At 45.5% G+C, this 576716-nt stretch overlaps 5 protein-coding genes, 1 non-coding gene and 2 pseudogenes across 37 annotated transcripts; 4 read left to right on the top strand and 4 right to left on the bottom strand.

Moving 5' to 3' along the window:
* Positions 1–11776: 11776 nt before the first annotated feature.
* On the top strand, positions 11777–12466 carry LOC122481242 (PEST proteolytic signal-containing nuclear protein-like). Its single transcript, XM_043576559.1, is given in 1 exon segment — positions 11777–12466. A coding segment is annotated over 1 exon segment (537 nt). The 3' UTR covers positions 12314–12466.
* An 11500-nt stretch (positions 12467–23966) lies between these two features.
* On the bottom strand, positions 23967–82328 carry TFCP2L1 (transcription factor CP2 like 1). 2 transcript variants are annotated; one of them, XM_043576557.1, is made up of 16 exons: positions 82188–82328; positions 81552–81581; positions 78591–78742; positions 50323–50399; positions 49681–49786; positions 48890–48996; positions 47512–47664; positions 44246–44356; positions 41729–41820; positions 39333–39381; positions 39152–39245; positions 36457–36547; positions 35149–35252; positions 32585–32727; positions 28333–28384; positions 23967–27541 (listed from the first exon to the last, which is right to left on the bottom strand). In XM_043576557.1, exons 1-16 carry the CDS (start codon positions 82247–82249, stop codon positions 27495–27497), a joined length of 1470 nt encoding a protein of 489 aa, XP_043432492.1. In that variant the 5' UTR covers positions 82250–82328; the 3' UTR covers positions 23967–27494. The 2 variants fall into 2 exon arrangements, with proteins under 2 accessions (XP_043432492.1, XP_043432493.1); XM_043576558.1 differs by lacking the exon at positions 81552–81581.
* Positions 82329–117339: 35011 nt separating this feature from the next.
* On the bottom strand, positions 117340–393484 carry CLASP1 (cytoplasmic linker associated protein 1). 29 transcript variants are annotated; one of them, XM_043576524.1, is made up of 45 exons: positions 392753–393483; positions 355843–356322; positions 298574–298652; positions 296697–296800; positions 295741–295832; positions 293251–293326; positions 287612–287709; positions 273947–274014; positions 243181–243333; positions 240202–240275; positions 239003–239095; positions 237953–238098; positions 236378–236513; positions 235289–235359; positions 231456–231515; positions 224756–224833; positions 222648–222815; positions 221998–222047; positions 221087–221257; positions 219266–219313; positions 218757–218780; positions 206260–206364; positions 203953–203979; positions 202456–202623; positions 196285–196392; positions 191512–191574; positions 188448–188551; positions 186502–186525; positions 184918–185162; positions 182355–182418; positions 180928–180996; positions 180173–180175; positions 179886–180049; positions 173168–173246; positions 172005–172148; positions 161894–162037; positions 161305–161411; positions 157191–157307; positions 152612–152762; positions 148349–148595; positions 145712–145902; positions 143847–143975; positions 128754–128960; positions 127187–127303; positions 117340–120501 (listed from the first exon to the last, which is right to left on the bottom strand). In XM_043576524.1, the coding sequence occupies exons 2-45, from the start codon at positions 356035–356037 to the stop codon at positions 120415–120417; spliced, it is 4848 nt and encodes a 1615-aa protein (XP_043432459.1). In that variant the 5' UTR covers positions 356038–356322; positions 392753–393483; the 3' UTR covers positions 117340–120414. The 29 variants fall into 29 exon arrangements, with proteins under 29 accessions (XP_043432459.1, XP_043432460.1, XP_043432463.1 ...); XM_043576525.1 differs by lacking the exon at positions 218757–218780 and having other exon boundaries at positions 180916–180996; positions 392753–393484; XM_043576528.1 differs by lacking the exon at positions 191512–191574 and having other exon boundaries at positions 180916–180996.
* On the top strand, positions 299204–299329 carry LOC122482373. Its single transcript, XR_006297158.1, has one exon. It is a non-coding gene; the product is annotated as a U4atac minor spliceosomal RNA (small nuclear RNA).
* Positions 393485–408979: 15495 nt separating the features above from the next.
* On the top strand, positions 408980–409079 carry LOC122482311 (annotated as a pseudogene).
* Positions 409080–452664: 43585 nt separating this feature from the next.
* On the bottom strand, positions 452665–453156 carry LOC122479467 (annotated as a pseudogene).
* Positions 453157–456358: 3202 nt separating this feature from the next.
* Positions 456359–468336, bottom strand: NIFK (nucleolar protein interacting with the FHA domain of MKI67). 2 transcript variants are annotated; one of them, XM_043576523.1, is made up of 7 exons: positions 468144–468336; positions 467061–467198; positions 461373–461481; positions 459487–459698; positions 457925–457990; positions 457749–457820; positions 456359–457137 (listed from the first exon to the last, which is right to left on the bottom strand). In XM_043576523.1, the coding sequence occupies exons 1-7, from the start codon at positions 468246–468248 to the stop codon at positions 456949–456951; spliced, it is 891 nt and encodes a 296-aa protein (XP_043432458.1). In that variant the 5' UTR covers positions 468249–468336; the 3' UTR covers positions 456359–456948. The 2 variants fall into 2 exon arrangements, with proteins under 2 accessions (XP_043432458.1, XP_043432457.1); XM_043576522.1 differs by lacking the exon at positions 468144–468336 and adding an exon at positions 467829–467982.
* A 6712-nt stretch (positions 468337–475048) lies between these two features.
* Positions 475049–484078, top strand: TSN (translin). Of its 2 annotated transcripts, XM_043576519.1 has the most exons (6): positions 475049–475304; positions 476458–476551; positions 478160–478256; positions 479940–480055; positions 481158–481237; positions 481891–484078. In XM_043576519.1, exons 1-6 carry the CDS (start codon positions 475239–475241, stop codon positions 482122–482124), a joined length of 687 nt encoding a protein of 228 aa, XP_043432454.1. In that variant the 5' UTR covers positions 475049–475238; the 3' UTR covers positions 482125–484078. The 2 variants fall into 2 exon arrangements, with proteins under 2 accessions (XP_043432454.1, XP_043432455.1); XM_043576520.1 differs by lacking the exon at positions 481158–481237 and having other exon boundaries at positions 475101–475304; positions 481891–482156.
* The last annotated feature ends 92638 nt before the right edge of the window (positions 484079–576716 follow it).

Here is a 576716-nt window from a genome sequence, read left to right as displayed (position 1 = left end):
AACTCACTGAAACACGGGGGACACCTGTGGGTCTGGAGAACTCACTCACTCACTCATTCAACAAGCGTGTCTGTCCCTTGCTGGGCACCGGGGTGAGGCAGCGAACAAAAAAGGCAGGCGTGGCCCTGCCCTCGCTGGGTTTACATTCCAGTGGGGACAGGCCTAACTGCCTGTTCGTTCATTTACTCACTCGATGCCCACTGAGTGCACCTCAGTCCTCAATCCAGTGCCAGACCCTGGAGTCAGAGATGAATCAGCCCGGACGGCTGCCCTCCGGAGTTCTGGAATTAGCTGACCTAAGAGGCTCTCCCTGGTGCGAGGCCTAGGAGGCATGGTGTTTTGCAAAGGAGGCTTCAAGTCTTTTTCCCTAATCCAAGCCACCCTCACAACCACCGCCCCCCCCCACCTTTCATTCCTGAATAAATCCACCCTTCACACACTCCTTGAGTCCCTCCGGTGTCCCCACTAGTCTGGGGACAGCACAAGAGAGATCTGGTGTCCGGCCTGGAGCCCAGCCACAGTGGTGAGGGAGTATTTGCCCACAGCATCCTGGATAGCCTGGTAGTGTTTCCTGCTGTGTAGCCCCCCAGCCTGGCCCCTTGGGGCTCTGGGGAGCCCCCTAATTCCTCTAACCAGGTTAGGTGCTTACAACCAAGAACCTGTGGCAGGCCAGGCTGCTGGAGGCAGACTCTGGGTCAGAGAGCAGCATGCAGGACTTATTAGGGAGCGCCCTGGGGATCCATATGGGGTGGGGGAGGGAAGCCAGCGGGGGGTGGGCAGAGGGAGCAGCTAGGCTGTGCCCTGGTCTCAGTGGAGGGCCTCAGCCCGTCCCACAGGCAGCTTGGGAGCTCTCCTGAGAAAGGCAGTGTCAGGAGAGGCTGGAAGTTCCCAGCAGTCAGGGACCAAGCCTTCCATCTTGAGGCAGGCTCGTGCCAGCGTCCCCTACAAACCCTGCCGGCAAGAAGCAGGACGCTAGAGGGAACAACACCAGCTTTGGAGCTGGCCAGGCCTGAAGCGCCGTCCAGGCTCTGCTTCTGCAGTTTAACCCCCTGGGGCAAGCGGCCCCCTGTAGAACCTTCAGGCTTTGGTGAGGTTAGCCTGTGACGGTGTTTAGTGGAAGGCTTCCTGGAGGAAGGGATGCCGGAGCTAGGTGGTGAGGGAAGGGGAGGGAAGGGTAGGAAGCTGCCCCTGGCGGAGGAGGTTCCTTGGAGGCCCGAGGGAGCTCAGGGAAGGCCCCGTGGCTCTCTGTGGCTGCAGTGGAGGGAGGGGAGAGGTTAGAGGCGAGGCTGGGCAGTGAGCAGGGGCTGGGTCACAGCGAGCAGGAGGGGCAGGCGAGGGAAGGCTGCCCTCACCCCACCCCCAGGAAAGGGCTGCGGATGTTTTTACAGCCTCGTCATAGATTCCATGTTTGCCAGACTGCTCCAAACAGCTCACCTGCATCAGTTCCCCAGACCTTCACAGACTGCTCAGAGGCACGGACTCTCACCTCCTCCACTTTAGGAGGAGAAAACTGAGACACAGAAGGGCCAAGTCCGTTGTCCAAGGTCGACACAGCTAGCGAGTGGCCCCAGGCTGTCTGGCTCCAGAGCGCACGCTCTTAACCTCCACCCCGCTCATCACGGAAGCATCTTTGAGTGGCGGGGACCCGAGCTGCGTCCTCTGACCTTGATTCTGCTTGATCCCCGGGGCACGCACCTCCCCGCTGCCAGCAGGTGACAATGCCGCCGACCCAGCCCTCCAAACCAAAGCCCTCAACTCTGCAAACCCTCAGAGGCGGCTTGTCTTCCAGGGATAGTGTAGCCGACGCCGAGCCCCGGGGGACGGGCCGCAGGCCAGGGACACGATTTGGCTCCAGAACATCAGTGAGCAATTTGCAACACCTTCAAACCTCCTAGAGCAGCCAAGAGAGGCAGGTGATGTGCAAGCCTGCAGGAGGATAGCCGGTGTCGGGTTACACCGGGTGGGGTGGCAGAGGAAAGGCCCCGGCAGGAGGGAGGGCGGCCGACCCCCGCCCTCTGCCGGAGCACCCCCCTTCTCCCGCGTGCGGAACACCTCCTCGGGTCCCCACATCTAGGTGCTCAGGGCCTCTGGGCTCCTGTCTACCAGCTCCTTCAGTTCCCAGCTCCTGCCTCTCCCCTCCTCAGCCTCCGTCACTCCACGTGCAGCCGGCTTCTCCGACCGACGGGAGCGCACACTCAAGCAGGGAGGCTGGCCGAGGCCTGGCCTGCCGGGCGCGCACTGACCGGGCTCCCTGAGCAGGTGCCGCGGGTCATGACGGTGGCCGCGTCGAAGCCCTCTTGTAAGACAGCCGATACTCCCCGTGCATGCCAGGCACTATAGCGGCTTCATGTCCCTTATGGCTTCCACAAGCGTCTAGGCAACCCCTACTCGGCACCGTGTACCCTGGCAAGCGTGCCCAGGTAGGTCAGACCCGGGGCTGCCCCCGGCAGACGGGAGCCCACCCTGCAGCCGGGGCAGAAGAGTGAACACTCACCACTCCCGCCCCAGCCTGCAAGGTGTGGGCTACTATTCCCACTCTGGAGACTTAAAACTGAGGCCCGGAGAGGTCAAGCCACTTGCCCAGGCTCACACGTCAGCCCCGGTAGGATCCGAACGTGGTTCTGAATAACTCCAAGTCGTGGGCCCAGGCTGGGAGCATGGCAGGCTGAGAGGGGACGGTGCCGGCGGCCAGACAGGTAGAGGGGAGGCGACACGGAAGGCAGGCCGCGTGAGCCGGGTGATGACTCACTGGGAGACACTGTCGCGGTTACACAACAGGCCCAGCTCGTGCCAGACACGCACTCTCACTCACTTTTTCCCTTTCCTTGCCTGTCCTTCCACTCCCTGATCCCCGAGCTCTTGGAGGACATTCTATTCTTGCTGAACTTCTTACTAACAGGGCAACCTGGTTCTCCTGTGGACAGAGGGCCTCAGGCGACTGGGATCATGGGCTCCAGGACCCCGCCTCCGCAGGACCCGAGAGAGACCGACTAGAGTGCACGTGGAGCCCAAATCTGCAGGGGGTCCCTGGTGCTTCTCGGGTCAAGTTCAACCCACCCTCACCTGAGTCCCGGGCCTGCACGAGGGATCCATCGGGCTTGCTGTTCCAAAGTTTGGTCTCCACGCGCCCTCCCCGGGGCTCAGCACAGAAGCGCCGCAAACACTTCTCTACACACGGCCCAGGTCCACGGCCACGGCCACGGCCGCCCGCATTGCTGTCGCAATTGCTTAATGTTGATCTTTGTGCCGTGGTTATGTCAAAGAACGCCCTTGCTTTTAGGAAATACGTACTGGAGTATTAGAAGTGAACGGGCATCGTATCTGCAACTTATTCGGACGCATTTTAGACAAAATTTGAGAGAGAGAGAGAGAGAGAGAGAGATAGGTAGATGATAGATAGATAGATAGACAGATAGATGATAGGTGACAGATATGGGGGAAGGGAGAGGGAGAGAAAGCAAAAGTAAAATATTACTATTTTAAGGAATATGAGGGAAGGATATTAAGCACTGTACTAATTGTGCAACTTTTCTGTAGGTCTAAAATAGTTTCTTTAAAAATGCAGAAATAAGGGCCCCTGGGTCAGTCAGTTAAGCAAGTTAAGCAAGCGACTTCGGCTCAGGCCATAATCTCACAGTTTGTGAGTCTGAACCCCATGTCTGAACCCCACTTGGGCTCCTCTGTCCCCCTCTCTCTGGCCCTCCCTCGCTCACGGTCTCTCTCTCTCTCTCTCAAAAATAAAAATAAACATTAAAAATAATAATAAATCGGGGCGCCTGGGTGGCTCAGTCGGTTGAGCGTCCGACTTCAGCCAGGTCGCAATCTCTCGGTCCGCGAGTTCAAGCCCCGCGTCGGGCTCTGGGCTGATGGTTCAGAGCCTGGAGCCTGCTTCCGATTCTGTGTCTCCCTCTCTCTCTGACCCTCCCCCGTTCATGCTGTGTCTCTCTCTGTCTCGAAAATAAACATTAAAAAAAATTTTTTTTAAATAATAACTAATAAATAAATAAATAAATAAAATGCAAAAACTAAGTTAAAAACCCAGTAGCTTTAAACCTCATCTGCAGAAAACAGCCCCGACTGTGGTGGCCGGGACCCAACCCTAGTCCTTTCCCTACCTCTTCGTGTTCCCTGTCATACTTCACTGTGACCGTCTGTTTCCCATATCAGACAGTTGAGCGCCTGGGAGACAGGGGCAGTGACTAACTCACATCTGTGATCCAAATGATGTGCGTGTCGCAGGCACTAGGCTCAGGGCCCTGAAAATTCCTGGAGCAGGATGGGACATATCGGTCTTCAGAGCTCACAATCGTGCAGGAAAAGGAGAGGAGAGTGTGAGCCCAGCTGGTAGGGGTGAGCCGGGTCCTGAACCTCCAGGCCACCCCTCCCCTGCCACTGACCCACTGGCGGCTGACTCCCACGAGCCTGGGGCCAAGCTCTCCAAGACCTTAATGTCCCTCCAGGGAAGCCAAAAGGGAACAAGCAAGAGTAAAGGGCCAGGCAGCTGGGGGCCAGGGGCTAAAGGTAGGATGTCGGGCAGGGCTCTCAGCGTCTCTGTAAGATAGTGTCGCAGCAGGTGTATGTGACATGGGAGGTTGACCAGTGGAGAGATGGAGTGTCAGAGACACTCGGAGAAGCCCAGGCTTGTCACCCTGTCACTCAGTCCTTGTTCTTCACGGAGCACCTGCCCATCTGGGCTCTCCCTCACATACAGGCGATACAGCAGTGGGCGAAACACAGTTCATGCCCTCCGCCTTCCCATGTCCTGCTGCAGGGGACAGTCAACCCCGTACAACTGCAGGGTCTACAGTGTATCTGGCCCTCTTTGGTATGGTGAAGCAGAGGACAGAAAGAGTGAGGGATTGGAAGGGGGCGGTGTGTTCCTGCGCGAAGTCATGGGGGAAGCCCTCTCTGCTCCGTGGCCTGCAGGGGGCACTATTCCCACGAGCCCTGCCTGTGGGCCCTGAGGGAATAGGGCAGAGCCGTGCAGATACTAGGAGGAAGATCTTCCCGGGTAGGAACAGCAAGTGCAAAGGCCCTGAGGCCAAGCAGCATTCCAGAAACAGCCCAAGAAGGCCATGAGGCGGGAACAGGAAAAAGGGGAGGACGGGAAAGATGCTGACATTAGAGACACCATGAATTTCGTGAGGGAGACCTGGAGTCCTAGGAGGGTTTCAGTAACACGATCGGACTTACAGTTTTAGAAGGATCGTTCTGGCTGCTTCACGGAGGATGAACTGTAGTGGAGGGTGGGAGCAGGGACACCCATCAGAAGTTGACTGCAGCAACCCAGGGCAAGATGATGCTGTTGGTCAAGGCCACATCACGGCTCTTACGGGCCCCTTCCACCATTAAATAAATTTTTAATTATATTTTAGGACTACTTGGTATAAAGATAAATATATATTATATATTCATTATTATATTCATGTTTTCTTGTTGATTTCAGAAGAAATTGAAATTATAAGCACCTGGTGGCTCAGTCAATTAAGCGTCCGACGCTTTATTTAGCCTCAGGTCATGATCTCACAGTTTCTGAGATCAAGTCCCTCATTGGACTCTGTGCTGACAGCAAGGAGCGTACTTAAGATTTTCTCTCTACCTCTCCCTCTGCCCTTCTCCTGCTTGTGCTCTTTGTCTCTCTCTCTCTCTCTCTCAAAAAAAAAATTAAATTAAATTAATAAAAATAAAAAGAAGATAGGAAAGCAAGCTGGTGCAACCACTCTGGAAAACAGTATGGAGGTTCCTCAAAAAACTAAAAATAGAAATACCCTACGACCCAACAATTGCACTACTAGGCATTTATCTAAGGAATACAGGTGTGCTGTTTCGAAGGGACATGTGCACCCCCATGTTTATAGCAGCACTATCAACAGTAGCCAAAGTATGGAAAGAGCCCAAATGTCCATCGATGGATGAATGGATAGAGAAGATGTGGTATATATATATATAAGGGAGTATTACTCGGCAATCAAAAAAGAATGAAATCTTGCCATGTGGATGGAACTGGAGGGTATTATGCTAAGGGAAATTAGTCAGTCAGAGAAAGACAAAAATCATATGACTTCACTCATATGAGGACTTGAAGAGACAAAACAGATGAACATAAGGGAAGGGAAGCAAAAATAATATAAAGACAGGAAGGGGGGCAAAAGAGAAGAGACTCATAAATACGGAGAACAAACTGAGGGTTACTGGAGGGGTTGTGGGAGGGGGGATGGGCTAAATGGGGAAGGGGCATTAAGGAATCTACTCCTGAAATCATTGTTGCACTAGATGCTAACTTATTTGGATGTAAATTTTAAAAACTAAAAAATTAAATTAAAAATAAATAAATAAATAAATAAAATAAAAATTAAAACATTTTTGTGGGTCTTCGGTGCTGTGCCCATCGTGCCTAGCAGAAACATTAGCCTGGGAGCAAGTGGGCAGATTTGGGATGTAAAAGAGTCCAGGCAGACCCCTTTCTGACCCTTTTCTTGCCCCTGGCTCCAAGTTGTCCTGGAAGGTCACCACGGAGACAGGAGCAGGTGTTTCCTGGACCCAGGACAGCACCTGGCAGGGAGGTCCCATCCCTCTCCGCAAGCCCACGAAAAGCCCACTTTTGCCCACGCTTCTGGAGCCGCCCTGAGCACTTCTCTGCTCCTCGCCATCGAAGGACTTAGCCAATCCTAAGACAGGGCGCGAAGTTTAGAGACAGGGACGCTAGACCACAGTTTCAAAGAGCACCTCATGAGAGAGGGGGGACTCGGAGTGGCCCTTGAAGGAGGAGGAAGACATGGACAGATGGTGTGTAAAAAAAGACGTGTCCACCAGAAGGTGTCACGGGGGAAATAGTTCGCTTGCCCCAGGGGCTGAGAGAAAATGACTCCTCGGTGGGATCTGGCCCGAGCTGGTGGTGGGATAACAGCCCTCAGCAGGGACACTGGGCCCGATCCTCCCCTCAAGTGGCCACCAGGGAGCCTCCCCAGCCTCCTGTTAAAGGCACCACACCCTTGTCAGGAGGGAAGTCACACGGGCCTTCGGCCACCGGTGCAATTTGACACCCCAGCCCCCATGAAGAGGAAGCAGCCTTGGTTAAAGGCCAGAGGGGGTCTTAGTGGCACAGCCCCGTGACCACTCCACACTCTGCAGGACTGTCTTCTTCCCCCAGTCACCCCACTGTCACCACCACGAAACACAAGATCTCTGGTCTGCCCCAGGGTCACAGCCAAGGTCAGCTATAAGCATGGTGCTTTCCTCAGTGGACCAACCGGTGCTGGCCTAAGTCCCTTCATCGGATCATCATGCAGGGATTAGGGTTCAAAGCTGGGACGAAGGAAAGTGAGTCAGAGACCTCTGTTCCAGTTCTGACGCTCCATGTTTGGTGGCCTCGAATGGCCCTCAGAACTTGGTCGCCTCCTCGGCAAAAGCGGGCCTGAGGATATCTGCTCTGCAGGGTCTCCAAAATGAGCATGAGCCATGTTGACTCCCAGTACCTAGCCCGGCGCCAGGCACACGGAGCCTTGCGACAGATGAGAGCCATTTTCATTTCCGGGGGATTTACTGCAGTGGTTCTTTGGTTGGCTATTTTCCATCACTTTCTTCCACTACTCCGGGAGCCTTCTGAGGGATGATGCCTCACTTTTCCTGCCCCCCGCCAAGTGCCAAGCATGCTTCTGTCACAGTTTAAGGGCCCTGTGTCTGTTGCATGGATGTCCTTACGAGTATGCCCATCACCCCCAGTCTGCAAACTGGCACTTGCATGGGGCAGTTTCCAGGGGAGACTAACTCCGTCCATCTGACCCCGGGTTGTATCAGCCTTGCCTTGGCTCTGCCCTGCACCTCTTGCTGGGCCCTGGACCCTGGTGGTCGGCCTCTCAGGGTCTCACCCCAGGCCTGGCTTCTCGTTCGCCAGGACCACGCCTGAGTGCTACTGGGCGAGGCGGGGAGGCAGGTGCATGGCCCTGTGAGGACGCGGTGTCTGGACAAGCTGCAAACCTACAGCCCGTCACGGGGCAAGCCAGGAGACTGTGGGAGGCAGGGAACTGGCCAGCAGGAGGGTGGGGAGTGAAGTCCTGACACTCTCCTGATAACTGACCTTTTTTCTCCTCTGTTTTCTCATCCGGAAAATGGGTGTAATAATACCCACCTCGTAAAGCCTTTGTGAGAGTTTTCTGAGAGAATGAAGCACAGGGCCTGGCACACAGTAGGCCCTCAAGAAACAGCAGTGCCCTGATGTTTCTTTGCAAAAGTTGCACGTGACGGGGTGTGGTGGGTACTGACGAGCCCCCAGGTTCCCCTTCAGGAAGGAAGACTCTGTCCTCGGGCTGCTGGGTGGGAGTGCCATCCACCGTCCCTGTGAGGACTGTCCCCTTCCAAGTCACACCTCTCCTGCCCCTCCTTCAAGTGACTGACTGATTGGCAGGGTATATAAAGGCCTGGCCCCCTCACCCCATGGGGAGACAACTCAAATGTGGCCCCCACTGAGACTACAGGCAGCCCAGCTTCTCCCGTCCCCGCTTTCCAGGGTTGACCTCAAGAACATTCCTATTAAATGTCCTGCATGGGAATCACTGTCCCAGAATCTGCTTCCCCGGGAACCCAGACCTTCCAAAGCCCAAACTGTGAACGTATATAAGGAAAAAAAAGTTAGGTGGGCTTTGCTACATTACAAAAGACTCCCTTCACTCTCCCGAAGAGCTAACCCATCATAGGCTTTCCCCTCTTTTTAAGTTTATTTATGTCTGAGAGAAAGAGTGCACACAGTGCGAGCTGGGGGAGGGGCAGAGAGAGAGAGGGAGACAGAGGATCCAAAGCAGGCTCCGCACTGAGAGCGGAGAGCCAGATGCGGGGCTCGAATTCCCGAACAACCGTGAGATCATGACCCGAGAGGAAGTCAGACGCTTAACCGACTCAGCCACCCAGGCGTCGCTCAGCGGTTTCCCTTAAATGGTGGGTTCCCCCGATGCCTTTAAAGGAGCGCTTGATTGACTGGCATTCCATTTGACCTCAGCAATGGGGATACTGCTAGAAGTGAGAGGGATCCAGATTAATCTGCAGAACCAGAGGGGTCAAACTGAGCCGGGGGGATTGCTCTGGATAGCTGGTCAGCTGCCTTCACCGGCTGGGGCTTCTGGGTGTCAGGGCTTCACTGTGGAGAGAGATCCATGGGCCATTCTCCTGCTGTGTCCAAGCCCTGGGTTGTTGCGGGAGCACCTGGAACGTGGGGCTGAATGAGACCACTCCCTGTGCTCCAGGGGCTCTCGGCGCAGTGGGCGCCCCGCCTGGGTTTGGAGGCCGTCAGGAGTCCTCCCTGCAGCCAGCGAGGGGACTGGAGAGGTTAAGCCCAGAATGAAGTTGGGGTTTGGACACTCGGGAGGCCTGCAGAAAGGAAAAGCAGTCCTGCGCAAGGGAGCCACGCGGTGGGGCCCTGTCCACGCAAGCATGCTGCCACGTGCTTTTCCGATGGCGTCGCAGTGAAACCAGGCAACCACCCTGGGGGGTGGGTGTGATTCTTTTTATTCTCCGGACTCAGAAGCCAAGGCCCGGGGGCAAAGTCAGGGCCAGGTCTGCCCGAGCCCTTCCAGCTGGCCAGGTGCGGCTGCGCACCCCCCCACCCCACCGCCCCCATTCAGGCCCAGCACGGAGCTCCCGTGCCAGCGGGTGGCCGGGGAAGCCGAAGGGTGGCTTCTGCTCCCACCCATCGTGAGGCCTCCTCTCTTTTCAAAGCTGTCGGCCGGAGTGGCTTAGATGGGGAAGAACAGGGGACGCTGCCAGGGTGTGTGGGCTGGCGACGGGCAAGTGGTAGGAACACGGACCCGAAACCAAGCACTGCCAACACCGGTGTGCAGAGGAGTGGCGGAAGGGTCTCCAGATCCACACGCGCTGTCCCCCGCGGCTGGCGGCTCTCCCAGCAGTTGGTGGGGGTGGAGAGAGCCCTTTCGCAGGGTGACATGATTCATTTACTCTCTCTTTCGCACCTGTTTTATTGTGAAATGTAATACGCACACAGAGAAGGGCACGGAACACACAGCTCAAGGACTTACCACAAAGCGAACCCTGCTCGTCAAGTCACAGCCCGGGGCAGGAAATGGAGCGCTGTGGTCCCTCAGAACCAGCCCCAAACTTGAATCCTCTCCCACTGCCCTTCCCTGCCCCCACCCCAGAGTTACTCTGAATTCAGGGCAATCACCTCCTTGCCTTCCTCTCTATGCAATGTTACCACCTAACCGTCCCGAAACACTGCTTAGGTGTCTCTGCTTTGTGACGCCACGAAGTCAGGCAGCGGGCTTTCTTTCTGGTTTCTTCCATTCACTGTCATGTCTGAGACGCAGGGCTGCGGTCACGTGCCGGTTACTGAAAGCTCTTTACCGACGTGCGCATCTAGAGCTCCGGTTAAACGTCGCTCTAGAGCCAGGCTGGCTGGCTTCCAGTCCCAGCCTCACCGCGTCCCCATGGCAAGCCACCTAGCCTCCCGCGCCTGGGCGACCCATCTGAAATGTTGTAAACGGGCTGAGGCACGACCCGTGCACTGGCCTGGCACAAGAGAGTGCCACCCAACTGAAGATTTCCACAACTGGGTTTGCGTCCAGGCTCCACTGTTTCCAATTGAGTTTTGAACAAGGTACGTATTTTCACCGAGGTTCATCTTCTCCTACGTAAAAATAGTGATAATTAGTATTCACTTTGCAGGATGGTTTGCAGAATTACGGATGGCAATTCTGGGTAAAAATAGGCACACGGTAAACATCGCTCCTTACAAGCTGTGAACATCCCAATCTCATGTTACATAGACCATGTTACTTATAAAGCAATCACTTGTGGGGTGCCTGGGGGGCTCAGTCAGTTGAGGGTCCGACTCTCTTGGTTTTCTGTCGGGTCATGATCCCAGGGTCATGGGATCAAGCCCTGCATTCGGCTCTGCACTGAGTGTGGAGGCTGTTTAAGATTCTCTTTCTCTCTCTCTCCCCCTCTGTCCCTGTACCTTGCTCACTCTCTCTCTCTAAAAAAAAGGGGGGGAGAATAAAAATAAAGCAACCACCTATAAGAGGAACCTTTTCCCCCCTTATGTGCAAAAGCGTGATGGTAGCTACAAGATGGTACCATAGCATCTCGCTTGGGCCACATTCTCTGCAAAAGTGCTCTTGGCCCCTGACCCTTTCCCTGGGCTTAAAGGAAATGGGAGGAAAAGGTCTGCTGCTCTCGGGGGAGCCCTGGACCCGAGCAGCTGTCCCAAGTGCTGAACTAGCAGCAGCCTCCTAGGGGCCTCTGGATTCTGCCTATGCCCTCTGGATTCCCCTACCTCAGAGTGCAAGGGTGTCCACTAAAAACGTTACAAAACTCTTCGTGCTCTGCAAGCTTTGCCTTTTCAAACCAACCCAGCAGGATCAGAAAGGGCATCTCTCTGTGAGCACATGCACCAGTGTTAGAAAGAAAGACAGAAGGCGACATCTCCCAGACAAGGCCAGCACACCAGGAATTGTGGGCAGGAGGTGGCTGGTGGCATGTGGGGTGGGACCCTTGAATCTCTCAGGCTTCCCCCAGGTGGCCTCCTTTCCCTTCTAGGCCACCTTGTCAAAGCCAAGGCACCTCCTAATTTAGAGGCCAGCTACCTGGGGATGGCTATGTCCCTGCTCCCTGGCCTAACCATGACCCCCAGGTCTGTCCTGGCCATGATGCCCCTTTGAAGTCCAAGTGTTGAGAATCCTGCCCAGATAGAAATCAACTTTAAAATACAGAGAACAGGCGGGGCCGTGACGTCCTTGGCGTGGCTGCAGCGGAGGCTGCGGCGGGGAAAATGGCAGACAGGAAGGCGGGAGAGGAGAAGCCTGAGAAGCCGCAATGAGCTGGAGCCGCCGGAGGACCTGAAGAAGAAGCAGAAAAACCTGTGAAAACTAAGACTGTTTCTTCCAGTAATGGAGGGGAAAGTTCCAGTCGCAGCGCTGAGAAGCGATCAGCTGAAGAAGAAGCTGCAGACCTCCCAACAAAGCCTACAAAGATCTCCAAGTTTGGATTTGCCATAGGTAGTCAGACGACAAAGAAAGCCTCAGCCATATCCATCAAACTTGGATCAAGTAAGCCTAAAGAAACTGTTCCAACTCTTGCTCCAAAAACTCTTTCAGTAGCAGCAGCTTTTAATGAAGATGAAGATAGTGAACCAGAGGAAATGCCTCCAGAAGCAAAGATGAGGATGAAGAATATTGGAAGGGATACACCAACATCAGCAGGACCAAACTCCTTCAATAAAGGAAAGCATGGTTTTTCTGATAACCAGAAGCTATGGGAGCGAAATATAAAATCTCATCTTGGAAATGTCCATGACCAAGACAACTAAATGATGTGTTTTGAAATTGGGTGTGGGGTGGGTGTAAAGTTAAAAGGAACAGTTTCCTTTTTTAAAGAATGGTATAAGACTATCTTTGGAGCCGCCTTTTTTTTTTTTTTTTTAAGATTGAGTGGTACACTAATAAATGAGAGTTTGAAATTAGAGGTAATTTATGTTTTATATACAGATTTCAAGACATTTGCTAATTTTGTAGTTTCATGTGACTAGTTTCCAAAGGTTACAGATAATAAAAAAATCAGAAATGGTACCTTTCTAAGAATTGCATTTTTTTTAGACGCAATTATTAGCACATTAAGAGGGACGCAAAAAGTTATTGTCTATTTAAACTGCAAGCAATTACTCTTAACTCCCTTATTACACTGAAGTGTTTGGCTCCCAGGAACAGCCTTATAGAGAGGGAGTATTGTATTGGGAGGAAAATGTTACTGGACTATTGACTGAAAGTACATTAGATAAAATTAAAGTACAGCCTTTTTTTTTTCCTAAAAAAAAAAAAAAATTAAAAAAAATTAAAAAAAATAAAATAAAATAAAATACAGAGAACAGGAGCACCTGGGTGGCTCAGTCGGTTTACCTTCCGACTTCAGCTCAGGTCATGATCTTGTGGTTCATGGGTTCGAGTTCCACGTGAGGCTCTGTGCTGACAGCTCAGAGCCTGGATCCTGCTTTGGATCCTGTGTCTCCCTCTCTCTCTGTCTCTCCCCCACTCGCACTCTGTCTCTGTCTCTCAAAAAAATGAATAAATGTTAAAAAAAAATTTTTTTTAATTATAAACAAAATACAGAGAACAGGAGCGAGAATGAATACACAAACATACAAACAAACAAACAATAATAAATAAAATAGAATAAAATAAAATAAATTTAACATACTCACTTAAACGTGAATGCTCCGTAACTGTATTGTTGAATCTTTTTACAACTTCACCCATGGATCAAGATCCCACTGACTTAGAGAAATAAAATTTACCCTCAGATCCCCAAATGTCCCTCTTGGTCCTGTGTCACCGCTGGATCCCAAAGAGGACAGGCTGGAGAGGACAGCCTTGGGTCATTTTCCTTCAACTGGAGACCCACAACATGGGCCCCCCCACAGTGAAAACTAGCTTCACTCGAGCACTTTCTGCTCAAATCCCTCAATGGTCACCGCACAGCTAGTCAGGCCACTGGTCTTGAGCAGGGGCCGTGTCCCCGATGGGAGAGATGGTGTGAAAAAGCGGAAGCCCCGGCTATGCAGCCAGAAACCCCGCGTTTGGGCCATCGGCCCACACTTTCTGGCTGAGCATCTAGCCACAGCATGTCGACATGTCAGCCTGAGGTCTGTCCTTGGAGAACAAGGACAATAACCCTCACTCACGGGTGCTGCAAGCGTTAAATCGCCAGTGTCCACAATGTGCCCAGTGAGGTACCTGAACCATGGTGCGTGCATTCAGCAAGTAGTGGTGACAAATGTCTGTAACAGAGACTCTCCCAACCCCAATATGCCTGGGGGAAGGGCCTGAATTTAAGGGCAGAGCCCTGGCCGGGGTAACACGGGCACCTGGGTTCCTTCCCAGTCTGGATGAGCCACCGGATCACCAGGGGACCTCGGCATGTTGCTTCCTTGTTGTGGGCCTCAAGTTCCCCAGCAGCAGCAGCAGCAAAGAGGCTAGACATGCTCTGAGATTTTCACACTCGGCACCTTACACCTGGGCCTCCTCAGAGCCCCCATCATAGGCTGTGGCCCCCAGCCACCTGCAGGGCAGCTCTTAGTTTGGGACACATTGCCACATACTATTTCCTTTAATGAAGGCTTTGGGGGGACCGTTGGCAGACCACTGGCATGGGCCATGTCCAGTCCCCACGGTCTGGCTGGGATTGGGTCCCACGGTGCCGTAGCCATTAGGCCGGGGCAGTGTCCTCCCCACCGCGTCTTCTGTGCCAGAGAGAGTTGGGACTGAAGCAAGCCGGGTGCCTCGGCCCGCCTCACAGTGGGCCCTGTGTGCCACCGGCCACACCCGGCCTCTGTTTTGTACACAAACACCCTTGATGGGACATTGGGAACCTGCAGACGGATTTCAGCTTTCCAACAACAATGCCTTTTTTTTCTTAAAGGCACCGCAGAACGCTCTCGGGTTGGGGAGGCAAGTAGAGGCTGTAAGAGGGTCTGGGGGACATGGGGCTCCTCTCAGTGACCACGTCTCCCCTCTGACTGCACATGGTAGTGGGTGGAGGTCCCCTGCTCCACCGCATCCAACAGAGTGCCTGGTACATGGTACCATGGGCTCAGATTGCTGGCTAAGAAAACAAAATGAATGAATGAATGAATGAATGTTGATGCAGCCCACTTCAACCTGTCTTTTTTTAATGTTTATTTACTTATTTTGAGAGAGAGTGTGTGTTCGTGAGCAGGGGAGGGGCAGAGGGAGAGAGACAATCTCAAGCAGGCTCCACACTGTCGGCACAGAGCCCGACGCGGGGCTCGATCCCACAAACCCTGAGATGATGACTTGAACTGAAGTCAAGAGTCGGACGCTTAACCGACTGAGCCACCCAGGCATCCCTCAACCTATTTTTGTGAGCCTATGTCTCCACTAAGGCAGAATCCAGTAGTAGTTGAACGCTGACTTGAGTCAAAACCTCTGGGTTCAGGGGCTCCTGGGCGGCTCTGTCAGTTGAGCATCTGACTCCTGCTTTTGACTCAGGTCGTGATCTCGCAGTTGGCAAGATTGAGCCCGCGTCGAATCCCAAATTGCACTCTGCGTCGACAGCACGGAGACTGCTTGAGATTCTCTCTCTCTTCCTCCCACTCTGCCCCTCCCCTGCTTGCTCGCAATAAATAAATAAGCAAACTTAAAAAAAAAAAATCTGGATTCAGATTCTTTCTTGGGCAAAGGAAATGAACCTCTCCTGGCCTCAGTTTCCTCCTTCGGACAGTGGGGTCAGTGAGAGCTGACCCAGAATAGGGCTGTTGGGTGCATTGGTATCTACAGACTCCAGATGATGAGGGAGCGTGGGGCGGGCTGAGGACAACGTGAAAGCTAGCGCACCTCCCCTGCCCCCAACCAGCCAGGTGGGATGTGTGTGATATTCCTCAGGCTCTCCTGGCTGCCCAAGGACAAAGGAGAGGAAAGAAAACAAATGACCAACTGATAGAGATCACAGTCATACAGGACACGGTCTCCATCAGTTTACAAATGTCCTGGTTAATGACAAGAAAAAGGCAATCTTATCAACAGCTTAATCTCCAGAAACCTATGGACTCAGTTTCCTGGAGCCCCAACATCACCCCTCAATAGTGATGTGGGGAACAAGGGCAAGAAGGGAGTCGCAGGGAAAATTAAATTTCTTCATAACCTGCAGCCCGTTGACAGATACTTGAGGCAAATACAGACTGTGACATTTCTCCAGGAACCCCCTGCTGTCCTAATGTTAATGCCTTACTAGAGGGGAAACAACCTTGGCTTGACCATCGCAAGGCCTCGGGTATCTTCGGAGTCCTCCTTAGGATATCCACGTCCTTCTGGAGATTTCCCACTTGACTTTACCTCCCCAACTTCATAGCATAAAACCAACCACACACATATCCCAGTGCAGCTCTTTCTGCCCACGGGTCCTGTGCCTGCGCTTTAATAAGATCACCTTTTTTTCACCAAAGACGTCTTCAAGAATCCTTTCTTGGGGCGCCTGGGTGGCACAGTCGGTTAAGCATCCGACTTCAGCCAGGTCACAATCTCGCGGTCCGGGAGTTCGAGCCCCGCGTCGGGCTCTGGGCTGATGGCTCAGAGCCTGGAGCTGTTTCCGATTCTGTGTCTCCCTCTCTCTCTGCCCCTCCCCGGTTCATGCTCTGTCTCTCTCTGTCCCAAAAATAAATAAACATTGAAAAAAAAAAAAAAAGAATCCTTTCTTGGTCGTCGGCTGCGGACCCCCCACCATCACCCCAAAACCTCATCTCTGAGAGCTGTGTGCCCCCAGGGCACGTAGACTGCGTCCTGTGGTGGCTGGATTCTTCGGGAGCCTCAGCTTTCAGGCAGGTAAGGAGTGTCATAAGGAACACACGCGCACACACACACACACACACACACCTCTCCATAGCAGTGTATTCTGGATCCTGTGTATTCAGCAGCCTGTGAGCCCTCTGGCACGTGGCAGGTACCCAACGGGAGGGCCCCTGCCAGGCCCTGACCATGTTCACACACCCAGGGTCCCTTTGCCACACACTCCGTACTTTGCCCGGTTCCCTACTCTCCCACCCAAATTCGCCTGTCCCCTGTCCCCTGCCACCGTAGCCCTGTTCTCAGGGCGCTGAGCTAACAAACTAATCTGAAGTCCTGGTAAGAAGGCACAGCCGCTGGCTCCCTGCCCCGTACAGGCACTCTCTCACGAGCGCCTCCGCTCCCACTCCCTCGCTGGCCAATCCCCTATCATTTACTCACCCGACAAACACAGCTGGAGTGGCTTCTCCGGGCCAGGGCCCAGGCTGGACTTCAGAGTGGCGACGGTCAGGCAGACCCACCTCTGTCCTCCAGGAGTTCTGCCCAGTGAGGGGGCGGACTGACAAACAGACAGTTCAGCCTCTTGGTTACTTGGTTGTGGGAGCTCAGAGGACGAGCCGGGCTGGTGAGCCCTGTGACCTGTTGGAGCCAGGAAAGAGCTGTGTCCGCAGAAGGAATGAAGGGAGTGGGGAGGGAGGGAGAGCTGGAGGGAGCAAAGGAGAGGTAGGGGGAGGGAAGGAGGGAGGGAAGGAAGGAAGGAGGGAGGGAAGGAAGGAAGGAAGGAAGGAAGGAGAGAGGGAGTGAGGGAGGGAGAGAGGAAGGAAGGAAGGAAAGAAGGAAGGAAGGAAGGAAGGAAGGAAGGGAGAGAGGGAGGGAGGGAGGAAGGAAGGGAAGAAGGAAGGAGGGAGGGAGGAAGGAAGGAAGAAAGGGAGGGAAGAAGGAAGGAGGGAGGGAGGAAGGAAGGAGGGAGGGAGGAAGGAAGGAGGGAGGGAAGAAGGAAGGAGGGAGGGAGGAAGGGAAGGAAGGAGGAAGGGAAGGAAGGAGGAAGGGGAGGGGAAGGGGGGAGGGAAGGAAGAAGGGACGGAGGGAGAGAGGAAAGAAGGAAGGAAGGAGGGAGGGAGGGAAGGGCAGGAAGTTGTCTGGTTTCCCTCCATCCACCTTTTTCCACTCTGGACGTGTTTGAGGCCCAGCCCCCGCCCCACTCCAGATCAGCCTCTATGATGATCAGATATTCCAATAGCCGCCTTCTGCTCGATAAGCTCCTCCAGATAACCCCTTTCCCTTGTAATTGAGTTTAAATATTGATCCACCCAATCAAGGCAGGTTAATATACAACCCAGCTGAGCTCTGGAAACCTCCTAGCCACCAGGCTCCCTTCCCTGGAGTAAAGGGATGAGGGGATGGGGCGGGGAGGCAAGGGGGCCACGGCCTTCCGTGGAAAGCACGTGTGGCCCTGGGGCTTACACTGGGGAGTATCTAGTCCCGGCTCTACCCAGACGGGCCGAGTGTCCCTGGCAAGTCCAAGGACTCTCCCCTGCCCTCCACGCGGGCGCCCGCAGCACAGAAGCCCCAGTAACTGCCCTTCCCTGCTGAGGACCGAGGACAGAGGTGCTTTGGGAAGTGTAAACTGCTCTGGCCACCGAAGGAGGCAGAGGCAAAGCCAACTCTCCACCGCCGTCCTCTGCTGGGAGAATATGTCCACATACCCCCCTGGGGATTCTGTGTTACAGGCCCTTGGCTGACTCCCTCGGGCTCCTGGAAGTTTGGTCCTCGGGAGTCAGTCTCCTACGGCCTACCCTGTTGTGACACACTCCCGGTGGAATCTCCAGCCTACAGGACAGAAGCCCAGACACCTAGCACCCCCACCCCCACCGCTGGCTTCGTCTGGTCTCCCATGTGGGCTGCCACAGTCAAGGACGTGCGGGCAGCCACAGCTCAGGACCTCGGGCTCAAGGCTGCTGGGGCCTGGCCCAGAGCACACAGTGGGGTCGGGGAGCCAGCAGCCTGCACCCGGGAGGCCCCGCTGCCTCCCCCGAAGGCCGAATCAACAGGTTGCAGGACCAAAATCAGCTTCCTTTACGGTAGGACGGGAGGGTCCCACGGCTGACTGACGGCACCCCTCAAGGCTCTAGACGACCTTCCCATCAGCTGACCCTAACCTTCCCCAGTCCCCCTGACCCCACCACCCATCCTTAGCTCACACCTGGGTCTGCATCTCGAATGACTCATTTCCCCTTCTGGATGTTTCTTCAAGAGAGCAAGTTCCTCCAGGCCGTGGTTCTCCAAGCACTGTCCTCTGCCCGCCAACAGCCCGCTTCTGGGGGCCAGTTAGACACGCACATTCTCAGACCCCAGCTCAAACCTCCGCTAGGGCCCAACAGTCCATTAAGCCCTCTGGGTGATTCTGATGCTGTTTGAGGACCACAGCGGCTCACCCCGATGCCTGAAAATGGAGCTTCTAGCGGGACTCATCCCGGAAGCTTCATGCCCACTGCACGGCCATCAGAATGTTTGCTGGAAGCAGACCAGCTTCTGGCGTGGTTCTGCGTGGGAAGGCAGCTGGGCCACAGGCTGTGCCGCAGGACGTTTTCTGACCAGTCCCCATCTATTTCTACTCCAGCCCTCCATGATGTCATTCTACTTTGGATCCTGGAAAACACCCAACTGTTTCCCCCTCCCCCCCACCCCGGGAAGCTGCTCCTGGGTTCTGTTGGGAACCTTCTTCTGTGTGACCCGGCTCATTCTCACGGCTCCCCACGCATGGTCTCAAGGCAGGTGACATTTCCGGGTCACAGATGAGAAGATCGGTTTGGGGAGGTTGAGGAGCTTGCTCTCCATCATGTAACCCCACGGTTCCACGCCACCATCAGCCCCCCGCCATGTACACCCTGTGCACAGAGAAGCCGGGAGAAGGGGACTTTACCGGAGTGTGGCGGGGAGCGGAACGGTGACCCCTGGGTTTAGGAGGCAGGAGGCTCCGACGGGCAGCAGCCCTGGGGCAGTGGGGGGTTAAGGACACAGCACACGTACACGATTGCATGGAGCCCCGGGGTACAGGTCAGCTTGGGAGAGGTGTTGGCCCGGCGTGGAGAAATGAGAACCCCCGTTTGCTGCAGGCGGGAATATAAAGTGTGGAGCCACCGCGGGCACAGTAGGACCACAAGACCGGCAAATCCACCTCTGGTGTCTATCCAGAAGCCGAGGCAGAGACTCAAACGGACACCTGCCTGCCTGTGTCCACAGTGGCATGATTCACGAACGGCCAACAGGTGGCAGCAGCCCAGGTGCCCACAGACGGACGAAGGGATCAACACAACGTGGCGTGTACATATGGCGGAGTACTATCCACCCTTAAAAGGGAAGCCTGTTTAGGGGCGCCTGGGGGGCTCAGTCGGTTGAGCGTCCGACTTCGGCTCGGGTCATGATCTCCAGTTCTTGAGTTCGAGCCCCGCGTCGGGCTCTGTGCCGACAGCTCGGAGCCTGGAGCCTGCTTCAGAGTCTGTGTCTCCCTCTCTCTGCTCCTCCCCTGCTCGTGTTCTCTGTCTCTGTCTCAAAAATAAACATTCAAAAATAAAAATTTTAAAAATAATGAATTAAAAAAAAAAAGGAAACCTGTCTCGTGCTGCAATGTGGATGGACCTTGAAGATACTATGCAGGAGTGAAATAAGCCAGTCACGAGGGACAAATAAATACTATCTATATGACTCTACTCGCGTGCAGTACCTGGAACAGTCACAGTCATAGGGACAAAGTGGAACAGTGGTTACAGGGCGCTGCGTGGGGGAAAGGGTACAGTTTCAACTGAGGAAGACGAAACGGTCCTTGGAGTTGGAAGGTGGGGGTGGTCGTACTTGATGCTACTGACCTGTGCACTTCAACATGGTTAAGATGGCAAGTTTCGTGCTATTCTGCATTTGACCACAATTTTAAAAGAGAGGAAGAGACTGCAGGCCTGAGCCACAGGGGTTTCTTACAAATGAGTTTTATTTGCATTCTGACCCAAGCACAGATCCCACAGGCAGATTTCCCATCTGCACAATGGTTCAGTAACAAGTGCAAAATATGCTTTATTCCAGGTACAAAAAACAATGTGGCAGTATGACAACTTCCGACTCGATGCCCACCTCCCCACGACCCATCACACCCACTTGACCCATCCAAAGCCCACGCCACCCCAATAGACTCACTCCCGCCACCTTTGGGAAAGGGTCACCCGATCTGGAGAACGCTGGGGAAGTTACATCTTAAGAAAGAATCACATTACATACAGGAACATTCGAGGACACAGTCACCAAGTTTTTACCCAGCGTAAAGGTAATAAAAGGGGAGGGCTGGGAGGGAGGGGGAGGGGCACACAAAACAATCCCCTTCTCTTGTAACAACCAAGCCCCGCAAATGTTTCCCCACCGTCCGGAACGCACCAAGCCCGGTGATGCAGTCTCAGGATGAAAGCTAGCGCTGGGGAAGGAGCTAGCCCCCCAAATCTGGCGTGTGAGAACGTGGGGTGTGGATGTGGGACCCAGACTCGGATTCTCACCCTGGCTCAGTCCACCAGCAGCTGTAGGACCCTGGGCCGGCATCTGATCTGTCTTGATTTCCTCACCTGCAAAGCTGGGTCACAGTGGCCTCAGAGCAGAGTGGGAAGGATGGAAAGGGACAATGGCAAGAGTGGTGAGCTCGATGCCTGACCCAGGAGAGACCAGACAGCATCTGCCACTACTGTGTTGGCATTGCTACTAACGGGAGGCTGAATGCAGCGTCTGGCCGCTGCACCTGGAGTGAGAAGCAAGGGGCCCACAAAGACCAGAGTCACCCCCCAGGAAGACAGACCCCAGCATGTGGGACTCAGCCCATACGGTTAGCTGTTGGCCGCACTCTAGCTTCTCCTGGGGGCAGAACCAGAAGTCCAGGCCCATAGAACCCTTCCTCGGAGCCAGACAGTGGCCTCTCTCTGTCACCAAGCTGAGGCTCCCACAAGCGGTTCCCTCGGTTTGAAAAAAGAGCAGAACGTTCAGGGAGAAACTTGCGGGACCCAGAGAAGCCAAGAGGTCCTCAAGGCGCCAGTTGGAGGTGAAGGTCAGGCTGTGAGCTCCAGGATAGGAAAGCTCCAGTGACCTCAGTCAGGAGGCCACCGCCCTCCACAGCTTGCCGACCTGTTAATACCAGCAAAGGACCCTTCGACACACACGGCCCTCTGACACCAAGCCCTGGCACGTGCCCAGGGTGCAAAGGCCCACCAGGTCTCCAGGAGCAGGCCAGCGGCCAGGAAGAGGAAGGAAAACCCAGACGGCTGGGGTGAACCCTTCACAAGTGAGGGAGTGACAGGCAGGGGAGACCAGCACTGCTCGGCCAAACACATCTCTTGCCTCAAAGCTCAAAACAAGTTAAGTACTTTTTATTGTTACTATTGTCTGAGAGTCCTTACTTAATGGGATTTCCAGTGGGGACAGAAAGCAACAGAAAGCTTGACCTCCTCAGTGGGTTGGCAAAGTTTTTCCATAAAGGGCTAGATGAGTCAGCTGCCCTGCACAGAGCAGCAAACCCACCTTTCCAAGAGCCACTGCTCGGGGACGTTGCCCCTAGACCGCCACTAAAGCAGGAGGGGCATGGCAGGTCTAGCGCTGGGCCACTGGCCGGGGTGCCAGCACTCAGAGCTACTGGCTGTCTTCCACGGGAGGAGGGGGAAGGATGGTACGAGAGAAGGCTTCGCAGAGAGGTCTGGAGAGCTCAGAGGAGGCTTCAAGGAGCTCGCAGGGTGCCCTGGGTGGGGGGCCTGACCAGCACCTTGCTGCTCGCAGACCCACTGCCCTGCCCCCAGGGGGTGAAGGGAGTCCAACCATCTCCTCCCGGCCGGCCTGACTGATGGTATCATACAGAACATGTGACCGTGAAGCAGCTGTGTGGCAGACCGACTCCATGAGCCCTGTTTCGGGGGTCTTTGTCAGAGGTCAGCTGCCGGCACTGCTCCCCTCCCTGGAAGAGGTAGACTTAGGGTGTGCATTCCCCCCAAGTAGGGCAACTTTACCCCTGACCCCTTCCATCAGAATCCGAACCAGGGTGCCACACAGGATCTAAAAGCAAGAGCATCAACCCCCACATCCAGCTGACCTGAGAATATCCAGAGCTGCACTCAGGCCAGATACAGGGGCGAGGAGAGGGACCCGCGTGTGCACATGTGCGCGTGTGCACATGCGCGCGCGCGCACACACACGCACACACACACACACACACACACGCGCGCGCGCGCATGCACCGGTAGTGTAGACGTGGAGCTGGCCAACACAGAGTCTGGGCTCAGGCTGCCGGGGAACCCTTCTTAAAGAGGCGCACACAGGGGCGCCTGGGTGGCGCAGTCGGTTAAGCGTCCGACTTCACCCAGGTCACGACTTCAGCCAGGTGACGATCTCGCGGTCCGCGAGTTCGAGCCCCGCGTCAGGCTCTGGGCTGATGGCTCAGAGCCTGGAGCCTGTTTCCGATTCTGTGTCTCCCTCTCTCTCTGCCCCTCCCCCATTCATGCTCTGTCTCTCTCTGTCCCAAAAATAAACGTTGAAAAAAAAAAAATTTAATAGAAAAAAAAAAAAAAAGACGCGCACACAGCGGCCTGAGCAGGAGCACTGGTGGTGCCCCGTGCGACCAGGATGCGTGCCCCGACCCGTTACTGGCCCGCCAAGGACTTCACGTAGGGGACAAAGGGAAAGCCCTGCCGCCCTTCACATTCACCTCACGACGGAGCCGCCCACGACTCCAGACAGGCAGACACTCAGGCCAAGCGAGGGTCTGGGGGCCCTGGCTCCCGCCCCCCTGCGCCTTCCACTTCCTCCTGCACCTCGGGCACTGTCATGCCGCCACCCTCACCCCTCCTGCTCTGCTCTTCCACCTTCCTAGAGCCTCCGGGCTCACTCCCTCTGCTCCACCAACAACAGCACAGGTTTTCCATTTTCCTCATCAACTCGTTAATGATTTTCAGAGCTTAGGTCACTCAGGCCAGGCCCCGGAGCCACACTGGACTTGGAAACTTGTGACACACTGCTCGGCCAGCCCCAGTGTGCTCCCAGTGAACCCCCCCTCTAGGTTCACAGCTCTTCCCAAGGGGCCACAAGCTGCCCGGGCAGGAGGTCTGTAGGGACGCTGTCTGGCCTTTGCTTAGGACCCGAAGCCCCAGGCTTCAAGCTCCCTCCCCTATCCTGCTCTTTCCATCCATCCCTTTTTCCCTGAGAATCCTATTGTTCTCCCTCTGTGTCGTCAAGGTAAAGGTGCAACCTGGTAAACAGGAAAAAGTTTATCACAACCCTGCAAATGGAAAAAGAAATGTGATGGCCTGAGAATAAGGACCTCAACTCGAAGCTTCTGGTTCAAGACGGTGGACTGAGCACTTGAGGAGATCCTTTCTGTCTTCGGGGGGGAGGGGCACCTTTAAAAACTGCTGCTGCCGTGGAGAAGCCACAGCCTAGAATCATGGGTGGGGGGGGCCAGTGGGTACAGTTCCGGGAGGGGCTGCCCCACCCCCCAGGCCCAGGTCCTGGCTTCAGAGCTCTTGGGAAAGAAAGTGGACAGGAGTGGGAAGCTATGGCTTCTCTGCTTTGAAATGAAAAAAATAAAATGGACAGCTAGCTCATCTGAGTTCTGAGGAAGGAGGACAAGCTGTCGAAACCAAGCAGCTGAAACATTTTAGTGCCAAATTAAGAAGCGTATTTATTTCCTACTTCTTTGCAAGCTACAAGACTCCACTAGAACCACAGGGAGAAGGTGAAAGGGGCGTCTGGATGGCTCAGGCGGTGGGGCCTTGGTCTCGGGGTCATGAGTTCGAGCCCCACGTTGGGTGTAGAGATTACTTAAAAATAAAATCTTTAAAAAAAGGAGAAGGTTAAAAACAAACACAGACAGCAGTGGGGGATTCCAGAAAATGGAAGCTTCCACTAACAGCAAACTTAACAGATCTTTATCAGACCCCCATTTGGAACTAAATAAAAAGGAGTCTGCCACAATTAAATAATTAAAATCGAGGCTGTCATCGCTTGGCCTAGGGAGTGGCATCACTTAGGTCTAGTGACTGACAGACCCCTTGAAAGGCTGGAAGTCAGAAGACCAAAGGTCTAGTCCTGACTCTTGTGACCTTGGGCAAATTATTCCACTTCCTTGTGGCTCACTGTCCTCAAAAAAGGAAATGACTGGTCCTGACTTTCCCCTAGGACTAATGTGTGGAGTTAGAACATACACCATGAAAGGCCACTGAGTACCAGAGCACAATATGACCCCGTCCTGTTGAGGTTAAGGGGGAGTAAGGGTGAGACACTCAGAGAACAGAAAGCCCGTTATAAAAATGGTGGAGCCAGACATGGGCTGGGGACGGGAGAGGAGGTCAACCACTCGTGCTGGAACAACTGGGTACCCACAGGCAAAAGAGTGATGCTGGACCTCTACTCACACCATGTACAGAAATTAACTTCAAATGAATCAAAGGCCACTGCTGAGCTCAAACTATGAAAATTCTTAAAAAGAAACATAGGCACAACTTTTCTTGAACTTGGATTACACCATGGCTTTTCAGATAGGGCACAAAAAGCACAAGCAAGGAAAGTAGGGGATCTTGGACATCATCGAAATTAAAAACTTTTGTGCTGTGAAGGACATCATAAGAAGGTGAAGACAATCCACAGAATGGGAGAAAAGTTTTACAGATCACAGAGCTGACAAAGGACCTGTATCTAGAATATACAAAGAACTGATGCAACTCAGCAATAAAAAAAGACCAACGATCCAAATAGAAATGGGCAAAGGATCTAAACAGGTATTTCTCCAAAGAAGACATAGAAATGGCCAATAAGCACATGAAAAGATGGTCAACATCAGTAGTCACTGGGGAAATGCAAATCAAAACCACGGTGAGATACCACTGGACACCCATTAGAGAATGTTCTAATCAAAAAGCAGCAAGTGTTGGTGAGGATGTTGAAAAACGAGCCCTCCTACACTGCTGGTGGGAGGCTAAAATGGTGCCACTGCTTTGGAAAACAATCTGGAAGTTTCTCAAAAAGTTAAACATAGAGTTCCGTAGGACCCAGCAATGCCAGGGTATACGCCCTGGCGAAAGATGTATGTAGGGTATACATCCTAGGTATATACCCAAACGAAATGAAAACATTATGTATGCAAAAACCTGTACAAATATGTTCATAGCAGCATCATTCGAAACAGCCGAAAAGTAGAAACTCGCGTATCAATCGGCTAATGAGTGGATAAACAAACTGTGACACATCTATCCAGAGAATGAAATACTACTCAACTATAAAAAGGACTGAAGTATGAATACATGTTCAACACAGATGCCCTAGAAAACACTACGCGAGAGAAAAAAAAAAAAAGCCAGTAACAAAAGGCCACTCACTGTAATTCCATATCCATGAAATGTCCAGAATAAGTAAATCTACGTGGAAAGGAGACTTGTGGTTGCCTAGGACAAGGGGAGCTGGGGGGAAAGTGGGAGGGTGATCACTAAAAGAAACAGGGTTTCTTTTGGGGGTGAGAAAAATGTCCTAAAATTGAATATGCTGATTCTGTGAATTTACTAAGAACCATAGAGCGGTATGCTCTGAATGGGTACACTGTATTGTATGTGAATTATATCTCAATAAAGCTGTTACCTGCTCCCACCCCCTCCCCCAAAACAGGAAAGGAATCAGGAGGCTGTTTTACTCTGTAGGAACACCATACCACCTGTGGTCCCAACATAACTCTTACTTAGAGAGCAGAGCCCCTTTCACCCTGAGAAGTGTCTTGATTTATATAATGAGTTTCTATCATCGCCCTATCACTGTGTGATATCAGGCAGATGGCTCTGCCCCTCTAGGTTTCATTTTCCCCAACTGGAAAGAAAGCAAGGTCTACCCAGTTCGGATCATCTTTGACCCCAGCCCTATAATCCCCTAAAGCTCTGCTTTAGAAGTTGTAAAATCCCGCTCCATTGATCATAGGGCTTCTCAATGCTCTGAAAGTTAAACCTAAGTTAGCGAAGAGTATAGATCACTGCGTGCCGGGAAACAGACGCAAGACAAAGCCTAATTGCTGAGTTTACTGGTTACTGATAATCAGAGTTCCCCAGAATTAAGCCACGAAGAAACGTGATCCAACCACTCCAATGCAGACAAAATGCCCTAAACACTCCCTCCATGCATGAAAAAAGATAAACATTTAAATTGGGGCCGCACAGAAAAGATGAACCCTAGGAAACTTGGTAAGTTTGGCAGTCGTCAGCCAAGGTCTTCTTTAAATGGGACCTGGTTAAGTCCATCCAACAGGGCCTGCTATCATGACCATCAAGGTCACCTGATCACATAGCCGAATACTCATTTCCTAATCTTCCTTACCCATGATTGCTTAGGGCATAAAATTACATAAAAGGGGCTCAAGCAAAATATCATTCTGTTCTCATCCCTTTCATACTCATGAGAACGTACCTGAAAAATAGTTGTTCTATCCTCTCCTTCTTCCTTCCAAGGGCACAGACCTAGGTCTATGTGGCCAGTCCTACACAAGCATCGTGGTGTCTACATCACCAATGCAGAGACAGGAGCCCATCGCTGGGCACTGCAAAAGCAGGTCCTTAGAAACAGAGTCAAGGTGAAAGCAGCAGAAGGCACAGAATAAGTCCCCTTCCCACCGATCCATCCAAGAAGCAGAAAGACAGATGCCCACCAGGGTCACTGAGAAGGGGAACCAACACGAAGACAGAACACTGGCAAGCCACCTACATCCAGTCAGCAGTCCTGGTCATGGAGCCGGTTCCCAGAAAAGGTGAAGGTCGGGGGGAGGCACAGCCTTCCCGGGAGGCAGGGGAATGGTCAGAAGGCACCGAGACACTCAGTGAACTGGCCTCCAACTAGGGAGCAAGGGGTTTCAGAGAAGATGGCCTTGCCATTTGCCTCTTTAAGATAGCAGGGCTGGGAAAAGAACGAGGAACATTCAAAAGCTGGAGGCCAAGAGGAAGGGAGAGAGGAGCCGCTAGCTTTCCGTACACCAGAGACTGCATCCGCAGGGTTCTGCTGGTTCGTGGGCCGTGATCTTCCTGGACTGGGCCAAGTCCCTCCCAGCCACAGCCCGCCAGGGGAGGCTGCGGCGTAGAGTGGTGCGGTTTCTACATCCGAGGGAATCCATTGGGCTGTGGGGTGGGGGCCGTACTTCACACGCTGGACTTTCGCTCAGAGGCCACATTTCAGGATGACGTGGTAGCCATCATTGCTCTCAGCTGCAAAGAGAAACACTGGACATTTCACAGGAAGAAGGGCAAGACAGCATGACCTTGGGGAAGGAGGGAGGGCACGGTACGGGTGTACCGGCAGGAGTCCCGCCACGGATATTGGCTCCAAACAGATGCATAGAGCAAAGGGTGCTAACAAAACCAGGCATTTTAACACATGCTTCATGGCAATGAGCCTTTCTACTACAGCCCTGGGCCCAAGGACTGAAGGCTCTATGTCCAAGAAGGCTTTGAACAAACTGTGGTTCTCGGGGTGTTATGGCCCCCAGCTCTCTGAAGGCAGCTGCTGGCTAGATCCAGAGAACAGGGGGGAAAGGAATGGCCCTGTCAGAGTCCAGAGTCTGTGACCCGGTCATAGGGCATTCATTCTGATATACTCCATACATTCACCTGCCCCGGGCCTAAGGAGGGTCACAGCCAGTCTTTCTGTCTCCTGGCACACGAGTTCCTTCTCAGACACCTTCCCCAAGTGGAACCTTCATATCCCACCCCAGCCCCAGATCCCTGATCCACCAGGCCTACAGGCTGAGTGAGGGAGTTCATGGAGAACACATCTCCTGGCAAGGATTTCCCCTTCAGAACAGACTGTGGGGGCCAATCTCAATAGTTCTCGCATTTCCAGGGCAAGGCTTCACAGGAAGACTGCGTTCCTTTTCCCCAGATGATGTCCCCAGATAACGCTGTCTCCAGGGACCCACTGCGCAGGCAGGCCCCACTCACCCTATTACCCAGACAGGAGGCAGGGGGCGCAGCCAGGAGAAGGGGTGAGGGGGCTTTACCTTTCAAGGTACTGAGGATAAAACAAGACTCATCCTGGAAATTCTGCACCATCTGAAAGGCAAAAGACAGACCATGTCCCTTCAACAAGGACTTCCTAATATGAAAAGCCTCAGTGACACGGAGCTAAGCCACCACAGCTGGCGGAAATGACGGTCACTGTGTTTGCACAAATGCAGAACGGTTCCACTAACACTTACTAAGGAAACATGAAACTAGATACATGTACAAAATGATTACCATTTTAAGTAACAAAAACTGAACAGGAAGGACAGAGAGGAGCCTGGCAGGGAAGCAAAATGTGCACATTTAATAGAGAACTACATGTTTGTTTGCTTTCGTTTTGCGTTCTCCTAGTTACTTGGTCCTCCAATCCCTACAGCGGCCACATTACAGAAGCGCGTGTGTGTACAATAGCAACAACGACAAAAAAATTACAGTGCTTAAAAAAAAAAATACCTTGGTGATTGGTAGCCTCCGTATATCAGACTCCCAGGAGGACCAATAGAAACACAGCGCCACCCCCTATGTTTACAAAGTGGCAGGAATGGAAGCATTACTCAGCCGAGTCTCTCCAGTTCTCATTCTGATTAACTACCAAGTGACCTTGGGCAAGTCAACCTTTTTCCTGCTGGTCTCCATGCCCTATCTGTAAAATGGGGCCGTTTCCATAACAGAAGAACAGAACCAGGGTGCAGAACAATGGAAACTGGCACCCGCTGTTGGTGGAGTGTTCAGCCATATGACCGCTGTGTGAAACTTGCCCGCAGGATCTAGGACATTCCTCCTACAGGCTGGGGTTCTAGATAAACTCCGGCACGTGGACAAAGCGCACCTGAGAATGTTTAGAGCAGCGCTGTCTGTTAACTAGAGGGGGCGCCTGGCTGGCTCCGTGGGAGGAGCATGGGACTCTTGATCTCAGGGTCATGAGTTCGTGCCCCACGTTGGGTGTGGAGATTGTTTAAACAAAAACTTAAAAGAAACTGCTAACTGGAGACCGTGCCTGTGTCAGTCAGCGGAAGCAGGAACAAACTGTGGCCTAATCATGCTACGCCATTCAGTGCACCACTGGCCTCCAGCAGCATCTGACCTGTGTGAAATCTCAAAAATATACAGGGAATGGGGGCGCCTGGGTGGCTCAGTTGGTTAAGCGTCCGACTCCGTCTCCGGTCATGATCTCGCGGTTTGTGAGTTCAAGCCCCGCGTCGGGCTCTGTGCTGACAGCTCAGAGCCTGGAGCCTGCTTCGGATTCTGTGCCTCCCTCTCTCTCTGCCCCTCCCCTGCTTGCACTCTGTCTCTCTCTTTCTCAAAAATAAATAAAAATTCAAAAAATTTTTTAAATATACAGGGAAATGAAAGAAAGTCACAGAAAAATATGCTATTATTCCACCTATATCAAGTTTTAAAATAGGCAAAATTAAATATGTTGAGGAGGAACAAAGGAGCGATTAACACAAAATTCAGACCAGCAGGTGGAGGGATGGAGTGGAACAGGAAAGGAGCCCACAAAGGGGCTAACACAATATGGCACTAACCTGAGTGCAGGTATCGGGCACTTAAGCATACGTCTGCCATATTTCACAATATCAACGGAAAGAATATTAAAAATATACTTAAATATACCCCCCACACGCATAGACTAGCCAACACGATGGCAAAACCCCTTTCCAAATTAAAAAAGTCAAGCTACATATTATTGCCCCCCAAATCCTGCAAATCCATCCACCTGTCGACCCCTGCCCCTCCCTGCAGGGCCTAATGATGCATGAAGTACATTTATTCTATACTACTGGCCTGTGCCCTCTAGGACTCTTGGCGGCCCAGCCACTTGGGCATGCAAAGCCCTAAGCAGAGCCCACTTGGGCTTAATCAGTAACTCCCTTGTTTAATTAAGTGCCCTTGCACCTCAGGGGCTGGCTCCGCGGCTGGCCAGGCTGCCTCCAGCACTCTGGCAATTAAGAACCAAAGGTTTCCAATTGATTCAGGGTTAAGAGGCAAGGAGACTTCAGGGGAATAAGAATCGCCTACTTAGCTGAGGTAGCTTTTGAGTTCTGTTCTCTGCTTCACTTGCTTAACTGCTCACTCTGGAGGGCACAGGGCAAGCTGGGGAAGGAACTTCCTGCAGGGACCCGTGAAATTGCAAGGGTTCCGCACATTCTTGGCTTTTGTCTTCACCAAAGAAATTCATTGTGAAATGCAAAGTGACACATTTTCCGTGCCACTACAGCAGTCCATCGCTCAGGGTGTCTCAACCTTCCTGGCTACTCTAAAGTTAGTGCTCAAGTCGGGAACTCTGGGCTTCATCTTATCTGTGAAATGGGGGTGCAAAAATAGCTGCACTGGATTTGAACGTAATGACATGGACGGAGTTCTGAACCGGTGACAAAGACGGCAAGTTGCAGAAAATGTACAGCTGGACCTTTGGGATGTGCGTGTGTGTCTGTGTGTGTGTGTGTGTGTGTGTGTGTGTGTGTGTGGTAAAGATTTTATTATTTTTAAGAAATCTCCACACCCAACATGGGACTTGAACTCACAACCCTGAGATCAAGAGCTGCGTGCTCCACTGAGCCAGCCAGGCATCCATCTTTGTCATGTGTTTTTAAAACCCACACCTACACAACCTACACAACGCTCGGGCACATGACGGATGCTCACACAAAACGTCGTCTGGCAGAATCCCTTCAAAGCTAACATAAACTCTTCTAGGAAAAGAGTGGGGAAGATAAGGACCCTTCACATTTGCCTTCAGCTGGTTTACACTTTTTAAATTTTTTTTAATGTTTGTTTATATTTGAGGTGGGGGGAGAGTGGGGGAGCGACAGAGAGAGAGGGAGACACAGAATCCGAAGCAGGCTCCAGGCTCTGAGCCATCAGCATAGAGCCTGATGCCGGGCTCAAACCCACAAACCGTGAGATCATGACCTAAGCCAAAGTCAGACGCTTAACCGACTGAGCCACCCAGGCGCCCCAATTTACACTTCCTGACTTATACTAACTGTGAATTGCTTTTGAGTTCAAAAGGAAGGCAATCGCTGCCCCCTTGCCAACCTCCAGGACCAAACTGCCATGAAATGGGGGGCTCTCACCACCCCTATCTGGGGTCTCCTGCTGCCTGATGCTATTTTCTCATTTTATCCTTACTCCAACCTCCTTGGTGGGTATACTTATCCCCATTTTACAGATGTGTAAACTGAGGCTCACAGAGGTTACGTAAATTTGCCCCAGGTCACTCCGCTCCTGGGAGCAAGGTCCAGGTGGGGACACGCATCCAATCCCAAAGCCCACATCTGCTCTGCACTCCCAGCCACCATCCGGGTGCCATGTCACCTACAGTCCTCTCCAGATGTTTTCAGAGTTCTCACAGGGGGCTCAGGGGGCTGCCCCTGCCCCCATTAGCCCAACTGTGTTTATAAAGGCCTCATTTCAGGGGAGGTGGCACAGCCTGCTGTCTATGAGCTGGGCTCTACAGCCTGACACCAGGGTTCCCATCCCCTTACCAGCTGTGAGACCTGGGGCAATTACTCAGCCTCTCTGTGCCTCCAGTTTCTCATTTATGAAGTGGGATCATTTTACCCACTTCACAGGAAGCTGTTGGGATTAAACGAATCACTACGCGGGCACTTAGAACAGTAAGCAGCGGGTAAATACCGACACTCCTTACTGTTATTATCAAGAGGAGGGACTGGGATAGAACAGGCCTGAAAGCTCTGTTCTGCCGTGTGCAGGAATGCCTAAACATCCCGGCAAACCAGTTTAATTAATAACCCCCTCCTTAGCCGTGAGTGCGATCAGATCACCGTGTGCCCTCTGCCAGCGGCCGCTTGGGCCGTGTACAGGTCTGTGTGGCCAAGGACAGACCCGGGAAGGCTGCGGCACCTCCACCATTCAGCACAGGAGGGCTCCGTTCTCTCACACGACCTGCATCCTCTCCATCACCCAGCTCCCTGGGACCCGCCGCCCACCCTCCTCCCAACTTCTTCCAGCCCCGACCGTGAGCACCCTGAGGGCAGGGGTGCAGTCTGTGCCGTGGCTCCTGCATGGCGCCTGGCTGAGGATGGGGCCTGGAGTGGACACTAGAGAACTATTTAGAGCCACAGAACTCTCTCCCCCTGCGCTCCGGGTGCAGTCAAGGGCATGTGGCACGCAGAGAAGACTTAGCGGCCATCTCTGGACGGAAGTCATCCCCAAGCCCCAGGGGGTGCCTCCCTGCAGCCCCAAGACCCGGGCCGCAAGTTGGGGCTGGGCAGCGCTCACCTCGTTGCTGACCACCACGTGGATGCCGGTGGGGCCCTGCCGATAGACTCGGTGGATGTGCTGGGGGGAGATGCTATACAGGTTGGCAATCTTCTCAACCAGCTCCAAGGTGGTCAGCTCCTCCAAGAAGATGGCGTGGTACACTGCAGGGTGAGGGACAGGGCCTTCTGTAGAACACATGCCTGCTTTCTAAGGAGCCCACCCCTGTGCCCACCCCCCATCAGTCACTGGGTTGTAAGGATGCCCATGCCCAGACTGATTCGCCAGGACCTGGCTGGAACAGGCACAAAGCCCCTGCACGGCCCAGTGACAGGGGAACCGCAGCGAGGCTATGGGTCCTCATTCCCGTACCCGTCTCTCCTGGGGGGAATCTTCCATAGAATGTAGAATTCCTGCGTCCGCCCCACACCCAGTGACACCCATTTAGGGTTGGGAGCTAGAGCGAGATCAGCTGGCACAACTCTGTATTTTAACGAGCTTCCAGCGATTCTGACGTGCGGCCAGACGTGCACCCTCGCAGGAGAGAGGAGAAATCCTGTGTCCCCTGTCCTTCCTTTCCGTTGCACAGAGGGGCCACTGGATGGCTTTGGGGGAGCAAAGAGCAGGATTTAAGGACAACTGCCACTTGACAGCAGGCGAGTCTTGTCCTTGCCCTTCCCCACAGCCCAAATACTACTCAGCTCCAGCACTGCGACCACAAAGGGAAGGGGGGCGCTGGGAGTGTCACCAGCCCGCTGGAAGACAGCAGTGACCCCGAGGCTGGAAATGCTTCCTTATTCGAAATCCAAACCCGCCAGGCGGGAGGCAACTCTGGGCTCCCGGCGGTGGACTACACGCTCAGGGGTGGGGGGAGGGGTGCACAACCAGATTGAATTAGAGATTCCCAAACTCCTACCTCAACCGAGGAACAGAGACCCCATTCTTTCAAAAGCGTGTGTGCGTGCACGTGCAAACGCACACACATCGGCTCCCCCTGAAGGGGTGCCAGCCAGGCAACAGATTTGCCGTCCCAGGATGTCAGACAGGCTGACCGGCCGTCCAACTCCGCAGAGGAGGTGGCCGCTGTGTGCTGCCCCTTCCCGTGCAGACACCAGCTCCAAATGCCAGCCTCTCTCGGGGGAGTCCTTTTTATAACACTTCTAACCTACCTGTGTTTAGGTTACCCTGCTCCACTTTTTCTGAGTTCACTCTGCCAACAAATCAGGCCGGCCACAAACACCCAGACGGCTCGCAGGCCGGCACCCTGTGCTGTATACCTTTTGTCGCTGGCCTTGCCTGCCCCCAGCTGAGTGTGGTGCCCACCAGGAGTGCTTGGAGCGGCTGACAGGGTCAGTGGGACACTCCCCTGAACGCCTCCCAAGCCACCTCTCATCCGGGGTCTGGTGGGGGCAGCCTGGGGAAGCACGAGGCTCTAGAGTAGGCAATCCCAGGTTCAAATCCCAACTCGGTCACACGAGAAGCAAGGCCGCAAACGATCTCTACACGTCCTAGAGCCTTGGGGCACGTGCAGGGTCAGCTCCATGAGCTGAAATCCGTCCTTCACAGGCTGACAGTTGCAAAGCAGGGGAAGGAGCCAGACATCCTCCAGAAGCGTACAGGAGCCAGACCCAGGGCTCAGAAGCCAGTTCCTGGGGTCCAACTGTTTGGGTTCTGGCTCTGCCTTGTACGACGCTGTCGTTTTGGGGCAGTTACCCACTCTGTGCCTCAGGGTCCCCAACAGTGAGACAACGTTCCCAACAGTTCCTACTAGAAGCAAATAAGTGAGCACACGGAGCCCTCTGGACAGGGCCAGAGCGATCTGGAGGGACCCGCAGAGGCACACGGGGTGCTCCCTCGCTCCCTGCAGACACACACAAAGAACAGACTCTACTGACACTGGCAAGCGCCCAGAAGCAAAGCGCTTCCCCTTCCCTGCATCGTCTCACTGAAACCGCACGCCCTGGGGGTTGGGTTGCTGTCTCTATTTCACACACGTGGAAGCTGCGGCACAGGCCCTGGTACCCTGCCCGAGGCCACACTGCCAACAGGCCACACGGCCGGCACTGGGCCTGACCTCAGCCGTGTCCTCTCACCAAACTGCCTCCAGACTAGACTGCCGACCGGAAAGAGCCACGTGCCCCTGAGGTGCTCCTCAGCCCTCGTGCAGCCACCAAACCACACGGGAAAGACTTATCCAGCTGGGGGAAACCACAAGAGGCCACACTGCGGGCATATGGCCACTGAGTGTCACCAGTCACCAGCCTGGGAGCCTGGGAGCCAGAAGGCCCCACTCCCAATACCACAAGTGGCTAAGTGGCTCTGGGGGAACACACCCCCTCTCTGGGCCTGTTCCCCAGATAGGAAGGAAGTAAGCTGGACCACACATTCTGTGGGATGACCTCCACCTTAAAACATTTCGATCCCAGGAGGAAGTTGAACAAAAACTCGTCTTGCACGAAGCCGGAGTGAGATGGGTTCAGTGGCAACGTTCTCTGCAAGAGGACTCAGGCTGCTGCTACATCTTCCTGTTACTCCGCCAACCCCTATAATCGGCCCTGGGTTGGGGAGGGGTGCCCACAACTCACCACACAGACTGCTGTCCCCACCGCCATCCCGCTTCTGCTGCAGGGGCGCTCGGTTCTGCTCCAGCTCCTGACAGACGTAAATGGTCATCTTCGGCCTCACGTTCCTGGCAGGAGCAGAGGAAATAAATAGCAGGGAGGGGGGAGGGGGGAGGGGGGAAGGGGGAGAAGGACCAGGCTCTGTTGTTCCGGAACGTTCCAGCATGCAGGGGCCCATACTTGTGCTGGGCCTCTAAAGCTGCACGCGGGCTCGCCTGCAGGCAGGAGGTCCCACAACAGGCCATGAGGGCACTCTGCCCAGAACACGAGGCTCAAGACACAAGGCGTTTTTCAGGGTGGTAACAAGCGCAAACACCTTCTCCGGCTTTCCAGAACTCAACATGCCCACTGCCTTCCATCCTCACACACCCAGAGAGCTGGAACCTCATTTTACAGAGGAGGAAACTGAGGCTCACAGGGATGAAGGCTTTAACCCCGTTGTAAAACCCGTAACAGGCAGATCAGATCTGAGATTCACACCCCGGCTCTCTCCCTCCCTCTAAAACTGGGCTGTTCACGTGTGAAAGTTAAATGAGGGGCGCCTGGGTGGCTCGGTCGGTTAAGCGTCCGACTTCGGCTCAGGTCACGATCTCACGGTCCGTGAGTTCGAGCCCCGCGTCGGGCTCTGTGCTGACAGCTCAGAGCCTGGAGCCTGTTTCGGATTCTGTGTCTCCCTCTCTCTCTGCTCCTCCCCTGTTCATGCTCTGTCTCTCTCTGTCTCAAAAATAAATAAACGTTAAAAAAAAAAAAAAAATTTAAAAGTCACATGCTCAGTTACGTTAGCCTGAAACCAGGCACTCCATGGCCATACGAGGCCGGGGCTGCCGTGCTGAGCGGTGAGGCCCAGAACACTTCTGCCGCAGCAGGTGGCTCCCTCAGAGCCAGCCCCGCCCTCCAGTCTGCCCAGAGAACCGGGCGCTGCGGCATGAGGCTGAGTAGCCAATCCAGGCCTCCCTCTGGGAAGAGGCAGCTGGAAACCCAGGACCATGCAAGCCACTGAGGCTGAGGGGCTGACATCCAGAGCCAAGGCTCGTGCCAAAAAGAGAGAGAGAGAGAGAGAGAGAGAGAGAGAGAGAGAGAGAGAGAAGGGGCCTCCGGGCAAGATGAGCAGCGGCCGGCCGGCCCAGCCCCGCCCCACCCCCCATGACCCTGATCCCCCCTCAAAGGGCCTCCTTCTGCACCTGCCCCCTGAGGAGCCCTGTCCCTACCAGCCAGCCCACTGGGATGGGGCCTCCTGCCACCCCCTGTATCCAGCTGGACACTGGCACCTACCGGCCTTTGATGGCATTAAAGAGCCGGATCCCATCGGCAGGGCCACAGATCTGGACCAAATCGTCTCGAGACATCTTAAGCAAGTCAGCACCTAGGTAGGTAAATGAGGCCGCTCGTTAGTGGGACACACAGAAAAGGTCCCCTCCCTGGGCACCTGCAGATGCTGCACCGTGGGCGGGGAGACAGGGAAGAGTCTGCCTCATCCTCAGGGAGCATCAGACATTCCAGGGAGAAAGAAACAGCAAAAAGATAAACATCAGAAAACCACCGCGCAAGAGAGGAGTAGTGTTCTCAAAACTCGGCAGAACAATCGGGCATCTATGAGAGCTGAGAGGTCCTCACAGCCTGTGCCTGCCTGCCGCTCCCTCCACACCGTTCACCGGCACGTAACATATGAGCATGGCACCCAGCACGGGACGCCGGTCGCACATGCACTTGCCTGAATACAAAAGTACATGGCTCGCCAGAGGCGGCCGCTCTGAAGGCACCCGTGCTCCCGGCGCACAGATCAAGAGGCAGAATGCTCCCACCCCCCACAGGCCCCTCGTGCCAGCCAGCCCCCCTCCCTGCCAATGGGGAACTGCTGTCCTGATTTCTCACAGGCAGGAGTTTTGCGTGCGTCTTTGAAACTGACATAAGTGGAACGGAGTCGGCTGTGTTTTCCGATGTCTGCTCCTCCCTCCAAGCTCTACTTCTGGGCTCATTCATGCTGTTTGTGGTTATACATCATTCATGCCCTTTCTTAGACATTATTGGTTGGGTGCATACACCACACTCACGTGTCCCTTCTGCCGATAGGCACTGGGCGTGCTCCCAGTTGGGAGCGATTATGAATAAGGTCTATGAACATCCTCGTCTGCAGATACAGTCTCTTCCTCAAAGCTCAAGGAGGCCTCTACAGGCTTGTGCCCATGTGGACTCTGCGAGGCACAAGTATGCTACGAGCCTTCTGCTGAAAACCAGCCAACAGCCACATGGCCAGGAGTGACAATATCCATATTCCCCTTTTCCTGCCACAGTTAAGATACAGTTTCAGGTGTATTTCTGTAGGCACAATGGCTCCCCGACACGGAGTAAAAGCCAAACTCCCTCCACTCTTCTACCAGGCCCCTCAGTACCTCTCTGACCTCACCTCTTTCCCCAGTTCCCTTGGCCCCAGTCACCTGGGTGCTCTGCTCTGTGGTCACACCAGTCAGGCATCCACCTTGTGGCCTCTGCACTTTCACCCCGCTTGGAAATTTCACTGCCCCCCTCCCCACTTGGCTCACGTCCCTCCTTTGGCCCAGCCTCTGCTCAAGGGCACTTCTCAGGAAGACCTGTGCAGAGCACCCCACCTTAAGACAGCAGCCCTCCTCGCTCCTCCCGGGCCGGGGCCACGTCCCTCCTCACAGCCTGCCCATCACAGGAGGGTCACACTGCGCTGAGACGCCTGGTTCACACAGCTGCACTGACTCGAAGCTGCAAGGACCCCTGAGGACAACGTCCCTGTCCCACCGTCCTCATACCTGCCCCCCAGCACAGAGGAAGGTCTTAACAGAAGCTGGGCTGAAAGATGACCACGTGCGGTGCTCCTTCCACTGCCACAGATGCCCTTGGGGGTCGCTCCTCTAGTTCTGGCCAAAACTCTCCTCTCCCCGTCACTCTGAGCTGACTCGGCTTGGTGGCAATGTTCACTGCTCAGTCTACCCTTATACCCCACAGCCCTGGCTCTGGGTCTCTAACAGCCCTGTCAGCAAGGGCTTCAACAACCATTTAGAGAAGGAAGGACCAGATTCCCCTTCTCACCTGTGGCTTCACCACCATCTCACAGGTTGTGGCTCTGGAGACCGTGTGACCGACAGGCAGCATTACCAGGAAGGCTTGCTGAGTACGCAGCGGCCTCGTTTGCCTGGCCAAGGGGGCCCTTCCCAGGTAGACTAGAGCCCGCCCCATGGGACCCACATGGTCTGCTCTAACAGCCACCCTCGACTGGAAACTTCTAGGGGCAGGATTTCCTAATTTAGCACTTGGCCCAGGGTCGGCAAATGTGAGTGAGTGACCAATATGCTGGGTCCCCAGGACAAAACCACGGCCCTGCAGGCACAGCGGGAGAGTCCTGGAAGATAACTAGCTTTGTTAAGTGTTTCTAAGATCTAAGACGTGGGTCTTAAAAACAACATAGGGGCACCCAGGTGGCTCGGTTAAGCATCTGACTTCAGCTCAGGTCACGATCTCATGGTTCATGGGTTCGAGCCCCACGTCAGGCTCTGTGCTGACAGCTCAGAGCCTGGAGCCTGCTTCAGATTCTGTGCCTCCTTCTCTCTCTCTGCCCCTACCCTGCTCGCACTCTGTCTCTCCCTCTCTCAAAAATAAATAAACGTTTACAAAAAAATTTTTTTAATAAATAAATTAATTTAAAAAAATAAAAAATAAATAGCGGCGCCTGGGTGGCTCAGTCAGTTGAGAATCCGACTTCGGCGCAGGTCATGATCTCGCAGTTCATGAGTTCGAGCCCCACGTTGGGCTCTGTGCTGACAGCTTGGAGCCTGGAGCCTGCTTCAGATTCTGTGTCTCCCTCTCTCTGCCCCTTTCCCGCTCATGCTCTCTCTTTCAAAAATGAATAAACATTAAGGGCAAAAAAAAAAAAAAATTAAATAAATAAACAAATAAATAAATACATAAATAAATATATAATAAAACACAGAGATGTTCTCACCCGAGAAGCTGGCAAAGAGCCGGCAAAACTGTGAGAATCTGTTTCGGTGCAGCCACTGCTGGGCATCCTGGATCGAGGCCGATGGAAGCAGGTGCTGCAGGCAGAGAGAAGGGGCCTTGAAATGACCAGGCAGGGTCTACCCAGGGACACGCGGCCAGAGAGCCTGGCTGCAGACACTTACGTCATTGCCTAAGGGCAGGGTCTCCACTGGGTGGGTCGGAGAGCTGTTCCTGCAAAGGAAGAGAACAGGTCATAAGGTGTGAGGATGCCTTCTGGGACACAGGAAGGTCCCCGGGCCAGGGCTCTCACCTCCCCTCAGGTATGGTGTTGGCTGCAAATGCAGCAGGGCGTCCAGAATTTCCCAGGTCAGAGAGTGCAGGCAGTAACCACCTGCACAGCCCCTCAAAATCCCTGACCAACCGTTCAGGGTAGACGCGATGTTCTGGCTGGCAACACAGCCGGGCCAGCGATAACCCCTCCACCCCAAGCTCAGGGTCTGTTTGCATCCGATTCTCTCCCACACCATTTCCACCCCAGCCTCAGCCCCAGGGAAGGACACCTGCCCTAAAAGCCCCAGACACGACTCTGCACAGTGACTTGGCGCCTGGACAGTGGCAGCTAAACACTTCTCTCTGCAGAGACAGGACAGGGCTGGGGGCTCCCCAGGGAGGCATCCTGCAGTGAACGACAGCCACCCTGGGACGTCCGTCCATGAGGAAAACAGTCTCATCATTGGAGGCACACCGACCTCCTTTCAAGGGCTTGCTACAGAGAAGGCACAGACCTTCTAATCCTAAATATCCTAAAATCCTAAATATCTGGATTTTTTTTTTAATTTTTTTTCAATGTTTATTTATTTTTGAGACAGAGGAAGATAGAGCTTGAACGGGGGAGGGCCAGAGACAGAGAAGACACAGAATCTGAAACAGGCTCCAGGCTCTGAGCTGTCAGCACACAGCCCAATGAGGGGCTCTAACTCACAGACCGCAAGATCATGACCCGAGCCGAAGCCAGACACTTAACCGACTGAGCCACCCAGGCACCCCTAAATATCTGGATTTGTAAGTTGAGAAAAAATACACTTTATTTTTTTTAAGTTTATTTATTTTGAGAGAGAGCACAAGCAGGGGAGGAGCAGAGAGAGAAAGGGAGAGAAAGGGAGAGAGAGAGAGAGAGAGAGAGAGAGGGAGAGAGAGAGAACGAACCCCAAGCAGGCTCCACACCGTCAGCGTGGAGCCCGACACAGGACTCGATCTCACAAACCATGAGATCACGACCTGAGTCAAAACCAAGAGTCGGACCCTTAAGTGACTGAGCCACCCAGGCACCCCAAGAGAGAGATACATTTTAAAATGACCCTCCCAGAGGTACCTGGGTGGCTCAGTTGGTTAAGCATCCATCTTCGGCTCAGGTTATGATCTTGTGGTTCGCGAGTTCAAGCCCTGCGTCAGGCTCTGTACTAACAGCTTAGACCCTAGAGCCTGCTTCGAATTCTGTGTCTCCCTCTCTCTCTGCCCCTCCCCCATTTGCAGGCACGCGTGCTCTCTCTCTCTAAAATAAGCATTAAAAATTTTTTTAATCATAAAATGATAAGTTTCAATTTGTATGTACCTTATCACAGTAACAATGAAGAAAAGGCCCTTGTAGGGATGACCCTCAGACCAGTCATCGGTAAAAACAGCTACGCTTTGTCACGTGTCTTTGAGGCCCGGGGCACCTTACACACGTTCCCCTGACCCTGCATGGAATCCTGACTCCCTTGGTAGTGGGGAGAGCAAGGCTGAGGGAGGTTAAGGAACTGCCCCCCCAAAAGGTGGGATTTAACACTCGGTCCGCCTGATTCTGAACATGACGTCTTTTCTATGCCCCCCCCCAGCCCCCCTCACCTTGTGAAATCAAGTTCATAGACACTCTTGTGTGACAAGCACAAGCTTTGAGGCATCCCAGGTTCCATGCCCACATCTCCCCCTGCCCCCAGGAACAGGATCAAGATGTGCATGGCCATCACAGGGGCGCCGTGGGCCCTTCCTGTGCCACAAACCCCAGGAAAGGCCGGACTGACGCCCACCGGCCCCTGCACTACCGTCACCTTAGAGTCAGTGTGGCCTGTGCATTTGCAGAGCTGGGTGACCAGTAACGAGGCCACTTCTGGGTTACAAGCCCTGAAACCCGGGGCCAGGATCACCCTGGGCTGACACTGCTACCCAGAGAACATGCACAAGGATCGCAGAGAGAACCAAGAAGGCCCCTCACGGCCACTGCAGCCACCCAAACAGCTGCCTCCCAAGGCCCCATCTGTGTAGGGGGCCATTCTGCCCTGGAGGGCCCCTGCAGACCAACCTGCTTTTACCGGGGGAAGGCATGGGCAGGCGGGTTGTGGGCTGTTGGCCCACAGATGGGTGTTTACAGACACATGTCCACGCACAGAAAGCTGTGCAAATATTACAAACACCTCCCCGAAACCCAAATCAATGCCAAGGTACTAAAGGAGGGAAAAGGCAGAGAAGAAGATCCAGAAAGGAGCCTATACCCACGATCACTCCATGGACTCTTAGAGGGAGAAAACAGCAGACGTACCCTTCGCCGAGGCCAAAGCTGTTTGGAGAGCCATTGTAGCTGGGAGACGGGGCGCTGTTCACCTGATAGGCCATGTCGGGCCACGGGGAGCACTGCAGAAAGAGCACAGGGCAGCGGTGACTCGGGGGCCATCGTACTCAGGGGCAACTCGGGCAGCAGCAGCCATCGAGGCCGGTGCATGCAACCACCGAACCCTCAATACCTGGCCTGTGTGAGCCAGCAAAGCATGGGTTACTTGGGCCACACAGAAGAAACCAAGTACGGCAGAGGAGACACCTGCCATTCAGTCATACCCAGAGCAAGCAAGGTGTGGCATGTGTCTCTCTGAGCTTCCCAGCAGCCACACCAGCGAGGGCAAGAAACATCATCCATCACCTGGGTCCACAAGGAGAGAGCCAGCTGCCCAGAGGCAGGTTTCCCAGGCACAGACAAATGTGGGTGAATGCACGCAACAGGGAGCACTGGACCCAGGTAACTCCCAAACAAAAATCATCAGTAAAGCTCAGAACTAAAACCTGCACTATTGGAAACCAGAATCAGCCGACGGGCCCTGGAGAGCAGGAGGCACTTGCTCAATCTCCGGGGGCAGCCCCCCTTCACCATCATTCTGTGCGTGCTTAGTGTGGGTCAGGTGTCCTGCTAGGAGCTCAGGGAGACAAGCCACACGGAAGATGTGATCCTTGGCCTCCGAGGAACTTCTTGTGCAGAAGCCAAAAATGAACGTATGTGAGAATCGCCCAGAGAAAGCACAGACATACAGGTTTTGCCTGTTGGGGCAGCCAGCAGACCCAGTATTCACTTCTTCTCTTCCCGGTGAGGACACCTCTTTGGAGAGGGCCAATTTGAAGCGTTCCTGAAGATTTACTATCAGCTGCCGAACCACAGGTTGGCAAATATTTAACTCTGTGGTGAGCGTGCGTTGGAATTTGTTGGTGCTAAATCCGGGAGCCAAGGAGGAAAGCCGACAAACTGTCACCTCACAAGGTCACAGGCCAGGTGGGGGTTTTGACCAACCATACCGCTCTGACAAGGACTTGGGGGGTTTCTGAAGCACCCCCGGACCTCTCCTCCCCTGGGGAAGTCAGGAGATAGCCCGGAGCAGAGAGGTTGAGGCTCAGCCGGGAAGGAAGAGGTGTCTGTAGATGCAGGGCAGTGGGAGCATGGAGGCCAACCCCGGATGGCATCACCCACAGGGGAAGGGATCGAGGCCTGGGGAGAACCCACCGGTCTGAGCCCTAATTCCTAAATGCAGGGCCTTGCACTTCTTTGCTGCCGAGAGTAAGGTAGGCTCTTCCTGTCCCAGGGCTCACTGGCCACTGTATCCCGAGTTAGATGAAACACCAGTACGTATCAGCCTGTGCCGCCAAATTAGCTTCCAGACTACCTTGTTGCAGACAGCCTTCCGCCTATGGCTGAATACACGTGCTCACACACACACCCCATCAGCCAGGACCAGGACCGGCCACTGTTCTCTTAGATGCTCCGTAGCCGGGCCTCACCCTTGACATCGCCTTAACCCCACCATGGCCGGCGCTGGGCCTCATGCGTGTGTGGAGGGCCTTTCAAGTTATTCGGTGAACAGACACCCACTGGCTGTACTGATTACAGAACACAGTGGGGAACAGCTGTTTAAACAAACAACAGAGCCCACCCAGGAAGAGGTGGCACCAGCGGTGACCTGTGACAGGAGGAAGGAGAGCCTGTGACGGCGAGGGTCTCAGACGTACCTTGGACAGAGAATGGCTGCAGCGGGTTGCTGTCGGTGTCAGGGTTAGGAGGAAACCCATTCCAACACCTGTCCAAACCACCAAGCAGCAAGCCGGCTGAGAAAGGAAGCCCGCGGGTCTTTCTACCACATGCAGAACCTCACGTGCATGGAGTCATCCAATGCTCCCTGTCTCAAATAGCCAGAGCCTGGAAAGAACCCGATGTCCTCCAGTAGGCCATCCAGCTACACAACGGAGGCCACGCCACTGGATAAAGTACTAGAATGCTCTTTGTGAACAGATGGGGAACAGACTCCCATAGGCTATTAAATACAGTTACAGAACAGCATGTCTGTGCGTGCTGTTGGTGCAAAACAAGCAGGTGTGGAGCAAATGTGTGTGAGCTGGCTTCCTTTGCAGAGAAAGCTGGGCCAGACACAGGTGGACCCAGAGATACCAGCTGCCCTTGGGGAAAGCTCGAGGCTAGGGCACCTTTGGGAGAGGTATTTTCTGAGGTACATACACTCTCTCCTACCTTTCGGATTTAGGGCCTTTACCAATCAAAAAAATAATAATAACCTGATTCTGTAAAGTGCAAATGGCAGCCCAGAGCTGGAAGCTATTTCTGGCCACCCAGCCTTATCGCATGAACACAGCTCTGGACCCGTGAACCTACCCCAATCTAATGGGCACTTTCAATAGAAGCATTCCCTCAAGGTGGGCGATTTCCCAAGAATCTAGACCAACAGTGCCATCATCCTGCTCCCGGCAGAAAGGCCTGGGCCCCGCACCGGGCACCCGGACAGCTCACCTCTGTGAGAATGGTGGTCTCGTAGGACGGCTGGTACTTCTCCTTCTCTTGGGCAGTTCTCTTCTCCATCTTTTCCCGGTCGGTCTTCTGTTTCCGGTCAGCTCCCTTTGGCTGCAAGTGCAGAGCACAGAGGTCCAATTAGCCCAAAGTGGGCAGGGGCAGCTGTCAGAGAAAGACCCAGGGCTGAGCGACAGTCCCCAAGGCCTGCACACGACCCACCTCACCCGGGGCCCAGAAGCCCAGGCAGGATCTCTGCACAGGAGAGCGTCTCCCTCGCCTCCCGGGCAGCAAGCACGCAGTCCTCTTCCTGGAGCCCTTGCGCTTCCCCACCCAAGGGAACTCACAGCCTGCCAGGGTCCTGCCACTTGGCTGCTCACGGGGAAGGTCAATGCCACTGGCCCATGGACAAACCCTTGGGAGCCACGGCAGATCCCACTGCACTCCCTGGGTTACCGGTGCGGGAAGTGTGGTCCGCACCTGCAGGCTAGGAGCCCCTGGACACTCGTGAAGGCCTCCTGACCCCCAGCTCCTGGGACTATGCTGCAGCTCCACTCCCACGCCCCACCCACACAGGGTGACACCCCCATCCTGACAGAGCCTCGCCTGGGCGCCAAGCACCCGTGAGCGACTTACAGAGGGGCCCAGGCTTCACAAGCTCCATCAGTTCTTTCATTTACAGGTAAGGAAACTGAGGCTCAAGTCACTTGTCTAAAATGAAGAGGAACCTGTTTGGCTGTTCAGGGTCTTAAAAAAAAAAACAAAACTGAAGCAGAACTAAGTGTCGACCAGGTGAAGAGTCCAAGAGAGCACGCCCGGGTGTGTACCACCACCAGGCCGGCCACAGCGGCCCTGCCCGCGGGGGTGCTCTGGACATTCACAGCCTGGTTGGTGGCTTCAGACATCAAGACTCCAAGCAGCCCCAGAACAGAGCAGTCTCACCGCATACACAGTGGACTGTGCCTGGAGTGAAGCAAAATCCGCCCGCTCCCAAGCTCAATGGCACCTTCACAGACTCTCTATGCACCTTCCTCAGGCTACAGCTTTTGGCTCCCAGCTCAAGGGCATTTTAGGAAACAGCTCTCAGGGGGGATGTGATACCCATGTTATATGGAAGTGGGTTTGAGGGAGTCGGTCACCTGGGGACAGGAACAACAGATCCGGTGTTCAGAGAAAGAGCTGGGCCTGCGGGACCCATACCCCGCTTCGTCTGCCTCCCGCTCCTGTCCCTAACAGGGGGGATTCTCCACTCAGGAGACATGGGGCGAGCCTGCGTGTGGGGCTGGCACTCGGCCCAGCGAGGCCCGGGGGAGGTAGCTGGTCAGAGAGGGGTCCTGCCTGTCTCTTCAGAGGCCCTGATGTACCCAGAGCCTCAGGGCAAGGCTCCAACAAGCAGGAGGCTTCCCAGTGATGGGGGCGAGTAGGGGTGGAAGAATGACGGACAGGTTGGCAAGGCTCTGCCCGGTGCTTGCGCACACCTGCTTGAACTGCTTCTGTGATGGGGCTGGATGCATGGGGTGGCCACACCTCCTCAGGCATTCTGAGAAGCCAGTTTCAGGGGACAGGGGCCCCTACACCCCTGCAGGAGATGCCAAGACCTTTCTTGAGTCATTCAAAGAAGCTTCCAGACCAATTCCTCAATAATAGCCGGTATATGGTCCAGGAGTGTGGTGGGCAGAGCCCTCGCCACTGAGCTTCTGCCTCAAGGTGTAGAAAGGGGAGCTGGTAGGGGGCGTGGGGAGGCCTAGGCGCTCCAGGGGGGCAGACACTGTCCCTTCTCTCCTGCTGCCCAGCACAGCCTCTGATCCCTAGGGACTCCACTGGATGCCACAGGACCTGAGGACAAGTACGGCTAGAAGGACCACAAATGTGGTCTGTATATGACAAGGACAGAGGATGACTGGGGACAGGCAAAGACCTCCAGCAGCACAGCTGTGGAGCTGTCCACCGGACCCAGAACTGTGAGATCCTAGAGCAGGCAATAAGACCAGAGGCCGCGGCACCCGGTGCACCAGTGGACAAGGTCAGCAGAAGCGTGTTCTCCAGAGACGGCCACGTCCTGATCCCCAGAGCCGACAGGCTGTCGCCTTATGCGGCAAAAGGGGTAAGGCTGCATGTGGAGTTAACAGAGCTAGCAGTGTGAGATGCAAACAGGAAGGTTATCCTGCATCATCCCGGGGGTCCAATGTAACCGCAGGGCCGCAGAAGTGGGCAAGGAAGGGAGGAGAGGAGGTTGGAGAGGTGTGGCGAGAAGGGCCCGGCCACTCTCGCTCGCTCTGAAGACAGGTGGACAAGTCACAGGCCGAGGAAGGCAGAGGCCTCTAGAAGCTGGAAAAGGTACGGAAAGGGATTCTCCTCCCTTGGAGCCTCCGTAAAGGAATTGAGCCCAGGGAGACCCTTTCAGACTTCGGGCCTCCAGCACTGGGAGATCGTGAATGTGTGTGGCTTTAAGCCCCTAAACGTATGGTAATTTGTTACAGCAGCAATAGGCAACCGATAGAGTGGGTTTGATTTCAAGGAGTCCCGATCCTGAAGCAGGGTTGCGAAGGGTGCTACCGCGGCACCGCTAACTGACCAAGGTGTCCCAATCCACACGGCCCACCCGCCCTCGCCCCCAGGGGTGCCACAGGCTCCGTCGTGACCCTGAATCTCCCCAGGCCACACAGGACCCTCAGCTGCGTCACCGGCCACGAATCATCGTTGGGAAGTATCGGTCCAGACCAAGGAGATGAAAAGTAGTAACGGGCAACTGCAGGGGGTGAGCAAGGAAGGACAAGGGAGGAGGTACCTCCAAAAACATTTCTTTCTCTGACAGGAGGCCACTGCAGACAGCGACATGGCCTCGGGCCCTCGGTAAGAGCATCTGTGGCCAGGATTCCTGCAAGGGGCCTCCTGGCTTGAGTTTAAGGAGAATCGAACTACGGAATCTGTGGCCAGCTACAAAGTGCATGGGAGGAAAACAAAAACCTAAAAACGTTCAAGTCCAGACATTCTTACAAAGTAGAGCTGGGCACGGCCATCTGTGGTGACGGGAGACGGAAGGTGCCACACGCAGAAGGACGCCCACAGCGGCCAGGCCCATCAACCCAAGACATACTGCTCGTGCTCTTCAGGAATCCAGGAGGGAGCCCCGGGCTACAGGGACGCCAAGCCCCCTGCTGGGCCTCCAGGGGGACTGCACAGGTCAACGTGCTGGTGTCACTGTCCAGCGCAGGCAGGGACCCGTGGGCACGTGTGACCCCGGGCGGAACGTGGCAAGGATGTCCTACCTTGAACACCTTGATCTGGCAGCTGGCCGAGTGCAAGTGCTCTGTGTATTCCCCATTGTCGTTCTGCTTAAATGTGTCAATCTGCACTCGGAAAGGCACCCCCTTCTCACCCCCGTGCTTCCTCGGGGTGAACTCTGTGCTGATACAGTGCACCTGGAAGGGGAAAAGTGGGCAAGAAGCAAGAAGAGGGACCGGCCCTGGGCTCCGCAAGTGCCCCTGGCCAAATGAAGGTTTCCATCCTGCCTAGTCAGGTGCAGATCTGTGTCAGCCTCCCCGCTCTCCCCAGGCCAATGGCCCTCCGTCCCACTTTATAAAGGACATGCCCTCCCACCTTTGTCCCTTGACCTCGGGGGCCCTGCCTGACCAGCGAAGTCCTTGCCATTGCTCAGGCCCACGGACCCCAGTAGCCCCACCCTCACTTCTCTCCCCAGGCAGGCACCACAGACTGCAGAGCAGGTGGAACCACAGCTAAGCCCCCAGTGGCCCTGGTGTCCAGGTTCCTGGGGCCAGGCCAGAAGCATGACCAGGGGGCTGGAACCATCTCTGTGTTTCTGCTAAGAACCTACCACACTCAATGTATATTAACACTATAATACTATAATAATGTATTACTGTGGTAATACAACACCATTGCAATAGTGACTTTAAAATACAGTAAGAGAGGTGCCTGGGTGGCTCAGTCAGTTAAGCAACCAACTGGGTTTCGGCTCAGGTCATGATCTCATGGTTCATGGGATTGAGCCCCCTCTCTCCCTCTCTCTGCCCCTCTGCTGCATGCATGCACACTCTCTCTCTCTCTCCAAATAAAAAAACTTTAAAAAAATAAAGTAAGAATATTGCAATTATGTTTTTTAAAAAAGTCACAACTTTTACTGAGCAATTACTATGGACCAGGTACTGCAGTAATGACTTTATGCTCATTGTCCGATTTGTAAGACAGGTGGAAAAACAAAGAGGCTCAGGAAGGGACATATAGTGAGTGAGACAGCCTGTGCCAGCCCAGAAGCACAGCGGCCCTGCCATGCCCCTGAATGCATACCAGGTGCCTGACCACTAAATAATTTAATCTTAGAAACTATCATGGAAAAAAATCTTATTTCATATTCTGTACGCCAAGACATGCTTATTTTGTAGCAAGCTTATATATTGATAAGCAGACCCCACCCAGGATTCTACAACATGCCAAGTCCTTTTCCAGCCCCAGGGACCAGCTAGCTCTGTGCACGGGCAACACTCCTGCACCCCCTCCCCTTCGGGGTATGTCCCTGCAAAAGAGAACAGGAGCCCAGCAGGGCCCTGCAGGTGGACTGTTCGGAGGAACTACACGTGGGCCCCGAGATTCCTGGCTTCCCCAGAGGACAACCGCTCCCCCGCCTACCTGAATGAATGCAGAGGCTCTCTTCGAAGGCTCCCACAGAAACTCGACAGCGTTCAGCTGGGTCGGGCTGGCCCTGGGGTCCAAGATACCAACAGACAGTGGAATATCTGCACACACATACACATACACAAAAGTGCAAGTGTCAGCCACTCCCAAGTATTTAGGGAAGGACCCTCATTACAGGTCCAAATGCCTTAACCACCATTTGAAATGCCAAAAGTTCTGAAAAGTACGTTTTGCGTGACCCATTTGGCAGAAAGCCCGACTTGAAGTGCCAAGAAGCTATTTAGAGGCTTTGTCCCATTTCGTGTGACCATTCTATTCTGCTGCAGAAATATCAGTGTGCTTGATTGCCTGTTGGAGGCATTCCGTGCAGCTTGGGGGTCTACGCACCCTGGTGTCATTCGGAGTTCTAAATTCCAAAACCCAAATGGCTGCCAGGGTTATAGATAAAAGACCCCGGGATCCGTGCCTAAGACTCCAAAATTCAGTTTCTGCTGCCCGTCTCCGTGATGCCCAAGCTTCCCTCCATCACAGATCACAATCCTTTAAGGCAGGACCCTCTGCAAAGCCTCCGGGCAATCCCCGACTACAGGCCTTCTCATGCCACTGAAAGGGGAAGTCCCCGAGGGCAGGCCTGAGGACACAGTCACCAGTGCCAGCTCTCATAGCATTCTGCCCAAGGCAATAGTGCACTAAAGTGTCCCCCACAGGCATGAGTCCGATAGCATCCAGGAAGAACCCCAACGTGCCTGGAGTGCCTTGGGCCCCTCCTAGCCCAAGGGACTCACCGATGTCCAGGATCCGGTCCCCGGGCCTGCTCCACCGCCATCCTTCCAGCTGCTGGTGCTCCGTGTACTGCAGCCGGCGGTCGTGGAAAACCACTCGGATAATGCTCTGGAGGAGAGGAGGCCGGGAGGGGACAGCCAGGTGTGAGGCCAACAAGGACCCAAGAGGAAGCACCTACCAGGGCAAACCTCCTACCCTTCAAGACCAAGGCCCCTCCTGCTGGAGCCTCCCTTCCCTGCTCGCAAGCTCTGCGTGCTTCTCCCCGCTCAGAACCCCAATAACACAGTGAAAATGATGGCGACCCCTTTTTCCAGGATTACTAAGTGCTTCACGTGCATATATACCTTTTTGTGCAGATGAGCTAACGACAGCTCAGGGAAGTTCAGTCAGTAAGTGGCAAAGCCTGGCTCCAACCTGAGTCTGCCCAACCCAGAGCCTGTTCGATCAGCCCAGGCCCCTCTGGTCCTCAGTGCCACCAGCTTGCCCCTGGCGCCTGAGACAACACGCTCCAGGGAACAGGAACCCATTCCCACTCTGGAGCTTTCCCCAAACCTCCCGGCCACTCCTGAGCCCCATCCTCGGCAAGCCCAGGTTCCCAGACCCCAACCAACCCCTGGGGAGGGAGGGCGGCCCCACAGCCTTGCCTTGACATATTTCGTGTTCAGATCTTGAAAGTCTCCCAGCTTCCGATTCTCCAGCAGCCTGATTTCATAAGACTGACCTAGAGGGGGGTTAACAATACATTTTCCATTTCTGAGTGCTTTCAAATCTGGGATTCACCCAGATAGAGAGGCCTTCTTGACCTCCTGAGTGGCCACCCAGGCCTATGGCCCCAGGTGACAAAGCAGAGGCGTCAGTCTGTGGCCAACTTAGATGGACTCTCTGGACTGCACACCCCAGCTTGTCCACTCAGCCTGGTTGCACCTAGGGCACCCCAAGTAGCACACCATGTGTACCCCAAGACACAGCACTTCCACAATTTTCAAAGAAACAGAATTCAACAAAATGGAGTTAACATTAAATTTACGGAACGTAACTTAACATTTCTTCATAAAGGACGCCCCCCCCCCATTCACTTGGATGGAGAACATAGCCACTCACCCAAATCCACATTACAGTAAATAACTGACCATACCGTTCCCGAGAGCAGGTTAAAGGAACGAGTAAAAGCCTGTTAAACATTGTCTTTAATTGCAGAATGAAAAGCATTTTCCCAAGTTAAAAGAATTTCATGTATTTAAAGGGTGTGGGGATTCCAACCAGCACAAGCTGGTTAAAGAACATACGTGGAGAAAAGACTCATCCACAGTAACAGAGAGAACTTGAACCTATGAATCGCATCTACAAATAATACCTGTACAAATACGTGTGAAGGAAACTATACACGTTTTATTAGGAAATAATACACAGTCTGAATAAATAGGACATGCCATATTCGTTGACAGGAAGACCATATATCAAATGATGTCAATTCTTCCCAAAGTAAATAAGCGTAACCACAACTCTAAAACACCCTAATATATTTCACAACTAATAATGGATGTTTTACAAATTAACAGAGGATAAATCATTTGATGATTGGAATTGGTAAATCCGATTGGCGGTTTGATTTTTTTTTTTTTTTAAGATAAGGATAGACCCACAAGAAGTTACAAATGCAGAACAGAAAGATCCTGAGTGCCTGTCCCCCATTTCCCCCAGTGGTGGCATCCAGGTAAATACGGTTCATTAGCAAAACCAGGAAACTGACCACGCACATGCAATTCACCAAACTACAGACCTGACTCGGATTTCTCTGGGTTTTATAGGTATTCACCTCACAGCAAATATCAAAAGAAGTTACCACTGGACTAAACAGTAAATTTCTTAAGGTTGGTTTTTATTTTACTTTTTTTAGAGAGAGTACGAATGGGGAGAGAGGGAGAGAATCTTAAGCAGGCTCCACGCTCAGAACAGAGAGGCTCAATCCCACAACCGCAAGATCATGACCTGAGCCGAAATCAAGAGTTAGGTGCTCACTTAACTGACGGAGCCACCCAGGAGCCCCCAATTTCTTAAGGTTTTATGTGAACATAAATCATACTTAGCTAACACTCAATAGGGAAGGACTTTCTGAAACTAAAACTGGGGAAAATGGAAATCTACCTATATTAAAACCCACCTCTCCCTCTCTCCCTCTCTTTATACACACACACACACACACACACACACACACACGAAACTTGACTGCAAACAGCACAAACCCAGCGGCTAGCAGCTTTAAAATAGCTAAAACGGCCATGATTTGAAAAACCCTAAGAGCCCTGGGGGTGGGTTGAATGCTGCCACCTCCCAGAAAAGGCCTGTCCATACCCTCATCTCCACAACCTGTGAATGTTATCTTGTATTTGGAAAAAGAGTCTTTGCAGATGCAATTAAATTAAGGATACTGAGATGAGGAGATACTCCTAGATTATCCGGAGGTCCCTAAATCTAATCACAAGTGTCCTTATAAGAGACACACGGGGGAGACACAGAGGAGACAATGTGACCGCAGAGGCAGCAGAGACTGGAGACCTAGGAACACCTGGAGCCCCCGGCAGCCGGAAGGTGCAAAGACTGGCTGGTCCCCTAAAGCCCCCGGAAGGAGCACGGCCCCATCAGATTTCCCACCTCCAGCCACCAGAACTCTGGGAGAATAAACTTCCGTTGTTTTGTTTTAAGCCAACATGTTTGTAGTAATTTGTTAAAGCAGCCACAAAGTTGTTCATCCTCCCTGCAACGAACAACAGAATGGGTGAAGGACAGGAGATTAAATCATTGCTTCCAAATATTCGCCTACAACAAGTACTGCCCGACACCATGTGAATCGCAGGGACTCGGAAGTGAGCAGGACGGACACAGGGCTGTGTGCCACGGGCTCCTTCCCACGGCTCCCACCAGGCCTGGAAACGAGGCCGGCCAAGCACAGAAATGCCCGCTTGGTATTTTACCAGCCTCTGGGACGGGACCAAGGGACACAGTGATGCACTAAGCCCCAGTTACCACTCAGGACGATGTGCCCTTCGCATCAGAGGGGGTAGGCGCAAGCCCCAAACTCTTGTCCTGCCCACTTACCAGTCCGGGAGATGCCACTTGCTGACCTACCCAATGCTTCTAGCTTTCTGAAAGAGCCAGATTTTTAATATACGTTTCCGGGCTCTGGAGCCAACACTCCCTTAACAGCAACATAAAATGGAGCCTCACACACCCTAACTGGTTTTTCCAGCATCCTCCACCTTCTCCGAGGGAAAGCGGAAAACGTAGCCAGCTCTGGCATGAGGCCTGAGGCCCAAGCGGGTCATCACTATGGGTTTACAGGTGCCCCAGGGCCCAATTAGCACTGACCCCAGGCTCTGCGGGACAGCCCCAGCTCAAGCAAACCGAGGCTCCCCTCCTGCCCCATGCAGGGCAGTTTTGAGCCTGAACAGAAGGGGCAGCGAAATCTGGGCTCAGAGCTAGTAAGTGGGGCCCTGGGTCTGGGGCTACAGCCTCTTCCACCTGCTGCGAGGTCTGACCCACATGCTTCCCCAACCGCCTCTCCAATCTCCCGTCCTTATCCCTTCCTCCTGCACATACACACACTCCGGGGCACCTCTCTCCCATGCGTGCCTGGACGCCAACGCTGGGGCCAGACCGACCTCCCCAAGCCCAGCTCTCACACAGCGCCATCAGAAGGCCACTGTCCATGGTCTCACACACCAATCAGCGAGGTCATGAAAGCTGAACTGACCTGACAGGGGCACCTCTCTGCTTGGCCAGCATCATTTCAGGGCACGAGTGAGAGCCAAGGGAAGCAGGCTCCATGAGGGCACAGAGTACATCTGTTCCGCTGGTTACTATATTGTTTGACACACAGTAGATATTCCGCAAGTGTGTGCTTAAATGTCATTTCATACTCTTTGCGATGCTGTTCTGTGCCAGAACTACATACAGGGTTTGCAAAACTAAGACACACTCTTGCCCTCGAAGGTTAGCAGTTTTCCAGGCTACATCACACCACGTAGGAAAAGTAGTCATATAAGGCAGAATTTGGAAAACCTCCTTAAGAGACAACAGAGATCCAAAGTTGAGCAATACTCACAGAGAATGAGGGTGTGACCGGGGGGGGGGGGGGGGGGGGGAGGGTGACAAAAGGTTTGGACTAGGAGATGACATTTAAGATGGACTCTGAAGAGTGCACAGGATTTCTAGAGCGGAGGGGATGAATGAATGAGAAAGCGATCCCAAGCAAAACTGAGGCAAGCTGGCAGGAGGGGAGAGGCGTGCCTCGGGGGACAATAACTGGCAGCTCCCAGTCGCTGGGTGCTCCCGTGGTGGCAGCATCTGCTCAGGTGTTCACTCACCTGAATCTCAGCACAGGTCAGACAGCCCGTGACTCGGGCAGCTTGGGGTCGTGGGCCCCACTGAGAGGAGGGGGCAGAGGTTCCCTGACTTGGGCACAATTGGCACAGCCAGGAGCAGACACTAAATGTTTCCAGATCCTACCGCATCCTACCCGGTGGGTGTCATTCACTGGGCGGGGGACATCTATAGTTCTACATGATTCTCTCTTTCCTGGGAGGTACCAGTTTGCTACAGCATGTCACGGTATATATCCCCATCCCAAGTTAAGATGGGGTTTCTTTCCCCTTCCTTCTTCTCTCTAGGATCAACAAGAGAGAGGATTCCTAAGATGACCAAATCAACTTGGAGGGTGGATTCTGCATACAGCATGTTGGCCCCAATTCCTGGTCTATAAAATATTCTGTTTCCCACATTCTAAACAACCTGGGAAGAAAAACAAGCACTACAGGAAATGAAGGTAAAAGCCTGTTCTAATTCCAGAATTGTAAAATGTGGCAAAAGAAAGAGAAGTTGGCCCTAGAATCAAGGAAATAGGATAATAAGTAACTATCATTCAGTTTCTGTACGGCTACATGCCAGGACATGGCCAAGCCTGTCACATGCATTATTGGATTTGGTCCCCCCAACGGTCCTATGAGGAAAACCCATCACTGCTCCCACTTTATAGATGAGGAAATTAAAATTAAGATCCAGAGATATTAAGAATCTTGGTGAAGATCAAACCTGGGCTTATCAGACTCCAAAGACTGATCACTTAGCCAAACTACCACATACAGTCTCTCGTGGCTTCAAAGGTCCCTTCTGGTTCTAACATTCAAGGAGTCCACTCTATGTTTCCTCCCGAATTTCTTTATATTCATCTTATTGTATGACCCTCTCCCACACACCTAAACCCTCCCCTTCCTTTAAGGCTCAAATCCCTAATATCCTATACACCTGCTAAACCAAGATGCACCTTCAAAGTCTAATGGACATGTGACCACACTGTTGCATGAGGTCTGATATTTGTTTCCTCGTGACAAACTAGTCTCCCTGAAACACTCCATTTAAAATACCACTCCATTTAAAATACTCCGGGGGCACCTGAGTAGCTCAGTCGATTGAGCACCCGACTCCATTTCAGCTCAGGTCATGATCCCAGGGTCGTGGGATTGAGCCCCGTGTCAGACTCTGCTCTGAGTGCAGAGCATGCTTAAGATCCTCTCTCTCTCCCTCTGCCCCTCTCCCCCACTCGTGCTCGCTCTCTAAAAAAAAAAAAAAAAAAAAAAAAAAATAGGGGTGCCTGGGTGGCTCAGTCAGTTGGGCATCCAACTTTGGCTCAGGTCATGATCTCACGGTTTGTGGATTTGAGCCCTGCATCGGGCTCTGTGCTGACAGCTCAGAGCCTGGAGCCTGCTTCGGATTCTGTGTCTCTCTCTCTGTCCCTCCCCTGCTCACGCTGTCTCTCAAAAATGAATAAACGTTAAAAAAAATTAATAAATAAAATTTAAAAAATAAAATAAAAAATAAAATAAAATACTCTGAAGATATAAGGTTATAATCACTAAAATCATGTAATTTGGCATGAAAACAAACGGACTAAAAGAATAAAAAAGCCAGAAATAGACTTGTAGACACGTGGAAACCTGATCTATGACAGTGAGAAAAGACACAGACTTTTTAAGAGTGTGGAATAACTGGTTATGCATAATGGAGAAAATACATGGCTACCTCATACCGTATGTATATAATAATTCTAAGTTAACGAAAACCAAAATAAGAGCAAAACCTAACATTTCTAGAAAAAAAAATGAGATTATTTTAGGACTATGAGGTAGGAAAGGATCTTTTTTAAAGTAGACACAAATACACAAAGCAAAAATGATGCCCTTTATATTATATAGGAAAACCATGATAACATTTATACTCAGACACTTTTGAAAACGCCAAGGGTGCTGTTAATAATTACACGGTCTCTACAAGTGGGGACTGACCTGGAAAACTGGGTCATAATGATCACTCTTCGGCAAGAGAAAATGATCAACATGCACATGAAAAGATGCTGGTCTCTGCAAGGGTGCAGGGTGATGCAAAGTAAGGTAAGATACCATCTTCCGTCCATCGGAGGGGCAAAAATTACAGTCGGACGATATCAAGTGCCGATTACAAGGTAGAGAATGGGTACTCTTGGGCATTGCTGATGGAAGCATTACACTGATACCACCATTTTGGAGAAGGGTCTGGCAACAAGGTTTCATTAAAGATGTACAAACCCTTCAGTCAGGCAAATCCAATTCTAAAAGCATATCCTAAAGAAGCTCTTCGTGTACATCAGGAGACAGACAAAACTTGCTCACTGTGGCATCGCTCATCATGGGGAGAAACTGTCAACAACCTATCTATCCAGCACCACGAAAAGAGATACGTTGATTCTATTATTTGACTTAGAATGGAAGTGCACACAGCACTTAAAATGAGCACTCTAGTGACACACACCAACATGGAGAAATCTCAGAGTCATAATAGTAAGCAAAAAAGGTATATGGTAAGGGCACCTGGCTGGTTTAGAGGGTAGAGCATGCAACTCTTACTCTCGGGGTTGTAAATTCAAGCCCCATGTTGGGTGTAGAGATTACTTAAAAATAAACAAGTTTTTTAAAAAAGGTATCTGGTGACACATGAGAAACTACTTAATATTAAGTTTAAAGATACGGAAAATGATGGGGCACCTGGATGGCTCAGTTGGTTGGGGGTCCGATTTCAGCTCAGGTCTGATCTCCCAGTTTGTAAGTTCGAGCCCTGCGTCAGGATCTGTGCTAACAGCTCAGAGGCTGGAGCCTGCTTTGGATTCTGTGTCTCCCCCTCTCTCTGCCCCTCTCATGTTCATGCTCTGTCTCCCTTCCTCTCAAAAATAAACATTAAAAAAATTTTTTAACAAAAAAAAAGACACAAAAAATGATGCCATTAATTTGATAGCTAACTACACAAGGCAGTAAAAAAATTAAGAATCTGCGTAGACATTCAAACCAACGCCAATTTCACAAGTGGTTTTGCTTCTGAGGAGGGAAGAAAGGCAACAGCATTAGAAAGAGGGACAATCAGGAGCAAATTTGGCAAGGTTGCAAACTGTGTTGGGCACACGAGTATGTGTTCTCTTCTTCTCTGTAGTCCTCAATCGATCTGAAATTAAAACACACACACAACAACGGGGTGGAGGCAGGACACTTGGGAGCCAGCTGTTATCTGCACTGCATTTCGGTCATGTGTGTTCTGACTCCCCACCCCCACCTCACAGGGAGGGTCCCTTAGACTCCGTTACTCAGCAGTCACCCTTGCATCCCCCACGGCCACCCGCTCTGTGCCCAGTGACACGCTGGGTGCAGGGTGTACCAAGATGCTAGCGGGGACAGCATTCACCACCCTCATTTACCCCACAATTCTGCCACTGAAATAAACTGTCTGTAAGTGAGGATGCTATTTATTTAATCAACTCACTTTTTAAACTTAGTTTCGAAAAGTGTGTCAGAGCTGCATACAGAACAATCATAAAAATAATCACATACCGGAAATAAACAGTGAAAAATTACAGAGATAAGCATCTGCCAGTGTTCTTCTGCAAGCTCCCAAAACTACTTTGGGAACGTGTCTGGAGCCTGGGGTCATAGGTGGACCCACCACTGACTAATGGGTAAATCACTCCGTTTGTGAGTCTCAGTTTCTAGGTCTCGAAAATGTGGACGACACCGGTATTTAAGGGGCAGAAGGCTGTTGGTGGATTGAAGGCGCACCTAATGGAGAGCGGCAAATAGGTCTCTGGCTGGATCTTAACTCCCCCGCCCCTGCAGTGAGAACACAGGCAGACATACCAGGGCCCTACCAGGGGATGGTGGTCCTTCCTCCCCCAAAGTCTTCAGGGCAATGCCCTCTACCATCCCCAGCCCCCACCCTCTACTTTGGAGCAGTTAAAGGTCTTTTAAAGGCTAAAAGGGAAGGAGCCCCAGGGTTGGCACTTGGTGATGTAAACTAGCCGTCAGCAGGTGGCCACCAGGCCAGGAACGGCCTGAGCTGGAGGAGGGGCGGTCACAGTCTTCACATCCACCTCCCCACCTTAACCAGCAGAGCCCTGGTGACCCCTAGCACCTTGGCACTCCAGCTTTAGCTCCCAGGAAGCAGCGGGGGGGCCCCCAGCTGAGGCTCAGTAGGGAAGCGGGCCACCCTCCCCAAGAATGGTTAGGACCCTGCCCAGGGGGCCCAGAGGCCATTCCAAGGGGTGTAGAACCCTCCCTCTCCCCCACCCTTAAGACTATGTCCACCCTCCGCCCTGCCCCTTTGCCCTTGCTCGCCTCCACCCTGCAGGAGCACTACCAGGAATGGAAGGAGGGCAAGGACTACATGGGATACAAGAGCAACCTCTTCCGAGGAAAATACTCATCGGGCACTTTACACTGCACCCACTCCAGACAAGTGCTCAACAGACCTTCAGTCCCTCTTCCCTCACAACCTGTAATATCTAACACCTTCTAGCCCAGGCATCAGCCAACTTTCTCCCTAAAGGGCCAGGCAGTAACTATGTTCAGCCTTGTGGCCCATAAGGTTATCTGTCACAACTACTCGACTCTGCCACTGTAACAAGGAAGGAGCCATACACAACACATGAGTGAATGGGTGTGGCTGTGGTCCAATAAAACTTTATTTATAGACATTGACATTCGAGTTTTCATATAATGTTCACTCTTTCTGCCGACCTCTCCCTCTCCCTCCCTCCCAACTTCTTTTGATGCTTCGCAGCTTTGCCCCTTGGCTTTCTTGCACAATGCCTAAGTTGGAGGTCTTCAGCTAGACCGGAAGCTCTTGAGGACAGGCCAGCTACTGGTTTACCTGAATCACAGTTGCGCGTGCACACACACACACACACACACACTCACATTCCACCCTCTTGTACAGTAGTGGCATGTGACAGGCTCAGAATTAATGGTGACAGAATTTGATATTAAGTTCCCTTACTAAAGCAGGGGTGCCTGGGTGGCTCATTCGGCTAAGCCTATGACTTTGGCTCAGGTCATGATCTCATGGTTTGTGAGTTTGAGCCCCACATCGGGCTCTGTGCTGACAGCTCAGAGCCTGGAGCCTGCTTCGTATTCTGTGTCTCCCTCTCTCTCTGCCCCTCCCCTGCTCACACTCTGTCTCTCTCTCTCTCTCAAAAATAAAGATTCAAAAAAAAATGTTTTTTAATTCCTTAAAGCAATTAACAGAGCTGGAACTAGTCAGTCACACCAAGAAGAACATGAACAGATGCCCAGCCTCCCTGATGGTCAAAGAAATGCCAAATGGCAATGATGCAATGCGAGTTTCATCTATCAGACTGGCAAAAATTTAACCGACTGCTAGCATCCCCAAAGAACAAAATATGGGCGTGGACTCTCAAACACACTAGAGGTGGGACAGATAACATCACAGCCTATTGGGTATTTTGACAAGACCCATCAATACTGAGGATACGCACAGTCTATGATGCAAATACCCCATCAAAAAAGTTGCTGAATAACATGTTCACGATGTAACTGCACTTTTATTTTTAAATGTTATACATGCCCCCTTATATTTCTGAGTCTAATATACGTATCTAACAGTTGACAGAAAAGGACCTTTCCCTCTTAAATTATATACATCTTCAGCATTAACGTTGTTGAAAACTAGAAATATATTACATGTGAATTTGAAAAACATGAAACAAACAGTAGGGAGTGTCTCATACTGTCCCAGGCATGTAACAGATGCCCAACAATGATTGGTATTCTTTTTCCCAGTGCCAGGCCAGCACCCAAAACCCAACCAGACAGATGGGCATTTGGGGAAAACAGACTTCATCCAATAAACAAAACACCAAACACGTGCACACAAGGGCAGACACAGGGAGTGCCCAACGTCTCTCTGAGAGCCCACCCTGACAACCCACAGTGCATTATGACTGTGCCCATTTTAGAGGGGAGGATACCAAGGCCCAGAGAGATACTGATGTACCCAAGGTGACGTTGCAAGTGAATGGCAAAGTCTCAGCAGCCTGTGGCCTGGCCCAAGACAAGAATGGGGAGGGCAGCTGGGGTCAGGTCAGATGCACTGGCGTTGAGCCTAGACTTTCCCATATCCTGGCAAGTTCATGACTTTCTCTGAATCTTCCCCTCCTCATCTGCAAAATGTCCTTTGCAGAGTGGTTGGGAGACTGAATGAGATAACGTACTTGCAGCCTGGCATGTAGTAAGTGTTCAACCAGTACCAGTCACGATGAGCACTTGCGAAAGGGCGTGAAATGCGCTCAGATACTGAGCCCGACTCATGCACTGACCACTGCACTCAGTGCTGCACAGACGGACTCCTGCAGCCCTCACAAGAGCTCTGCGCACCAAGTGACCAGGCCACCCAAGGTCACACAGCCAGGAAGCAGCCACACTGGGACACGCCCTGGGGCGACCCCACCAGGGCTACCTGAGTCTCTCTGCCACCGTCTGGGGGGGCAGGTGGGGGACACCTCTGCTGCCCAGAGCAGGCCCGGCCCTGCTGGCCTCCCCCAGGCCATGCCCACCAGGCGCTCCCTCAGGAGCGGCTGTGCCCAGTGAGCGGAACCCGGTGCAGGGCCTCCTGCCCAGATCACAGTGTTCCCAAGAACAGGAGGCAATTGCCCGGGCCGGCCAAGATTTAAAGGTTGTTTACTTTCCAACAGTTACTGCTGTGGGTAATTAATACCATATAAAACATAATGGAGGCCGTCATTACCTCCGAGAAGGGAGGGCTGACCGCCAGCCGTCGGGTAGCAAGAGCAGGTGGAGGAAGCATTAACACCGCACACACCGTGTCCCGCACAGGACTTTGTCTTGTCACCTGCATGTGGGCACTACCATGCCAATGTGTCGACACAAGGCAGGCTTCTGCGAAAAGGCTTTGCCATCAACACACCCAGGTCCTGATGATGGCCTGTCACCTGTGTGCCCTTGGACAGGGCACTTAACCTCCTCACAGCCACTTGTGTCAGGGACTAGGCATCATGCCCGGCACACAATGGATCCCGAACACACACACAGGAAGTATGTGTGCGTACGTACAAAGTAAAGGTGTCCGTGTCCTAGAAACTCTTTAGAGAAGGGGCTGTCTCCAGGGCCAGCGCAGGCAAAATGCAAGAGGCTCATCTTGTAGCACCAAAAGTGAGAGCAGGCTCAGAAAAAGGAGAGAGGCGTGTCAAAGTGTCACGGAGGCCCATCGGAAGGAGCCCCCACTAGCCACAACTGGCACAAATTGGACAAGAACTCAGAAACAATAATGCTGAATTTTAACCCAGAGAGTAAAATAAACATCCACAGGTCCGAACTCATGCAATAGACCAGTGAGTGCATAAATTAACGGTCGAGAAGAAAAAGCTCCTTCTGACAGTAGCATTCCAATTACTAAATGTAGAAAGAGAAATAAATAGAAAATCACCACTAAGCAAATGCTGCAGTAGAAATTGGTGCAAAAACGATCAACCAAAGGATCAACTAAGAGTGGGCGTAAGTTTGAGGACAATCAAGGTATCAGCATAGTCTCCAACCATCTCCTCCACCCCAAGATATCTATTAATTACAAAGGGGAAAATACCAACTTCACAGCCGAGGAACCTGGCCGACGTACTAACTTATCAAGGCCAGCACTACCAGCAATGAGACAAATCAGCATCATGAACCCCTAATAGGATACACTAGCCTGGGCACAATGTCACTTCTGTGGCATTCTTGCCAAAAAAACAAAACCTCAATCTCATTATTTAAAAACATCAAACAAGGGGCGCCTGCGGGGCTCAGTCAGTTAAGCATCTGACTTCGGCTCAGGTCATGATCTCGCAGTTCGTGGGTTCCAGGCCCACATCGGGCTCTGTGCTGACAGCTCAGAGCCTGGAACCTGCTTCAGATTCTGTGCCCCACCCCCACCCCCCACTCTGCCTCTCTGCCTTCACTCTCCCCCACTTACACTCTGTCTCTCTCTCAAAAATAAACATAAAAAAATAATAAAAAAATAAAAACATCAAACAAACCAAAACTGAGCACATTCTACCAAATAACTAACCAGTAAGCACTCTTTAAGTCTGAAGGTCATAGAAGACAAGAGAAGACTGAGGGACTATCACCAGTTGCAGGGGACTAAGAAAACCAGACAAAAAAAATGCCACGTGGGATCCTGGATTGGATCCTGGAGCAGAAAAGGTCAGCAACAGAGGCAGTGGTAAAATGCAAGACGAGGTGTAGAGGTGTAGAGGTGTAGAGCATCACAGCAATGGAAGTACCTGGTTTCAATCACTGTACCATGGTTCTTTATTTTTTTTTTTCACTGAAAACTATAGAAAGCTTATGAGGTTCTTTATTTTTTAAAGTTTATTTATTTATAATTTCTACACCCACTGTGGGGCTCAAACTCACGACCCCGAGAGCAAAAGTCGCATGCTTCACTGACTGAGCCAGCCAGGTGCCCCACTGTACCATATTTATATGTGATGTTAACATTATGGGAAGCTGTATAGAATATCGGTACTATTTTTGACACTTTGTATCTCTTAATCCCCTCGGACACTTTTCCTTAAGTCTAAAATTATTCTCTTCTCCCTCCCAAAATGCTCAAGTTCCACCTACAACTGTGGACAGCAGACCTCGAGGGGACCCAGGAATGGTCATGCTCATTAGCCTATCTTCTTCCTATTTTGTCTCCTGTGTGTTTATTGCTGGTTCATAGGAAATTCACTGATTTTTGTATGTTGAACTGGCATCCAGCCACAGTGCTAAACTGAATCTTTACTCTATTAAAATGAGCAATAAGGAACTACAGATTGTCAACCCATTTCAATTTAACTGGTGAATTTATTGGTAAGCTAAAGTAAGTGGTAACTGCTTATGGTTCAACTTAACACGATGGTTCTTGCAGAGCAACAAGCAAAATGGCAACAGAAAAATGAGCAAGGGATATAAACTGCCAGTCTTTTGTAAAAGAAACGTAAGCATATAAAAAGATGTTCAATTACACTCATAACAGTTATGAGAAATTAGGTGGATGCCAATTAAAATAAGGAGCTTATTTTCTTTTTTTTTTTTTTTTTAATTTTTTTTTCAACGTTTATTTATTTTTGGGACAGAGAGAGACAGAGCATGAACGGGGGAGGGGCAGAGAGAGAGGGAGACACAGAATCGGAAGCAGGCTCCAGGCTCTGAGCCATCAGCCCAGAGTCCGACGCGGGGCTCGAACTCCCGGACCGCGAGATCGTGACCTGGCTGAAGTCGGACGCTTAACCGACTGCGCCACCCAGGCGCCCCAAGGAGCTTATTTTCTATATGCATTTTAGAAAGGTTTAAAAGGCTGACAACATAGAGTCCAGATGTGGGTGTGGAGAGATAGGTCCCATCCTGCTCAGGCAGGGGTACGAATGGTAAACTACTAGGACAAAGAACAGTAAAGAGTAGAAAACCAAACCTCAAAGATCAGGTCAGAGCTGTGACTCACTCGGTCCCCTCCCCTCCGAGACCTGCCCTGCACCATATCCTGGGCTGACGTGTCCACATGCCCTTTACTGGCCAAGATTTTGGAGGTAGGAGCCAGAGTTCCTGGTCACTCCTATCCCAACCCCCAACATTCTGGCCCTGGGGCAGCCCCACTTTCTCTCTCAGCCTCTGGCAAGCTGAAGGACTTTGTAGTCCCCGTCTGTGCTTTCCCCTCACCGTCAGGCCTTCTAGAAGAGCAAACACCTAGGGACCATATCGAGGAACCGCTTGAGGGCGGAGAAAGGGAGAGGGTGGGAGCAGCCATGCTTACAGAGGGCCCGGCTCTTGGCCACATCCCGGCAGGTGAGCATGCGACCTGGCCTGGCCAGTGGTTCCCGCCCTGGGAATGCCAAACCACAGGCAGGGAATGAGAACACCAGCCCCTCTGGGTGGCTGGGCTGAGGGCCTATGTTCTCAGGAGCTTTTGGTGGCCTTACTGTCTGCCCTCTGGCCACAGAAGCCAGGAAGCTGGTAGGCAGAAAGAGTATAAAGCAGATCCCCAGAGAGGAACAGGCAAGAAAGGCGGAGAATTCTCATGGCGTTCGAGCCTCTGGCTTCAGTTTACTTCTGCGGCCAGGCTGTGGCCATGCCTTGAGGTCCCCTGCTCCATGTGATGCCAGCAGACAGCCACCGTGGCCACCAGAAGAGGCCTCCACCATCCCATCCTTACACCATCACAGAGATGGACAATAACCAGTGCTGGAGGTGAAGAAACTAGAATCCTCCTGTATGCTGCTAGCACATGGGGCAGCTGCTTTGGAAAAGTCTAGCAGTTCCACAAATATTTAAATGGAGTCCCCATATGACCCAGATATTCTGCCCCTAGATACATTCATAAGAGAAATGAAAATACAGGTCCACGCAAACACTTGTACATGAATATTCACAACAGCATATTCATAATATGCCAAGAAGTGGAAACAACCCAAACGTCTATTAACGAAAGAATGGACAAATAAAATAAGGCCCACCCACACACCAGTGTTACATGGCAATGAAAAAGAATGAAGTTCCGATCCATGCTACAACACGGATGGCCCGTGAAAACATACCAGGGGCGCCTGGTATGAACATGCGAGCCCTGATCTTGGGGTTGTGAATTGAAGCCCCACATTGGGTGGAGAGAGGACTCAAAAATAAAATCTTTACAAAACAAAACAAAACAAAACATTATGCTAAGAGAAGGAAGTCAGTCACAGAAGACCACCATTTGTATAATGCTTTATACAGAAAGTATCCAGAACAGGCAAATTTTTAGATAGAAAGTAGATAGTGGCTGCCTATGGCTGGAGGTGGGGAGGAAGGAGAAAATGGAGACGGTCTGCTTGCTAACAGGTGCAGAGTTTAAGAGGGACAAAAGCATTCTAAGATTAATAGTGGTGGTGGTATGATCCATTTAGTTGAATATATTAAAAAACATGGATTGTGTACTTTAAGTAGGTGGATTATATGGTATGTGAACTGCATCCCAATAAAACCGTTTAAAAACAGAGAGGCCAGGGGCACCTGGGTGGCTTAGCTGGTTGAGCGTCTTGACTTTGGCTCAGGGCATAACCTCAAGGCTCGTGATTTTGAGCCCTGCGTCAGGCTCTGTGCTGACAGCTCAGAACCCACTTCGGATCCTCTGTCCCTGTCTCCTTCTCTCTCTCTTTTTCTCTCTCTCTCTCTGTGCCCCTCCCGCGCGCGCGCGCGCACACACACACACACACACACACACACAGACCCACACGCACACTCTCTCAAAAATAAACATCTAAAAAAACAAAATATAAATATAAATCAATCAATCAATACAGAGACCAGATTAAGCTGGTCCTACCCTGACCTCCCTTCCTGCTCTCCTCCCTTCCAAACAGCTGTGGAAAACAGCCAAACTTAACAGAAGGGAATTAACGTTTATTGAGACCCGGCAATACACCTAGCATTTAAGTATGACGTACCATACAAATTATAAACTTTTGTCCACCTGTGCAGTGACCAGAGTTTATTCATTCTGGGTACCCTGACCCTCAGCCTGATCGTCTGTCCCGGTTGCCTACTGCTTGTTTGGTTTAGGGGTAAGACACTCAGGGCCCTGGCCGGCAGCAGTGCCCTTTGGTGCCAGGGAGAGCCTGCTGATGACCACATAAATGTCACTGCTGCTGACCATGTGACAGCTGCACAGTGCTCTGATGAGGCTGTCTGAATTATGGGCACTAGAATCAAGTCTGTTTGAGGTTTCCCCCGGGAATTTGGGTATATGCTGGTTTGATTGCTTTTACAGTAAAAAGCCAAGGTATTTTGCAGGAAAACAAAAGACTTTCTGCCCAAGTTAAAGAATACGTCAAGGCAGTGAGCGGACTGGATGCATTACAGAAGCCCCCAGAGCCTCCCTGCAACGGGGTGCCAGTCCTCTGGCATTGCAAACTCTGTGCTCGGCAGCACACAACAAAGATACGAACGAGTCCACCTTTTCACCGGGGGTACGGGAGACCTCCTCGAGAGAGAACAGAAAAGCGAGTCCCCTAAAATTTCATTCTATGGAGTAACGATGGCTCGTCTGCGAGGACAGACATGGTCGCTGGCAGAGGCATCAAAACCCTTCTGGTCCCAAGTGACTGAGGCCAAAGACACCTTAAAAATATCCCAGAAGAATGCTGAATACTGACAGAAATAGTGATTGGTTTTGAAGAAAATGGTCAGCTTCAGGAGAGCCTAAAAAGCTTCTTGCCCACAAAGATGCTCAAGAGGGCAGGTAAAAGAATAAAGTGACTGACTGCACCCACAAACGTATGGCCAACTAATCTTTGACAAAGCAGGAAAGGATATCCAATGGAATAAAGACAGTCTCTTCAGCAAATGGTGCTGGGAAAACTGGACAGAGACATGCAGAAGAATGAACCCGGACCACTTTCTTACACCATACACAAAAATAAACTCAAAACAGATGAAAGACCGGGGCGCCTGGGTGGCTCAGTGGTTAAGCGCCAGACTTCGGCTCAGGTCATGATCTCACAGTTTGTGGGTTCGAGCCCCATGTCAGGCTCTGTGCTGACAGCTCAGAGCCTGAAGCCTGCTTCAGATTCTGTGTCTCCCTCTCTCTCTGCCCCTCCCCTGCTTGTGCTCTATCTCGCTCTCTCAAAAAATAAACATTAAAAACAAAACAAAAAAACAAAAAAGGGGGATGAAAGACCTAAATGTAAGACAGGAAGCCATCAAAATCCCTAGGAGAAAGCAGGCAAAACTTCTTTGATGTTGGCCGCAGCAACTTCTTACTCAACACATCTCTGGAGGCAAGAGAAACAAAAGCAAAAATGAACTACTGGGACCTTATCAAAAATAAAAAGCTTCTGCACAGAGAAGGACACAATCAGCAAAACTAAAAGGCAACCGACAGGATGGGAGAAGATATTTGCAAACGACATATCAGGTAAAGGGTTAGTATCCAAAATCTACAAAGAGCTTATCAAACTCAACGCCCAAAAAACAAATAATCCAGTGAAGAAATGGGCAAAAGACATAAATAGATGCTTCTCCAAAGAAGACATCCAGATGGCCAACCGACACATGAAAAAATGTTCAACATCACTCATCATCAGGGAAATACACATCAAAACCACAATGAGATACCACCTCACATCTGTCAGAATGGCTAAGAGTAACAACTCAGGCAATAACAGATGTTGGCGAGGACGCGGAGAAAGAGGACCTCTTTCGCATTGCTGGTGGGAATGCAAACTGGTGCAGCCACTCTGGGAAACGGTATGGAGGTTCCTCAAAAAATTAAAATAGAACTACCCAACGACCCAGCAATTGCACTACTTGGTAATTTATCCAAGGGATACAGGTATGCTGTTTCGCAGGGGCACATGCACCCCAATGTTTCTAGCAGCACTTTCAACAATAGCCAAAGTATGGAAAAAGCCCAAATGTCCATCGATGGATCAATGGATAAAGAAGATGTGGTATATATATACAACGGAGTATTACTTGGCAATCAAAAAGAATGAAATCTTGCCATTTGCAACAACGTGGATGGAACTAGAGGGTATTATGCTAAGCAGAATTAAAGAAAGCTATCATATGACTTCGCTCACATGAGGACTTAAAGATATAAAACAGATGAATATAAGGGGAGGGAAGCAAAAATAATATAAAAACAGGGAGGGGACAAAACATGAGACTCTTAAATATGGAGAACAGAGGGTTCCTGGAGGGCGTGTGGAAGGGGCATGGGCTAAATGGGGAAGGGGCACTAAGGAATCTACTCCTGAAACCATGGTTGCACTAGATGCCAACTAACTTGGATATAAATTAAAAAAAAAGAATAAAGTGACTGCAGAACAACACACAAAGGGAACAGGACAGTGATGACAAAGGAAACCAGCCAAAATCTCTGAGATGACACACTCCCAGCTCTGCCTAGAGATTACCCGAATGACAGCACCTTGACATCACACAAAGAGTCACAGGACAGATACCAAGACGATGAGAGGTCATTTTGAAGAAACTCAGCGATGTTCTTCTCGTTTCCCTAAAAAGCCTAGAGAGAGAAACAGAGGATTTCATAAGTGACGTAACAAAAATTAAGCGCACAAAGCACCTGAGGTTCAAATCAAAGGTCTGCGACCAGAACGGGCAGCTCTCCAGTGCGGAAATGCACAGGTAGCAAGGGAGATTCAAAGAGCCGCTGCTCAAAGTCTACAGTGCCCGAGTGCATGTAGATCAGGACATGGAACCCTGTAGAAAACCATGGGGGAGGAAACTTACTGCTGAGAAACAGGGAGGCTTCCCCAGGTGCGTGGAAACATCAGGCTTGCACATCCAGACTGTGGCTCCTACACAGATGGTCAAAGGCCCGGAGAGAGCAAAGGGAGACCAGCTCCTGTGAGATTACGGCTCAAGAAAGTTTGCGGTGGTTGTGCAGACTGAGAGGAAGCTCAGACAACTAAGAAAAAACTGGCTGACTCTAAGTCTGAAATGTAGCTTTTCTCACATAGCTCCTTTGTGCCCACTATTCCACTTGCAGCCCAGGGCAGCGCCCAAGGTCACGTATTAAATTTACCATGTTTCTGGGGCCCCTGAGTGGCTCAATCATTTAAGCGGCAGACTCTTGATTTCAGCTCAGGTCCTAATCTCAAGGATAGGGAGACTAAGCCCTGGGTCTGCCCAGGGCGCAGAGCCTGCCTGGGATTCTCCCTCCCTCTCCCTTTTTCTCTCTCCCTTTCTCTCTCTCTCTCCCTCTGCCCCTCCCCCCCAAAATAGAAATAAACATTTTAAAACTCAATTAATTAGTTAACCATGCTTCCGGCTGCTTTGGTATCTGGGGCCTTGCTGACGCAAACCCTCCTAGGGCTAGACAGTTCTCAGATTATAAATAACTAGCCTTTGTGTGTGGCTTTCATATGCAAACCAAGCAAGCCACAGACCACACCCCAACCACCTCCTCCCAGAGCTTTCCCTCCAGGCCGCTATTCTCCTGCCTAGGCCACTCCAGGGCTGGGTACCAGAGTTGGGAGAGCCCCTACGCCCCAGAGCTACTCCTACACATATTTATTCTGCCTCGCCCATTCCTTCTCCTAGAAACCACTGTAAAGGCTCCCATCCAGATTTTTCCCCTTAATCTCTCTGCCTCCTGAGGGACTCTGGTACCCCCCTGCATGGTGGGGTGTGTCCCCTTCTCTTGAGGAGTAGGAGCTATCTTTCAATGGCAATTGTCTCCTTATCTGTTGGCCTCCCAACGCTTGAAAAACAAGAACACCTACATTTTAAGTAGATCAGGACATCCCCTTAGTCATCAGGCCCCCATCGGAGCAGGAGGGGTTAGCTGTGAGGGAGGGACACAGGGGGATGGGCAGATTGGATTCAGATTCACAGAAGCCAATCACTAAACATCTACAAGCACAGCAGGTCACCTGAGGTGTCTTCTCTCTTTAAATTAGCTCTAGAGGCCCTGGATGGCTCAGTTAAGCAGCTGACTCTTGGTTTCTGCTCAAGCCACGATCCCACAGTTGGGTTTGTGAGCCCTACATCAGGCGGCACGGGGGCAGTGCAGATGGGTTGGGATTTTCTCTCCCCCTCTCTTTGCCCCTCACTCATTTTCTCTCTCTCAAAATACATAAACTTTAAAAATTAATTAATTAATTCTGATGGAGGCCTGTTTCATTTATCAGCTTACTGAACTCGTGTAGAATTGTTCTCATTTCTAATATAGTGTTTCCAGAATATAGACGGTATTAAGAGAATTCTTATGACTATATCATTCCTAGTTCATCGGACGCTCTGGAAGTAGACTGTACAGTGTTATATTTTAACTTAATTGGTCCACTAAAGTTTGACATGACCAGGAGACCTCTGAAACATTAAAAATCATTTCTATATGCTTTGAGCTGAGATGAACAATCTGTCCAACTAACCTTGTATTCATGTCAATAAATGCCGATGATTTTAAAAACAATGAAGAAACAAAGAACCAATCGACAACAACCATACCCATTCATTGATTAATCATGGAGAACTGACTATTGGGAAAGCATTTGTACCGTAAGTTTTTTTTCTTTTTAACCTATGTTACGCGGTTTATAACATTCTTCGCGGTTTCTAAATGTTATGTATCCAAAGTAAAGTACCCATGCATGGCAAGAACAAAAAACAGCAACAAATACCTCATTTAATTCTCCAAAGAACACCCGAAGGGGGTGTTCTGTTTTTTGTAGAAAGCACAGGCTGAAAATAGGTTCAGTAAGCTGAGAAAGAATAGAGAGCCAGAACCAGAACCTGGGCACATCCCAGCTTTTCATCTGCCACCCAGGTACTAAGAAAGGATAACGAATAGAGTCATCCAAACTGATGTTACCAAGAAGGGGAAAGACTTTATTAACCTTGACACCACATGCTGGCTATCTTTCATGGAAGAATGCACGGATCTGCCTAATGCTTTTTAGGGTTGCACAGAGCTCTACTACGTGAAGGCTCCATATTTATAAGTTACGGAGGGACAACGTGATGTCTACCTGGGAAGTAATGGAGGTGGATTCCTACTTCATTCCTTACACACCTGCACAAATGCCACAGTGCCAAAGACTTGGGAAAAACATTTTTTAAAAACAGGTGAATAAATCAAAATCTTGAGGTAGAGAAGATATCTCCTAAATGGGATATGAAGAATGGGACAAAACGAATCAAGGCAAAATCCAACAACCTGGTCCCACAAAAAAAAAAATTTTAATGTTGATTTGTTTTTGACAGAGAGCACATGAGCTGGGGAGGGGCAGAGGGAGAGGGAGACAGGCTCCGTGTTAGTGCGGAGCCCAATGTGATGCAGGGCTTGAACCCCAGAACTGCGAGATCATGACCTGAGCCCAGATGCTCAACCAAATGAGCCACCCAGGCACCCCCTGATCCCATGAAAACTTGTAAAAACCTATATTGCGTAAAAGAAAGAACAAGCAAACAAATGAATGAAGAATGAATCAACAAAAACGTGGAAAAATATTTCTAACGCGTTATCCCAAATATGCAAAGAGCCTATACAAATAAATAAGGATAAAAAGCCCACTTGACAAATAGGTATATAGCACATGAAAAGCAAACAATAGTAAAAACCAAGTAACAAAAAACATATATACAGATTCAGGGGCACGTGACTGGCTCGGCCAGTGGAGCATATGACTTCTGATCTCGCGATTGTGAGTTCGAGCCCACATTGGGTATAGAGATTACTTAAAAACAACATTCAAAAATAAAATACATATTCAGTATCATTAAGGACACAAATATTACAGCACAAATACCTTATGCTTTCCCCATTACTTTAAGTGGGTTTTTCGGTGGGTTTGGGGGGGTGGGGGAGAGAGAGTATGTGTGTGTACATGCACTTACAACCAGGGGAGATGGACAGAAGGAGAGAGACAGAGAATCTGAAGCAGGCTTCATGCTAAGCATGGAACCCAAAGCAGGGCTCGATCCCACGACCCTGGGATTGTGACCTGAGCCAAAATCAAGAGCCGGACGCTCAACTGACTGAGCCACCCAGGTGCCCCTATTTTAAGGTTTTTGAGGTGAAAACGTTTTGGCAAAGGTATAGAAGAATGGAAGTTCTTCATTCACTCAAAGAAGTCATGTATTCCAGGCACTGAACTAGGAGCAGCAGTGAACCAGGGCTCTGCCTTCGAGGACTTTATATTCCAGGTGTGGTAGAATCAAGGGACAGATGATACGGCAGGGAGAACTAAACAATTATTCAGTACTTATTGTTCATACAAGTACAAATAAGTGCACCTTCACTGCAGGGCAGTATGGCAACATCTGTTGAAATTTTGTGCTGGCAATTCCATTTCTGGATATTTATCCTGCAGATATAGTCTCACCCCTGCTTAAGCACAAAGATATGTGAACATGAAGGCTCACTGACGTGCTGGGTAGAAGTATTTAAAAAAACAGAAGTAGGGGCGCCTGGGCGGCTCAGTCGGTGAAGCGTCCAACTCTTGTTTTCGGCTCAGATCATGATCTCACGGTTTGTGAGTTCAAGCCCCGCATCAGGTTCCTTGCTGACAGTTCAGAGCCTGGAGCCTGCTTCAGATTCTGGGTCTCCCTCTCTCTCTCTCTCAAAAATAAACATTAATAAAAAAATGTTTTTAATTAAAAAACTGGGGACAGGGGACACATAACTCTGCTTACCACTTGCCAGATTCTTGTTGCTCACTTAATTCTCAAGAGCAACACAAAAATGAAACCATCTCCATCCCACAGGCGAGGAAACTGAGGCTTCTAGAGATTAAGTGACTTCCCCTAAAGCAGAAGCTGGTCAAAAGACGGTGGCTATTCATTCTTGGTCTTGGAGCTGGAAGACAAGACTTCCCCGCCCAGAGTTCTTATCTCCCTGGCCATTCCCTCAGGTCACTGGGTGGGTGGAGAGCCTGAAGGGGGGGGGGGGGGGGGGGGGGGGGAAGAGCAACTGGTTATGCTTTCTGCTCAAGGAGGCATTTTCTACCCCCTTCCATTCTTCCACAAGTTGTCTCCCCTCCAAGTTTCACACACTCATCCTGAGAACTGCATAAGGAGTACCAGGTGGCAGGTATCGCTCCCGGAAGTGCCCAGCAGAGAATCCTGCCTTGTAGGAAGTTCCAGGCCAGGAAAAAAAAAAAAAAAAAAAAAAAACACCTCTCTCCTTCCAGAACTTCATTCATTATCACACCCCTGCTCAACCACTCCCCAGACTTGCCTAACTGCCTAACACAGGAGAGGGAAGCAGATTTAGCCTCTCTCAGCCTACCTGTAATATGGGGATCATACATTTGGGGAGAATTATTCAAAAGAGAACATCAGAAAGAGTTTGTAAATTCTACAGGGCTGAACAAAGTATCACACTAAAGGCAGAGGTCCTCCACAAAGCTTTACGTGGTTGAGGATCCAAGCAAAGCAATCGTCGACATAACAGCTGACATCATCTAGGGAGGGGTCCAATACCTTCTGGAATCACAAAGTTAAAGACGGTATTTTAACAGCCTGTGTAGGAAATGTCTCCTCCAGGTTATGTCTATCATCTGGTTGTACAGTGAATGTAGAAAAGTTCAGCAGGCCTTCCTGCCTTTAATCTGTCCCAAAGCTCCCACCTTGCAATTCTTAGCTCTAGAACCAAGCTGTGTTCATCTTTGAATTACAAAAAGGATAAAGGGCGCTGGGGTGGCTCAGTCATTAAGCATCTGACCTCTACTCAGGTCATGATCTCATGGTTTGTGAGTCTGAGTCCCACATCGGGGGAGCTCAAGCCCTGCTTCAGGTGAGCCCCACTTCTCTATCTACCTTTGTAGGAGCCTCTCTTTCTCTCTCTCTGTCCCTCACTCACTTGCACCTTCTCTCTCTCAAAAAGAGAATTAGGGTAAACAGGTTTCTATTTATTAACAATGGCCAATTTTGAGTGCTTACTATGTGCCAGACACCCCTTTCAAGGCTCTACAGGTATTAACCCATTTTGTCCACATAGTAGCATTTTCTTTGTAGGGACTTTATTTCCTTCATTTTATAAATGGGGAATTGAAGGCACTGAGAGGTTAAGTAACTTGCCCAGGTGGCTGCCCAATGGCTCAGCCTTCACAAGGCAGCTGGAGAACTCGGCCATCTGGTCTACCCCTCCAGCCGTATCATTCAAACTCTTCGTGTTCCCCCAACCTTAGTTAACCTAAACCACTTAGGGTTCTTCAAGATAGACAGTGTGCTTAACTGCATCCCCCACCCCACCCCTGCACGCACACACACACTTCGTTCTTGCCTTTGCTTGTGGCTTTTCTTTCTTTGCACTAAACCACCTCTCATTCTGAAGGACAGGAAGTTCATTCATGACTCCCGTAAGAATCTATCACTATATTTAAGATTCAAGAGTTCTTTTTAAGGAAACACCAAAAGTCTTCTCCAAAACAAGCCAGTCTTGCAAAGCTGTTCCTTATCTCCAAGCCAGAAATCCCTACACAAATTGCCTGGGGCTCTCTTTCCTCGGTTCTCCCTGACTCCTCCCCCTACCCCAGCCTTCTGGCTCCAGCCTTCAGGAAAGATCTGGCCACTGACAAAAAGGTTGATCTGGGACTTTGCAGACCTCCATGCAACAGCTGTCCACCCACTTCTTAGGACTCCATGTCAGGAGGAAGAAGACATACATTGTTTACAAATCATTTCTACCATATATAAAATCAGCCATAGGCTTGGTGAGAAGACACCCATATGGAACACACTGTCCTGACACTACGGCGAGAAATGAGCATCTGATGGTTTAAATGTCTTCCAGACAGAGCATCCCTTCATGTTTTCAGAGCTTTAAAAATACCATTTTAAGGAAGAGGATATGGCGTGGCCTCAGACATAGTACAACAGACATCACAGAGCCAACGCAATAAACATTAAGTCCTGTTAATAGCAGGGCACCTGGCTGGCTCAGTCAGAAGAGCAGGTGACTCTTGATCTCAGGACTGTGAGTTTGAGCCCCATGTTGGGTGTAGAGATTACTGAAAAAAATAAATTTTTTTTTAAAAATTAAAAAAAAAATACCATTAATATCTAACTTTTCAATTAACCAAAAAGGTTTTAAATGACGTATCAAAACCATTGTTTTTAACTGAATCAGTGACAATGTGTCCTATGACATAGAAGTATAGACTACTTTAAATAAAAGACACTGAAAAAGATATTCAGTTCAGCATTATTAGTAACAGCAACAAAGAGAGAAGAGGGGCGCCTGGGTGGCTCAGTTGGTTAAGCGTCTGATGTCGGCTCTGGTCACGACCTCCCAGTTCTTGTCCTAAATAACAAGAAAAAATAGCAAAAAATAATATGCAAACATTTTAAATGAGGTTAAAGAGGCTTTAATGACAAAAAAATGTTATTACAAGAAGAGTGTTTAATAAAATCAAGAAACAATTTCATAAAGTGTATCATCTCATCGCTGTGAAAAAAAGAAAAAAGGTATACCAAGCAGATTCAGTGGTTGTAAAATCCATCTGTAAGAATATGATCAAGAGGAACTAAGAAAAATGATTAAAGGGACTTCTCCACTCAAATAGGGAAACAATTTCCAAGCCACGATAAACAGGTCAGTGTGAAATGGGGCAAGAATCAATGACTATCTGGGCTACAGGACAAATACCTACACAAGGGGCGAGGCGTTGTTTCTGGACCAATACCCTAGAATACAGCTTTTTTAAATGTTTCCAAAGTGGCATTTTAAGCCAGTGAGAAAAGAATAAACTAGGCAATAACTAGTAGGTTAACTATCTAGAAAAATAAACAAAGTTAGACCTTTATACCACATCATAAATTCCAAATGTAATGTGACAGTATAAATCTCACTGGTAAGGCTGAAAAAATATATATATGTTAAGGAATAATAATCCAAAATATCATTAAATGCCTAATTACTAAGTTTCAAAAAATATTGCAAATGCATTTCAGTGTTACAGCTTGGAAACCATAAAATGAAATTTAGGAAACTACTAAGTGATTGTTGGGGTGGGTGGGCATTCTTAGCATAGAAGAAAAACTGTTTTAAGAGACTGAAAGATTTTACAATAGACATTCCAAATAAATTTTTACACAGAAAAAAAAAATTATGACACAGATCCCACAGCATAAATATAATTGTCACCCAATAAATAGAAACGGCTGGCAGCCAACAAGGGAAAATGTTTGCAATATATAGCAACTAAAAGTTGATACTTTTTTTTTTTTTAATTTTTTTTTTCAACGTTTATTTATTTTTGGGACAGAGAGAGACAGAGCATGAACGGGGGAGGGGCAGAGAGAGAGGGAGACACAGAATCAGAAACAGGCTCCAGGCTCTGAGCCATCAGCCCAGAGCCCGACGCGGGGGCTCGAACTCCCGGACGGAGAGATCGCGACCTGGCTGAAGTCGGATGCTCAACCGACTGCGCCACCCAGGCGCCCCTAAAAGTTGATACTTTTGAAATATGATGTGCTCTTACAATCAGTGAGACATAAACCTCCCAATAGAAAAATGGACAAAGAACATGAACATTATTGATGGAGAAATGTAAAAGATCAAGAAACCTATTTTACAATAAATATCTGACCACACCGACTGACGGATACTAGCTTACGATAACCCCAATGACAGAAATTTTGCTTTAAGTTCCATGTTTCACTATTCAGATGAAAAGCCACAACATCCAATATTGGGAAAAAGACAGTAAACTGTGCCCTGCTGGGACATTCTGCTGAGAAGGCTTCGATCCAGTAATCCTACTTCGAAGGTAATTTATTAGTTTTTTTTTAATCAACATTTCACACAAAGATAGCAACTGAAAGCTGAGTGTCCATCCATGACACTGCTCGAAGCAACAGACCTAGAACATGTGATATCTTGCAACCATTACAAAAATTTAGGTTCTCAAAGCATTTCGAATGAAATGAGAGAAGTTCAGGGGCACCTGGGTGGCTTGGTCGGTTAAGCGTCCGACTTTGGCTCAGGTCATGATCTCACAGTCTGTGGGTTCGAGCCCCACGTCCGTCGGGCTCTGTGCTGACAGTTCAGAGCCTGGAGCCTGCTTCGGATTCTGTCTCCACCGCCCCCCACCTCCCTCTGCCCCTTCCCTGCTCATGTGCACGCAGGCTTTCTCTCTCTCTCTCTCTCTCTTTCAAAAATAAACAAACATTAAAAAAAAAAATGAAAGGCAGACGTACTTCTGGAGTAGGGTCACAGTTCTAAAAGATGCATTCACAAATACACATGGAAATCAGGTTAGCAGGGGTTCTCAGGTGTAATTAGGAGATTTCACATTTTTTCTCTTCCCATTTTCTTCCTATACTTGTCTAAATCATCCAAACTGTTTATCATGAGCCCGTGTTATTTTAATAATCAGGAAAATGGAACTTAAAAAGTATCTAAAGTAAATACACCAAACTGACACAGGATAGTAAGACCATGAGGCAACTCTTTTCCCCTCTTTTCTGCACTGAACAAAGGAGAAACTCTTAAAAAAGGCCCGGTATGCAGACTGCCAAACATGGTCCAAAGTTGGCTGATTAAAGGGGGGAGAGGTGCAGGGAAGGCAGGGAAGGCAGGCAAAGGCCTTGCAGACGGGGCAGGGAGGCGGGTGCACACTCAGTGTCCAGGGCCAGACTCGTGGCCCCCAACCACTTACTCCTCAGCACCGCAGGACAAGACCAGAACAAGACCAGCCTCGGGCCTCAAAGCTCAGCAAACAGGAGCCAATTTCTCCAGGCTACCTTGAGACAAAAGAGCAGAGGCCCAGACAAGAAAGCAAAAGTACACAAGTTTGTAGCATTTGACCTTCTCTGAAAGAGAAAGGAAAATGGCGGAAGCCCCTCCACAGACCAGCCCAGAGGCATGGTCAGAGCCTGAGTCAGGCCCCCTACTGCTATCTGAGTTTGGGCCTGGCAACCAGCTGAGGCCAGGGAGTCACCCAGGGGAACAGGCATGCCCTTCCACTGGGTCATGTCAACCATGGGAGGGGGCTTGCTTCCTTTCGGACGCAGAGCCACCTGCTGGCACTCAGCTGGTCCCCCTGGCCAGAAGCTGGCCAGCCAGCAGAGGACAGCCGACGATCCGGCTGCATTTCCACCCCTGGCTGGCTCTCCAAATTCAGGACTCCCAAGTTTTCCAGAAAGGAGGCAGCCCACGTAAGACAAAAGTGCCGTGGCACCCTGCAGGACAGTGCAGGCCCACCGACACGGCTGTGCTCCCTGCCCCTCTGCTCTCCCCATGGAGAAACATAGGGTCAGCGAACCCACTTGATGCCGGGGTGTCTAGGAGGTGACCCAGGAAGGAAGTTCAATAAACACACACACAGGCTCACACAGAAACCACAAAAACGCCATCTGTTGGGACGCTGATCCACGTGTCCTGATAAAGGCAATCAGCAGCCCAACAGCCGTTATCATCACAGACACTTAGAACAACTTCATTCCTTTCGAATGTCCCAAAATTACACTTCTCGGTTTCCATGTGAAAACGCGGAGCACAGAGAAGGCAGCTCAAAGTCACGGACCTGAGATTCAGACTGCAAAGCCCACGCCACTTCTCCCAGGACACGTGCACGGCTCTGACACCAGCACCACACAGGGCCCGTCTGGCATGTGCGGGGTCCAGCCCCCGTGGCGCATTAGAACGGGGCCAGTCTTCCCGCCACAGCCTGCTGCGGCTCCAGAAAGGACAGCAGGTCCGCTACACCTCACGTGCTCCATCTACGTCCAGGCAAGGACATCGGTCGTGGTCACAGTCAACAGTAATCACACCAGTGGCCACGGATCGCTGAGCACCTGCCCCACGGAGGGCGTGCACAAGAAACCGCGCGTACCCCGCGGCTGGCCTGAATAACAACACAGCTGCTGTGTCCACTCTGCAGATGAAGACACAGAGGCTCAGGGAGGTCCCACGGCTGGGAAATGCATGTGTCTGACGCGACAGCCTCCCTCCCGACTAACCCCACTGTGACAAGGTAAGGAAGCTGGAAGGGGGTCATTCAGGCCGGGCCCCAGGCTCTGCCCCGCCCCCCTGTTCCAGCCACTACCTTGGTTGAGATAGGTCAGGGTCTCTTCGTGCAGCTTCACGGCCGGGGACGTGGCAGCACACAGCACGTACTGCAGGGGCGGCAGGCGGGCCTCACTCTCGGGGGACAGCTGTGGCTCCTCTTGCTTGAAGATGGGCAGGGCGAGCACATCGCTGCAACACACGGAGGGGGCAGTCAGGCATGGGGCCCCCCCGGGAGCCCCAGGGCGAAGACACAGCCTCGATGGACAAGCGGATCCTGACCAGGGGCACCCAGGGCAGCGCAGCGAAATGCAGGGCAGCGTGCTGGCTCAGCTTTCTGAACCCCGAGTCACCAACGCTCAGAGAGGCAGGTTTCCAACAGAATACACCTGTCCCCAGTGGCCCTGCAGGCATTTACAGAATCGAATCAAGGAGGCAAAAATGCAAACTTATCTACTATCTACAAATTACAGAAGTCTTCTCTGTGTCACAGGGACCAGCGGCAGTGGGGTAAACTGTAAATGCCACATGGTTTCCATCCACAGGAGACTGCTCCTTAGGAAGGCTGGCTTTTAGTTAGCATAAGAATCTGAACAAAACCTGAAACTTTTTAAGTCAGCCATTCTATTCACTGGTGGCTTCTCGGGCCAATTCACCCCTGTCCTTAGGGTTCTGTAAACTATGCAAACACGTAGGAATTGCATTTCACTCACTCAGGTGACACCCTACCACCACCACTCTTCAAAAAAAAAGGACAGTCGACTCATAATTTTAAGGGTCATACAGTATCTCCTAAATGCAAAACAAGCAGGAAAGACCTTGGGCTTTAATTCAGTTTTCTTTATCCAACCGGAAAACATCAAGATGCTCAGAGATTCTTTTCCTCCACCTCTGAACAAATCCCCCTGACATATCCAAAAAAAAAAAAAAAAAAATCAGTCTCACATCAGCCTAGGACTTGTATCTAGATGTACTGTTGAAGTGTCCTCACAAGGGAAAAAGAAATTCTTGAGAACGCGAATGACCTGCGAGCAGGAGTGGCTTTAAGACCTCTAAATTACAAGCAGCTAGGAAACCAGTGCCAAAAAAGCGCTGGGGCCCTTATCTTGATCACCCTCCTCCCTCTGAGCGTCCCGGGTTATGAATCACATCCACTGACCCCGCTTCACTATATAAACCACAGAGTCACTGGTACAATCTGTTCCTCATTTGACACAATAAACCAGTAGTCTCTAAAACACAAACCCGGCACACACCCGAGCAATGCCCAACCATTCGCGGGAATTAAAGTCTGGCTCAGAGCACACCTGGAAACTCTCCTGAGCAGGGCGGGGGGGGGGGGGGGGGGGGGGGGCCTCCCCGGCCACCATGTGCAGCCCAAAGACAGGAGCGCAGTGCTGTCCTGGCCCTCCGAACACCGCACTTTCCTTCTGCCAGACTGGCGCTCACTCCCAGCCCAAGTGGTTATCTAGGAACATGGGAGAAGTAGGCAGGCCTGCTCACCTGGGGATTGCATAAGGTCATGTTTGCCCAGACCATGTTAAGTTAATAATCCATGCGCCTGCTGCCTTTAAATTAAAAAAAAAGGAAGAAGAAAAGGCAGGGGTGGTAAGAACCATCACTCAACAGTAACTTGTTTCACGCCTGGCATCCTTATTTGCCAAGGAATAAAAGTCACGAGAACATCAAACAGAAAAAGGAAGAAAAGAGTAAAGGCCACTACTGGTAAGGTCAGACGATTTGCACAAGTGGTGCAGCGTGAGGAGACCAAAAATAAAATATAAAAACCAAGGAAAAGGACAAGACGCTCACTCTGGAGTTGCGGGAACCAGTGGCAATAGTCACTAACCCTCATCTTGGCCTTCACCGAGGTCAGCCTCTATAAGGGTGAAAACCCTAGCTTCCAAAGAGCGAAGTAAAAATATAAAAAATAAAATAAATACCATGGACCAAATGTTTCTTTATCCGTGCCCCCCAAATGACCCCAGAAACCAATATGGCTTTGGGGCGCCTTGCACCCCAACTCCCACCCCACCGCCTGACCCCCAATACAACACCAAAATCCTAAAAAGGTATCTAAGGAACTCCACAGACAAATTTCCATCTCAGTAGAAGAGCCTCCTACACAGTGGGGCATTATTCCCTAATGGGATGACATTTTAAGTATCCAGGAAGTTTTAAATACACTCATATTCCACTCAAGGTCACCTTCAAACTTGTTTTTAAGATACGGCCACATATTTAATGGCCACAAACTAAAATTTGGCCAAAACACCACAACCGTAACCACATGGCACAGTACCATAAAAAGGGACTCCACTGTGGCAGTTCACATAGGTGAACGGATACAATTTTGCAGGGTCTAACAACCCCCAGCGGACTCCCGACATCCCCCACACCCTCCCCCAGCAGCTTCCCTCGGATGACATCACCAGGGTCTGCAGGGAAGCCATCATTCCTCAATTAACAGGCTACACTCTGCCACCTTCTACTACTCAGACCCAGGAATAAGGAACAGAAGACACATCAGTTAAACCCAATCATTTCCTTGCTTCCCGAAGGGCGATGGCTTCAGAGAGGACTACTGGACGCATACTTATCAGAAGCCAGGATTTCCAAATAACGTGGACTGCTACATCTGAGTGAGAACTTCTTGGGGCAAAAAAGGGGGGGGGGGCAGGGGGGCACTCAGAATGGCTCTCACTTCAGGGCTACCAGTGCCAGCGACTCCCTCTCCCTGGGTCTCACGACTCACTTTCTCTGAGCCCATACCAAATGCCCTTTGGGTTAAATTAGGCACATTTCATAAACCGTGACTAGGATGGAAATAAAGACAGGCTAAAGCTGGTTCAGGCGAGTTCAGAAAATGAAATGACTGCCCATTAGTGCCCAGCCAGCTGCAGAACAGGGAAAAACAATCCTCCAGGAACCGAAGCTAACGGGGCTCGTACTTCCTCAAAGGGGATGGGAGAGAACTTTGAAAAAAACAAGCACGACTTACTTTTCCCTTTGAAGAGCACTAGTCAAGTCCCTGCAGAAGAAGAAAGATTTCCATCAAGGGTAATAAACGTGCGGGCCCCAGGCCGATAACGCAAGACCACCTGGAAGGAGGGGGCCACCTGTTCCTCGGAGCCCCCGCCCGCCGGCGCGCGAGGCAGAAGCGCGCCCTCGCCGCTCACTCGCCCCGCGGCCCAAGGTGACTGGAGAGGGCGCGAGGCTCGGAGAAGGACCCGGGCAGAGAGGGGCAAAGAGCAGGGGACCAGACTTCCCCGCGACGGGCACCGGACTGACGGCAGGAAGTTTCCTCTCTCTTCCCGCGCGAGCGTGGAGAGGAGAGACGGGGGAGGCGGCCGGACTGGGTGGCTGCGGCCAGCAGGTGTGCGCTCCGCGCCCGCCAGGGTCGTCGAGGGAGGACGGGCCCCGCCGGGGTCCGTCCGTCCCTAGGCGGGACCTTGGCGACGTCCCTCCCAGTCCCCAAAGGGCGGACAGCGGGAAGGCCGGGGCGCGGCGAGGGCGCTCGGGACCCGGGGCCCTGCGGCTCCCGCCCCGCCCCGGGACGTCCGACGGCGCCTCGCCCGCCGACCCCGGCCGCGCCCCGCGGGCTGCGCCCGTAAAGCCGGGGCGGCGCGGCCCTTACCGCAGGTAGCTGCCGGAGCTGTGCTGGTTGTAGTGCTCGGGCTGTGTGTGCCAGAACAGCATGGCTGCGGCTCCGCGCCCGCCGCGACCCAGGCGTGGCAGCAAACCGGCCGCGGGCCGCGCCGACGTCCGGCCGCCCGCTGGAAACCGCGCTCGGAACCCGGGGTGCCGGCCGGCCCGGCGCATTTATGGACGGCCCGGGGGCGGGGCCACGGTCGGACCCGCCCCCCCCAGGCCGCGCGGCGGGGCGGTGGCTCCCGGAGGCCGCGCACCTGGGTGACCCGCTCCGGCGCGCCCTTCCCGGGAGCGAGCGCGCGGCGGCGCGGCGGCGGCCTGGAGCCGAGGGTGGGGCCCAGGTGACCCTCGCCGCCGCCCCGACGACCTCCCGGGCTTCCTCAGCGCGCCGCTCCTGACTCCGCGCCCCGGGCGGGTCCGCACAGCTGCACCGTGTTTGGTGGGGGAGGCTACTTGTATGTGACGGACCCCGACCGGACACTCTTCGCCCCCCTTACCTTGCTCTTGTTTTGTGTGTGTGTTTGTGTTTTTTCAGTAGCACTTGACACTCTGAAATCGTGGCACCTTTTATCTTCGTTGATTGATTGATTGTCTTTCCCACTAGCATATAAGCTGCAAGAGGGCAAGGCCCGGAGTTCAACTCCTCGAATATCCCCTCTGCCTGGAAAGTGCTTGGGACATAGTGAGTGCTCAATAAATATTTGTTGAATAAATATGAAAAAAAAAATGCATCGAGTGTGTAATCAGAGAAGGCTTCCTGGAGGAGGTGACATTGAACCTGGATGGTACAGACTTGGAAGAAGCCTCTCTGAACATCTGGAGGGAAAGTGGCCCAAGGCAAGGGCAGCAGTAATTGCCAAGGCAGATCCACTTTAGCATGTCTGGGGCCGGGTGACCAAGGGGATAAGGAAATAAGGTGAGAGAGTTGGACGGAGCAGATGACAGAGGGCCTGGCATGCCCTGGCCCGCCCGGAGCTGGGATTTCTAAGTACGGTTTAAGGAGGAGAGTTGAATTCGTGATTTGCTTTTTGGAAAGATCAGTCTGGAAGAAGTGTAGACAGTGGGTAATGGGGGAGTGGTCAGAAAGGAGGGAGTGGAGGTCATAGAGACACGATTCACACTCAAGTGATACCCAGACCCCCCCCCCCCCACTACAAGTCACAGTGCCTGGCACAGAAGAGGTGGACGTTCTGAGTGTTGATGGAATGAAGCCCCATGAAGACCTGGAAGTGAAACTCCAGCTCCCCCAGGCATGGATGTCAGTACTCAGCTCTCACAGCAACTCTTCCTCCAGCCACAGGTCACAGCTGGCAAGGCACTTCCTCTTAGCTCTCAGGGACTACTACCTGCCCCCTCCCCCCACCCCCACCAAGATGTTCTTCTATCCCAAGAGGAAAACAAAAGCGTGTCATTCCAATCCCCCTCCAAAGAAGGACTTACTGTGTGAGCCACAGAGAGGGCCGTAAGCAGATAGCCCCCCAACCATCAGCCCCTTCTGGGATAGCCTCCACTGCAGACAGCCTCCTCCCCCCAAGGTCACACCCAGGTAGGGGTGGTGTACATCCCAATGACTACTGAGACAGGAGAATGAAAGTCTGGCCATCTTCTGCTGATAGGCTAATTTAGCCCCAGGACACGCCTAGGGGCAGGCAAACCTGTCCTGGGTTCCTCCCAAGGGATCTCCCTCAGTCCACTCCTGCTTCCTTCCCATCCCTTACACAGGTATTAATCTCAAGGAAACTTCCTAATAAACATCCTGAACACTAAGCTCTGTCTCAGGGTCCGTGACAAGTGCAGCATCTAAATGCGAGGCTCTCTGGGGTACTGTGCAAAGAGCACACCCTTTACTGGATCCTTTCACTGGACAAATATGCCCAGAGCACCTGCCATGTGCGAGGCATGGCACGGGATGCAAGTTTGCATTCTACCTGGAGAGGCCTTTCGGAAAGCAACAATTCCAGTGCAGTGTGATCAAGGCAGTACAGGCTGCTCTGGGAATATGAGGGAGGGCTTTGAGTCCCCGGGGAAAGTGATGTCTCCTGATGGATGGGTAAATGGAAGTTAGGCCAATCCGTGAAGTGGGGGTTGGAGGAGTGTCTCCAACTGAGCACACAGCATGGGCAAAAGCAAAATGCAGTGGAAATAATCCTGGCCCTGTTCCAGGCTGGCCCCTAGGAGGCCAGGCAGCTTCTGCCTCTGGTTTTCTGGAATCCTGGACCACCGTGTACAGCGTCCAACCGCCCCATTGGAGATCAAAGCCCAGCCAGCCCCCCGCCATTCCAGCCACCAGCAGATGCTGCAAGAAGGAACATGAGCCCTGCCACCGAGCCTCGCCCAAAATGCAGATTCGAGAACCCGTGCTCTTTGGCTACCAGCAATTCCTATCCTAAAGCCCTGCATTCCTTTCTTGGAACAAGACTGGCCAGTGTGCCAGGGCCCCGATGCGTGTCTGTTCCTGAGGAGTAGCAGCCCAGGGCCCCACAGAGTCCTCAAAGGGCAACACCCTCTTGGCAGCTCCACCAGGGATTCCAGCTGCTCTGGGAGGAGGTCACCCTGAAGAGTCCGGGTCCTGATGCCTGTGAGGATGGTTTTGACAAACGCATAGGAGTTTCTGGGCGACAGAGGTTGGGGAAGGGAGGTATGCTAGCCAGAGGGAAAAGTCTGTATAATTATATGTATCCCAGTATTGTTTGTAATAGCAAAAATTGGAGACAAACTAAATGTCCATTAATGGGAGGCTAGCTACGCCATCTGTGGCCTGTTCACGTGATGAAAGACTCCGGAAGCCTGCAAATGAACTAGAACTCCGTAGATGAAGCCCAGAAACCTAAGGGCTGAGCAGAGAGAAGCCAAGTATAAGTTGCACATTGTATAACATGCTTTCTCAGGTTTAGAAACATGCAGAATAACACTAGATACTGCACAGGAGTCTTTACCTATGTGGCCAGGAAGTAATAAACAGCATTCTCAGAGGAGGACTTACCTCTGGAGAGGCGGGCTCACATAGGGGCCTTCAACTAACCGAAGGCCATTACCATTACTTATGGAATCATTTCTCCCTTAGGCTGGATAGTGGGAACATGAATGGCCATTAGAACACTCTTTATGGGGGCGCCTGGGTGGCTCAGTCAGTTAAGCGTCTGACTCTTGATTTCGGCTCAGGTCACCATCTCACAGTTAGTGACATCGAGCCCAGCGTTGGGCTCTATGCTGGCAGCACAGAGCCTGCTTGGGATTCTCTTTCTCCCTCTCTCCCTGACCCTCCCACACGCTCTCCCTGTCACTGTCTCAAAATAAGTAAATAAGCATTAAAAAAAAAAAAAAAAAAGAACACTATGTATTTTGGCAATCTGGAATATTTCATTTAGAAATAGATTTATTTCTAAGTATACGTAAAAGCCAAAAGCCTCAGCAGCCCGTGTGTCACAGGAGAGAAAAGAAAAGGATCACGTTTGCCCGGCTCCAGAATTCAAGTTTCACAGGCTTTGCCTGGAGAGGACAGAGCCCCTTCTAAAACAATTGGAAAAGGCAGGTACGGATGCCCCCAGGTATTTGCGGGTAGCAAGCAGCTCGCATCTGCCCAGACCCCATGACCTTTCCTTGCACAGGCCGTGCCCCATGCCCCGATGTCAGCCACTCAGGGCCCACACACACAGGAGGGACTGCTCGTTTGGGGGGTAGGTAGAAAGGAGGTGCCCACCCCAGCTGTCCACAGACTGGGAGGACAGGGCTAGTGGACCTCAGTGATGTCTGATACCAAAAAGCTGTTGATTTTCCTGACTTGGACTCCCTGAAGGGGAGAAGGACTGAGATCCTCCCTGTTATTTTGGGAATACCTACTCTGGGCTGGACACTTCCCACAGTAGCCCTGGCAAGAAGGGGCTGCAGGCCCTTTGGCAGATGGGGAAGGAGGGGCTTCAACAGAGTAAGGGAGCAGCCACAGTTTGCAAGACCACGAGATAGAAGGAAAAGGCCAAAGGGCCAAGAAGAGGTGCAGACCAAGTGTCTGCCTATCCACCCCTCACTAGAAAAATGCGCGGTCTGCCCCTTGGCAATTTCTCTGGCAGGTTCGCCTAGGTAAGACGCCTCTGCAGAGCTCAGAGGCAGGGATTTCCTCCTGGGGGGAGAGCCTCTCCGGGGAGAGAAGGGGGGCACTGTTACGCCAATAGGCTTGGCGGACAGGGGGTTGCCCAAACACGGGGTGTGCAGCCCCGTCAGGCTGAGGCCCGGCCAGCCCTCACTGCTGTTCCCACGGCCCAGACAGAAAATAGAATCGGACTGGCAGGAGGGAGCCCTCGTAGCCCCCGTCTCTGGCCTGCCAGCCTCTCCTTACAGCACCACCTCAGGCCTGGAGGCCCGCTGAGGCTCAGCGCCCTACGCAGGGGACCCAGAGGAAGCTCCCACCTGCTGAGCGCTGGCTCTGCATAGGTATTGATGTAATGCATTCAATCCCCACTGCACCCGTGCAAGTTACAGTGAGATTACCCCAGGAGGGGACACGGGCTCCAAATGCTGCAGTGACTTACCCAAGGCAAGGTGCCTGAGATTCAAGATTAAACCCAAGCCGTCTAACTCTGGACCTCAGTACTGGGTCCTGTTTGGCACAGCCTCTTGACCCCCAGCCTAGACCAGGGTATGGAATCTCCCAGGCAGGATATTCCTCCCATGTCCTACACCTGACATGGGGACATCATAGAGAGGCTACTCATGGGCTGCCAGATTAACCACATTGACATAAGCTGCCATGAAACACCGTGGTGGATGCTTCAGATGGAAACTCCCTAGCACGGTCTAGTCCGCAACTAACTAATCTTCTAGGAGTAACATGGAAATGCACACAAATTTCACAAGGTGGTGCCCAGAAAGGATATTCTCCTGGCCCCTTCCACTTCTGTCCTCATCCAACTCTTCAGGCTTAACAGTTCCCATGGGCTCTTACTGCACATGTGTGTCCACAGATTACAGGAAGCACACTAGGGATTTAGAACCATCTAGAGATTTTAGAGCTGGCTAACCCAGGCAGGCTTCCTGGGGGAGGAGAGGATGGGTAATTTGAGCTCCCCCCCCCCACTCTCCACCCTCCCAAGGGAGGTAGGATTTCTGTGGTGAAGGAACAGAAGTGATTCCCCAGGCATAAGCAACAATGTGTGCAAAGGTGCAGAGGGAGGAAACAGTGTGGTTCTCTAGGGATACAACAGCGCGGAGCCATAGGGCAGACCCCTGGAGTAAGAAGGGGCCAAGGGACAGTAAGCCCCGGTGAACTCTGACTTCTGGGGAGTGCACGGGTTGTGTCACCTTGGGCAAGTCACTTAACCTCTCTGTTGCCGATTGCATGATGGACATTTACTGAGGAGTGCTCTTGGGATCAGCAAGCTGTCTGGGAGTGAGTGAGGGTCGGAGTGGGCAGAAGAGTGAGTTAAGCTGTGAAGTCTTCGTGGATCCTGTGGGAGCTCTGGGGCTGGGATGGCCCTCAGAATTGTCCAGAATTTGGGCAAGGGATACATCCCCACTCACCAGTGCCGGTCAGACACAGGTTGCCCCTGGGGAAAGGACATGCCCTTGAGCAAAGTGACTCAGCTGGAGAGGAGTCCTGGAGAGGGACCCAGTAGGTGGCATGAACTGCCATCAGGGGCCTGAGTGCCTTGGCAGGGAGGGGACCTCGGCGGGGCACAGCACCCACCATGCCCTCTGACCTGAGTCTCATTGTTCAGTGGAGAGGATGACACATGGGGGGGGGCGGGGTGCAGAGACAATGCCTGGGGTCTACAGAGTGCCCTCTCCCTCCTTCTGGAAAGCCTTTTCCCTTTCTCAACTGCACATCACCAATCCAATCTCGCTTTAATTACTTCTTGAATGCTCGAAAGTGTGATGGATGTGGATTAAAACAAAACCCAGGTGCTAGTTTCATTCTGCTGCAAGTAGCAAAGGCCCCAAAATAAGGAGAGTTCAGGGCACCTGGGTGGCTCAGTTGTTTGAGCATCTGACTTCGGCTCAGGTCATGATCTCACAGTTCGTGAGTTCGAGCCCCACATTGGGCTCTGTGCTGACAGCTCAGAGCCTGGAGCCTGCTTCAGATTCTGTGTCTCCCCCTCTCTCTCTCTGCCCCTCCCCTGCTCACGCTCTATCTCTCTCAAAAATAAAAACATGTAAAAATTTTAAAAAAATAATAAAGAGGGCTTAAATGACATAGACACTTACTTCTCCCTTAAGTCCTAAACATCTAGAGTTAACACCATCTGACTGGGTACCCCATGAGCCACATGTAGCCTTGGAGCGCTTGAAATATGACCAGTCTTTTTTTTTTTTTTTAATTTTTTTTTCAACGTTTTATTTATTTTTGGGACAGAGAGAGACAGAGCATGAACGGGGGAGGGGCAGAGAGAGAGGGAGACACAGAATCGGAAACAGGCTCCAGGCTCCGAGCCATCAGCCCAGAGCCTGACACGGGGCTCGAACTCACGGACCGCGAGATCGTGACCTGGCCGAAGTCGGACGCTTAACCGACTGCGCCACCCAGGCACCCCCTTTTTTTTTTTTTTTAAGAGAGAGAACAGGGGATAGGGCCAGAGGGAGAAAGAGAGAGAGAGAGAGGGAGAATCTTACCTTCAGCGTGGAGCCTGACACAGGGTGCGATCCCATGACCGTGAGGTCATGTCCTGAGCTGAAATCGAGTTGGATGCTTAACCAACCTCATCACCCAGGCGCCCCAAAACACAGCAGAAAGTACGGCGCTTCCCCATTATTTGCAGTCAACTGCGGCCGGGAGTACATGATCCTCCTTCTGTGGCATCGTCGTCGGGTCAATAGCAGCCTAACACTATGACACTGTGCCTGTGTTAGCCACCTCCCTTCGTCTCATCACACTGATATTTTATCATCTCTCGGCATCACAGGAACAAGCATGAGTACAGGAAGAATAAGATACTGTGAGGGAGACAGAGAGACCACATTCACATAACTTTCATTACAGGAAGTTGTATAATTGTTCTATTGTATTATTGGTTGTTGTGAATCTCTGTGCCTCGTCTGTAATGAACTTTACCATAGGTCCGTATGCACAGGAAAAAAGCATGGTGTATGCAGGGTTCAGGTCTATGTGTGGTTTCAGGCATCCACTGGAGATCTTGGAACATACCTCTCTGGATGAGGGGGGACTATTGTAACACCCCGGTGTTAAAGGTTTTGTATGAATAAAAGAATGCAATATAGCCTGGCAACAATTCTTATACCAATCCTGTAATAAGTGACAATAATTTTTTTCTTTTAATTTTATTTTTTATTTTTTTAAATTTACATCCAAATTAGCATATAGTGCAACAATGATTTCAGGAGTAGATTCCTTGAGGCCCCTTCCCCATTTAGCCCATCCCCCCCTCCCACAACCCCTCCTGTAACCCTCAGTTTGTTCTCCATGTTTATGAGTCTCTTCTGTTTTGTCCCCCTCCCTGTTTTTATATTACTTTTGCTTCCCTTCCCTTATGTTCATCTATTTGGTCTCTTAAAGTCCTCATATGAGTGAAATCATATGATTTTTGTCTTTCTCTGGCTGACTATTTTCACTTAGCATAATACCCTCCAGTTCCATCCACGTCATTGCAAATGGCAAGATTTCATTCTTTTCGATTGCCGAGTAATATGCCATTGTGTATATATACCACATCTTCTTCATCCATTCATCCATCGATGGACATTTGGGCTCTTTCCGTACTTTGGCTATTGTTGATAGTGCTGCTATAAATATGCGGGTGCATGCTTCCCTTCGAAACAGCACACCTGTATCCTGTGGATAAATGCCTCGTAGTGCAATCGCTGGGTGGTAGGTTAGTTCTGCTTTTAGTTTTTTGAGGAACCTCCATACTGTTTTCCAGAGTAGCTGCACCAGCTTGCATTCCCAGACCATAATTTTTTTAAGTTTAGTTATTCATTTTTGGATGTTTATTTATTTTTGAGAGAGCCCGAGGGGAGGGGCAGAGAGGGAAAGAGACAGAGGATCTGAAGCAGGCTTCGCCCTGACAGCCGCAAGCCCTACGTGGGGCTCAAACTCACGACTGCAAGATCATGACCTGAGCTGAAGTTGGATGGTCAACCGACTAAGCCACCCAGGCGCCCCAAGTTTATAAATATTTATTTTGAGAGAGAGAGAGAGAAAGAGCGAACTGGGGAGGGACAGAGAAAGAATCCCAAGTAGACTCTGCTGTCAGCATGAGCCCGATGCAGGCTTGAACTCTAAAACCTTGAGATCATGACCTGAGCGGAAATCAAGAGTTAGACGCTTAACTGACTAAGCCATCCAGGCACCCTGACAGTAATTTTTTAAAAATATTTTTAAACATTTATTCACTTTTGAGAGGAAGAGAGAGACAGACTGCAAGCAGGGGAAGGACAGAGAGAGGGAGACACAGAATCCAAAGCAGGCTCCAGGCTCTGAGCTGTTAGCACAGAGCCTAACACGGGGCTCGAACCCACGAACTGTGAGATCATGACCTGAGCCAAAGTTGGATGCTTAACCAACTGAGCCATCCAGGAGCCCCTGGCAGTATTTTTAATATAATGAGTCAAATACACTACATTATTAAAACTGATTTCACCTGTTTATTTTTACTTTTTCTGATGTGACTACTAGAAAATTTAAATTTAAATATGTGGTTTGCATTTGTGACTATTCCTATTGGATAGAACTGCTCTAGATCAGAGGCTCTTTTTTTTTTTAAGTTTATTTATGTATTTTAGAGAGGGGGGAGGGGGGGAGAGAGAATCCCAAGCAGGCTCCACACTGTCAGCACAGAGCCAAACACGGGCACTATGTCATGACCCTGAGATCATGACATGAGCCGAAGTCAAGAGTCAGATGCTTTACTGACTGAGCCACCTAGGCGCCCCTAGAAGAGTGGTTCTTAACCAAAAGTGATCTTGGCAGATGGCAATCTCTAGAGGCATTTTCAGTTGTCACACCTTAGGAAGTGGGGTGCTACTGGCATCTAGTGGGTGGAGGCCAGGGAAGCTGCTAAACATCGACAATGCATAGGACAGCCCCCCCCCAAAGAATTACCCAGCATAAAATATCAGTAGGGCTCAGGTTCCGAAAACCCTGGTCTAGAGGTAATTAGCCCATGGAGTTCTACAGTTTCAGGAACCTGGCCTTCTTACACTTTCTTTGCCATTCGTGCCTTCCACTGGCAAGGTTGTGGCACGGTCTAAAAGGGCTGCCGGAGCTCCAGCCATTATGACAGCATTCTACCCAGCCACAAAGAGGGAGGGCAGAATAAGGGCATACTTTCTGTCTTCAAGGAAGACGTACATACCCCTTCTGCTTACTCCTCATTGACTGGAACCTAGTCACCTGGCCTCATCTTGCTGTATGGGAAGCTGAGAAATGCAGTCCTTGGTGGAAGGACACGTGCCCAGCTTAAAATCAGGAGTTTCTTACTGAGGAAGATAGGAGAATGGGTGTGAGGGGGAGACTGGTATCTGCCATGCCTTGCCAGGGGCCCCAGGCAAGGAATATTATTCCCATTTTACAGATGAAGGAACAGAGGCACCCGGATAAGGGGAGCTGTGCAGGCACAGGTTAAATGGCAGGCTCAAGCACGCACTGAGGCCTCCTGACTTCAAGTTGTCTCTTCCTCACACCCTGCTACCTTGCAAGCTTGGCTAAATCACAGTTTGGTCCCTTTTTTTTTTCTTAATGTTTATTTATTTTTGAGGGAGAGAGAGAGACAGACAGACAGAGCATGAGCAGAGGAGGGGCAGAGAGAGAGAGAGAGGGAGACACAGAACCCAAAGCAGGCTCTAGGCTCTGAGCCGTCAGCGTAGAGCCCGACACGGGGCTCGAACTCACAAAGCACGAGATCATGACCTGAGCTGAAGTCGGACGCTCAGCCGACTGAGCCACCCAGGTGCCCCTCGTTTTGTCCTTTGAATCCCATTGGCTGATTTTGCACATTGTCACCCGCATGCTCGTGGTGCCAGTTTCTGTGTCAAGAACCTCACTCGCTCTCTCAGGGAAGAGAGTGACTTCTCAGAGATGCTCCTTCAGATTCAGACAAAGTCTGGAGCTTACTTAATAGCCCTGTACCAATCTCAGTTTCTTAGCTTTGACAAATGTGCACAGAAATCTAGGATGTTAACGGTGGAAACTGGGCAAGCAGGATATGGGAATTCTCTGTGTTAGACTGGCAACTTTTCTGTAAGTCTAAAATTATTCCAAAATAAAAAGAGCCTTAAAAACAAATTCTTCCGGGGCGCCTGGGTGGCTCAGTCGGTGAAGCATCTGTCTGACTCTTCATTTTAGCTCAGGTCGTGATCTCACGGCGCGTGGGTCGAGCCCCACATCGGGCTCCACGCTGAGAGCACAGAGACTGCTTGGGATTCTCTCTTTCCCCTTTCCCTCTCTCTCTCTCTCTCAAAATAAGTAAAAATACACCTTTCAAAATAAAAAAAATAATAAGTCCCTCTTCGGAATTGAAATAGTCAAATTGATACATTTGGGCAGGAGTGTTTTGGTTTTCTTAAAGCAAAGCTCGTCTCCACCACTAACATTTATCATTCACCAAACAGCCCAGACGGGCGGATATGTTCCAACACATCACTAGTGTACTTCAGCCCTTAGCGTGTTCCGAGAGGTGGATGGGAACATAATGCTTCCGAGCTTGCCTGGTTCTCACAAATGGTCCTGTATACACACCCTTGTGCCCATTTTACAGATGAGACCGTAAAGGTCTGAGACATCGGGTGACCTGCACAGGGGCTCATGGCTAACAACCAGAGGATCTTGGCTATGAGCCCCAGTCCCTCCCACTCCAGAGACCCACTGCCTTCTACCGACTCTCCTCTCTCTAGCTAGATTCTCCCACCAGTCCTTTGGGCCATCAAGTCTCCTCATTCTGATGAGAAATCCTCTACTCCCCGTTCAGCGAGTTGCCCTGGGCAGGGTCAGCCGTACACATTTTTGGCATAGTGCCTTGTGTCCAGGGACCAGACAAGAGTCCTGTCATCTGCTCTATGCCCCCTTCTGCCAACGTCCCCGGTTCCAAGTGCCAGCCTCTGCAGGGAGGCCGGATCTGGTGCCTCTTTGCCAGGGGGCTGTTAGTCCAGAGAAATGGGGAAAGCAAGGAGTGGCACTCAGAGAGCCCCTCCCACAGGCACAGCCGAGGTGTTGACACCCCACTCCCCACCCCTGCTCATGATGGCCTTGAACTCTCGCAATGTCTTAGGGAGGTGGATGGCATCACACCCACTTCACTGATGAGAAAACCAAGGCTCAGAGCTTCAGCCACTTGCTTAAACTTGTACAGCTGGAGTCTGGATGGGGCTCGGGTTGCTGGACAGAAAGCACCGGGCTAGAAGGAGAGTACCTGGCTGGGACCTGAGTCAGGTTGGCTCCTCAGGGAGGCTGGAGATGTCCGACAGGTTGTGGAGCCTTAGCTCCTGAGAGAAAGAAGCAGGACTCAGACTCCGAGAACTTTCTTATCCCCCTGCTCTCCTTAGACAGGCTGTCCCTACTGCCTCTGTGCATTTACACCCTGGAGTCTCCTGCCTGAGGGGCTCTCTCCCTCCTAGGCATACATCCCTACCGTGCCCCAGAGAGGATGGTCCTACCATTGTGTCTGTCACTGTATCTTCCAGAAACCCTCCACACTGGGAGAGAAGGCTTCTTTTTTTAGGTCATAAGTGCATAAAGACAAATAGAGTGGGAAGAGATGGCAGCCACAAGGGTTTGGGATCTGGAAAGCAGATGGTTGAGGCCATCTGACCCTTCTAATAGAGATGCTTTCTTGACTTTGTAAGGAAGTCCCACGAACATGCAACAATGCCAATGTCGTTACAAAATTGCCAATGGCCAAGAGCCAGTACTGATGGTCAGAAGCAGCCTAATTTTTTTTGTAATTTTTGACGTTTATTTATTTTTGAGACAGAGAGAGAGACAGAGCGTGAGCAGGGGAGGAGCAGAGAGAGAGGGAGACAGAATCGGAAGCAGGTTTCAGACTCTGAGCTGTCAGCACAGAGCCAGACGCGGGGTTCAAACCCCCAAACCGTGAGCTCAAGTGTGACATTCAATCGTCTGAGCCAACCAGGCGCCCCCAGAAGCATCCTAATTTTAGAGACATGGAAACATGAAAAAGTTGTGTCTTGAATCAATGAAATGTGTGAATCCTACCATGTTAAGGCCTGATGTCAAAAAAAACGACATTTCCCAGCCTCCCTTGCACACTGTGACCTAGTTCCCACCCATGAGATACACCCATCGAAGGCTCTGATTTGGACTTGACAAGAAAGTTGGACAAGCAGTGACAGGCTGGGCGGAGGTCATCCATTTTCCTGGAATGGGTGGCGACAGAAAAAGTTAATTTTCTGAGATCGATCGGACCAAATAAGCCACATTGCTTCTGAGAGCATTGCCTTCATTTGTTTCTCCATCCCTTCTAACAATTCTGCAGGAAATAGATTCCTTTTGGTCCCAGCTTGTTAGGATTGCCCACCTGAAATATCTTTTCTTTCCTTATTTGTTAAAAACCCAGATTTTGTGGGCTCTTGGCAACTTGTGCCCGGCTAACAACTCCATTTCCCAGGGTCCCTCAAAGAGAGAGCTAACCACATGACTAAGTTCTGGCCAATGAGATGTAAGTTGAAGTTGGTGGGTGGGGCTTTTGGAGAAACTCCTCGGAAGGTGAGCCGACCTCAGTCCTGCTCACAAGGTCATGTCTCTTCCGTGGCGTGGTGTGGGCCAGCTCTTCAAAGCTGGAGTTTCGTTTATTATTGTTAATTGTGACCATAGGACACCTACTCAGGGTGATGAGATTTTGTCTTCAGAACAAAATCACCTTAAGATGCATATTTGGAATTATGGTAAGACAACAAAGATAGGGAACCTTAGGTCCCCTGCTGCCTATTGATAACCCCCCAGCGGGCGGGGAATGCTCATTCTCAGCTCGGTACACGCGTTTAGACCTAATGTCTTTGTGCCTGAACCACAGTCAGCGGTAAAAGGAATCGCTGGGCACAAATTCACAGAGTGCGTCTGCAGCTAATGTCATGCAAGAAATACACGACGGGCTAGACTCTGAGTTTATTGCCTCGCCTTTTTTTCCAGGTAGATTATTAATTACCTGACCGCGAAATTGAGTCTTATTTTGGATTTGCAGGGTTTGTCATTGAATAATAATTAATGTCCTTAACTAAGTGAGGTGGTGGATATGTTAATTATGGTGATTTGGGTGATCATTCCACAGTGTGTATGTATACCAGATTATTACTTTGTATTCGTTAAATGTATACACTTATGTTTGTCAATTACTCCTCAATAATGGCGAGGGGGAAAATGGATGTCTGTCTTAGGTAAAACTATTTATAACTTGACAGATACTAATTTTCCATCTAGTTCACCCTACATCCGTTTGGTACCTTCAGAAGCTGATTTGGTTTTCCTGATGGTCCTATTTCTTAGTGTTTTCAATTGGAATAATCCTGCTTGGTGAAGTTTTAAATTACTATTAGAAGTTTCTTTTCTTCAAATTTATTTTTGAGAGAGGGAGAGAGAGCGGGGCAGACAGAGAGGGAAAGAGAGAGAGAATCCCAAGCAGGCTCCACACCCTTAGTGCGGAGCCTGACTCGGGGCTCGATCTCACGAACCGTGAGATCATGACCTGAGCTGAAATCAAGAGTCAGACACTTAACCGACTGAGCCGTCCAGGCGCCCCACTACTATAAGCTTCTTTGTGGATTAAGTGTTCTTTCACATTTGTTTCGATAGGCCACTGCCTCCCCCACACCGAATATAGCATTTTCCACATTATATTCTGTTGAATCGAGTACTGAAATCTGAGTATCATCTTTCCCACCTAAAAGTGGCTCAATGCTCATAGAAATATATATATATTTTTTAAGTTTATTTATTTATTTTGAGAGAGAGAGAGAGAGAGAGCGAGAGCACATACACGCTGGTGCATGAGCAGAGGAGGGGCAGAGAGCGAGGGAGACAGAGAATCCCAAGCAAAGAATAAGGGGAGGGAGAGCTGAATCAGTTAACCAATCTCCTTTGCCCTTGCCTTTTGCTCCTCCCTGCTGCCTTGAAGGCAGCTGTGAAGGCCGGCGCTCAGGCAGCCATCTTGTGAAGGCTAAATGTCCATTTTAATGCCGTCTTAGCAGAAGACTGGCTGGAAGACTGAGAGTTGTTACCTTTAGGTATGTGGTGGTGAAATATTTGGCCGAATCGTTGCCTGTGATGCTTTGGAAACCGGACTCTGTGCCACCAAGGCAGTAGGTCAGGGCACATGGTTGGAAAGGGGGCAGAATGTTGGCATATGTAGGCCCAGCTCCTTCTGACTGCTTTGAACTACGTGCTGCAAGAAAGAGAAAACCCAGGCGAGAGCCAGCTGGTCAGAGATGAGGGAAACACCACTCTGCCTACAGCCTGAATTCTAAATGTTTAGTTTGAAGAGAGAGAGAGAGACAGAGTGCAAGCGCACACACGTGAGTCGGGGAGAGGCAGAGAGGGAGGAGGACAGAGGATCCCCGGTGGGTTTCGAGCTGACAGCAGCGAGCTGGACGCAGGGCTGGAGCTCACGGAGTGTGAGATCATGACCTGAGCCCAAGTTGGAGGCTCAACCGACTGAGTCACCCAGGCGCCCCAACTTAAAAAAAAAATTTTTTTTTAATGTTTTTATTTATTTTTGAGACAGGGAGAGACAGAGCACGAGCAGGGTAGGGGCAGAGAGAGAGGGAGACACAGAATTCAAAGCAGGCTCCAGGCTCTGAGCTGTCAGCACAGAGCCCGACGCGGGGTTCAAACCCACAGACTGTGATATCATGACCTGAGCTGAGGTCGGACGCTTAACCGACTGAGCCACCCAGGCGCCCTGCCCCAATATTTTTTTTTAAATATATAGCCTGAATTCTCAATTGATTGAGGGTCCTGTAATTTGGAGACTTGTACAGTTGAATTCAGTTGCTCCCTTCCGCAGGGAGTGCAGCGAAATGAATGCGAAGCAACTTTAGCAGAGCATGAGAAAATGCACCTTCCTTTGAGCCTCTTCAGTTTCCTTCCAGTGAAGACAAAGTAGTTTTCTGCCAGAGGACCTGGAAAACCCACCGGGAAAATCAGATTACGGGTGAACCTTCCCTCCCAAACTGATTGTTTTAAATGACCTCAAGGCAGGGGCACAGGGGGCTGGGCCAAGGAGGAGGGGCCACAGGGGAAGGACTGAGCCAGCACAGAGGTCAACAGATCAGGGCCCGCATCGTTCAGACTTTTAAAAAAAGCCCATTGCAGTAAGTGTAATCATGGGGATAAGGGTCCAGAATATATTAAGCATTCCCATAAATCAATGAGAATAAGAAAAACCTTCCAATTGAATGATAGGCAAAGGAAGTGAGGCAGCATTGCCCAGGAGAAGAAACACAGATGGCCCTTCAACCTATAAAAACATCATTGAATCTAATTAGTAGTCGGGAAAGTAACAATTTACACGGCAAGAAAATTTAACAGCCTGGGGGACAATTTTTTTTTTAAGTTTATTTATTTGTTTTGGGAGAGAGAGAAGGAAAGTGGGGGTAGGGGGAGAGAGAGGGAGAGAGAGAGTCCCAAGCAGGGTCTGTGCCGTCAGGGTAGAGCCCAACAAGGGGCTCGATCTCACGAACCGTGAGATCGGGACCTGAGCTGAAATGAAAAGCAGGTTGCTTCACCAGCTGAGCCACCCGGGCGCCCCAGCCCGGAAAAAAATTTAGAGTCAGAAAACACTGAGTGTTGGGTGGGATGTGGAACAGGGCAGAGGGTGGTAGGAACCTGCAAACCGCTGTAGAGGAGGGTGGCAGGAAACAGTTAAATTTGTACACATCCCACTCCCCGGCAGTTGCCCGTAAGTATTTTCCCTGCAGAAATTCTTGAACTCGTGCACCAGAACTCAGTCACAAAAAAAGCCTTGGGAGGGGGCAGCAGTGTTCATAAAAAATAGGAGTGGGGCACCTGGGGGGCTCAGTCGGTTAAGCGCCCAACTCTTGATTTGGGCTCGGGTCACGTATCACAGTTCATGGGTTCAAGCCCCGAGCTGGGCTCCGTGCTGACTGTGCAGAGGCTGTTTGGGATTCTGTCTCTCCCTCTCTCTCTCTGCCCCTCCCTCCCTCACTCTCTCCCTCACACCCACACACACAAAGTAAACAAATAAAACCTCAAAGAACAAAAATGTCTGTGATACCACATGCACTCTTCGACGTAGGACACATCTCGCAAGAAAAACAACACAAAAGGCCGTGGGGAGGCAAGTTTCTGGATTGGGGTGACTCACACGTGGAGCTGACCAGAGGAACAGCAGCCTCCAAGTAGAGTGCGTTACCATACCGCCAAAAATTAGAAAACAGAAGGCTTGCCATAGGGTCTCGCGCCAACAGGAAGCAGCTGTTAGGGCCCTAAGCACGGTTCCTGGGAGGGACATGTCCCCGGTGTCCACAGCAGCTGTGAGGGTGGAGGACGAGGGCTTCTGAAGACGCTCGCAGAGGTCAGAACCCGGCCCGAGGAGGAGATTAGGCAGACACTGCTAGGCCCCCACCCGTAGAAAATCCCCTTTCTTCCTTATTTCCCAAACCCTAATTTTGTTCGGGGAACGATGTCTCACTACAACAACAAAAACTGCGTGCAGCAGCCTTTCCGACAAATGGCATAACCGTGTGACAAGGTTCTGGCCTGCGAAGTGAAAGGAAATTTGAGTGGCACTTTAGGGAAAGCTTCTGAGAAGGAAATCTTACTCCGCTTGCAAGTGCCTGTTCGCCCTGGCCTGTGCTCTGTGCCTGGATCAAAGAAGTGAATGATGGAGCAACAGCGGATACTTTGTGACCATGAGGTATTCTTTTTTTTTTTTAATTTTTTTTAATGTTCATTTTATTTTTGAGAGAGAGAGAGAGGCAGAGCATGAATGGGGGGGGGGGGCAGAGAGAGAGGGAGACACAGGATCCAAAGCAGGCTCCGGGCTCTGAGCTGTCAGCACAGAGCCCGACACGGGCAAGATCCCCCAAACCTCGAGATCATGACCTGAGCCAAAGTTGGCTGCTTAACCGACTGAGCCCCCCAGGCACCCCAGGACTCTATCTCTTAAAGGGAGGAATATCAAAGATTTTATGGATGTATTTTAAAAGCACAACTTAAGGATAAGACCAAGTGTATTTTTGTTTCATTATAAAACTACTTCTCTTCTGACATCAAATTACTGATACCAATTGGCCGGCCTACAATTTCATTTCATTCTGACGCTAACTGCCCGAGTTAGCACAGACTCCACAGGTTAAGGGCAAAGTTGTCCACCTCAGAAGCTTCCACGTCAGATGTCAGCTGCAAGTCTCAGGGGCCACTTGCACTTCGGACTGACCACTTAAAAATGTGGGGGTTCCCATGTTCCCCTCAGCTTTCGTACCTCACCACAACAGTTCGCTGGAACTCACTGAAGGCACCAAACTTATGATCACAGTTTTATTATAAAGGATACAACTCCTGGGGCACCTGGCTGGCTCAGTTGGTAGAGCATGTGATTCTTGACCTTGGGGTCATGAGTTCGAGCCCCTTGTTGGGCGCAGAACTTCCTTAAAAAAAAAAAAAAAAGGATACAACTCAGGAAAAGCCAAGTGAAGGAGACACACAGGGCAATGTCTGGCAGGGTCCCCTGTGCACAGCCTCCATGCCCTAACCCCACGAAGTTAGGCCACACCACCCTCCCAGCACATCAGTGTGTTCACCAACGAGGAAGCTCCTTGAGCCTTGGATATCCTGAGTGTTATTGGAATCTTTTGCATCATTGGCCGTTTGAGCTCAGTCTGGAGCCTTCAAGAGATTGTGGGGTCAGGCTGAAAATTCCAACCCACTACTCACCTGCTCGATCTTTCTGTGGGAGCCAGTTCCTTCCTTTGGAACTGAGGACCTAGTTAGCGTACCTAATTAGCATAAACTCAGTTATGGTGGAACGGGACTTGTTATAAATAAAAGATGCTCTTATCACTCAAGAAATTCCAAGCGTTTTTGAAACTCTGTGCCAGGAATGGGGGGGGGGGGGGGGGGGGGGGCGGGACTTCTGCACAAAGGGCATCAACTCCACCTTCTATAAGCTGTTATTTTTTGCTTCTGTCACCTGCAACATGTGCAAATGTAAAGCCATTTCACTTTTTTGGTAATTTTTTAATGTTTATTTATTTTTCAGAGAGAGAGAGAGAGACAGAGCACGAGCAGGGGAGGGGCAGAGAGAGAGGGAGACACAGAATCCGAAGCAGGTTCCAGGCTCCGAGCTGTCAGCACAGAGCCCGATGCAGAGCTCGAACTCGTGAACCATGAGATCATGACCTGAGCCGAAGTCAGACACTTAACTGACTGAGCCACCTGGGCACCCCAAGCCGTTTCATTTTCGAATGAAGATTTTTTTTTTTAGAGCAGCTTTAGGTTTACAGTAAAATGAATATTTGTAAAATGGAAATTAGTTAATAAAATACAAAATAAATTAATAAATGTCAGCCCTTAATCCTACTGCTCAGGGTAAGTGGGGTAAGCAGAATTGAACATGGCCCCCAGATTTCCACTTGAGTGTAAGTGAACGTGACCTAATCACGCGAGCCCTTTAAATCTGGGTGTAGCCATGGGAGACCGAGGAAATGAGAGAGATTTGAAGCCGAAACAGGTGCTGTCTGGTTGGCCTCGGGGAAGCAAACCGCCGTGTTGTGGAGAGGGCTGCAGGGCAGGACAGGCGACGGGAGAGGGCAGCCCTGAGGGCTGAGAGCAGGGGTGTTAGTCCTGCAACCACAAGGAATTGAACTCTGCCAACATCTGTGTGAGCTCGGAAGAGGACCTGAGCTCCACAAAGGAATGTGGCCCAGCTAACATGTTGATTTCAGCTTTACTAGACCCTGAGCTGAGGACTCATGACCCAAGACTGGACTCTCGATTGTGGAGACCGAAATAATACACATGTGTTGTCTAGAGCTGCTTGCTCATGGGAATTGGTTACGCAGCTGTCGAAAGCTATTACGGTAAGCATGGTGTGTTTATTTCCTATATGAAAACATACAAAATAAACCTGGCCTCATATAATGTATACTCTTTTACAAATGGCTTTTGTCATTTAATATGTCATAAGCATTTTCTCATATCACTAAATATTTGTCTAGAGCCACAATATTTGTCTAGACCTCCAGTAACCACACAGAGTATGGGCGTATCACCATTTAGATCCCAGTCACATGTTTTTTTTTTTTTCAACGTTTATTTATTTTTGGGACAGAGAGAGACAGAGCATGAACGGGGGAGGGGCAGAGAGAGAGGGAGACACAGAATCGGAAACAGGCTCCAGGCTCTGAGCCATCAGCCCAGAGCCCGACGCGGGGCTCGAACTCACGGACCGCAAGATTGTGACCTGCCTGAAGTCGGACTCTCAACCGACTGCGCCACCCAGGCGCCCCCCCAGTCGCATGTTAAATCACATTCTTGTATATGTATCTGTGGACCCTTGTCCCATGATTTTGTTAGGAGATTGTCCTGTAAAATAGAATTCTTTTGTGTTTGTTTTTTTTCAAATTTTTATTTGAATTCTAGTTAGTTAACATATAGTGTAATGCTGTATTCTGGAGTGGCATTTAGGGATTCATCACTTACGTATAACGCCCAGTGCTCATCACAACAAGTGCCCTCCTGATACCCATCACCCGTTAACCCCACCCCCACCCATCTCTCTCCATCAATCCTCAGTTGGTGCCTTATTGCAAAGGGTCTCTTATGGTTTGTTTCCCTCTCTCTCTTCCTGCCCCCCCCACCCTGTTCCCACATGTACATCTGTTTTGTTTCTTAAATTCCACATATGAGTGAAGTCATAGGGTATTTGTCTTTCTCTGCCTGACTTATTTCACTTAGCGTAATGCACTCTAGCTCCATCCACCTTGTCGCAAATGGCAAGATTTCACTTAAGCCACGTGGTTTGCACTTCAAGATTTCTCCTTCGTCGAGCTGAATTGTCCCTTAGAAAGGCTGTACCGGTTTACACTGCCACAAGCAGGGTGTAAGAGTGCCCCCTTGCACACTCCCTCACGCCCCTTCCCATTGGCTACCAATTTGATAGCTTCGTTTTTAAAATGGAACTCTTGTGTGTGTTTATGTGTCATATGTGTTGACACACACATGTTGTGCCTGGATTGTGCTGACGCAATCCAGACAATGGGATATGTCTGGATCCTACAGTGAGGTTAACTCCTTCCAAAAGGGGGGTTTTCCGGGGCACCTGGGTGGCTCAGTTGGTTAAGCGTCCGACTTTGGCTCAGGTCATGCTCTCGCAGTCTGTGAGTTCAAGCCCCACGTCAGGCTCTGTGCTGACTGCTCAGAGCCCGGAGCCTGTTTCTGATTCTGTGTCTCCCTCTCTCTCTGACCCTCCCCCGTTCATGAAGGTAGACCTTCATTTTCTTTTGGTGGGAACCTGGCAATTATTTCACGAAATGCCCTTTTCTCTCCTCAGTAAAACTGTAGACTCTTTGAAGGCAGGATTTCTGCTTTTGTCCTTTCTGATCTTTCTTGGCAATTAACTCAGGGCTGAATTCCCACAATGAAACTGTGGTGTGCTCATATGGCGCAGAAACTCCTAGGGGTATACGTTGAAATATCTCCCTGCGGTTTTAATTTGCATTTCACTGGTCACTAATGAGGGTGAGCACCTTTTCTTGGCTCTCATTTGGATATTTAGTTTTGTAAACTGGTAGCCTATGACTTACTTGTCTTCTAGTGTCTGGTTTACAAGAGTTTTATTCTATATGTTTTGATATCGAGCCCTTTGGTGGTTAAACTTTCCCACTGTCTAACTTACTTTTTCAGTGTGTGTGTGTGTGTGTGTGTGTGTGTGTGTGTGTGTTTTAAGATTTTTATCTTTAAGTAATCTCTACCCCCAGTGCAGGTATAGAACCAACAACCCCAAGATCAAGAGTTTCATGCTCTACTGACTGAGCCGGCCCGGAGCCCCACTTTTTCACGGTTGTAATGATTCTTTTGATGAGTAGGAATTGATGTTTTTGAATCAGTGTTTCAATCCGTTTCCTTATGACAGTTTCTCTTTGTGTCTTATTTAAGAAATCTCCTCTACCCCGAGGTCATGAAGAAATTCTCAATGATCTTCTCAAAGATATTTTGTTTTGCCTTTCATGTGTAGGTCTAAATCCCCCTAGAATTCATTTATGTGCATGGTGTGAGGTGGGGGTCAAGTTTCTCTTTCTCCACATGTGTATCTGGTGGGTCCAGTCCATCTATTGAGAATACTTGCCTTTTCCCACTGCTTTGCAGTACACCTTTGCCATAAATTAAATGTCCGACTATGCCTGGGTCTCTTTCTGGTCTCTGTATTTGTCCTCTTCCTGTTTGTCTATTATGCAGAATACCACACGATCTTAATTATTGTGAGCTTTCTTAAAAATTCTTGATTTCTGAAAGAACAAATCCTCCTACCTTTTTCTTTTCCTTTTCTTAATATTATTTTTAATGTGTATTTATTTTTGAGAGAGAGACAGAGCGTGAGTAAGGGAGGGGCAGAGAAAGAGAGACACAGAATCCAAAGCAGGCTCCAGGCTCTGAGCTGTCAGCACGGAGCCCATGGGGCTGGAACCCACGAACCATGAGGCCATGACCTGAGCCCAAGTTGGACATTTAACTGACTAGGCCACCCAGGTGCCCCTACCTTCTTCTCTTCTTAAGCCTCTTGGCTATTTTTGTCCTTTTGCATTTCCAGATACAGTTTGAAATCAACTTTTTCAAGATATATAAAAATACTTGGAAATTTTATTAGAATTTTGTTAAATATATAGATCATTTGGGGGAGAATTCACAACTTTATAATGCTGTATCTTCCAATGAACATCTCTCTCCATTTAGTTAAATATTCATTTTTCCCAAGAATATTCGTATCGTTTTTAAAGAAGTCTTGCCCATTTTTTTTTTTAGGTTTGTGTCTAGGTACTAACAATTTTTATTCTGTTGTAAGCAGTATCTATTTAAATTTTTCATTTTCTGTTTGCTGTTGACATAGAGATGTGGGGTTTTTTCCTACTGAATTTTGTCCAGCAGTTTTGCTGAACTTATTATTAATTCAAACAATTTATCTGTAAATTGTTTGGATTTCCCGTCTACATAGTCATTTCATCCTCAAATTGTGACAGTTTTATATCTTCCTGTCCAATCTTTATGACTTTAATCTCTTTTTGCCTTGACTTTCTACATGTAGGTCTTTTCAGGGCTGTAATGCGACATTCACTGGAGGTAGCAATCACGTGCGCCCTTGCTTTGTACCAGATCGCAAAGGGAAAGCTGTCAACATCTCGTCATTAAGTATGATATTTGCCCTAAGTTTTTAAGGCAACCTTGATCAGATTAAGAAAGTTTCCTTCTATTCTGAGTTTTCGAAAAGTATGTTTAACATCACAAATGGATGTTGCGTTTTATCAAATGCTGTTTCTATATCTATTAAAGTGATCATGGGTTTTCCTCATACTCTATTCATGTAATGAATTTCATTAATTGATTTTCTCATGTTAAGCCAACCTTGGAGTAAACACTACTAGACATTGTATGTTGCAAGCTGCAGTTTGCTAATACTTTGCTTAGGACTTTTGTGTCTATGTTAATGAGTGAGATCGGCCTGTAATTTTCCTTTCTCATAATGTCTTATCAGGTTTGGTATCCAGGTTAGGCTGACCTGATCGGGTCTCATTCTGTTTTCCAGCAGAGTTCGTGCGGGGCTGGCATTTTTTTCTTCCTTACGTGTTTGGTGAAATGCACAACCGCAGCCCTCTGGTCTTGGAGTTTCCTTTTTCTTTCTTTTTTTTTTTTTTAAATGTTCATTTATTTTTGAGAGACAGCGAGAGAGCGAGAGCACAACTAGGGGAGGGGCAGAGAGAGAGGGAGACACAGAATTCAAAGCAGGCTCCAGGCTCCGGGCTGTCAGCACAGAGCCCGACACAGAACTCGAACTCATGGACTGAGAGATCATGACCTGAGCCGAAGTTGGACGCTCAGCGGACTGAACCACCCAGGCGCCCCTAAGATCTCTTTATATATTCTGGATAGAAGCTCCTTATCAGACACATGATTTGCAGATACTCTTTTTTTCATTCTGTGGGTGCTTTTTTTAATCTTTCTTTCTTTTTTGCACTTTCTTGATGATGTTTTTTGAAACATAAAAAAATTTTCAGGGCGCCTGTGTGCCTCACTTAGACAAGCGTGGGACTCTCGATTTCAGCTCAGGTCACGATCTCATGGTTGTGAGATCAAGCCCACATCCGCTCCATGCTGGGTGTGGAGGCTGCTTAAGATTCTCTCTCCCTCTCCCTCTGCCCTTGTGCTGCTCAAGTTTGCTCGCTTTCTTTCTCTCGAAAAAAAAAAAAAACTTTTTTTTCGAGTTTTTCATTTTGGGCAAGTCCAATTTGTCTATTTTTTCTGTTGTTGCTTGTGCTTTTGGTGTCATATTGCCTAATACAACAGAGTGAAGATTTCACAGGTGTTTTCTTCTAAGAGTTTTATAAATTTCACTTACATTAGAACTTTAACTTATGTTTTTATTTTTTTTATTTTTTTTAAATTAAAAAAAAATTTTTTTTTTTTAACGTTTATTTATTTTTGAGACAGAGAGAGACAGAGCATGAATGGGGGAGGGTCAGAGAGAGGGAGACACAGAATCTGAAACAGGCTCCAGGCTCTGAGCTGTCAGCACAGAGCCCGACGTGGGGCTCGAACTCACGGACCGCGAGATCATGACCCGAGCCGAAGTTGGACACTTAACCCAGGCACCCCAATGTTTTTATTTTTTTAATGTCTATGTATTTTGAGAGAGAATGCGAGTGGGAGGAGGGGCAGAGAGAGAGAGGAGAGAGAGAATCCCAAGCAGGCTGCAGGCTGCCAGTGCAGAGCCCAACATGGGGCTCAAACGCAGGAAACTGTGAGATCATGACCAGAGATGAAGTCAAGATTCAGACACTTGACTGACTGAGCCACCCAGATGCCCCATTGTTAATTAATTTTTAATTAATTTTTGTATATGGCATGAGGTAGGGATCTAAATTTATTCTTTTCTTTTGCACGTGTCTTCCAATTGCTCCTAATTCTTTTATTTTTCATTTAAATTCAAGTTAGTTAACAAACAGTGCAGTCTTGGCTTCAGGGGTAGATAATCTTTTTAACATCTATAGGATTTCTGAAGATGTTTTTCTTTTCATTCCTGATAGTGTTAATTTGTACCCTTTTTAAATCTCAGTTAATCTTGCCAAGTATATATTGACTTGGGGATGATGTTAATGGTATTAGTCTTTCCGGGTGCCTGGGTGGCTCAGTCGGTTAAGCGACAGACTTCAGCTCAGGTCATGATCTTGCAGTTCGTGAGTTCGAGTCCCGCGTTGGACTCTGTGCTGACAGTTCGGAGCCTGGAGCCTGCTTCGGATTCTGTGTCTCCCTCTCTCTCTGTCCCTCCCCTGCTCACGCTCTGTTTCTCTCTCTCTCTCTCTTTTTTTTTTTTTTTCAACGTTTTTATTTATTTTTGGGACAGAGAGATACAGAGCATGAACGGGCAAGGGGCAGAGAGAGAGGGAGGCACAGAATCGGAAACAGGCTCCAGGCTCTGAGCCATCAGCCCAGAGCCCGACACGGGGCTCGAACTCACGGACCGCGAGATCGTGACCTGGCTGAAGTCGGACGCTTAACTGACTGCGCCACCCAGGCGCCCCTTTCTCTCTCTCTTAAAATATATATAATAGGGGAGCCTGGGTGCAAGTGTGCAAGTAAGTAGCTTTTTGCTTTATCGATCTTCTCTATTACATGTTTTTTATTTAATTATTGTCTGCATTATATTATTTCCCTTCTATTTTGTGTTTACCTTGCTATCGTTTTTCAAATATCTTGAGATAAATGGTTAAATTGTAAGTGTTCAGTTATTTTATCTAACGTACGCATCCAAGGCTAGAATTTTCCTCTAAGCTTGGCTTTAGCTGCATTCCACACAATTTGATATGTGATATTTTCACTCTCATCCAGTTAAAAATATTTTCTAATCCCTATTGTAATTTCTTCCTTGTCCATTGGGTTTCTTGGAAGTGTATCTTTAAATATAGTACTTGCATAAGTATATCTTTCCCAACCTATTCTCACCTTACCTATATCCTGATGTTGAGATGTGCCTCTTGGAAACAGTATATAGCTGTGTGTGGTTTTTTTTCATCCAGTGTAATGTTTCCCTCCATTTGCTTGATATCTTCTGTCCATTTGTACGTAGTGTAATTGGTAAGACATTGGCTTAAATCTAACATGTCACTATGTGCATTCTATTTGTTTCATTAGCAATATTTCCTTTTCTATCCTCTTTGCCTTCTTTTGGGTTCATTATTTTTTTGTTATACAGTTTCCCCCTTTTTATGAGTTTGGAAATCACGCCCTCACCTTGCTTTCATTTTATTTTTGGTTTTCTCTAGAGTTTCAAAATGCAACGTTGGCTTTTAAAATCCTAATGTTAGTACTTCTTTTCCTCAGAACACTGGAACCTCAGTTGGCCCCCTTTTTACTTACATATCATTGTTACAAATTTTTTTTTCAACTTTTTAAATTTATTTTTGGGGCAGAGAGAGACAGAGCATGAACGGGGGAGGGGCAGAGAGAGAGGGAGACACAGAATCGGAAGCAGGCTCCAGGCTCTGAGCCGTCAGCCCAGAGCCTGACGCGGGGCTCGAACTCACGGACTGCGAGATCGTGACCTGGCTGAAGTCGGACGCCCAACCGACTGCACCACCCAGGCGCCCCTTAATGTTCATTTTTGAGAGAGAGACAAAGCATGAGTGGGGGAGGGGCAGAGAGAGAGGGGGACACAGAATCTGAAACAGGCTTCAGGCTCTGAGCCATCAGCCCAAAGCCTGATGCGGGGCTCGAACTCACAGACCGTGAGATCGTGACCTGGCTGAAGTCGGACGCTCAACCGACTGAGCCACCCAGGCGCCCCTCATTGTTACAAATTTAAATTCTATATATATATTACACTCCACGGGACAGTACTACTGTTTTTCTACATAGGCAGAATTATTTAGATTTGCCTTCATAATTACCATTTCAGTTGATCCTCGGTCCTTTCTGTAACAATCACCTGGTATCTGGGATCATTTCTTTCTGCCTGGAGTAGCCCACCTAATACTTTTTATTTTTATTTATTTATGGCGTTTAAATTTTTTCATTAAGTTTTCACTCTTTTAAGTAGGCTCCACACCCGACGTGGGGCTTGAACTCACAACCCCGAGATTGGAGGTTGCATGCTGTGGCCAGTGCCCCCATTTCATACTTTTTAAATTCAGGTCTGCTTATGAAGAATTGTATTGTTTTTGTTTGCCTGAAATTTTATTTATTTCACCTTCTGTCTGATAAGATGTTTTCCTTGGGTATAGAATCCCATTAGCTTCTATTTTCTGTTGTTTCTGCCGGGAAGTCAGCTGACAGTCTCTCATCATTGTCTCTTCGAAAGTGTTTCTTTGTTTGTTTGTTTTTGTTTTTTTCCCCTAGCTGCTTTCAAGTTTCCTCTTTGTCTTGTTTTTGTGAAGTTTTACATGATGTGCCCACCCGCGAGTATTTTATTTACCCTTATCAGCAGGAACAGGACTAGAGCAGGGTAATGAGTTGCTTACAGCACAAAATGTAACGATGCAGTCAAGTTCAGGGCCATGCAAATTCCGTCTTCATTTCAGCCCTACTTACTGGAATTCACTGGAATTTTTCATTTGTAGTTCGATATGTTTAGTCATTTTGAAAAATCCTTGGACATTATCTTCTAATACATTGCTTCTACTCTCTTCTCTGGTCTCCTCCCCTTTGGGATTCACATCGCATGCATTTTACATCTTTTTATGGCTTCTATGCTCTTTACCATTGCTTTTGTATTTGCCATGCTTTTGATTCTCTGTGCTTCATTCTTTTTTTTTTTTTTAATGTTTATTTGTCTTTGAGAGACAGAGAGACAGAGTGAGAGCAGGGGAGGGGCAGAGAGAGAGGGAGACACAGAATTGGAGGCAGGCTCCAGGCTCTGAGCTGTCCGCACAGAGCCCGACACGGGGCTCGAACCCATGAACTTTGAGATCATGACCTGAGCTGAAGTCAGTCGCTCAACCGAAGGTGCCCCTCTGTGCCTCATTCTTAATACTGTCTTCTGGCCTGCCTTCCAGTTCTCTGATCATCTTGTTAGCTATGTCTAATCTGTTGTTAAATTTACCCTGAGGTTTTTTGTTTTGTTTTGTTTTGTTTTAGTGTTTATTCATTTTTAGAGAGAGGGAGAAAGAGAGAGAGAACATGCAAGAAGGGAGGGGCAGAGAGGGTGTGTACCCAGCAGGCTGCATGCTGTCAGCGCAGAGCCTGACATGGGGCTCAAACTCACGAACTGTGAGATCATGACCTGAGCCAAAATCAAGAGTTGGACGCTTAACTGACTGAGCCACCCAGGTGCCCCAATTTCCTGAGTTCTTAATTGCTGTGAGTTGTAGTTTTCAGTTCTAGAAGCTCTTTTTTTTTTAATTCTATGATGCCCTTTAAAAAAATGTGGTGGATTCTTAAAAGTTTCCAGTCCTCCGTGGAAATTCTGTTTATCTTTTAGCTCTTTGAACATGTTACAGTTAAAATCTGTGTTTGATAACCCCTTTTGCTGGAGTGCTTGCAGATATCATTACCCATTGTCAGTTTTATTCTGTTGGCCTCAGTTCATGTTGTGTTGCCCCCTCGTGTGGCAGGTTATAATTTATTGTGTGCTAGACAGTGTACTTGAAACACTAGATGAACGTGTTTATGGCCCGCATGATGTTGTCTTCCTCTAGAGGAGATTTTGTTTGCTATGGCCAGGAGCTGGGGCATTAGCGATTTGGATCATATTACTTCTACTAAAGGGAATCAGGCTGTCAAAAGCCTTCCTCCAACATCTCGGTTGCCTTAGCTTTCTCTTCTGGATCAGCAAACACGCCCAGGACACAAGTTGCCCTAAATGCTACGCTCATCTCTCCAGATTTCCATCTTCTCGTTGCTAATTCCTAGTAATTCCCAGGAATTTTTCATTACTTTAACTCCCTGATGCGTCAATCAATTTGCAAAATATATTGTCCAGCTTTTTTTTTTTAATGTTATTGTTAACTTAACAGGTTGGTGTTCTTCCTGGTTCGCATTTTTATTTTATTTTTTATCATTTTTATTTATTTTTGAGACAAAGAGAGGCAGATCATGAGCAGGGGAGGGGCAGAGAGAGAGGGAGACACAGAATCCGAAGCAGGCTCCAGGCTCCGAGCTGTCAGCACAGAGCCCGACGCGGGGCTTGAACCCACGGACCGTGAGATCATGACCTGAGCCGAAGTCGGACGCCCAACCGACTGAGCCACCCAGGCGCCCCATTGTCCAACTTTTTTAGTTACTTTCTGTAGTGAGTTTTACCCCAAATTATCTGCTACACCGTTATCAGAAGAGGAAATCCTCAGGGGCACCTGGGTGGCTCAGTCAGTTAAGCATCCGACTCCTGATTTTGGCTCAGGTCGCGATCTGACGGTTCGTGGGTTGGAGCCTCGCATCAGGCTCTGCACTGGCAGCACGGAGCCTGCTTGGCGTTCTCTCTCTCTCCTTCTCTCTGCCCCTCCCCTACTCACACACACTCTCTAACTCTCAAAATAAATAAACATGATAAAAAGAGGCAATCCTCCTTATCTTTTTATTTTCCACTGTACATTATTTGTGAGCATCCCCCCATGTGTTTAAGAATTTTTGAACGTACACTTTTCCTTTTTTTGAAAGAAAGAGCAAGTGGAGGAGAAGGGCGGGGCGGGGGGGGGTTGGAGAGAGAGAGAGACGGGGTCGGGTGGGGGGAGGGAGGGAGAGAATCTCAAGCAGGGTCCCTGCTCAGCATGGAGCCCGATGCAAGGCTCCATCACATGACCCTGGGATCACGACCTGAGCCAAAACCAAGAGCCAGGCACTCAACCGACTGAGCCACCAGGCACCCCTGAACATCCCCTCTTGCATCCTGGATAGTCTTCGATCAAAAGGCCAACCCGTGACTTATTTAGCTGTTTTATCTTCCGGTGGATGTTGTGGGCTGTCTGTCTTTCTGGGGCTCAGGGTTACCCCATTACAAATGATGGAGTCCCCCCGCAGGTACTTTCAGCAGGAAGGGGTTTCTTGCAGAGCGTTTGGCAGTGGACGCTATCTTTGCAAGAGCCAGAGGGTCCGCTGGGGGGCCACCCAGCCAGGAACGACGGCAGACGGAGAAAGTTCCTTGTCCTAAGGGGACAAACCCTCGTGGCCCACCTACCGCTTGCTGGCTAGGGCCCCGCAGACCAGCCGGAACCTGCTCCTGGGCTGTCTGCCAAGAACCGAACGTCACCACCGCCGTGTCCATCCTCAACGCGATTTGCTTACCATCACGTGAGGCGCCTCTCCTTGACAGAACCGAACCACCCCCAGAACCCAGTACAGATGGAGTTTGCTCAGCAGTAGAGGAAGGCACGCTAGAAAGCTTGGGAGAGGCGTTAAGCAAGCCAGTCCTTCGGACTCGGCATCTCTGCGTTGCAACCTGACACTTTCAAGAGCAACCATCTTCCTGACCACCACCCCCCTGCCACCCCACCCCCACCGCCCCCGGGTGTGTCTTTCCCCGGGCTCTCTTTCCCATCCTTTGGAGAATGTCTCACACAGGGTATAAGCCACCTGACTTGGCTGAGAAAGCAGGATCCTCTGTAATCGATAGCAGTGTGGACATCAGCAGAACCATTACTCCTTTTGGCCTTTATGAGGAAGCAAAACCAGGTGAGAGAGCAGTGAGCTGAGCAGGAAAAAGAACCACGAGACACGAAGTCGCTCTCACATTTAGGGGTCCAAGGGGCTATGGGAAACTGGTGCTGGGAAGGAGATGTTCTATCCCTCCTCTGTCCCCCATTGTCATGTGCAGAAAAGGTGTCCTATAAAGGTTGATGTTGTTCTATACTCGGATGTCTCCCCAGACACAGGCCTGTTAGGACATGGGATGGTCTCATGTAGTGTGGCATTCCTTGAATGGTGGCCCACAGATGTATTCTCGGGGGTCGGCAAGTTCTCGGCAAGAAGTAAAACCCCGCGAGTTTCTAGGTCTATCGTGATCAAAACCAATAGGAGACATTTAAATCACCTTATAGTTTAGGATTCTCGCGCTTTTTTTGTTAAGTTAGGAAATGTTTCATAATACAAAGGTATACGTAACATGAATGTTAGTAATGAGCTATAAAAATAAAATGAACACCTGTGAACTCACCACCCAAATTATGAGCCAGAGCATCATGGATGTCATTGAACTTGGCCCCCTGCTTCTCCTTATTCTCCTGTGTTAAAGCAAAATACACAATGGAGACGAGCAGACGAAACCACGTAAGCCACATAAACAAAATGAGATCTAGCTCATTCCATGAACGTAAGTACAAAACCGTCTTATTCTTATAGATGTCTCAGAAACTATTAAAGAAATTTAAGCCCATTTCCTAAAATTATAGGAAAGAATCCCTTTTAACCAATCCCCTGCCATCTAGAAACCCCCATTCTGATCCCCAATCATTATCGAGGTCAAAAAAGTTCATTTTCACTCAACGCTTACTAAATACCGTTTTACTGAGCCGGGTTGAATTGTTGCTGTTCTGGATTGTTGAAACCTGCTTCCCTGAACCAACCAACCCCTCTCCTCAATTTGTTTCGTATCTGCTTACTTCGTCAAGTTTTACCACAACCTACGTGCCTCTAAAAGACACATGGTTATTTAGTTTGGGTTATTTCCACCTTTAAAAACTTAAAAAAAAATGGTCACATGTGCTCCACATTCTTCTGGGGCTTTCTTTTCCCTCCAAATGGTGTTCCTGAGATTTATCTTCATTGCCCTGCTGTGTGGGACCCCATTACGTGACTAGTCCACAAAGCCTCTGCCCTCCCTCCTGTTAGGGCTCAGCTTCACGCTGGGTCTTGTGTTGCTCTTAGGAACCATGCCGCCTCCAGTGCTTAAGGCTGTCTTCCAAAGCGCTCATGCCTGGTTCGTCCAGGGCCCTGGCCCACGAGTGGAATGGATACGTCGTCGGGTACCTGAATCTGCAGCGTTACCAGAGAACGTCGAACTTTTCCACAGTGGTCATCCTGCTCCATGATTTTAGGGCTGGTAGAAGCCAAAAGACTCACCTGAGTTTACACAGATGAAAAATGGAAGCGTCAGAAGCCAGGTCCGACTGGAAGGCCCAGGCTCACTTCTGCACTCGATTGGTTGGACCACTGATAAAAAGTAGCGGCTAACACAACAGGCCAGGCGGGGGCCAGGGGCACTTTTTATCTAAGTGACGCACAGATATCCTATGAGAGAGGCACTATTGGCACTCTGCCCATTCAGAGGAAGAAACTGAGGCAGGAAGACCTTATAAACTTGCCCAAGGTCACACAGAGCTGCGACTTGAACCCAGGCAGGGTAGCAGCAGTGGTTGCCTTCTCGTGCCCTTCTTCAGGGCTCCTGAAGAAATAGAAAAAGGTCTAGGTCACAAGGCATGCCCTTGAGATCACTCGAGGAACCGCAAACATTCATTCACTCATTCACTCATTCAGCACCTACTGTGAACCAGCACACGGGCCGTGTTTGGGATACAGACGTAAATGACACAGGCCCAGTTCCGTCCCACAAGTATGGGTGAAACAGACAAATAATCACACAAACAGATATAACATGTTAGGAAAGAACAGTAAAGGAACGAATTTATTATAATTTTTTTCAAGTTTATTTTTATTTATTTTGAGAGATAGAGAGCAAGCAGGGGAGAGGCAGAGAGAGAGAGAGAGAGAGAGAGAATCCCAAGCAGGCTCTGCTCTGTCAGCACTGAGGTCAACATGGGGTTCAAACTGACACGGTAAGATCACCACCTGAGCCGAAATCAAGAGTTGGACGCTTAACCGACGGAGCCACCCAGGCGCCCCAAAGGGACTAATTTAGGTTCTTCTCCAAAGAAGTAATGACCTGGCATTTAAGCTGAGACATAAAGCACCTGTAAAAGCCAAGGGACACGTGTGCACAGGTGCGTGTGCGTGTGTGCGGGTGTGTGTGCATGGAGCCACTGCAAGGTCAGAAGCACGGCAATGACAGGTCAGATGAGCATTCTTTAAAAAGGGGGCCGTGTCCCTTTAGGAAGGAGAAGGCGGCGGGGGGGGGGCGGGGGGGGGGCAGCAGAGGATGGGGCAGCTCCTCGGTGGCTGCGCAGGGGACAGAGGGGCTGTGGTCGGGAGGGGAGAGTGAGGGGAGCCTTCAGGGCCCACTGTGGAGGGGGCTCGGTGTACCTGGGAGCCGCAGGTGTGGGGCGGGCAGGATGGGGGAAGGGCCAGGCCTTAGCAGGTACCGAAACGGAGGGTGGTGGGATTGGGAGACCAGCTAGAAGGCACCACTGTGGACACGCTCCGTTTGAGCACCCCCCGAGGCGTCCACGCACAGGAACCCTGAAGGCACTTGGGCGTGTGAGTCAGGAGTTCGGAGGAGATGAGGTGTGGCCACCAGACACGGCAGGTGTGCAGAGGTGAGGGGGCCGAGTGCCCTGTGGAGAGGGTGCCCAAGGAGCCTGGCGACAGGAGGTGCAGCTGCCCCCCTCCCTCCTCCCTCTGACCCCCACCAAGCCCTCACTCCACTCCCAGGCTTTTGCAGAGAAAGAAACTGAGGTCATCCTGAGCCGGAGTCATCTGGGGGAGGCCATACACCCTGAAACTCTCCAGTTGGGTTCAAGATCCAGACTCCCAGAGCTCCTGCCAGCTGGGGCGGGGGGGGGGGGGCCTTCCCCGCCTCGCCAGGCCCGGTGAGCCGTGCCCCAAGCGTGGCACCAAAAGGCTCGGGGTGAGGAAACTGCAGGCCCGCACGCAGAGGAGCAGGAGGCCAGAGGAGAGGCGCTGACGGGTGCTGGCGTTGGGGACGCCCATGTCACCCCCCAAGCCGTCGAAGGTGGAGACGGCCAGGGAGGCACAGAACCAGAGCCACGCCTGCAGGAGGCGGTGGTAGTGCCTGGGCCTGGGTGGGGGGCTGCGGGCAGGGCACCGGGGAGGTGGGGGCACCCCAGAGCCTCCAGGAATGTGCCCGGGGACACTGTGCCTCCGGAGCACACAACCTCTGGGGCCTCGGCACTGGCAGCGGGCCCGCCGTCTGAGGAGGGCACTGGTGTGGAAGCGTTTTCATGTTTTTTAAATACATAATCTGGGATTAGATGCCCATTCACATGACCTTTGTCCGCTCTTGCCTGCAGCCACTTCAGGGTGAGTTAATAAATACCGGAGGAAACCGAGGGGCCGGGAGGCCTGGGTGAAGGCTCTGCGGGAAGAGCGTTCCCCTGAGCAGGGGGCTTTGTGCCCGGGGGGTCCCGTTTGCCCCAGACGCTCCCGGCTTCCCTCTGCTGACGGCACCCCATTCCCTTCCGAAATCCCAGTCGCGAGGCTAAGTCAGACAGTCATCACCCATCACCTGTGATGTCAGCAGCCATCTGGCCGATGCTGCTGCAGCCAATGCTGTTTTCTGCAAGAGCTTCTGTCGAACCGTCGGAAAGCTGGGGACCAAACCACCCGCCGTGTTTCAAGGCAAGTGCTCTGCAGTGGTTCTCCAGCTGCGATCCCAGACCAAGCAGCACTGGCATCACCGGGGACCCTGTTAGAAACGCACCCTCCCGGGCCCCCCTTCAGTCCTACAGAACCTGCTGCTCTGGGGGTGGCGCCCGGCCGTCTGCTTCCCAAGGTTTCCACCTTGGGAAGCTCGGACAGGTTCAGGGGGTCCTGGAATCTTCTACGATTGAGTGCAAGCCTGAGTGGAAGTGTGTACTTTCTGGACAGATGATCATTCAGACCCAGAGCCAAGTGCTGCAGACTGCAGCAGGTCTCTGTGCCCCCCGCCCCACATCTGTGGCCGTGACCCTCTTCGAGATGGGGAGGACTCACTGGCAGCCCTGGGAAGGGCAGGGCAATGGCACCAGGGGTTAGAGACCCAAATATGTAAAGCCGTGCTGCCTGCCTTGCCTGACGGGCGGTCTGTCCCCTGGGGGTTTTCCACATTGGCTAACGGGACGATGGAACATGCAGGCCTGTGGGGGTGGCTCCGTCTGCGGTTACTTCCCTCCTGACCACGGGAGGCAGGGCAGGGGTGTCTGCAGCACCTACTCGACCCACCGACCCATCGGCAGCTTCACTGACATCACCCCAATTAACCCTCACAGCCCCTCCGTGAAGTCGTTCTTGTTCCACGTTACAAATGGAACCACCAGGGGCGCCTGGGGGTGCTCAGTCAGTTAAGCGGCCGACTTCAGCTCAGGTCATGGATCTCCTGGTCTGTGAGTTCAAGCCCTGCGTCAGGCTCTGTGCTGACGGCTCGGAGCCTGGAGCCTGCGTCGGATTCTGTGTCTCCCTCTTTCTGCCCCTTCCCTGCTTGCTGTCTCTCTCTCTCTCTCTAAAAAATAATAAACATTAAAAAAAAAAAATAGGAACCACCAGGGCAGGAAGAGTAGTGACTTGTGGGGACTGGGGATGGGGTGGCTGGGACTTGAGCCCAGGTATTTTTGATTGCGATCACCATGCTGTCACATGTCAAACGGGGGTAGGAGGTGGTGGGCCACAGGGAGAGGGGCTCAGAGTCATTGGGTGGCGGTAACTGAGATGCATCATGGGCACAATGGAAAACTCAATCTTGTTTTAGTAAAAGTAAAGGAAGGCTTCGAAAAAGTGGATTGGTTCCAGCTCTGTGCTGACAGCTCAGAGCCTGGAGCCTGCTTGCGATTCTGCCCCTCCCCTGCTCACGCTCTCTCTCTCAAAAACAAACATTAAAACCCCCCTTTTTTTTAACCCCAAAAAGTGGATTGGTGCCCTTGGTGTCCTAGACCTGTTCCTCCTAAGCCTGTGGTCCTGTCAGCTGTCAGGGGACCCTCTCCATGTCCTTCCCCGAGGTCCAGCCTGCTCACAACAGCCCCCAGGGCGGGAGGGGGGGACACGCCCCCTGGAGTGTGACTTGTGTATGTGTTAGAGGAAGCTCCCCTGATGGAATCCTCTCCAAGTCCCCACAAGTGTGGCCACAATCTGGCTTTGGGACACGGTGCAAGCTATCTACAGGGCCTGGAGAGGAAAGAGACTGCTCTCATCAAGAAACTGAATTAAGATTCATTTATTCTAGGGCAAACTCAAAAGGGTTTTTTTTTTTGTTGTTGTTTTCTTTTTTAGCAAATCCTAGCACATTATTAACAAAAAAAATCTGTACATTTGCCATGATACACTTGAGAGTGAAACAAATAAGATATAAATACAGATATGGATGTAACATGAAAAGCCCCCCGAAAACGAAAACGAAACCCAAAAACCCAACCTGGGGGTGTGGGGACCATGCGTGTGAACACAGTGCCAACAAAACTATTTTGGTGGCTGCTAGTTTTCAGAGCGTTTTTTTTTTTTTTCTATTTTCCAAATATCATTGTTAGCAAAGTCCTGGTGGGATTCTACAAAGTTCTTATTTGCTGTTCTTTCACGTGTAGTATTATGCTCGATAAATAAAGGGCGGCAGGGGAAAAAAACCAGACTGATGAGACCAAAATTGGTTGCATTACCTGCGCAGGGTAGGACAAGCCAGTGAGGAGCCACAGAGAGGCCGTCCTGGGCTGCCTGCGGCCGCGCGGAAGCACACACAGTGGACTCGAACTTGAACAAAGCTGCGTGCCCGCGCCCACCGCAGCCTGCGGGGCGCACCGAGGCCTGCAGAGGGAGGGCATGGGGCGGGGGGCGGGGCTCTTCGGGGTCCCCCGGACTGTCGGGTAAACAGGGGAGGCAAACACGGTTTCGCAGTTTTGGGTGTTTCGTCCAAACAGGAGCCCTGCAGGGAGGCGGCGGCAAGGCGAGGCAGCTGTCGGGGCTTGGGGGGCGGCGGCGGGCGCGGCTCCCTCCCGGTGAGGTGGTGGCGGCGGCATGCGAGTCTCCCCGGTGGCGGTGGCGGTGCCGGCGTGGGCAGCAGTTCTGATTGAGGCCAAGAGACCTGTGATTGTATCCCTCTCTAGGTGGGGAGATTGAAGGTCGGGGAAGTGACATTCGAGGCTAGCCCTTTGTGAGTACAATGAGGACATTCGGCAATGTTCAAGCTTCTTCCCAGCTGCAGGTGGGGGGGGGGAGGGGGCATGAGGCAGGGAGTCACAGAGTTCAAGGGGCAAGGTCTTTCCAAACGCATGAGGCATACAAGAACTCATAAATAACCTAGCAGAACGCACATTTCTACAACAGAGGAGTAATCAAAAGGTGCCCTGACTCACTTGTCGAGTGTAAAAAGGAAATCCCATTAGTGAGATATTAACAAACGTCATTTATCAATGAAAGTAAGGCCTGGTCCTGCTATGTTTTGAGCCAAAAATAAGTCAATAATATTCAACCACTTAAAATGCACCCCTGAAGTTCCTTCAACAGCAGCAGCGGGGTACTTCCCTCCAAGTGCAAGATACCCCCTACACACACACACACACACACACACACACACACACACTCTCTCTCTCTCTCTCTCTCTCTCTCACACTCTCTCTCTCTCAGTGAAGGCACCCTGGCTTCACTGTTCCTGGACCTTTGTTTTCAGTGCCTAGTTCCAAATAAAGTATCTAAAAATACCTTCTGAGTGAAAATGAGTTGTGTGTGCTACAGTGTTGCAACTTCCAAACAAGGCGGGAGGGTCAGAGATTGGGGGGCGGTCTGTAGGTGGCAGCGGGACCACCGCCCAGTCTCTGCTTCTGGGTGCTTCTGGCTGCAAGGGGGGTTCTGCATCAGAACAGCAAACACCTCATTACAAAGTAACACCAGAACAGGCATTTTCCTCAGGGAAAACCCAGTTCAATTTAGAGAGGATAGAAGGCTTCACGACTGCGACAAGAATTTCCATTTCACTTGAAGAATTTTACTCAAAACTTATTTTAACCAGACTCTAATCTTTATAGTCCCTTTTATTGGAGAGTGAAACCCTTAAGAAAAATGTTTAGGAAGGGTAGTTTCTCTGGTAATTTCTCAGTGAAGAAACGTTAAAACTGGGTTTCAAATCTTGTTTTCCCGCAATGTGCCACTCACCATTGCTTTTTCCTCAAACCACTATTTCAACAGATGATCAAGGAAGTACTTCCGTCCATAAAATTAAAAAAAAGGATTCTGATACCTGGTCTCTCTAGATTTTCCTTCGATCCTAATCCCAAATGAAACCAAGAAGTCAAAGTCAAAACTGGGGTGGCAGAGTTATCATTTATCAGACTGGCCAGAACACTTCGAACTGAGCAGCTGAGGTGGAGGCTGGGGGACAGGAGAGGAGACGGTGCTGAATCGGAAAAGCCCAACCAAGCAGCAGGGCCACAGGGGAGGCCCTGTTAACATAGTGTTTCCCCAACATCTGCGTAGTGAAATAAACACACACACCCCTTCTCTTGTATCTTCCAGGCTTCACGAAATGCCACTTTAGGCACTCCCCCTAAGGGATGCTACACATTTACCTGGACTTTTCTGTTTGGATTTAAACGGAAAAAACAATTCTTTCGAGTAGAAGCTCTGGGTGGGGATAGCACGAGTGGAGGGTTCAGAGGCGCTGGGAGCCCGTCCTGGAAGGGGCCTGAGGAGGGGGCCCTGGGCCTCCAGTCCAGAAAAGTGTACAAGCAAAATCCCACGTGTTTGTTAAAAGACGGTCTTCAGGCTTCTGTTTGTTTCTTGCCGGGATTTGACTCACGTTCTTAGTAGGTCTCACAATCCAACTGAAGGACGTACGACCCTTTCCTGGTGTCACAGGCCGTGTCCAGAAGAAGTAAGCGAAGATGAGATAGAAACACAAATTAACACACCCTCCTCAATGTTATTAACTAAGAGAAAATGCTACTTTCTACCACGTATTGGCTAGAGAGCTCTGATTTGCGAAAACTGCACCCCACACACATGGTTTTATGATCTCAGCAGGCTGTACAAGACATGGGTAAGTATGGCTCTTTTCTTATTCCGCTTGTTTCATACGAAGACTGCAAAACAGGCCTTGCTTCCTTTACATTCAATACCAGTAAGATTCTACACAAAAGCTGGAAGGGACCAAAATACTGATTGTAATAAATATCTGCGGGCCTCCGTGTACTGACTGGGCAGCCGATGGGGGGGCGGGGGGGCGGGGAAGGTCTCTGAGAGGCACCACCGATTGCTTCTAGGGCGACAGAAAGAGACTCTGGCGCTGCCATTAGCTGTGTGTGGACACGTCGGAGGAGGAGCTGCTGTTGCTGTTTGTGGTTTGGGCCCTCTTTATGTATAAGTTGAGTAGCTTCATCTGCAAAGAGAAGACGTGACAGATTAGCAGGAGGAAGGCAATCAGGGAGCAGGAGATGAAAAACCCCAGGTGACAATCAGAAGAGAGCACGTCCCTTCGTTGAGAAATTCAGGACACAAACACTGAGTGCCCACCACGCATTCGGCGCACACCTGCCAGTGGGGAGGGCCACGGCCACGGGAGGGGTCAGAGTCTGGGGGGGGAGGGGCAGTGGGTTCTCAAGAAAGAATGAAAGCGTCACTCTAAGCACTCTAAGCAGGGGCACAAGGGCTCCCTGGAAGCAGCTGTGTGAAGGGGCGACTGCGGCCAGTGGCTCCACGCGGTCTGGGGGGGGGAAAGAAGGGTGTGAGCCCAGCTCCACAGGGACGAGATCCGCTAGGCAAGGTACAGGTCGGGTCTTCTGACCTTCACCCCTCGACTGCAGCTGTGCCCTCCACACGGACACCTCTCTCCTCCCCCTTCTGGGCCCACCAAAGTGCTGTGGCATCGGAGACCTATGCAGAAGGCCGCCTCCACGGCCTTCCCCCCACCTGCTCATCAGCTCCTGTGGCTCGGGCACCTGCCTCGTGGAGTTGGCAGTGCACTCGCTTGCTCCTTCCCGTAAGATGAGAGCTCACTGAGGCCAACGGCGTGTCGTGAAGTCACATCACCTCGGATGGGCACAGCGCTTCACGACGAAAGAGGCTTTCATTTCTGAGACCTCCCATGCTTTTAACGTAAGCCCCCCCTGGACCCTCCGGATACGCAGAACACCGTGTAACACTATAGGTTCTTAAGTACTCGTTCTTAAATACTTGTCAAAATCATAATGCGTTATGTTGATAATTTGCCTGCTCATACTAAGAACCAAAAGAAACAAGTGTTTGTGGAAGCAGAATGCCCGTAAACGTCCACATAACACACAACTTGCAAGATGAAGGGGACTGGGAAATATTTTCTATCCATGGCTCTTTACCTGCTTTCCTTGCTCTAAGCAGGCCACAACGAGGCTGAGTCCAGGGGAGAAGAGGCTGGTCTCCAGGGGGACCCAGGAAGAGAGGCCCAGCGTGTGGTGCGTGGGAAAGCGGGCCCTCCAACTACCTTCCAGTGGGGGCTGGAACAGCAGCGGCACAGAGCTCCTGAGAGAGGCTAAGTCTCCCTGACCGCTCACCCAAAGGTAGATACACAGGCTGAAATAAACACTTGCGTTGTGTGTCTTCCCACAAAGGGAGATCCATCCCTGGGATCGCCACACACACGGTTCCAGAACCAACTCCACCACCAACTAGTTGTGTGACTACGGGCAAAACATTTTCTGAGCCTCAGCTTCCCCTCCTGCAAAATGAAGGCCGAAAACACGTCCACGTGCCCTCCGTAGCTCATCAGAAAACATGTCCTCCAAACACCCCTCCCTCAGTTGTTCTCGCGGTCCCCTCCTGCAGTCTGCTCCCGCCTCCCTCCCTCCGCAGCTCAGCCCTGTGCTGCCAAGCCCCACCCCCGTTCAGTCCCAAGGGACTGTTCCACGCAACGGGCCCTCCTGGGCTGCTGTGCAGGCTTCCTTGTGGGTCAGTCCCGTCCTCGGACACATTTCATGCCACTCCAGGGCAGGAGGAAGTTTTGCTTTTCCCACACGTCTTAGTGGTACAGTGAGGAGAGCAAGTATTCCTAATACATACTTGTTGAATCAAAGATTTTTTTTAAAGAAGAAAAAACGTTCTACAAGACCAGGCAGTTATATTTCTGTGAAAGCCTGATTAAAAATGAGGTGCAAACACCGTTACACTTATGTGCGATCAAAACCACTGACGTATCCACCAGCGTGGTCCAGAATGTAAGCACAAGTACAAGGAAATGATGGTAACAGAGTTAATGACGTGGCCGTGGTCTCACAGTTTACAAGAAGCTTTTACTGACGATCATATTTGAGCCTCACAAAAATCCTCTGAGGGAGGCAGAACAGGCTCTCTTGTCTTACAAATGAAACGGCTGGGGTTCAGAAGCTTGCTCCATAAGCTGGTATAAATTCAAATTATAGAGTGTTATAACCTTAGGATGTCCAATGTAATCCCCCCGGCAACTACTAAGAAAACAGCTACAGAATATACACGAAAGGAAATGAGGAGGGAACTAAAACATTTCAGTACAACAAGCAAACACCGCAGAAAAATGAGGGACAGGAAAAGCTCTACGGTATACTGAAAACACACCCCAGCTTGTGACGGCGGTCTCTCCTTAGCGGCAAGCAGTCTCCTCAAATGGAAACGGTGGACCTCTCTAGTCACAAGACAGAGACTGGCAGGATGGGTAAAGAAAACACGCTCCAACACTACGCTGTCTACAAGAGACTACTCACTTTAGGTCTACTAAGACACAAAGAGGTTGAAGGTGACAGGCTGAAAATAGAGACTCCACGCAAACAGTAACCAAGGGTGTAAGGGTGGCTGTACTGATTACACTGAGTAAAACAGAGTTTAAATTTGTTTTTTTTTAGTGTTTATTTTCGAGAGAGACGGAGAGAGTGAGAGAAGGAGCGACAGAATGCGAGTGGATGTGGGGCAGAGAGAGAAGACAGGGAGACACAGAACCTGAAGCAGGCTCCAGGCTCTGAGCTGTCAGCACAGAGCCCGATGTGGGGCTCGAACCCACGCACTGTGAGATCATGATCTGAGCCGAAGTTCAGACGCTTAACTGACTGAGCCACCCAGGCGCCCCAAGCAAAACAGACTTTAAATCAAAAAGTTTACAAGACAGCAAGAAAGTCGTTATATATTAATAAAAGGCCAATAACACCAAGAAGATGCAAGCACAGACACGTCTGTGTATAATAACATGCCAGCAAAACAGAAGAAGGAAATGTTGACAGAACTGGAGGGTTCACTTGGAGACGTCAGTACCCTGTTCTTAATAATAGACCGAAGACCCAGAGAGAAGACGAGGACATCAAAAACTAACACACCACAATAAACCAACTCGATCTAACAGTCACAGCAAAACACTACCCAACAAAAGAATACACGTTCTTCCTAAGTGGATGTGGCCCATGCTCCAGAAAAGACTAAAATAAGGCCACACATGAAGTCTCAACAGATTCACAAAAATAGATATTATGCAGAGTGTCTTCTCTGAACACGACTGGATGAAGTTAAAAATTGGTATCAGGAAGAAAACGGAAAAATTCACCAATTTGTGCAAACTGAGCAACACCCTGGTCAAGAGCCCATGGGTCGAAGAAGAAATCACACGGAGAATTAGAGAGTATCTGGAGACAGAGGAGAATGCAAACAACATACCTAAACTTATGGGATGCAGCAAACGTAGCGCAAAGAAGGAAACGTGTAGCTTAGAATAAAAAAGGAAGAGCCTGTATCAACCACCTCACTTTACGCCTTGCACTAGAAAGAGAACAAGTTAAACCCAGAAGGAAAGAAATAATAAAGATTAGGACAGTGATAAATGAAATAGAAAAGCAATAGAGAAAACCAAGGAAACCAAAAGTTGGTGTTTTGAAACAATAAATAAAATCGACAAATCTTTAACTCAGTTACCTAAGGAAAAAAGAAGACTCAAATTACTAAAAGCATTGATGAATGTTTGGACATTACTACTGATTCTACAGAAATAAAAAAGATTAGAAGAGAACACCATGAGGGGTACCTGGGTGGCTCAGTCAGTTAAGCGTCCAGCTCTTGATTTCGGCTCAGGTCACGGTCTCAAGGTTCATGGGATCAAGCCCCACATTGGGCTCTATGCTGATAGGAAGGAGCCTGGAGCCTGCTTTGGATTCTGTGTTCTGTCTCTCTTCTCTCTCTGCCCCTCCCCTGCTCGCATTGTCTCTCTCTCTCTCTCTCTCTCTCTCTCTCTCTGTCTCTCTCAAAAATAAACATTAAAAAAAATCAAAGTAAATAACTAAACTTAAAAAAAACCCCACTATGAACAAATGTACACCAACAGATTAGATAACCCAAATGAAATGGACAAATTCCTAGAGACTTCATGAAAGTTAAAAAAAATTATGCAGCAAAAGACAGGGGGTTAATATCCAAGATATATGGAGAACTTCTAAAACTCAACAACTAAAAAAATAAAAACCTAATTCAAAAATAGACAGAGGACTTGAACAGACATTTCTCCAAAGAAGATACACAACTGGCCAACGTGAAAAGATGCCCCACATAACAAAACTACACTGAGGAACCACCTTGTATCAGCCATGAGGACCGCTACCGTCCAAGAGAGAGAAAACAGTAAGTGTCGGTGAGCAGGTGGAGAGACTGGAACCCTCGGGTGCTGTCAGCGGGAACGTAAAAGGGTACAGCCACCACGGAAAAGTTATGGAATTCAGCAATTCCAGTCCTGCTGTAGACACAAAAGAACCGAAAGCGGGGTCTCAAAGATGCACTTGTACACACACCTTCACAGGCAGCATTGTTCACAACAGCCAACGATGGAAAGAAGCGCCCGTCACCAAAACACGGACAAGCAAACTGCAGTACGTACGCACAACGGAGTAGCACTCAGCCTTAAAAAGGAAAGAAATTCGGACAAACCTACAACATGGACGAACCTCAAGGACATCATTCTAAGTGAAATAAGCCAGTCGCAAAAAAGACAAATGGTGTCACTTTTACAAGGCCCCCGGGGAGTCAAATCCAGAGACTTGAAGTAGAATGGTGGTGGCCAGGGGCTGGGAGGAGGGAGTTCTGAGAAATTACTACTTTAAGGGGGTGGGGTTTCGGTTTTCCACGAGGAGCAAAGTTCTGGAGGCGGATGGTGGGGATGGTCCCACAACAATGTGAATGTATTAACACCAGTGAAAGGTACACTCAGAAATGGTTAAGACAGCAAATTTTATGTGATGGGTATTTTGCCACCATTTTTTAAAAACTGAGAGAAAGAAAAGAAAGCCTGTTCGGGGTCACACGACTAGGAAGTGGAGGGCAGAGACCAGAAGGCAGGTTGTTTGACCCCAAAACTGGTGTTGCTGCCATGGCATCGGGACACTCTCAAATGTCCCCCATGCATTCCTTCCACGACCCTGCATCAGGCCTTTCTCCGCAGAGCCTGGTATCACTTGTTAAGTAACAGGAGAGTGTTCTGATCGGCCGGGTCACACAGAGCAATGGGAAGCCACAGCCAGAGTCTGCCTATTTCCGGTCTAGGAAACTGAGGCCGTCTTGGCACCACGTCCATCAGCGACTGATGTCTGCTGGTAGAGAGGTGCATGCGAGTCTCCGAAGGTCCCGCTAACACACCAGAGCTATCGCGTCCAAGGACTGGGGCAGCGGACGAAGCGAGCTACCGAGGAAGAAGGGTTGAGGCCCAGCCTCCCTACGCCCTCTGAGCGGACCGATCAGGACGTGGGCTCCAGAGCCAAGGCCACCGCTGAGAGGAACGGCAGCAGGTCAGCTGCACAACAGGGATGAGGAAACACCTGCGTCTTCTCAGTCCCTGACTAGAAGGGGCAAATGAGGTGATGGCACAGGGCAACTGCCAGACAAAACCGGGGTCTGTTATCTGGGGATGAGCCTTAAAAATTGAACCCCCTTGGTGAATATAGTTTTCTAGTTTTCACTGCTGCCAGGAACCACCGACAGAAAGCCAGATAGAGGCCGGAGAGGCGGCTTCCGGGCCTAGCACACTGCTGGTGACTCTCGGCCTGGAGTTTCCAGATTGTGGCTGGGGAAGGGGTCAGTGATGAGAAAAGGAAAGGAGAAGGGGAAAATGCAGTCAGGCGAAGTAGCCCCCAAACCACCCTTGAACCCAGCCACTGACTTCTCAGGGGTTCTCGGCCAGTGGTGATTTGCCCCCCAGGGGTCATCTGGCTGCGCGCAGCCTTGACGGTGAGTCTCATGACTGAGGGGTGGGCGCTACCGGAATCTAGAGGGCCGTCAGGGGTTCTGCTTATCCCCCTACAACGCCCAGGACAGCCCCTGCCAGCACAGGGGGGAATGCCCTTCTGGCTTTGCCAGGACTCTGGGGAGGCAAGCCTCTGGCTAAGATGCCCCGCTGGCCGTGCCAAAGGAACGGCTCTATGTGGAAAGAAACGCGGCCTCACTTGCTGATTCTTCCTTTCATAAGGAGCATGTCAGGCACCTCTAGCTTCACGCTTTTTTACCCAGACCACCACCAGGGCGTTTTGAACTCCATGTTGCCGCACTACTCCCCCCAGGCAGCCCCTGGGGTCGCCTTGTCACACGGCCAGCCAGAGGCCTGCAAGGCCCCAGCGGTCAAGCGGCCGCTCCCGCCCTTGCCTCTCCTGCCAGAGCTCCACCTGCTGTCCCCCAGCAGGCTCATCAGACTGAAGGTTATTTTTAAACCGGTAAGCACTCTGGCCTCTCTCAGCTGCAATGAGCCAACAGGCCTCTTGTCCCATTTTCTGCCCCCCATTCTAAAACACCCTGAAAGGAACAAGACAGGCAGCGTGGCCTGGCTTCTGGCGTGAGAGCTCTGTGTGTCTCTGCGCAGCTGAATGTGGATGAGTGTCCTTATCCCACAGGGACATCGTCACGAATGAAGGCACCGACACACACAGAGTGCGCACAACAGCGCCTGCACGTCGGCAAGGCCCAGGGGGAGAGCCCGCGGTTGTCACCGTCGATGCCCACGAGGGACCCAGCCCGTGTGGAGGCCAGAGCTGCAGACAAGCAGATTTTCGGCGGCTGGCAGAGCCCAGGCGTGCCGTCGGCCCGTGTAACACTATACGTACCTTGCTCCCCGTGAGCTGTGCGAGGTGAGGTTTCAGCTCTTCTCCGATTACGGAATAAATCGCCACTAAGCAAAACACGCTGGCCTTACGCACACTGCTTTCGGTGTTGTCATAACCCTACAGAGGCAGAAGGGACACGAAAAGGAAATGAGATCAAAGATCTGCTTCACGGTCAATGTCTCGTCAAGGTTTCCGCAAATACCCTCACAGTTCAACCCTGGACTTGGCGCTAACAACCACCACACACCCGAGACCGGCCACTGGACCCAGGGAGCTTGCGCTCCAGGGAGGTCAAAACTCAACAGTGTCGAGAGTGAACTGGTTCCTGCAGGTGGAGAAGGGAGGCTGGCAAGTAGCAGCGGCCCTCCCCTGCACTATGTGCTGCTCAATGTGAGCTGCCACAGCAGCGCCACGCAAGACACGTGGGAGAGAGAGTGAGAGAGAGAGAGAGAGAGAGAGAGAGAGAGAGGGAGGGAGATGGGAAAGGAAATTAAGGGGGAAAACAGCTCGGTTCTTTCATATTCTCCCAATGGCAAAGCAAACCTTGTGTGAAATGAGAACTTTCAAGAAAAATGAGGACTGCCTCCCTCGCTCTTGTGGGCAGAACCTCTGTACCACCCAAAGCGGGTGGGAGACATCCGGGCCCGGAGCCTGACACCTGCGCACTCTACGTCCGGGCCTCCGTCTACCTGTCGGCCTGGCCCCTGCCCCACTCAAATGAGACAGCCTGCTGCTCTCCAAACAGCCCTGAGGATGCTTCAGGCTTGCTCTTTCCTCTGCCTGGAATAATCCAGTCTCAACAGTCTGTACTTAAATTCCCAAGCCGAGCACTCGGCGAGCAGCAGCATTTCTTAAACGTGAAGCTGATTTCTCTCCACCTTCCCCACTGAAGTCGCTCTCTCCCTCCAGGGCCCGACTCTAAACCAGCTCTTCTGTGAAATCACCTCTTGGCCTCTGATCCAGGAAACCCCCACTCGCACCTACAGTAACTCTGCAGGTGGTGCCCCCATCTCCGGCTGCCTGCACAGCTGTACTGTGCCCCACGCAGGCTGAAACACCCCTGTGGTTATGCCGTGGAGCAGCAAAACATCTTCCTGAGTCTAACTCAGTGCCTTGCACTTAGAAGGCTCTCCATGAATATGTGCTGGATAGCAGAGCAAGGACCATTATCTGATTTTGCACTCCCACGGCCCACCCTGCCCAGGGCTGGGGCCCACAGATGTGCAATAAGGGTTTGTTGAAGGCATGAACAACGACGACCAGGAAAGGACCAAAATATATTTACAGTAAACAGAAAGTTCACTTTGGGAGCCACAGCTCTAGGCTGCCGGGAAGCTCTTCCGGCCACATTCAGGGGAGGGTGCGTTAGAAAACAAGAGAGAGAGGGCCCGAGGTGTCCGAGCCACACAGCTGCGCGGGTTCTGAGACAGGATGGCGCCTGCCCTTTCCCACCCGCCCCTCAAGTGAGTGAGGGGGGCAAAGCCCCAGGCACCCAGGCTGGGCAGCACCGGCTCCCGGCCTCACAGCCCCGCACGACAGGCACCGGCCAGCTGCCCAGGGGGCCCACCTGCAGCAAGCCCGGGATGATGTCGGCGAGGAGCTGCAGCAAGGACTCCTTGGCGATCCTCTCGACGACTTTGGTCTGCATCTTGATGGCGGCGAGGTTGATGGGGTAGTCGGCCGTCTGGATGATGGGGCAGAGGACTTTGATACACTGCTCCGGGTGGATGGAGCTGGCCAGCGTGGACGCTGCCTCCTCGGCTGCTCTCACCACCTGAAACACCAGTTCCCCCAAACAAGTGAGCTCCCGGAGACCAAGCGATCTGCTGCCTAACTTCGGGAGCCAGAGGACGCTCGTCACCTAACGCCTCGGGCTAATTCTGTACAAGACAGTTAAGAGCAAGGTGGTCTTGAGGGTGATTCTCCAGTGGATGGGGGGCACAGGAAGGTAGGAATGCGGCTTCCACCAGAAACCCCGGAGAAGCGGTTCTCCAAGTGTTACCTCCCCTGCAGCATCAGCGACATTCCTGAGAACGTGCTAGAAATGCAACTTCCCCGGCCCCACCGTGGACCCGCCGAATCAGAGACTGGGGCCTGGAGCCCAGCAAGCTGTCTTAATAAGCGCTTCAGAGGGTCTCCCGTATGGGAAAATCTGAGAGTCTCTGTCCTAGAAGATTAGGACCTAAAAAAGAAGTAAACATAAATGCTTTCCAGCAGCTTGGGGGACAGCTGCAATTAAAGTAACTGGAGAGAAGCCGGGAAGAAAAATCAGTGGCTTCAAGACTTATGATTCCATGAAGGCACCTAATCGTGAAGCAGTTGGAGAGGCTTTTCCAAGGAAAGCCTCCGTGCCCGTATCACCACACCCTGTACTCTGAAGGAAGTGCACAAAATGGCCACCTCACAGCCAAAGGAGCGGCCTCTGACCTGTGAAGAGATCCCAGCGCACTAGGATACACTGAGTCCTTGTGCCAGAGGTCACCAGGAGCGCCACAAAAAGAGCCTCTGTAATAAAGATAGAAGCTAAATGCAAAACCCGGCAAGGAACAAAGAGTGCGGGGCTGCGGCCTTTGAGGGCTGGAAGCAAACGCCAGCCGTGCCATGCGCAAGTGCTAACCCCCATCTCCTCTTCTGTAAAATGGGGATACCTCACAGAAATCATTTGTTAGGTGGTGTCAAAATGTACTACGTGTTCAGTAAATGATAGTTACTCCTATTCATGACACAGGGGTATGTATATAAATGATAAGCAAAAAACACCAGGCTGTAAACATGTACGTATTTTTTTTTTTAGTTAGAATTAAAAAAATTTTTTTTTTATATATTTTTGAGAGACAGAAAGAGAGGCAGAATAGGAGTGGGGGAGGGACAGAGAGAGGGAGACACAGAACCCCAAGCAGGCTCCAGGCTCCGAGCTGTCAGCACAGAGTCCGACGTGGGGCTCGAACTCACAAAACGTGAGATCATGACCTGAGCTGAAGTCGGAGGTTTAACCGACTGACTCAGGCGTCCCTGTGTATGCGTTTTCTCATAAAATATAATGAAAACCTAATCTTTTTTTTTCCGACTGCCAGCCCTGGACTGTTCATTCCACCCAGATTCTTCTCTGTTTTGTGTTCTGCTACTGAAACAAGGCAGCTGTCTTTAACTCAGCAACAAGACCAAGGTTACCAGCTTAAGCCTCAATCTCCCCAGTGCTCTTGTGATTGAAGCAGACTGACCAACAAAAACAGCAGACAGACTACCTGGAAAGCATCTTCTAGATGTGGGCAAGGGCGGGCTAAAACATCCATGCATACAAGCCAGGGAGGACAGGACACACAGAGGGGCACCCTGAGCCATATGGTGGACACATGGACTGCAGGAGGTCACTGTAGGGCCCTGATCACTGTGCCCTCACTCTAGGAGGGACAGGACCAGATCTTGGGGCTCCGCAGTCATGGTTTTGGGACAAGATGCAGCTCAGTTTAGCTGGGGCTACGCCACCGTGTGAACAGGACTGACTTCCCGGAGTGTGCCTCATCGGTCCGTGTGTCTGCTCTGCTCTCTGAACGGTAAAGTGGACTCCTTCCAACACAAGGGGCTGAATTCATCTCACTTAAAAATCATTATATTTGGGGCGCCTGGGTGGCTCAGTCTGTTAAGCAGGCGACACTTGACTTCAGCTCAGGTCATGATCTCCTAGTTCGTGAGGTCAAGCCCCACACTGGGCTCGGTTCTGACAGTGCAGAGCCTGCTTGGGATTCTGTCTCCCCCTCTCTCTTCCCCTCCCCTGCTCACTCTGTCTCTCTCAAAATAAATACAAATAGACGTAAATCAAAAGCCCGGTATTTTTAAGGCTCGTCATGCTGCACTGACAGTTGGAGGTTCTCCCTGGGCTGCTCATGTCCCAACACTGGGATTTAACGCGGTGGAAAACCTGGAAGGGAACGCACAAAACGTTCCCTCATTATCTCAGGGGGTTAGATTATGGGTAATTTTATTCTCCTCTTCGTATTTTTTATATTGAAAAGTTGCCATGGAAAACTGCCATAGTAATGTTCCTGGTAAGGAAAACGTATTCATAAAAATTTAAGTGTGCTTTTGAGATCAGGGAAAGTTCACAGTTCAGCCCTTGGTTCACGGAGAGCAGGGAGGACAGGGTGCTGCACCCCAGAAGCAGGCGGCCCTTCGTCACCCGGGACAGAATTTGAGCCCCGGCATGGAGTTGCACTCCCTGGGTGTTGGCTGAGAACGTTACTATGATTATAATAATCGCTATTTCTGCTTACTGCCTACTGATTCCATAAGCTCTCTTCTGCTATTTAGGAAACTCGCTGTCTCTCACGCAAACGTGGCTGACCACGTCCCCTCCTTGAACAGAGGGATGACCTCTCCTTCTCAACTTGTAGAGCTTTTCTCTATTGCTGGCACCTCATGTCGGTTGCTTTACATTCTTGCCAACATTTCCACATGTGTCTCCTTCCCAAACAGGCTGCAAGGCCTAGCAGACGGGCTGGGGCACTTGTTTTGTACCCCAAAGCACACAGCAAGGCTGGGCATTTACCAGGTGTTCAACATTTACGGATGGACTGAACTTCATTCTGTCTGCCTGAGGGTATGTTCCTACTTAAAGCCCTGCCTTCCTGAACTCTCAAAGTTCTCTATTTCTTGTTAGAGGCCTCTTGAACTTTCCCTGGAAGGACCTGCTATCTCCTTAAGGCACTGACCGAAGTCTAGGGGTCTCATTAAGTAAGCTCACGCCCCCGTCACCTGACCAGCGTGCTTGTGGACACAATGCATACACCTGTGGGGGCATACATCGGGATTATGGATTAATCCTTCCGAGAGTCAAAATGGGGACCAGGATCAGCATGGTTCAAGAGTAAATACTGTGTACACGAGAGAAGACAGGGGTCAAGAACATCCAAGATTTGCCTGCACTTATTATACACGTGCAAAGTCAGGCTTGGGTGCAAAGCACTGCAGAGAGCTCATTTTATTTTCAAAGAATCCTATTCTCGGTAAGCCCGTAAGAGCATTTTTTCTTTCATACCACGACTGGCCCTGCCTTGTTGTGTACAACATGCACACACTCATTCACTCCTGTGTGTCAGGGACTGAGCTCAGGGCAGGCCACAGGAGTGAGGAAGATGGGTGGGCCCGGACCCCGTCCTCACAGTGCTGGGCAGGATGGGCTGGTCTGTGCAGAGGGTGCAAAGCCCCAGGAAGTGGGGAACCAAGCCCAGAAGCAGGTGGGGGCGGATGGCGGGGAGCTGAGGAGTGTCTGCAGTTGGCCGGGGTTAGATGAAAGGAAGCTGATGAGGGCCGGGACGCAGAATGAATGTCTGCACAAGGCTTCCCAGGTGTTCTTCGGGGGTTCCTCCGGCTCAAGGGCCCTTGGCCATGCGAAGCCAGCCCTCCCCGCCTCTGCCTCCTCCACAGAAAGTGGGTGGTTGGGGTCAGCCAGGCAGCAAGCATGACCTCAGTCCCACTGATGGCATCACCCTCCACTTCACATACACACGAGAATGAGGTTACTTAAAGAAAACTCACTGTGATTTTTTTTTTCTTGCCAACTCAATCTGCTGCAAAGTGCAGCTTTTTCCACACAGGTCCCCTAAAAGCAGAGTACTGTTTGGCCCTGGTGTGCATGCATAACCTTTAACCTTTCACCCCAAGAAAGGCAGCTCCAAGTTGCATGGGCACAGACAAATCGGAGTTCAATCCTCTGGCAAGACACTCAATCGGTCTGAACCTCGATTTTTAAACTAGGGAATTAAGGGGTGCCTGGGTGGGCTCAGTCGGTTGGGCATCCGACTTCGGCCTGGGTCATGATTTCATGACTCGTCGGTTCGAGCCCCACGTTGGGCCCTGTGCTGCCAGCTCGGAGCCTGGAACCTGTTTCGGATTCTGTGTCTCCCTCTCTTTCTGCTGTTCCCCCACTCATTCCCTGTCTCTCTCTCCCTCAAAAATAAATAAAAACATTAAAAAATTTTTTTAAGATAGGGATTTAAAAAATGCCCACTTTGGTGGATTTTGGAGTGAGAGAGAGAACATACAAATAAAGGATTGCTGGTAAGGGGTCACAGGGAGACACAGCGGAGAACCAAGGAGTTCTGAGTCTGCCAGAGAGCAGAGCTCCCTCCAGGGGACCCCTCCGACCCAGTCTAGTGCCCACATCAAGTGGGTCTGCCCTCGCCAAGAATCCCTCTAAACAGCTATCCTGGAACCAGGCCCACATTTGTCCATACGGCGTGGAAGGCCAGCATGGCCTGGCTCCTGCCTGTGTCCAGCTGTGGTTTTGCCCTCCCCCTCCCCCGTGTCCTCGTCACACTGAGCTGAGGGCAGGCCGTGCACATGCCCCGCCGGCCCTTTCGCGGAGCCCCTGACTAGCCCCTCCGTTCCTCCTCAGCGTCGCTCACTGGTGCTCCTCACCTGGCCGGGACAGGTCTCCTTCAGGACCCGCTTGCTGCGGTACGACTCTGGGGAGCCCTGTGTGTACACCTCCACCACTGCACTCAACACCTTGCTCAAATGGTCTCTCCCACTAGACAGAAAATTCCTCGAAGGCAAGCTCCCACCTCAGGTACCTTTCTATACCCCCCATGCCTGGCACAGCGTCCAACATACATGAGCTACTCAAGAAATGTTTGTCAAGCACATTCTCCCGTGTACATATTTTGTAAAATGTTCGTGACTGGCAAAGTCACCTCTGGGGCATGCCTCACTGAACTGCACGGACGTGTTCCACCTGAGGAGCTGGCCCAGAAACTGAGGGGGAAGCAAGATATCTGCAGGCGAGCCACCTGGCCCTTGGGCAAAATCAGCTATAGGAGGCCCGGAGGGTCCCATTCCCGGCGACAGGGCGGAAAGGCGACACTTCTGTCCTTTGGAAAAGAGACTTTAGTTCAGGTTGGTTTTTTTTTTTTCCCTAGCAACCTGCTGTTTGAAGAGGGGTGGCGTACCGCTTAAAAGACTTCCATCGTCGGGGCACCTGGGTGGCGCAGTCGGTTAAGCGTCCGACTTCAGCCAGGTCACGATCTCGTGGTCCGGGAGTTCGAGCCCCGCGTCAGGCTCTGGGCTGATGGCTCAGAGCCTGGAACCTGTTTCCGATTCTGTGTCTCCCTCTCTCTTTGCCCCTCCCCCGTTCATGCTCTGTCTCTCTCTGTCCCAAAAATAAATAAACGTTGAAAAAAAAAAAAAAGACTTCCATCGTGCAACGAATTACTCTAACATGAAGTGCTTTTATTCCTCCTCAGTTCATGCACGTCCCTCCGGTCGCCGCAAGTCCACGGTGCACTCGGGAAAGCTGAGCACCGGGCACATGGCTGAGTTACGTACAGCTGGGCAGCCAGTGGACAGTGGAAGAGGGGTCATCTCTTCCCTAAGCGGGTCCCACAGTGAAGGCGTGCTCCGAAGCCGATGCCTCTCTGCTGTGCGAAATTACTGTTTGCAAGTACCCTAACATACGGCTCAGAAATCTGAGCTGTACTGAGGAAAGTCTATGTCTTAGTTTTTTTTTTTTTTTTAATTGTTTTTAAGCTTTATTTTATTTTTGAGAGAGAGAGAGACAGAGCATGAGCAGGGAAGGAGCAGAGAGAGAGGGAGACACAGAATCCGAAGCAGGCTCCAGGCCCCGAGGTGTCAGCACAGAGCCCGACATGGGGCTCGAACTCACAATCCGTGAGATCATGACCTGAGCCGAAGTCGGATGCTCAACAGACTGAGCCACCCAGGCGCCCCAGTGTGTCTTAGCTTTTAAAGACATGGGGTAAAACCAGAAGGATCAGAAAATACTGGATAACCTTGTGGGTATATCCAAGGTAGAAGACACTGATGTACATGTTTAAGACCCGGCTGGGAAACAGGAGGCAACTCAGTGGGTGGGAAGATAGGCCTGGAAACAGACTGGGACCCAAGTGCCAGCAGTGCCACTTAACAGTCCTGACAGGAACAAACAACTTCCCCACGCCCCTCGGATGCGGAGAGCATCAGTGAGACAAGGAAACATACTGGCGGGCTCGCGGTGAGAGTGCCATCGTAAGGTTTCCTTCCTTGCCTCCAACCTGTTTGTACTCTCCTGTCATTCAGGTGAAAGTGAGTTGCCCTGCAGTGAGCTGTGGGTCAAAGGACTTCCAGATCTGCCGAGCCAAAACCCACACCCAAGGAGAACTTCCTCTTCTAACCCCAGGAATTCTTGATGTCACCTGCACGAAGCATTTAATCCAATGTATCTAACACACAAAGGTTTTCCGAAAAACGTCTGAAAACGAAAAGCCAGAAGGTATACTTCGAGGCGGCAAGTTTGAGGCCCTCTTGCTTACGGAGGTTACAGCAAGTTTCCCAAGACAGACACTCGCTTCTGCCAAGGCAAGTAGGTGTTCTGGACTTCCCTCTCTGTGCCAAGCCCCCGGCTTTTGGCGAGCTGCCTGAATCAGGGTGAACTTTAGGTTTTGCCCCTGCGTTCTATGTAACCTAAGAAGCAAAGATTATAAATGTAAGCAAGCAGAGAGCAAAAGTAAACACGGGCACCAGAAAGAAAGGAGAACAATGCTGTTTGGTAGACAAGGTGGCCAGAAGCAGCAAGGATTTTAAAAAGGAGGGTGGGGTGGGGCATATTTATGAGACAACAGCATCAAGCAGGTTATAATCTACCTTGAAGTGACCAAAATTGTCCCAAGTCTGCTGATTTTGCTACTCTGATTAGAAACATGGGGATTTTTCCCTTTCAAAGCCAGTGAAGCTAGCTAGGAAAAGTACAATTTCCTCATCGAACTTTTTAAAAAATGAGATCATTACTCAGAATATTGATGAGTGTTTGCTTAAAGATAAGGTTTCTTTTAGAGCACAGAACTTGTCAAAATTTGGATTGTGTGTTTTAAGTCCAAAGTTTGATTTGGCTCTGTCACAGACACACGAGAAAAATTGGTTGAATAAGAAAAGATTTTTTTTTAATGCAAAAAAAAAAAAAAAAAAAAAGGTGGAGGGGCGGGGTGGGGGGTGGGGGGGTGCGGCAAATGTTCCTAAACAATGACTGGAATCAAAGAACTCTTCCCAGTCTGGCAAACCTAGTTTAGTGCCTCAATCATGTGGAAGCTAAGGAAAAGGTTGGCGCCACCTTCTGGGGAAAAACTGGAAAGACCTTATACAAATGGGATCCGGATCCACACGGAGTCGTGGTATCCACGGGTATCCTGGGGAGATTCCATCCTTTGCAAAAGACTGGCACTCCTTTAAATTCCAGGATTTAAGCTGCATGTGAGCCCTCATTTAACTAGGCTCAGTGCCATACTAGAGGGAGAAAGGGAGGAAAGAAAAAACAGCTCCCGGTTCAACGTCCACGGACCCAAGTTTTGGAACCAGTTCTGTCATCAACTAGTGAGGTGGTCTGGGAGAACATTTCTTCTACTTTCAAGGCCTCAGTTTCTCTCATCAGAAAAATGAGAGGGAGAATGTGAATCAAGAATTTTCACATTCTTGTTATAAAATCTTATCTCTGCCCCTACTTAAGGAGTGCGTTCCCCTAAAAAGATGCACGTGGAATTTCCAGAGGCAGAGTATAGACATGATGTCTAACAAGACAGCCGTCACATCTTTGCCTGCAAAAGCAGATTCAGGGCAACACTATCTCTCTCAACTGCATTACGGCAGCCAGGTGGGAGACAGGCCTGGGAGGTGGCTGTGTCCCATCCTGGAGGACACTGCAGATACTGGGCTGGCTGGCCTGTCAGGAAGGGTAAAAGAGACAACCTAGGGGCCCCTGGGTCGCTCAGTCAGTTAAGCATTTGACCCCTGATTTCAGCTCAGGTCATGATCTCATGGTTTGTGAGTTTGAGCCCTATATCAGGCTCTGAGCTGACAGTGTGGGGCCTGCTTGGGAGCCTCTCTCCCCCATCTCTCTGGACGTACCCTACCCCACTCGTTTGCTCTCAAAATAAGTAAACTTAGGGGCGCCTGGGTGGCTCAGTCGGTTAAGCGTCCGACTTCGGCTCAGGTCATGATCTCACGGTCCGTGAGTTCGAGCCCCGCGTCGGGCTCTCTGCTGACAGCTCAGAGCCTGGAGCCTGTTTCCGATTCTGTATCTCCCTCTCTCTCTGACCCTCCCCTGTTGATGCTCTGTCTCTCTCTGTCTCAAAAATAAAAATAAACATTTAAAAAAAAACACAAAAAACTAGAAGCTGTACTGTTGGAGATAACATCAAACCCTGCAGTCAGTAAAGAAGGCGCTAGAGGCTTTTAAAAAGAAAAAAAAAACAAGTAAACTTAAAAAAAAAAAAAGAAAAAGGAGACAACCTGAAACTCCTCAGATGGGAAGCTGAGCGGCACACAGAAGCCTCCTCTTCTGCATGTCTCAAAACTCAGGGTGCCCTCCGGCTTGGAGGTGACAATGTAACAGCTACTCCAGTGTGGACATGGATAGATTCAGCCAGCACAGCAGCCAAGACAAAAACTGTTTTCCATTGGTGTTTTACAGTTTCCTCAATCGAATTTCAATAGCCCTCTTAGATATATTTTAAAAAGTACACTATATGTGCTTTGTGTAAAATCTATAAAGCTTGTCAACAATTCTATTCAGAATTGGTCTACTTTCTTCGCTGGAAGAGGGCAGAGGAGACAGTATCTTCCGTTTTCCACAGCGTGAGCCCTGCAGGGCATCACGCTCTCTACTCCCCCGGGCTCACCCAGCGTACGAGCGTTTTAGAGACCCAGAGAGAGCTCCTGTGACTTGTCCTCAGTCGTACAGCCAGTGAATGACAAAAGTAGGACGAGGATCCACACGTTCACACTCCAAACTCAAAGGTTGTGACGCTGAACACTGGCCCTCTTGCCTGTCTCTTTGTAGGAGCTGTTTCTTATTAGGATGCCTTTTCTGAAGCCACAGGAGCTAAAAGGCGGCCCGGTGTCCTATCTGCCTCCCAGGAGGGCCGGTTCACCTGAGAGGAGGAACCTGTCACTTGCCCCAAACAGTGGCACAGCAGCGGCACTGCCGTTCAGAACCGGGCTCTATGCTTGGCACTCTACAGCGAGCCAGTGGGGTGGGGACGCGGCATCTCCACGTGACATATACAGCATGAAAGCAATCTTGGTTTCGTGCAGTCAGCCCAGGGTCTTCTAAGCCCATGCTCCCTCCTCCAGGCCAGGCCGCTCCGGCTCACTGCTACAATTCTCCCCGTAACTACTCCTCGCAGCAAACCTCAGGTTCTCACTTCCTCAGGCAGCGTTCCTGGACTCTTTCAGCCCACTCCAAAGTCCTAGTGCCTCTCACTCCGAACGCACATGTGCTTTAACCTCAACTAAACTATGAGCTTCTTGAAGACTGGAGCCCTGCCCCTCACTTCCAACCTCCTGCCTCCAAAAACAAAACATTTACCAGAGTTTGTGCTCTTAGTGTCAGACAATGTTGGCTTGGCAACTTTTAACCTTTAGAGGATTATACAGGTTTCTGGTTTTGCCTTTCCGTTAAAAAGAGCAAGAACTTGCAAAGGAAATCGGGTTCCTAGCCACCTCCCAAGATTGGGTGGGCTCAGGGAAAACTGGATACTTAGGACCTGTGAAGGTAGGTTTGTTACTTAATAGCAACTTCTAGTACCTTGACGCTGGATGAGACACAGATAATCACTCAGTCCATTCCCTGGGGTAAGAGATAAGAGAAACCAAGGTCCGGGAGGGGTGAAGTAATTTCTCCAGGTTCACATAACACACTGTCCTCCAGAACCACTGATATGTGGGTGGTCACTGCCCCAGGAGGCTTCTAAGGACCATTCCAGAGCGCAGCGGGGCTGGCTAAGTCGTGGTCAGACAATGATTTTAATTGGTATGTGAAGGAGAATTATCAGCTTGCTAAAATCAAACGTCCTCCCCGACACACCACTGCTCTTCTCTGGCCAGGACGCTTGTCAAAATGACTGTAGAAAACACACCACGCCAGCAGGGCGAAGCCCAAGTCAGAAAACAAGCGCCCGAAACCTCCTCTTTTATTGTTTAAAATAATTTGGTGTAGCTCTACTTGTAATTTGTTACAGTCTTAGAACGTAAAATTAACTTTCTATGATTTAAAATACAGCCCCCAAAGACAAACAATGGTTGTTTCATAAGAATCCAACTTCCCCAAACTGCCTGAGGCTGGACTGTGATGCCTCAAACACCCAGATGAAGAAACATCTGGTGAGTCAGTATGGGACACAAAATGATGCTGACATTTCCTTCTTTTCATAGACAAATACAACTGAATACTCACTAATGTGGCCAAGTTTAGAAAAAGCTACACCCAATGATCAAAAAGTTTCAATGACAGGGGCACCTGGGTGGCTTAGCTGGTTCAGCATCTTGGGTCTTGCAATCAAGCCCCCGCATCAGGCTCCCAGCTGAGCTTAGAGCTTGCTTGGGATTCTCTCTCTCTCCCCCCCTCTGTCCCTGCCCAGCTTACACACTCCCTCGCTCTCTCTCTCTCCTTCTCTCTCTCTCCTTCTGCCCCTTCCCAGCTTATGTGCTCACACGTACACTCTTTCTCTCTCTTGTCTTTTTCCACACTGTCCTGTGTTTGAGTCTCACGACAGTCAAGCTTTATAACAGGCTCACCCAGAGGTGATGAGACCCAACAACACAGCTGGACAGCACACACAGTGGACTGAAAATCAGGTTTTCTGCCTCAGGAGTCACACCCCATGCTGACCCTAGAATCTTATTCGTACCATGGATTCTCTTATTAAATCCCCTCCTCATCGATGAAGGAGAGATTCTGCGCCAGTCCTAACAAAAGGATTGCCAATTCTAAGAGGAGAAGAGTTAAATGAATGGAGTTTTCTTTTAAAACAGAAAATGGGCTTCAGATTTCTGAAGGTCACTAACAAGTCCTCAGCCCTTTTTAAGATGCTTGCTATAAGCTAACACTACTGTAAACTGTGGTGACTTCATTAAGGAGACACTGAAACTCTGTAGCAATGTTTATTTACTAAACAGATAAAAAGCAGTCAGACTGAGAACAAACTGAGGGTAGATGGGGGGTGAGAGGGAGAGGAGGGTGGGTGATGGGCATTGAGGAGGGCACCTTTTGGGATGAGCACTGGGTGTTGTATGGAAACCAATTTGACAATTAACTTCATATTAAAAAAATAAAACTATAATAGAACACTAAAAAAAAAAAAGGAAGAGTCAGATAATGAAGGAGATGTACTTATTCAAATAAGGAATATGAAACCATGTCTTAGCTGACAAACACCAACTTCTTCAATAGAAACTCTAAATTGGTATCCAAATCCTCTATGGTGCTTACTAAATCTGTGTTGGCTTAAGATGAGGGACGCCTGAGCGAGATCTAGTGCCTGGTATGTTTCCAATGTGTAACAAACATGTTTTGCATGCACGGTTCCTTTTAAAAGACCCTGAGAACACAGACCGTGGCTTAAAGGATGAGATATTCATCTCCCCTGAGAGCTTTTATGACAAATTTCAACTTCTAGAAATGGCATTTCAGTAACTTGTCCTTCACTGCTACAGTCCCAGAGCCACTGCCCAGTGTGCACCGTAGTGTGGCCACTGCCCCAGCGGGCAAGGAGGGACATCTGGGGCTAAGGTCCCAGAGCAGCCTTGTGTCAGCCTGTCGCGTCCTGCCGAAGCCTGGGTTCTGTCTGTGAATACAAAACCAACGAGTTTCCTAAGGGAGGGAAGTTCCAGGAAAGCTCAATGGAATGAACACGCTTTGGAAGTACCAATTAGCTAGGAGAGTAGACTCTGCTTCTGCATGACTGACACAGTCACTGGGTTTAGAAACATTTTAGATCCTTCCCAATAAATGTCAGAACCGTGTCTGAATGTAGTGACAAAAAAAACATAACACTAGAGAACCACCATGTGCAATATTCTGTGCCAACAAGATGGCCACAGCACGAACTTGATGTGCGTCTAACTATTCTGCTCTAAAAAACAAACAAACAAACAAACAAACAGACAGACAAAAAAGGGAATGATGGATGGAGACAGTTTGGGTAAAATAAGAGAAAGACTAGAAGAATTTCAAAAGAAAAGACAGACAAAGAAACCATACATAATCCTAAATATACACAAGTGCCCAAGGCTGGGAGCTTCTGGCCAAGTGACAGAGTGAAGTTTCACAAGGAAAATACAAGGGCACTCAAGGTGAGTATCGAAGTATGCAAAGCAGGGCAGGCCTGCCAATAAAGGCACTCCTTTACTGGGAACAGGATGTTTTCCCCACCTGCTTGGTCAGGTGATCAGTGACGGCAGTGAGGAGACCCTGGGTCATAGGGATGCCACAGGACAACTAAGGGCTGCTAAGCTTACTTTAAGCAACAGGTATTTTCTGCTTCTGTCCCTCAGGCAATTTAAAAGAGTTCACGCCAAAGAACTTTCTCTACTGAATTTCTCATTTTGCAGGAGGAAAAACACCCCAAAGAAACAAGATCCCTCAAGAAGACAGCTCAGTAAGAAATGGACTATTTAATTCTGCTCAGCTGTACTTCTTAGGGTCCACTGGCAAAGTTTCAGAGTTTAAGATCAGGATGCCAGCTTTAAACACAGACATCCTCCAAGGGGATAGTCAGTAAGCGCCACACACTACGGAGGGCTTAGTGTCACCTCGATGCCACATTCTAAGTAGGTCCTCTCCAGAGGAAACAGCATCAGGTGCTTCCAAGAGAACAGTTTTACTTCGGTTTTTGGTCAGGTATTTAAGAAGAGGCTATTAGGGTTTAAAAAAGAAGAGAAAAAGGTCAGCACAGGCCAGGCCACTTGCCCTAAGAGACACAAAACCTGCTTCACATACTGGTTCTGCCAATACCTGCCATGTGTCACCTGACAAATGACAGCATGTTCTGGACTCTCTTCCCTCACTCAGGAATAATGGCGTTGGCTACGTTAGCTCATGGGTCCTCACATTTTACATGAGTTATTGTAACAGGAAAGCGTTCTGTTCAAACATGAGTGATTTGTACTAGCACACGACAAAGCCAGATTTCTGAAGCGTCAACAGGTTAAAAACGTATCTATCACTTAGGGCGCCTGGGTGGCTCAGTCGGTTGGGCGTCTGACTTCAGCTCGGGTCATGATCTTGCGGTTTATGGGTTTGAGCCCCGCATCGGGCTCTGTGCTGACAGCTCGGAGCCTGGAGCCTGCTTCGGATTCTGTGTCTCCCTTCTCTGTCCCTCCTCCACTTGTGCTCTGTCTCTCAAAAATGAATAAATGTAAAAAAAAAAAAAAAAAAACAAAAATGTATCTATCACTTTATGAACCCGCGTTGTGCCAGGCCCATCAGGTGGAGATGCCTAGACAGAGCGCGAGACCCCTACCCTCGTTGAGCCTGCAATTGTGGTGCGGGTTTCAGGAGATCAAACCTGTCACCGCTGGGCAGCCACATAAGCTGCTAAACAGAGAAACAGCACAATTTGGGGTCCAGATTCTTTTTGTTGACATATTCTTGCCATTCCCTTAATCCACGAGTGTGCCCATGAGAATCACGTGTGAGCCACCAGACTCAACTAAGCAGGTTATTCTCACTTGGGGTCCAATCCATCGAGGTTTTCTAATGTTCTGAGTATACAGTCCAATTTCCCACAGTGCCTTTGATTGGAAAGGCGTTACTGAAACCATCTGTATTTCACTGTTCTCTGTAGGTCTCTAAGCACTCGAAGGACTGGTGAGCCCCAGGGGCTGGACAAGGCAACGAGCAACCGGCTGGACTTACTGCGGGTCCAATCAGGGCCGGTCGTAAGTGTGCGGGGCACAGAAACACATTTTTCCAACTCTCCAGTAGGCGTCTGAGGTGCCAGGACAGTTGTTAGCATTTTACACGTTCAGGAGCAAGGAAAGGCAGGACATGGCTGCCTCCATTCATCCTGAACTTGCAGAGAGGGGTACACTGAGAGGGGAGGGGAGGGAGGAAGACTGACAGGTATATGTAGCACCTCTGTCGTCACTGGCCATGTCATTCAGTTCTCACAAGAAACTGTGACAACGTCCTCCTCCACCTTATCCACAAGCACACTGAGATGCGGAAGCTGAAAGAACCTGTCCGAGGTCGTGGAGCAAGGAAGCGTGGGTTCCAGCACTTGCACATGTGTCTCTCGAGCCAACCTCGATCTCCCAACAACAGTCTGGCAGGTGCTGAATGCCACCAGGAAAACGGCAGCCCCCTCCTTCTGACCACAGCAATTGGGAACCACCAACCAGGAAATCCCTGAGGACAGGTCAGGCCTGCTGCACATGTGGGAGTCAGGAACCTACCAAGTGGCACCAGGCCCTGAATGGCACCTGGGCTCAGCTGCCACACCAGCACTGGGACTGTCACCCTGAACCACGGCCCGGGCCGAGCTCTAAGGAAGTGACTCTTTTTTTGTTTAACGTTTTTTTTTAAGCTTACTTATTTATTTTTTGAGAGAGAGAGAGCAAAAGAGAGAGAGCAGGGGAGACGCACAGAGAGAATCCCAAGCAGGCTCCATGCTGACAGCAGGGAGCCTGACGTGGGGCTCGAACTCACGAACTGTGAGATCACGACCTGAGCAAGAAGCAGACACTTAACTGACTGAGCCCCCCCCCCCATGTGCCCCCCAAAGGGAGCGACTCCTAGTCAGGCTGCACACTGATCCACACCCCTCTCTCCCCACACCCTCAGTGCACCCCCAGGCCCATCTGCTCGGCACTCCTGGGCCAGAGGCTGGCTTACCTCCTTATGGGAGTCTTTGTGGGCTTCCAGAGTCTTCATAATCGTCAGCTCGGCATAGTTCTTAAATCTTGCGGGCTGGTTTCTCAGAATTTCCCGTAGAACTCTCAATGCTAGTGCTCGGATGGAATGCTGGAGTACAAGAGGAAAGGAAGACATCAGCAAACAACACAGCGCTTCACTGAACATACTAGCCAGAAGCGCCCAGCACGGCCAGGCACCCAGCCCTGGGCTCCCCTGGCATCTTGCTGGCACCCAACGCAGGTCACATTGCAAACGTGGCACAGGCTGAGGCAGCCAGTCCCATGAGGCGGGTGCTATGCCTACACTGACATTCCCAGGACCCAGCACCTAAGACCTGAGGAAGGTTTCTGGAATGAGCCAAAAGAGGACCAAATGAGACCGAATGAGGACGATACATCTAAGTTCATTATCAATCTCCTGGAGGATTTCCACGTTTTCTGAGATGTCGGTATGCAAATTACCCTTTGGTAAAGAACAGGTAACAAGCATCTAACCACTTCATCAACATGGCCTGTAAGACAGCCACAGACCTGTCTTTACTCCCAACCTTCTGTGTGATGAGATCACGGGGGAGGGTCGTGTGTACACGCCTCGAGGTGTCTGAGGCCCAAGCTGCGCCGTGTGAAGGAAAACCGTTCCACACCGGCTCCTGATCTCAGTAAAAGAAAAGGGGTTTACACCAAACTGAGCCAAAAACTACATCCTGATTCTTCGTCACTCATCTGTGCTATTGGCTCACTAATGGACCATCTACCCGCTCTCTACGTGAGATCACTCTATCTCCCAACACAGCCTGACCAAGCAGGCTGTAAGGGAAGTGACTGTAGGTCCTCCATCACTGTATTTCTGTCTGTCCCCACCCTCCGCCAAACCATTAACCCGAAGCATCAGAAAGCAATCAGAGCCACCGCATTCGCCGGCCCCCTGTGCACCCGTCTTCCATCAGAGTCACCATCAACGTGACCCCGAGAGGGACCTTCACCGTGGGCTGTGTTGAGCTTCCTCAAAATCCACCTGGTCCTGCCCTTGAGTTCTTCATCACACCTGCTTCGTTGTTTCTGTGGCCTCCACAAAGCCCGGTGCACAGGTGGATTTTTACTTCTAGAGTTTCACTCAGACAATTCCCAATATCTGCTGCTGTCTCTGCATAAGGGACCGGCACACAGATGGGAGAAGGCAGGGCTCTGACTAGGTTACTCCCCCCTTTAAGAGTCATCTACGTGGTGCCAGGTGTGGATTATGGACCGGGCACGGCACAAATTCCTCGTTGGTCACACTCAAAGGTCACAGGGCAAAGAGGGCTTTTGATTTAAAAAATAATACAGAAGATAACAGAAAACAACCCATGCTCCAGAACTGCTTGCTTAACCAGTTAAAATCACTGTTACTGCTCACAGATGCCGGCTGCATCTACACAGAACTTCAGGGAAGGCAGCATCTAGTAGGGTCTCTTAAAAAATGAACTTCTCTATTTCTCAGTTACGCATGGAACCTAAAACTCACACAGAAAAAAACCTCATGGTAAAAAACCATTCCATGCTAACAAAGGTTTAAGAAATTCTGTGTTAAACAAAGTAACCTGAAGCAGGAACAAGTTTTCCTCACCTCCTACAAACCCAATTACAGAAGAAAACACACACATAAATAAGCTAGGAATGGGGCCCGTCTCTGACAGAAAGAAACATGACCTCACTAGCTGGTGCTCAGAAAATATTTGGAAAACGTTTTGATGTAAACAGCAGGCACAGTACAGAAACAAAGCTGAAGCCAAAGTCCAGAACGACAGGACTTAACAGCCCGTCACACGGGAAGGGGGGAACGCAAGGACGAGGAAGGCGCCTCACGTCTTTGTCTCCGAGCGTCTCCAGCAGCAGGAGCAGAATGGTCTTGAAGTGCTCCTCCCAGACGCCCAGGCTGTCTTCCCGGGTGATTTTGAGCAGCTCCAGCAGGGCGCCTTTCCGTTCCTCCACCCGCTCGTTGTGGTTGGACAGCTCTTTCAGAAGGTCAGCCACCAAGTCAGAATGGTCAATGGGCACTGGAGAGACACCGAGACAAAGTCACCTCACGAGGACACCGGGCTGTGGACGCGCCCTCCGCCGGCTCTCCGCTCCCAGAGGCAGCCCCCCTCCATCATTCCTGCCCCGTGCCCTTCACCCTTCTCTGCTGCCCGCTCGTGACACCCTCAGCAGGCCGTCTCACCAAACAGGAAAACAGAGATGTGGGAACAGATGTCAAGTACCAATACCAACATCCTTACCCTCCCCCACCATCGTTTTCCCCCTTCGAGTTCGGACAAACAGGAGAAGCCATCTAAAAGTCTCTCCGTGACTGTCTCCTCCCCCCCAAATCTATCTCCACTGCAGCAGCTCCAAGTCAGGCCACACCTGGATAGTCCCCTCCCGCCATCACACCCACTGACACGTGCACATTTTCCTCCAGGCCCTCCTCACTGACCCATCTGACATTCCTTCCCTCCCCGAATGTCCACAGCTTAGTAACTAGCACAGCAAACAAATACTAATCAAGGTGTTGAGCCTGTGCGTGGACTGTGCATGCACAGACTGTACAACGTGCCAAAACCACTTAGCAAAAGGGCTTCAGCCATGAAACACCTATCCTTTGTCTTCCCATGAACTTAAGAGACCTCAACTCTGAACACTTCCTTTCAATAGAAAGGATGAAAAGGCAAAGACAAATCATTAGGATCTACTTAAATTTGTATTTTCATACTTTTTTTTTTTTTTTTTAGCTTCTAAGGTGCGAGGGAACAAACACACAGGAAGTTTGAAATGTTAAAGAACTCAATCATTTCCCCCCTGCCTTTCCACTTTTCTCTTTAGGCCTTTTAGTCAGTTGGTAAGCCTTACATAAATTTAGTAAGTTTAGGAAGCCTTTTACGCAGTTGGTAAATAGGGAACAACCAACACCCCAATCTCTGTTCTATCTTAAGAGCAACAAATGGGTAAGTTAAATGATGTGTCAACTGTCTGAACAATAAAAGGAAACAGCCCACTACTCCTAAAAAGTGCAATTCATAATAACCACCAAGCCATTAGCCTTGGGCCCAGTGAACAGACACTGGGAATCCCTGGGAATTTACGGAGTTGCTACCCACGGCAAGAACCACCTGGGCACGTGCCTTCAAATGACTGCAGGACTTCATTTCTGTCTTAGGATCCCATCGCTATTGTGGGGCTTGAACTCACAGCCCTGAGAGTAAGAGTCACGTGCTCTGCCAACTAAGCCAGGCAGGCGCCCCCCAGTTCCCCTTCTTTTGTGTCCCCACTGAAACCAGCATCTGCTCTAGTGAGGCGCCCTCTCTTTCCAGTGCCATTGTGTTAGGTCTTTTTTCTCGGACAGGCCATGAGTTGCTCTGAGGCCAAGGACTCTGTCTGATTTGCCTCCTTGTCCCCAGCAAGTTATACACTTCATGACACACAGTGAATGCTACCTGTTTAGGGTTCTAATTTAGGGTTCTGATTTAATTCTTCATTTAAAACTGAAAAACAAAACAAAGGCTTGGAAACAAAACGGATATATACGTATATTAAAAAAAAAAAAAAAAAAAAAACCTATTATGTGAACGTGACAATCAGGTGAAAAAAGAACTAATTAAGTTCCAGACAAAAACAGCATCATTCCAACGCACACTTACTCACCGGTTACTCAGTAATGGACACTGGTCTTAACACAAGTGTCAGAAAACAAAGCACGTCATCAGACTAGTTATGTTCGTGCCAAGTATGTTATATTTGGGGCAAGTAACTTAACCCTTCTGAATGTTAGTTTTTTAACCTGTGAAATGGGAATAATCCCTTCTATCTCATTAGATATGTACAGGAAGCAGCTGAGCAGAAAGCACATGGTAATGCAGGAGCTCAGTATATGCCAGATCCCCTCTCTCTGAACTACGAGACAGAAGTCAACCAAAGCAGCTCCAGGAAGGCCTGGTTAAAACGCTGGTGTGAGAGAAAAGCGAGGGGCTCTCAGTGGTGTTACCGGGCCCTCCTTCCGTAGCTCAGGGCTGGGAGAGGACACACAGACGCGGAGCCTGTGCTGGGATGGCTTGTGCCTCTGCCTTCCACCCGCTAACTGCTACTCCCCTCGCGCTTCTGACCTCCACTCAGGCCCTTGTGCCTCGCGGAAGCCTTCCCTGAGGGGCACAGCTGACCTTCCTTCACTGCACAGTGTGCAGCCCTAAGTTTGGGTCACCGGTAGTTCCTGGTTTCGTGACTGGCTCTACGAAAGCCAGGCTGCTGGCTGCCAGAGGGCAGGGACTGTGCACGCTTCTGTGCACAGATGTGCTTTCCATGCCTAAGCACATGGTGGGGGCTCAGTAAGTGGCTAAATGAAGGACTGTCTGCATGTGTGTTTGCCCTCTACACCCAGAGCTGCTGTGCCCAGGGAGAGCCACAGAAAGCTCTTCTGGATGGCGGGGGGGGGGGGGGAGTTGGATGGGGGTCAAGCAAAGAGGAACAAACCATCTCGAAGCTGCTCCATGTCATCATCGAACACGGCCTCCTTCAGGGCTGTCTTGTCATAGGCGTTGATGGTGTCCGAGTAGGGGTAGGGATTGTAGTCTCGCGCCCGCGGCCCAGGGAAGGCGCGGGGGGGCTGGGTGTTGAGGAGGGATGTCTTGTTGTCCAGGGCCGTTCTGCCTCCTTCCACCACATCACTGCCTCCCCGGCCCTCCGTGGCAGGCGACGCAACTCCACCATCGCGGGACACCTGAGGCACGGCACACGGTCAGTTCCTTTTTAGGACTTTTAACAAATTCTTCCTTTACATTTTCAGAAGTATTGGGACAGCCAGATTTCTCCCTTGAAATCTGGCCACTGACCAAAGGATAGTTACTAGGTTTCAATCTGTAAACCATCCAATTCATAAACTACCTGAGCAGGAACTGAACACTTATGTTTTCCCCTCTCCACTCGCTAATTTACATGTAAAGTCTGTTAATTTACATCTGAAGTCTGTTTTGTAGGTGGTGATAACTTTTGACTTAAATGTTTCTTTAAAAAAATTTTTTTAAATGTTTATTTTTGAGAAAGGGAGAGACAGAGAGAGAGAGAGAGAGAGAGAAAGAGAGAGAGTGAGAGAGGACAAGTTGGGGAGGGAGCAGAGAGAGAGGGAGACACAGAATCTGAAGCAGGCTCCAGGCTCTGAGCTGTCAGCACAGAGCCCGACGCGGGGCTCGAACTCACAAGCTGTGAGATCATGACCTGAGCCAAAGTCGGATGCTTAACTGACTGAGCCACCCAGGCGCCCCTAAAAAAAATTCTTACTTTCTAAACTTGTATATTTAAACCAGTCCTTATCTTCATGCAGACTTTGCAGAGTGGGAATCACGGCACACATTCTGTCATATATTTTGCTTTTCTCATAGTGTGAGAATGTCCCATGTAAATAAAGTGTTTAATAACATATTGTTTAATGGGGTGCCTGGGTGGCTCAGTCGGTTAAGCGGCCGACTTAGGCTCAGGTCATGATCTCGCGGTCCGTGAGTTCGAGCCCCGCGTCGGGCTCTGTGCTGACCGCTCAGAGCCTGGAGTCTGTTTCGGATTCTGTGTCTCCCTCTCTCTCTCTGACCCTCCCCCGTTCATGCTCTCTCTCTCTCTCAAAAATAAAATAAACGTTAAAAAAAAAAATTAAAAAAAATAACATATTGTTTAATCACACCACTATTTCTACTTGTGTTCTAGTAAGATTTACTCAACCATTCCCCTTCTGTTTTTTTTTTTAATGCTTCTATTTTTTGCTATTATAGACAACTCTGAAATAAACTACACTGTAACATAATACCTTTCTTACCTTTTGCTGCATTTGTTATTTAGCACAGATTGCCAAGGTTACATTACTTGATAAAGGATATGAAACTTAAAATCACCTATGCCGAATATAATTTTACTTAGCTCCAAAGCAACCGTATCAAGTTCCCATGCCACCAATATTACACTAGTTCCCTCGTATCCTGAAGCATTAAATATTCTAATTTCTACCCGAAACAAAGCGGAACAATTTAGAAATAAAGTGGAGCCTCAAATGTATGTTTGCTGCATTTCTGTAATCACCCGTAAGGATGGACTTTCTCCTGCACGTTGAACGTTTTCATCTCTGCTTTGGGGAACTGTCTTCCTAGTGGCTCTGACATTCATCCTTACGGAGGACTGTCTTACTACACTGGGTCACTTATCAAACCAAAGAGGTACACTGGCTCCCGAGTCTTTCACACATAATGCATTTTCACACCCAGCCCAGCTTCTTCGCTCACACTCCGGTAATCAGCAGCTAAGATCGTGAATTTCGAACCTGTTCAACAATTTCCACTTCGTCCTCTCATGTTCTCCTATCCTGTCACCCACCCTGTTGTCTGGCCTGGGGGGTTCCTACACCCCATCCTGCCGATCCCACCAATGACAATCCTGCTTCCATGCCTTGCCTGCTACCTTCACTCGGCAAGCTTCACCCCTTTCAACTTCGCCAGAGAATTTTTATGCTTTGAAAAAGCGGAAATCACTCAAATGTTCCAAAATAGGGCACTGAGTACATGACTGTGGTATCCATGTGACAAATTCTCACCTGACCATAAAAATTCCCACAGGAGAATGCAGACGGGGGGAAAGTGCTCACATGCTACACTCAACAGAATGCACACCGTGATGTCACTTGCATCAAAAACAAACAAAAACATGCTACAGCCTACTCCAAGCATACAGACGCATAAATATATATAAAGAAATAGAAAAATACACACGAAAGCATCCACCTTCTCTTAGGGCCTCTATTGTTCCTAGCAGGGCTTCGGATTCCCTAATTTGAGCCCCTCACTCCCCACAGGTGTTCTGGAAGCCCTTTTCCACTCTCCTCACCACAGCTGAACTCCCGGAGTCAGGTCGGCCTCTTTCTGCTGCCCATAGAAAGTGGGAGCGGTCAGTGGGGATGCCCTCCACTTCCTGGCCCCACATCAACCCAGCCCACCCTGCTTCCCAGCTAAGGCCACCAGTGCCCAGACTGCCTCCTCTGCCATGTCCTCAAGGACCCGTGTCCACCAATCACCCACGCCCTGCCACGGCATCGTCCACACTTTTCTCCTAACTGGTCCCATGTGCATTCAGACGGGGCAGGTCTCCCCGGGGAAAAGGTCCTGAATGATCCCTCCTCAATGTCCAGGTTGTTACTCAAGCTGGTCCTCAACCCACTGCACTCTGCTTTCCACGCTCAGCTCTGCTCTGAACGGTGCTCACAAAACAGATGGGGCTCCTGGAAGAAACTAGATCTGGAAACCGTACACCAGGACTGTGCGTAAAGTTTATTTGAGAAGAAGAACATGGAAATCCAAATCGTGGGTCCATTCTCCAAGAAGAGGTCGTGGCTCTACATCAGAACAATGGTGAATAAACGTGTGTTTTATATACTTTCAGCTAAAATACAGTATTTGATGCAGATCGTAAAAAAAATAAAAAAAATAAAAAAAATCCAGCGGAGTCCTTTCCCTTCACGTCTGGCTGGTCGCTGTCTTTGCAGCATCACCTCTTTGGCTACAAGGCCTTTCCCAAAGTTTCCCTTAAATTCTCTGATACCCCACTCTCCTGGTCTCCCATGCAATAATAACCTATAGCCCTTCTCCCAAGTCCTCTTCTTCCGTGTTTCCCTTTAGTGTTGATGCTCCCCAGGATTTTGTCCTTACCCTTTACTTAGTTGATTTCACTCACTTTCTAGTTACCATCAGGCAACCAGTCAACGTCTCTCAATGTTTCATCTCCGGGCCGAGCGGCCAACCTGAACTGCAGACTGGTATCTGCAAAGGCCTAAGGAGTATGTGTGCTTGGACACTCCCTATGTCCCCCAAGTCACACACATCCAAAACTGAACTCATTAAGTTCCAAAGGGGTTCACACACATCTTTTCTCCTTCTGTGATATGATCTCACTGAACGGCACAAGCACCTAACAGTTCTAGCCAGAGACTTCGGACTCTTGTTATTTCAGCTCATGCCTTACCGACCCCACTTCCTCCAGAGTCATTCTCCATCTCAGAGGGGCAGCAGGTTTCCTACAATTTTAAGTGTGACCACGCCACTTCCTTGGTTAAAAATCTCCAGTGACCCCCGAGTGGAGTCAGACACCGGCAGGAAAGGGAGTACCCTTCCTGAGCCAACCCTTGCAGCCTCCTCCCCAAACCTGGCCTCCCAACACGACAGGCCCGCTCTCTGCACGCCAGCCACCGCAAAGAGAACTCATGCCATGCCCCCTGCCACCTCTCTGTTTTCTCCCAGGCCCGTCCTCCTATCTGACCACACACTCCCCTCGACCTCTGCTTCACGAGGCTCCGAGGACAGCACCACCTCTGAGCACCAGGACCGGCCCAGCCTGACTCATCAGTACTGAGCCCTGCCCGCTCCTGCCGCACCACCACTCCCCACGGATCTGCCTGCCTCTGCAGGAACTACAGCTCCCAGAGAGCCACGCTGCTGTCTGATTCAGGCCTACTATTTTCATCATGTCACAGGAACAAAAATATGTCCAGGATAAACAAAGGCAAACAGAGGGGACAAGTTAGTTTACATTCTTCACAAAGAGAGCTGGGGGTCACTCAAAATTTTATAAAGTTGCCTCGGGCCTCTTAAGATAATACTCTTCTAGCTACAAGACACAAATGATGATGAAGCTCAGTGTTCACGTGGTCAGTCCTCAGAGTTCTCACTTCACCGAAATACAGTTCTCTGTTAGCCCGGGGATACTTACAATGTCACAGTCCTTTTTGCCATCTCGCTTAATTGGCTCGTTCAGATCCTCTTGGCTTCGAAAACTAAACTTTTCAATGGCTTCTGTAACTCCACGCAGAGAACTGTAAATTTCTTCAGAGTTCAGGTTCTCTGTATCATATTCCAGCATGCTGAAGGATCAAAAGATATTGTATTTCTTAAATTGAAGCACACGCATAAATTTGAGGCATGGGTATAAATTACTTCCAACAGTTTATGGAGTGAGGTATAATTACAATTTCGTGTCTTTAGGCGAGTTGGAATGAAAAGGAGACACCTGTTAGAGTGCCACCACTGGACAAGTGCACGTGTTCCTTGTCAAACCAGGCCCCAAACACATCACATCAGCACTCGGTAAGACCCGGTGGGGGGCACAGCAATAACCACAAGAATGCAAGAACTCAAAGGGTGACAACTGGTGACAATGCACGAGGTAATGAAAGTGGAAAAATAACTTTCGTATCTTGAAGATGGAAACAAGGAGTCTGGTTGTTACTGGTCTCAAATGTACAAACGGGTAAGAGGGGTGGGCATTTCAAAATAAAGCTAGTGTCACAAGCAAGTTTCAGGGGGGCAAAGCTAACGACCTCACAAGACTGGGTAATGCTCACCGGGGTTAGAAACTTGTGAAATAAAACCCTACGTTCAAAAACGATTCCAAGTTAGATCCACCCTACCAAAAGGCTCCCGACAGTCTCTCTTGTGCCATCTAACCCAGGAGCTTGCTGTGAATATCAAACTCTTCCAAGGTGCTGACATTTTGCGTTTTACAATAAAAACAGGTCTTATACAGATGAGTCACATTCCTAGACGGGTGTCTAGAAGTATTTGAAAAAGCAAGAAACATTCGTCCCTTACAGAAAAGTGATGCCAACGATTGTTCCTTTAGTGGGCTGAGCAGAGCAAAATCAGAAACTAAGCAAAAATCCCAAGTAGCCTTTGGGTGTCATGTATAGGGTGTCAACAGGCAGCCTTTCACGGTCCGGAGAGTGCACGGAAGCAGGTCCCGAGAATAGCCCGCCGTCCCTCACCGAGAGTATCCAAGAAAAGCACAGGATAAAGCACAGCATAAAGAAGGCAAAACATGAAGCAACAGTCAACCAAGGGTAAAGGCAAAACAACTGTGTTCATTTGAGTGTCACGTGTTTCAAACAAACTCGAAGAGAAGATCAGATGAGTTGGTCTAAGTGAACTTCCACAAAGTCTTGGAGCTACACTGAGGATTGCCAGGGACAAAGAATCCTTGGGTGTGTTTAAGTGAGCATTCGACAACATCATTCAGGACTAAAGACACGCAGTCTTTCGTTCTTCAGAAGAAGTAACTGAAACTAGACCATCGCTGGCAGGAACCTTTCCTACGTGCGACACAACCAACCCTGTACGTTCTCACAAGAGGCTGTTTCCTGTAGCTTACAAACAAATGATATTTACTAAGCCCCCCTCGCCACCTTTTCTTTTCTTTTTTCTTTAATGGTTTGGGCAGATGAGCAAGATAAGAGGTCGACGGTCCTCACTTGGGAGGAGCCAGACCTCTACTGGCTCGAGGTTGGAACCATCCAGGTGTTTTCTGTGGCTGGACACGTCCTGCTGGGGCACAACATCTGAACTCACCTTCGGAGATGGGAGCTATTTGCCTAAAATTGCAAAACTCGCCCAGATAGAACTTTCTTGTTTTCTGATGAATGAAAGAAAATCTATACCCCGACTGTGCTTGGAGAGCTCACAAAAATACATGCCAACTCAAAGACGGGCTCTGGCAGCAAACACAAAGAAATGTGAATGAACATGTTAACAGCTAAAGTCCCATGTATATACTGACGGGAAGTGGAAGGAAAAACCTGAATGGAATTCAAGATGTCAACCCCTGCTAAGTTCATAAGGTTGTCTGTCTATGGGGCAACATCACTTTAATGTGAAGAAAGCGTGACTGAGGAGCACAGGGGGTCGGTCCCTGCCCCTCCTTTCTAGAACACCACAATACCAGCTTCCGTGGGAGCAAAGGCATTTATACATCTGGCCAGTACACTATTTTTTAAATATAAAGACTGAGTATGACTCAAACAAAAAATTATGTATACGAGATGTAAAAAAGATGCCTTAAAATACTTTTAATCACAACAACCAAAAATAATAGCATAGCCCATGCAAAAAAGGAAAAAAAGCAACTGAAAGAATGACAGATGGACAAGAGCAAGTCTGGCGAAACGTTCAGCTTTTTAAGGGATGTCACAATATTATTTTCCGTATGTCGCTTCAGATAACATCAGCTTTCACTTCATTCATCTCATTATTCGTAACCTCAATGGCCTTAAAATATTTCACTTCCGTTCACAGAACTTTATAGCCTCGTCTCAAAATAAGACAATAAAGGATTCTGCCAGTTAATGCTCCTCCTTCTTACTTTCAATTAATAGTGAGGAGTACATGTGCGTGACCGGCTGCAATCCGGGGTGACACTTCTTTTAGACTTGAGGTGTGAAGTATCTCCTTGGTACGAAGCTAAAACTGTGAGCGGCAGGTGAGAGACGGCATTGCTTTTCTCCAACACGAACCAGATAATGTTACTTTCTTCGCTAGTTCATGTTTTGGCATTTGTTTTTTTTCCGAATCGATGCCTACGAGCCCTCATTTTGTAGGGAAAAAGGAAATTCCCACGAAAGCTGTCATCGGGGAATCCCAGATACCGGGGCCCCGGCCAGCAGAACATAAGAGAGCACAGCAAGAGGGACGCAGTGGCTTTCTTAGAGGAGGCTTTGCTTAGGTAGACCCTAGTCTGCCACCTGCCCCCTAGCTCAGAGACATAATCCTTTAGTTACAGGCCAGCTCCTGGTCTTCTGTAAACACTGCGATTAGACCCCAGAGGGTTTCCTTAGAATTCTTCAGATTAGGAAGAGTTGCTCAATGGGTCAATATTCACTGGCCTAAGGTCAGACCATGCCACCCAACACTGGGGCAGAATAGAGCTCTGGGCCTGCCCTGTTGTAAAGGGTCCATATCAAGGGTGGGGAGATGGGTGAGGTCAGGTCTCCAAGAACAGAGACACCAGAGGCAGGAAGGTTGCTTTCTCAGATTTTCCTCTTTTGTCATTTTGTAGGGAAAATATGTCTGCAGTGGGAAGGACACTAAGATTCTAGGTATGGAATTAGGATAATCATTCCGTGTTATGCCATCAACACAGTTTTGACAGAGAGCAAAGAGACAAAGGTTTCCTCTTATTTTTATGTAATGGACAAGTTTTTCTAAATGTAAAAGTCTCTTGTCAATGCTCTCTCCCTCCGATGGCCAACAAAAGTTATGGGTATTTATTAGCACCAGCTGTGTTACTGTGTATATGTGAAGGACGATTCTGGAAATGGGGTCTTGAGAGTGGCTGGGGGTGAAGCTTAGTGCCCATTAGGGCACACAGGTCAGTGTACTGGAAGACAGTCATAAATGGGACTTCTACTTCGAGGCCTGGCTCATCTTTTTTTTAAAAAAGGAAGTAAAGCGACACGCTTCATTAACATTGACCACAGCAGTGGTCACGTTGTTGCTGTGCCTTTTCCCTAACCTTGCGTATCTAGTAACAGTCATTATAGGATTCTCTGAACACTTGGGAAGCTACTCTTAGACCTATAAGAGTTTCCAAAGAAAGGTGTTGTTAAAACCCGACACAGCAGACTTGTTCATATGTACAGCTTCATTGTGCTGAGGACACAAAAGTAGAAATGTAAAGCTTCTGTGCAAAAGCTATCTGTGAAGCATTCAGAAGTAGCAGACCTTTTTCTGTTTTGTTTTTACCCCATCCTATCAGAGGGTACAAACTCATTTTGCACAGCACAAAGATGGCTGAACTGCCCTATGCTCTGCTCATGCAGTTATAGGCTTCAAGGGAAGGGATCCTCTGATCTTTGGACCTTTATAATAAGCACCTAAAGGACTCTCAAGCAGTAAACTAAAGGAATCCATGGGCCCTACTTTGTCCCACTGATTTACCATCTGTCTTAAATCTGAAGGAAGCCCCACCTCCTTCTTCTAGATACCGACCCCTCCACTGCCTAGAGGCAAGGGCACCTCAGTGAGATGCAGCAGTGAAAACCTCCTGACTTCCCCTTCTGGATCAGACTATCGCCACGTGAGGGTACCTTATGCAAGAAAGCAGTCCACGTCATCAACAGCAGGACGAGCGCTACAGGTACGGTTTGGGACAGGGCAGGTCTCATTTGCTTCTGGGTGGGAATACCTTGTGTGCTTGAGAAGAATACGAAGGAAACTGTGCCCCTCTCGCCTGCCTCGACTGCACGGCACTGCCCCGGCACCTTTTGGGGTGGGGGGCTCAGCTCTGCCTGGGCCACAGTGGGTGCTGACGGATTTGGCCAGTTGATGAAACAGTCATCTGTCCCTGGGCCACAGCAGGAGCTGCACTCATGCGGGTCCAGAGACCATGTGCCTGCTCACACTTCTCACCAAGGCTCTACTCCTGCTCATCTAAGCCAGAGGCTTTCCACAAGACCTGAGACGACCCTGGAAAAGCAATAATATTGTGACACCTCGGACAAGGTTAACAGGTAGCTTGTTACCTGGGAGAGTAAGAGCGCCTGAGAGTCTTGTGGGAGGGAGCGGTGGGAATGGAGTTAGGCTGAGAAAAGGGAGGTGGGTGCTTCGATAGCCCATCGGCACTCCAACCCCATAACCGACTGCAGTGATCAGAAGAGGAGAATCAGAGAGAGACAACACAAAGCAACGGGGAGGGGAGGGGGGAGGGGACAGGAAGACACGATATCCTGAATGTCTTCCGGTCTCCTCCTTCCTTGACCAGGCTCTGTCAGAGTTAACTGCAGCAAAACGTACACTTCACCATACAGAGGAAAACTGAACAAGTTTTGTTTTACAGTTTGGCCCCTGATGAGGCTGCTTTATTCCTTCCCCTCTCGATCGTGTGTTACATGTTTAAATCACGTGAGATTCCAAGGGTAAGACTGGGGGTGTGTGTGTGCACAGGGAAGGACACTGTGAGCACTTACACACAAATAGGCACGGATGTTCAGTTTCGGGTAATGCAACCAACTGTCTTACAAAGAGCCAGACAAGGAATTTCGGGCCTTAATTCAAACGAGAACCAAGGGACCACAGCAGGAAGATTCAGAGAATGTGCCATTCTGTCCAGAGCACTCAAGCAGGGGGCAAGGTGCTCCCTGAGGCCAGGATCCAATCAGATGGGAGCTCAGAGGCCACCACAAGCAATTTCCTTCTAAAAGAGTAACAGCACCACTAGAGGGTTACAATTCCCCTACTCACATCACCTACTATGAGAATTAAAATGCATCTGAGAACACAGGCAGCCCTCTTCACTTCGTGAATGTCACTCAGTGGCCTGGGTCTGCAGAGGCCCTGACGGACAGTTCTAACAGCTGCTGCGATTCAGAAGAGCCACACACACTGGGAGAGGCGTGCGCTGACCTGGCAGGAAATGTGATCTGAGGCCCAGGATGGAGTCGTGGCATCAGAGACCGCGTCCCCAGGGGGCAGCACCGCCTGCGGCTGGCACTCATCATAGTCCTGAGAGCTAGTCTCCGCCAAAGATAGCTGTGGCCTTATTTTGGAAGGCAAGTAAGTGGAGAGAGGACAGGTCACCACAGCATAGGAGGGCCCACAAACCTTCTCTAAGTCACACACTGAATTGGGGCAGAGGTACAAGAAGAATCCGGGTGACCACGTCTCCTGGAGTTCTGCTAACAGGTGCAGCGGAAAGCAGAGAGGTGCACCAGCCCCTCCACAGCTTATGGAAGGCTGAGTTTCCCAGTTAATCCCCACTTGGCTTCTATGGAAACTGTTGATCCTCTGATGCAATGGCTGTAAAATCCACCTAAAATTACCCTTTATTGCTGGGGGTAACAGAGGGGATGCTCTGTCATTAGTGTCATTCTGCTCTACACCACGTTTGTCAAGAACGTTCAGCAGACCAGGGCGAGGAAGACCATCCGCTTTCTCATCTCAAAAGGAATGGATGTCCTGTGATTTCTGAAGCCCCTTGCAACTCGGTTTTTCATTTAACACAAATCACACTGGGTAAAATGAGCTAAAATATACAGATGTGTTTAAAGACAAAACTCCAGGTTACAAATCTCTTCAAATACCCAGCAGTATTTGTTTACTAGCTAGGGGTAAGGAGTAATTCTTCCCTCACACAAAAAAACAATTAATGGAACGTTTCACCAAGGATTAGTGTTAGCTCCGGCTTCTCTAATACTATTGCAAAAACAACTTCCTTGTTAGCAATTTTTCTGTAACTATCAAATTAGATTTTTTCATCATTTTAGAATATCTGCTAATAACACACCATGATCTGAGCATTAGAATTTTGGGACTAAAAAAAAAAATACTACAGTTTGTTTTGATACAAAAAAATTAGATTAAAAAGCAGTAATTGGTAATGACTTTTTCCTGTAAGAATAACAAAGCTAACATCGTATGGTTAAGATGGTTCAAAAGAACTGCAGGTCACAGAAAATAAATATGTCTCAAGAGCACTGCTCAGAAAACTCTGGGATTATGTGTGGTAGAACTTGTCTATCACCTCCTTAGGAATGGGGTAACCTCGTCCATTCTCCTATTTAATGCAAGAATTCATTTCTTTTATAATTTTCCTGGTGAAAGTATGAGGCCTATTTGAGTATTTCCAGTGATATGACAGGAAGCCTTTTTTCCCACTTCTGGACAGTTTTGGTTGTGAGTTCAAATTGGCTAAGGCCATCTGGCTAGGTACGCACTGACGGAGGGCACATTCTTTTAAAAAATAAAGAAACCACACGACTAAATAATTCCCTAAAGAGGAATTTGTTGACAAGAAAACATTTATGCCACCACTGGCCTTAATCTTGAAAATGATATTAATATTGAAAATTAATCCCTTCCACCGATCTGCAATCCTGACAATAAAAATTATGACCAGACCAATTAAAAATAAATGGTGAGCTGGAAAAATAAGTTAAATTTTTAATAATTTGGGGATCCATGAAGATTAACACCCAGCCAATTCTTAGCTCTGCTGGATTATGCTAGCAGCCGCCACTGATCCTTTACTTAGACTAGTAGCACATATAATAATAAAATACTTAACTTGCATTTTACCTTTTGCTTATTACCTAAGGAATGTGCCACCCTAATAATGAAATAAAAGATAAGGAATATGAATTGTGTATTATGGAAGAGCAGATTTCCCAATTAATGGTGAAGTATTACTTCTAGACAAAAGAAACAATTTACAGAGAATACAAGTTTTCCATAAAATCCTCCCCACTCCCCTGCCCCAAGAAAGAGAACTCTGATTTTACCGTTAACACCAGACCCTGGTCATTTAAGACTAGCCATATGCTTAAGATACAGATGTTGACATAGGAAAAAAAAAAAAAAAATAGCGGAGCTTCAGTGACACCTGGGGAAATTCAGACGTATTTTGACTCACTTCTGATCTCAATTGTCTGATCATAACAGCCTGCCAAAATCATGACAACACAGACCAAACTTGGAGACGTGACATCATTCTTCATTCTACCTAAACATGGTACCAGGGGCATTTAGAGAGATTATAAGTAGGGCAATACAAATGGTAGGATACTGTAAGTATACAAAATACTTTGTGTCACCAAGAGAAAAATACGAATTTGGTATGCTCCAAATACTTAGATCACAACTTGAGAAACTCAAGAGGACTTCATTGGTCATGACAGAAGATTTGGGGAGACTCTTGATCATTCAAAATCTAAATTTAAAGGCACTTGTAATATTTTCCTACTAAAGAGGCAACCCTTGAAGGGAAGTTGGCATGTACTTGCAGTATCTTCTTGTCATCCTGGTGTCGGCAACCCTGAAGACACAGCCCCTGATCCTTGTGCCCAGAGATCTCAAAGATGTGGCCTTCTTGGAGACAAATACAGCATGTACGTACGACCCTCACACGTCTGGGCACTGTCAAGTCTGGTCTCTACGGCCACTACTCAGTGTGAGGCCATGGAAGGCTCCAACACACACCGGGGGGTGGGGGGGGTGGGTCACTAAAGTCACCATGCAGAGACTTCCACAGGCTCTGGCCAGATGGAGAAGTCTACAGATGCTGGGACAAGGCATTTTTCTTATTTAAAGCCACTGACTCAGAGTCTGTAAGACCAATGCTTGCACGGTCCCAACAAAGTCTGAAAACGATGATCTAATTTCAGTTCTCAGGTTCTAAATACCTCTCTGGAGCAGGAGTCTGCTTCAAACGTGAGCCCGTAATTACAGCAACTATGCCTGGAATGACTGACTGCTGGTTTGGAAAACTACCCTAGGCCTTGTGTGGGACTACAAGGGATTTATTTAGATGACAAATACCATAAGGCACTCCTACCACTTACAAAATAGGTGATGAATTTCTAAATCGTTTCTACGTGAAACAGTACTAAATGTGGCTTTTGGCCTTAAAATCTTTAAGTTACTAGGGAGTGCTTAGAGCTGGAAGAATCTCCAATAACATTCAGCACAAATTGGCCATTTTGCCATAGAAGTCAACTGCTTTGCCCAAGATTATACAGACTACTAGACCCCATGATCTCCTGATACCCATCCATTTTTTGGTGTTAAGCTTGGTCTAAAAACCTAGGAATGGGGTGGACAGACATTGGGGTGGTTTCCTCACTTTTGGGGAAATGGCATTACCTGGGAGACAGGCCCCCGTGGGAACAGTTGGTGGGTGAGGTCAGGGGGCTGGTCCTGCTGCTGGTGTGTCGGGAGGGAGTCCGGCCAATTGTATTGCTCGGAGAGCCCTGGGGTGAAAGCAGAATGAAGTAAGATAAATACTTGCACAATCGGGGTAACTTTTTTTTTTTTTTAAAGAATGATAAGGTCAATTTTAAGTGCAGATACACCCCAAACGGATAGCTATCACGCAGGGGTCCCTCAAGTTGAACCGTCTGATGTCACCTGTGCCAGAGTCACACACACAATTGAGTCCTTCCATCTTTATAGCATGAAAAACATAAGTAATTCAGTGAACAAAGGACTAAGTGACCAAGTAAAAATTTAACGGATTGAACAATCTCACTTAAGAAAAAGGGTATGTTTAAACACGAGGTTCGCTCATTCGTTGGGACTATTGCAGGGGCCAGACACACCCCCACCCTCCAGACACCCACAGTTTACTGAAAGAGAACAAGAAAGCTGGCCATTCTATCACAGCAAATCTAGACAAGGGACTCGCAGAGGTCACGGTCAGTACAGAGGCACCAGTCGTGACTGAGGCACTCACCACACTGGTGTTACTAGAGTTCTTGAGGTGGTTATGCAGGAGTTTGGTGGCACCATCCTGGAAGGTTTTTGGCAAGGCACCAAGTAACATGGTAAATTCGGGAGTGTTCAATTCAAACAGAGAGATCAGCACAATTTGTGCTGCCTGGAAAAAGAAGATGTGATTCATTATGTAACGGACAACAGCGTATTCTGGTCAAAACATTCATTAAAATGGTCTCACAAAACTTTCTTCATATGAGTCAAACAATAGTAAGAGGACAGCTTCGTCATAAAACACACACACACAAAAGGCACTTGGAGAAAATAGGATCACCGGTTATAAACAGCCTGACTCCAACCTGGAAAATACGCCCCCGTTTCACCTTCACGCCCTGGCCTGGGATATCCACAGCATGTTCATATTCAATGACCTTCCCCATGCTGTCTAGCACGAGGGACAAAGCTGCTAAGTAAGTAAGTAAAACAACGAGAGGACATGGAAAGGCTGAAGACGGTTCACTCTACCAAGTCAGCACTGGACAGGGCTCCTGGTGCCCCTGGAGGGAACAAGTTTCTACAGGAGCTGCCAATGGGCTAACCTGAGCAACCACTTCCCTCAAGACCCACTCTGACCGAGAAAATCTACAGAAAGAGTTTAAATACATCTGAAAAACCCCTGTTGCACCTGCCAAGTGAGAAAGGCCAGTCCTTGGGAAGCAAACCAGACTTAAATGGTACAAATTCGGTGTTTTGGCAAACGTTCTACTTTATTAACTGAGACAACGTACTGCAGCCAGCACTCTGGCAGCAAGGTGGGAAAGCAATGAGCTGAAGCAACAGTAGCCCTATGAGACTCGGATTTCTCCAGCAAGTCTTTCTATGGTTCTAAGTAGCAGCAGGCACAGTGAGCTTAAAAAACAATGCCTGAGGAATTAGTTCCAAGGGTTTTGATTTAGAACAACTGCCAAGAGAAGACTTTGGTATATAATGGCATCTCTTACAAATTTCTGAGAGTCAAAAGAAAGAAAAATGCATCACATACTCTTCTGACTAAAAGGATACATTTATTTTTCCAAAGACTCAAAATTTCTAGGATTGTAGTAATTCTTCGGAATATTTTTACCCGTGACATAAGGTGTTACAAAAAACATATTTGCTGGGGCACCTGGGTGGCTCAGTCGGCTGAGCGTCCAACCTTGGCTCAGACCGTGATCTCGCAGTTCGCGAGTTCGAGCCCCATGTCAGGTTCTGTGTTATCAGCACAAAGCCTGCTTTGGATCCTCTGTCCCCCTCTCTGTCCCTGCCCTGCTTGCTCTCTCTCTCTCGAAAATAAACAAACATTAAAAAATACATATCTGCTTGAGAAATGCTTTGGAAGTAAACACCGCAAAATATTTCAATGCTTTCACAATGTTAAAATTAATCCTGGGCCCAGTTAAGACAAACCTACTATTTGTGTCCGAAGAAAGAAAAACAAAAAAATCCAAGGACCCAAATGTATTTAACCAGAAATAAAAATTAATTATGAATTTTAAAATATCAGAATGTCTTTTACAGAATCAAAAACTAGATTTTAGACCTATCAAAAGCATTTATTAAGCACAGACTGGACAAAAGTATCTTACTTCCTTCCCTTGACCTCCAAATACAGTCATCAGTAGCCTTTCCATCCAAATTAAACCCCAAGGGGCCCGTGTGCTTTCATGACACAGGCAAAACACACTATTACCGATTGTACTACACATTTTCATATTATTGAAACATACTTAATAGTTATCTGAAGGAATCTTTTTCACCACCAATGTAATATACATTAACTTGACCTTTATATTTGTATAAGATTAAATTCCAAAAATCATGCAAAGTAACCTGTGCATTGAAAAAAGACATTTTTGTTAGATGTTAGGAAAAAAAACGCATGCAGAAAAAAATGCACTTCAAAGAGAAAGAAACAGACTTGAGTTTTAGCAGGGAGAGAAAAAAAGAAAATGTTGCCAATTTAGTAAGAAAGTTTAGGGACTTATTTTTTAATGAATGACAATGGCATTTCAAAATTATAAAATGTATCAGTATTTTTATGTGAAATGTGCCACTACCTTTACTTAAAAAAACCGTGTTTCTTCCCAGAATGACAGGATATCTAACATCACAAATTAACTTGAGGTTTTTCACGAAGCAAATTATAAAAATCAGTGGGATCTTTCAGGAACAAAAGAGCCGCAAGACGATAGGCCTAGAAATTGTGCTAACTAGTGGCCTTGTGCTATCAGTGACTTAGTCACGTGGGAAAGCCATTGCAGCAGACTTTACATTTTGGCCCACTACAGAAACTTCTCTTTCCATAACCCTAACGGTGAATTTTGATAAGAAATCCAAAAGAGAGATGGAGGAATTGTGAAAATATAACTCGTTGGACAGATGGTACGTGTGGTGATTTATACATATAAATGGATGTAACTTATTTTTACATTTTCCAAAATATGAAATGTAAATGATTTTATACATTTTTCAAAAGTCACCCTTGGGGATTTAAAGCTGTTTTCAAAGTAAAATCCTTTCTAATGAGGTCCAAGCTCCAGAAATGGGTAGAAAATATGATTTAAATCTGTTATTTTAAAAATATTTTATATCACAGTTTTAAAAGGAATGAGACTGTATGGTCCTAAAATATTTTATCTACAACCCTCTGTGTTAGTGAGAAGTCAGAATACTAGAATCCAAACAAGGAAGAAAACTGGGTTATATTTATCATTATCATCAATACATTCTCTTTAAAGGAGTAACTCCAAACATAGCGATGAGTTGAAGAGATTCATTTTAAAAAGCTTGGGGCATAGCTCGTGTTCAATAATGGATCAAAAAGTGGAGTGCACCACTGTTCTTGTTCCATCATTGAACTCTTGCCTTTCATAAGAGGCAGGGCCAGTGAGCAGCCCGACCAAAAACGCAAGGTTGCTGCTGACTTCTCTTAACGGACAACTCTAGGGTCATTTATTTTAAAGACCAAATGGCAACTTAAAAGGAACTGACTCCCACTCACGCCCACTCAGCAGTAGAAACTGGTAGATGAGGGCAAAAGGTCCTTCAAATCTTACAGTCACTCTATGGAAAAAACTCCCGGGGCGATCAACTAACTGCCTTGAAGGCAGGAAAGAGTTCTTTGAGACAGGAGATCAATAAAGCTTTTGACAAATGCTTCAGCGCTGGTATTAACTGGGGAAAACTTAAACTTTGGGAGAAAGAGAAGGTTTCTAATTTATTAAGCAATTATTGCTTCCCTCCAGATGGTCATTAAAATTGCTTTAGAAAATCGCCGAAAAAAGGTTACTTACTTCAAAACCTCCAGACATTCCTTATTTACTATCTTGCATACGGTAGGGGACTACACTCAACATAGCTTTTTGTTTTGGGCAGGTAGTTAATCATAAAACACATCAAAACACAAACCTTTACACACACACACACACACATTCACCATAGTATTATATGAATTTTAGGTTTCTTCACAATCTTTTCAGTGTCTTGCCAAGGGTAATCAGTATTAATAATCTACAATGCAAACAGTGAAGTGTCTTTTTTCAAATCAGTACATAGTTTAAAATCTACCTGTTTACAATTTTCTTCCAAGTTTCCTTCTCCGGGCCCAGAGCAGGTGGAAGCTGACCTAGTGGGGAAATCCTCACCTACTCGACTACGCTGAAGCGGGGACTGACAAACAGGAAAGGCGGCAGGATTTAATGAGAGAAGAAGCAAGTGCTAAAACCAGGGTTATTTGTAAGCTGTGAAAGTATGTGGCTTCTTTTGCAACATCACCTGCACATATATGATCTAGCAGCTCTAAGAACAGGAAGACGGTAACTACTGGTTTCAAACCTCTACCATTTGCTAGGTGCTCCCTACCCAGCCTTGTTGCTGGCAGCAGTAGCGTTCCTGAGCAAAGAGATCAAAAAAGTCAACTCATTTCTGGAAAGAGCCAGTCACAGTTAAGCTGAGCCTCAAATCCTGTTTAATGGGAAAATCCTGAGCTTTGTGGCTAGGCCACACTGCCTACCTGTAAGTAGACATTAAAATTTTTCAGCTGGAAATTTCAACTTTTGAGGGCTATTTCTATTCTCTTCCTGATCCAGACAACAGCATCTTTATATACTTTCCAGGTTTCTTTGCCATGACTTCATTTGCGGCATTTCGGGGGCTAAATCCGCTATCTTATCTGACAAAGCAGGCGCTCAATGGTAGAAAATCACGTATGCTACGCAAACCCACAGGGATTCTGAATCCTGAAATGTAAACATAGCATTAAAAGTTCTACTGTATTTACATTCCCTTTGGTTGACTGGGGGAAAAAAAAATCTTCCTAATGCTGGAAAAAACCTGAGTTCTCCATGTGCTTCACAAATAGCAGAGCAAAACCAAAACAAGCCTCCCACGGGGCTGCAGAGGCTGCAACAGCAAATGAAGGAGTCTCTACCTATGTTTTCTATACTGCATTTAGCCCCCCCCAATGAAGCCTGAGGCAGGGGTGATTATTCCCATTTTACGGAGAACAAACAAGAATTCTGAGGTTCAGCTGCCAGCTCGCACCACCACCAAGTGGCAGGGGCAGAAGTCAAAGGACGGTCAAACTCTAGAATCCACTTCCTCCTGTTAATACATTATACGAACACAAAACACAGTTCCTTCAGAGAGGTACAGTTTGGCCAACAGGACAGTCAGCGCTCCCGCACCTAAAACAAGAACAAGGTTACTCTGGGAACAGATTGGGCCAGTGAGGGTCTGGGTGGGGCTTTTCCTGCTGGCCCCCATCAGTCTTGGCCTGGTAAGCCCACTCCACTGCTGACTGGCTTGTGTTCTGGTTTTGGCCGTGCTTCTTCCTTCCTCTTCAAAACATCTTAAATATTTAAACACCTCTCTCTCTCCAACAACAAACACCCAAAACACAGATAAAAAGGGAAACAAAGTAAATATCAAAATATTAAAAATGCTGAAGTCAACAAATTAAGAGTTCTATTAGAGTTAAGTTGTTTTCCCAAATAGGACCTTATAGGATGAATTATACTGTCTGCAAACTCCCCAAGTATTGTTTGCAGAAAATTAATGTTCTCTAGAGTAGGGCCAATATGAGGGTTTACTGCACAAATTTCAACTGAAGGGTTCTTCTAACATTTAGAATATAATCTTGCCCTACTCTTCAGAAATTAAAGCAGGACACCAATAGGAAAACTTGGTTCATGATCACATAGTGCTTTTTTAAATCACCAAGGTTTTCCTAGCACCTGATAGAAACTTTTAGTAACTGCAAATGAAAGATGGCGCAAAAACATTAAGTTTATTTAAAAGAGACAGGGTGCTTTAATTTACCCAGATAAAAATAGTTCCTGTTTTACTTTTTTACAGCCTTAAAATGATAATGACAAGTTCAGATCTTAGAGCAGAGTGATATATATCACATCCCAATTTTTAAGTATTTTAATTTATTTAGGTGCTCGGTTCATTTAGATAACCTTTCAAATATGGTCCAAATTCTTGTGCAAGGCAGTTTGCATTACTTACAATAGCATCTGTATTTATATAATGTCCATTGGATGGCACATCAGAAGAGAGCATTTAAATAAAAGTGATGCCGTCTCCATGAAGGATTAATCTGCAGTGCCCTAATGTACAGTCTGTGGGTAAGTAGTTATGGGGCAAAAGAACACATATCCAAATACCGTGCTTTAATGCACCTATTTTAATCAAACAACAATGCTGGATGTGTATAAAGCCAAGCAATCTTGAGTCACAGACATTTAAAAAAAAAAAAACCTTTTTTTCACATTTATTTATTTTTGAGAGAGAGAGAGAGAGGAAGAGACAGAGTGTGAGCAGGGGAGGGGCAGAGAGAGACGGAGACACAGAATCCGAAGCAGGCTCCAGGCTCTAAGCTGTCAGTACAGAGCCCGACGCGGGCCTCAAACCCACGAACCTGCAAGATCATGACCTGAGCTAACATCAAGAGTAGGACGCTTCACCGACTGAGCCACCCAGGTGCCCCTCCAGCCACTGACATTTTTAATGATTAAAAAAAAAAAAATCTAGAAGCACCTGGGTGGCTCAGTGGGTGAAGTGTCCGACTCTTGATTTCAGCTCAGGTCAGGATCTCACCGTTCATGCAATTGAGCCCTGCATCGGGCTCTGCAACGATAGTGCAGAGGATTCTCTCTCTCCCTCTCTGTGTCCCTTCCACCACTCGCGTACTCTCTCTCCCTCAAAATAAATAAATAAACTTAAAAAAAAACAAAACCCTAGAGGGTACCCAGGATGCAGAGATGCATCTTGACCCTCACCACAATTTAAACAGTTAGATTAAAAAGCTCCCTATTTAAGTAAGACTTAGTGAATTAGCAAATAACTGTGGAAGATTCCTGCCAACTCACTGAAAGTGAGATAAAGCCTTGGTAGGCAAAACACTTAAGACGCCCCCGAGACTCCCATCTCCCACATACAATCCCTGTACGATCCTCTCCCTTAGAGTGAGACTTGTGAATGATGGAACATCATTCCCCTAATTGTTACCGCAGAAGGGACTCTGCAGGTGTAATGAAAAGTCCCTCCCCAGTCAGTTGACTTTCAGGTCATCAAAGGGGAGATTATCCTGGATGGGTGTGACCTAAACCCTTAAGCAAGGTTGGAGGTGCTGGCTTCATTTTAATTTCTCCTCCACTTTGGAAGAATAGTTTTGCTGAACAGAGAATATTTGCTTGGCAGGTTTTTTCCGTCAGCACGCTGAATGCCATCCCATTGCCTCTGTCCTCCACGGTTTCTGAGGAGAAACCAGCTGTGTGTCTTACAGAGGGTCTCTGGGGGATGCCAGGCTGCCTCCCTCTTGCTGCTTCCAGGATTCTCTACTTGTCTCTGTCTCTCAATTGTTTGATTACGATGTGTCTATCTGTGGATCTTTTCTTATCCTACTGGGAGTTTATGGAGCTTCTTAGATGGGTAGACTAAGGTTTTTCATCACATTTGGGAAGTTTGGGGAAATTTTTTCCCCAAATATTCTCTTGCTGGCTTTGAAGAAACAAATTGCCAAGCTGGGGAGAGGGAGGTGTGGCAGGGCTGGCAGGTGGCCCACGAGCTGAGAATGTCCCCTACTGACAGCCAGAAAACAGGCCCCTCGGCCCTCCTGTAAGGAATGGAATTCGGCCAAGAACCAGTGATTAAGAAAAGACTAGGCCTCAGATGAGATCAAAAACCCAGACGACACTGTGATTTCAGTCTGTTAAGACCCTAAGCAGAGGACCCAAAGACCATGTGCCAGATTCCCGAATCAAAGAATTACAACAGTGGGGCGCCTGGGTGGCCCAGTTGGTTAAGTGTCCGACTTCAGCTCAGGTCATGATCTCACAGTCTGTGAGTTCGAGCCCCGCGTCGGGCTCTGTGCTGACAGCTCAGAGCCTAGAGCCTGCTTCAGATTCTGTGTCTCCCTCTCTCTCTGCCCCTCCCCTGCTCATGCTCTCTCTCTTGTCTCAAAAATAAATAAAAACATTAAAAAAAAAAAAGAATTACAACATAATAAATGTGTGTAGTTTCAAGCTACTTAGTTTGTGGTGTTTCAGTATACAACAGAAAACGAACACAGAAGTCAAAACAGGGGGCCTCCGACATGGTTTTGAAAATAATGGCTTCGAAATGCTACTTAAAATGAGATCACCTCTTTCTGGACATTTATCATTCATTAACTCATTCAAACTATTTATGAAATGTTTACTTTGCTCACACAGGTATTGTGCTAGGTGCAGAGATACAGGGCGAGAGAAAATAGGGAGGGTGAGAAGTCCCTGGGGAATAGCAAGTCTAGCCCCAGGCCTGAAGATACTGCAGATGAAGGCTCGGACCAAGGGAATCAATCGCAACCAGGTCAACACTGTACCAGCAGCTTGCATGTCTTGAGGTGCAACTCCAGGGTAATGGTCTAAAACACCAGGTCACAAACTTGTGCGTTAAAAAACAGCCAACGGTGGAGGGAATCCCAATGAGACCCAAAACAATGTCCATACTTTACACTATACCAATTAGGTCAAATTACCTGGGGTAGAGCCCAGGAACAGAGGCAGATTTTAACTGTAGCCAGGTCTGAGAACTACTGATGTAATAAAAAAGCTTTCCAAATTTCCTGAAGATCAGGATTACTGGCCCAGAACCTGGATCTGAACTCAGTCTGAAGGCGAGGTGCTGAGCAGTCCTCGACACGGGGAAGGGGAAGAAGAGAAGGCAGGCAACAGGAGTGGAACACCAATGGAGACCAGGCTTTGTGAAGTAGCACCACGTGACCCAAAATGACTGACGTTAAGTGTTGAAGATCAAACAGTAAACGATCCACATGATTTCTGGCAATAAGTTTAATATCCTAACCATAACTGACTCAAGCCTTGGGAGCCTAAGGCTAACTAACTCAAGGAAGAAAGTTCCTATAACATCCTCCTTAGAAAAGTTAGGAAAATAAATTGTAGTTCAAGTTTTTAATGCGCACGTCCAGAGAAAGTGATACGTACGTCTACAATGTTTCAGTCATACAGGAAGGAATACTTAAGTAACATTCAATTACAAAAGGCACACACATAGACACACACACACATTTACATGTTATGACTAAAGACAGAAAGCTACCCTCAAGGCTTTTGTATTTTGGCCACTGTTGTGATTTTAAAAACTACAACAGAAATATCTGTTTGTGACTTACACACCAAGCAAATCATTCAACTACCTCCTATTGTACCTCCCTAATCCCAAACTGGTTTAATGGCTCAATCAGAGGTTGCCAGTGAAATGCCTCTTTGATAACAGTTTTGAATGAGTGCTTTAATAGGATTTGCCCTTGTTCCTTGTCCTTGGACAACTTAGTTTATGACTATACAACGGACACAGGACTTATATGATCCGTAACCCTTCTAAAGAAACCTTTTACAGAATTCTTCTGTTCTTGTCTTTGAACTTCAATGGAAGAGGAGCTAAGTGTTTACTGGCATTTGGAAATTTACCACTCCTGCTAACTATTGCTTGGATTTCTCCTTTCCTTTTTTCCTGCTGGACCCAAGTGGTCCACATTATCAACTCTGCTTAAGGCCAAACAACTCCACTGGTAGGGCCAAGGATGGAAGGAGTGTGGTACAGAAGAAAAAATGCAAGGCTCGTGATTATACACAAATAACCAAAATCACGTACCTCCAGTCTGGAAGCAGAACTGAGAAAGCTGGCTTTTAAGAGTACTTCATAAAGGCTACTTAGTTTATACATAAAGTGAAAAGAATAATGGCCACGTGTCAAACTCAAGCAGTGGGAAGCTCAAGCACAGAACGACATCGACAGGCAGAGAGTAAGAGAGACAAACACAGTAATTTACGCTTGCGGTGTGCTTACAACTCGTCAGGAACTGACAAAGTGTTTCACGTGTAATAATTAATCTTTGTAATGGTCCTGATGCAGAGTACTATCTTGAAAGAGAAATAATAGTACTCTGTGCTCTTTCCTATGTTATCCGCTCCTCAATGTGTCATTTCTGAAAAAAGTAGCCAATATTCTTCAGCTGGTAAACTAACAAAACAACACCTTGATATCAGGGTGCATCCAAAATCTGAATTCTATCTCCCCATGTCACTCCCCAAGTCAGAGTGTGTTCCAAGTATGGTATGTAATCTGAAATTGTTTGCTCTTTTTAAATTCAGAAATTCATTTCTTAGCAAATTTTCAGCCACCTTTTGCTATGAGGCACCTTGTGGCCAGGCGGCCTTAGATTTTCAATTCTGTCCTCAAAGTCCATGTCACAAAACTGATATGTGGAAAACCGATGGCCTGAAGAGACACTAAACCATGAGTGATTTCTCACTTAAAAAGAATAAAATAGATGCCTAAGAAAACCACAAACCAATCATACACGATTTCCGATTTTCATTTTGATGCTGGAAGACTGGGACTAGGTGGAACTGGAGAAAGACGATAAGGGGCAACAGCAAAGTCTTGGTTTCACAGAAAAGGAGTAATAAAGGATCCCATGTAGGTGTGTGGGATGGTGTGCAAGTTCCCAAGTACATTTCTTTTCCTAACACATGCCTGAGAACGGTGTGTTTAAAGCTGCACTTGAGCTCTCGCGGACATACCTTTCTCACGTCTGAACTCTTTGGTTCTGTCGTCCAGGTTATAATTCTAGAAACTGCAAGCCTCGTCTCACTAGAGTTTACAAAATCCGTTGGATCCATCTGCCTAGCGAGGGACTCGATGTACTTCAGGATTGCAACTTTGACCTGAAAGATCCAACAATTATACTCATTAGGTACACTTATGAATCTCTGAATAGAATTCTGATCAGAGAAAAGTAAATACAATTGAGGGGACCCCTCCTTTCTCCTGGATCTATGTTTTCACATAGAGCCACGTCCATCAGGGACAAAAGCATGAAATGGCTGACAGGTTAAGTTTGGGAACAGGAAGACTGGCATACAGATCAACCTTCTTCAGTTTTAGATCACCATGCCTGTGGAGAAGGCCTGCCCTGCCTCTTCCCATACACAGCAAGACACCTGCAGGGCATGAGCCCCCATGGGCAGGCCACGGGATTACCGACTCTGCCGCTTGACCAGGAAGCACTTAGTATTGTTTTTTGGGCATCCTAGGCCACGTCTTGCAAGGTAGCATTTTCAGCAATCACGCTGATATTCGACCTTAACTTCTCCACTGATGCCTCAATTGGTTTTGACCTTAGGAGAAGAGGGCGGTCATTGATTGCAGCTATCCTAAAACCCCAACAAAAGCTAATGAATAAAGAAGAGATGACGTACACGACCTAATTGAAATTAATACATACCCTCCCTCAAATTCAGTCTTATAGTTATGATTTTCCAAAATACGTGACAATTAATTTTCATGTGTTAGAACGTTAATATGGAAAACATTTCAGTAAGATACCTTATATCAACACACCAGAATTTTCTAGTTTAAATATGGTGGAAAACAGCAAAAATACTCAAATGTTGGTGAGGATGTGGAACTACTAGGCCTGCCATTATATTGCTGGTAGGAATATAATACGGTACAACCATTTGAACAGTTTAAAATAACATTAAACACGACCCACCCAATGAACCAGTGACTCTTCTCCTAGGTACTCAAACAAGAAAAATGGAAACATGGCCCCAAACAGTTGTGTACAAATGCTCACAGCAGACTTATTCATAACAGCCAAATACGAGTCATGTACAAAAAAGGACATTTTAAGCAAATTTGACTTCTAGAGGTTGAATTGTAATGACAAATAGTCACCAACCTTGAGGTTAGGAGTTTGAGTTTGATCCACAATAAATCTCATCAAAATGTTAAACTGTTGGTCAAATGGAAAGGAGTCCCTAGGTTTAAGAGAAGAAAGAAAGTGCTCATTTTAAGGAAAGACACGTTACAAAAAATAATGCAAAACCATCTCAGAAACAAAAATATACCACTAGAGATAAGTCTGATGGACACGGAAGCAAGCCTCTACACAGGTAATTGTACTTTCCATTTTATATAAATACTAGAGTAATAGACATTACATATAAAATTAAGAAGATGGAAAATCTTTTTTTTTACTTATTATTTTTAAAAAATGTTTTATTTATTTTTGAGGGGGGGGGGCAGAGAGAGAGTGGGGCAGAGAATCTAAAGCAGGCTCTGTGCTGATAGCACAAAGCCCGATGCGGGGCTCAACTCACGAAGTGCAAGATCATGACCTGAACCGAAGTTGGACGCTCAACCAACTCAGCCACCCAGGTGCCCCAGAAAATGGGAAATCTTGCTATAAGTCCCAAAACACACACGACACTTAGAGTTATGTATGCTATTTTATTTTTTTATTTATTTATTTTTTTTTATAAGTAATGGTTTTTTTTTTAATTTTTTTTTCAACGTTTATTTTTTATTTTTGGGACAGAGAGAGAGAGCATGAACGGGGGAGGGGCAGAGAGAGAGGGAGACACAGAATCGGAAACAGGCTCCAGGCTCTGAGCCATCAGCCCAGAGCCCGACGCGGGGCTCGAACTCACGGACCGCGAGATCGTGACCTGGCTGAAGTCGGACGCTTAACCGACTGCGCCACCCAGGCGCCCCTGTATGCTATTTTAGAAATGAAGACCAAACGATAAAAGAGATTCCTACCTGCCTTCTAGAATGTGCTCATCTTCTTTCCAGGTACCTTTCTGAAACTGCTTCATGAGAAAAACTTCCAATTCCGAAATCTTAATTTACATTCTGACGAGGCTGCCTACAGCTGCCCTTGCATAAGCTAACCATGCTGTCCTCCTTGGTCCTACTGGGCAACTGCTTCTGGTCTCTATTTTGTAGGGTGACCACAAAAAGTATGGGAGACCCAGCAAGGGAATCCCCCATCCAGCTACAACACATATGCAGAAACCAGGGCCCTCTGCTTCTCACCTGTTCCTGATCTCATTTCTTGCAGCCATTTCACATCTTTGATACATCTGAGTAACCCCGAGGACTCTTGGCTAGCCAAAGTCCATGCTCCTTCCCTTAAAATGCTGCAATTACCAGCATTAGTTTAAAATCGTGGGGCGCCTGGGTGGCGCAGTCGGTTAAGCGTCCGACTTCAGCCAGGTCACGATCTTGCGGTCTGTGAGTCTGAGCCCCGCGTCGGGCTCTGGGCTGATGGCTCAGAGCCTGGAGCCTGTTTCCGATTCTGTGTCTCCCTCTCTCTCTGCCCTTCCCCCGTTCATGCTCTGTCTCTCTCTGTCCCAAAAATAAATAAACGTTGAAAAAAAAAATTTTTTTTTTAAAAAGTGCATAATCGTGTCCATGCAGAAAGACGTAGATGTATTTTCCACACTAATAGGAAAGATGGTGCAATGCAAACATCTATTACAACTGAGGCTGAGTGATGGCATTGTTTCCTTTGGCCTCTCTAAGGGACTCTTCCCAATCTACAGAAGTATAGTAACAAGAACGGGGAAGCAGGTTCAGATCTGTGAAGTCACAGGATGAATTTGAAATTTTACTTTTTTTTTTAATGTTTATTTTTATTTTTGAGACAGAGACAGAGCATGAACAGGGGAGGGGCAGAGAGAAAGGGAGACACAGAATCGGAAACAGGCTCCAGGCTCTGAGCCATCAGCCCGGAGCCCGATGCAGGGCTCGAACTCACGGACCACGAGATAGTGACCTGAGCTGAAGTCGGACGCTTAACCGACTGAGCCACCCAGGCGCCCCTGAATTTGAAATTTTAATGACATAATGTAAAGAAAATGCAAAGCACAGAGCACATCCTGGGTACTAATATTACTACTGTTATAATTACTAATAAAAAGTAAACGTGACCCAATAGCACATGTATTTGTATCCAGGAAGCCAGGAGGACCACTTCTGCAAGCAAAGTACGCTTTAGCATACGTGACTTAAATGACTCACACCAGCTATAAATTAGAGAAACGAGCTTGACAAACCACACACAAAACTTCTGTCTCCTTCTGCAGCAAGGGGAGAACGGAGAATCCATTTCAGTATAAGCTGGCGTGTTTAACCTGGAAATGTGTCTGTGGCCAGGCACAGCCAAAGGAAAGGAAGTAGGCAGACTCGCAATCAGACCTGTTATCTTAGGAACCCCCCTCAACCATTACAAGGGCCCTCCCCTTCCCTCCCCGCCAATACTCACTGATGGGTCCTAAATATGCATAAATAGCTAGGCATCTCAGCTGCTGAGAAAACTGAATAATGAACGTGCTCTAGAGATTTGGATCGAATCTACCCAGGAGAGGATTCTTAAAGGAAAGGGGCATCCAGGAAAATAACCAGAGGGTTTTCCTTAATCACCAAAGTTTAGGAGTAAAATTTTAATATTCCTGCTATCTCTAAAGGTCTGAAAGTTTTTGCCCTTCACAAATTCACCTATATGAAGGAAGAGACCTTTAGGCCAAGTCTGATACACAAATGTTTTATCTGGCTTTCAGAGTGTCATTTAAAATGAAGCTCAAATGTGTTGCCTTATTCCACATTTCTGACCTTTCTTGGGAAGTCTGGGACCACTGGCCCCACATGCCAACATGGCCACCTCTCTCTACGGAAGTTCCCTAGCCCACAGCATCACCGTCCCTCCTGTCTACTTCACTCAGTTACTATCAGCTGGACCCGCCTCGCCCTTCTAGTCAATCCCTGGCTGAACCTTTACAAATCCAGTAATACACCGGCACGCAGGAATGTTCCTTAATTCCACTAAACTCGCTCATCCAAAGGAGGGACGGCATTTGAAAAGCTTATTGTAAATATAGTATATTATACTGAGCTCACTGAATACCAAGGGAGAGCTCTTTGGATAATAAAATTCTATAGCAGCACAAATTATACAGATCTACAGGGTCAGGAACCAAAAGAAAACAGTTGGCATCAGAGCACAGAGGAACAAATGCATGTTTCGCAGTCACAAACAACTAACAGACACATACATGGGGGATGATGGCAGGGTGACGTGTGCTACTGTTAGTGGAGGGAGCCAGAGAGGAAAGAAAAAGCGCAAATACTATCCACATTCTCCTTCAGGAGAGAAAGTCGCACATCCACAGACCAGTCTGCAGTAAGGGGAACACACAGCGGTGTAATAACCAGCAGTCCTGGATTCCAGTTCCCAGATGGCCGCTAACACGCACTGTGACCCGGGCAAGTCAAGTAAAGTCTGTTTCCTCATTAATAAAATGAAGGTGGGTCCTTCTGTTTTGGACATTCTATGATATATAGTAATATTCCAGTGTGTAGTAACTGAGTCATATAAAAGTTACTCTACTGAGGATAATTAGTTGATCTGAAGTCATTGGCTTATTCTTTTAAAAATTCACTGATCTGACCTATAACCCTCTATGTTCCACCAAATGGCAACTGAGTCATTACAGCGAGGTGTCTTCTGAGGCTATTTAATTTCTAATACTCGTATGTTGCGAACCTACAACTGCAGACACAGTAGATAAGAGGTTTCTGAAAAATGACAGCACACAGTCAGTTTTTCACGTCTCTGAATCTCCACAGCTCTTCTTTCTTTCCTTGTAACAGGTCACAACTGCTATGCGTTATCAACCTCTGAGCCAGTGAATGCTAACAGAGATTGTACCTGGGCGAGTGGGAGCTAGCTATGTGGCTAGCAAGATTTCTAGTGTGACTTGTAAGAAGATGGAAGTATTAAAAATACTGAGGTCTTGAACTATTGGGACCTCATCCAGATAAAAAGTTTCTGCACAGTGAAGGAAACAATCAGCCAAACTAAAAGGCAACCAATGGAATGGGAAAAGATATTTGCAAACGACATCAGATAAAGGGTTAGTATCCAAAATCTATAAAGAAATTATCCAACTCAACACCCAAAACACAAATAATCCAGTGAAGAAATGGGCAAAAGACATGAAGAGACACTTCTCCAAAGAAGACATCCGGATGGCCAACCGACACATTAAAAAATGCTCAACATCACTCACCATCAGAGAAATACAAATCAAAACCACAATGAGATATCCCCTCACACCTGTCAGAATGGCTAACATTAACAACTCAGGCAACAATAAAAGTTGGCAAGGATGCAGAGAAAGAGGATCTCTTTTGCATTGTTGGTGGGAATGCAAGCTGGTGTAGCCACTCTGGAAAACAGTAATGGAGGTTCCTCAAAATTAAAAATAGAACTACCCTACGACCCAGCAATTGCACTACTAGGCATTTATCCAAGGGATACATGTGTGCTGTTTAGAAGGGACGCATGCACCCTCATGTTTATAGCAGCACTATCAACAATAGCCAAAGTATGGAAAGAGCCCAAATGTCCATCGGTGGATGAATGGATAAAGAAGATGTGGTATATACATACAATGGAGTATTACTCGGCAATCAAAAAGAATGAAATCTTGCCATCTGCAACTACGTGGATGGAACTGGAGGGTGTTATGCTAAGTGAAATAAGTTAGAGAAAGACAAATATCCTATGACTTCACTCATATGAAGAACTTAAGATACAAAACAGATGAACATAAGGGAATGGAAGCAAAAAGAATATAAAAACAGGGAGGGAGCAAAACATAAGAGACTCTTAAATACAGAGAATAAACTGAGGGTTGCTGGAGGGGCTGTGGGTGGGGGGATGGGCTAAATGGGTAAGGGGTTAAGGAAGACACTTGCTGGGGATGAGCACTGGGTGTTACACACAGGGGATGAATCACTGGAATCTACTCCTGAAAACATTATTGCACTATATGCTAGCTAACTTGGATGTAAATTAAAAATAAATAAATAAAAATACCGAGGTCTTAGGGTGCCTGGGTGGCTCAGTGGGTTGAACGTCGGCTCAGGTCACAATCTCACGGTTTGTGAGACTGAGCCCTGCGTAGGGCTCTGCGCTAACAGTGTAGAGGATGCTTGGGATTCCCTGTCTCCCTCTCTCTCTGCCCCTCCCCCACTCACGTATGTGTGCATACATACATGCGTGCTCTCTCTCAAAATAATCATTTTTTAAAAATACTGAGGTCTTCAGAAGGATGTACATAAATACTCTAAAATGTCTTTTAAAGATAAGAGGATCAATTTGCAAGGTTTTATACTTGTTTTTACATTTGTCTTGAGCATTCACAAAAATAACGCCAACTTTTCATCTCATGGAAAGCAGGGACATTTCAACAAATCTGTTAACAAGAGAATGTGGAAATGGTGTAAGAGAGGACTTACTCAAGCAGCTGACAAAAACAAAAGAGAATGCCAGAAAAACACTAGAAGAGTCTTGTAACATCAACATTGTCTAGCCCACGTGAACAGATACATTCCCAAACGTGACATCAACAAATGTCAAACAAGTGTCAAGCAAATCCATGAAAAGGTGCCCAACATCACCATGAGGGAAATGCAAATCAAAACCACGGTGAGCTATCACCTCACACCTCCTAGTTATTATAAATGTTGAGGATGTGCAGAAAAGGAAACCCTTGTGCACTGTAGGCAGGAATGTAAATTGGTGCTTCCACTATGAAAAACAGTATAGATGTTCCTCAAAAAATCAAAAATAAAGGGGCGCCTGGGTGGCTCAGTCAGTTAAGTATCCAACTCTTGATTTTGGCTCAGGTCATGATTTCACGGTTCATGACATCAAGCCCCACGTCGGGTTATGCATGGCAGTGCAGAGCCTGCTTGGGGTTCTTTCTCTCCTTCTCTCTCTCTCTCCTTCTGTGCCAAGCCCCCCCCCCCCCAATAAAGAAACTTGAAGACATAAATTAATTAAAAATTGAAAATAGAAACATCATATAATCCAGTAATTCGACTTCTGGGTATGAATACAAAGGGGATGAAACCACTATCTTGAAGAGACCTCTGACCTCATGTTCACTGTAGCATTATTTACAATAGTCAAGATACAAAACAACCTAAGTGTCTGTCAACAGATGAACGAACAGACAAAGAAAAATAATGGCATATTATTCGGTCATAAAAAAGAAGAAAATGCTGCCATTTGGGACAACATGGATGGACGTTGAGGGCATTATGCTAAGTGAAATAAGCCAGACAGAGAAAGATAAATGTTGCGTGATCTGACTTATACGTGGAATCGAACAAATAAACAAAAAGAAACAAATAAAAAACAAAACAAAAAAACCCTAAATCCATAAAAACAGAGTAGAACGGTGGTTGTCAGGGGATGCGGGGGTGGGAAGCATGGGGAGATGCTGGTCAAAGGGAACAAAGCATACGTAACACGCAGCAGCTCTGGGGATCTGAAGTACAGATGGTGATTACCAGTTACCAGGACTGGATTATACACTTGACAGTGGCTAAAAGAATAAGCTCTTACATGTTCTTCCACGAGCACAATAAAAGAATGGTAATTATGTGAGGTGAAGAATGTGTCAACTAACACCGTGGTAATCATTTAGCAATGTACACGTGTATTAAACCATCATGTTATACACTTCAAATTTATAGGCCGTTTTATGTCAGTTACAACTCAAAAGCTGGGGAAAAAAGTGGTCTGGTCCTTAAAAACTTACCTTGTGACATCTAGAGCCTTTTGAACTTTTGCTTGCACAGATCCAAGTAAATCTGCCCCCATTTTCTTAAGTAATTGTGTGAGAAGAACAAAAAGCCAGTCTTGTAAGTCGTCCTTATGAATTATTATAAAATCCACCAGAGTCTCCAAAAACATACTGAAAACCTAGACGGAAACATTTCATATATGTAATTCAGAATTGTCTCCCAAGTCTCTAAAACACGGACAGGTCATATTAGAGAAGACAAATGTATTTAAAAAAATAAAGGAAAAAGGATTGGAACTTACTCTCTGTTGTGAATTCCACCGCAAACCAGGCCATGCAACAAAACAAATTCCATGTTAGTCTACAGTGAATTAATACCATTTTCATGCAGTTTTTTAAAAGACCTGAAAAGACTACAAACTGATCTCTGATATCTGATACTCTCCCCTCCCTCAATATGTCTTCGAAATACAGTATTGAGAGAAATTAACTTTACTGAAAAGTGTCAGTTTATTCCTGCAGGCTTTTCCTCCTTCCTTCCTTTCTCTTAAAAAAAAGGTATTTTAACCATCATAATTCTATACTATTACTGTTCGTTATCTACCACTCAACAAGTACTATTTGGATGTTGGAGGATGAGGGAGGAAAATCACTTGTGCACTGTATGACTCCAATTCAGATACTGCAAAGGGATATCTTTATAAGAAGATACTGTAAAAGTGATAATAGTCTTTATTGTAAAAAAAGTATGGTATACAGTCCGCATAATTCTTATGCTGCCGTGCAGTCATTAACGCTGTCTAAGGTGAGATAAGAGTCCACAGTGGACTATCCTGGAACCGATTTCAGAGAGAGAAGTACCCTATTTGGCTAATGAGTTGTGCTCTACTGGGACAATCCAGCCATTATAGACCTGCTCAGTTCTAGCACAGCAGCTATTAACCACCAGGGGTCTCCGGTGAGACAGCTCAGAAATAACTCACTGAGCCCCAGGGATTCCTGACTTAGCTCAAAGGCAGCTAGCAAATATGAACTAAACTGAGACCTCCAAACTCACTGTACAAGAGCCTTCTGATGGAAACAAATTTCCTTCTTTATCCTCATATTCTGGTTCTGAATCAGCAATCTAGAGGTGACAGGTAATAGAAATTTCATCAATGCCCCATACCACCTAATACCCCTTATGCCGTAAGTCTTATGAATCTTATGCTTATGCTTAAAATCTTCCTGCTTTTAAACACTACCTTAGAGAAAAATCATGATAATTAGATCTTTGGATATCTGTGTGGCCCTAGAACCCAACCTTTCTTGAATTTTATGAATGTTGTTAATGTGGACTTTGCTGTGAGGATCATCACAGGACTTTTAAGACATGCTTCAAGACCAGGATCGAGGAAAAATGCTGTCCCCCAACTCGCCCCCCCCCCCCCCCCGTAGAGACCAGAGAACCCACACATTCATTCTCCTAGGCTCCCATGAGCATCTCAAAGCACAGGACCCATAGGTTGTTTCTGTCCTTTATCCATCCTTTAAACTTCCCCAAAAACTCATTCCCTCTATTTTCTTTCTCTAAAATACCCGACAGCCTCCAGGACTCCTCCCCAACTGATGGTATGTGCTTCAAATCTGGACTCCAAGTAAGCTTCTGTAAAGACCCCCTCTTGGCACCACTCCTAGAAAGGGCCTGGGTCACACTCAGTGTTGTTTCCCCCCCAGCAGGGATCCCCTCACACTTAGCACTCTCCTTGGACCCCGGGAGTGTGGACACCTGCTAAATGGCCACAGTTCTTAGGGACAGCAAATTCTATTTGGAGAAATAGTTTAACCTGGTTTTTCAATAAATCCGTTACATAAATGCTTCTATTTTTCTGTCCTGTCCTATATAGACACATTCTACGTGGGATACAAAAAAAAAAAAAAAAAAATCATGTATTTGATTACTTTCTTTACTGTAAGTTAAAAAAAAAAGGGGGGCACTACATTATAATACAATGTTTTATTCTAGCACCACTGTTTGGCTAATAGGAGGCACCCAAAAGCATCTGAATGAGTAAGAATACATCTGACTCTTTTCCATTAACTCTTAAAACATACTTTATCCAGCCCGAAGTTTTATGGACATTTTAAGTTCTCCAGAAGTCATTTTTAAAAGATATAACGGGGGGGGGGGGGGGTGCCTGGGCGGCTCAGTTGGTTAAGCTTCCGACTCTTGATTTTGGCTCAGGTCATGATCTCACTATTCGTGAGACTGAGTCCCTGGCTTGGGACTCTCTCTCCGTCTCTCTCAAAAAAACAGAAACAAAAACAAACAAACAAACAAAAAAACAGCTTAAAAGATACAACACCAACTACTGCAGAAACTGGTGTTAAATTGGAAGGTCTAAACTGCACTATGGGGAACTGTCTCTCACTCTTAAGTAGTGTATTATACAGCTCACGTGGGCATGCAGGGGGGGCATCAACAGGCAGGATTCCCAGACTTACCTTGCTGTGAGGGTCAGCAAACATTCGAGTGAAGATCTCACACAGTCTTTTCAATTCTACTCGACTAGAGGAAATAAAATGGAAAGAAATGAACTTGGAATTTCATGAGTCAACACTGAGATCAGTGACAGCTTTTGTTTTTTCTGTATTTTGAGAAGGGGGAGGCGTAGAGAGAGGGGGCGATTGAGAATCCCAAGCAGGCTCTACACTGTCAGCGCAGAGCCCAGTGTGGGGCTTGAATTCACAGACCATGAGATCATGACTTGAGCCGAAATGAAGAGTCGGAGGCTTCACCGACTGAGCCACCCGGGCACCCTGTGACAGCTTTGTAAAAAATAATTTTTATGTAACAGGGACGCCTGGGTGGCTCAGTTGGTTGAGCGTCCAACTTTGGCTCAGGTCATGATCTCGTGGTTCATGGGTTCGAGTTCCACATGAGGCTCTGTGCTGACAGCTCAGAGCCTGGATCCTGCTTTGGATTCTGTGTCTCCCTCTCTCTCTGTCCCTCCCTTGCTCACACTCTGTCTCTCTCTCTAAAAATAAATAAACACTAAAATTAAAAAAAAATTTTTTTTAATAATTTTTATATAACAAAGTTTTTTTCACAAATAAATTAACTTATTTAAGTCATGATGAAATTAAGTAGAAATATAAAATCATGATAGTTGGGCTCTCATCTGAAAACGAGGAAACAATCTTCCAGAGTGACTGCTGAAGTTCACACACATGGGGGAGGCAAAGCCATGAGCTAAACCCCACTCATTTGAGGTCTGTCTTCCACCTGCCACAGATGAAACTCAATGAGATAAACTAGGAAAAGCACGGTGGTTTGGGGTCAGACAGACCTGGATTTTAATCTCAGTTTTGCTACAAAGTACTCAGATGTCTTTAGATCTGTATCAAACAAATGACTACAGGGAGGGTTAAGGAGAGAACACACTTCCTTCCTACAGCTACTGAGACAAAGCAAATGTTCATTTCCTGTTAGTGCCCTTTTGCTTTTTCTTATCCTTATCTATACCACTGAGGCCCATTTTACTTCAAGGCTTGAGTATAAGGATCATCATCTTGCCCCCAAATTACCCCCTGAGTAATCCCCCTTCACACATACGAGACAGCTGGTTTGATGATCCACTTTAACATCAGTAACACAGCGCTCTAGATTAGACCAGTCCCAATCAATAGATTTCTAGAGATTATTCAACGGATACTTGGTCAACATTAAAATTTTAAGAAAGGGGACCACCAGATTAAGCAGATTCTGAGGAATCATCATCTCAATAAACCATCTTCATTTTGTTGTTGACAGCTCACTAGTGAATGTCAGAGGCTACCTGAATTTCAGAAGGCATAGGACAAAGCTGCTCAAGACCTCTTCGTGACCAGAATGGAATAATGGGGGGCTGGGGGGAGGTAGGAGGACAGCACATAACAAGTCCGAATATGGCAGGGCGGAGTCTGACTGACTGGACGGGCACACTTAGCAGCACGGGGATTCATCAGTCAATGTTCACTTAGCTTCGCAGGGCCCACCTGTGACCATAAACTTACACACGTTCAAAATTTATCTTAGAAAAATTATCCAGGGGCACCTGGGTGGCTTAGTCGGTTAAGCGTCCAACTCTTGGTTTCGGCTCAGGTCATGATCTCACAGTTTGGGTGGGATCGAGCCCCAGCACTGGGCTCCACGCTGACAGCTGGGGGCCCACTTGGAATTCTCTCTCTCTCCCTGTTTCTGCCCCTCCTCCCGCATGTACGTGCTTGCTCTCTTTCTTTCTCGAAATAAACTTAAAAAAAAAAATTATCCAAAGAACACACTGCATTTCATGGATTCTAACTTTCTCAAATTCTTCACGTTGTAACATTTCTATAATTTTGAGCTTTGTCTTACAATCAAAGAGGTATTAGTACTGCCATGGTTTAATAAGTAAGCATTTCTTCTTAGAGGGATGTAAAATGACGGTGCACCAATGGTGCCTTAGATTTGATGAAGTATGGTATAAACACATACTTTTTTGGTGTGTGTAATACAAGCTCATTTGAGAAAATTTATGAAACACAGAAACAAAGGCAAAACCAAAGTAATCACTTCTAGTGATAATACCGTTACAAGTTTAAAGTACTCTTAGTATGTCATCACTATACACATTTATAAGGTATATATGTGTTTGCATATTGAAACATTTTAGATGGAGTCTGCTATCATTTTACCCACAATCCCAAAGTGTAATGAACCATATCAACCTGCAGAGTTGTTTGATTTTTTTTACCTAAACTGCAAACTGTACCACGATTTCTCAAATAACACCTACCTGATAAATACGAACTGTAAGGGAACCAAATGTTTTACACACCTAATAAAGTACAGAGTATTTGCCAGAGGTTTCAAAGTCTCTGGAAGGCAAAGACCACGTCTTAGCCATCTTAGCACTCGTAGTGCCTGACCCTGAGCCTTGGAACTCTGGAAGGACTGCACGAATGGCAAGGAATCCATTTAAGGTGCTGATGAGCAGACCATGAGACTTAGAACTTGGCTCACAACCTCGGCCTCCTGTCCCCTCACCTCAGTGTTCTTTGGCTCTTCAGCAAGTTCTGCAGGCCGAGAAGCCCTTCTTTCCTTTCCGACCAGTTGGAACTGGCACAGTGGTTGAGAACTTCTGCCACGTCCTCGGTCTGCCGCAGATAGTGGGGAATGCCGCCGTTCCTGGAGCCGTACGAGCGCTCAGAGCAAACGCTTGAGGCATCGCTGTTGGCATCGTCATCAGAATACATCCCGTACGGCTCATACCTCCTCCTCACCGGCTTCTTCTGTCAGGTCCAACGGAGGTGGGAGTGACGGAGGAAGAAATGGGAAGGCGAAATGACCGCGAGTCACGCCAAACAAAATCGGCAACAGTTAATGATAAAAAGATACACGCAGCACGCACGCACACGGGCACGCACGCACGCACACAAGCACCGCACTTTCCTGTGCTTACAGATTAGGGAAATAAAAACAGAAAAGCAGACATCCAGTCGGGATAGGATAACAAGCAGAGCAATCCACAGCAGAGACGAAAAGAGTACGGTCTCTAGTCCGGTGTGTGGACTTTGCAGTTAAGACAGACTTGGGTGGTCAGCCTGCAGCCGCTGACGGGCTGAGGAAGCCCGGAAAGCCTCCTAACCTTCCTGCTTCACTCTCCCCATCTTTGAAATAACAGTAACGATACCTCTCACACGCTTGTTGCGAGGATATAACGGAAGGATATGCTAACTAACCTGGGCCAGCCCCTGCCACACTGCAAGTAAGTGTGCCCACCGGCCCCTTTCACAATCCAAACCAATAGATCTTGAGCACGGTCAATGGGAAAATTTGTTTGAATATTCATGCTTCCTTAAGAAAGTCTAAAACTGAAATGTCAGAACAGAGTAGCCCCTGTCAAAGGATTCTTAAATTATCTGAACACAAATAGGCTTCCTGTAGATCCTTCATTTGTTTCTCTTACCCTGAATATAAAACTGGAAGTTAAGCCCATAAATAATATAGCAAAAGCTAGTAAACTGATAAAATACAATTTTCCCTAAAAGAAAAAAAAAGTTATTGGCCAAAACCATACAAATGTAATCTTTTTTCTTTTTCTCCCCCCAAATGTAATTTTCTAATTAACACGGCTTGTCCATCCATCACAACTTGCTCGGGACAGTTCTGTCTTATGCCTCTTGTCCCAGCATAGTTATGAATAGTAGTCCCCCCTTTCACAATCATCCTTGTTAGGGTGGTAAATTACAAGATCATCTTATTTATGTATAAACTAGATCCATAAAATAAGAAAAATGTTGAATACATCCATCCATGAAATAAGAACATTAACAGTAGACACAAACTGGGTTAATAAATAAAATAAAACACTGATAGGAGAAGGAGCAGAGCTTGACATAAAAAAACCAAAAACCAAAAAAAACCCAAAAAACAAAAAAGAACTAGAACAGATGAGAGAGGAGACTGATTCCATCGCTAACAACAGCTTCACTAGACTGGACAAATCGTAATTCAGATCAGGATTTCTACATTATACTACACACTGTGTTGCTTTCACTAGCTCCTAAAGGAAATATACTTGCAACAGAAAAAAATGAAGTTGTAAAACAAAAGTTAAAGCACTGGTACCTTGCTCCTGGAGTCTCCTAACAGCTGTAGGCAGGAAAATATTGAAGGATGGGGAAAAAGCATAGAGAATTATGTCAGAAGCATATGTGGGGATTGTTCTTGCAACAAAAGTGTACAGCAAAACATATCTTAGCAAACCAAAAATACAGGTTAGCAAGCAATTCATATCAAGCGAATAATAACAAAGAACGCTTTCACAATGGCATCTCCTAGCCCTTCCTACACCTCCTAGAAACGCCTTCTAGTACTTGCCATACTCCTTTGCTATGCTAAAAACTCCCCCCACCGCCGTGGTACATCTCTAAAGTCACTGTTAATTCTACCTATTCCCATGCTAGCTTCTGTCTGCCCTGGGGCTTCTATCCTGGGAAGCACATCTGTGTACCATTCCTGAGCTCTCTCTTCTGCAGCGGGTCACTCGGGGAGACCAGGCAGTTTGCACAAAGAGTAAATAAGGGCAGCCTGAGTGGGCTGACGGCTAGAGCTCAGAGAAAAGCCCAAGCCAAGGAAAGCCCAAGCTCAAGTTCTCAAGTCCGACTCTGGCTCCTAGCACTTGGTGCACAGTCCCTTGCGCAGCTCTTTAAAGAGCGAGGGAGGGAACTCCCCCACCTTAACTGGAAGTCCCATTTAACTAAGGGTTTTGCACATCCATCATTTCCCCCCACTCTGACCTCCAAATAGGGTCCCTGAATAAGTAAGCGATTCCCAGTGCTGCAGCTTGGAAGGAAGAATCTCTTCCCAGAGTTCTGTTCCAGCTCATGACTCTGAAGTCAAAGCCATGGTTAAAGCAATTATCCTGAACTCCAGTACCTGCCAGGAAAAAAGCCCTTCTGCACAGAAGGCCGATGAATAGAGCTGGCCAGGCAGCCCCTGCTTACAGGAAAAGCATCGGGAGAGTGGCACACTGCTTGCTCACAGTCGCTTGTCAAAGCACCCTGACTGCGCAAGAATAAATGAGGGCGACACAGGAAGGGGTGAAAGCGAGAACCCGTGCAGCCAGGGGCTGTAACAGTTTGATCAGATGCAAAACACGGCTGGGTTTAAAACTTCTGGTTCTGAAACCAGATACTTTTTTCCCTTAGAAAGACAATGTATCTTAAAACAGCACAAGTAAGGCCAGAGATCAGACAGTTCTAAAGAGGATCTGCTTTAAATGCTGAGCACATCAACCAGAATATGCTAGAGGCAGTGTCACTGCCAGTTGAAATGCATCTTTAGAAGGCAATCTGACCACAAGCTGATTCTACCAGGGAGTGTTTTGCTATAACCACAAACTGAAGGATCTCTAACTGCTTTATATTATTATTATTATTATTATTATTATTATTATATATTTTTAGGAACTACATTATACTGAGGCAAAAACATTCCACCAGAGCTTTATGTCCTCAGAGTCCATCGGCATTAACGTTTGGCAAAGTTCCCTTAACAAGGACTTAATGACTCATTTTAAAAGACGAAACAAATGTAAAATTGTATGGAACAACTAGTGTGGTCATCGAATAAGTGTGAGATTTTCAAACCACTCACACTGTTACCTACTATTATAACGATGTGTTTAGGCTATGCCATCAGAGCCTGTAAAGCAATAGAAGCCACAGAATGAAAAAAGGAAACGCTGAAAAAAAAAAAAAAACATGGAGAAAAAAGGGAAAAAGAAGCAGCCCAATGACATCAAAACTTCCTTGACATTGAAGAGCACAGAAGAAATACTTGATGCTAGTGTTTTCTGTAAGGCCAATCTTCACTTCTGTACAGGGATCCAAGTTTCAAAAGAAAGAGATAATAATACAAGTTTACACGTTATTTACACAGGGTGTACACAATATTTACACAATTCACACAGTGCCGGGGATGCCTGAGGACGCGGATTTGGAGGCGATCTTCTGTGAGGAAAATGGCGGATGAGTAAGTCAGAGAGACTCCGCACGCGCTGTGACTCTTACCAAAGCATCAGCGACAGCAGCTTCAAGGTCTGTACTCGTGCTCAAAACCCGCATGGCATTCACAGAGCCAGGTATTCTTCCTGCCTGGCCAAGCCCAAACCGGTCTATTCAAAAAACAAAACCAAAGATATGTCACTTTAATTCACATTTTCTCAGTTGTTTGCAGGGGCTCCTGCCTCTTCCCACCTACTGGACAGAGGCACTGGAAAGTCTCTAGCCACACGTAACTACACTTCCCTTGCAGTCCTAACTAGACCTGACTTGTTCACCAGCGGCAGAGGTCAAGCTGTTCGCGCTGAATGCTATCGTGCCACAAAGCGTCCTGACAACTGAAATGGCTCTTTAATTATGTTTTGTTTTGTTAAAGTGTTGAGACTTGGGAGAGAGGGGAGCTTATTCTAGAAGTGAGCTGGGTGGTGGCATTGACTCTTTTGATCTATTTAGCATTCCCTCTGGAGGCAAGTGGCCCTGATGTTCGGGTCAAACTAATTAGGGAGCTTCGTGGTTTGACAAGTGAGTTCTAATGCAATGTGTAATAAGAAGTTAAAATTTGAAACTAATGTGTTCAATTGATCTCTGCAAATTTTCGTCAGTACCACTACTGTTTAACTGTTCTTATTAACTGAGCTCAATTAATTTTGGGTACTTGTTCATGATGCCTGTGTCACCAAAGGTTATTTAAAATTCATTTTATTCAAAGTCTTCAATGATCATCAGAAAAAGCTAGTATCTCCACTGCAAACCATTAATCACTCAGATAACATGAATATAAAACTTTCCTGAGTCTCTCAGAGGATTTGAATTTCAAATGATAGTCTTTATACATGTAAACAAAATGGATACAATCCAAGGAATTTAAAACAAATTCCAGCAGTTTAATTATTTTAAGTTCCATTATGTTAAGGATCATGGACAAAGAAGGCAAACTTTTTACAAGTCCCATTATGTCAGGTGAGCAGCCTTCCTTGAGAGGTGCTGAGCTTGGAGCTACATACAACAGGAGAAAAGTTCATATAAAAATCATACTTCCTAAGTGTCTCACACCTATTTACTGGCAAACGTTTCTTATTTAAAACACTAACGTGTAAAAAAAAAAAAAAAAATCTTTGAAGAAAAATGTTAGATAAAAAAATGCTTTCTTTTTATGAACAAATAAGACACTGTTTGGACTATATACAAACATATATATATATTCTCATAATGAAGCATTTAGGGGAAAAGGAAAGCTAAATCTGCTTTACATGAGTTGATCTTTCTTGTAAAGTGATAGGTTTAAAACTCTGGATATGTAACGAGAGTTCTCTAGGAAACAAGAAGTTTCAAAGTGAGGTGTTCCTTAGCTCATTAAACATGTCAGTTTCAAAATTTTCACCTTCCAGCGCCACAGAAAGGGGAAAAAATTTAAACACCGCTAACCAAAACGTTATACACTCATGAATTTTTATAAAGAAACAAAAATTGTATGTTATACTATCCCCTTTTTTAATGTACTTGTTGGTCAGACTGCATGATGTCTTAAGTCATTATGTAAAAGATGATTAAATGTGCCATATAAGAGACCACAAAACAATAATATCTAGATGTCTCCCTATATATATATATATATATATATATATATATATACACGTGTGTGTGTGTGTGTGTGTGTATTATCAGTTGAAATATAAAACTCATGTAAATTTGAAATTTGCTGTGCATATAGTTTTATACATCATCTTTGTTCTTTTTTCCATTAAAAAAGGGTAGATAGTAAGGGATTTATGAGTAACAAAATGAAAGTAATTCAGTTATAAGCCATTTAAAAATTACCCAGCATAAACTTAAATAAAACGGACTCTAAAACAATTAAAAAACAAAAAGTATATCACATGCCAGCAATTCCTGCTCCAGGGATAATACTGATATTTTGCTTTTAGACACAAAATTAAAGCTGTAAGAACAATGCAATTACTTTGTGCTTCCCAGATGCATCCAGCTCCGCCATACAGTGACTGCACGTCACTGGATAGATGTCACAGATCATTTGAATTTCAAATCTGAGGGGGAAATGCTTGTCTGGATTTGAGCAAGGTTACAAGCCTTTTGCTTTCACCAGACCACAATCTCTTCTACGCTCTCACTGCTCTTGTGTTATCGTGAAGCTCCGTTCCCCGAGACGGATGCGTGTGCCTGTGCCCTCATCTTCTGGAGGGTGTACCCAACAGAGTGTAAGTAATAAAATGCACAGCCCGCGTCACTTTGAGGAAGAACAGAGAAAGTAACTCCGTGAACGGGTGACAGTTGTCACCATCAATAGTCTGTGACTTAATACATACTGCCGTGCTCAGGTGAGGAACTCTGACTCAGGTCAGTAGGGACTGTTAGCATATAAAAAGCCAGCACACTTATATATTTCTGTATGCTTACTTTTTGCCCCAAATGGCTAACCAGGGGATTTTTGGTATCGTTAAAGCGGGCTGGGATGAAACATTTGGGGACCACAGGCTGCAAAGGCTACCTTCGGCCTGACCTGATTATCTGAATCGTGACCTTGTTTTTCCGTAAGTTTTAGGACAGTATTTATACCTGTGAAATTATGTATTCTGTGATTTGGGGCGTCTGGTAACTAGATAGTTCCTCCAGATCACCAGAACCTGACACTAATAATTAACATCAGTAATCACCACTTTTTGGGAGCAAAGACTTTGGAAATGCAAGACTGTTGGATGACACCCATACCCTATTTCCCCAAAGGGACTTTTCATGATACCTATTTTGGGTGCTTGTTCTCCTGAGGGAGGGACTAAAAAGAGGGGGAAGAAGCCCTTCCCCGTGTTTCTGTTTTGTTTTCACATAAACATGAGCACTGGAGAGATGATGTTGTCAAACAGGCGATAAAGCATCTACGGCCTATTAACAGAACCATAAACATTCAACAACGGAAAAAAACCAAAGCACACTGGGGAAAACAAACATGAAGTGCATACATGCCAAGTGCTAGGCGACACTGACGGAAACAAATGCTAGAATGAGCGTGAGACGGGACGTATGAAGAAGCCGAATCATGCAGTTAGCACTTGTTCACCTGACTGCCCAACAGACTCAGCAGTGGAGAGGGCACTAGTGGACCTGGAATGACGTCGAGAGGCTGCAGGTAAAAGGAACGGCAACACCCACAGGATTAACACACGAGTACCCGACACAGAAAATGCCACAGTCTGAAGGAAACGCAGGGACTGCTCCCAACAAGGCCATGTTTTCTCATGAACGGAAATGGCGCTGGAGATGAATGGATAGCAAGTGCCGATCCCCAAGCTCCGCGGCAGCCTGCTGGCTCTCACACGGCTGTTACACACACAGGCACAACGAAGGCACCGTCTGCGGTGCCTAAGCTCAGACTCCACGTTTATATTCGCACCGCGAAGCCTCAGTCAGCCGTTATGGAAGTATGCAACATGAAGGACGTCAGGAGTCACAGAGCACCGTCTATACCCGGTGGAGCATCAGGAGAATGGATTATTTACTCAGCTCACAAGATGCCTCATCGGTACTTGATGCATATGCGACCATGCACCAAACACAAAAGCATAAAGGTTCATAACGTTATTTGAACAGAAATGGAAGGAAGTCACAAGAGAGGGGGCTCAACAAATGAAATCCTGTGTTCCCCCAATTTTTGCTGTTTTTCTGCACGAAAATCCTAACGATTAACGAACTTGTCGTTTCACCGTTGGGAATTTAGTCGGAACGGGTTTAAGGAGCTTTCTTGGCGAGGCATTGGCAGTACTCTGGCTAACTGCGCACCAGCTCCGCACGACAGCTGGGGGCGAGTCCTGCTTTGGTCACAAGCAGCGGGACGACCTTGGGCGAAGCTCTACATCTCTGTGTCTCAGCTTCCGCATCTGGAAATGTGCTAAAAAGGGTACGTACCTCTTGGGAGTAGAGACAGGTGCGAGAGATCTTATATAAGGCACTTAAGGCAGTGCCGGGCACTGAGTAAAATGGTGGTAGCGGTAGCAGTGGGGGCCGGTACGCTGCTGGTGCTGGCGGTGGCAGCGATGGTTACGAGTAAACTGCGACTTACATGTCTACGTTAAATATCACGTGATTAGCAGATATTCACGAGCGAATTAATTCAGCAATCGGAGGAATTACATGCTCAACTCCGTCTTCACATAGAGAGAATAACTCTCAGAAATAACCATGAAACTGACTTGGTTCGAATCACCAATTTCTGGAGCAGAGTGCCATGCAGTATATGGTTCCTTACCTCAGGGAAAAAACCCCAAGAGATAACACGCTTACACTCCTTACTCTGAAAGGAACCCGGTGGTTGCATCATGGGAAATTCCCAGGTTTGACAAACAAAGTACTACCCAGCAGTGCTACCACTTCTCACCTATGCTAACAGAGTGCAGTATCCTGTGCACGTGAACACTTCCGTCTCGTAAAATACCAAAACCTCAAACTCTTGGACAGAATTTAAAAAAAAAAAATTTTTTTTTTAAAGTAATCTCCACACCCAACACAGGGATCAAACTCACGACCCCGAGATTGTGTCACATGCTCTACCGACTGAGCCAGCCAGGCGCCCCCATAATTTTATTTTTTTAAGCTCATGTCACTTGATGAAAATGCACGTATCTTCATAAGTGGTACGAGTGGCATCAAATAGCAAAAGCTACCTTGTGGATAAGGACAAATTTCTACCAGCTCACAAAAAGAGAATTTCTAATTCCTCAGGATGCACAAAAATAAACTGGCAATCTCTAAAACAGATATAAAATAATCACTTTCCTTAAACAAACAAACTGGCAAAATATTTTTTAAGACTGAAGCATACCATTTACTGTGCAACGTATCACTGCCATATCCTGGTAGTTTAAACTGGAAATACCTTTTAAGCCTGAAGGTTGCTTAGAAAGTCGTCCTTTGGTTCTGTTTCAACAGGCTATTCTACAGTAAATCTGTCATGGAATGAATCCTTTGTTCTCAAGTGAACACCCAACAATGGAATCCGAGGTGGACCCTCTTACAATCAGAGCCTGATTTACAGCTGAGCCCTTACTTTCATTTTGATATTGTCACTGTAACCATATAAACATCCTTATTAAAATGGTCCAAGATAACTTTGTAACAAAAAAAAGCAAACTTAAAACCAGTGTATAATCACCAAAATGTAATTATTTTCACACACACACCCCCCCCTCCACCGACCTTTTTTTAAACAAAACCTGGCTATATAAACTCACCCAAAGGGGCACTAACACAAAAATCTCACTAATTTACAGAGAGGGTGGGAAACAATGATTAACGTGAATAAGAAGGAAACTTTATATTGTCTAAAGGGCACAGTTAGCTCCCCTGGACACCACCTTCAGGGACTGAGCTATGAATTCCCATGGCTTAACTCCAAACCTGGAAATCGTAATTGAGAAACATTACCAGACACTTTCTCTGTGCCTAAGCCTGGAGAGAAAGTATTTAATACACTTCCGAGGAACAAATGAAAGACGCTAAATTATCAGAACTTTCAAATGAGGCAAGGGAGCAGCCAAGCTTTGAAGTCAGACTGGATTCAAAACCTAGCTCCACCATTTAGCTGTGTGACCTGGACAGCTGGCTTACTCTCCCTCAGTCTCTGTTCTGTCATTCATAAAAAAGGGATAATGGTAACACCCGTCCCAGAGTGTGAACAGGTACCTGCTCAGATGGGGGGCCGTGCGCACGAGGACCGCTCTTGTTCTTGCTGGGTAAAAGTTTTACAGACAGATTTACCCCAAGGAGGAAAAGAGGGCATGCCTACAAACTCAGCTGACAAGATGTTAACTCTGCCCTGACCAACAGAAAGCACGTGCTGATGCTAGTTTGTTAGGAAAGGGCAACGCCTCGTCCACATCTTCTGTCCTGGTAGGAGCGACTGCACATTTCACCATTCTGGGCTGTCACCAAGACCCTTACGCAGATCAATTTCACCAAAGAAAGTGAAAACCAGACTGGATCACTCAAGTACTCAGGGTTCGATTAGGAACTCAAGAATTCAGCACACCTTGCCTGGTCCACTGACCACATCCTGGATTACAAAGGCTGCTTCCGTGGACAGTAACAAAAATACCAGTGCATATAGGAAAGAAAAACATGGAACTGCCTCTAAGAGACCGAATAACCAATAAGCAGATTGAATTGTTCACTTATAACAGGTTGTTTAGAAGGCCAAATAGTCAGCAAGGACGCAGAGATATACAGCCTTAACTTAAAAGGAAAAATCACCAGTTCATTCAGAAAAAAAATCATCACTGCTGCCCCTGATTTGTTGAGAATTCTGTTCTGCTGCTTCAGATTGCTGTGGAGTAGCTGGTGTGTTCAAGGTGAGTCGCTCCACTTGGGATCTCATGCTAATCAGGTAGACTATCTCACAAAGGCATCTTCTCACTAAGTCAAGTGACCCATGTGGCCTGGCTTTAAGTTCATAAAGGACAACGGGTCGTAAGGAAGTATTATCGCTACTGATGGGATAAAAGGATATTAGAAAGAAGTGTATGACATCAGAAGAACGAGGCAAATATTAAGACTGTGTGCTTTTGATCTATCATCCAGCTTCTGGGGTGACATTTTTTATATTTGAAAGACCTAATGTCTAATGTTACATAATTAGAGTCAAAATAATAGACTGCTGCAGTCCACAATTCCATATAACAACGTCAGGCCTAGGCCTAATCTTATAATTTCCACCTGTCATGCTTATCAGGAGGAAAATATACAGCTTTACAGCAATTAATGTGGCGAAGAACTGAAACACAGTTACTGGAGAATACAAAATGGTTTTTTTTTGCAAACGTATATGCTCTTTCTAGGGGTCTTGGGGGATTAATAATTTGCACTAGGTAAAAATATATGTCCATTTTAGACTACTGAGCCTGAAAAGAAAAGGCAAACACAGTATTTCATAAAGGAAATATGTTTCTCTTTTGTCTGTTTTTCTCGAATCCTAAAAACTGTGAAAATACAAATTCTGGCTGTAAGAGAGACGGAGCGTTGTGGACAAGCAGCCCCAAACCGGCACATGGCTCGTGACCCGAGATAAGGTACTGACACCACCTTATGGCGACCAACTGTTGTAAATTCCTGCCCTGGGATGGCATCAGGTCACAGACATTGCATAGCCTATCGAGCCCAGGAAGAATGAAAATCTCTGATTAACAATAAACGTTGTAAAGTCGTACACTGTGCTGTACACATAAGCAGTTTATCAAAAAGCTACTGTGGGCTTGCTTTAAAGAAAGCACTGAAATGACTCGCTTAGCCAAGGCATGGCTAGTACCTTCTGCCACAAGGCTTTTTAGATTAATATTATCAGCCCTAAACTGAGCACATTTCATTTCCTAGACATTCTCATGATTTTAATTTTTTTCCGTCTTTGAACTGAATCACGTGTGTCCTGACCTTTGGTGAAATTAAACACAAACTGTCGAAATTCAATGACAGAGGATAAATTTTGGATTAGCTCTACTGTTAAGAAGCAATTGACTTTGGCTGAGCGTCCCCTTAGGTTAGAAGTGACCACAAGACGGGTTTGCCTGTCTGCCAACCTGGATGCTGGCAGGTGGTCACAAATGGCAACAGTACAGAGTGAAGTGGTGTTTTTTTTCCTCCCATATATAAAAACTGGAAACTGCCAAAATTCAAGCATGCAGAGGGGGGCAACAGAGGGTAACTAGGGAGGAGGAAAGAAAGAAGAAAGGACCACAAGGACAGGAGAGGAAGGACAGCAGGTCATTCCGCCTCGCAGTGTGTGGGACAAGCATTGGGAGCAGGGCAAGGAACTCTGCTCTGAGAGCCAGCGCCTACGTGTACTCACCGAGTGGAGGAAAGCCCCGAGCGGGGCTCGTATCGCGGCTGCTCTCACAGCTGGTATTGCGGCTGCACCCCTGACTCATGCTGGGTCGAGGGATACGGCTGCTCCGTGCTAGTGTGCAGCATGAGGGGTTTCAGAGAAGGTGAAGAAGTTTAATGAAGACAGAAAAACTCACAAAACGTCAGTTACATTCCGTTAACGTAATCATGACATTGCCCGCGCCGGGGGTTCGTCGTGAGGACTCTCCCCGCTGAGGCCTCACTGACTCGCGTGCTGACAACAGGAGAGGGTCTGTGTAAAAACTCGATTATGCTCAATGCTTCGGAAAGCTGTGGGGTTTTTTATGGAGGTGAAATAACACCTAAATGTAAGAAATGAAAAGAAAGCTTTCCAAAGAACAATCAGGAAATACAAGGTCAAAAGCGTTTCAGAAAATGATCATTTTTTACAGCTTTAGCCAACTTCTCATCAAGATGATAAAAGACTAAAGCCATTTTCATATACGCTCTGTTGTTAGAAAGATAATTTACTTTGGGTTAAAAAGCAGAATAAAGGCTCTGGTCACTGAAATACATGAACTTACCTAATTAAAAGGAAGGGGGCTCATCTTTCTAGCCTGGGCTTCTTTACAAAGAGAAGTCCTAAGGACTGACTCAGCTGGAGAACCTGCCCACTCCAAGTAAGTATCTAGATGCTTCCAACATACTTAATTATCTAAACCAGCAAAAACAAAGGGTTGGGATTGCTATCCCTTTATTTACTGGTCCCAACATTTAATCTCTGCTTTTTCTATGGGAACCCAAACAGGTTTGCCTGTGGTCCCCTACTCAAGCACTCTTATCCGGCACGCCTTACACATGAGTCGACAGCATGTGAACTACAATCCCAATATTCGTGCTAAAAGATCCCCCCACTGACCTAAGAACAGCCAATTACTGTATGATTATCCACGGATAACTTTATTATACTCATTCGTTATACTGCAATAAAATCATCTGTGGATAATGGATTAACAATGACTGTATTGTCATGTTATAAAATGCTGAGAAGACAGAGTCACATGAATAACTGAAGGTCTAACACAACTGGGCGGTAAAGCTCAGAGAAGACCATGATGTTTTTGGTTTTTAATTTAATTTGAGGAACAAAGACACAACTGGAAAAATACTCAGAAATGATCCTGCATACTGAATGTGGGGACAATAAATATGTCCATCTTGAGTGGGTCTACAATTCTGGGCTGGACAGAAATGTCTTCCTGAAAACTTTGGAAAAAATAAACTTGGTTCACTGATGTAAAAGCAGCCATGTTTATTATATGGTAATGAGTATGGCCTATGATTTCAGAGCCAAGGTGGATTTACTACATGAGCAAACTGGAACAAGAACGTCTTACAAACCAGAATCATTAAATTCCTTGACAAAGGAGAACACGGAAGTGAGAAACCAAACCAGCTCCCCACTGTGGTCTCTGTTCAGTGGTAGAGTTGAATCAGACCCTACAGTTATGTGACAGACGTCCCAACGCTTGGTCTGCACTGGCAAGCAAGGAAAAACTCAAGCGCAGGAATGCAATCTGAGCAAATCCGTCAAGACGGGCCTCAGTGGGACTCGCCAGTGCTTCCTACATTCTCCTTCATTTTGCCACAGTGACGTGGAGGCACTCAAAGCAGCAGTGACTATTTGATCAACAGATTCTTCCTGATAATTCTAAACCAGCTCCTGTGATGAAGGCAAAGGCACATGGCCTGAATGTTAAAAGCCTCAAAAAACGAGGGAGCACCCACTGATACCAACACATGGGAAGTGGCCTAGAACCTATGAAGAAATGTTGCTTATCCCTAAGAGGATCAATACCACATCCAATTTGTGAAATGACCTCCCTGGTCCAGCCACTTTGCCTCTCCTGTCTCAGCCACCCCCCTAGGAATGTTGGAAGAAAGAACCCAATCAATTAAATGAGAAGGGTACTATGACATAAGGTACCTACATGAGCACCTCCAAGTTCCTTACTAAAAGGCATAACGAAAATCTTATCTTATTCCACCACCCACTCTAAAACAAATAATCAAAAACAATAAAAACAGTCCTGATGGGTGTTTCACACATGCATACACTCAAGTTGAGCATTTTCTTATGGGTCTTGACTGATTACTTGTTACTCTGCTTCCACTCCCTTCCTTCAATTAATGCACATGCTAGAACAATGGGAAATCCCTGCTCTCTCCCAGGCTGAGCCTGCTTTGTGAAGGCAAAAAAGAGCATGAAAAGGGATAAGCAGACATGCTCAGAAACAATAATCTGCATAATTCTTAACAAGGTTTACCCTCTTACTATTTCAGCAGGAGAAAGTTAAGTCACCCATTCGTGCTGACTGGCTTCTTCAACATAGGCTAGTAGTAACATATACAGAGAGAATTCTGTTTACAATTTTCTAAACATCTGCCCACAGTTGCCCCATGCATCATTAACAAGTATCAGTGATGACAGCAATAGTTCAAACGCTGGGTAATTTAAAACACGAGAGGAGTAACGCCTATGTCTAATACCATTTCCAAAGACCACTCTACACGGAGGATTTTAAGAAGTATATCCATAAATGATTTTTATAAACCCAATTAACTAGGTGGTCAAAGCTAAAAAACAACATACCAAATTAACCTCATTAGGGAGTGCCAAAACTGTTCTCTGGGAGAATACGTGATGTGAAGGCATAACAGAAGAGGGAGACACGATGAAGAGACGCTTGCTGTGTGACTTTCTGGAAGCAGTATTCTTAGGTGATTCTGTGGTGCTGTGCTTACAGGAAAGGCCGGGAAGCCTTGAAAACCCATTTGATGGGCTTTCATTTCTTAAGAGACACTATACTTCTGTAGAGTTTTAAGGGAATCCTGACTTCTGCCCTTTAAGGCAGAGATGAGTCCTACCAGAACTCCCATCAAAAGCAAAAGTCCAAGAGGAATAATGAGAACTACCCTGAAGTACGTCTATAGTCTGTTATTTTCATGTTTTGGTCTTGCACACAGGAGTCTAATTTAACAGGGGACACTGACACCTGTAAATTTTTGTTTTCAAAATATTTTTAACCAGAAAATCCGAAAACATTTTAAATGTATATCCACAGGATGTAAGCTACCAACAATCAAAAGTTTTTATTGCCTTCTCAAGACATGAGTGGAAGGAAACTAAGCTTCCAAAATATAATTGCTATAGACATTACCTATTTGTACGACTTTATTATTAAAAAAAATTTTTTAACGTTTATTTATTTTTGAGACAATGCGAGAGACAGAGTACAAGCAGCGGAGGGGCAGACAGAGGGAGACACAGAATCTGAAGCGGGCTCCAGGCTCTGAGCTGTCAGCACAGAGCCCAACATGGGGCTCAAGCTCACGAACTGTGAGATCATGACCTGCGCCGAAGTCGGACGCTTAACCGACTGAGCCACTCAGGCACTCCATTGTACAACTTTATTATCCATCAAAAACGGAGTAAAACTCCAAAATGAAACAATTTATAATCTATTCTATTTGGCTGAACAGTTTGTGAAGGAATAAATTGCCAAGAAAAAAGAGAGCAGCAGGGTTTTATTCTGTTTCTTGGTTATATGACAGGAATTACATCCTGTTTTGCTTAAGAAACCTTACATGCTGAAGAAGAAGATATTTGGTGTCATTTTTACCACAGATGAAGCATAGCTGAACCAAACATAATTTGTAGATAATTTGTAGAATTAATTCTCAGTGCAAATTCCAAGCCTAGTTTAGCAATGATTAAAACTATTAGTTGGTTTGGGCACAAAAGGAAATACTCTTAAAAGTTGCTTACCCTTTTTCTCTAAGTATTTCTATTTAAAGTTGCTATACAATGAACCAAATGTTTATAGACACATAGGCATACACCCACTACTGACTAAATGATCACAACAGTGGACAATCTACTGCTAAAGATACTAATATATGCGACACCGTATAAAATGGAATCTCTCAGCAGTACTATAGGAAGAAGTGGAAAGATTTACTCATTTATCTACCTTTGTATCTATGTATGTTCTCACCATGTACAGAAATTTAAATAAAATACCTTTTTAAGTCAGAATGACATATATGACCTCTAAGCTTTACACATAACTACTCCCCCTTAATGGGCATCAAGGTGAGAACTTTCTTCAAAATACTGTTTCAAAAAAGAACTCTTCAGAAGAAAATAGGTTCCTATTCAGTTTTTACTAATGGATGATGTTTCACAGTACCTCTTGTAAATGCTTATTAAGTGTTGTCTTTGCAACTATCCATAACACAAAATTCATAGTTAAAACCATGAAATACCAGGTCCTAGAGTTATGTCAGACAACCTAGGGTGGCTTCTTTCCCAATTTCAGGAAGAAGGTAAAAATGGCACCTTTAATCATATGAAAAGTAAAATCCCGAAAAAGCAAAGAATTTTTAAAAGGATGAAACTACTCTGGATTGCCAAGAGACATTCCATACATTTAATTAACTACTGAAAAAGGACAGCCAAAACCTCACCACCAGGTATGAAATCAAATGCATTTTCCAAACAAAACTAGATCCAAACATAACACGTTACAGCCTCACATCTGAAATTTAGACATTCCAGTCATGATATTTTCTCTGGTTGTATCCATGTAACTTGTAATCACTGGATCCAAATAATTTGTCAGCTCAGGGACCATGCTATGTAACACCCAACAGAAAGCTGAGATCATGTACAATGAACAAAACCACTGCTTGAATACGTTTCAAATTTGCTTTGGAAATGTTAGTCAAACCAACTCCTACCCATTCCACTTCTTAAATATGTGCCCCTGCCTTCTTGTAGCTCAGGCGGCCTGTAAGGACTTTCATGAGCTGGACCCTCCCAGCCCACCTGCCCTCCTCTTGCACTCACCCTGACCAACTCCCTTTGCTGTAGCCAAATGAACGACCTGTGCCTCTCACAGCCCATTATGCTCCCTCCCATCTCACTGTTCCGGCACACGCTCCTGTCTGCCCTAGAACACCATTCTCCTCATCTCTGTCCCCCGCCTAATCTTACCTTACTCACCATCAAAATGACCTATTCTGGGAAGCCTCTCCTAGCAGGCAATCTGGGAGAAGTGGGGCAGACAAGGGCACTCCGTTTCTGTGGTTCCAGAGCAGGGCAGACAAGACACTCCGTTTCTGTGGCCCCAGAGCACTATGTCACAGTATCTACTATACTGTCTCTCACGTTTCCACCCTTAGGACCACAAGTTCTTTGAAGTCAGAAGCTACATCTATTTTATCTTCTGATCCTAAGGTGTAATAAAGTGCCTGGTGCATCACAGGAAACATTCACGTGAAAGTTGCTGATGAGATAAATAAATGAGAACAAGAAGCCGACAGGACTTAAGAATACAGCAGTACTCTGATGTCACATTAATAGATTTTTATCCTTAGGAAGCAGGTAGAAATATAAGAAAGAGTATGAACACAGATTTCTCATAATATATTACAAAAGACTTCTTAGTACTAAATAGGTGGTGTATAATTTAGATTTGAATAGAATAAAAGGTCTCTAAGCTGCTGAGAGTAATTCACGTAATTCTACTCATTGTCACAGAGAAACTAAATACTGTAACACGAAAGTATCATATATTTGACTTTAATTTATTCCTAGGTTTCATGTTCGAACAATACTATGTCAAAAGTAACTACTCCTGTTCTTTTGACCATAAGTTCCACCAAACAGGTTAGAGAAGATCAAAATCAAAATAAATGTGGACCCTACAAATTGCTTTTGAAAACATACACAGATTAATGGAGACTTAGTGCTAATCCATGAAAAAAAGGATGAAAAGCAACAATGCTGCTAACTGTGAAGAGAACAATCCTGCCCACTCCCCCAGTTCTAACATTCTGTGAGAGCTCTCAGGTACAAAAGCCCAGAGGGATCTAATTCTTTCCCGTCAATCTGAACGGTGAGGCCCATGTATTTTTTAGTTGTAACTCAAACCTGAACAGGCCATAATCTGTAAAAAGCGCAAATCAGAATATCTTTTTAACACAGGCAAAGTGACACCCCCAGTTCAAAAGTAAATCTCTACTTCCAACATTAGACAAAGCCATTAGATTATAATAAAAATTACCACCAAGTTAGGAATGATATTTCAAGGTCTTTGAGGATCCTTACCTAATCCTATCCGGTTTGGACTGGTTTCTCGGCTACATCCCTGACTCCTGGGGATCTTGCTTCGTTTCTCTGAAGAGGGAGTCACGGGCGGGCCTCTTGAGGAACCCCCGGCAAGGCCACCATAACTACTTCCCAACAATTTTCCTGGGGAACTTGACCGGCTGCCAGCTAAAAATGAAACAAAACAAAACTGAAAAATGGATGTAAAGCAGGGAATACAACTATAATATTACAATTTCAGAAGTCAGCTTACACATTAATTTGGATCAAATACTAAGAATTTCATATAAAAATGGCTTTCTTGTGGGTAGTAGTACTGATTTTTTTTTTTTTTTTAAATACAGGAGCATAAAAGAGCTTCAAATAACATAAGAGAAAGTATCCACAAAGAAGAATTACTGGCGGAGTTCTACGAAAATGACAGCAAGATTTCTGATTCAAAACAGTGGACTAAGTATAAACAGCTCCCCATTCCACAGCAAATTTCTACAAACAATCACAAAGGTGTTTACGGTCTTGCTTTTTTATTCTGTAAGAGTTGATATGCTGAAAATTTTAAGTATCATTGCGAGAATTACAATAGAAACTTCCTAAACATTAAGAAAACAGACCCAAGAACACCCCACTAACTTAATAAATGGAAGAAAAGAGGGCATGAAGAAGAGGCAACTAAAAAAAAATAATAAATAAAAATCACAAATAAAATGGTAAGAATAAACTCAAGCATGTCAGTAATCATAATAAATGTGGCTGGACTAAATTAATCTCTTAAAATAACAGCGATTCTTGGATTGGTTTAAAAAATAAAATGAAATTCAACTACATACTGTTAGTAAGAAAGAAACAACATACCTAATACAAAACAACAAAACAGAATAAGACAGCATTAAAAAAGGACAAAGGATATTTCATATTGATGAAAGAATAACTGTCCATAAAGATATAATTGTCATAAACCCTTATGTTCCAAATAACATAGCTTTGAAATATAAAACATAAAATTGATAAAAATATAGGGAGAAATTAAGAAGACCATGATTATTAATGTACCTCTAAGAAAGATACTAACTACTGAACCTAGTAACTAATAAAAACCTTTAAAGGAACACAACCTGGAAATTAAACACACACACACTCCATCATTCAAATGAATCACTAAGGTGACGAATCATAAAATTAGGACTTTATAATGACTTAGCTACAATTTAAAGTGAAATTCATTATAAAAATCACCAGTACGCATCACCACGAAGAACCTGTCTTAGGACTTAATAATCTTGCCCATAAACTTTGAGCACACAAATGAATTATTAAACTGTGTAAAAAGAGAAAAATCCATTTTAAACACTAGAATTTGAACATAACAGAAAAAAAATGCAGAAAGATTAAGCTCATAATAGGGAGAGAAATTAACATTGTGCAAGGAACATGGGGTGAGGGAAAACACTAAAAAAAAAAAAAAAAAAAAAAAAAAAAGCAAGAAGAGAAACGGCTTACCACCAGCAGGATTAGCAGATCTGGATCCTTGATTATGAGAGCAGACCAAAGGACAGGCAAAAAGTGGATTAAAAGACAATAGCACAATACAGAAGGTCAGCATGCAACACAACACAAATGTCTTTGTTCACAAACACATTAACAAATTAGCTATTTCTTCTAGGTCTCTTTCCTTTTTGTCCACTTTTGTACTTATGTTGATTTTACTCATATCATACTCTATTGGCACTGACTTCAGGTCTGTCCATGTAACATTTAGGAACCTACATGTGTCAGGTGCAGGAGATGCAGAGAAGACAAGTGTCTTGCCCTCCAGAAGCACATCTATACTCTCTAGTTCTGAGCAACCGAGAGAAGTGACCACATCCTACTCGTTTATGTGTTACTGCCGCCTTAAGTGGTGCTGCTTACTACCTAGGAAGTGCTCAGTAAACTTCAATGAATTCAAAGAAACTGCTATTAACTAGTTTCACCTGAATGTCCTATGCCAAATCCTCAAATATTAAAACATTAATTTTCACATATTTAAGTCCTCAAATATTTAAAATATGCTTGTTAACTCTTAAGGGCCCTAAATCTAATGTTAATGATATCTACTTAGTACTCTACTGGCACTATGAATGCTAAGTATACCTACATTTGTAAAACATATAAATATGCTCATATTTACTTCCTATTAAAATAACTGTTTAAAAAAATACTTAATTTATATGACTAAGCTTGAGGTCCAGCCTTGATCATTTGCTGGTGTTTTCTCCCTTCCTAGGAGGGGAATTCGGTGAGTAAAATGAAACTGAAGACTTTTAAAGTGGAGCCCCAAGACAGAGTGCAGTATTTCTATAAGACTGAGGAACGGAAGCTCTAATCATGGAGACTATAGAAAATTCCTCTGCAAGAACGTCATCTTCACCACCTGCTAAGCAGAGGAGCCAGGCTAGGGGCAGGAATCCCTGCAGAGGCCAATGGCAATAAATAGCAGACACCGAGAACTGTAAAGTACTATCCAACCTCACTCCAAGAAAGGAAATAACACTTCACAGCTAAAGAACATTTTTTATTAAATTCAATCTTAACATACTATCTCAATATGGAGTCTTGAGTATCTTTTGTCAAGAAAAATTTCTCTGCAAGAAGACCTGACTCATGACCAGAGTATCAGATCCATCTGTGACTCCAGGCATCGCTAGGGTTCAAGAGAATAACCAGAGCCTGGATATTGTTCCCAAGGTAGAAGCTGCTGGGCCACAGCTGTACAATCCGTGTCGTGTTGTACGTTGTGATACGCTAGACGCGTGGGCTTCTGCTTCAGACAATCCTGGCAGGAATGTATGACTGGCATTCTACTTTTCTTTTCAGAAAGGAGATACGCTTGTTTAATACGAGGCCTGGAGTTACCAGAGGGACATGGGAGTATTCACAAGGAGCTGAGAAAGGCATTCTAAATACTAAGGAAAACCTAAGGTTTGGCCACAGATGGAATATTCTTGACACAAACCAGACAGCTCCTCGGGCCATGAAGGAAGCAGACACACATCTACTAGAGAGTGCTGTGCTGAGGGCCTGTGTGCAGCTCCCAGGGAAGGAGAGCCTTTCTCGGCCACACTCATCCTGCCCAGGAGAACTCGGACCCCCAGCACTACTCTACACGTGCACAGAGGGAGTGGGAGACTCAAAAGCCAAGTGTGGCTGGGGAGTGAGACACCAGGGTGGTTCCTAAGGGCGATCTGAATACATTCCTTCCATCTACGGCTGCTTTCGTGGCTGATGCTAGCAAGCCAAGTGACTCGACACGTACAGACACGCAGTAACAGAAGCAAGGGTAGCTGGGCAAAGCGGGGCCTACGCTGGCAGGAAGAGAGGAGCAGGCTGCAAATGTTAGAACAGAGGGTTAAAGGGGACAACTGTTAATGGATTTGCTTATTACCACTCGAAAGAGAACTCCACGTTAAAATAATCCCCAGGTACTGCTCTTAAATTATATCAGAGGGAGTCCTTATCGACAGTAAAATGGGTCATAGCCCAGATTTATCTCAATTTGAGATGCTTGAGGAAAGGCAGAGAAACCACATTTTAATCATTAATGCTTAATAATACAAAATTTAAATCACCTGGCAAGGAGACAAAAGTACACTTGAATACTCCATTTTGTGAGCTGACTCAACGAACATCAAGACTACTCACGGTATCTTACAGCCACACAGATGTGGTTTTCTCCTGAAGTACTGAAAATATTATAAATCTTTCAACTGTAGAGTGAGCTGATTGAACAAAACTGACACAACAGAGAGTATAAAATATACTTCTTACGCTGGGACTGTGAAACCACTTTGGCGCGACTGCGGCCTCGGTTATCAGGTGTGGTGGCGACACTGGTGGCACTCCCGGAGCTCTGCCGTCTCGTGCGGATCCGACCTGGAGGATGTGCAGCAAAAACGGGGTTTCCATAATGTTTTCAATCAGTGTGACCTACTCAAGAACGCAACCCACACCACGAACAAGAGGCACCGACGGGGCCACCTACAGGGGGCGCGGGTCTTCCTCACAAGCAGTCCTCACCCATTGCCCTGTGTGCACGCCCGTGTATTTGACCGGCACCCAGAAGTTCTACAGATATGTTAGTTACTCCTGAGAGTAAGTCATGAACCCGGAAGGTGCTTCTGTTTTTGTTATTCTAGCATATTATATTTTCAGATGAGGAGATGACAGCTATTTGAGGACTTTTTCCCCCAATTTTTTACACATGACATTTTCTAGTTTATCATCTACAAACCTGTCAAATTTTCAAAAGCAGAAAATATGAGCAGTCATCTTAAGAAAAATACTACAGAAAAAAGAATAAATGCACACCCCCCCCCCAAAAAAAAAACCCTTAAAACTCAGCAAGCAACAAAAGCTACAGTACCCTGGAGAATAAATAGGTTTTGACAGGTAGCAATAAACTTCTATTTTAAAGCATGTATGCCAACAAGTTTCTAGGCTGCAAAAGATGAAGAAGGCAGAATCAATATTAGGAGTACCTAGAGAAACAACCACCTAAAAATAACGCAATGTCATAGGCAGTTATGAAAAAAATTTGCTATTGTAAGTAAAGCAATCTGTTAACTCCCACTATTAAATCATGAAACCATAAAAACAAAAAAGAATTGAGAAATGCAAAATCACTGATGATTAGAGATTAAACTTTTTGAAATTCGGGGTTTCTTTGATTTCAGAGGAGGCAGAAAATGTCTCTCCGGCCGTAATTCAATTAGAACAGCAGTCTGACTATTAAAATATGGAGAACAGAGGGTTGCTGGAGGGACTGTGGGAGAGGGTATGGGCTACATGGGTAAGGGGCATTAAGGAAACTACTCCTGAAATCATCGTTGCACTATATGCTTGTATGTAAATTAAAAAAAATAAAATAAAATAAACATAAATTAAAAAAAAGAACAGCAGTCTGATACGGAAAACACAAACCATGGAACTCACGTTGGCATCTTACATTGTTCAAAACCACTTCTACCTCATCATCGGAGAAAGCTTGCAGAACAGTAATCCAGAAAAATAAACCCTAAGGCTTGAACAAGGTTCAAGAAGGGAGGGGAGGAGCAATAAAAGTACTACATTAAGAAAAAAAAAATTGAAACTAGAAGGAATCCATGGCTTTTAACGGCAGTTTAAGTAAAAACTCACAAATTCTAGAAACTGTACTAACAGCTATTATGTGGTATTATATTAAGAGCTGTATGTACGTGAACTCGGAATCCTCATAAGAACATATAATTATTCCCATTTTACAGATGAGGAAACCGAGAAATGGGGATTAATTAATTTGTCTAAGGTCACACCACTAGTTTAGCTACCTGTGCCTGCCTGGCCAACTGGCTGGCCAACCTGAGTGAGGAAGTAACCACACTGAATCAAGGTGGTCACCAAGGCAAAGTCAACATGAAAACCAACCGAATCTCACTTCCTATTTCAAATTTACTACAAAATATTTAGGTCACAAAAAACATATTTTAAGTGAACATCCATACCCATTCAGCTTAAAACATATAAATCTTTGCTGGTGTCCCTGTACCCCCTACCTTCTTCCAACATTTGGTAACCTGATCCTAAACCTAGCATTCATCATCCTCTAGCATTTCTTTAAATTTTTAATACATTTAGTTGCATAACCAAGCAACAGATGGCATCATTTTATACATTAAAATGCTTTTAATTATATCATAAGGTATGTATGTTTCTAAAACTTACTGTTTCACTTAACATTTTATTTGTGAGGTCACTTATGGAATTGATTCTTCTGTAGGAGGTACAGGAAAGATCCACTTTATTTTTTCCATATTACTAACCAGTGTCCAAATGAACTTTCTTACCCCCTTTCTCACTGACCTACAAAGCTGTCTTTGTCATTTACCAAGTACTTAAAATACATGTGTGGACTTGTTTCTCAATTCTCTAGTCTGTCCCGTTGATGTGTGTGTCTACACCAGTAAACATCACAATGTTAGTATTAGCTTTAAAAAAAAAAAAATCTTGCTAATTGGCAGAGAAAATCAACCCACTTTTTCCTAAGGCCCTTTGCTCTCTTCCAAGTGCTTATAAAGATACAGGTTAAAATGGCCTCTGTTGAAATCTTAACTGGCATTATGTGGAATGCAAGGTTAATTTGGGGAGGAAAGGAGACAGCTTTATGATATTGATATTTCTATGTTTTTTTTTCCTTTACTTATTTCACTTTAAAGTCTTACTCAATTTTTACAGACTTATTCAAAGGTGCCTTATTTTGATGACACATAAATATGTTATTAAATTATATTTTCTAACTTCTTGACAAATATGAATTAATCTTTGTATTTTGATCTTAATTCTGGGAACCCTGCTAAACTTGTGTTAATTCTACTAACTTGTACATAGATCATTTGGGGTTATCTAAATAGAACACCATCTACAAATAAGACTTCAGTTTTTTTCCCTTAAAACTCTACCCCTTCATTTCTCTGCCTTTATCCTGCTGTCTTAGGACATGTAGTCCACGCCCACATGGGTAGGATTTGTTCCTTTAAGCCACATTAAAAAAAAAAAATCTGGAATTTCACAAAAAGTATGGTATTTCAACATGCTAAGAAAACTCCTTTCTATTCCTAATTGCTAAGAATTTGCCAAAATGTTTGTAATTTTTTTTTTTTGATGCTTTCCATGCATCTTCTGAGATAAAAGGATTCTCCTAATGTGCTGAGCTCCATCAGGAAGTTTCTAAGCTCTGAAACCTGAGCTAAACCCCCACACTCACGATGTACACACTCACATACACAAGATGTCTTGACTGTACCTTCTCTGGTTTATTACTAAAGGCTGCATTAAATGAGTGAAAAAGTATTCCCACTTTTTCTTCTCAGAATTTATGGAAGACTGTGATTCTCCAATGCCTCATACAATTTGCATTTCTTTATCCTGTCAAGTGAATGTTTAATTCCTATTTCATTAACTTGTACTCTTATCTTTATTATTTCCTTCCTACTCTCCTTTGGGTTTATTCTGTTCTTTTTCTAACAAATTGGAAAGAAACTCCTAAATCACTCTCTTCGAATATAACCTTAAGGCTATGAATATTCCTCCAAGTGCTGCTTTTGCTTCATTCCGTAAGGACTGATATAGTTCAACATAATATGTTGCTTTAAAAAAACACATTACTAGATCTTATTTGCTAATGCTTTCTTTGCTTTGGAAAAATAAGTTGGATCCATATTTCACATTCACTCTTTACACTAAGAAAAACAGCAAATGAACCTAAGACTAAAATGTAAAACATGAAACCATAAAAGTTCTAAAAGAAAACATGGGAGAAATCCTTTGTAATTTGCAGTGGAAAAGTCCATTCTAGCTATGAAAGCCATTAGAATCAAAGATAGGTAAATCTTACTACTTATTTTGTAAAACCTCAACATGACAAGAAGAAAATGATGAGCAAGTTAAATTGGGAAAAATTATTTGCAATTCATATTACAAAGGGTTAATTTCTTTAACATATAAAAAGTTGTAAGAAGTCCACCAACCAGTAGTGTGCTGGTAAATGTGTAACAATTGGCTGTGGGAGAGGATTCCTCACTGATTTGTGTTTTCCAATTTCCCTGGTGTCAATATTCCCAGGCCAAGTTCAGGCTACTGACATGAAATCAACCAGATTACAAAATGCCTGAAAATTTAACAATTAGCTGTCATGAACTAGTTCAAGACAGCTCCAGCACACCACTGGCACAACCCAATATAGAATGGACAAAGTCTAGGAACAGACAGTTAACAGGCAATAGAAATGGCTCTTAAGTGTGTGAAATATTGTTCAGGCTCACTCGTAAGAAAACAAAATTAAAATGACACTGAGAATGCCATTTATCACCTATCAGACTGGCAAAAATCTATAAGAATATGCTAATATTCTGGTGTGTAAAAATAGAGGCCCTCTCCTTCATTGAGGAGTGGAAATTAATGTGGCCCCTACAGAAAACTACTTGGCAATATCTGTCACAATTACAAATGCATGTGCTTCCTAATCCAGTAATTCCACTTTTGGCAAATAATCCTATCAAATATGCTTGCAAACATGCAAAAGGATGTATATAAAAGTTTATTCATGGCAATGTTACTTGTAATAGCAGAAGTCTGGAGGTAACTCCAATGTCGGTCAATAGGGAACTGGCTGGTTAAGGTAATAGCAGAATGCAGTACAGTGGTAATCAAGAATGATGAGGTCCTCTCTAATATGGAAAGTCCTCTCTAATATGAAGATACATAAGTGAAAATGCAGTATAGTAAATATGCTACCTTTCTTGTTTTAAAAGGAGAAAATACGATTTTTGTATTGCTTCTATATGCAAAGAAACTCAACAAAAGTGAAACTACAAGTTGTAAGACTAGGGTTGAAGGGAAAGACGTGATAACTAGGCAAATGAAAGGATGGGAGGGAGACTTTTAACTGTTTACCTCTTCCTATTTTCTGAGTTTTGAACCACATAAATGTATTAGCTATTAGAAATTTATATTTTTACTATCGCTTGCTCCAAAGGAGAATTTGCGAATGTTTTCTTTATATATTTGTAGGCTATTTTTATTAGGCCCATAAAAACAGGATAATTACATGTTTGCCACTTACTCATTTTTTATTACATAGCAATCCACCTTTGTAAAGGTTTTGCTTTATTTTCTGTTCGTTATTAATAGATCTTCAACAGCTTTCTTTTACGTATTTCTTATTGTCTTTTACTCTATCTGCAGCCTTGTATTTTAGATTTGTCCCTTTAATTATCACATAGCTGGATCTTTAAAAACAATCAAGTTGGGACGCCTGGGTGGCTCAGTCAGTTAAGCATCTGACTTCAGCTCATGTCATGATCTTGTGGTCCCGTGAGTTCAAGCCCCGCATCGGGCTCTGTGCTGACAGCTCAGAGCCTGGAGCCTGCTTCAGATTCTGTGTCTCCCTCTCTGTCTGCCCCTCCCCTGATCATGCTCTGTCTCTCTCTCTTAAAAATAAATAAACATTAAAAAAATTTTTTTTCAAGTGAATAAAATTTAAAAAATCCAGCCTGGGGTGCCTGGGTGGCTCAGTCAGTTAAGCAGCTGACTTTGGTTCAGGTCATGATCTCACAGTTTGTGCGTTTGAGCCCTGCATCAGGCTCTCTGCTGTCAGTGCTGAGCCCACTTCAGATCCTGTCCCCATTTCTCTCTGCCCCTCCCCTGTCTGCACACACACTCTCTCTCAAAAATAAACATTTAAAACAACAACAACAACAACAACAACAACAACAACAACAACGACGACGAAGTCTAACAAACCTTCTATTTTAACTGGAAAGTTTAGCTGATCTGAGCTTATTTTTACTATTTTATATGCATGGTTACTTGTTTTGATTTTTCATTTTCCTTTAAGTCTGTTGTTTCCTTCTTTTGCCTTAATTAAAAAAAAATTTTTTTATGTTTGTTTAGTTCTGAGAGAGACAGAGTATGAGCTGGGGGAGGGACAGAGAGAGAGGGAGACACAGAATCTGAAACAGGCTCAGCTCAGAGCCTCACACAGGGCTCAAACTCACAAGCTGTGAGATCACAACCTAAGCTGAAGTCAGACGCTCAACCGACTGAGCCACCCAGGCTCCCCATCTTTTGTCTTAATTTTTTAAGGATATGATTTACTACCTCCTAAGATAATGGTCTCATAGATTAAAATAACATTACTAAAAACACAACTTCAATTAAATCGTACTTTTGGGGAGATGGGAGTTTTAAAAGCCGTCCCTTTTCAAATTAAACTTTTTACTTTGAGGCAATTGTAGCCTCACATGCAGCTATAAAATGGAATACAAAAAGAGCCCGTGTGCTCTTGGCCCAGTTTCCCGCCACGGTAGCATCTTGCAAAACTGCGGGGGACAATCAGAAGCAGGACGTGGACGGTGGCATGCTCCATCCATCTCATCCAGATGTTCCCAGCTTTATTTGTATGTAAACCCTGGCTTTCTTTTGTGGGTAGTCTCTTGGTCCCTCTGGCTGCTTCTATTACCTTCTTCCTCAAGCTGTGGTGTCACCATCTGCCTTGCTTGGGATTTGCTGGGTTATCTGAGTCTGTGGTTTAGTGTCTTTCACCGATTCTGGAGAACTCTCAGCTACCACCCTCTTCAGATGCCTCTGGCCCGTTCTCTGTTAAATGTCTTTACTGTCTTCCACGTGACTTGATGTCTCTGTCACATTTCACAACTCTCCCCTTCTGCGCTGTGCTCTGGACAGCACTTCCTGTCCTAAGTTCAGGAGTTCTCCCTTCATCTACATGGATTCTGCTGCTCAACTTATCCACTGAGTTGTTGGTTTTAACAGTTTACTATATTTTCATTTTCAGAAGATCCAACTGTTCTTCAAAACCTACTTGGTCATTCTTTATAGTCCACAGCTCCTTTTGCTTGTCTTTCCAAATTTTTTTTTAACTTCGTGAAATGAAAGGATTCCTTTTCTTGGAACCTTATAGGAATTCTTTAAGATCCAGATTGAAGTTCAATTCTTCCAAAGAGGATTAATGTTTGCTCCTGCTAGCGTCCTGTGGACACAAGCAATCCACAGCCACTTTAATACCATTTATCTATTTGGGTTTTTCGGATCACAAAGACCACAGTGTAAATTCTGATCAAAAAAACTGTGTGAAGGTGTAATTTACGGTTGCAAATTATCAGGGAAGATTACTTTCCCCCTGTAGCCAGTATAAAGATTGAGTTAACTTCCTGGACACCAGTGATGATCAGGTCTTGGGTCTGTCCTTCACCTCCTGTCCTCCCATGTCCTGCATACCCATTGCAGTAAATGCCCCAAATCTCTGACATTCAGTCAAAGACCTCAAGGTACAAGCCAGCTTGGACCCTCACCTGCTAGGGTTTCTGTTTCTGCTTAGGTCTGGGGATTCACTGTTTTTATTCCGTATCAGTGATGTGTCCTCAACAAGGAGGATCGTTCAGACTACTCAATTCTACATAATGCTAAAAAAAAAATTTCTTATTTCTCTTAAACATTTAATTATTTCATATTACATAAAAGGTCCTTAAGTCTTGAAGGACTGAATATGTTTGTATTCTTGGGGTGCCTGTGTGGCTCAGTCAGTTGAGTGCCTGGCTTCGGCTCAGGTCAGTCTGTGGGTTCGAGCCCCGCATCGGGCTCTGTGCTGACAGCTCAGAGCCTGGAGCCTGCTTTGGATTCTGTGTCTCCCTCTCTCTCTGCCCCTCTCCCTTTCGTACTCTGTTTCCCTCTCTCTCAAAAATATATAAACATTAAGAAAAAAAAAATTTTTTTATGGGTAAGGGGCACTAAGGAATCTACTCCTGAAATCATTGTTGCACTATATACTAATTTGGATGTAAATTAAAAAAAATAAAAAATTAAAAAAAATTTTGTTTTAAGTATGTTTGTATTCTTTTTCTCTGCTGCTTCTCACTCATTATAGATGCACTTATAGCTTAAGAGCTCACACTTGGCAGGTTTTAATCTGTGGGAACCCCAAGGAACCAGATTTGAGGGTCTTCCTCTGTAGAAGTTCACCGTTCCTGTCAGGCGCCCTTGAGGGCTAGAAACGCAGACCACTTTACTTCATTAGACACCACAGATAATAAAAACTGAAGGTACAGCTTGCAGGAGAAAGAGCTCAGTTACAAATTGGGGGGCTGGTTTTTTTCCCCTACCTAAAGCAGAGTCAAGAGCTCCATGTCAACCTGAAGATAAAGAGGTTTTGCTCCTAGCCCACCTTGTCATGGATTTATAGCACCTTGACAATGCTGCCTCAACACCAACCTTACCTGTCACCTGGGGGAACACAGCGGCTTGATTCCATCTGCCCCAGGGACTCACATGAGTCACTAAGACCTCAGGGCACCCTTAAAATCAATTTCAGGGAATTAAAAAGGCCTTTTTTGTGTTGTATTCAGATACAGATTTCTTTTGTAAAGAGAAGGCTGTTGGTTCGTTTGGTTCACTGTATTAATTGATGATCTTATAAAGAGATGATACAAAATACCCTTTGGTCTTTAAGAAAAACAAAGTCTATTCAATAAATGCAACGAAGAGTAAAACTATACTTCACTTCTACATGATGACCTGTTATTGACATTCATGTTCATTCATACTGTGTTATGACAGAGACAGAGAGTGAATCGACATGGAAGAAAAATAATGTTAAGATAGACAGAAATAAGAGATAGAGGCACCCAGGTGCCTCAGTCAGTCCATCATCCGGCTCTTGATTTCAGCTCAGGTCATGAACCCAGGGTTGTGGGATCAAGCCCCGTGTTGGGCTCTGTGCTGAGCATGAAGCCTGGTTGAGATTCCTTCTCTCTCTCTCTCTCTCTCTCTCTCTCTCTCTCTCTCCTCTGTGTGTGTGTGTGTGTGTATGTGTGCCCCTCTCCCCCTCCTGCACTCTCTCTAAAATAAAATAATAAGAATAATAATTTTAAAATAAAATGAAAAAGAAGAGTTTAATAGAGAACTGTCCAACAGAAAAAAAGTTCTGGAGCTGGACAACAAACAAACTCACCCACCCCAAGAAAAGCAGACCTAGAAGAAAACAAAGAATTGGAGGAGGACAGCCTTTGACTTTCATGGAATATGTGAAACAGAACAGCCATACCGAGTGGCTTTTTAATAAAGCTGCTGGAGAATTCCTTTCCATCACACTTCCATTCTTCCAGAAGAGCCCTCAAAATGGGCAACAAAACCTGTGCACCCGGTTTAACTTGCAGGCATGGTTTTCCTACATTTAGTCCAAGGCAATTAAACAATCATGATGGGGGGGGGGGGGGTCTGTGTGGCTTAGTCAGTTGGGACTCTGACTCCTGATTTCAGCTCAAGTCGTGATTTCACGGATTGTGAGACGGAGCCCCGTGTCCGTGTGCACTCTGAGCACAGAGCCTGCTTGGGATTCTCTCTCTCCCTCTCTCTCTCACCCTGCTTGCATGCGTGCACTTCACACATGCTCTTCCTCAAAGTAAACAAAAATTAAAAAAAAAAAAATCACCTATCAGATAGTCTCATGTCACTAAGGTTTCTGTCCCCCTTATGATAGTTGCAAAATTTCAGGCAATTCTCAATTTAGAGGTTATCCAGGTTGAAAGGTCTTCTAGGTAAATCTCCATCATCACACAGGGGCATTCTGGCATATGTATCCATTTTACAACTCACAGCTTCCAGGCATAATTAAACCGACCTCAACTTATTCATTTGATGAAATCAAAATTTGGGAAGTTGACCACTTCTAAATTCTCTTACCTACAAGCGCTTCTCCTAAAGGAACAACTCTCCTCATATTTTTTACCGATAAAACTAAAAGAATCTTAGCACTCTTTTGCTCCAATAGACAAACATGTATTTTTTTCATTGTGTAAAAAAGCCAATCACTTGGAAGTCAGAGTTCTTGGAATAAATATATAAGCGATACCAAATGTTTGATTTCCCAATGAAACTGAACTAAAATTTAAAGTCCCTTTCCTAAAGAGCAAACAAGGCTACATCACTTTTATTCTATAATCTTAAAATCACCGGTAGTTAATCATAGCCTTTGACTTAATAACACAGGATCATCTATCCTCTGAAACGATCAATAAGTCATCAGCTCCCACTCATTGGAGCCATTGGAGCCTGATAACTTTTCATTTAAAGGTATGTGTTCTGGGAAAAAAATATGAACAAGGCATTTCCTAAGTACAATAGCTAAAACAAAAAGGCCCCCCAGAACCCCAAAACAAACAACCACAAAAAACAGTAGTAGATGAGAATGTACTCATTTACCACAAGTGTAGCATCTCATCACAGACTCATCCCATGAGTGCCAAAACCAATGACATGAATGCTTCTTTCTAAAATCCCCCAGATTATTCAAACGTGACGGGGAAATAAACTTTTGTCCAGAAGATGAGGTTCTGTGGGCTCTTCCCCAAAAATGTTTTCTGACTAGTTATAAACGTGAGAAAGGCTACTTGATGTGTATGATTAAAAAAAAAAACTCCCAAGTAGATGTATTTTTCTCCATTCCCACACTAACAAAGTTGCCGGAATTCAAATGCATTATCTGAATTTTGAATTTAGAGCATCCAACTATTGATTCCAAGTCATAGCTTTGTCTCCTAATGATGAAAGCACTTGTCCCTTCTTGCTCTGGCAGCTAGACAGGAAAATAATTTCATAGGCTTATTAACAAATCTTAAAAAGGACCACAATGGTTCTAAAAGTTCAGATAGGAAACTCAGGCCCAGCGTGATATTTACTGCTGCCTTTTTCTAATATCTGTATGCAGCTCTTTTGAGAACCACCACTAGGCCTCACTGCTCAAACAGCCAGGGCGTCTATAGCGCTGGAGTCTGCGGCCCACCAGCACTGTGTCCTTTCCGTCTCACGGGCACTCCAAGCCCGAGGCACTGATGTCCGGCTCTCAACAGCCTGCACAGCCCTGGGACACAGAGAAAAAGGCTCACCGGCTCCCCTCACTAAGCTTGTCTTCCGTCAGATTCTGAACCGTCTACAACGAAGGGCCCCATCTCATTCTCCCACTTCTACTGGAAGGGGAACCAGAAGGAGACTCCTCGTTCTTGGTCTCCTGCACAATAACGGAGTAGGTAATCTTCTGACCTTGCTCTGCACTGGTAAAAAGAAAACTGATAAAAAGAAATAAAAGTGAAAAATTCCTAGCGCTGGGGAGAACAGCAGGCTGATTTCAAGTCTTATCACACAGGCATATAAAATTAGAGCATCTGGAAAAAAAATACAACCCCCTTGGAACATCTTCACTTTCCACTTCATCTACATTACAGAATTCCACCCTCCGCCTCTCTTCCACCTAGGCCGAGGAAATACGTACGATCATGTTGCTGGGAAGGAGAAATGTAAGATCACTCGTTACAGGCTAAAAAATGCAGTCACCGCCAGCCCTCTGTCGTCTGCTCTCACAAAGGAGGTCCTCACTGTGACATAGGCTTCTTGTCCACTTTCACCTGGGAAACTTTTCACCTCACACACTTGTCCAACCCAAAGAACCACCACTGACTGGGGCTTACTGAAAATTCAGATTCTGTTGCCCTTTCCAAACTTGATCTGAATTTTCAGGGGGAAGGACCCAGGACTCTGTTTCTTTAGTACGTTGCAGGTAATTTTTATGAGGTAAGTTTGAAGAACACTGACCTTGGGACTATGCCCATCTTTAAAAAAATTCCATTCTGAGTTTTTCCTTTATGAGTCCCTGAAGAAGTAGTGTATTGATTAAAAGTGCTCTGAGCTGCACACATAAGGATAAAAGCCAGCCCACTGCAGGCTAGCCTTTTGGAGCTGCTATAAATAAGGTATGACAGGAAACTAGCAACTGCTAAGTGTTAAATCTCAGGCTGAGGGTTGGTGGGTCTAAGCCACTATCTTAAGCACGTGAGGTTCCTCTAAATTTCAATGATTTGAGGCATTATCCTGCTCTCCGGGTAGAGGCTGCACAAAGGGATGGTGTAGCCTAGCATGTGCTAATCCAAGAGGTAGGCAGGCCAAAATGGTTATGTCTTAAAGTCAAAAGACAATGCAAAATCAGGAGAAAACTTCCGAAGAATGGCATAAAAAGAAACCAAAGGGGATCTGGATGTGTGTGTTTCGTTCACCATGCCAGAGCCCGTGTGGAGCGCAGAACGTGACACATTTAATACATGGAAGGCATTTAATACACGGTTGATGAGGGGAAGACTGAGGGTCAACGAATGAACGGGTATGTGTCAGTGATACAAATAAAAATGACATCACGTGACTCAGTAGCATCTATAGGAAAGAGAAAAGTTATTTTTTAAAAATTTCGATCAATTACCTGGTAGAAAACCTTTACCGGCCTTTTGACCTAAGTAAATGACACTGAATTCATTTTCAAAACAGGAGAGGCCCACAGAAGCACAAAGGTAAAGAGAGGAAGAAAGAGAAGGGAACGAAAGCTGCGAAGGGGGTGCTTCGGGAATACCAAGATCTGAGAGCAGTAGCCCCCGGGCACGGCAGCACCCAGCACCCGGACAAGGCTCATCCCCGGGGCAGGCCGGGCGCCGGAAACCACGGACAGCACACGAGTGACAGATTCACCAGAACCACGACAGGACAAGGAGGGCGAGGAGAACTCAGGTAGGGGGAAGGCAGAGAGGCAGGGAGACAGAATGAAGAAGAGCGGAGGGAGCGTGCAATGCGTCATGCAGGGACCTCGGTGGGGGCGAGTGGGCACCAGGCAACACTCAGTGAGCACATAGGACGGGTGAAGGCGAGACACACCCCAGTCACAGAAACAAACCGCTTACCCTCCGCTTTAGTGGAAGTACCGTCTTTAAGCAAATTAAAAAACAAGGGAGGGGATAACAGGGAACAGTTAGTAACATTAAAAAAAAAAAATTAAAAAGCAGAATGTTATTAGCTACTAAAAAAGCAGAAGTACAATTTAAAATAAAATCAAAAAGGAAACAAGTTCAACAGCAAAGCAGATTCTGAAGCAAGTACGTGTGCCTCCGATTAAAATCGGCTTAGTAGAATGTTGCTTTTGCTTTTGGAAAACAAGCTAAAAAATGTCAACCCAGGGTAGCGCCTCAGTTGACACACTGTTGGGCTTTTGTTTTAGCCAACCCTCATCCTCTCAGAATTTCTTTTTCTTAGAACCAAGTACCAGTAGAATAAGGGGGGGGGGGAACCAAAAGCTAAAGTACTGAAGAGTCCCCCAAAGAACAGAGGCAGAGAGGAAGCTGAGAGAAGCTAGCTCTAGCAATGACGCCTACCCAACTACACGGTGAGCGGCAGAAGCTGTACAGCAGGGTACCTGAGTCATGGCCTACGGACTCCATATCTTCCCTCATGTGTCTGGACTCTAGAAGTTCGGAAAAGGATCGTCAGCTTTAATGCTACACTTCCGCACGGATATCATGTGCCGACCTAAGTAGTCATCGTTAACAATTTCTCAGTAGGATTATGCTCAACTTCCCAGGTTTTTTGTTGTGTTGTGGTTTTGGACACGAAGCAAGTGGAGGCAGGGTTCTCGGAAATGCTGAGAGAGTGGGAATATTCCGGTCCTGTTACCTGAAGAGCTAATGCTGGGCTGAAAATGTATCCTCAGTTGCTTGTAAAAGGTCCATTTGTATCGTCAGACCAAAAGACCTGGGTGCTTTTGCTAGCACTGAGGGAAGTCTACATGGTCCATATTAAAATATCCAAGGTATGCACAGAAAAAACAAAGACTACAGAGTCCTCTAAAAGACAGTTTTTACTCAAGTTCTCAAGCAGCGAAACAAACACTAACTACAGATACTCAAAGTGGATCAAATGTATTGAAACACGGGTACATATTTAAAAACGGAACTCAAATGAACAGAGCTACCCCACCCTGGGAGAGAGCTGTTCTGACGTCCCCCTTACTGGATGACTACGTACCAACCTAATGTCATAAACACTCCAATGTAATGTTACAGTAGTGAAGCGATGGGAAGGGAGAGCACTTACTGGGCTTCTTTCCAATCAAAAGTACCCGTGTTTGAGGGGTTTGCCGAGAGAAAACAAGACCGACCTTACAAACATTCCAGAACACACTCCTTTCACGTTCTCACGTGCTTAGCACAATCCGTTTTTTTCACCTTACGGGGTAATCGCTTACAAAGGACTTTTATTAAATTATTTAATTTATCCCTCTCGTGTGTCTGAGCTGGGTGACAATCTCCACAACTAATTAGGTAGAGAAACCAGAGGCAGAGACTGCATGGCCTGTTCAAGGTCAGCAAGCTAATAAAAGGCAGCCCAGTAATCTCCCCTTGGCGCTCTAGCCTGTGACTCCGTGCTCGGAACACCTTGAGAACGTCAGTTTTGGAACAGACTTTGGAATCGGTTTGTGAACCAATTCAGTCTCAATGTTTCATGAAATTTTAATTGTACGTGTTCAGTCTCCACCAGAGTCCCCAGGTTCTGGCTTGACGACTTTGCTCTAACAAAAATAAGATGAAGTCAACTATCAGCCCTACACACAGGTGTTCATTTGCTGAAAAAACTGAGAAACTGACCTACCATTATGCCAGATATAAATTTTTTTAATAATGTTTCAAAAAGTCCTTTGGGCTATTGTTAAGAGTAGGTATAGTCTCCTCCTGGCACTCTTCTGAGGAATATGGTTATGCTGGCCAGTAAGTCCACCACATTTCTCTAGAGATGCCCCTTGCTCTCGCCCCCAATCCTGCACCTCGGCCACTCCGGTCAGATCCCCGAACTGGGAAATACCGAATCACAGTGACTGTCTTCAGCGAATCCCTCAGGAAAGCGTTCTGGCTCTGCCCCACCCACGTCATGAGGCAATGTGGGAGGTGACAAGGCGCTGGCTGGGCTGCCACGAAGGGGAAAGTGAAGCTGAGGGGTGGCTCTGTGCGATGCACCACGTGAGCACCTAGGTACTTACTCGTCCAGAGAAAGGGAACACTCAACAAAGGGTGGCTGGTAACCAGCAGGAAATGCACAGAGCTACTTATACTTAAAAATCAGGCCTGCAACAGTGAGAATTTCCTCAATGATGGTGTTTTGTAATTTGCTAAGCAAATCTGAGCAGGGCTAAGTGTCATCTCAAACAGCAAAACCGGGGAAAAGGCAGTGGGGGTCTGGTTACCTAAGGAGGCGTAGGACCCCGGAGGCAAGGCCGCTGCAGAGCTGAAAGGCGTAGCACCCGAGGCCGATGAGACCTTCGACTTGGCACTGGCTGCTGCGTTCACGTCAATATCGCTTCGAGACCGCTGGAGGGACCCGGTCGTTGACACGGATTTGGTGCTGACCGTAGAAGCTTGAGTGGGGAAGGAGGAAACATCAATAAGGACCACACGAGAACTGTAAACATACATCGTCACAACTTGTTTGGCTTTTCCTATCAAATTTTAAGGAAGGCTGGAGTGCGTGCACACTGACCACAGTTTCTCCTGGTCACCGAAGACAGAATTCAGCCACCGCTGAAGAACCACAAGCACACACACCCATTACACTTATTTTCTTGTGATCAACTATAAACCCCAAAGAAATGGACCCTATCTCTGGGTAATGTGAGAAGTGAGACCATGAAGAAGCGCCCACACGTGGACAGTTCCCGCACGCTGTGGCCTAGGTGTGCACTCTCAGACACCCTCCCGCTGCCGGGGAACATTCCACTCTCCCACCTCGAACAGCCGCTATCCCACTGCTGTTGCTCAAAGCTTCACCCATTGTCCCTAGTCTCCTATCAAGTGACCAGAGCAAAGCAGCAGCACTATTTGGGGAGGGATCCACATGCTGGAGGGAGGTGGGAGAGGAAAGGTCACAGGGCTCCACTTCCACCTGCCCAAGGCATCCTCAGCGTGGGTTCCTCACAGCCCTCAGCCCCTGGGACAGCGGGGCTCTACTCAGTCCAGCAGGAGCGCCGCGAGAGTGCCCTCTGCAAACCTGAGGGGCACCTGCAAGCAGGTCACCGGCTTCCACCAACCAAGCAGCCTCTGGGAGCCTCACAGAAACAGGCCTCCCCGAGACCACCTTCTCCACGGCCGTCAGTCTTACCTCTAGAGGTGGTGCTCCCGGTAGGACTTCTTTTGGCAGAGAGTGGCCGACTGAAAAGTATACACGCATTTATTATTATCCAATGAGCACTCCATCTGTGTTCACACAAGTACAGTCTACAACAGGAGACTAGGAGGATGAAGGAATCATTGCAGACTTTTCAGGATTTCTCAGGTAACTGGGACCACAATCTTATCAATCCCCAATTTTGAACAAAGCTTTAGCATTATAGACTGGACTATCTTCCAGACATACAGAGAGAAGTCGTGGCTAGAGACAGAAGTTAGAAACACAGTGCGAGGACAGTAATACATTCACTCCCAAGTGCCGAACGCCCTCCCTTTCCAGACTTGTCTCCAAGTTAACATTCACATTCTCTTAGAAGACCCTTTCAAGAATTCACTTATTCGATTCCAAAACCGTATTCTGGGACTGCCATATAAATTTCACTAAACACGGCTATGGCAGAGACCGAGGCGCCCTACTCCTTACCGGTCCCCCGGTATCTTACGTAGCAGAACCTGTCTGAAGTAAGGGGAGATTAGCACAGGCACGTATATGTAAAAACACAGCTGGCATTTGTGTTCTCATGTAGCAAACCTTTAAACCTAAAAGCTCACACTAACGAGAAGCACGGCTGAAGTGCTTACTTCAGACTCTCTTGAGAGCTTGAGGACGAGCGGTCGGACTGCGGCAGAGACACGATGCTGTCCGAGTTCTTCAGGTGGGACTGCAGGGCTTTCTGGTAGGAGGACTCCAAGGTGTGGTACAAATGCTCTGCTTCTCTGCTGAAGTGACTGTGGAAACCCCAGTAGCACCTAGGGAAGACACGCAGCGGGCCGCACAGTCAGGATCACGTGGGGCTTGCGCCCAGCTCTGCAGCCCACCACGTGACACGGTCAAGGACTAGAATCCTCGGGTCGCTGCTACCAGGAGCGACACAGGACCAGGAAGGGAGAGTGAACAAAGGGGGCCGCGTATGGATCCTGCCTGCACAACTTACTGGCTCTTCTGACACTGGACAAGTTACCTGACTTCTCTGAATCGAGTCTCATTTACAAAATGCAAACTAAAGGGCTGAACCTTAGAGAAGATGGAGCTTAAACACCCAGAACTAGACCCAGAAGATGGAGGGCACTCATCAGTGGCAGCTTTTCCACACGCCGCTCGACACTCATTGACTGGAGGTGTTTACAGTTGCCTTAGATGATGTACAACAGAGAGGCGCAGAGATGCCCGCAGCTACTTGAAATCTGTATTGCAGTGTGACTAAAGAACCAGAAAAAACCAGGGAGGGAATATACATGCCAGGATAAAAGCCGCTGAAGCGGGTGACTAACAAATCCATTCCTAATAGTTGTGAGCAACTATTAACGAGGGCCCTTATTTTGGCAAGAACTACCCAAGCTGAGATTATGGTAAGCGCTTCAGTGATTCCAGGAGGTCCTCCAAAGACCTCAGAAACCAGGAGAATGGAACGTGACTGAGGGAGCAGTCACGGAACAACACAGACTTGAGGAGGATGTACGAGTGCAGCTAAATAGAACAGTAACGTTCTAGGTGAGGAATAACAGACTGCCTGTGTCAAGGAGAAGAGCCGGGCACTGTGAAGGCACAGAGAAAACTCCACGGGTGCAAAATTCACAGCACTCACCTACACACTGCCCGAGACAGAGGAAGTCTCAGCATCTGACCCGTGGGTCACAAGGACACGATTCTGCCCAGGGGAGCACGGAATGCACGGCCACAGCCACAGGACGGGAGCGTTACCAGCCCTAATGGCAAAACTGCCTCGATCGTGGGATGGTGAGTGTGCGTCCCCACTGCGTCCCATCACCCGCCTGCCCCTCACCACGCTCACACTTCCAGAGCAGCCACCTGACACCTGCAAAGATGCCCTCTCAGGTGAAGGGTCCCAGGGCCCATAATTTTTCAAGGGCAATCAAAAGGTCCCTGGGGATTATGACCTGGCTTTTAACAGAGCCTAATGAGTAAGTCTGAGCATGCAAACAAGTGCTTTGCAGATTCATGTAATAATTTCTCATAAATTTAAAAAGGAGCATTTTATTGTGTGCCTCAGTCCTGTTTATACTCAAATAATATCACTCAGTCTCTTAGGTCTGGGCACCGAGCAACCTTCTAAGCACAAAAATAGAGAGATATTGTGAAAAGGCTTTTGGGGTCATATTTAACAGTCATGAATAACAAAACATTATTCATGTAACTTAACAAATGTTTAAGTTTTTATTTATTTATTTTGAGAGGGAGAGCACTAGCAGAGGAGAGACAGAAAGAGAAGAAGGGAGAGGATCCTAAGTAGGCTCCGGGATGTCAGTGCAGAGTCTGACGTGGGGCTCGATCTCACAAACTGTGAGATTATGACCTGAGCCAAAATTAAGAGTCAGACTCTTAAACAACTGAGCAACCCAGGCGCCCCATTTAACGAATTTTTAATAAGGCAATCTAGGGGCTCCTGGGTGACTCAGCCGGTTAAGCATCTGACTTTTCAGGTCATGATCCCAAAGTTCACGGGTTGGAGCCCCACGTCAGGCTCAGTGCCGACAGCTCAGAGCCTGGAGCCTGCTTCGGATTCTGTGTCTCCCTCTCTCTCTGCACCACACCACCCCTCAGCTTGTGCTGTGTCTGTCTCTCTCTCAAAAATACATAAAAATTTTTTAAAAAATAAGGCAATCTAAACAACACATCTGAAACATAAAAATAGTGAATTAAAAACAAATGGTATACAACAAACACTTACTTTCTGGCTTCTATCCTTGCTTCGGAATCGGCATCGTGTATTCCCTTCTTTATTGTTTCGGCTAATACTGATATGTGTCTAGAAATTTAGGAGAGAAAGCAGTGATTGTCATTAACATGTGGTTTTATGCAGATGAAATCAGGTGTGAAAATTACAAAATGGCATTGTGGCTTTGTGCCCAGTTAGCCAACTATCACGCAGAGTAGAAAATCCAAGCACTCCCTTCTCGGCAGCTCTAACCTCTACCTCTGTCCCGGTCCCCCCACCTCCACCCTCCACCGGCTGCCCCTATCTACCTACCCTGTGGGCGAGTTTGTTAAACAATGGCTGACTTTTTTCACGCCATACTTATTTAGCTCCATCTTTTATGAACCCAACCAGTAAGACTCTACTTTCCCACAGTCAGAACTAGTTTCTACGGAAATCATGAGGTAATAATAACCTTAATATGAGGAGGCTACCCACATCACATTTCTATAAACACAATGTATTCTTCAAGTTCCACTGTGTAAAATGAAATAATTTTATAAAATCCTGCAACAATGTTATGAATAGGTATTTTCTTTAGTTACATTCTGCCCTAGCAGAGAAGAAATTAGTAAAGTATCTCTTTGAATGTCTAACAGCTTTTTAAGAAAAGAAAAAAAGGCTGGAATGAATTAGTCTCCTAGAACAAAGAGTAGTTACCAATCTGCCTCATGCCTCATTCATTCATTCAGTATTTGGCGAGTGTCTGCTAAGTGGTGGGTACTAAGCAAGGAGGGGAATGAACAAAAAACACACAAGGCCAGATCTGAGTTCTTCACACGTGACTGTTCTACTCACAGGTCCTCACATCAGATCTCTCATTCTGATTTCTACCTCTCAATTCTAGAACTATCACTGCCTATCAAGAGATTAAAGAACAAGAAAGTACTGAAAAAACGTGTGACTATCCTCTAGATTCAAGAACTTTGCAGATGAAATTTTACCTCTGGGAGGGATGGCTTTGTTTCCTCTCTGACCCCTGCAGTACAGAATGGGACTCCCGTAAGTACTCGCTTCATTAAAATTCCACTAGTAAAATGATTAGTATGCTGTAAGCTTCTTGACAAACTAAGTAACATGAAAACATGGGTGGCAAAACATCATCATCTATTCTCTCCAAATGTAATGCAGAAAGAGTAACAGGCACCTGAAATTCAAAGGAACTAAAAATGGGAAAGAATGAATCTTAAAATTAAGAGACCTGCTTAAGAATTCTGCCATAATCCTACCTTTTATCTTCATGATGTGAAACTTACCACACATCAACCTGAATAAAGAGAAAACTGCTAAGTGTCTGATACAGGGGGATCAAAAAGAAAACCTTCAGATGAGTGGAACTCCTTTAAGGACCTAAGAGTTACACCTGGCCTACAAAGAGCAGCTTGGAACATTTACTTGGTTGGAACGGACACGAATGTCAGGCAGCTGGCTGAGAGCCAATAAGGAGTTAATTGTGGCTGACTTCTCAGGAAGATGGCAGAGTAGAGGACTCCAAGATCACCTCCTCCCACAGATGTAACTAGGTAACACCCACATCTGTGGAAATAACCCAGAAAACCACCTGTAGATTGGCAGACAGACTCTCCACAGCTACGTGTAGAGAGGAGGCCACCCTGAAGAGGGCAGGAAGGGCACAGATGTGGTAGGAGCTAAACGAGCTCACCGGCTTTCCCCAAAAGGGAGAGACACTCAAGACACGTGCAAGGGAGAGGACCAAACCCTGACACCAAGCACCCCAGGCACAAGAACCCACATGAAAACCAGAGGAGCACAATTTCTTGAGTTCTTACAATCATGGCGCTTACCACCTGAAACTTTAAGCATCAGCAGGAGGTAAACAGGAAACTGAGGCACCACCCTTAAAGAGTACAGCAGCCCCTCAGAGATACAGCACAGAAGCAACACTTTGAAAAATGCCTGGGGTATACAAGAGGGACGTTTCTTTACTAATCTCTAAGCATGTGCTGGGGGGCAGGAATCCTTAGGCACAAAGGAGCTAGTGGGTCCCCTGCCTAGACACACCAACACTTGGGAGAACCAGCTCAGCGCCAACACGTTCCACCCAGCTTGCTCACAGCATGTCTGCCTTCTCCTGTGGACACACCCTGTCCAGCCAAGCCTTTGGTTCCAGGTCTCTCTCCACAGCAAACCTATGCAAAACTTGTACCATAAGTCAGGCAGGAGGAAAGCAGCCCCGACAGGGATCAGCACCTCTGCAACGTGACTCCTGTCCTGGGGAAGGAGGGGAAGAAGGAAGATAAGCACACACCCAGCCAGACTGCGGCCCCAGCAGTGGGCTGGAGTCAGCTGGTCTAATGAACCCGCTAATGAAAGCTTCTCATGGGAGAACACAAGGAAAGTGCCCGGCAGCTCGGTACCACCACCTCTCTGGCAGATGCCCAGTCCGACGTGACTCAAGCCCAGGTGGCTCTGGACCGGCCCATTAACAACACAGCAATCAAATGCTGCCCACAACAAGGAGAGAGCCAATGCAGACGACTGGACTGAAAGGAAAAGCGGCTCAGCCCCAAGAGCAGGGCACACACAACACACATGGAGACACCCTTGAAGTGCCAGGTTCTGGTGAACTGGGGACACGGCACTGCAGGGCACTACGGGACCTCTTCCTCATAAGGCCACTACCTTCAAAAGCAGAAGATGCAGCTGACTTCCCTAACACAAAGAAACAGACACAGAGTTAGACAAAATGAGGAGAGAAAGGACTATGTCCCCAGTGTAAGAATAAGACAAAATCACAGCAAGAGACGTAAGCACAATGGAGGTAAGTAATCTGCCTAATAGAGAATTTAAAGTAATGGTCATAAAGATACTCACTGGACTTGAGAAAAGAGTGGAGGAAGTCAGTGAGACCATTAACAAAGAGAGAGAAAACATTAAAAAGAACCCATCAGAGATGAAGAGCTCAAAAAACTGAATTAAAAAATACACCACAGGGAATAAATAGTAGAATAGATGGAGCAGAAGAATGAATCAGCAACTGGGGACAGAATAATGGGAAGCAATCAAGCTGAAAAGGAGACAGGAAAAAAAAATGAAAAGACTTAGGGCACCATCAAGCATAGTAACATTTGCATTATAGGGAATCCCAGAGGAGAAAAGAGAGAAAAGGGGTTAGAAAATTTATTTGAAGAAATAATAGCTGAAAATTGCCCAAATCTGGGGAAGAAAACAGAAATCTAGATACAGGAGGTATCAAGAGCCCCCAATAAAACAACACAAGGAGGTTCACATCAAGACACAGTAATTAAGAAGTCAAAAAGAAGTGATAAAGAGTGTATTTTAGAAGTAGCAAGATAAAAGAAAACAGTTACATACAAGGGAGACTCCTTAAGGCTATCTGTTGATTTTTCAGCAGAAACTTGGCAAGCCAAAAGGGAGTGGCATGATATATTCAAAGTGCTGACAGAAAAAATTCTTCAGCCAAGAATACTCTCTCTCTTCTTTTCTCTTCTTAATGATAGCCTTGCTGCATAAAGAGTTTCCCAGACAAACAAAAGTTAAAGAAATTCATAACCCCTAAACCAGTGAACTCTTTGAATGGAAAGGAAAGACCATAAGCAGGAGTAAGAAAAGTAGGAAGCACAAAAGCAGTAAAATTAATTGCATCTATAAAAATCCATCAAGCGATTCACAAAATTAAAGGATAGAATGTATACCACCACATACCTAAAGCGTGGAGAGAGAGGAGTAGAGACCTAAAAACTTAAGCAATTAGCAACTCTAGACTGCTATATGCATAAAATGTTATCTACAAACCTAATGGTAACCACCAATCAAAAACTAGTAATATGTACACAAACAATAAAGATAAAGGAAGCCAAGTATATTACTAAAGAAAATCAGCAAACTGTGAGAAGAGAGCAACAAAAAAAAGGAACAGAGAATCAGTACATAAACAACACTAAAATAAGTAACAAAATGGCAATAAATACATACCTATCAATAATTACTTTGAATGCAAATGGACTAACCGCTCTAATCAAAAGACACAGGATGACAGAACAGATAAAAAAGCAAGACCCATCTATACGCTGCCTACAAGAGACCCATTTCAGATCTAAAGACACATATACACAGAAAAGTGAAGGGATGGAAAAGTATCTATCCCGTAAATGGAAGTGAAAAGAAAGCTGGAATAGCAATATTTATAATGGACAAAATAGATTTTAAAACAGCATATATCACAAAGGGATCAATCCAACAAAATATATAACAATTACAAATATTTATGCACCAAACATGGGTATCAACAAAACACCCAATACATAAAGCAGGACATAAGAAACATAAGGGAAGTAATCAATAGTAATACAATTGTAAAGGACTTTAACAACCCATTTATATCAATGGATAGACCATCCAAACAGAAAATCAACAAGGAAACAGTGGCTTTAAATGGCTCATTGGATCAGATGGATCTAACATATATATTCAGAACATTCCATCCTAAAACAGAAGAATACACATTCTCTTCAAGTGCACACAGAACATTTTCCAGAGTATATCACACATTAGGCCACAAAACAAGTCTTGACAAGTTGTAAAAGATCCAAGTTATACAATGCATCTTTTCCAAACTGGTTTCTATGAAACCAGAAATCAACCACAAGAAGACCCAGGAAAGAGCACAAATACATGGAAGTTAAAGAATATGCTCCTAAACAATGAATGGGTCAACCAAGAAATCAAAGAGGAAATAAAAAAATACATGGAGACAAGTTAAAATGAAAACACCACAGTTCAAAATCTTTAGGATGCAGTAAAAGCTATTCTAAGAGGGAAGTTTATACCAATGCTGGTCTACCTCAAGAAGCAAGAAAAATCTAAAATAATCAACCTAACCTTACACCTAAAGGAGCTAGAAAAGCAAACAAAATCCAAAACTAGTTGAAGGATGGAAATAATAAAGATTAGAGCAGAAACAAACAAAATAAAAACTAAAAAAACAACAGAACAGATCACTGAAACCAGGAGCTAGTACTCTGAAAAGATCAACAAAACTGATCAACCTTTAGCTTGCCTCATCAAAAGAAAAAGAGGACCCAAATAAACAAAACCAGAAACAAAAGAAGAAAAATAATAACTGACACCACAGAAATACAAAAGATTATGAGAATATTATGAAAAATTATATGCCAACAAATTGGGCAACCTAGAAAAAAAGATATATCCCTAGAAATATATAACTCCCCAAAACTAAAGAAGAAATAGAAAATTTGAATATACTGATTATCAGCAATGAAACTGAATCAGTAAGCCAAAGACTCCCAACAAATCAAAGTCCAGAAACCACATAGCTTCATAGGTGGATTCTACAAAACATTTAGAGTTAATACCCATTCTTCTCAAACTATTCTAAAAAACAGAAGAGGAAGGAAAGCTTCCAAACTCATTGTATGAAGCCAGCGTTACCCTGATACCAAAACCAAATAAAGACTACAAAAAAAGAGAACTACAGGCCAATACTCTGACGAACACAGATGCAAAAATCCTCGACAAAATATCAGCAAACTTAATTCAATATATTAAAAAAATCATTCACCACCAGCAAGTAGGATTCCTAGGATGCAAGGGTGGTTCAATATTCACAAATCAATGAATGTGATACATCACATCGACAAGAGAAAGGATAAAAAGCCATATGATCATTTCAATGGATCCAGAAAAAAGCATTTGACAAAGTACAACATCCAGTCATGATAATAAAAGATATACAATGGAGTATTATTACTCAGCCATAAAGAATGAGATTTTGCCATATGTGACAACGTGGACGGATCTAGATCTAGATGTGACTATCTAGATCTAGTCACAGAAGTGAAATTAAGTCAGTCACAGAAAGACAAACACCATATGATTTCACTCAGATGTGAAATTTACGAAACAAAACAAAGACAAACTAAAAAACAGACTCTTTTTAAAAAATTTTTTTAAGTTTATTTATTTTTGAGAGCAACAGAGACAACACGAGTGGGGGAAGGGCAGAGAGAGAAGGGAAAGAGAGTGAGAGTGAGAATGAGAGAGAGAGAGAGAGAGAGAGAGAGAGAGAGAGAGAGAATCCCAAGCAGGCTGTGCACTGCCAGCTGGATGTGGGGCTCGAACTCATGAAACCATGAGATCATGACCTGAACCAAAACCAAGAGTCAGATGCCTAACCGACTGAGCCACCCAGGCACCCCTAAAAACCAGACTCTTTAGCTAGAGAGAACAAATTGGTGGTTGTCAGAGGGGAGGTAGATGGGGAGATGGGGGAAATAGATGAAGGGGATTAAGAGGACACTTATCATGATGAGCACTGAATAACGTATAGAATCACTGAATTACTATGTTGTACACCTGAAACTAATGTAACAGTATGTTACCTACACAGGAATTAAAAAATAATTAAAAAAAAAAGTTAATTGTGGCTGTGTAGTTGGTATGGTGCACACTGGTCCACATCTCTAGGCACACAGTATTGTAATCAATGAAATTCACTAAAAGTTTCTGCCAATATTAAGTGCCTCGCATCAGTAGAAATAACAAGTGTAGCCATGCAAACAAATGCTTAGATTCCTTTGATTCCTACAAAAAAGCAGGTTGGACCACTTGTTGAGACATTAAATCTCAAGATTCAATTCAGAGGGGAAAAAACAGCCAAAGAAATGCTTACCGTTCCAGTGAATGTGTCTGCCATTCTTGTAAAAGTAAATCTAAAAATTCAAAACAGCGCCTAAAGATTGTAAAGAAAAAAATATGTAATTTGGTTATTTTTATGTTAGTGAAAATAAAAGCTTTTTTTCTTCCCATGCTACTTTTTAGAACTGGCAAATTCCTTCTAATTAATGGGCTTCAAAAAATGGAACATCAGAGTTGGAATCAACAGTGACTGAAAACCTAAGCAAGTAAAAGTAATCAAGCATCAATGGCGATCAGAAAGTAAATACACAAGACACAGAAGAGACAGGATACAAAAGTTCCCCTCAAATCAGGAACCGCAGCCTTGTGGCAACATTACCAAAAGGGCCTATCACTGTCATTTGTTTTTATACCACCTCAAATAATATGTTAATATAAGATGTACAAGTGCAAAAAAAAAAAAAATCAGCGTACATTATTACAGAACCAGGCGATTGCTCCTTGCATTAATTTCACAGAATGCCTTGTACAAAAGAAAAAAAAGTAAAAAATACCCTGAAAAACAATTTTCCTAAGAAGATCCTAGGTAGTGCTTAAAATGGATTTTTCCCTAATCTACTCATCTATTTTCCTCTCTTTAATCTTTCAACATCCCTTCTTGTCAAGCCTTTTCACCTTTGTAATCTTTCTTGGTCTGATTTGTGCACGAAAACAACTCTGGTCTCATCTCCTTTGGATTACATCACTGCTTTGGGTCCTACCTCTTTAGAACTTGTCAAAAGCCCAGGGTCTTTATCTCCGCGGGGGTAAATCTTAGTAGTCTTAGGAACTCATTCAAGGAAACGAGTAAGAGGGTAATTTTTCTCTAATGACCAGACTGTCGTTCCCATGATCCTCTCAATTCACAACCTCAATAACCCATATAATTAATTACTCAATAAATCTTTAATAAACCTACCCTCGATGTTAGAGATAACAACGGTAACCAAGACATAAACCAGCAAACAAGACAGACAAAGGACAGTTCCCATGTGCCATGAGCACAAGGGGGCTCTTCTTAGAACCACACAGAGCTATTCAACCCAGTCCTGGGGCTGCCAACAGTGTGCGTGCCTGCGCGTGTGTGCGTGTTGGTTGTGAAGCAAACTTTCTCCAAGGAAGGACACTTACCCATACCTGCATCCTCTCTCCTCTGTCACTCTCCCCACACTGGCCCCAACCTAGGCCATGTTTATTCTACTTCTCCTCCGTTCTTCATGTTATTTCCTGGTCTGATTTTTCTTGTCTCTCTTTTTTTCTTTAACATGTGTGTATATGTTTATATTTATCTATCTCTTAGTGAATACAGTCATCTTTGGTGCTAATTTTGGTCTTAAATGCATGTTAGAACAATCTATTTAATCAAAAATATGACCTTTAAGTTAGGTTTTATTTTCCACTTTTCAGACTAACATACAAAGAAGTATTATCAATGTTGGCATTCTTTAACACATCATTATTTAAACACATCAGGTTAGAACTCGTCTCTTTTCTTTACCAACTCCTACTCATCATTCAAAATGCAACTCAATTTTCAACCTGCCTGTCAAGTGTCACTGGAATATACCAGTTGGTTTTAATCACTGCTCTCTGAATTCCTAAATCCACAATACAGGTGTTGTAACTCACTCTTACACGGCTCTGCGTTACTGTTTTTAATCTCCCTATCTAAATGATATAAATTTCTCAAAGGCAGGGAGACTGTACGATCCATTTCTTACAAATTCTACGAAGCCGAGCTAGGTACAGGCTGAGGACCTAACAGAAGGACCTAACCTTTCTGAAGGCAAAGGGACGAGATGGTCCCTATTACTTCTTTCAGCATTAAGACCCATGGTTCTGACTGATACACACTCTGACTAAATGTAAGAACAGTAATCTGTGTGTGTGACTCAAAAAGTGGTAAAGGGGGAGACACTTCTACTGTCACAGTGAATGTAGGTTACTATCCGTTTAGCAGCAAAGGCCAGAATTGCCCAATTCTGGGGACTGAACAGTGTTCTCCCCAAATTCCTATGTTCCAATGCCCACATGATAATATCTGGAGATGGGGTCTTCAGGAGATCATTAGGTTCATGCGAGTTCATGAGATGGGGGCTCTAATGATTGGGCTGGTGCCCTTCCAAGAAGAAACCCCAGAGAGCATGAGATCTCTCTCCACCATGTGAAGACACAGCAAGAAGTCGGCCAGCTGCAAGTGACCCTCATTAGAACTCAACCATGCTGGCACCCTGATCTCAGACTTCCAGCCTCCAGAACTGTGAGAAAATACACTTCTGCTGTTTAAGCACGCAGTATATGGTATTTTGTTGCCAGTTAATACACTAAACATCCTACAACAAACATCCGTTTCACCTCATCAGAGGACCTTGGCCTTGCACATTCTGAATTTCTCCTGGAAATCTAAAACAATAGTGACAATAACATCAGCAGCAGCAACAAATTCTAACAGCTGGCATCGTTTATTAAGCTTACACTAGATGTCAAACTCCTTTACCCAATGACTGAACCCCCAGAACAGCTCTGCCCCAGGGGTACTCTCGTTCCCAGCGGGTCAGAGGATTAGTCAGTGGGAAGAGGTAATGCTTCAGCTGCAGTCTGCCAGGTTCTGAAGTTCACTACCATCCCTCTCTCCTGCTGACTTCACCCTCTCATCTCTAGAAGGAGACGCTGGACTGCAGGTCAAGGGTAGATTGCATTCCTCAGTGATATACAAGTGAGCCATGCGGTTAGAGATGAAGCTTTTTCAGTGGAAGGTGCCAATTTCTTCCTTCCTGGCTTTACAAAGGTGGATGATTCCCCTCCTCCCTCATGACTTTCACAGAGCTGTTAATAAGATGGCTATGGGGCCGCCTCACGCTTAGCAGGCTCCCCTACTGTGGAAACCCAGCAGGACCAACGTGACATGCCAGAAAAGGAGGGAAATGGCGGGCAGCAAAAGTAAGCTGGGTTCCAAGCTTAGACTGAAGGGCTCTTTCACTGGGCTAGGATCGGACAAAGAACTCCAGGAATGTGGTCAAGAGACTGCTGCCCAGGCCAACCATGAATTCACCCTAGGAAGCTCCTGATACGGTCCACTGAATATCCACTGGTGTCCATGAATCCCTTCAAAATCTACATAAAATATTCTGTGTGTTTACATTTTCTTGGGAAGAGGGGCCACAGATTTTATTAGATTCTCAACAGTCAAGAACCACAGATCCCAGCTAGAAGAGGCCCTACTCCTGGGATGTGATCTATGGCAGCTCATGTGGACACAAGACTAGGCAGGGACTTGGGAACAAAGGGCTAGCTAGCTACGGTATCTCCTGGATAGTTGGTCTCTCTCTTGGTTGGGATTCAGAATCTCAGAAATCACTGTCAGAAGACAGAGACAACATATACCTCCTCCTACCCATGTCAATAGTAAAGATCTACCGTTAATTTTTATAATGTTTTTTTTTCCCTTGTGTGCAATTACCACTTTCATTCAGAGAAGGGGTATACCAACAATTTAAGTAGAGGGACTATCTTAGAAAAAATGTACAGGCCATCTTCTACCCCACTCTCTCCAGAGCCCCCTTTCATAAACTCACACACAGACACACGTGTTCTCTCTCTCTCTCCCTCTCCTCTCTTTCTCACATACACACAAAATAATGGAGGTTGTCCAAATTTATTTTCCAGACTATGTAGATCATGATCCCTTAATCCAAAGGCATTTACTGCAGTGATCTTAAAATAATTTTAACATCTCAAACATGAACTTGTTTCCATGGACGGAGGTTTGGAACTTATTTTGGTTTTTAAACAATTCAAAAATAATGAGGAAGCTGTTTAAAAATTTACCTTCTAACTGCGACAGACTTAGAGGTACAGTTGCTTGTTATGACAGGTATTAGCCTAGGGATGTGTGTGTGCTGCAGAGAAGAACAGAAACGGAGGTGAACACCTGAAAATACAAAACTAAAAACTAAGACAACCACTTCATTACTAAACTACCTAAAGCACATAAATATTCAGATTAGAATGTCGCTGAGCTTAAAAAGGAAAAAAAATTGCACTGGATATTGCCAAAGGCCATGACAAAATTCACAGAGCCTGAACAGACCAGCCGATGATATGTAAATAAATCTAACAGCAAAACAAATGACTGGTGGGAAGTCTAAATAATCCGGCAGTGGAGATCTAAGTGAGTTCAATAGCGGTCAGCAGAGCAACGTGTTTTGATGCTGTTTCAATGGGAATGTTCAATGATGGCTTTGGGTTTAATATTTCAAGTAGGCAGTGCAAACAGAACTAAAAATAATACAAATAAGTAACCCACAATGATTTAATCAGGAATATTCTGGATAGGTTTTAGCATCACCACGTCCCAGTTTCAAGGGTTGCCTCTGGGGAAAAGGGACTTGAAGGTGGGGAGAAGGTGATGTGGAGAATGTTCATTTTAAGCCTTTGTGAGCTATCAGGTTTTACTGGGAACGTGTATATAAGTTACTTGGATAATTATTTAAATTTAAATAATGAGTGTTTAGAAACCTGAAAAGAGTATTTTGTTCCTGGGCTTAAACACAAGTAATTAAATAAAAACTTTAGGTGAGTAACAAAGCCACAAACACAAATACCTAAAGTGGAATGACTGGGAGTAAAGAACCAAGTGTAACCCCAGAAGCAGATACAGATATTCAAATATTTAAAGCCAACGATGAGTAAATAATCAACACATGAGTAGGTACACCATATTCATAATTCACATTATGGAGTATTAAAAAAAAAAAGACTCCTATAGATAATTAAGGAGGGGGGAGGCTGATTCGTATATACAACATAGTTCCAACTGTACATAATGTTGCTAATGAAAAATGCCTCTAGTACTGCTTATCAACCATCGTTTATTACCACTTGCTTATTCTATGTATGGCCCCAAAATATACTTACCCGAATGATTAACCTAACAGCTACAACACCGGAAGTGGCCATAATTTTGGCACTGTTTGGAATTAAATTAAAGATAGTTGGCATAATGGCTTCAGCTCCATGGTCAAATTTATTTCCCAGAACTGATGACAGATGCCTACAACAAGAAATGAACACTGCACTGTAGCTGTATCCCTTGCAAACAGTGAAACAATATAAACCTCTTAACATTCTGTAAGGCTTTCCTTTAAAGTTATCTAGAGATAAAAGGCAAGTGTCTACATAAGACACTTTAAAAACACTTCGTGGGGTGCCTGGGTGGCGCAGTCGGTTAAGCCTCTGACTTCAGCCAGGTCACGATCTCGCGGTCCGGGAGTTCGAGCCCCGCGTCAGGCTCTGGGCTGATGGCTCGGAGCCTGGAGCCTGTTTCCGATTCTGTGTCTCCCTCTCTCTCTGCCCCTCCCCCGTTCATGCTCTGTCTCTCTCTGTCCCAAAAATAAATAAAAACGTTGAAAAAAAAATTAAAAAAAAAAAAAACCACTTCGCGTGTGCATGCTGTGGACTTGGCCAAAAGACATTAGCCCATGAGCTCGTTCCTTTCATTTCTTTTAAATAAATCATTTCCAACTAATTAGTCTTAAAACAGCAAAAGACAGGGGCGCCTGGGTGGCTCAGTCGGTTGAGGTCTGGACTTTGACTCAGGTCACGATCATTCGCAGTTTGTGAGTTCAAGCCCCGCATCGGGCTCACTGCCGTCAGTGTGGAGCCTGCTTTGGATCCTCTGTCCACCTCCCCCCTCGATGCCCTCCCCCCACGTGAGCACGCTCTCTCTCTCTCTCTCTCTCTCAAAAATAAATATAACGTTAAAAATTTCTTTAAAAAACAGCAAAAGACAAATTGGTCATATACCAATTAAGTGTAGAACTGAGAGAGCTCCCTCACCCTCTTTTCCTTTTGCCCTGTTAAAAACCTTTCACATGTATTATACACGCTTCCATATCTGATCCCAGCCAAAACTGTAGACAGCTGCAGTACCTCCTTGCTGTTGCTGCTTCTTTTGACATTCTGACATACTTTTCAACACAGAAGTTCCAGCTGCAAACACTGATACAGTTTTAGCTAGGGTAAAACTTTACTGTCCTATCTGCCTTTGACTTGTAACTTTATAGATACAGTACTCTTCTAGAAACAAACAAAAACTTTGATAATCATGCTATATCCTGCCAGCAAAATCAATGAAAAAGCCAAGAGACAGAAGTTTATATTATTTCTTTTTTCGTATTATTAATAATAATTGTGCTCGCTTCGGCAGCACATATACTAAAATTATTAATAATAATTGCTTCGAGTTTAAAATAGAGGCTTCAGAGCCAAGTCACTGAATAACATTTAAAATCTGTCAAACTTTAGGTAATTGGGCAGGAAATATTGTAATACTATAAAAGCACCAACAGAAGAATAAATGGAATAGGTCCTGGAGACTAGTCAGAAGGTACATTAAAGGGACCTGCTGGGCACATTCAACGAACCATCTCTGAAGCGCTGCAGTGAGACTATTTGAGGATGTGTGAGAATCTAAAGCGTGGCAGTCCTTACCCCAATGTGATGCAAGCTTCCCGCACTACCTGAGACCGCAGGTCCTTAGCAGATAGTTTAAAGGCTCCGTCCAAAAGACGCAGATGTTGAAAGAAGTTATCGTACTCGGCGGCACCAGCCAAAAGTAAAGATCTGATCTTTTTCAGCTGGTGGAATGGAAAAAATTAAGAGATACACACAACAATCCTTAAAACAGGATATATAAAACAACTGAAGCCAACAACTGTGAGAAATCAACATCAAAGTTAACTGATCTCAAAAGTTTTCCCAAAAGAATTCAGCCAATTCAGTACCTGCTACCATACTGAACAAACCCACATATCACAAGTAAGAAGTTTCAAATGTAGTATATCTCACAATTCTACAAAATAGATATTTTACTTGTAAACATTTTTGCTCCTCCCCTAAAGCTTACCTTCCCCAATACCCAACTCCAGCTGCTATCCGTTAAATGACTCGAAGGAAGAAGCGATCCTACAGTCTTTTATATAGTATCCTCCAGTGTATCATTACTAAAAGGTTAGTCTGAGTTGAATGGAACGTAGCAGTCATTTCACAGCCTTGCTTCCTGCCCAGCCAACCGCTGTAAAACAGCTTTCCTCAGATAAGATATACCTTCACTGTAACGCTCCCCTCACATTTCATTAATCCATTTTTTAAACAGAGGGAGAGAACTTTCCAACAAGTGATAGGAAGAAAGAAAGGAAGAGACGGACACACCCTGAAAATGCCACTAAGAAAAGCCAACTTACTGGCCAACAGTCACAATTAAATCTGGACTAAGGCAAGAGTGGAGGCTGTCTCCAGACGTTCCACATTACATCTTTTTTAAAAGTACAGGATATACTTAAAGGCACAGGTTGGCCCGTTTTAGAAACAGGAAGAGAAATGAGGTACTCTACTAAAAGGGTAAGTGTAAATATGGTGATTTATATTTAAAACATTTACTACTTAAAATTCATCAGAGCTATACCCCAATTGCATAATTCAGTATTTAGAACATTGAAATAAATCTAATGAAAATGTAATCACATGAAGTCAACGGCTTACAGCATTTACTCTTTGCTCCCAATCATGCTTGTCATCAGATAATATTTCCCTAATCTTGTTTATGGACTCCTCCAGGTCTCGGCTGGAATAAATCTGTAAGCAAAATTAATTTACAACCAATGTAAGAAAATTTACAGAATCAACAAAGGTTAGTTTTTAATTACAGAAAGTCAAGAATACTTAGTAATTTCATTTTTCAGAAGGACTTATGAGATAACCTCCAGATACATCTGTCTTCGAATGAGCTTCCTTCCCATTGGGAATATATACCCACGAGATTTGATGCTCAAGTACAGATAACCATGCTTTGAGCACAGCTTCACCGTAAACTTAACAGATGGTCTCATGCACAGAAGAGAAAGGAGCCGACTGGGGAATTGTCAGTGATGCACAAGGCCTTTATTACTCTTAGTATTATTTAGAACACCACATTTTACACGTAACTTCAACACTCTCTTCAAATCTTCTTTCTCATTTACGCTTACATCTTACTAATAAGGTAGGTAGGGGAATAATCAACCAACAGTGATGCAAGCTTGGAAGGTCAAGGACTTAAGGTAAGGCTGAACCCAAGCTGAGCCTATGGTGCCGGTTATCTGACTTATGGTACTTATGGCAACCAGGCAACAGGTAACAAGTGACTCACGCAGGCAGAGCACCACATTCGATGCAGGCTGAGGACAAGTGTTATTAGCCCCCAGTCAACAACAAAGGACACTGAGGCACAAAGCACTTAAAATGTGCATACTCCAAACGTATAAGTAATCCCTGCTTCGTCTGTTAGGCACTTAAATGAAGCATCAAGGTGGCATAAACTTGAGCTTTGATTAATCTGTTCTTTATAGCTTTTCAGACATCGCAGTCCTTGAAATTTACAAATTTTTCTAGGCATGGTTCTTTGTTCTCACACCTAGTCATTGATTTTCTTTTTCATTTACGTGACCTAAGCCACAAACGTACTACTAGATCAAGCAAGCAACTTCTCTCCAGTCCCTACTGAAAGATCACTTCACTTCTGCTGTGCATTTTAGCAATACAAGGCACTGATGTCCTCTCATCTGCAAGTGCAGACCTGCAGTAGGTCTTAAGAGGTAAAAATACCTCACCTAGAAGGGGGCCTCACATATCATGTATCTGAAAACTAAAATTTGACGAGTAAGCCTACCTGTTTTTAATCAAACTCGAATATTCTCACTCACCTGTACTACAGGTACGTCATCAAATGCTTTAATAAAGTCCTCTTCATCAACAGCACCAGCTCCTTCTTTTGCAGCTATAAATAAGATTGGTTTTCAAAACGTGAATGGTGTGCACAGGGGTAGTCTGAACACACACAATCCCCATTACATTATGGAAGATTTGTGGCTTTGTTACAAGCCTTAATAAAAATTTAGAGTGTTGTGGAACTGACAAACATTACTAACTCTGAATATAGAGATGAAATGTCATGATTCTACAATACTGCATACGTTAGTGTAAAGTCACTTAAAGAGACTACGTGTTAAGGAGGACAGTTAGCCTTTAAGCGACATACATCAATTATACTGCAGTTGTATATTAATCTAATAAACAGGTATATAATAGAAAATTTAATCCTTCGGGGAATAAATTAGGTTATGTTATTTTTAGGCATCTAGTATAACAAATTTGTGAAATATTCAAATAAGTGCTCAAGAATTTAACATTTCATTTCAACTTTGTATTACTCTCAAAACATTTCCATTTCCTTGAACACATGGTAACTGGGTCAATTTTTTACTTATGCACTAGTAAGAATTTTCCCTCCTAAAGGTCTTGTAAGAGGCTCTGTATACTTAAAGGTTAATTGCTATCATTTGAGAGAGAGTTTTTTCTTTCGCTAACATGAACTCTACTTCACACATGAAGATCATGTGACATTTTGTCAAATCTTTTTTTGTTTTTTCAGAATAAAGGTTTTAAAATTGGGGTTTAAGATCACCCTTGAAACCCTCATTGTTAATGATTCACACTGATAGAAACCAATTTGACAATAAATTCCATATTTAAAAAAATGAATTACACTGATTAGTCTGAGTGCTTTTCTAGTGTTTCTTTGCAGACAAGTTATTTGGTGTTTAGGGTCCTCAAAAGTAGACAAGGCTTTAAAGACGATTCTGGGAGCAATAAATGCATGTCCTCACTTTCAATGAAGATTCCTCACACCGAGTTCATAGCTGTGGTCACATGACAGTAACATCACACCATCACTTGGTGCTCAGTACCTGTTTTGGTACAAAGACTGAATCCCCCTGAGCAGACAGGTCCGGAACGCTGCTCTGGATAAGTGCTGCATCACGTACCCACATACGTAAAGGGACTCAGAGACCAACCATGGTCCACGAGCCCCAGAATCAGACAAGGAGGAGTCAACAAGGAAATTCATGACTGCGGTGTTTAAACAAAATAGAAAAAAGGGTAAGAGCAGGGCCAAGATCTCTACATAATCTAGAGCCGGGACTTTTGGAAGGGGTATGGGTGTGGGATGGGAAGGAAATCAAAGGGGTCTAATGATGTAGAAATTTCTAAGCCTCATTTGTGGAACTGATGCCTCCCAAGAATAGATTTTTCCAATGAAAGATGAGAAAGGTGGTTCAGTCATAGAGGAATGAAATACTGGGTACGTGCTGTAACACAGATGAACTGTAAAAACATTACCCTACATGAAAGGAGCCAGACACAAAAGATCACATTTACATGACTCCATTTCTCTGAAATACCTAGAACAGGCAAGTGCCTAGAGGCAAAATGCAGACTGCTGATCACCAGGGGCTGGGGGAAGGAAGAAATGGGGTGCGACTGTTTAAAGGGTCCGGGGCTTCCTTTCAAGAGTGGAAAAGCTTTTCTGGAACTAGGCACAGGTGGTGGCTGCACAATACTGTGAATACATGAAATGCCACTGGATGGTTACCTTTAAAATGGTTAATTTGGGGCACCTGAGTGGCTCAGTCAGTTGAGCATCTGACGTTTGATTTCAGCTCAGGTTGTGATCTCGCAGTTTCATGAGTTCGAGCCCCGTATCAGGCTTCATGCCAACCCTGCAGAGTCTGCTTGGTATTCTCCCTCTTCCTCTCTCTGCCCCTCCCCTGCCAGCATGCCTCTCTCTCTCAAAAATAAATAAGTAAACTTTTAGAAACTTATTAAAAATAAATAAATGGTTAATTTGATGTTTTGTGAATTTAAACTCAATTATTAAAAAAAAAAAATTTTAACGCACCAAAAACAAAAACATAAACAAAAACACAGATAGAAAGGACTAAGAACACCAACAAAGGCACAGCTTTTTCCTCCTGCCATCTGTGGTGTGAACACCCATGTCAGCCATCAGCGCAGCTACTTAACATGGAGAGAGAAGCTGGCAGCAGAGGCACCAAGCTGACAGAGGCACGACCCCAACACTCTAGGGCCAGTTCAGCAGGCCAGAAAGAACACCAGGAGGCGGCATTCTAAGTCAATCCTTCCCGCTGTTTTAACTTAGCTCATCCAGCCAAGCTCAAAAGCCCGGTGCTAACAACCAGTTCTAAAGGCAGAGGCCACACAATGTAAAGCGAAGAGATCTGTGTGTCAATTTTACATGTGACAGCAAAATGCAAGTTGTATATAACAAGGACTCAAATCGTCTGCATTGGGGAGTGGCAGAGGAGAGACTGAGACTAAGGTATCTTTGTAAATCAATGTTCAAAGCTTTAGGGAGCTGAGCCCTACCATTTACTTAGGTCAACATCCATTCCGGTTTCACAAGGAATAATGCTACTCGTAGGAACAAAACACAGAAGGCACACCATCTGACTTCTGGGAAGTCTCAGTGTTGGTAGACAGAAACTGACAAAAAAGTCCCCATGGTAATTGCAGGCCATCGCTGGAGCCTCATGGACGAATAAAGCCATCAGGGTGCACTCCTGTCCTGGCTCCTAGCTATGCTGGCCTCTGAGCTAGCCATATTCTCCTACCGGCTCCCCCCTTACCAACCCATGGCAACACAGCGACTCAAACTTCTACCCTATCAGCACGGACAGCACAGTGCTGACATAAATCACAGTGAGTAGAAACATACTGCAAACAGGACCACTTCATCCCTGAAGGACAGACACGGAAGGCAGTACATCTGGTTTTAAGAGCTGGCAGAGCTGACTCTACAGCACCCCACACGGTGGTCTTACCTGAAGACTTGGATCCAAGAGAGGAGGAACCAAGCCGGCGGGTGGTCCCCATTCCAACGTTTCTCCTTGAGCTGGGTGGAGCTTTGGATGATGTAGAACTAGCAGAGGAAGGTCTATTACCATCCACAGAATCTTCATCATCAAAATTTTTATCTGAAGAGTAAGCAGAGAAATCATTGTTTAAAAAAAAAAAAAAAAAAGGTACTTTTTCCACCCGAATGTAAAACAACAAACTAGCCTTAGAGATGAACGGTGTGCCTACTCTTGGGATGTGAGGTGTCAGTCCGGGGTCTAGAGAGGCCTTAGGTAAGTCCAGAATGCAGATACAAACATCATGTTTGCTTTCACATATCTAGAATGCTCTCCTGGCTCCAATTTTGGAAAACAGAGAAAACATAAAGAAGAAAACAACCTCTCATAAAACCACCACTTCATACAATTACTTCAACATTTTGGCATATTTCTGACCTTTCTTGCATGCATTTTTTTTTTAATAACAGCTGATGCGAGACTATACATCATTTGGCATTTTGCTTATTTCAAATATGCGCATTTTCCCAGGTGATAAAATATTCTTTGTAAATGCTGTCTTAGTGGTTGCATGGTACTCTGTGATGAGAAAATATCACAACTGAAATGGTCTTGTTAGGCATTCAGAGTAGTTCCAATACGTCACCATTAGAAATAACATTGCAACAAACACCTTCCTACTGGCATTTCTGTTTAAATTTATCACAATTTTAAGAAAAAAACCAAAACCTAGAAGCAATACCTACTGAGTCAGAGAGTATTAAAATTTTTAGTATACACTGCCAAATTTATTTTCAGAGAGGTCATGTATTTTTTTTTCCCCTGGAAGTTCAAAGAAGTGCCCAACTGGTCACACCTCTGCCAACACAATATGACCATTTTTAAATGTCAACCAGTTTGACAGGTGGAAATAAATGCTTCCTCGTCAATGTTTCATTTCTCTTTTGTTGGAGTTGAGCACTGTTTCTTCATTAATTCCAAAATTTTCTAAGCATTAGTGGATCCAAGGAATATTGCTTAGGTTGCATTTAAAATTAAAAAGAAAAAAGAAAAGGGCGCCTGAGTGGCTCAGTCGGTTAAGCATCCGACTCTGGATTTCGTCTCAGGCCATGAGCTCCTGGTTTCCTGAGTTCAAGCTCTGCACACTGACCACACTGAACCTGCTTGGGATTCTCCCTCTCTCTCTGCCCCTCTCCTGCTTGCGCACACTCTCTCTCTCAAACAGACCTTTAAAAAAAGAAAAAAGAAAGAAAAAGAAAAAAACATCTTTGGGCTTTTAAAATAATGAACATATTTAGGAACAACATTCGGATGACACAATTAACGCCATCATGGTGCACTTATACAGAGTACCATGGGCTTATACAGCAACTGTGAGTCATTCAGGAGGCTTAAACAGAGAACCAAGAGTAATTTAAAATAAAGGAAACAAACATCTGTAGCTGGCAATATTCACGATTTCTGAATAAGGGAGCTAGATCTTTTCCAACACATCTGAAGTAAATAAATGTCGAACAGAAAACACAAATACAAGCCTGTTTTCTTGACTTGTTGGCTGCTTGGTTCAACTATCAACAGTCAAGTCCGGTGTCTAATCATGACCCTACTGTTTCTCACAACTCACCAACAATCCACTTCAAACTACACGGCTTCTTTTATTCGACGCTGTTGGGAGCTGATCCATCCTTCTAAATGCATATCCTTGTGCAAATTACCTGCCTTCAACATTCCTTTAAATTTCCTAGATCACCTTATCAAGCAATCCTCTTTCACAGATGGTTCCTTTAATACACACATCACTTTCCCACTGATTCAGATATTCACTGGTCTATTAGTATCGACTTACCTATGTGGATTCAAAAGGTGATTCTTGGACTGTAAGCATATTAACAAGGTCCCTTCCAAGAGTAAAACTGAGTCTGATGTAAAGAACGAAAACAACCCAAAGAGAAGGTCAACCACTGAGCGCTGCCAGTATTAGCAGTGACAAGACCTGTTCTCAGCCCATCCGCCCTCAGGGGAGCTCTAATCACTACAGGAACAGTTCAAGTCTCTGGGAAAGGTGCATAATGAACAGGGGAAGTGAAGACACCATCATGCTTCACTCAGAAATTCATGTAAAGTCTGTGTAATTTTTCTAACATGGGCAGGCACTCCACTGAGAACTATATTCACTTAGTGGAAATTATTTTCAGAGGGCTCAGGTCACTGGATTTCCTGGGATTTCTCTATTGAAGCAATGATGGATTTTCAAGGACCAAACTCAACCTCTTTCAGCAAATAGCCAGAAACCAGACAGGGTACATAAAACAACTATTTCAGATGGGACAAGGGACAGTGCAGAACTGTGAGCCCTGAGAGGGAAACAAACCAGGTGAGCTACATAGTCACCCAACTTCCCGCCTGGAGATAATTCCCAGACCACCAAGTACAAGGAACGAGACCCTAAATTGAACCTAGAAGCCTCGGCAAGTTGAGAAAACGGAAATCAGAGCTCAGGGACGCTGAGGGGCCGGGCCGTAAGGTACAGGCAGAGTGCTAGGAAACAGGAAGCTACACAAAATGAGAGCTCTAGAAATGTACCAAGTTCTAGGCCATCATGTGGGAGTACAATTCCGCACACAAGGGAAGGCGAAAAATGACCAGGAAGCTATAAACTGAACAATTCCCAATGTCTGCACAAAGTAGGTCAGTGTTCCAGCACCAGAGTAGAATGTTCTTGGAGACTCACCCAAGGCACTCAGTGAGACACTGCAAGGGCAGACCTTAATAGTAGGGCTGAACTATTTCTGGAGGGAAGGTTACATTAAGCCTACCCTATCAAAGTTTAAAAACAGGCCTCAAGGGGGTTAGACGTGCAAGTAACTTAAAACCGCTCTGCCAGGGGCGCCTGCGTGGCTCAGCCAGTTGAGGTCTGACTCTTGATTTCACCTCAGGTCATGAGATCCCAGGTTTGTGGGATCCAGCCCCATGTAGGGCTCCATGCTGAGTGTGGAGCCTACTTGGGATTTTCTCTATCTCTCTCTCAATCTCTCTTTCTCGCTCTCTCTCCCTCTGCCCCTTCCCACCACATGCCCACGTGCATGCGAATGCTCTCTTTCTCTTAAAACAAACGAACAAACGAAAAAAAACTGCTCTGCCAAAGCAAAGCAGAACATTCTTTAAAGGAACATAACAAATGCAGACACTTGACAATATAGCATTCACAATACACAACACCTAATCAAAATTTCATCAAGAGAAGGAGAAACAGAAAAATGTGGCACACAATCAGGAGGGAAAAAAACATCAGAAAATAGTAACCAATTAAGAAATGGCAAAGATGATGGAACCAGCAGGTAAGAATATTAAAACTGCTACAACTGTGTCCAAATATTAAAAGAACAAATAGATATAATGAGAAAGAAGGTTTTTTAAAAAAAAATTTTAACATTTTTATTCATTTTTGAGAGACAGACACAGAGCACTAGCCGGGGAAGGGCAAAGAGAGAGGGAGACACAGAATCCAAAGCAGGCTCCAGGCTCTGAGCTGTCAGCACAGAGCCTGATGCAGGGCCCGCACCCACAAACTGCGGAATCGTGACCTGAGTTGAAGTTGGGCGCTTAACTAAGCCACCCAGGCGCTCCTAAGGTTTTTTATTAAAAGGACCAAATAGAACTTCTGGAAATTAAGAAAACACAGTATCTGAAATGAAAATTTCACTGAATGGGATAAATGCAGATTAGACACCATCAGCTGGGAAAAAAAACAAACAAACAGGGAATTTAAACACCTAGCAATAAAATTTAACCAAAATTAAGAAAAGAAGAAAGCCTGAGAAAAGTAAATGAGAATAGAAACTCAGACCTGTGGGATAGTAACAAGCATCCAACACACATGAAATTGTACTTCCCGCAGGAGCCAGAGAGAAAAAAAAGACACAATACCTACACAGGAACAAAATGACAGTGGGCTTCATCAGAAACTGTGTGTGCCAAAAGACAAAGGAACAGCATCTTGAAAATGGTGACAAGAAAGTATTAACCTAGAATTCTCTATCCACCAAAAATTTATCTTCTAAAAATAAAGGCTAGGGGCATCCTGGTGGCTCAGTCGTTCGGTTCAGGTCATGATCTCACAGTTTGTGAGTTCGAGCCCCGCGTCGGGCTGTGTACTGACAGCTCAGAGCCTGGAGCCTGCTTCTGATTCTGTGTCTCCTTCTCTCTCTGCCCCTCCCCTGCTCACGCTCTGTCTCTCCTTCTCTCAAAAATAAATAAACATTTTAAAAAAGTAAAAGTAAATAAATTTTTAAAAAGGCTAAATAAAAATGTACTCAGACAACACCAAAAAAAAAAAAAAAAAAAAGAATTCATCACCACGAGACCTGCACTCCTAAGAAATGTTCAAGGGAGATCTTCAGGCAAAGGGAAAATGATACCAACCGAACACGTGGATCTACAACAGAATGAAGCGCACGGGAGATTGTAATCAGGTGGATAAGAAGACTTTCTCCTCATATTTTAATACCTGTGAGGGACAACTGGCTGTGTAAAGCAAACATAAAAGCCCTCAACATTTAGTTTCTATTCTTTTGACATCCTCCTGTCCTGGGCAGGTAACCTGGCAGCCAGAGGAAGGATGCCTGTTGGCAAAGGAACGCGGGGCTTGGGCTACGGGCTGCAGTAGGGGGATGCCAGGCGGACACTGGCAAAGCGCGAAGAGAACGGAAGCAGTGCAGATTCGGCCCTCAGCGGGCTTGTATTTCTAACAGTGAATTATAACTTGGCCAAATGTACTCAAGAGGTCACATAATGATGTGATGCCCCGAGGAGGAGTGTGTTTCTTCACGAATGTCTGCATGGAAACGCCTCCCTACGAAGGGAGGTGGGGGAAAGGGTCACCGAGCAGCCAGTGTTGAGTTTTTTTTAAATGAGCTTTAAGAGTCCCAATCAGTCTTTTTATTTACTCCCTTTGGAAATAAAATCTAGCACACTTTCTTATCGTTGTTCCCCTCCCCCCACCCCCAACCAGATTAGAAGCAACTAAGTATAGGAACAGTGAGAAGGGGGCATGGGTGTTAAGCACAGTGATGTTAATGACAAGTGACAGTTGAAAGCCCGATAGCTACACAGAAGGTAAAAAAAGCAAACACGCGACTAGAAAAACCCCCGAACCCAAACTGCTCCGAATGCCAGCATCAGCACAGAGGTCGAATCACAGTCACGCAGCCTGAGAGCACAGCAGTGGTGGCTCCCAACCGCAAGCCTGTACCGTCAAGATTCAATGGTCTCCATGTGACCTGTGTACTAACAGAGAAAGTAATTCACATGTTCTGTTGGAATTAGAAATCCAGGGGGAAAGGGAAGAGAATGTATTCGTTTTCCAGATTAGCAGCTGGACACACTGCTTTACATTGAGATACTTCACCCGAAAAGGTGTTTGGAGAATAACAGCCAACTGGGCCTCTCATGTGAAAACCAACACAAAATAAGTCTGCCCTGTGCTTCCCAGAGTTTTGAACACCCAGAAATTAAAGTCAAATTAAAAAGGAGGTTAGGCCCTCGGAAAAGTACCAATTCCAATTAACTAGGAAATTCTCTTCTATAGAACATGTTCTTCCTTAACTGGACAGAGAAGCTGTACTCGTATCTGTGTCTGGCTGTGGTCACAGAAAGGATCCACTCTGGATACAGCCCCGGAGGAGCCTCCAAGGCCCAGGTTCCAACAGAGTGCTTTCTCAACAACTAAGCAGCCCATACAGAACTCTACTTGTCATTTAAACCCCCTTTTTGTCAGGGTTTCAGCTGAGCAGACAAACGTTAGGATACAACCTTTTTTCCTACCTTTAAGACAAAAACATGTGAAAATGAGTATTTTTAGCTATGCTAGCTTGTGCCACTTACATTAGTTTAAAATTTTTTCACACTGTTATGACAACATATGTTACACAGGAAAATGGTCTCCCTGAGCCCGAAGGAGTAACTAACTGATTCTACCTCTAGCCTCCACTGCAAAGAGTATCATCTGAGGGTCACTACTGTCACTGGACAGTCTGTGGCAGAAACCTGGAACAGGCTAATTGAACCTTCAGTTCCTAGCCTTTTAATCCTTTCTATCACCTGGGCTCCATTCCCCGCCGCCCCGCACCCCCCCTTTTACAGCACTGGGACAAGACGTTTTTAAATGACTCATCAAGTTCTTACGGAGTGACAGTGCAATTTTCATCTAACTCTCTATCACCGCATCCCTGGCAACCCAGTTAGTAGGCACAGTGGAATGAAAGACAGCAGCAAAACAACACGCCCAGAAGGGCCACTGGCACCAGAGAGATTTTAGAACACAGAAGAGACAGGACCCTTTGAAGAAACAAAAGGCCAGAGAACAAACACAGTCATCCATGTACCCAGAAGGAAACCAGCAGATTTCTAAACATGTCTGTGAACTTGTTTTGCATGAGTCTTGAACTGTGGTCAAGGGGCTGGGTGGAGGGTGGAGGGTGGAGGGTGGAGGGTGGAGGGTGGCTGTGGCCGGCCTGGAAGGCAGAAGAAGTCCAATGAGCCTCAGGGACTCAGGTTCTGAAATCCCTGAAGAAGCCCAAGTAGAGCCGCAGTTGCCTCAGAATTGAACTTGAATCACGCTGGATAGGGAAAGGCATCAAGCGGCGAGCCACAGATTCTAGGGGTCAAAAATGATCAGAAAGACCAGTATATGCACAACTGTGACTACAGGTTTGGGAACAGGAGTGGCAGGGAAACTCTCAGTCTAAAGACAAGACTTCAAGTTTAGTGTCTGGAACCTAGAATTACAAGCTTTGGATTACATGGCCCATTTAGAAAATTTATACACTCACCTATGAGGACAAACAAAATGTCACAGAAACTAAGGAATGTCTGTTCCATTGTCCACCTGCCAGGAAGGCTAGGACCTAAACCACTTCTCTCCAGAGGCAGGCTTTGACTACTGGAAGCCTGATGGGAAGGAAGCGTCTCATTTTCGAAAGCAAAGACAACTAACTCTCTGTTTCACTGAATCAGGGTCACTTTGTGGAAGCTCATATTCCTGACAGGCTTGCATTTTCACCCACTCCCTTGTTACGGAAATTCTCCTCCAAGGGAGTAAGAAATGTGGCAGCCTAGTAACTAGAATATAATTAGCATTCCCAAAAGAGGCTGCACAGAGACCTGATAATAAGCCCAAAGGCTGGCTGCTATTGTAAATATCCCAAAATTTCTTGCTCCTTGATCTTTCACAGATCCAAGGCTTTGCTTTCTGCAGTCTTGCTTGATGTGCCTGATATATTCCTAGGTTACTCCTGAAAACACTCGTCTGCTGCTGGCTGATGCTCTGGGTTCTTGCCCAGCTCCATCCAGGAAGAGCCAACCATGCCCTTCTCCATGCTATGTGGCCGTGTGTCTTTCACCCCATCTCACCCTATTACTGGCTATGTGCACAAGTGCGTGCCAGGCCCTGCACTTGCTACTTTGCACATTCTCATCAAATCCTCCTGACAGCTCTCAGACTATCATCACTCCACTCTTGAAAGTGAAAAAACTTAAAGCATCCAGGCATAACGGGCCCAAAGTCACATGGCTAACTAGAAGGAGGAATAAGCCCATGTCTGTCTGACTCAAAATCCTATGATTGGAGTCACGATAATAAATGGCAATCAACCAAAAAAAAAAAAGGCAATTCATATAAACTGGCCACTTACTATGTGCTGAGCACTGTGCTAAGTGCTTTCTGTGCATTATTTTAATTCTTATAACAGACGTTTGCTTACTTAAAAAAGTTATTCACTTAAGACAATTTCTTAAACACACAATCATTAATATCTCTTACAAATATCCACATAAAAATCCTCCACAAAGTACTAGGCAAATCAAATCCAGCAACACAAAAAGAATTATCATCATAGCCAAGTGGAATTTATCTCAGGAATGTAAATTACAAAAATAAATCAGTTTAATACATTGTATTAATGGAATAAAAGACAAAACCACATGCTCAGTAGATGCAATAAAGTATTTGACAATAACCAAAATGAAACGCTTTCAAGCTAAAAACACAACAAAGATTAGAAGGGAAATCACACAAAACACACTATTAACATCGTATCTAATGGCAGAAGACTAGATACTTTACCCCCAAGATCAGGAACAAGACAAGATGCCTACTCTTGCATTTTTATTCAACGCTGTACTAAAGGTTCTAGCAGGGGCAATCAGGAAAGAAAGAAAAAAACCTCAAGATTACACAGAAAGAACTAAAACTATCTCAATTCACAGATGACATCTTTTTTTTTTTTTAATTTTTAATTATTTTATTTTTTTTTTGAGAGACAGAGATAGCATGAGTTGGGGAGGGGCAGAGAGAGATGAAGACACAGAACCCAAACAAGGCAGGCTCCAGGCTCTGAACCATCAGCACAGAGCCTGATGCGGGCCTCAAACCCATGAACCATGAGATCATGACCTGAGCCAAAGTCAGACGCTTCACCGACTAAGCCACCCAGGCACCCAGCACCGCCAGAGATAACATGATCTTGTATGCAGAAAGTTCTAAAGCGTTGCCTGGATAGTTCAGGCAGTTGAGTGTCCAACTCCAGTCATGATCCCAGGGTCGTGGGATCGAGCCCCATGTTGGGCTCCACACGGAGCACAGAGCCTGCTTAAGAGTCTCTCTTTCTCCCCTCCTCTTCCACTGTCCCCCACTCACGTGCTCTCTCTCTCAAAATGAAAAAAATTTTGAAAAGAAAGTTTTGGTGAATTTATTTAAAAAAACTATCAGAATTAATAAATAAGCTCAGCAAGGTGCCAGGATACAAGACCAATACAGAAAAATGAATTGTATTTCTGTACCTCAACAATGAATGATCCAAAAATGAAATCAAACAATTCAATTAAAAACAGTACCAAGACATGTAGGCTGGAAACTACATAACATTGTTATGAGAAACTAAAGACCTAATAAATGAAAAGACATCCCACGTTCAGGGATCAGAAGATTTATAAAAAGTTACTTTGCTCATTATCCAAACTATAGTTCTTGTCCATTTGTCCTCACTAGCTTTTAATTTTAAACAAAGTTGGATGATGCCTAGAGAGGCACAGAAATGCAAGCCACACTGCCCGAACCGGGTAGCAGGGCAAAAGACTGCTTTCCTTCCAAGTTTCTACATTCCCTTCCCTTCAAAATATGGCAAGTGTGGTACGGGTACCCTCCAAGTCCAGTCAGTATGTATCCGTATTAAATAGGATCAGTCCTTTAATAATGCTCTCTGAAAACACCCTTCAATATCCATATCCTGAACCCAAAATGCCATTCCTCTCCACTGTTAATAGTTAACAAATGCTTTTGTCAGAGCACAAGGGATATAACAAGCCTGAACCTGACTGGAAACACTGGCCTAATTCACAGTACAAAATGGAAATGGCAGGGGGCACCCGAGTGGCTCAGTCAGTTAAGCGTCCAACTCTTGGTTTCGGCTCAGGTCATGATCTTGCAGTTCGTGGGTTGGAGCCCTACGTCGGGCTCTTCGCTGACAGTGCGGAGCCTGCTTGGGATTCGCTCTCTCTGCCCCTCCCCCGCTGGCACTCATTAAATAAACAAACATTTAAAAAATGGAAATGGCATAATGGAAGCTACAAGGGTGCTAACAAGGGCCACTTCTGCCCTTCTGGCACCGGTAACCCACTCGCTACCACAGAAAAGGCGAACCTGAAACACAATCATGCTTCATGGCAAGCGATCGTTTCCACTCCTTCAGCCAAGAAAGCTAGGCTGGCATTTAAGACTATCTCAGCCATAACACCTCTAGTGCAGTTAAAGCAAGAACAGGCAGGATGAAGAGGCAAAAATTTGTTTAGTTTTACTAATCCTTTACAAAGAGCTAAAAAAGGGAAAAAGCGGGGAGAAGGCAGGCAAAGAAAACACCATTGGAAACCGGAAAGGGAAACAACGTAAGGAGGTCATGGGGCAAACCTGCTCCTTAGAGGCCCTGGCAGAAGTGAAACGTTCACATGGTGTAAATGACACGTGCCTTCTGCAGATTCAGATGAAGGCCCATTTTTCCTTGGGTCTCGGACGGAAAGCGGTCTGGCCGCCGCTCTCTGGTCTATGCGGTGATAATGAGCTCACAATAGACGCAGGTATGGGGACCACAGAGAGGCCCCAGGATGATTTTGTGGGAGCGGAAAGGCACCGCTGGCAGCGAGCCCGTCCAAAGGCGGGGCTATCAGTGACCGGCCTGCACTTTCATTAAGACCAACTTCAAGGTTTGTAAAGAAAATGGACACATGCTTCTGTTTTCCCGTCTGAAAAAAAAGGGATAATACTGCCCACCTACAGGGAGCATCCCAAGTGTTGGCTGCCCAGTACAACCTCCTTCTTGTACAGAAGGCGCTCACCCTTCTCCCGCCCCCCTCAGAGTGACCTCACCCCTGCCTCAGGGAGCAGGCTGGACCCGGGTCTGGCCAAAGCTTCAGGGCTCTGCCCGGGGCCTTCGCAGTAAATTAATTCTAGAGCCTCCCTCTCCTGGACCGGGGCTGTGTAGATGCAAGCCCAGAGGTGCCGGGGCCAACGAAATGGAGGAACCCGCCTATCCGTGAGGCAGACCAGAAGAAAGCAGGGCAAGAGGCGGAGGGATGGCAGAGAGGGCACCACCAAGCCTGTGCCCCAGAGGCCACAGCGAGCCCTCCCAGAGCACACCCAGTGACATGAGCCAGCTGGTCTCCCTGTCCGCACAATCGGAGAGGGGCTTGCTTCACCTGTCCTTGCAGCCCACAGGGTCCCTGTGCTAGATTGAAGGATCTCATGCAGGTCAGGCAATATATGTAAAGACAGAAAAACCACAGGCACACAACAAAAGGCGGCTATTTACACCGTCGTTGCTTGTGTTATGCTGGGAGTAAAAAAGTAAGCCCTGCAAAAACATATGCATGAGGCTAAAGAATCAGGAATCGGTTTTTAAATTTATTTACGTAGGTAATCTCTACACCCACCATGGGGCATGAACTCATGACCCTGAGATCAAGAGCCACACGCTCTTCTGACTGAGCCAACCAGGTACCCCAGGAGCAGATTTTTTTTTTTTTAATGCTATTCAGAGGCATACAACAATTCAGGTTACACAGCAGAAAAAACTATATGGGCATTTCTGAGAAAGGCAAGGCCCAACCAAATCACCTTCCCTAGAGTTCGTTCCAAAAGGATTCACCCGCCCCCTTGTCAAGATGACTTGGGGATGGTCTCGACAACGGTGTTCTCAGGGTCACAGGAAAGAAATTCAGCATTTACAAGGAAAAGAAAAAAAGCCGATTAGGGATATGCTTCCACTGAGTGGTATCAGTTTTTAAAAATCTCCCGAAGTCCTCTACAGCCTCTCTGTAACTTAGAAGTTCAAGTCCAGGGCACAGGGTCAGCCGACAGGTGGTCTGGTCTCAAAGTAATCCCTCTGTCACTTCTAGAATAAAGTTGGACGGATGCCCAGAAGCATCAGCCTCCTCTCGCTGGAGGCTACTGGAGAGGACGCCTCCCCCGAACACGGAGAACACAGCATGCGCGTTCTCCTTCCTTCACCTCTTCAGCAGTTATTCACCAAGCACAACTGTGTGCAGGTGCTCTGCCGGGAGCGGAGATGCAGACAGGAAAGTCACGGTTCTCACTCTGGAGCCCACAGTCCAGCACAGGGAACAGACATATAGAACCAACAGCCGTTATGACTCAGTGTGATGTTTTGCTAAAGGCACACATGGGATATGCCACATGAATAGAGAATAGGAGTAAATAGCAGAGGGCCAAATAAACTCAGAAAGGATCCACTGTGCCCTCCTACGAACATGACTCACTCTATTACTGGTGTCCAATACTGAGCAATTTAACAATGACTTCAGATGTGAGATGTTTTAAATGCGCACACATCAGACATAATTCAGGAACACCTTGGGCTACCATACACAGTGAATCTACAATGAGAAAGAACAAATTCCAAAGATGACTCCTAGGCAGAAGTAGGACAGGCAAGGAATTCCTGACAGGAATAATGAAACAGCTGGCCAGCTGCTTTCTGCACACACAGGGGTTTAGAAGCCCCACTACTCTGGGACTGTCCCATCTTGGGCACCACGGAGCAGAGGATTGAAGGCAAAGTCCCCAAGTCATACCCAGCAGTTAGGGTTATTAGAAGTTAGAATTAGAAGTTAGCACCTCTTGACTAATCTGAAAGTCCAATTTAAACAAAAACCCTGTTAATACTATACCTTCTCAGGAGAAAAGAACCTGTAACAACACAACAATAATCAGGTACAGAAAAACCTTGAGGAAGAGTATCTCCGAACAAACCTCAGAAAGACTATGAGCTCACCCTCAGAACTAAACCAAAAGGAAGGGAACACAAAGAGACTTCTACTTTAATACCCTGAGCATGACAGACATCGCCAGAAGGGACACTGGGGAACATGGGAATGAGCCATCCTTACTGCTGGAACAGCGAGCCACTGAGGTCTGTGAACACCTGACCTGACTCCATATTAATATCTTTGGGTGAACCACAGGAACTCTTAGGCAGACTGAAAACCTGGTTTTACATGGCTATTAAGGGCCATCATTCCCAGACACCTGTGTGTTAGTGCCTTAAACTCTGGAAAGGTCCAGGCTTCAGACAAAAGCAGAACGAGCCTTCCCCCAGAGAGCTTCTCCTGCTGCTACTGTCTGACAGGTTCTCAGAGCTGGGACCATCCTTTTGCCCCTCCACAAGTCACCTAACCTGAAGTTTGTTGGCTGGAGGAAGAGAAGGAGGGGAAAGGAGGCTTCAATAAGTGGTCATTTGTAGAACTTTCTCCTCTAGATGTCAAAGGTGTTCTGGGAAAAGTCTTCACGCCTAATCAATTCACTGCTGACTCATACTCTCGGACCATGAGCTTTTAGCCACTTTTCTCCTCCAAAACAAGGTTATCAAAATCTCTACCATATCCTATGAAACATGGATCAGTCAAGCTCAGGAGACCTCAGAAGAGATGCTAAGGAAAAATTAACCACTGTGTGAAGAAATAGTTGTCTTATTTAAAGAAAAAGAGATCTCTCCTAGCAAATGCCTCTGAGTAAACGCATCAAGAATTTGGGTCTGTTTTATTTTCTCCAATTATTACTGCTTCTTTGTTTCTTCAGTCCAACATTCATTCAAGTCTAAACAATTCCAGTCTTATAATTTGAAAAGTGAGAAGTCACATATTACAGCTGATGGTTTCCTACGTCCATAAAAAATAGGGCTTTTGGATAACTACAACACACACACACTTCAAACAGATCTACTGCTAAGGCAGTAGTGTCTTTTATTAAGCCTGCTCCAATAGCTACCTGGAGTTCAGGTTGCTGTAATTATTTACATAATTACAAAGCAAAAAGAAACAGAAGTCAAGAATAACTTGTTTCAAAATTTCAAAGTAGTTAGCTTTCTAAAATTCTTTTAATTACAGTTGGGTACCGTGAACTGCAAATCGTACTCAGGTGTGTTGTTATTTGTCTAGAGAATGATGCAGATTGAGTACCCACCAGCTAAGAGCTTCTAAGACATTCTCACCCATGGCCATGTGTAGAGGCCACACAACTATAGGCTCAAGACAGGAAACAAGCAAAGAAAAGCTTAGGGAGGTATCAGTATCACAGGAGGTTGGGAGCAAGTGTATTTCTAAAGGGAGAAAGTGCAGGGAAGTAGTTATGCTACATAACGTACAGGATATCCTCAAAGAGTTTTTTGTAAATTATAGGAGTATGACTGAAATTATGTGTTTGATAACTGTCTTTTCACACTGATCACTTGCTTATTTTCTAGCCCTAAGAATAAGGTCAACTGAGTACACCACACTCCACATCTCCATTACCTTGGCCAACCTCTGAGGCCCACTCACCATCACCTTCAGCTCTCCACCGCACTCCCCATATAATAATCACATTGCCCAACTTATGCCAAAGAAGACCAGTATTTATTTCACTGAGCATTGACATCCTACACTCCCCTGTCTGCCTGTCAAAGTCGGCCTTGTTGGGCACAAACTCTACCTGATGGGGCACTGGTGAGCACACCAGACAGGGCTTGAGTCCTGAACCCCATAACCCATCACAGACCCTAAGTCCAGCTCAAAACCATGCTCTGACCTAAGAGACAAGGGTTCTCTTCCAGTAGATAACGGGCCCCTTAAAAGAAGTAGGAGGGGAAAAGGGAAAGTTATAGGAGGAAATCGTGGGGAGCGGGGAAGAAAAGAGGCAGAAAGAAAGGGATGAAAACAAAATGGGAAAACAACAGATTCTCTTTCTGAAGCTCTAAGTTCGGGAGCAAAGTATTAATTTGCTTGAAGAAAGAACAGCCATGGTAATTTATAGAATGAACAGAAGGCTAGTTGCCACCTGTCTTGGGTAACTACCTCCTTCCTTTGTCTATTCATTCAATAAATGCATGAGGATCTACTACCTTTCAGGTACTTTGCGAGGGCCTAGGAATACAGCAGGAACAAAACACGCATGCTAACTGCCCACAGGGAACTTCCAGCACAAAGAGCGATTTTGTTAACACAAATATAACAACAAACCTGTGAAAAGGGGGATGCAGGAGAAGAACAGTGTCCTGGAACAGAAGAAGGAAAAAGATGGGGTGGTGAGAGACCTTTTGGACAGGGTGGTTCAGGGAAGGCCAAATCATTCCGTAGGGCTTTCACCAAAGCCATGACGTTCATCTACAAAGGGGAGGAGGATTACTCAGGCATCTCTGTCATGGACTGGGAATTCAAGAGTAGGAGTTGGGGAAAGGGTAGAAGGAAGGTTCCAATTTACTATGAACAATGAAGCAAAAGAATGCCTTTGATTAGACACTAGGGTTGATGTCACTCTTTGAGCAGGAAAAGGGGCCCTCCCATGAAATTACGCTTCCTCTTTGAAAAGGTGCCACGAATCTATGACCCTTATAACCAGCCTCAAGGCCTCTGGCATACACAGGCAGGGGCTCCATCGCTTGTTATTACGGCCTGACCTGCAGATAACTGAATACAGTATGAAGCACGGTTTTCATTTATGGACAAATAATCCCAAGTAGCCGCTAAAATGAATTTTTAGGATACAAAAGAGGGCCTTTCAATTGTGGCTTTTCCCTCAATTTCATTTTTTTTTAAATCAAATGTATATGCCTATTCAACCTTGAACCTGGTTATAAGAATTCATGAAGCCCATTCTAACTATGTTACAAGAACTTTTCATCTGCCTTGCTCGATCAGTTCTCTTAAAGATCTGGTCTCAATGACTGGGCACCATGCCAAATGGGACCCTGTAGGTAAGTGGTCACATGGCGTGTGGCTGGGTTATGGAGCCGCCTCAGTTCCTGTGTGAGTGGATCCTGGGAGCAGCCTCTATGCATGTGCATCATGGGGGACAGACCAATGAAAGCCTCCTGCTCTCGGGGCTGTCCTCACTCATGCTGAATAAACGTTTTGGCATTTCGAGCACTGGGGGTAAATCAATTTGTGTGCAGTCTCCCTAAGAAAATGAAACAGTAATTGGAGTTCAATCTTCCACATGAGACTATAACCTTGGGAGGCAGCATGGAGAGTGGTGCAACGTATAAGAGACTCAAAAACACTCTCCACGCTTCAAAAGTCCTGGCCAGATTTCTCAGTCTAGACAAGTCACTGAACTTCTCTGAGCCTGTTTCTCATTCGTACAATGAGGATCATTCATGTAACTCTTATCTGTATATTCAGAAGGTGTGTGTTAAATGCTCACCCTGTGCCAGGCCCTGAGCGGGATGCTGACAAGTCAGAGAACAGAGCAGAGCCTCCTCCTTACTCTCTGAGCTGACAGCCGGGCAGCACGGGGAGCCTTCGGAAAGTAAACTCCTAGACGCCCCAGCCGTCCAGAGAAGGCGTTCCTGGGGACACTTGTGCATCAGGAAAAATGGTGCCTGCAAACTGACACGGGAAGTGGGGTGATGAGTAAAGTATAGTCCAGGAGGATCAATGTATCTGAAGACTGTGAACCAAGAAAGGACGCAGCGGTAAGGACTGGCACCACTCTAGTACCCGTACACAGACGTGCCTACCAGGAACTGGTCCCTGTTAATAACACCAACTGTAATACTAACCCCAAACGTCCGCGCAGTAGTTAAGTTAGAGAAAAGTAAGGCATCTAAACTGTTACTTACTTCTCACGAAAGTACTCAAAAGGTACAGTGCAGACGTTTATTTTAAGTGAACATACTCAAGACTTAAAAAAAATTAAAAAAAAAATTTTTTTAATGTTTATTCATTTTTGAGAGACAGAGATAGAGCATGAGCAGGGGAGGGGCAGAGAGAGAGGGAGACACAGAATCTGAAGCAGGCTCCAGGCTCCGAGCTGTCAGCACAGAGCCCGACACGGGACACGAACACACGGACACTCAGACTTAAAATTTTACTCTCTCACAGGAAAGGGGAGTTTTAAGCAACTTTAAGAGCTGTGAACAAAGTCTGTATGTTGGTGATGAAAGTGAAAACTGAACATTTATGAATCAACAACTAGTATTTCAACACCTTAGAAAAATCTCTGAGTGTCTCAGTAACAAAAATCATAATGTATCCTTTTATTGGTGAAATACTCTTTTCTCCTTTCCACGGCAGTATTTACTTTGCCCTTGAACTTGCCCTAAAAGAGCAATATACGTAATAAAGGTCAGATATTGGATCCACACTCTGCATTCTTACAAAATGTCATATTACCACTGTGTCAATTGTGCCCCAATTCTTCTTTGTGACCAAAGGCACAAAAGTGAGCCAGCTGGAAATATTCAGAGCCAAATTTGGAAGTTTCCCACCACAATGTGACTGCCCCAAGAGCTATTTGTGACTCTCGTGCAATAACCCTTCAAATCAACCATTCCCTGCTCTAATGACTTCATTCTCAACAACACAACAGAGGCAAATTATCCTATTTCTGCATAAGGCAGAGAAACAAAATGACAGTGGAGAATAAACACCTATTCTAATCTTACTCTGGATACCAGCCCCATGCCTACTCCAAGATATAAACCCACTTGAATCAAACCCATGCACAAATCAAAATTCTAATTCAAAACATCCAAAACTATAATCCTCTCCCTATTCTCAAAACCTGCGACCGTGCAAGTCCCCTCCTTCCGCTGGTCCTCCTGCCACCATTCAGCCAGTCGGCCACGCCAAAACGCGGCATTCTACTCTGCTTTTCCTCTGCCCTCCCCATCTCCCGCCGCGTCCTTCTCACCTACCACCCAAATAATCCCCAGTGTGGCCAGGGCCGCATCCGACCATCTGTCACTGCACTCTCTCTGGTCCCACCGAAGCTGTCCCCAATTCAGGTCTTCTTCATCTCTTAGGTGGATTTCTGCTGCCGATATAGTCCTCTAACTGGTCTCTCTGCCTCCGATTTTGTTTTTTAATAAATAACATTAGGTGTTCTAAGTATACAGAACATTAAAAACATAATAAAAGCAATAATTCCGCTGCCCAAGTAAATTATGTAACCTTTTGCAGAGAACAGTATTAATGCATGCAGAAGCATGGTTAAACAATTCAAATATCACCAGAAGAAAACAGAATAAGAACAAAAAGTTTCTCTTCCAACTCCTTCACTGGTTTCTGGGTGTTTTGTTTTGTTTTGTTTTGTTTTGTTTTGTTTTGTTTTGTTTTGTGAGAGAGAGAGAGAGAACACACAGGACAGAGACACAGGGAGAGAATCTTAAGCAGGCTCCACACTCAGCACCGAGCCCAACATGGGGCTCAATCCCATGACTCTGGGATCATGAGCTGAGGTGAAATCAAAAGTTGGATGCTTAACCAACTGAGTCACCCAGGCACCTGTGGGTTTCTGGTTTTTAATCAAGTTTTTATTTTGGAATGGTATCAGGGTTGCAGAAAAGTTGTGAAGACCGTACAGAGAGGTCCCAATACCCCACATTCAATCTCCCTATTATTAACACTTAACACTAGTGTATGTATAATTAATGCATCAATACTGACACATTATTATTAACGCGAGCCCACAGTTTATTCCGAGTTCTTTACTTTCCCCATATCCCTTATCTGTTCCAGATCCCACCCAGGACGCCACGCTACAATTAGTCATTATGTGTCTCCGGGCCCCTCTAGGTTACCACGGTTTCTTCCACCTCCCTTGTTTTACATGACCTTGACAGCTTTGAGGAGTCCTCCTCCTGTAGTTGACAGCATAGCCTTCAATCTGGGTTTACCTGGGGTTTCTGTCATGTCCGGACATAGCTTATGGGTTTGGGGGAGGGAGACCACAGAGGTCAAATGCCATTCCTACCACATGGTATCCAAGTACGTGCTCTCAACAGGCCTGCCGATGTGGACCCTGATCACCCAGCGGAGGCCAGGTCTCCCCACTGTCAGGCTCCTCTCCTCCCCTTGTGCACACTGTGCTCTCTGGAAGAAGTCACTCTGCACGCCCACGCTGAGCAGGAAGCAGGCTTTCCTCCTCTAGCACGGCGGGGCTGCACGGATGGTACGGAGCAACTGTGCCGAGGAGATTTGTCTCTTCTCCTCCATTTACCTATTTATTCAGTCATTCTTTTTTTTTATCAGTATGCACTCATTTTATACTGTGAACTATCATCCAACACTACATTATTTTATTGCTCAGTGTCCCAGCTGTGGCCAGTAGGAATCTTTCCGTTGACTCCTAGGTCCTTTTGTCATAACCCCATCATCGTTTTGCTTTGCGAGCGCTTTCTCACTTTCTGGCACTACAACATGCAACAGGCTCATCCTGCATAGCCCCTGCTCCAGCCCGAGAGTCGGCCATTTCCCGAAGGGCCCCAGTGGCGGTGGAAATGGAGATCTGGGCACTGGATGGCACTTTCCTTTAAAAAGATATTATACATCTGATTCCACATCTTGTTTTGTTTCAGAGTTTTCCCTATAAATGCAAAAGGATCAAACATATCATTTTAAACCTAAATCCAACTTCTATCTCCCATTAGATCACACAGTGGACGGTGTCCCTATACCACACGGCACAGTATTTCTGGGCCAGGTCCTGCACCAAGCTATCCATCTCGCTTTCTCCTCCCGCTGCTGCAGGAAGTGGTATTCTCCCAACTCACACAGGAGGCAATCGAGGCTGACACACAGGGAGCCTGCCCCGGGTCACACAGCTCAGACGCAGCATTCACGCTTGGTCTGAGGGATTCCAGTGTCCACGGGCTTACTCATTCCTGCCCCAAAGTCACTTGTGCACTTACAGTCCAGTCACCTTGACCAGTAGTCCCCAAAGCCATTTCAAGGACCGGTGACACTTCTGGATAATTCACACTAGTCTGAACCAAACTGACAACTACAAGGGAAACTTGTAAACTCACAGAGCTTCATTTTTGTCACTTAAAGAACTATCCTTTATTCTAAATTACATTTATTTTCCTTATATTGCTGTGCTGGCCCTGATTTTATGAGATACCACAAGATGAAAAGGATTGGCTTAAATCCTATGTTCTATTTTGTAAAGTTAAAATTGGTCGCCCTGTCATTAGTCTCTCTCCCCACAACCCGATTTTTAAAATTTAACTCTGAGCAAGCAGTAAATGGCCTTCACTAAAAATCTCAGTTTCTCGGCTCAGCATACAAGGCACCTGTCCATCTTCTCCTGGGTCTTCCCCCCGAGCCCCCAGCACACCGAACTGCTTTAAAAAAAAAAAACAAAAAAAAACTCATCATGTTCGTTGTATAATTTCATCTCCCAGAATTTCCTCCCTCATCCCCTCACTGGGCAAAAAAAAATGACTAGGAACATCACATTTCCGAGGCATCTAAGGCTTGGTTATGGAGTGCTAATGCCTGTTTTAAGATCTCCTTGAATGCTTTCACTTTTAAATTATTTCCTAAGACAACTATTGGAAACTGCACAATTTGAGGATCAAAGAAAAACACAAAGCCAACATTATATCCTGACGGCAGGAAGGAAGCACTGAGCTTGCGGGAGGAAGAGTGGTCTAAGAGGGCAAAATCCAGGGCTCTGCTGTCCGCCCGCCACCAAGCCAATTATAGCCAACCCCAAACCTCATGTATCCAGGCTGGAAAGCCACCCTGCCTAGTACTTGTTAAGGAGCTTCACGAAGATCATAAAAACCACCAAAAAACCTTCAGGAAAGGGCTCTGAAAATACTAAAATACTCTATACACAATTGTGGTAAAATGGCTGGTACTCTGTTCTGCAGACTGTTAACGGGCCCTTTATTATTCGTGGATCAACACAGGAAAATTCAAACAAGCCACAGCTCCAAGAGGCAGCTTGTAGTAGGTCCTTATCTCCTACTGCCTTTACAGTTTCTCGTAAGGTCGAAGTTACCAATCCTTTAAGGTTGCATTTCTGGTAACAAGAAGCAGGCAACTTGAAAGGAATTATCAAGCAAAAGAACAATCTTATTTTAAACTCAGATCCACAGGCTTTCTCCGTGGCCTTTAATGTAACACAGCCAAATCCCATCCCGTAATTATTTCGTCCTGTTAAAAAAATAATCCAAAATACAACGTCCTAAGATAAATGCTACTTGCAAGAAACACGCTTTCAGATCCTCAAATGAAGGGGACTAGAAAAGGTCACTTCAGAACGTGAATTATTTAACTCTCCTGCACAGGTATTGATTTCCCACAGCGGCTTAACCTGAATATAGAGTACTGTAATGAGGGACAAAATGAAAAGGAATACCGGCCCTGTATACTTTAAACTCTCAATTTTAAAATAGAGCAAGCAGAAATTTTTCAACAAACTTAACCAAATTTAGCTTCAGATAGACACATGTACACACCGCAACCGTCCACTACAAAATAAACACAGAATGAGTGAGCTGGATGTGTGCCAGTTTCCCTGGAGTGGGAGGCAAACGAACACCTGTTATCATGTACAGTTTTACTCTGTGTTAATACCTGTTTCAGCTGAAGGGTTTGGAAAATATCCTTCAGAGACAACAAATTAAAAGCTCATCAGCAAGACCATCTCACAGGAAGGCAGGCGAGCATTCAGGCTGTTCCTATCACATAAATTACACTTTCTTCAAACACAAACCTGTGCACATAGAGTTCTCTCAAAATCATTTCAATGCTGCCAAAACCTGGGTAAAACCTCTGTGCAAAGACTGAGGGCTAATTATTAACACTTTAATAAAATAATTCTTTTGTAGTTTTTCAGTTCCTTTTCTGCATCCTTAAAATGCAGTCTTTAACAGGAAAGGAAAAATCTGAAATAATGATTCTCAAGACAGAGGCAGCATCCCTGATCTACTATGAGTTCTATGCTTTTTCTCTATCCACTGTTGAAAAATCTTAGAAATTTCTGGCCAGCAGATTCCTTTCGAGACAGGGCTTATACTCAGTAACAAATGTCTTGTAACTGCAAAATAATTTATTTTCATAACCCACGTACTGTGAATATAAGAGCTGCAGAAAAAAATTTAAAGCACATGAAATAAACAAAGGCGAAAGAAAGAAAGAAAGAAAGAAAGAAAGAAAGAAAGAAAGAAAGAAAGAAAGAAACAGAGGCTGATGAAATGCATCTAACCTCATCCTTTGAAGCTCTCTCCTAGTTCTTGAGGGTCAACATTAAGGCTAATACATCTATAGGTTTCACAATTTTTTCCCTGCCCAAATGCTCACAGCAATTTTTTCCCCTAAGTTTCACCAACAAATTTTTAGTTATCAAAGAAACTGTAAAATACTTAAATATGTTATTTACTTCCTAGCAAAGCAGTAATAATTACAAATGCATTTCAAAATATATAAGAATAGCCTACCTTTCCCAGTAGTCATGATCGTCAGGGATCCTGGTACAATAAATACAAACACTGCTCTGAAAGCTATACCTACTCACAGCAACTTAAGCATCAGCCAACTCCCCACCCACACGACTCCAGTGTGATCTGCACCAATGGCAACTGCCACCCTATTCCAAAATAAAAGCCTGGACTATATATAAGTGATTATTTTAAAAGGGGGACTGCGTAGGAGGTGAACCTTCTCCATCTGACTTTACTCATGTAAGAGAGCTTTCTTTAAAGGTGTTATTAAATTTCTCTTTAACTATCTGAATTTTCCCCTTGAAAAAAACAGGGAAGAACATTCCTAGCACAAACCTTAAAAATAATGTCAAAAAGCAATCATATTTCCACACAGAGGAGCTGTCAGGTGCAGCATAAGCTGCTTGAACTGGTATCAGGAACAGTCTCTTCCAGGCTATTAGGTGGTCTTGTCCTTATAACAGCACAGCATACTTGCTAGTCTTGTAACATGTTATCCCTGGACCTATGGCTATGGAAGCACTTTCCTAAGACACTTAACCAGAATCCCAAACCTTGTCATATACAGAGTCTAATAAACAGGCAGGCGAGAAGATGGGAACCCATCACCAGCACCGGATACACTTATTCACAATCACTGTTTTGAAAGGCTACACAAGATAATAATGGCTTGGCTTCTTAAGAAAGAAGACACTCAGTTCGGCTTTAAATGGATGCTTTGTCCTAGCTCCTCTGGGCAACAATTCAAATCTTACCTAACAACTCAACGTTGGTCTTTTCGCTTTCAGATTTGCACAGGTATTTCTCATTTCCAACAACTTAGAAGAGATATCGAACATTTTGCAAATTATACGTTTTAGTAAAAAAAAAAAAAAAAAGCAGGATGCATTTGGCAGCAAAATGGTGCCCTAGATATGTGCATGTATAAGAGCTGATAATTTCATGAAATTTTATGATCATCTGTTATCTGGTTTACAGTTTGTTAGCAACCAATATTTTGTCTCTTTCTCTAGCTGCAGATTCATTATGGAATCGTCATGGGTTTAATCAACATGGTACTTTCATTCTCTCCTCATAAACAATGTTAGCTTTGCTCAAGAAACTCAAAAGCATGCACATTTTTAACCAAATTAATGTCCATGGGCCTCGCTTCAATCAAATCCAATTAAAGATCATTAAGTGGCCACAGATAAAGGACACTGACTAGTCTATAATTACTGGCTCTTTCATGCTTAAAATCCAATTCTCCCATGAGCATAAGCACATCTGCATGATTAAGAGAAAAACTTACATAGAAAATAATTTGCTTTTTGAAACCCAAGGGAGACAAAACTGTAATTTTTGCTTCAAGGGGTTTGCTAATTATATGGAGATGGAAAAAAAGAAAAAGAAACATCTATAAAACAACATATTTTTAACTCCCATACTCCTGCCATTCAAAGCTGAATGGCCTTCGAGTAACCTAGCAACAAAAAAGAATCCTACAAAGATGAAATGTTCTATTAGAGATAGGACACTCCTTTCCAATTGCTACTCAGCTGCTTTTCCATTACTGTTTTAGTCACAATTCTGCACTTAAAAAAAATTAAGTCCATGGGTTTTACATAAACACACTCAATTACGTATCTTAGAACAACCTACTTTTGAACATGTCAAGAAAGAGAACCCAAGATGAAACCCATCTCTTCCCTACAAGTACTGCTATTACATTAATAGCTTCTTTCACCTTAGCTCAAATCCAGAGTTTTTATTTCTTACTCAAAAGAGCATTATTATTCACAGTTAACAAAAAAAGATGATAAATTTCATCAAAATTTAAACACAAGAAAGCAAAAAAACCCAAACAAACAAAGAAAAAAAACACACCAAGAAACAAAAAACAAAAAAGCCCCAAAGAATGGGGGGAAATATTTGCAAATCATATATCTGATAAGAGTCTTATATCCAGAACATACAAAAAATTCTTATAGCCCAACAACAAAAAGACAAATACCAATTTAAAAATGGGCAAAGCACAACAATCAGACAAGATGGAAAAAAAAAAAAGGCATCCAAATTGATAAGGAAGAAGTAATGCTGTCACTGTTTACAGACATGATACTATACATAGAAAACTCTAAAGAGTCCTCCCAAAAAACTATTAGAACTTATAAATGAATTCAGTAAAGTTGCAAGATACAAAATTAGGATACAGAAATCTGTTGCACTTCCATACACCAACAACACAGTAGCAGAAAATGAAATATGAAAACAATTTCATTTAAAATTACACCAAAAAGAAAAAAATGCCTAGGGATAAAATTACAGAGGTAAGAGACCTGTACTCTTACTATAAAACATTGATAAAAGAAACTAAAGGGCTACCTGGCAGTATGTGACACTTGGTCTCAGGGTCATGGGTTTAAACCTCATGAAAGAAGGAAAAAGGGTAGGGTAGGGTAGGGTAGGGTAGGGTAGGGTAGGGAAGGGAAGGGAAGGGAAGGGAAGGGAAGGGAAGGGAAGGGATGGGAAGGGAAGGGAAGGGAAGGGAGAAACTGAAGACAACACAAATGAAAAGATATACCATGCTCATGGATTGAAGAATTAATTATTAAAATGTCCATTCAATCCAAAGCAAGCTACAGATTCACTGCAACCCTTACCAAAATACCAATAGCATTTTTCATAAAATCAGAATTATCTTAAAGTTTGTATGGAACAAAGATCTTAAATGCCAAAGCAATCTTGGGAAAGAAGAACAAAGCTGGAGATCTCACAATTCCAGATTTCAAGATATACTACAAAACTACGATAATCAAAACAGCACAGTACTGGCACAAAAACCGACATACAGATCCATGGAACAGAATAGAGGGCCGAGAAATAAATCCATGTTTATAGAGTCAATTAATCTCTGACAAAGGAAGAATATACAATGGGGAAAAGACTATCTTTTCAATAAATGATATTGGGAAAACCTGACAGCTACACGCAAAACTGGACCACATTCTTACACCATACACAAAAATAAACTCAAAATGGATTAAAGACCTAAAGGTGATACCTAAAACTCATAAAAGAAAACAGAGGCAGTAATTTCTTGGACCTCAACCTTAGCAGTATCTTTACTGTCTCCTTAAGCAAGAGAAACAAAAGCAAAAATAAACTATTAGGACTACATCAAAATAAAAAAACTTTTGCACAATAAAGGAAACCACTGACAAAATGAAAAGGCAATTTACTGAAGAGAAGATATTTGCAAATGCTATATCCAACACAGAGTTAATATCCAACATAAAGAACTTACACAACTAAACACCAAGAAAACAGTCAATCCAATAAAATATGGACAGAGAACCTGAATAGCCATTTTCCCAAAGACATACAGATGGCCAACAGACATATGAAAAGATGCTCAACATCACTAATCATCAGGGAAATGCAAATCAAAACCATAATTAGATATCACCTTACACCTGTCATATAGACAGAATCAAAAAGAAATAATAAGTGTTGGCAAGTGTTGCAGAGAAAAAGGAACCCTTGTGCACTGTTCATAGGAATGTAAATTTGTGCAACCACTGTAGAAAACACTATGGAGGTTCCTCAAAAAATCAGAAACACCATATGATCCTAGAGTATTTACCAAGAGAAAACAAAAACACTAATTTGAAAAGATACATGCACCCATATGTTTATTGCAGCATTATTTACAATAGCCAAGATATGAAAGCAATCCAAATGTCCATTAATAGATGAATGGATAAAGATGAGGTGTGTGTGTGTGTGTGTGTGTGTGTGTGCACGCGCATGCATATTCCACATAATGGAATAATACTCAGCCATAAAAAGGAGTGAGATCTTGCCATCTGTAACAACATGGATGGACCCAAATGGTACTATGCTAAGTGAAACAAGCCAGACAGAAAAAGACAAATATCATATCTTACTTACATGTGGAATCTAAAACACAAATGAATGAACAAATAAAGAGACAAGAAGCAGAAACAAAGCCAAAATAGAGAATAAACTGATGGTTGCCGAGGGGAGAAGGGTAGAAAAACAGCCAAAATGGGTGAAGGGGAATGGAAGGCACAGGCTTCCAGTTATGCAATGAGTAAGTCTCATGGATGAAAGGTATAGCATAAGGAATACAGTATTAACTGCAAAAGCACTGTATGATGACATATGGTGGCTACACCTGTGGTGAGCACAGCATAACCTGTAGAGTTGCTGAATCACTATGTTGTGGATCCAAAACTAATGTGACATTGTGTTGAATGATACTTTCAATCAAAGAAAATAAAAACACAAACAACACTTAAGAGAAAAAAAGGGAGGGCAAAAGACTTCAATAGAGATTTTTCTATAGAAGATCTACAAATGAGCACATGAAAAAACACTCAACACTGTTAGTCATTAGGGAAGTGCAAATCAAAACCACAATGACACTTCATACCCACTAGGATGACTATAATCAAAGAGACAGACAACAACAAGTATTGACTTAAATGTGAATAAATTACAACTCTTATACTTTGTTGGTGGGAATGTAAAATGGTACACACTTAGAAAATTATGTGCCAGTTAGGCAAAAAGTTAAACAGAGTTACCACATGACCCAGCAATTCCACAGCAAGGGAATTTCAATTCCCACATAAAACATCTCCACATAAAAACATTCAGACAAATTATTCACAGTAGCATTCCTCACAATAGTCAAAAAGTGGAAACAACCCAAATGTCCATCAACTGATGAATGGATAACATAAGGTCATATCTATACAGCAGTGAAATATCATTCAGCCATAAAAAGGAATGAAATACAGATACATGCTACTCCACGGATAAACCCTGAAAACATTATGCTAAGTGAAAGAAGTCATATACAAAAAGCCATAAAATCTATGACTGCACTTATATAAAATGTCCTGAATAAGCAACTCCCTAGAGACAGAAAGCAGGCTGTCAGGGACTGGGAGAAGAAAACAGGGAGTGCTAACGATCATAGGTCTCCTTGGAGGTGATAAAAATATTATGGAATTAGATAACTGCACAGTTTTGTAAATATACAAAACAACACAGAATTATACACTTTAAATAAGTAAATTTTTGTCTATAGATTATATTTCAGTATTTATTACGTTTTAAAAAAATGTTTGTTTATTTTAAAGAGAAAGAGAAAGCATGAGCCGGGGAGGGACAGAGAGAGAGGGAGACACAGAGTCTGAAGCAGACTCCAGGCTCTGAGCTGTCAGCACAGATCCTGCCGTGGGGCTCAAACCCAAGAGTGTGAGATCATGACCTGAGCCAAAGTCGGACGCTTAACCAACTGAGCTACTCAGGCACCTCCATTATATCTCAGTATTTAAAATAAGCTGATGATTTCCCCTCCAAAAATAATCCAACACCTGCTTGTGATAAAAACTTAAATAGGAATAGATGAGAACTGCCTCATCTTGCTCAAGAATATCTACAAAAACAACTACAACTAACATCATGCTTAGTTGTGAAGGACCTAAGACTGGGAACAACGTAAGGATGTCTACTCTCACCACTTGTACTTAATGTAGTGGAAGAAATTCTAGCCAATGCAATAAGGCAAGAAAAAGAAAAAGTATACAGATCTCAAAGAGATAACTATTCCTATTTGCGGATGATTTGTTTATGCAGAAAATGCCAAGGAATCTACAAAAATTCTAAGAACCAATAGAAGAGTTCAGAAAAGTCAGAGTCTACCTATATAAGGAGCAAACTGGAGAAAGCAGTAAGCAGAGCAGTCAATGGTCTGATGTCCAGAGCAATTAAAAAACTGGTTCCACTGGGAATCAATGGGCAAAAAACCCCAAAAATTAGAAGGGGGGATGGGTTTTATTATGTTCTGACTATGGTTTCTCTATGCTATCAGGATGTTCAATGACTCAAGAAAAGAAAGAAATTAAGTGGTTTGCTTTTGACAGCTACTGAACATCTTACCTAAGTCTCTCAAAGTTACAGTAAAGAGACTAAACTTCTCTGGGTTAAGAATTCTAAAATCTTTATATATATGCCTCATTCTGTTTTGGCCCTAACAATTAAAAAATAATACTACATATATTCAGAAGAAAGCTGAAATTTTAAGGCCTTCAGGAAGTTTTGAATTAAAATTTCCTTACCATCTATTATTTTTAACACAAATGCCTAAACGTACTGTTTTCATTCTCAGTCCTTACCGCTTTACCACATATACATACATATAGGGACATGCAGGGGCAATATTTACATGTGGACGTTTAGAATAAAATGTTGCTATGATGCACCCAATACCACAGGATTTTAGTATTCTTGACGATTAAATCCTGTGTGTCATGTTCATTAAAACTCAGTATACACAAACTTTCCCAGACAAGCCTCCAACATGGGTGTGGTCCTTCTCCCTGTGCCAGCAGCATAATGGGATTCTGTTTCATAGCTATAATTTATAACACAGGCTATAAAGCACAAACTCACTTTTCAGCCACCGCCCTTACCTCTTTACCTGGTACTTTCTATCTTGGTACCAACAAGTTTTAAACTGGGAAAACACACCATACGTGCACGCACACACACACACACTTAGGAGCCCGTGTCTTGCAACTGGCTGGGCTGCCCTGCCTGGCCACACCAGCAGTGCCACTCATCACTGGATGGCCAGAGTCCTGGTCCCAGCTCCACCACAGATACGTTGTAAAGCACATATAAAAGTATATACAAAAGCAGGGGATGGGACATCTGGCTGGCTCAGTCGGGAGGTCAGGCAACTCTCCATCTTGGGATTTTAAGTTCAAGCCCCATGTTGATGAGAGATTACTCAAAAAGAAAATCTTCAGGGGCACCTGGGGGCCTCAGTCAGTTAAGCATCCAACTCTTGATTTCAGCTCAGGTCACGATCTCACGGTTCATGGGATCGAGCCCCACATTGAGCTTGGCACTGACAGGGTTGAGAGTGTTTGGGATTCTCTCTCTGCCCCTCTCCTGCTTGCGCACATGCGCTCTTTCTCTCTCTCAAATAAGTAAACTTTAAAAGAAAAGTGAATAGGGGTGCCTGAGTGGTTCAGCTGGTTACACATCTGACTCTTGATTTCGGCTCAATCATGATTTTGCGTTTCATTGAGATGGAGCCCCATGTCAGGCTCTGCACTGACAGTGCTGGGCCTGCTTGGGATTCTCTCCCTCTCTCTCTCTCTCTGCCCTTCCCTCTCTCAAAATAAATAAATAAATAAGTTCTTTAAAAAAAAAAAAAAGTAGGGGGCAATGTACAGAAATCATGCCATAATAAAATTACATACAAATTATATAGTTACAGAAAATGAACTACAAGCGAATATGAAATAAATGAAAACTGATTTGTTGGCGATAGCATAATTATAGTAAATATTCTTTTTCCCCTCTTAATATTACGTTTTTACAAACGTACGAAAGAGAAGTTAAGAGGGATTAATGAAAGAATGTTTAGAGGTCTTTAAGTATTTTATAAGAAACATACTATCCAATGACAAATTCCCTACTGATATGGTAGATACACAGCTGAGCAGAGGTCAAAAGACCTGGATCCTGTTTCTGCTCTGCCTTTATGTACTAGGAGGAACTTTCCTGAAAGTGACAAACTCTTTTTTACAACGTCAAGATATTCAAAACGTGAAAGCTATGTGGTGATCTAACAGCCCTGAAATCACCATGATGCAATGAGCTATCTGAGAGTTAGAAAAAGTCCTTGTTGGCAACTGCTTTATGAGGACTTCACTCACACAGTGATTCGCTTGTCTTTTCTTCCTCTTCTGGAATCACAAGAAATATCCACTTGTCCTCAAACATCCTCACAAGGTATAGTAAAAGGAATACAGGTACCAGAAACAGTAAGTCGCAATTCAAGTCTAAGTTATTTTGTTTATTTATTCCACAATATTTATTGCACACCTATACCACATGCCAGGGACCTTTTGAGGCACTAAAGGTAAAGAAAGGAATAATACAAAGTCCTTGCCCTCGTGAACAAACATTTTGCAGTGATACGCAGTAAGAAGGAACATTAAACAGGATGAAGGCACAGAGTACCCTTAGAACACTGGATATGCTATACTGGCTGACCTCAGTAACGGAGTGTGTCTGCAGCCGAGATCTGGATGGAACGGGAAAGAGAGCCACGGGGACACCCAGGGACAAATGTTTCAAGCAGAAAGAACTGTAAGCACAGAGGCCCTGAAGCAGGAGAAGCGTGGGATGTTCAAAATTAGTAAGGAGGCCAATGGAAGTAGAGCCAAGAGAACCTTGGAGAAGAACATCTCATGATATCAGAATGGTAGCCAGCGTCAGATCGTGTCAGGGCCTGGTGGGCCATGGTGAGCCACCGAACTGCAGTCTCTGTGTGATGGAAAACCTCTGGAGGATTGTGAACAGGGGATTAACACCACGCGAGTTACATTCTAAAAGGATTACTCTGGGGGCGCCTGGCTGGCTCAGCTGGCACAGCGTGTGACTCCGTCTCAGGGTCGTGAGTTCTAGCCTCATGATGGACGTGGAGCCTACTTAAATTTCAAAAATTAAAAAATAATAAAAACAGAAGGATCCCTCTGATGGCTGTATGGAAAACAGCCCGTGGGCGCCGGGAGAGAGTAACAGCAAGGACAGTGGTTGCGTGTCTACCGTGCGAGCACAGGGAAAAGAGCACGACAGCTCGGTAGCAGGAGAAGGGCGACGACTGCTGCAGAGGCCCAGGGAGTCCAAATGTGCTTGTAACAGTAAAGCCAGCAGGATTAGTTCCCGAATTCAGTGCGAGCTACAAAAGAAAGCCAACAACCTCATAGCTTCTGGCCTGGGAAAGGGGGAGGGTCAATGGAGGTTAAGTCTTCAGACCTAGAAACTGTTCTCAAGGTATCAAATTCAGCTGTTCAGAAATAGCACGAGCATTTCGGACCTAAAACTGAAAAGGCAAAAATAGAACAACTGCTTTTTCTACTCACCGTTTGCTGATTGGATCATGTTTCCAGATTTTTGGACTTCATCAAATTTTGTAAAAATTACATTCAACCTGTATGAAAAAGAGCACACATATATGTAAAGACTGTCAACAATCACTGTTCACAGTCAATTATATTAAAACACTAACGTGAAACTGAATCACACTCCAAAACAAAGTCAATGATATAAACCCGCTTAATAACAAAAACAGTAACTACATTAATAACATTAATAACATCCAATAATAATCAAGCACTTACAGACCAAGCACTGACTTAGGGCTCTCCCTGAAAAATCTTGTTTAATCCTTACCACAGCCATGTATGAGATTATCGTCCCCATTTTACAGATGAAGAAATCAAGACCCAGTAACTTGCTTAGGGTAACACAGTCAGGGTAGAGATGCTAGCCCGGAGAGTAAGAATCCAGAGCCCGGGATCTCAGACACTGCATTAAACTGACTACTCGACACAAAATGTATACATTATGAAAAGCCTGTATTTCTCCTATTTCTAAGCACAGACTGTTACTGTTCAAATGCACCAACATTACGATATAAAGGCTCTTCTGTGACTTACGCTTAATTCCGAAATGCTTAATTGAAAAAAATCCACATGACATTTTCTATTAATGGATCATTTTCACCTTGACACTTTAATTGAAACAAAATCCCTTAACCAGTCAAAATATTCCAGCCTAGTGACACCAATAATGAGAGGAAAATGGGGTGGGGTAGATGGGTGCTAATCTCGCCTGGTAGAAAAAGTCAAGAAAAAACTAGGCTTTCCCAAGCCAAAACAGATACACTGGAATAAGCGTAAAGGCAGAGATTCGAAAGCAATATATTTTTGCGTTCAAACCTACACCACCCTTTCCAGGGACCAGGCTAGAAATTTTAGCACATGTTTACAAACCATTCTGTCATACAAGCTCTAATCATTTCAAACATGTTTGTCTTTTCTTCGCAACTAGAATGGACTCTTCTTCAGGACAGGGATGGGAACCAAGTACTTTTGGTATTCTGTACGTCATGCAGGAGAGTTATTACATCACGGCGTGAAGACTGTTCCTGCCCTCGCTACAGAAACTGCACACATTCTGGCCTCCGTTCCTTCAGAGTTCATTCACCGACTCTAGTACTGAGCTAGCCAGACGCTGAGGTGTGTAAAGTCCCTAATTTCTACAGCTTCTACTTCATTCTTTCCTACTTAGGATGCTACATTCTAAGTCACAGGGGAGCCAAAACTACGCATCAGCAAAGAGAGGTAAAATGGAGGGGACAAAGGGGCCTGACACCCTGCCTCTCCCCCTTCCCACACCAGGGCAGAGATCAATCTTCTTGGCCCATCTTTCCATCTAAGCCCAGATGTAGCCTCAAAATCCTTCCCCGACCTGCTCCAGACAGCCACTACCAATTAATCAAAGTTGGCACCACTGAATTACAAAAAACTTGTGTCACCTGAGGACCAGATATGAGTAAAACTCACTTTCAAATCCAGAGGCTACTAAAGATCTGGAAAAATGTCTTAGAATCAATTTCCTATGAGGTTTCCATCACCTTCCCTTTTATGAGCACCAAAGACCTCCAGTGGCATAAAAAAGCGCATAAATAATATCACTACACAGGTTGCCAGGGCATGCCCTGACCAACTTACCGCTTTATTGTGTCACAACTACACCCTCTGACGTGAGCATGCCTGCAAGTTTGCAAGGTAGGGACAAGGTATACCTCTAGCCTCGCTGGACCTAAAATTACTGCGAGGGGCAAGTATTTCATCCGTTCCTGGTAGAGTAGTCACCTTGTCAATGGCAACTGAGAACAAGACTGTAGACGCTCCATCTGGGGTAATGTCCACTCACTGGGGCCACATTACCTCCAACTAGCAGGCTCAAACAACTAGGGATGAGAGGGCTAAAACGACTGCTGCCTTTTCGGTACCTGCACGTTCACGCAGAAATCCCTCGGGAAGGCATGCCTTTCCCTCTACCCACACCCGTCTCAGTAGCTGCACCCCATTCTCTACTCAGCGATGCCTATACGGCGGCTCCTAAGAAGGCTACCACCTCAAGAGATCAGTAACCTGGCTTCAGGACAGTCTAACCCCAACAGAGCATTCCTTAGGAATGGCTTTCATCTGCTAGCTCTGAACACAGCAATACACAACGCCTCCCTGGGACCAGCGAATTTGCACAAGCCAAAAAGGGTGAGTTTTATACATTCAGAGACACTGAACGATGTGTCGAAGTAACGATTACCCTCTGAAGCCACCAAGTGTTTTTCATTTTTGTCTGTGAAATCTCTGGATCTCAAACCTGAATTAAATTTCTTTACTATTCTCACAAATAACTGGTACCATTTCTTCCTGGTTTTTCTGAACTCAAAATTTATATCCAACTCCTCAATCCCAACTGGCGTTGCTTTTTTTTTTAGTGTGAGATCTAGTTATTCCTTCCTAGAATAACCTATAATATAAATTTAAAACAATTTCCTAAAAGCACTAGCAAGCTCACAGTCAACAAGCTCCACTCACACACTCAGAGCTAAGTGACTTTTTAGTCTACTACTCTTAAATGTGAGCAGACAAACCAATTCAAAGATGCGTGAGCAAAGCTTCTAAAGTGAAAAAGGGAGTCCCAAGATGAACAGACGTATACCCCAGAATCCCAATTCAGAGGAAAGAAGAAGAATGAGAAGTTTTTAAAATATATCATTAATACTCCCAAAGAGATAAAGAAAATAGTGCGATTATAAAAGCAAACAGGGAAGGAGACCTTCAAAATGACAGAAAATCTGCTCCTCCAAAGGGCAAAGCAAACATTCGCAAAATAGGTCAAAATCAAGTTTTTCAAAGCTTTGGAAATTAAACAAAGGTTTGCTACAGTCCAAGGAGCCCTCTTCAAGAAAAACTGCTCAATCTTGGTAAGGACAGCAAGCTTTTCACTGTTTTGCTGTGTCTTATTTCCATCACCAACTCACCAGCTGAAAATCAACAGCGTCACAATCATAATAGTTTGAAAACCAGCAGCCTCAAAGCCACTGGGAAGAGCTGAACAAGTCTGGAGCACCATAAAAATCCCCATTCCAAGAGAACTCTAATGATTTGACCTGTCTGGCACATCCTAGAATCCCCATTCGCAGGGTTTTATTTTACATGATTCACAGCACATTCAGTAGGAGAGACTCTTACGCCTGAAGCCAAGATCAAAAAGAATCAGCAACAACTGCTTAACATGGCAACTGCCTAAGATGATGACAACTGGGGCAAAGACACTGACCAAAAAACTTACAAAGAAAAATGGAGAATGAGATGTCCACAGGGGACTTTGAAAAAAATCTGACACATTCCTGGGAATCTGAAAGACTATGCATAGGTGCAAGACTGTAGGAAAGTCTAAGAAAAGACCTGAGAACACACTAATGTCTCATCGCTGGCTGACCTTGACGCTCTGCACAAGCAGACAGAAAAGGGGAAGGCAGAGATGCATAAACTGCCCACCAGAACACGGAAAACATTCCCAAACATACACAGACAGCACTTCAGCAAAGGCTGCAAGGCTGACTGGTTGGTTTAAGGCATCCAAGGAAATGTCTATCAAACCATTAGCTGGACACTATGCTAACCAAGTAGAGACTTCAGTAGCCATACACATAAGAAAAAAATATAGACTTTATGGAATTAGTTCAGGAAAATTACTAAACAAGCAGGGAGGAACAAACACCAAGAACAACAAATCTGCAGAGAAAAACAGACTGTGATGTCCAAAGGTGCACAATATATTATTTTAAATGACCCGTTTCAACAAAAAATTTACACATGTAAAGAAGCAAGAAAATATGGCCCATACGGAAAAAAAAAAAAAAAAAAAAATCAGTCATCAGAAACTATCCTTAAAGGAAGCCCAGAGACTGAACTTATTAGATGAATATTTGAAATCAAGTATTATAAGTATGTTGAAAATAAGTAAAGGAGATTATTTCTAAAGAACTGAAGGTAAGTATAAGAACATCTCACCAAATAGAGAATATCACTGAAGAGACAGAAAACGTAAGAATCCTATAGAGATTCTACAAATGAAAAGCATAAAACTGAAATAAAAAATTCACTAGATGGGGTGCCTGACTGGACTGGTTGATAAAGCATGCAAATCCTGATCTCTGGGTTGTGGGTTTGAGCCCCACCGTTGGGCATAAGATTACTTTAAAAAAACAAAATCTTAAAAAAAAAAAAATTCACAAGAGGGCTCAACAACAAATTTGAGTTGAGAGAAGAAAAAAGCTGCAACCTTGAAGAGGAGTCAGTTGACAATATTCTGTCTGAGAAACAAAAGAAAAGGAACAGGGCACAAACAAACAAACAAACAAACCAGAGCCTAAGAGTTCATGTTCTTATAATGTACCAACATATATACATATATATGTACCAACAAAACATATAATGAAATACCAGAAGAAAGAAAAAAGGGCAGAATATATGGAGAAATAATGGCCAAAAACTTCTTACATTTTATATAAAATTTTAACCTACATATTCAAGAAGCTCAACAAACTCCAAATAGAATAAACTTAAAGAGATCCTAACCAACACACATGAGAAACAAACTGCTGGAAGAAAAGACAAAATCTTGAAAGCAAAAACAGGGAAGGCACTCTTTGTGTACAACGAATCCTCAATAAAATAAATAGATAATTTCTCATTTAAAAAAAGGAAAAAAAAACAGTGGAGATCAAGTGGCAGTGATTTCAAAGTCTTAAAATTTTAAATCTGAACCAAGTATACCTCAATAATTTGAAAATAAATACATACACACATTAAAAAACAACAACAAACCTAAAAATCTCAACCAAGAATTCTGTATCCAACAAAATTATCCTTCAAAAATGAAGCAGAGAATCCTCTCCGGACCAATGATATTTCAGTCTTTACATGAACGAATTTTAGGCTCTGGGTAGGGGAAAATGAAGAATTTAAGACATTCCTAGATAAACAAAAAAAACAGAGGAGTCCTTCAGACTGAAATGAAAGCAGACCATACATTAGCCCAAATCCACATGAAGATATAAAAAACACCAGTAAAAATAACTACAAAGGTAAACATAAAACTTAGGTAAACATAACAGACAGTATAAATATATATATTTTTTGTTTTTAACTCTTCTCGTCTCCTACATAACTTAACGGGAAACTACATAAAGCCATAATTATAAAACTGTGTGTTGGTGAGCTGTAATATATAAAGACATATAAATAAACACGACAGAAGAAAGGAAGGGAGAAAACAGAAAAGTAAAGTTTTTAATACTGAAATTAATTAAGGGTAATAATTCTAACTAAGCTTCTATAAATTAAGATGTCAACTGAAATCCCCAGAGCAAACACTAAGAAAATAATTCCAAAAAAGAATAGTAAAAGAAACAAGAAAATTAAAATGGTACACAAAAAAATATTTTTCACATAAAATAAGGGAGTAACAGAGAAGAAACAAAGGAGTCATGACATACAAAACACAAACAGCAAAAGAGCAGAAATAAAATCTATCTCATTGATACTACATTAAATATGAATGAATTAAACACTCCATTGAAAAGGCAAAGATGATCAGACTGAATAAATAACACTCAACTATATGCTACCTACAAGAGATTCGGGTTAGATACAAAGACAGAGACAGAAAATAATAGGACAGAAAAACATACTCCATGCAAACAGTGCTCAAAAGAGGTCTGGAGTGGCTATACTATTATCAGACAGCATAGACTTTAAGACAAAAATTGCTACCAGCGACAAGGACATTTTACAATGACAAAAGGGTCAACATATCATGAAGATATAGTAATTTTATGTACCTAAGAACAGAGCCCCAAAATATATGAAGCAAAAGGTGACAGAACTGAAGAGAGAAATAAGTAATTTAGCGGTATTAATTGGAGACTTCAATATCACACATTTCAATAATTAACAAAATACAGATACTTCTCAAGTGCACATGGAACATTCTCCAGGGAAGATCACACGCCAGAACATAAAACAAGCCTAAAACAAAATTCAAAGAAATGAAATCACAGAACATAGAAATTATGATCTATAACTGCAGTTAAGATAAAATTAGAAATCAATGACAAACAAAAATGAGAAAATCACAAATAATGTAAAAATTTAATAAAACACAAATAACACAACAGCACTTAAATAACAGTTAAATAGCACTTAAAACACTAACAAAACACTGAATAACAAAGAGGTCAAAGATAAAAGCAAACGGCAAATTAAAAAATACTCCAATATGAATAAAAATGAACACAATATGCACAACACGGTATGCAGCTTTAGTAGTACTTACGAAGAAATTTACAGGTGTAATTGCCTACATTAAAACAGAAGATATTAGGGGTGCCTGGGGGTGGCTCAGTCAGTTAAGCGTCCAACTTTGGCTCAGGTCGGGATCTCACAGTTCCTGAGTTCGAGCCCCATATCAGGCTCTGTGCTAACGGCTCAGAGCCTGGAGCCCGCTTCAGATTCTGTTGTCTCCCTCTCTCTGTGCCCCTCCCCCACTCACACTCTATGTGTGTGTGTCTCTCTCAAAAACAAATAAACCTTAAAAAAAATTTTTTAAAGAAGATATTAAATCAATAACCTAACTTTCTATCTTAAAAAACTGGGAGGGGCGCCTGGGTGGCGCAGTCGGTTAAGCGTCCGACTTCAGCCAGGTCACGATCTCGCGGTCCGTGAGTTCGAGCCCCACGTCGGGCTCTGGGCTGATGGCTCAGAGCCTGGAGCCTGTTTCCGATTCTGTGTCTTCCTCTCTCTCTGCCCCTCCCCCGTTCATGCTCTGTCTCTCTCTGTCCCAAAAATAAATAAACATTGAAAAAAAAATTTTTTTTTTAATAAAAAAAAACAAAAAAAAAAAAATGGGAACTCAAACCAGGCAAAAGGAAGGAAAAAATAAAGATTAAAGCAGAAATATATGAAATAGTAAACAGAAAAACAATAACAATCAAGAAGTCAAAACTTAGTTCTTTGGAAAAAAAAACCAAATTTGACAAATCTTTTTTTTTTTTTAATTTTTTTTTTCAACGTTTATTTTATTTTTTTTGGGACAGAGAGAGACAGAGCATGAACGGGGGAGGGGCAGAGAGAGAGGGAGACACAGAATCGGAAACAGGCTCCAGGCTCTGAGCCATCAGCCCAGAGCCCGACGCGGGGCTCGAACTCACGGACCGCGAGATCGTGACCTGGCTGAAGTCGGACGCTTAACCGACTGCGCCACCCAGGCGCCCCGACAAATCTTTAATCTGATCAGAAAAAAAAAAAGACACAGATTACTAAACTTAAAAGATAAAGGAAGGCACAGTACAACGATCCTTACAAAAAAAAAAAAAAAAAAAAAGGCTATGAACTGTGTGTTAAAAATTAGATAACCTTACGTGGACAAATTCCTAGACAGTCACAAACTACCAAAAGGGACTCAAAAGGAGACAAAATCTGAACAGGCCTATAACCAAGTAAAGAGACTGGATTATAACACCTAGGGGTGTCTGGCTGGCTCAGCTGGAAGAGCATGTGACTCTTGATCTCTGGGCAGTATTCCCCAAACTCAATGTGAATTCAGTTTCTACCAAATTCCTAGCTGCCCTTCTCCCAGAAATTGACAAGTACATCCTAAAATTCATGTGGACCTGCAAGGCACCCAGAATAACCAAAACAATCCTGAGAAGAACAAACTTGGATTTCAAAATTTACTACAAAGCTGGTACGGTGAGGTACCAGGAGGACAGACATACAGATCAACGAAATTACAAAAAGAAATCCTTACATTAACGGTCAAGTGATCTTCAAGAAAGGTAAAGAAAATTTCTAAAAACCACAATGAGATACGCCTTGGGATGGCTATTATCAAAAATAAAACAACACAAAAACACAAAAACCACCACCTTTGGCACTGCTGGTAGGAATGCAAAATGGTACAACATCTCTGGAAAACGGTATGGCGGTTTCTCAAAAACCTAAACCTAACAGGATACGATCCAGCAAGTCCACTTCTAAAATCTAACCAAGAGAACCGGACGCAGGGAACGTAGGAGCTATCTGCGCATCCATTTTCATAGCAGCATTATTCACGATAGCCAAAAGGTGGAAACGAGTGCCCATCAACAGAGAAATGGATAAACAACAGAGGAATGGATAAGGACACACAGTGAAATCGTATTCAGCGATACGAGGGAATGACTCATGCTACAGTGTGACTGAACTCTGAACACACCGTGGTAAGTGAAAGAAGGCAGTCGGAAAAGTTACGCTTTGTGTGATTTTATCTGCAAATCTCAAAACAGGCAAATCCACAGGAATAAAAAGTAGACGAGAGGTTGCCAGTCTGGGTGGAAGGAAGGAATGGAGAGTGACTGCTAATGGAAACAGGGATTCTTTTCAAATGTCCTAAAACTCGATAGCAGTGATGGCTACATAACTTTCTAAATACAGTAAAAACTGAACTGTTGACTTTAAAGGGGAAATGGTAAATTATGAAAAATACGAAAGTTATGGTATAAGAATATTTCAAGAAGGCTCTTATTTTAGAAAACCCGAAACAATGCTATAAAAAGGGAATTTACAATTATAACAAAAAAGGAAAAAAATTTAAATCAAATATCCAATAATGGAATGGTTGGAAGATAAATTTGAGAAAATCTCCCAGAAGGTGGAGCAAAATTATCAAGACAGAAATGGGAGGAAAAAATGAAATCAGAGGACTGGTCCAAGTCCCTGCCCAGACTGAAAGGCCCTCCAAGCGCACTGCACAAAAAAATGAGTATAGTCTCGTAAAAGCCCCATTGACATAAAGTTTCAGACAAACTCTTGGTGCAAAGAGAACCAAAGTTATCTACATAGGATGAAGAATCAGAAGGACTTTGGAGTTCTCAGTAGAAACACTGAAAGCTGGACACAATGGGGCACTGCCTTTAACATTCTGGAAAAAGCCTTCCAATCTGGAGTTCTAAACCACAGCACGCTATTAATATCAAGATAGAACAAAGACACCTCACAGTCAAAAAAGTTTTCCTTCTCCATGTCTCTTCTCGGACAGCTACTGAAGAATATGCACAACTCAAGTGAGAGAGAAAACCAGGAAAGAGAAGATGTGGTCTTTGAGAAACAGGTGCACCGGCTAAGAAGACAGAAGTGAAGCGCCAGGATGATGACGAGAGAGAGACGTCAGGACGATAAAGGAAGAGATGGTGAGGGCAGCCAGTCCAGACTGGAGCAGGTTCAAGGGCAGTGTGTAGACGGTACTAGCACACCGTGTGCTACACACACAGTGTGTAGACGGTAAGCATGGAGACAACTACTCAAATGAAAGTAAGACCATCATTAACCCAGGGAAAACAAAAGGTTGTGCAGAAAAAAAGGGTAAAGCCATCAGTTCCCCGGGTACAGTGGGCTGTAAATAGCACACACGGTCATAATATAAACAAAATGGTGTCATAACCACAAGTAAAACATAGCTACAACTGGTGGACAAGGAGATGTCAAGTGGCTTGGCATGGTCAGGAGGAGCTGAAATTCATCCTCCGTCATGCAAAGTACAATTCTTACAGCGACAGAAACCACATAGGACAACACGTGCACGGTATTTACAACCACAGAGACAGGGCAGTCAGCACCCAGTGTTTGCCTCTAGGGGGAGATGGCAGAAGGGTAAGGGACTGCCTTTCTTCCGTGTATCTTATAAATTGAGTCAACTCTGTGTAAATGCCTCGCATATAAGATAAAAGTTAAAAAATGAAGGAACATCACAGAACACATTTCTCCTCTGCTTTTGCCTTGGGCCCTCTCTATACCGCTAAAGCTTACACAAGCAACTTAAAAATAAGTTTCAATTCTTCGCTTAGCGACACAACTATTAGTAATGACTAGTGGATGTTCATAAATTTTTTAAGTTGAGGTAGCACAACAAATACACTGACAGAGCCATGCAAAACTATAGGTGTGCGAGGCCAGTGCTAGCAAATGCATCAGAGGACCAGGCCACAGCTCCATCTACGAATTAAAGGACCTTCAGGTTTTTTTTTTTTTTAATTTTTTTTTTCAATGTTTATTTATTTTTGGGACAGAGAGAGACAGAGCATGAACGGGGGAGGGGCAGAGAGAGAGGGAGACACAGAATCGGAAACAGGCTCCAGGCTCTGAGCCATCAGCCCAGAGCCTGACGCGGGGCTCGAACTCACGGACCGCGAGATCGTGACCTGGCTGAAGTCGGACGCTTAACCCACTGCGCCACCCAGGCGCCCCAGGACCTTCAGGTTTAAAGCAGCTACTGTTTGAGGAGTCTGGTTCCCAAATGACGGTCTCAGAAGCAATTTAACACCATAAACTTCGTGAACTAAAATCTGTCATGGTGGATAAAGATATTTTCTGGAATGTGCCATGAGGTGACAGTGAATGTCAAAGTGGGCTAAAAGTCTGTGTCTAGGGAAGTAAGCCACAAGGAACTACAGGTGTGCCACACATGTCCCACAAATACTGCACGACAACACGGCATCTTACAAAGTCAGGCAGAAATTCATCACGTTACTTTCCGACCACACCATGTGCACGAACTGCGAAGACAGTGTGTGTAAGACTGTAAAATGCTATACTGACCAAACTCAACTATGCTGAGACCTTCTGATGTGCAGAAGATGTTGCTGACTATCTCCACGTTATCTGGTTCCATGTGATTTTAGCCACCAGATAGATAACGAGACCCAAATCCTAACTGAATACGTGACCCAAAAGCGAAGGTCCAGTCCCCCCAACGTGAAGCTGACGAAAGGCCAAGCGTCTGCCCAGCTGTGAAATGGAAAAAAGAAACCGCACCTCAAAGCACATTATGGCTCTTATCGTTTAAGTCACTCAGCTGATGTGAAGGCATCTGTTTCATCACGTATTTCTCAGAGATCGAATTAATCTTCTCAAATACAACACTTACTCAACGGACAAACCCTTCAGAGTACAGCATTTCTATTTCAGGATTAAATCCAAGTGTCAGAAAGCACTGCGCACATCCCACAGTATTTTATTAGTCCTGTGGCATCTTGCTAGGTTGAAAATCAACGATGCTCACGTAACAGCAAAATAGGTGTATGTAAACGATGTACCAGAAGTCTAGAACGTTCAAGTACTCCCGTCAGCCACTTGGAGCCACATATAGCAGACAATGAATTTTCTGAGCAACCGGAGGATTCTTTAAAAGAGAGGAATTTCATTCCATTTGTACGTATCACCGGCAAAATCGAAATAAAGGTGGCAGCCAGGGCCTCGGACCGTCACAGTGCTAGTCAAGGGTCTTGTCATCAATACAAAGAAACATGAAGTTTTGGCTTCTTTCACCGGAATGATGCCGTTGAAGCACCAACAGCCTCCCTCTCCAGGCACTGTGTCCACCAGTTTTACGACAACAGCCGTGAAGGATGTGGGCCCGTTTCCCTAGGACTGCCCTCTCCGTGTGGTCTACAATTTGTAGGAATTTAGGTCACATGAAATATCGGAAAACCTCATTCTCATTCGGAGGCCCAAGCTCTTCTGTAGCTTTTCAATATTAAAAAAAAAAAAAAAAAAAAAAAAAAAAAGGAGGGTGGTAGTGGAAAAACACCAGTACTGGGAGTCTGGACAAAAAGGTTCTAGCCCCAGCTCTGGCTGGCATTAAATGCCCCTAGAACCTTACCTAAATCGCTCTCTGTGTTGGGGTCGCCAAGACCAGCCCCAGGTTTAATGACGGACTGGAAGGACTCAGGACTCGGCACACAGTCACACTCAGAGCAATCACTACCATATTTAAGGACTCTCTGAGAAACCAGCAACGGGAGAAGGTACATGGGGTGAGGTCTGGAGGAAACCAGGCACAAGCTTCCTAGAGCCCCTCCCAGTGGAGGGGAGTCACAGAAGATGTGCTGAATGCCCCAGCAGCGAGCTGTGACGACGTGTGTGCCGTGCTGTCTCCCTGCTCTCTGCCGGGCTGGTCACGCAGACACCCCCTGCGTAGCACTTACCAAAATGCCGGACACCCAGAAGGAAAGCAGGTGTTTGGCGTAACACCCACTGCTGGGGCACCGTGACCCACTCTTGCCCACTCTTTGGGAATGGTGGGAAGCCCCCCCGATCGTAGCTGCCAGCTGCCAGCTGCCAGACCAAAGCCAGCCTTGCGAGAAGGCCTCCCCAAGGACAGTAGTCTCCTTTGCACCTTCGCCTCTCGAGAGCTCCGTGTTCCCTTGTCACCTCCCGGACCCAGGAGCAGCCTTCAGACAGGATGCAGGAAGTCCCACTGGGTGAGATGGCGTGCTCGTGGCCTGGGGCCACTGCAAGTTACATAGCCTGGTGAAGCCATCCCTGGAGAGCAGGGAAGGGCTTCAGTGCTCATAGCCTGTCTCCCAACGGTGATGCTGACGTCAGGGCTTCAGTAAGAAGCCCTCTCCCTCCAGCCCTGCTCTCCCTGCTCACCCGGGCCCTCCAATTTACCCTGGGACACTGTGCAGTGCTTTAATCTTTGGGTTCGTCTTTCTCCTAAGTGTTCTCCCATATACGCAAAGACCAGAAAGCTGAGGTTCATAAAACACAGTAACAAAAAAGTCTATTCTCACAGCTGACATGTTATACAAAAACATGAAAATAGTTTTATCCCCACCTAATTATCTTGCACGCAGCTCAGGTGCCATGGTGAGCAACCTGGGGTCAGACAGGACTCACGACAACAGAGTAGAGCCCCACTTGACTGCTCATGGAACTCCTACTTTAGGGTAAAAGGTCTACTTCCATCACATCCAATCAAGGGACATCAAGACAAAGGACTCCTGTATATTTCAAAGTCCCATTCCATATTTGGACTCCCAAGACTCTCTAACCTCTTGTGAAACAGGGTACAAAAAATTAAAACGGGGGTCAGGAAATAGGGCTTCTGTGTACTCTCCCAAGTCACTTCAGGTTTCTGGGCTTTTGGTATCTCCAGGGACGCAGTGACAGGCTCGGATAAGCTACTCCATAAGCCGAGGCCACGTTCAACTTCCCAGGACTCACGCATTACTCTCTCACTTAAAGTAACGGGGCACCAAAAGGTTGAAGGTTTGTCCATCACACTTAAAATTATGGATATGCAGTTGTTCATTATTTTTTACAATTTTGACTACAACAGAGACATCTATGGACTCAGGCTGTCTTGGACCTGATGAGACGCTGAGCTCCTTGCATCGGTCTCGAGGTACTGAGATTGACAGAATACTACCATTTCAAAGAATTACTTCTCTATTTCTATCCGGACTCATTCTGGAAAGGCTTCATTAATTCAAACAAATATATTTTAAGCACCTAGTCCATGAGGTGCTTTGTGCATACAAGATATAGAGCTACAGGAACCACAAGAATGGTGAATTTTTCAACACCACTCGATTTTAAATATACTTCTAAAATCAACACACAGCATGAAACATGGCTAGGTGTCTGGGTGATAATCCTCCTCTTGAAGAAGTAGAATGGGAGGGGCCAGGACACAGGATCTGGACAAGATCCCCAACCACCAATCCTCCAACCATATATTCTTTGCATAAAATTACAACAAATTAAGCAGTGCAAACCAAGATGTTAACTGAAAAAAAGAATAGGGGAAGACGAGCAGAAGAAAGGAAAAAAGTCTGAACTCACCGGGACTGTGGTAATCCTTTTTTACTGAGATCTGCCCTCACACGTTCTCCTACATGTCTGTAAATTTCCACTAAGCTGTTTATTGCTGCATCTCGAACCTAGATGTAAAAGAAGAGATCTTACAGCTGCTCTGTGTCAATCCACAGCACTAGCTGCTGGGACACAAAAGACTATACACCACCCCGAGTGTATCACCGATCTACCAAGGTGACTGTGATATAATCCCTTATAGACATTTGACTAGACAGAGCCATGTTTGACAGGCTGACGTCGCTGTACAATTCCAGTGAGTAAATTCAGGTCCCATCCCGGTAGACATGTAAAGTCCACATCCCTTCGTTCTTTCAATTCTTTCAGATGATGTCAGGAAACCAGAATTTTCAGACCATCCTCCCCGAACAGAAAACACTACAAATAAGTGAATTATACAAAAAACAAAATACCATGTAAAAAGCATTCTAGATTTAACTCAATAAAATAAATACTTAGTGAGCAACAAAAATGGGTAGTAAAGTCTACACAGAGCCCTGTATTCAAGAAGCTAACAGTCCTGAAAGAGGACAGGGGTTGGGGGGCCGGGGGGAGCCCATAAATTCTATATTTAATACGGAGCACGATACTGTGAACATTATATAAGAGTACAAAGAGCTCCCACAGTTTAGGGAAGGGAGCAAGCACACAGAAGATACCAAGAAACATTTCCTGGAAGAGGAAGGAACCACTTAAAATGTGCTTGGGGACCAGCGTTTTACCAGGTAAAGACGGAATGAGACAGGTTCCAAACAAGGTACAGCCTGTGTGCAAAGGTATGAGAGCAGAGATGCAGGGCACGTGCTTCAGGAAGAGCAGGTGAGTGGCTGGCCAAACACAAACATGAACTCAGAAAGCAGCAATAAGCAAGACTTAAGAAACAGAACAGATTGAAAACAAACAGAAACAGGGAAATTTGAATGTGGACGGTCTGTCCGTCAAACATGATCACTGTAGCAATGTTGAAATTTCTTGAATGAGAAAATAGCAGGCCGTTGCACGACAAAATACCCTTGCTATTGAGAGATACCCACTGAAGTATCTCAGCATCAAACTCTCACACATGTAAGATACTTTCAAATGGCTCAAGAAAAAAAGTGCATTTCTGCGTGTGGGTGTGTGTACGCACATGGAGAGAGAGAAAACCAACGTTAACTGGTAAATACGGAGGTTACTACTGGCCCTACCATTTTTCTTGAGATTGAACATTTTGCAAATAAAAACATGGGGGAAAAATTTTTAGTATGCTGTGCCCTGGAACCAAGGCCAACCTGTGAGGGTTGGGGAGGAAGGGAGATGTGTCCTTACTCCAGCAGGCCCAGACAGGGGAGCAACATGATTTTGGACTGGGTCTCAAGCAATGAAAATCAAAATAACAGAGAAAAGACAGAGGAAGGAAGTAGGGACACAAAGAACAATGTATAGTCCTCGATCCTGCACACTACTCCTGAACAGTGTTACAGGACAGGGAACCTCACTGAGAACTTTTCCCTTTATGGTGGAAAAGGGAAACCTCACGCTATGGACCGAATGTCTGTGCCCGCCCCCCCCCCCCCCCACCGCCACCACCACTGTATGCTGAAGCCCCGACCCTCAGTATGTCTGCATTTAGAGACAGAACCTATGTAAGAGGATAATTAAGGTTAAATGAAGTCCTAAGAGTAGGGCCCTGGCACAACAGCATTGGTGTCTTCGTAAGAAAAGACATCCACGAGCTGGCTCCACTCTCCACTCGTGTACAAAGAGGTCAGGTGAGCACACAGGGCGGGAGCAGTCTGCACACCCAGAAGAGGCCCCTCACCAGAACCAGACCACGCTGGCACCCTGATCTCCAATTACCGGCCTTCAGAACTGTGAGAAATAAATTTCTGTGCAGGCCACCGGGTCCATGGTATTTTGTTATGGCGGCCCAAGCTGACTAAAACAGATTATCAGTTTATTTGGGAAAAGAAATACCTTCTGATGTCAGGCAGCAGTTTTATATGGAGACACGTATGTATCACACAAATAGTTAATGCCACTGTGTCCTGAGGATCACTAATAAGCACATCGCTTGGCTCACTTTCTAACGATGGCATTTGTTCACAGCCAATCACCTTAATGAGCAAGCAAGATCTTGTCCTACTTAGAAAGTCTGGACCATCAACAGATTTAGTGGAAATATTAGCCTGAGAGTCAAAGTAGATCTGGGTACCTGCTTGGCCTTTTAGGGGCTGAGTCATCCTGCATAAAATACGTAAACTATTTTAGTCCCAAAGTCCTCCTCTGTGAGCTGAAGGCTGCTTTGAAGGCCACAGGAAGTAACAAACTCACTCAACAAATTTGAGTGCCTGCTAGATGCCCAGCTAAAGTGCCTACATGGCCCAGGCAGGGAGCATGATAACCGAGCGCAGCAGGGTGGGTGTGTAACGACAAATGGCACCGGCCGGGGCCCCAGTGGCAGAGAGAGAAGGGAATATGGAGGGTCGGGCACACAGGCTGCCATCACCCAGCCTTGGAGGAATACAGGGCAGCTCTGTCACATCTCCTCATCTCTCAAGGGAAGTCGGAAATACGACAAATGTAAAAACACCAAGACTCTAGGGGCGCCTGGGTGGCTCAGTCAGTTAAGCGCCTGACTTTGGCTCAGGTCGTGATGGCACGGTTTGTGAGTTCGGGCACTGCATCGGGCTCTGTGCTGACAGTGTGGAGCCTGCTTTGGCTCCTCTGTCTTCCTCTCTCGCTGCCTCTTCCCCAGTCACGTGTGTGCGCCCTCTCCCTCTCTCAAAAATAAACGTTTGGGGCGCCTGGGTGGCGCAGTCGGTTGAGCGTCCGACTTCAGCCAGGTCACGATCTCGCGGTCCGTGAGTTCGAGCCCCGCGTCAGGCTCTGGGCTGATGGCTCAGAGCCTGGAGCTTGCTTCCGATTCTGTGTCTCCCTCTCTCTCTGCCCCTCCCCCTGTTCATGCTCTGTCTCTCTCTGTCCCAAAAAAATAAATAAACGTTGAAAAAAAATAAAAATAAATAAATAAATAAATAAACGTTTAAGAAAAAAAACACTAAAACGCTAAACGTAAAGCTAAAACGTTGTGCAGACACGTGTACACAGACAGGTATGCCAGTCTGTTAGAATGCAATTCGGTTTCAGACCAGGAGTCTGTGACCTACACTCTGTGTGTACAAAACACTCAACACAATGGCTAGCGGAAGTGGAGCTATCTACATGTTCAAAACCAACATCCTAAGCCTTTGAAACCATCATTCCTCAGGCCCACAAAGCTACAGGGTCAGACAGCATTTGAGGGTCTGAAGCACCCCGGATGCAAGAGATACAGAGGCACACGTTTTCTTTGGCACTACAAAGTACTGTACTCCAAACGAGAAGCAAGTTCTGTAAAAGTAACTCGCTCAGGATGAAGGCACAACGTAGTGCTCACTTGTACACGCAAGCGAATGGGTCCCCTATGGCTTCTGCCCACCCCCAGGCTCACCAGAAAAAAGGAACCCCAACATCTGGGGCCGCTGGGACTCCAAGAGCCCCATATATTAAACGCTACCTGGCAGGCCCACGCTGAATACTTTATGGAATCTGAGGTCTTTCAGATCTATGACCCTCCCTCACTGGACCACTGTTTACTGGGACACAGAGGGGGCGGGCCACCTGCAGGGCCCACAGCAGGAAAGACCGATGTGAAGGTTAAAGTAAGGGCAAGAACACGGGCACCTGCAGCATACTCACACACCCCAGGAGCAGGACTGATGGAGTGCGGCGGTGCAGAGAAGCGGGTGGTTAAAGTCTCCTGGCGGGAGGGTTCTGGGAGACATGGACCGTGCGTGTCTGTGGGCGCACGCATACGGGTGCAGATGGCCATTGCCAAGGCAGACGTGAGGCTGCAGATGGTCACCTGAGTGTGGTTTCAGCACTCTGGCTCTATCTGGCTCTGAGGCAGACTGCCGAAACCTGCCCACTGAGCGCCAACCTCATCCTGCCCCAGGGCCGGGTGTCCCGGAGGCCCAGCGCGCATATTCCACGTCACCCGTGTGGCCAGTGGCAGCTCCTGAGTTAGGAACAAGGAAATTCCCCCAGCCAGGCTGGCTTTTCTGCTGGTCTAAAGGATACCGTGTGATAGCAGTGATCAATGATGGACTTTTCTCCCCACGGGAACCAAAAATGGAAAGAAAACCAAAAAGACAGAAAAGACAAAATAATCCATTTTGGTACTTAGAACTTTTTTTTTTTAAGTTTCTTTTCAAATTAATGTTGAAACAGAAAGCATGATTCAGTAAATTAAAACGTCTAAAAATCCCAGGGGCTCCTGGGTGGCTCAGTGTGTGAAGCAACTGACTCTTGATTTCGGCTCGGGTCACCATCTCACAGGTTCCTGAGTTCAATTCCCCAGATGAACTCTGTGCTGATGGGGTGGAGCCTGCTTGGGATTCTCTCTCTCTCTCTCTCTCTCTCTCTGTCCCTCTCTCTCTCTCTGCCCCTCCACTGCTTGCATGCCTTCTCTCTCTCTCTCTCAAAATAAACATTTAAAAAAAAAAAATCCAAAAATCCCACTTCCAGTGTCATCTACTTTCAGTGAAGCTGGACAAAGGAGGGAGTGGCAAGAGGAAAGCAGGTGGGGACGGGGGGAGCGGTCAGCACACATGCCCAGAGGAGGGGCTGGGCACCTGAACGGAAGCAGCGCTGCGCGGCGGAGTGAAGGCCTGGAGGTGAGAAAAGGCAAAGCCAGAAGAGTGGGAGGGGGCTGGAGCAGGGGTGGGGTGGGAGGTGGAGGACAAGCTGGCACGACCTCTCTGGGGGGCACGTCAGCGATCACCAGTCACAGCCTAAAATGAGAGGCCTGCTTACCACGTGTATTTCTTTGGTGAACTACTGTTGCAATTTTCGGCCCCTTTATCTATTGAGGTGTTTTTCTGATGAGCCCATACGAGCGAACTAATGTAACACAAAGGACTCTCGGTGACAAACAGAACTGACTGGTGGGAAAACTGGCACTTCTGAAGCCCAGGCTTGGAAAGTTCTGGGACCTGCCTGGTGACTGCCCAGATTGCCGGCTCTTCTCCTTCCCTTACACAAAGGAGGTGGTGCTCTGGTGTTTGGTTTTTGAATTTATGGAAGATTTACATAAAACACCATCCAGAGTTTGTCCGGGGTCAAGGAATTTGCAGCTACATATACCAAAGGGGTCACCACCCACACAAAATACAGGGAAGTTTCCATCCCCTCAGAACACACTGCCCAGGCCCTTTCCATCTAATCCCCCTTCCCCCAAGAGTCAATCCCTATCTGACTTCAATCGGCACTGATCGCTCTCCCCGGAGCTCACCCCCTCTTGGCTGGAGAGGGAGTGACTCCAGCAACCTCATCTTGGAGGCCGGCACAGAGGACGTCACTTCACAGGTAGTGAGGCCTCAGCCACACACAGAACAGGGCAGAGGGGCCACCACGTTCACCAGTGATACCTTATTAATGCTAACGGGCTCTAATGCTAGTATCTGGAACGATAATCAGAGCATTGCAAACAGGAATGAAGTCCCACCCGCCTACCAGGTATACACAGGACACCGAAATGCATCCTGATGGTCTGTAAGCAGTATACTTCTTCCTCACCAAAACATACTCACCTGGCTGTTGGGGTCTCCAAGTAAGTTACATATATGTGGCACAATCTTGCTTAGTGTTAAAGTGTGTGCTCCAGAGCTGAAAACAAAAGGAGTGTTTTACTGCTGGTGAGAACAAAGGGAAGAAACGCTCCCCCTTCCCTCTCCCTCCCCAGGGCCCTATCGCCCCCCTCACACCTAGGCTCTCCCTCCTTCCCATCTTCCAATCTTCCGCCCACCTGGTTCCAAAATCGGGGCGCACCACAAAGGCCTCCTCTGCACAGAGTTCAAAGCCGTCCGTGCTGCTCGCTGACGCGCCTTCTCCCTGGCACTCAGGGCTCTCCCCGATCTGGCTGCCTGCCTCCCACACGGCTGCCCCGAGTTATTATCCTATCACGCACTTCCTATTCTGCCCAACTCCGTGTTCTCAACGAAACCGCAAGTCCCTAGAGGGTCCTCATTTAACTCTCCACCTGCCCAGGCTGACGTTCGGTTCATGACCGCTGGATGGAGAGACACAGTGGCCGCGGAGGGTTCCAGCTGAACACCGCCCAGCTGGGCAGCACTGAAGTCCCTGACCGCTTTCCACCGTCACAGACACGGCCCCAAATAGCCCTTGCGAATACAACTCTCCGGTAAGCTCATGTCTTCCTTAGGGCACATTCTCAGAAGTGAAACTACTGGGATCCAAACCAAGAAATGCTTTTTTTAAAAACTCCAGACACGTTTGGGCAAACTTAACGGCACTGAAAAGGCTCATGAGAAGGGGAAAATTTTACGAGGTGACATAGATGGCATCCCAGTTTTGTTTTTGAAAATAATATGACTTTACAGGCTGGACTACAATGCGCCACGAGGTGACAGTGATTGCACGAAGGTGGCAGAAAGGTATGTAATCATTATTTTCTTCCTGATGCACGTTTTCGGACATATACGGTGTCACTTTTATAATCAGAAGGAGTGACATGTAACTTTTCTGTTTTAAAAATCTTTGCCTCTCCTACAAATAAGCACATGAAAAAATATTCCATGTCACTCGTCGTTAGGAAAGTACAAACTAAGACTACGATGAGCTACCACCATACACCTAAGAACATGGGTCAGATAAAAAACAATGAGAACATTCACTGCTAACAGAGATACGAAGTAACTAAATCGTTCATACACTGGCTGGTGGGGATGTAAAATGGTACAGACGAGTCTGGAAAACAGTTTGGCAGTTCCTTTTAAAACTTGGGGCGCCTGGGTGGCGCAGTCGGTTAAGCGTCCGACTTCAGCCAGGTCACGATCTCGCGGTCTGTGAGTTCAAGCCCCGCGTCAGGCTCTGGGCTGATGGCTCGGAGCCTGGAGCCTGTTTCCGATTCTGTGTCTCCCTCTCTCTCTGCCCCTCCCCCGTTCATGCTCTGTCTCTCTCTGTCCCAAAAATAAATAAAAACGTGGAAAAAAAAAAAATTAAAAAACAAAACAAACAAACAAAAAAAAACTAAAAAAAGTCTGGCAGCTTCTTTAAAATTAAACCTACCAAACGACCCAGCAATGGCCCTCTTGGACACCGATCCAAGAGAAAGGAAAGCTTATATTGATGGTGGGACGTGCACGTACACGCTCACAGCACCTGTATTTGTACTAGCCAGAAAGCAGAAACTATTCAAATAGCCTTCAACAGGTGAACGGTGACGCGAGTGGCTAAGACTGTACCGTGGAATTCTGCTGGGCGATGAAAAGAAAGGAACTGCTGTGTAGGCGATACCCTATACGCAACCTCAAAGGAATTATGTTCAGTGGAAGAAGTCAATCTCATAGGGTTACATTCTCATTCTGTATGATTCCATTTGTATAACACTCTTGAAGTGACACAATCACAGAGATGGCGAACAGATTAGTGGTTGCCGGGGGTGGCTAGCGTGAGGGAGCCTGGGGTGCTGTGCAGGTCTGTACCTTGCTGGAGGGCTGGCTCCCCAGAGCTACACACGTGACAGAAAGGGACAGGTCGGCACCCACCACGCCTGTGTGTAACCAGAGGAATCTGTAGGAGCCCTGTGCACTGCATCAATTGGTTTCCAGGTGCTGGCACTGTGCTATACAAGATGTAAGATGTTAACACTGAAGGACTATGGGGAGAGGTCCACGGAACTTCCAGGATGTTTCTCTGCAACCTCCTGAAACCTATAGATACCTCAAAACACAAAGTTAAAAATAAAAATCCTGGGGCACCTGGGGCGCCTGGGTGGCTCAGTCGGTTAAGCATCCGACTCAATTTCAGCTCAGGTCATGATCTTGTGGTCTCACGACCACATGGTTCAAGCTCCATGCTGATGGTGCAGAGCCCGCGTGGGATTCTCTCTCTCCCTCTCTACCCCCTCCTCCCTCTCTCTCTCTCTTCTCTCCTTCTCTCTCTCCACCCCTCCTCCTCTCTCTCTCTCTCTCTAAAAATAAATAAATAAACTTAAAAAAAAATAAAACGAAAATAAACATGCTTGGCCAGGGAAACCCTTAGGCCCCACCCAAACTTACGCATTGAGTGTGGCAACAAGGCAGAGGCACGTGCCTTCCCGAGTCCGGAAATTCTTGTGCTTGAAGCCTCCCAGCATCCGGTCCCACACATACTGTAGGCGACAAAGGACAGAAGAGGAGAGGAGAGGAGGAGCCTTCATTTAATACAGGGCCAACAGGAGAGGGACCTCTCAGCAGGTGCCAAGTCAGCCCAGCCTCGAGTCACCCATTTCGTCCTCTCCAGAGCACACTGAAAAATAGTGACTTATATTCGTATATCAACACACAGCTTTTCCAAACACAGTCCTTTATATAACTGCATGTGATTATCCCAAAAGCTCTGAAAGAAAGGTGTAACCAGCCCCCGTTTCGTGGGTGAGGAAACGAAAGCCGAGAGAGGTTTGGGTGGCATGCAAAAGATCACATACTGCTACCGCTCTCCCGGTCCACAACAGCGGTCCCCGCTGTATCTGCAAGCCACGCATCCATTCACCTCGTAACACATTCTGGGTACTACCCTCCCTGGATGGCTTTTTCTGATCCCTCCACCACCCCGCCCCACCCCACCCCCTGAACATGACACAACAGAAGCCTGGAAGGCAGGGCTGGGTCTCTCTGTCCACCTGTCCCCACAGCCCCAGCTCACTAGCAGATCGGAATGAGGGCTCCAGCCAGGGCTCCTGACCCTCCAGACACCACAACCGCCTCTTTTCAGAGAAACCGAGTCAGTTACACACACGAGCTCAAGAATCTAATGGATTCAACCAAGCACTCGATACTCATGTTAAGTCCACTAATTTATTCAAAATATACCCTTTGCTACGTATTACTTATTTAACCATCCTGTATGGGGGCATGGGGGCGCAGCTTAAATGCTACGGAATTTTTCACGTGAAACACAACAGCTTTAAAAGAAATTCTTTTTATATGGAGTCACTAGGGATGCTGAGTGAGGCAGACGCACCTCCCCGCCCTACCTGGGGATTAGCAGCTTGATCCATGATCTTCAGCAGCAGAGTCTGGTCTTGCTCTCGCACAGAGTCTTTAGCATCTCCCAGTCTGTCTATTAAACTTGGCAACACTGAAAATCAAAATGCAAATTCATCAAATGAAAGCCTGTGGGGGCGGGGTGGGGCGGGGGAGTGGGGGAAGTCAGGTCCTGCAGTCACCAACTGGGTATTTCAATCCCCAGGAAGACAAAATCCTGGCCTAAATGATGTGCGCCAATCTAAACCCACGGATCCGCGCGGTTCTACTTTCCTCACTAAAATCCACAGGAGCTGGTCTGAGAATCCGGAAGTGCTTTGCTCAGACATCCTATACCAGTCTTCTTCCTTAGCCCACCCTCCTGCAGCTAGCTATCAACACATTTTTAAGCTGGCAAAAAAATTAAAATGGATGTCAGTGGCAGATCCTGGCAGGAAAGAGTCAACACAAATGGAAATCTAGGTAAAGGAGGGGGTCCAGCATATTCACCGGAGGTAAAAGGAGCAGGCACTCAAGACTCCATCCTTCTTTCATCTACACTTGTGAATTCTACATAATGTACATGCACGTGCTCTAGAGAGAGTCAAGGTCCCCACATCCTCCACACACCCAGGTGTGGGCCACCAGCTAGCACTCCAAGAGCATTCACCTAACAGAAATCGGCTTACTCTGCTTCTCCCATAAACTTTTCTTTTATGAGAGCTATGCCTGAATAATTAATTTAGGAGGAAAATATAATGCTATAAAATAGGAAATGTCTAAAAGTAAGGGAGGTTTTGGGGTGCCTGGGTGGGTCAGTCAGTTAAGCGTCTGACTTTGGCTCAGGTCATGATTTCACAGTTTAAGCCTCGTCGGGCTCTGTGCTGACAGTTCAGAACGTGGAGCCTGCTTTGGATTCTATGTCTCCTTCTCTCTCTGCCCCTCCTCTGCTCGAGCTCTGTTTCTCTCTCGCTCTCAAAAATAAACATTAAAAAAAAAAGTTTTTTTAAAAACAAATAAATAAATAAAAGGGAAGTTTTTATTTACAGATGGACAGTTAGTGCCAGAGTGGGAAAGAGTTCTTGACCTTGTCTGAAAGAGCATGCTGACCAGGAAGTTAGCAAAAAAAATAGTAATAATAATAATAACAAATACACATGCAGCAACTGAAAGGGAGAAGTTCTATAAGGAAATGTGTGTACAAACAGAGCTGCTTGGTGCTTATACTACCATGAAATCCCAGAGGTCAGGAATTGAGAAATGACTGTGTCATCTCTAAAACGAAACCTGTGCTTATTTTTTATTTCATTTTTCTGACATACTGTTTTCCCTCCAAAATAAAAAGTGGTCATTTAACATGCACGTGTAACATTTACGATCAAAGGGAACACACTAACACCAACGATAATGACCTGGAAAGAATATAGAAAACCTGGAAAGATTTGCAGGCCTTCTCCAAGTGAGAAAACACAATGCCCTCAAAAGGGGCAAATATGATTTGGTTGGCACTAAAATGTGACGGCTAATCTGTAGAAGAAAGAACAGGCAGTGACACAGTGTATGAAAACACGAACACAGAAAGAAGCCGGTGGAAAGGTATGGTAAAACCAGAAACAGTGAACATGCCAGCAGGTGCGGGGAGGCCAGCGGTTGTGGGGTGAGTTCAGGAGGGGAGAGGGAGCAGTGGTGCCGCGCCAGCAGGGGGAGACTGAAGGAGAGACGAGGGTTGGTTGGCTGGGAGGGGGTTTGGCTAGGACAGCGAGAGGTGGGGGGCTCCAGCTCTAAGGGTTGGATATAGCTAAGTGGAGGCGCTGGGGAGACGGAGGGAAGGCTGGGGGCTGGACGGTGGAGAATGTGGGGGCCCGCTCCACACCTACCCACAGCTCACCTGTGCCAATCTGCGCCTTGAACCGATCCTGCAGCCGGGTGACCAGCGCAGACAGGATGTCCATGCCGAGAAGAACCACCTGCAAGGGAAAACAGCGGGAACCCGTTAGCTGCCGGCCTCGGGGCCTGAGCTCGCGCCCACCAGCTGCCGGGATGCCCCCCCATTCCTGGCTCAAACGCCGTCCGTGAGCCCGGAGAGTGCATGTCGACGGCAGAATAAACTGGTTATCAAGAGGGCTGCTCTGGTACGCAAAGAGCTGTTCACAGCTTAAATAGAAAACAACCGGTCGCTTGAAAGGAAATAAAAAGCCACGGCGGGTCCGTATGCAGAACGCGAGCGGACCGGCGTGTAAACCGGCGCCGCTGCCCCGCCCCCCACAGCCCCGCCCCGACGAGGAATACGTATGCAAATTAACCGCATCTGGCGCGTGGCCTTCTGGGTAAAACTAAGCGGCCACGTCGCGACCTTCAGAAGCCTCAGGAAACAAGGAGTTGGTGGTTTCCTTCGGAAGCTGTGTTCAGTATAAAGGGACACTAGCTACCAGGCTGCAAGACCAGTTGAGAATTAGTCACCCCAACCCTACCCGGTATTGGCGCTTCCTGCTAGCAGCGCACGCACAGCTCTCGCTTAACCATCCTTTTCTTGGGGTTGCGCTACTGTCCAATGAGCGTATAGTGAGGGCAGTACTGCTAACGCCTGCACAACACACCCGCATCAACTAGAGCTCTGCTTTACCTTGGTGCAATTTTTGGAAAAATGAAAAACCTCTTTTCCACGACTTTTGAGTTCAAATAAGAGCCAAACTGAACGTACGCTGCTAGTCGTGACACCTCTCTCAGCCTATAAGTGGCGCTCGCTCCCTGCCACTGTAGTTCCCTTAGTAATTCTTTACACTTTAACAGCGTTCACAGCTAACTCAACTCACCTGCACCAAAGCTCACTTCGCAGACCTATCGGTGTAAACCATAAATGCTCCCCCCTAAAACGCAAGCTTAATTCACGAAATCCGCTTCTGTGCTTCAATACACGATCAGAAATAAGCTTCCCTGCTCAGTAGGAAGCAGTGTTGCCTTGTTGCAAGAGCTTTAAAAACAAACCAGGGGCACCTCAGGGGGTTCAGTCGGGTAAGTGCCCCGACTTCAGGCCATGATCTTGCTGTTTGAGTTCAAGCACCATGTCGGACTCCGTGTTGATAGGCTGGAGCCTGCCTTGGAGAGAGAGAGAGAGAGAGAGAGAGAGAGAGAGAGAGAGTGTGTGTGTGTGTGTGTGTGTGTGTCGGACTCCGTGTTGATAGGCTGGAGCCTGCCTTGGATTGTGTGTGTGTGTGTGTGTGTGTGTGTGTGTGTGTGTGTGTCGGACTCCGTGTTGATAGGCTGGAGCCTGCCTTGGATTGTGTGCGTGTGTGCGTGTGTGTGTGTGTGTGTGTGTGTGTGTGTGTGCCCCTCCTCCACTCACATGTTCTCTCTCAAAAATAAACATTAAAAAAAGTCTATCTTACGGTTTGCCTCTCTTTAAAAAAAAAAAAAAAAAAAACGAAGTCCAGTATCTTACAGACCATGTAAGACTGAGGCAAAGATAATAATCCTAACATCAGGCAATATAATTATGATTCCGAATTCTCATCTGTCTGCCCCTGCCCGCAGGAGCTTGAAAAAGCAAAGACCGCAGGCTTTTCTATTCAGCTTGGAATTCACTGCTTCAAACTGCCCATTAATCAGGACACAAACATGTCTACTACATGCCCTATGAAAGGGGCTGGAACCTTGGAGATATTAAAGGGAGTAATTCTAAAATTCCTTTACAAAGAACAGGTTTTTTTTTTTTCTTTTTTAAATACGTCATGGTATAATACATTTTAAAATGGTGGCTTTACTCGCGGGGCTAAAGAGGATTAGGTATTACACTCTGACTTCCTTCCAAAGAGTACAGTATGAAAGCAGAGGGGAATAACTTTACAGTGGAGAAAGCTGACAAACATCACCTCAACCAGATGATCAGGATCAATAACAACAGTCACAAATCATGCTGACATATCTATGCTTGTGATGGTGTGATTAAACTGACACTTTACATCCTCAAAATCCATAAGCCCATTTAATCATGAGGAAAACATCAAATTCCCATAGAGGGACATCTTACAAGATGCCTGACCAGTACTGATAAAGTCATCAAAAACATGGAAGTCCAAGAAACTGTCCTAACCTAGAGGAGGAGTCTGGAGACACATGACAACTGTAGTGTGTACCCTGGGTGGGATCCAGGAACAGATAAAGGACAGTGGGGGAGGGGGGGGAGGGAGGGGGGGAGTGAGGAACTCTGAATAAACTTTGGACTTGAGTTAATAAGAATGCATCAATATTGCTTTATTAATCGTAACAACAATACCGTACTAATGTTAATATTAACGGAGAGTCTGAGTGGGGGGTACACTGGAAATCTCTGTACCATCCTGTAATTTTCCTGTAAATCCAAAACAGTGCCAAACATTAATGCTTGTATTTTAAAAAGAGCAGCCCATTAATTAAATGGAATTGGCTTTTCCCTGATGAATCCTAAGCATGAGTGTGGTTGCATAACTTGTTGGAGGTGGGAGCATTATTCATTACGGAAATACTAAATGTTGCCGCCTTCGAGTTCTCACCACATCCCTTCATCACTCATTCAACACTAAAGTATAATAATCCTTATTCAAAGGATTCAAAATTCTGCCAGATATCACAGCACTTATCATCAGTTAAGCTACCTGTAGAACTGGAGGGAGCACAGACTTCAATCCTTTCCAAGATGGAGGTTTACTTGGTAGGTTGGACCAGATCACGCCTAGCTAAACCCTACAGAGTAAATTTCAAAAAGTCTAGCCCAGATGGACTGGGAAGTCCAGAGACTCCCCCAAGAAGCCTGGCTTGGCAGCTAAGACCCAGGGAAATAGGACAGGAGAGGACAGAACAGAATCAACAACAAAACTTGGGAAGGAAGCAGGGGAGGGTGGGGGAGGGGGAGGGTTCATATATAGTTGTCTAGTTCACCCTGAGTCACAGCCCCAGTGGGCAAGAAAGGGAATCGTCACCCACATTTATCTTCGCAGCTCAGGCCTTGCTCCTATGTTTCCATTTCCCTACTGAAGAAGGGGATGCATGAATAAAGCCACTGCCTGGAAGACCACAATTATTAGCCGTGAAGCCTCTCTGTACCTCAGTTTCCTACCTGTAAAATGGAGACAACAGTAACAGCTCCCTCACAGGTCGCTTTGTGTACGTCGAGTGCTTGAAATAGCGCTTGGTGCACGGTCAGGGCTAGACCACGCACACACGCTGGCTGTTATAGCCAGCTCACCGTCACTGCCATTACCATGGGCAACAGACACTGATCAGTGGTCCAGCAGAGATTTGTGATTCCCGACAGCAAGGGACTCAGACAGCAAAGAAGGCTTCCCAGAAAGAGTCACGCGGTGTGAAGCTAAGTTTTGAAAAACCAGCCTTGCACCAAAGGAAGCAGGCCGAGGGAAGCGTGCACGCAGACAGACGGCTGCCACGATGGGGACAGCTTAAGCACACGACAGGGCCGAGAAGTCGCAGGGGAGGCAGTTCCTCAAGGGCTTCAGACGCGTCTTGAAGACGATGGGACAACCCCTGAATAGCTGTAATGGCAAAGAAGAGGTGACAGGGGGCTGGAACAGGGGGCACAGTGACCAGCATGAGGAAGGCAGCCTGGGAGAGAGAGGGCAGAGGCAAGGAGGAGGTCGGGCTCACACCCAGGACTTAATGCCTTGGTGTTCACTAAGCCAGTGATTCGGCATTACCTTTGAGCACCTCCTTTGATATTCTATTCAATTTTCTGAGTTTATGCTTGTTTTCACAACTAAACTCCTTACATGTAAGGAATATTATGCCTTGTTATTTTTTCAAACTTTCCATTACACACACACACACACACACACACACACACACACACATGGCACAGTAGTGGGTACATGGTGGGTGGTCAATCAACCCCTACTTTACCAAAAGCAAAAACAAAACACAAGCTACCTGACTAACTTAGTAATGAATTCGTTGAACAGATGAGAACAGAGGAGTTCTCAAGGTCCAACACAATTCCTTTATCCTACAACTTTAAAAACATGCTTTTAGGGGCGCCTGGGTGGCTCAGTCGGTTAAGCGTCTGACTTCGGCTTGGGTCATGATCTCACAGTTCGTGGGTTCAAGCCCCACATCAGGCTCTGTGCTGACAGCTCAGAGCCCGGAGCCTGTTTCAGATTCTGTGTCTCCCTCTCTCTATGCCCTTCCCCAACTCATGTTCTGTCTCCCTCTGTCTCAAAAATAAATACACATTAAAAAAAAAAAAAAGATTTTAAAAGCAGGTAATAATTGCGAAGTAACTCAGACTCACCCTCATGCTGAAAACAACTAAAATTGCTAGCTAAATTATAAAAGAACATCTGGTTGGAAACATCAAAGAACTAAGAAGGCAAAGAGTAGTTACCAGGTCATGAAACATAAATAAAGTAAAATCCAGAGGGAGGAGCCTGCAGCAAATGCCCCACTTCTGCCCTTGGGCCATTTAGACACTGGGAAGGGGCAACCAAAACACTGAGAATCACTCTCAATATCCATTTGGGTCCAGGAGAACAGACTGGATTCCAGAGCCCCCAAAGGTTGGTGGCTTGCATAGCCCCCTACAACGTGAGTTAGAAATCCAAATGGCTAGACCTTAGAAGAGTGAACTGAAAGTAAAACAGCCTAAACAACCACAGATTAGCTTCTAAGAATCTGGGTGGCCCCCAAAAATAGCAATCCTTGACATCAGATGGAAATGATCTTGGCTTAGTGGTGCCCTAAAGCCCTAGGCAGATGAAAACACAAAGCACTTCTGGATGGAGAGAACATCATCCAATCTAGTCTTCAATTTACTTCTTTTTTTAATGTTGATTTATTTTAGGGAGAGAAAATGTAAGCTGGGGAGGGGCAGAGAGAAAGGAAGACAGAGAATCCCAAGCACGCTCCACACTATCAGCACAGAGCCTGACTCAGGGCTCGAACTCATGAACTGTGAGATCATGATGTGAGGCAAGATCAAGAGTCAAACGCTTAACCAATTGAGCCACTGAGGCACCCCCTCATTTTACTTCTTTAAACAATTTGCAAATACAATGTCCAAAATACAACCAAAGATAACCAGGCACACATGATACCTAGAAATGAAAACTGACAGAAACACAGACACACTGAACTATGCGCATGAAAATAATTAGATATTAAAATAATAATTCTGGGGCACCTGGCTGGCTCAGTCAGTAGAGCATGTGATTCTTGATCTCAGAGTCATGAGTTCAAGCCCCATGTTGGATATAAAGCTTACTTATAATAATAATGATAATAATAATAATAATAATAATAATAGTAATTCTTACTATATGTAAGAAGATAAAACACAATTAATATTTGGGGGAGAGAAATTACAAACTTTAAAAAGTGACATCAGTTTTCAAAAGCACCATATAATACAATATCCAAAATTCAGTATTCAATGGATGGGTTTAAAAGCACACTGGAGGGTGGGAGGGAGGGGAGGGTGGGTGATGGGTATTAAGGAGGGCACCTTTTGGGATGAGCACTGGGTGTTGTATGGAAACCAATTTGACAATAAATTTCATATATTGAAAAATAAATAAATAAATAAAAATAAAAGCACACTGGACACTAAGTCTGCAGAAAAAAATCCGCAATGAAAAGGCAAAAGGATGAAATATTCAAAAAAAATAGGTAAGAGACAAAGAATAGACAGAAAAGAACGAACATAAGTTCAAATGGAGTTCAAAAAGGACAGTCAGCAACAGCAGGTAAAAAGCAATAGCTGTGACCCATTTGGATCACTATTATAACAGAAGGGAGGAAAGGAGGAAGGGAGGAAGAGGGGTGCCTGGGTGGCTCAATCCGTTAGGCATCCAGCATCTCACGTCAGGTCATGAACTCAAGGTTGTGAGTTAAAGCCCCACACTGGGCTCTGCACTGGGAGTAAAGCCTGCTTTAAAAAAAAAAAAAAAAAACAGAAAACAAGCAAAAGGGGGCACCTGGGTGGCTCAGTTGGTTGGATTTCGACTCTGGTGATGATCTCACGGTTTCTGAGTTTGAGCCCTGCATCAGGCTCTGTGCTGGCAGTGCAGAGCCTGCTTAGGGTTCTCTCTCCCCCCTTCCCTTCTCTCTCTCTGCCCTCCCTGCTCTCTCTCTCAAAATAAATAATAAACATCCTTTTTAAATGAAAACGAAAATAAAGAAAGAAAATAACAAGTGCTGGTGAGGACACGGGGACATTAGAACTCTTGCTACACTGCTGGTAGGAATATAAAACAGTGGAGAATGATACAGTGGGCCCTCAAATAATTAAACACAAAATTACCATATATATGATCCAGCAACTCCACTTCTGGGTATATACTCAAAAGGAGTGAAAGCAGGATTCCAAAAGATACTTGTACAACTATGTTCCTAACAGCATTATTCAAAACAGCCAAAGGTGGATAGAGCCAAATCTTGATCCAAGTGTCAAATCTAGCATACTTCATGATGAAATACCAAGGGGGAAAAAAACCCAACAAACTGGAGGTATAAAACTCATAAAGAAGCAAAACTGACATTATTAATGGAAACTATATAAATAGAAGATCTAGAAGATCTACAGGTATATTATAAAATTAAAAAGTTAGCTAAGCAAGACTGAATAATCCAAAGTCAATATATAAAAGAATCAACTACATTTCCACACCAACAAGCCAAAAAGGAATTTTTTTTAAGTTTCCATATTTAATTGCATAAAAATAAACACCTAGGAATAAAGCTAGCCAAGATAAATACCTACCCAAAAAGCTATGGAACAACTAAAAAAAATGAAAGAGCACTAAAATAAATGGAAAGATAAACTATAGGTTGGAATATTCAGTACAGTGAAATTCTCATTTTTCCTCAATTGATCTACATTCAGTAAAATTTCACTCAAAATTCCAACTGTGTATTTTTTTAAGAAGTTCACAAATTGATTCCAAAACCTATGCGGAAATGTAAATGGTGAGACAAGAGGTGATAAAACTTGCTTCCGCTGGATATCAAGATTTATTACAAAATGGTAATGATTAAGGCAATGTGCTATCAGGTCAAGGAGAGACAACTGTATTAAAAGGACAGAATAAAGAAACAGACTCACACATATATGGGCACTTAACTTATGAGAAAGTGGGTACTACAGACCAGTGAGAACAGGGTTGTTCTTTTAAATAAATGCCCGAGTCAACTGAATATATGGAATAAGAAAGAAACTGACTCCTACCTCACACCATACATAAAAATGAATTCCCAGTAACAGATGTAAGTGTGGAAAGGCAAAACCATAAAGCTTTTAGAAATTGACATAAGAAAATAGCAGGGCACAATAAACACAAACCCTAAAGGAAAAGACTGATGAACTGGATCAAACTAAAATTAAGAACTTCGGCATATCAAACACTGTAAGAAAGTAAAAGGCAAGTCACACTGAAAGAAGGTATTTATAAAACAAATAAGCAACCACAGGCCTGATTCCAGAATATACAGTACATATATAGAGATCTTCTACAAGCCAATCAATAGGCAACCCAGGACAAAAATGGGCAAAATAGCTGAACAGACACTTCATAAAAGACAGCAATGGTCAGAAGTATATGAAAAGTTGTTAAGCCTCCATTAATCATCAGAGAAATGGAAAGTAAAAATATAAAGAGACACTGATACATACTCCCCAGAATGGCTAAAATTAAAGACTGACAATACCAAGTGTGACAAGAACATGCAAACTCTCATACATGCTGGTTGGAATGTAAATTGGTACAAACAACACTTCAGAAAACATCTTTGGGGGCACCTGGGTGGCTCAGTCAGTTAAGCTTCCGATTCTTGATTTTGGCTCAGGTCATGATCTCACAATCATGGTATCGAGCTCTGTGTCATCAAGCTCTGTGTCGGACTCTGCTTTGAGTGCGGGGCCTGCTTGGGCTTCTCTCTCTCCCTCTCTCTGTCCCCCCCCCACACACACACACACATGCTCACTCTCTCTCTCTCTCTCTCTCTCTCTCACTCTCTCTCTCTCTCAAAATAAATAAACATTTAAAAAGAAAAGAAAACACCCTGCTATTATCTACAAAATTTGCAGCAATTCCACCACTAGGAATATGCCCAATAGACATACCTGTACATATAGAACAGGTGAAATATACAAAATTCATCAAAGCAACACTATTTATAATAGCCTAAATCTATAAATCCATGTGTCCATCTACTGGATGGGTTGTGGTTTTCATACCCAAGAATAAAAATGAATGAATCACAACTATGCTCAATGGTGTAGATAAATCTCGTAATAACGAGTGAAAAGGCCAGACACTAAGTAATGAAACTTTTGTATGAAGTTCAAAAACAAGCAAACATAAACTATAATTTTAAAGTGCATATTTAGGTGATAAGACAGAAAAGAAAAGAGAAAAGAAAAGAGAAAAAGAAAAGAAAAGAAAAGAAAAGAAAAGAAAAGAAAAGAAAAGAAAAGAAAAAAGAAAAGAAAAGAAAAGTGATTACCATAAAAGTCAGGAGAGTGGTTACTTTGGGGAACGCTGGCAATGTTCTATATCTGTTCCAGAGTGGCAGTTAACAACTATTAGTTTTATCTCAACTTATAAAACTGTGTCTTTGTGTTCCATGCACTTTCTACAGATAGTTTGTAATTTTTTTTAAGTTTAAAAACTAAAAAAGTGGCAGTGCTCCTTGGACCCCTTGACCTGTAAGTCTGTGACTAGTCTCTGCCTCCCTTACTTTCCAAACCACCAGTAAAAAAAGCACCAAAACAGAAACCACCACAGTTTTCTTCCTAGAGCGTGACATCTGTATGAAATACTAAATTCTTTTCTCCAAAAAAGTCCGTAAGGGACAAGCTAGGTAGGAAGACCACTACATTCCTTAAGCCTCAGACGACTGGACTGGCTTCAGTAAATATAATATTTTGCATTCGTGTTGTACTTTATTGTTTTTAAGGCACTTTGGGGTGAATCTGAATAATCTCACAGTAACCTGAGATGCAGACTATACTATCCTGAATTTGCAAATGAGGAAAATAAAGACCAAAGAGATTGCCAAAAGATTTACCCAAAGTCACGAAGTTTGAGCAGTGACTGAACTGGAAACAAACCCAAGCCTCCCGACTTCATCAAGACCATCTTCAGATTTGTGAACAAACTCCCAGTATCCAGAACCCCACGTTTAACGTCTTTCTCATCTCTCTCGAGCTAGCTTATGTATGACCTCAAGCAAGACACAGTACTTCTCTGACAGTTATACCAGAAAACCTCTCTGGTGAGCCTTTGCTCAAACTTCTCTGCTGCCCTGACAGCGCCCACAACAGGACAAAGTGCAGGGCTTTGTCACACAGATCTGGGACTCAATACCTGCTCTACCAACCCTACTGGCCAGCTGGATGGCTCCGTCTCCAGGCTTCACATGCTTTATCAGTAAGATCACGACAATAATACCTTAAAGAATACACCTGAGGGTGAAGAGTCTTAAGAAAATGCCTGGAGGGGCGCCTGGGTGGCGCAGTCGGTTAAGCGTCCGACTTCAGCCAGGTCACGATCTCGCGGTCCGGGAGTTCGAGCCCCGCGTCAGGCTCTGGGCTGATGGCTCAGAGCCTGGAGCCTGTTTCCGATTCTGTGTCTCCCTCTCTCTATGCCCCTCCCCCGTTCATGCTCTGCCTCTCTCTGTCCCAAAAATAAATAAACGTTGAAAAAAAAAATTAAAAAAAAAAAAAAAAAGAAAATGCCTGGAATACAGTAGGTACTCAGTAAGTGATGAGAGCACCATGTTAAAAAACAAAAAATGAAACAAGCCAACAAACAAACAAACAAACAAACAAAAAACAAAATGAAACAAGCCTAGATTACTAGGGGGAAAGAGGACCAGAAGTCTGAAGAAAATAAGGTTGCCCCAAATCCCATCACTCGATAATAACCTTATTAACACTTTGATGGCTGTCCCCACAGGACATCTCTGCAGGAGCATATCTGCATGTGAATTTTACATAAACTGGGGGGGGGGGGGGAGGGGGGTTCAGAGGGGGGTTCACTCAATATGCCACGAAGTCTTCCCAAATGAACAGACAAGGATCTATACCCTCATTTTCAGTGGCTATCTGATACCCTATTGTATCCAAGTACCATAACTACTGATCCAATCTTCCAAACCGATGCTGGCACTCAGGGTTGGTTAGAATTTTTCATTACTTCAAACAATACTGTGATGGGTGCCCAATTCCACACATGTACGGCTATCTCCTTAGGACAAATTCTGAAAAGGACAAACTGCTGGGTCAAAGAGAACACACACTGTATACTAGATGAGCTCTATTTTTAACATAATGCACTTGGTGCCCTGTGGGGCTACAGGCTGCTGACTTCTACAAATTTGTTGGTTATTTTAAAAGACTCCACGTTGCAACCTTATTAAGTAAGGAAGAAGTTCATTAGCACTCTACGCTGTACTCACTTTTAATCTCAAGAATAACAGCACAACACAAATTCCAAAAAAGAGTGCGATAAAGTCAGTGACTTTCGTGTACAGACATATAGAATGGGAGAATTATTCACCCAAACTGGCTGTCCTTCAAAGTAGTCACCGAGGGAGTCCCTGCGACACTCATCCCAAGGATAATGTCACTGGGTATTCCTCTGGAAGGGCTTCTGGTCTGTTAAAGGATGGAAGTCTGTTAAAACATCAATAATCCAGAGATTAATGGGACTAACCAAGTTCTCGGCGTGTTACCTGTCGTTGCCCATATACAAGGATTTTACTGTTAGAAAGGAACTTCGAGCCATCACATCACCCAACCACTTGGTTCTACACATGGGCCGCAACAGGTCAGATGAGGCTAGGAGGCAAGGTCTGAATACAGACAGAGGCAGTTGGTAACCGCTACAGATCTACAACTTTCAGGGGTCACAGAAACGTTCTGTGTCTGTGCGATCGATCAGCAGCCGCTAGCCACACGTGCCTAGAGAGCAACTGAAATAGGAGTGTGAATGAGAAACAGAACTTTAAATTTTACTTAGAAGATGAAGTTACTCGGGACGCCTGGGTGGCTCAGTCGGTTAAGCGTCCGACTTTGGCTCGGGTCATGATCTCACGGTCCGTGAGTTCAAGCCCCGCGTCGGGCTCTGTGTTGACAGCTTAGAGCCTGGAGCCTGCTTCGGATTCTGTGTCTCCCTCTCTCTCTGCCCCTCCCCTGCTCGTGCTCTGTCTCTCTCTGTCTCAAAAATAAATAAAAACATTAAAAAAAAATTAAACAAACAGGGGCGCCTGGGTGGCTCAGTTGGTTAAGCGTCCGACTTCAGCCAGGTCACAATCTCGCGGTCTGTGAGTTCGAGCCCCGCGTCGGGCTCTGGGCTGATGGCTCAGAGCCTGGAGCCTGTTTCCGACTCTGTGTCTCCCTCTCTCTCTGCCCCTCCCCCGTTCATGCTCTGTCTCTCTCTGTCCCAAAAATAAATAAACGTTGAAAAAAAAAATTTTTTTTTAAAATAATAAATTAAAAAAAAAAATTAAAAAAATTAAACAAACAAACAAACATGAAGTTATTTAATTTTAAATAAGCCACAGGAGGCTCACGGCTATGCTGTTGGCCAGCACAGCTCTACACCAGTGGTTGCAAACACAAGAGGCAAAAACCCAGGCCAGCGTGTAGAGGGGCAAGGGACCACCTCTTAAGCTCTGCTCACTTGACACCATGTAAGAAGGTCCCTGTGGTCAGATCTCCAGATTCAAAAGCTTTTTTTTTTTTAATGTTTATTTATTTATCTTGAGAAAGAGAGAGAGAGCAAGGGGAAAGGGCCAAGAGAGAGGGAGAGAGAGAATCCCAAGGAGGCTTAGAGGCCGACTCAGAGCCCCACGAACCGTGAGATCATGACCTGGGCTGAAATCAAGAGTCGGACGCTCAACCGACTAAGCCACCCAGGCGGCCCCCTTTCACAGTTTTTTTTAAAGCTTTTTTTAAACATTTATTTATTTATTTATTTTGTGAGAGAGAGCGCACGTGCGCACACCACATCTCCAGATGTTAAACACTCGCAACTTACTGAATGAATCTTAAGGGCCTGAGGAGCCCAAAGAAAACACGTTGTGGCTCAAATCCAGCCAAAGATCCCTAAATCTGCCACTTCTCTCTTCCAGATACAACTCATCAATGGGAGACAGACACCAGAACATTCACGGTTGTCTGCGGGACGAAACCAAGACCCCAGTTTCCCTCCGGGGCCACGCAGCCACAGGGAGCCAGCAAGGCTTACAGCTGTGGCCCCTGCCCCCGACTCTCCCGTGGGTCTCCCCAGCTGGCCCAGTCTAGGAGGCCTTCCAGCCTCCAAGTCCACCCAGGCCAAGACCTGAACGTGCAACTCTCCAAAATGAGCACTAAACACCCAAAGCAGTCCAGTTCCTTATGCCCTTTCTCATTCCCACCCACTTCCCCAGAGGTAGCGGGGTGGGGGGAGGGGAGAGGCACAGGGCCAATCACCGGCTACCTTGCATATATCCTCCTCTTTATAATATTACTTAATCCTTACAACGACACCTTGCACCAAGTACCACACCTATAAATACCCCTACTTTACAGATAAGGAAGCAGGCAACTGGGCAGAGTCACTCAGCTATGAAGTGGCTCAAATAATATCCATTAATCAATCAGCCTTACAAAAGGGGCAAACCAAGAACACCAAGACTGTAATGACAAAGTTGGTTACTCTTGTGTGCTTATCACAGAGAACCATCTGCCCACTGGCTGCCCTTCTGGTAAAAAGTGGACATTATTCCTCACAGCCAAAAAGTGGTCAGAATCCAAACAGCCATCAACTGGTGAAGAGATCAACAAAATGTGGTATATCCATAAAATTAAATACCATTCAACAATAAAGAGTTGTTGAACAAAGTACGAATACAGGCTACGATATAGATGAACCTTGAAAACATGATGCAAGAAACCAAAGTCAGACACAAAACACGACATATTGTATGAATCTACTTATACGGAATGTCCAGAAAAGGCAGATCTACAGGGACGGGAAGTAAATGATTGCCTACAGCTGGGGGCTGGAAGGGGCCCGACTGCAAACGGGCATAAGGGGTCTTTTTCAGAGTGACGGACAAATGCACAACTTGGCGAGCTTACTAAAAATAACTGAATTATACACTAACAGGTAAGTTGTATGGTATGTAAATTATCTCAGTAATGCTGTTAAAAAAAAAAAATCAGTTATTAGGCTGAACAAAACTCTGATCTTTCCAGCGACTGGATCCCGAAGAATTGACGGCATCTGCCAAAGGCAGGTACTGGTTATTCATCTATCCGGAAACAGTGCCGGTGTAGGAGAGCAAGGCCAGGGGTCGGGCCGGAGCTTGTGCGGACCAGAAGTCCTCCCGGCTCCCCGGAGAACTCTCTGAAGAGCTCACGGCGTGCACACACCTCAACAGTTCCGCTTGCGGCCCACCGTCCACCTGTGGTTTTCCCGAATGTGCTGTGTTCTTCCTCACGTACATTTTGCCTTCCCTCTTCTGCCTGATCTTCTCCCCTTGCATGAACTCCAGTGCCTGCCCGTTTATATCCCCTGGGCGTAGACAGAAAGCTGTGTTTCCAGCATGCCCACCATACCCAGTTCTTCTAGCTGTCACACTCATTTCCGGATCATCTATTTGCCTAGTACCTAGAGTCTAGACTCTAAGCTTCTGTAAGGCAGGTTCCAGATCTTCCCCCATCCCCATGTCGTCAGCATCAACCATACTGCCAGCAAATTTGAGGGCCTGGGGGTGGATGGGAAGTGGCTGGATGAGACAGTAATAATAGTGTAAACTGTTATTTAGGTCATGTTTGCACTGGGCATTCGGATTAACAGTCCCAGATACAATCACCGGCGTGAAGACACTCTCACTGTCCCCTACTTGTACTCTTGCTTCCACACTTGTCCTCATTCCGTCCATTCCCACCACACAATCAGAAGGCCCTTTTAAAATGTGACTCCTGTAATGTCACTCCTCTGCCCCAAAGCCTCCAATGGCTCCCCACGCTGAGTAAGGGCTGGTCTTCACAATGGCCTACAAGCCCTCAGAGCCTGACCCATTCCCTCTCTGAGCTCACTGCCGCCCTTCTCACTTTCAAGTGGCCTCCTGGCTATTCCTCAAACATTCCCTCCTCACCCCTGAGGCTCTGTCTCTGGAATGCTCTTCCCCAGGACATTCATCTTGCCAGTCCCAGCACATGATTCCTGTCTTTGCAAACAGTCATCTTCTCGGCCAGGCCAGCTGCGACCACCCTGCTCAATACCGTGGGCGTATGTGGGCGTGCTGTCTGACGTGCGCCCCTCCACCCACTCGGCTTCATTTCTCTCCAAAGTGTTTATCACTTTCCAGCATTCTAGAAAATTCGCTCACTCAGTTAACTTGCTCGCAGCTTCTTTCCCCCAAGTAGAACACAAGTTCTGTGAAGAAAGGCATTTTTATCTAATTATTCATTGCTGTGTTCTAGAACCTCATTTGTTAAATAAATACATGAATCCCATTTGATATGCCTTAATGCTCACCTGGAAAAGTGCCTTTCCCCTAACTTCAAAATTACAGGGGTGCCTGGGTGGCTCAGTCAGTTAAGCATTCGACTTCAGCCCAGGTCATGATCTCACAGTTCATGAGTTCGAGTTCCGCATCGGGCTCTGTGCTGACAGCTCGGAGCCTGGAGCTGCTTTGGATTCTGTGTCTCCCTCTCTCTAACCCTCCCTGCTTGTGCTGTCTCTCTCTCTCAATAAATAATAAACATTAAAAACCAAAAAATAAATAAATAAATTCAAAATTACATTGAAAATAAACAAACTGGGGCACTGGTGGCTTGGTCAGTTAAGCATCTGACCCTTGGTTTCAGTTCAGGTCACTATCTCACAGTTCATGAACTCAAGCCCTGCATCGGGCTCTGTACTGACAGCACGGAGCCTGCCTGGGATTCTCTCTCTCCCTCTCTCACTCTGCCCCTCTCCAGCTCTGTCTCTCCAAATAAATAAACTTAAAAAAAAAAAAATTGAACAAACTGGGGTGCCTGGGTGGCTCAGTTGGTTAAGCGTCTGACTTCGGCTCAGGCCATGATTCCACAGTTTGTGGGTTCCAGCCCCATGTCGGGCTCTGTGCTGACAGCTCAGAGCCTGGGGCCTGCTTCAGATTCTGTTTCCCTCACTCTCTGCCCCTCCCTCACTCGTGCTCACTCTCTCTCTCTCTCTCTCAAAAGTGAATAAACGTTCAAAGAAAAATTTTTTTTAAAAAGAACAAATAATTTGACATAACTTGCTCCTTTTATACTTCTTGATGCTAAAAAGTGAGGCTAAAACATAATTAAGTAGAAACTAGTACAACTGAAGCATCAGGAAAGTGTTGATCCCACGTAAGAAGCCCTGCACTGGGTCACGAACCTGCATTCTAGTTGTGCCACCAAGTGACTGTGTCAATTCTCTCTGGGCCCTGTCTACGAAACTAAAACTAGTTGTCCCCAAGGCCCTGCAAACCCCGCGGTCTGAATTCTGTTCTTTGTTCACCCCCTTCTGAAGTGGTGCTCACTGTGGATGCTGGGCCTCCCCCCAGCCCTCAAGAGCGGGTGCCGGAACGGACGCTGTCCCGGTTCTCAGTGCAGGTAATAAATTCTGTTGGTGCCCGTCTTAGCCGATACCTTAGAGCAGCGGCCCCTCTACATTCTTGATTGAACATCCTTATTAGAATACCTCATATGTATCAATAATAAAATACTGTTAAGGCAGATTTACCGTAAAATTCTAAAATAACATGGAAAATACAATACTTTCAAAGAACAGAATTAGGGGCACCTGGGTGGCTCAGTCAGTTGAGCATCTGACTATTGATTTCGGCTAAGGTCATGATCCCAGGATCGTGGGATCAAGCTCTGTGTCAGGTTCTACACTGAACGTGGAGCCTGCTTGGGCTACTCTCCCTCTTCCCTGCTCATGTTCTCTCTCTCTCTCTCTCTCTCTCTCTCTCTCTCTCTAATAAAAAAATAACAAATTTAAAAAGTAAAGAACAGAATTAAAAATCAATTTAACAGGGCTCTAACTTGGCTCGATGGCCTGCCCCAGCCCCACCAGGAAGCCCACTTACAGGTGAAACAGCATTAGCTGTAAAGTTGTACTGAGCCCAAGTGGAAAGGAGAGAACATCACCACAACAAAAAGAAATCCCCCAGGGTCCCACTTCCTAGGAAGCAACTCACTGCCAACAAGGGGAAACATTATAATCCCAAGTCCCTCAGACTCCAAATTAGAACGAATTTCAGAGCTAGCGAAATTCTGGCTCACTTTGTTCAGATAGTTCACGAGAATGATCTTGCAAACCAAAGCTTTCAACGTGGCTTGGGTACTTTAAGAACATTTTATGAAAAATCAATCCACTGAACTGCAGCAATCAGCAAAACTACTGCAGAATATACAGAGTCATCCTTTGTCTGAACTCAAGGAGAAAGCCTTACTTAAGGTCACTGTGATGAAGGCAGGCAAGGTGTGGACCACATCTGGTGAGAGGTGTAAACCACACAGCGTAAGACAAACCAGCAGAATGCTCAATCTTCAGAAACCCAGTACTTGAGGATGCGGGGAGGAGAAAGGTCCAAGCAGCAGATGGAGAATAGTCTTTGGAGGCAGACAAAATGGATTCAGAACGTGACACCACCAACCACCACTCTTACTAGCTACAGGACCCCAAGAAAGTGAACATCTCTAAGTCCACGTATGTATCTGTAAAATGGGATACCTAATATGCCCTTCTGCGGGTGACTGGGAGAATTACTGAAGCAATCTATTTAAATTACCTGGCACAGTGAGCGACACACACAGTAACCATGGCCCTAGCATGTTAAGCTTTGGGGCTTTATGGGATCTCAAAATAGAAATATCCTGTAGGCAGATGTCTGCTAGCCAAACCCTGCTGCATCTGAGATGCAGATACCAGTCTAAGAACCGTATATATGGATGAGTTCCCCAGTAAGGACATGCCACAAAAGATCAGAAGTATCCTACTAGAAACCAATAGCCGTCCAGCAGACTGGAAACACCAGGGCATTACCATAGTCAAACAGGGTGGGAACACAGAAATATTCTGATTCGCATTCTGACAAGCCTTAGCAGTACAGTAAGAAAAGAGAAAGAATAAAGAGATAAAAGAGAACTAAAAAAGAAAAGGCATTATTATCATTACTTGCAAATAATAATTGTCTACTAAGAAAATCCAAGGCAAACACTTGAAAATTAGAAGCAATAAGAGAGTAAGCTGGCCAAATCTCATGCATATATAGAAAAATCTATGCCTTTTCACTGTATCAATCAGAACCAGGAAGAAAGTCTAAAGGAAAAAAAAATCAGATTTACAATTCCAACAACAACAACAACAAACACATAGTAATGAGGACTGAACCATAAGACCTATGTGAAGAAATTATAAAAATTTTATGAATGGATATAAATAAAGTACAAATATATGAAGAGAAATGTCATATTCCTAAAGGAAAAAAAACAAGAACACACACAAATAAAAGAGAAATAACAAACTGGACAAAAAAAAAATATCTGTAAAATATGTAGTGAAGGATCATGTCCATGACTTAAAAAAAAAACCTACAAATAATTTTTAAAAATAAGCATTTATTTTTTTAAATGGACACTTCATCCTATAAAACATCAGTAAACATACAAACTTACTCAGTCTCATTTATATCCAAAGAACTGTAAGTCACGATACACCATGTACAACCTACTGGGTTGAGATATGTTTTAAAAGATCAGTAATGGCCTATGTGTTTGGAGGGTTCTGGAAAACAGACACTAGCATAAGCTGCTCACAACCTTGGTAAGTGTAACTGATACAGGATTTGGGCACACATTTGATGGCTATGAAATTTTTAATATGTATAAACTTTGACCCAGCAAGTTCATCTAGGAATCCATTTCAGAAACATTAACACAAGTATGCAAAACAGTACAGTGTGCATACAACAGTGATCACTACAGCATTATTTTGTGAAAGAAAACATTAAAAATAATTCTGGGGGCGCTTGGCTGGCTCAGTCAGTGGAACATGTGACTCTTGATCTCGGGGTCATGAGTTCAAGCCCCGAAATGGGTGTAGAGCTTACTTTAAAAAATAATAATAATAATAATATCCATCAACAGGTAACTGGGTGTGTGTATATAGTTATATGTGGTTGTGTGCTGTCTGAATAATTAAAAACAATAACAAATACATTCGCAATGAACAATCCAAAAATAAAATTAGAAACCAATTCCATTTACAACAGCAGCAAAAAGAAAAAAATGCTTAGGAATAAGCTTAACAAGAAAAAAGTGCAAGACTTGCACACTGAAAACTACAAAATACTGTTGTTGAAAGAAGTTCAAGACCTAAATAAATGGAAAAGAGATCCTTTGTTCATGGAACAGAAGACGACATTGCTAAGGTGGCAATACTCCCTAAACTAATCTACAGATTCAATGCATTTGCTATTAAAATTCCAGCTGCCTTTTTCTGCAGAAATTGACAAGCCACGCTGTGGAGAGAGAGAGAGAGAGAGAGAGAGAGAGAGAGAGAAAGCAAGAGAGAGAGAGAGAGGGAGGGAGGGAGGAAGGAAGGAAGGGAGAAAAGCCAAGCTGCAGCACTGTAATATGTAGAGTGTGACCCTCTCTGGTTTTGTTTTTTTTTTTTAACTTACATGCAGTTTTTATGTGTAGGTAAGTCTGCACTGTGAGGAAAAGGCCTTTTACCCTGCCTCATACGTGTCTGTATTTGCACAACAAGCACATATAATTTCATAGTGTAAGAAAATCACAATAAAAAACTGTTCAAGTTTTAAACAAATAAATTTCAATTCCCTGCCAGGCCGCCTGCCAGGAAGGAATGGAAGGCGCCTTCGGTCCAGGTTTGGTCCGCACAGGGGAGAAGGAATCCGCATCCAAGAACGCCCCTCTCTGCCCCAGGTTATTCCACCTCTGACAGAAGAGTGTCACTTCAGTGGCAGGTATTCTAAGAGCAGCCAGTGACTGACGACCACTGAAGCGACAAGGTGAACGTGGGTTCGTTATACATTCTCTCTACTTCCACGTGGGTGTGAAATTTTTCACAGTACAAAGTGAAAGAAAAATACGGGTGCTTAGATCTTTGATCTTCAGGGCCCAGCTCTCCTTAACTAGTAGTCAAGGTTCGGGATCAATGAATCACTCACTATCTAGCTGTATCCTGAGGTCCTCTGTCCCTCACCCCACATGCTGCAGTGACTCGGAACAGCATCTTGCAGTACACTGACATCAGACAACCACTATCAAAGGAAAACTCCCGTGATATGAAACAGTAAGACAAGTATTTAGAGTTGAGGGGAGGGCAACTGGGCCTCCTAAAGGGTTTTTAAAAACCAGTTAAAATCAGTACGTTCACTCTTCTCTCTTGTGGAAAACCATCAGTTTCCTCCCACAGCCAGCCTATCTACAAGGGGCGTTACAGGTCTGCGGGCACCAGGATGCTAAAACCGGAGGTAAAGGGAGCCAGCAACTCACAGGAAGGGGCTCAAGGTTTCATTTATATTAGGACTTAATGTCGGACAAGGTGTTCTTGTGTTCCGTGGTTTCTCTGGAGACAAAACTTTTTCCTCTGACCGCAGCAATAACGTGTTCCTGTGAGTTGCACGTAAAATAGATTTCTTTACTATGGACCTGAGTGAAAGAGCCTGACAGGCTGATCGCCTTCTGTCTCTTTAGAGCAAAGCCCAGTGCTGAACAAAGCCCAGAAACCCAGGCAGAGAGTCTACTTTCAAGGGCCTGAGTGTATGCTGAAGACACATTTGCTGACATCGAGTTCCTGGGAGCCGGGGGGGGGGGGGGGGGGGGTATGACTCAGGGCAGCCAGCCAGCACGCTGCCTCAGAGAAGGCATTCAATACAGTATTCGGTTCTCCCAACTACATCTCTCCTCCCTCATGCTATATTCTGCCTTTCACTGATCTCCCTAGTCATCCAGCAATGAATAAAGAACTCCAAAGCCCCATCAGGCTAGAACACAACCGAGGTGCCCGAACACCAAGGGAGTCCTTTTTTTCCCCTCTACTAAAAATCAACTGGACAGCTCTTCCAAACACTTTCAGATAAATACAATTTGGAAACTTTTCAGCTCTGGAGCCATCCCAAACTCTTCAATTATTGACGAGGAGATCAAACACCAGCACCGAAACACAGCAGGCAGGTTTTGTTTAAGCTGGGCTTTCTCCTCTGGGGTTTTGCTCACGTTTTTTAAGTTCTGTCTTTCCACAAGGTGGCTGGGTACAGGAGATCCTCCCTGCCTTTGTTTGACTTTGTTCTCTTTGATCTGTAAAGGGAGTCATCAGTCCCTTCTGGTCTCTGTGCCTTCATCTGTACAACGCCTGCGTGATGATTTGGGGGAAGCGGCTACCTCACACTGAAACACCGAGGCAGGGAAAAGCAATGTGGTTTTATCAAAGGGAGCAAGTAACAGTTTGAAGAGGAGGCAGGCAGAATCCGCAAAAACCTCGGTCGTGGGCTGAGCCTCTCCTCTTCCAATCCAGAAGTTCATTCATGCTTTCAAACACACAATGCATGGTGGCCTTGCCAGAAATGAAGAACATCATACACGCCTACACACTCAATGAATTCACTTATGAAAAATAGCCAACTTGTTCCAGCACAGAAAGCTTAAAGGCAGAACAGAGAGATCAAAATAAATTTGCTGTTCTGATTTCTTCTAACTTCCAGCCCCTTGGAAAACAAAAAGGCCCTGTGAACTGGGAATAAATTCTCAGCTATGGGGAAGCCAGCCTTTCCTGTACTACTTCCTACTCAATCTAATTCTGACCTCAAATCTCAAAAGTACGCAAGACCACATTTGAAAGAAATAAGACGGAGCATGGGATGAAAATGAAAGTTCAAGACAGAGTTATTTCATAATCTTTATTTTCAAGAGAGAGAGAGAGGGAGCGAGCATGAGTGGGGGAGGGGCAGAGAGAGAGGGAGACACAGAATCGGAAGCAGGCTCCAGGCTTCCAGCTGTCAGCACAGAGCCCAACGCGGGGCCTGAACCCATGAACCGCGAGATCATGACCTGAGCAGAAGTCGGACACTTAACCGACGGGGCCACACAGGTGCCCCACAGTGTAGTTATTTCAAATGAGGAATTCACTAGCTAGTCCAGGGCAATGCTGGAAAGCAAAAGAAAGAGAAAAGCTAACATTTACCCATTCCTCCATACGTGCCCATTAGGACTCCACTCTGCTCTGTGCTGTCACTTCATCTCTCTAGCCTAGCAGTGGATGATCTGTCAACCCCGAAAGTGGTTTGACTTCTGCAGTTTGGGCTTCTCCCTAACTCAAAACCAATTGAAGAGGAATTATGGAATTATGGAAGAGGCCCTGGACACAAAGGGCCTTGGATATGACCCTGCGTGTAATGTTTCCATCCTAGTGACGGCCTTGTCACCCAGCCTCACATCCAACTGTGAAGGTCTCCAAAACCCAGCACTCTCAATAGAGCAGTCTTCCTCCCGGGGTGCAGAGAAGTCCCGAATCCAGGGTCCAGAGGCATGCCGGTTGCAGACAGGAAACAAGCACACATTTACATCATCAACCTTTCCATGAAAGGTTGACGGCCCATGAAAATGATAGTACAGAAGCACAGAAGATTCTTTCCAAAACAACCCACACAATTTGGGGTGGGGGCAGAACTCAGGTGGCCACGTAAATGCCATTTTTCCGCAAACACAATTCTGGGAGAAGGGAAGCCACACCCCAGAATATGCTCCAAGGGGACTGCAGGGAGAATGAAAGCTCAGCCACCGGAGAGCAAGCGGGCTCAGGGCTCCTGAGTACAGCTGTGAGGCACCAAGGGATTAGGATGCCGGGATGGAGCAGGGGAACGCAGGCAGGTGAGGGGCTGCCGAGGGAAGAGGAGGGAAGTGGTGTCAACAGGGAAGGAGGGCAGGGAAGGAGCATCTAGGAACAGGCCAGGCTGGGTCCCCTTTGCACATCAGGCTCAAGTCCGTGGTAATTCTCTGGTAAGTGCTCACATGTTTCCCTGGTAAGGTAAGGTAACCAAATAATTTATCATCCTCACTGGGGAATTCTGAGGTTCAAAGGGAGGGCTACTAGTAATTATACCAGGACAACAGGCATAAACTGCGACATCCCAGGCAAAAAGGACAGGCTGTCTCAGAAGGCATGAGTCCCCAAGGGCAGGAACCATGTCTTACTCTGCTCTGTATTCACAAGACCAAATAGGCCCTCAGTAAATGATGACTGCACAACTGACCTGACTACTTGCTTCAACTCTGAATTTGCCAAAAGCAACTTGAGTGTTATTGCTACCCGGGCCTCCTTGTTGCAAACTGCAGGAGGCCCCGACCAAGTCCTCCGCAGCAGGTGCACTCCTCTAAAAGGAGACACACGCTGTTTTCATTATTGAAGTACAGCTGATGTACAGGGTTATGTTAGTTTCAGGTGTGTAGCACGGCGACTTGATAAGTCCATACATTACTCAACGCTCATCTGTCACCATACGTGATTACAATATTACTGACTCTAATGCCCCATCCTGTACTTTTCATCTCTGTGGCTTATTTATTTTATAACTGGAAGTTTGTACTTCTTGCTCCCCTTCACATATTTTGCCCATTCCCCGCCCCCTCCCTCTGGCAATCACCAGTTTGTACTGAAGAGTCTGTCCGTTTGTAGACTCCACATATAAGTCAAATCATAATGGTATTTGCCTTTCTCTGCTTTATTTACTTAGCATACACATTTTTAATTAAAAAACCAAAGAAACTCAATGATCTTTGAAATGAACCTCCTCCGTATCCACCGCCAACCAAATTCCTGCCTTAAAGCTGCCTGCCCACTGAATTCACTGTGACCTTCCACGTTCACCCTGTCCCAGGCTGGGAAAGGCTGTCAGAGCCCTGGGAGCTGCCACGACAGCTGATGCCCCATGCCCGGGGCACAGAGCCTTTTTCCAGCAGGGCCGCTCCCCCTTTAACCACTCTCTGGCTTAGTAACTCCAAACAAAGGTCATCAGTCATGACCAGCAGACTCGCACGCTCTGGCCTACGTGTTTATGGCAATTCCAAGAGACACGATATGCAAAAAAAAAAAAAAAAAAAAAAGGAAGATTCTAAAACGTGTTCTAAGTTCCTTTCTTCCCTTTTTGAGTCAGTTTGCCATAAGTCATCCACCAGGAAGGTTAACAGGAGCCCTGGAATCTGCTTCTTTTCTGAGAAGAAAACACCAAGAAAGACAAGTGAAGATTTCCTGCAGGGGAAAGGTTTCGGGGAAGGCCACAAACAAGCTGGTGGGAGTTAGCACGGGGCTCTGGGCCTTCACTTCTCTTGGAGATTGACAGCTGTGATTCCTATTAATGGATCTCTAGCACTCCTCTTAGATTTCACTGGTTTAATCCAAGCTACCAACTAATTGAGACCAGCCCATAAGCTATTCAGGTGCCTCTGAAGCAACTGTTTCAAGGTTCTCCCACAACAGGGGGCTAGGAGGTGGGGGGGGGGGTGCAAAAAAAGGGGAGCAAACCCCATTTCCCCAGGGGAAATTCTGTCCAGGTCTCATTTCTTGCGTCCCATTATCACATGCCAAAGGTATGATACGAATTCTCATTTTTATAAATCCTGAAATTATGTTACAAAACAACACAATTCTACTGCAGTGTAACATGTTCCAGGGTCCACTATACTTTGTGTTTCAAAAAAAACTAGTATCATCAATGTTAAGTATTTCATGGAAATGACCTTGGCCTCTTTCTTTTCCTGAAAGGCTCTGTTTTCAAGTAAAACTATGACAGCTTTAAAAAAAAAAAAAAAAGAAAGAAAGAAAGAAAGAAAAGAAAAAAAAGAGGTGTCGTGTAGAAGCCTAATGCCTCTGATGTCTGCAGCCAGAAGTTCCTTAGGTCGGGGACACTCAGAGTTCCAAAACAGCAGGCATTGTTGAGAAAAGGCAATCGATTTATTTTATTGAGGATTTACTTAGTCTTAGATTACTCTCAGACACCATAGGAAATGCTCGTATCATTCCCCAACTTTCCCTCAACATCCCAACAATCCACCCCCAGTCTCACTACCTCTCATCGCACTGGACTAGCTTCTGGTTACCTCCTATTCATCCCCAAGTGAGCTCAGACACCATCACAATTTTCTAACTTCTCAAAGAACACTCTCGGGGGCTGCTCAAACATCTTCAGAGCCTCCTCAAGCCTGTGAGAAAACAACTTCACTGCCGTGGTGTGGCATCCATCCTCTCCAAGGCCTGGCCCCAATCGGTCTTTCTAGAGAGCACAGTTCAGGAGGAGGGTTTGGGTTCTGAACCCAGATGGCCCATTTCAGATGCCAGCTCTACCACTTATCTTCACTTACTAAAGGGGAACTAACTAACAAAGATGGTCATGAGGGTTAGGTGCTGATTTGCTTACAAGCCCAGCACATGCCTGATACACAGAGCTGGTGAATGAACGTGAGCTATTTTCATTATCCCCAGCCTCCTTCTTTCCCTGAACAAATATTTGAGTACTACTGTAGGCCAGGCCCCGTGCTGAGTGCCAGGCTTACAGAGTGAACCAAATACAGTCCTGCCTTCCTGGAGCTTCTGCATAGATGCATGGGGCAGGACAGTGCCCATGGCTTCATTGACCGACCCAAAGTGGGACCTTCCCCAGCCTACTGCGGCCACCACCACTTTGCTCAGACAGTTTCCCCCATAAATGTGCGCTCCTCCCTGCCCAAATCCTGCCATCTTTTAAGACCCAGCTCCCAGGCCACCACTTCTGGGACGCTTTTGGTTGTCTCTGCCCACCTGAAAGGAAACCTACAGTCAAGCATTGTTTCCAACAGGTCAGTTGTGACATAAAACATGGGGTCCTCGTATGCAAATCTCATCTACTCTGTTACAATCCTGTTTGAAGGCAGAAATATCCTTTTTCTCTCAACAACTGGCACTTCTTACCTTCTCAAAAAATAGAAAAAAACTGGGAAATGAACAAAGAAATTTCCAACTTAATTGCCCTGCGGTCATCTGTGACTAAGGGAACCCAAAGAGAAATGTGATGGTAAAAAGGTATTAGGAAAGAAAAGAAATACCTTTAGAGGCCCACAAGACTCAGAGTTCAATTATCGTGGCTGAGAGTTACAGTGTCTCTTCCCTTACGTGACTACCTGTGTCTTCTCAGATGGGGATGGTAAGCTGGAAAAGTTTCTGTGGCCTGATAACTTCTAAGACTTGCCTGCTTTTACACCAGTGAAACAAAAGAGAAAGATTAAGGCCTTCCTTTTCTTAGCAGTAAATGCTCACTGAAAGCTGAGAGGGAGAAAGGCCCAGTACAGAACAGAAGGATTTATACACCTGTCCAGAGGACTTCAGACCAATGTGGAGCATGCCATCCGGCTCAGGGCCAACTGGCAACAGGAGAGGGGTGGCTCATGAAGCCCAGCCTGAATCTGGTCAGGTCCAGTCTCTGCCCAGCAGGCTCAGTAAGTCCCAGCTTCCCTCCCTCGTGAGACCTCCCAGCTTCCCTCCCTCGTAAGACAGGGGCAGGGGTGACCAACGCACCAGAGGGGGGCTCTAAGAGCCTTCAGAGCCTCTGGGCCCTCGTGCTGGGACAGTCCAATCAGATACCAAATGACCCATAAAAAACTCAAAGTGCCTTTGATTTCAGATAAGGAACATGTTGTGTTCTAGACCGACAGGAGAACATATGAAAGAGACATTTGCTTAATAATCAAAACGCAACCAGGGAGCCTGGGTGGCTCAGTCAGTTAAGCGTCTGATTCTTGATGTCAGCCCAGGTCGTGAGCTCACAGTTCATGAGGTCAAGCCCTGAGCTGGGCTCTGCACTGACAGCTTGAAGCCTGCTTGGGATTCTCTCTCTCTCTGCCCCTTCCCCACTTGTGCTTGCTCTCTCTCGCTCTTTCTCTCAAAAAAACAAACTTTAAATAATTATAACACAACCTCAGAGAAGGCTCCCCAGCACCAAGCAAGTAAGAAGCCCACAGAAGGATGGAAGGGTGAGCCTGCCTGGAGAGAAGTTTTGCTAAATAGCTAAGGCTGATCCCAAGTATCTGAACTTTCCATTTAGCTTCCAGAAAGCTCAGAAAATGGACTGGACACGTATATTACAGAGAATACTCAGGAACTGAGCCTTTCATGATGTCTCAGGGTCACCATTACAAACACAGTCGCTGTGAGAAAGTCCAAGAGTTTCTATCCAGGATCTTTACAAGGCCCAGCAACAAATCCGAGGAAGTCTTCTGTGCCATTCAGGCCCTTGCTGGCCTTCTCCTACCTTCACTGAGACACTGGAGGAGAAAACCTCTCTCCACAAGTTTTCTTTTGGGAGGTGGTGGAGTTTGGAGGGACAGAGTTGATAAAGCAGTCTCTAGCTGTCCTGGGATGGTGTCACCTGTCCCTTAAGTCATGGGCCTTCCAGAGACATCTGTCCAACCTCTCATGATGTTCATTTACTCAATAAATATCTGAGTGGCCACCACATCCCAAGCACTGTTGTTCTAGGAAATGGATATTCCGTGGTTAAACAAGACAGGCAAGCGCCCTCCAGTCTGGAAACATACGCTCAAGTGGGGGGAGGGGGATTTCAGATAGGGTAAAGGTAACGGTGAGGGTAGAAACTACTTAGGGAAGTCAGAGAGGGCTGAATGGTAAGATACGGGTCACAACACAAAGAACCGGGGGAAAGCGGACCTGCCATCAGAAAGGCCTCAAAAGCATGTTTTAAAGGCAGAAAGACCAGGATGGCCCGAGCGCAGTAAGAGGCAAAGTCAGCAGGAGGGGGGAAAAAGGCCAAGAGACAGACAGGGCCAGGCCATGGGCACAAGGTCATTTACACTATGAGGCCAAGTTTTAGCTTTATTCTAAGTAAACTGGGAAGACACTGGAGACGGGCTGAAAAACGAGAAAATCCGAATTATGATTTTAAAAAATTACTCAGAACGCTGTATACACTGGAGGCTGACCATAGCCAATCTTGTTTTTAAACTGTGTTGACACAACACTATACTTAAGCATACAGATTCTGGACCCAGACTCTGACACTTACTGGTAACTTTGAGCAAATTATTTCCTCTGTATGCCTCAGTTTCCTTACATGTAGAATGGAGATACACATGAATATCTCATAATTATTGCTCCAGTTTCAGTTGTAAGGACAAAGGCAAAACAAAAAGGTATCAAGTGTCTAAAGTCCCTGATAATGCAAGCACTTATGACCAAGCAGCCTCTAGAATATCAGTCTTCACACACACACTCTCTCTCTCTGAAAGAGGAAACGGATGGTTCATACCGTCTTGTTCACAAAGGAAAAAGTGTCCTCCTTCCTTTTCTTTTTTAACATTTTACTTATTATTATTTAACATTTATTTATTTTTGAGAGTGGGAGAGGGAGAGTGGGGGAGGGGCAGAGGGGGGCGGGACAGAAGATCAGAAGCAGGCTCTGCACTGAAAGCAGAAAGCCTGACGTGGAGCTCGAACTCATGAACCATGAGATCATGACCTGAATGGAAGTCAGATGCTTAACCGGCTGAGCCCCTCCAGGCGCTCCAGTGTCCCTCCTTTTCACTGTCAGAAGGTACTACTACGGTGGGGGAAGGAATATCCCCAAATGTGAACTAGAATTCAATGCACAACGCAGTAGGACATTGTTTCTTAAAGATAAAGACAATCTTCTCTTGTCTCGAAAAGGTTTTCCTTCTCTCCATGAAAAACAGCTCTGTGGCTACAGTTATTCACGCTGAGCATCTGAGCAACATGATAGAGTCCCACATGCCTGATTGTTCATTTTCTAACAGCTGCAGACAGAATCTAATGAACTCTTAATGATCCAAGAGGCTTCCCGCCTGCCAGGCATCCTCTGTTACAGAGCCTACGTAGTTTTCAGTATAATCAGAAAGCCCAGCTTCCCCCTTCTGGGAGGGGGGTAGGGGGAAGGGGACAGGATGAATATTTCGATTTCTTTTACAACGTCAAAACTACACTTTGTATTTCTAGATTTTCTTCACTAGGATCTTAAATGTTACGACACTCATGATTTTTCTATTTGGAACTTTCTGGGAACAAATCATAATTTAAAATCAACATCTTAAATTACTAACAAAGGTTGGGATGGATGCCAAGGCATTCATCCAACTAACCCATTTTCCAAATTTATTGGCTAGGAAGGAAACAAGGAATATTCCTGGCTGATACCCAGGTATCTACTCCCACTGCCCTACAACCCCACCTCACTTTATCCTCATGAGAGATCAAAGTCACCCATGGGATTTAGAGGCCCAACAGAATCCTCCTACCTTACACGGAGCATTTCTACAAATTCATCCCAAAGCTAGCCTCTCTCATAAAACTACACTATGTTAGGACACAACTATAAGACAGCAAGTTGTCACGGTGACATTTATTAAATGACAAGGCAGATTAACAGAAAATACAAAGAAAAAGAAAAAGCCATCTCAAATACAAGCAAGCAGGAACAACTTATTACCTAGCTGAATATAATTGCATTTAATAAGCCATTACTATATGCTGGTCCTTCTGTGCAAACAAGGGAATCAGAGACACCCCTTGACAGATAAAATGTGGTCCTCACCTGCAAGAATACGGACTATACAGTTAAAACAAGTGGGCAAAGGGACACAATATAAGGCACAACATGGTCTGGCAAAAGTGCCATGTGGTGCAAGGGCTCTGGGGGCACCAGCCACTGTAGTATTCTCAACTGGGGAAAATCAGCACAGACTTTACAGAGGTCACAGCATTGAAGCTGAGCCTTCAACCATGTAAAGGAGTTTGACAAGGCCAAGAAGAGGTGATCCATACCGAGCAAAGGGAAGAGAGACACCAAGTCAGTGTGGCCACAGTGTGGCCACAGTGTGGAGGGAAAAGGGTGGAAGGAAAGCAAAGAACGGCATGTTTGGGACAAAAAATATTGCAAGGTTTTGAACACTGTGCCCTGGTGTTCAAGCTTTCTTCTGCAGACAGCAGACAACTCAAGGCTTCTGAGCAGGGAGGGACACAACAGATCTGTGTTTTAGAAAGCTTACTTGGCCCAGATAGGCAGATCAGTCAGAAAGCTCCTTCAACAGCCAAGGAAAGAGGAAAGTGGTGTCTGAGTCCTGTGTTAGAGACAGACTAAAATGAAAAGAAAGCAAAAGCTTGGGAAGATACTTCAGGTTAAATAATTGCTAACATTTTCTTTATGCTTTTCTATTTTCCAGCAGGCACATATTCTTAAATATGGAGGGGAAATACAAACAGGATTACTTCAGAAAAACACTACCACAACTGATTGATAATTGGGTCGGGTGTGTTGGGGGAGTAAGGAGTAAGAGTCAGCCCCAGACATCCACGGATGGTGTCTGGTCATGCCTCCAACCTGAACAAGAACAGAGGAGGAAAGGTAGCAGTCCTATAAGGTTTGTCCACCATCTTCTTCCAATTAATTAAAACAGAAAGAGGGAGCACCAAACATATTAAATCTAGTTCAGGTTCCACTAACCCAGGGCTGGATGTAGGTAAAGTACTCTATGGTGCTCAAGAAAACACGGTTTTCAAAGCAGAGGACCAATGTACACAAAGGACAGTGTAAACAAAGTGAAAATTGGATACTGATCATCAGTTTTCAAGTATGTATTCCAAAAAAATTTTTAACATTTATTCATTTTTGAGAGAGACAGAGTGCAAGTGGGAGGAGGGGCGGAGAGAGAGGGAGACACAGAATGGAAAACAGGCTCCAGGCTCCGAGCTGCCAGCATAGAGCCCGATGTGGGGTTTGAACCCACAACCATGAGATCATGACCTGAGCCGAAGTCGGACGCTTAAGTGACTGAGCCACCCAGGCACCCCATAGTTTTCAAGTATGTGTTAAGTCATTTTCAAAGTGTGCTTGATATGAAAGAATGCACATGCAATAAATTAGTTGTCTACTCTTGAAAAAAAAATTTTTTAATGCTTTTATTTATTTTTGGGAGAGAGACAGAGCGTGAGTGGGGGAGGGCAGAGAGAGAGGGAGACACAGAATCTGAAGCAGGCTCCAAGCTCTGAGCTGTCAGCACCCGGCGCGGGGCTCAAACTCCTGAAACTGTGAAATCACGATACGAGCCAAAGTCGGACACTCAACCGACTGAGCCACCCAGGCGCTCAGCTATCTGCTCTTTAAAACATCAGCTGGATAATATTATTGTACTATTTGGCCCAAAACTATCATGGTCTGTATTCCTACATTCAGTAGAATTAAAAGGAAGGATATCATATGTCATCTTAATCTATAAATGAATTCTCTCATATTAAGTGTGATATATCTCTCTATTACCCTGGCATCACAAACCTGAAATGCTGGATTAAAAAAAAACTTTTCAGGTTGTAAGCAAAGGATACACAAAAATGAGTACAAATAAAGCTGGATATTGTGAGTCTGATGTTGGGTTGTATCCATGTCCATATCCTGGTTATATTCAATCACAGTCTGGCAAAAAAGTAACCATTTTTGGGAAACAACATCTGTACAAGGGATCTCTGTATTATTTCTCATATGAATTTATAATTATCTCAGTTTTTAAAACAGGGATCTTTTTAAGAAAAAAAAAAAAAAACCCAGGGGCAGCTCTGTCCTGTGAAATGCTATTTATTTTGACCACACAATAGACTAAAAACAAAAAAGAAGTTTTAGAGCTAAGTGCTTAGTGCTTATAGGTAAGAGCATACAGATGTATCAGATTCTAAATCTCAAGTGGCCACAAAGTAAAAGGGAGACAGTAAGAGGAAAATAGTGAATACCAATCCTCTGTCCCCAGCTTTACATACAGTAAGCGAGGCCAGGACCATCATTGCTCTCCATTTCACCCATCTTCCTTGGGAAGCCACGGCTCAGAGGGAACACGATCTGCTCCAGACTACACAGCAGAGTAGAGCTGAGCGAAATCAAGTGTTCCCAGCTCAGCATAAAAATGCCAAAGGAAAAGTCTTAGTTCCTACTTCCAGAGGAGTGGGGGTGGGGGGGGAGGAAAGATAAAGGAACGTGGAAGGTTACATGCCCCCAAACTGATAATAACCGTGCAGTATCCCAGCAGTACCGAGATGAGTAAGCCAAGGTGCACGACCTACTGAGCCGCTTCACGTTATGAGCTATGGAGAAAGAGACACAGCTAAAACCCTGCCCAACACCGGAAGGTGCAAATTCCCACCAACAATAGAAAAATGGCCTACTTAAGAGCTACCACGAGCCAAGACAAAGCCCTGAGGCCCTGACAGACAGGTCTCTATAACGGCAAGGTATTATGGAATCTGGTTCACATCCATTATTCTCACTTGACTACCACAAAATCACATGGAACACCATGCACAGGAAGGGTCAGGGTTTTTTTTCATTCATTAGGCAAATTCTATTGAACAAAAAGTATGTGCTGAGGCGGGGACAGGATGCAGAACCTCCGGCAGGGACAGATCTGAATTATTAGACCCCCAAAACAAAACACAGCCCCTGCCCTCCAGAAGCTCATAATTGAGTGGGGTGAGCCCACATGTGAACAGGTGACTTCGATATAGTGTGAAACCAGATAAAATGCTTCCCCGTTTTCAAATCTGACAAGTTGTCCCAGGCATATTGTGGACAATTCCTGCCTAGACCTGCAATTAGCCACTTCTCTAAGGTATCCCAATTCCTTTTACTGGAAAAGTTCCTTTAGAACTGGCTCTGTGCCCTTTGACACAACTTGAAAGGGCCCCTGCTGGTCAAGCAGGGGACATCAAGAAGATGGTCAAATGTAAAACAAATATATTTAAATCCCTTGGTTATATTAATACTAAAAAGACCCTCCTTGGTCATCTTTGGAAGCTGGTAGGTACCACCTCATGATCTGAAAATTGATAAACCAAAGGAAAGAACAAAAGCAGTCTAACTGCTTTCCTATGCAGAATGTAGTTCAGAGTAAGCAACTAGTTGATGAGTCAAAGTTCTTCTTTATGGGAGAATCACAAGAATCTATTAATAAATAATAGAATTAAAAGGAATGCAGAATTAGAAAACTGTCCTGTTGCCATCTAATAAAACAATCTTGGCAGCAATCATCAATTTCTACTAAAACCTTTAAGTGTAACATTATGTAACAGAAGGATCAGTGAGGACACCTGAACCCACTGGTCAATCTGAGCATCACCGAAAAGTGGGACAGACAGACAATACAGGCCTGCTAATGTGATGCCAATGGATGAACATACTACCTAAGCAGCATTGGCTACAAAAAGAAAAACTGAAGCTAATAGAGCTTCTAGAATCAGATCGAACTACCAGCTTTCCGGAAACAGAAGAATGCGCTAGATGACGCAGTGCAATAAAAAATGCAATCATTTAAATCCTGAATAAGGGAGATTCTACGGGGCAAATAATATAGTTCCTCCAACAAATAAACTATATGGAAAAAAAGTTGGTCAGGGAGAAACCATTGCCAATTTTAACAAAAACTTAAATGTAACGGGACATCATCTGGATACAGCTTCAAACGAATCTCCTATAAAAAGCTATTTTCAAAATAATGGAGGATAACTGAACAGAGTGGCTATTAGATGATATTAAGGAATTTGGGGTAATTTTGCTGGGTGTGATAATGGTATTGTGGGTATTTTTTTAAGCCCTTATTTACTCGAGATGCATACTGAAATCTTTATAGGCAAAATGATACGACGTGTGGAGCATGCTTTAAAATCCTCCAGGGGGTGGGGCGCCTGGGTGGCACAGCCGGTTGAGCGTCTGACTTCAGCCAGGTCTCGATCTCGAGGTCCGTGAGCTCGAGCCCCGCGTCAGGCTCTGGGCTGATGGCTCAGAGCCTGGAGCCTGTTTCCGATTCTGTGTCTCCCTCTCTCTCTGCCCCTCCCCCGTTCATGCTCTGTCTCTCTCTGTCCCAAAAATAAATAAACGTTGAAAAAAAAAATTTTTTTTTAAATAAAATAAAATAAAATCCTCCAGGGGGAGAAAGTGAAGGGAGAACAGATAAGAATGGTAGCATGCCAACAGCTGTTGAAACTGGATGGTGGGTATAAGGGGACTCACTGTTTTATTCTCTTTACTTTCGTGTATACTTGAAAAAAATTCCATGACAAAAGGTTAGAAAATCAGACACAACCCTTATGCATAATCATCACGATATGGTTTAAATGGCAAAAACTTGCAATCACTATATTGCACACCTGCAATTAATATTATACTGTATTTAACTAACTGGAATGTAAATAAAAACTTGAAATGATTTAGGACAAGTTTTCTTACCTGCAAAAAAGAACTAATAATTCCATTTCTCTCGTAAGGTTCTGAAGGATAAGATAATGCATGTATTGTGTTATTAGCACAGTGCCTGAAAAAAGTTAAGTACTCAATAAACATCAGCTGCTGTTATTAAAAAAAAAAAAGAAAGAAAAACTTAAAAAAAGTCTGCCAACAGCCTAAATCACTAGCAGTTAAGAGCAAATCACAGCACACGTAAAAAGGAATTATCATAAGGCTATAGAAATGACCATCTTCTAATAACAAAAAAAAATTCTACTGAAAGAGGGTTTCCACTACAGTAAAACCTTGGATTGCGAGTAACTTGTTCTGTGAGTGTTCGAGAAGATGAGCAAACGTTTCTAATAAATTTTAACTTGATAAACAAGCAATGTCTTACAATGGATCGTACATGACGCCTAATGTCACATGATCACAACTGAGCCAATGGATCTTCTCCCCCGTCTCTCTCTCTCTCAAAAATAAATCAACATTAAAAAAATACAGTATATGACAAGAGTTTATTAATACTGTACTGTAGTCAACATTCATGTGAGTGTATGCAATGGCCCCCATGCTGAAAAAGGTTGAAAAGAAATGAGGTAAAAAGGAGATGACTATGGTGGAAGTTAAGAAGGAAATCAAGAAGTATGAACGAGGTATGCAGGTGGCCAATTTTCCGAGATTTTGTAAGAAGTCTACGTCCTCATCTCGTCTATAGAGGAGGAGGAAAAGGTGGAGGAATCCCTCATTACAAATGAGATTAGGGAGATGTGTAAAACGTGGCAAACAGCACAAAATTTTGTAGAAAAGCACCACCCGAATAAGGCTGTAGCAGTGCTGGCAAGGAATCTGTTTAATGACAATGCAACGTCACATTTCCGCAAAATCCTCAAAAGGAGGCAAAAGCAAGTGTCATTGGAAAGGTTTCTTGCTAAAGGTGCATGAAAAGAAAAAGATTCCATTGAGCCAACAGAAGTGATTCCGTTAGGGATAGTGTAAGTCATCTACACAATAACCCTCCTCTCTCTTGTCTCCCTCACACCAGTCACGAAGGTTTTCAGAGGTAAGTGTAGGTTAATTCATTTTTCTTTATATTGTGTATTTCTTCATTACTTACTATGTATTATATTACAGTATTGTAATCGTTTTTATATGAATATTTTTGGGTGGTGGAACAAATCATCTGAGTTCCCATGATTTCTTACGGGGAAATCTGCTTTTTATAGACAAGTGCTTTGGATTACAAGCATGTCTCCAGAACAAATTATGCTCCCAAACCAAGGTTTTACTGTACCTACCTGCATTTTGACATCGAACTTTCTAATTAAGTTCCTCTTTCCAGCTTATGTCTGAACTCAGGCAAAAGTCCCTAAGGGCAAAGCATCCCTGATGGGAACCAAAACTATGCCTTCAAACAACAGGGACTGGCCTGACAACCCCACGTGACTGACCCCAAGACAGGCAGACTGGGCAGGTACTGGCCACCTGCATGCAGTAACAGACCTTTGGCCCACACTTTCCTTATATAAACCTGGAAGTATTTTCAGCACTTGACAGACAGTCTTGGGGACGCTAGTCTGCAGTCTTCCCGGTGCTGGCCTCTCTGAAATACTTTCTTGTATCACCACTGCTCCTCTCTGCCTTTAGAGGCTGTCTGTGACAAGTGGCCAAACCTGGTCTGTTTGGAACCCCCAGGGCCAGGTGTTCTTGCAGCCCTGAGCCCAGGCTACACTACTCATTTTTCACATTGAGTAAAACAAAGTAACAAAGAACCAACAGGCTGTAGAAATGTGATAATATGCAAAGGGAAATGGCCAGGAGGAAGTTCACCGAGGTGATAATATGCAAAGGGAAATGGCCAGGAGGAAGCTCACCGAGGTGCGGGGCATCTCTGGGTGGTAAGTTATCAGGTAAGTTATTTTCCTCACTGTTCTTTGGGAACTTCTTAGGAAGGCATTCACTCATATAATTTTAATTTGGAAAATTAAGGGGGGGAGGGAGTGAGGAATGTTAGTTGTTAGTTTTCCAAATTTAAAATGGGCTGGAAATATGGCTCTTCTGGTAATCAAATGGCGTAAGATATGGAAAGCAATGATCAAAGGATCTAATGTATAACCAGACATTCTAAATATGTTAAAGAGTTCTTCTTTTTAGTTTTTTTTTTTCATTTAAAAATCATAAGAAAGCAATTGCTTCTTAAAACAAAAAATAAAAAAATAAAATAAAATAAAGAAAACCCTCACTTTTGTGAGCCTTTAGAAAACCTACCTACTTCGTTGACACCTAACACACGTTTGTTTCATTTCAAAGTTTAAAACAGTTCAGTCTACACTAACACATCCCCATAATGTTACTTTTGAAACAGATCTTTTGTTAACTACACCATTATCCATATCCTTAGATTGTCTTTGCATAGTTAACATTTTAGAGGTGATGGATCGTTGAATCACAGAGGGTTTTTTACTGTCATGTCAAAAGCCTGTGAAAATTCAACATTCTCTCAGAACTAGCCATCTCTGTAATTTCCTATTGAAGAGTACTGACGGGGTTGGTGGGACGTATATGGGACTTCTTCACATATGGAATCCATTATCCTCTCCCCCTTTTGTAAAAATTAAGATACTGTAAACATGCCATGGAAATCATCCTTTTCAAGTTTCCAATTCACTAATTTCCAGTATATGCAAGATTTTGCATCTGTATCACCACTGCCTAATTCCAGAACATCTTCATCACCCCACAAAGAATGCCATTACCCATTAGCAGTCACTCCCCAAGCCCTGGGCCTCTCTCCTCGGTCCCTGACAGCCACTAATGCAATTATAACTCTTACTAAGGCTGTTTTTTGTTAATGAAAGGGATAAGATTTAATACATTCCTTCTAAACCAAAAGATCTCCATTCTACGAGGCTTGCAATATATTCAGAACACGCTTCAACTCCACTCACGCCATCATTAGGTATCAGGGAAGATAAATAAGCATTCTCCTCTTGAATTAGTGCTCCTATTATAAAACAGAAATCAAATCACCCAGATTTGGCTTACTCTGACTGCATTGCTAATCAACTCTGAACATTTGGCCATGACATATTTCACCATCTCCTATCTTGAAATTGAGGCAAAAAAAGGAAGAAAAAAAAAAACTAGCAATTACCACAAAAATGTATATAAAAAAAGCAGTAAATCATTAAGATAAGCTAAATTTATACCAATGTTTGCTCATTTAGCTGGCAAAACTTATCAAAACAACTCATGTATTAAATGCAGCAACAGATTTTCTACAGAGTTTTACTTCTTTTTAGAGCAACTATAAGCACATTTATGGGGAAAAGTGGGGCTGAAGCAGTTGAATATGCTCAGTGGTTTCTTGATCCTGACTACAGTATTGTTTGGGCATCATGTATTTTAAATTTGAAAAGCTACTTTTGTTGCTGCCTTAATTCCAAGAGAAAAATGAAGGAATCACTCTAAGTTACAAAGGCAGTGCTTTCTGCAACAAATCCAAGTTCTGTTTATTTCTTCATGTAACAGAGAGTATTGATCTCATCGCTATAATTTCCTGACTAGTACACCTTCTCAAAAGCAGGTATAGAAGAAAAGTTTTAAATTCCTATTTATAAAAATAATATGTGCCTCCTGTGGAAAATTTAGAAAATACGAGAACACAGAAAGAAACCCTATCCTCTATAATTTCATCATATAGATTAATACCATTAAAATTTTCATTATCTCTTTCCAGATCACTTTTTCTATACATTCGTACATAGCTCTCAGTGTATATAAATTTTGCACCTACCTTTTTTCATTTTACATTATTCCATCAGCATTTCCCCGTGTCACTGAAAACACTTTATAACCATACTTGCTGCAAAGCACACCATCTTCTGGACAGATGTGTGGAAACATTTACACGCATGTATCTTTTATTCTCCTAATGCCGGACAGTTGAGATTTTCCCAGTTTGAAAGCCACTAGTTCTAATTTCAAGTGATTTTTTTTTTTTTTTTTTAATCAACGGCCACACTTTTCTTTCATGGACACACATCACATGCACAGAGGCCTTGGTTATTGGCACCAAAGGACTTGTTTATTTTCAAGCAATTGTGATGCAGAGTCACTGCCAAAAGCCACATTCCCGTCTGAGAAAAAAATATCACCCATATCATTAGGACTTTGGAATGAACAAACGATGGGGCATAAACTCTTTAAACCATTTAGAAATGAGAGGCCATGCCCTCAATCAGTCAAAAAGCATTCTCTCCTACCCTAAACTTGCAATGAGAACCCCGCGCTGACCTCTAATACCAAGAATGGGAGGAGGGAAGATTCATTTTGTGTGCTTGTATGTCACTCTGGCAATGGCTATCTTACATAGCTGACCTTGAATTTCCACTTTAGACTCTCTTCTCAGGCAGACCAGCATCACATAAAGGTGACCTCGGAGCAAAGGATCGGCTTCAGAAAGAAGGCTGCCGCAACTCCAGGACCGCAGGGCAGGATGTAAAATAGAACCAAAGACCTACAGGGCCCATTTGCAATTACTTCCTGGGCCAATAAATATGAGCAGAAACTTGCAATTCTTTGCCTCAGTCCAAGAGCATGCTACTTTTGAAAATTAAAACGCTCCACTGAAAACTTTCAGAGACTCCAAATCAAATATTAAAACAAAACCAGCCAAAAAGGAAAATGAATTTGATCCTGACTGCCCCTCATTTAAAAAATAAGATTGCTTATTGACTTTACCTCATCTGCTGCTCGACCATATCCAGCTAGATTTCCTTCTGATGCACGGTACTATTAACTAGTGCCTAAAAATCATTTCTCTCCCTCCCCAAAAGCCCTTATTGTTTTTAGTAAGAAATCCGTGTTTTCTTTCTTGGATCTAAGGTTATCGACATTGTTCTGGCTGTTAAGAGTAGAATGCTAGTCAACCTATAGTCTTTATTGTGGGTTCTTTTTATTCACCTGTGGACACCAAGCCAGTTCCCATCCACTACGGTAAGAGATGTTGTTCTTCTAAGCACCTGCTGAATTTTTTTTTTATTCCTTCCACTGAAAATTTAAACTCACTACCCACTACTATTAGCCCAGCAGGAAATCCAAGACTGGTTTTATTTTTCCTACCATACTCCCGAAACAACATGACAACAGGGCAAAAAAGTTAAACCTACCAGCCATAGGCTGAATGGGCCTAAAAGCCTTGATGTTCTACAGACTTCCACTCAAATTCTAGTCAAAAGCTGACTATGTGCCTAAAGGGGATATTACTTCACCTTGAGGGGTCTCAGGGCTAACTAACCTCTGGGAAGTGGGGTTAAGATTTAAGAATAATCCAGAGAAAAACCTATTATTACCTCTAACTCTCACTGGGAGAGCAGATGGCTGGTGACAATCTTTTCCACGCTCTCCACCAGCATTTATTCCTTTTGGCAAAATATGAAAAGCCCACACTTCTCTGGTTCACTTTTGACTTCACTCAAGCAAAATCGCCTTCCTCTTTTCTCAAGTGCCCACCAGGCTAGTATCATCCCACCCAAACCCCTTCCCATTCTTGCTACCATGCATACTCATGCCCTTCACTGTGATCTGATTCGTGCACGTCTGAGTGCAATTTCCTCCAACACTGGAAACTCTCCACGGCCTTCCACGGCTCCCTGACACACAGTCAGTCCACAGCCTTCCACGGCTCCCTGACACACAGCCAGTCAAACTGCGTGCACACGACTTGAAACTTCTCCCTCACCGCAGCCTGGTACGGAAGCAAACACCTGAAGTCACACTCTAACCCTGTGGTTTTTCTCCGGAGGGAGGTGGATAAATGAATGACCCCACAGTGAATGTGACTCCCCCCACCCTTAAGATGATTGTTTATTTGCTTCCAAAATAGTTTTACAAAGAAAGAGAGAAAAGGTAGGGAAGGTAGGGCGTACAACCCACAATCCATTTTAGTGTTTTGAAGGCAAAGAAGAGACCTGGGCAGTAAACTTTCTGCGCTACTCCTCCTCCTGCTTCCTCCTCCTCCTCTCCCACCCCCCCACCCCTTCAGCCAGTGCTCCCTCTAAGGTCTGTTGGAATGAAGCTGCTCTGCAACCTGACAGACTCCTCTGTGGCCTCTCTTGCTGCCACTGTCTGGTTGTTCTGGACAAGTTAAATCTGTAACAGTAACCAAAGGCAGGCAGGGGTAGTGCCGGATCAACCACAAAGAAATGAAGAAAGAGTACCCCACTGGATGCTATGAAATGATCATAAAGCTAACAAGTCTGCAGTCGTGTATAAACTCCTTCACCCTCATGATAACCTTGTGAGAGCAGTATTGTCCCCATTTTGCAGGTGAAAACTGAGACCTAGAGAGGTTAAGTGACTTACCCAGCATCACACAGCTAGTGAGAGGAGCTCTAACCCAAGCAGTGTGGCCCCAGATTCCAGGCTCTTAACTTTTCCATGAAAAACTGCCTACTGTGTTACAGAGTTGGAGCCACCCCTCTGAAGAAGGGACTGATACGTGGGAGCCCCAACATTACCAAGGGCTTCCTAAGCATCCCTGCAGCTTGGGAGCATCTGCCTACAAGTTAACAAAAAAGCAGTGGCTGGAACAGCCGGAGGTATATGAAAGTGAGCGCCAAAGTAGGATTCTAGAGCACAACTCCCCAGAGACTAAGCCCGTCAGCTCTCCTTTGTCAGTGTTCCTGTTTCCAGAAGGGCATCCCTTGCCCTAACAGGGTATACCTAGTTTGGGGATGGCAAAAAAAAAAGATCTATTTTCCCTAAAGAAAGGAATCAAAAAAAAAAAAAAAAAAAAAAAAGAGGTGGGGTGGATCAGGATCTCATTCTAAAAAAATAAATCCTTCCACCAAGGTTTCTCTTCAGAGCACAGAAAAACATGAGGAGTTCCAGATGGCTTCCTGTTCTGCCACCTTCAACCTGATCGCTCCGCTTCCTCCTCTGTCAAGGGTAACAGTCTTAGGGCGCCTGGGTGGCTCAGTTGGTTAACGCATCCAACTTGGGCTCAGATCATGATCTCACAGTTTGTGGTTCAAGCCCCACGTCGGGCTCTGTGCTGACAGCTCAGAACCTGAAGCCTGCTTTGGATTCTGTGTCTCCCTCTCTTTGTCCCTCCTCGGTTCGTTTGTGCTTGCACTCACTCGCTCTCTCTCTCTCTCTCTCTCTCTCAAAAATAAAAAATAAAACACTTAATTAAAAAAAAAAAGGATAAAAGTCTTGGGCAGAAAATAAACAGTCATGTACCTAATACAAATAAAGCTGACATGCATAAAGAATGAGCCCTTTCGAGGGCCCTACAGTGTTTTTTTTGAGGGCCCTACAGTATTCCTAAAAAAGAAAAAATAGTAATTTTAATGCTAGTTGTATATATAAAAAAAATTCCAACAATGAAAAACATAAGTAGTAAGTACACATTCGCTTATAACACTTCCCCTCCCCCTTAAAAATACTCTATTAATAGTCTGGCACATGTCATACTGGATTTTTCCTTGGAATTCTAGCATCAAAATGCCAGTGTTTTTATGGTGTAATACCATCCTTTCTGTATTTTAAAAACGTGAAGTCTGAGCTACTGATGTATTAATGTAGATACAGAGTAAAAGCATAAATGTTAAAGCAGCATATAGCTCTCTATGTAACATCAATATATACATGGTGCACATACATAAGGTTTTCTTGAACTAAAGCAGGCTTAGGAAGCATTAAGGAAAAGAAGCCCATCTTTTGTCAGCTGTCTTCAGTGTGTGTGCATGTTTCCATTGTGCCCATACCACCTGTGCTCTGGGGCCCCGTGAGTCTAAATCGTCCTCATCCATTTTACATGAAGAGCTGCAGAGTAAAGCGGCAGAGTCACAAACACAGTCAGTACGGGCGGCCCCTCGGGGCTGGGTTGGTAGCGTGCGGCACAGTTAGTCCCCAAGCGGTACTTAGTGTGAGGAACACTGGCTTTCGCCCACCTGCTCCGAACACACTGCTCCCAAAGCGGCATCATTGGGCAAGAAGGCTGATTCTGGCTAACATCAAGTTACCCAAGAGGAGAGAGTTCTGGCCCTGAGAGAACAGATCTGGACCTGAAGGGACAAGAAGGGGGCAGAGGATCTAGTCCTGAGAACAAGGAAGTGGTCCAGATCCAGGGGAGGGCTGGAAAGGAGGCCGGGAGCTTTCTCCACCTCCTCCTCTCAATACCCTCAGCATCCTCCCTTCCGACCTCCCATCCAAGTACTAACCAGGCCCGACCCTGCTTAGCTTCCGAGATCAGACGAGATGGGGCGCGTTCAGGGTGGTATGGCCGTAGACTTCCCTCCTAAGTTTAAAACGACTTAGGAGCTCTAACAGAGGTAAATGCCCCAAAATGGTTCTCAGGAAAATATAAGTGATGAACAGACTTAAAGGCACAACTTCACTAGCTGTTTTGAAGTCCCATTTCCTTAGTTACTACAGGAGACCCCAAGAAAGGTTTTAAACAGGACAGGCAGGTGGTGGTAAGAGCACATGTGAAATGTTAAATGCAGCACATCGCTATGCACATCACACATAAATGATTCGGACTTCAGGTTTTTAAAATACGGAAAGAATGGCATGATACCCCTAACATCATGGGCATCTTGGCACTGTGATTCCAAAAGCCACAATGACAATCACAAAGGGTAAGGTGCTCAGTTTAAAGGGGTCGGGAAAGATAGAAAAGCTCTCGCTTGAAGACAGGTCTAAAAGCTCAAATAACACAGGTCTTCGGAGAGAAAAGAAGCAAAGCGAGGTACATACGCAGAGAGAGAATTCTGCCAAGCACTGTGGAACACGTCACACACTCAGGTTATTCACACCGGATCTCAGGGAGCACAGCCTCAATGGCGGGGCTCATCCACACAAATGGTAAAAGGAGCTGTGATACACACTCGGGCCTCCAACCCCAATGTCTGAGACTTCAGTAGAGCCCTGCAGCCTTTCAAGCAATCTAAAATAGAAACTTCTGGAGCGCCTGGGTGGCTCAGTCGGTTAAGCATCTGGCTCTTGATTTCAGCTCAGATCCTGATCTTGTGGTTCGTGGGATCCAGCCTCACATCAGGCTCTGCACTGACAGCAGGAAGCCTGGTTGGGATTCTCTCTCTCTCTGCCCCTCCCCTGCTCTCTCTCTCTCTCTCTCTCTCCCTCTCTCTCTTTCTCTCTCTCTCTCAAATAAATAAACTGTAAAATATGAATTTCTCTGACAAACTTCATAATTCCCCCAGTGGTCACATCCAAGCCACCTGCCCTGAGCCAAGCTTCATTCCTTTAGGGCAACCTGTCCTCCTTACTCCATCCCTTGACATGAGGTTTACTGAGTGGGGGCCACCATTTTCTTACACTGCCACAACTACCTGGCCACCATGAGTGGGTCAAGGGTTTGGGGACTCAAAAATCCCAAGCTGGGGAGGAGGAGGGGTGTGGTTGTAATCCAAGCTGGAGAAAGAGAGACTCTTTCTTCTGATGGTGAAGCTACAAGATGTGAACTGGACCCACAGTGGGACATGAGTGCAACACAGAAAAGAAGGCACTGGCCAGACAGAAGCAGAGGCCTCCCCCACCTGAGTTACCAGTGCTGTCTCCACAGTAATCTCAATCACCACTGTGGGTGTGACTTGCCCCAATAATGCCCCTTTACAGCTTAAACTGCTTTGAACTCAAATCCTGTTCAACATAAAGTTTATCTGACTCCCTTCCCATGATCAGAAAGGTTAATATCAGTCCTTTTCTTTGCAAAGCTGTTTAAAAAAAAAAAAAATCCTTAGAATCATATGAAGAATCAAATAAGATCACACACCTATCCCTCGCTGCCCAACAAAACCAAAATTACCATCTACTTGGCGTTACTTAGTGTTTCCCAACACAGAACAGTTAAGATGAGCTGACATTTAGGTTACAAGAGGTGTGAAAGCACTTGGGAAAAGGAAAGGAACATTCCAAAAAATGGATTATGATGGTTCCCCCCACCCCACAACTCTCTTGGGAGATAAATCAATATTGTTGTCATTCTGTGTAGAAAAAAGATAACCTAATGGGAATAAAATGACAGAGAGACCTAATTTCTTTAATCCAACAAAGTGGACTTTGTCAAGGCATCAGGGTTTCCTTCTCCGAACTACAGACATTTTCTTCTCTGCTCATGTTTAAGAAGACAAAACCTTTTTCCGTCAATCTTGTAAAGGGGAAATGAGATTGGGGTGCCTGGCTGGCTCAATCAGAAGACCACACGACTCTTGATCTCGGGGTCCTGAGTGTAAGCCCCACACTGGGAGTAGAGAGTGCTTACATAAATAAAACTTTAAAAAATAAATAGAGGGGAAATGAGATTAACAAAAATCATGTGATTTGCTTCACATCCTCTCTATCAAGTGCTGCTCTAGCTACACAGAGATATTCTGCCCATGAAAACGGAAGGCTGTCCAAAGAAACGGTAATACCCACGGGTGGTACTGAAGCACGCACTCTTGCACCACTGCTGGGCGCGCAATCTGGCCCACTCTAACCCAGCGATTCAGGCTGAAAGGTTTTCAGAACTGTCAACACACACGCGTGCACGCACGCGCACACACACGAGCGTGAACATATGTACCCTCAATGATGTTCAGTGCTTGTAACAAACAAACAAAAAACAAACCTAGAAACTGCCTATGTGTTAGCAACCAACTATGGATAAAGAAATGATGGCTAACCATTCACAGAAGAGAGTAATACATTAAAGTTATATTAACTCATAACTGATCTGATTTTTTGATGTGAAAAAATCATCGTGACATACACGTAACCAAAAAAAAAAAGCTCACAAAATAGCATGTGTAGACTAAATGAAAGAAACTAGACACAAAACACACAGACACGCATACAGAACATGTATAGTATGAGCCGTCTTACATAAATATTTTTTCCATCTTTTTTCTACCAATATAAAAATAAACTAGTTATGGCAATAGACTGTGACTGATCTTCAATTTTTTCATTTTAACTTTATATTCAGAAATTTTATTAGTTGGTTCTTGTTCAAATAACAGGCACATATCACTTTTACCATAAGAAAAACAAAATTATTTTTCTAAATCAGCATTTGCAAAAATACTTCAATTAGGCAGCCTCAAGAAAAGTGTTTGACAGGGGCGCCTGGGTGGCTCAGTCAGTTGAGCACCTGACTTGGGCTCAGTCAAGTCAGTGATGACTGCAAGTCATGATCTTGCAGTCTGTGAGTTCAAGCCCCGCGTCGGACTCTGTGCTGACAGCTCAGAGCCTGGGGCCTCCTTCAGATTCTGTGTCTCCTTCTCTCTCCCCCCACCCCTCCCCCCTCTCTCTCTTTCTCTCTCTCTCACAAAAATAAACATTAGAAAAAAAAAAAAAGAAAAGTGTTTGACAGAAGAGATTCATAAATATGGAGAACAAACTGAGGGTCACTGGAGGGGTTGGGGGGGGGATGGGCTAAATGGGTAAGGGGCATTAAGGAATCTACTCCTGAAATCATTGTTTCACTATCTGCTAACTAATTTGGATGTAAATTTTTAAAAATAAAAAATTAAATTAAAAAAAAGTGTTTGAAAAAAAGATGTTCCCAAGATACATATGTAAATCACAAAGCATACAAGGCTTAAGACCCTCTGCCAAAGTAAGTCAAAGACAAAAATTTTCCTAAATGTTCCTCCAAATTATTTGGTATTTTTTTCTTAAAATGTCTTCTCCAATTAAATTTCTTTAATGTTTATTTATTCTTGAGACAGAGAGCGAGAGCGTGAGCAGGGGAGGCGCAGAGAGAGAGGGAGACACAAAATCCAAAGCAGGCTCCAGGCTCCGAGCTGTCAGCACAGAGCCCGATGAGGGGCTCAAACTCACAAACTGCAAGATCAGACCTGAGCTGAAGTCAGACACTTAATCGACTTGAGCCACCCAGGCGCCCCAAAATGTCCTCTCTAATTAAAAAAAAAAAAAAATGCATCATGCAGGAAAAGAACCTTTTTCCATAAGGTTACCCACAGTCAATAAATTGCATCCTGAAGCCTGAAACCTTGAGGACTTCTCAAATTCACCCCAGTCCTTCATATACCCAAGCTAACAGCAAAACCCCCTGACCCTGTCCTCCTCTCTAATGCCCTTACTCCAGTTTGCTTCTCCCCTCTCCCCCTGGTATTAGCCCACGCCACTTCCCTAACTCCTAAGGCAGTCGTTAGCACCCAGCAGTCCTTTGATGTCTTCCACTGCCCCTAGAGTCAGTCCCAAGGTCCCACTATCTCTCCAGGCTCCTCTACCCAGGACCTTGCTCAGCCCCACTAGTGTAGGATCTCAGAACACTACCTCCATTAATGTCACCTGCAACATGCTTCCTCGTGGAGCCCACTGAGTCATCTCTCTTCCCTCACCCAAGAGTCCTAAGAGATGCCTGGCTGGTTCAGTCGGTAGAGCGTGAGACCCCTGATCTCAGGGATCAATATATATTAAAATACACCTTACAAATATATATTGTAATATGAATGTGTACCAATACCTATTTTTTAAACAAAGAATCCTAAGGGCCATTCTTCCACAAAGCGCTTAAGGATGATTAAACAGAGATGGGGCGGATGCCAGAGATGGGTGGTTATGTGTTCGGCTCTTGGTTTCGGCCCAGATCGTGGTCTCGCAGTTCATGAGTTCAAGCCCTGAGTCAGGCTCTGCACTGACAGTGTGGAGCCTACTTGGGATTCTCGACCTCTCTCCCTCTCTCTCTGCACTGCCCCCCCTCCACTCGCACTATCTCTCTCAAAATAATTTTTTTTAAAGGATGATTAAACAGACTCCTACCAGCCACTGAACTTGGCACGAAGCACTTCCTCCCCATTTATGACATTTTCGCCCTCAGTCCAAAGCACAAGCTGGTGGATTCTGTCCACAGGAAGTACAGCAAAATAACCTAGATCTCACTCAGTACTGTCTTCTGTTTCATGTTTTCTATGCTCTGCTTTCCCCCTCTCCTGCAAAGTGTCCTTTAATATCCTAAATCCAGGAAGACGTCTTGCTATTATCTGCCTTTCTGTATCCCGTGCACAATCGTTATGAAAACGTAGAGCCGACCATCTCTCCATTACTGCTAGCCCAAACCAAACTTCATCACATCATGCGTCTTATAGGTTCACAAATCATTAGACTACCTTAAATTCTTTATGAGTATAAATGTATCTAAATGAGACTAATTTGAAAAAGTTTTTCTTTCTTCACAGTAGTTCCTTTTGGGGATAACTATCAAAATATACGGTTAATTCCTGCTATACAAACAGACATAGGATGTATATTTCAAAAATATTTGGAGCCAACTAATAATGAAGAAGAAATGATGGAATCAGAAAGTCACCCTGTGGCAGACAACACAGTAATAATTATTTTTGGCAAAATATATCAATGGATGCTAAAACTGGTAGGTGAAAGTTTGGTCAAAAACAGGGTATTTACATAGTTGCCTGGCAAAGACCTCTTTCACCAGGGAAGAGAAAGACACACACCGTGTCTCTCCTGATATGATGCACAGAGTACACCTGCATGGTATTCGGCCCAAAAGGCACAACCTCAATCTAATCATGAGAAACATTCAAGCTCAAATCGAAGGGCTGTACAAAATAAATGTGCTCTTCCAAAGTATTAAGAGAGACAAAGGCAAGACTGACGATGAACCACCTCAGATTTAAGAAGACTATCCAGATGAGAACCAAATTCAACTGTGGTTCTGGACTGGATTGTGGACAAGAAAACTGTTCTTGCCTTTGCTACAACAGGACGTTAGGAAGACAACAGGTGAGATATGAATAAGGCTCACAGATGAGACAGATCTTCCTCTACTGATCCTACCACTGACTTAAGATAACTGTGCTAAGATGACATAAGCAAATGTCCTTGTTTTTAGGAAATACATGCAAGTGTTTAAGAGCAACAGAGCACTGTGTCTACAACTCACATTCCAACGGTCCACAAATGATGATAATACGCGTGCATACACAGACAGAAAGACAAAACAAATGTGAAGGGTTAACACTGGGATCTGGGCGAAACTACATGAAAGTTCTTTGCACTATTTTCTGAAACCTTCCGATACGTCTGAATATTTTCCAAAATAAAAGGTTTTAAAGAGTATTTATATATGGTCATGAGTCTACTAGGACCAAAGAACTGTTTTAAATATTAACCTTAAATATTTTGGGTTTCTCATTAAAGCACAAAATGAGTTGCTTATCTCTCACTCAGGACCCAGTCTCCTAAAGCAATCGCTGTGAACTCCGGGGTGAGTCCTTACACTCTATTCTTTATGCTCCAGTAGAAATTATTAATACTGCTGCAACATTACAAAAAAGTGGCATTGCACATGGATGCAGATGTGGGCTCTAAGTCAAACTACTCAAATTAAAATCCGCCTCTCACACTTTCTAGCTATGTGACTCTCTTCACTCTCTTAGGCGGTTTCCCCAACAACTGCAGAATAGGACTAGTCACAAGACTTTTCACGTAGTACCTACGTCATAATTTGATGAGGCAGCAGATGCGAAGCATTTAACGGTTTCTGGCCCATAACGGGCACTTAAGAAATGTTAGCTACTGGGGTGCCTGGGTGGCTCAGTCAGTTGAACGTCCACCTTCGGCTCTGGTCATGATCTCACAGTTCATGAGTTCCAGCCCCACATTGGGCTCACTGCTGTCAGCACAGAACCTGCTTCAGATCCTCTGTCCCCCCTCTCTCTGCCCCTTCCCTGTTTGCACTCTCTCTGTCTCAAAAAATAAATAATTCTTATAAATAAGTGAATAAATAAATGGATAAATAAATAAATAAATGTTAGCTATTAGTAAACATTAGCTGTCATGTACAGATTCATCCGCCTCATTTTTGGCTCCATTTTCTCACCCCAGCTGTTTCTTTTTCTTTCTGCTGTGACATTCAATTTAAGATTTCTTCTATTATACATATCCTTATTTAAATTTTAGCTTTCTAAATTAGCAAGGCAAAGTATTAGAAATAAAAATAAAAACACCCCTGCTAAACCCTCCTAAAAGGGGTCCTCAACTGGTAGGTTTTAAAGTTGTGTGTGTTTTTTTTTTTTAAATGTTTATTTATTTCTTTTGAGAGAGACCAAGAAAGCCGGGCGGGGGAGGGGCAGAGAGTAAGGGAGAGAGACAGTCCCAAGCAGGGGGATTCTGACCGCACTGAGCCCAGGGCCCAATACAGGGCTCAAACCCACGAACCACGAGACCATGACCTGCACCAGAATCAAGAACTGGGTACTTAACCAACTGAGCCACCCAGGCGCCCCCACCAGTAGGCTGTAAACTCACCCTTGGATTTCTCCAACAGCTGATGCTCTGCTCTTGGTTATCAATAGTGCACAGCTCTTCACTACAAAAAATCCAAGGCCGGCAAGGACTACGGGAAGGTAGGCAACCTCAGCCCCATGAGCAAGTCCACTTTCTACATATTTCCTCTCCATAACTACATAATGTCTGCACTGTCTTCCTTTCACTGACCACATGCTACACACTAATCACTACCGGCACCTTATGTACACTGGCTCACTGAATCCACATAACGCTGTGTACATGAGGGAGGTTACCTGCTCAGAAGTCAAAGCTGCAGAGCCAGCACAGGAATCCAGACTATTCACACTCAAATCTGAATTATTTCCGACACACTCTGATGCTCTTTCATATAACATAAACACGTATTTTGAAAGAAGTGCATTAATTACATACATCAAACGTACCATTTTTACTTGACGATCCACGAAATTTTCTTGAAATAACTTTTCCTGACGTGTTTCTGCTTTTGCTTAGTACTGCTCACTATAGCTTTTCTACTTACAACACCAGAGCCATCTATCTTTTCATTTTGTTTTAATGTTTATTGAACAAACATTTTTTTTTTTTGAGAGACAGAGACAGAGACAGAGACAGAGACAGAGTGTGAGCAGGGGAGGGGCAGAGAAAGAGACAGACACAAAATCCAAAGAGGGTTCCAGGTTCTGAGCTGTCAGCACAGAGCCCGAAGCGGGGCTCAAACTCATGAACCATGAGATCATGACCTGAGCCGAAGTTGGAAGCTTAACCGCCTGAAGCCACCCAGGCGCCCCGAGACATCTGTCTTTTTAAAACATACCCCAGGAGGATTAAGAGTACACTTATCTTGATAAGTGCTGAGTAATACATGAACTGCTGAATCACTATATTGTACACCTGAAACTAATGTAACACTATGTTAATTACACTGGAACAAAAATAATAAATGAATGAATGACTGCCAGAAGCGTGGGAGCAAAATGGGTGAAGGGGAGTAGGAGGTAAAGGTTTCCAGTAGTGGGATGAATAAATCATGGGAATAAAATGTATTCATGGGGAATATAATCCATGATCTTGTAATAGTGTTGTATGAGGAGAGTGTAGCTACACTTGTCATGAGTACAGCATAGCGTACAGAGAAGTTTAATCACCATGTTGTGCACCCGAAATTAAGATAACATTGTGCACCAACTATACTTTTTTTTTATTTTTGAGAGAGACAGAGAGAGAGAGAGCGCAAGTGGGAGAGAAGGGTAGAGGGAGAGATCGAAAGGGAATCAAGCGGGCGCAAGGCTCAGTCCCACAACCCTGGAATCACAACCTGAGCTGAAATTAAGAGTCAGGTGCCAACCAACGAGTCACCCAGGCTCCCCTAAGAAGATTTTTTAAATAAATGTTTCATAAAACGTAAATGCTGGAAGGAAGGAAGGAAGGAAGGAAGGAAGGAAGGAAGGAAGGAAGGAAGGAAGGAAGGAGAGAAGGGAGGGAGGCCGCCCCAAGAAATGCAGATCTTACAACCAATGAACAACACTTGCAGGGACAAACTCTGGGAGAAATGAACAGCCTCTGAACGGAGGCATGGCTTAATGGCAGCACCCAGCAGACTGCCAGAAAAAGAAACAGAAGTCACTTCATCTGAATCCAATAATCTTTTCTGGCTCTCCCCTCAAGGACACACAGGGGGAAGTAAAAACCTCAATGAAAGCCAAGCTTGTAGCAACAGAGGCCAGGGAAACGAGAGGAATCTCCCTTATCTGTCAACACCTTCCTTCCCTCACGCCTATCAAGGGCACCTGATCCAGGGCAGAGGTAAAGAAGCTTAAGGCAAGACTAAATCTTCCATGGTCTACAGAGATGGTACTGCCCAGAGAGGAGGAACAAGAAAGGAAGTGAGGCTTCTCTGAACGCTAGAAACATGTTCCTTTCTTTTAGGGGCGCCTGAGTGGCTCAGTCCGTTCAGCGTCTGACTCCATTCTGGCTCAGGCCATGATCTCACAGGTCATGCTGAGTGTGGAGCCTCCATGGGATTCTCTCCCTCCCTCTCTCTCTGCCCCTCCCCAACTGTGCTTTCTCTCTCTCAAAATAAATTTTTTTTTTAATTATAAAAAAAGAAAGAAAACACATTATTTTTGATTCTTCATAGCCCTGTGTAATTCTACCTCACCATCATGGGCTCTCCAACTAAGCAAACCCTAACATTTCTTTTCTTCTCCACTCTACAGCATTTATAGACACTCCTATGATAGACACTCCTAAGATATCCTAATGATATCTTATCCTACACTGTCCATTGTCCTCTCACCTGCCTTACCCTGGTCCCCAGTTAGACCATAAAGACCATTAGGGCAGAGACAAAAGAAGCCCTAGGTTAACAGAGAACCTAAAATTTCAAATACAAAGCAGTCTGGCATGGGCCTTGAGACAAGAGTGCACTGGGATGAAGTCCGCATGTCCCAAACTTAGAGCAAGACTGCCCAGGCACCGGTAGCACGGTCAGGGTGCAGACGGAGCCCGATGGTCCCCACTGGACACCCAGCCCCCACCACAGTATCTGGCACATCATAAGTGCTTAATTAACTTCCGCTGTTGCATAAGCACCTGGGGTCAAGTCCCAAAAACCTTGGTTACTAGCTCTGTCACCTTGAACAAGTGATTTGACTTCCTTGAGCATCAGTCTCCTCATCTGGAGAATGTAATCAACAGTATCTATCTCATATGGTAACTAGAAGGTAAAAATGAATACATATTTAACACAATTTCTGGTACACAGTAAATGTCCCATAATCACAGATTATCATTATTAGTCTACAATAATATAGACAGGTCCACAAATCACTTATCCAAAACTCTGGCTGCCAGGGGTGCTCTGGAATACAAAATTTTTCAGGTTTTACATGGGTAAGGTAATACACACAGCTACACATACAAGACAGGAAATATATATAGAATGTATAAGGTGGGGAGAGAATATATATACATATATTAAACAGTACATAGGGCAGCCCACAATCAAACATGAGTATTTCTGCTGTGAAACATGCCCTGAGCAGGTGAATCAAGACTGCACGTAGTTTCAGGTCAGTTGACTTTGGGTCAAACAACAAATGAAAATCACTACGTTTGGGGCTTCAGGGATTTGGGAACTGTGGAGAAAGGACTGTGGGACTGTACTCACAAAAAGCACGTGGTCCCCACCAAGCCCACTAAACGTGCAGATGCCCGCAAATGTAAGGTGTGTGGGGCTGCCCGGCTGAATGGAAGGGGTCAGCACCAGGGAGGGGTGCACAGCATCATGCTCCCTCACTCCCCGCAGCTGCCGGAGCCCAGGCAGCCTCTCTGGGTCAGATCGCTCTGTTCCTTTCATCCTTTCTCACCTACACAAGAGAGAAGGGGAAGGAAAACTCAACAGTGGCTGGAGGTTCGGGCAAAAATCTACTCCGCCATCTTCCTCGTTCTTCAAGTTTTACTAAAGGAAGAGACCAGATCAAGGAGGGTGGCCGTATTCAAAGTTTGGGGATTTATTTTTAATGTCCGAGTAATCTAAAAAACAAACAAGAGTCTCTCCTCTCCTTCTGTGTCTCCCACAGTCACTGTGACAACAAAGAACACTTAGTAAATGCTTCCAGGTTGAACAGCACCCCACGGTGTAGCCCTGGTGTTCTGGATGTATTGAGGGCCTTATTCGGATAACCAATTCCTCAATCCCCAGGATGACTTCTATTACCAAAGAAAGTCCGAGGCCAACTCACAAAAAAATGATCAGTGATAGGCTAACAGAATGCAAACTGATCATAACAGGAGTCTGAGTGAGAGAAGGCTACAAAGGGCAAGTTTTCTCAAAATTCAGATACAGCGCTTCAAAAACAAACCTGTAAGAATGCTCTCCCCATTCCAAAAATCACATGCAAATCATAAACTTTACTCTTCCCTCAGATGAATCATGAATGGTTCCCACCAGTAAAGAAAAAGCATTTATACATAGTAGGGGCTTGATGTTTTAGTTTGGGGGCTGGCAAATTACGGTCCATGGGCCAAACTGGCCCTCCATCAGTTTCTGTAAATTAAGTTTTATCGGAACACAGCCATATCCATTCATCTGCGTGTTGCCTGTGGCTGCTCTCACACTATATGGACCCAAACTATTTACATATTTGTGAGAAGACCATTTGGCCCACAGAGCCTTAAGTATTTACTACATGGCCTTTAAGAAAATTTGCTGTGTTCTTATGAGAGCGGCAGAGGCTAGGAAATCAGGGAGACCTACAGTAAAGCCCCAGTTCCATAATCGTTAGTAGAAATTATACCTCAAAATTCTGGGTGACCTCAGTTACTTCATGTACAAAATCAGGGTACCACCATCTACCTTGCAGGGGTGCTGCGAAGATTAAATAGGTAACATCCCAGACATACGGTAACTGAGCAATAAATAGCAGCTATTAAACTGCCATTAATGCCAAATACAAATTTGCTTACCACTTTAAGAAATAATCAAATGTCGGGGAGCCTAGGTGGCTCAGTCGGTTAAGCGTCCGACTTCAGCTCAGGTCATGATCTCACGCTCCGTGAGTTCGAGCCCCGCGTCTGGCTCTGGGCTGACAGCTCAGAGCCTGGAGCCTGTTTCAGATTCTGTGTCTCCCCCTCTCTCTGCCCCTCCCCTGCTCATGCTCTGTCTCAAAAATAAATAAAAACATTAAAAAAAAAATTTTTTTTTTTAAATGGAAAGGAAGAATCAAATGTAAAATGATTCAAGCACCAGCCAACTATTTTTTTAAGTGAGACACTGTGCTGACATTCAACTACATTCTCTGTTAAGGAACAATAATACCCGGGGCGCCTGGGTGGCTCAGTCAGTTGAGGGCATGATCTCAAGTATCGTGAGTTCGAGCCCCGAGTTGGGCTCTGGGCTGACAGCTTGGAGCCCGGATCCTGCTTCAGATTCTGTGTCTCCCTCTCTCTCTGCCCCTCCCCCACTCACACTCTCTCTCTCTCTCTCTCTCTCTCTCTCTCTCTCTCTCAAGAATAAACAAACATTAAAAAAATTTCTTTTAAGAAATAACAATACTCAAGTACTATTGTTTTAAAAGACTAAAATTGGGGCGCCTGGGTGGTGCAGTCGGTTAAGCGTCCGACTTCAGCCAGGTCACGATCTTGCGGTCCGCGAGTTCGAGCCCCGCGTCAGGCTCTGGGCTGATGGCTCAGAGCCTGGAGCCTGTTTCCGATTCTGTGTCTCCCTCTCTCTCTGCCCCTCCCCCATTCATGCTCTGTCTCTCTCTGTCCCAAAAATAAACAAACGTTGAAAAAAAAAAAAATTTAAAAAAAAAAAAGACTAAAATTGTTTCCCTTATCTCCTATCCTTTTAGTCCTTAACTTAAAAAAGAAAAAAAAAATTCAAGAAGCCAAGCTGCAAAATTTTAACATAAAGTGAATCCTTTCAATCCATAATATATAAAACATGTCAAGGGACACCTGGATGGCTCAGTCAGTTAAGGGTCCAATCTCAGCTCAGGTCATGATCTCACGATCCGTGGGTTCGAGCCTCATGTCAGGCTCTATGTTACCGGCTTAGAGCCTGGGACCTGCTTCCGATTCTGTGTCTCCCTCTCTCTCTGCCCCTCCCCGGCTCGTGCTCTGTCTCTCTCTCTCTCTCTCTCTTAAAAATAAATAAACGTTAAATTTTTTTTTTTAAAAAACATATCAAATAAAACTGAAAATGCACATCAGGCTCTGAGAAATCCTGATCTATAATTTTAAAAGGGTGGGGGAGAGGTCTAAAAGGTAAGTTTCCAGATTTTGGTAAAGCCCCCAGGAGTACTTGCAGAACAGTCTAAGCCCCAGGTTCACTCAAGAAACCAGTATTCATTGGGGCGCCTGGGTGGCTCAGTCGGTTGAGCGTCCGACTTCAGCCCGGGTCACGATCTCGCGGTCCGTGAGTTCGAGCCCCGCGTCGGGCTCTGGGCTGATGGCTCGGAGCCTGGAGCCTGCTTCCGATTCTGTGTCTCCCTCTCTCTCTGCCCCTCCCCCGTTTATGCTCTGTCTCTCTCTGTCTCAAAAATAAATAAACGTAAAAAAAATTTTTAAAAAAAGAAACCAGTATTCATTGAGCACCTACTGTGTTCCAAGCTCTGGGCACCAGGTGTGCAAAGGGCAGTGTCATCACACTCAGTTTATAAAGAAAGGGGGTGCTCACTACCATGTAACATTAGAACCATATGACATGGCCAAGACCACAAAGCCATCAGTATGAAGTCATATAAGGTATTAGAGCTTGGAGTCCCGATTACCTAGTCAAACACCTGCACTGAAGAGACAGGTAAAGTGATTTGTCCATGATTACCTGCAAGTCAGTAGCAAATGTCATCTCGCTGACTTCTTCCCACCAAGCTGTCTTCCTTAAAAATTCCTTTGTGAAAGGTCAAGTCTTAATCTTTCATGCTTTTGTGACCCGGAAGACGCTATTCTGAAAAAACTACCCAACCTTCAAGCACCTTGGATTCCTCCAGGCAGTGTTACCATGTTCTTCTGGCTTCCCACCCAGTCCGGTGGGTCTCCCACCTGTACTGTACTGCTCCCAATCTACTGTACTGTAAAACCCTTTGCTTGTTGATCAATGCCAGACTATGAGCTCCTCGGAGGCAGGATCCAGTCTTGACACCGACTGCTAACGTCTGAGTGCTTGTTATGGGGCAGGAGCGGGACAACTTTATACACTCCTTCATTTAGTGCTTATAATAATTCCGTTATCCCAACACCGTAGATGAGGGAACCAGAGCCCGAGAGGTTAAGAGCTCAGACAGTACAGCAGACCCTGTGGGCTACTTATTTAATAGCCATATTACCTCAGTCCCATCCCCAACTTCCTCCTTCAATCCATAATATATATAAAACCTGAGTTTTGTACACCAACAGCAGTCTGCTATTGCACAGTCGGTATAGTGCGGTTGGAGCCAATCTCTGTTTCACTGTCTGCCTTTATGGAACTGAACACCTAGGGAGTGCTTGTTCACTCACCCACCCAGTACTTGTTGAGCAGGAGTCTGACAGGGCTCAAATATCCCCCCTCCTTCACATGGCCACATGCTTCACTCCAAGGAGGCTGGACTCTTAAGATCAGGAGGTCAAGCATGATGGTAGACAATAATCATGGACACCCATCCACTTTCCAGTGACGCTGGGGTGGGCAGGCAAAGCCATTCTGGCCAATTTGATGTATAAGAGTCTGCTGGGGAGCTTCTGAGAAAGACACAAGCAGACACTCTCCTTCCCTGGACATTGCTTTAGCTACTGCAGGCTTCTTAAATTCTTACAGAAAATCACCCGACGTCCATACAGTGGCTTTAAGCCAATGAGTCAGACTTCAGTTACTCTCACCCAAAAGCATCATAATGTGCACACAAAGCAGCGGAACTGTGATCCAAACACAGATAAGGTGTCTCTAGACTAGACCCTCCACACCTCTCCTGTAACACTCCCACCATCCACCACCAAGGCTGAGCACATAAGCCGCACGTGTAACTTCAGCTAAATGAATAAATAGGTAAATGAAATAGAAGTTAAGCTCACCTTTCAGAGACAGGATAACTTTTATGTGCAGTTGTAAGTAAAATATTAGGGTCCTAGGTCCCTTAATGAGTATAAAGCCTACTGACTCTTAGAGGAGACCAAGGTTTAATGCATTTGGAAAACAAGAGTCTGTAAACACCAGTTTCCAGGTCCAAACCAATCTCAGAAAACCGGGTCAATGAAAAAGGCACAAGAGATTCTGTTTCTCATGGGCTCCCTTCACAATGTTTATAGCACTTATTAGGAGTCATGCCGACGCCCCAGTCTTCCACCCCAATCTTGACCCAAAGGGTCAAACTGAAAGAGAGAGGAAGGGGGAGGGGACAGGTAGAGAGAATGACATCTCTTCAGTGCTTCAAGTCCCGTCTTTATTCATGAAAGCTCAGTCCTTGAATGGGTAAAACGCTCATTTGGGTCTTCGGACCCCTGCCTCCACCCACTACCCACCAAAGGCACATGCCCACCTTGATCTTTAGAAGCTGAAGGAACGCCTCCAGGCCATTGCATACAGGTTGCAGAAGAGTCCTTGGCAACCCATACTATTTTTGGCCAGGTACCTAGGCCAACTTCAACACAGTGACCTGAAGGTAAAATGCTCCACGTACTATAGCCAATTCTATCCCCCACAGGAAACCAGTGAATACATTTGCTTTTCCTGAAGGGCCACTCACCAACATCTCATGACCCATTCACTGCAAGATACAGCATTCGCTTTAACTTCAAGGCTGCAAATGCCTGTAAACTTTCCAACACAAGAGCCTCTCTTTACGTGTTCACTTGGCCTTCTCTCGAAGTGCTAAAGCATAAGGATTCTTTGAATCTCCAACAAGAATCAGAGTAAACTCTACTTGCTTCAGAATGAAATGTCCAAAAGCCACAACCAGAGTGTCCTACTGGAGGCCAAAGAATCCTGCTCATCTCTCCCAGAGGAATCCTTTCTCCTAAGGACCAATTCGGACCCACCAAGGCAGCCCGGCCACCTATACAAGTGCCTCCCGGAGCGCGACTTACCTTGTAATTGCTAGAGTTCACCCAAGAGGTAGCGAGCCCATCCACAAGTTTATCTAACATGGTCTGGTCATGCTCAAGGTCAGCAGACTTCTGTTTGTCTGAGAAATAGTCTATAAGTTCTTGGCCAACCTGCAGTCGTTTCCCCACATCCTTCTGCAACACCTGTGCCAGGCAGGACTCCATGCGAGGCTCCATGGTGGAATTCAAATCCAGATCCAGCAGAAGCTAGAGGGCAGTCAGGGTGACACCCTCCCAGTAAACGTACCCGGGAGGTTGCCTCTTTGTTCGCTGAGGGTTACTAAGAGCCTGTGTTTCAAAGATGCAATCCGGGGAATGGCAACAATGCACCATGTGTGTCTGAAGAGCAGCTGGTAGGATATTAAAAGTCCAATTTAAATAACTAGCAGGAGATAAAGGAGTGAGTGGCAGAGCGAGGTTCTACTCTTGGGTCTGAAATTCTTCATAATTCAGCAGTCCATTCTGAAAAGTAAAAGAGAGCGACAAATCAGCACAGATAACGTAACATTCAAATGTTTTGAAACATTAAACCACAGACAAAGCAATTCGCGCTGCAGAATCATTTACAATCACAAGTGGAGTGAGAAGCATGAACGTTTGGCAACCATAACAGAATAACATCATTAATATTTTTATCAGGAAGAACATGGAAACCCAAAGCAAAGAGCCAATGAGCTACACAGTTGGTAGGTTGACATTTTTCACAATTTTCCAGCTTGTAAATACGCCAGTCAGGAAAGCAGTCTTCTGCTTCAGCTAGCATATTTATTCGTGGCTTCAATTTTGCTCCCCACCAAAAACTTAACCCCAGTCTGCATGTGAATCACTGTAAGTACCGTAGCTTACTCTTACTGCCTTACTCTGAGTTTTCTAAAAAACCCATTGCCGGAAATGGAGTGGGCGCCATAGAAAGACCACTGACCCAAGTGGCTGGCCTGGTAATGGGAACCAAAGACAGCATCTCCATCAAACTTCTTGCTCAGGAGCTTTACAACAAGGTGAGCAGTCATCCCTGCCTCGTCATCCTCCCTCCGAGAAAGAAAAGGGAGTGATGGGGGTGGGGGGACAGGGAGAGGAGAAGAGGGAACAGGCTCAATTCTGATCACTTACGGACAGTATCCTCAGCTGACAACAGCACCATTTAGACCTGGTGTTTGTTATAAAATCAGGAGATCTCAAAATCATGTTTGAGGGCAAAACACATGATTCGAGAAAAGTTACACTAACACTGTTTTCATCAGACTGAACAAGTTGAACAGTGAATCTATAGCTGCTGCAGCAACTGTACACATTTATTTCTTATGCAATTTCTCCTTGCCTTCCAACCTAACAAGAGCCACAGAAAACCTGTCTTCCAGATGCAGCACCTCCCTGACGCTGCAGGAACGAGAACTGTTCCACACATCAGCAGTAAGTCCCAGCTCTCAGGGGTTCTAGCAGGCAAATAAATCAAGTAAAATTAAAATTCTGCACAGAATAATTCTTCCAGTCTGAGCACAGAGATTCTTTTCCTTTCTGACATCACCTCATCCGTCCCTACGCTCGGTATAAAAAGCACAGTGCGATGGGGCGCCTGCCTGAGTGGCTCAGTCGGTTAAGTGTCCGACTTCAGCTCAAGTCATGTTCTCATGGCTCGTGGGTTCGAGCCCCGCGTTGGGCTCTGTGCTGACAGCTCGGAGCCTGGACCCTGCTTCGGATTCTGTGTCTCCCTCTCACTCTGCCCCTCCCCTGCTCACGCTCTGTCTCTCTCAAGAATAAACAAACATTTAAAAAACAAAAACAAAAAAACAGCACAATGCACTTTCTGAGTTCTAGAATCAGAGACTTCTGACACCGGCAGTAATCATTCAAGTCGAGTCATTCAGTGAGGAAGACCCTCCTTCAAAGTCCCTGACACATGACTGATTACCCATCTTCTACATGCATGGTGCTGGGGGCAGGACGGCCCTCGAGAAGACCCTGCTTCACACGGCGGAGGAGACAGCCGCTCTCCATCACTTCCACACCGTGGAACTGGTCCCTCCTTCATAAGAAGGACCTTCAAATACATAAAAGTGTCTATTACCCTTTATTCCAATTTTTAAGCCAAACAAAATAACCACAGCTCCTTAATCAGCTATGTTGAGCTTTATAAAGGAGGCATCAGTGATACAGGAAAACTGGACAAACAGAACCTTTTCTTTTCTCTGTCCAATATCAGCCCAAGAAGCAAATCAAGCAAGACTGGGCTTGTGGTGGATTAAAAATGGCCACAAATTCTTTGCTTCTCTTCCCTCATCAAGGTGGGGCCTAAGTCCTCTCCCACAGTGACTCTGGGGTTGGCCCTGTGACTTGCTTTGGCCGGTGGGGAACCAGCTGCTGCAAAAGGAAGCAGAGATTTGAGAGGCAAGTGCTGCCGCCCACCCTTAGAATGCTGCCCAGGGCCCGCCATGCTGGGAAGAAGCTCCTGGAACCCGAGAGGCCATGTGGAAGGCAAGCAGCACGCTCCAGCCGACGGTCAGAAGCAGCCGCCAGACGTGGGAGTGAGTCCGTCAGGGACCGCTTAGCCATTTCAGTCATCATCTGACTGCAGCTACAAAAGTCTGAGGAGACAAGCAAAAAACCACCCAGCCAAACCACAGATTCTAAGAGGTAACATCTCGTTGTTGCTGTAAGCCACAGGTCTGCAGTGGTTTGTTACACACCCGCAGATATCAGATGCACTCTGCCCTCCCCCAAACATCTATCTTTCCTTCTCAGTGACAACAATCTCCTATCCTTTACTCCTCCGAGGGCCTAAAATCAACGGACACTAACCAATAATGATAATGATCACACAACTTTGAAGCCTCTACTTGAGGTGTCAAGTTCAATGCCAGATGATGTATATGGACTGCCTTTAATTCTCCAACCAACTGTAAAAAGTAGGTATTAGCATCCCTATTTTACAGATGAAGAAACTGAGGAAAAGTACAGGTAAGTAAATTTCTAAGGCCACATGGCCACTTAGTTTCCTCTCCCCACCTTCAAACCCTTGCGATTACAAGCGTGGCCTAGTTCTGTTCTCACTCAGGGAAAGGAGGTCAGACATGATTCTCAGCTAGGAAGTAACAGGCAAGAGAATGCGGTCTCCATTGCTGGGAGAGGAATAATTCTGTTCATTTCAGCCTCTCTATAATTTTTAAAATACGTATTATATATAAAAAGCTCCCCTGCCCTAAGAATTGTATAGGATTTCCAACAAATAAAAGTATATGCTTCTTGAGGGTAATTATGCAATAAAGGCTCAAGATACTCAAAAGTAGGTCACAAACTCCTATGTACAAAACCCACAGAATGAAAGACACTGTTAGTCCCTAAGCGTTAAGCAGATGGGGTCCTCTCTACTCTTTTTCTCCTTAACTTAAAAAAAAAGGGGGGGGGCACCTGGGTGGCTCAGTCGGTTGAGTGTCCGACTTCGGCTCAGGTCATGATCTCTCGGTCTGTGGGTTCGAGCCCCGCGTCGGGCTCTGTGCTGACAGCTCAGAGCCTGGAGCCTGCTTCGGATTCTGTGTCTCCCTCTCTCTCTGCCCCTCCCCTGCTCATGCTCTGTTTCTCTGTCAAAAGTAAATAAACATTAAAAAAATTTTTTAAAAAAAGTAACTGATACTCTCAAGCATTTTCTCCATCTTTGCTTTCAGAAGCATTCAGAGAATATCAATCACATAGTCCCAAATTCACAAGGTACAAAAGCATAAAACCTCCCTCCCACTCCTGCCCCCCAGCCACCTAGTTTCCCTAACAGCAAATAATGTCACCAGTTTCCTGTGTACCCTTGCAGAGATATTTTTAGTGACCCAGGTAAATAAATATGTGCCTTTCTCCCTGTACCCCCTGGGAATTTTCTAAACCAACAAAAACACCAGCAAAACTTCATACAACAACAGAATTATACAAAAACATTCTTTAAAAAAAAAACCACACATTATATTAAAAGATGCAGAAAATAGAATATAAACAAACGGGGGGAGGAGGAGGTAAGACATCTCTTCCTTCCACCCACATCCTGTCCAGGCTGTCTACCAGGGAAAAGCCCAACAAGGAAACACGTCTCAAGTTAACCTGCAGTCCCAGAGGTGACCTATGGTTAGACCAAATAAAAACCAGGTCTGTTATGTGCAAGGCATTGCTGGAAGGCACGGGGACGCGATAAACAGGACTCAGCCCTTGCCCAGAGAGACCTTACGAACCAGCACAGCGTCGGTTCACGATCGGTCATCAGTTCTGAAATCATCATTTGAGGGCACGGTGTCGCACAGAGGACTACCTGACAGCAGTGCTAGTGTTAGGAATTACTCAGACTGTTGGAATGAGTAAGTCACGGGGATGAAAGTGACAGCACAGGGAATACAGTCAGCAGTACTGTGTGGAGACAGACGGTGGCTACCCTTGTGGGGAGCACCAGCATAATGTACAGACTTACGCAATCACTATGTTATACACCTGAAACAGATGTAACATTGCGCGTCAACTGTACTTCAATTAAAAACAAAAACAAAAACAAAATGACTCAGAATGTAACACTATTTGTAAGTTTAAAAAAAAGTCCCACTTGCACACGTTTTCCAAAATAATAAGAGAATGTAAAAATGATACAAAAGAAAAGGCAGGTGAGGTTAGAATGGCCAACTACCTTTCCTCCTCTTGATGTATCACGCTAAGTGTTTTCCTTGAGCAAGATCTCACCACGAAAGCCATGGAGCCACTAGACCTTACTGTACCAGTTCCTGGGAAAAGGGACACATGCCAGGTGTTTCCAAAAAAATGCCCCAACTCCTCTTAAACTCCTCCTCCCCAACTGCAAAGGGCTCTTCCATTCCCCAGCATCACCCTTCTCTGCCCCCTGCTATGGTATAAGCACCTCAACCTTTTCCTGCCGCATCATCTTGGTCTAAACCGGGGGGGGGGGGGGGGGGGGGGGGGGGGGGGGGGGGGGGGAGAGTAACAATAAGAGGTGAAGCCCATGGCCCTACAGCCATTCTCCTTTGCAGTAGCCAGGAAAGTGGAAATTAACAGAGCAATGTTTATCAGAACAATAGCCCAACTGTGAGCCCAACTCTGCCAGGGACTAACAGGAAGAAGTTAAAAAATACCAGCTTCAACAAGAATGAAGAAACACACAATTACACAGCCTGAGGTAATGAAGAGAGCAACAAAGTTTAAAATTCCAGCCTCTAGTCTTGACTCTGCCACTTCCTGAGTGGCACTGGGGAGAATGGTGGCTCCTCATTCATTAAATAAAATTAAAAGTGGAAAAGGTTTGCACGGGAATTTTTAAAAACTGGCTCCTATCTCTGTGTGGTGCCTGGGTGGCTCAGTTGGGTAAATGTCCAGCTCTTGACTTTGGTTCAAGCCATGATCTTACGGTTCATGCATTCAAGTCCCACATCGGTTTCTGCGCTGGCAGTGCGGAGCCTGCTTGGGATTCTCTCTCTCTCTCTCTCTCTCTCTCTCTCTCTCTCTCTCTCTGCCCCTCCCCTGCTTGTGTCCTCTGTCTCTCTCTCTCTCTCTCTCTCTCTCTCTCTTTCAAAATAAATAAGTAACCTTTAAAAAATTAGTTATCTCTATCCCCTTAATTATCATAACTACTCTACAGCACCTGCATACACAACCATGGAGGTGTATTAACAATGGAGGACTGGTGGGCAGGGATGGCAGAGAACCGAACCAACTCTCAGCTCTGCTCCATAGACTTCTCCATAAGAGAAGTTACAAGCAGGACCATTTTTACCTAGTGGCTCAAAACAAGTTAATACTTCTCATGAGTCTGTGGGTTGGCTGGGCCCACCTAGAAGGCTCTTCTACTAATCTCGCCTGGGAACACTCATGCCAGCTTCCCCTGGGTGCGAGTATACAACAGCATCACTCACATGGCTGAGGCTAGCTGCCGGCTGGACCGCCTGCCACATATGATCTCCAACCATTCGGTGACAGAGGCTGCACCTCACTATAGAGTGGCGAGAGCATTTCGAGGTAGCAAAGGGGGAAACTGCCAGGCCTCTCAAGGCCCAGAATCCAGAACCTGTAAATCACTTCTGCTCCATCCGGCTAGTGAAAGCAAGTCACAAGGCCAGCCTAGATAAGTGTGAGGAAATCGATTCTACAAATTTATAGGAGGAGCTACAAAATATTTTGGCCATGTTTTTCAGTCTAACACAGATGTATTCAATGGGCATTTGCAGAATAAATAAATGGATAAATAGATGGGATGAATACATTTGTACTGTTTATCCATTACCAGGCTAATCTCAATTACTTGCATTGATTCAACTTATCATATATCACATCTCACCACAGAAAATACAAGAGAAGTTACTATAATCCATGAGTTGAAAATGCTTCCAACTTACTTGGAGAGAATGAAATGCACTCACAAAAAGCTTATCAACGTAAGAAGTCAACACAAACATAAGATGCACATTAGAGTTCACAGGTGGAATGTTACACCTGCAAAATAAGGCATATGAAGGGGCGCCTGGGTGGCTCAATCGGTTGAGCGTCCGACTTCGGCTCAGGTCATGATCTCGTGGTTCATGAGTTCAAGCCCTGCATCAGGCTCTGTGCTGACAGCTCAGAGCCTGGAGTCTGCTTCAGATTCTGTGTCTCCTTCTCTCTCTGTCCCTCCCCCACTCTGTCTCTCTCAAAAATAAATAAACGTTTAAAAATATATAAAAAATGAAAAAAAATAAGGGATATAAATAAGTTCTGTGGTAATTCAGAGGGGTAACTCAGAAGGCGTGGAATGACCAAGTTAAAACTATATACGCTCATTAGGTAATTGGGTGCACTTAATGGGAGAAATGATAGAACTTAATGGGAGAGGGGCGCCTGGGTGGCTCAGACAGTTCAGTGTCCGACTCTTGATTTCAGCTCAGATCATGATCTCACGGTCTGTGGGACAGAGGCCCGAGTCAAGGCTCCACGCACTGACAGCGCAGAGCCTGGGATCCTCTCTCTGCCCCTCCCCCACTCGCACTCTCTGCCTTTCTCTGTCAAAATAAATAAATAAACATTTAAAAAAACAAACCAGGGGCGCCTGGGTGGCGCAGTCGGTTAAGCGTCCGACTTCAGCCAGGTCACGATCTCGCGGTCCGTGAGTTCGAGCCCCGCGTTGGGCTCTGGACTGATGGCTCAGAGCCTGGAGCCTGTTTCCGATTCTGTGTCTCCCTCTCTCTCTGCCCCTCCCCCGTTCATGCTCTGTCTCTCTCTGTCCCAAAAATAAATAAACGTTGAAAAAAAAAAATTAATTCAAAGACAAAGAAATGAAAGCTCAGAAAGGTTAGGTAAAAAAATACAAACACCTGCCCACAGTTTTAAAGCTAATAATGTCAGGCAGTAGTCGAAAACCAGAGCTGCCTCGCCTTACGGTTTGTATTTTTTTTTTTAACTTTATTTATTTTGAGAGAGAGAGAGCATGAGCAGGGGAAGGGCAGAGAGAGAGAGAGAATCCCAAGCAGGCTGTGCTCTGTCAGCACAGAGCCCAACGTGGGGCTTGATCCCACGAAAAATCGAGATCATGACCTGAGCCAAAATCAAGAGTCGGACACTTAACCAACTGAGCCACCCACGTGCCCCTTTTAGGTTTGTATTCTTTTTTTAATTTAAAAAAAAAATTTTTTTTAACGTTTATTTATTTTTGAGACAGAGAGAGAGCATGAATGGGGGAGGGTCAGAGAGAGAGGGAGACACAGAATCCGAAACAGGCTCCAGGCTCTGAGCGGGTCAGCACAGAGCCCGACGCAGGGCTCGAACTCACGGACCGTGAGATTATGACCCGAGCCAAAGTCGGCCGCCCAACCGACTGAGCCACCCAGGCGCCCCTGTTTGTATTCTTAACACTTCACTACGACCCTCTACTACCAAGTTGAAAATCCAAGGTACAGGCATTTAATAACGGAAATGTGAAAAAAATGTTCAACAGCTATAGCAGGTGGGGCATAAAAAGTAGAGGAGTAGGAAACAAAGAATCAAACCACAAGTACTTAGGAAACTTTAGTAAACTAATATTCCTCATTACAGTATCAAGAGAGACAATTCAAACTAGCAGTACAGCAAAATAAATAGCCACATCGAAACTCTCCCTGGAAAATATGTAGAAAGCAGGCATGATATTTAAAAAGCCAACTGTAGGGGCGCCTGGGTGGCGCAGTCGGTTAAGCGTCCGACTTCAGCCAGGTCACGATCTCGCGGTCTGTGAGTTCGAGCCCCGCGTCAGGCTCTGGGCTGATGGCTCAGAGCCTGGAGCCTGTTTCTGATTCTGTGTCTCCCTCTCTCTCTGCCCCTCCCCCATTCATGCTCTATCTCTCTCTGTCCCCCAAAAAATAAATAAATGTTGAAAAAAAATTTAAATAAAAAAAAAAGCCAACTCTAGAAGCCAGAAAGTGGCAGAATTTTACTCACATTAAGTCTTTAAAAGCAGTGTGTGTCTATCTATAAGACAACCCTTTGAAATTAGCAGAATTTTATTGACATTAAGTCAAAAGCAGTGTGTTTCTATCAATAAGACAACCCTTTTCGGCGTTATAAGATTTTTATAACATGGTCTGAAATTTTTAAAAGACACTCTGCCTTGTCCTGCCAGCAGTGAATCTCTGTTCTCACTCTACCTGTGCCTTCTCCTCCTCCCCACCCCCAGCCCCACCCATTTCTGAGCCCACACAGTCACTCAGGGAACACTGAGTCCGTGCCTACGACGTGGCACGCATTGTACAGTGCTAACGACAGGAAAGCACAGAACGTAAGGCTTGGTCAAGCCTTCAAGGAGCCCCCTGCCCCAAAAGAAGGAAGAAACAGAAACACAAACAGCCGTGATGGTATCAGTAGGAGTCTTTTTTTTTTTTTTTAATGTTTTTATTTATTTTTGAGACAGAGACAGAGCATGAACGGGGGAGTGTCAGAGAGAGGGAGACAGAGAATCTGAAGCAGGCTCCAGGCTCTGAGCTGTCAGCACAGAGCCCGACGCGGGGCTCGAATTCACAGACCTTGAGATCATGACCTGAGCCGAAGTCGGACGCTCAACCCACTGAGCCACCCAGGCGCCCCTCAGTAGGAGTCTTAAGCAGGAGGTTTGTAGAAGGTGCTGCAGGTAGCAGAGAAAGGAGACAAGATGGCACCTGAGGAAATTCAAGTGGGAATTTCGGGGACGGGGCAGGCAGGGCAGCTCACACCATGCCGGTAGAGCACCCACTCTCCCAGCCAGCCCCACCTTTTCACTTGTCAGCCTGCGGTCACTGGCTCACGGCCCCTCGGCCTCCAGCCTCCCTGTCTCCCTCCCTCCCTCCCTGCCTCAATATCCTGCAATGGCCTCTCTCTTCAGCCACCTCAGACCTCTACCCTTCCAGGTGTCTGTTCTCAGGTGTCAGCAACCCCTCCTTGTCTCTCAGCCCCCCTGACGTGTTCTGCAATCCCACTTTCCAACCACAACTGACCATCTTTCCAGCCCTTAGGCTCAAGCCCCTGGCTCCAGCCTCAATTCCATAAAACGCCTTCCCAATCTGACCTTCCTTAGTCTGGATTCAATTCTGTGGGGATTTTAAGGGCTTGAAACTTTCGACTTTCTCTCCTGTGATAGCTGCCTTGTAAATCTGCACCCTGGAAGAACCGGACACACTTAACCAGCTGCCTTCTCACGCCTGCGGCAAACAGTCCATCACGCGGAAGGGAACACACGCACGTGCCCGATGGGTGTCATTTTACACTGATCATCTCAAACCTCACAAAGTATTCCAAACCAGCATCCTAATTCATGTTCTCCAGTAAGCTGGCCCACCCTTCTCTCCAAAACCACTTTCCCATCTTCTCCCCAAGTGCCCATGTACCCTGTCCTGCAGCCTACACCCGCCGGCCTCTTCAGATGTCAACCAGCTGCACTGACGTGCTTCCTGCTCTCCCTGAAGCCCCTCTGATGCAGCTTCACTGGCCCCTGCCCCACTGGAGCTGCTCTCGTCAGGGTCACAGATAACCTCCATGCCGGCAAATCCAAGCAATACCCTTTCTAGACTTTCTAACTCCATCTCTCGGGAGCATTCCAAAGCTGGCCCCTCCATCCTTCATAAAAAATTTCCCATTTCCGTGAAAATAAACAGTCGTGCCTTCCTGCCACTTTTCTGGGCACACCTACTCGAATCTCTCTAACCATCTCTGCTCTGCTTCCAGAGCTGCTGACGGGCTCAGACCGATGCCTCTCGTGCTCTAACCTTGCTCACTCCAGAACACTCAACATCCGTTCCCAGTTTAAAAGCTTCCCGTGAACTGACGACTTCTAAGTTGGCATCTCCAGGCCAAGTATTCGTGGACTCCCGTTGTACACCCTGACTCCTGCTCTTCCTTCTTCTGCCTTAAACCCTCTCCATGTGCCTACAGTGGTCTGGCTATGGGCCTCAGGGCTTCAGCTTAAAATTCACCTCCTCAACAAGTCCTTCAAAGACCACTCACAGGAAGCCCCTTGTCACGGCATCCCATTCCCTTCCTTCAAATCACTTGTGACAAGTCATAATTCTAGCGCATGTTTCACTATTTGCTGGCCGTTGTCCCCAGGACTGTCAGTCTGGCACAGGAGGGGATCTCGTTTGTTGTGTTCACCTGAAGCCTGTAACCATGTCACACACAAGGCACTTGAGAAGTGTCTGCTGAATGATTCAAGTTTGAGCTGAAAATCAAAAGTCACTGGCGATCATTAACTGAGTTCATTATCTTCTTGAGGAGTGGGAGGAACGGGGTGGGTAAGAAGAATGTGAAAAACATTCCAGGTGAAAGGATTGTGCGAATACGTATGAACAAAGCACAAACACGAGAGACTGGCTCACCAGAGGAAAGGCAGCGATTTGGAAAGGCCAGGGCACTGGCTCCCAGCCGGTAAACACTGACCCCACCCCCGAGATGAGAGCGTACGGTTATTACAAGAATGTCGGAGAATTCTTCCATACACACACCAAACACTGTCCAGATGTCCTCATGTCCACATTTTTCAAACTCACATACACACTGAATTGTTCAATGTGATGGTAATGTAAAAAGCAATTCTAAATTCTTTCTTTTAGTTTGATAATTTTTCTCAATTAACAGACACGAGAAATTCCACTTCTGTAGAGCTCTGTGATTTGGACACTAGCCTCAAAAACTCTGGAAACAATCAGTTAGGCATAGAGCAGGAAGACTAGACACAGTGCCCAAGAGTCTATTTCCAGCCCTAAAAGTCAACAGGCCTTCAGGGAGCTCTTTACAAGTTATCTATGAACAGCAGAATCAGACTTAGGGTGGGCATATAATTTACCTTGAAAAGATCATTAAAATCTGGAATTATACAAGTGATCACAAGACCGTAAGATTCTGTGGTAAGGAGGAAAAAAATCAGAGTTAATCAATCTCTCTCTCTCAGAGACAGAGTGAATATGTATACCTATATATATATATATATATACAGTCTATATATATATACTGTCTCTCTATATATAGTCTATATATATACATATATATATACAGTCTATACATATATAGAGATGAACAATAATTACAGTGAAGTCAAGAAAAAAACAGTTATATAATGCAAATCCCCAAAAATGAATAAAAGGAGGTTCACCATATTATATTAAAAGGCCAGACCATATGAATAGAGGGGAAAAAAAATCATTAACATTGGTTAATTTCTGGTGATCAAATTATAGATTTTTCGTTGCAATTTTCTGTATTCCAGAAATATTTTTTTCTTAGTGTTTATTTTTAACAGAGAGAGCGCAAGCAGGGGAAAGACAGACACAGAGAGAGACAGAGGATCCAAAGCGGGCTCTGCACTGACAGCCGTGAGCCTGAGGCATGGCTTGAACTTCTGAACCGCGAGATCATGACCTGAGCTGAAGCTGGATGCTTAACAGACTGAGCCAACCAGGCGCCCCTCGAAGTATTTTCTGTAATGAATATACGCTACTTTCGTAATTACAAACAGGTAAGTCCTATTCAAAAATCAGGCACTACCATTTCATAATGGAGGAAAATCTCCCTTCCGGTATCATGGGATCTAATGTGTAACTGTCAGTGAAGCGTAGAAAAACAAAGTCTCAAATTGATAAGAAGATGGAAGTATGGGGGCGCCTGGGTGGCGCAGTCGGTTAAGCGTCCGACTTCAGCCAGGTCACGATCTCGCGGTCCGGGAGTTCGAGCCCCGCGTCGGGCTCTGGGCTGATGGCTCAGAGCCTGGAGCCTGTTTCCGATTCTGTGTCTCCCTCTCTCTCTGCCCCTCCCCCGTTCATGCTCTGTCTCTCTCTGTCCCAAAAATAAATAAACGTTGAAAAAAAAATAAAAAAAAAAAGAAGATGGAAGTATGCACCAATTACTTCCACAAAACACGTGGCGAAAAACCACACGCTGGTGAAGAAAAACAAGTGCAAAGAAAAGAAAAAAACACACACACAAACCCAGCACCGCCACATTACTGTGCGCAGACTGTGAGAAAAGGACAGAACGTACTGCACCGGCACCGAATAAGTGATTCATAGCAGTCAATACCTGCCTTCACTAGCATTTTAATGTTTTCTCTCTGTTTTCTCTAACTGTGAACTGTAAAAATAGGAGACAGCTCTGTTTCTGCTTCTCCTGCAGCAGGTTTAAAATAGGAGGAATGGCTTCTATTTTTATTCTGCTCCTCAAACTTCCTCAAAAATGAAACAAGACAGATAAGCACTGAGAACCGCTGAAATTCAGTGATTATCACATGAGGGTTGTTATAATATTCTCTTTACTTTTGTAGGTGTTGAAAATTGTACATCTTTTTTTTTTTAATTTTTTTTTTCAACGTTTATTTGTTTTTGGGACAGAGAGAGACAGAGCATGAACGGGGGAGGGGCAGAGAGAGAGGGAGACACAGAATCGGAAGCAGGCTCCAGGCTCTGAGCCATCAGCCCAGAGCCTGACGCGGGGCTCGAACTCCCGGACCGAGGGATCGTGACCTGGCTGAAGTCGGACGCTTAACCGACTGCGCCACCCAGGCGCCCCTGTACATCATTTTTTTAAGGTACTATAAAGCTTCAGTCCACTTGGTGGAAAAAACTATGAATTACCTGTAATAAAACTGTCCATTAACTAAACAAATTAGAATGTGAAACTGTATTAAAGTACACACATATATAGTACAGTATAGCCTAAATGTGGGGAAAATTACAGAAAAAACCAGAGTATATAAAATATTAATGTGTGACCTTTGAGTAATAGGCTTATGAGAGCTTCCGTCCTACTTCTTAAAAATTTCTTTTTGGGGCACCTGGGTGGCCCACTTGGTTGGGAGTCCAACTCTGGCTCAGGTCATGATCTCACAGCTCATGGGTTGGACTCCCACCTCGGACTCTGTTCTGACAGCCCAGAGCCCGGAGCCTGGCTTCGGATTCTGTGTCTCCCTCTCTCTCTGCCCCTCCCCAGCTCCTGCTCTGTCTCTCTCTGTCTCAAAAATAAACATTTTTTTTTAATTCTACTTTTTGTATTTGTGAAACAGAAAAGATTGGGGTGGTTGGGTGGCTCGGTTGCTTGAATATCTCTTGATTTCAGCTCAGGTCACAACCCCGGGGTCGTGGGATGGAGCCCCGCGTCAAGCTCTGAGCTGGGCATGAAGCCTGCTTAAGATTCTCTCTTTCTCCCTCTGCCCCTCTCCCCTTTCACACTCTCTCTCTCCTGCTAAAATAAAAACATGAAAGAAAAAAGAAAAAGAAGAGATAAAGATTTTAAAAGTCTCTGAAGAGAAAAACAGAACAGCACCCAATTTTATTCATTCAAGAACTATAACATTAAAACTAATCTCTCACTCTTTATTCACTGCTGACTTTTTTCCTCTCAACGCAAATTACTTAATGTATACACAAGACTGGCTCTCAGCATTAGCATACCACACTGTTACCTTACCAAGGCAGTGACCCCAGACAGGAGAGGATAATAATACAGATCACAGCTTTCCACAGAAGGATCTTACATGAAGACAAGACACCCGAGTAAAGGACCAGCTTATTGGGGTGAGGAGCCTTATGAGAGACAGAGTGTGACTGATAACGTTGGCTCATCTAGAAAGAGGGGATCTAAATTTCCACTCAACCTAGCAACACTTGACTTCTATAGTATTTTTCAGAGTTTCATTTATAGTTTCACTCACAGTCCTGGTCAAACAGTATTTCTTTTCTCATGTGTTTACTACGCCAACACAAAATAGATCACTGAAGCTAAGCTGCTTACATGACTTTTTAGTAACCGCTTTCCTGAGATCTAATTCACTTACCATTAAGTTCACCCTTTTATACTGGGTGTAACTTAGCAGTTTTTATTATATTCACAAGGCTGTGCAACCATCACCACTATTTAAGTCAAGAACGTTTTTATTATCTCAAAATAAGACCTTATGTCCTTTAGCAGTCCCTCCCCAAACCCCTTTCCCTAAACCCATGAAAACCAATAATCTACTTTCTGACTGAATGGATTTGCCTATGCTGGACATTTCACGTAAGTAGAGTCATAAAATACGTGCCTTTTTGTCTGGCTTTCACTCAACATACTATTTTCAAGGCTTATCCATGTTGTACCATATATAACACTCCTTTTTATGGCTGAATAATATTCCATTGTACAGATATATCACATTTTGTTTATAAGCTCACCTGTTGATGGACATTTGGATCATTTCTACTTTTTGGCTATTATAAATCTGCTACTATGAACATTTCTGAACAAGTTTTGTTCAGATATGATTTTAATTTACTAGAATATAGGATATGGTACTGTTTTAACTCTTTGAAGAACCGTCAAACTATTTTCCAAAATACACCATTTTACATTCCCACAAGCAACATATTTATTTTGAGACAGCACGAGTAGGGGAGGGGCTGAGAGAGAGGGAGGGAAAAGGGAGAGCCCGAGCAGGCTCCTTGCTGTCAGTGCAGAGCCCCACTGCAGGGCTCAAACTCACAAACCATGAGATCATGACCAGATCCAAAATTAGGACTTGGATGCTTAACCAACTGAGGCGCCCAGGTGCCCCACCACAAGCAGTATATGAGGGTTCCAATCTCCCTACATCTTCAGCAACACTTATTGTCTATTTCAGCCATCCTAGGGGGTGTGGAATGGCATTCCACTGTGGTTTGGACTTGCATTTCCCTGAAGACTAAGGATACTGAGCTTCTGTTCATGGGAGTAGCCACTTGGACTTCTTCTTTGGAGAAATGTTTAATCAAACCTTTTGTTTATCTTTTAATTGGGTTGTTTGTCTTTTTACTGCTGACTCTTAAAGAGTTTTTATATGTTGCAGATAAAGGTCTTTTATCATATATATGATTTCTGAGTATTTTCTCTCATTCTGTGGAGTGTGCTTTCATTTTCTTGATGGGTGTCATTTGAAACAAAGATCTCAATTTCAATGAAGTCCACTTTATGTTTTTGTCTTTTGTGGCTTATATCATACCGAAGAAATCATTGTCTATTTTACCACAATAAAAAAAGAAAAAAAAAACTACTGCCTAATGCAAGGTCATAAAGATTTACATCTACATTTCAGATCTTACATTTAGGTCTAGGAATAATTCTGAATTCATTTATACATACAAGTGAGGAAAGGGTCCAAATTCATTCTTTTGCATGTGGATATCCACTTGTCCAAGCACCATTTGTTGAAAAGACCATTCTTTTCCCCACTGAATTGTCTTAACACCTTCATTGAAAATCAACTGACTATAAACGTAAGGTTTTATTTCTGGACTTACATTCTATTCCACTGATGTATATGTTTATTCTTATTATCAGTACCAAGCTGTTGTGATTACTATAGCTTTGTAGTAAGTTATGAAAGTCTTCCAACTTCGTTCTTTTTCAAGATTATTTTGGTTATTCTGGGTCCCTGGTACTTCCGTATGACTTTTAACATCAGCCTGTCAATTGCTACAGAACAGGCAGCTAGGATTTTAAGTGAGTGTACCAAATCTGTAGAAAATTTGGGGAATATTGCCATCTTTAACATTATTAGGTAATCTGATCCATGAACATAAAATATCTTTCCATTTATTTCATTTTTTTATGTATGTTTATTTTGAGAGAGAGAGAGAGAGAGAGAGAAAGAGAGCGAGCATGCGCAAACACACTAGCAAGGGAGGAGCGGAGAGGGAGAAAGAGAATCCCAAGCAGACTCTGCACTGCCAGTGCAGAGCCCAATGCGGGGCTCAAACTCACAAACCGTGAGATCATGACCTGAGCCGAAACCAAGAGTCGGACTCTTAACGGACTGAGCCACCCAAGCACCCCTTTCCATTTAATATAGATCTTTATTTTCTTTCCACTTATTTAGATCTTTAATTTCTTTCAATGGTGTTTTATAGTTTTCAGAGTATAAGTTTTACACTTTTTGTTAACGTTATTCTAAGGTTTTTTTTATTCTTTTTGTAGCTATTGTGAATGGGATTGTTTCTTAGTTTCGTTTTTGGACTCTTCATTGCAAGTATACAGGAATACAACTGATTTTTGTTTATTGATCTTATATCCTGCAACCTTGCTGAACTCCCTTATTAGTTCTAATAGTTCTATAGCGGAATCCTTAGGATGTTCTACACACAAGATCATGTCATCTGCAAATATGGTTTTACTTCTTTTTCCAATCGGATGCATTTTATTTCTTTTTCTTGCCTAACTGCCCTGGTTAGAACCTCCAGTACAATGTTGACTAGAAGGGGCATAAAAGGACATCCTTTTCTTGTTCCTGATCTTGAGAACACACTCAATCTTTTAGCACTATGACATTAGCTATGGGTATATGGCCTTTATCACATTAAGGAAGTTCTCTTCTATTCCTAGTTTGTTGAGGGTTTTTAATCACAAAAAGGTGCTGGATTTTGTCAAATGCTTTTCCTTCAGCTATTGAGACGATGATGTGGTTTTTATCCTTTATTCTATTAATATGGAGTATTATATTCATTTTCAGATATTAGACCAACCTTGTATTTCTGATATAAATCCTACTCGGTCATAGTATATAATCCTTCTGATACGGTGCTGGATTCAGTTTGCTAGTATTTTATTGATTTTTGACGTCTATATTCGTAAAAGAGACTGGTCTGTAATTTTCTTGTGATGTCTTTGTATGGCTTTGGTTAACAGAGTAATAACATGCTCAAAACATTTCATCGTCCTCTTTATTCTGAAAAAGTCTGTGAAGAATTTGCATTTGGTAGCTATGGTAGAATCAATGAATGTGAAGTCATCTGAGCCGGGCTCTTTTTTGTGGGATGTTTTTGACTGTTAACCTGTTACTTGCTATTGGTTTATCCATATTGTCTGTTTTTTCTTCAGCCAATCACAGTAGAGTCTGCAGGAATGCATAATTCCATCTACGTTAATTTATTTATTTTGAGAGAGAGAAAGAGAGAGAGAGAACTCGAGCAGGGGAGGGGCAGAGAGAGGGAGAGAGAGAAAGAATCCCAAGCAGGCTCCGCACTGTGAGCATGGAGCCCAATGCAGAGCTCCAACCCACAAACAGTGAGATCATGACCTGAGTCGAAATCCAAAGACTAATCTAGTCTTTTCTTTTTTTCCTTCTGCTTACTTCTGGTTAAGTGTGTTCTCTCACTAGTCTCTTAAGATGGAAGTTTTGATTACTGATTAAAGATCCTTCTTTGTTAATAAAAGCATTTAAAGCTATAAATTTCCCTCTGAGCATTGCTTTCACTGCATTCCCTAGGTTATGGTACATTGTTCTATTTTTGGCATGGAGTATGTATAGTAGGTGCTCAGTATTATTGTGGAACAATGAATGAGTGACAGTCTTTTTTTTTTTAATTTGTGGTAAGACATACATAAGATTTAGTATTTTTACCGCTTTTAAGTGTAGAGTACAGAGGTATTAAGTGCATTCACACTGTTGTGCAACCACGGCCACCACGGTATGGTGCGTTTTTGTTTTCAATCATCTCAGGATATTTTCTAATTTTCTTTGTAATTTCCTCTTTCACTTACTGACGACTTAGGAGGGAGTTAATTTCAACAAATTTGTGAATTTGCCAGTTTCTCTCTCTATTATTGATCTCTAACTTCATTCTATTATGGTCAGAGAGAGAACATACTTTGTGTGATTTCATCCTTTTAAATTTGAGTCTTGTTTTATGGCATAATATACGATCTATCCTAGAGAATATGCCACATGCACTTGAGAACAGTGTTACTATTAGGTACAGTATTCTATATATGTCTGTGCCTTAATGATTTAAGAGTCTGTCTTCACCTAGACCAACCAGGTTTAAGAAAAAAAATTCTCCATTATATAAATCTTAGATTTTTCATGGTATCCCCTACTTTTTATTCTGGCTACATATCCTGTATTTACATATTTAAAAACATCAGGTCTCCCTTTAAAAATAAAAATCTCAGCTCTAGAACCATATTAAGAGTTAGTTTCTAAGAGCAAAACCTATGAAAATGGTAAGCCAAAAAGATATTTGCATGAGAGATTTTTTAAAGAGGTTTCTTAACATGAAATCCCCAGACTTAGGTGAATAAGAAGAGGGGCAAGCATTCGATATGTCATTTGATAGCATGACAGCTGACAGGGCCATCCCAAATTTCTCAAGGGAGCTGGGTTACACCCAGTTGAAAAAAGAAAACCCTATTAAGTACTGGGTATTCAGTGTGAAGACAGAAGTACTGGGTATTCAGGGTGTAAGAAGGCTTGGGATACAGAAGCAGGGAGAGTTTTTCCTGTTACTGCATAAAGTCAAGCTCTAAAGTAACACAGCAGTAGTTTAAAATTTGGCTTTCATTTCAGCAATTTAGAAAAAGCAAGGCCACTTCACATTTGAAACCGCACTTTCCAAGTGATTGTACAAATGCTACTTTCTTTATCCACCCACAAAACCTCTGTACGTAACTGTTACTCTCACACTATTTTACAGAAGAGGAATCAGATTCAGAAGCAAAGTAACTCCCAGGGTCACCCAGCAAGTATGAAACAGAATCAGGATTCGAACCTTGGCTTCTAACTCCAAATCCAGGGCTATTTCCACCAAGTCACAGCTCCTGCTTCTCATTGTAACACCCACAGGTCGCTGGGTGCTTTAGACATGTACGTATATATACAATTTAGGAAGAAGATCCACAAAGGAAGGATATATCCACCATGCTTATTGTTACCAAACTAAGAGCACAAGAGCCTAAATCAAGAGAAGCAACTAGAAACTGGCACAGCACCACGCACTAAGCAAGTGCTCCATCAAGAACAAATAAAGAGGAAGAACCATATGCATTCCCACAAGTAACCCTAGGAGAGTAATCAGCAATCTTTAGTTCAGAGGGTTTAGTATTTCCCACAGATGCTGATGGCAAGCCAAAGGCATGATCAAAAAAGGAAAAAGAAAAAAAGGGTAGTGCTTAACCAGGGGGAAACTAGGTAAAGGATAAACAGAAACTCTGTACTATTCTTTCAACTTCTTGTGTATCTGTAAGTATTTGAAAATGTAAAGAAGAAACAAGTGAAAAGCTACACACAATGTGGACAGGCTCGTGGTGCTCAGTTCCTAAATTCACTAAATACATATTGTGTCAGCCAATCTGCCAGGCTCTGCCTTCAACAAGTTACAGGTTCACCAGGGAAAGAAAGAAAAGTGAGCACTCTATTCTAACACAGTATATCAAGGTGCTTTCCTGGAAGACTATCTACTTTTCTGATGACTCCCTAGTAAACAGAGGAAAAAAGAAAGACTGCAACAATGAAACAAATGTAAGGGCAAACCTCTGTCTTCAGGGCTGGCATGAAAACACATGCTTTGTTCATTACTCTCACCCTCCAAATCATTTCCCTTGCTTCCATTCCTAGCTCCAGCAAGATTCATACTGAAGACACAGAATCTGATCGACTAGGAAATCTCACATAGTCACAGAGCCTTCAATGATAAGGAGTCTTGTGCTTGCTGAAGATAGAGAACTGAACGGAAGGCTTTAGAGATTCATTTATTCATTGACAAATCAGATGGTATTAGGTTTAACATCACATCTTTTCAGTGCAGTAAAGTGAAGTGGCAAAGAAAGATAATGTGGAACATCAATCAAGCAATGACAAAGACTACTGCAAAGTCTCATATACAGCTTCCTACCCACCCCCCTGAAACCATAGTTCAAGCATACAGACTTTTAAATCTGTACTTTCCACAAAGCTTACACATAAAACTAGGGAAAATTCTCTGTATTTCTCAGGTCAATTAGAACACTGCTATTACTAAAATGATATTTTTACATTCATATTTTACAGATTCAGGGAAAAAATCCACAAGAAAAACATAAAAAGAGATCTGTGCATTAACCATGTCATTATATACTGAATCATACCTACAGTTTCCAATCCGAGTTGTTACTGCCTCTGTATTTTTCCAACGTGACTTATTCCTACCCATCACTAACATGGTTTTCTCTAAAATATCAGAAGATGTAATCTTCCATTTAAACAAAAAGATCACTTGAGAACGTAACTGTATATAATCACACACACACACTTTAATACGCTGATGAGAATGAAATCCCTAACTATCCAGGACAATTTGGAAAGGTTATCTATCCAAATAGATGTTTTGATCCCACAAGTACAAATCCAAGAATTCACATAAGGAAATAATGTCAAGTCCACTGAAATGTGCACACAAAGTTGTTCCTTGTGACTGTTCATGCAAAACTTATGTTTATTTTTTAAGATTTTATTTTTAAGTAATCTCTGTAACCAACATGGGGCCAAACTCACAACCTCAGGATCAAGAGTCACATGCTCCACCAACTGAGCCAGCCAGGAACCCCCAAGAAAATCTTTTTAAATGAAAATAACCTTAAATGTACAAGAACAAGGAATTAGGAAAGAAATTACCATATATCCAAACAATAGCATACCGTACAGTCACTCTATAGTAAAAATATGTTCTTCGTGGCCTAGGAAAATGTCTATGGTCAATTTAGTGAAAAAAGCAAGCTAGAGGGGCACCTAGCTGGCGTAGTGAGTAGAGCACATGACCCTTGATCTCGGGGTCATGAGTTTAAGCCCCATGTTGGGTGTGGAGCTTACTTTAAAAAAAATTTTTTTTTAAGCTTATTTATTTATTTTGAGAGAAAAAAGAGAGCACAAGTGGCAGAGAGGCAGAGAGCAGCAAAGAGAGAAAATCCTCAACAGGCTCTGCACTGTCAGCATAGAGCCCGATGTGGAGCTCGATCCCAGGAACTGTGAGATGCTGACCTGTGCCAAAGTCGGATGTTTAACTGACTGAGTCACCCAGATGCCCCCCAAAAAATTTTTTTCAAGCAAGCTAGAAAATAGCATGCTTATGACATCATGTTTGTTTACAAAATACAAAATAGTCACATTCTGCATGCACAGAGAAAGTATGCAGGGAAACAGCATACCAAGATATTAACACTCTTTTCTAAAATTAAAATATACTATTTACATAATTTAAAAAGTACATGTTAAAACTAAGAGTGGAACTAAATAATAATAATATTATAATAATAATAATAATAATAATAATAGTGGTATTAGTTGCAGAACAATGCTGTAACCCATTCATACATATAAAGGCTTATATATGCACAGAATATATAGTAGACCATCTAAGAAACCAGAAACAGTGGTTGCCTCTGGGAATAGGTTGTGGAAGAATGTGGAGAAAAGGTGGAGGAAGACTTACATTTCACCTCTAGCTGGGTACACATTTTGAACTTTTTGACCATGTACATATTATCTAGTCAAAGGAAATATAAATTTTAAAAAAATTAAAAAGAATGACAATATTCTTTCTAGTTGAACCACAGTTTATACAATAAATACCAAAAAGCTGTTTATAAAGTCAAATTTAATTACCATCATGAAACCACAGGCATCACCAGTTATTACAAGAACTGAGAACTACAGGGACTCCTGGCTGGCTTAGTTGGGAGAGCATGCAACTCTTGATCTCAAGGTCAGGAGTTCAATCCCTACATAGACCTTACTTTAAAAAAAAAACAAAAATAAAAAACCGGAGGGGTGCCTGGGATGGCTCAGCTCAGCTGGTTGAGCATCTGACTCATTTCAGCTCAGGTCATGGGATTGAGCCTTGTGCTGACAGCGGGGAGCCTGCTTGGGATTCTCTCTCCCCCACTTTCCCTCTTGCTTAAAAAAAAAAAAAAATTGAAAACTATAAAAAGAGGCAGTTACTCAGCAAATTGCCCACCCATTTCTGGCACTCCTCTCTAGAAGGAGCCTTGGTAACGTGTATAAGGAAACAAAGCTAATTTCTGAACCTCATCCAGCCATGTAATACGTGCAAAGTCAAAAACAGAAAAACAGACGATAAGAATTAGTGCTGGATTGCTTTTTTATCACTGAACTATAGCCACGTTTTAACTGAACAATGCATATGACAAAACAGGGTCATATGCTTTTACAAAATTATATTTTTAAGTGTTTTAACTACAGGAACTCTCATACTGCAGGCTAGGTTTTTTTTAAACCTCTAAGACGGATAATTTAGCAATATCTCTCAAAATTTTAAAGGTACATAACTTTCAACCCCAAATCTCAACGTACGGGAATTTAGTCATACAAGTGCAAAATAAATTACAGGATTAATCTTTCTAGCATTATTTATAAAAGCAAAAGACTAGAAAAAACTAAATGTTCCCCAATAGACGGCTAAATAAATTATGGCATCCTATTCAGCCATACTCTTCATTTTAAAAAAATGGGGAACACTTTACATGTACTCACACAGAATGATTTCCAAGATACATAAAGTTAAAAAAAAAAAAGGCAAAATACACGGTGGTCTGTAGCAGGATACCATCTGTACAAAATAGGAGGAGGGGAAGGTGTGTCTATACATATGCATTTTTTTTCACATATATATTTAGTACCACTGTTGCTTCCAGGGAAGGGGTCTGGGTGGGTGGCAAACAAGAGAAGAGGAAACTTAATTTTTAAACCATGTGTATGTAGTACCTGCTCAAAAAATAAATACTTTATAATTTAAAAAAACTAATGCATTTAACTAGCAGTTCTAGTTCTCCTTTCTAGGAAATTTAAACAAGATGAAAAGGACCTTCATACAAAGCCACAACAGATTTAAACTCGCTCATAATAAAAAGGGACACTGGGGCGCCTGGCTGGTTCAGTCACTAGAATGTGCAACTTCTGATCTCAGGGTTGTAAGTTTGGGCCCCACGTTGGGTGTAGAGATTACTTAAAAATAAAATCTTTACGAGTAAAAGAGGGGCACAGACTATCCCCTAGGCATCTTTAAAAAAAATTTTACAGCCAATAATGCATGCAATAAGCTTGTGACTACAATAAAAATAACATATTTTTAATAATGCCATCACTCTCCAGAAGCAATCTCAATAGCAACCAATTTCCCAAAAGCAGAATGTCTAACCCCCGCCCCCCAAAATTGCAAAATTGTATCGCTGATCTGTTGATGATTCAAGTAAAGATCTGAAAATAATCCTGATTTTATGGAGACTTAGGGCTCTCGAAAGATGCTAGTTTTAAACAGTCTTCTCTCAGCAAGGGTGCTTTCTTGGCCATTGTCTGTGGCCACTTCACAAAGTTAGACCATGGCATTAACATGGCCAAGAGTCCGGGTCTTCGCCCCATGGTCACAAGCTAGGTCCCCAGCCAACAGAGCTCTCATAAATGGAAGGCAACAAGCAGGCCCCAGAGTACCCAACCAGGCATGCGGACCTGGTTCAGGGCCTTACATAACTTTGGGTTAAAACAGGGTAAGGACACACCTCTTCTCCTACCCCCAGATTAAGAGCCCTTCCCTCTTCAGTCCTCCCACAGTAGTGCACTTAACTCAGGAATCCTGTCTCCTTACTTGTCTGACTTCCCTCTTAGGGGTGGAGCTCTTTGGGAACAGGGCTAAGAGCCTTTCTTTCAGGAGCGTCTAGGTGGCTCAGTCAGTTAAGTGACAAATTTCGGTTCAGGTCATGATCTCACGGTTTGTGGGTTCAAGCGCTGCGTCAGGCTCTTTGCTGACAGCTCAGAGCCTGGAGCCTACTTCAGATTCTGTCTCTCTCTCTCTCTCTCTCTCTCTCTCTCTCTGCCCCTCCCCCTTTTATACACCTGCGTTCACACGCTCTCTCTTTTTCAAAATTAAACATTAAAAAAATTATTTTAAAAAGAGCCTCTCTCTCAGTCCTGTGGCACGACAGTTAACGTGTGTTGAGCAACAATTCTGATCAAAGCACGTAGTTTGTGCATTCTTTACTAATTACCCAGGATACACCCTAGAATAACTCTCTTAATTAAATGGGAGCAGTTCTCATGAAGGCTCTGTGCTTTCAGGTCCATTTCTCATGAACATCTACTTATATACCCTTTCTGGATCCCCTCCATTCACCTTACCCCACCCCAAAAGAGGTCTACCAATCAAGTGATTGTAAGATGTTCTTTATCTTCCCCAGCTGTCATCCTTTTGTGATTCCGTAAAATCATTACTACATAATTAGGCTAAATACCGTTACTTTGTCCAAACAAATGTTCCTTCGGCAATTTCAGAAACTTCCTCCAAGTTCTAAAAACCATGAGAGAATGGAAAGTTTTTCCCACCATGTTCACTTTTAAGAACGCAGTCACGGTGGTGCTGGGGGGTCTCAGTCAGTTGAGTGACCGACTTCTTGGTTTTGGCTCAGGTCATGATCTCGCGGTTCGTGGGTTCGAGCCCCAGGTCGGGCTCTATGCTGTCAATGCAGAGCCTGCTTAGGATTCTTTCTCCCTCTCTCTGCCCTTCCCCTGCTTGCACTCTCTCTCTCTTAAAATAAACAAATAGACAGAAATCTTTTTTAAAATAATAAAAAAATAAAACCCCAGTCACAGGCCATAGGAAATCTACTTGGCATGCCAACAGGTAAACACAACCGGCATCTGGCTAAAATACCACACCCATTAGCCCAAATCAGTGCACAGAGGGCACCCGGGCACTGAGAACATTTGTTTTTAAAGAGCCACCCCTCTCAGCATGGGATCCCAAGTCTGAAGGGTGATCTATTAAATAACAAAAACACTTCTTGAATCAAATTTTGTGTATAAAGATACAGCTATATACTACCTCTGGCCTTATTTACGAAGAAGTTGGGTCCATCTTTGTGCACACAGATGCATGGCTACAGATTCAGATTCTTACCAGGCCAACTTTGCCAGGGGCAGTTAAGGAAAACAGTCTGCATTATCTTCTTCCTACTCTCCCTGCAATAAACCGTTATTCCAACTAAGGAAGTTCAAGCCCTTTGTGAATCATTTCACTGGTTGACAATTACCTGAAAGCAAGTCAAATACTGGATTTGCTCTGACCTCTCATGTTGTTATGTTGCTTGAAATAGAAAATAAAAGAACAAAATAATTCCTTTTCTGTTTTCACTATTAATAAGGAACTGATAAAATAAACAGTGGAAGCCAGTATCTCATACGATGAAAGTGTTTATATAACAAGATACTAAAAGTCAAAACCTAGTAGAAAACAAAACACTGAAGGCCAGCCTTCAAACTGAACCTTCCCTTTGCTGACATCTGGATGGTAGGTTACAAAATGGACTCTTACAGGAGGTCTGATCACTTAGCACAAGTAATATTAGACCCTAAGGAACACTAAAGAGTGTGATGGAAGGAAATCTGATGATACAAACCCAGAAAGATCAGATAATTCTGCACTAGTTAATTTTGGGGATTTCTAGGCAAAAAAGCTTTTTAATGAGATTTAATATTTTTGTTAGAAAAATAATACACGCTATTGCACAAACTCCAAATATTTTTTTTAATGTTTTAAATTAAACATTTGTCAAAAATGCAAATCGAAAGGCACTCGGCTTTGGCTCAGTTGGTGGAGTGTCTGACTCTGGCTCAGGTGATCACCTCATGGTTCGTGACTTCAAGTCCCACACCAGGCTCACTGCTGTCAGCTCAGAGCCTGCTTCAGATCCTCTGTCCCCCTCTCTCTCTGACACTCCCCGACTCGTGCTCTCTCTCTCTCTCAAAGATGAATACACATTTTTTAAAAACTGTAAATCAAAATGGCTCAATCTAAATAAATCAGCTAACCCTATAAAACTAGATATATAAAAATCACCCCTAAAAGGAGTAAAATTCCCAATACAAAACTTACCATAATCTTAAATAAAAGTTAAAATTTTTCCAGTCATCCATGAAATGAACTCTGTATTATGCAACCTAACTGAGGTTTATCAAAATATCTTATGTCACATACAAAAAAACTCCCAAGGAAGTTTCGAGGCTTAGATGCTATATCAACCCTCACATGTGAAAAAATTGCTTAAAAGGACCTGAATTAAAAACCTTGAAGAACCTTATAATATACTGATTATTGATCTTTCAAGAATTATCCACAATTGGGAGTCTCGTTGTCTCTCAAAATAAATAAACTTTAAAATTTAAAAAAAAAAAAAAGAATTTTCCACAATTACCTAACTGTACCCACAAAGATCTATATTCAGCTTCACAATTCAGCCAATAAAAGGTAAGGACATCACTTACATCATTTGCCCAAAACTGGACACTAGAGTAATGGGGGCGGGGGGGACAAGAGAGAGGTGGACATGGGGAAACAAAAAAATATATAGTATACACCCTACCCTGAAGGTCCTCACAATCTATTTTGAAACACAAACCACAAGCAACTATACAAGGGCATCTGGGTGACTCAGTTGGTTAAGTGTCCCAACTCTTGATTTCAGCTCAGGTCATGAATGACCCCACACTTTCATGAGTTCAAGCCCCACATCAGGCTCTGCGCTGGAAGCACAAAACCTGCTTGGGATTCTCTCTCTCTCTCTCTCTCTCTCTCTCTCTCTCTCTCTCCCCCCGCCCCCCCCACTTTCTCTGTCCCTCCCCAACTTGTGCTGTCTCTATCTCAAAATAAAAAAATAAACTTTGAAAAAAGAAAGTACACAAAATTAGGGGCGCCTGGGTGGCCTAGTCAGTTTAAGTGTCCAACTGTGGCTCAGGTCATGATCTCAGGGTTCATGAATTCGAGCCCTATGTTGGGCTATGTGCTGACAGGTCAGAGCCCAGACCCTGTTCTGTGTCTCCCTCTCTCCCTGCCCTTCCCCCCTCACACTGTGTCTCTCTCAAAAATAAATAAACATTAAAAAAAATTTTTGAAGTAACTATACAAAATTAAAAGGAAGAAAGGGAACTCACATTTATTAAGTGTCTCTCACATGTTCAACAGCAAAGCTGTAACTCACACAAAATATACATGCATCCTATTTCAAAGGAAGAAAACAGGGTAGGGGTATGGAGTAAGAATGAAGGAGGGTAGGCAGTGAAATCAAATACCTAAAGCAAAATATAAATGCCAGTGAATGACACAGAAAATAAGTAATTAAAACATTTACATCAGTCTTCAACAAATGTTACTCGGACAACTGGATATCCACATGCAAAACAATGAAGTTGGATCCCTACCTCACACCATATAAAAAAAATAATAATAACTTTAAATGTATTAACAGCCTGAATGTAAGAGCTAAAACTATAAAATTGTAAAAACATAGGAGTAAATCTTCACGACCTCAGATGATAATGGATTCTTAGCTATAACACCAAAAGCATAAGCAGCAAAAGAAACAGATTAGTTGGGTTCCATCAAAATTTAAAACTTTTGTGCATCAAAGAACATTATCAAGAAACGTAGGGGCACCTGGGTGGCTCATTCAGTTAAGCATCCAACTTCAGCTCAGGTCATGACTTCATGGTTCATGGTTTTGAGCCCCGCATCGGGCTCTGTGCTGACAATGTGGAGCCTGCTTGGGATTCTCTCTCTTCCACGCTCTCAAATCAATAAACGTAAAAAAAAAAAAAAAAAAAAAAAATGGAGAAACTGGAATCCTTGTACATTGCCATTAGGGGTATAAATATACAGCCACTGTGGGAGAGTTTAACAATTCCTCAAAAAGCTAAACGTAGAATTGCCACACAACCTAGTATTCTAGACCTAGGTATATCCCCAAAAGAACTGAGAACAGAAACTCAAACAAATTTGTAAGACACTGCAGCATTATTGACAACAGTCAAAAAGTAGAAACAACTCAAGTTCTATCAACAGACGAGTGGATAAACAAATGTTACTATATACATACAATGGAATATTATTCACCAATTAGAAAGGAATAACATGAAGGAACCTTGGAAACATTATGCTAAGTGAATAAGTCATAGGACAGATATTATGATTCCACTTACATGAATTATCTAGACTAGGCATGCCTAGAGTTATCTAGAATTATCTAGACTTGCCTAGTCTACTTAGACTGAAAGGAGATTCTAAATTATCAGAGACTGAGGAAGAGGGAGGAACAGGGATTTATGGCTCAATGGTTATAGGGTTTCTGTTTGGGGTGATGGAAAAGATTTGGAAGCTGACTCTGATGATGGTTGTACAATAGTGTGAATGTAACTAATGCCACTGAATTATAATCTTAAAAATGGTTAAAATGGCATATTTTATGCTATATATATTTTAACCACAATAAAAAATAAATTAAAAAGGTTTATATCATGTCTTTAGTGACCTGGATTGTCCAAGGGTAGATTTCAAATCGGGGAATCAAATCTAAAAGAGACTGTATATCACCTGATCTAACCCTCATGGAAATGCCAGTGCCAACCTGCATCTCTATGTCCTTCCTGACCAGTGAGGAGGCAACTCCAGATGCCACCAGACGCTGGGAGCAGACTTTCTCCCAAGACATCCCCACTGACCTTTCATGAATGAGGAATAGCCTGTGTGCAAAAAACAGAAATAAATGGAAAGGAAGCTGAAGAATCCGAGAACCGACTCTACCACTTTCCAGCTGCATGACTGTGGACAAATTATTCAACTTTTCGAGTAAGTTCCCCAGCTTCCTCTCATTATAAAATGAAGACAGCATCTGTCTTTAAATACTGCTGTAAGAAAGGGTGCCTGGGCGGCTCAGTTGGTTAAGTATCTGACTCCAGCTTAGGTCGGAATCTCACGGTTTGTGAGTCTGAGCACCTCATCAGGCTCTCCACTGTCAGTGCAGAGCCTGCTTCAGATCCTCTGTCCACCCCACCCCCCACCTGTTCTTTCTCTCAAAACAAATAAATAAACATAAAAAATATTTTTTTTAATAAATGCTGCTTTAAAAAATGGCCAAAGCATACCTACAAGAAGTTGGGTGTTCAACCCATGGTGGCCACTGCCATTGGGATGCTAGGTCTACCTACCATCCTCGGGCCAACCAAAGCCATGTCCTCATGGCTTGGGTCCGGAAAGCTCTAGGACTTACCAGAACTGAAACAAAACACAGCCACCAGCACCACAAGGAGGCTTCAGAGAAGGAGCTGTTTTTATGCAGTTCAACTGCTCTTAGAAAGACTGGCTTATTGTTCCTAGAATGAACCCAGCTACTCTACGTTAGGAAGGACACTGCTACACAATTCATTCTCTCTATACAGCAGGCCTCTGTTAACATGTCTGAGCAACCCTTCATAACATAGTCTGCCTCTACCCACAGGAAAGACACACTGCGGAGAAACCGAGCAAAAAATTAGCTGGAAGGTAGTCCCGAGGCAGCTCTCAAACTCTGGTGGCTTCAGAATCACTTGGGAAATCTGTTTAAAAAGCAGCTAACTCGCCCCCACCACCAGACATTCTGACTACTAAATATTTCAGGCAGGGCCCTTGAGCACGTGCGCGCACACGCGTGCATGCGCACGCACACACACACACACACACACACAATGCTTAAAGGTAGGCCACAAAAATGTAATAAGATTACATTGTGATGTCGACAAATAGACTATTCTGTCCCACAAAGCAAAGGCTGCATTTTCCTCCACATCGATCTGGAAATGCAATAGCTGTAGCCACACAGGACAGGAGTGAAAACCAAGCAAGTAAGACAGAGCACCTGCACGTAATGTCCAATACAAATTGCATACAGTTGGTTCATATAAAAGCCCATCATTATTCCTTGCTCTTTTTTAAAATAAATGAAAAATAATGTATGATTCCACGTCTCTCACTGTAATAACAACAAAAAAGAACATTTAAAATATATTGCCAGAAGTTGGTAAAATTTCTGTGAAAGTGATACATTCTTAGGGTGCTGGGAAAATTATTAACTGGTACAACTTTGTGGTCAGCAATCAGGCAGTATGTATCAAAAGTCACCCAATAATCTCACTTCTTTGAATTTATCCTAAGGAAACAACACCAAAGAAGCAAACTATGTGCAAAAAGACAGTCACTATTACAGTATATGTAATTTAAAGAAAGGGGGTGAGCCTGGCTGGCTCAGTTAGAAGAACACGCAACTCTTGATCTCAGGGCCATGAGTTCAAGCCCCAAGCTGGGTGTAGAGATTACTCAAATAAATTAATAAACTTTAAAATATATATATGTATATACGTATACATATTTATATATATGTATATATATACACACATACACCTACTTGTCAAGGATCCCAATTTACCAAAATTTGCCATGTCAACTCAAATATGACAAAGCTATTAAAAATTTAAATGATGTAGGGGCGCCTGGGTGGCGCAGTCGGTTAAGCGTCCGACTTCAGCCAGGTCACGATCTCGCGGCCCGTGAGTTCGAGCCCCGCGTCAGGCTCTGGGCTGATGGCTCAGAGCCTGGAGCCTGTTTCCGATTCTGTGTCTCCCTCTCTCTCTGCCCCTCCCCCGTTCATGCTCTGTCTCTCTCTGTCCCAAAAATAAATACATGTTGAAAAAAAATAAATTAATTAAAAAAAAAAATTTTAATGATGCATAATATGTCATTACACAGAAAGTATTCACAAAACATGCAAAACCTAACATTACTTACTGAAAAGTACAAACATACAGACAGGGTGATACATTAAGAAATGATACCTTGTGTTAGGATGGTTTGATGTGGCTTTTCCCCTCTGGTCCCTCAAGTTTCTGTGCTATCGCTATATTATTATAATAAGACTATAAATAAATTTAACTGATTCCGCTTGGAAAGTTAATAGGGTAACACTTACAGAGACAGGTGCAAAGTGGATTCGGCTATCCTGAAGAAACATAAACTCACCCAAATGTGCCAGAGTAAAAGACAGCTACAAGGCCAGTTCTGGATGTTTTTCACAAAACAATCTTCCCAGATACATGTTAACTATTAAACCTTGAATTTACATTTTTTTAAAAGCAAGTATAGGGGCGCCTGGGTGGCGCAGTCGGTTAAGCGTCCGACTTCAGCCAGGTCACGATCTCGCGGTCCGTGGGTTTGAGCCCCGCATCGGGCTCTGGGCTGATGGCTCGGAGCCTGGAGCCTGTTTCCGATTCTGTGTCTCCCTCTCTCTCTGCCCCTCCCCCGTTCATGCTCTGTCTCTCTCTGTCCCAAAAATAAATAAACGTTGAAAAAAAAAAAAAAAAGAAGAAAAAAAGCAAGTATAAACACACTAAAACACAGGAGGAAACCTGGTTTGGCAGCTTATTGACATGGCAAAGAGATCAGAGGATTTCATGAACCATAACTTCAGTAAGTCAACAAAATTATGTAGCTAAGAGGCAGCTGACAAGAAAAGAACACTTAAGTTTGGAAACAGAAGGTCCTGCTCTCATCCCAGCTCTATCTCGGACTGGGATTTAACCTGCAGGTCTTAGTTTCTCATCTGTAAATTGAGAGGACAGCAACATTATCTTCCCCGTCTACCTAACAGGATTCTGAAGGGAGCAAAGAAGATTATGAATGCAAAAGTGATTTAAAAATCGAGGGGTTTTTCCCTTAAATCTGGCTATTATTTATTATTATGAAGACACTCACATACACGTAGCTACCAAAACGGGCAACACTGTTTAGAAGGATACATTTCACACTGATAAGTGGGTACGCCTCCTAGGGGGCCTGAGGTCTGGGGCCAAGCCTTTCCCTTATCTGCATTGTTTGTATCTGTCAGGAGCATCTACTCATCTATTACTTGGGGGATTTTTTTAATTTGTAAGAGCGAACGCAATCACTGACAAAATTAACATAAAGCGCAAGGTTTTCATTAGGGTTTTGTTTTAAAGACTCACCAGGGGACTGTTAGAACTGTGTCTACCCAGGCCTCGTAGGCTTAACTGACCAAAAATCTCTGGGTAGATGGGGAATAAATAAGGTCAGACCCATTTGTATTTTAACAAGCTCCTCAAATGACTCTGGTGACTTGATTATTGCTATGTATGCTACCTTGTCATTAATATTATCAACTCCTACCACAAATACATAGTGGGAATATCATGTATATAGCCACTTACTATATGCCAATCACTATTCTCAGCACTTGACATATCTCATTTAATCCTTACAACCCTGTAAGTAGATATTACTTTTAACACTGCCTTCCCTTCCCCTCACATTTGTTTTATAGATGAATTCATTAAAACATGAAGAGATGACTTAACGGGCCCACGGCCCAAAGTCATAGGGCTAGCAAGTGGCATAGTCAGAATGTACAACAAAGTCTGAATCCTTGATACAGTTCCTAACCTAAGACAACAGCTGTATGCTCTGGTCAGGTCACAGCAAGTTGTTTCATTTCAGACACTGCATTTAAAGGACACTAATGGGGGTGCCCGGGTGGCTCAGTCGGTTAGCCGATGGACTCTTGATTTCAGCTCAGGTCATGATCTGGAGGTTTGTGAGATGGAACCCCGCCTTGGGCTCTGCGCTGACAGGGCAGAAATGCTTGGGATTCTCTCTCTTTCTCTCTCCTTCTCTGTCTTGTCCCTCCCCGCTCACTTCTCACACTCACACTCTCTCTCAAAATAAATAAATAAACTTTAAAAAGAAAGAAAGAAAGAAAGAAAGAACACTAACAAAACAGAATTGCCTAAAGAAAGATGGGGAAATCTGATTAAACCATGAAGGGACGGGGCACCTGGCTGGCTCAGTCTGTAGAGCATGAGACTCTTGATCTACGGGTTGTGAGTTCCAGACCCATACTGGGTGTAGAGATACTTTATAAAAATAAAACCTTGAAAGAAAAAAAAAATAAAAACAACACAGGAGGGGACAAAGGATCTAGGGCAGGGTTATTTATTTACTTACTTACAGCCTAAGCGGCATCAACGTGTAACATTTTGTCTGTCTCCCTTATTAGACTGTGAGCGTTTGAAATGTGGGGACCACGCAGTCTTTTCAACTGTACCCCGTGGTACCGAGCTAAAGAAAGGGTTTAATAAATTAATTCATCAATAAATCTAGAGAAGGCTTGATGACTGTCCTAGGAAATGAAAAGCTATTACGTGTATTACATGGAGAAGAAACAGACTTAATACATGTTGCTTCAGGGTTATGCCCAAGAAAAACAGGCAACAGGGAAGGGGCAGATTCTGGAGCGGTCTCAACTAGCTTTCTAGCAACCAAGACCTGTCCAGGAACAGAAAAGCAGATTTGCAGTGTAAGACTGAGGACCAGAATACAGTAGACAAAAGGTAGGAGAATGGTCAATGGAGCCTCTAAGAACTCTGCCCAAACTCAAATTCTACTATTCTAAGTTATCTTTCATATTTCATACATTAACCATGACTAGCTACACAAGTCCCTAGTTACACAAGTCCTGGTAGTTAAGTACAGAAGATACCACAGTGTTCTACAAACTCCCAGGGCCCTCAAGGATCTAGAGGAGACTAAAAGCAGAGGCGTGAATCTTCCAAAGAGGAAGGTAGTGGATAAAACAGGAATCAGCAAGGAGTGAGGAGATTTCCAGGCAGGAAACAAGAGGGAAGTCAACACAGGCATTATGAAAGAAAGGCCTCATCTGAGCCACAACTTTAGGGACCCATGGGGGGAGGTGGATTGGGGCTGCCACAACAATCTGGGGAAGAAAAGCATTCAGTATGGCAGTAATGGTCTGAGCACAGAGTAGGCAGGAAAGCCCTGGGGCAATGAAGACCTACCAGAAATAGTAAACTCCGGAGCTTAAAAAGAAAAGGCCTTTAGAGGTCATTTAGTCAAACACACACACATTTTATGGATGTTGCCCTGATCGCACTGGGTTAAGAAAAATTCATTTACAGGGTGCCTGGGTGGCTCAGTTGGTTGAGCATCCGACTTCTACTCAGGTCATGATCTCACAGCTTGTGGGATCCAGCCCCACATCGGGCTCTGTGCTGACAGCCCACAGCCTGAAGCCTGCTTTGGTTTCTTTGTCTCTCTCTCTCTCTCTTGCCCCTTCCCTGCTCATGCTCTGTCTCACTTTCCCTCTCAAAAGTAATAAATAAACATTAAAAAAAAAAAAGGTTCATTTACTTTCTTCTATTACATTTTACAAACCAAAAACTCTATCATCAATGACTTGTTCTTTGCTTAGTTTTGTGTTGGGTTTTTTGGTTTTTTTTTTTTAAGACTAACAGATCCTTCTCTTATTTTTTAGGAAATCTTTTAGATGATTCTGTTTTTCTTGCAGTTGTTAAAACTGCCAGTTTTAATAACTCAGCTCTAATATTTACAATCCCTTAAATGGTCATAATATTTGCTAATAGTACTAAATTAAAAGTATACTCTAAGAACTATGATTTTTTTTTAAATTTTTTTCAACATTTATTTATTTTGGGGACAGAGAGAGAGACAGAGCATGAACGGGCGAGGGGCAGAGACAGAGGGAGACACAGAATTGGAAACAGGCTCCAGGCTCTGAGCCATCAGCCCAGAGCCCGACGCGGGGCTCGAACTCACAGACCGCAAGATCGTGACCTGGCTGAAGTCGGACGCTCAACCGACTGCGCCACCCAGGCGCCCCAAGAACTATGATTTTATAAATAGAGGATTGTTAAGAAGAAACGGAGTCTCAAAGATAAATTTAAGTCTCAGATCCAAGAAACTATCTCTCACTCAACTTATAAATTGTGAGACTGAGCCACTCAAGAAAATAGAGTTAACAGACTACTGAAGCAAAAAAATCTAAATCCAAACCAATGAACGAAACCTAACACATATGAACAATAAACCTAACGTTCTTCTGGCCAATCATTTCTCAACATCCCTGTCAAACTATTTTAAGGATCTGAAATCTTGCTCTATAAAAAGTAAGTTCCCATCATCCGAACTACACTTAAGAGATTCTATCACAGTGGTTACTGAAGCATAAACACCAAGCTTCAGATTTTTGCTTCCCATTAGCACAAAAAATGCTTGCCTCTTTTACATAAGGTTGAGTCTGTGGCCAAAATCCTGACTTACAGGGAGATCCAGGTTTTCAGTTCCAACACTAATTTAAGGTGTAAGGTTAGCAAAGGCCTTTTCTCTATTTACCACTTAGATTGTAACATGGAGATACAATATTTGACACCTCCACCACCAACTGCCACTTCAAAGGATTTCTGACTTTGGTTACTTTAGTCCAGAAGATATAAAGCTAGGGTTGAAAGCTCTTCGGTAAAAATTAAAACTTAAAATTAAAAAATAGTGCTGCAAGTTAGCTGATAAACTATAAATTACAGAAACAGATTTTAAAAAAAAAAAGGTGCAATTGCACGATTTTACAAAAATGAGTAAGTCAGCGGCTCACAAAAATTTAAATCTTTCTTAGCAAATGGAGAAGATACACAATATTCAGTAACTCTGGGACATTGTGGTTTTGTTTTTATCTATAAGGTCTCTGCATCAATGTTACTATTCTCCCAACTCCCTTTGAGTAAAAGGAGCCCACTGTCCAGGATCCCTCTTACCAAGAGTTCAGCAAACGTCACAAATAATAATAGAAATAAAAGCAACAATCTCTAAAGCTAGAATTTATACCGGACTGTGGCACCAGAATAGGGGACAAGGCACATGGCAGCCTGCAACTATTTCTCCCTTCTGACTCTTCTGCATCACCGCCTCCCAAAGGAATAGAGAATCCGAATCTCTCACTGCCACATCTACAAATTAAAGTATCACGATTAAAGAGCTCGCAGGTTCTACGAACGGTCACTATTTAATCATCGAACCCCGCAACAGAGAAATTCATCCAGATGCAACAAAACATGCTTCAAGGATCTACCTAGTTTTTTTTTTAATCTTAGAAATAAACACAACTATTTTAATAACATTATGTAATAAGTTAGACCCTGGAAAACCCCATATTCATCTGAGCGGCTCGAAAAATGGAAAGCAAAATTCGATTAGCTCCATTGTACCCAACCAGGCTAACGTGCACTCCTCTTCGTCAGAGCGGCTCTGCCAATACCAAAGAACAACAAAGGCAAGTTGAGGAGGCTGCACAAGGCTTAACTCAGCACTTGTCCGCTTTCCCAGCTTCGGAAAGAAGCTCTCTGCGGGCCTCAGGGACCAAGGGACCCTCTGCATCCCGCCCGGTCCCCGGCTCGGCTCGGCGCCGCTCGCTCAGCTTTTGTCTAGCCCGGCTGGGAGCCCCGGCCGCCCGCCTCCCCGGCACCCCTTCCCTCTGGATCTTTCTCCACACCCATCACTCGCCGATGACTAGTTGTTATGGGTTTCTCTCCCTCGCCCCCTCCCCTCGCAATCCCGGGCTCTTTTCAAACGCGACTGGCTGTTCGCTGGCTTCTCCCACCGGGCCGGTAAGACTCGGGTCAGGAAGGGGGCCCGGGGTGGGGTCTGGGAGAGGAAAAGAGAGAGGGGCACACAAAGCCGGGCTGACCCCACGGTCGCCCCCTCCTCCCTCTGCAAAGCAGTCTGGGATCAGCGACCTACCGGTGGGATAAACAACCCACCCTCCCATCCCGCTCCCCGCCCGGCTCCCACCTAAGGGCCGCCCCCTCCCCCCAAAGTGCACCCAAGAGCCGATGACAGCGCTGGACATCGCCCTCACCCAGACCCGGCGTCTGCTACCGCAAGGCGAAGGGGCAAGGGCCTCGGAGGGCTGGATCTAAATCTCCTCTCCCCAACCGGGTACTTACAGCCGTATTATTCGCTACTGTTGCCGCTGCGGACCAGACAGCCGCCGCCTTCTCCTCCACCCCAATGAGGTTAAGCGCTTGGTGCGGGGATTAAAAAAAAAAAAAAAAAAAAAATAGAAGCCGAGAGCGCCTGCGCAGTGCAGTCTCCCTTTTACCGCCACCGACCCGGCTGGACCATAGAGAATGTAAACCGAGACCAGAGAGGCGGCTGCTCTCTATGGTAACGCCCCGCGCAGGCGCCAGCCGGCCTGTACTGGGCTTCTGGAGCTGCAAGTCCCAGGAGCTTTCGCCTCCTCCGAGAACGTCAGTTGACCCCGATAGGGACCCGTAGAATAAAGGTTCTTTAAGGGAAGGACGGCGAAGGTGCTGCGAAATTGCGGCGAAACTCAGGCTAGGCCAGGAGGGTCGGATGCAGTGGCCACGGCGACAAGGCACCACAAAGCAGGGAGTGTAGTGAATAGAGCTGAGGGGGGAGTCGCGAAAGCCTGGATAAAAGTCATCTGGCCGGGACTTCCTGCGGCCGGGGTCTAATACCTGAAGGAAACGAGCTTTCACTTCTGGGTTACGCGCGTCCCGCCCGACCGTCGGGCGACTCAGATGAAGGAAATTGTGCCCTGTGACTTTCCGTACCCGGGCTTGCGTTGGTTCCCCCTTCCCTTTTCGACAGGGCGCGGACACTTGAGCCGGAAGCACAACTTTTTAACGGTTCTCTGGCGTTCTTGAAGCGAAATCGGCCCGGTTGAGGCCTCGGAGACTCGAGACGGCCAGCCACAACCCCTTTTTTACGTGAGCGCCTGAACAAATAACGCTGTCTCTGACCTCCCTCTCGCGTGACTTTCGGCTGACACGTGAGAAAGTGTTTCGGAGGGTACAAAGCTGTGCAAATGATAGGGCTGCCATTAAGGATCCTGCAGGACCCAGTTTTGCGGCGTCGAACCCCTATGTTCGCAGGTAATTTGACACTGAGAGCTTGTGTGTGAAATTAACACACTGCCTCAACGAGATCACCCCGTGGGAGTGGGAGTTGACTTCCCTCCCCTCTCGATGTCCAGTGCGTTGAGTTTTCACCGGGAGCTCTTGAATGCCGAGCTCCGCGGTGGTGGAGTGTTCTGTGTTAGAAGACGGGTGCGGGAGAACGGTGAGGTAACGCCCCTGATGCTCAGGGCTTAAATGTTAAGGGTCGGCGAGACAAAGCGGAAACAAAGGCACGTGTTCGCTCCTGTGTGCAGTGCAGGAAAGAAGAAGGACCGTGGTCTGAAGGTGTAAGTAAGGATACCTGGAGGATGTGACTCCTGGTTGCATCTAGAAGAACTAGCATCTTTGGGGGCGAAAGCACCACCCAAATGGATGGGTGTTGATGAAAGCATTCCGGAGAGGAAACTCCTTGGAGCGAAGGCTGAAAAGGGAGTGTTTTACTGGGAGTACAATGAAGGCAGCAGTCTAACTGAAAGGCGGTAGTGGGGGATACAGGGGAAGAGTGGAAAGTAAGGTTTGAAAAATAGGATGGGGGGGCGCCTGGGTGGCTCAGTCGGTTAAGCGTCCGACTTCGGCTCAGGTCGCGGTCGGTGAGTTCGAGCCCCGCGTCGGGCTCTGGGCTGATAGCTCAGAGCCTGGAGCCTGCTTCCGATTCTGTGTCTCCCTCTCTCTCTGCGCCTCCCCCGTTCATGCTCTGTCTCTCTCTGTCTCAAAAATAAATAAACGTTAAAATAAATTTTTTTTAAAAAAAGAAAAATAGGATGGGGAATTTTTTTTAATTTTTAATTATGGGAAGGTACACATAACAAAATTTACCGTTTTTTTTTTTTAATTTTCTTTTTTTCAACGTTTATTTATTTTGGGGACAGAGAGAGACAGAGCATGAACGGGGGAGGGGCAGAGAGAGAGGGAGACACAGAATCGGAAACAGGCTCCAGGCTCTGAGCCATCAGCCCAGAGCCTGACGCGGGGCTCGAACTCACGGACCGCGAGATCGTGACCTGGCTGAAGTCGGACGCTTAACCGACTGCGCCACCCAGGCGCCCCCAAAATTTACCGTTTTAACCACTCTTAAACTGTGCAGATCAGTGACGTACCATTGCATTGCTGTGCAACCATCTCCAGAACTCCTTTCATCTTGTAAAACTGGAATTCTGTACCTTTTAAACAGCTCCTCAATCCCCACTCCCCCAAGTCCTGGCAACCACCAGTCTACCATATGTCTCTGAACTTCACCCCTCAAATACCTCATATAAGTGGAATCATACAGTATTTGTCTCTTTGTGACTGGCTTATTTCACTCAGCATAAATGTCAAGGCGCTTCCATGTTGTAGCATGTGTCAGAATTTCCTTCCTTTTTAAGGCTGAATTCTGTTCCATTGTGTGTATATACCAGGATGGATACTTGGGTTACCAACATCTTTTGATTATGGCGAAGAATGCTGCTGTGAACGTGGGTGTGCAAATATCTCTGAGACCCTGCTTTCAGTAAGATGGGGAAGACTTACAAACTAAGTAGAGAAAGCCATCAAAAAGAACTGTTTTAGAAAGTGACCCTGGCGGTAGAAGCTCAATACATACCCTATTTATGCAGAGCATTTACGGAGATCTCCCAGGCATTGTCCTACTTTATGTAAAGTATTGGTATGCCATTGAATCCATCAAAATAAACATGACCTGATTGTTATTCACCACATTTGCCAGTGAGAAAATCAAGGCTCTGGGTTACAAATGGGCTGTGGAGAGACTCACCAACCACACATACACACAAATGATTAGGAAACAAAATTCCCATGGGAGCTGGGCACCCTTGGGCACTGACTACTCACTGATTTGGACATGGGAATGAAAGAAAACAATTCAGTTGTTAAGAAGAAAGAATAGGGTGACATCAAGAACTATCACTCAAATTACTGGTATGTGTAAGGGCTTAACACAGCAAAACTGCATCATCCAAGGTCCCTAAAAGAACTCAGAGGTTTGATTCCAGGTATGTTCGTGGCCTTTAAAAAAAAAAAAAAAAAAAAAAAATCCCAGGTAAGTATATCTTTGCATGTGCTGGAGAAATTAATAAGACCTATCATGTCCTACTCAACATTTCATCTTTCATTTTACATTCTCAAAAATCCTATGGATCATTCAAAGCAATGATCTATTTGGCAGCTGAGGAAATTAATGGCCAGAAAGGAAAAATGATTTGCCCTATGCCACCTGGCTGCTTAGTACCAAGGCTGCAACTAAAATGTGAACGTTTCTGCTTTGATCACCCTTGCAGAGATAGATAGCATAGTCTTGAGTGAGTGGATAGTGTTTCTATTCAATCAGTCTCATCTTCCTCAGAGATACATACGTAAACTTAAGAAGCTAGTGCCAGTTAAACAGTGAAGCAGAGAATATAAGTGCATTTTAAGTAGCATTCATACACTCAAAAATACTGGGTACCAACTATGTGCCAAACACTTAGCAAAGCAGGGGGAAAGAATCCCTGTACTTAGATAGAAAATAAAGTAAGTAAAATATAAACTGTCAGGTACGGTAAGTATTATGGGGGAAAAAAATGAAGCAGTAAAGGAGAAATAATGAGTGCTAAGAAAGGGAAAGAGATTTCTTTTTAAATAGGCGGGGGGGAGGGGGGGCGGAGAGGCACTAAGAAACCAACTCTAAGCACTGATCTGAAGGAGGAAGGGAGCAAGAAATGTCCTTTATCTGGGAGAACATTCCAGGTAGTGAGAACGGCAAGTGCAGAAATTCTGAGCCTCCAGAAAGATGTCTACTACATTCTAAGAGCAGAAAGGAGGTCAGAGCGAAAGAAGCAGAGTGTGGGAGGGGAAAAGTAGGAAATGAGGTCAAAGGTGACAGGATGCCAAATTGCGTAGGGATTTACAGGGTATTGTAAGAATTTGGGCTTTTACTGAGAGGGAAAACCATTGAAAGATTTTGAGAAGTAAAGTGACTAATATTTTTAAAGCATCACTTTAGCTTCAATTTTGAGAATATTCTGTTGGGGAGTAAGGGAGTTTTGAGAATAGATTATAGGGAAGCAAGAGGGACAATTTAGAAGGCCATTGCAATTCTGCAAATGAGAGACGATGGTGGCTTGGGAAAAGTGCAAGCAGTAGATTGATGAGGTGTCTGGATGTGATCAGACAGGATAGCACCCAGGATTTGAGTTGATTGATACAGGGTATAAGCAAAAGGGATTAGGGGACTCCAAGATTTTTGGACTGTGCAATTTAAAGAATAGAGTTGTCATTTACTGAAATGGCAAAGCCTGGGACGGGCAGGTTGGGAATTGAAAGCGCTACGAAATTCAGGATGGGAGACGTTACGTTTGAAATGCTTATTACCATATGAAAATATCAAGGCAGATATTTGGGTCTGGAGTTGAGAAGAAAAGTCTAGGCTGGATTTGGGAGACACTAGCATGTAGAGAGTTTTAAAAGCCATGAGATCATCTAGACAAAAAGTGTAGACAAAAATTTGTAAGAGTTAGCTACAGACTGAGCTCCGAAGCATTCCATTCTAGCATTTAGGGATTGAGACAGTAATGAAACTAGCAAAGGAGACAGAAAGGGCAGCCACTGAAATAAGGGGAAACCAAGAAAGTAAACTGGGAAGAGCAACCAAGTCAATTGCTAATGGGCTAGAATTGACTGTTGGCTACAATATTGGAGTGGTGAGGATGGAAGCCTGATTGGAACGGGTTCAAAAAAGAATGGTGGGAACAGAACTGGAAAGAAGGGGGAGAGATCATTTGGAGGAGGAGTTTGATTGTAAGGGTAGAGAAGCAGAAAAGGGGAGTGATACTTTTAAGGGACAGGTGGGCCAAAAGAACTTATTTCATCCAAAATATTTTAGTATTCCTAAAAGACAAGATTCTTTTTAATTTTTTTTAAATGTTTATTTCAAGAGAGCACATGAGCAGGAGAGGGACAGAGAGGAGAGATTCCCAAGCAGACTTTGCACTCCGTGCACAGCCAAATGTGGGGCCTGAACTCACCAACCTTGAGAGCATGACCTGAGGGGAAATCAAGAGTTGGGACACTCCAGGGACGCCTGGGTGCCTCAGTTGGTTAAGCAGTGAACTTCTGCTCAGATTGTGATCTTGCAGCTGGTAGGTTCAATCCCCATGTCGGGTTCTGTGCTGACAGTTCAGAGCCTGGAATCGGCTTTGGATTCTGTCTCCCTCTCTGCCCTTCCCCCACTCGTTGTCTCTCTCTCTCTCTCTCTCTCTCTCTCTCTCTCTCTCTCTCTCTGTCAAAAATAAATAAGCATTAAAAAAAATAAAAAGAGTTGGACACAACCGACTGAGCCACCCAGGTGCCCCAGGATTCTTTTAAATATAACCTCTCCGTTGTTAGGACAGAGCCTGCTTCAGATTCTCTGTTCACCCCCTCTCTCTCTGCCCCTCGCCGGCTTGTGCTCTCTCTCTCTCTCAAAAATAAATAAACATTAGATTTTTTTTAAATATAACCTCAATACCACCATCACACCTAAAAATTTAATAATACCTAGTCTCATGATCTACCTGGTCAATCTTCAGACTTCCTGAATTGCCTCATAATTTTTTTTGCTATAAGGTTTATTGAGATATAATTCATATACTATATAATTCATCCACTTAAAGTATATAATTCTAGGGCACCCTGGGTGGCTCAGTTGGTTAAGCATCCAACTTCAGCTCAGGTCGTGATCTCACAGTTCATGAGTTCCAGTCCCACATCGGACTCTGAGCTGACAGCTCAGAGCCTGGAGTCTGCTTCAGTTTCTGTGTCTCCTTCTCTCTCTGCCCCTCCCTCACTTGCATTCTGTCTCAAAAATAAACTAAAAAATTTTTTACATGTAGCTTTCCAGTTGTCCCGCCATCATTTGTTGAAAAACCTATTCTTTCTCCATTGCTCTGCCTGGGCACCCTTGTCCAAAACCAATGGACTATAAATATATGGGTTTATTTTTGGATTCTAAATCTATTTTCCATCAATGTATACGTCTATTTTTATGCCAGTACACACTGTTTCAATTACTATAGCGTTGTAGTTTATGAAATTGGGCAATGTGAGTCCTCCAACTTTGTTTTTCTTTTCCAGTTGTTTTGGCTATTTAGAACTCTTTGAAATTCCATATGAATTTTCCAATCAGTTTGTCCATTTCTGCAAAAAAAAAAAAATTCGGTTGTGATTTTGGTAGGAATTTACTGAATCTGTAACAACAATCAATTTGAAGATTGTTGCCATCTTAATATGAAGTCTTTTGGTTCAAGACCATAGAATGCCTTTCCATTCATTTAGATCATCTTTAATTGTTTTCAACAATGTTTTGTAATTTTCCTAGTATAAGTTTTATATTTCGTTTATTAAATCTATTCCTATATATTTTCTTTTTGATGTAATTATAAATGGAATTATTCATTTCATTTTCAGATTATTCATTGCAAGTGTATAGATATACAATTAATTTTTGTATATTGATCTTGTATCTTGCAACCTTGCCAAACTCATTGATTATTAGTGAATTCCTGAGCATTTTCTGTTTACAAAATCATGTCATCTGCAAATAGAGATTGTTTTTCCTTCTTCCTTTCCAGTATGCATCCCTTTTATTTCATTTTCTTGACTGATTTTTTTCCAGCTAGAACCTCTAATACAATGTTGAAAAGAAGTGGTGAGAGTGGACATCCTTGTCCCTGATCTTAGGGGGAAAGCATTCGGTTTTTTACCATTAAATATGATGTTAGCTGTGCGTTTTTCACATATGGTCCTTTTCTTTCTTTCTTTCTTTCTTTCTTTCTTTCTTTCTTTCTTTCTTTCTTTCTTTTTAAAGTGTATTTGTTTTTGAGAGAGAGAGAGCATGTGCGAGGCAGAGGAGGGGCAGAGAGAGGGAGATAAATCTTTGCTATGCTGTCAGCAAAGAGCCTGATGCGGGGCTTGAACTCATGAACCACAAGATCATGACCTGAGCCAAAGTCAGATGCTTAACCGACTGAGCCACAGAGGCACCCCAACATCCATTCTTTCTTAAACGTCTTGTAGAATTCACCAGTGAAGCCATCCGGGCCTTGGATTTTCTTTGTGGGTAGTTTTGTTTTATTTTGCTTTGTTCTTTTATTACTAATCTCTTGTTATAGATCTGTTCAGGTTTTCTGTTTCTTTTTTGTAAGATAATTTATTGTCAAATTGGGTTCCATACAACACCCAGTGCTCATCCCAACAAGTGCCCTCCTCAATGCCCATCACCCACTTTCCCCTCTCCCCCACCCCCCATCCACCCTCAGTTTGTTCTCAGTATATGTGCTGCCAAAGTGAGCACTCTGTTTGTTCTCAGTATCCAAGAGTGTTTTATGGTTTGCCTCCCTCCCTCTCTGTAACTTTTTTTTCCCTTCCCCTCCCCCATGGTCTGTTAAGTTTCTCAAGATCCACATATGAGTGAAAACATATGGTATCTGGCCTTCTCTGACTTATTTCACTTAGTATAATACCCTCCAATTCCATCCACGTTGCTGCAATTGGCCAGATTTCATTCTTCCTTATTGCCAAGTAGTATTCCATTGTATATATAAACCACATCTTTATCCATTTGTCAGTTGGTGGACATTTAGGCTCTTTGCATATTGTGGCTATTGTTGAAAGCACTGCTCTAAACATTGGGGTACACGTGCCCCTATGCATCAGCACTCCTCTATCCCTTGAATAAATTCCTAGCAGTGCTATTGCCGGGTCGTAGGGTAGTTCTGTTTTTAATATCTTGGGGAACCTCCGCACTATTTTCCATAGCAGCTGCACCAGTTTGCATTCCCACCAACAGGGCAAGAGAGTTCCTTCCTGTTTCTTCTTGAGTCAGTTTCAGTACTTTATGTCTTTCTATGAATGAATCCACTTCATTTAAGTTGTCTAATTTGTTGGCATTCAATTGTTCAGACTGTTACTATCTTTTTTTATGTCTGTAAGTTTGGTATTAATGTACCTGTCTTATAATTATTTTATTACAGTTTGTGCATATCAGGATCCAAATACCAATACATGTCATTTAAGTTATTTTTCTCTTAGGTCTCTTTAGATCCCCCCACCCCACCCCATCTCATTTTTCCTTGATACTTATTAATTGCAGAAACCTAATTATTTACGTATTTCCCACATTCTAGATTTTCCTGATTGTGCTCCTGGGAGTCTCTAACATGCTCTTCTACCCCCTAGATGCTTGATAGTGCTGTATGCCTTATTCTGATTCAAGTTTGAGTTTTTTGGCACAACTCCCTCATGCATCCATCAGAAGGCACCTAATTTCTCTTTGTCTCTCTTTGTGAAGTTAGCAGTAACTAATGACCGTTGCCTAAGTTCCTTGTTACAATTGAATAGTTCAACTGAAGTCAGAGTAAGTGGATACCCATCAATCCAGAGTATATGGGATCCTAGGTAAACATCTTTAGTAAATTATGTTTCCCCTTTGGCCTCACTGTTTTATCTATAGAATGGGGGAGCGCCTGGGTGGCTCAGTCAGTCAAACCAAAACTGATTCTTGATTTCAGCTCAGATCATGATCCCAGGTGTGTGGGATCAAGCCCTGTGTCAAGCTCTGTGCTGAGCGTGGAGCCTGCTTAAGATTCTTTCTCCCTCTCTCCCTCTGCCCCTCTCCCCGCTTGCTCTTTCTAAAAACTTTTCAAAAAAAAATGTTTTTTAAGAGAGACAATGGGGATATAAACTATAAGGGACCTCTAAGGTTTCTTGCTATTCTAATACACTCTGACTAAACGCTTAAGTAGTGAACTTAATCCCTAGCAAATACAATTTTGGTGGGTTAAAAAGGATCTGCTAACATTGTATTATTCTTCCCATCAAACCACTTCCCATCAAAGCCTAAGTTTATCAATCATTAAATCCAATCATCTATATAACAAAGTCAGGTAAAATCATTGTGAGAGTAGGGAGACTGTCAGAAGCCTTGGTTCCTGGATTCTAGGTCGGGCTGTGCCTGCTCTCAGCGGGTCACATTCTCCCTCAGTGTCCTATCTACAAAATAAAAGATTATGCCAGTGTTCTCTAAAGGTGTACAAGCTTTATGGTGTTATGTCCTTTTTAAAATTTTTCCCCACAGTTTTTGAGGATGATATTTTTATTAATATCTTCAGCTCTACCCTTTTTTTTTTTTAATGTTTATTTACTTATTTTGAGAGAGAGAACATGTATGCATGAATAGGGGAGGGGCAGAGAGAGAGGGAGAGAGAATCCCAAGCAGGCTCCATGCTGTCAGCACAGAGCCCAACGTAGGACTCCGTCTCACAAACCAAGAGATCATGACCTGAGCCAAAATCAAGAGTCAGGCGCTTAACCGACTGAGCCACCCAGGCACCCCAGGCCCTCCCTGTTTTTATCTGTTTTATATTCCACTGAGCAGCTGATTGACAGGTGCCTGCCCTAGGTATCAATTTGTGTGTGAAGTGCATCTTTGACATAGAAAACTTTTTGGAAGTGAATACATTCAAATATTATTAGCAAGTGGTTGTCTGTGGGTGGTAAAATTGTTGGTCATTTTTAAAATTTATGTCTGTATTCTTCATTTTGTTTTATCAGCATACATTTTTGCAATTTTTCGAAAGTCTTTTTTTTTTTTAATTTTTTTTTTAACGTTTATTTATTTTTGAGACAGAGAGAGACAGAGCATGAACGGGGGAGGGTCGGAGAGAGGGAGACACAGAATCTGAAATAGGCTCCAGGCTCTGAGCTGTCAGCACAGAGCCCGACACGGGGCTCAAACTCATGGACCGCGAGATCATGACCTGAGCTGAAGTCGGCCGCTTAACCGACTGAGCCACCCAGGCGCCCCAAGTCATTCTTAAAAGATTTGATAGCATGCCCTAATGAACAAATCACCAGACCCTGGGTAAGAAGATTTCTTTCTCTTCCTATGATTCCATTAGGCAGTACCTTCCATTGTAGGTTAGCCTAAATACTTTAGTAATAGGTACTTACATTTAATTGGATGACTTTACTTAATCTTCTTTGATAATCTCAGTGGAAAAAAAAGGTTTTTATGCCGACAGAAATTAAAAGTCAAGAATAGCAACAATGCATATTGTTATCATCTGCCATCACCCATATGGAATCTGAATTTGCACTTGGGAAACAGACAGTCTCTTGGCTAGAGAAGTAGCGAGTGTTACAGAAACATTTGGGCAAAGGCAGGGTGTGTCTTTTGTATGTGATGAAAACAGGAGATCAGAAACTAGTTTGCTAAACTGTTCATAACCACTCCCTGTCTCAGTATTTGACTTACCTGGTAAGTACCACCCACCTAAAGGAGGCAATACAGGTGTCTGACTTCCCTCTCATGGGTTTCCTCACCTGGCAAGGTCTTATGCTGCTCATATGCCCATCTTTTTTTAAATTAATGTTCACTTATTTATTTTGAGAGAGAGAGTGCAGGAGCGCAGGGGAGGGGCAGAGAAAGAGGAAGAGAGAACTTCAAGTAGACTCCATGCTGTGAGCACAGAACCCAATGCAGGGCCCCATCTCACAAACCCTGAGATATGACCTGAGCTAAAATCAAGAGACGGATGCTTTACCGACTAATCCACCGAGGCTGCCCCCCTTTTTTTTAAGTAGGCACCACACCCAGTATGGAACCCAACACAGGGCTTGAACTCACGATCCTGAGATCAAGACCTGAGCTAAGACCAGAGTCGAATGCTTAACCAACCCAGGCACCCGAATGCTGCCTATATGGCCATCATTAGACACCATAGTGGCAGTTACTAGAGAACTGCCCTATGGCCATCGAACTCACTGTGTGACCTAGACAAGTCACTTAGCCTAGTCACAAGCACCAAGGACACTTCATCTTTAATGAAGAGGACAGTCCTAGTTTCCAATATTATCATAGCTAGTGAAATTGACATTAGAAAAACCTACTTGTCAATAACAATGGCAGTATGAAAGCCTGTGTACTTACCATCAGAAGCATGACAAATCCAGGTGGTTCAATGATGGCTCTGATGCAAAACAAATGATTAAATAGCCCTTTAAACATTATCCCATTGTCCAATATGTCATAATCTGCATTTGCTCAGGCTTTTTGGAGACTATTCCTCACACTTCATAAGAACAAAGGACAAATGCCAAAGAGTAAGTAACCAGACATATTTGTCAGTAAGTTGACAGTTTTGGGATTTCAACTGCCATCAGTGAGATCTCTCAAGCAACATTGGTCCGTGCCAGTTCTCAGATGGACTCCTGTGCCAGGGGCCTAATCCACCCATCCAAATAAGAGACTCTTACAGACTTTCAAAACCAAGTGAAGTGCCTTTATTTTTACATTACCTAATAGCCTCTCCTTTGCCAGAACTTGACCTGCCCTTGGGTATGCATACCTGAAAAGATACAATTTTTACAGTCTAAGAAGTCAGTTTAGTAAGGAAAAGAAATTACTAGACTATATAATTACTACAATGATGGAACATAAAAGGGGGCACTTAGCAAGTGTGGATGGGTCAAAGCTAAGGAGGAATGAGGGGAATGTTCTTGAGCTATACCAAACAAAACATTGAAACTCACCATTTTGACACTCAGGATCTCAGAGCTACAATGATGATTTCGACCAGTTCCCACTTGGACAGGGTTTATTTATTCTAATAATTTCAAGCAACTCGGGGTGCCCGGGTGGCCCAGTCGGTTGAGCGTTCCACTCTTGATTTCAGCTTAGGTAATTATCTCATGGTCCGTGGGATTGAGCCCTGCATTGGACTCTGTGCTGGTGGTACGGAGCCTGCTTGGGATTCTCTGTCTCTCCCTCTCTCTGCCCCTCGGCTGCTCCCTCTCTCAAAATAAATAATACTAATTTTGAGCCACTCTAAATCTTTCCATTTTAACAAGGTCGTTTAGAGTTTCACAGATAAAGTTTCCAAAAATGGGCCTGTTTTGACACGTGGACCATCACATACATATACACACTTCTCGGTCATGGCAGCAAAGTGAGAACAGAGTTCGTTAGCTAGATCAGAATGTGTCAGTGAAGCCACCCCACTACGTCTGCTTTAACAGAATAACAGCTGCCTGCCTACATTTGTTCATTTGTATTAAGGATTAAATAATTCCAACTATCTCTTGTAAATTGCAGGGGTATGCCTGGTTGTCATGCATGGGAATCTTTACTACCCCCAAATTGCACAATTGTGTTTCTTCTCGTTTTGTTTTTGCCACATTGATGATATCATGTAGTACTTGAAATAGAGGTGGAGTCTGTCACTCTGCCAGCTGGCAATTTAAGAGTTAAATGATGTAGGGGCACCCTAGGTGGCTCAGTTGGTTGGGCGACTGACTCTTGATCTTGGCTCGGGTCATGATCCCAGATTCGTGGGATTGAGCCCCATGTCAGTGTGGAGCTGAGTGTGCTGAGTGTGGAGCCTGCTTGAGATTCTGTCTCTCTCTCCCTCTGCCCTCTCCCCTGCTCATGTTCTCTCTCTCTCTCTCTCTCTCTAAGATAAAAAATAAATAAAATTTAAGTGACGCATTAAGAAATCAAGTTTTTAAATTATAAGATTTGTGTTTGCCATATTTCCTAGCTGGTGTTATTTATTTAGAGTTTTCCTGTTCCTGGATAATTTCATCTTGCCTTCTGATGTTTGCAGTGACTCAAATCCTTTTTCTCCTTTTCAGATAATCTCCTTCTATTCATGCCATGTGTTCTAGTTTTCCTTATTGCTTCATCTAATTTCTAAGTAAATCATAGCATACACAATATGAGTTGTTCACAGTCACTAAACCAATATCCTCAAATGTATTTTGATTTTCTCAGTGCCCAAAATCTGCCTTTGCACATGTGTGATTTAGGTATAGAACTCTTCTACAAACTCCTCTGTCTCATGCACTTGACTGCGCTTCTCTGGTCATCTACCACACTGCACTGGCATTCTGAGTCATCTGGGGTTAGGCACCCTCCCTGCTATTAACTGTGTAATATTTAAATTGCACTTACCAGTCTTCTTTTGAATTCAAACACCACGTGAATTAAACTGACGACGGTAGTTGCTTTCAACCTGTAATTCCTGATTACCACAGGTAATTGCCAACTCTTGAAACTAACAGGTTTGACTAGAAGCCGACAGTTCTTAACTCTCACAGAACTTAATATTTTACACTTATATAAATTAAGAAGGCAAGATCGTACCTTATCAGTCAGGACTCTTTGTTCATCGATAACACAGTATCTCAATTTAAACAAAAAGTATTTGCACCATACCTCAGAGAATAAATTAGATTCCTCTTGGTGCCAAGCAGGGGGAAAGAAAGAAAATTTTACTGCAAAGAGATTACCAACCACTTCTAAGGGATTTACCAGACAACTGCTGGTATAAATTACAAAGATAAGGCTCATCTGTAGATGAGAAGCCAGGACATTTGCCTAATGGCAAGTGGGGTAATCTAACCCTGAACTTTCAACTTGGGCATATGAAAAATCGAGCATCCCTAAAAGCTGTCCAGAGATTTGAGTTCATCAGTATTCATCCAACCAGCTTGGTGGAAATGATAGAAAAGAAAAATTTTAGAGCCAAGGAATTTTTTGACAAAGCTTCAGAATCTGCCCGAGAATCACAGAAGGTTGGATTGAGAAGGTACCTTACAGATCATTTCATCAACCACCCTTATTTGACTGAGAAAACCGGAGGCCACAGAAAACCGGAGATTCACTTAGAGTCTTGCAGTCCTGGTTAGTGGCAGATTCAGAACTAGATCTGGGTGATCCTGACCCCACTTCAGTAGTCTTACAGCTGGCAGACAAGAACATTTGGACCCTCTTCCAGAACGTAGCCTATAGCCAGCTACTGAATACCCCTTTCTCTGAAAATTGGGCAAACAGGCTGAAATATTTTGAAAAGAAAACACCGATTTATAAAGTGGGAAGAAATTCCTGTACAGACTTGCTAACTGGAAGCAAGTCATTGGCTTCCCCAAGACAAAGGAGAGTCTTAGTCATGAGGTTAAAGTTCAAAACTGATTGTGTCTCCAGCCTGAGAGCTGACAACCTTTTTTAGAAGCAGTACACTGGAATTAGAACCGAAGAAAGCAGTTTACAGAAACTTGAATTCAGGGCTATCTCACAACACTGGGAGTTATTTTGTAATTGTTTGCATTTAATGAAGTATCGGGCATACAAAAAAGAATAGAAACTGTGATGAATTTCTCGTGTTGTCTCACCTGACCCCATTTCTACCTCTCCCTCCTGAATTTGGCACTTATATGTTCATACCTGTTCTTGTGTTTTTCCTACATATGAACATATCCATAAGTGATACTAATCCTAACATCCGTAAGTATTATTTTCATATTTTAAGTTTTATATAAATGCTATCATATTGTATATATCTTTCTGCAACTCACCCCCCCTTCTCAACACTGTGTTTTTGAGATATATCTTATGGATAAATAGGATAGCTGGAGTGTTAGGTTATTTTAACTACTCTATGGTATTCTACTATATGAATGTTTTGACATTTCTCTAATCTATTAATGGACATCTAGTGCGTTTGCAGGATTTTAGTTTTGTTTTATTTGCTGGGTTTTTTTTTTAATTTTTTTTTTAACGTTTATTTTTGAGACAGAGCATGAACAGGGGAGGGTAGAGAGAGAGGGAGACACAGAATCTGAAACGGCTCCAGGCTCTGAGCTGTCAGCACAGAGCCCGTCGTGGGGCTTGAACTCATGGACCGCGAGATCATGACCTGAGCCGAAGTCGGACGCTTTACCTACTGAGCCACCCAGGTGCCTCATGGTCTGTTGTTTTTTTTTTTTTTAACCTTGCTATATAAACATTTTTATAAACCCCTCTATTGATGCTTATATGCAAGAGTTTCTCTAGTGACATTTACGAGGTCTTACCATATGCATGTCTTCAACCTGACAAACATATCTCAAAAATAACCAGCAGACTATGAGCGTGTCCAATACTCACACTATGTATTTTCAGAGTTTTTAATGTTTTATGAATTTTTAAGAGTCTCAAATGGTATTTCCTTAATGGTGTTAAGTTGTTTCCCGGATTCCTCATGGGGCCGAGCGTCTTTTCACGTGTTCACTGGTGATTTGGGTCTCCTTTTCTGCCTGAACCACTTTTCAGGCGAGCTTTGTCTTTTTGTTATTGATTTTTAGAAATTCTTCCATAGTCAGGATATAAATCTTTCATGGTTATATGCGGCCAATTTCTTCTCTCCATCTGGAATTTGATTTTTTACTTTTTTATCATGGTATCTTTTTATGAGCAGGTTTATCAATCCTTTCTTTTTGGTGTAGACTTACTGTTTTGTTGTTTGTTTGTTTGTTTGTTTGTTTGTTTTGTTTTGAGAAAAAAAGAGCGAGAGCACAAGCCAGGAAGAGAGGCAGAGAGAGAAAGAGAGAGACTCTCCCCTCAGTGTGGAGCCTGACACAGGGCTCAATCCCACGACTCTGGGATCATGACCTAAGCAGAAATCAAGAGTCAGACATTCAACTGACTGAGCCATCCAGGTGTCCCGATTGTTTTTTCTTCTAAAAACAAATCTGTCCCCATCCTAAGGTTAAAGATATTCTCCTTTGGTTCCCTCTAGTTTTTTTTAAGTGTGGGTGGGGTTTTTTGTTTGGTTGGTTGGCTTTACAACCTTCAGGCCTTTTACACACGCAGAATTTACTTTGTGTTTTTTGGATATGTTTTTGTTTTTAAGTAAACTCCACACCCAGTGTAGGGTTTGAACTCATAACCCTGAGATCAAGCTTCACATGCTCTATCAACTGAGCCGGCCAGGCACCCCTCACATAGAATTTACTTTTATATGTGGTGTGAGGTAGGAAACTAATTTTATTTTGTCCCAAATTGACAACCAATTGTTTTGAAACCTTTTATTGGCAATGCTATCCTTTTCCCAAAGGTGGGCAACGCTACTTTTGATACACATTCTGGATTCTCTTTTCGTTCCGTTAGGTTATTCTTTCATCCCCGTGCCTTAATGCACATCTTAATTACCATACCTTGTTGCTAAGTTACATCGTCTGGAAAATAAACCCCCACCGTCAAGTAAACACAGTGGCAGCTACCAGTATTTGAGCCATCTCTCTGGAACCCTCCCCACCGCCCCCCCCCCCCAAAGAGGATGCATACTGCAAGAAGGAAAACCCAGAAAGAGGCAGTGGGTTAGTGGGGCCTGCCACTGGGTAGTGAGTGGCAAAGTTGGAACCCTGAACTGGAGATTGATATCCTGTACCAAGAGACCATGCTCTGTGGAGACCTGTGGGGCACTTCAGCAGCACACATAGCAAAACCAGAACGATACGGAGATTAGCACAGCCCCTGCACAAGTATGACACACACATGTCACAGAGCTCACACGTGTGTCCCATGACAGATCCGCACTTTGGATAACTGCCCACAGAAGGCCTTGTGGTCGGTCAGCGTTACTAAGTGCAGCAACAGCAACCGACAGAGAATTCCAGTTGCTCCTAGTGAAGTAAAAAGACATTTGTTGTGAAAATTAAGTAGAAAACAATTCCATTTATAATAGCATCAAGAATAAAATACTTAAGGGGAGCCTGGCTGGCTCAGTCTGTTGAGCGTCCGACTCTGGCTCAGGTCATGATCTCGCAGTTGACGAGTTCGAGCCCCGCGTCGGGCTCTGTGCTGACAGCTCAGAGCCTGGACCCTGCTTCGGATTCTGTGTCTCCCTCTCTCTCTGCCCTCCCCCACTCATGCTCTGTCTCTCTCTGTCTCAAAAATAAAGATAAACATTAAAAAAATAAAATACTTAAGAACTGATTTAACAAAAGAAGTAGAAGATTTGTATACTGAACCTTGTTTTGGTATTTTTAAGTTTATTTTACTTATTTTGAGAGAGAGAAAGAACATGGGAGGGGCAGAGAGAGAGAGAGGGAGAAAGAATCCCAAGCAGTCTCCACACTGACAGAGGGAACTCCGAATACTGAACGTTGTTGAAAGAAATTAAGGAAAACCTGGGGCCCCTGGGTAGCTGAGTCAGTTAAGTGACTCTTGATTTCAGCTCAGGTCATGATCTCGCTGTTGTGGGATCAAGCCCCACATCGGGTTCTGCGCTGACAGCATGGAGCCTGCTTGGGATTCTCTCCCTCTATCTCAAAAATAAATAAACTTAAAAAAAAAAAAAAAAGGACTCTAAGTAGGTTGAAAACCTACATGTAAGATCTAAGCTATAAAACCCTACAAGGAGGAGCACCAGGGGGGATCAGTTGGTTGAGCATCCAACTCTTGATTTCGGCTCAGGTCGTGATCCTGGGGTTGTGAGATCGAGCCCTGCATTGGGCTCCATGCTGAGCATTGATCCTTGAGATTCTCTCTCTCCCTCCCTCTGTCCGTCTCCCCCACTTGTGCTCTCTCTCTCCCTCTCTAAACAAAAACAAAAACTCTCCAAGGAAAGCACAAGATTAAATCTTTTTTTTTTTAATGTTTATTTGTGTTTGAGAGAGAGAGAGAGAGAGAGCATGGGGGGGGGGGGCGGGGAGGGGGGGATGCACAGAGGTTCCGAAGCAGGCTCTATGTCGATAGCAGAGAGCCCTATGAGGGGTCGAACTCATGAACCATGAGATCATGACCTGAGACAAGTCAAGAGTCAGATGCTTAACCGACTGAGCCACCCAGGTGCCCCAAGAATAAATCTTAATTTGCTTTTCCTCAGATTAAGCAATGGTTTATTGGATATGACACCAAAAACAGGCAAGAAAAGGAAAAACAGATAAATTGAATTACATTAAAATGTTAAACTTTTGTGCTTCATAGGACACTAGAAAGGAAAAAAAAAAAAGGTAACCCAGAGAATGGTAAAAAAATATTCCCAAATCATATGTCTGATAAATGTCTAGTATCCAGAATATGTAAGGAACTGTTATAATTCAATACTAAAAAGACAAGTAACCTAATTTAAAAATGGGCAAATGATCTGAATAGACATTTCTCCAAAGAAATGTGCAAATGGCCAATGAGCCCAAGAAAAGATAATAGTCATTAGGGAAATGCAAATGAAAACCATATTGAGATACTACACACACTCACTAGAATGGCTGTAATTTCAAAACCAAGCAAAGCAACAGACAATACCAAGAACTGGTGAGGATGTGGAGAATTGGAACCCCTGGGTATGTAAAATGATGCAATTGCTTTGAATAGCACTCAGCATGGCAGTTTCTCAAAAAGTTAAACAGAGAGTCGGCATATGATCCAGCAGTTCTAGCCCTATGTATATACACAAGAGAATGTTAAGCATTTATCTACACAAAATATTGTACACTAAGGTTTGTAGCAGCGGTATGCATAGTAGCTAAGGAGTGGAAACACCCCAGCTAATGAATAGACAAGTAAGATGTGATGTATCATTACAATGGAATATTCTTGAGCCATGAATAGAAAACTGTGAAAACATTATGCTAACTGAAAATAGGCAGAAATAAAAGGCCACATATTGTATGATTTCCTTTATATGTAATGTCCAGAAAACGGTAGATTACTGGTTGCCTAGGGCTAAGGTAGAGGGAGGGTTGGGGGACTGGAGGCATTCCTTTGGGGCATGATGAAAATGTTCTGGAATGAGGGGTGATGGTTGCAACCTTATGAATATACCAAAAACTACTGAATTGCACACTTTAAAACGGAGAGTTAATGACCTGTGAATTATAACTCAATAAAGAAAGAAATTACCTCAAAAAAGATGTTTGCATCTTTTTACCCTCTATTTTCCATCTCCAATACCCAAAGAGCTAGAACCAAAAGTGGGACAAGGAGGAGAAAGTCAATTAGCAGACCATGCTGCACACAAGGTCCCAGTAGCCTACTCTATGAAGAGGAAGATTGCTTTGAATTAGATATGAAAAATAAAAGAGTTAAACCAGACTGGGTTGTTTCACTGACCAAAAGTGATGGAAATATAATGATAGGTGCCTCAAACATCATTTAGGCATGAGAGGGAAGGCTTATCAGGGCACAGCGGAAGGTGGGGATGACACAAGAAATGAAATCATTTCACGTAACTCGCGTGTGAAACTTCTCCATAAACTAGTTACACTAACGCGTGTAGAATTCCTTGTGTGTAAGCAACAACAAATAAACGAAAGTTATAACTGCTCTTCTTGTTTGCAGAGATGGAATGAGCGCACCAAAAGAATGAGAGGCGAAAGAGCAAGCCACACCTAGATACCATTGCTTACAAAAAGAAACCAGGGACCCTTGGAGAAATGGCTGGTTCCAGGTTTGGAGCTGGGAATCTACAAGGCACGCTTGGGAATACTTACATTGAAAAAAAGCAAAGAAGGGGCGCCTGGGTGGCTCGGTCGGTTAAGCGGCCGACTTCGGCTCATGATCTCGCGGTCCGTGGGTTCCAGCCCCGCGTCGGGCTCTGTGCTGACCGCTCAGAGCCTGGAGCCTGTTTCAGATTCTGTGTCTCCCTCTCTCTCTGCCCCTCCCCTGTTCATGCTCTGTCTCTCTCTGTCTCAAAAATAAATAAACGTTAAAAAAAAAAATTTTTTTTTTTTAAAAAGAAAAAAAAAGAGAAAAGCAAAGAAGCCTTCAAAGACGGGGTTACGTCAGAGGGACCCAGGAGCAAACTGAAGGGGGCCCCCACCACCCGAAGTTGAGATGATTGCCATTAATCCATTATTAGAAAATTGTTAATTAAAGGGAAAGAATTAAGCATTTACCCTGCCTTCCCAGTAAGAAATGTATCTCTGGGTAATGAAACGTTCCCACGTGATGAGGGAAAGCTCTTTGGAGAACGATGCCACCTAATTAATTTAGAGCAAATGAAGTTTACGTTTTGTCAGCTTTTATGAAATGGTTAATTCACACAATTATCAGCAGATACCAAAACTATTAGTTTAAAAAGTCTGATGGAAAACTTTGTATTTGCATCGTGTCAAACTATGATCCCATCATACACAAAATTGTCCAATGGACACTATTACCGCCCTTTGCACAAGAATCATTGTCAGTAAAAAGGGGCAACAGCCACACACCAATGTGGTGTGTAATATGTAGCAAACAGCATGACCTATGAAACAATTCTTGTCAAAATATTTAAAATCCAGTCCAATCAAGATTTCAATCTAACTTCCAATTTACAGGGGGAAAGGACCAAGATAAATATTATCAAGAGGAAACAATCAGATGAACCTAGAAGTTGAGAAATTCTGTAAGATAACTGTCCTGACCTCTTCAACAAGTCATAGTCCTGCAACTGCTGATCTTGGGGTCATGAGTTTGAGCCCCACGTTGGGTATAGAGATTACTTAAATAAATAAACTTTAAAAATAATAATAAAAAAATCAAACAACTCTAGAAGCCATATTGGGAATATTACAGTATTCTGAATATGGACAAGCAGTATATATTTTTTAATTTTTTAAATATTTATTTTTGAGAGAGATAGCACAACAGGGGAGAGGCAGAGAGAGAGAGGGAGGGAGAGAATCCTGAGCAGGTTCCACACTATCAGCACAGAGCCTGATGTGGGGCTTGGACTCAGGAACCGTGAGATCATGACCCGAGCCAAAATCAAAGTCAGAGGCTTAACTGACAGAGCGACCCAGTCACCCCGTGCAGTGTAGTTTTTTAATTCTTAAAAAAAATTTTTTGTTCTTAACATTTGTTCATTTTTGAAAGACAGAGAGAGACAGAGCACAAAAGGGGGAGGGCTAGAGACAGAGGGAGACACAGAATCCAAAGCAGGCTCCAGGCTCTGAGCTGTCAGCACAGAGCCCGACATGGGGCTCCAACTCACAGACCGCAATATCATGACCTGAGCCAAAGTCGGCCACTTAACCAACTGAGCCACCCAGGCGTCCCTTTAATTCTTGTTAAATGTGTTAAGTGGAACAATTTTATTATGGTTGTATAGTAAAGATCTTTATTTTTTGGAGATGCTTGCTAGACTATTTAAAGAAATTATACCTGTAACTTAAAGTATTTCAACAACAACAAAAAGAGATGAAGCATGGTGTCCAAATGTTACCTGTGAAATCTTAAGTGTTAGTTTCATGAGTGTTCATTATACTGTTCTTTTTTATGTGCTTGAAAGTTTTCATAATAAAAATTTTTTAAGGAAAATAAAAATAGGGACCTGCGGGGCGCCTGGGTGGCGCAGTCGGTTAACCATCCGACTTCAGCCAGGTCACGATCTCGCGGTCCGTGAGTTCGAGCCCCGCGTCAGGCTCTGGGCTGATGGCTCAGAGCCTGGAGCCTGTTTCCGATTCTGTGTCTCCCTCTCTCTCCGCCCCTCCCCCGTTCATGCTCTGTCTCTCTCTGTCCCAAAAATAAATAAACGTTGAAAAAAAAAATTAAAAAAAAAAAATAGGGACCTGAAACAACTATAAAACCTCTCTCAGAGGCCATCTTTAATTCTTCAGTCCTCCCCAACAGTTAACCTTAAATTTGTATCATCTGCTCTGTTCTTTTTCCTGTGATCTAAACACTTAGTACATTATGCTAATTGATTCAAAATGTGATTACTATGCTTGTACAAATAATACATTAAGAAGTAAAAAGGGGGCGCCTGGGTGGCTCAGTCGGTTGAGCGTCCGACTTTCAGCTCAGGTCATGATCTTGCAGCTCGTGAGTTCGAGCCCCGCGTCGGGCTCTGTGCTGACAGCTCAGAGCCTGAAGCCTGTTTCAGATTCTGTGTCTCCCTCTCTCTGACCCTCCCCCATTCATTCATGCTCTGTCTCTCTCTGTCTCAAAAATAAATAAACATTAGGGGCGCCTGGGTGGCGCAGTCGGTTAAGCGTCCGACTTCAGCCAGGTCACGATCTCGCGGTCCGTGAGTTCGAGCCCCGCATCAGGCTCTGGGCTGATGGCTCAGGGCCTGGAGCCTGTTTCCGATTCTGTGTCTCCCTCTCTCTCTGCCCCTCCCCTGTTCATTCTCTGTCTCTCTCTGTCCCAAAAATAAATAAACGTTGAAAAAAAAATTAAAAAAAAAATTAATAAATAAACATTAAAAAATTAAAAAAAAAAAAAGAAGTAAAAAGGTATAACTGTGTGTTAGGAAGCAAAACATCACTACTTATTTCATTGACTTAAAATTTTTTAGTGTTCTATTAGGTTTCCCCTATCAGTTCTTTTTTAAATTTTTATAACTCATTGAATTTTTATAACATTATACAGTTTTAAGACTCAAATAATGCAGAAACATAAGTCCCTTGTCTACCCTCTATCACTTAAGAATGAGTAGAAAACAAAGTTAAGAACAAAAATGATGAGAAAATGAATAAAACCAAAATTGGCTCTTCAAAAAGAGTAAGACTTTTGTCAAGATATTAAAAAAAAAAAGACAAGAAAAAAAGAAGCAAATAGACAAAAACAAAATGGGAAAGGACAAATAACTGAAGATAAAAATGAGATGTAAATCATTAAATAATTTGGGGCACGAGGGTGGCTCGTTAGTTAAGCATCTAACTCTTGACATCGGCTCAGGCCATGATCTCTCAGTTCGTGGGATCGAGCTCCATGTGGGGCTTTGCACTGACAGCATGGGGCCTGCTTGGGATTCTCTCTCTGCCCTTCCCCTGCGTGCACTTAATGTTTTTATTTGTTTTTGAGAGAGAGAAAGAGAGTGCACAAGCAGGGGAGGGGCAGAGAGAGATGGGACAGATGATCTGAAGCAGGCTCTGTGCTGACAGCCTAGAGCTCGATGTGGAGCTCGAACTCACAAACTGCACACTAGATCATGACTTGAGCCAAAGTCAGACACCTAACCGACTGAGCCACCCAGGCACCCCTCAAAATAAATACTTTTTAAAAGTTTTTTTTTTAACATTTATTTATTTGTGGGACAGAGAGAGACAGAGCATGAACGGGGGAGGGGCAGAGAGAGAGGGAGACACAGAATCGGAAACAGGCTCCAGGCTCTGAGCAGTCAGCACAGAGCCCAACACGGGGCTCGAACCCACAGACAGTGAGATCGTGACCTGAGCCAAAGTCGGACGCTTAACTGACTGAGCCACCCAGGCGCCCCTAAAAGTTTAAATTATACAATAGTTTTATAACAAATATACCCCAATATTTTAAAACCCACAAAAAATGAATAAATTTCTAGAAAAATAAAACTTCTAATGTTGATGAAAGTAGAAAGAGAAAATCGGAATAGACCAATAAACATTAAAGAAAATGAAACAGCAAATAAAACACTTCTTCCAAAAAAGCACTTGCCCAAACAGTTTTATAAGGGAGTTTTACTAAATTGTCAAGGGATAGTTCACTCTTATATATTATTTGTTTTAGAAAACAGAGAATAAGAAAAGTTTGCCAAGTTCATTTTCTTAGGCTAGTATAACTCTGAATCCAAAAACTGAATAGCGACATTATTAAAAATGTCAAGGGGTACCTGGGTGGCTGGGTTCGTTAATCATCTGACTTCAGCTCGGGTCATGATATCATGTTCCTGAGTTCAAGCCCCACATCAGACTCTGTGCTGGAAGCTCAGAGCCTAGAGCCTGTTTTGGATTCTGTCTTTCCCTATCTCTGTGCCCCTCCCCTGCTCACTCTCTATCTCTATCTCAAAAATAAATAAACCTTAAAAAAAATTTAATGTCAATTTGCTGTCATATCTGAACACATATTTGAACATCCAATATAAAATATTAGCTACTGGAATTCAACACTTAATTTTAAAAAGTAGAGGGGCGCCTGGGTGGCTCAGTCGGTTAAGCGGCCGACTTTGGCTCAGGTCATGATCTCACAGCTCGTGAGTTCAAGCCCCACGTCGGGCTCTGTGCTGACAGCTCAGAGCTTGGAGCCTGCTTCGGATTGTGTCTCCCTCTCTCTCTTCCCCTCCCCCACTCATGCTCTGTTTCCCTCTGTCTCAAAAATAAATAAACATTAAAAAAAAAAAGAAGAAGAAGAAGAAATGCATTTTAGGAGCACCTGGGTGGCTCGGTTGGTTGAGCATCTGACTTCAGCTCAGGTCATGCTCGCGGTTTGTGAGCTCAAGGCCTGCTTTGGGCTCTGTACTGACAGCTCAGAGCCTGGAGCCTGCTTCGGATTCTGTGTCTCCCTCTCTCTCTGCCCTTCCCCTGCTTGTGTTCTGTCTCTCAAAAATAAATAAATGTTAAAAAAGTAAAAGAAAAATGCATTTTATATCCTAATCCAGCACACAAGTGCATGCACACATACACCATCCATTTAATCAAAGGCGTGGGTTTTTTTGAAACAAGGTATCTTACTATGTTTAATGCTGTCTGACATTTTTCTATCATAATTCCTTTTTTTTTTTCTTTGAAAAGTGATCATGATGCAGGCTGACTAGCAGGATAGAAATCAAACTCAAGCCAGTAGGAAGCAACAGCCGACTTCATTGAAGACATAGAGAGAATGTGTAAATACAGACAGAGTGTCCAGGAGACTAGGAAAGGAAAGAAGAAGGAGTCTCATCTCATCTTTGCTTGGGGTCTGGGGTTTTTACTGAGGATTGTGGTTCGGTGCCCGTGATGTGTCTTCTCAGGCATCCAGGTACAAAGTTAAGTGTGCTGGTGTCCTTCTGTCACTTATGCCCTGGAGCCAGAGGTCTTGGTCAATCAGTGTGAAACAGGGTGATATCAAAAAAACCCCACCAGATGCCGAATAGAAGCGAGGCAAGATTTTATTCACGGCCGGGCCAAACCTGATCTCCTGATATTAAGGAGAAAAGTGCAGAGAATGGCCCCGAACAAAGGCAACAGTGGGCTTATCTGGATTTTAGCAAGTCAGAATACATCATTATTTGGTTAACCAATTACAATCTACAGCATTTCATGGTAGCCAATTATATTGTGACACACAGACGTTAGTTTTGGCGGGAACCCATAAATTTTAAAGGTCTTTGTCCTAAGAGGGTTTAAAATGACCAATCATAGTTAGACACCTGAGATGCTGTAGGGCAGTGAGTATGTGACTTTTTACATGTTGGTCTTGCCTAGGCCGGATCTTGATAGAGGGGGTGGGGGAGCGTTTTGCATCCTAAGTTATCTATTTAGCAAGCAGGCGAGGTCACAGAAGTGAGATAGGGCGGTTAGCAATTTCTGATAACCCTAATAGGGAACTATATAAGCCTTTTATCTCAACTATTCATGAAAGGTGAGTTTAAGCCAAACTTATATACAATAAGCTTTCTGATATCTTATAAGTTGACCTATTACACAGTGGTCTGGGAAAATGTTCATGACAACCCCACCTGGTCACTCCTTAGATGCCATTGGGCTGGAAAACTCCAAAGACATCATTAACTCCTTGACCTTTCCAAGGAGGACATACTGTAAGGTGTGTGTAGAGTGGGGGTAGGGGTCTCGGCAAGAATAGAAGAGGAAAAGGAGCAAAAAAGGCAGTTCTTCATGGGCGCCTGAGTGGCTCAGTTAAGCATCCAACTTCGGCTCAGGTCATGATCTCACAGCTCGTGAGTTCAAGCCCCACGTCGGGCTCTGTGCTGACAGCTCAGAGCTTGAAGCCTGCTTCGGATTGTGTCTCCCTCTCTCTCTTCCCCTCCCCCACTCATGCTCTGTTTCCCTCTGTCTCAAAAATAAATAAACATTAAAAAAAAGAAGAAGAAGAAGAAGAAGAAATGCATTTTAGGAGCACCTGGGTGGCTCGGTTGGTTGAGCATCTGACTTCAGCTTCCCTATCTCAATCACAATTCACTAAATCAATTTTGCAACTCTTTGGTGGGTTGGAACTCAATGTTTGAAAAATACTGATTTAAACAAGTTATTTTGGGGAAGAGTAAAGCTGTAGAGAAGGTAAATTTCAGAGGTGAGAATAGTTATCAGAGAAATGTGGATACTAATCAGCAGAACTTTAAAAAGTAGATATAAATCACCAATTAAAACGGGGATGGGGGGTGGAGGGGGGAGATAAAGAGCACATTAATAAAATCCGGAGGATGAAAAGGAAACAGACTGAATTCTCCCAAAGAAAGACAGAAAGTCAAATTGCGTTAAAAACCAAACCTAGCTATATGCTGATAACGAGTAAGGATAAAACAAGGCGATAAATGTTGAAATTAAAGGGACAAAGAGGCACCAAGAAATTACAAGCAAATAAAGCAAAATTAGTAAAAATTAAGGTAAAAAACATCAACCTAAATAGAGGGGTGTTATGTAATGATAAAAGGCACAATTAATGAAGGCAATCAAATAGTAATAAACCTGTATACACTACACAACTTAAAGAGTCGAAAACTAAAAATATTTTTAGTTTTAAAAATTTAAAAACTAAAAATATGCCTGGGGTATCCAAGTTGCTCAGTCATTTGAGAGTCCCACTCTTAATTCAGCTCAGGTCAAGATCCCAGGGTGGGGGGAATTAAGCCCCATGTTGGACGCTGCCCTGAGTGTGGAACCTGCTTAATATTCTCTGTTTCTCCCTATGCCCCTCACCCCACTTGCACTCAATCTCTCTCTAAAATAAAATAAATAAATAAATAAAACTAAAGATATGCCTAATAGATAAAAATTAGTGACCCATGTAGAGAAAGTAGATAATACAATTTATATACAATTTAACAGAAGTATGGAGAAATGTCCCTCATGTAGAAAAAATCATATGTCCATGGAGCATTTCCAAAAATTGATCATGTCTTTGGCAAAAAAAGTATAATAATAGTAACAAATTTTAAAAAGCAGCAGCCTTATTTTTCTGATGATAATCCAACATGGTAAAAATAATACGTAAACAGAAAATCTAGGGGTGCCTGGGTGGCTCAGTCGGTTAAGCTTCTGACTTCAGCTCAGGTCATGATCTCATGGTTTGTGGGTTTGAGCCCCATGATGGCTTATATGCTGACAGCTCAGAGCCTGGAGCCTGCTTCAGATTCTGTGTCTCCCCCTCTCTCTGCCCCTCCCATGCTCATGCTCTGTTTCTCTCTCAAAAATAACTTAAAAACATTAAAAAAAAAAAAAAACAGAAAATCTTAACTACTTGGAAATTAAGACATATACTCCCCAATAATTATTAGATCAAAGGACATGAAGGGGATCAGCCTTGTCACCCCAAAATATGCCCCTTTGGCATAAGGATTGTTTTGAATTGAAGGCAAATAGCTTCCTGCCCTCCATCCTTCGGTCAGAGAGCAGGGTGTAAGTTTCCCTTTGGGAGGGTAACACAAATTTCCATTTGTAAGGGTGTCTCCCTCTCCTATGGGGGGAAGAGAACTACTCCTAAGAGGCAACTTTTTAAAAAAAATTTTTTTTTAACGTTTATTTATTTTTGAGACAGAGAGAGACAGAGCATGAACGGGGGAGGGTCAGAGAGAGAGGGAGACACAGAATCGGAAACAGGCTCCGGGCTCTGAGCTGTCAGCACAGAGCCCGACGCGGGGCTCAAACTCACGGACCTCGAGATCATGCCCTGAGCCGAAGTAGTCTGCTTAACCGACTGAGCCACCCACGCGCGCCCCATGAGGCAACTCTTATCATCTGAGATGAGTCTTATTTGCATAACAAACCTTACTAATCAGCCCTTATTTATCATACATTGTCTAGTCACTTCCCTATAACTTACCCTCAGAAGCCCCAAACCACTTTTTCTTGGTTTAGCCTCTTCTCCACACTTTATCACCTTTTGTAAAGATGATATATAAGGTCCAAATTATAACTGCCTCCTTTGTTGGAGACGTGGATAAAGTATACCAAAGATGGCTGGTTGGACTAAAACAAACTCTGGTCTCTAGCTTAGAGACCCCTCCTCCAGGTTCTTCTTCCTTTGTTTGCTGCCACATGAAAACCACCCCCCCCACACACACACACAAATATAGAGGCTGATAACTATAAATTACCCTTCCCGCTCGCATTCAGGGCTCAGATCTTTGGAGAAACGGTCTCCTCTGAGCCCACCGGTGTTAAATAAATATCCAATCCACCAAGGTCTCTGAGTGCCACTTGGTTTTTCCACCATTGTTCCAGCCTGATTCCGTAGCACCTTGAGTCATGTTTCCTTGTGGACTTCTGTGTGTAGGTATGTAATTAAATCTGTTTTCCCCCCCTCATGTTAATCTGTCTTTTTTTTTTAATGTTTTGTTATTTATTTTTGAGACAGAGAGAGACAGAGCATGAACAGCAGAGGGGCAGAGAGAGAGGGAGACACAGAACCCAAAGCTGGCTCCAGGCTCTGAGCTCACGGACTGTGAGATCATGACCTGAGCTGAAGTCAGATGCTTAACCGACTGAGCCACCCAGGCACCCAATGTGTCTTTTATCGGTTTGGTTTTTTTTTTATTTTTTTTAACCTTTATTTATTTTTGAGACAGAGAGAGACAGAGAGAGACAGAGCATGAACAGGGGAGGGTCAGAGAGAGGGAGACACAGAATCTGAAACAGGCTCCAGGCTCTGAGCTGTCAGCACAGAGCCCGACGCGGGGCTCGAACTCATGAACTGAGAGATCATGACCTCAGCCGAAGTCGGCCGCTTAACCGACTGAGCCACCCAGGCGCCCCTGTCTTTTATCAGTTTGATTTACTGGCCCCACCTACGGAACCTAAGAGGTTAGAGGAAGAGTTTTTTTCCCTCCTCTACAATGTATCAACTGTGAAATTATAAATTACATTGTAAGTAATATGCAAGGAGAATACCTTTACCAAAACCTGTAGGACACACCAAAAGTGGATTGGAGCAGGGATGCCTTGGTGGCTCAGTTGGTTAAGCATCCAACTGCAGCTCAGGTCATGATCTCATGGCTCATGAGTTCAAGCCTCACATCAGGCTCTAAGTTAAATTTATTTCATTGCTAAAGAAAATGACAAAGAAGAAAAATCACGTGGAAAATAACTATCATGATAGGGGGAAAAAATCTGTTATAAAATGGCCAACAGTACTGATAGGGAAATTCCAGTCCTTGCCTGAAGACTCCCCTTCCGGGTTCTTCTTCCCACCCTGCTTGCCACTAGTCCCAAATTACTACTAATGAGGAATGCGGAAGTAACAGATTATAAATTGTCCCCTCTGTTGATGCTTTGGGCTCAGACCTCTGGAAATTGATCTTCTCTGAGCCCACCATTGTAAACTAAACCTCCTGCCTTCCAAGATCTCCAAGTGCCGCTTGGTTCTTCCACCGGGTGATCCAGACCACCTTCCATAACAATCATATTACGAAAAAAAAAGAAGGAAAAAGAAGGAGGAAAGGATTAATAAATAATAGGCTGAGAATAGAGCAGAAAATAAACCAAAGAAGGAAAAGGAGGAGAAAGAGGAGGAGGAGAAGGAGGAAACCAGTGATCAATAAATCCAAGCTACAACTATGAAAAGACCAATAAAATAGGTTAACTTTTTATGAGCCCAATTAAGGGGGAAAAAAAAAAGAGCACATGTAAAAATAAGCAAGAATAGGAATGAGGAAGGAGACATAGCCACAGAGATTGTGTGACTAGAATGGTGTGAATTAGAAAAAAAAAACAAAACTGCAGGAAATGGGGTCATAGAGACAGGTGAGGGTCCTACCACCTGGGGCCTTATAAGCCATAGTACCCTCCTTGCCTTTTACTCTGAATGAAATAGGAAGCCACTAGAGGGTTTTGAACCAAAAAGTGTTATGCCCTGACTCAGGACCACTTTGTTTTCTGTACTGAGACTAGACTTAGGTGGAATAGGGGTCGAACTGGATGCAGTTGCTGGGATCCAGATGAGCGATGATTGTTGCAGCAACGGGCAGAGTGAGAACTAGTCCTTTTTTGTTTTTACTTTTATTTTATTATTTTTTTTTAATTTTTTTTCAACGTTTTTATTTATTTTTGGGACAGAGAGAGACAGAGCATGAACGGGGGAGGGGCAGAGAGAGAGGGAGACACAGAATCGGAAACAGGCTCCAGGCTCCGAGCCGTCAGCCCAGAGCCTGACGCGGGGCTCGAACTCACGGACCGAGAGATTGTGACCTGGCTGAAGTCGGACGCTTAACCGACTGCGCCACCCAGGCGCCCCTGTTTTTACTTTTAAAAAGGAAAGTCTATGCCCAACATGAGGCTCAAACTCACAACCTGGAAATCAAGAGTAGCATGCCCTACCAACGAGTGCTCTACCAAAGCGCCAGCACTAATCCTTTTTTTTTTATTACATGAATACACTATGTAATATGGGTGGCTCAGTCAGTTAAGTGTCCGACTTTGGCTCAGGTCATGATCTCACAGTTCATGACTTTGAGCCCCACATCGGGCTCTCTGCTCTCAGCTCAGAGCCCACTTCAGATTCTCTGTCCCTTCCCGTGTGCTCTCTCTCCCTCTATCTCAAAAAAAAAAAAAAAAAAACAAACCCAGGAAAACCTATGGACATAGAGGTCAGAATTGTAGTTCCCTTTGGGAAGGTTAATGTGTAATAAAGAACTAACCTTACCTAAGGAGAGATTTGGCCTTGGCCCTTAGCTCCTGGGAGGTGATCTCTAAACTCTTAGAATGTCCTGCCTAGTAAAAGCATATTTGTTTATCTTGGGGGAGCCTTGGGCTAAGCTATACTGGCATACTCTAACGATGTGATTTATGCTGGGGGCTTTTGGCTGTGCAATATCAGATTGACCTCGGGAGGGACTGGAGGCTAAGGTCAGCCATGCAGGTGGTCGGTCAGTCATAACAACATGACCAATCCCCTATACAAACTCTCTGGACACCAAGGCTCAGGTAAGATTCTCTGGTTCGTGAAACTCAGTGTGTAGTGTTGCCCATTGTCCCTGGGAGAAATTAGCACTGCCCATGACTCTGGGGAGAAGACAGCCGGAACTTGCCATACATGGAACTCTCCTGGGCTCTGCCCCATGTGCCTCTCCCTTTGGCTGATTGTAATCCGTGTCTGTGGGCTGTAGTAAACCATACCCACAAATATAACACCTTTCAGTGATTTCTGTGAGTCCTCCTAGTGATTTATTGACACTGAGGGCTGTCTTAAGGACCTCCAAACTTGCAGCTAGTGTCAGATGTGAGGGTGGTCTTGATTCCCCAACGCTGCAGTGAATGACTGGGATGGAACACTGCACTGCCTTCTGGAGTGCTAGAAATGTTCTGTAGTTTGATCTGGGGAATGGTGTCTTTGTCTTTGTCTTTTTTTTTTTTTTTTTTGACAGAGCACAAATAGGGGAAGGGCAGAGAGAGAGAGGGAAACAAAGAATCACGGGCAGGCTCCATGACATCAGCTCAGAGCCTGATGGGGGGCTCGAACTCATGAACAGCAAGATCATGACCTGAGCCAAGATCAAGAGCCAGATGCTTAACCGACTGAGCCACCCAGGTGCCCCTACAGCAATTCTTAAGTTACCCCCTTGCCACCCAAAAATTCAACAACCTAGGATGGTTTGGAGTCCTTGAAGCTGAGTGTTGTGGGTGAATTGTGTCCTCCGAAAAGGTATGTTGAAGTCCTAATCCCTAGTACCTGTGAATGTGTGATCCTCTTTGGAAACAGGGTTTTTTCAGATGTAATTAAGATGAAGTCAGCCTGGATTAGGGTGGGCCCTAACCCAATGACAGTATCCTTTTAAGAAGAGAGAAATTTGGAAGAGAAAGAATAAGACATAAAGATGAAATCAGAAATAGACATCATGCTGCCATAAACCAAGAAATGTCCCAGGGCTCTCAGAGGTTGGAAAAGGCAAAGAAGGGTCTTCCCCTACAGTCATCAGAGAGAGAGCATGGTCCTGCTGACACCTTGATCTTGGGCATCCAGTCTCCAGAACCGTAAAAATAGATATCTGTTGTTTAAGACACCCGGGGGGGGGGGGGGGTTGCGCCTGGGTGGCTCAATAGGTGGAGCGTCCAACTCTTGATTTTGGCTCAGGTCACGATCTCATGGTTTGTAGAATCAAGCACTGTGTCAGCTCCCTGCTGAATGTGGAGCCTGCTTGGGATTCTTTCTCCCTCTCTCTCTCTCTCTCTCTGTCCTTCCCCTGCTCGTGCTCCCTCTTTCTCTCTCTCTCTGCCCTTCCCCTGCTCATGCTCCCTCTTTCTCTCACTCTCTCAAAATAAATAAAATAAACATTAAAAAAAAAAAAAGACACCCAGTCTGTAGAACGTTTTTACAACACCCCTAGGACGCTAATACACGTGTTTACACGTAGCAGAGGAGGAGGAAGAGGGCTGTATTCAGGAAATTACCAATGGTTACCTCAGAGGAGTGGTTACCTCAGAGGGCATTTGGTTGGGTATAGATTTTTAGCTTTACCTTTATATTTGGGCACAAAGACTCCTTAAAGGGTGGTTCGTATTTCTTTATCTTAAAAGTTTATTTGATGCTTTTCGAATTAACAATCGTAACACATTATTACTGTAACAAGTGAAATGATTCGCTATAAATATTTGGGTTTCAGACAACCAATGAATAATTTTTGATGTGTGTCCCATACGAAATGTGGGACGTATTTATACCAAAAAAGGTATTGAACGTTCGTCTCAAATTCAAATGTACCTGAGCAGCCTGTATTTGATCTGGCACACTCCTCCGCCAGATTGCCACATGGCTTGCCCTACTAACCGCATGCAGGTCGTCTTTGCTCAACCATCACTTTCTCAGGAAGGTCTTTCCCAACCATTTTATTTCAAATCGCAGCCCACCTCCACTGCTCCCCAAAATCCCTTTGGCTCTACCACCCACTTAAAACAATGTTTCCTGTTTATTTGCTCGGTCTCTATCTCCCTCAGTATAGAATGTAATCTCATGAGGGCAGGATTTTGAGTGTATGGTCACTGCCTATGCAAATCCCAAATGCCTAGAATAGTGCTGGCACATGGGAGCCTCTCAATGAATACTTATTGAACAAATGAAAGCATAAAGACCCTAGTAAGTGTATGCTAGCTTTCTCCATTGCCATGAGAGCAGATGATTTTTAGCAGTCCCAGGGAGCATACCGGAAAAGGCACCCACAGCCCCTGTCCTCGGGTTGAGCAGGCGGAATCACTTACTTTCATTTATTCATCTAATATACTTTGAGCACTCACTATCTGCCAACGCAATTCATTGCCAGAGATGTTAGGTGAATAATCCCACAGGGTCCTGTGGTCTGGAGGAGGAGACACATAATAGTAACACATAACAGGTAGATGATTATTTGTTACAGTGATGATCTCTCTATGGAGGAAAAGAACAAAGAGAGCATAATCTGGTCTGGGGGTCAAGGAAGACTTCCCAGAAGGGAGCTGCTGTTGAGATCTGAAGGCTGAGCCTGAGTTTACGAGAACAGAGGTGTTTAGACTGAGGGATGCAGGAGAGCAAAATTTTCCACCCCAAAACATATCTTTGGCATGTGGATTATTTTAGGCTGATTATTTTTTAAAAACAGAAGGCTTAGGAAAAATATTATGTACCATTGTTTCTGGGTGGCCCAGCAAACATTTGTTTACCACACATTTATTCTTTCCATTCTTCCTGTGAATTACCTTCCTTCCCTTTGAGCCCCTGGACCCCGACCCCTTCTCCTTAGTCCAAAATGGCATATATACCTCATTGTGCCTGACTGTCTTTGGAATATCTTACGTTTATGTGGATTCCCTGTACATACATAATTAAATTTTATTTTCTTCTGTTAATCCATCTCATGTCAGTTTAATTGTTAGGACAGCTAGAATCTTGAAGGATAGAGGAAAATGTTTCCTCCCCAACAGTTGGTATAGTCCACAGGATGAACTTCCCAGGCTGGACACTGTTCATTTTGAGGCACTGCAGCTGAAAGATATTGGGATATCTGATAAAAGCTGGCAGAAAATAACATTTCTTACCACATTGGCCTCCCAGATCTCTGTCTATGGGGTCTGATGGAAATGAAAGTGGTGAGAGTCCTTTTCTCCTCTAAATTTAAAATTGCAGGGGGCGCCTGGGTGGCGCAGTCGGTTAAGCGTCCGACTTCAGCCAGGTCACGATCTCGCAGTCCGTGAGTTCGAGCCCCGTGTCAGGCTCTGGGCTGATGGCTCAGAGCCTGGAGCCTGTTTCCGATTCTGTGTCTCCCTCTCTCTCTGCCCCTCCCCCGTTCATGCTCTGTCTCTCTCTGTCCCCCCCCCCCAAAAATAAATAAACGTTAAAAAAAATTTTTTTTTTAAATTGCAGGAAAAAAAATATTTGTACACTAGTTTCTTGGGTATAGCAACTTTGGTAAAAATTTGTTATGAGTATTCTTGTTTCATGTTGATCCTTTTCCTCCCAGAGACGGTCATTGTTTTCTTTTGTCTTTGTCTTTTGTGTCATTTCTCATGAAACATGGAGAACAATAGGGCTCATTAGGTTTTCCTTTCATCTTGTTCTGTGTCTTAAGAGTGTGGCTTTATGACCAGTGAGAATATTCTTTTTGGACTCTGCCATCCAGAGGATGCATGTACCGACCGGCATGCGTCTGGCAGACAGCCAAAGAGGCTGTGGATCCAAGAGTTATCTATTTAAACACACTTTGCTCTCTTTGTCCAACTGTACCAGCTCTCAGGGGAATTTGCCATAAGGGGTCCTGGTCCATAAGGGACCTTTGTCACCTCAATTTTCACTGTAAATATGGGTTACATCTCATTTGTGGCTAGATATGGCTGGACAGAAATGAGGGTCACACCATTTGCTGCTAAATCTTTCTTAGGTTAAGTTTGGGAATGAACTTTCTAGATCCTGTGAAAGCTGCATTTTGCACTTTATGGTTCCTTTTCTTACCAAAGATAGTCACTGTTTTTCTTTGTCTGTTGTGTTGTTTGCCATAAAAAGCAAGATGAGGGGCACCTGGGTTGCTCAGTCCGTTAAGCCTCCGACTTCGGCTCAGGTCCTGATCTCACGGTTTGTGGGTTCAAGCCCTGCGTCGGGCTCTGTGCTGACAGCTCAGAGCCTGGAGCCTGACTTGGATTCTGTGTCTCCCTCTCTCTCTGCCCCTCCCCCTTTCATGTTCTGTCTGTCTCTCAAAAAGAAATAAACGTTGAAAAAAAAATTTTTTTTTTAAAAAAACAACGTGTGGGGCACCTGGGTGGCTCAGTCGGTTAAGCGGCTGACTTCAGCTCAGGTCATGATCTCGCGGTCCGTGAGTTCGAGCCCCGCGTCGGGCTCTGTGCTGACAGCTCAGAGCCTGGAGCCTGTTTCCGATTCTGTGTCTCCCTCTCTCTCTGACCCTCCCCCATTCATGCTCTGTCTCTCTCTGTCTCAAAAATAAATAAACGTTAAAAAAAATAAAAAATTAAAAAATAAAATAAAAAAAACAAGGTGATAGGGCAGGACGTAGGCATAGGTCCTATAAGCCTGTTGTTTGAGCCAGGCTCACAGAGTGGGGATTTCACAGTTCTCACCAGATTGGTGTCTGTTTAGACAAGCTTTGCTGTGGGTTAACGTGCACATGAGGTAAAGGCTGTTGCTAAAGGGCATCTTGCAAGCCAAAGCCACAAAATGGGTGGACACAGGTCAGGCATTTAAAGGCTGTTAGAGTGCTCACCCCCTAACCCTAAGACTCCAACTTAGGATAAGTTGGTTATGGAATGGATTACAGTGACACCAGGTCACCTGCCAACCTCAAGAAAATTTTTTTACAAGATACTCTTGTAAAGAAAACATCACATAATACCCAACCACACAACATATTCCTCTTAGGTATTAGTTTGGCTCCAAGAGCTACAAGGCTTAGCTCAAGCTATTGATGTGCATATAAGAAAAATCAGGCGGGGGCCTGGGTGGCTCAGTCAGTTAAGTGTCTGACTTCGTCAGTTAAGTGTCTGACTTCGGCTCAGGTCATGATCTCATGGTTCGTGGGTTCAAGCCCCACATCAGACTCTGTGCTGACAGCTCAGAGCCTGGAGCCTGCTTTGGATTCTGTCTCTCTCTCTCTCTCTCTCTCTCTGCCCTTCCCCCACTTGCACTCTGTCTCTCTCTCTCTCTCTCTCTCTCAAAAATAAATGAACATAAAAAAAATTTTTTTTCAATAAAAAATAAATCTGTGGTCTGAATATACAGTAGCACTTAACTAAAGCACTTAACTGAAAAAGACTTAAGTGGCTTATTTTTTCCTTAAAATGTAGGCTTATTGGGGCACCTGGATGGCTCAGTTGGCTAATTGTCCGACTTCAGCTCAGGTCATGATCCCATGGTTCGTGGGTTTGAGCCCCTCATTGGGCTTTGCTGACAGCTCAGAGCCTGGAGCCTGCTTCAGATCTGTCTTCCTCTCTCTCTGCCCCTCCCTGACGTGCACTCTGTCTCTCTCAAAAATAAATAAACATTAACAATTTTTTTAAGTAGACCTACTGTTGTTTTTCCAATTCTAAAAATAATCCTGAATAATAGACAATTTGTAAAATACAGAAAAAAAGAGAGGAAAAAGTCTTTTCTGTCCCCCTTCATTCAAAGATAACTAGTACTGGGGACTCCTGGCTGGCTCAATTGGTAGAGCATGTGACTCTCGATCTCGGGGTTGTAAGTTTGAGCCCCATGTTGGGTGTAGAGATCACTTAAAAATAAAGCATTAAAAAAAAAGATAACTCGTATAAAATGTTAGTGTGTTCTTCCCCTTTTCTCAGTATTATATTACTTTTGTCTTGACAGCCATCATCAAACTTTATATATTATCAAATATTTATACATTAAATATTGGGTTTATCTGTTTTCACTAATTTCAGTAGCAATCATTTTGGTCATATGGCAATAAGCTTCTCACAAACAGTATTCGTGACACCATTCCCTTATTGTTGGGCCTTTTGGATCATATTGTTACCATTTCTGACATTACCATAATGCTGCAACTGACATTCTGGTGCAGAACCCTTGATCACATTTAGATTTCTTGCGTTGAAGTCCCGTAAGTAAAATTATTAGATCGGAAAGTGTAAACATTTTCAGCTTCTTAATGCTACTGAAAAACTACTTTCCAAAAGCATCTTGCCAGTGTACAACCCCAACAGCAATATAATACATGAGGATACATCTCCTCATTTTTCCGATTCGCATCTCTTTGACTTTCAGTGTAAACATTTTCCATATTTGGCCCAAGGTCTGAATCCAGAGCTTCAGTGTGTTAAGACTCAGGTGGTGGGTCATTTTTGGCTCGGTGGACTAAACAGCCGTCCATTCATAGGACGACCCACCTTCTCCCAAACCAGTGACTCCCAAAGAATCCCCAAATTCCCCATTAGGGATCCCCAAGGGCCAGACAAGGGCCAGGGGCGTTGGCAGGTGACTGTGGAATGTCGTGAGGTCACTGCAGGTGGTTTTCTCTGGGTTCTCTCTCCCGGCAGAACATTCCCTGGGGATGACAGGGTTGGGAAGGACACTCCTCACGCTTATCACCCTCTTTCTGGCACTGAGGTGAGAACCGTGATTTTGACTCTTGTAAATGACTTCATATGGAATTGGACAGTGCATACCAAGGGAAATGGGGTGTGATGGAGAGAGGCACCAGTCATTGTAACAGTGGATATTTGGGATGTCTAAGCAAGGCTTGGCAAGTGCCTCCCAATAATAAAAGCTTTTGGTAGAGCCAGTAGCCCCGAAGTGTCAGCATCAAATTCAAGCAAGCAGAAGAGAGGTGACTTTTTCTCCTTGAAAGAATATATATACATGTGGCGAAATGTTAAGGGTGGTTATTTCTGCATTTTGGCAATTATGAGTGATCTTTATATTCTTCTGAATGCTTCTATATTTTTCCAAATTTCTAAAAACAAATACTATCTCATAACTCAAAATACCCCAAATCCTTAAGTTGTTGCAAAAATATTCCAAGGGAACACTAATTTGGAAGGAAATTCTAGTTAAATATGGCAGCTGCAACAGCAGAATTTCTGTCTACTTCCTACTGGAAACACCACCAAAAGTTAATGAAAGGATCAAAATAAGCATAAATCTAAAAGACAAAGAAATGGGGAAAGAACGTGACTGTAGATCAGAGACGTCCACAAGATTTAGGAAGGCAAAAAGCAAGAGACCAAAGAGAACTGGCGTTATTACCTAGAGAAAGCTAGAATCTAAACTCTGGAGAGAGGGGCTGCTGGTTGAGGGAATAGGAGCATCTAGGCTCAGGAGGCACCAGACAAGGGGGAGGGTTGGATGGTCTTGGCAACGGGATGGGTTGTGTCTGTGTAACAGCAGGCGATACCCCACAGGACAGTGCCTGACATCTGGTGTTTCATAAACATTGTTACTGGGGCGCCTGGTGGCTCAGTCAGTTAAGCGTCCGACTTTGCCTCAGGTCATGATCTCATGGGTGGTGGGTTCAAGCCCCGTGTTGGACAGCTCAGAGCCTGGAGCCTGCTTCAGATTCTGAGCCTCCCTCTCGGCCTATCCCCCACTCACACTGTCTCTCTCTCTCTCTCTCAAAAATGAATAAAACATTTTTTTAAAAATTAAAAAAATAAACATTGTTACTGAATGGGTGAACGTAAAAGAGTAGATTTCCTTTTTTTTTTTTTTTTTTAAGTTTATGTGTGTACTTTTAAGAGAGGGAGAGAGCACAAGAGGGGAAGGGGCAGAAAGACTGAGAGAGAGGGAGACCCAGATTCCAAAGCAGGCTCCAGGCTCTGAGCTGTCAGCACCGAGCCCGATGCAGGGCCTGAACCCATGAACTGTGAGATCACGACCTGAGCCAAAGTCAGACGCTTAACAGACACCCAGGCACCCAGGTGCCCTCAGACACCTTTCTAAGGAAGGAGACATTAGAACCAACTCTGGTGAGAGTGAGAAAAAGGTCTCTTCAGGCATTTTGGGGAGAAAGCAGCCTCAGCGTTGGGGGCATATGCTATATTGGTCAGCCGGAACCAGCTGGCGGACCTTCTCGAAGGCTACTTGCAATGAAGGGAGGGGGGGCTCGCCTTAGGACAGCTCCTCTGGTAGTGTGTGCAGGATGGCTTCCAGAAGGCAGAGTCTGGGCAGTGGGCACATAAAGGAAGGAGAATTGGAAGGTCACCACTGAAGGAGACTCAGAGGGCTGGGTACTGAGGGGCTAGGAGGAGACAAGTTTCTGTATACTCCTCTGTGATGTGTGTTCACGTTTTTTTGTTTTGTTTTTAATTTTATTTTAGAAAGAGTGTGAGTGGGGGAGAGAGGCAAAGGGAGAGAGAGAGAGGATCTTAAATAGGCTCCTCACTGTGCACTGATGGACGGCCCCACCCCACCACCCTGGGATCATGACCCTGGCCGAAATCAAGAGTGCAACGCTTAACTGACTGAGCCACCCAGGGGCCCTATATTTTAATGTTTTATTTTTATTTATTTTTTAATTTTTTTTTCAACATTTATTTATTTTTGGGACAGAGAGAGACAGAGCATGAACGGGGGAGAGGCAGAGAGAGAGGGAGACACAGAATCGGAAACAGGCTCCAGGCTCTGAGCCATCAGCCCAGAGCCGGACGCGGGGCTCGAACTCCCAGACCGCGAGATCGTGACCTGGCTGAAGTCGGACGCTTAACCGACTGCGCCACCCAGGCGCCCCTATTTTAATGTTTTAAAACTCTGTGCATTAATTTCCCCTCCAAAACCCCTTTTGGAAAATAGACCAATGAGTGGATTGCTTAACTGTGGTTTATACATAGAATGGAATATTATTCAGTCTTCACTATTATTCAGAAGGAAGTCCTGACGTGCTCTACAACCTGAGTGAAACTTGAGGACATTATGCCCAACCCAAAAGCACAAATACTTTATGATTCCCCTTGGATGCGGCACCGAGAGTAGTCAACTTCGCAGAGACAGATGACAGTAGAAGGGCGTTGCCAGGGACTGAGAGGAGGGAGGAACAGGGAGTTGTTTGATGGGTACGGAGTTTCCGTCTGGAAGGATGGAAAAGTACCAGGGAGACATGCACAGCAATGTGAATGCCCCCGATTTCTACCCTTACAGACAGTTAAGATGGTCAATGTTATGTCTGCTTCACCACGATTTAAAAAAAAAAAAACACCAACAGATCAGTGAAAGACGTACAAGAATACTGCCGTGTCATCCAGTCTGAGTGACTAAGAGTGATGAGGCCATTAACGGAGACAGGCAGGAGGGGAGGGTGAGCAGGTTTGTGGGGAAACAGAGTCAGCTCCTGGCGGTCAGGTCGCGGGTGCCTGGCGTGCACTGCGGCTGGGCGGTCCTTTGTTCTCAGCATCTCCAATCCTCCCCAAGGCAGGTGTGCTTGTTTTAATTTCTTCACAGGTGGGCTCACGGGCTCGGGGCCAGGTGACCCCAGGCCGGTCGGTCCCACCGTGCCATGCTAGGGGTGGCGCGGAGCTTGGAGGACAAGAATCGGAGGGGCATTTTCCTGAGCGGAGGTCCTGGTAAGGCCACCGGCGGCGCGGCGAGGCACCGGGGAAGAGTGAAGGAGAGCAGAAGGCAAGCTCTGGGGGCGGTCCTACGTTCATGACCGTGCCCCCCGCCGCGGGGCTGCTGTGATTACCACTCCTCCCGCAGAAGTGTCCACCCCCAGGGTCCCCGGGTTAAGACTTGGGCCTTGTAGTGCCCGCACCCGGCCGCTGAGCCCGGGCCTTCAGCCACAAGGAGAGGAAGCAAAGTGATCTCAATCCTTGTCAACACTCTGGACCGCACTTGCCAGCGAGGAGCCAGCCAGGAGGAGAGGGTACACGCTGCACTCCTCCCAGACAGCAGGAGCAGGAGCGTCTCCCCGGAAGCAAAGGTGCCAGCCACCCTGAGCCCGCTGGGGAAGGCGCAGGGGCAGGCAAGGCCTCCTGGTGCATTTGGTGTGCTGGGTGGGGGCCTAGGGGGCGCCGTGCAACTCCCCAGCCAGCTAAAACACTGTAGAGGTTGCAGGGGGTAGGCCACTGCCCACCTCTGAATTGTAGAAGCATCCAGAAGGAAGTAACCAGAGGCTTCTGCCAATTGATCTGGAGACTGGGAAAAGGTCCCACAGTTATTAATAACCCCTGTGTTCTGGGAACTGATTTCATGCGCCAGACAAAGGGATTAAAAAGTTGCTGTTGAAGGCAAAGTGGTTTTAGCCAGGGCTCCACTCTCTGCTCTCCCCATAATGAACATTTTTCTCCTCGGGAACACGCGGAGCTGATTGGCCTCTTGACACATCTGGTGAGCTGGAAGCCGCGCGGTTGATTGGCACGCTTTGGTGACCGCTGCGTCTTCCCGGTGTGCTTGCCGCGGCCACCCCTGTCTGAGTCCGCCCTGAGAGTGGGGGTGAACGCTCCTGCTCGCGGGGCTTCTGGGGGACAGCCGAGCAGGGAGCCACTCAGGACCTGAGGCCCCGGCAGCGGTCCTGCCACCATCCCGCAAGATGGAGACCATGTTAATCGGTCCTTGCACAGATAGTGCGATGAACTTCACCTTGTCTACAGAGTTGCAGCGACGCTGGCTGTGTTTTTATGCCCTTTCGCCGTCCTGGGCCCACTTGGGAGGAGGCTACAAATAAATAGATTGGTGGGGTGCCTGGGTGGCTCAGCCAGTTGAGTATCTGACTTCCGCTCAGGTCATGGTCTTGCGGTTGGTAGGTTCGAGCCCCACACCGGGCTCTGTGCTGACAGCTGGGAGCCTGGAGCCTGCTTAGGATTCTGTGTCTCCTCTGTCTTCCTTTCCCCTGTTTGTATTCTCTCTCTCTCTCTCTCTCTCTCTCTCTCAAAAATAAATAAACATTAAATTAAAAAACTAAAAACTAAAAATAAATAGATTGGGACCTGAGAGAGGGTCAAGGAAACAGTTTCCCGTGGACACAGTGTTAGAAATTGGTCAGCTCCCTTCACTCGCTCAACTGTGAGCAACTTGAGGGGAGGCTCTGCGCCCCCAGATTAGACACAAGAGCAGCCACTTTGTAAGTTAATATTGAATTAACTGAGTGATGTTGTAACACAGAATTATTTCAACACGTAGCTAACTGGTCCTTATAACTCCCTTCCTGTGAGTGCTTACTTTTATCCCCTCAGCCAAGGACACAGAAACGATCTCTCTGCCCTGCCCTCCAAGCCCTCTACGGGAGGGTTCCGAGCCCCCAAAGCAGGGTCGGGGGCACGTCTTTGGCAGGACAAGCGTTCCTCCTGGCTCTTCGACTCCCTCGCTGCTCAACCCTGACCAAGCCCGCATCTCCTCTGGGCCCCCAGTGTGGCCGGGAGGCTCAAAGTAAACCCATCTTTACCAGCCCCTTCCTGCAGCCCCTGTGTCTACTGACGGGAGAGGGGGCCAGAGGTTTGCTAAGGCCCTCAAAGCCTGCCACCTGGACCACTGCACCGGCCACCCAACTGGCCTTTTGTCCCTTTCACCTCCTTTTCCTTCCTGCAGCCAGAGTGATTGTACTAAATCACAACTTGAAGTGGCCGCGTTTAAAAACACTGATGTAATGGGGTGCCTGGGTGGCTCAGTCGGTTAAGCGGCCGACTTCAGCTCAGGTCACGATCTCGTGGTCCGTGAGTTCGAGCCCTGCGTCGGGCTCTGGGCTGATGGCTCAGAGCCTGGAGCCTGCTTCCAGTTCTGTGTCTCCCTCTCTCTCTGCCCCTCCCCCATTCATGCTCTGTCTCTCTCTGTCTCAAAAAAAAAAAAAAAGTTAAAAATTAAAAAAAAAAAAATTTTAAAAACACTGATGTACCAAGTGTTGACACAGCCGTGGTGGGACTGACATTCTCGAATGCTTTGGCTGGGGAATACAAAATGGCCACTGTAGGAAAGAGTTTGGTAATTTCTTTCTTTTCTTTTAAGATTTTATTTATTTATTTGTTTATTTATTTGTTTATGTAGAATGTTTATTTTTGAAAGAGAGCAAGTGAGCGAGTGGGGGAGGGGCAGAGAGGGAGGGAGAAAGAGGATCCAAAGCAGGCTCTGCACTGAGAGCAGAGAGCCTGTTCTTGGGCTCAAACTCAGGAGCAGCGAGATCATAACCTGAGCTGAAACCAAGAGCTGGGCACTTAACAGATTGAGCCCCCCAGGCACCGCTAAGGTTTTAATTTTTTAAAGTAATCTTTACATCCAAATTGGGGCTTGCACTCACAACCCCAAGATCAAGAGTCACATGCTCTACCGACTGAGCCAGCCAGGTGTCCCAATATATCTGTTCTTTGGCCAGGGTCCTGAGGAAATGCCCAGGGGGTTCAGGGAGGCCCAGGGAGTAGAGCTAAGTCACCCCACTCCTTTCAACACCAGAGGGGCTTCATGTTTAGACAAGTCTTGGTAACAGAACAGGTGAATAAAGGGTTTCCTTGGTAAACTAAACTTTGAAACAAATCCTGGTGTGGGCTTTGTCTTCCGAAGTGTAGGCTTTTCTCCATATGTTTTTTTTTTTAATTTTTTTTTTTAACGTTTATTTATTTTGGGGACAGAGAGAGACAGAGCATGAACGGGGCAGGGGCAGAGAGAGAGGGAGACACAGAATCGGAAGCAGGCTCCAGGCTCTGAGCCATCAGCCCAGAGCCTGACACGGGGCTCGAACTCACAAACTGCGAGATCGTGACCTGAGCTGAAGTCAGACGCTTAAACGACTGAGCCACCCAGGCGCCCCAGTTTTTTTTTTTTTAAGTTTATTTAGAGAGAGAGCTCACGAGCAGAGGAGGGACAGAGAGAGAGAGAGAGGGAGAGAGAGCATTCCAAGAAGGCTCAACATTGGGCTCGATCTGACCATGAGATCATGACCTGAGCTGGAATCAAAAGTTGGATGCTCAACTGACTGAGCCCCTCAGGTACCCCATCTCCACGTGTTTTGACGTGGGTCCGTGGGAGTTGCCCCCCGACCCCAGCTGTGGCCTTAGGTAAACCAACAAGTGTGGTGTCCTAAGCTCTGACCCTCCAGCCTATGGTTCTCTGTGAAAACAAGGGGCAGAAATTAAAACTACAATGCGCTATCTCTAAACACCGACTGGAATGGCTGAAATTAAAAAGACTGACTATGCCAAGTACTGGCAAGGGTGTGGAGCAACTGAAAACCTCGCACAATGCTGCTGGAAATATAAAACTGCTTTGGAAATCATTTGGCAGGTTCCTATAAAGCTAAAATACATGTATCATATACCCAGAGATCCCACTTTGGTATTTACCCAAGTGAAATGAAGACACGCTCATTCAAAGCCTGGTACATGAATGTTTGCAACAGTTTAATTTGGGGGGAATGCAAGCTGGTGCAGCCACTCTGGAAAACAGTATGGAGGTTCCTCAAAAAACTAAAAATAGAACTACCCTATGACCCAGCAATGGTACTACTAGGCATTTATCCACGGCATACAGATGTGTTGTTTCAAAGGGACACGTGCACCCCCATGTTTATAGCAGCACTATCAACAACAGCCAAAGTATGGAAAGAGCCCAAATGTCCATCAATGGATGAATGGATAAAGAAGATGTGGTATATATATATGTACCTATATATGTACATATATATATGTACACACACACACACACACACACACAATGGAGTGTTACTCGGCAATCAAAAAGAATGAAATCTTGCCATTTGCAACTACATGGATGGAACTGGAGGGTAATATGCTAAGTGAAATTAGTCAGAGAAAGACAAAAATCATATGACTTCACTCATATGAAGACTTTAAGAGACAGAACAGATGAACATAAGGGAAGGGAAACAAAAATAATATAAGGACAGGGAGGGGGACAAAACACAAGATACTCATAAATATGGAGAACAAACTGAGGGTTACTGGAGGGGTTGTGCGAGGGGGGATGGGCTAAGTGGGTAAGGGGCTTAAGAAATCTACTCCTGAAGTCATTGTTGCACTCTATGCTAACTAATTTGGATGGAAATTTAAAAAAATAAAAAAAATTATATTAAAAAAAAGAACAGTTTGATTTTTTTTAATTTTAAATTTTTTTTAAGTTTATTTCTTTATTTTGAGGAGCGGGGAGCCCCTGATGGGGGGCTTGATCTCACGAACTGTGAGATCGTGACCTGAGCCAAAATCAAGAGTGGGACGCTTCACTGACTGAGCCACCCAGGTACCCCAATTTGTTTATCATTTTTACTATTTTTTTAAAAATTGAAGTATAGTTGGGGCACCTGGGTGGCTCAGTCAGTTAAGTGTCTGACTTCAGCTCAGGTCATGATCTCTCAGTCTGTGGGTTCAAGTCCCAAGTTGGGCTCTGTGCGAACAGCTCAGAGCCTGGAGCCTGCTTTCGATTCTGTGTCTCCCTCTCTCTCTGGCTGCCCACCCCCCCGCCGCCCCGCTCATAATCTGTCTCTCTGTCAAAAGTAAATAAACATTAAAAAATAATTGAAATATAGTCACACACAATGTTACATTACTTTCAAGTGTACAACATAGCGATTCCATAGGTCTATAGTTTATAGTGTACCTACTGTCTATCGCTTACAATGCGATTATAATACCATTGGCCATATTCCCTACGCTGTGCCTTTTATTCCATGACTTAATCATTCCATAACTGGAAACCCGTGCCTCCCACTCCCCGTCGCCCATTTTGCCCATTCTCCACCTCCTCCCCTCTGGGAAGCATCAGTTTGCTCTCTGTATATTTGGGTCTGTCTCTAGAGCGGCTTTATTAACGATCGTACAAAACTGGAAACCATCCAAATGCCCACCAGCTCGTAAAGGGACAGTCTTCCTTCACACAGCAGGATACCACCCAGGATACAAGGGACTAACTATTGGGACACGGGTGATCTTGAACGCATTAGGTTCTGTGAAACAAGCAAAGATGAGGGTGTGTTCGTGATTCCATTCATATACAATTATAGCACAGGCAAACTGTGGGGTCAGAAATGAGAGCAGTGGTTGCTGGGAGCCAGGGGCAGGGGGAGGAGACTGGCAGCAAAGGGGCATGAGGGAACTTTTGGGGTGACAGAAATATTCTGTATCTTGATTGTGGTGCTGGTTGTACAAGTAGATGCATTTGTCCAAATTCTTCCAACTGCACGCTGAAACTTTTTAAAGTAAAATAAATGTTAGTGTATGTAAATTATATCTCAATAAAGCTGATTTTCTAAAAATGAGGAACAGTGGGGTGCCTGGGTGGCTCAGTTAAGCGTCCACTTCTTGGTTTCGGCTCAGGTCGTGATCTCACGGTTTGTGAGTTCGAGCCCCACATTGGGCTCTGAGCTGACAGCACAGAGCCTGCTTGGGATTCTCTCTCTCTCTCAAAAAACAAAGCAAAACAAAACAAACAAAAAAAAAACCCTTACTAAAAATGAATAACAGTACGTGCTTTTAGAATACAAAGAAGGGGAAAATCAGTTTAAGGCTTTGTTCCTCACTTAAATCCAAAACTTGCCATTCTTTTATTTATATGGTTGGAGGTGGCAGAAAGTGGACAGAACATAAGATTTGCGGTCCAACAGGCTCAGGGAGCACTCTCGCACCTGTATACAAGCTTTGTGACCTTGGTCCAGTTGCTTAGCCCGTCTGAGACGAAGTTTGCCTGTCTGTATGATACTGTGGCATTAAAAAAATAAAATAAAATAAATAAAAATAATAAAACTCGGGGCGCCTGGGTGGCTCAGTCAGTTAAGCGGCCGACTTCGGCTCAGGTCATGATCTCGCGGTCCGTGAGTTCGAGCCCCGTGTCGGGCTCTGTGCTGACCGCTCAGAGCCTGGAGCCTGTTTTGGATTCTGTGTGTGTGTCTCTCTCTGACCCTCCCCCGTTCATGCTCTGTCTCTCTCTGTCTCAAAAATAAATAAACGTTAAAAAAAAATTAAAAAAAAATAAATAAAACTCCGAGGCACACATACATGTTTTATGCATCCATGTATGAGGTAAGTATGTGGAAAGCTTATCCCAGTACCTGGAATGTAGTTTAAATAGCGTCAACCCACCCAACAACAAGTGCCGTAAACAAAGTAACGGGGAATCCTGTTTTGTCTCTAAGGAATGCTGGAAAGCAGGAGGTAAACTTTAATCGGCTCTGAAAACATGGCTTTTGGAAGGAAAAACAAATAAAATCTTTGCCCCTGGGCCCGTGTTGCCTGCTCCCAGCGGCCGCCCGCTGAATGAACGTGAGTTCACGGTGGCGGCAGAGAGAGCCCCGCTTCCTGACACATGTAGCACCCGGGAGGGTCGGTTAACCCCACACCCTGCACAAGTGACTTTTATGGCCTCCCACCCGCAGGCCGCAGGCCGTTCAACTGGACGGTCAGCCTCCCTGCTGGCCAGCGGGAAATTCTTCCCTGACACATACCTGCGGTGATTTGTTGCCCATATTTTCCATCTAGTGGGCAGCTGTGTGTAATGTTTAACCAGAAAAAGAGGGGCTAAATGATGCAAGACACGTTTACAATGTAAATGGGGTGGGGAGGGAGGGGGAGCTCCCCCACTGGTCACACTGGGGGTGGCAAGCGTATGTACGGGCTTCTTTGAGTTTTACTGGCCAAACAGATGTCAGCCACCCCCTGGGCTTCGGAAAGCTGTCAGTTTGCTCGGAATTTTGGGGGGGGCCTGTTTGAAGGCAGCAACACCTGCTGACACACGGTGAGGTTTCTATTTCCTGAGTTCACTGGGATGAGAGGAATGTTCGTCAGCCCTCTGTGCCCCCCCCCCCCGCCCCCATGGCCCCTGTCCCCGGCCACGGCCACATGAGCCACGCCAGGCCTGGGGTGGCTATGCAAGTTCTGCTATAGAACTTCCCTATTTGTTATGAGAAGACTTTACTCTTTTAAGCCTGCACTGTTTCAAATCTGCTAGTTGATTTTTTTTTTTTAATTTTCTAAATTAAAAAAAATTTTTTTTTTTTTGCCAGTTGACTTTTTCAAATGTTTATTTATTTATTTTTGAGAGAGAAGGAGAGCACATGTGGGGGACGGGCGGGGGGGGGGGGGCACAGAGAGAGGGAGACACAGAATCCGAAGCAGGCTCTAGGCTCTGAGCTGTCAGCACAGAGCCTGATGCAGGGCTCGAACTCACAAGCCCTGAGATCATGACCTGAGCTGACTCAATCCACTGAGCCACCCAGGCGCCCCTCAAATCTGCCAGTTCAAATTAAAAAAAATTCTGTTGCTCTTATTAGTGCGATTTGGGTCGTCTGTGACAGAAACCTGACTCAAACCAGTTTAAAAAGGGGAAAAAAGAAAATTATTGGCACGACTTATAAAAAGTTGGGCTTATGGGGCGCCTGGGTGGCTCAGTCGGTTAAGCGTCCGACTTCAGCTCAGGTCACGATCTCGCGGTCCGTAAGTTTGAGCCCCGCGTCGGGCTCTGGGCTGATGGCTCAGAGCCTGGAGCCTGCTTCCGATTCTGTGTCTCCCTCTCTCTCTGCCCCTCCCCCGTTCATGCTCTGTCTCTCTCTGTCTCAAAAATAAATAAACGTTAAAAAAAAAAAATTAAAAAAAAAAATAAAAAGTTGGGCTTGGCTGGATCAAGACATTCGAATGAGCTTCCTTTTGGGCTGGCTATATGCTCAGGCTGGAGCTCCCTGTGGTGACAAAGGGGCCACCAGCGGCTCTGGGATGGCATTCCGGGAACTCAGAGGCCCCGTGGAAGAAGCACCTATTCTCAGTCGCTCCACAAGTGTCTTAGGGCGGGCGCTCAAATTCTCCAGCGTGCCTGTTCCTGGGGCCCGGGTCTTGTGGTCCCCTCCAGATCTCAGGATGGAGTCATTCCATTCAAATGACATGGGTTGACACTGGGGAGAGGTGGTTAACTCAAGGAAAACGGGGGATGATGCACAAGGAAAAGATGCTGGGAAAACAACATGCATCGGCCAGTCCTTTTTTCTGTTTCTTAATGACTTCCCACTGTGTTGGCCTTTGGTGTTCTGAATCTTAGGTCTTCCCCAACATCCACAGTGGCATCAGATAATTTCCTCGTTTGTTCTACTCCTGCCCAATGAGCTGACTGGGCATTTCTCCCACTTACCCTGTCGTGAGTCACCCACATGTGGACTCTTCAGTCCCTGGGCATTTCCTGGGTGCCTGTTCTGCGCTGTTGACTGCTGAGTGTGGAGGAGTGAGGGTGGGCACAAGATTGAACATGTCCTAGCACGACAGACAGGTAAACTGTCATTACAGTGAGGTGTGGCCCTCGGCTTCTTGTAGTTCATGCTCCCAGTATATGCACCTCAGAATAGCTCCCTGGATGTTAGACACTGATCTGTGACCGGGGGGGCCCCGGGTGGTAGAGGGTGGGAGGTGAGGTTCTGCTCCACACCACAGAGGAGGCCTGTGTGGTCTCAGTGCCCTCCCTCACCGGGGCAGGTGGGGCTAGGTGAGAACTTCTTTTCCTGTGAGGATTTCTGGCCAACTCAAATGAAGAACTCTAGAAGTTAGGCAAGAAGGACCTCAGAGATTGGCTAACTCGGTGCCTCCTCTCCCTGATCCAAACAGCCAGGTTCAGTGAGGAGGAAGGGGCTGCACCATGGCAACCAGTGAGTTCCTGAACAGCCAGAAGAACACCCAGATCCCTGACTTCCTCCCCAGGTCTCCTGTCCCCACCACCATGGGGGCCCTGGCTTTATGTGGTGCGTGTCAATTGCATTTCCTGGGAAGGAAAAGAATTAATCAAGTGAGGAAAGAAACAAAAGTCAATGCCTTTAGTTTACAGAGTACCATTTCCAAATAGGAAAGATGAGTTCCTACAGAATATTTCCATTGTACAAACAGGAAATGAGAACATAGTAAGTAGCTAATACTGTTGGGAAAAATGGTGTGCTGAGAGCTAAGACAGGAGATAGAGATAAGCAGGGACCAAGGGACACGGAAGGGGCATTTGCAGCAGCCCAGATGCTTAGCATGGATAGTTTGCACCTGGCCAGTATCATGGATCCTTGAACCTGAGACACCTATGTACTATTTTATGTACTATTAAGAAAGAAAACACTCTGGGGGCACCTGGGTGGCTCAGTGGGTTAAGCATCTGACTCTTGATTTGGGCTCAGGTCATAATCCTATGGTTCTGAGACCGAGCCTGCATCAGTCTCAGCGAAGGGTGTGGAGCCTGCTTGGGATTCTCTCTCTCTGCCTCTCTCTCTGCCTCTCATTCATTCTCTCTCTCTCTTTCTCTCAAAATAAATAAATAAACTTAAAAAAAATAAAGCGGGCGCCTGGGTGCCTCAGTCGGCTGAGCATCCAACTTCGGCTCAGGTCATTATCTCTTGGTTCGTGAGTTCGAGCCCCGCGTCGGGCTCTGTGCGGACAGCTCAGAGCCCACAGCCTGCTTTAGATTCTGTGTCTCCCTCTCTCTCTGCTCCTCCCCTGCTCATGCTCTGTCTCTCTGTCTCTCAAAAATAAATAAACACAAAAAATATTTAAAAAAAGGAAAAAAGAAAACACTCGGATTAAACTCTGATACACCATTGATATCTGCGGTCAAATTCATGGCCTGTAGACAGATCTCCCCAAGGAAGAGTAGGAAGAATAGGGCCAAGGATGGATAGAGGGTGCATGGCTAAGGGCAGGCCAAGGACTGAAATAGGAGAAATCGTGTAGGTTACACAAGTTTGAACACTGAGTATCCCAGCAGAAGTTTGAGACAGTCTCTGTAAATATCCACAACAAATTGATGGTGTTCTAGGAGTCTGGGTCCTTGTTGCTTTGTTCTCTCCAAACAGATCCTCTTTCTTGACCTGTCCATGAATGTCTCAAATATAGAATTAGAGGAATGATGCCTTCAGACCAATCAGCAGCACAAAAATACGTGGAGAAGAATCAGAAGAACATCCTATAGGACAGGGTCAAATTTTTGTAAAGCAGAGCGAAAGATGAAGAAGGAACTGATTTGTAATTTCCAGAAGTTTTAGTGCCAGAAACATCTTGCTCTAAAAAGAAACAAAAAAGGTAATGAGGAGAAAGACGAAACTCGGCTAAACTGGGTTTGAATCTTGACTACAATCTTAATTTTTTTTTTAACGTTTATTTACTTTTGAAATAGAGAGAGACAGAGGATGAATGGGGGAGGGTCAGAGAGAGAAGGAGACACAGAATCTGAAACAGGGTCCAGGCTCTGAGCTGTCAGCACAGAGCCCGACGTGGGGCTCGAACTCACGAGCCGTGAGATCACGAACTCACGAGCCGTGAGATCATGACCTGAGCCGAAGTCGGACGCTTAACCGACTGGGCCACCCAGGCGCCCCTTGACTCCAATCTTAAAGCCAGACTCTAAGCAGAGTTAATGTCCCGAGGGCAAATAAGCACAGAAAACAGGTGGAGGGAGGGCTTCAGGCTTTTCTACACTTGGCTCTACCATATGGGAAGTGTCAAGTTACCACTGATGAGGGGACCGCTTTAGCCTGATTGGACTCTTCCTTCATTATTTAATTGTTTAATTCTAAATATAATAACTTGCATAAACGAAAAGGATATTTATAGAATCTTGGGACTAGAAATGAGCTTAGAAGTCCTTTTGCAAGGTCACTGCCATGTTGCAAAAGCCAATGGTCCATCCCGGGCTTCATCTTCCGTGACCTGTCCAGCAGTATGGGACCCAGATGATCACCCTCTCTCCTCGATAACACTCTTTTCTCTTGACATCAGGGACCCCTTCGCCCTGGCTTCCTTCCACCTCTCTATTTCTCCTTCTTTTGCTGGTTCCTGCTTGCTGCCCAGAGCACTAAACACTGGAATGTTCCAGGGAACTTGCTCCCGTGCAAGCCCATTTAGTCTCGGGGCTATAGCCTGCATTTCTACCTCCAGCTAGAACTTTCCTCTGAACCTCACACTCGGATCTCCACCTGGATGTCTAATAGGCACCTCCAGCCCATTGAGTCTCAGGGCTATAGCTTGCATTTCTACCTCCAGCTAGAACTTTCCTCTGAACTTCAGACTTGGATGTCCACCTGTCTAATAGGCACCTCCAGCCCATCCTGGCCCAAATGTAACTCCTCAGCACCACCTTTCTTATACACATCGTCGTCATCTCAGTGTATACCTCTCTGTTCTTCCGGGTGCTTCGGCCAAAATCCTTGGTGCCAAACCTGACTCCTTTCCATTTCTCTCACACCCATATCAAAATTATCAGCAGACCCTGTTGGCCGCCTTCAGAACATATCCCTAAGGGGAGCACTTCTCACCTCCTTTGAGTTGCCACCACCCTGGTCCCACCACCGCGGATTATTGCAATAGCATCAACTTCCTCCTGTGTGTCTTCAGTCCAGTATCAGTACAGCAGCCCAGATTATCCTTTAAAAACTTTTTTTTTAACATTTTTAAATTTATTTTTGATAGATGGAGAGAAGCAGAGCGGAGGAGGGATAGAGAGAGAGGGAGACACAGAATCCGAAACAGGCTCCAGGCTCCGAGCTGTGAGGCTCCAGGCACAGAGCCCGATGTGGGGTTTGAATCCATCAACTGGGAGATCCTGACCTGAGCCGAAGTCGGACGCCCAGCCGACTAGCGGGCTGGAGCCCAGTAAGTAGCTAGCTGTGCGGGCAAGGAAAGAGACTGACTTTTCACCCTATACTTGTTGGGATCTTTTGAGTTTTTGTACCTTTTTATCTGTTACCTCTTCAGGTAATCAATTAAGCTGAAAAACTAAAAGGAAAAAGTCACTAGAAGATCATCCGTAATGAGCCAGCTGAGCAACTGGTGACTTTATATGGCTGCTTCTACGTTAACGTCACATCAGATAACTGGCTAAGCGCAAATTTGCAAGGTCAGAAACAGACACACAATTTGCATTTACTGACCTACTTGTTTGCATTTGTTATTATACCAGGCATGTACTGGCAGTGATTTTTTTTTTTAATTTTTTTTTTCAATGTTTATTTATTTTTGGGACAGAGAGAGACAGAGCATGAACGGGGGAGGGGCAGAGAGAGAGGGAGACACAGAATCGGAAACAGGCTCCAGGCTCTGAGCCATCAGCCCAGAGCCCGACGTGGGGCTCGAACTCACGGACCGCGAGATCGTGACCTGGCTGAAGTCGGACGCTTAACCGACTGCACCACCCAGGCGCCCCAATATATTTTTTTTAAAAAGCTAATTAGAGGGGCGCCTGGGTGGCTCAGTCGGTTAGGCGTCCGACTTCGGCTCAGGTCATGATCTCGCGGTCCGTGGGTTCGAGCCCCGCGTCGGGCTCTGTGCTGCTAGCTCGGAGCCTGGAGCCTGTTTCGGATTCTGTGTCTCCCTCTCTGTGGCCCTCCCCCGTTCATGCTCTGTCTCTCTCTGTCTCAAAGATGAATAAATGTTAAAGAAAAAAATTTAAAAAAAAATAAAAAAATAAAAAGCTAATTAGAAAAAACCACCACAATATTTATCATCTCTCTAACTGCTAAAGCAGAAATAGAAACAACAGACACATTCCTTCAGAGGAAAAAAAATGCCAGTGATTACCCGCCATCACTGCCGAAAAACATCTGAATGGTTTCTCTTTTAGAAGCATAATTAGGATGATTCCTTGGTTCTTCTTGCAAAGGTCCTGCTTCCCCCAAAACTGGCATTACAGACACTTCCCTCTGGAATACTCAAATCACAGCAGGACCCGTGAATGAAGCCGCCGGGAGGACAGCAGCACATTTGCTGCGGAAACTATGTTTGGCAAGTATCAAATGTCTGAATTTCTTTTCCTGGGCATCCTAGAGTTGACAGGACTTATTTATAGCAGGGGAGATTCTAAAATTGGCCACTTATCAACACAGAAAAGTAACTTCCATAATACTGCTGCAAATTCATTTCCTTCTGTTAACACAAATAGAAGCAGATCAGGCCACCGAGGTTCTTGGTAAGCAATTTAATTATAAAACAGACTGGCGACTGGAACAGGAAGAGTTGGTAGATAGGTATGTGAAACATTCTCTAATTGGATCAATGGGATTGAACTCCAGACCCACCTGAGGCCCTGACTGCCTAAACAGTTTTGGGTTTTCACTTCTGTTTGTTAAACAGAGGGAAAAGGCCAGAAATATATCACTTAGATATAACTTGAAAAATCATCCCAAATGCTGAGATTTACTAACTGAAATAGAAAAATGCTCCACATTCTAAGTCCAGTGTTTACTTCGTGCTTATAATTCAGGCCTCATGAACAAAAAATAAAACCGAAATGAGCACAGAGAGTAGAAAATAGGAAATACTCTGAACACCATGGGCTCAAGGTTGTGTCTAGAGTGATTATGGTAGTGAAGCAAAGTTCTCTTGCATGAAATTTCCTTTTTATTTTTTTAAAAATTTTTTAATGTTTATTTATTTTTGAGACAGAGAGAGACAAAGCATGAATGGGGGAGGGTCAGAGAGAGGGAGACACAGAATCTGAAACAGGCTCCAGGCTCTGAGCTGTCAGCACAGAGCCCGACGTGGGGCTCGAACTCACAGACCGCGAGACCACGACCTGAGCCGAAGTCGGCCGCCCAACGACTGAGCCACCCAGGCGCCCCGAAATTTCCTTTTTAAATAGAGCCATCAATTTCTCATATACCTTGTGGAACACCAAATTATAATACTATTTGCAGGGCGCTTGGGTGGCTCAGTGGGTTGAGCATCCGACTTTTAATTTCAGCTCAAGTCATGGTCCTAGGGTCACGGCCCGGCATCGGGCTCCGTGCTGAGTGTGGAGCCTGCTTGAAATTCTCTCCCTTTCCCTCGGCCCCTCTCCCTTCCTTGTGCTCTCTCTCTCCAAAACAAAAAGTATGAGGGGTGCCTTGGAGGCTCAGTCAGTTAAGCCTCTGACTCTTGATTTAGGCTCAGGTCATGATCTCACAGTTTGTGAGTTCAAGCCCTGCCTCGGGCTCTGTGCTGACAGCGTGGAGCCTGCTTGGGATTCTGCCTCCCTCTCTCTCTGCTCCTGCCCTGCTCTCTCTCTCTCTCAAAAATGAATAGGGGTGCCTGGGTGGCTCAGTCAGTTAAGCGGCCGACTTCAGCTCAGGTCGTGATCTCGCGGTCCGTGAGTTCGAGCCCCGCGTCGGGCTCTGTGCTGACAGCTCAGAGCCTGGAGCCTGTTTCCGATTCTGTGTCTCCCTCTCTCTGACCCTCCCCCGTTCATGCTCTGTCTCTCTCTGTCCCAAAAATAAATAAAAAACGTTGAAAAAAAATTTTTTTAAATAAATAAATATTTAAAAAATAAATAAATAAATAAATAAACTTTAAAAAATATATAAATGAAAAAATTACATATAAAAAAAATTTGCCCACAAATTACCCTAAGCTATACTTATTCATAACTGCATGCACTTTCATGTAATAACCAATTATCCGAAGGACATTATTGACACCCAGTTGCTGAAGAGTCGTTTCATAGTGGCAGTTTGTGTCCTCCAGCTTTCTGGAAATTGATGGTGGTGGTGGTGGATGCGTGTGTGTGAAAGGGTGCCTCTCAGGGAGGTCTTTAAAAAAAATGCCAACATCAGTGTATAAATGCTTTCAACAAACCTTGCGTTTTGTCCGTCGCTTTCCGTGAAAGCAGTGGATTGTAGATTTTAAGTGCCTGGGATCTACTGCCACCTAGTGTCAGTTGTTTTCAGTGTAAAGCTGGGGACACAAGAATGGAGCGCTGATTTGCCTCCTCTCGTGCCTGCCCCAGTGCCCCATTTCTGCCTCCATTTCAAAAAGTCAGCAGTCCTTGTCGGTGCAAGGTTTTTGCACATTTCCCTTTTTCCACCGCCACCAGCAATCTCGCATTCGCATTCATCCTGTGGGAGAGGAACCGTCAGGGCCTGAGTCCGCATTATTCATTCGCTCACCATATGCAATCTTTGGGCAAGTTAGGTAACCTCTCTGGGCTTCCGTTTCCTCATCTTTAGATGGAAAAGAAATATCCCGGAGTGCCTGGGTGGTGCAATTGTTAAGCATCCGACTCTTGATCTCGACTCAGGTCACGAGCTCGCAGCTTGTGAGTTCGAGCCCCACATCGGATTGAGACCCACATTGATGGTGTGGAGCCTGCTTGAGATCTGTCTCTCCTTCTCTCTGTCCCTCTCCTGCTTGTGCTCCCTCTCTCTGTGTGTCTCTGTCTCTCTCTGTCTGTCTCAAAATAAATAAATGAACTTAAAAAAATAAAGAAATAATTACGGGTGCCTAGATGGTTTGTGAGTTTGAGCCCTGCATGGAGCTCTCTCTGTCAGCACAGAGATCACACCCTCTCCCCCTTCCTCTCTGCCCCTTCCTTGCTCTCTCTTTCTCAAAAATAAACATTAAAAAGAAGAGATTCACTCTCTATCTCTTCATCTGCCCCTCTTCCCAGCTTACTCTCTCTCTAAAAAAAAAAAGAAATATGTACTTCATAGGGTTTTTCTGATTCAATAAGTTAATATATTTAAATTGCTTACAATGATATCTGACACATGGAAATATTGAGTAAAAGTGAGGTATTATCACATACCTCACATCGTGTTGAAAATAGCCTAAATTACTTTCCATTTGGCAGAAGCTGGGTTTGCCTAGGACAGTTTGGGCTGATTGTTTCGACAGGTCTATTCTGGATTAGAAGTTCTTTAAAAACATTTTCAGCCAGACTGTACCTCTGTACCTGTCTTTTCATTCTCTCAACAGTGTCTTAACTAAATTCCAAATTTTGATCAAGTCCAATTTATCAATTCTTTCATGGATCATGGTTCTGATGTCATGCCTAAGAACTCTGCTTAAACCAGATCATAAAGATTTTGTCCTGTTTTCTTCTTCTTTTTTTTAAGTTTATTTATTTATTTATTTATTTATTTAGAGAGGGAACAGTAGGGGAGAGGAAAGAGAGAGAATCCCAAGCAGGCTCCATGTTCAAACTCACCAAACCATGAGATCGTGACCTGAGCCGAAACCAAGAGTTGGACGCTTAACTGACTGAGATCCCAGGCGCCCTGTCCTATGTCTTCTTCTAAAAATGGTTTAGTTTTATGTTTTACATTTAGGTCTGTCATCCATTCTGAATGAATTTTTTGTAGAAAGTGTGAAATTAGTGTTTCCTACCATCAAAGTCATGTGTGAATATTCATTTATTAATGTTGATATGGGATGAGATTTTGTCTATTTCATTTTTTTAAACCTTATTAATACTCTCTATACCCAACATGGGCTCCACCTCATGACCCTGAGATCAAGAGTCACGTGCTCCACCGACTGAGCCGGCCAGGCGCCCCTGTATTTCATTTTTTGAAATGTCTTTGCACACAGGTACTGTCAACTGCTGATGTCAATCCTCAAACATGATTCTGAGTATATCCCTCACTTAGAAAGCATTTGTTTTTGTTTTTTTTAAATTTTTTTAATGCTTATTTATTTTTGAGACAGAGAGAGACAGAGCACGAACAGGGGAGGGGCAGAGAGAGAGGGAGACACAGAATCTGAAACGGGCTCCAGGCTCTGAGCGGTCAGCACAGAGCCCGACGCGGGGCTCGAACTCTCAGACCGTGAGATCATGACCTGAGCCAACGTCGGCCGCTTAACCGACTGAGCCACCCAGGCGCCCTAGAAGGCATTTGTAGAAAGAACTCTGTTAGCTTCTCGTTTTGATATTTGCCTTTTCGAATGTCATTCATCACATTTCAGTTAACCACCTGTGGTTGACGGGTGGAAGCTTTGCGATCCCACAAGGAAATGAATTTTGAAATACGGACATCTCCGTTGCACTTGTATCAAGGTCTGAAAGACACTGGTGGCACTGTAGTTTGAGGTTTGAAAATATATCTGCTGCAAATTTGTGTGGGAATGGAGATAGCATTTCTCATTTGAACTTTTGGCAACACAGCAAGCACATAAAGATAGCAGTGTGCCATTTCTTGCATTCATGTGAATCATCAAAATGACATAAGTACCATGTAGGTTTCAAGTACAGGTGGTGCTTTGACTTGTAACTATAAGTTTAATTCATTAAGTCTGGGGGTGCCTGGGTGGCTCAGTCGGTTCAGTGTCTGACTTCTGCTCAGGTCATGATCTCACGGTTTTGGGGCTTGAGCCCTGCGTCGGGCTCTGTGCTGATAGCTCGGAGCCTGGGGCCTGCTTACGATTCTGTGTCTCCCTCTCTCTCTCTGTGCCCCTCTCCCCAACTTATGCTCTCCCTCTCTCTCAAAAGTAAATAAACATTTAAAAAATTAAAAATAAAATTCATCAAGTCTGCAGCAAAAGCTAATTTCCAAAGGTATTCAGTGTTTAGTCATGGCTGAGGGAGGTTCTTTTCATTCAGAAATTTGCAACCTTGGCCCTGGACTCAGAAAGTCTCAAGAAAACTTTATCACCGCTGATCCGTCCAGCTTCTGTGTGGCAGGGCAAGTCAGGATGTTTAGCTTCTGTCAAAAATTCACAGACCCAACGATGGCTGCCGAGTCCACAAGAATAAATGAAATACGTCAGGGATGCTATTGGTTCAATAACACATGATGGGTTTGTGTATTTCCTGATAAGTACGTGCTGATGAATAATACAGTGAATAGGCTTTAAATACCTTACAGTTTCACAAACTGTAAGTTTGTCAACAAAACCTTTTTCTGTTCCACACATATTTTTACCGCCGTTGGTTGTGCACATCTTGGAAGATTCCACTTCGGGTTGTACTGATTTGATTTTTTTCTCAACTTTGAAAATATTTTTGCATATACTTGCTCCACACAAACTACTCACAAGAGGCTAATTTTTCAGTCATTTCTAGGGTGAGAAATCATCCCAATTCACCCGGAACTAGGGAGGATTCTGCAACACGGGACCTCCAGTGTTAAACCTAGAAATGTTCTGGGCAAACTGGGATGAATTGGTCACTCTAGCACTTCAAACTTGGCATTGACTTTTTGAATCATCAACTGAGCAATATTGGCAACATCGATTAAATCATCAAGAGCCCAGGAAAAACATTTGAAATCATTTGCCTTGCTTTTAAATTTACTGATGTTGTGGGACGCCTGGGTGGCTCAGTCGGTTGAATGTCGGACTTTGGCTCAGGTCATGACCTCTCGGTTGACAAGTTCAAGCCCCGTGTCAGGCTCTGTGCTGACAGCCTAGAGCCTGGAGCCTGGTTCGGATTCTGTGTCTCCCTCTCTCTCTGCCTCTCTTCCGCTCATGCTCTCTCACTGTCTCAAAAATAAATACAAACATTAAAAAAATTATTTAAATTTACTGATGCTGCTTCCCTAACTCTTCATGCAGCTGTTCTCACTGAATGGCCAATAGTTTTATTTATTTTTTATTGTATTTATTTTAAATAAACTCTACACCCAACGTGGGGCTCAAACTCACAACCCCAAGATCAAGAGTTGCATGCTGTACTGACTGAGCCAGCCAGGCACCGTAAAAGACTAATAGTTTTAAAAAGCATATTTTTTTTATTAAAAAAAATTTTTTTAATGTTTTGATTTATTTTTGAGACAGAGAGAGATACAGCATGAGCAGGGGAGGGGCAGAGAGAGAGGGAGACACAGAATCCGAAGCAGGCTCCAGGCTCTGAGCTGTCAGCACAGAGCCTGACGCAGGGCTCGAACTCACGGACGGTGAGATCATGACCTGAGCTGAAGTCGGAAGCTCAGCCGACTGAGCCACCCAGCGCCCCTAAAAAGCATATTTTATCTGGACACATTTATTTAGCATCTACAAACACAGTTTAATTTCATCATTGGTAAATGGCTTTTCTTGCGTGGCTAACAAACAGGCCACTTGGGAACTTTAGTTACTGCCTCCTTATTTTTTTAGACAAGAAATCATATCCTGAGATACTCCATTCAAAGTATTCTAACTCTCCTGGCTGTTGCTTTCCTGTGAGCCGGGGATATTGTAATAAATGCTTAGTGTGCCAATGTCAACACATTCTCTCCCTCCCTCCCTCTCAATCTCTCTCTCTCTCTCTCTATATATATATGTTTTTTTTTTTTTTTTTTTTTTTTTTTTTTTTTTTTTTTTTTTTTTTAGAGAGAGTGTGCATGCACAAGTGGGGGAGGAACAGAGAGCCCAATGTAGGGCTTGAACTCACGAAGCGTGAGATCACGACCTGAGCTGAAGTCAGACCCTCAACTGACTGAGCCAGCCAGGTGCCCCTGGATTCTTTAATAGTCAGATGTTTATTTAAAAATCTGATCTGTCAGGGTGCCCGGGTGGCTCAGTCAGTTAAGCGTCTGACTCTTGATTTTGGCTCAGGTCACGATCTCACAGTTCGTGGGATCGAGCTCTGCATCAAGCTCTGCGTCGGGCTCTGCTGACAGCACTGAGCGGGCTTGGGATTCTCTCTCCCCTCTCTCTCTGTCCCTCTCCTGCTTGTGCTCTCTCAAAAGAAATAAACTTAAAAAAAATAATAATAAAATAAAATCTGATCCACCAACTTAGCGTTTTCTGCCAACTCAGGGTGCAGAAACCCTCCCAGGCTTTACCATCTTTTGCTTAGGTACTGCCTTCATGGGAGCCTCAGCAGCTGTCTACAGGTGTTTGCTTAGCCTTTTTTGCTTCCTTGGTAGCCCTGATGGCTTATTCTCATTGAGCCTTCCTGACGTCAGGTTTCTGACCCCTCTTGGCCATTTTACCAGCATGAGATGCACCAGTGATGGCCCTCTGGAATTGGACCGTACAGGCGGGTTCTTTTCTTTTGAATTTCTTCTGTGCCTTTTTGTGTTTCTTCTGTAAAGTCCAGTTTCTCTGCTGAGGATTCCTCTTGGAAAGGAATGCTGACTTGCATTTTCATTAAGAAGTTAGAAAACCTTCCCCTCAGTCCCGGCATAGGGCCTCCCGTGTCCAGGGTAGATTTTGTACCCAGAGAAACTGACAGCTTGAACTTCGTGGCTGCAGCAGCCGCGAGAAGGAAAGATGGTGAAGAGAAAAAAAGCACAGCCGGAGCATCACCGCACAGCAGGCACAATTCTGTGCCATCTAATTTGATAAGAAAATAATCCACTCTGCACGGTGAGCCTATGTGTGACATTCGAAGTCTGCTTTTCTTGTTTTGAGCTGATGGGTACTAACTGGTAACAAAAACACATACAATTCATGGCATCCCAATAACATGGGGCAAAGTACATTGAGCTGGGGCGCCTGGGTGGCTCAGTCGGTTAAGCATCTTAGCTCAGCTCCGGTCATGATCTCATGGTTGGTGAGTTCAAGCCCCGCACTGGGTTTCTGATGGTGCAGAGCCTAGGTAGGATTGGGATTCTGTCTCCCTTCTCTGTGCCCCTCTCCTTCTTGTGTGTGCATGCTCTCTCTCAAAATAAATAAACTTCAAAAAAGATATATATATGGTTGTGTTCCAACCAACCTTTACTTAAGAACACTCAGCTTTGCACTTCATAGAATTTTCATCTGCTGTAACTTTGACTTTTTAAACCTTTAAAAACGTAAAATCACAACAGGCATCTGACTTGGCCACCACACAGGATGCCCCATGACATAGTTCACTTTGGGCCACGGGTCTATTTCTGCCTCAAGTGTAAAATAATTGTGTGTGTGTGTGTGTGTGTGTGTGTGTGTGTGCATACACACCCACTTCTGGGTTAAAGGATAGCAGCCATCTGCATCACAGCCACTGTATGGGAGGACAGCTGTCCTGGGTTCCCTAACCTGGGTCAGTCCTTGAACAAGAGACAGCCTTTGCAGTGGACAGCTGACTTTGGAATTCCTACCAGCACAGCTGATCTGAATTTCCATCTCATGCCACCAATCAGCCAGGGTTCCGGTTTCTGGAACATAATGATCAGTTGCCTCGGATGTGGTCACACGATATTGCAGATACTACCGGCAAAATACAGAAAGCCTCACTTTACACTGGTTTGCTCACTGGCCACCCCATTTCACAGCAAACATACAGTCTGTCATGTCTCTCGTTGAACCTAGTATGTGGATTGATTCTTCCTTTAGCTTTTTGCTCACTATATAATAATAACACATACTTTTGCTTCCACATTATTTAAATGCTTATCTTCTCACTTCAAAAAACTACATTTTTACAGTCCTGGTCATACTGATTGTAGTTTTGAATTGTACCCTCTTGTTTGCTCCGTATCACTGCAAAATTTTATATTTTACTGCTTGAGAATTTCCATTCAATTCTCGTCTGTTTTTCTCACTACAAAACTTGAGAATCAAAACACCAGCTTGATGGATTTTCTTGAAGACCCTCATCTAGTCCACAGGAAGATATTCTTTAGAAGCACGGAATTTCTATTTCTTACAAAAAATACCCATGGCCACGACACGCTAGAGATGGAATTCCCCCCCTCCCAGCTCCAGGGCACATTTAAAAAAATAATTTGCACGTTAAATGCTGATGAATGGTGCCAGCCTGAACGGGGTGGATGGGTGGCAGGCTGGGAAGAAGGAAGTATTCAACTCCTCTTGCAATGTACACGTGTGAGCTTCACAGTGCATATGCCCGCTGGGAGGTGAAGGTGCAATGATGTGCTTCCCGGAGCTTTCCCAGGAGGGGAACCACACGGACATCCAGATCCACAAGGCTGAGAAGTGGTTCAAAAAGGGGAGCAAGATGTTACGCATCAAATACGTATTGATGGGAATGCAAGCTGGTGCAGCCACTCTGGAAAACAGTAGGGAGGTTCCTCAAAAAACTAAAACTGCCCTACAACCCAGCAATTGCCCTACTAGGCATTTACCGAAGGGATACAGGTGTGCTGTTTTGAAGGGACACATGCACCCCCATGTTTATAGCGCCAAAGTATGGAAAGAGCCCAAATGTCCGTTGATGGATGAATGGATAAAGAAGATGTGGTGTGTGTGTGTGTGTGTGTGTGTGTGTGTGTGTATACATATACATATATATATATATATATATATATAATGGAATATTACTTGGCAATCAAAAAGAATGAAATCATTTCCAATGACATGGATGGAACTAGAGGGTATTGTGCTAAGCGAAATTAGTTAGAAAAAGACAAAAATCATATGACTTCACTCATATGAGGACTTTAAGAGACAAAACATGAACACAAGGGAAGGGAAACAAAAACAATATAAAAACAGGGAGGGGGACAGAACAGAAGAGACTCATAAATATGGAGAACAAACTGAGGGTTACGGGAGGGGCTGCGGGAGGGGGGATGGGCTAAATGGGTAAGGGGCTTAAGGAATCTACTCCTGAAATCATTGTTGCACTACATGCTAATTTGGATGTAAATTTAAGAAATTAAAAAAAAAATACTTATTGAGTGTATTCTAGGCCAGCTACCATTCTAGACGTAAAAATCTGCTCTCTGCATACACTGGAAACAAATCCTTATTTGCATTTTATGTCAGAACACCTAGCTCAGTGTCTCATTATTAAAGACTTAACAAATACCAGATGAAAAAATGGTTGGTGGCAACGGGCATTTTTAGTAAATCTGGATTAGCTAAACAAAAGCAAATTTCAAGAGTATCAGAAACTTTAAAATAGTTGAGAAGGCGAAAACCTACTAGTTTACTTCACGACACCCAGGTCCTTATGATGGAATACTAGTCAACCGTAAAAAAAAAAAATCTTGCCATTTGCAACAACATGGATGGAGCTGGAGTATTACGCTAAGCAAAACGTCAGCCAGAGAAAGACAAATACCATGATTTCACTCACATGTGGAATTTAAGAAACAAAGAGAAAAAATGAAAAAAAAAAAAAAGGCAAACCAAGAAATACTCTTTTTTAAAGAAAAATATTTATATTTGAGTGACACAGAACCTGAAGCAGGCTCTTGGCTGTCGGCACAGAGCCCGATGCAGGGCTCGAACTCACACGCTGACATCATGACCTGAGCTGAAGTTGGATGCTTCACCGACTGAGCCCCCCAGGAGCCCTGAAACAGACTCTTAACTATAGAGAACTGATGGTCCCCAGAGGGGAGGTGGGTGGGGGATGCGTGAAACTGGTGATGGGGATTGAGAAGGACACTTGTGATGAGCGCCGGGTGTTGTATGAAGTGTGTGTGTGTGTGTGTGTGGGGTGTCACTGTACTGCACACCTGAAACCAATATGGCACTCTATGGTAACTACACTGGAATTTAAATAAGCACTTAAAAAGGAAGACACCCAAATCCCACTTGCATATAAATGAATTGTAGAAAAAGTTTATTTGCTGGTCACTGATTCTTGAGATACAATTCCACATTGATGATACGAACACAAAATGAGTCATTAAACCTTGCTAGCCCCCCAAAGACTTAACTTGGTAAAAGCGGTCACGTACATATACTTGAAGGGCTTTCTTACTCTCCAAGTAATTTAACTTCCGGTTTCCATCACATGATGTTCAAGTGCTCTTATGGGTTAGCCGTGCACAGTCTAACAGAGAACCATGTAGATGGTCAAGCAAGAGTCTGTATTCTTTATCTGATGGTAACAATAAAAGCTGCAGGAAGTGGGGACTTTTCTATCCAGGAAGAGAAACTAAAGACAGCTATGAAATGTGCAAAGAAAACTAGAGACCAGGACAAGGAGGCAGCGTGAGCCCAGCTACTGCATGCTGAAATGCCAGCAAGGGCAGGTAAGCCGGTTACTGACCGCTTTCCTTACTGAGTTTGTCCTCCAAGAACCCTGTCAATGGTTGCATTTCACTGCACGTAGTTAAATACAAAGAATTAGCCCTCACAATAAAATCACATTTTTCAGAAGAAATATAATACGTTTAGAATCACTGATTGCCTTTTCTTCGTCTTTTTTTCCTTGAGCGTGTAGGTGTTTGAGTCTGCTGTGTTTCTTCTTTTACACCAGGTACAGGCTGTTTGAAAACTATTTCGTTATCTTTATCGTCAACATTCATTTTAGCCACTTCCGATTTTCGCTTCTCCAAAAATGTTGGTGTGCAAACTGGTGTGGGGCCCTGGATTCAATGAGTAAAACATTGTAATAGAGAAATAAAGGAAGATATTAGGAATGACTTTACCCACCCCCCCATACTCCTTGCCCTATATTTTTACAAGTTCCCCTGTGTTATTTTAGGCCTGTTTATACCTTTTGGTGATACAAGTGCACACAACACAGCCTAGGCCCTTACCAAAGTTAGTATCAAGCTCACAATTAACTGGAATAGAACGTGCTCCATTATAGGGTATTAGGGAGAAAACTAGTCTCACATTTGTAAAGACAGTAGCCTCATTTCTCCCTACTGACTCAGTCACTTTGCCGAAAAGGTAAACTGCCATACTCTCACAGTAACTTTTGCTAAGCTCACTGCATCTGCTAAATCACCAGGGCTTACTAAAACAAACACAAGGTTAAATTTGAAATTTTAATAAAGTGACAGCAGCATGGACTGCTTTTCCTCTTTTATCTTTTTAAAGTAATCTCTACACCCATCACGGGGCTAGAACTCACAACCCTGAGATTAAGAGTCACACGCTCCACCAACTGAGCCAGCCAGGTGCCCCCGCTCTTCCTCTTTCAAATCATTTCTATAATACCCCATTTCCACAACAGTGAACACAATTTTACCTGGCTATCCACAGTCTGCTCAGGGGTGCCAGGAATGCACGGAGCTTTTTTCTTCTTCTTCTTTGATGAGACCTTCAATAAATTTTAAGAGACGTTACCAATCTGCGTATTTATCAGTGACAGTAGTCTTATCTTTCCCTCATACCTGGCATATAACATGATAAAAACAATTTTACCTGGCTATTTGTAGATTTCTGAAGACCAGTGTCTGAAGCACTTCTTTTTTTCTTTTTACATAAAACCTTAAATAAAGAAATGAACTGGCAACGTCACATACGTATGCCATTTACATGCTTAACTTACCATTAGATCCTTACACGCATAATCAGTAAATGCTCTCCAAATGACAAAGCATTTCAATTTAAAAACCAAAACCCATGATCTTAAGGCAAAACTGGGAGAGAGACCCTCACTAAGGAATGGGCACAGCTGTGGAGGCTGAAGTAGGGCCAAACCGGAAGTTGGCCATACAGAAACCCGAGTCGGATGTGAACCAGAGGAACGGTAACAACAAAAGCTACAGCTGGTTAAAGTCCGACTCTTGATATTGGCTTGGGTTGTGATGTCAACTGGGCTCCGCATGGACAGTGTGGAGCCTGCTTGGGATTCTCTTTCTCTCAAAAAAACAAAACAAAACAAACAAACAAAATATATATATATACACACACAAATATATATATATATATTTTTTTTTTTTTCAACGTCTATTTATTTTTGGGACAGAGAGAGACAGAGCATGAACGGGCGAGGGGCAGAGAGAGAGGGAGACACAGAATTGGAAACAGGCTCCAGGCTCTGAGCCATCAGCCCAGAGCCCGACGCGGGGCTCGAACTCACGGACCGCGAGATCGTGACCTGGCTGAAGTCGGACGTTTAACCGACTGCGCCACCCAGGCGCCCCACACACAAATATATATATTAAAAAAAAAAAAGAAACGTGAACTGGAAGAATGCGAAAAAGCAGGCCCTGTCTTAGCCAAGTTCAGGATTGGGCAACGAAACAGAGCTGCTCTTGCAAAAGCCAGCAAACAGGCTACGGGAGAGGCATTTCTTGCAGGCCTGTTTTGCAGCTTCACTGTCCCGGCTCCCACACGGTTCCCACGAGCGCCAGGGCCCTGGGACGGTGACACGCTCTTTTAACACCCACTGCGAAAGTGTATGTTTAGGATTCGAGCAAGAAGTGAACAGCTAGGAATTTGAAAATCCGTGCTAACTCATTTTCGTTAAGTTGTCTCGTATATTTCAACCCCTGGCTCATTTAATTCGCAGAACTGACGCTTATTGGTTAATTCCGATCTGTATGTTAAGAAGAATATTTCTAATTCCAAAATCAGAATGGCAATAAGAAAGATCGTTGATTCACAGCCTTGATGTTTAAGGAGAGCATATAATAAACCAAACATTTCATTCTGAATGACATCTTCAATAGTTTTCTATAAGCATTATAGTTTTTGGTTAAACAGTGGTTTAACTTCAGTAACTTAAAAACAGATCATAAAAATTTTGCAAATGACCTAATCCCTTTCAAGAGTTTCCTCTTCTGTATAATGGAAATAACGGGATCTGCGCTAACAAACTTTTAGAAGAAACCTACAGTGCAAGGTTTCAAAAACTTAGACAAAGCCTCAACACTGGGCTAGACACTTTATGTATAAAACCATAAACAGGCTGTAATTATTGAGGAACAAAGCCCACCCCGTGAAAAACTATGAAAAACATTTTGTGAAAGAATATTTACCAGTGGAGGAAAATCATAATCAATTCCTTTTTTGGCTAATCTCTTCCTGAGTAACTTTTCTTTCTTTTTAAATCGCTCCTCCATCTGTAGCTTTTGAAGAAGTGTCCGATTCTGATTATACCGTTTCACTGCTGGATAGGATGGCTTTTTAAATGGAATATGCCACTCTCTGAAAAGTTCTTCGTGTACCTTTTCAGGTGGTATAAAATGACCTAGATGTAAGAGAAAGAAAGAAAAGTATCTTCAAACCAACGCGACGGAGAGGATTCAATGTTTTTGTCAAGATGATGGGTCTCCCGTTTTCAAGAGCAAGAGTGAAAGAATACGGGGGTGGGGTGGGGGGGGGAGGGCGGCTAAAGGAAAGGCACACAGCCAACAATTATTGTTAAACGCCAGGAACTAATCCAGGAGCCAGGAATACGTGAGTGAACAAGAGGAGTCGTAGAAGGGCATGTCGTGGTGGCAATCAAGTCTGGGGGCGGGGGTCCTTAAAGCTCGCAGGATCTCAGACTGTGTGACCTGCCGTAGCAGAAAGATCCCGTTCAGCTCATCTCTGCGTACCTACCTCTCCAGGACTCAGCCAGCTTCCCCTGATCTCCATCTCTCTGCTTACGGGCCCTTTGCAGGCCGTGGCGGCACAACGGGACCGTTCACAAAGGCAGGCCCAACCCTCGGCATCGACTTTCAACCGACAGGTGGGGAGTTGGTTAAGTACCCCAGTTCCCTCGCCTGGGGGTTGGAGTAACTCGGTCTCCCCGTGCTACCCAGCAGGATGGAGCCCAGCCGCCTATGCACTACAGTGCTTGCCAGCTCACCCTCAGTGACTTCCTTCTCCCCGGATTTCTCTACTCCCTACAAGTATTTTCCTCGGCTCACCTCCAAAACACACTACTTCCACTCAAAAAAAAAAAAAAAAAAAAAAAGAGACAACGTGGCTAATCCTCCATTTGAACTCCTAACAGAGCTCAGAACCTCTCGTGTGATCTTTCGAAGTCAGACCCAGCACAGCACTGATCCTACACATGCCGTCCTGACATGTTTTCGGTCGCCTCTTGGGCCCATCTCCTCCCGGCAAGAGCCATGCTTTTTATGTGCGAAATGAATCCATGACCTCGACGAGGCTGCTGGGGCTCTCTCTCCCAGCGGCGGGAACCGAGGGAGAGTGACGCTGCCTGGGCAGGTCGTCAGCCGCGTGTGTGGCTCTGGCACCTGGGATGGTCACACAATCCCACCATCAGCACAGAGAAGCCAAAACTTAGACTCTGCCTCCAGAGGCACCGGGCTGCGGACAGGGGTGCTCTGCGAATACAGAGCGGGCAGCTCCACTCTCCGTGGGCCGCACTGAGCTGGCGTCGCCCCCCTCTACTCCTCTCTTGCGGACGAGCCATGGCCACCGCCACCGTCATTCACGCGACTCTCAGATGGGATTTCTTGCCTTTAACCTTATCCCATCTAGGACCCATTAATGGCTTCCCCTTGCCCTCAGGATATCTTCTCAACTCCCAGATTTACATGCCCAGCCTTGGCCTTCGGTAACCTGACCTCCTCTCATCTCCTGGCTCCCCTCACACTCCTTCACAGGCAAATAAGTACCATCAGTCACCTCTCGCTTTGCATGTGCTGTCCCCTGGCACACTCCCATTTAATCTTCAGGTTTCCACCTAAAGACCCTTCCTCGGGGGAGCCTTGCACATCCCATGAGTGATCGGGCACCTGCCCTTCCATGCACTCCTAGTGACTCGTCCTACTTCCATCTCGGCACACACGGCTCTCACTCTAGCAGATTTTAAAATCCCAACTGGAAATCTGTCTAGAAAATGCACTCCTATCTCTGCACTTAAGTCCTTACAGTGCATCCCCACAGAATGCGAGAGAAGAGCACTTACACTTCAAGAGTCTTTCACCAAAAAGGTAGTTGTTCATTGTTTCACCAACTATCTTGGCAACATCTTCAGACGCAAACTCCACAAACGCGTAGCCTTTACTATTTCCAGTCTGCAATGGAACACCCACCACCAAAAGTAGGACAATCAAATTCTTACCAGTAGTGAAACTCTTAAAATGCCATTAATTTAAATAACGTACGTAAGCCCCATTACCGAATAACATTACGACACCTTTAATTCTAACTTCAATGCACGGTGTGGGGACTGTTATGGGAAAAGAAAAAGTCCAAAATAGTCTGAACTATCTTGAGTTGTTCCTGGGATTTCTTTTTGTATTTTTCATTTCATTTGCTTATTTTGAGAGCGAGTGAGCAAACAGGGGAGGGGCAGAGAGAGGGAGAGAGAATCTCAAGCAGGCTCCACACTGTCAGTGCCAAGCCCAACTCAGGACTTGAATCCGTGAAATGTGAGATCATGACCTGAGTTGCAACAAGAGTCAGACGCTTGGACTGAGCCACCCATGCGCTCCTGAGGTATACCTGAGATTCTGATCACGTGATAAACACACTACTAGTACAACTGGAATTTACTGTATAAAGGAAATCTGGTAGGGCCCACAGTCCTTTACTCATCACCAGTTTCAACGGTAGTCACTTTATTCGTGTATTAACAATGCCCAGCAGAGGGGTGCCTGGCTGGCTCAGTCTGTAGAACATGGGACTCTTGGTCTCAGGGCTGTAAGGTCTAGCCCCACGACTGCACACTGGAGTGGAGCCTACTCAAAACAAAACAAAACAAAACAAAACAAAACAAAAAACAGGCGTCTGGGTGGCTCAGTCAGTTAAGCGTCTGACTCCTGACTTTGGCTCAGGTTAAGATCTCATGGTTTGTGGGTTCAAGTTCTGTGATGGGCTCTGCACTGACGGTGCAGAACCTGCTTGGGATTCTCTCTCCCTCTCAAAATAAATAAATACTTAGGTTGTTTTTTTTTTTCCCTTAAGTTTATTGATTTATTTCAAAGGTGGGGGGAGGGGGCAGAGAATCCCAAGCTGACTCTGCACTGTCAGTGTGCGGAGCCTGATCTGGGGCTCGAACTGGAGAACTGTGAGACTGTGACCTGAGCCGAAATCAAGAGTCGGTCGCTTAACTGACTGAGCCACCCAGGCACCCCAAATAGTTAACATTTAAAAAACAAAACAAAACCCAAAACAACGCTCAGCAGATAGCGTGGTGGTTCACAAAGAAAGCAGGTAATATAATTTTCATTCTACACATAAGAACTGGGAAGACACTAACTCCTCAGTGTCACCAAGCTAATCGATAAAATACTGTGTTCATTTTCGGGGCACCTGGGTGACTCCGCTGGCAGCCAGCTCTTGATCTGAGCTCAGGTCCTGACCTCAAGGTTGTGAGTTCAAGCCCCGTGTTGGACTCCACACCCAGCATGGCACCAAATAAATAAAGAAACAAATAAATATTGTGTTCCTTTTCATGTTTTCTAGTGATCGGTCGTCTTCATGACTGATGGTAAAGGGATGCTGCCAACATCTCCTGAAATGCACATCCTGGGTTCCTGCCCTCCACACAACATAGTGTATCTTCTCACTTGTCTTAATAACAAGAGCACGGGTTCTAGAGTCCAAATGCCCAAGTCTGGATCCTAGCTGTGACAGTTAGGCAAGTAAGTAATGTTAAGCCTCAGTGTTTCATTCTATTAAATGGGGAAAGAATAAGCACTCTCGTGGGGCTGCTATGAAGAAATAATCTGTAAGCGCTCCAGGGGATGTTAGTCAGGTACTTGAATGTTCTTTAGAGTGGCAGAGGATGCCATCCCCAAATATGCTACTCCGGCATAAGGATTATTTTGAGCTGAGGGCAACCGGGAAGTAGTGGATAACGAAAAAGCCCCTTGCCGTCCTCCATTTGCCTAAGGGCAGGACACGAATTTACAGGGTTCCGGCCAGAAAATCTAGGAGTGTAGGTGGAAGCCAATCTTTCTTCCCTTACGGCTCCAATTATCAGTAACGATAACTATTTCACAATTTTGCATTAAACATATCTTTGGCTACGGATCAACACTGGTGACGAAATTAAGGAAATGAGCAGGAGGCTCGTTTGTAACACAGCGGTGCCGCTAACTAGCAGCTCTGGGTGCGTCGGCTGTCAGTTACCTGCAGCAAGATTGTGGTAAAATTTGTATGTCTGAAAATCCCTCATAATACCACCTCTTTTTTTTTTTTTTTTTAAAGTTTGTTTGTTTGTTTATTTATTACGAGGCAGGGAGGGAGGGAAGGTGGGTGTAAGCAGGGTAGGGGCAGAGACAAATCCCAAGCAGACTCCACACCATCAGTCCAGAACCCTATGCGGGGCTTGATCCCACAAACTGAGAGATCATGATATGCGCGGAGGTGCGCTGGATGCTTAACTGACTGAGCCATCCAGGTGCCCCCTATAATCCCAACTCTTAACAGGGAGGGGGAAGATGGTGGAGTGGAAGACACACACTGATTCCAACTTACTGTACCACATTGTAAACAAGCATAAACCTTCTGAAAAGTGACTCGAAAATACATGTCAAGTGTCTAAAAAAAGAAACAAAAAAACAAAAAAAGCCAGGGGTACCTGGTGGGCTCAGTTGGTAGAGCATGTGACTCCTGATCTTAGGGTTGTAAGTTTGAGCCCCACACTGGGTGTAGAAATTACTTACAAATAAAATCTGTAGGGGCGCCTAGGTGGTTCAGTCGTTAAGTGTCTGACTCTTGATTTTGGCTCAGGTCATGATCTCCTGGTTTGTGGGATTGAGCCCTGTGTTGGGCTCTGCTCTGACAGCATGGAGCCTGCTTGAGACTGAGATTCTTTCACCTTCTCCCATCCTTCCTTTCTCCCTCTTGTCTCTCCCCTGTTTACCCGTGAGCTCTCAAAATAAACTAAAAAAAAAAAAAAAAAAAAAAAGCGCCAAGCTTTTACCTAGTGGTATCAGAATGTTGGAAGTACTATGCAAACAGTCAAAATTGGGGTGAGTGGGGAAGGTGGCAGCTTTATTATGCAACAATGCTGAAAATGGTACATTTTAGTGCATCTCCTTAAGGAGCAAGCTTTCTAAAAGAAAACTGACCTGAACTCTTCTTCAAAAAAGCCAATGTCAAGAAAAGCAAAACAATTAAGCCAAAAGGGCAAGAAGACTGTTCTAGATATGCTAAAGAGCTAGAACCAAACACAATGCATGAACCTTGACTGGATTTCAGAATGGGTAGGGGAAGAATAATCTTCTGATTATTAACTGAAAAAATTGAGCTAAAGAATAAAATATAAACTTGAAACAAATATGACATGTATGTTCATTCATACATGAACATGTAGTAAAAACTTAAACACACATAAAGGGGTTCCTGGTGCTAGCTTAGTAGGTTATGCGTCTGGCTCTTGGTTTCGGCTCAGGTCATGATCTTATGGTGGTGGGACTGAGCCCCATGGAGGGCTCCGTGCTGAGCATAGAGCCTGATTGGGATTCTCTCTTGCTCTTAAAAAAAAAAAAAAGAGTAATGAAAAGAACTGGATTCATGAATAGTAATTCCCTGGACTTGGGGAGAAAATGAAAAGGATTGGGGAAGGGTACAAAAGGGGACCTCAAGTCTACCTATAATTTATTTCTTAAAGAACAAAGATCTGAAACAAGTATGAGATATAGCTGACACCTGATGAAAGTGAATGGTGGATCACTGAATAGTCATCAAATATGCCAGCAGACTTTAGGATGTTTAAAATACCTCACCCACATAATACACAACCATTACAAAGAGGCAAATGGAAAAACAAGGGAGGAATACCGACAAATGTTATTTTGCTTAGGATGGGAGATACTAGGGCATTTTAAGGTTAAAATTCTCTTTAATGTCGAGATGTTGCTTTGACAACAAAAAACTTCGGATCTATGCTTTTATGACAATCAGCAGATGACAGGTGCATCTCTCTCCCCTCACACACCAAATCGAATATAAAAGTTAACTTTGATAAAATGTGGAAAAAGTGTATCAAGAAAAAACAGATTCCAACAGTGAGACGTCTATGGTTATAACCCAAAGTGGATGTGTGCAGGGAAGAAAATACAGTGGCCGTTCCTCTATTAGGAAAACAAAGCATATAAAATTTTTCTTTACTAGAAAGAAGATACAATATAACAGCAACATTTATAAAGGATTTACTGCCGGTATCAGTCACTGTTCTAAAACTTTACATTCATTACCTTCTTTAATTTTTCATCATATTCTTCTAGGAGGTGGATGCTATTTTATTTTATTCACATTTTACAGACAAGAAAATTGAAGCATGGAGAAATTACATAACTGGTCCAAGGTCATACAATGAGTGACCTGTACAACCAGGGTTCAAACCTAGGTGGTCTGGCTTCAGTGTCCTTATACTTAACTACTCAGTATATAGCCCTTTGCTATCATAGGGATGCCTGTGCCAGAGGCTAATACAAGACATTCGTACTTGAGGCACCTGGGTGGCTCAGTTGTTTGCATGTCTTGACTTTGACTCAGGTCATGATCAGGCATGTGAGTTCGAGCCTCACATTGGGCTCACTGCTGTCAGCAAAGAGCCCACCCCGGAGACTCTGTTCCCCTTTTTCTGCCCCTCCCCCACTTGTGCTCTGTCTGTCTCTCTCTCTCTCAAAATAAACATTAAAAATAAATATTCTCAGGGCGCCTGGGTGGTTCAGTCAGTTGAGTGCCTGACTTCGGCTCAGGTCATGATCTCACAGCTCGTGAGTTTGAGCCCCGTGTCGGGCTCTGTGCTGACAGCTCAGAGCCTGGAGTCTGCTTCGGATTCTGTGTCTCCCTCTCTCTCTGCCCCTAACCCACTCGCATTCTGTCTCTGTCTCTCTCAAAAATAAATAGACATTAAATAAATAAACAAACAAACATTTTTGTGGTGGCTGAGTGGCTCAGTCAGTTGAGTGTCTGACTTCAGCCTAGTTCGTGATCTTGCTTGTCCTAAGTTCAAGCCCCAAATAAGGCTCTGTGCTGACGGCTCAGAGCCTGGAGCCTGCTTCGAATTCTGTGTCTCCCTCTCTCTCTCTGCCCCTCGTCTGCTCATGTCCTATCTCTCAAAATAAACATTAAAAAAAATTTTTTTTTAAATATTAAAAAAAAAAAGATAGGGGCGCCTGGGTGGCTCAGTCGGTTAGGCAGCCAACTTCTGCTCAGGTCACGATCCCACGGTCTGTGAGTTCAAGCCCTGCGTCGGGCTCTGTGCTGACAGCTCAGAGCCTGGAGCCTCCTTCATATTCTGTGTCTCCCTCTCTCTGACCCTCCCCTGTTCATGCTGTCTCTCCCTGTCTCAAAAATAAATAAACGTTAAAAAAAAAAAAAAGCTCTGTTTAAAAAAAAAAGATATTCATACTTGCTCTTCAAACTGAAGTTCATGTACCCGTGGCCTAGTAACCATAGAATAAATAGGATTCATTTATCAGGATTATCAATTTAAATTGAGGATTTGGAGCAATTTAAAACAAATAGCAAAACAAACATTTACATTAATACTGATTGTGCCTTTGACTGTGGCAGGTTCTAAATCTTACCCTCCCCTTTCTGATATGAACTGTGATAAACAATAGTATATGAACGTGCACTGTAAAGTGTCATAACTTACTTACTTGTAAGATATAAAACGATCTAATCTTACCCGTTTACTTCTGGACAGTCTGAATCTCGTAACAGTGCCAAACTGGGAGAAATATGCTCGGATCTGGGTTTCGTAAAGTGCTGGAGGTAAGTGGCCCACATAGATTACTCCAGGAGTAAGTTTCTCTTTCTCCTTTCGCTGAAGACGTAAAGACCAGGTAAACAAAACTTTTAATTAAAAAAAATCACATTGCAACACAACTTCAAGACTGCTGGCTTTCAGTCGAAGACAAAAGACTTGCCCTGCATTTCCAATGACAGAGTAGTAATTAAAAACTTTGGTGTTTAACATCTACCTCCCCAAGAGGGCAGCGGTCAAGTGGTAGAGAGTCTTAGCCTCCAGTATCGCAGCACCCAGCGCCCTATAAACGCTCAGTAAGTATATGCTGAATCGACGGAGAGGCAATATTTGCACACATCGTTTTAAATCTTCTGGCCAAACTCCACACAAACATACCTTTCAATTTTGCTTGCAGTTCACCGTTTACTCACACCCACTGAACTGAACAATTTGAAGACACGGACTTTCACGATCCCGAACAACCTTCTAGCACCTCAGTCATGCCCTTGCTTTCTATAAGCAAGAACTTTCAATTTTGCCAAATGTGTGTTTTATGCTTAAAAACCAAGGCAAATACAACTTGATGTCACGGGCCGTAGTCAGCCAATGAAACTCGGCAAACACGGTCTTTTAAGAACTCCAAGATCACCAACTGGGCAAACAAAACTCTCAAATTCGGGGGCAAGGCGGAGGCGTGACAGCTCTAACCTGGGGTTGATTCCATTCCCAACAGCTGGCTCTCTCCCCTGGCATCACCCCGATTACCTCCCGCGTATTTCCATAGGAGACCCCTAAGGCCTACACGGCCAAACTCCATCTCTCGATCGGCATACCCCTTCCGGTCTCGGGGAGGCCTTTGGCCTCCAAGCTCGTTAAGGCCGGCGGGCCACCCCGACAGACGCTGGCGCGAGGAAGGCGAGGAGCGCGGGGGCAGGGAACCGCACGGGCTTCCGCGTTGTCCCGGAGACCCCCGGACCCGGCTTGCCGCCTCCCCTCTCAGTTCGGCCCGCGGTGGCTGCTCACCTGGGTTGCGCGCCGGCGAGACTGCGCCACCTTCTTCTGAAACTTGGCCTCCTCCTGCGGGTTCAGCGACAGAAACGGCTTAGCCGGGCCTGCAAAGACCGCCATGGCGACAGCTTCCAAGCCGAAGAGCTCCACGCGGCTGCCCCGGAAACGCCGAGGCCTCAGGACCTCCAAAGCGGAAGTGGAGGCAGGAGACCTGCGCGGCGAGGCGCGGGGGGCGGGGCACAAAGCGCGGGATGGGGCGGAGCCGGGAGGGGCCCGAGCGAACACGGGCGCCCTCTGCTGGCCGGGCCCCGCTTGGCCTTGCTCTCTTTCCGGCCACCTGTCTAAAATGGCAGACGCTAACTTGTTCCCGTCTACGTTGCGGCCAACCAATTTCAAAGAGAGGTTCGAGCCCCACGTTGGGTGTAGATTCCTTAAACATAAAATCTATAAAAACAAATAAAACACAACCAAGTAAATTTGAAGATCTAAATCGCTTTATTAAATGACTCATGAACCAGGCGGCATCCTATCTACCAAGTAGAAAGGAACTCCATGGAGCTGCAGAAAAGGAAAGGTTTTTAAAGGCAAAGGGGGGGGGTGGCGCAGTCGGTCAAGCGTCCGACTTCAGCCAGGTCACGATCTCGCGGTCGTGAGTTCGAGCCCCGCGTCGGGCTCTGGGCTGATGGCTCGGAGCCTGGAGCCTGTTTCCAATTCTGTGTCTCCCTCTCTCTCTCTGCCCCTCCCCCGTTCATGCTCTGCCTCTCTCTGTCCCAAAAATAAATAAACGTTGAAAAAAAAATTAAAAAAAAAATAAAGGCAAAGAGGATGGGAGGGGAATTATTAGAAAATAATGCACTGTCACCTGTCACCCTCCTAAGGCAGAGGGAAGGGATCTATCAGAATGACCTCCAATTTGGCAGATTAAAGTTTATGGGGGTGGGGTGTGAACTATAGTCCAGTTAGGTATTAAGTCTTCATTTACTTACATGGGTCCTTAACATAAATGACTGCACTGCATTGGGGGCTAGTAGCTTTCTAAGATCGAGAGTTCGATGCTCTACCAACTGAGCCAGACAGGTGCCCCTGGATTTTGTTCTTTAACACAGGGAAAGTAGGGTGTGGAGTGGAGTGGAGGCGACAGCAGCAGTCCAAACAGAGCTGGTGCGGGGGATCGTGGTGGCAGGTGTTCTGGCACCCGGGACGGCCAAGTTTGGCTGGCGCCCAGGTGTATGTGTGGGAAGAGCAGACAGTAAGCCTGTACAGTAGAAACACAGAATCTGGGGCCCCATCCCATACCTATGAGTCAGAATCTGCTTAGAAACAAACCCCCTTCGCCCACCGGGAATTCATATGCTCCATAGATCTCACTTTGGGTAACAGGAGCAGAGATTTGGGGATTGATCACTGTACTGAGTGAATTATGTCCTCCCCAAGATAACTTTAAGTCTCTCCCCTGCCACCGTACATGTGATGGAAACAGAGCCCTTGCAGGTATAATCAAGACGAGGTCATGCTGGAGTAGGATGGGCCCTATGCCAATAGCTAGTGTCTTTACATAAAGAGAGAAATTTGGACACACACACACATGCACACACACACAATGCCACTTGATAACAGAGGCAGAGAGTGGAGTGATGTGTTTGCAAGCCGAGGAACGTGAAAGATGCCTGGCAACCAGCAGAAGCTAGGAGAGGTAAAGAAGGACTCTCTCCTATAGTCTTCAGAGAGACAATGGCCATGCCAACATCTCGAATTTGGATTTCTGACCCCAGGTTCTCACTGCAGCCCAGACTTCACTGGCTTTTTTTTTTCTTTCCCCTTCCAAACCTTTGTCAGTCACTCTCCGTTAATAGCGACCACTGGTGATGTTCACCCTGGCCCTGTTGGGTAACATCTCGTTGGGCTGTGCCTCTGCTGCCCAGGACCCAAGGGTCACTCTGGGACCTGGACAGGTGGTCACAGGAGTTGATGTGGCATCCTGTTCAGAGAGCCTGGGAACCATTAACACCTGAGCCCTGTGCTGGGGGAAATCCCCAACTTTTTCATCCATAAAGAAGAGTTTGGGTGACATGATTGTGAAGGTCGATCTCTTGGGGAATCTGTGCCCTCTGGTGCCGTAGGGACACTACTTTTTATTTATTTTTTAATGTTTATTTATTTTTGAGAGAGAGAGAAAGAGGGGGAGAGTGCAGAGGAGGGGCAGAGAGAGAGGGAGACAGAGGATCCGAAGCCGACTCTGCACTGATAGCAGGGGGCTCAAACCCACAAACTGCGAGATCACGACCTAAGCCCCAGTTGGACGCTCAACTGACTGAGACACCCAGGAGCCCCTGGGGTATGTCTTTCTTATGCCACTTCCTTACCTGACTCTTATGGCAAGTCAAGATTTCCCTGGTCTTAAATCATGCCATGACCAGATACCAGTGTAGAGCCCATGAGGATTATTCAGGCTGGCCAGTCCTAGGCTAGTTACCTTGCCCTGCCTTGCCTTTCCTGCAGGAACCCCAGTAAAGGCATCTGGTTCAGGTTTTCCCTCAGTCCTGCTTCTGCCTCCAGACCAAACCTGGAGCTTCCCTATGCGGTCCCCTGCAGGGCATGGGATGCCCTGTCCTCTTGGGAAATGTGATACATTCTTCTTTCAATGACACTGACCTCTCCATGTTGTCACTCTGTTATCTATTATAAAATCCCATGGGTACAAATGAGACAGAACCTGAGGCCTGTCTCCTATTCTCCCTCTTTCGCTGATTCCCTAACCCCTTCTTCCTGCTCTCTGACTGCAGGCAATGACACCCAAACTGTCTTCGGTTTCTACTCTTTTGCCCTTCAAAGAGCCTTGCAGAAGCGCATCACCAGTTACATAGTTTTCCATGCTATTAAAAGAGGCTGAAATTAGCCTGGAATGTTTGCGGTGTTAATATTCGCGCTGGGAAGAGTGTAGCCAAGTTGGCTTTTTCAGGCTGTGGTGGGCAGGGGAGTGGAAATTAGTTTAATCTCTCTGGATAGTGATTTGGCAAAACATATCAAGAATTTTAAAAATAGGACCTATTAAAAATGATTTGAAATCTTGAGAAGGGCTTACAAAGACGTTTATCACAATGCTATTTATAATGGGAAGAACTGCCACCGAACAAAATAGCCTTTGATAAAAGACTGACTGAGTTAATGAATATGGCATCTTTGTTCCACAAATAAAACCACATTAACACCGTCTCCATTTAAAAGATTATTTCAAAAATTACATAAAAGTGAGAAATATTGGGGCACCTGCGTGGCTCACTCGGCAAAGCGTCCAACTTCAGCTCAGGTTATGATCTCACAGTTCGAGACTCTGTGTTGGGCTCTGTGCTGATAGCTCAGAGCCTGGAGCCTGCTTTGGATCCTGCTTTGGTCTCCCTCTCTCTGCTCTTCCCCATTCATGCTGTCTCTCTCCTTCACCAATAAATAAACATTAAAAAAAGTGAGAAATATTAATTTTAAGTGACAAAATGTATTAGAAATGAGTAAGACAAAAGTGAAAACTTTATTTTTTTATTTATTTTTGAGAGAGAGTGTGTGCACAAGTGGGGGAGGGACAAAGAGAGAGGGGGACAGAGGATCCAAAGTGGGCTCCGTGCTGATAGCTTCCGGTACTGATGGCAGTGAGTCCGATGTGGGGCTCAAACTCATGAACTTTGAGATCATGACCTGAGCCAAAGTCAGACGCTCAACTGACTGAGGTCAGTTGGGGGCACCCAGGCGCCCCCCCCCCCAAATGAAAACTTTAATAGAAATATGTGTAAAACACATAAATCGGGAATGTCCCAAAGAAATGTCAATATAATAAGAAAAGTTTAAACACGCATTACAAATTTAAGGGAGGCTCCCTTACTCCCTGATCAGATTGTAGCACTTAGAAGATATTTACACATTAAGACAGAGTGTGATTGTCACAACTACACTGCAGGGCAATTTGGTAAAGCAGATTCACTCACCGCGTGTCTATTGAGTGTTTGACAGACACTGAGGAAAGTTCTGAGGAGGGTCAGGTGATCGGTAATTCAGCCCCTTCAGGAGCACACTCTGCTTTCCCTATGAAAATAAGAAATAGAAATATTTTAGAAATAAATAGAAATATTTTAGAAATAAATAGAAATATTATTAGAAATAAGTAAGATCATCTCCATAATGTACATCTATAAAACACTATCCTAAGAGTTATAATCTCATGATGTTTCCATTTGAGCTGTGGGGGGATGGGCGAAAGGGAAACCTCACTAAAATAGGGTTGGGAACTTTGGCTGGGAGAGCTTCCGGGTCCCACCACTGTGGTCAATTACACTTCCAGCGGAAAGAGACTGACTTCCCCCTCGGATACCATCTTACTCCCCCAGCAGGAAGAAAGGCTTTCCTCCTCCCCGGCCCCCCAGCAATAGCCCAGCCAACGGAGAAACAGTCACAGGCCAGCCAATGAAAAATCACTACACTTGGAACTCCCAGTTTACTTCCATGCACTTTCTGTTTATAACAGCCTCCCACCTTCCCACTGCCCTCTCGACAAGAGGATTCCTCCCCTTTGTCGCCCCCTCCCCCACTTGGCTACAATTTTGCCACAGTTGGTTTGACCTGAATTGCAATTCTCTGTTATTCCCCAACAAACAACACCTTTTCCTGGTAAAATAACTGTCTGTTTTATTTCTCAGGTTAACATTATATACCTCAAACCATTGAAAACAGGAACTTCAAGTGATACTTGCATAGCTATGCTCATAACGGCATTCTTCACAACAGCCAAAAGGTGGAAACAACCAAAATTTCTATTGAAGGATGAATGGATAAATAACATGTGGTACACACATAAAATAGAATATTATTCAGCCTCAAGAAGGAATGAAATTCTGACACACGGTACAACACAGATGAACTCTGAGATCATTATCCTATGTGTAATAAGCCAGTTACAAAAAGACAATACCATATGATTCCACTTCTTTGAGGTACCTAGAAGAGTCAAATTCACAGGGACAGAAAGTACTCTTGTGCACATTTATAGTTCTCCAAACTTTTAGAGATAGGTGTTATTGAATGCTGATCTGACAATTGAGAAAGACGCCCTTAGGGGATGCCTAAATCATTTAGATTTTTAGAAAAAAAGATTTGGCAGACTCTTATGTCTGCTAGTTTCAAAACTCATGGTCTTTATTTTGAGTGGGAATAGAGAGAGATGTTGCAGGATTTGAAAAATGATTTCGGATTTATATGAAGTCAGTCAATACACAAAAAGTGGTGGTGCTAAGAACGTGTTTGGCAAGTACCAAGTCTAAATAAAAATGAGCTTCTGTTCCTATTTTCATTCTTTTTTTGTGAATTAGGAGATTCTACTGCTTATGTTACACCACAAAATGACATCTGATGTCAGAGGAACACAGGCAAAAAATAATAATAAAATAAAAATAAAATAAAAATATTGGGTTTGAGCAATTTGTCAAAACAGCTTTTCTAGCCTGTCACATTTTAAAGTTGTAGGGGTCAAGTTAGATAAGGCATTTGAAGCCTCTCGCAAATATTATTGTTAAATGGTACATAGACGAAAAATAACATAGAAATTAAGACAAAGCATTTGGATTCCAGCTTCAACATTTACCAGCTGCACACGACCTTAGGCAAGTCAATTAATCTGTTACTATAGTTATTTCATTTATAAGGTAACACTAATATCCAGTTTACAAAAGTATAATGAAGTTACAATGTCTTTCTTGTAAGTTTTAGAATAACCTCTCACGCAAAGCAAACAACCCCCATCTAGTTGAAATAAGTAATCATTTAAAATCATTTGGAGAGTGCATTCTACTGTGGAATCGTGTACAATTATGTATATAAATATATAATTTCTAGACATGAGAGACCCTATTTCGAGAAAAGCTCCATTTCCCGTTCTATAACAAATGGCTAATTAACCCTTGAACTGGACAAAAGGACTGGTCTAGAAGCCATAGTTTCACAAGCAATTGCTCCTAAAATCAACAGGACCACAGGCTTCCCAATCATAAGACTCTTCCCAATCATAAGAGTAACATATACCAAGAATAGCTTCGTTTGTCAACAGAATAGTTATCAGTGTGTAACCAAAAGCGTATTAGCCCTTAGCCTGTTAGTATAAATTATCTTTTTTTTAATCAAAGTCATGTGGTTCTCCCCGCCTTCCCACCCGCCCCCCCCCCCCCCCCCCCCCCAACCCTTGCTTTCACCCTGCAGGAAGGACACTTATTTGATTATCGCTGGAGTCTGTGCTCACCGAATTGCAGTTCTTAGATCTCAAACACTTGTTTGGCTTTCATAGTGTCTTTTTATGTTCAGGTTGACCCAACGCATTCATACACATTTCTATTTGTAGAACAGATGTATGGAATAACTCTGCAACGTCAAGAAATCCTTAAGGCGCTTGCCTCAAGGGAATCGGGATAAGGAGGTGTTAGTTGAGTAGAAGAGACATTTCCTACCATACACGCTTGAAAGATCCATATAATTTAAATAGGTTATACAGTCATACAGGGAAGGAATTAAAATTTTTCGCTCGCAATCCATCCCGTACTCCCCCCCCCCTTTTATTTCCCGTGTATTCTTTGCAAATACGAACGCATGTTTCCACACGGAGATTGCACTCTCTCTACGTTTTTCTGCACCTGTCTTTTTACGCAAATTCTTCAGTATTGAAGCATTTCTCCTCCCATCCGCCACAGCATAAAACAAGCGTTGCGCTTGTTTGCTCAGCCTCCAAGCCCGCCCCGCCCCCTCAAGCCCACTGGCCCCCGGGCACGCTCCTCCCCGCTTAGCGGAAGGTTTCCGGCATTGCCCGTTCGAAGTTCCCCAGATGAAAGCCCCGCCCAGCATTTACCGCCCCGCCCCCTGAGCGCGAGCCTGGGCTCCCGCCGCGGCACATCAGGCAGCACGGCGGACAGCCCAGGATCCTGCGCGCCGCGGACCTCGGAGGACCCCAGCGACGTCCGTAGCGTAGGGCCGGGTGGACGCGGCGGCGGCGGCTGGCGTTGCGACTGACTGCGCCGGTGGGCTCTGAAACGCTTTTCGGCGGCCACACTCGCCGCTCTGGTCGATTGTTGTGCAGCCGGCGCCATGTCTGTGAGCGAGATCTTCGTGGAGCTGCAGGGTTTTTTGGCTGCCGAGCAGGACATCCGAGAGGCGAGCCTCCTCTCTTCCCCTCCCCTTTCCCTTTCCTTTCTTGCTTGGCCACCGCGCCCGGCCCTCCTCTGTCGCTCTGTCTCGAGCAGTGGGGAAGCCTCCGGGGATGGGTTGCTTCCCCTCTTGTGTCAGCTTTAGGGAACGTTCCTCTCCCGCCCCCGATTCTGCTCTCCGGTCCTGATTCTGTGTGTTCGAGTCTCGGCTCTTCGGCATCGCCCACCTCGTTTGAGTGTCAGTCTTCCTGCTTTCTGGCGCTTGTTTATGTCGAAGGCTCAGCGCTTGGGACTCAGAGAGCACGCGTTTCACTGTTTGTTGTAGCACGTGTGGCCTCTTCTCTTTAAAACTCTCTTATGGCTTCTTATTCCACATAGAATAATAATCCAGATTCTACTGTAGCCCACAGGTGTCTTCTCCCCTCCATCTCATTTTACGCCATCTTCCGTTGTGTTTTATGTTCAGTTATCTTTTTATTTTTCTAGTTCCGCAGAGAGTTTCTTGCCTCAGGATATTTGCATGTACTGTATGCTTTTCCTGGAATTCGCATCTTTCCTCTCCTTTCCTGGTGGTTACTTCGTATTCATATTCTTGATCTCACAATCTGTCATGTTTTTTAGTAGAGAATTCACGTTAAAAATTTTTGTGCGATCCGTATTTTTTAAACGTCTGTCTACCCTATTATGCTCTAAACGGCAAGAAGGAAGGAAGGGACTAATTGGGAACCAGTATTTACACAGTGCTTCTCACATAAATGTGCTGTGAATATTCATAAAATGATTGAAAAGCACCCAGTCTTCGTATTGCATTGCATTTTTCTTTTTTACAAATTGCATTCAGATATTTCATTTCTTTTGATATTTATAGTGTTTCAGTGGGATATTTGGGGTGGGTGGTGATTATCCTTTGAAGGCCGCATGAGAAATCTCAGGCCCTGTAGTGACCTCTTGAAGGTCTCACAGAGGAAGTAAGTGGGAACGTTGGGATTCAAACCTGGATATTTTCTGTACCAGTTCAGTTCAGTAAAGATGGTTGGAGTTTTAAATGTGTGTGAAGGTGTCATAGGTACTTAACCTGTGCTGTCTGATATATCTGGTTTGAGGTTATGAAAATAGTTACATTGAGTTTATCTGATACTTTGATTTTTAATTCTTTCTAGGAAATCCGAAAAGTTGTACAGAGTTTAGAACAAACAGCTCGAGAGATTTTAACTTTACTGCAAGGGGTCCATCAGGGTGCTGGTTTTCAGGACAGTAAGTTCTTTGTTTTGATTTTGAAGATTTTTCTTTTTAAGTTTATTTATTTCTTTTGAGAGAGAGAGAGCGCACAAGAGAGCAGGGGAGGGGCAGAGAGCGAGGGAGAGAGAGAATCCCAAGTAGGCTCTGCACTGCTAGCACAGAGCCCGACGTGGGGCTTGATTCCACGAACACGAGATCATGACCTGAGCCGAAATCAAGAGTCGTTTACCTAACTGAGCCACTCTGGTGCCCCCTTGATTTTGAATATTTTTTAAGAGTCCAAATTATGAGTCTTTCACTTAAAAGAGTTAATTTCCATTCAGAAGACATTTCAAGTCTGTTATCATTTTATTAAGAAAAATGTCCCTCATATCCTATGGAGAAGTAAGTGACTTGAGTGTTTTATAGGTTTACAGAATTCTGGAATTCTGTGTGTTACGGTTGATTTTCCACTTCCACGTAGTAATGTAATAATGTGATTCTAGTGATAATTGTTGTAGGTTTGTAGTTCTCTTGTGTGTCTTTTATATGGCTCTCTTATTTTTAAACCGAATCTTTTGTGGGGCACCTGGGTGGCTCAGTCAGTTAAGTGTCTGACTCTTGATTTCAGCTCAGGTCGTGATCTCACAGTCCAAGAGAGTGAGATTGAGCCCCGTGTCCGACTCCGCACTGATGGCATGAAGCCTGCTTGGGATTCTCTCTCTGCCCCTGCTTGCTTGCTCTCTCTCTCAAAATAAACATTAAAAGAGAAATAAACACAGTCTTTCGTTCATTGAATATGGTTTAATATGCATTTGTATGTAAGAAATGTTCAGTGTAAAAGGTTCCTAATGGGTTTATAGTCACCACCTTTCATGGAAATCACATATGATAAGTTTAAACATGGGACCTTCAATGTAGGATGTGCACAATTAAAAGAGCTGAAATATATTTTCAGGTAGAGAATGATACAATGGTGTAACTTACAGGTGTCACAGGGAAGTCTTTTTTCTCAGTGATACGGAGTCGGTCAGTCTGAGTATAATTGATAAAGTTTTTTGACCAAATGTGGGAGCTAGAAGCTGTCCAATTTTAGTCATCCTTTTGGAATAGCAGCTGGTGCATGGCCCCACAATTATTATTATATTTTTAATTTTTTTGAAGTTATTTTGAGAGAGAGATATGGGATGGGGGGGGGCAGAGAGAGAGAGGGAGACAGAGAACCCCAAGCAGGCTCTGCATTGTCAGTGCACAGTCTGATGCATGGCTCGAACCCACGAACTGCTAGGTCATGAACCGAGCAGAAACTAAGAGTTGGATGCTTAACTAACTGAGCCACCCAGGCACCCCAAGGATGACATTATTTATGACAGCTTACTGACTTGTTTGCTAAATATTATTCCCTTTCAGCAAGTTTTTGTCTATTTTTCAGTGTTGGTTAATGAGTAGGGAAACTAGAGTTGGAATTTTGAGAGCCAGATTGGAAAGTAGAGATGCATACCCTGCATTTGGTCGTGAGATTTTTTTTTTTTTTTAAGAGTTGATTTATTTCCAGAGAGACTGTGTAGATTATTAAGCCAGAACTGTATTTGAAATTTGGTAAATCTTACTCATTATTGTGTTTGATTATCTTTTTGTGATCAGTTCCAAAGAGGTGTTTGAAAGCTCGAGAACATTTTGGTACAGTGAAAACACATCTAACATCGTTGAAGACCAAGTTCCCTGCTGAACAGTATTACAGGTTTGTAAGAAAAGTCGTATTATTTTGTAATGTCAAGTAAAAATAAAGGCAGGACAAAAATTATATGTACCGAATGATTGCTGAGAACGAAGTAAAAACCTCTCTGTAGAAGAAACAACGAAAAAGAGTCAGACTATTATTAGTGGTGGTATTTTAATGGTGACAGAGATGGGGATTTTTTTCCCCTCCCTTTGAGAATTTTCCTAGGGAAAACATAATTTTTACAATGAAAAAGGAATTAAAAAATATTTGTTGTATTAAGGTCAAATAGAGTATCTTTTTAGTATATTTAAGTTGCTTGTGAAATTGGGTGAACCATGTCTATGCTATTAAGATTATGGGATTAGATGGCACTATATAAACGGAGTTGAGTTTTTCCTCAAAGTTTGAATTACACTGCCAAATAACATGTTTAGCTAATATTCTGTAACTTGTTGACCTATAACACCGTTAATTTTTAAGAGTCTCCATTATTTAGGGAAGAAAATTTGCTGCCAGTCATAATTGTGAAATTTATAGATTGTAAAAAGCATCCCAGCCTCACAGATGTTAAATTGGAAAGAACTGCATCTGAGTATTGATGAAATACAGTGAATAAGAACCTAAAATCTCTACTTGTGTCTCTTTTCTACTGAAAAAGATGTTCTGTTAAGACACACGTGGGCACAAAACAAGACATGTATGTGGGAAGTAGGTAATACAGCGCCACAGGATAATTTAAGGCAGGGGTTGGCACACTGCCCGTGGCCCGCCGCCTCTGGAAGCTGAGAATTGCTTATATTTTAAAGGGTTGTTAAAAAAAGAAAAACACCCAGATAAGAATATGTGACAGAGACTGAATGTGGCTCACAAGGCCTAAAATGTTACTATCTGGCCCTTCGCAGAAAAAGTTTGCTGGCCCTGCTGTAAGGTAATAACGGATGTAGAGAGACCTTGAACGATAGGATTGGCAGGATCTTGAGAGATCGGGTAGTTTGGAGGTCACACAGAGGCTGACCTCTGGGTGATTTGGCCCTTAGAGGGTTTTATTTGACCTGTATTGTATTGAAAATTTTTTTTGAATTTGCCATATTTGAAATTCAGGAGGTATAGCATTAACATTTGGGGGTATAAAATTTCCTATTTTTTTTTTTTTTTCAGGCTTCTAGCTCAGTTTAACTGCAGGATCCTGAAGGTTTAAGTGTCGGTTTAGTGATTCCAAATGGTAGTTATTATATGTATAAATCAAGGTTTTTTTTTTAATATTCTACACTCAAAACGTGAGAGTAAGTTAGGTATTGAGGCTGATGTACAGTGCAGTTCTCATCAATCTGCCGTTGCCAGTTTTAATTTTTCTCAGAGCAGTATCATTGTTTTTACTGATTAAACTTCACAAGCACAGTTGTTCTTGTCCATAATCTTCGATTGTAAATATCTTTATATTCATTGAAGTTGGATCATGCTTCTCGTTTGTCTATTAAACTTCTAATAAGTAATTGCTATAAATGTGAACTTGTAAAACTTATATTAAATCCATCTAATATACTTAAATGGCATGTTTTTACATGTTTTTTATGTTGGGGTTTCACATGGATTTGATTTGGAAAAGCATTGTATTTCCAAAATGTTTGACTACGACTGTACTAAATTTATCTTTTATAAAGCCCCTAATCCTTCCACCTAAATGAGCTTCTATCCGTGCAGATTTCATGAGCACTGGAGGTTTGTGTTGCAGCGTTTGGTCTTCTTGGCAGCATTTGTTGTGTACTTGGAATCAGAAACACTAGTGACTCGAGAAGCGGTTACAGAAATTCTTGGCAGTAAGTGTCTCCGTTAGCGTCGGTCTACACAATCAGGCACGGTCGCTTAATTTTTGGTTGTGGGGGAGGCTGTTGCTTATACTTCCTACTTATTAGAACAAACGAGAACTAAATGGAAAAATAGTGACTTGGAAACACAAAAAGTAAGAACATGTAGTGGCTTGCTTTTTGTACTTGGGTGTTGCTTTTAGTTTTTAAAATTTAGTTTTTAAAAATTCAAGCCTACAGAAAGTTGAAAGAATAGTACAGTGAAGACCACTTAGATTTTCTGCTTGTTAACATTTTGCCATGTCTTTAAAAATTTATTTTATTATTATTTTTTTACTGTTTATTTTTGAGAGAGACAGAGTGCAAGCTGGGGAGGGGCAGAGAGAGAGGGAGACACAGAATCTGAAGCTGACAGCTCAGAGCCTGACGGGCTTGAACTCATGAACCGTGAGATCATGACTCAAGCCGAAGTTGGTTGCTTAACCAACAGCCACCCAGGCACCCCCAAAATTTTTAATTTTTAATTTTTATTTTAGTGTGCGTGAAGGGGGTGGGGAGCAGAGGGAGAGAACTCTGAGCCGGCTCCATGCTCAATGTGGGGCTCGATCCCACAACCCTGGGATCATGACCTGAGCTGAAATTAAGAGTCAGATGTTCAACCGAATGAGCCACCCAGGCTCCCCAACATTTTGCCACATTTGTGAGGTCTTCTCACTTTGTGCACGTGTATGTGCATTCATGCATTCGTGTGCCCGTATGAACCATGTGAATGTCACTTAAGGGTGTCATGGCTTCTCCTTTAAATGCTGCGACATGCTTTGTCCAAAAACATAGGTATTCTCTGATATAACTAGATAACGTTCTGGGTGATAGTACTTTCTGAGAGAAGAATGAAAGGAAAAATTGAAGTCTTAAGAGCTCAAAAATCCACAATGAGGCCTAGTTGCCAAAAGTATGAGCACATCATATAGTTTTAAAAGATCTTTTTTTCCTTTGAGAGAAACAATATGTGTGTGCGTGTATATGTATGTGTGTGTATATATAGTATTTTATATTCTTAGGCTCACATTCTGTTCACATCATGACCTTATTTTTACTTTGGTGTATTTTTTAGTTGAGCCAGATCGGGAGAAAGGCTTTCATCTGGATGTGGAAGATTATCTCTCGGGAGTTCTAATTCTTGCCAGTGAATTGGTAAGAAGCTTAGTAATTTGCCATTTGCGTTTTTGATCTTCCCACCTCGCTGTCAGTTTTTGAAATGGGCACAAAAATTCAGGAAGTCTTTTCTAAGCCCTCTATCTGTCACCAGTTTGTCATCATGTGCTGTGTGTGCTGCTTTGCTAGTCATCAGAGAAAGGCCAGTTCATACGATGAGCGGGCTGTGCATACTGACTAATCTGTGAATTTTTAAAAGATGGTAATGCCTCTCCCTTTCAAAGTGGTGGCAAGACACACACATTCCTAGTAACTGTGTCAATACGTATACTTGCTTCGGGGACTAATTTAACTGTATATAGGTTATTTTTCTTTTATTCTCTTCATCTGTCTCTTGAGAAATTGTCCTATGGAGATAATTCTAAAGAAGAAAAAAAGGCTGTCATAAAGGTGTTCCCACTAGTCTTGATTCGCATTGATGGAAACTTGTAGACCACAGAAACCCCCAACAGAAAGGGAACGATCTCTTAAGTCTTGAAGTAACTTCGTAATGTTAAGCGGTCGTCAACATGTAATTCCCAAAGGCAGTGTGGGAAAGTTGGGGGCCTTGGGGGTCTCTTGGTTGTGATGCGGAGGAAGACGTGCTCATGAGGCCTGTTGTAAGGTGTCTCGGTTTCCCTTCCCTCGTGTAGTCGAGGCTGTCCGTCAACAGCGTGACCGCCGGAGACTACTCCCGGCCGCTCCACATCTCCACCTTCATCAACGAGCTGGATTCGGGCTTCCGCCTTCTCAACCTGAAAAACGACTCCCTGAGGAAGCGCTACGACGGCTTGAAGTATGACGTGAAGAAGGTGGAGGAGGTGGTCTACGATCTCTCCATCCGGGGCTTCAACAAGGAGACGGCCGCGGCGTGTGCTGAGAAGTGAAGCCGGAGGCTCCGCTGGCGCCGGGCCCTGCTGACCTCATTGGTCGCCGGTGGGGGTGAACCCCGTGCCTCTCGGGTAGTTAGCCTTGCCCCGTTGCTAAACACCGCGCTTTATTTTCTTAACCGGTTGGTTGTGTGGTGGAAGTATCCAAATGGAAACGCTTTTTTTCTGGGGGTGAAAAAATAGCCTTTTCAAGGACAGACTTTTTTTGTCGTTTCAGTGAATTTGCTCTGTAATTCAGTGTATTTCAGTTCTGTCGGAAAGTGTAAATGTCAGTCTCTTGGTAAAGTCCTTTTGCTCACCCTGATGCTGTTGATGTACTGATTGAGAAGTTTATGGTCTTGTGTTTCTTCCAGAAGTGATCCTTGGTGTTTTCTATATCCAAATTAGCCATCCATACCCAGGTGTGTGTAGCCTGGATACAGGATAAAAATGAGTAATTAAAAAGGATGGTTGCCAAGCAAAGGACAACTTATTTTATATTTTCTTTCCTTATTTTAAGCCTCGTGAGTAAATCATATGTTGACATTTTTTTGCAAGGGAGTTACAGCCCCAGGGTCTCTCTCACTGCCATCAAAATATAAAAGAGAAAATTGCAAAGTCAAGCTCAGATTATCTCGGGACGTTTTTGTATTAAGGGATTGAGTCACATCTTATCATTTGGCTCTCTTTGCCAGGTGGGGAGTAGGGCTTAGTGTCTTACAACACCTCTGTTTTCTGATGTTGCCTTAACATTCTGCTCTTGCAGCAATTTAAAGATCGTTTTCACACACATCTTGAACTAACACTTCATATAATATATTTTTAAGCTATGAAACCTTTTTCCTAGCAGCCAGCTAGACCGGCTGGTCTGAGACTACAAAGCCACCCAGTCAAGTTAATTAGCAATACCCTGACTGGTATGTTCTGAGAGACAAATGCTGTGCTTTGTCTGGAAAAAAGAGAAAACCTTGGATTTAAAAAGGAAGATCAGCTGATTTGGTAATGTTTTTTAGAGTAAGCAATTTCAGGTTTTGGCAGCTATCCCAACGGTCAGGTTTTAGATTTACAGTTTTGGGCAAGTCCTGTAAACCTTGTTGGCACCCTCCTCCCCCTCCTGGTTTTCAGGTAGTGCTGAGAATACTCGCCATGTAATTTTTGCTGTTGAATTGAAACGGTTTAAAATGGTGACGTCATCCACGGTTTTCTGGAGCTCACTGAAAGGAAGGTGCTAGTGTTTCCAGAATAACAGAAAGCATTTAGAAGTGTCATCCTCTCCTGCCTGCTACCAGTTTAGGCGTTCCGTTTGTGCAGTGGAATATTTGTCATTGCTATCAGAGCCGTTCTCAGGCCAAGTTAAGGACTGACCAGATTTTCCATCATGAGGAGGACAAGTAGAAATGAAGCATCAATCGCTATGCATTTTTGGGTTTTAAACAACTTTCTTGACAGCTCTTTCTGCGGAAGAGTGTGTAGAACGAAGAAAGGCGTTTGGGTCTTTGAAGTGCCTAGGGTGGTCATCAAAGATATGCAGTAATAGCACTGCCCGGATTGAGCTCAAAAGGCTTCAAATTACATGATCAAATACATGCAGTAAGTTCAGTAGTAGTTTTCTTCTACGTGGAGAATGGACTCTGAATGTGTGTTGAGGCTGAAGAAGACCAGGGGTGACAAGCACATCCTGCTGTGTAACAGTTAAAATTAGTGAACGACACCAGCCGCTCAGAGTTAAATTGAAAGTATTTTAATTGACGGTATTGAAAAGCCTCGGCTCTGGTTTTAGTGCACCAGAATTGTTCTTTTCGACTCTAGAAGATTGAGCGGGTTAGAAAAAGTAGAGATGAATTAGTGGATGTTTTCTTTATAAATTTATTTATAAGAAGAGAACCCTTAAATACTTCATAAGATTTGCCCTGTCTTAAACTTGAATAATACTGGTAACGCCTAAGAGAATTTAATAAAGAACGAAAGCTTCTTTGGCAGTGTTTTGGGTCCTTTACTTAAGTGGCTGTAGTCGAGGTACAGATGCAGAAAGCCACCGGCAGAGTTCGTGGCGTGCACTCAGAAATCATGGCTGGCTTGTTTCGCGGTCTGGACCGGACTGTACTCTTCAGGCAGAGCATCATTGTCTGCCTGACGCCAAAATAAGGTATTCCCTGAACCTGAAGTCATTTGTTTTCTTAGTAGTCACTGTAATGAACAGTAAACAAGTTAAAAAAAAAAAAAAAATCACCCCTCCGCTCCAAACAACAATAAGAAACATCTACAGAGGGTTAAATGGATTGACTGGACTGATGGTTTGAGTGAGCCGAGGGTGAGAGAGGGGAGAGGAGGGAATCTGACTTCATGGTCCGGTTTCTAGTCTGGGAGACTAAGTCGATTTAGGTGCTGTTAGCTGAGGTCGGGGCGGGGGAGGGGCTGGCGTGGGAAGACTTCTGAATGTGTTGGGTTCATGATGCTAGTTGAGCCTGAGGGGGAGACGGCCAGCAGGACTTTGGGCGTGAGGAAAGCTCGGAGCCAGCCTGCGATAGTTTGGGGCAGCATTAGTGTGTACGTGGAAGGTAGGTCAGGAGAGTGGGTATGACCCCCCAGGAGAGCGTGTAGAATGAGAAGAGTAAGGGGCTAAGGACAAAACCCTGGTTGGTGGGGTTTAGTGAGTTAGGCAGAGGGAGAGACCATGAGGAAATGGAGAAGGGGTTAGAGAGACTGAAAGAACAGTGAGAGTGGCTTGTCACAGAAGCCAGGGGAATAAAGAGGCTCTAGAAGGCTTTTTTCGGGGGACGGGGATTTAAGAGATTTAAAATACAGACTTTCAGGGGCGCCTGGGTGGCTGTCGGTGAAGCGTCTGACTCTTGATTTTGGCTCAGAGCATGATCTCACGGTTTGTGAGTTCGAGCCCCAAGTTGGGCTCTGCCCTGGCAGTAAGGAGCCTGCTTGGGATTCTGTCTCTCCCTCCCTCTGCCCCACCCTCGTGCGAGCGTTCTCCTTCTCTCTTTCAAAATAAATAAACTTTCTCCACAGCCTGAGAGCCCTGTGACACTGTCGGGTGAGTCTTGGTTGTGCTGTGCTAATAAACCCCAAAACTCAACAGGCATAGTACAGAGTTTATTTCTCACTGACACTGTGTGTCCGTTGCAGGTTCGCTGGGGCACGTGCTCCACGTTGTCCTCATCTAGCTGACAGGAGCCATCAACTGGCCCATTGCCCGTTGCCGTGGGAGAGGGAATCGGTTGTGGAGGGTCTTCTACAAACGCATGTTCCGGTTTCAAAGTGACCTGCCACTTCCTCTCACAGTTCACTGGTTAGGACTGGATACGCCTTCCTGCTAAACAAAGTGCAAGGGGGCCTGGCAGGATGGGAGTCTGCAGATGGAAGGTCAAACCAAATGTTGAAAGTCTTCAGCAATAGGTACTTCCTTCCGTTGGATGAATAGTAGTATTTCTGGTCACACGTGAACTTCACTGGGCTTGGGAGGGGCCGCTCTTACCTGTCAGATGACGAAGAGGGTGGACCCGTCAGTAGTCCCCTGTGCTGTTGAAGGTGGTATCCGGTTTGAAAGAGATTTCTCTGGTGTGTGCGTTTGTGTCGGTTTGTGTATGGGTGTTTTAGGCCAGCGTTCAGTGAGTTTTTGTATGTTGCACGCACCGGGTTAAACATTTTATCCAGATCATCTGATTTCCTGCCCATATAAACCCTGTGAGGTGCCTACCACCATTTCCCCCGTTTTAGACCGGGAGCAGGCTTAGAGAGGGCAGTCCGCTTGCCCTGCGTTCACAGCGATGAAACGGAAAGGCTGTGATTCCGACCCACTTAACTCTGCCCCTGCATCCACATATGCCGCTTCTTCCCTTATGCTTTTGATGGCCTCTGTAGCCTGACCAGGAAAATCCCAAATCCACCAAGAGTTACGAACACCGTGTATGCGTAGCTTTGGGTTGGGTGCAGTCTCTGTTAGAACTTAGCATAAAAAACGAGTGGGAAGCTAGGTCTGTGCCCTCCAGAAGTTTAGGGTCTAGTTACAGGGGAGAGGGTGGTGAGAAAGATATAAACAGGTAAGAGATGAAACATTCAACTAATGTTTGAGCACCTCCTGTAATGCTTTGGAATTCTTAACAGCTTTATGGAAGTACGTTTTACAAATAAAATGACTCAAATCAAGGGATTTATAAAGTAGTGCAACAATCCTCATGTATTATCTTCCAGAAAGATCCCAGCCCCAGGCCACCACTAATCTACTTTGTTTCCATAAATTTGCCTTTTCAGGATATTTCCTATATGTGGAATCATGCAGTCTGTGGTCTTTTGTGTCTCATCGCTTAGCGTAATGTTTATACGGTTTGTCCGTGCCCCAGCACAGCATGTGTTGGTAGTTTGTTCCTTCGTATTCCTGAGTGGTATTCCTTTGTGGGTATTCCACATGTTATCCATTCATTAGATGAGGAAGATTTAAGTTTCTACTTTTTGGCTGTTCTAACTAATGTTGCTATGAGCATCCTTGTGCAAGTCTGTGTCTGAGTGGGTACTGCCATTTCTTTTGCATAGATACCCAGGAGTCTGTTGTAAAAATGGTGATTTTATGTTTAGCTTTTGAAGAAACTCGACCTGTTTTCCTTTCAGCAACCTATGAGTTAACAGTCAAGACAGTACTAGACAGGACGTTATAACAACTTTATTGCTAAATAAGTCGTGAATGATTGCTGTAGGAGTTGGGGATGTGTTATATGGAATGGTTCATGAAAGAGGTAGGATTTAGAGAAGCATGGAACTAGGAGACGGTCATTTTTCGGGGGACAGAATTGAAACCACATAGAAATGGTACAGGCATGCCATGGAAATATGGTGGATTCAGTTCCAGATCACTGCAGTAAAGTGAATATCGCAATGAAACAGGCCAAGTGAGTTTTTTCCCAGTGCAGATAAAAGTTACGTTTATGCTGTACCATAGTGTATGAGGTGTGCGATAACATTATGTCTAAAAAAATACTGTCATTAAACAATACTTTATTGCTAAAAATGCTATGTGTGCTTTCAGCGAGTTGTGATCATTCATCACAGATCACCCTAACACATATAATAATGGAAAAGTTTGGAATATTGTGAGAATTACCAAAACGTGACAGATGTGAAGTGAGCAAATGCCACTGGAAAAATGGGGCCGATGGATTTGCTCGACACAGGGTTGCACAGCCTTCAATCTGTAAAAGACGCCGTATCTGTGAAGTGCAGTCAGACGAGGCGTGCCGGTGTTAATTTCATAGGGATGGGGATATCATGCATTTGATGGCAGGAGAGAACGTGGTGAGGTCGGACTGTTAAGTTTAGAAAAGCCTGAATTGGGAGGTTAAGGAGTTTGGACTTAGAATGATAAGCATTGGGGGCTGTATGGTTTCTTTTCTTTCTTTCTTTCTTTGTTTTTTCTTTTCTTCTCTTTTTCTTCCTTTCTTCCTTTCTTTTCTTTTCTTTTCTTTTCTTTCCCTTCTTCCTTCCTTCCTTCCTTCCTTCCTTCCTCCCTCCCTCCCTCCCTCCCTCCCTTCCTTCCTTCCTTCCTTCCTTCCTTTTATTTTGAAGAGGGGAGAGAGCAGCTTTGGAGTCAGCCGTAGTTTTGAATCCTGGCTGTCATGTTACCAATAGAAGAGACCAAAGGCAGGGAGACCTGTGAGGAAGTGCTTGCTGTCTTTGAGGTTGGGAAGGTCAGCTTGGGCAGCTGGTCGCGGTCCTGGCTGACACAGATGCAGTGTGCTATAAAAGAGAAACTGGGTAGGCTTGGAATCCGGGGTAGGAGGGATGCTGTGGACTGAATGTGTGTGTCCCTCCGTGTTCATACAGTAAAGCCTGATCCTCAGTTGGATGGTACTGGAGGTGGGACCTGCGGAGGTAATTAGGTCATGAAGGTGGGGCTCTCAGGAACGGGATTAATGCCTGAATAAAAGGGACCCAGAGCTCCCTCATGCCTCCACCATGGGAGGACACAGCCAGGATTCGGGCCCCCACCGGATACCGAATCAGCTGGCGCCTGATCACCTTGCTCGTAGATCTGTTGTTGAAGCCACCCGGAAGGTGGTAGTTCTGTTATAGCAGCCTGAACAGACCAAGACAGGGGAAGAGCAACTGAGAAGAATCAGAGATGCCTAAGCTGAAAAAATGAATGTGGAAAAGGGGGAGCTAGTTTCTGGGGGAAGATGAGAAGGTTAGTTTTGCAAGTGTTGAGTTTTCTGTGGTAGATGGTGCAGGCGTGGCTCTACTTTCTGGAGTAGAATTTGGGGCCCTAAGACTGGAGCTGAGGGAGTCCCTGAGATTGGGTAGAGTGGATATCTGACTGACTGCAGAGGAGCTCCTGAAGCCAGGGAGAGGTAAGGGGGAGAAATGTAGGGCTCTGGACCATAATCAACCCAGCGAGTCCCTGGAGGCGGTTGAAGACCCTGAGGAGAAGATGGCAGAGGAGCCAGAGGCCCTTGTCCTTCTCTCTAGTTCAGGTCTGTCCCAAGCAGGAGCCGGGACCAATAGAAAAGTGATGTATGTTCCCTGCTCTCTCCCATTGCCATAGTAATCCTTTACTTACTGTAAAGAAAACAAAATAAACCTATGAAAATATGTAGAATCCCCAGACAAGAAAGTTGGGCTTGTTAGTTACTTTGTGATTTTGGTTTTTTCCCTCCTTATTTACCCTGTTTCTTAAATCATTACTCGTGATCATCTGGTGTCATTTAATATTAATTAACATTTACCCACCGCCATCTGCTCTGGCTTGAGTTCTGCGTTCATCCATTTCAGCTGTGTGTTTCAGTGACAGAATGCTGGCCTTGCTACGTGGATGTACCAGCTGGACCTGCCATGCCATTGAGACCCGTTCAGAAGTCGAGGGGGGACTTCAGCCTCCTCTGCCATGTCCCTGTTGTCAAAGCTTCCATTGATGAACTTTTCGTTCACTCTGGCAATTGAAGTGAAGCCAGATTATTTTTCTCAGTTGGGAGATAACAAAGGGCAGGATGTTTGTTTTCGCTTTCTGGGGAAGGCTACAAGATTGTTTTAATCATGATGGGGTGGTTTGGGGAGCAGAATCCGTCAGGGGGCTGGGCCCTTCTACTTTAATAAGACACTATTTAATCAGACCCAGAACTGACACAACTAAGAGAAAGACCGATAATCAGTGTTCAAAAAGACTAACATTAATAAACTTCAAGGCTTCTTTTTTTTGCACCCAGAAGTTAATTTTCCATCCCAGAGGATCAGAGGGATGGACCTACGTTCTCTTCTTCAATCATGCCTGGTAATACTTGGCCGTCAGTCTTCTGGGGACTAGTCTTGGGGGTGGGCATTGGCAGGGAAACAACATGAGCCCAGGGTTGTGTGGCTTAGTGAGCCTTTCCATTCCTCACCTACAGTCCCACCTGTCACAGGACAAGGACACGACTTCATCTTGTTTAAGAAAACTGGCCAAAGGGGCACCGGATTATTGGGCTGTGGCCTGCCTTGTGGCATCAAGCAGCTCTAACCTTGCCTTGAGCTCAGAACAGTCTGGAAATAGGAACATTTACAAAATACCCTCACTGGGGAAAAACAAAAGGAAATCGGATTGGCACAGGCTTGTTTTGAACTGGCTGCAGAAAAACTCTGATCATTACGTATTGTTTACACATCAGAAGGAAGGAATAGGTGATACGATAGTGGCTACAGGGACACTTTGGGGAATATGTGAATGTGCACACCGTTGGTTTATGATACATTTCATGCATTTTTCTCACTGTGGACTTGTGTTACTTTTGTGATTACAAAAGAATTGTGTAAGCATTGTGGTAAATTGGGAAATGACAAAAATCGTAAAGGTGCGTATACATTTTTTGTGTTGTGGTTTATCCTAAGTATACTACTGACTTTAAAAACTTTCTTTCGAGGTGATTGTGGATTCTGCTGGTAACTTTTGATCAGAAGTATTACCGTGTAGCTAGCGGCTGTGTAAATGTCTGTTCGTTTTCCTGAGCTCCTTTCACAGAGATACAGATGGATGTCTTCTCCCCAGGCTCCGTGGAGACGCTCAGGCGCCACGATCAAGCTTCCCCTGTCCTTCAGCAGCACCTTTCACATTGCTGGCATCGAAACAAACATACTCTAATTGCATTTTACAGTTTTATAATTGGATTTTATAATTTCCAATGAAGTTAGAAAGGAATGTTTGTCCCTTTCTGCTTTGTCAAAGTATTTTTACATTCATCACCACATCTGACTTTCGAAGCTGTCCTACCACATTCTTGTGACAACTCAGGAGGCCCGGACAAATGAAGGAGGAGGTATTCCCAGGGACTTTCCTTTCTTCCTTAGCCTGTCTCCTCTGGGCCGCCATCCACTCAAGCTGATCAGCTTATTCTCTAGTCTTGAATTCTGATCTCCGCTTTGTGCTGCTTTGGGAACAACCTGGCAGTTCCTCAAAAAGTTAAACCTAGAGTTAGCACATGACTTAGCAGTTCTAGTGCTAGATATATATTTGAGAGCTAGAACTTCCGTCTATACAAAGACTTACACGTTAATATTCTTGGCAACATTACTTATAATAATAGCCTACGAGTGGAAACAGTCTAAATGTCCATCACCTAGTGAATGGATAACAAAAGGTGGTATATCCCTGCAATAGAATGTTACTTGGCAATAACAAGGAATGAAGTACAGATACAAGCCACAGCATGGATGACCTTGGACACATGCTAAATGAAAGAAGCCATCACAAAGACCATGTGCTGTGTGCTTCACCTATAGGAAAGTCCACAGACTGGGGAAATGTATAGTGACAAAGTAGATTAGTGGTTGCCATGGGGAGGGGGTGGGGGGTGGTGGGGACAACAGGAAGTGACTGCTAAGGGGGATGGAGTTCCTCTCTGGGAAGCTGAACATGTTCTGGAAGCAGATAGTGGTGATGAATATACTAAGCAGCAGTGAACTGTACTCTTTTAAAAAAGGATGAATTTTGTAGTATGCAAATTATATCTTAATAAAAAGCCCAAACTGATCTTGCCGTTTATCTTTGCAAATTGCTGCTTGTGGTTTCTGCTGGTGGCACTGGAGGTGGGGCGCTCACATGAAATATTTAATCTGGCCAGCATTTTGTGTTGGCTGTTGTCTCCATCTATAGAGGAAGAAACTGAAGTCGGGAGCACAGGGGTGATTCCTTGCTATCCCCCAGCCCATCTGTGGTTCCCACCCGGCTTAGCCTGACCAGCCCCAAGCCCTTCTACATTCCGCTTCTGGGCCACTGAGGCCTAACACGTGGGAGCCAACTTTGGCTCTTCTCCCTTGCGTCTCCACCTGTTCCTGAGTAGTTTATTTTCTCCGTGCCTCTTGTGCCTGTTTTCTACTTTTCAGTCTATACCACATCCCTAGATTAGAATGCTGTCACTTGTTGCCAGGCCTGTTCCGAGAGCCCATTAGTCTCCTGTCTTGCAATCTGTCATTCCCCTAATCTACCCAGCACTCTGCTGCTGCCACATTGTGAAATCTGATTTTTCAAGCCTGATCACTCGCCTGCTCTAAAACCATGGCTGCCTGTGCCCCAGTGCACACTCCTCAGGCTGGCATCCAACGCTTACGACAGCAGTGCTCTCTGCTTGCCTGTCCACGCCTCCCTGCATGCCCCGGAACCCTACACGCTGTGTGTGCTCTTGGAGCACAGCCATAGCGGGTTGGAATTCGCAGAGGCTCTACCGACCACTCAGGAGAGAATCATACTTTGACAACTCAAAGGGGAAACATTCAGGGACCTTTAGGGTTCCTCAGCCTGTCAGTAAGAGAGGAGCAGTGATTTTCAACTGGGGGCAGTTTTGTCCCCTAGGGGACTTGTGCAACATCTAGAAACTTTTTTTTTTTTTTTTTAATCATCACCATGACTTGGGCAAAGGAGTGCTACTGGCACCTAGTGAGTTGAGGCCAGGGATGCTGCTTCGACATCCTGTCCTGCACAGGATGGTGTACGGCAAAGGATTGTCAAGTCCTAAATATAAGTAGTGCCAAGTTTGAGAAACCAATGAGCTAAAGCAAATACTTTTACCGTTGATACGCAGTAAAGAATTGGGGCGCCTGGGTGGCGCAGTCGGTTAAGCGTCCGACTTCAGCCAGGTCACGATCTCGCGGTCCGTGAGTTCGAGCCCCGCGTCGGGCTCTGGGCTGATGGCTCAGAGCCTGGAGCCTGTTTCTGATTCTGTGTCTCCCTCTCTCTCTGCCCCTCCCCCGTTCATGCTCTGTCTCTCTCTGTCCCAAAAATAAATAAACGTTGAAAAAAAAATTAAAAAAAAAAAAAAGAATAAATGAAAATACTAAGTGATTACAAATATGTCATAAAGATTTCTGCATATTAGCAAATGCAACGCAGGAAGGCCACATTGAGACGGTGGGGCTGAGCAGAGGGTGAGTTTGGGCTTCCGCTTAGCAGGTGATGCTCACTTCCAGGCCCCTCCCCCAGCGCCATGACGCCTGACACTCCATTGCAGTATAGCTTGTCCAACATTGAGTTATGATTGTGTGGTCCTTGCCCATTTACTTGTCTGTATTCTCCACCGGATCTGAGTTCTTTGGGGGCAGGCTCGCTGCCTTGCTCATCATTGAATGCCAGGCTCTTGTACTAGTGCCTGGCGTGTAAAAAAAGCTCAACAGGTATTTTTGAGATTGAATTGAAAAGAGGAAGTACGTAATCTAAATTTTATCTCAGCAAAGGGAAAAAGTGTTAGCCTTTGCGGGCCTTTTTCTTTTTTAGGGCTTGGAGACTAGATAAAACATGCTAACCCCTCAGATGTCAAAAACCTTTCTGTAAGCCTCTCTCTAAGCACGGAGAACAGCAGTCTGGCATCTTGCCTCGCCCTCTTCTCTGAGCCTCTTCTATGATCCTGCAGCTGTCAGTGGGCTGTTGCTTCCAAAGGGAGATGGGTGGGAAGAGGCAAAGAAGACCCTAGGGAAGAGCTGAAGGATCCAGTACCATCAGGAAACATGGGTGGTGGATTCAGATGAGGGCACGTGACCATTTCATTGTCTAGACTGGGGTCAACCATGGCCCCACACTGAAGGCATTGGGAGTCTGTGTGTGTGTGTGTGTGTGTGTGTGTGTGTGTGTGTGTGTAGCTTTGTTCTCATTCATGGGGGAACTGATGGGAAAGATCCACATAAATTCTGTAGTGCAAATATTATTGCTATCTTTTGGCACATTGCGGTGGCTTTCTTCCTGGGTGTATCATGCAGATTGTACATCTGATCACTCCTTATGATTAGTTAGAAACCTTTACTTGTAAGAGTTGTAAACCATTAAAGAAAGAAGTTCTTAGAAAGATGTGGAATAGTCTAGTAGCTATTCAAAATCTTATGGACCCCACCCCTCCCCTTTTTAAAAAATGTTTATTTTATTTTTGAGAGCGTGAGTGGGGGAGAGGCAGAGAGGGGGACAGAGGATCCAAAGTGGGCTCTACGCTGACAGCATCGAGCCTGACGCAGGGTTCGAATGCAGGGCTCACGCTCATGAACCTTGAGATCATGACCTGAGCTGAAGTCAGATGCTCAACCAAGCCATGCAGGTGCCCTCCACCTCCTCCTCCTTCTCCTCCTTCTTCCTTTCTTCTTCTTCTTCTTCCTTTTTTTTTTATTGTGCTAAAATGTACATAACAAAATTAACCATTTTAACCATTTGTGTTTTGAGATTTTATTTTTAAGTAATCTCTATACCCAACATGGGGCTTGAACTCACAACCCAGAGATCAAGAGTCGCATGTTCTTCCAGCTGACCCAGCCAGCACCTCCCACCCATTTTAACCATTTTAAGTGTACGATTCTGTGGCATTAAATACATTTACATTGTTGTACAACCATCACCACCATCCATTTCCAGAATTGTGCCATCTTCCCCAGCTGAAATTCTGTACCCATTAAATAACTCCCCCATTCTCCCTCCCCACCAGCTTCTGGCAACCACCATTGTACTTTGTCTCTGAATTTGACTACTTCAGGTCGCTCGTATGAGTGAAATCATACAACAAACATTGATTTATTGGCATCTCTATTGTTTTTAGAAAAATATTTTCTCTTTACAGTTTTAAAAAGCAGTAGAGGGTCACTAGTAAGTTTAAAAAATACAGGAACCTGTAAAAAAGTAAAATAAAAATCTTTTGGGGTGCCTGGGTGGCTCAGTCGGTTGAGTGTCCAACTTTGGCTCAGGTCATGATCTCACTGTGAGTTCGAGCCCCGCGTTGGGCTCTGTGCTGACAGCTCAGAGCCTGGAGCCTGCTTCAGATTCTGTGTCTCCCTCTCTCTCTGCCCCTCCGCCACTCATGCTCTGTCTCTCTCTGTCTCAGAAATAAATGAACATTAAAAAAATAAAAAAAAAATCTTTTATCACCACCCAGAAGAAACCATTGTGAAAATTTTAGTTCATATTCTTCTGATTTTTTTTCCTATGTCTTTATAAAGAGTCATATTGGAGCTCTGTACAGTTTCCAGCTTTTCAATGTTACAAATAATAGTGTTATGAATATCTTGGGATACCATCTCTGATTGCATCTCTGAGATTATTTCCTGAGGATAGAGTTCTAGATCATATTTTTGGACTAAGATTATAGTTTTAAGACACTGGATAATAACATTTCAAATTGTTTTCCAGAAAAGTCCCAGTTTATGCTTCCACAGCTATGTGTGAAAGTGACTGTCTCAACACATTGTCATTAGTATAGCTTATTTTTTGTCTAAAAGTTTTGCCTACTTTTACCAGAGTATCTTGTTACCATTTTATGGTTCATCTTTTCTTTAACACCAACCTCTAGAAACATCCACTGTTAATATAGGTGTGGTTCTAAATTTTGCAGAAAATAGCATCATTTTCTACATTCTCTTTAACAAATTTCTTCTTTTAAATTTAGAAACTAATTGGTTTCCATATATTTTCTTTATACCAACTTTATTATTATTTAAAAATTTTCATGAGTTCAGGGGCACCTGGGTGGCTTAGTCAGTTAAGCGTCTGATTCTTAATTTTGGCTCAGGTCATGATCTCATGGTTCATGAGTTTGGGTCCTGCGCTGGGCTCTGTGCTGACAGCACAGAGCCTGCTTGGGATTCTCTCCCTCCCTCTCTTTCTGCCCTTCATCTGCTTGGGTGTGCTCTCTCTCTCTAAAATAAATAAAATAGAATAGAATAAAATAAAATAAAATAAATTTATATTAGTTAAAAAAATTACATCAATAGTGTGCTCATTATAAAAACCCAAATAGTTCATGAGTATGAAATTAAAAAATAATTATACTTTAATAATATATTTCAAATGCAAATGTAAATATATAAGCATTATATTTGTTATTTTCCACAAAATCTGTTCATATTATACATTTTATTTGCAATTTGCTTTTTTGTATCAGCATTTTATCAGTCAACATGTCAGGACATACAGGTTTGCCTAATTTTTTCTTAAAAAAATTTTTTTTTTTCACTTATTTATTTTTGAGAGACTGAGAGAGCACAAGTGGGGAGGGGCAGAGAGAGAGAGGGAGACACAGAATCCGAAGCAGGCTCCAGGCTCTGAGCTGTCAGCACAGGGCCCGACACGGGGCTCGAACTTACAAACTGTGAGATCATGACCTGGGCCGAAGTCAGACATTTAACCGACTGAGCCACCCAGGCGCCCCTCTTTTTCTTTTTTCTTTTTAATTTCATGATAGTCCATAGTGTGGCTATGTAATTTAATCATCATCCCTTTTATAGACATTAAGGTGTCTTGAATTTTTCTGTTATAAATACTGCTCTATTGATATCCTAACATATTTTAAAAAGAAACCGTGTGGTGTGCCTGGCTGTCCCAGTTAGTGGAATGTGCCACACTTGATCTCGGGGTTGTGAGTTTGAGCCCCACGTTGGGTGTAGAGATCTCTTAAAAATAAAATCTTAAAAAATCATGGGATGGACAAATAGTTTAATACTATTGTTAAACATTTTGGTTATTTTCCTTTTTAAAAAATATTTATGTATGTATGTAATCTCAATGCGCAACGTGGGGCTGGAGCTTACAACTCTGAGATCAAGATTGGCATGCTCTTCTGACTGAACCAGCCAGGTGCGCCCCCCGCCACCTCCTTTTTTTGCTTTTTAAATAAATCTCTGGGAATATCCAAATATTGTCCTAGGATTCCTAGGGATGGTTCATTTTTAAAGCTTCTGCTTTATATTACAAAAACTGTCTTCTGAAAATGTACACCAGTTTGTACTCCTATCATCTGTTTGCCCAGACTCTCCCCATCTGTGGGTTTTACATTTGGAAACAACTTAATGGACTGGGTAGCAGATCACAAGCTTGGGTTCCATCCGTGCCAGTCACCTCAAGTAATAGTGGAGTTTGCTATCAGAAGGCTGAGGTCTCACTGAAAGGAAGTCAGGACTTGGAGCTGGGGCTGGGACTGAGTAATGACCTTTGAGTCTCAGGGGCCAGCTGGAGCCTCTTCCCACTATACTCCTTGTGCCCCATTCTCTGCTCTGGGGCTGGCTTCCTTGCCATAAGCCCTACCCTTCTCCCTGGAACCTGGGCCTGCTCTGGGCTTCCTCTGGCACTTATCCTGCGTGTGTTTTCAGACTCATGCACTGTTAGTTAAATGATGAGTTTATTTGTTAAGATTTAACATGTGTAAATTTAACAGAGATTAGATGAGACTTAACATAGGTACTAAATTTAACCTAGTAGAGTGTTACAGATGAATTTCTACACGCGATGAAGCTGATACCAAGATAGAGAGTTCTTTCAGCTCTCCAGAAAGCTCTCATGTTCCTTCCCGGTCCAGAACCTCTCCCTGTTCTGATTTCCATCGCTGCAGATTTGTTTTGCTGAACTTTGTAGACATGGGATCAAACAATATGTGTTCTTTTGTGTCTGGCTTCTTTTGGTCATATGTCTCTGGGCTTCAGCCATGACACTGTGTGGGGCAACAATTCTGTCTCTGTTTTTTTGCTGTCTTTTGTTCACAGTGTGAATACACCAATTTTAAAATCCATCCGCCTTTCGGTGGGCATTTCCAGGTGTGGTTGCTATGAACAAAGCTACTGTGTATATTCTTGTATATTTCTGGGGGCAGGGCTAGGCCTAGGAGGGGAGTTTCTGGGTCATAGCATAAAGGTCAGTTTGGCTTGAGTGGATGCTGCCATATTGTTTTACGAAGCGGTTGTACAGTTTTACTGGGCCTCCCGCAGCATCCTGGGGACCTAGGAGCTCCACATCCTCGCCATCCTTGTTGCTGGTGGCCTTTTATTTTAAACCATCCTGGTGTATGTGTCATGGTGTCTTACTGGGTTTTCTTTTCCTCCCTATTTTTTTCCATTGATCTGACACGTAGTAATGTTGAGCACCTTTTCATACACTTATTGGCTATTTGGATGCCCTCTTTTGTGAAATGGTGCCAGTCTTTTGTCCTTTTTAAAATTGGATTGTCTTTTTCTTAGTAATTTGTAACGGTTCTTTGTATATTTTCAATAGGAATCCTCTCAGAGATAAATGTGTCACAAATACCTTTTTCTATTCTGTGACTTGTCTTTCTGACTTGTCTTTTCACTCTCTCAATGGTGACTCTTTAATGGTGACTCTTAACAGAAATCTTTAATTTTGCTGTCATCAAAACTATCAATCTTTTCTTTTGTGGTTAATGCCTTTTGTTCCCTGTTTAAGTGTATTTGCCCACATTTAGAGATTCATGAGAGATTCCCCTATGGGCTTTATTTTGCTTTTCCCTGTAGGTCTTCCTTCAGACCTTCTAGAATTAATTTTTTTGTGTATGGTGTGAGGTAGGGTTAATTAAATTGTCGGTGAGAGAGCCAGCCTGGTCAGTTGCTAGCCAGCTGGCAGAATGGTGTCCATCAAAGAGCCTAATCCACCATGGAGGTATGGAGGGAGGGGCAGGTCCACTCAGAGTACTGTTAGGTCCCTTTTTGGAAAATGCCTTGGAAAATCAACCACAGATTCCCTGAGTGCAGGGACTCCTGTGGAGGCCCTGGAAACTCTTGTCTGTGGACTTGTGACAGAGATAATTCTTCCTGTGGACACAAGGCTTCTATGCCAGTATGGCTCCTGCACAAGCCCTAGAGAGGTCTCCTTCCCTGGCACTGAGCTGTCCCCTGGAGAGAGGACAGCTCCTGGGATGGCCCGAGGGCTGCTGCATGGACTTCTGTGAGGACACGTCCATGGAGAGGAGCACCTGGTGCCACCCCTGCTGGCCATCTGTGTTCCTGCACTATGACCTTCCAGCGACTCTGATCCCTAGCATGGTCCATTGTTGGCTTGTGAGTTTGGTGTTTAGCAGAATCTGAAAGGACCACGGTAGAAGTTGTACCCTGAAATACAGTCTGTATGGGAAACAAACTGCTTGATTCTTTCCCTTTAATTGTAATTTTTCAACAACCTTCAAAAGTCACCAGTTAGAATCCCCCTCCCCCTTTCTCCTTATTCTTAAAAAAAAATTGGCCTTTATTGAAGTGTAAGTTATTTATTTTATTTATTTAAAAATTTTTTTAAATCTTTTTTTTTTTTTTAATGTCTATTTTTCAGAGAGAGAGAGTGCGAGCGGGGAGGGGCAGAGAGAGAGAGGGAGACACAGAATCCGAAACAGACTCCAGGCTCTGAGATGTCAGCACAGAGCCTGATGCGGGGCTTGAACGCACAGACGGTGAGATCATGACCTGAGCCGAAGTCAGCTGCTTAATCTACTGAGCCATCCAGGCGCCCCTTATTTAAACAATTTTTTAAGTTTATTTTATTATTATTTTTTAACGTTTATTTATTTTTGAGACAGAGAGAGACAGAGCATGAATGGGGGAGGGTCAGAGAGAGGGAGACACAGAATCTGAAACAGGCTCCAGGCTCTGAGCGGTCAGCACAGAGCCCGACGCGGGGCTTGAACTCACGGACCGCGAGATCATGACCTGAGCTGAAGTCGGCCGCTTAACCAACTGAGCCACCCAGGTGCCCATTAAGTTTATTTTTTTATATTCTAGAGACAGGGAGAGTTTGAGTTGGGGATGGGCAGAGAAGGAGGGAGGGAGAGAGAGAGAGAAAGAGAGAGAGAGAGAGAGAGAGAGAGAGAGAGAATCCCAAGCAGGCTCCACACTGTCAGCACAGAACCTGACGTGGCGTTCAAACTCACAGACTGTGAGATCATGACTCCAGCTGAAATCAAGAGTCAAAATCCAGAGTCGGATGCTTAACTGACTGCGTCACCTAGGCACCCCTAGTGAGGTATACTTTAAAATAAAAGTCACAAATTTTAAGCATACAGTTTCAACGAGTTTTGAATTTAATCATGTAACCACCATCACTATCAAGATGTGGAACATTTCTAGCAACCCTAAACCATTGTGTCTCTTTGTTGTCAGGCCTCTCCCCTAATCCTGGCCCCTGGCAACCACTGGTCTGCTTTGTCACTATAGTCTTGCCTTTTCCACAGTTTTGTGTAAATGGAGTTGTAGAGTATGTAGCCTTTGTGTCTCGCTTCTTTCACTTAACATCCTGCCTTTGAGATTAATCTGTTTTATGTTTATCGGTAGTTTGTTCCTTTCCTATTCCTGGGCAGATTCCACCGTATGGGCGTGCTGTAATCGATCCATTCACCGGTGGGTGGGTGTTTAGATTGTTTCCAGTTTTTGGATATTATGACTAAGTCTGCTATAAACAATCCCATGCAGGTCTTTTTGTAGATGCGCTTTTATTTCTCTTGAGTAAATATCTGGGAATGGAATTGCTGTCTGATACGAAAGTACATGTTTAACTGCTCGTAGATATTTGGGTTTTTTTCTGTCTTTTGCTATTACTAATGGGGCTCTGTGCAAAGATCTTTTTTCCCTTTATTTCTTTGGTATTTCCTTGAGACAGAAGAAGAATATCTGGTACAAAGGGCAGATGCGTATGTAATTCTGCCAGATGTTGCCAAATTCCCTTTCAGAGGGATTGTACCATTTTGCATTCCTGTCAGCAGCGTAAGAGAATTTCTGTGTCTCCATAGCTTTATCATCAGTGTGTTTTGTGGAGTTTATAGATTTTTGTCTATTTGGTAAGGCACAGTTGGTACCTCCATTTTGTTTTTGTTTTGTTTTGTTTTGTTTTGTTTTGTTTGAGAGAGAGAGAGAGAGAGAGAGAGAGAGAGAGAATCCCAAGCAGCCTCTGAGCTGAGCATGGGGCGGAGGGTGGGGGGCTCCATCCCACAACCCTGGGGTCACGACCCTAGCCTAAATCAAGAGTTGAATGCTCAACTGAGCCATGCAGGCATCCCTGTGTGGTTTTAATTTGCATTTCCTTTATTGTGAGCCTGGTTGAGCATCTTTTCATATATTTAAGAGGCTTTTACACTTTTAAAAAATTAATTACTGTGAGTCAGCCTTGGATACTCTTTCCCTTGGCCCCTTACCCCCATCACAGAGGCTTGTCAATGCTACCTAAAAAATTATCTTAAATCATTCCCTTCCCTTCACCCTGCCGGCCACTACTTAATTCAATCTGTCATAAACCCTTTTCTAATCTCTTTTCTAATCTCTTCTCCATACAGCCACTTTGTTTCAAATGCTCATTGTCTTTAGGATAAAATCATTGCCTAGACTACACAGCCACATTCAAGCTGGCCCCTGCCTCTCTCTCCAGCTTCATCGTGGGCCACTGTCCCCCTTGTTTACTGTGTGTCACAGTGCTTGCTCGGTTCCTGGGATGTGCCTGTATTTTGCACAGTTTGGGGCCTTTGTGCTTCCTCTTCTGCTGGGAAGGCTCGTTGCCCGACTTCTTCATGTTCATCCTCTGGCCTCAGGGAAACGGCCCTTCCTCAGAGAGAACTTCTAGGCCCTTCCATCGTAAGCTAGGCTTGCCCTTATAGTTTTCTTTTTTTAACGTTTACTTATTTAGAGAGGGGTGGGAGAGAGAACCTGAGCAAAGGAGGGGCAGAGAGGGAGAGGATCCCAAGCAGGCTCCACGCCATCAGTGCAGAGCCTGACACAGAGCTCAACCCTATGAACTGTGAGATCACGACCTGAGCCGAAATCAAGAGTCAGACGCTTAACTGACTGAGCCACCTAGGCGCCCCTCCACTTATGCTTTTTATCGCTGCCTAAATTACCCCCTCAGAGCAGCGGTCACTATTATCACAGTGTGATTTTCTGTCTATGGTTTACCTCCACAAGGGGCCATGTCTGTTTTGTTCACATAGTAAAGGCTCAGTAAATGCTTACTGAAAACACTTATTTTTTATTTTAGAGAGAAAGAGAGAGAGAGAGAGCATGAGTTGGGGAGAGGGGCAGAGGGGGAGAGAGAGACAATCTTAAGCAGGCTCCACACTCAGCATGGAGCCTGATGCAGGGCTCAATCCCACCGCCCTAGGATCATGACCTGAGCTGAAATCAATAGTTGGACGCCTAACTGACTGAGCCACCCAGGCAGCCCAGTAGGTGCTTATTGAATGAATGAGTGAATGGTAAACATGTGTGGAGAGCTACTCATAACAATATAGGGGGGACTGCTCCCACACACGATGGAGGAAAAGAAAAGAAAGAAAAACTGGGTGAGTGAGCCTTTGCTACCCCCAAAATCTAGAGGTCACAATTCAGAAGCATAACTGTCCACCGTTGCCAAACGTATGGATGGCCACAGAAGAGAGCTCACGATGAGACTAAGGTAGCCAACAGAACTCATTTGTAGCCAACGTTTGCTCATTGGCTTTGTCGTCTCCCCCTGCCCCCGCTTTCTAAACACTGAGTGGTCAGCACCAGCAAGACTGACACCAAGCCCCAAGCCCTCATTGCCATGGGAACCTCTCTTTGATACTATTAGGTAAGAAGTACCAAACAAAGTTCAGGTTAACAGTAGCTCAGCCCCTGGTTCTGGGTGAATTTCCCATTGGGATAATGCTGATGGCTTTTCAGTTGCCTTTCCTTCATTACTAATTGCTTCTGTGATGACGGGCAGTGAAAAGAGTAGACTATAGAAAGCATAGGTACAAAAGATAGGAACATTGTTTAGCGTCTCCCCTGGGCCTGCATGCCGCTGAACCCCAGCGCTCCCCACAGCAGGCAGGCCTGGGGGCTGAGGAGCAGGTTAGGGGAGAGATGGCCTGGCCCTCAGCCTCAGGTCCTGGAGGAGCCAGGGTGGAGGGGCCTCAGCACATAGGCTCTGTGTCTAGATGGCTGTCACCATGTGGACATGTGGGCCCAGAATTGCCAGGTCTCCTGATTTTATTTTTTATTAAAAAAAATTATTTTTAATGTTTATTTATTTTTGACAGACAGAGAAAGAGCATGAGCGGGGAAGGAGCAGAGAGAGAGGGAGACACAGAATCCGAAACAGGCTTAGCATAGAGCCTGATGTGGGGCTTGAACTCACCAACTGTGATATCATGACCTGAGCTGAAGTCGGAGGCTTAACCGACTGAGCCATCTGGGCGCCCCTCCTGATTAAAAAAAATTTTTTTTAAATGTTTATTTATTTTTGAGAGACAGAGAGAGGGAGAGAGAGAAGAGAGAGAGAGGGAGACACAAAATCTGAAGCCGAGCTGTTAGCACAGAGCCTGACGCAGGGCCCGAACTAATGGGACCCCGAGATCATGACCTGAGCTGATGTCAGACGCTTAACCGACTGAGCCACCCAGGTGCCCCTCAGGTCTCCTGACTTTTTTTTAAATTAATTAATTAATTATTTATTATTATGAAGCTTATTGTCAAATTGGTTTCCATACAACACTCAGTGCTCATCCCAACAGGTGCCTTCAATACCCATCACCCACCCACCCCTCCCTCCCACCCCCCATAAACCCTCAGTTTGTTCTCAGTTCAGGTCTCCTGATTTTTGAGAGCAGCTGCAAGTTTTGAATATTGGCACCTTTCAGATAAAGATGCTGTGCAAGCTAACACTGCAGGGGTGACAACACCCGTGGGGGCCATGGGGCAGAACATGCAGGTTGGCAGGACCAGGCCCTTCCAGATGCCCCCTTTGTTACAGAGACACAGTGTCCCAGTCCCCAGCTTCCCTGGGTCCTCTGTCCCCAAGAGCAATTCCACAGCTACTCTGGGCTGTTCTGAGGGTGGGATGTGGCCTCTGAAGAGCCAACGGGCTTCCGGCTAGAAGAGGGGACTGAATATGGACTCTGCTTCCTGGGAGCGTGGAGGCCTCAGGCCGGGTCTGAGAGGCACAGGAGTGGGACACAGACAATGGCGATGACACTTCTCTGCAGAAATAAAATGACTCACTTCTTAAAAAAATTTTCTTTAACGTTATTCATTTTTGAGAGAGACACACAGAGAGAGCACAAGCAGGGGTGGGGCAGAGAGGGGGAGACACAGAATCCAAAGCAGGCTCCAGGCTCTGAGCCATCAACACAGATGCCCGACACGGGGCTCGAACTCACGGAGTGTGAGATCATGACCTGAGCCGAAGTCGGACGCTTAACCGACTGAGCCACCCAGGTGCTCCCATAAGACAAGACTCATTTCTAAGGTGCGAATCACAAAGAGGACACTCCTCGAAGCAAATTGTAATTGGTTTCCAAATACCATCTCTTTCTCCTGCCAGTCTCTGCTGCTGTCTGCAGCCGGGACTCTCTCTTTCTCCTCCTCTACCTCCCTGGTTTCCCCAAACCCCTTTGGGCTGGCTCACTCAGCCCCTCGCCTGTGCTTAAGGTTTCACTCAGCAAAGCCAACACCCAGCCACCGGCCCAGCAGAGGTCATCCTCGGCTCCCTTCTGGGGGTGGGGGTGCAGGTGAGACGTGTCTTGTGGTTTTCCTTCACTTCTCACAACTCTCCCCGGTGCATATTTGCCTCCCCGAGCGAGCCTGTTTTGTCTCTGAGGGGTCCTGCGGAGAGGACACGCACAGGTGGCTTATCACTCAGGGTTCTTGCTTGGAAGCATCAGGAACAGACTCTGGTTAACCTAAGCAGAAAAGATGTTTCGTGGAAGGCCACTGGGAATTGACTGTGAAGTCGGAGAACCAGGTTTGGAAAATGCGCAAGAACCAAAGGGAGGTGGCGCCCCCCAAATTTAGCCAGGTTCACCGTGTGCCAGCGGTGTGGGTGGGAAGCAAAGTTGGAGGCTGCACAGCCAAGAGAGAACAGACATCATCTACACATTTTTGCCCTTAAAAGGCTCTCACCTAATCCTGTGGGTCGTAAATTGGTGTCATTTGGAAAGCCGTGTACAAAATGTACAATATGTTTCATCTAATTATTCTTTTCCTAGCATTATAGCCCAAGGCAATAATCCTAAATATTGAAAAATCTTTAATTACAAACATGTTCGTTGCAGTTACCAAATAGATTGTGGTACATTCATGTAATGGCAAATTATGAAGTTTATGAGATTTAATAATAAGATAGAAAATCACTTGTGATGTAATGTTGCATGAAAAAACAAGATATGCAACTATATATATATATATGCAACTATATATATATGCAACTATATATATATGCAACTATATATATATGTATATATATGTGTATATATATATATATATATATATATATATATATATATGCAATGTGATTACCCCCTTAGTAGCAGGTCTTTCCCAGATGCCATTAGCCTTTGGAGGCAGCAGGAATGGTGGCCACCTGCAGCTTCTTCCTCCCTTCTCCCCACCCTGGTCCTCCCAGCAGCCCCCTGCAAATCCCCACCACCGGTCATGGAGGGATGCTGATCTTAGAAACAAACATCTTTTCTGTTAATCTTTGAGAGCTGTGGTTTGGAAGACATGACTCGTCAACCCGTGTCTTCTTAGCCCTTGACCATCTCTCTCCCAAACTGAAGAGTTCGCCCTCCCTATTTTGTTCCCTTGTCTGGTTGTCTTTGTTGCTGTGGAGACCAGCGAAGCAGGGTGCTCCTGGGTGACAGAGGGTCTGTGTCACCTGTGGGGGCTGGGTTGCTTATCCTGTTCTTCTCCCAGGCCCCATCTCTATCTCGAAAGAACAGGCCCCTGGGAGCCACAGTGGCTGGGCAGTGCCCACCTTCTGTCACCATTCCAGAAGCCAGCTAGCACTTCTCTGCTCCTTCTATTGGCTGTCTAGGCCACCAGCAGCAGAAGCCCCCGGAGATTACTGATCCTCTTTTTTGAGGGGAAGGGCAAGAGGGTGGACTTTCTCCTACACATGTGAAGTGTGAAACTGAGGCCTGGAGAGAAGGCTGGAGGAAAGGTGTTCACAATGGTGGTACTTAGATAATGAGGTTATAGGTGTTCTTCCTTCTGTTTTCCTGCGCTTTTATACTTTTTAACTTTTATAACTTTTATAACTGGAGAGAAGCAAGAGCAGGGCCTCAGAGAGGTTAGTTAATTAGCCCAAGGTTGTACTTGCTGTACAGGATCAGGGATCCTGGGACAAGGGTTGTCTCCCTGTGCCCACAGCACGGGGAGGGGAGACTCCTAGCAATGATTCGTTGATCTCCTTGCTCATCCTCCTTGGATGAGAAATATGAGGGAGGTCACCGTGGCTTTGTAATCACTGTGTTCTGCCCACACTCACGATGTGAAGGAGAGTTCTAAGCTCTGGGTGTGTTGCCGGTAGTCAGAGCTGCATCATTGGTATGGACTGTGCACGGGACTGGCTACGTAACTTTCAGGGCCCAGTGCAAAGTGACAGCGTGGGGCTCTGTGTCCAGACACTATGCAGAATTTCAAGATGGTGGCATTAGAACCTTAAACCCAGCCAGGTGGGTTTAAGGTTCTGAGTCACTGACCACACTGGTCCTGCCCCCATGAAGCTGGCTCTCTTATGGACACTTATGCTAGACATCTGTGAGCCACACCCAGGGAAGGGAGGCAGAAGGACACTCAGAAGTCAGGGGCAGATGGAAGGCTTGGGCTTGGGAGGAGAGCCCGAGAATCGAGAGGTCCCCATTCGCTGCCTAGTCTCTGTGGCTAGTCTGGAATCCGGAGTAGGTCACATTTGAATTGATCAGGAGTTCGGAGACTCAAGTTCTATTCTTTTCCCTCTGTGCAAACACTAATAAATGACTTCTCTTCTCTGGGTCTCAGTTTCCTCATCTTTGCAACGAGAGGGTTGGGAAGTGGTGATCTCCAGAGTCACTGGCTGCTCTAAGACAATCGTGACTTGGGCTTTCAGTGCTTGTGTAGCACGTGTGACAGCAGCTGTGAATACATCCGCGAAGGCCTGAGCAGATGGCAAGAGAGGGGGAGAGAGGATCCTGGTTACAGAAGTCACCTTTGACTAGCTAGCAAGAAAGACAAAACTCTCCCTCTCTTCTGTGGAGTGTGGGCAGAACACAAAATGACTCTTCCCAGGGAAATTGTAGCCCTTAGGTGCAAGGACTGAAAGTTACTCTCAGGATCCTGTTATGGATTTATTTTGTGTTACTGATGCTCAGATTCATGTAGTTTGTGTTTTGTAGCGAGCGTCCAGCTAAGCCATGACTCATCTTTTGTTGTCTTCGCTGGATCCCACGCTAAGAGCTCTTCTCGGTCCTGTTCTAGAGACGTCTTCAGAGCAGAAGGTCGAGATGCCCATGTGCAGACGGTCAGGGTTGTGGGTGTGAGACATGTTGTACTTACACATCACATTTATTTGATGCTTTGATGACATTGCGTGCAGATAAAGCAAAAGCCAAAAAAAAAAAAAAAAAAAGAAAAAGAAAAAGAAAAGAAGGAAAAGAAAAAAGGACCTCAAGCAATAGTACAGAGGAGCATGAGGCTAGTGATTTACACAAGTACATTTTGGAACTTTGAGGGACTTCTTTTTTTTTTTTAATTTTTTAAACATTTATTTATTTATTTATTTATTTACTTACTTATTTATTTATTTTTGGGAGGGAGAGAGAGAGAGAGCGAGCAAGCATGAGAGAGCACAGGCAGGGGAGAGGCAGAGAGAGAGAGAGGGAGACACAGAATCCTAAGCAGACTCCAGGCTCTGAGCTGTCAGCACAGAGCCCGATGTGGGGCTCGAACCCATGAACCATGAGATCATGGCCTGAGCCAAGGTCGAATGCTCAATCAACTGAGCTACCCAGGCGCCCCTTCAGGGAGTTTTGGCTGGCTTCATGAGTAAATGTGTTCAACAGTATTTGGAATTTTGTGTAAGAGAAAGTGTGTTTATGATACTTTAACATTTTTTCTTTTTTCAGAAAGGAAGATTTTTTTTTTTTTTTTATGGTTGCACACTTGGACCATTCTAGGGTACTTTCCAAGGAAGAGCCTTCTTATTGTTTGCGTGGGTCAGTTAGCCCCCCATCATCTCGCATAACTCGTGTTTGTTTGGTTCAAAAACCCTGTGCTGATACCTCTTTTCCTACAGTCTGATGCAATTTTCCCTCTCATTTGTCAATCCCATGCTCTCCCACAGAAATACCGAGAAAGGATCTTCTTATTTGACTCTTGATCCAAATTGTCGTCTTTCCTTTACGATAGAAAAACGCGGGCCAAGAGAAATTTAAGGAACAAATTCAGCCGAGTCTGTGGTTTCTGACCTCACTGTGGAAGTAAAAGATCACTAAACATAGTTTAAACTTTAAAACGACTTGGTGGTAGAAGGAAGATAGATTTTTCACCTTTTTTTTTTTTAAATGTCTCAAAGTTCTAAGAATAAATTGGAGCATTTTTAGCTGAAAGCATTTGTGAGGTAGCAGAAGCTACAGATTCAGCTCTGGAAGGAAATTTTACTATCTTTTTTCTTAAAAAAAATTTAAAGAAGTTTATTTATTTATTTTGAGAGAAAGCGAGAGCATGAGCAGGGGAGGAGCAGAGAGAGAGGCAGAGAGAGAGAATCCAAAGCACTGTAAGTGCGGAGCCCAATGCAGGGCTTGAACTCGTGAACCGCGAGATGATGGCCTGAGCCCAAACCAAGCGTTGGATACTTAACCAACTGAGCCACCCAGGTGCCCCTTGAAAGGGAATTTTAGAAGGTTCTCCTACCCAGCTCCTTTTGGTCAGACCAGACGCTGGATCCCCATTTTCCTGTTGAGAAAGTCAAGGCCCATGTAGGCCAGGAGGTGAGCACATGCTCACCCAGGGAGAAAGTGGGTCTGCCCTGTTGAAGGGTGTTTGGCTGTGGCATATGGATAGCCAAGCTTGTACGCACGCCCCTCCTTCCATCAAAAGGGGGAGTTTGCTTCTTCTATTGAACCCAGGCTGGCCCTGCGGCTTTGACCACTGCATATGGTAGGAAGGACACAGCGCAACTCCTTGGCCCAGACCTTCAGAGGCCTTGTAGCTTCTGTGCCAGTCATCTTAGATCTAGTTGTTATCTCAGGAAGCCGAGCCCAGGCAACCCACAGAATCATGGGAAATAACAAATCATTGCGTTAAGCCACTGAGTTCTGGGGTAGTTTGTTAAGTAGCCATAGATAACGGAAAGTCATGTTCAACTATCATTTGGAAATATGTATACATTAAAAAAAGTTTTTTTTTAATGTTTATTTTCGAGAGAGAGAGAGAGAGACAGACAGACAGAGACAGAGCGTGAGCGGGGAAGGGGCAGAGAGAGAGGGAGACACAGAAGGTGAAGCAGGCTCCAGGTTACGAACTGTAAGCGCAGAGCCCAAAGTGGGGCTCGAACTTGTGAACTGCGAGATCGTGAGCTGAGCTGAAGTTGGACACTTAACTGACAGCCACCCAGGTGCCCCAACATTTATGCATTTTTTAGATTAGTTTTCTTTTTCTTTTTTTAAATTTATTTTTGAGAGAGAGAGAGAGAGGGAAAGAGAGAGAGAGAGAGAGAGAACCAGTGAGGGAGGGGCTGGGGAGATGGGGACAGAAGATCTGAAGAGAGCTTTGTGCTGACAGCAGACAGCCTGATGCGGGGCTCGAACTCATGAACGATGAGATCATGATCCGAGATGAAGTTGAACTCAGCTAACTGAGCCACCCAGGAGCCCTAGATTAATTTTCTTTCTTTTATTTTTAAAATTTTTATTATTTTTATTTATTTTTCTTTTTAAAAAAATTTTATTTATTTTTGAGCGGGGGGAGGGGCAGAGAGAGAGGGAGACGCAGAATGCGAAACAGGCTCCAGGCTCTGAGCTGTCAGCACAGAGCCTGACCCCGGGCTCAAACTCACGAACCGTGAGATCATGACCTGAGCTGAAGTTGGAGGCTCAACCGATTGAGCCACCCAGGCGCTCCTAGATTAATTTTCTAAGTAACCTTGCTGAAGTTTCTGGCAGTTAGAGGAATCCCTGTAATAGAAGCAGTGGTCATAATAAACATCATGGCACACAGAGTTAAGACACAACACGCGTGGAGTGTGAAATGTGGTGACAACGCATTTGTGTCAACTTTGAACCTCACAAGGACATTATTTATTTCCTCAGCTCTGAGACAAGTCAAGGAACAGTGCCCCCATGTTCCCTCAGGAAGCGTCGACGTGTTGGATCCGTATTCACCCTTCCCTGTCATAACCCGGAACTTCCGGTTCCAGGGTCACCGGATCTTGTGGGAAGGGCTGTGGGAGTCTGGGTGTCCGCGGGGCCTCCAGGTTTTCCCTCTGTCTTTCCCCACCTCTCCATTGTTGGAGAGTCTCTGAAGATGACACACCTAGTCCTAGACCTGCCTCCTCAGGAGCGGGGTCGGGCCCAGGGTGGCACAGAGGTGATGATCGTGGGCTGGTCTGTCCCGTTGACTGCTTGGTGAGCAGGATCTCACCGAGGTGGTTTCTCTGGCTGTCACCCCGCTTTCCGGTGGCAAAGACCCCTACCCCCAGCGACACGAAATGATTGGATCCAGTGCTGATTTATTGCCTTTCTCCTACTCTTTATGGGGCCAGTTTTAATGAGCACCCAAGCAGAAACGCCTTTGACTCCTGGGCCGTGAATAACCGTTATTAATAAAGGGGCGAGCAGCGCGGCAGCACCGTTGCCTATTTCCATATTAATAACGCCATAAACTCCCCCAGGATGACATTGTGGCCCCTCGCAGCTCAGAGGCTCTGACTCAGGGCCATGGGCTGGCTTGTGATATTCGGAAGGAGAAGTGGCTGGGGCCCTGTCCGGGGAGGCTGGACCCGGGTCCTGACTCCCCCCTCTCCCAGCTCACCTGGCACCTGTAGACCTCTCCTGTGGGATTTACTCCAAGGAAGCAAACAGCTGATTCCAAGGGGTGACCACAAGTGGGTCAGGAAGTTCTGTCTGCTTTCAAATATCTCCCACAAATGAGTCTGTCACTTTGTCTGAGATTCTGTCACTTGAACAATTTTTTAAGTTTATTTATTTATTTTTGAGAGGGAGAGAGAGAGAGAGAGAGAGCGATAGTGTGCGAGTGAAGGAGGAGCAGAGAGAGAGAGAGAGAGAGAGAGAGGGAGAAAGGGAGAGAGAGAATCCCAAGCAGGCCCTGTGCCGTCAGCATTCAGACCCGAGGCTTGAACTCACGAACTGGTGAGATCAGGACCTGAGCTGAAATCAAGAGTTGGAGGCTTAACCGACTGAGCCCCCCGGGCGCCCCTGAGATTCCATCACTTAAAGACTCAATGGACTGTTCATGTTACATAAGCTCTTGGATTCCTATGTTAAAAAGCAAACACCTTAGGGACACAGTGTACAGATTTTACCAGTTTTCAGCTAATGCTATATTGGGTATTCATGTCACTGATTCACACAACGTGTTTACTCAGCATCTCCTATGTACTGGGAGCTGGGAATTTGCTATGAAGAAAACAAAACCCCTGCCCTCATGGAGTTTCTATTTGACTTGAGGGAGATAAACAATATGCAAATAAATATGTAAAACGTACAGTATGCATAGTATACATGATGATAAATGCTATGTAAAATATAGAGCAAGGAAGGGAGGGGGGTGTGTGCAGCTGGGGGCAGGGTTAGTGGAATCCTTCCTTACTGGGGCAGTTGGCTGAGAGCAGATCCTTAGAAGATTCTCTCTTGGGACCAACAGAGGTGACCTGGGGAGGGTGGATTTGGGGCTATCTTTTTATATATGGTGGCTTCCTCTTATCCAGGTCAGGTGCCAGTGGAAGAGAGATCTCAGAAAGAAATCATGTTTTTTCTAGCCGCTGTCCTTCCCTTATGAAGCTTGGATGATGGTTGGGGCCCTCATATGCTTTGGCTGCACCCTTTGCCAGGTCTAGGTCTGTGCAAGCCCGACACATGTCCCTCATTTCTGTGGATTCCCAGAGATTCGTATGCTCTCTTTTGAAGCTCCTGGGTTTGACTGTGAGCAATCTCTATGCAGCCACCACCAATTCTGACTTGAAACGCATTGTCCCTTCAAAGTGCCCTCTCTCCCTGGCCCAACAAAACATTCATGAGCAATGTGGACTTTGCAGAAGATCCAGGAGTCAGAGGAGGAGGGGTTTGCCTTGCACTCTCCCCTACCATCCCTTATTCTCTGGGTGTTTTGTTCTCCCCAGATCCCATCTTGGCCCTTCTACGACTAGGCTTTTCCTTTTTAAATTTTCAATTGCCCGTCTTTGCCCTGGATTATCAGATCCCGTTAACTTTCTTCTCCTTCTCTCTTGCTCCCCAGAGTCTATTTCTGGCTGCCTCCTCTCCCCCTCTCATCATCTCTGGAAGCTCTAAGTATCTTCCTCCGGATTATGAGGGATAGCTCCCCCCTTGCTCTAATGGCCACATGTTAGCTGATGCCCAGAGCGTGGCGTTGGCTTCCTCCCAAAATGGCGTTCACAGTATTTCCCCAGTCACCCAGCACTCTTTCTCCAGGACTTCCAATGTCCACCATTAGAACACGAGCACCTGCACCACCTTACTGGGGAAGGCACTGCTTAATCCTTACACAACAGCCATTCTCCTTTTCTCCTTTAGCAGTGGAAATCTGGTCTTTCAGGGAAACCATGAGCACAGTGAAAAAAACACTCATCTTCCAAGAGTCCCTTGCAGCTAGAGGTTGCTGTGTGACATTCTGGCCAATAAGCTGGGAGTGGAAGTTGCCTGGTGGTCCTTCTGGGGAAATACTGAAAAGGGACATGCTCTAATTAGCATAACTTTTGGCCCTTTGCCATCTGCTTGGCAGGAAGATTCTGGGTGGAGTAAAAGCACAGTGAAAATTTTGTGACCTAGAGATTGAAAACCACATTAGGGATGGAAGTCAGGAAAATATAAGAAGCAGGGTCCTTGATCATATCTTTGAGCACTAGCCCTGAGCAACTACTTCTAGATTCTCATTACATGTGACAAATAACTCCTTATTTTATTTAATTTACTTATTTATTTATTTAAACAAAAATTTTTTTAACGTTTATTTATTTTTGAGACAGGGAGAGACAGCATGAATGGGGGAGGTTCAGAGAAAGAGGGAGACACAGAATCTGCAACAGGGTCCAGGCTCTGAGCTGTCAGCACAGAGCCTGACGCGGGGCTCGAACTCACGCACCGTGAGATCATGACCTGAGCCGAAGTCAGATGCCCAACCGACTGAGCCACCCAGGCGCCCCAATAACTCCTTATTTTAACGTAGGTTTTTGGTGGCTGCTGTGGGCTGAATTGTGTCCCTTCAAATTCATATGTTGAAGTTCTAACACCCGGTATCTCAGGATGTGACTGTATTTGGAGATAGGAGCTTTAGAGATGTAATTAAGGTTAAATGAGGTCATATGGGGGCCCTAATCCAATCTTAGTGGTGTCCTTGTAAGAAGAGGAACTTTGGACACACAGAGAAATATCAGGGACCCATGCACGTAGGAAAGGCCATATGAGTGCCCAGTGAGAAGACAGGTATCTACAGGCTAAGGAGAGAGTCTAGTGAAGAAACCAGATCTTATGACACCTTGATCTTGGACTTCCAGCCTCCAGAGCTGTGAGAAAATAAACTGTTGTTGTGAACACCAGCCTGTCTGTGATGTTGTTACGGCAGTGATTTTCGGCTGAATGCAGCCCCGACTCCTACAGCACGGCTTGGGATCTGGCCATCTGGGTTCAGCGGGGGCAAGGATCAGCTAAAAGGGAAGTGAGGAAAGTTCTCCAAGACTTACTGCAATTAGGTCCTAAGTCAAGAACCCACCTGAGAATGGTTCCAGGATCTTAGGTGGCTGGCTCAGATATACCACCTCCCTGGTCGGATGCTCTTCATTTCTCTCTCCCTCCCCCAGAGCATGTGCTTGCAAAGCACCAGCTCCTCTGGATCTTGCTGGCCTTGAAGGTTCTCTTTTTGGCATCTGGAAGTGTCAGAACATTCATTCAGCAGCTAATCTGGGCTAAGGTGCCTGGCGTACAGTCGGCACTCCATAAGTAGACATTAATTGAATTAACAAATAGGAAATGACTATGGGAGCCATTACCAAGCAACATGTTCATGTTTACTGTATATTTGTTTATTCATCAATTGAAAATAAAGCTTATTTTCTCTCCTCATAAGAACAAACACGAGCTGGTCTTCAATTGTGTTCTGGACGCTGCATCTTGTGCTTTGTGCTTATTCCTGTTTGTCTCCCTAAGAAATCCGCTGCGGGGCACCTGGATGGCTCAGGGGACTGAGCGTCGGAATTCGGCTCAGTTCGTGATCTCATGGTTCATGAGTTTGAGCCCCACATGGGGCTCCTTCTGTCAGCGCAGAGCGCACTTGGGATCCCCTTCTCCCTCTCTCTCTGCCCCTCCCCTGCTCACTCTCTCTCTCAAGAATAAATAAACATGAAAAAAAAAAAAGAAATCTGCAAGATCGGTATTATGCCAACTTTATAGATGAGAAAAATGAGATTTAGAAACCAAAGGTACAAAGATCGTGAATGATGACACAAGTATTCAAATGCAGGTCTGTTTGGTTCTGAAGGGCATGCCCATTCCACAATAATCGATGTAGTATGTTGAATATACTATGTTGCTGCCCATAAAAGTAATGCGTGCTTATTAGTGTATATGTATATAATTTATATATACATATATGCCATATATATTTATGTATCATATATAGAATATATATGCGTATATATTGATATATAGATGTAGATACAGAGAGACCATATGTGTATAGTTTCTATAGAAAATTTAAAAAGCAGAAAGAAAAGGGAAAAAACTCTATGTACTCTCTTTATGGAGTTTTAAAAAATTGTGGTGAAATGCACATAACATAAAATTGACTATTTTACCAGTTTTTAAGTGTACAGTTCAGGGGCATTAAATATATTCACACTGTAGGACTGTTAAAAGTTTGGTTTTTGTTCACCTATTACATTACACTATCCTTTTCCGTTGGCCATGCAATTTTTTTGGAAAAAATTGTGTTATAATTGACTCAGGCAGCATTCCATTGCTCATATATTTAAATGGCCTTTCACGAATCAAATCCTCTGCCTTTGTGTCCAACCGTTAGTGACTCCAGAGGCATGCATTGTCAGCCTGATGCTGGAGGGATTTGGGGTGAAGGGCCTCTTGGAACCCGTAATGCATACTTATTTTAATGAGAGATAAGGTTCTTGTTGGGAGTGTTTTCATGTTTGGAAAAGGGACTTCAGGGACACTTTCAGCTCTCATCGCTTGCTTTTCTGTGGCTGGGAAAGTCATGCCAAGTTTCAGTTGATCTCTTGGGCTTTAGGGACAATGGTTAGATTTGTCCATGTAACAAAATGGAAGAGTTTATTCACAAAAGTTCCTGGGATGCTGCCTACAGTGAGAAGAGCAGTCAGAATGGGACACACGCTCCACTGCCCAGTGACAGGGTGTGTCATATGTTAGAATCGTGGACCACAGAAAGGAGGTGAGGTTGCATGAAGGGTTATAGGTTGGTGGAGGGTGGAGCTTGTGAGAGAGGATGTCATATGTCATGGGGTTGTAACAAAGGTCTGCTGTGTGTGCTTTCTCTAAAGTCCCTGAGCTGCTTCACAAGAAATCTATGGCAAAGTTACTCATTTTAAAAAGATGTTTGGAGTTAAACTGATATTTCCTGGACAGTGGTGTTGATCTGATTCTGGCCACAAGGCTGCTTGGTTTTACACAACATAAACCTGTGAGGAGGCTCTGCACCTCTCAGAAGATATTTGCCTCTGTGACCAGTGACCAACCCACTGGACTTGATCTGGACTCTCCCCTGTCCCCCACGGGGAGACTTCTCCAAATATGAAGGGCCCTGTGGGGAGTCTGCATACTAATTTTTTCTGGAGGTGATGAGAAGAACCACTTTTCAGTTGAGGTGACTAAAGAAATTCCTGGTCTAGAAGGGGAGGCTATTTACTCCTTCCTGGTTAGTTCTGTTTAGTAATGATCAAGACACTTGCTGCTGAAAGATAGGTGAGGGGAAGATGAGGGCAGATTATGGTAAGACTAATGATTTTTTCTCATCTGGTGTCCTTGGGACACCTAAAATGGCTATGTTCTCTGTCATTTTCCTTCTTTGTTCTCTTTTTCTGTGAAAGATCACTTTTCTGCTGCCTTCAAACTGGTGGTGAAGCCTTTGGGGAGAGCGAGGGCCTTCTTCTGCTTCACATCCTGTAGCTCTTGATCTTAGCCCAAGACATCACTCTTTTTGATTCTCCCATGTGAGTTCTCCTGCTGTCTCTGCATTTAATCTGTTGTTCATTGTTTAAGACACAGTCAAGCATCTTCTTCTCTAGGAAGACTTTCTATTCCTGGTTTGGGTTTTTCACTCAAACCAGGAAAAAAAATTGCTTGACATTTTGTGTAAATGGTCAATGGATTTCTGACAAGTGTGTAAAGATAATGATACAAGGAAGGAATAATGTTTTCAACAAATAGTGCTGGAACATCTGGATAGCCACAAGCAAAAGAATGAAGTCGGATCCCTACCTCACACTATACAAAAGTTAACTCAAAATGATCAAAACTCTAAACATAGGAACAAAAACTATGAAACTGTTAGAAGAAAACATAGGAGTAAATATTCATGACCTTGGGTTAGGCTGTGGTTTCTTAGACATGATACAAAAGCACAAGCAACAAAAGAAAAAATACACTGGACACCCTCAAAATGGAAGACTTTTACACATCAAAGGACGGCATCAATAGAGTGAAAAGACAATCCACAGATTGGGAGGAACTATTTGCAAGTCATATATCTGATAAGGGTTTAGTATCCAGAATATATAAAATAAACTCTTACAACTGAACAATAAAAGGCAATACAATTAAAAATTGGCCAAGTATCTGAATAGACATTTCTCCAAAGGAGATATACAAATGGCCAATAAGCATATAAAACGATGCTCAATATTATTAGCCACCAGGGAAATGCAAATCAAAAGCACAATGAGATACCACTTCATATCCACTAGGATGGGTATAATAAAAAAGACAGATGATAACAAGTGTTGCCAAAGAAGTGAAGAAATTGGAACCCTCATTCATTGCTGGCAGGAGTGCAAAAATAGTATAGCTGTTTTGTAAAATAGTCTAACAGTTTCTCACACTGTTAAACCATTCATCAGTTGATGGATGGATAAACACAATGTAGTATATTCATACAATGAAATATTGTTCAATCATAAAAAGGAATGAAGTAGTGACTCATGGTACAGCATGGGTGAATTTTGAAAATATTATGCTAAGTGAAAGAAAGCAGCCATTAAAAGCCATGTATCCTATGATTCCATTTATATGAAATGTCCAAAATGGGCAAATCAGAAAGTGGAGACAGAAAGTAGTTTAGTGGCTTCCTGGGGCAGGGGCTGGGGGAATAGTTGGGGGATGACAACTAAGTGGTAGGAGATTTATTTGGGGGGTAATGAAAATATCCTAAAACTGATGGGATGCACAAGTCTATGAATATACTAAAAACCATTGAATTTTACCCTTTAAATGAACAAATTGTATGACATGTGAGCTATATTTCAATAACTCTTTTTAAAAAAGAAAAATAAAAATGTCAGTAAAGAGTCTGTGCTTTCCTCAGGGAAGACGGAATGATTTCACTTTGAGACCCCAGAGCTCTTCTTAGGGAGGTCTTTGAGGGCACCTGGGACATATTAGTGTCTGAATATGTACCTCTGGCTGTGTGTGGGGAAGCCCCCTCTCTTCTACAAGGTGCTAGTTTCCCCCTCTCATGGTGTTCAGACTGCTCAGCTGTCTCTTTTCATAAGTGTCTTCCTCCCTAGGCTGGCTAGGACTGGTTAGGGACCTTGGGGCTTGAGGAATAACTTGGCAGTGGGTTCCTAGGATTTTCATTTTGCCTCTCATGTATCACAGATGGGGGGCTGGAGAAGCCAGTGAGCTGGAACCATAAACAGGCATGAAAAGAGAAAGCCCCATGGAGACCCTCCTCACTCTAGTCAAAGGACCGAGAAAAGAGCAGAACAGCAGACAGTACCTACCCCATTGCAGCCAAACACCAAAGGAAGAACTTCCCTGAACTTCCTCACTCCCACCCTGCAGTGCTGGTGGGCTTCCGGCAGTGAGCTTCCACCCTGACCTAGTGGCAATGGGGTGGAGTGAGTCTATGCTGTACATTTGGTGGGATGGTGTCAGTGGGGCCCAGCAGGGAAATCCCACTACACTTGGACCTGAATACTACATCTAAACATGTTACGGTCTGCATAAGAAGGTCAAGTAGGATCCAGAGTCTCATAGAATAATAACCCAAATGTCTAAGATACAGTTAGAATCACTTCTCATACAAAGAACCATGAAAATTTGATTTTGAACAGGAAAAGACAATCAATAGACACCATCACAGAGATGATACAGAAATTAGATTCTAAAGCAGCCACTATTAAAATGCTTCAACAAGCTATTTTAAACATATTTGAAACAAATGAAAAAATAGAAAGTCTCACAAGGAAATAGATATAAAGAAGAATGAACAAACTTAAGAGCTGCAAAATTTAATTAGAATTAAAAAAAATTCATTGGATGTGCTCAACATCAGAACAAATATGATAGAGGAAAGAATCAATGAGCTTGAAGACAGAACAATAGAAATTGCCTGACCTGAACAACAGAGAGAAAACAACAGAGAAAACTGAAAGGAGATGAGAAGAACCCCAGGGACCTATGGGACAGTAACAAAATATCTAACATTTGTAGTTGTTTTTAAATATTTATTTACTTTGAGAGAGAGAGAGAGAGAGAGAGAGAGAGAACGAACAAGCAGGGGAGGGGCAAAGAGAATCCCAAGCAGGGTTTGCACTGCCAATGCAGACCTGGGGTGGGGGAGGGTCACCAGCTGTGAGATCATGACCTGAGCTGAAATCAATAGTCAGACACTTAACTGATGGAGCCACCAAGGCACCCCCAAAAGATCTAACATTGTATTGTGGGGGGTCCTATAATGAGAGAGAAGAAGTGGGAGATGAAAGAGATTTGGAAAAATAATGATGGAAAACTGTCCAAATTTGGCAAAAGACATAAACCTACAGATTCTAGAAGCTGTCCCAAACAGCATAACCCAAAAGAATCTATGATGATACATCAATAAAAAACTAAACACAAAAAAGACAAAGCCAGAGAATCTTGAAAGCATCTAGAGAGGCGAGGCATTATCTGTGAGAGAAAATGATTGGAATGAGAGAAGTATTCTCACAAGAAACGTTGGAGGCCACAGGGAAGGGGCAGGGCATTTTTCCAGGGAAAGGCCAACTAGCTCCAAAATTTATTTTGCTCTACCCTTAAATTCATGTTATTATAAGAAGCTAATAGTTTTATGAATAAGAACTATGCATTTACTCAGAAAATGCAGCCTCATCTTCCTAATGGAAATGTTAACTTTTTTACTTAAAACAATGTCCATATAATTTAAAAACGTTATTGTTGGAATTCAATATCTTAATTTTTCTAATTTGTTGTTGCTGAGCTATTATATCCATTATTCTGAATACTTAGCTTCCATCCTAGTGACTTTGCTGAATTCTTACTAGTTCTAATAGTTTTAGAGCTTATTCTTTTCTAATATATTGATGAACAAAACATCGGCCAACAGTGTGATTCCTCTCTCTATCTTCCTAAAAGTTTTAACTTTTATTTCCATTTCATGTGGTATAATATTGGCAAAAAATATGGAAAAAGTATATATATATATTAATTGCCATAGGGTTAGTCTTGTTTGGCCTGTAATTTTTTAAAAGAATTTAAAAATTTTTATTTATTTAAAAAATATTCATTTCTTTAAAAATTTTTTTATGTTTATTTATTTTTGAGAGAGAGAGAGAGACAGAGTGTGAGCAGGTGAGGGGCAGAGAGAGAGGGAGACACAGAATCAAAGCAGGCTCTAGGATCTGAGCTGTCAGCACAGAGCCCACCGTGGGGCTTGAACCCATGAACTATGAGATCATGACCTGAGCCGAAGTCGGACACTTAACTGACTGAGACACCCACGCACCCAATAATTTTTTTAATGTTTTATTTATTATTGAGAGAGAGAGTATGAGCTGGGGAGGGGCAGAGAGAGAGAGGGAGACAAGAATCTGAAGCAGGCTGCAGGCTCTGAGCTGTAAGCACAGACCAATGTGGGGCTTGAGTTTGTGAACTTCAAGATCACTCCTGAGCCGAAGTTGAACGCTTACCTGACTAAGCTACCCAGGTGCCCCTGGCCTGTAATTAAAAAAAAAATTGTTTTTGAATATTTATTTTAGAGAGAGAGAGAGACAGACAGACAGAGTGCGAGAGGGAGAGGAACACAGAGAGAGGGAGACACAGAATCTGAAGCAGGCTTCAGGCTCTGAGCTGTCAGCACAGAGCCCAATGTGGGGCTCGAACTCACGAAGTCAGATGCTCAACTGACTGAGCTACCCAGGCGCCCCAAGGCCTATAACTTTATTTAGAATGTAGTGTTTCCTAAAATGTGTTCCACAAGATTCTGAGTTTCCAAGATGTTTTGGGTAAGACTTGGTTAAAAAAAAAAAAGTTTTTTTGTTTTTTTTTACTGCACCGCTTCTGAGTTTTAGGTGTGACAGTGCTCACCATACATCTTCGGGAAATGGGTGTGGCAGGCAGGGACCCTCTTCTTTCCCCACCGCCTTTTGACAGAGCCTGTCATGTATTGGTGATCTAGGGACACACTCTGGGAAGTGCTGCTTTAGGATTTCACTGTGATGGATGCTGTGGGCAGCTGGGTTGAAATAGATATTCTTTGCCGTGCTAAAGAAGTGATGGTGATGGTGATGGTGATGGTGCTGGTGATGAAGGTGATGATGGTGCTGGTGATGATGATGATGATAGTGATGATGATGATGGTGCTGGTGATGATGATGATGATGATGGTGGTGATGATGATGATGATGGTGATGATGGTTATGATGGTGATGATGATAATGGTGATGGTGATGATGGTGATAGTGATGATGGTGATGATAGTGATGATGATGATGATGGTGCTGGTGATGACGGTGATGATATGATGATGATGGTGATGATGGTGATGATGGTGATGATGATGATGGTGATGATGGTGATGATGGTGATGGTGATAGTGATGATGGTGCTGGTGATGATGGTGATGATGTGATGATGATGATGATGTGATGATGGTGATGATGGTGATGATGATGATGGTGATGATGATGGTGATGAGGATGATGATGATGGTGATGATGATGATGATGGTGATGATGGTGCTGGTGATGATGGTGATGATGGTGCTGGTGATGATGCTGATGACAATAGCAGATGCCATTGTGAGGTGCAGGAAGTCAGCAGTGTACAAACATTAAGAGGGAGTCTGTGGAGTGGAATGACCTGCAAGCCTTTCTAAAGGACACGTCTTCTATTTTTGCTGTTGTCTTCTGTTCTTCCCTTGGCGTTGTTCTTAGCAGTCACATGTCTTTTGCTCAAATTACCACCTTCACAGGTTTCTTCACCATGCCACCACTTTACTCCAGCCCCTCCCACGGGTTCATGAGTAGCTCACATTTGTATACCGTTGATACCAACACTGAGAACCAGAGCAGAATCCAAATAGGGGACTGTTGTCAGCCTGGGGAGGACTTCGGAACATCCCATTTCCTGCCCTAACAGCTCCTGGTCAAGCTGTCACTTCAAACTGGAGTCCATGGGGACGTTCTAATGGGAGAACTGAGAAAGGGAATTGTGAGAGGAGAGATCAAAGTGGATACATATGCATATGTGGAGTTTCTTCCTGATTATAAGAGGACTGTATGTTCGTTGTACAAAATACAGAAATGTATAAAGAATAAAAGTCTCCCGGGGCGCCTGGCTGGCTCAGTCAGTAGAGCGTGCAACTCTTGATCTGAGGGTTGTGAGTCTGAGCCTCATGTTGGGCACAGAGGTTACTTAAAAATAAAATCTTAAAAAAAAGAATGGGGCACCTGGGTGGCTCAGTCGGTTAAGCCTCTGATCTTGATTTTTGGCTCAAGTCATGATCTCATGGTTCATGAGATCGAGCCCTGTGTTGGGCTTTGTGCGGTGAGTGCGGAGCCTGCTTGAGATTCTCTCTCTCTCCCTTTCTCTCTGCCCCTCCTCCACTCACGTGCACTGTCTCTCTCAAAATGAAGAAATAAACTTAAAAAAAGAATAAAAGTCTCCCATAGTCTTAACAGAGAGAATCAGTGTTAATGTTTTCAGTGTATTTTCCACTAATCTTTTCCCCTGTGTTTATAAATACTGTAGATAGTTTTGTGTGCCTTCTTTCTTCAGTAAAGAACATATTGTGACCACCTACTCATCATTAAATCTTGTTGAAAAGTTATTATTTTATTATTCTTTTTAAAAATTTTTAAATGTTTATTTATTTTTGAGAGAGAGCGGGAGAGAGAGAGAATGAGCGAGCAGGGGAGGGGCAGGGAGAGAGGGAGACAGAATCCCAAGCAGGCTCTGTGCTGTCAGCACAGAGCCCAATGTGGGCTCGAACCCACAAGCTGAGATCATGACCTGAGCTGAAACCAAGAGTCAGATGCTTAACCGACTAAGCCACCTAGGCACCCCTAAAAGATGTAATTTTAATTAGTTCTACAAGATGTTATTCTATTTATATTCTATTCTGTTTCTATCATATATATCTGAATGAAGTCTAAGGATGAAGCTTACTACAATATAACTTCCTTGTTGATTATTTGGGTCCATTTCTGGATAGAGCAAGAACCCCGCAGGGGTGATGGTGTTGTTTCAGGGTGAATGGGGTAGGGAGCAGGTCGAGAAAGCCATTCTTTTCCCAGAGGATGTGTGTATATACATGTCTGCATTTTGTGGAGAGAAGAGGGGGTGGTGGCTTCAATACCCAGAAGGCCCGCCACATGCTATCCAGGGGTATTTTGATTCCTTAATGTTCCAGATGTTCCTCAGTTTTGAGCTGGATAAAGTTGATTCTGAGGTGAGTTTTTTTTGGGCCAGGTGTCTTTCTAATACAGTAAATGAGAAACAAGGTTTAAATGATTGGTTTTCTAATTTTTCTAGGCGTGAAATTTGAAGTCCTGAATAATAACCCTCCAAGAAGCTTTTTTTCCCCCCAAAGCATGGAAAAATATAATTTATTGTCAAGTTGGCTAACATACAGTGTATACAGTGTGCTCTTGGTTTTGGGGGTAGATTCCCATGATTCATTGCTTACATACAGCACCCAGTGCTCATCCCAACAAGTGCCCTCCTCAATGCCCATCACCCATTTTCCCCTCTCCCCTGCCCGCCCCCATCAACCCTCAGTTTGTTCTCTGTATTTAAGACTCTCTTATAGTTTGGAAAAGGCTCTAGTTTTGAGTAAACTCTGAGACAGTCAGTCAGGATCAAGTTCTGGGTCCTATTGTACCTTGTCTTTATCTTATTTTGCTGTGCCATTCTCCAAAGATGACCTTCTAATAAACCAGGCCTCCTACTATTCATGTCCTGGATAGTCCCCTCCTTTTGAATCTGGGCTGGCCCCATGACTCACTTTTGACCAATACAGAAGACTCTGCATGACTTCTGAGTTGTAAGAAGGCTCACAGCTTCTGGGAGAAGCCATTCACCAGCTATGACAGCCATGCTATGAGGAAGCCAAACTAGCCCTTTGGAGGGGCTACATGGAGAGAGGTGTTGGGCCAGCACCCAGCTGTGGAGCCAGACGTGTGAGTGAAGACATCATCTTCAATGTCCAGTCCACGGGAACCCTCAGCTGACTCCAATCCAGCCACCTTCAGACTGCAACCACCAGCTGATCCCAGTGAACCCTTGGAACATAAGGGGATAATAATAAAATATTGTTTGAAGCCATTCGGTACGGTGGCAGTTTATCGCATCGCGATAGATAAAATTTTCATCACAAAATTTTAATTGCAAGGTGTTACATGTATTTCTTGACCTCAGGAAACTGGAAACTCTTTGAAGGCAGGACCCACATCTTAGCATTTTCGGTATTGCTAGCTGAATCCTGCCACATGGCTGACAGAAGCCTGGAATACGCAAACAGTACTTTACCAAAAGCCCCGGAATAACAAGAGAAGCAAATGCAGAGGCATGCATGAAAGCTGCTAATCTCGCTACAAAATGTGTTTTGTTTTCTGCGTATAGTCCACCACAGAATGCTTCCCTTCCAGCTCCTGGCCAGCCTCCATGTGCCAGGTGCTGTTTCTTGGAATACTTTTGAAAAAATAAACACTTATTTAAAATAAATTTGTTTAAAGTTAGTACAAAAGTCTTCCTCTCAATCCTGTCCACAGCCACTCAGATCCCCTCCCCAAAGGCTCCAGTGTTATTGTGTATTCTTTCTTGTGTGCTATTTCACAAATTTTCAATTGTGTCTACTTCATACACCGACACACACGTGCCCACACTTGGGTATGGTAGCACACTGTGCACCGTTTGCATGTGACAATAGGGCTTGGAGATCTTTCCACATCATTCCCTGTTGTTATGGCTCCCTAGTATTCCATCGTGCCACAGCTCATGGTTTTTTCATGGTTAGTGAGAATGGTCCGGACACCTCCCAGCAAATCACACTGGAAGGTGAAATCTAAAATAGCTTCGTAAGGACCTGTTGTATGTAATTACCATTCACTCTACAAAATCTTTTTTTGAAAATTAACTAATCGATTTTTTATTTTAGAGCGAGAGCGCGCCAGCACGGGAGAGTGGGGGAGGGAAAGAGAGAGGGAATCTTAAGCAGGCTTCACGCTCAGTGCGGAGCCCGTTGGGGGGCTCCATCCCACGACCCTGGGATCGTGACCGGAGCTGAAATCAAGAGTTGGACGCTCAACCGACTGAGCCACCCAGGAACCTCCTCATCGTGCTCTTCTTAAGGTCAAAACCCAGAGTTGCTTTCACATGTAAAAAAAACGATTTTATCCAGGTGTTTGCTAACATGAAGATTGAGCTACGTGCTGTTTCTTACCCATCAAGAACTTCCGGTTTTGTAGAAGACTAAACCAGTTCCTGACCCTGCCTCCTGGCCCAGCAACTGTTACTATAACCTCTTGAAAAATTTAAAACGTTGTTTCACCCAGACATGATCTCCGCTCCATTTGTAGAACACGTAACTCTTTTCTTTCTTTTAAAAAAACTTTTTAATGTTTATTTTTGAGAGAGAGAGAGAGCACAGGGGAAAGGCAGAGAGGGAGACACAGAACTCACAGCACGCTCCAGGCTCTGAGCCTCCGCGCTGTCAGCACAGAGTCCTATGCGGGACTACAACTCGTGAATGGTGAGATCATGACTTGAGCTGAAGTAGGACGTTTAACTGAGCCACCTGGGTGCCCCAGAACATGCAACTCTTGACCTCGGGTGGTGAGTTCAAGCTCCTCCACACAGGACACGGAGCCCACTTAAAAAAATAAAGAAATGCTCTCCAGCTCAGGCTTTTTGCTACGTTGGACTGGCCTTTTCCCTAAGCTGGCAGCAAAGAAAAAGGTTTCCAAGCATAGAGAGAGGGCAAGCGGGCTCCTTACTTTAGTATCGTCAGTTGCAGTTTCGGGAAATGGCCGAAAGATGGCGCTAGACACAAATGATTCCACCCGGTTGAAAGGCCAGGGCGCTTTCAGCAGCTGCCTAAACCCCATATCCTACTCGGGCTTCCTGGCCTTTTCCTAAGCTTCTGAAGCACATAATCCTTAGTAGAACATGATGTTAATGAGGAAGCCAAAAACGGGAAAAGAAACAGAATGAAAGGAAGCCAATAAACAAGATAACACCGAGCAAAGGAATAAAATGCTTGCATTAGCAATGTCAGAGGGCTGGCTGGCTGCATCGCCCCCCCTGCTGGCACCAGGGGAGCTCGCTTACCTTCCCCCAGCTCAGCCCAGAAGGTTCTTAATTCAGGGGTCTTGGGTAGAGGGGTAGGGAGTGGTGGCCTACAGTTTCATTCAGGATCTCCTGAGACTTTGCAGTCTCCAGCCCTGGCGGCATCTTTGTTGGAGCCTTCCCCACCCCTGCGGGTCTGCGCAGGACCTGGCCTTCATATCCTGTCCCTGCATTCCCATTCGCCCAGCTGCTCAGCTCCTCAGCTGCTCATTCGCCCTCAGCCTCAGGCCCCGTCTCCTCTCCCATCTTCCCGAAGGGCCTCCAGCCCCCCGGGGCACGTCTGTACGCTGGACCCTTCTGGCCACTCTTGGCTTATTGCTGACAAGGGTCAGATCTGGGGAGCCCTCCGGTGTGTGGGCCCAAAGCTGACAGCGGTGGGACGGTGGGATGTGACTGTCGCGGTGTTGGCACCTCATAAATGTCTGTGGAATGGCCCAAAAACAAGTGGGGCTCCAGATGGGGCAAGGCAGCGGCAGAAGGTGATCTGGAGGGCCGCATATGTGAGCAGCGACCAGAGTCAGTCCCCTTCCCACCTGACCACTGGGGTTTCTGGAGAATCGCGTGTACACGCACCTCCGGCAGATTTTGACTCTAGCCGCCAGGAGCCTCTCTTCAATTCTCTCTTTGCTTCCCTCCTTCCCTTCTCTTCCTTCCTCTCTCCCGAGTGGCTCTACATGGCCTTGCAGAGGTTGGAAAGGCCATCCCTGCTGGGCACAGCACAGATCTCCCTTCTCCTCCTAAGCGGATGGGTCAGGCAGGGCTGCATCTGGACGGGTCTACTTGTGACCTGTTAGGCCGATGGCTGCCTTGACAGAGATCTAAGGGGTGGTCGTGGGTGGCAGGGAATGCTTCCTGGCTAAACAGGAGTGCTGGAGGGCACAGGCTCGGTCTGAAAATGCCACTCACAGTAGACACTGTCCCCTCCCTGTGGGTGGTGTATTGGCCCTGAAGAGATGGAACGCTTCCTTCCCCCAGGGAAGGGAAGGGGGTGCTTGTGGAGAGACCCGGGGCTGGACAAAGGCTGGGGGGTGGTGGGACTGGCTGGAGCCCAGGGTGGCATCGCCCCACCACCTCTCTAAGACCCCTCCTCCTCACCTTGCACACCACTGGTTCATGTTCACCCCCACCAACTACGGCTTAGGTCCGCGGTGCTGTGTGAGTGACACCCTGAGGCGGAGAGAAGGTTTGAGTGACACCTGGGTTATGATATTCTGACACCCACGTGCTCCGTGGAGAAGGTGCAGGGCTGGCAATGTTAATAAGACTCAAGACTTCGCTTTAGCTAGACACGAAAAGAGGAGAGGAATATGAAAAACGGAGGAGGAAGAGGCAAAGCAATAAAGAAAATGGAAATCTTCAGATGTTCGGGGAGACTACTCCCCAGAAGTGGGCGAAGCACTAAGGAAATGAACCGGAGAAGCACACAAAGCTTAGCTTTCAAAGACCAGAAGTTTCCTTGGGGGCAAAAAAGGGCAGAGCTGTCCTGTAAAGCAATTCTTTCCTTACTTCTTGCAGATGAGTGGAATGTTAACCAGAGGGACCAGAGACAACAGTCCGGCTTCACACACAGCTTCTCCAGCTGGCCAGCCCCGTTTCTGTGACGCTGCAGGGCACTTCAGGCACTGGGCAGGGTTGTCAAGACGCAGGGAATGTGATGGCGCTCTTTGTCTCTCTCTGACCAAGTAGATAAGGGCCGTCACTCACTGACCACTTAGTAAATGTCAGGGTCTGTGCTGAGTGTTGCACACACCTCTCTTCCTTTAGAGATTGCATCAGCTCTAGGAGCCAGGTTCTACTTACCCCCATTTTGCAGATGACGTCCCAGAGTTATGTCACGTGCTGGAGCCTTCTACACTGGTGGGCGGGTCGGATTAGAAGGTGGGATTCAGCTGTAGACGCTCCACACCCTCCTGCTCTCATGATTGAGGTGGCATCTTATTGCTCATGTTCAAGTGCATGGGTCCCTGGGTCCAGAGAAAACCAAGCTCTTACGTTTCAGGGAAGTAAGTACTGTCTCCACTCCCTGCCTCCACCCCATGCCTTCTGTATCCCTCTATTCTTTCTGCTGTCATTGACCTTCTTCCTTGTCCACCTGGCCACCATCCAGAGGAGGGGTGGACGGTCCGTTTTGCTTAGAAAAATTCTCCGGCATGAGAGGGGTCTGGGGAGAGATGGGGAAGAGTAAATGGAAACTGTTGTTAGCCAAGTCTGTCTCCAGTTGGGGGAGGCTTGGCTTTCAGTGGTCAGCGCCGGGCACGTCGCGAAGTTTGACACCCTTTCTTCTCCTGAAGACTCCACCCATCCCTTCCCCCAGTGAAAGAGGCTGTGGCTGTCCACACACCACCAGCTTTGCAACTAATGGACTCCACTCGGGGCAGCAAGTGCTGCTGAGCAGTGAGGGCTGAGAGGAGGCCCAGGTGCGAAGGTGGGGGAGAGGGGTGTTAGGGATACCGTGCAGGGAGGAGGAGGACCACTAGGAAGGTTGTCCCACCACTGAGAGGGCTGGAGGTGAGGGGGGAAGTGGGCACCTGCCGTGCACCGAGTTCAAAGCCAGGAGTACCCGTTCCGCATCTCGTTTAAACCTAAGAACGACTCTGCCAGTCACTACCCAGAGGCCCTCGCCTCTGCCCAGGGAGTAGCTTGCCGGCCAGTCCTGCGGGCCAAGGCCGTGGTGGACTGGTGATTATAGCCTCGCACCACAGGCGGAGCTGGACCAATTGGATGCATTCTCTTAACTTGAACTTGAACTAAAAAATGGGGAGAGAGGTTGTCAGGTGTCTGTAAGAGAGGCCATGACCTCAACAGGGCTGGGGTGGCCGTGAGGGTCAGGTGGATGTTGAAGTAAGGCGGGATTGAGGCCAGCTGGTGGGGGGATAAGAAAGAAGAAAAGCCTGAGAAGCAAAGGAGACTAGACAGATAGGTTGTTCCCTCCAGGAAAGCGCCTAGCCTGCCATAGGGCTGCATCCAACCTGGCTTCGCCCCGCCCACCGCAGGCCCCGCCCACCAGTGGAGGGGCGACTTGGAGGGGGATGGAGATGCCCGTGGCCCCTGGTTCCTGACGGTCCGGAAGCTGCCCTGCCCCGTGAGGATTTTGTGGGTGACCCCATGGCCGCTTTCTAACTGAGGACAGACAGCCTCTGGCCTTGCAGCCATCCTCTCCTGTCATCTCCATCTTACAGGTGATGAAACTGAGGCCCAGAGATAGGCCCATGGTCACTGGTGCCCAGCTGGTGTGGACAGCAGGTTCCCACACTTTCACAGGAGGTGTGAAGTTCCTTGAGGTTTTGGAGGGGGGTGTTCTGTCAGTGAGTCCAGGAGAGGAGGGAAGGGAAGAGAGGCCCTGGGAGAGGGTGACCTGCTTGGCCTTCAGCCTCTGTGTGGTGACTTGGCCGTGGCTGCTCTCTGGTCCAGCCCTCTGCGCAGGGCCCCATGCTTCCCCCTGGCCGACCACCCCCCTCTCCTCCTCATCTGATAGGCGCTGAGGCAATGGAACCCTGGCGTCTTGGTTGGGACAAGGAATTTCCTTTCCTTATCCAGGAATGCGCTGCTTGGGAGCAAAATCTAAATACAGTAAAACCTTGGTTTGGGAGCACAATTTGTTCCGGAAACATGCTTGTAATCCAAAGCACTTGGATATCAAAGCGAATTTCCCAATAAGAAATCATGGAAACTCATGGGGCGCCTGGGTGGCTCAGTCGGTTAAGCGTCCGACTTCACATCAGGTCATGATCTCACAGTCTGTGAGTTCAAGCCCCGTGTCGGGCTCTGTGCGGACAGCTCAGAGCCTGGAGCCTGCTTCACATTCTGTGTCTCCCTCTCTCTCTGCCCCTCCCCTGCTCATGCTCTGTCTCTCTGTCTCAAAAATAAATAAAAACATTTAAAAAAATGAAAAAAAAGAAGTCACAGAAACTCAGATGATTAGTTCCACAACCTGAAAAGATTCATATAAAAATGATTACAATACTGTAATATAATACAAAATCATAAAACAAGTATAAAATATAAAGAAAAATAAGTTAACCTGCGCTGACCTTTGAAAACCTTCATGGCTGGTGTGGGGGAGACAAGAGAGAAGAGGGTGATTGTGTAGGACGACTTTCCCTATCGCTAGTGGATGTTGACTACACTACAGTATTGATAAACTCATGTCATATACTGTATTTAATGTAACTGGCAATATGGCAACAGAGGAAAGGGTCTATATCTGCAGGCCGCCAGACCTAGAATGAAGCAAAGCGTTCCTAAGCTTAGTCTTGGATGGAAGAGCAAAGGACTGTCCGTAGGTGCTTTGAAGTGACAAAAAATACCCTAGTGCCAGTTGTGGGCACCTTTCAATGTTCTGAAAAATTACCGATGTCTGCCAAACACCGCGGCCTGAGACGAAGCATCCAAGCATGGGAGACGATCACCCACAATCCCGTAGAGTGAGAGCAAGAGCGAGAGAGGGAGAGGGAGAGACAGGGAGAAGAACCATTGTGATCATGTGATGTTCGGCATCATGTGCTACTCGTATGATGAGACCTCGCTCATTTATCAAGTTAAAATGTATTACAAATGTTTGCTCATTTTGCAGAACGCTCGCCGAACAAGCTACTCGCCACCCAAGGTTTTGCCGTATTTGGATCTAGTCACGAATGAAGACTCATCTTCCACGCCATCGTGCCATGGTCACTGTGAGGAGACACGGCTGGGGCCGGCCGAGAGAGGCCCGGGTCCTCTGTGCTCTGTCTGAAGAATAACAGTGTTCCCCAGGACTCCTGGGCAGTGGCCTCCTTGGCGTTCTTCTCCTTTGCCTTTGAGAAGGGGCCTGTCTTCTGAGTGGAGCAGAATTAGAATGGCAGGGACCCTCCCTTTCTCCTCCTTTCCTTGCGGGAGGGGCCTGTTTGCCTCTGCTCTTTCCTCATGCCAGCCAAGCACTGTGCATGTGTGTGTGTATGTGTGTGTGTGTGTGTGTGTGTGTGTGTGTGTGTAGGGAGAGAAGCCTCAAGAGAATTGCCCATGAGGTTCAAGGGTGACTCAGGGTCATAGGCCAGGTGTCTGTTTCTAATGGCATGGGGACATGATGGGCCCACCCTCCTGAGGCGGACAGGACAGCCTTCCATCAGTATCTCTTGGTTTGGGGAGGGCCATGAAGGCACCTGGGAGGCTCTATGATCCCACCATCCAGTATCTGCAGGAGCCAGCAGGCCGCCCTGGGGAGAGAAGAGCACATTCTGGAAGAGGCTCCCTCGAGACACCACAGCCCCTCCCTGAGGGTGAGGCCTGGCTGCCGCCCTCTCTCTTCCCGGGCTCTGAGATGCAGGCTATGAGCTCATTAGCACTGAGAAAACCGTATCTATCTGTGATCGCGTTTACCTGAAATTGCACCGCTGTGGCCAGAAGTGGCTGAGAAATTATCAGGAGGGCCAAAGACACATTTATTTGGGAAGACCAAGCTCTCTTCCCTCCACTACCCTCTTCCCGCAGCTAACTTCTCTGTTACTGCGGAGGGGTTGGGTACTCAGCAAAATTACTAGCAGTGAACATAAACGAAAAGTTTCAAGCTGGCGCCTGGCTGAACAGAAGCTGCTCAACTTGTACCTATTTAATTTGGCAGTCTTGCCGGGAACCGCTTAGAAGCTGGGGAAGTTTTTATGTGTCCTGTGGGCTGCTTGCCACCCTAGACTGCCATCGGAGAGCCTGGCCTTTGTGAAGTCAGAGCAGGGGTCTGGGAGGGAAAAGGTTGCAGGGGCAGGTGCTGGGGAGTCACCAGGAAGGGAGGAAAGTGGGGGAACAATCAAAGCTATCAAAGGGCCCTACTCAGGCTTGGAATATTTTATTTATTTATTTATTTATTTATTTATTTATTTATTTATTTATTTTTAATGTTTATTTATTTTGAGACCGAGAGAGAGAGAGAGAATGAGTTGGGGAGGGATAGAGAGAGGGGGAGACGCAGAAACTGAAGCAGGCTCCAGGCTCTGAGCAGTCAGCACCGAGCCCGACGTGGGGCTCGAACTCACGAACCGAGAGATCATGACCTGAGCCGAAGTCAGGCGCTTAACCGGCTGAGCCGCCCAGGCACCACTGGGCTTAAGATATTTTAAGGTCCTGATTTCTTCTCAAAGAAGAGAAGAAAGTCAGGCCACATACATGGCGACCTGAGCCAGAGAGAGCATGTTTGGAGGAAAGGCTGGGCCTCCTGAGTTTTCTGGTAAGAGGATGTTAGTGTGAAAGCCAAGGCCCAATGCAGCGGTTGTGGAGAGGGGTCATGCTGTCTCCTGCCTCGGTCAACCTAGAGCAATCGGGTCTGATTCTGGGGAATGGGGGGTTCAGGCTGCATCCCACTTCCTTCAAGTAGAAACGCCTGCTCTCCATCTGCCTCCCTGCCTTATGATGCAAGATCCTCCAGGGGGCTATTCCCTAAGGCTGGGGACCTTTTGCGTGGCCACCTGGCCAAGCTTCCTGGTTGGGTTGGGTGGCATCGATTGAGACCGATGGGCAGAAAGCAAGGTGGGGCACCTGGGTGGCTCAGTCGGTTGAGCGGCCGACTTCAGCTCAGGTCATGATCTCGCGGTCCGTGAGTTCGAGCCCCGCGTCGGGCTCTGTGCTGACAGCTCAGAGCCTGGAGCCTGTTTCAGATTCTGTGTCTCCCTCTCTCTGACCCTCCCCCGTTCATGCTGTCTCTCTCTGTCTCAAAAATAAATAAACGTTAAAAAAAAAAAAAAAGAAAGCAAGGTTGTGGTGAATGAACCTCTGGTTTTAGGAGCTGGGGACCTCACCTAGTATCCAGATGTGCCCAGCCAACCCTGGAGGATTCTGGCCGGGCAGACTCCACTCCCATTTTCTTGGAAGCCAAAGGCGTCTAGGGAAGCGTAGTAGTCCTTTGTGGGCTACATAGTTTCCTACGGGAAAATGTGGCGGGGTTGTGTTCGGTAGTTTCTATTCTATGGCTTCCTAGTTAAAGCCCAGCGCCATGGCCTCAGATCAAAGCGTTTCCTCTCCGGTGAAGAGAATGCCTTTCCCATCTCGCATGGTTGGCGCTGAGGCCTGCGGTCCTGGCGAGGGTAGAGGATTTACTAGAAGAGCGTCAGCCAGACAGGCAGACGCGGCCGGCCTTTTCCTTTCCACCTGGGAAGGGAGTGGGGGTTGGCGGGAGAGTCAGAGGCAGGCAGGCAAGCTGCCAGATTGGGGCCTGGTTTCTCCCCTCTGAGCAGAGTCTGGGGAACCCTGGAGATGCTGGGGGAGGTGAGAGGGCGGGGGGTTGGTAGTTTGAAGAAGCGGGAAGGAAGAGAGGCTTTACCCTTCTCCCCAGCATGGATCTACTTGTGGGGCGCCCTGTCCCCATATCAACATGGGGGCCCGCATCGGAGGACGTGTGGTGCGGGGGCAGGGAGAGGTCCTGAGCTGGCACTTCTGGGTCAGGGCACGGTGGTGACCTCAGGTTCCTACATCCCCGTGGGAGGGCCTGTCGCGCTGGGAGCAGCGGGGGTGCCTGGGACAGGTGAGACTCCGTGAAGTGCGAGGGGCCAGGTGTCCTGGCTCTGCTCCTACCATTTCGGGGCCCTCGGTTGCCTCCAGCCAATGGCTAGTGTTGCTGGCCTTGCAATGGCTTGGGGACATCCTCTCACCCTTCATTCTGGACCCTCGGTTACAAATTCACAAGGAAATGCCCCCCTTCTGGTGTCTGCAGCTCAGGCCAGGAATTCAGCCCCTGGCAGGGCTCCCAGGGCACCCGCAAGGAGGGGGCCGGTGTTTTCCTGCAACATCAACCCCCGAGTCAGGGATGCTCCTTAACAACCTGCTATGGATTGACCGCGAATTTATTTAAGCCCTCCCTGAACCTGTTTATGTTTCATTAAACTCTTTTATTGATCCTCTTAATTTTCTCTTTGCTGATTTACTCTGGGCCTTGACTTCACACGCCTCTCTCTGGCTTTCCGTCTCAGGGGTTTCCAAAGTGTGTCTGCGCCGCAGGCCCCGGTCAAGCGGTCAAGCCTGCAGAATTGGCCCTCGGCGGCCCCCTGGCCCCTCTCATGACCCTCCCCCTCCCGTGGAACCCAGAGGCCGTGAAGACCTCCCCCTCCCTGGGCCCCCGGGTCTCCACTAGTCTTTGAAGTGTTTAACTCCAGACAATGAATCCTTGTTGGTGAAATTTCAGGCTACTCTTGGCTAATGGTAGACATTTTTGGCCAGGGAGGTCTTTTAAAACTAATTTAAAAAATGTTTATTTATTTACTTTTGAGAAAGAGAGAGAGAGAGAGAGAGAGAGAAAGAGAGAGAGAGGCAGACAAAATCCCAGGCAAGGTCTGCACTGTCAGTGCAAAGCCTGAAGCCTGAGGTCTTTTTTTTTTCTATTATTATTATTATTATTTTTTTAATGTTTATTTATTTATTTTTGAAAGAGAGAGACAGAATCCCAGGCAGGCTCCACACTGTCAGCGCAGAGCCTGAAGCCTGATGCAGGGCTCGAACCTATAAACCGTGAGATCACGACCTGATCTGAAAGCAAAAGTCGGATGCTCAACCGACTGAGCCACCCAGGCACCCCAAAGGGAAAGGAGGCGTTTAAGCATTCTATGTGGCTGCCTTTTTGCTTTTGATAGAAATAATGTTTGTTAAAGCCACATTCCATGGCAGGGAGAAGCAGGCAGTTTGTGGAATAACAGCTGGACCAGCCTGGGAGATTTGCAGATGATCTGTGTCAATCATCCTCCCTTGCACACCCAAGCTGAGTTCTGTCTATAACGTGGCCAGTGAAGAGGCCTCGGGGCACCTTGGTTGACTAAGTATCTGACTTTGACTCAGATCGTGATCTTGCGGTTCGTGAGTTCAAGCCCCGTGTGGGGCTCTGTGCTGACGGCTCGGAGCCTGGAGCCTGCTTCGGATTCTGTGTCTCACTCTGTGCCCCTCCCCTGCTTGCGCTCTCTGTCTCCCCTCTCAAAAATAAATAATAAAACATTAAACAAAAGAAAAGAAAAAGAGGCCTCATTATGTGGATGTAATGGACAGGAGGGAAGTGGATGCCAACCACCTACCTCCGCCCACGTGGTGGGTGTTTTTCCCGTGGTGTTTGTTAGCTCAGGGCACAGCTTTCTTGCCCTGTTTCTCTGGGAATAGTAACCGCTACTCTCTTGCCGGTGTATTTCCTCCCAAGAACCATTTGGGAGCGAGGTTTCTAATTACTGTTTTATCTGCCTTATGGGAAAAATAAAAAAAAATAGTTGATTAAAAACGTATTTTTAGGATTAATTTATCTAGAATCTCTATGTATTTGTGATAGGAGGGTTTTGCGTTAGCTTTTTTCACCGTTTTCCCAGAACCAGAAGTTCTCTTCTGCTTTTCTAAGGAGAGAAATGTATGAAATGTTAGATAAGAAAATTCTACGTACACAGAGTGACGCCTGCATCCCCCCCCACCACTTTTTTTTTTTTTTTGGCTCCCTTGAAGTTACATAATCCAAAGAGAACAATGCAAAATCTTTTGCTGAGGGACTGATCCTTTGTTAGGGGACTTCTTGACTACTCTCTCTCCCTGTGGGCCCAGTTCTTCCTGTCCATGTGGCATGGGCAGCCCGGCTGGAGGGCCACTCCCAGAGACCCTGACCTTTGTTTCCTGGCTGAGAACTCCCTCCAGCAGCCGCTGCAGACTTCCAGGGACTGCTCTGGAAATCCAAGAATTGCAGATCTGGGGAGTGACTGTAACAATCTTGGGGCAGATGGCCATGAAGTGTCTTATGGGACACTTTTTCTAATTTGTATCAAGTCCCCACTTGGTATAGTGCTGGGGATGCTCAAATCTTTCTTTTTTTTTTTTTTGAATGTTTATTTATTTTTGAGAGAGAGACAGACTGTGAGTCGGGGAGGGGCAGAGAGAGAGGGAGACACAGAATTTGAAGCAGGCTCCAGGCTCCCAGCTGCCCACACAGAGCCCAATGTGGGGCTCGAACCCACAAACGGTGACCTGAGCTGAAGTCGGACGATTAACCGACTGAGCCACCCAGGCGTCCCTCATAAATTTCTTGAAGTGTGATCTTTATTGATTCCCGTGGAAGTTTCCTCCTTCGGATATACTCTGTAATTTTCTCCTACGAGTAGCAGCAGCGACAATAACATTTATGGAGCTCCTAGTAACTCCTATTAATAATTGTTAACATTTATTGAGTGCTTGCTACAGATCAGGCATTGTGCTAGGTGCTTTTATTATTTTTTTCTGGGTGCTTTTAATTTTTTTTTCCAACATTTATTTATTTTTGAGACAGAGAGAGACAGAGCATGAACGGGGGAGGGGCAGAGAGAGAGGGAGACACAGAATCGGAAGCAGGCTCCAGGCTCTGAGCCATCAGCCCAGAGCCCGACGCGGGGCTCGAACTCACAGACCGTGAGATCATGACCTGAGCTGAAGTCGGACGCTTAACCAACTGCGCCACCCAGGTGCCCCTTCTGGGTGCTTTTAAAAGACAATTTTGGGGGTGTCTGGCTGGATCAGTCAGGGGAGCGTGTGACTCCTGATCTCAAGGTTGCGAGCGGGAGCTCCGTGCTGCGTGTAGAGAGTCCTTAAAAATAAAATCTTAAAAAACCACAATTTTGCTGAACTTGCTTCCACCTAGGAGGCAAGCGTGGGGTGAATCCCATCCCACCACAGGTGGCGCAGGGTAGGCAACTTGCTACTTGTCACAGGGCATAAGTGATGGCGTTGGGATCCGTCTGACTTCATTTCCTCTTCCAGCTCTACTGGGACCCTGGGGGTTAGAGATGGGGAAGCTCATGGTCTATGGAGGACACATTCAAGCCAACCATCCTTAGGTAACCAGCTAACGACCATGATGGAGTTATCTTTGGAACCGTGGGATTGTAGGAGATGGAGAGCCTGCAGTCAGCTGGGCGTGGTCCCCGGAGGCTTCCCAGAGATGGGCACGTGCTTCTCCTACCAACCTGGGGATGGTTTCCACTTTTTTAAAAATAAATTTTAAAAAGGTTTATTGACTTTTAAGAGAAAGAGAGAGAGAGAGAGAGAGAGCGCGCAAGTGGGGGAGAGGCAGAGAGAGAGGAAGACACAGCAGGCTCCAGGCTCAGAGTTGTCAGCACAGAGCCTGACTCGGGGCTCGAGCCCACAAACTGCGAGATCATGACCTGAGCCAAAGTCGGACGCTTAACCGACTGAGCCACCCAGGCGCCCCAAGGTTTCCACCTTTTTACATTGTTCTAAGGCCCTACACATCTGCCTGGGTCTAATGCCTTCGTTCCAGATGTGGTCAAGGTGCGATGTGGCACGATGCTAGTATTCTATTCTTTTCCAGTTGGCCAGAAGAGTAAAGCCCTGATGCGAATCCAAGCTGGAAAATGAGCTCTCCACCAGGAAGAAGGTGGATACACAATGACACTGTTTGAATAATTCCATCCCAGGGGCGCCTGGGTGGCTCAGTCGGTTGGGCGGCCGACTTCGGCTCAGGTCACGATCTCGAGGTCCGTGAGTTCCAGCCCCGCGTTGGGCTCTGGGGTGATGGCTCAGAGCCTGGAGCCTGCTTCCAATTCTGTGTCTCCCTCTCTCTCTGCCCCTCCCCCGTTCATGCTGTCTCTCTCTGTCTCAAAAATAAATTAAAAAAATGTAAAAAAAAAAAAAATAATTCCATCCCAAAGCTTCATGGGATCTGGTGCCCACGGTTTTACTAATGGCCTATTTCACAGCCACTCTTAGATGGGCCCCCTCTGCCTCTCAGGCTGGCATTGGCTGCACCTGTGAGCTCCATGATCCCACAGCTCCGAAGGCAATAGCTCTCTTTCACTGAAGCCCAGAGTAGTTAAAATACTCTTTGACACCACCAGAGATTCACGAGCTTCCAATCGAAGAACATTAATTTTTTTTGGTCCCCTCATTTTATAGCATTGAATTTCAAATAATTGTTAATGAAATGAAGTAACCGAAGGCTGTTCTCTGTTTTACACTCCGTTCTCCCCATCAGTAGGGAATCAACTCATGTAGGAGAAACAGAGGGCTGTTTTTAAACTCTGGAAAGCACCACCAAGGAGCAGTGTGGCTTTAGGACCCTGGGTTTGGTGTCTTTCAAGAGGGTCAGTTTGGATGGGAGTGGGAATATCACCCAGTCAGTGGCTGACGTCACCACCAGGCGATGTGTTGGGATGTCCCAGGGGCAGGGGAAGAGCATAGCCAGGGATCTCAGCAGGCACTAAGGGTACTGTTTTAGGTGCAACATTGGCTAGACATCCCCTACGTAGAACACATAGTGGGAAGAGTTCTGGCAGTCTGCGTTCTGGATACCATGCTGCAGGTGGATCAGGTGGCCCTGGGGGCTTCTGCCCTCTCATCTATAAAATGAGAAGGTGGGACCATAGCTCCGTCCAGGAGACACTCCAGCCTGGATCCCTCTGGCTCTATTAGTGCTGACCCAGCCCTTGCTGTCTGGAAGCTTACAGGCTTTTTTGGGGGAGGTGGACTCACTCGTGAAGTAAGAAAACAGGATAAGATACTGGGTAACTCAGTGTTAGCTTGTGTGAGGCAGAGGAAAGAGTGCGTCTCTGACAAGTTCTCAGCTAATGCTGATGCTGCTGGGTTGGGACCACAATTTAGGAGCCACTGGCCTGGAATTTCATAATCTCTGTTGTCTGATGTTCTTGGAAGTCGAATCCTGGTTTTGTTTTTGTTTTCGGATTTCTTTGGCATTTTCTGGCTCTTGCTCATGGTAAATCATTTCCTTGCATATTTTGGAACTTGGGATTCTCAAGTGATCTTTACTAGAGCTTTGTTTATAGCAATCCTGTGTGGTATGGGTCAAGGGCATATCTCTTCCAAAAGATTTAAGCAATTTTGTTAAGTATACTTTTTATTAAAGTGTAACACCATACCAAAAAGTACACGTTATAAGTATACAGCTTAATGAATTTTCAAAAAATAAACTCTTGATCTGTGTGTAATCACCACCTAAATCAAGAAATAAAAACATTATTAGCTTTCCAGAATCCCCTTTATACCCTCTTCTAGTCACTACTTCCCAAAGGTAAGCAATATTCTGACTTATAACAACATAGATTCATTTTGCTTGTTTTTGAACTTTAGATACACACAATCATAGTGTGCACCCTTCAGTACCTGGCTTTTCCCCTCAGCATTATCTTGTGAGATTTATTTATGCCATTGTATATAGCAACAGTGCTCATTTTCTTTTTTTTTAAGTCTATTTATTTTGAGAGAGAGAGAGAGAGAGGGAGAGGGACAGAGAGAGAGAGAGAGAGAGAGAGGGAGAGAAAATCCCAAGCAGCCTCCACACTGTCAGCACAGAGCCTGATGTGGGGCTCAATCTCATGAACCATGAGATCATGACCTGAACTGAAATTAACAGCTGGACATTAACCGCCTAAGCCCCCCAGGTGCCCCATAAATTCTTAATGTAATATAGTCCAATTTATTAATTTCCCCCTTAATGGTTGTTAGTGCTTTTTGTGTCCTGCTTATAAAATCTTTGCCTACCCAAAGCCATGAAGGCATTCTCCTATATTAGTAACTAGAAATGTTGTTTGACCTTTTACAAACAAGATATACAATCCACTGGGAATTGCTTTTTTTGGTATGGTGTGAGGTAGGGGTCAAGCTTTATTTTTGCACTGCTGTGTCACCTTTTTCATAAATGGTGTGACTGTTTATGTGAAGGTCTACTTCTGGACTTTCCCCATTGGTCTGTCCTTGTACCAGTGCAGCCCTGTCTTAAATGTTATGGGTTTTTTAAAAAATTTTTTAAAAATGTTTACTTATTTTTGAGACAGAGGGAGACAGCGTGAGCAGGGGAGGGGCAGAGAGAGAGGGAGACACAGAATCTGAAACAGGCTCCAGGCTCTGAGCTGTCAGCACAGAACCTGGTGCAGTGCTCGAACCCACGAACCATGACATCATGACCTGAGCCGAAGTTGGATGCTCAACTGACTGAGCCACCCAGGCGCCCCTTAAATGCTATGGTTTTACAAAAGGTCTTTATGTCTATAGTGTAAGACCTTCAGCTTTGCTCTTCCTTTTCAAAAGCGTTTTGGTTCTTCGCATTCCGTGTGAATTTTAGAATCCGCTTATCACTTTTCACAAAAATACCCTCTAGGGTTTTGATTAGTATTGCACTGAATCTATGAATGTACTTGGAGAGGATGCACATGTTTGTAATACTAGGTTTTCCAATAATATATCGGCCTTCAGAGCATTTGCATCTGCCAAGTCCCCCAGGGCATCGTTAGCTTAGAACCGACTTTTGAGTTATTATTCTTTTTATACCTTGGCGGGTCCTGGGTCAACTTAGGTTGTATAAACTTGAGCCCCACACCTGTGTGAAAAAAAGTTTGTGGTTATGAATTTCCAGGGAAAAATTTTATCCATCCATCCATCCATCCAGTTAAGATTTCTTTATTGTTAAGCTGAGTTGGTGACACATTTTTTTTAGTTTGTACTTTCTTGCTTTTTTTTTTTTTTTTTTCATATCTCCACTCCATACAGACACCAGATCCCAACTCCTCCAGTTTTGGTCTCTCGCTACCCCTCCTGGCCTCATCCTCCTGACCGGGTTTCACAGGGTCACCTCTCAGGAATCCCATTCCTTCTTTAGGGGTTTTGTCATGGTTTGGAAGGGTGCTTATTATATCTATCCAGCATTCTTTGGTGTTTTATGCTAGGAGGTACTATTCTTTGATCAGCTCTTTGACCAAAATTTCATAAAGTGTGTTGTTGCTTTTGAGTAGTCAAAATATAAGCATAGATATGGTCCCCTTCCTCATTTTGTACTATTCTTTCCCCTCTTCTTTGCCTATCAGAACTTTGTCCTTGGTCCTGACCTTGAGGGGTGGGGCATCAGGCAGGCAAACGTAACCAGCCTTTCAGATGTGTCCCTGTCTGAAGCCACTAGGTGTGGCGCAGACAAGGACCATTCATGATGAGATGGCCTCCAGCTACAAGCTACTCCCAGTGTCTGTCCTCCTCCCCGTCTCATTGCCCACAGCCAGAAAGGGCTTTAGTTATAGGTGAGTAGGTAGACAGACAGCACCGATGAATTACTTTAACTGACACATGTAAAGAGGTGCCATGCTGGTAGTGGGTAAGGCACACGGGGTCTCTGACCTCGGAAGTATGAGCCAATGGAATACATAGTAGGCTTCCCTGAATCCTGGTACCACCTTGACATTCATGCCATAGCTTTCATCGGTTATGCTCTGACACTGCGTCTTGGGGTTATTACTAGGCCCTTTTGCCTTATTTCCATTGCCTCCTTCCCAGCGATATCAGTCCTACCAGGGGGCTCTATACTTCTCATTCATAGTTTGTGTTTTTTTCAATGTTTATTCATTTTCAGAGAGACAGAGCGCACATGAGCAAGCAGGGGAAGGCCAGAGGGACAGGGAGAGAGAGAGCGAGAGAGAGCACAGGAGCAAGCAAGGGAGGGCCAGAGGGACAGAGAGAAAGAGAGAGAGAATCTGAAGACGTGGAGCTTAATCTCACCACCGTGAGACCATGACCTGAGCCAAAATCAAGAGTCAGACGCTTAAATGACAGAGCCGCCCAGTCACTGTTCTTATATAATTCATAGCTTTTCATTCATAATTTCTTATAATGAGAGTAGAGAGAGGGTCAATTGTTTTTTTAAAAAAATCCCAAATCGTAAAACCACTACATCTGTAGATTGTTCACCACCTGAACCTGCGTCTCGCTGAAAGTCCTTCAAGCGTGTCTTGTCACTTCACCAGTCACTCACTCCAGGGCAAATCTCACATTTTCTTGAATCTTTCTTGAATCTTCCATAAGCTTAGAAGGAGCATTCGACCTTCACCATTTGACAGTTGCCAACTTAGTCCCCAAACACTCCAGATTCTCAGAAAGAAAACACCTGCACTGGTCTTCCCAAGGCTGTTGGCGTATGTCCAGATCCTCCTTGCCGCAGGAAGCAGCCCGCTCACTCCCTGTAACAGGGAGTAGGGTAGGGAACAGTAAGTCGCAGCCAGCCATCCCTTGCTTCAGCCCAGAGAACCCCACATTTCACACACGCCTCTGGCACCTCCTCTGGTGAAGGTGCTCGAGGCCCCGGGAGGACGCCTCTGGTACCTGGGGCAACAGCAGGTGAGCTGTTAGCCTTTCACACCTCAGGTAGAAAGAGTCACTTACATTGACCCTGGAGGAAAGCCACCGGAAGCAGTTAGGAAATCAGGATGCAGCAGAAGCTGGGAGAAGCCACACACACACACACACACACACACACACACATGGGGGCCCAGCTCTGGGTGGGATGGTGCCCGGCCCCTTCTGGGTCCTGCAATCAGGAGGAGGAGGAAGACCCGACCCCAGCCCTCAGGGGCTCCAGTTAGAGGCCTGGTGAACTGACTGAGGCCTCCCAGGGAGTGGTGGAAAGGGCCAGTTTTATCAGAAGGGAGGGACCAAGAGAGGACCTCTGGATGGAGTCGTTAAGCCATGCAGCATTTTAGGAGGCACCTGGGTGGCTCAGTCGGTTAAGTGTCTGACTTCAGCTCAGGTCATGATCTCGCGGTTCATGAGTTCAAGCCCCGTGTCGGGCTCTGTGCTGACAGCTCAGAACCTGGAGCCTGCTTCCGATTCTGTGTCTCCCTCTCTCTGCCCCTCCCCCACTTACACTCTGTCTCTCAAAAATGAATAAATGTTAAAAATTTTTAATGTTTGTTTTTTGAAAGAGAGAGAGAGAGAGAGAGGAGAGAGAGACTGTGAGCAGGGAAGAGATAGAGAGAGAGGGAGACACAGAATCAGAAGCAGGCTCCAGGCTCTGAGCTGTCAGCACAGAGCCTGACACGGGGCTTGAACCCCCGGGAGCCAAAGTTGGATGCTCAACTGACAGAGCTACCCACATACCCCCCAAATTTTTTTTAAAAAAGAGGCAGGAAGGAAGGACAGGAGGGGAGTTCAGGCGGAGGGGGCAGTGCAGCCAAAGGTGTGGCAGTGTTGTTCTTTCTGGGAACTGTAGTCGGTATTTGTAGTTGGGTAGAGCTTTGGCCGTGAAGGGTTGAGAGGAGAGACACCTGGAGGCCCAGGGCCCCGGAGACGTGGCCAGGGGATTCAAACCGGATCACTTGGGTCATGGAGACCTGGCGCCCTTGTTTTGATTCAGGACTCGCAGTTGAGCTGATAACAGCTGCAGGCCTCGTCCCCTCTCCTGCTGCGGGGAACAGGGTGTTCACTTCTTTTCTAGAGCCACACTTCTTTCCCAACGCTGGTCCAAGGACGGTGCCCTTAGAGGGGCCCTCGTTGCCCCTCGAGAGATGTAGGGGAGCCCCTGAAATTACGAAGCCGTTTCCCCTTTGTGAAGGCTGTGCCACTGCCCAGGGCTGTGACTGTCCTTCCTTAGACAGCACAAAGTGCCTGGGGACACTGGGACTGCTCTTTGCAGCTCAGTTGCGGCCCCCACACTGGAAGTCCCGGGCCGCTCCCCCCAAACCACTGTTTTTCCGAATTGGGGCCGTTTGCAGGTTCTCAGGGGGTCGACGTAGTAGGAGGACAGAGAGGAGGCTGTCGTCACGGAGTCCCAGTACCTGGGCCTGTCCTGGCTCGTGTACCCTGTCCTTGATGTGTACGACCCAGCCGATCTCCCTGACCCAGTGAATACACTCAGACCAGCGAGCGCCGATCCTCACCCTGGGCTGTGAGCTGCTCGGAAAGCCACAGAAGTGTGCCCCAGCCCCCCCCCCCCCCCCCCCCCCCCCCCGCTGCTTTTCCATAGCATCCCCTCCGCCCACATTTCCATGCCAGTGTCCATGTAGAAATAGTGTCTGCAACAGTGATTCTCATCCTGGGATGATTTTGTCCTCTAGGGGACATTTGGCAATGTCTGGAGATGCTTGTGGTTGTTACGATTTGTGGGTGCGTGCTATTGGTGAGTAGAGGCCGGCATGCTGCTAAATATCCTACATGGTACCCCCAACACAGAATTATCTAGTCTAGGATGTCAATAGTGCTGAGGCTGAGAGGCCCTGCTCTGAAGCACCTGGGGACTCCTCCTCAGTGCAGGCCTGTGTAAAGTTCTTTCAGTGGCCTTCTGAGTCGTCTCTCTAGGGCTTGGTATTCTCTTTACGTGTAACGGACAGTCAGTCTCAGTTCGGCTGGAAAACTCCTATGCATCCTTTAAAACCCGTCTCAAGTATCACCTTCCCTAGGAAGGCATCCCTGGCCTCTCAGAAACCTGACCATGAGAGGAAATTCCTCCCTTCTCTGTGCTACTTCTCTACCCGCAAATATTTTTGGATGCCGCTGCCTTGATGATGCACAGCGATTCATTTCTGTCTACCTCCCTTGTTCTCTAGGAGAAGAAGAAAACGCAGCTCCAAGCCCTTGGGAGAACAGGCCAGGGTGCTCACTACTTTCGGTAGCCAAAGTTAAAAAAACAAACCAAACCAAAGTTAATGAAAATCTAAATTGAATTTTACAGATTCCGGTCTCTCTAAACAGAATCTCTTCCTTGGGTTTCCAGCTTCCTGCACAGGGCTGGACACAGTAATTATTCAACCAGTATTTGTTAAATTGAATTGGTAATGAGGAGAGAGGGTTTCGCAAAGTGGAAATAGTCAACGACTGGAAACATCCCTGAAGAGCATTGGGGATTTTCATTACTTCTTCAGGATTTGAGGTTTGGGTCTTTTTGTTTTGATTTTATGACTTTTCTCAGTCAGATGAAGAGCTGTAGCTTTGGAAGGGTTGGGTGAATGCATATGGAGGGGTCTGAAATGGTAAATGGTGCTGAGTGGCCTCTTGGAAACGAATGACTCATTTCTCTTTCTTTATGCCAAGCAGGTGCAGAGAAGGTGTTTACCCTGAAGAAATGTGCAATCCTAAATATAGGTTTGCTTAATGAGGGATGAATCCTGCTAAGTAAAGAAGGGCATGTTGTAGGTTCTGTAATCCTGAAACCCTGGCCCTCCTCCGCTGGAGGGCTCAGTAGGAATTATGGGCTTTTGAGGAGGGGAGTGTTTTTATTTTGATTAACTCCCTCCCTTCCTTCCTGCCTCCCTTCCTTCCTTCCTTCTTTTCTTCCTCCTTCCCTCTTTCTTTCTTTCTTTCTTTCTTTCTTTCTTTCTTTCTTTCTTTCTCATGCCCAGTGTGGGGCTTGAACTCCTGATCCTGAGATCCAGAGTCACATGCTCTACTGACTGAGCCAGCCAGACACCCTTGATTATTTCTAAGCCATCACTGAAGCCAGCTTCACTTCAATGATATGAATTATCCGTGTGAGCTTGGTAAATAGGGGAATGATGTCAGTACTTGATCTTTCTCGATACGTTAAGGGTCGAAGACAGGTGGAGGTGGATGGGGAAGCTTTCTTACAATGGAGGAGAGCCTCGGCCATGTAGGAGATCTTGACAAGAAGAAGCTGAAAATCCCGCAGAAGGGCTTCCTTTACTGCAATCATGGCTGCTTTGGTGGCTTGAAGAACTTCCCCTTTCCTCGAAGTTAAGCTGCCTGTGAAGCTGTGAGTGCCTAGTGGTGAGACTGAAAAGACTTTCCCATTGTGTTAAAAAATGTTAGGCAAAGCAGCCTATGCCCTGGATCAGACTTGTAGTTCTGATGCAAACTGTCTCTCTTGGAAGCAAATGCTGGAAGGACCCATTCCTCCAAGCAGGAAGCTCCGGTCTCAGGGCTTAAGGGTTCCATGAGCAGTGATGCTGGCTGGGGATTGAACTCTGTGGGTATTTTTATTAGGCTGTTATTGTTTTTATTAGTGCTCTGATTACGACGACTCCTAGGTTTGGAGTGGTCTGTCTGCCCTGAATCCTAGTTTTCTCATAAACTGTGTTTTAAAGAAAAACACATCTTAGTGCGCAATTTTGCAGAACCCACGATTTTTAAAGAGCCCATTATAAGCAGAAATGCCGGTATCTGCACAGCTCCTGTATATTACTGTGGCTACTCCTTCACACAGCCCTGAAGGCAGGTGTGCACCTGCGGGCTGCAGATGAGGGGCTGGGGCTGGGTAGGGAAGTCACCTAGGTGCTCACACGTAAGCAAGTGGCCACAAGTGGCCCCCACCCCCCACCCCGCTGTTGCTGTGCCCTCAGGCTGGCTCAGATGGGGAGGCCAAGGTGCTGAATTTGAAACTTCAAATGAACTCAGCTCCAGCCAATTCCACTGTAAACCATTCAGTTCGTGCCCTTGGTTGGAGCAGAGGGGGCTGGAGCCGGCTTGGATCATGAGAACCGATTGCTACATTTTCAGAATTTTACAAGCCAGCTGCTGTGAAATTCAGCCTGTGTTAAAAATTAAACCATGTAGGGGCACCTGGGTGGCTTAGTCCATTGAGCATCTAACTTCGGCTCAGGTTATGATCTCACGGTTTGTGGGTTCGAGCCCTGCGTCGGGCTCTGTGCTGACAGCTCAGAGCCTGGAGCCTGCTTCGGATTCTGTGCCTCCCTCTCTCTCTGCCCCTCCCCCGCTTGTGCTCTGTCTCTCTCTCTCTCTCTCAAAATAAGTAAACATGGTAAAAAATTAAAAAGTAAATTATGTATCACATTTGTGACATAAGCTGTATTTTTAAAAGGTAAGACATACTTAAAACTCATCACTGTCTAATTATTTTACTACATTTTGTTATTAGCCTGCTTTTGAGATTATATCCGTCTGATGTAACTGTGTGCTAGAAATATAGCATAACGTGCTAACATGCACCTCTCCCAGTTTTGTGTTCAGAGACATCACATTTTGGTGCCTTGGTGTCAGTAGGGTATCTATGCTACAGAAATGGGCAAACATACAAATCCAAGCTTTTTGTCTCCTTTCCAGAGAGCTGGTTTATAAAATTCTTCCAGCACACCACTGGGTAGAACCATGGGGTAATGTTGGGGAGGGCTCAGCCCTGGCAGAATGACCCCTGAGAGCAACCTTTCAGGGTAGGGAGAAAGCACCACTCTCAGTAGCCAAAGTTAAAGAAATGAAAAATGATGTCACGGATCTTGCTGGAGCAGGTGACATGGGCTCTGTCTTTCTGCATGGGGTATTCCAGACATAATGAAACTCATTCTTGATGGTTCAGCACCATCATCACGAACACCTGAGGTTGTGGTGAGTGGTGATCGTGGGCTGGGGCAGCGGATGGGGGGGAGTGGTTCTGAGGCCTGAGGACTATCTAGGAGGACACAGTCCTGAGGAGTCATGGCTGCATCCCCAGGGCATGACGTGGAGCAGGTGCTCAATGAATACAGGTGGCCTTCGAACAATACAGTTAGAATGGCACGCGTCCCCTTACATGTGGGCTTTATTTGATAAATACAGTGCAGCACTGTCAATGTATTTCCTCTTCCTGATGATTTTTTTTTCATATTTTTTTTAACGTTTATTTATTTTTGAGACAGAGAGACAGAGCCTGAATAGGGTAGGGTCAGACAGAGAGGGAGACACAGAATCTGAAACAAGCTCCAGACTCTGAGCTGTCAGCACAGAGCCCGACGCGGGGCTCGAACTCACGGATCGTGAGATCATGACCTGAGCTGAAGTCAGACGCTTAACCGACCAAGCCACCCAGGCGCCCCGCTGATGATTTTTTAAAAATATTTTTTAACGTTTTTTATTCAGTTTTGAGAGACAGAGAGAGAACACTAGCGGGGGAGGGACAGAGAGAGAGGGAGACACAGAATCCGAAGCAGGCTCCGGGCTCTGAGCGGTCAGCACAGAGCCTGACGCGGGGCTCGAACCCACACACTGTGAGATCATGACCTGAGCTGAAGTCAGATGCTCAAATGAATGAGCTACCCAGGCGCCCCATGATTTTCTTAAGAACATTCTCTTTTCTCTAACTTCCTTTATTGTAAGGATGCAGTATGTAATACAAATATAGCACACACAGTATCTGTTAATCAGCTGTTTATGTTATCATTAAGGCTTCTGGTCAACAGTAAGCTTACTAGTAGTTAGGTTTTGGGGGGAGTTAAAATTTTACACGGATTTGTGACTGCATGGGAGGGTTCAGTGCCCCAACCCCTGTGTTGTTCAAGGGTCGACTGTATTTGCTGAAAGAAGGAATCATATATAGGTCTATTTGTTTTTTTTTTTATTGCCTGCATGATTCTGCACCACTGTGTGGTTTTTGATGAAGGCCTGGGCTGAAACTCTGGTTGCTGGGATGAAGGAGAGGGACAGGTCTGGAAGCATTGTAGACAGTAAAATAGACGGGACTTAGTCGATGGCTTAGATATGGAAGATGAAAAAAAGGAAGATGTATATTAATTTCATAATATTTAATTATACAAATTTCAAACATACAGTAATGAGAATTGCATAATGAAATCCATCACCTGGACTTCAGAATCATTAACATTTTACCATATGTGCCTCATTTGCTTTATTGAAGTATTTAAAGCAAATTATAATCATCATGATATTTCAACCCTAAATAATTAAGCATACATCTCTAACAAATTTTCTAATATCACCTAACATCAGTTCGTAGTAAAAATGTTCTAATTATGCCCTAAATGCATTTCACAGGCAGTTTGTCAAGCCAGGATCCAATCAAAGAGTACATACTATCCAGGAGTCAGCAAACTTTTTCCATAAAGGGCTAGATAGAACTATTGTGTGCTTTACAGGTCAAGACACAATATCTGTGGAGGCTGAAGATTTTTACATTTTACATGAAAAAAATCCAAAACCATTCTTAGCTCATAGACCACATAATATGGGTGGTGGTCCAGCCTTGGCTGCTGAAGCCATAATTTCCCGGCCTACGAGGTGAAATCAGACCCTTTCTTGGCTTTTCTCCTTCCCTATCTGTCTTCCCCCCGCTGCCCCAACCCCAGCTCTGTAACACGTTCCTATTGGGAGCGTTCTTAATAATTCACCTGTTCACAAATGCTCATTTTAGAGCCTGCTTCTGGGGAGTCTGATGCTGCGGGATATTGAGACGGGAGCTTGGTGAGGGTAGCCCGTGGGCAGGGGGCAAAGAAGACCCCTTCGAGTACCAGGAAGAAACAGGAGTTGTGCCCACAGGCCCCACAGAGTGAATGGAACGGGCTTGGCTGGCCAGGACCTTTGCAGCATGGGCCAGAGGCATTGTCAGAGAGGAAGGTGAAGGGAGGCCCATAGTTGGGGTTCAACTGGACGATGGGGTGCCTCTCACGAGGGATTTCATGCCTCCTAACTGGAGTGGCATTAGGCTCTGGGAGAGGACAGTAGCCTCCTGGGGAAGTCCTGCAGGGGACATCTGTTTTCCTCCTTTCTCTGCCCCGCCCCCCAAACCCGGAGGGGCAAACACTGGGAAGTGGGAGAAGAGGTCAGCACCTCCTCCCTGTCCCTCTCCTCCCCAGCTGCAAGGTCCACGGAACGTGGCCTGTGCTGGAGGGGCAGGGAGTGCTTTGAATTGAAAATGAGACTGAAGTTCTAAGATGAATAGGACAGACCCTTAAAAGCCAGAATGAGATTGCTTTAATTAACCGAAAATGACCACAAAATTATGGAGTCCAGCTGTGATGTCATTATGGGATCTGCTCCCCAGCAGGAATGCCCGTGAGGTTGTGAGTGAGCCCAGCAAGTGGCAGGTACCAGGAAGTGAAAGCTTTTGGTTTATACTTTAATGCTCTTTGAATTAAAAAAAATTTTTTTTATTGTTTATTATTTTTGACAGAGAGAGAGAGAGAGAGAGAGAGAGAGACTGAGAGCAAGCAGGGAAGGGGCAGAGAGAGACACACAGAATCGGAAGCAGGCTCCAGGATCTGAGTGCTTAGGACAGAGCCCGACGTGGGGCTCGAACTCACAGAGTGCAAGATCATGACCTGAGCTATAGTTGGCCACCCAACCCACTAAGCCACCCAGGCGCCCCACTTTCATGCTCTTTGATTCGCCCCTATACCAGTTACAAAAGAGTTGGGAAATCTCTCAACCATAGCTTCAGGACGCTCTCGTCACGGAGAATGGGTCAGAGCCTTCAAAATGAGGTACGGTTGGCCTGGCGAAGGTCAGATCCCATCAAATGAGAGCTTCACCAGGATTGATGGGTAAAATACAGGGTGCTCCGTTACCTTTGAGTATCAGACAAACAATGAAAACTATTTTAGTGTAAGTATGTTCCATGAAATATTTGGGATATACTTACACTAGAAATTTATTGTATTGTTTATCTGACATTCAAAGGTGATGGGGCATCCTATGTTTTTATTTGATGAATCTGGCAACCCTAAGCTCCATGTACCTCCAGAGCATCCGAAAAGGTCCAATTTGCCCCTCAAGTAACTGGTCAGAGGGACGAGGATGGAATTGTGTACCACGTGTGGGGGATGGAGTAGGACTTTGCACACTGCGTGTTCCAGGGTGGACCTCAAGTGACAACCACAAATGCCACTCATTGAGAATTTACCACCTGCCAGGCACTGGGCTTGGTGTTCAGCTGTGATCCCTCCTCCTGCTAAGAACCCCGGAGGATAGGCAGTCCCCTCTCCCTGCCCTGACCCCCCCTTCCCTGCCCACCAGTTCCCCATGCCGTTGGATCCAAAGAAGAAAGAGCCACGGAGCACCCCACTCTGTGCTGCCGGCATGAAGCCCACCCAGGGTACATCTGCCCTGCTTCTGCAAGGAAAAGACATTCAAGGGGCCGAATGGCACTGCCCCCCACACCTCAGTTCGCCTTGGCAGCATTCGGGACTCCTGTTTGGAGCCAGGCCGTGCGGAGGGCTGGGATCCAGGTGCAAATGTTATATATCTCTTCTCTCCAAGGGCTGACAGCAGCTGGCTGAGGGATGTGGGGGTGAGCGGGGGTGTTGGACAGGTGAACAATTAATGCTGTGGGAATGTGGGTCTGGGCACCTAACCCAGGCACTGTGTTGTGTGTGTGTGTGTGTTTACATGTGTGCACCTGGGTTCCTGGAGGCCCAGTCCTTGAACACGGGGCTGTCCCTTCTCCTGTCCTTGGAGATGACTAGGTCTACTGCACAAAGACTCCCCTAGGCCCTGGACTTTAGGAGGTTATGGATTGTACAAACCCATGTTGCAATTTGGCTGGACACGTGTGATACCTAGTCATTACCTTATAGTCTGTGCCATCAGTGGAGCTGGTGGTGAGCAGGTCTAAGCAGAAAGAGTGAGGGGTCCCCGGAAACAGAAAGATGAGACGTAGCGTTTGTGACACAAGAGAAGTCATTTTAGGACCTCGCCCCACCAGCTCTACTAGCTAGTAGAACAACACTTCTCCCAGAACTTCTGAGGAGGTCTCAGAATTACAAAGAAATGCAAAAATCCTCAGTCGTTCAGGCTCTTAAAGAACAAAAGCAATGCAAAAACTAACCGTCTCTCCCAGGCCAGGAAATATCCTAACCAAATCAGCGACAATAAATCACAATAAATCATCGGTAAAAACTCCCAGGGCTGTTTCAAAAACAAGCAAGATCCCGCATTCCTGACCCCAGATAGCAAACCCAGAGGAGCCCGTCTAGTTTATACCCGGAGCAAGCCCCCTTGTCAGTTACCTTGACAGTTACCTTTGCTTCATTATAGTGTTACAGTCTCTGCCCTAGGAGGAGCTCAAGCTGCAGTAATAGAACATTCAAAGCAGGCATAGACCTGTTTTCTAAGTATATCTACGCAACCTTACGCCCATCTTTGCATGCAATGACAAGGCTCCCCTTTCTGAATATTCATCCCAAACCCTAAATAAAAATGCTGCCGAGGAGTCACAGCTTTGGAAGTTATTTCCCTTTATCTCCGTATTTGGTGCAAATAAAGTTTCCTTTGTGGGACAACCCCATCTGGTGTCGTCTCTACCTGTCCCTCATCCACGAGCGAGCTCACATTAGTTGGGTCACGTCAGGGATGGCTCCCTGAACCTGGACAATAGATCCCCGGGAGGTGCCTCTCTGGGAGCAACCACCTAAGGTAAATATGCTGGAGTTTCAGGATGACCAGGTTGGGTTGTAAGAGTCTTGTTAAGCCTCCCCCAAAAGTCGGGCTCCTGGAAGGTGCCCACCTTCCTTGGGCAGGTGAATGCCTTGGCCACACCTGAGCGTGCCTCCCTAAGGAGCCCGGGCAGACCTGAGAAGTCCTCTCTGAAGCCTCCAGCCTGGGATTCTCTGCTGGCCTCTCCCATACACTACTGTGAGCTATGGCATGAAAGTGTGACTGCTGTAAATCTCGAGGGCTAGTTATTATCTTGTCCAGCCTCGGACTCAGTCCTGTGTCCCTCCCCAGAACTGCTGTCTCAGGTCCCTGCTGTCACACGAGTCCCTCTGAAAGGCTGGGAGACCCACATAGCTCCAGTGGGGCTCCTGAGTGCAGATTTTATCAACAGATGGAGGGAGAATAAAATGGGTGTCAGGGCAAAATGGCATGCAGATTTCTCCAAACTGGCCAGCTACCGCCTGCGTTTACATCATTAGGAGCTAGAGAGGACAGTGGGGTGTTGTGGGGGAAAAGGAGGTGGATGACGGAAGCTTTTGCGAGCAGAGATGCGGAGAAAACAGATGCAGCTGGGAAGGCGAGCCTCCCCTCCAAGCTGCCTGACAAATGATGGCTTCTTTGCTCCGGTAGGAGTAGAGTGTGCTCCTGTGGGTGAGGAATGTAGAGGGGCGGCTACAGAGGGTGACGAGCACCAGTCATCCATCAGGTGGGAAGAGGGGGAAGCCGCAGGATCCCGCTTCCCTGAGCCTCTTTATTAACGATCCAGGAGAGAAGGACCAACGGTTCCTTCATTAAAGTCACAAATGATTCTGGGCTCAGAAACCTTGGGAGCCACAGTGGGGAAGAATGACAAATTAATACCCAAATTAGAAGGTTGAGTTTATATATGGGCAGCAAATAAGGGAACTTGACCTGGAAAAAAGAAAACCCAGTAGAGATTTAGCTGAGTCTGTGCCTGTTTAGAAGAAAAAAAATTCCCCTGGCTGAGTTTAGTTCTTTAAAAAGTTTGTGTGGTTTTAAAAACTGCTACCAATTTTTTTTTTTTCCAAAAATTGATTTTTGCCACCAGCGTGGCTCAGTCGGCTGAGCATCTGACTTTGGCTCAGGTCATGATCTCCGGCTGGTGAGTTCAAGCCTCGCACCCGGCTTGCTGCTGCTGTCCACGTGGAGCCCGCTGGGGATCCTCCGTCCCCCACCTCTGTCTGCCCCTCCCCCGGGTGCGCGCACGCGCGTGCGCTCTCTCTCAAAAATAATTAAATATTAAAAAAATGGATTTTTGCCAACAACTGATCAAGTGTTATTGATAATGACCTGGGTTCTGAGATTTTATCGAATCGGAGACTGGCATTAACCCGGTTTATATGAAGGGGCCTTGGAGATTATGCGCTTCAGTTCTCTGTTGCACAGGGGAGGCACAGGGAGGGGATGAGCCCGGCCTGGCGTAACGGTGCTGGCCAGGCCAGGCCGAGTGCCCCAGCATAGCGCTTCCTCCTCCGCCGTGTCACTTCTGGCACTGTATGCCAGGCCCTAGCATGGCTCCCGGGGGGCGTGCAAAGGGTCGACACCACTGCTGACACCAGATGTGTTTTATTCGCACACCAACTCTGCAATCATCCAACACCAACTGGGTGCCTAAGCATTCAATTCCATTCTGGCGCTGAAGGGCTCAGTCGGACAAGACCGTCTCCCCGGTTCAAATGCCAGCTGCAAGACCCAGGGGCCACCTTCCTTCCGACCGCCTGTAATCTGGAAGGTTGATAATTTGCCAGAATGACTCACACAACTCAGGAAAACACTTTACTCCACCTTTATTGGTTTATTATAAAGGAACAACAGCCCAGGAACAAGCGAATGGAAGAGGGGTGTATGCGGACCTTGGGGGCCTTCTCCAGCTGCAGCCTCCCAGTACTGCCACGAGTTCCCAGCCTGCAGGCTGCTGAACCCCATTGCTGGGGGGGTGTTGTCCAGGTTTCATTAGGCAGGCGTGACGGATCAAATCCTGGGCCATTGGTGACTGAGCTCAGTCTGCAGCGGATCAAATCCTGGGCCATTGGTGAAGCCTCTCTCTTCCCCGAGGTTGGGGTGGGGCCGGAAGGGCCACCCCTCTAATCACTGGTTGGCCGTTCTGGCCATCAGGCGGATCCTGAAGTTATCCAGCCCGCCCCATCACCCCCCTAGATCTGTCTCAAGCTCATAGAAAACAGAGTAAATCCCAAAGATTTTAGGAATTCTGTGCCAAGAACTGGGGACAAAGACCACATATTTATTTTTTATTGTAGGACAGTTCTTCACAGAAGCCGGGACCTAATAAGGGCAATAAAGCAGAGCTGAACTGAGGGTTCCAAGAGGGGATGGGGGAGGGGGAGGGCCGTGCTATTCTGGACGAGTGGGGAAGGAGGAAGGAGATGTTTCCTGTTGGAAGTGGCATTGAAGCAGTGTTTTGGTAGGGGCACCCAGTCCACAGAAATGGAGGGAGGGCATTTGTGATGGATGGGCAACGCCAGGGAGGAAGGAAGGGGGAGCAGGTGCGCTGGCAACAGTACAGACCCGTTCTCTGTGGCTGGAGTGTGGGGTGTGGAAAGAGGGACAAGGGGTTTGATACTGGGGCGGTCTGTTGGAGTCAGATTGTGGTCGGCCTTGACTGTTAGGTCTATTAGGCATTGACGGTGGCCATTCAGGTGTTTGATGAGGGAGTGACCTGGCTGAGCTGTGGTCTCGGATGGCTGAGGTGGCAGCACTCTGGGGGGTGGCCCAAGGCTGGCAGAGACTGGGAGGGGGCGGCGGTGCCATGGGGAAGTTGGATGGAAGGCCTCATGGGTCTCAGTGAGCAGAATGATTGAAATACACAGCTCTCGGGGCGTCTACAGGTGTCTCCCTCTCTGGGAAGCGCTTTCTTCCTCCCACAAGGCCAAAACCAAGGTGGGCCAGTGGCGTGGTTTCTCCGGGCAGCCATTCCTGTCCCGTACAGCAAAGAGGAGTTGAGAATGAGGGGCTGCGGGGAGAGAGGGAGTGGGGGTTAAGTTGCAAAGAGAAGCAGAGACCAGAGCCCCTGACCCCAGAAAGGGAGAAATCAAGGCAAGGCTGCCTGGGGTCCCAGGTCCGGGTTCTCTGCCTATAGGGCCCACCGCCATTGTGTCCGGTGACATAACTTTGTGTCCTCATTAAGAACTTGTGTTGTGCTGTTTGTTCATTTAAGACCGTGGCTCTCAAATAGTGTTGGTGTCAGAATTCCTTTACACTTTAAAAATCGTTGAGGACTCCAAAGAGGTTTTGTTTCTGTGGATTATGTTTGTGGGTATTTAATAAATTAGAATTTAAAACTGAGACGTTTAGGGGCGCCTGGGTGGCTCAGCCGGTTAAGCGTCCGACTTCGGCTCAGATCACGATCTCATGGTTCATGGGTTCAAGCCCCACGTCAAGCTCTGTGCTGACAGCTCAGAGCCTGGAGCCTGTTTCAGATTCTGTGTCTCCCTCTCTCTGACCCTCCCCCACTCATGCTCTGTCTCCCTCGGTCTCAAAAATAAATAAACATTAAAAAAAAAAAGCCTCAGACGTTTAAAAAATATTTATCAATTCATTGAAAAATACTGACAATAAACCCTTTTGCAAATCTCTTTGATGTAAGGTTTCCTGCTTACCCCTGCTTCTCCATTCAGTCTGTTGTGAGGTCATGTTCAAGTAGCCTCTGGAAAACTCCAGTGTATGCTCGTGACAGAATGCAGGGGAGAAGGCAAGCGATGTTTTGATGTGATGATGAAAGTGGTTTTGCTGTCACGGCCCCTAGGGGTCTGTGGAGCACATTCTCCCCAGACTGGTTCTTCCCGGGTTGGTTTATGACACTGACCAAAGGGTCTTAACCAGGACATGGATTGATCTGTCAGCCTCAGGAATATGGCTTTGATTGCTAATGGTTCCTGATGAGATTATTCATTAACGAATGAATAACCCTTCACATTAGGAATGTGGTTGGCACCCAAACACCACCTAGTGATTGTATTTAGTAGATGTTTAAGGAGTCTTACCACACATACACACACACACACACTCAGACACACTGGCACCCACATCCAGACACACGCACACCTATTCACACACTCACGCTCAGACACTCCCATACACACTCTTACACACATGTACGCAGGAGAAGCTGATGAAATTGTCAAGGTGGCTATGAATGCAGGTGTAACGTCTTTTTTTTTTAATATATTTTTTTTAGTGTTTATTTATTTTTGAGACAGAGAGAGACAAAGCATGAACAGGGGAGGGTCAGAGAGAGAGGGAGACATAGAATCTGAAACAGGCTCCAGGCTCTGAGCTGTCAACACAGAGCCCCATGCGGGGCTCGAACTCACGGACCACGAGATGGTGACCTGAGCCGAAGTTGGACGCTTAACCGACTGAGCCACCCAGGCGCCCCGTAACGTCTTTTTTTCTAAAGAAAAGTTTGAGACAGAGAGAGAGAGAGAGAGAGAGAGAGAGAATAAGTGGGGGAGGGGCAGAGAGAGAGAGAGAGAATTCCAGGCGCAGAGCTTGACGTGGGGCTCGATCTCATGAACTGTGAAATGCTGACCTGAGCTGAAATCAGTAGTCAGATGTCCAACTGACTGAAGCCACCCAGGCGCCCCAAGGAATGCTTTCTTTTAAAAATATTTTTCACTAAACAGTGATTCATGCTCATTGTAGAAAAATTAAGAAATGCCAGGAGACAAAGGCAAACACTACCCAAAGGTAATCTGGTAACTTTAAAAAAAAAATCGTATTAAATGTTTTATTTATTTATTTATTAAAAAAATTTTTTTAAAATTAGTTTTCCTTATTTTTGAGAGGCAGAGAGAGACAGAGTGCATGGGAGGGTGGGGCAGAGAGAGAAGGAGACACAGAATTGGAAGCAGGCTCCAGGCTCTGAGCTGTCAGCACAGAGCTCGAATCCATGAACCGAGAGATCATGACCTGAGCCGAAGTTGGATTCCCAACCGACTGAGCCACCCAGGCGCCCCCCCCCCAGTAACATTTTGGTGACAGCCTTCTGTATAGATATGTTTACCTTTTTAAACAAAAGTAGAAAAACACTGTGCATAATTTTAATAGTCTTGCTTTTTAATATTTTACAATATATTATAAATATCTATCCCTGTACGTAACATATACTCAATAAAATTATTTTAAAAGGCTGCTTTGTGTATTCTGTAATATAAATGTATCATAACTTATTTAACAAACCTCTGTTATCGTACATTTAGTTTGTGTTTTATTTTGCTATGAATATGTATCTCTACATCCATTTCCATATCTGTTTTTAAGCTTTTTTTTTTTTCAATGAAAAATTACTGGCAAACGCAAAAGGAGAGAGTAGGTTGGTAAACTCCCACTTATCCATCACCCAGTGTCAGTAATTATCCAACTGTTCCATTTTGTTTCAGCTCGACTCCCTCCCACCCCTGCTGGATCTAATGCAAATTTAAGCTCTGGTATCATTTTGTAACTGAACTCAAGGAGTTCACGGCTGGGGGTGCACCAAACTGAACTCGGCTGGAGGAAGTGTGGAAAGCAAAGACCTTTTGATTACTTGTTATCAGCAAGGAGACAGGGAGAGAGGTCTCAAAGCACTGTCTCTGTGGGGTCAGTACCGGCAGCTTTTATTCAGTGTACTAGGGGGCGGAGGCAGGGAGCTGGCATTGACACTTTGATTCAACCGCACATGCGTGGTATGTCGACCTGATGGTGGATACATCGTGAAATGGTGTATAGGAGGAGATCTTAGTCTTATCATGAGCTAAAGGTAACTTCACGTCAGCTGAGGGGACTTCTGTGCAAGACCTCAGCTCCAATCTGGCTCAGACTGGCTCACTAAGGGGCCAGGGTGAGACGCCTTAGTTGGGGGTCTCCTTGGCTGTCACCGCTGGCTCTTCACGACAAAATACATTTCTTCCCCTCTTTGTCCCTTCCCCTCCTCCCTTCTGCCAGTAGCTTTCGTCCCTCTTCTATTTGAGCAACTTCCCATCACATCGCAGCTAACAGCTTCTTCCATAAATGCCTGAGAGCGTGTGTCTAAGAGATCAGGGTTTTGTTGTAGTAACGTGACCACAATTTTATTATCAGGCTATAAAAATGAATACTTTTGTGCAAAAGAATGGAAGTAGGGTCTCGAAAAGGTTTTTCTTCACCGCAGCTCTCTTCACAGCCCAGAGGTGGACGTGACTCAAGGGTGTGCTGATAGATGAATAGATAAACATAATGTGGTATGTATGGTTTTTTTTTTTTTAAGTTTATTTATTTATTTTGGGAGAGAGAGCACGAGCAGGGGAGGGGCAGAGAGAGAGAGGGAGAGAGAGAATCCCAAGCAGGCTCCACACTGACAGCGCAGAGCCTGATGTGGGGCTCGATCTCATGAACAGTGAGATCATGACCTGAGCTGAAGTCAAGAGTCAGACACTTGGGGCACCTGGGTGGCTCGGTCGGTAAAGCGTTCAATTTCTGTTCAGGTCATGATCTCCGGTTTGTGAGTTCGAGCCCTGCATCGGGCTCTGTGCTGACAGCTCAGAGCCTGGAGCCTGCTTCGGATTCTGTGTCTCCCCCTCTCTTTGCCCCTTCCCTGCTCATGCTCTCTCTCTGTCTCTCAATAATAAATTAAAAAAAAAAAAAAGAGTCAGACGCTGAACCGACTGAGCCACCCAGGTATCCCACGTGTCCTGTGAAAAAACAAAATTCAACTGAGTAAATTTGAAGATCTAACGGTCTTTGTTAAGCTCACAAATCGACTCACAAATCGAGACAGCATCCTATCCAGAAGGTGGAGGGGAGCTCCGGAGGGTTGCACAAAATGGAAGGTTTTTATTGGAAGGAGGGTGGGGCAGGGAGTTACTAGCAAAAGGGAAGAAAAGATGGTTTCAGGTCAGGGCATCTTGTTTTTTGTTTTTTGTTTTTTGTTTTTTTTTTCAATATATGAAATTTATTGTCAAATTGGTTTCCATACAACACCCAGTGCTCATCCCAAAAGGTGCCCTCCTCAATACCCATCCCCCACCCTCCCCTCAGGGCATCTTGTTTTTGACTGGCAGGGTTTTTATCACGCAGCCGACCTCACTAGTGCTGACCAGGAAATTGTAAGGTCCCATCCTGAGACAGGTTGAAGCTGTGATTATCTTGGTTTGCTGTCATGGGGAGACAAATGATTTCATTTTGGGCTTGTTTTAATTTTCTTTTTTTTTTTTTTTTAGCAGTACATATGATGGAATATATGATATTGTGACCTACAATAAGAAACATATTTTGGGTCCTTGTCCGCATTTCTGGTGGAGTTCTTTTTTTTTTTTTAATTTTTTATTGTGTATTTATTTATTTTTTGAGAGAGAGAGCACGGGGGCGGGGTCAGAGAGAGAGGGAGGCACAGAATCTGAAGCAGGCTCCAGGATCTGAGCTGTCAGCACAGAGCCTGATGCGGGGCTCGAACCCACAAACCGTGAGATCATGACCTGAGCTAAAGTCGGATGTTTAACCAACTGAGCCATTCAGGCGCCCCTCTGGTGGAGTTCTTAACACCCTTGGAATTTCCCAAATGAGGGGAGTGATAAAGGTGTCTTTTGTCAAATTAATGAGTGACTTTGGGAGGCACCCAAGGATGGGGACTGATTGTCAGGAGAATTAACAGTGTGACTGGAGGGTTGGAGCTTTCAGCACCCCTGCCCCACCCCCTGGGAACAGAGAGGGGCTGGAGGTGGACCCAGTGGTCAATGGCCAATGATTTAATCAATCGTGCCTGTGTAGTGAAGCAGCCATAAAACCCCCAAAGGACAGGTTCGGAGAGCTTTTGGGTTGGTGAGTCTGTGGAGATGTGGGGAGAGTGGAACACCTGGAGAGGGCTCCCCACACCTCACCCTATGCCTCTCATCCATCTGGCTGTTCCTGACTTGTATCTTTTTATAGTAACCAAGTAAATAAAATGTTCCTCTGAGTTCTGAGAGCTCCTGTAGCAAATTAATAGCATCCAAAGGGCAGGAGGTTATGGAAAGCTGTGATTCATAGCCAGTTGGTCTGAAGTGCTTGCGACTGGCATCTGAAGTGGGTAGGGGGTGGGGGCGGGGGCGGGGACAGTCTTCTAGGGCTGAATCCTTAACCTGTGCTGTCTCCAGGTAGATAGTGTCAGAGTTGAGTTGACTTGTAGAACACTCAGGCATCTAGAGCATTCATTGCTTGTCGTTGGCGTGGGAGGATCTCCCTCCCCCACACATTGGAATTGGGTCCGGGAGCCCTAAATAGAATAATCTTCCAGCCTTAAAGGGGAAGTAAATTCTGGCACATACTACCACATAGATGAACCCCGAAGGTATTACAATGCTAAGAAGAGGAAGCCGAAGAAAAGGAAAGACAAATACCGTACCGTTCCACTTACGTGAGGTACCTAGAATAATCAAATTCATAGAGACAGACAGTGAAAGCGTGGTTGCCAGAGTCTGGGAGGAGGGGAAGTTAGTGTTTAATGGGGACAGAGTTTCAGTGTGGCAAAATAGAAAGAATTCTGGTGAAGGATGGTGGTTAAGATCGCAGATTTTATGTTATGTCTATTTTACCACAATTAACAATAAAACAAAAATAATAATTAAAAAAACCCCAGGGCAATCTGAATACACCATGGGCTTCTGTTAATAAAAAATGAATAACAATTCCTACTTAGAGGTGATATTACTCACTATCGAATATCCGGCCAGGATTCAAACCTTCTCCATCGTCTCACAAATATCTTTTTAGTTAGTCTGTTTGGAGCGGAAGTCAAACAAGGTCCCCACATTGCATTTGGAATCACTAAATCTTTGGGAGAGATTCTTGGAAATGAAATTGCTGGGTCAAAGTAGATACATATTTTAAAGGATTTTGCAAGATCCTGCAAAATCGCCCTTCATAAATCACGTATCGTTAAGCTCCTATGTTCACTTTTTTTTTTTTTTTTAAAGCTGAATTTTGAAATCGTTTCTGTAGAGAGTGCCTCTGAGATGAACGCTTGCTCTCAAGGCCCCTCCTCTTCCTGCCGGCATCCCTGAGCACCTGGGGCTACCTTCTGGGCTGTGACTTTGGAGCCTTCACGGTTATGTTAGAACTCACACCGGAACATGTGAGAATTTTTCCAGCTCACTCAAACCCCACTGTCTCGCCTTTGCTCTCCAAGGCGTTCCCGCTGCCAGGCACCCTCCAGCCCAAACACCCCTGTCTCTTTTCATCCTCCCTTCCTTCCAGCTCCTCTTCCACGATGGCAGCATGGGGTCCCCAGGGGGACCTCTGTTCGGGCTCATGACCTCCGCAGCCAAGCAGCAGGGTGGGCAAAGGTTGGAGGGTGGGGAGCGTAGGCGTCACGTACATTGAAACGAGGGTCGTAGCAGGAGCAGAAACAGCTTTGGGGCAACAGTCACCTCCTCACATAGACATTTCTGCACCCTTAATGGTTCTACCTCTGTTATTTTGTGGCTTTGATTTCATAGCTTCAGTCTTCCTCAGGTTCTAGCCTTGGAGCTCTCTAAATGGGGGTGCCCTTAGAGGGGTGAGGAAGAGAGCTTCACTGAACGTTTATTAGGTTCAGGGATGGCCCTCGTCCTCTTGTTCAATCCAGTCCAGGGCCTGTGAGGTCGATATCACTTTCCGGTGAGGAAACTGAGGCCCAGAGAGTTCCAGCACACTGCCGGTCTAGTGGATTCAGGTCTGTCCTGAAGCCCTCATGGCCTCTATCCCTGGGAGGTGGCCCCATCGCCAGTCAGCGTGAAGAGTGACCATCATCTACTGGGGAGAACAAAGGCAGCACGTGACTCAGTCTGCAAACCAAGGGGACAAGAAAAAAAAGTCTAATACTGGTTATAGGTGTACCTCGTTTTATTGTGCTTCGCTTTACTGTGCTTCCCAGATACTGTGGTTTTGTTTTGTTTTGTGTGTGTGTGTTTTTTTTTTTTGTTTGTTTTTTTACAAATTGAAGGTTTGTGGCAACTGCATTGAGTGAGTTCTGTCAGCAGCATTTTTCCAACCGTATTTGCTCCCTTTGTGTCTTCGTGTCACATTTTGGTAGTTCAAGCAACATTTCAAACTCTTTCAGCATTATATTTGTTATGGTGATCTGTGATCAGTGGTTACGACTTGCTGAGAGCTCAGGTGACGGTGAGTCTTTTTTTCTGGCAATAAAGTATTTTAAAATTAAAGTACTCACTTTGGTTTTTTAGACATAATGCTACTGCGTGCTTAGTAGACTGCGGTATAGTGTAAACATAACTTTTACACGCCCTGGGAAACCAAGGTATTCATTTGACTTGCTTTACTGTGGTATTCGCTTTATTGCCGTGATCTGGGACCTAACAAGCAATATCTCTGAGGCATGGCTCTATAGAATTTATAAGCCTTTGAACTTCTCCTGAGCGTCCCATGTTTTCCATTTAAAGACTCTAGAAGGGGAGATATTAACATTTTTTTTTGAATAGGGGGGAAAAAAAAGAACTCGAGCAAAACAGAAAAGAAAGACTTTGCTCCCAGAGCCAGGAGTAGGGAGGACGCGCTCGTGGGAGGAAGTACTTCCTGCTCCTGACTTTCTTACTTGGAACCCAGAAAGGAGGCCTGACTCAGGGATTAGGAAGGCAAACCAGGGCCTTAGAGGTGTAGCTGGGGAGGGAGCACAGGCTGGAATAAATCTTTTTTTCATTGGCTAGGTCTCCAGTGATCTAATTATAGTGGGAAGATGTACCGAGCTGCAGACCACAGGCAGCGTGGCAGCGTCATTATTTTTGGCACTGGGGTCTGCAGAGGACCTGGCTGGAATTGACTCCAGACTCTTCCTATTGCGGGGCCCTGCTCGCCTCAGCCACCCCAAGAGCTTCTGGGGCTGAGTCGTGTTTACAAGACTACAATGTGTGTCCGTCTCCTGCCCTCATTGGAGGCCACGGTCCTCATTTCTGATGTCGACAAGGCCTATCACATTCAGCACAGAAACGAAAATGATCCAGGGGAGGGGGGAGAGCCAAAAGTCTGTGATCTGAGTTCAGGCTGCAAGCATGAACCTGCTTTGGTTTTAGGAGATTGGGGCTGAGGTGGTAAAGGACTGGGATCATAGACTCTGAAATTTGAGTTTCTTCCCCAGAGCGGGTGGGGGTGGGGTGGGGGTAGTTGGTGGGGGTGGTGGTGGTGTAGGGGGTAGACGGAGAGGATCCCCACGAAGTTTGAGACTGGCGGAGTTTTAGAACGGGAGCAAAAGACTTGAAGTGGGGCTCAGATAGTACCCTGTAGTGGGTCAGCGACAGTGAGCTTAGAGCATGTGCGTGGCATGTGGTCCTGGGAGGGCCCACCCACCCTAAGCGTTTAATTTCTCCTCCGAGCACCTTCCCACCGGCCTAGGTTGCTTTTAGCAGTGACATAATACATGATTTGCTCTGAATCTTGGTTGGACTTTTGTTGAAGAGGTTGTCACTTGGCAATTCAATTCAATCACTCAGTAAATCTATATCGAGTGCCTTCTGGGAAAAACTAAGTTAGCGAAAGAGACCCAATTTCTTAAGGAGTTTACAGTCCAGTGCAAAAGGTGGGTATTAAGAGAGTGATAAGAATTAGGCAAATAATTAGGGCACCTGGGTGGCTCGTCCGACTTTGGCTTAGGTCATGATCTCGCGGTTCATGGGTTCAAGCCCCGCGTCCCGTTTGCTGCTGCCAGCAAAGAGCCTGCTTCGGATCCTCTGTCCCCCTTCTCTCCCTGCCCCTTCCCCGCTCATGCGCTCTCTCTCAAAAATAAATAAACGTTAAAAAAAAAAAAAAAGAATTAGGTAAATAATTAGACGGTTTGTATATCGTTCCCAGTAGACTTTGAGCCCCTCAAAGGTGAGGACATCCACATCTGCCTGTCCCAGGCCCTGGGATACAGTAGCAGTTGCTAGAAAGTGATGACCAAGAGGCCCTTTATTGTGTGGTTGACCTTTTCATTCTGGCTGCAGCCAAAGAAGAGATAAGTAGGGAAAGAAATGGGGATGTTCACTGGGTTGCAAGGGTGCCTGCTGTCTTCGAGGGCTTACAAATAGGGGTGGCAGGTATTTTGAGGAGCTCCCTGTGAGCAGAGGCTGGGGCACGTTCTGCACCAGCTGCGGAGTAGAGTTTTTGCCTTAGGCTGTCCTTGATAGATTCAGACGTCCTGAATCAGCGCCAGCTTCAAGGGCTCCAGTCAACCCCCCCTCGGCACCTTGCTGTTGCTCCCATATTAACAGCCATAAGCCACAAACAAGAGCCTACAAACCGCAGGTCAGGAATTCCCAGGGGACATCTCAAGGACATACTGTCTCTGCTGCATGATGTTTGGGACCTCAACCAGGAAGAATCGAGTGACTGGGGTCTGGAATCATCTGGAGGCTTCTTCACCTACAGCCGGGGGTGGGGTGGGGGCGACTTGAATGCAGGCTCCCGGGGATTATTGCCTGAAGCCCTTGCTCAGGGACGTCTTCACAGCTTGGCAGCCTTGGGAGAGCGTCCCAGTGAACAAAGCTGAAGTCGCGTAGTGTCACCTCCACTATCCTCTCCTGGTCCAGACAGCCATAAACCTGCCTAGATTCCAAGAACATAGGCCCCCACCTGCCAGTGGGAGAAGCATCAAAGAATTTTCAGACTTTTGAAAACACCCACCCCTTGCCCTTCCAAGCTTGCTTTTTCATCTCAATGCAAACTTTTGAAAAATAATTTTCATGCCACAACGCCCACCCGTTTTTTCTTCCTTTTTTTTTTTTTTAAAGCAAATTTACGGAGCTGTGCAACCATTACCATAATCTGGTTTCAGAGCTTTTTCATTCCTTCCAATAAGATCCCTTGTGTCTGTTTACAGTTTAATCCTTGTTCTCAGACTCAGGCAACCGCTAATCTGCTTTCTCGGTCTGCACAGATTTGCCTTTTGTTCCCACACCAACTTTGAAGGTAAGAGGAACGCCTGAGCTTTGCAAAGAACTTTCTCTGCTGTACTCCTCCAGAAACTACCAGAACAGAGCCCTCATTGGTCCCATTACTTTCCTCCGGACCCCATCTGTGAGATGGGGTGTCTCGAGGGGCTGCTGGAGGGATTGCGAGAATCAATCAAGGCCAAGTGCTTAGAGCAGGGCCTGGCTCACGGCAGCCCCTCAATAAAGGGGGCCCTCTCGGAGTATTAGCTATTCCCGTACACCTTCCCGAGAGTGCTGTCGGTGGGAATAGAGTCCTCACTTTACAGAGGAGGAAAATTGGCCCCCTGAAGACCCACGGCTTGGAAATACCGGAGCCTGATACGAAGTCAGCTCGAGACTCATAAGCAGACCAGCCGGCCTCTTATAGACACACGGGGTTTGGAAATAAAATTTCCCACAGCCTGGGATTCTCAGGTTCCTCATGGGTTTCAAGATCCTCACCTGGAGAAGTTGCATGTAAATTGATTTGTTTGTGATAAAATACATTCTAGGGGATAGTTTTACGAACTAGCCGGTTGCGGCAAATCCGTTCTGCAAAACAAAGAATCTTTCAACAATTGTCATCTGTTGACTTCCTTGTGCTGGGATTCCTAACGAAGCCTGGACACGCGTGCGTATTGAGCCCCCAGACAAGGGTGGGCAGTCAGGGCCCTGAGGGGCAGCTGGAGGAGCTCACGCTCACCTTGCTTTATTTTGTTTATTTATTAAAATCTTTTTAGGTTTATTTATTTATTTTGAGAGACAGAGCAAGTGGGGTAGGGGCAGAGAGAGAGGGGAGAGAGAGAATCCCAAGCAGTCTTCGTGCCGTCAACGCAGAGCCCGACGTGGGGCTTGAACTCATGAAACCGTGAGATCACGATCGGAGCAAAACTGAGAGTTGGACACTTCACCCACTGAGCCACCTGGGGGCCTCAGAAATTTACTATTCAACCCTTAATGATAGAGAACACACTGCGGTTGATGGAGGGGGGTGAGTGGAGGACGGGTTAGGTGGGCGTTGGGGATTAAGGAGGGCACTTGTTGGGATGAGCACTGGGTATTGTGCGTCAGTGACGAATCGCTGAATTCTACTCTTGAAACCAAGAGTGCACCATATGCTAGCTAGACTTTACATAAAAAATTGAGAAGAAAGAAAAAAACAAATAAAATTTACTATTCAATGTTTCTCAGTCTGTTTGCAGAGTTGTAAACCACCATCACAGTCAGTTTTAGAGCATCTCGAAAAAAGAAACCTCTCACCCTTCAGCCATTACCCCGAGTCGGCCCCTCTCCCCGCTTCCCTGGCAGCCAGTCGGTTTCTGTGTCTATGAATTTGCCCACTGTGGACACTCCATATACACGGACTCATATGGTCGGTGGCCTTTTGTGTGTGACTCCTTTCGCTTGATGTTTTCGGGGTTTAGCCATGTGGGCACGCGCATCGGGACTCCCTGTCTTGTTTGTGGCTGGATAATATTCCATGTGTGGTGGGCTGCATTCCGGTTCATCCATCATTTGCCGGATGTTTGGGTTGCTCTCACTTTTGGGCTAATATGAATGATGCTGTTGTGAGCGTTTGGTTATAAGTTTCTGTGTGAACGTATGTTTTGATTTCCTTTGGGTGCATAGCCTCCGAGTGGAATTGCGAGGTCACATGATAACTGTATTTGACTTGCAGTGAAACTGTCAGATTGTGTTCCAAAGTGACTGCCCTGTTCTAATGATCTCTTGTGACTTGAAAAGCCTTTACGATCTACCCTTTACTAAACACACGGTTCTCTAAGATTAATATACCTTTAGAACAGTATCAAATGGTCCTGAGGTATAGGACTTTTTGAATGGGATTTAATCCAAGATTGAATGGCCTGTCCTTCAGTGCTGGTGCTCAGTGCTGTGGAATGAATCCAGCAGCCGGCTGTCTGGAAAGCACGTTAACCGCGAAGGCCGAGGGGTGCCCTCACTAGGGAAAGTCTTTCTATCTCAGCAGCCTGTACTTCTTGGTTTTGGAAGTGCCAAGGCAAGAAGGCTCTCCCACGGGCAAGTGTCTTTCCAGAACGATGAAGGGACTTGACTTCCCCATAGTCTTTGATGCTTGCTGTCTGATTCTGGAAATGGGTCTTAATTCAAAGTGGGGCTGGTGGCCCTCTTTCGCTTCCTGCTTCTTCCGGGCAGGCTCGTCCCGCACCAGTGCTCCCTGGTATAAATGCACCGCACGGCAATGCCCCAGGTACTGCCGAGTTGGATTTCTCCCAGATTCAGTCTGCCGGAAGGAACACCACCGTGAGCTCAGAGACACCTGCAAATTTACACCTTGGTTGGCTGGAATGGCCAGTAAAAGCTCAGCCCCTAAAGGCCAGACCCGAGCCACGGAAGGACCCTGCACACTCCAATCTATTGATTCAAATTTACCATGTGGTAGAAACCACGCAAGCGACCTATGCTCACATGTTTGCTATAAATCTTTTCTCTTTTCCTTTTTAAAAAAAATTAGGTAGAATTAACACTCAGTCTTATATTAGTTTCAGGCATACAATGTAATGATTCAACAATTCTGCTCATTTCTCAGTGCTCATGACAAGTGCCCTCCTTAATCCCCGTCACCCATTTCACCCATCCCCCCACTCTCTTCCCCTCTGGCAACCATCCGTGTGTTCTCTATAGTTAAGAGTCTGTTTCTTGGTTTGTCTCACTCTCTCTTTTTCCTTTTGTTTCTTAAATTCCGCATGTGAGTGAATCCTATGGTATTTCTCTTATTCTGTCTGACTTATTTAAGTTAGCCTGACCCCCTCTAGTTCCATCCATGTTGTGGCAAATGGCAAGATTTCATTTTTTATGGCTGAGTAATATTCCAGTGTGTGTGTGTGTGTGTGTGTGTGTGCGCACGCGCATGTGTATAATCACATCTTCTTTATCCATTCATCTAATGGCGGACACTGGCCTCTTCCATAATTTGGCTGTTGCAAATAATGCTGCAATAAACATAAGGGTGCATGTATCTTTTCGAATTAGTGTTTTCATTTTCTTTGGGTAAATACCCAGTAGTGGTATTACTGAATCATATGGTGATTCTATTTTTAATTTTTGGAGGCACCTCCATACTGTTTTCCACAGTGACGGCCCCAGTCTGCATTCCCACCAGCTGTGCATGAGGGTCCCTTTTTCTCCCCATCTTCGTTGCCACTTGTTACTTCTCGTGTTTTCGATCTGGGTCATTCTGACAGGTGTAATTTAATTTGCATTTTCCTGATGATTAGTGATGTGATTCATGTGTCCATTGGTCATGCATGTCTTCTTTGTAAAAATGTCTATTCAGATCCTCTGCCCATTTTATTAAACAATTTTGTTTTAAAAAATGTTTATTTATTTATTTTAGAAGGAGAGAGAAACAGAGTGTGAGTGGAGGAGGGGCAGAGAGAGAAGGAGACACAGAATCCGAAGCGGGCTCTGGGCTCCGAGCTGTCAGCACAGAGCCTGATGCGGGGCTCGAACCCACGAACCTAGAGGTCATGACCTGAGCCAAAGTCGGAATCTCAACCGACTGAGCCACCCAGGCACCCCTGATCCTCTGCCCATTTTAAAATTGGATTATTTGGGTTTTTTTGGTGCTAACCTGTATAAGTTCTTTATATTTTGGATATAACCCCTTGTTGGCTATATCATTTCAAATATCTTCTCCATTTCGAACTTCTCGAACTTTTGTTTGTTGAGGGCTTCCTTCACTGTGCAGAAGCTTTGTATTTCGGTGTAGTCCGATAGTTTATTTTTGCTTTTGTTTCCCTTCTTTTAGGAGACATAACTTAGAAAAATGTTTCCATGGCCAATGTCAAAGAAACTACTGCCTGTGTTTTCTTCTAGGAGTTTAATGGTTTCAGATCTCACATTTTGAGCTTATTTTTGTGTATGGTGTTAGAAAGCAGTCCCGTTTCATTGATCTGCATGTTGCTGTCCAGTTTTCCAGTTTTCCCAACCATCTGTTGAAGACACTGTCTTTTCCCCAATGCTTATTTTTGCCTTCTTTGTCGAAGATATTTTTTATTTAAACAACTTTTTAAGGTTTATTCATTTTTCAGAGACGGAGACAGAGCACGGGGCGGAGAGGAGCAGAAAGAGAGAAAGACACAGAATCCAAAGCAGGTTCCAGGCTTTGAGTTGTCAGCACAGAGTCTGATGTGGGGCTTGAACCCACGAACTGTGAGGTCATGACCTGAGCCAGAGTCGGAAGCTTAACGGACTGAGCCACCCAGGCTCCTCCTTTTATTACTTTTTTAAGCTGCAAACTCCTCATTGCTGCTGTAACAGCCAGTTGTAATATTGGTAAAAGCCCTCAAAGGTGGTTGGTGGTCTCTATATGCTTATTAAAAATATTCCATTTATAATCTATCAGAAAAAGAAGTTGTCATTTATACAGCTCCTTTTAAGAAAGGAAATTTAGGGGCACCTGGGTGGCTCAGTTGGTTAAGCCTCCGACTTCGGCTCAGGTCATGATCTCACGGTCCGTGAGTTCGAGCCCTGCGTCAGGCTCTGTGCTGACAGCTCAGAGCCTGGAGCCTGTTTCGGATTCTGTGTCTGCCTCTCTCTCTGATACTCCCCCGTTCATGCTCTGTCTCTCTCTGTCTCAAAAATAAACGTTAAAAAAAAAATAAAAAAAAAAAAAGGAAATTTACATTTGCAACTTTATGTTAATAAAAAGCATTTCATTTTTTTAGTATTTTACTTATTTATTGATTTATTTTTACTTTCTATAATTTATTTATTTTTTATGATTTCCATAGAAATTAGCATATAGTGCAACAATGATTTCAGGAGTGGATTCCTTAATGCCCCTTACCTATTTAGCCCATCCCCCCCTCCCACAACCCCTCCAGTAACCCTCAGTTTGTTCTCCATATTTAAGAGTCTCTTATGTTTTGTCCGCCTCCCTGTTTTATATGATTTTTGCTTTCCTTCCCTTATGTTCATCTGTTTTGTCTCTTAAGTTCTTCATATGAGTGAAGTCATAGGATATTTGTCTTTCTGTGACTAATTGTCAAAAATCAAGTAACCATATGATGGTAGGTTTATTTCTGGGCTCTCCATTCTGTCCATTGACCTATGTGTCTATTTTTGTGTCAGTACCATACTGCTTTGATTACTATACCTTTTTCTTTTTTTTAAAGTAGGCTTCATGCCCAGTGCAGAGCCCCAGTGCAGGGGCTTGAACTCACGACCCTCAGATCAAGACCTGAGCTGACATCAAGAGTCAGACACTTAACCAACTGAGCCACTCAGGTGCCCCAATTACTGTAGCTTTGTAGTGTATCTTAAAACCTGGGATTGCCACATCTCCTGTTTGCTGTAAATCTTAAAACAATAGATTTCATTCTTAAATTCCACATCCTGTGGCCCTACTGTGCCCACTGTTAGCAGAAGAGTGTGCATCCTGCCATATCCTACCCCTTCCTGAACACTTCCACTCGAAGGTGATTTTGTGTCCCCAGGTGTCGGGACGGACATTAGCTGACCCCTAACATCCGAGTCCAGAGGATGTTGTAAAATATCTCCTCGCCCTTCCCCTTGGGATGTCTCGCAGCCCAGCCAGCTTAGGAGGAGTGCCCGAACGTTCCTTCACCTGTTGTCCTTCCCCTCTTACTCCTCAGTCAGGGTGTTCCATCTGCTACCAACTCCATGACCAAGCCTGGGGGGCCCATTCCTGCCTCCGCCCTTGGGTGGCAATCGGGGGTTACATCCTCGTCCTTCAGAGACAAGATCCTACCCGCCATTCAAATCTCTCCTGCTTCGGGGATCGCCTTTCACGTACAATCGGGTGTGTCATTAAACCAGAAGACCCCTTTCCCATTTGGAGTGGGGTCAGATTGAGCAAAGTGAGTGGAGGGAACAGAGGACCCTATTCCCCTCGCTCGCAGACCACACCAAGACACGTGCACACACACTGTATACTTTTTTTTCTCACATAGTTACGCTTTACGTATTGCTTTGCAACTAGATTTTTTCCCCCACACAATAATATGTCTTGGACATTTTTCCCATTGGTCCTCGTTTTTTTTAAGCACTGCTGAGTCGCCCATAGTAGGGGTGCTGATAATTTATGCAGCTCGTGTGTTTTGAATAAGGGTGACCAGAGGGAGGCAATCAGAGGCAACTTCGTTTTATTTTCCACCGTCTCTTACAATGTTCTCAGTGGAGAGTTTCTCTCCGTGGCTTAGGCACAAACTCAGGTGGCCCCCTGACTAGGTCCCTTCATAGGTCACTCAAAGCAGCAAAGCACAGTCTCTATGCAGAAATGAGAATGCGTGGCCCAGCGTGTTTATCTCTTTAATGCTCTCTGTCTCCCGTCTCCTCTAGGCTCTGGCACCGGGTGTGGGAGGCTACCAGCCTTTGGAGAAGGGAGTGCGTGCGCAGTGGCCACTTTTCTTCTTTCCTTTTTAATCCCCTCACCCAGGGTTACACAGGGCAGGAGAGCAGCGGAAGTTCCACACCGACCGGTACTTTCTCAAGATGGCTCTGCACTCATTCACCTGGGCTCTTCTGCCTGAACGAAACCCTCTGACAGGGGCAAGGGATTGGATTCTTCTGGTCGCTGCTGCCCACTGAGCCCCCAGTTCCTAGAAGTCCCTTCCATGTGGATTGTTAAACACCCCCGCCCTTTTGTGTGATCTCCAGGCTGGCTTTATCTCCCGAATGGCCCCCATCTGGTGCACACAAAGCCCTGGTGCATCTCTTACCTGCCGTGTTCTGGGAGCACCGGCCAGCCCAAAGTGGTCACCTCCCCTGAGCCCCAACTCCTAAGCTGCTAGCCTGCTTCTCTTGCCCTCTTGATTTCTTGGGCTGGATCAGAATGTGTTTCTCAAACTCTATGGACACACTTCAGGCTAAGTGTTTACTCTGAAGCCCGCTGTCTGGACTAAGTCCAGGGTAATGAGATGGTCCTCTCCTCCCTCAGAGTAGGGTCAGCTTTGTGATCTCAATGGCTTCCTCCAAAAGTCCTCCTCATAAAAGTTTTCTTTCAGCCCTTTTATACATGTTCAGTGTTCGGAGAGAGGTCTAATGGTCTTGTGCTTTCAGTCTTGAACACTTTCAGATACCTTTCAGATACTTTCAGAACACTTTCAAGTGGTCTTGAACACTTTCAGATACCTACTTTGACGATTCCTCCAGAATCCTGCTTATGCAAGATCAATCACCTCTTGGCCTCTCAGTCAAAACTCCCCATTTAGTATTTATCACATGAGTCCATTTTTCTGTGAAGAAACATTTTGGGGCGCCTGGGTGGCTCAGTCGGTTGGGCGATCGACTTCAGCTCAGGTCACGATCTCATGGTCTGTGGGTTCGAGCCCCGTGTCGGGCTCTGTGCCGACAGCTCAGAGCCTGGAGCCTGCTTCAGATTCTGTGTCTCCCTCTCTCTCTTCTCCTCCTCCCCTTGTGTTCTGTCTACCAAAAATAAATAATCGTTAAAAAAATTAAAAAAAAAAAAGGAAATATTTTGGCTGTTTTCTCTGCTCCCATCCACCTTGTATATATAAACACCACTGCTGTGAATATCCTTAAAAGACATCTTGGTGCCTAAGTGCAGACATTTCTTTGACTGAATTCCACACCTCGGTCATTTGTTTTCTTCCCTCACTTGGAGATTTAGGAAGCGCTTAGCAGAAATGAATGTGTGTGTGTGTGTGTGTGTGTGTGTGTGTGTGTGTGTGATAGTTCAGAGAACCGAGGATCTGGAGCAGGACAGGTGTAGGACATCTCTAAGAAGCAGATGAAGTTACAGAGATGGGAAACAGCTTCCTGCTAGTCATTAGCCGGGACAGGATAAGTGGGCAACATTGCATAGCCAGCAGGATGTTTCTGAGCTGTCAGCTGACACAGGACAGTGAGACAAGACATACTCTAAAAAGGCAGTAACACTTCCAAAATGATTTCTAGAGGAGTAGCAATGCTACCAGATTTATGATGTTATCAGAAATAGGTAGGGGTGCCTGGCTGACTCAGTTGGTGGAGCATGGGACTCTTGATCTTGGGGTTGTGGGTTTGCGCCCCATGTTGGATATAGAGAGTGCTTAAAAAATCAAATTTTCATTTTTCTTAAAGTTTATTTTGAGAGAGAGAGAGAGAGTGCGAGTGTGAGCGGGGGAGGGGAAGAGAGAGAAGGAGAGAGAGAACCCCTGCCATGCGGCTTCGTCTCACAAATCGTGAGACCATCACCTGAGCTGAAATCAAGAGTCAGACCGTTAACTGACTGAGCCACCCAGGCATCCCCCACCCCCAAAATAAAATCTTTAAGAAAAAGATAAAGGTAATATTTAAAAGAATTTAAAGGTAGAAGATTGAAATAGTAAGTTTCAGCTTTTAGAATATTTACCTGGATTCACCTATTCCCTGATAACGCAGGTGCCTAATAGTTTCTTGTTGGTCCCGTAATGCAAATAAAACTGGGCATCTTTGGAACCTGTCTACTCTCGGCATCATTCAAAACGGTCGTACGTCTGATAATCAAATAATACTAAAAAGGAAAAACTTCATCTCTGTTTTAATCTAAGCATCCTACTTCTAGATAGTTGTCAAAAATAAGTGAAAACATGTGTCCACACAAAGACGTGACGTGAATGTTCACAGCAGCTTTATTCGCGATCGCTGAAAACTGGGAACAGTCCCACTGCCCATCAGTCGATGAAGGGGTATACACAATGTGGTCTCCCCATGTAATGGAAATCCACTCAATAGTAAATAAGAATGAACTCGTGATACATGCAACAACATGGACTAATCTCAGAATCATCATGCTGGGTGAAAGAAGTCAGACACAAATGCGTGATTCCAGTTATATGAAAATGCAACCGAATTTATAGCAACAAAACGTAGATCAGTGGTCACTTGGAAATGAAGGTGGGCGGGGGGAGGTGGAATACAGAAGGAATCTTTTGGAGGTGATAGAAATGTCCTGCATCTTGATTGAGGTGGTGGTTTCAGAGGTGACTACAGCCATCAAAACTCACAGAATTGTACTCTGCAAATGGATGCAATTTATCGCATGTAAATGATTTCTCAGCACACTTGATAAGGGCAAAATAAGTCAAATCGTTACTGAAGTCTCTTAGAGTGACTATTTATCTGCCCTTGAAATCTAGCTTAATTGCCTTTTAAGATGATAGGGAAATGAAAGGAGGCCTATGTAAAATGCCCTGGCCATGTAAAATGTGGCTGGTCCACAATGGGCGGTCAGAGAATGAGAGACGGGACTTCTATTGCCATGAAGAGAGGCACGTAGGAGCACAACCATGTCTTAGGTGTACTTGTGTTCCAGAACCTCTCTGGGGACCTGGCTCATTGTTCTTCAGTAAATGCTTTTTGGTGAATGAATCAACCAATGCTCGAATTTACGCCTTGGGTGGGGCCTGAGGTCAGAGAGAGGATGATGTTCTGTTTGAAGAGCAGTGTGGACGGCAGAGGGAAGGTGCTGAGGGCACTTGAAAGGCTGCCCCGATTTCCCTCCTTGGAAGTACATCTGCTGGGGCTCACAGGGTGAGCTAGAGTCACCTGAGGGGGATTGCCGGCCCTGTGCTTCCGTAGCTGCCTAGAGGAAGGATGAGCTTTCTCTGTGTGCTTCCCAGGCAGGGGCTAATGTGCCTGGGTAGCAACCTCACCTCCCAACCATAAAATATTTATAGCTCTGGTGCTGGACGGGGACCAGGAGACACCCCCTGGAAGGCACTGTTTGCCGGCAGGTGGTGAATGATTGATGAATGGGAAGTAAAATATTGATGTTCTGAGTCTCACATCAGGCCTCTTCCCACCCAAAGGGGCTTGTGTCTTGCATTATTAAAGGGAAAAATTCAGAGAATGGGTTACTTTGCCTCTGCTTGAGACATGACAGCTTTTGGCCAGCGACGGCTTGGAGATACTCTGGAATATTAAGATTGAGTGCCCTTGGAAACTTGGTAGATGGATGTTTGGAACGGACAAGAGGTAATCCTACTTCCCCTGGGTATGAAAAACTTACAATAACAGGTTTTCAATGTGTTCTTCTTAAAAGATGATGTGTGTCCAAGTTGTGCATGCACGTGACTTAAAGAGACAAAAGAGATCTGTTAGAAGAACAACACTGTCCTATGACACCCTGAGTCCCTTCCATTTTACCCTCTCGCATATGGGAGCACTTACAACCTCTTTTAGACCATTCTTTTTGTATTACTTCCATATGACCAAATAGCATGCTTCACATGCCGTTCTTAACCTAAAAAAATCTCAGAGTATCTGCTGACTCTTCCTTGCTTCTAGAAGGTAAGTATTTGACTTTTTTTTTTTTTTTACCCGCCACTTCAGCACACAGACCCTTTGCAAGTCCTCTATGTTTCCAGTGTAATTGTATTAGAATTTGGGTACCTCATTATTGGCGTTTCCGTTATTATGAACACGTACAGAGATCTACAGCTGGCCAAGTCATACACTAAGATTACATTGACTTTGCTATGTTGCCTTTGTTAGGGGGAGGGGAATTTTCCTCTACGCCTCCAGATTCTTCTGGCTGGTCTCAGAATCAAATTGACATGAGGCAGATTAACAGAAGAAAAAACAAAGTTGAATAATGTGCTCATGGAGGTCCAATAATAAGATTGAGACCCAAAGAAATGACAAGGGCGTACAGCCTTAATATGTTTAGACAAAGAAATATAAATCTGTGAGGAATTGACGAGACAAGAAAACGTATGTTTGAGAGCATCAATTGATAAGGACTTGCAAAGAGAGTTATGGGCTGGGTAGTAAATGAGTAAAGTAATGAAATTTGTTTGTATTGGCTTCTTCCCTACATAAGCCCTGAGTTCCCTGTCTGACAATAGGGATGTCTCCCTACCTCCTGGTGCCAGGAGGGTACCTTTCACATGGGGGATTTATTTCCTGCTATCTGGAGACAAAGAAAGGTCAGGGTGTCTCTCATGCACTGGCTTTTTAGAAAAGTGACTTTAATTCAAAATAATCAATATGCCACGGTGGGGCAGGCTTCTCTGAGCCCCGACACTTTTGTGTTCTTTTGGAATTAAGGATAGTCGTGGTTTTGGTTTGGTAGCCCGGTTTTCTCCTTATCATTTGTTCAACTTCAAATGCCAATCGCCTAAATTTCTTCTCAAGAGGTTCAAATGCATTAGTCATTTTATCGGTTTTATTTTCCGGAAGGGCTGTTTCCTGGGGACTGTTCATCTGCTCCCAGTGGTTGCCACCAGGACCTGGGGATGTTCATCATCATCGTGCACCATTATTCAAGGGATTACCCCCACTTCTTTCCTGTGCTGAGTCCCAAGTCTTTTCTCTATTTGCACTGTCTTAATTTGGTGGAACAAAGCCTCCATTGACTTCCCAAGAAATGGTACAAGGGGCATAGTTTTTTGGGAGACTTTGCATATGTTCGTGATAGCTTAGCTGGCACGGAACTTTAAATTGGGTATATTTTTCTTCCACAATTTTGAAGGCTTTGCTGTCATCTACCTTTTGAGAAGTTTGAAATCATTTGACTTTTAAAGTCCTTTTTTTAATGTGAGATTTTAATTTTTAATTTTTTTAAAAGGAGGTATATTTATTTGTTTTTTAAAAGTTTTAAAATTTATTTTGAGAGAGACAGAGAGAGTATGAGCAGAGGAGGGGCAGAGACAGAGAGAGAGAGAGAGAGAATCCGAAGCAGTTTCCTTGCGCAGTCAGTGTGCAGAGCCTGATGCTGGGCTCGAACTCAGAAAACCGTGAGGTCATGACCTGAGCTGAAATCAAGAGTCGGCAGCTTAACCAGCTGAACCACCCAAGTGCCTTGTGAGATTTTTATTTTAGAAAAGCTTGTAGAATCTTCTCTTTGTATCCAGAGATTTAAAATTTCCTGATAAATGTCTTTGTGTGGGTCTTAGTTCATCCATTCTGATAGGTACTAGTTGAGGCCCCGTTTAAAAACACATCAGTTTTATCGAAGTTTACTTTGCATACAACAAATGCGAACATTTTAAACAAACAGTTTCATGAGTTTTGTCAAGTGTATAATACATGGACCCTTTTGCATATGTGCAAAAGTTCTGGAAAGGTTTTCTTGAATTCTTCCTTTTTAAAAAAATTTTTATTTTTTAAGTATTAGAGAATAATTAAGAGGCAATGTGGGGCCCCAATGTGGGGCTCAAGCTCAGAACCCCAAGATTAAGAGTTGCACACTCTACCAACTGAGCTAGCCAGGCATCCCTTGAATTATTTTTTTGATGATTTTCTCCCTACTGTTTTCTTTGTTCGTTCTTTCTGGAATTTCTATTATTTGGAAGTTGACCGTTCTGAAATAATCGTCTAATTTTCTTATCTTTTCTCTGTCTGGAAAAATAGTGAGTGTTCTATTCAGTTCACTCTTCTGATTCTAGGAAGGGCCTCTGCTTTTCATTGGCTTTGAGTTATTTTACAGTTCTGCAAGTTGTAGAAAATGGAGAGCAATGCAAATGATCTTTTCCATAGAGATGCAAATAAATTTTGTCTGGTGCAGATGCAAATTTCCCCAAGAAGCCAGTTTTGCATCTATTAACACATTCATTTCAGCTTTCTTGAGTGTCCATTTATGTGTCTGTTCTTTGATTTCTCCACTGAACCATTTGTAACATCGCCAGTGTTCCCCGTTAATCGATGAGTTAAATAAAATCTTTGACATGTGGTTATTTTAAAATTCTAACATTTTATATCTTTTAATGTCTTATCATTTTATTTAATCTGGGATATTTCCTTAACTTTATAATTCAGACTTTATTGAGTTTCTATATATGTTTTTATGTTTTTATTTAAAAAATTTTTTTGGAATGTTTTTATTTATTTTTGA

This window comes from Prionailurus bengalensis, chromosome C1 (assembly GCF_016509475.1).
Source record: "Prionailurus bengalensis isolate Pbe53 chromosome C1, Fcat_Pben_1.1_paternal_pri, whole genome shotgun sequence".
Classification (NCBI taxonomy): domain Eukaryota; kingdom Metazoa; phylum Chordata; class Mammalia; order Carnivora; family Felidae; genus Prionailurus; species Prionailurus bengalensis.
Note: the sequence above shows the minus strand (reverse complement) of the source record. Positions and strands in the feature narration are given on the sequence as shown.

What these genes read in the sequence shown, in the direction of transcription:
- TFCP2L1 (XM_043576557.1), bottom strand. Translation starts at nt 82,249, where the DNA reads ATGCTGTTCTGGCACACACAGCCCGAGCACTACAACCAGCACAGCTCC. An exon ending in CCTGACCTATCTCAACCAAG is followed by an intron (nt 50,400 to 78,590) that starts GTAGTGGCTGGA and finishes ACCCCCCTCTAG; the next exon opens with GTCAGTCTTATGAAATCAGG. An exon ending in GGACCGGATCCTGGACATCG is followed by an intron (nt 48,997 to 49,680) that starts GTGAGTCCCTTG and finishes ATGTGTGTGCAG; the next exon opens with ATATTCCACTGTCTGTTGGT.
- CLASP1 (XM_043576524.1), bottom strand. Translation starts at nt 356,037, where the DNA reads ATGGAGCCTCGCATGGAGTCCTGCCTGGCACAGGTGTTGCAGAAGGAT. An exon ending in CATGATCCAATCAGCAAACG is followed by an intron (nt 243,334 to 273,946) that starts GTGAGTAGAAAA and finishes CTTACTCTTCAG; the next exon opens with ATAAAAATTTTGATGATGAA. An exon ending in GCAAGGATAGAAGCCAGAAA is followed by an intron (nt 222,816 to 224,755) that starts GTAAGTGTTTGT and finishes TGTCTTCCCTAG; the next exon opens with GTGCTACTGGGGTTTCCACA.
- NIFK (XM_043576523.1), bottom strand. Translation starts at nt 468,248, where the DNA reads ATGGCGGTCTTTGCAGGCCCGGCTAAGCCGTTTCTGTCGCTGAACCCG. An exon ending in ATTATGATTTTCCTCCACTG is followed by an intron (nt 457,991 to 459,486) that starts GTAAATATTCTT and finishes TCTTTATTTAAG; the next exon opens with GTTTTATGTAAAAAGAAAAA. An exon ending in AGCAGACTGTGGATAGCCAG is followed by an intron (nt 457,138 to 457,748) that starts GTAAAATTGTGT and finishes CATTGAATCCAG; the next exon opens with GGCCCCACACCAGTTTGCAC.
- TSN (XM_043576519.1), top strand. Translation starts at nt 475,239, where the DNA reads ATGTCTGTGAGCGAGATCTTCGTGGAGCTGCAGGGTTTTTTGGCTGCC. An exon ending in CCGAGCAGGACATCCGAGAG is followed by an intron (nt 475,305 to 476,457) that starts GCGAGCCTCCTC and finishes AATTCTTTCTAG; the next exon opens with GAAATCCGAAAAGTTGTACA. An exon ending in TAATTCTTGCCAGTGAATTG is followed by an intron (nt 481,238 to 481,890) that starts GTAAGAAGCTTA and finishes TCCCTCGTGTAG; the next exon opens with TCGAGGCTGTCCGTCAACAG.